Genomic DNA, 576,716 nt, shown 5'->3' with positions numbered 1-576,716 from the left:
TCTACTTTTATCATTTCCTTACCTCCACATTTAGTTTAATGTGAGGTTTTTCCCCTCTGCTTCTTAAGGTGGAAGCTAATTTAGAACACAAATGCTAAATCTTTATTCTTTTCTAACATAAGCTCTTTTTAAAAAAATTTCCAAGCATCCTTACATCTTTGTATCACCTATATAATTAGGTAATGTGTTTTTATTGTCATTCAGTTTCATGTGCTCTTAAATTATACTTATGAGTTCTTTAACCTGTGGGTTATTTAGAAACGTCAATTTACAAATACTCGGAAAATGTTCCAATATATTTTTGTTACTGATCTTTCATTCTTATGTTGTCAGAAAACACTTTCTGGGGAATGCCTCTCTACTTGCAAGATGAGATGCTGCCTGATTCATGAATCCTTTAATAAAGTCAATTTGATGTTCAAAAAGAAAACATTTCTGTATGGTTTCACCCTTACAAATTTATATGTGCCCTGTGTTATGGTCCAGCATATGCTCTCTCTTGTTGACTGTACTAAGAGACATGAAAAAACTCCTCTGGTTCATAGTGTTGTTCAGTTTTTATGTATCTTTACTGATTTTCTCTGCTTGTTTTACTGATTATTGTGAGAGACAGTTGAATTCTCTAGCTAAAATTGTAAATTTATCTATTTCTCCTTTTAGTTTTGTCATTATTTGTGTTCTATGTTTTGAAACTCTGTTATTGGCTTTATTAACATTTAGGATTATTTTGTATTTCTGATAAGTAGGTCCTTTATACCTGATAATACTCCTTTTCTTGTGTCATACTTTGATCTAATACAGGCATTCCAGCTTTCTTATGATTAATGTTTGTATGGTATAACTTTTTCTATTTCATGTTTTTTTTTTTTTTAAGATTTTATTTATTTATTCATGAGAGAGACAGAGAGAGAGAGGCAGAGACATAGGCTGAGGGAGAAGCAGGCTCCTTGCAGGGAGCCCGATGCAGGACTTGATCTCAGACCAGGATCACTCTGTGAGCGGCAGGCAGACACTCAACCCCTGAGCCACCCAGATGTCCCTCTATTTCATATTTAATCTACCTATATAATTGTAGTTAAAGTGGGGTATGTATCTTTACTCAATCTGACAATATCTGCTTCTAATCTAGCCTAATAGTCTCTACCTCTCTTTTTCTTCATTTGTTAGTTTTATTTCTTTTCTTTTTTAGTAGTTGCTCTAAGGTCTTACAGCATGCATCTTGAACTTAATACAGTCTGATTTTATTACTTGCTTTATGAATAATGAGAGATCCTTACTACAGTTTACTTTGTTTTTTCCCCTCTCATTCTTTGTGCTGTTTGTCATTTTATTCTATGAATTGTTCTATTTTATTGCCTACTTTTGCTTTATACAATCACTATCTTTTTAAAAAATTAAAGGTAAGAAAATAGATGGTAAACTCACATATTGACCATTATTGTTCTTTATGTAGAAGTGGGTTTCTATGTCTTTTTTTATTGATAAACTTATTTCTTAGAACAGCTTTACATATACAGAAAAATTGAGCAGGAAGTTTAGAGTTCCCATATGCTCTCTTCTTTCCCTTCGACCTGTTCTCCCTCTCACTTTGGCCCCCTCTAGCCCCTATTATTTAACACTTTGCATTGTTAATTGTGTGATATATATGTGTTACAATTGGTGAACCAATATTGGTACATTTTTATTAACTAGGTTTATAGTTTACATGAGATTCCACTCTTGTACAATTCTGCTGTCCTTTTTCTTACTGAAGAACTTCTTTCAGCGTTCTTTGTAGTGCAGACCTGCTGGTGACAGATTCTTAGCTTTTGTTTGTTTGAAAATGTCTTTATTTCCCCTTCATCTGTGAAGGATATTATTGCTTTGTGTAAATTCTGATTTGCAGGTTTTTTTCTTCTTCTTAGCACTTCAAAGGTTTTGTTCCTTTGTTTTAAAGTTGTTTGTATTGTTTTTGACAAGGAGCTTGGTATTTCTTATCTTTGTTCCTCTATGTATAATGTCCCGTGTGTCCGTTCCGCCCCCCCGCCCCCCAGCTGTTTTTAAGATTTTCTCTATTACTGGATTTCAGCAGTTTGATTATTAAGTATATGACTTGGTGTGATTTTTCTATGCTTAACCTGTTTTTTGTTCACTGAGTCTCTTGAATATATGAGTTTAGTTGTCAAATCTGGAAATTTGTTGCTCCTTATTTCTTGAGATATTTTTTGTCTCCCCATCTTTCCGGGGCTACAGTTTCACCATTTTTAGACTGCCCTTGATATTCTCACAGGTCCTTGATGCTCTGTTCTTTGTTTCTTTTTTTGCTTTCTATTTTTATATCTTCAAGTTAGGGATCTTTCTTTTTTCCTGTACTGTTTTAATCTGTTGCTAAGTCTATACAATTGTATACAATTGCTAAGTCTATACAATTTTTTTTTATTTGAATAGTACATTTCTCATTTAAAAATCCATTCTTTTCTTTTTTAAAAAGGTTTTTATTTGTTTATTTGAGAGGGAGAGGGAGAGAGCGTGAGTACACAGGCAGAAGTGGGGGAAGGGGCAGTGGCAGAGGAGAAGCAGACTCCCTGGTGGCGGGGAGCCTGATATACAGCTTGACATACATATCCCAGGACCCTGGGATCATGATCTGAGCTGAAGGCAGATGCTTAACTACTGAGCTACCCAGGCACACCTCCACCCCCCATTGATTCTTTTCAAACTATTTGTCTTTTTTTTCTTTAAATCCTTTAACATATTTGTTATTTTAAAGTTTATGTCTTTACATCATCTCTCTTGTTTCTGGGTCTGTTTCTTTTGTCAGATTTTTTTCCCCCAATATGGGTCATCATTTCTCTATTTTCTTATGTTTAGTAAGTTTTGATTGACTCTTGGACATTCATTATTACACTGTTGTCTGGATTTTGTTGATTTCTTCTGGAGAGATTTTAATTTTGTTTTGGCAGGATGTTACATTTCTTGTGGATCTGTTTAAACCTTTTGAGGCTGGTTTTTAAACTTTGTTTTGGCAAGTCTATTGTAGCTTTTACTCCAGAACTAGTTTAGCACAGCTACTAAGTGATGATTCTGCTTCAGTTTTTACTGTTTTCCCCAGGTTTCAATGAGGACTTTCTCTTTTAAATCTCTGGGACCTTTTGAGCCTGCTTGATCTTAATTCTTTGCCTGGCCTTGTAGAGTTTCACTTTACCCATGCACAGCTTTATGTTCAACAAGAAACTGCATTGTCAAGTACATGGTAGTATTTAGCCACATTGTGGCTATTGAGAGCTTGATTTGTGGTTAGTTTGCATTTAAATATGCCCTAAGTGTAAAACACACTGAATGTCATGCACTTATTGTGGGGAAAAAAAGAATGTAAAATACCTGTTTTTTTTTTTTTTTTTTATGTCAGTCCTGTCCTGAAATAATATTTTGAGCATTTTGGATTAAATGAATTATGTTAAAATTGGTTTTACCTGCTTCATTTTCCTTTACAATGTGGTTAGAAAATTTTTAAATTCTATTTTAGATTCATGCTGTTTCTTTTAGACAGAGCTGCTCTGGAACCCTTTCTTCAAATTTCAGGAGTGCTTTTTCTTCTTGAGCTCTGTGTTCTCAGCTCCTCTGCCCTACAAATTCCCATTACCTTAGCCTCCCTAAATTTCAGCATCTGTCTCTTTTACTCACTGAGTCCACCATATTTTGCTTGGCCTCCCGTTCCTGCATTGCCCTCCTGACTGCATAAAGAGTATGTAGGGGATACTTTTCTGTTTTCTCAGGTATCACAGTGCTCAGCTAGCTGTTTGGTGTCCAATGTTTTAAAATGATAACTTTATATATCTGAATAGTTTTCTAGTTGAGTTCGTTGGAAGAGCATGTCTGGTATTTAGTTACTACATCATAGCTGGTACCAAAACTCTTTTTAAGGCATGAGTAGTTTGATGCCTGTGTGTCAGAGCTGTCCCTCTCTTGAATTAAAAAAACACCATTGCTGGTTAACCTAAGTTTTTATTACAAAACAGAATTAGAATTTGAGCAAATTTGCACCATTTATTGTTTAATTTAAAATTAAATTTTAATTTTTAATTTTAAAATTTTAAAATTAAAAAAAAATTTCTTTGGCCTGTTTTCATTTTTCTTTTAATCTGGATTGATTTTAAAGCTGTTTCTTTTCTTTTTTTTTTATTTTTTAAAGATTTTATTTATTTGTTCATGAGAGACACATAGAGAGAGGCAGAGACACAGGCAGAGGGAGAAGCAGGCTCCACACAGGGAGCCCGAGGTGGGACTCGATCCCAGGTCTCCAGGATCAGGCCCTGGGCCGAAGGCAGGCGCTAAACCGCTGAGCCACCCAGGGATCCCCAAAGCTGTTTTCATATAGAAACCTCTTTTCTTTGACACTGCATTGTGCTCAGGGCAGAGGTATATACAGTGAAATTTCAGGAAGTTCAAACATAAAGCAGAAATTTTCTTCATAATTATATTGAGTTCTTTTTATCAAGACCTGAAATGTTTAGGATTTTAGGTCCTTAAGACTTGAAACTAGAAATGTTAATACTACATCAGGCACTTTGTTTCATTTTGCTTTCTAATTTATTGGCATTCACTGTTTAAGCACATAATTAACAACCTAATATAGTGAGAGAAGGCATTAAGGGAGCAAATTACCTTGGGTCATTCAGGTCTTCAGTTATCAGCAAGTTGTGTTAGGTGTTGTCTGTTTGCTTTGTAAAATGTAGTTGAGATATATGAAAAGAGGAGTTTGAATACCAGTCATTTCATTTAACCCTTCTTATTAATATGGAAAATTGAAAGTTGATAGTAACTCGTGCCACAATGTAAACTATGATATTTGACGTTTAACTCTTATTGAAATGATACTGTCTTCAGTGTTTTCATTTATTTCAGAGTACTTCTTCAAAAGTTTTAAAAAACGACATAACCATGTGGTTTTTATGATACTGCCTTGTCTGATTTTTAGTTCTGGTAATTATCATATCGAAACTTAAAACTTACTTTAAGAGTTATTGAGAAATTGTCAGTGTTTATCATTTTTGTTCACAGCAGGCACCCACCTGTTAATTGTCAGGATATCTGTCATACATAGGCATTGATGTACTGAAACTACTTAAATGTATTAGTCCTCTGAGACTGAGATTTGCTTTTCTGGCTTTTGAATCCATTGCTTTAGTGTGCATTCATTTTTTAAATATATATATTTATTCATTTAACAAAAGCATGAACTGATGGTGGTTGTGCATAGTTAAAAGCATGCCTGGGTTTGAATCCTGGCTGTACCACTTTACTAACTTAGCTATGTGACCTTGGCAGGTACCTTCTTAGTATTTCCTTTTGAGGATAATAGTGAGATTATTGTTGGCTTTACCCCGTTTTTTTTTTTTTTTTTTTAATTTTTATTTATTTATGATAGTCACAGAGAGAGAGAGAGAGAGAGAGAGAGAGAGGCAGAGACACAGGCAGAGGGAGAAGCAGGCTCCATGCACCGGGAGCCCGATGTGGGATTCGATCCCGGGTCTCCAGGATCGCGCCCCGGGCCAAAGGCAGGCGCCAAACCGCTGCGCCACCCAGGGATCCCGGCTTTACCCCGTTGATGCATGTAAAACAGTTAGGATACTGATTAGCGTATGATAAAATTTTTTTTTATTTTATTTATTTATGATAGTCACAGAGAGAGAGAGAGAGGCAGAGACACAGGCAGAGGGAGAAGCAGGCTCCATGCACCGGGAGCCTGATGTGGGATTCGATCCCGGGTCTCCAGGATCGTACCCTGGGCCAAAGGCAGGCGCCAAACCACTGCGCCACCCAGGGATCCCCTGATTAGCGTATGATAAATACTGCTGTGTACTTGCTCTCATTATTACCATCTTAACAGATCTTTCTCAAATCTTAATCTCCCATGGTAATACTTACTTTCTTGCTCTATTTTTTTTTTTTAATTTATGATAGTCACACAGAGAGAGAGAGAGAGAGAGAGAGAGAGAGGCAGAGGCAGAGACATAGGAAGAGGGAGAAGCAGGCTCTATGAACTGGGAGCCCGACGTGGGATTCGATCCCGGGTCTCCAGGATTGCGCCCTGGGCCAAAGGCAGGCGCTAAACCGCTGCACCACCCAGGGATCTCTCTATTTTTTTTTTTTTTTATTAAGGACTTTGTATAACCCGCTGTACATATTGCGTATTCTTTATTCACTGTAAGTCTTCCCTCCTAGAATGTAAGCTCCATGAGGTCAGCCATAGATTATAGGGACTTATCCCTAGCACCTAGAAGAGTATCTAGAATATATGGAATGCTTAGTGCTTATTTTCTGAATGTACTATATTAAATTCTACTCCAGATATTAACTAGATAGTGGGGATATAAAAATGAACAAAGTTCTTTCTCTAAGAAAAGCATATAGTATAGAAGAGACTCATACTTAACAAAACTAAGAGTGATAATTTGCCCCTTCTTACCCCCCAGAAGTGATTGTGATAGTAAGAGTATTCCTGAGGCTGCTATCATGGAAGGTGCAATTAAACTGGGGAAGATGGTTTCCAGCAGAGGTAAAAATGTGAACAGAATTACACAGTTTGATAGTTTGGGCAAATGGCTTATAGTCCAGTTTAACAACAATGTAGATTGATTAGAAGTAAGTGGGCCACTGGGTGGCTCACTTGGTTTAGCATCCCACTCTTGATTTTGGCTCTGGTTATGATCTCAGGGTTGTGAGATCAGCCTATCAGCCTGCATTGGGCTGCATACTGGATGTGGAGCCTGCTTAGGATTTTCTGTCTCCCTTTCCCTCTGCCACCTCCCCAACTCTGGTTGTGCATACACATGCCTGCACTTTCTCTCTCTTAAAAAAAAAAAAAAATAGAGGGAGCGAGGAGGTTGGTTGGAACCAGATTTGGGAGTAATAGCAGTTGGAGGTACAGATTGTCTAGCCTGGACAGAAGCAATGAGATTTGGAAGTTTAATATGTGAAATTTAATAACTGGATACAGCACCACCATTTTAATTTTGGTTTTAGTTTGAAGGTGAGAGTATATTTCATGATTATTATAAAAGAGTTTGATTTTTAGTTTATTTCCTCTTAGAAGACACTGTTTGAGAACTTTGTACAAAACACAAGTTGTCAAGTTACTTTATACAACTGAGAATGAATTTTTGATGTAAGAAAATAATACCAGGATGTATCAAATTTGTGTTAAATTGGTTATTTACTTGTAGGTCACATTGCTAAACTTTCTTTCTTGACACTGACACAGAGCTGGTGTTAAAATACATTTTGAGTTTTGTTTAGATCGAAAACCCTTGAAAAACAGTTTCACTTTGAATTATTGGGTTTTAGAAGTTGGTAGTGAAATTATAGTTAGGGAACTTTTCTACATTTAGTATAATTAGATTAAAAACCAAATTCAGTCTTTAAGCTGTTTTTAACCTTGCAAAAAAAGCTTATTTGTGTGTACGTATGTCTTAAAGTTCAGGCTTTTAATACTTAATTCATTAATACAAAAATATTTGGCAGTTTGTGTTTTTCCCCCCCTCTAGAGGAGGTATTCATTTGAAATAGAAATAAAATTACAATATCACAATAAGAAATATTGCTGAATCAGATTCAAAATTTCCATGGAAAAATTATTTTTATATGATGTGACAGATTTACTTAGGGGTTGGTAGAATTATCGAGTCATGCAGTTCTAAATAATTGGATTAACATGGTAATTGGTCCTGGCCAATCTGGGTGAGGAAGAGGGGGTGCTTTTACCATCTTTCCTTTTTATCTAAGTGCATTGCTTCTATTCCAAGCAAACTGGATTATTCTTTATGTACTAATCCATTGGTTAGTATTCACCAGTGGTTTTTTTTTTTAATATGAATTATTGACATTGATCATTTTAATGTCCATTTTGGGCATTTTACGTTCATTATTTTCATGTCATTGTTCCCTATAAAAGATTGTAAAAGCTACAAGTATATACTTTGTATTTGAATACAAACATATTTTATGGCAATGAAAATCACTGACCCTTTGACAATTTTCTAAAGGAGAATGTGATACAGTGAATACATTCAACTCTTTTAGCAAACCATAAATTAAGTAGTCTGTATAGTATGTACCAGGTAAATGTAAACCATATCATGTGATAATAAAGGGCAGAAAAATGAGACTAGATAGCTAATTTGTGAATCTAAGAGTACATAGAATATTACTGAACATTTAAGTAATACTTCCTGAGAAAATGGGTCAGTCGGCTAACAGTATATTTTTATTAGACATATACCACAAATGACTTTTAAAAATTTATTTTCCTGTTATTCAGCAGGTAGTTGTGGAGCTATCTGCCACACATAGTATTGAAAATTGGAATTTATAATGACAAAACATATGTTTAATTCTGTTTTAGAGTTAAGAACATTCACTAATCCATCTCATATATCTTTTTTTCTTTATTTAGGAACTGCTTTTTGTGAAAAAGGAGCAAAGAAGAATTTTCTGCAAGGGTCATACTAAGTGCACTTTTTTGCTGATAACGTCATTTCTAGTAAGACGTCTTTCATTTTTCTATGTTATGAAGTAAACACAATGGAAATTTTTTCCTTTTTTAAAAATCAGACTGTCTTGTGAGCTTGAATATAATAGTCTTTTTGGAGTTTATTTTGAGGTTTAATGTCGATTAAAGAAATTTATAAAGTCTACTTGAAGTGCCTTGTATACTGACAGTTTCTTACATATTTTGTCTGCTGTTGCTAAGATAATCCTATTTCATCTTTCCCACTTCATCTTCCATATCAATTACCCTTATTTAAAAGAAAAAAATCTAAAGTAGTCTGTATTTATTCTAATAATACATAGGAGAAAGGGTGGATTTGAGTACATGAAATAAACATAAGCTGAGAAAGATTTTCAAATGAAAGATGATGTAGACAAATATTTCTTGAAATATCTTTGGAAGGGTCAGAGAAAAAATTAATCAGAGTTAAGAGATTTTTTTTAAATGTAGATTTATGTGTGTGTGTAACTTTGAATTTTCTACCTTAAATCCTAGGCCCATATTTGCAGAGCCCCGGAGTAGGCTGTTTGACTTAAAGACTTACATTGGTCTAGGTTAATGGTTCCAATTTGCAAGATATATAGTCCTCCTCAGAAGTTTTCATGACTGAAAACTTCATCTGAGTTTCTCCTTTTATTCAAAATGGAAAAGAAATTAATTATATTAGAGTATTTTGAATTAATATAATTTTGAAAAATATTAGTAGGGAATAGTTTTTGGTGTATTTTAAATTAACATTTTAAATATTAGACATCATCGATCATGCCTGATGATTATATCAGTAAAAAGCTTGGGAGTAGTACTTGACTTTTTTTTTGTATTTGTTTTAAGAATAGTTTTGCTATTTAACATAAAGTGTACATTTTTTGAGTATTACACGGTATTAAAAACTTAGAAACTTGGGATCCCTGGGTGGCGCAGCGGTTTGGCGCCTGCCTTTGGCCCAGGGCGCGATCCTGGAGACCCGGGATCGAATCCCACGTCGGGCTCCCTGCATGGAGCCTGCTTCTCCCTCTGCCTGTGTCTCTGCCTCTCTCTCTCTCTCTCTGTGACTATCATGAATAAATAAATAAAATCTTTAAAAAAAAAAACAACTTAGAAACTTAAATGAGTTCTTTGTTAAAGTATTTTATCTTGATACCAGTTTCTTTTTAAAATTTTTTTATTTTTAAAATTTTCTTTCTTTTTTTGAGAGAGAGAGGAGGGGGAAAAGGAGGAAAAGGGGAGGGAGGTGTGGATGGGCAGAGGGAGAGGGAATCTTAAAGCTCCACGCCCAGTGCAAAGCCCAATCCAGGGCTTGATCTCACAACCTTGAGATCATGATCTGAGCTGAAATCAAGAGTTGGGCACTTAACTGACTGATACCATTATATTTATCTTGTTATGTATTTATCTTGTTAAACATTGACAGAGGAAGAGCCCATTTTCTGATATCTTTCAGTTTGGGGAACTAGGAGAACAGACATTATTTTTTCAATGAAAGCAAAGTATCCTTCAGTCCAGAACTTGTATAACACACAGGCAGGATGGGAATAATAGAGTCTAATTCACATTTTAAAATATAAACCTTGGTTAGTCTCCTGTAAATCTTTGAATTTTTTTTTTTTAATCTTACTTACACTTTTGTTTACTAATGGCTCAAAACTAAGTGATTCGAGTTAAAGCATTGTCGGAATTTAACCATTCTGATGCCCAAAGTTGCAGAACTCTGCACCTTCTGTGAACCTCAGGGATGGCTGTGGGCATAAACTTCAACTGTTGTATTTTGGGTCCTGTTTAAACTTAAGGGAATCCTTTTTGATGCTTTTTCAACTAGGCTCTATGGATGTATACAATGTCTTATTCTTCATGGCAGGCTTCTATGGCTCTGAGGGTTGTGCTTGAGTTAATAACCACTTGCTTAGGAGTTACTTTGAGTACTTAAATGGGAAATGCTTTCCTTTTGAATGGATTCATATGTTGACTGAAGAGCTTCAGATTAGTTTCCCCTATAATTCTGCCCTAATTTGGGTTAGAGATTGGGCAAAATTCTGGGCAAAAAGTTTTCTACCTTTTTTCCTTTCCCTTATGTCTTGGGAACTGCTTTGGGCTCTTATATTTTAGGTCTGTGATCCACTTTTGAGTTAATTTTTGCGTATAGTATGAGGGTAAGGGAGAAGATTTATTTCTTTGCATATGAAAATCAAATTTTTCCAGAAGCATTTTTGAAAAGATTATATTTTTCCCTGTTGAATTACCTTGGTACCTTTGTTGAAAATCAACTTGCAATTATATGTGAGTGTTTTTTAGGGCTTTTTCATTTTATTGATCTGTGTATCTATTTCTGGCAGTACTGCACTGTCTTGATTACTGTAGCTTTATTTTTTTAAAGATTTTGTTTATTTATTCATGAGAGACACACACAGAGAGAGAGGCAGAGACATACATAGGCAGAGGGAGAGAAGCAGGCTCCCTGTGGGGAGCTCAATGCGGAACTCAATCCCAGGACCCCGGGATCATGACCTGAGCTGAAGACAGATGCTTAACCACTGAGCCACCCATGTGCTCCTCCTTCTGTGTATTTTAGAATCAGCTTGTCAGTTTTTACAAAAAAGCTTAATGTTATTTCAGTTGTGAATGCTTTTATCATAGAGACTACATTGGGGAGAATTGACCTGCTAAGAACATGGAGTCTTCTGATACATGAACTTAGTGCCTTTTTCTGTTTAAGTTGTCTTTAGTTCTTCTTAACGTTTTGTTTTCAGTGTAAATGCATTGCACCTATTTTGTTAAGTTGATTCCTGTTTTGTATTTTTATGTTATTGTAAGTGGTAATGTAAAGATAAATCAGTTTTCAGTTGTTGTTTGTAGGCTTATAATTGATTTTTGCATTAAACTTTGTAATTTGTGATTCTGCCAAGCTCCTTATTAGTTCTAGTAAATTTCTTTTAAAGATTTATTTATTTTAGAGAGTGAGAAAGAAAGAGAGGGTACGAGCAGGAGGAGCAGAGGGAAAGAGGGACAGACTCCATCTGGAGCTGGATGTGGGGCTTCATCTCATGATCCTGAGCTGAAACCAAGAGTCAAGATACTTAATCACTGGCACCACCCGGGTTCCCTGTTCCAGTGACATTTTTTATAGTCCTTCAAATGTTTATTTTTATTTTTAATTTTTATTTTATTTTTAAGATTTTTTTATTCATGAGAGACAGAGAGAGAGAAAGGCAGAGACACAGGCAGAGGGAGAAGCAGGCTCCATGCAGGGAGCCTGATGTGGGACTCGATCCTAGGACTCCAGCATCATGCCCTGAGCTAAAGGCAGGCGCTAAACCGCTGAGCCACCCAGCGATCCCCAGTCCTTCAAATGTTTTATGTAGACCATCATCTTGTCTGTGAATAAAGACTCCTTTAAATTTTTTATCTTATTATTATTATTATTATTATTATTTTTTTTGCTTTATTGCAGTAGTAGTCCCAATGCAATGTTGAATAGGAATGGTGAGCTGACATTCTTGACTTACTCCTGATGTTAGGTCAAAAACATTCAGTTTTTCACCAGTAAGTATGATGTTAACTATAGATTTTTAACAGATACCTTTTCTGAGATTGAATTCTATTCATAGCTTGCTGAGAATTTTTTTCTTATTGTGAATGGTTATTGATTTTTTACCAGTTTTTTCACATCTGTTGAATGATCACATTTTCCCCCCTCTCTTATCTGTTAATATAGTTAGCTACATTGATTTTTTTTTTTTTTTTTGAGTATCAAACCAAGGAATCTTGCATTTTTGAGATAGTTTGTACTTGGTCATGACTTTGTTATACTTTATATATTAAAGTGTATACTTTATATATTTCATCATTGCTCATAGTAGGTATTGGTTTGTAGTTTTACTACAATGTTTATCTGTTTGTTTTTTTTTAAAGATTTTATTTACTTATTTATGACATAGCAGAGGGAGAAGTAGGCTTCCCACAAGGAGCCTGACGTGGGACTCTATTCTGGACTCTGGGATCACGCCCTGAGCCGAAGGGCTCATGCTCAACTGCTGAGCCACCCAGGTGTCCCTTTGTCTGGTTTTTGTATCTGGATAACAGAGTGAGTTGGAAAGATTTCTTCTTTTGGAAAAGTTTCCATGTGTTTGGTGTTACTGCTTCTTTAATTGGTAGAATTCAATAATGAAGACCTCTGTGTTTGGAGTTTCTTTGTGGGAAGGTTTTAGACTATGAACTCAATTTCTTGGATTTGGGCAATTCAGATTTATAGTACTTCTTCTTGAATAACTTTCAGTTGTTTGTGTCTTTCAAGTAAATTTGTTCATTTCAGGTAAATTGCCTTATTTTTGGCATAAATTTGCATATTCTGTTTTTTGCTCTTTTTAATGTTTGAAGGATTTATAGTGATATCCCCTCTCTTGTTCTGGTATTAGAGATTTTCATTTTTCTAAAGGAGCAATTATTAAAATTTTCCTCTTCATTTTACAAAGTTTGTTTTGTGTTCATTTACATAGAGTTCAAATAATTCTTAAATTCCTTTGTGATTTTTTTGACCTATTGTCAAATATTTGGTTTTTAGATATATTTCTCTAATAAGTTTTTAATTATGTGGTGGTCCAAAAACATATTTTGTATATTTATCATAAAGTGCAGAATGTTGTCTTTGTCAGTGAATGTTTTGTATGCACTTAAGAATGTGTATTGTGCTGTTGTTGAGGTAGAACTTTCTAAAAATGTTAATTAGGTCAGATTGGATGATAGTGTTTTTCAAAATTTATTCCTCTGATTTTCTGTTTCAGTAGTTGCTGAGAGAGGAGTGTGGAATCTTCAGTTTTAACTGGATTTGTCTGTTTCTCCTTTCACTTCTTGGTTCACACATGCATTTTGGAGCTCTACTATTAGTTACATGCATATTTAATTTTCTTCTATATTCTTAATGAATTGGGTTCTGTATCTTGAGATCGCCCTCTTTTATCCTTGATAAAATGTTGTGAAATCCTTTCTGAAAAAGTTTGCATAGTTTCTGATAGACACTTTTGCTGTTTTTCTTCTTCTGCACCTCCCCCCGAACCCCCACTCCCAGTAATTTTTCTGTTTTCTTTGACTGGTCTTAAGACTTTTTCAATGATTGTGTTTTAGTCATTTGATTATGATGTGCCTTAGTACAGTTTTCTCTGAGAAAATCTCTCTTAGGTTTTCTTGAGTTTTTTGTTTTTTTTTAAAACTAATTTGGAAAAATACTGGCATGATTTCTTCAAATAGCTCACTTGCCCCAGGTGTGGGTTTTTATTTTTTTCTTTGAGGAGAGGGAGGGAATTTTATACATTTGATACTGCCTCAGCACTTGTACTTTTTTCCCTCTTTTTTTCTTTTTGAATGGTTAATATCGTCATGTTTCTAGTTTCACTGATCTTCTGCAATATGTTCTCTTTTTAATCTTATCTAGTGTGTTTTTATTTCTGATAATTACTTTTTATCTCTGAAATTTTATTTCTTCTATTTCTCTTCTCATCATTTTCCTGTTTTCCCTTACCTCTTTTAACATGTAGAGCTTATTGATGATCATTGCTTTAATGCCCTCTATCTGTTAATTCCACTAACTTGATCGATAATTCCTGAGTTTCTTTACATCAGTTGACTTTTCTTCTTAGTATGGGGTACATTTCCTGCTTATTTTCATTCCCTCTAATTTTTGTATGGATCTTAGACATTATGGTGTGAGATTGTTAAGTGAAGAATTTTTTTGTATTATTTTATGTAGTGTTAAACTTTGTATTAAAAAAAACAACTTTGTATTCATAGAAGTTACTTGGTACCAACTAAATCCTTTTGAAGTGTTGTTTTTTTTGTTTTTAAAGCTTTGTCAGCATTGGTCCAGAACATTATTTATGTAGGGTTAATTTAGTTGCCCATTAAAGTTATATCTTTCTGAAGGTTATAATCCATGCCCACTTGAGGATTATTTTTATCCAATATTATAAAATTTTCATTAGTTTGTTTTCGTTTTGTGTTTTGAAGGAAATTTTTTGGCCCAAGAATAGTCTTGCAAGAAAAGATCAAAGCAGAAGGATTTTCTTTACTCAAAACTTACAAATCTACAGTAATTGGTTTCATGAAATAATGCCACAAGGATAATAAATAAAGAGCCTGGAAGAGGGCCAATGTGTATTTGCATGGATGCATGCTTTATGATAAAACTGGCACTATAGAATAGTAAGGAAAGAATTATTTAACAGATGATACTAGAACAGTTGGTTGTCCATACAGAAAAAAATGACATCCTCCATACCACATGCAAAAATCAAATTGAGATTGATTTGTACATCTCAGTATGAAAGGCTAAACTATAAAACTTTAGAGGCTAATATAAGGAGAACATGTTCATGATCCTCCAACGGTCAAAGATTTTAAAAGTAGTAAAAACAACTAATATAAATAAAACAATTGATACATTTTATTAACTTAAAATTAAGAAATCTTATTCTTGTAAGGTTACCAATAGGAGAACAGTGAGGCAAGCCAGAGTGGAAGAACATATTTGCAAAATATATAACAGACAAAAAGCATGTATCAGAATATTCAAAGCACTTTTACAAATCAGGATGACAGAGACAATGGAAAAATGGCAAGAGACATGAAAAGACACTTCATAATATGTGAAAAGTATGTTTAATCTCATTAGTAATGTGAAAAATGTAAGTGAAAACTAAAGAGGCTTCATCATAAACCACTGAAGTGGCTGAAATTAAAAAGATGGACAGTACAAGTTTTGGAGAGGATGTTAAGTTATGGGAACTCATTAAACATTGCTGGTGGGAATGTATGTTATTAAAACCATTTTAGGAAACACTTTAATATTACTATATTAATATATTACTAGGTAAGAAATTACCTAGTAATTTCTTTCCATGGGTATATCCCTGAGAGTAATGTGTGAACTTGTGCACTAAAAGATGTGTTAATAAGTAACATTGGTAGCAGTGGTTTTGTAATAGCTTCAAACTCAATTATGTTGTTCATCAGCAGTTGACTGAATAAATAAAATTGTGATATATTCATATAACCCAATACTTTTCGACAATAAAAGTGAATAAAGTATAGCTACATGCCATACAGGCGAGTTTTGCAAATATGTTTCTCAAAAGAAGCCAGGAGCAGAGAATTCAAAATTTGTGATTCCATTTATGTAAAGTAAAACACAAAAATATAATGGGTAAAATGCCTGTGTTTTATGTTTATGAACAATTATCTGTTAAAACCAAAAATGCCAATTCCTAATTCCATTACATGCCTGTCCACATTTCTGAACTACTTGCCACATTCATTAAGAAATTTTCTGAGTATAATGGTATGCCCCAAATCCTAATTCATCTTTATAAATAAAGATATAACAGAATTTATATATAGGTTTGATTCAGGTAATAAAAGATTAAAAGTTTTTAATATATCTATTATTTAAATCATAATGTGGAGAGTTAATATGGTTTCTAGTAATGATAATTCATCTTTATACAGGATAGTTATTGGCAAAGCAGTTTTTCCACAAATCATCATGACGGCTTCAAAAGTATTTGGAATAGCTGCATTTTACAAATGAAGAGAGTGTTAACATGGAAAGTAAGTTGGTGGTGGTTGAAAGACTAGAACTTCATTTTCATTTCTATGCTTTGCCTTAACTGCGTCCTTTATTTCTCTGGCATGTCCCCTGTGAAGACAGGACATTGCTCTTATGTAGATGTAATTAATCTGGGAATGAATGGTTATGTGGATGGGCTTTTAATCTTTTTTTTTTTTTAATTTTTATTTTTTTAAGATTTTTATTTATTTATTTATGGGGGGGGGGAGAGAGAGAGAGAGAGAGAGAGAGAGAGAGAGAGAGGCAGAGATACAGGCAGGAGATGCAGGCTCCATCCAGGGAGTCTGATTTGGGACTCCATCCCGGGACTCCAGGATCACGCCCAGGGCTGAAGGTTGGCACTAAATTGCTGAGCCACTCAGGTGCTTCGGGCTTTTAATCTTAATAAGGGTAATTTAGTCTTTCTAACAGTGATTTTAATAATATTGTGCCCATCTGTAAGGAGCTGAGGATGCCTTCTGGTTTTATTCTTATAATTTACTGTAAGAGTTTATTTTTTTTATTTTTATTTTTTTTTAAAGAATTTTATTTATTTATTCATGAGAGACACACGACAGAGGGAGAGGGAGAAGCAGGCTCCATGCAGGGAGCCTGACGTGGGACTCGATCACAGGTCTCCAGGATCACACCCCGGGCTTCAGGTGGCGCTAAACTGCTGCGCCACCGGGGCTGCCCTACTGTAAGAGTTTAAACTATATTCTTGCTCTACTTTTAGAACTGATTGAAGTAGTGAGGAAGTGAGTCACTGAAAATCACATGACAATGCATTGGGTGTATAAATAAAGAAATAAAACACATTTTATAGGCTGGTCATTCTGAAAAAAATTTTTGAAGTTACCATGTCTTTTTAGTCAGTATTTGGATTATTTATCATGATTAATAATTTATATCATTTTAGAATAATATTTCTTGCTTTAAGGAAGCAAGTTTTACAATTTAGAAACCCTTTAATTCCCTGCACAATGAAATGAAGACAGTGATATTAACATTAAAAAAAATTATTTCCAATTTCCCTCAAACTTAATTTCTGTAGTGAATTTCAGATGCTTAACTGACCAGTATTTGTAACCAGTACATAATTTTTAGCACTTCATTACATGTTGTGTAAAACAAGGGCTATATTCTCTAACAGGAATAGAGCCCAATAGGAATAGACTCTTAACATTTTATTCCTAAGCTTCTCCTAAATTTTTTTTTTAGCATTTTGTTTTAAAATGTCTCTCATGGGACGCCTGGGTGGCTCATCGGTTGAGCGTCTGTCTGCCTTTGGCTCAGGGCATGATACCCAGGTCCAGGGCTCAAGTTCCACGTCGGGCTCCCTGGGGGGAACCTGCTTCTCCCTCCACTGTTCTCTGAGTGTCTCATGAATGAATAAATAAAAACTTTTTTAAAAAAGTCTCTCATCCAAAAACATAGGGTCAGAGCATACAAAAATATATAACCTGTTATTAATCAAAGAAATCCAAACTAGATAGATGCCGTATTTAAACCACTCTTTAGATTTTTACATGACTTCTCTCCTCTCCCCAGCCTATTCATGATTTTCCCTATAACATTCTAAATAAATACATAGTAAGAAGTGATATTGTGTTATGATTTCAGGCAGGGGCACCAATATCTTGTATTTCAGTTGCCTTAACTTTCTAACAAGTAGTTACTTGTTTGGAGGTGTCACAGCTAGGCCATAGCTAGTTTTTACAAAGCTAGAAAAAGGTTCTCCCAATTTTTGGTAGATGCTGCCCTCTGCGAGCGTTCAGTGCTTAGAAAGTGGAGAACAAATCAGATTTCAGTCCCCATTTGCTCTCTCTTGGTCGTGCACTCATGTGCAGGGTACAACCTCCACATTATTCATAGTGGCCTTGAGACATAATGATTTCTTTCTTTTGATAGGTTTATAGCATTAGAATTTGCAGGTCAGAATATGTCATTATACCCACAGACTCTTCAAGCAGTCCCTTTTCTTGTTGGTCAGGGATTATTTTCTCAGTGTGGTCTATACTTTTGTTGATCTTATTTCTTCAGTGAGATGTTAGTATTTTTGAATTTTACCTAAAATTTATACCAACTTAATAAAATTAGGTGGGAATGTTTGTAGGGTACATTCTGCCTTTATGAAAGTTACATAGAACAATACAGCTGGGTTTTCAAGCAATGACCATGAATGTATAATTTCTATATTTGAACTAAAGTTTGTTTTCCTTGTTGGATCATTTCTTTAAATAGTGACTAGTGGCCGTTACTGTGTTCATACAACATATCATTGTATTTTTAAAATGTGTAATTAGATACAACATGTACAATTCTGGCTGAAATGGAATGCTTTAGTCCTTTTCCATAAAACAGTAGTTTAATGATAGTCTTAAATTAATTTAGAATTTGAATTTGTGCCTGGATTTAATTGTTTGTAAGCAATAATGAAAGCATCCTATTTTAGAGGGAACAAAGAAGATTGTTCTTATATTAAAAGTAACTGAAAGATAATTATGTAAGGTCAAAAGTCTCTGATTGCATTAAAAATGAACAGTGAGATAGTTTCCCCCAAGTTTGTCTGACAAACTTACTGTACAGTATAAGTGTTTTTTTTGTTTGTATATTTTATAAGGGAAAGTATATATAGGGCATTGTGTGTGTGTTATGTAGTTGCATTGGCCAGTACTGACATTAGGATTAAAATTATTTGATATTGCTTGATTCTGATTTTTCAAAAAGCTCTTTTAGCAAAGTGGGTAGCTAGTGGAGTTTTTTGCTTGTTTAGGTCATTTTTTCTTCCTGTTTTAGTAGATCACAATTATTTAGTAGATCACACTTATACTTTTTTTTTTTTTTTTAAGATTTTACTCATTTATTCATGAGAGACACAGAGAGAGAGGGAGGCAGAGACAGGCAGAGGGAGAAGCAGGCTCCATGCAGGGAGCCTGATGTGGGACTCACGCCTGGGACTCTAGGATCATGCCCTGAGCTGAAGGCAGACGCTTAACTGCTTAGCCACCCAAGCGTCCCATGGTACTTATACTTAAATGCCGTTAACTTTTCTAATTGCTTTTTCTTATACAATTGAAAGTTCTTGAAGTTAAGAATAATGTAGAAGGTTATCAGTGAAATCTGTAAATGAAATTAAACAGTTCTATTTTAACAATGTCAAAAGAATAAAATATTTGGGAGTAAATTTAACAAAAGTACAATACCTATATACTAAAAACTATAAATCACCCTTGAAAGTAGTTAAAGAAGACCTAAATAAATGCAAAGACAGGAGATTACTGTATTTATGGATTAGAAGACTTAATATTATTAAGATTGCAAACAGATTCAATTACAGAGTTACCATATGGTCCATTAGTTCTGCTCCTAGCTGTATATCCAAGAAAAGTGATGACATGTCCACACACACACACACACACACACACACACACACACACACAAACACATACTTTCATAACATTATTCAGAATAGAGTGGAAACAACCAGATTTCCCTCAGCTTGTTGAATGGATAAATGAAACATGGTATATCCATAAAATACAGTATTGTTCAGCCAAAAAAGCAGCGAGGTACTGATAATACTTAACACAGATGAACTTTGAAAACATTATGCTGAGTGAAAGAAGTTACAAAATGCTGCATATTGTATGATTCCACTTGTTTGAAATATCTCAAATAGGCAAATCCATAGAGACGTAAAGCTATTGCCAGGCGTTGCGGAGAGGGAGGAATGGGGAATGATTTGCTAATGGGCATTGAGTTTCTTTAGGGGATGACAAAAATATTCTAGAATTATATAGTGGGGGTGTTTGTACAACTTTGTGAATATAGTAAGACAAACAAACCCTGTATGGTATACTTTAAAAAGATGAGATTTATGACATATGTGAATTATACCTAAATTTAAAAAAAATCACATAGAAATGAAAAAAAAAGTGGCCTACTTCTGATCTAATTTATTATCAAACAAGGATGTTTTTGAGAGTGAGGGATGTCACTTAATTACTCCAGCACAATACACATAAAACTGGCTGTCCCAGTTAAACCGGTATGTATGTTCTCCCTGCTTTTTTATACTCTTTTTTCCTCCTCATTGAAGAAATATGAAGAATATAAAACTCTTCTAATATCCTTTTTTTATCAGATGTGGGAAAAAGAAGATTAAGAAAGTCATGTAATTCAAAGAAATGGGAGAGAAGGTATTTCTTAATGAAAATGAGCATAAACATATATGTTAAGTGCAACGTGTAGCTATATACAGTTAGTACTTTTTTCATTTATGTGATTTTGTCACTTCATTCTCACACATAGCCAATTAGTGTTTGAATGAATTAGGAGTTTTGTGTTGTTATATAATAAAGCAGTTTCTCTGACTAGATATGTGTATCATAATCTGTGGAGCTTTTAAAAGTTACTCTTGGTTGGGCATTAGTCTTAATTATGATTTGATAGTTATATTGTGGAGTTAGGGTAAGTTCATGCATGCAAAATATGTTTCAGCTCTCTAGTTGAATCTAGTATTCATTTAAATTGAGAACTATTACCTTAAGTCAATGAGTTTTATTGATCTATTAAAATATACAGTTATTATTGTTTTGTGCATAAATAGTAAGTAGCAGTAGCAACTGAGGGAATCTCATTCTAACTATACCCACCTACCATTCCTCTCTACCAGCCCTGTATGTTGGTCATCCAGAAATTGTGATTCTTTTAATTCTCCCAAGCACTGAGGTGGGAGGAATCTTATTTATTTATTTAGGTTACCTTGAGGCAGGAGGAGTAGTGGGAAGTAGATAAAAGCTGCAGTTCCTTTGCAAATATTGAAAATCTATTTCTGGTAGACTGGGAAGGGTATCATCATCACTATATGAAATATGAGGGCTTGAGAGATGGAAATCTTTTAGGGGGTCAGAACACTTTAAGTTAGCTGAGAACTGCTTGTGGCCCATTGTAACGGCAGGTAGATTGCTCTCTGTTGTTTGAACTGGGAGAGGATACGATGCAATGTCGTTTTTTTTCCACACCTCTAGTTTCTCTTGTGCAACCATGCAAAGTTTGGCCGAAATTCACTGAAAAGTAGCATAGACTCACGATGTTGAAGCTGTATGGCTCCTCAAAGATTTTGTAATTCAGCTTAATGATGGATCATATCCATCTACTATGTCCCATAGTTTTGATAACCTTTCTTTAGCCACTACCTGCATAGTTACAGTAGGGATGCGGTATTATTATACTATACATGACATTAGAGCCAAAATTTTGACTGTGTCTCCTTCTGTGACTTTGGAAGAGTACATGCCAGTTTGGCTCCCAAATGAAGCAAATCCTAGCTTCCCCATAGGATTATCATGGCTTTTAAATGAATATAGCATACGTTAATGTCTAACATAGCTGTAGGTACATTGGGTAAGTGGGTATGTTACCTTTCCTTTTGCAGTTCAATGAAGAACAACTGACTACTTTCAAAAGATTGTCTCTTAAAGAGTTTTCATAGCCTGGGGTCTGAAATCTTTCTATATGTCGATTTATTGCATTAATTTATTAACTGTATGGCTGTTTATTGAACATCTGTTTTGGACTAGGCACTTTGGTAGCTGCTGGAGTTATGGGGGCAAATACAACATACTTGATCTTCTCCCTCATTGAGCTTACAGTTTGGTTGGAGAAAAATGAATAATTGTACAAGTAATTAATTACAGTTGTGGAAAATGTCATAAAACAAGTATAATGTGCTCTGAAAGTGTATTAAAAGGTCTTGATATAGTTTGGATGTTAGGGAACATTTTGGATGAAATAATGCTAATACTGAGACATAATGGATCTGTGGAACTCACAGTAAGGGGAAGTGCTTGGGATGAGACCTAGCAAGAGAGAGCAAGCTGGTAGGTAGTATATGCGAAGGCCCTGCAGCAGAAAGCATATAGCAGCTTTGTAACTACAGAAAAGCCTATGCCCAGAAACTTAAAGGTAGTAGAAGGCAAGGAATGAGAACGGGGGTGGGGGGCAAGATTAGACAGGGTTCTTCTCTAGGCCATGTAAGGGTTTTTGGACTTTAAGAACAGTAGTGACATTTGCATTTTAAAATCACTGTAGTGAGAATGGGGAACTTGGATTGGAGAGGAATAAGAATGCCTGCTGAGACCAGTTAGGTTATTGCAAAGCCTAGGCTAGAGGTGGCAGTAGCTGTTTTTGGAAGTAGAGTACCATGCTATGACTGGAGATGTGAGTTCAAACCAAATCTTTTAACAGCTTTGATTTTGTAGGCCATGTAGTCAGTGGAGATTTCAAGACTTTTACCTTGCCAGTACTTGTTACTACCTACTAAAAATCAGCAAAAGACAAGCTTAGTAAGTCTAGCTCCTTTTTCATGATCTGACTTTGCGAGTAAGTACTCTTTTTTCTTTTTTTCATTAAGCCCTTTGCAGAAAGCCTTAGTCGGAGAGGCACATTCTTTAAAAACAAAAACAAACAAACAAAAAAAACCAACCAAAAATCTATCAGCTACTTTTACTTCTGTGCTATTAGTTGATACGGAATGTCTTAGGTACTGAATGCTTTTAAAGTAATCAAGTTTCTTTTGGTCAGTGGATACACTAGTGAGAACTGTGGCCATAGGATTCTTATTACAATGACGAAAAGAAATCTCATTATGCCAGGAGAACCTTTCTGAAACAGATAATTGAAGTTTGATTAGTTTGGTTGGATGTGAGAGTATTTTGAAGCAGTCTTACAAGGCACTTTTGAATTTTAGGAAGCAGTGAGTAACTAAATCACCAAGCTTACTGTTCCACTTTTTCCTACTTCGTCTTTGTCACAGTCATTTGTTAATTTGCCTTTTATTTTGCATATGAATTATGATCTGTGTATATTACAAGAATTGATTGCTCATTTTTGAATGCTGGCTTCTGTCTTCCCAACACTGCTGTTGTTTAGCAGTTTTTAATTAAGGGCTCAGTTCACACATCATTATTTCTTGTAAAGAAATATCTGGGGTGCCTTTAGGGTATCAGAAATAGCTTTCTTTAGAATTATATAGGAAACTCTGATTTTTAAGATTATATATGTACTTTGTCTATATTTATTTATAAAGCATTTTGTATTCTATGTTTTCTATTTCTAGCCTTCTCTGTATCATCTGTTATTTTGACTTGGATTCCAAAGGTTTTGGTCATCTTACAAACATTTGTCTTTTTTAATGTCTAGAACAAAAGTCATAAAATGAAGTGATAAATCAAGGAAAGAATATTTATGATCTGTTATGAAAATGACCTACCTGAAACATTTAAAAATGATCTCTAATTTATTCTTTGGGAACAGATTGTAACTAACTCTTAAACTGTTTGCATGTATGTATTGGGTACGACGCTTTCTTTGCAAGTACCAGAAAAGCTACCCAAACAGTAAGAATTTTACCACCTTGTCTAATAAGAAATTCAAAGTTAGGTTGGTTCCATGGTTGGTTAACTTGGGTCCCTCTTCTGTCTTTTCTCTGTCACTTTTGTGTTTTACTGTTTTATTCTAAATTTATTTAGTTGTCCTTCCCAGTAGCATAGTCCATTAGCAATATATGATTGACCTAGATTGTGTTTATACCTGTGGGTTGAAAAAAGCAATAATTAGTCCTAGACTTCTTTGCTCTGGATTGTTCTAGCTTATTTTTTGCTTCATCTTTTATTTTCGTTGTTGAAACTAAAGGAATTTGAATTGTCTCCTAAGTATCTAATGATGTTTAATTTTTTTTTAAAGATTTTAATTATTTATTCATGAGAGACACAGAAGGAGAGAGAGGCAGAGACACAGGCAGAGGGAGAAGCAGGCTCCAGGCAGGGAGCATGATGTGGGACTCAATCCTGGGTCCCCAGGATCATGCCCTGGGCTGAAGGCGGCGCCAAACTGCTAAGCCACCGGGGCTGCCTTTTTTTCTTCTTCTTCTTTTTTTTTTTTTTTAAAAGATTTGTGTTTGTTCATGAGAGACACCAAGAGAGGCAGAGATACAGGCAGAGGGAGAAGCAGGCTCCCTATAGGGAATCGATGCGGGACTGAGTCTCAGGACCCTGAGATCAGGACCTGAGCCAAAGGCAGATGCTCAACCACTGAGCCACCCAGGTGCCCCTAATGATGTTTAATTTTAAGTTAAACATATATATCAAGGGAAATGATCATTAAGTAAAGCAGAGAGACTGACAAGTACTTCTGTCTGTAATCAGAAGCCCCTCAGATGATAAAGAATCTTGTCATTAAATCCAGTCCATGTCTGTGGTATAATATGAAAAGGGGTTAAAAAGAGTAAATAACTAGTGATGAAAATCCAATGTATTTTAATAATGAACTTTCAGGGAAAATTAAGAAGTGATTTTTCCTTTCATAAAAGACAACTACAGGTTCCTCCTAAATAGCACTTCCTTTTATTCTAAATGTAAGTTTCTTACAGGTTTATAATATCTGATGAATTTCTCTAAATATTTTATAAAATTAGCAGAATTTGATATTGATCTTTTGTGTGCTTCTCAACTCCTCATTTTTGGCTCCTTTGCTTTTTAGATATTCCATAGCTGGCAGCTAAGCATGTGTTGCTATTAATTTTATGATCGAATGAGTACTTGGAGTTGGATTCAGTTGAGTAATAATAGTTTTTAAAGCACTTGATATGTGCCAACTGCTGAACAGTTACTTTATTTTGACAAATTCTCATAAAACCCTATGTAAAATGTATTATTACCATTTTATAGATTTGAAAACTAGAGGTAAGATAATTTTACCTGATTGTAGCCTACAGTCCTGTATCTAGTAAACAACTCTTGATGTTTAAAAAGTGGAGAAAATTTTGTTTGTGTGTCACCAAGAGGGCCTCTCTTGTATCTTTTTGCACTCTCTCTCCAGTCTTTCTTGTGAGCATGTAAAACAGGTCCATGGAAAAGAACACATTCCCTTTGGGTTTTCCAGAGATTCTAAACTGTCTAGCCACTCAGCCTTTATGAATGCTTTTAAATATGAACTAGTTTTGGGCAGCCCCAGTGGCCCAGTGGTTTAGCGCTGCCTTTGGCCTGGAGTGTGGTCCTGGAGACCCAGCATCAAGTCCTGCGTTGGGTTCCCTGCGTGAGCCTGCTTCTCCTCCTTTCTGTGTCTCTGCCTCTCTCTCTCTCTGTCTGTCATGAATAAATAAATAAAGTCTTAAAAAAAAAAAAAAAAAGAACTAGTTTCTTACCAGCTTTTGTGGTAGCAGCCTATTTGTCTCCTGTTCTGCCACAGGTGAATTAATTCATGTGTACTGTATGCTGGGAGAGTTTTGTCATCCTTTGGAATTCCATTCACGTGGTTGCCCTGCAACCTTACGGTTTTGACACACTTAAGAAAAGTTTTACTTCTGTAGGTTATAGGAGTCTTTTTGTTAGTGTAGGAGCAATGTTATATTTTTTTTTTTAAGAGTGTGTACATGTTTGCACGTGACTGTATGTTGGGGTGTTGTGCAGCAGAGGGAGAGAGAATTTTAAGCAGACTCCATGATCAGTGTGGAGCTGATGCAGGTCTTGAGATCATGACGTGAGCCAAAATCAAGAGTCAAACACTTAACTGACTGAGCCACCCAGGTGCCCCAGGAGCAATGTTAACTTGAGGCATTTTAAGATTCTTAGCTGAAGTTGTATAAAGTGATTTTTTTTTTTTTTTTGTAGCTAGACTTTAAAATCCTTTCTTTTATAAAATTGAGATTTTCAAAAACACTATTGATAAATTGCTCTCATTGGCAATTAATGTTAAGTGTACATTTTCTTAAGTCCATAATACTGTTTTAGGTAGGATTTGGATTTAAATTTTATCTTAATTCTCTGGGGGTATGCAGTGAAATTAGTTGAAATTGAAAAGACTCACTGATGATAGAAGTACAATGGAAATATACCAGAATTTCTTGGGGTGCATTTGTTAATTATGTAAAATAATCTTTCTACTCTGTAAAGAATAAATTGTTGTCTTGATTCCATTTAAGAATGAAAGGCTAGACTCAGAGTCATCTTCCTTCTGTTTATAATGGCCACAGACTTGTTAATAAAGCAATGCAGGGTAAAGCTTTTTGTTCCCTGATTGTTTTACATTCTGTGTCTATAGAAAACATAACCTGATCATAACCTGGAACGCTATATGGAGCTAGAATATTCTTATGGGACATAACCTGATCATAACCTGGAATGCTATATGGAGCTAGAATATTCTTATGGGGATGTATGTATTTCCTATTTGTGCTTTGATACGTTTATTGTTTTTCACATATTAACTAAATAAATATCGTTAACACTTGAAGTTTTATTCCTTACCTTTGGCTGTTCTGAAAATACATTTCTCTCTAATGGTAGTCAGTATACCTTATCAGATAAACAGAGCAAATTTCACTGAATTTGAGTAATTATTTTCCTTATGATCTTGTGTGTCTCTCTGTCTGGAAATCTGATTGTCTTGAAAATATGCAAAGTTTTTACCTTTTGGGAATTGTCCTTGTCTCTGAGAATATTATTGAAAATGAGATCCTTGCTTGTATAAATGTTGCCTAAAATATTATATTGTGATGCCTTTATCAGTCCCACTTCTATTCCTGACCAACTTTGGGATTTTGGGTAGGCTTCCTGTTGTCTCTGGCTGCAGTTTACTTACGTGTAACAGAGATTGGTATCCATGTCTATTTTTAACTATTGGACATGAAGCATTTTAAAGTAAAATGAAGGTTTAGGAAAAAAGTGTTTAATGCAGATGAATGTCATGTCACCACCCTTATAGGTGATTTTTTGTTAATGCAATCAATGATGGGAAATTTTCCTCCATATTTCTGGTTAGATGTCACTGGAAAATGATAATGCTTATTTTCTTGGCTCTAATTATTGACAAATTTCTTTTGATTTTTTTTTCTTTTGATTTTTTTTATTGTACTTTGTAGCTTCAGTATATATTTATAATTAATTTTGTTTTTAACTAACCAACATAGGCTTTTGAAATGGCAAAGAAATGATGCCTCTGGGCAACTATGAAATTGTTATTGCATTCTTTCTATGTGGAGAGGACATATCCATCCCTTGAGTTGTAAAACATTTACCATGATTACTGTGAGAAAGACAGCAGAGAGGTTCATTATAGAGCTATCACACTTGATTTGAGAGGATTTGGAAAAATTGACGTAGGATTTTTTTTTAAAGATTTTATTTATTTATTCATGAGAGACAGAGAGAGAGAGAGAGAGGCAGAGACACAGGCAGAGGGAGAAGCAGGCTCCATGCAGGGACTCGATCCCGGGACTCCAGGATCATGTGGGACTCGATCCCGGGACTCCAGGATCATGCCCTGGGCTGAAGGCAGGCACCAAACCACTGAGCCACCCAGGGATCCCCTGACGTAGGATTTTTTAAAACTCTTTGCAGCATATTGTTTCCCTAAAAGTGTGAAAGAAATTTTGTGCAGAAGAAAATGGTATCTTATTTGTCTGTTGAAGTCAGGATGGTGAAGTATTACATTTTTTTCCTTAATAATGATATCTTTAATAACTCTTTGGATGTCCTTCAACTTTCCTATCATTTCAGTGGTGATTTATGTTGTCTATATAGTATTCACAAAGATACAGTCAATCTTTGTTCAGCAGAGATTGTACTCTTCAGATGATACTATAGATTTCATTTTTAGAAGTGTTTTATAAATATTAATTAGAGTTGTGGAATGTTAGACCTGAAATACTGCGTAGCATTTATAGAACACTTTATATGTGCTTGGCACTCTAATAAGGATTTTATGAACATCACTGCATTTACTCTTATGAATACACTTGTGATACATATGTTATTATCCTCGGTTTAATTTGTTTGGCATAGAGAAGTCAAATAACGTTCCCAGGGTCACACAATTAATAGCAAAACCAGAATAAAACTATTGATGTCTTCTCATCCCATTTAAAATAAAGTCCATATATCTCCTGCTTGCTTCTTCAGTATCATCTTTTCTCATTTTCCTACAAATAAATGCCTTTTGCCCTAGTCCAGGCATTCTAACTCCTTAGGGTTTTTCAAAATTTTTTCATACCATGTTCCCTATATCCCAGTAAACATATTAACAAACTTGAAATCAAACAAACCAGTAAACGCTTCACTGCTCCTTCCTTCACTGTTTGTAAATGATGTATGTTTGACCCTTGAACATAACAGGTTTGAAATGTGTGTGTCCACTTAATACATGGATTTAAAAAAAAAATACAGTATAGTTCTGTAAATATATTTTCTGTAGCTTACTTATTGTAATTGTAAGAATACAGTATATAATACATGTAACGTACAAAATACCTGTTAGCTTTGTGTTATTGGTAAGGCTTCAGGTCAGTAGTAGGCTATCAGTAAAGTTCAGAGAAACAAAAGTTTGCATGGTGGAGGGAGGGGATGGGCTTCCCTAACTCTTATGTTGTTCAAGGGTCAATTTATGTTTGTCATTGAATGTAACGTTGTACTGATGTTTATTTACAGGGTTCTCTTGAAGATAGATTTCTAAAAAAAAATAATTTGGACTAGAATCTCTACGCTTCTTTTCCCTTTTAAAATTCAACACTTGAGGGCAGCCCCGGTGGCGCAGCGGTTTGGCGCTGCCTGCAGCCCAGGGTGTGATCCTGGGGACCCGGGATCGAGTCCCACGTCGGGCTTCCTGCGTGGAGCCTGCTTCTCCCTCTGCTTGTGTCTCTGCCTCTCTCTCTCTCTCTCTCTCTCTCTCTGTGTCTTATAAATAAATAAATAAAATATTAAAAAAAATTCAACACTTGAGACTGGGTGGTGCAATTGGTTGAGCCTCTGACTCTTTATTTTAGTTCAGGTTGTGATCTCAGGGTCATGATTAAGCCCTGCATCAGGCTCCTCTTGGCGTGGAGTCCGCTTGAGTTTCTCCCTCCCTACTGCATGCACACTCTCTTTAAAATAAATAAATAAATCTTTAAAAAAATTCAACACTTGAGTTTTTAAATATTGAGTTGTAAAATAAAAAAATTCAAGCATTTGGTTTTGAGTCTTTTGTAGTGTTATTTTAACAAATAATAGATGTTATAGTAAAATTCAGTGGAAAAAGATGATTTCTATGAACCGTTAAATGAAAAACAATATATGTGAAAACAAAGTTGTAAAAGAATAAATATAGTATATTACTTGTATGTAAGAAAAATTATTTTTGTAGAAAAGAAATAGGAAAAACGGTAAATGTTGGAATTAGTTATCTGTAAGAGGGAGGACGGGGAGAGAAGTAGGGAAAAGTGGACATTCTCTGATTCTAGATTTTAGTATGGTTTGGAATTGTAGAATCATGTTCATGTTCTATATATTGAAAAAATAAGAACAAAAGATTTTATTAAAATTAAAGAGTATCAGGGAAAAAGTCCTAAAATTGAATGCAAGTGGAAATGAACCCAGTGGTATAGAGAGGAGCAACCACCATCCTGAAGAGGGGAAAAAAGAATTGATCCAAATAACTTTTGAACATAGTACTCGACTTTATCTGCTTATTCTATGGGGGGAAAAAAAGAAGTATAAAAACAAATACAGAGCTCTTCTTTAGTGATTTTTGTTTGTTTGTTTGTTTGTTTTTGTTTTGGTAACAGGATAAGAGAGGCAATTCTGAAACTATTTGGTATATATTGTGCTTCTCTCCCTGGGGGCTTTTGACCCCTTGGGGACATTTGCAGTTTCTGGAAGTATTTTTGATTCTCATGACTAGAGGGGTGTGCTGCTGGCATCAAGTGAGTAGAAGTCAAGTTGTGCTACAAAATGTGCAATGATACATAGGATTCCCATCCTCCTCCACAACAAAGAATTATTTGTTCTAAATTGTCAGTAGTGCTATAAGAGAAACTTTGGATTAAGCAAATGAATTAATGTATCGATATTGTTGCAAGCCGAGGTTCTTACCTTAGAGGATGGGAAGAACAAATAGGGAATAGAAGAGGCAGAGAAGAACCTTGTGGGAATTGGAGGTATCAATATGGACATATGTTTATATTTTCCTAGAAATGGCTTAAAACAATGGCACTGCAGTAGCAATGAGCACACCAACCACCACTCAGATCTTGGCTTCTAAATACTATTCCCCAGTGAAGGGAACCAGAATCACTTGGATAAATGGCTTATTTTAGGGATGGCTCAGGAAAGTACCAGATGAGGGACACCTGAGTGGCTCAGCGGTTGAGCGTCTGCCTTTCGCTCAGGGCGTGATCCCAGGGTTCCGGGATCGAGTCCCACATCAGGCTCCCTGCATGGAGTCTGCTTCTCCCTCTTCCCATGTCTCTGCCTTCTCTCTCTGTGTCTCTCATGAATAAATAAATAAAATCTTAAAAAAAAAAAAAGTACCAGATGAGTCTAGAACATCTTGTTGGGCTGAAAGTAAGGAAGTGCTTGCTCTAAGCAAGGATGAGTCATATTTGAAAGACCTAGGACCCAGTTTGGAAGGGTGGGGGAGGGGGGGTCCCACTCGCCAAATCAGGAATAATTTGAGCATCATATTTAATAAGGAGATTAATGGCTTAATGCTCATTGAGTAAAAGGAATATTGAAAATAAATAGTGGACTTGGAAGACCATCATTTTATAATTGTTGTGGTATAGATTGGTTTAGGTAAGAATCATGAAGGCATTCCAAGTTCAGGGGAAACGTTTGAGGAGTAGGGTATTTGTAGGGGTCTAACATGTTTTCCCACAGATATGTTATTTGCAAGAGGGAAATAGATGTATACAGCAGAGAAATTAGAAGACATTTTGATCAGATAATCAAAATAAACATCAGAAAAGAGGTAAATGAACATCAGGTGCCTCTGGGTGTGTGGTACCCTAAGAAGGATACAAGATCACTTATGCAATATTTTGTCTGGGAATTGTGTGGGAACATCAGACAAACCTAAATTGAGGAATATTTTATAGAAAAATGCCTTGTATTCTTCAAAATGTCATGTAATGATAGGTAAAGGCCCAGAAATTCTCCTAGATTCAAGGAGACTGAAGAGACTGACAACTATGTGTGATCGCATAGGTTCTGTAATGAAGGAGGGGGAATAGCTCTAAAGACTATTATTAGAACAATTGGCAAAATTAGCTTATGGCTTATACTTTAAAGTATTGTATCAGTGTTGTGTGTCCTGAATTTGACTAACTATACTTTGGTCATATAAGAAATATTCTTGTTCTTAGGAATTTCTGTTAAGTATGGAGGGTTACAGGGCGTGATATATGCAACTTACCCCCAAGTGGTTCAGAGCATAACATTCTAAAACTTATGTATGGATTATAGCACATATGCGCTGTCATACCATGAGGAATGAAGGAGAGAATGAAGGCTGTTTTGTAACTCTCAGTAAGTTTGGAATTATTTTTAAAAAGTTAAAAATACTAAAAGTTAAAAAATAACAATGTTTCTAAATGGTTGTAAATATTAATATATGGGCTAAGACTTTTAAAATATTTTCTTAAGCATATGTGAATTTTAAATTGTGCAAGGATGGTATAGTAGGTCAAGGAAGATGTGTCCCAAAGTGTGGACAAAGTTGGAGGAAGAGGCTGCTGTGATGCCCCTGGCATGGCTATGAAGGATGGGAGAGGGAAGGAAGGAGGGAAGAATTAGGCAATGGGTTTGGTGGCAGTGTTTCTTTGTCTTGCTAGTGTTGGTAGTCTTTGGCTTCTCCCATCTCCCGCATCATAATTTTGCCAACAGTGAAATGAAGAGTTTTCATAGCCAGACTTTTGACCTGGGGTAGCCCTGGACTCGGGGTCCACTGGTCAAGGCTAGTGTTTGGCACCAGAGACTTAGCTGCTCTGGGAAAACTGATGCAGGGCTTTTAAATTCCTGATCGTCTTACTAAGGCAGGAGAGTCTGTTAGAGCATTTTCTGGAGTTTACATAGACCTGGATTGAATCTTGGCTCTGCTGTTTGGCAGCTGTGACCTTGGAGAAAAGATACTTAGGGCCTGGGTTTTCATTTTCTCATGTTTATGATGAGAATAATAATTATATCTCCTAAAGAAGCTGTAAAATTTAAGAAGATAAATGCATGTAAAGTGCTTTGCTGTTATGTACTAGAGCCCTTGAAAGACTTCCATTTCTCCATTGAATCAAGTAGTACATAATAGAAAATTTACTCATTGTCTGAATCCTGTGGTTATGAACTTACCTGATGACCTGACTGTGAACATAATGTGGATATTAGAAGATACAGGAAAGGCCTGATAGAAAACTTTTTTTAAAAAAGTATTTTTCCCGGGCAGCCCCAGTGGTGCAGCGGTTTAGCGCCGCCTGCAGCCCGGGGTGTGATCCTGGAGACCTGGGATCGAGTCCCACGTCGGGCACCCTGCATGGAGCCTGCTTCTCTCTCTGCCTGTGTCTCTGCCTCCCTTTCGCTCTCTCTGAATAAATAAATTAATAAATCTTAAAAAAAAAGTATTTTTCCCAAACTGGATAGCAAAATGAATGGAATAGTACCTGTTTCCCGTAACTATTTGAAAATTGCCAATTATATTTTCACGTTTAGGAAGAAGGCTCTTGATTGTCCCTTGAGTCAAAAATTTGTTGAACAAAAGTGTCTCTCTAAATTAGGAATTAATTTTCAATATTCCAACCCTTTCAGAAAATGTTCCCCAGATCTTTTTTGATGAAGTACACATGTGAGATGAGATTCTTTGGTCCAATTTACATTAAAGCTAAAAATTGGAGTTGTCTTCCTAAATGAAATGGAACTGAATCCTTCTGTAATACTAATTTTTTTTTTTTACCATCTCATTCTTATTACTGAAGATAAGATTTTCAGGTGTGCATTTTTACAAATTAGCTAATTTGTTGATACCATGATTTTATATGTATTATGTATTATATATTACATATGTTTATATATGAAGTTACCATATAATGTACTTATAATCACCATTATTATATATTATATATTACATAGGATTATATATATATAGTTACCATCTAGTCATGGTACTTATAGTTACCATTATTATATATATTATATATCATATATATATTTTTTTTACCATATAATTATGGAAACCATATAAACATACCAACAGTATATGTAAATGCTTCTATTTTACTTGATATTTAATTCTGTTTTCATTATTTTAAGGCAATTTTCCATTTGTGGCAAGATCTGTTTTCTATCAGTAATAAAGTTTTATATTCAAATAATTTATTAGAGTGAAAATGGGAACTGATGTAAAGAAAAAATAGGTAAATAGTAGTGTTAAGAGTGGTACTTGGGAGAAAGATTGAGAAGTTAGTGTATGAATGATTAAAGTTAAGAAACAAGGGCCATGTTATATAGTAGAAAAAGTCCTGGCTGTTTGAACCACCTGAGACTTTGGAGGGTACACTTTTCTTCTTGGATTCCAGCGTGTCTGCTGAAGGGGTGGGGATTATAATACCAGATGATTTCTTTAAAAATTTTTTTTCTGTTTTTACCTTTATTTGCATTCATTTTATGCAGAATTTACCAGCCCTGGGGCCATAAGTTTTTGTTTCATCAGTTTCTTTTGTAATACCTCTTTCTTCTGCGCAACCTCGTCTTCTGGTTTAGGAACAATCTGCTCTTTTTCAGTAAGGGTTGTCTCGGTGTGCTGGGAAGAGCTCCTATCTGGGTTAATCTGACCATGAACCCTGTAAATTCTATGCCACATCGTGGGGACTTTGTTCACCTGGATGTGTTCAATGACCAGAGAATCTACATCTAAACCCTTAAGCTCAGCACTACTCTGCAATTTTAAGCATGTGTAGTAAAATTCAACACTCTTTTTTGGCCTGTGTGCAGCCCCACTCCACTGTTGTAGTAACAGAATGACACATATTGGGTGTGCAAAGTGCTATCTTTCGGATACTTGGTGGCTTTTCAGGTATTCATACTCTTGATGGGCTGGGCATTTTCACGTGTGTTCTTAAAGTGACCGTGAAGATTTGAACCTCTTGATTAGCATGAATTTGTAGGGTTTTCTGGGTCAAGTGAAGAGCGAACCATTTTCAGAGGTCACCTCAGGCCTCTTGGGGAAGAGAAGGAGCAATACAAGATGATTTCTAAGGTAATTTGAAAATTATAGGATTCTGTTCTTTTTCAAGCATCTTTTTTTTTTTTTTTTTTAAGATTTTATTTATTCGTGAGAGACACAGAGAGGCAGAGACATAGGCAGAGGGAGAAGCAGGCTACCCACAGGGAGCCCTTTTTTCAAGCATCTTGATTAAAGTTTGGTTAAAAAAAAAAAAAGGTGTAGATTAAAATGGGTCCTGGAATAGTATTGACTCAGCACTTCCCCCTTTTCTTCATTGATAAACTATTTATAGAAAAAGGAAGAAATCAGAATATCTACTAAGCTTAAGGAAAAAAATTTATACTATATAGAAACTATATATATGATATATGTATAATATACTTTTATCTCATGTTTTAGTTTGCTTTTTTTATAAGGTATCATCTTAGATACCAATTTGACTTAATTATTGGAAATAAATTGCAAGATAATATTTTTAATTTTTTTTGATTTATATTGTGTGTACAAAAGATGAATATGTTTCAAGGGAAATAAATATGTGAAATAGCATCATAGTAAATACTCATTTTTTTTCTGATCATAAATATTAATATCATGCTTGGAAATCTATTTGTTAGTAGTAATAGTGAATCACTTTCCCTCCAATATTTACGATTGCGTACTCTTTTATTCTAGCCCTGTGTGGTACATATAATATGTATAATCTTAGTTTTCCTCTTAATATAAAAAGTTAGTTTTAGATGTTGTCAGGTACCAAAGGTTATGCAGCTAATTTAGTGAAATGTCTGTGGCTCAGATCTAGGTTTCTTGCTCAAATAGTAATAAGCATAGTGCTTTGAAATTCCAAGCAAGTTGTGAAGAAAGAGTAATTGGAAATGGCACAAAATGCTGAAACAGAAGGAAGATTTCAGTGATCTTTAAAGTTCATGATTTTTTTTCATATTTTTTTCTTAAATTTAAAAGCAGCCATTGCTTGTCTTTTGTAGTAACTTTTTCCTTATCCCAACAATATTTATTTTAGAAGAAAAAAACTAGAATAAATTCTTGAAAGCAGAATGCATTTTTCAAGAAAAGCTGATTTTTTTTTTTTGAAAAAAGTTAAATTATTTCTTTAATGTTGGCCACATTGTTTCAAAACCTTATGTCTAGAGGATAGTTTTGGGCTATTTATTTGCAACAGTAATATTTGTTCCTTGGGACTTTGGTGCTATTTTTTATGTTTTGTCTCTAGGTGAGCATGTTGTTTCCCACAATATTAATAAGGACTATATGCCCAAGATTCCCAAAAGCATGTTTTCAGCTCTGATGTTTGAGTCTTATATCTAGCGTCCCGTTTGACATTTTCAATTGTATGTTTTTTGACGATCTCGTTTAATATGTCCAAAATTGAATTAAATTCTCTTTTCTCTCTCTCTCTCTCTCTCTCTCTCTTAAAGATTTATTTGAGAGAGAGAGAGAAAACACTCATGAGCAGGGGGAGGGACAGAGGAAGAGGGAAGGAGGAGGAGAAAGAATCCTCAAGCAGACTCCCTGTTGAGCACAGAGCTCAATAGAGGGAGGGCATGATCCTAGGACTCTGAGATCAAGACCTGAGTAGAAATCAGAAGCTAGCTGGCACTTAACTGATTGAGCCACCCAGGTGCCTCTTAAGTTTCTTTCTTTTAAAGCAGTAATGAATAATTAAAGATTTTCTCTTGTTAAATACTTGATTATTTGTTTAAAAAGTTCAGTCATTGATTGGACATAGTTTTACTTTTATTACAAATTCTTTAGTAGTTTTTGAAAAAATAGATTTACCAGAATCATCAAAATGAGATGTTCTGATGAACTCAAAGGTTGATGTTTATTTGATAAGAGCTAACCTTAAAAAGTAAAGTTCACCTTCTGTTTAAAGTCCATGCTCTTAAAATATTTAGTTATTTAAGCAACAAAGTTCTTTAAAACAGTAAACAAAATTGATTTAAAAAGACTGAACATCTGTGATCAGTATTAGTATGAATTTGAATGTTAGATTTTATATTTCTTTCTTTCTCTCTCTTTTTTTTAATTAAGTAAACTCTACCCCCAGAGGGGCTTGAACTCATAACCTGAGATCAGGAGTCACATGCTCTAATGACTGAAACAGCTGGAGTTTTTAAAATTAAGACAGCAGAATCCATAGTGGGAGTCTTTTTTTTTTTTAAATCTGTTTCTGATTTTATAAAAATGATCTATAAAGAATTTTGTTAACTGAGAGTTCAGCTTAAACTAATTTTCTACTTTAATGTTGCCTGAATACAGATACAGGCCTTGGGATTTAGTGTGATTCCACCCTCCCCCCGTACTCTCTCTCCCCCAAGGATAAGATACATTACTTTGTGGGAAAAATGCCCATCCCTGTTTACCAAATATAAGTATTAGTTTCAGAGGTTGGCTTTATATGTTTCCATTTCTTAAACTTATTTTAGTTTTATCGTATAGAAAAATTAGTACTCGTTTGACCTGATGGGTTAATGGTTAGCTTAAATTAATAAAATCATAATCTACAGTTGTTTTAAAGGTGTGTAATGTAGCTTTTTGTTTTTTAGTATTTGTATTTTTTGAAATTGTGGTAAAGTGTACATAACATAGTATTTATCATTTTGACCACTTTTAAATATATAGTACAGTGGTATTAAGTAAACTCATACTGGTGTGCAACAATCACCATTTATCTCCAGAACTTTCTTATCATCCCATATTAAAACTTTGTACTCATTAAGCAGTAGCTCTCCATTTGTCCCTCCCTCTCATCCCAGGTAACTATCATTGTACTTTATCTATGAATTTTGACTACTCTGTGTACCTCATATAAATGGAATTGCCTAATATTTATCTTTTTATGACTGATTTATCTTACCATAATATTTTAAGGTTTATTCATGTTGTAACAAGTGACAGTATTTTTCAGCTTAAAAAAATACTCTGTTGTGTGTAGGTAACACATTTTGTTTTTCTCTTCATCTGCTAATGACGTTGGGATTGTTTCCACCTTTTAAGTGTGAATAATGCTCTTGTGAAGATAGATGTACAAATATATTATTCAAGTCCCTGCTTGCAGTTCTTTTGTGTGTAGACCGAGAAGTGGAACTGTTGGATCAAATTATTATTCTCTATTTAATTTTTTGAGTAGCCACCATACTGTTTTCCACAGCAGTTGTGCCATTTTACATTCCCAAAAATAATGCACAGGGTTTCAGATTTATTCACATTCACATTAAGGCTGCTTGTTTTTTGCTTATTTGTTTTGAGGATAGTTATCCAAATGGTGTGAAGTGGTGTGAAGTGGCATGTCATTGTGGTTTTGATTTGCATTTGCCTAATGATTAGTGATGTTGAGCATCATTTCATGAGCTCATTGGCCATTTGTATATCTGCTTTGTAGAGATGTCTATTCAAGTCCTTTGCTTATTTTTGTTGTAGAGGCTTAGGGATTCTTTATATATTCTGGATATTAATGTCAGCTAATATGATCTATAATTATTTTCTTCCCTTTGATGGGTTGCTGTTTTACTCTTTTAATAGTATCCATGGACACTTTGACATTTGGCCATGCATTCATGGATTTGTCTGGGCTTTTTATTCTATTCCATTGATCTATAGGTCTCTCTTTATGCCAGTGCCGTACTGTATTAATCACTATAGTTTTATAGAAAATTTTGACATTCGGTAGTGTGCATCCTCCATCTTTGTTCTTTTTTGAGATTGTTTTGGCTATTTGGAGATCTTGAGATTTCATATTTATTTAGGATGACTTTTCATATTTTTGCAAAAAAAATATCATTGTGATTTTGATAGGGATTGCATTGAATTTGTAGCTCACTTTGGGTAATACTGACATGTTAACATTAAGTCTTTCAGTCTGTGGATATATGGTGTATTTTTATTTATTGTATTTTCTTTAACTTTTTTTTGTCAGTGTTGTTTAGTTTTCAGTGTATAAGTCTTTTACGTTGACTAAGTTAATTCCTGAGTGTTTTAAAAATTTTGATGCAATTGTAGGGGCACTTGAGTGGCTCAGTCAATTAAGCATCTGACTCTTGATTTTGGCTTGGGTCATGATCTTGGGGTTCAGGGATTGAGCCCCTGTGGGGAGCCTACTTGAGGATTCTCTTCCTCTCCCTCTGCCTCTTCCCCATCTTGGACAAGAACACTTACTCTGTAAAATATTTGAAAAAATTTTTTGATGCTATTGCAAATGGAATTATTTTCTTCTTTCAGACTGTTCATTGTTAGTGTACAAATGCAACTGATTAAGCGTTCATTTGTATCCTACTATTTTGATGAATTTGTTTATTAATTCAGCAGTGTTTTTTGGAGTCTTTAGGGGATTCTATATATAAGACCATATTTGTAAACAGAGATACTTAACTTTTTCTTTCCAGTTTGGAGACCTCTTATTCCTTTTTTATTGCTTAATTGCTTTGTCTAGAACTTCTGTTGTTGAATCTAAGGGGTGAAATCAGTCATCCTTGTCTTATTCTTGATCTTAGAAGAAAAGCTTTCAGTCTTTCACCATTTGAACATGCTGTAAGCTGTGGGATTTTCCTAAATGATTTTCTTTCTTTTTTTTTTTTTCTAAATGATTTTCATTATGTTTTTATTATGTTGAGGTAGTTTCCTTCTATTTCTGGTTGATTGCTTTTATCATAAATGAGTGTTGTATTTTGTGAAATGCTTCTTTTGCATCAGTTTTTAGAGGGTCGTGGTTTTTCCTTCTTTCTCTTAATGTGGTGTATCATATTGATTAGTTTTAATTTTAGTATGTTAAATCATTCTTTCATTCCAGGAATAAATCCCACTTTGTCATGGTATATAATCCTTTTTAACATGCTGCTGGATTTGGTTTGCCAGTATCATCTTCAGTACTTCTGTATCAGTCTTCATAAGGGCTATTAATTATTTTATTGTCTAGCTTTGATACAAAGCAATGCTGACCTTGTAGAGTAAGTTAGGATGTATTTTTTTCCCTTCAGTTTGGGAAGAGTTTGAGAAAGATGTGGTAGTTTGGTAGAACTCCCAGTGAAGACATCAGGGTGAGTACTTTTCTTTGTCAAGAGGATTTTGGTTACTAAAATTCAGTCTCCTTTCTAGGATCTATTTAGCTTTTTCTGTTTCTTTTTGACTCCGTGTTGGTAGGTTTTGTGTTTCTAGGAATTTGTCCATTTTATCTAAATTATCCATTATGTTGGCATTACTGTTGTTCATCATACTCTCTTATAATTATTTCTAGAATTGGTAGTAATGATCACACTTTCATTTCTCATTTTAATAATTTGAGTCTTGCTTTCTCTTAGTCCATCCTAACTAAAGGTCTTTTTTTTTAACCTTTTGGAAAATCAGCTTGTCAGGTTTAATCTGATTGGTAGTGAAATGAAATAGAGAAGCCAGGCAAAAGTTGGTTGAGGCAAGCTTTTAATAGGTTGCGCTCTTGGGCAAGGTGTTGTTCCCCCCCCCCCCATGCCAGCAGGGGAGGGGGGCGGTGTCGCGCCCCAAAGGAGTACATGTGAGCTTTTTAAGGGGGGTGGGGTGGGTAAGAGGCTGAGTCTGTTTGGGGTGATAACTTATGCCCTTATATGGGGTTTGGGTAAGGTGCAGTTCAGGTTTCCTGCATAGGCCTTGTCTCCCCATGATGACGTGTCCTTGGGCGGTCTGGTCTGCTGGTGATGGGAAAGTTCCCAGGTGAGACTAACAAGATGGAGGGTCTGCTGCCATTTTGTTGGTGCCTCCCTATCCCCCTTGACCCACTGGCCCAACACAACTTTTGGTTTTATTGTGTTTTATTCCCCCCTTATTTTTCTATTTTTCTTTGTTTTGGTCTTTATTATTTCCTTCCTTCTGTTATATTTGAGTTTGCCCTGGGGGCAAAATTCACACTGTCTCAAATTACTATTGCTTTGTAATAAGTCTGTTAAGTGACTGTATGTGAGTCTTTTAGCTTTATCCTTCAAGGTAGTTGTGACTGCTCTTTATATTTGCAAATGAATTTTAGAGTAGTATTGTTAGTTTCTGCATATAATAAAAGGAAACCTGGTGTTTTGATTAGGATTGTATTGAATCTCTAGATTAATTTGGGGGAGAATTTACATCTTTTATGAAATTGAAACTTCTCAAAGATGAATTTGTTTATTAGTATATTTTAAACTTCAGGATCAAGGCACTTGGTTTTCTGTATTTCATTTTAGGTAAGTGATATAATAGTAATAGTATCTTTTATTTAACTTTTTCCAGTGGAAGTGCTTCAGTATAGAAGAATTTTGACTTTGAAGGAAAGAAAGGAGGAATTGCTGCAACCAAGACCTAAGTAGGAAAGCAGTACATAATGGGACTGATGGTGATGGGATAGTTGTCATGGCAGGAATTTGAGGAACTTCTCTTCTGATTACTATTTTTTCCATCAGTAGAATAGAGAACAAAGTCATCAGCTGAAAGTGAGAATGAGTGATGAGTTTTGGAGATGTGAGGAGAGAGAATATGGCATAAAATAATCAACCAGGTGTTGAGTTTAATAAGTTCTTTATAGATCTTGGAAACTAGCCCTTTATCTGCTATGTCATTTGCAAATATCTTCTCCCATTCTGTAGGTTGTCTTTGAGTTTTGTTGACTGTATCCTTTGCTGTGCAAAAGCTTCTTATCTTGATGAAGTCCCAATAGTTCATTTTTGCTTTTGTTTCTTTTGCCTTCGTGGATGTATCTTGCAAGAAGTTACTATGGCCGAGTTCAAAAAGGGTGTTGCCTGTGTTCTTCTCTAGGATTTTGATGGAATCTTGTCTCACATTTAGATCTTTCATCCATTTTGAGTTTATCTTTGTGTATGGTGAAAGAGAGTGGTCTAGTGTCATTCTTCTGCATGTGGATGTCCAATTTTCCCAGCACCATTTATTGAAGAGACTGTCTTTCTTCCAATGGATAGTCTTTCCTCCTTTATCGAATATTAGTTGACCATAAAGTTCAGGGTCCACTTCTGGATTCTCTATTCTGTTCCATTGATCTATGTGTCTGTTTTTGTGCCAGTACCACACTGTCTTGATGACCACAGCTTTGTAGTACAACCTGAAATCTGGCATTGTGATGCCCCCAGATATGGTTTTCTTTTTTAAAATTCCCCTGGCTATTCGGGGTCTTTTCTGATTCCACACAAATCTAAAAATAATTTGTTCTAACTCTCTGAAGAAAGTCCATGGTATTTTGATAGGGATTGCATTAAACCTGTATATTGCCCTGGGTAACATTGACATTTTCACAATATTAATTCTGCCAATCCATGAGCATGGAATATTTTTCCATCTCTTTGTGTCTTCCTCAATTTCTTTCAGAAGTGTTCTATAGTTTTGAGGGTATAGATCCTTTACCTCTTTGGTTAGGTTTATTCCTAGGTATCTTATGCTTTTGGGTGCAATTGTAAATGGGATTGACTCCTTAATTTCTCTTTCTTCAGTCTCATTGTTAGTGTATAGAAATGCCACTGACTTCTGGGCATTGATTTTGTATCCTGCCACGCTACCGAATTGCTGTATGAGTTCTAGCAATCTTGGGGTGGAGACTTTTGGGTTTTCTATGTAGAGTATCATGTCATCGGCGAAGAGGGAGCGTTTGACTTCTTCTTTGCCAATTTGAATGCCTTTAATGTCTTTTTGTTGTCTGATTGCTGAGGCTAGTACTTCCAGTACTATGTTGAACAGCAGTGGTGAAAGTGGACATCCCTGTCTTGTTCCTGATCTTAGGGAAAGGCTCCCAGTGCTTCCCCATTGAGAATGATATTTGCTGTGGGCTTTTCGTAGATGGCTTTTAAGATGTTGAGGAATGTTCCCTCTATCCCTACACTCTGAAGAGTTTTGATCAGGAATGGATGCTGTATTTTGTCAAATGCTTTCTCTGCATCTAATGAGAGGATCATATGGTTCTTGGTTTTTCTCTTGCTGATATGATGAATCACATTGATTGTTTTACGAGTGTTGAACCAGCCTTGTGTCCCGGGGATAAATCCTACTTGGTCATAGTGAATAATTTTCTTAATGTACTGTTGGGTCGTACTGGCTAGTATCTTGTTGAGAATTTTTGCATCCATGTTCATCCGGGATATAGGTCTGTAATTCTCCTTTTTGGTGGGGTCTTTGTCTGGCTTTGGAATTAAGGTGATGCTGGCCTCATAGAACAAATTTGGAAGTACTCCATCTCTTTCTATCTTTCCAAACAGCTTTAGTAGAATAGGTATGATTTCTTCTTTAAACGTTTGATAGAATTCCCCTGGGAAGCCATCTGGCCCTGGACTCTTGTGTCTTGGGAGGTTTTTGATGACTGCTTCAATTTCCTCCCTGGTGATTGGCCTGTTCAGGTTTTCTATTTCTTCCTGTTCCAGTTTTTGTAGTCTGTGGCTTTCCAGGAATGTGTCCGTTTCTTCTAGATTGCCTAATTTATTGGCGTATAGCTGTTCATAATATGTTTTTAAAATAGTTTGTATTTCCTTGGTGTTGGTAGTGATCTCTCCTTTCTCATTCATGATTTTATTAATTTGAGTCTTCTCTCTCTTCTTTTTAATAAGGCTAGCTAATGGTTTATCTATCTTATTAATTCTTTCAAAGAGGCATTTTGTTTATTATTTGTTCGTTCATTCATTTATTCATTCATTCATTCATTCATGAGAGACAGAGACAGAGAGAGAGAGAGTGGCAGTGACATAGGCAGAGGGATAAGCAGGCTCCATGCAGGGAGCCTGACGTGGGACTTGATCCTGGGTCTCCAGGATCCCGCCCTGGGCTGAAGGCAGCACTAAACCGTTGAGCCACCCTGGGTGCCCTATTTTTAGGCATTTTGTATGAAAATTATAAGATCATTTGAATTTCTAGATGATGTTATATTTTGCTGGTAAGATTTACTTTTGCTAACATTTTTTCAGAAGTTTTTACTGGCATGCAGCTAGGCTAATAATACTAGGTAGCCCAGGTTACCTTAACCTAATGAGGGACTGAGGTGATCTGAAGCTATACTTTCCTCCTCCTTGGTCTGGTCTATTTCTAGTTTACCTTTATGCTTAGGGTATAGTCCTTTGAATTCCCTCCAGGTTCCTGGTGTGTTTACTGGGGCTGTTTCTTGGTCCTGAATCTATTTTTGTGTCCCACCTATAGAGCTGTTAAAAGCTCTGTTTAGCTTCTCAGTCTCTCAGCCAATGTTTTTTGTTTTTTTAAATATATATATTTTAAAGATCTTACTTTTTTGGGAGAGAGAGAGAGCTGTGCAAGTGAGCTTGAGTTGGCAGTGGGCAGATGGAGAGAAAGAGGGAGAAGCAGACTCCCTACTGAGCAGAGAACATTCTGTGGGGCTCAGCTAAAGTTTTAAGAATCTTCTAATGACGAGGGGGAAAATTAGTCTGAAGTGTGGTCTTACCAGTTTCTTCCAAAGCTCAGCGCTTCAGTTCTGTCTTGAAAGTTCTCAAAAGTAGTTTTGAGCAGATTACTTTTCTTGTTGTTTTTTCATTCTTAGAAGAAGGTTGGTTTGGAGTGCCTGGTTGCTTCACTCTATTAATCATCTGACTCTTGGTTTGGGCTCAGGTTTTGATCTCAAGGGTTGTGGGATTGAGTGCCAAGTCAGGCTCTATGTTCAGTGTGAAGTCTGCTTGAAGATTCTCCCCCTTTGCCCCTCCCTGTATTTGGATTCACTCATGCTCTCTCACTGTCTAAAATAAATAAATAAATCTTAAAAGGATTGGAGTAACCTACTCAGCCATTGTCCAAAGCGAAATACTAAGATATGGTTTAGCATTCAGAATTTTTCAGATTAAAATATAATATGATGCATATATCTTTTAGTCATTATTGAAATGTATGAATGTTTATGTTACCTACTATAGTGCAGGTTTTTATAATGGGAATTGGATGTGATGTGATCTGTTAGGGAGCATGATTTGAATAAGCTGACTCTGTTGGTTTATATATATGTATATATTTTTTAAAGATTGTATTTATTCATGAGAGAGGCAGAGAGAGAGAGGCAGAGACATAGGAAGAGGGAGAAGTAGACTCCTCACAAGGAGCCTGATAGGGAACTTGATCCCAGAACCCCAGGGTCATGCCCTGAGCCGAAGGCTGTTGCTCAACCACTGTGCCACCCAGGCGCCCCTCTGTTGGTTTATATTGCAGTCTTGTGAGAAAACAAAAACATTCTACAGCACAGCTGCTCGTTTGATTGGTTCTCACCAGTGACTAGCTATCCTTCAGTTTCTCTAGGATTCCTTGCTTCCACCGACTTGCTATTCTCTCTGTCTAGAATATACACCCTCATACTTGGGTTTGGATATGAGGCACATTCCCAGGGCAACCCTCCCTAAGTAATAAATTTAGATCAGATAAATGACTTCTTAATTTTAATTCATACAGACTCACTTATATGATAGTTTGATTAATGTCTATTTGCCCCTACTAAACTGTGAATTTTATGAGATCAGAAATCATGCCGTTTTGTTTTTACTATTTTGCCCTCTGTGCCTATTTCAGTGTTTGGAAGTACATTTTTTTGCAAGTAGGTGACCAATTAAAAGGTTATCAGTCGTTAGTAGATGTTCAGTTAATGTTTATATGAATGAAGAAATGAAAACATGAAGGAAGATATATAAGCAATGCCATCCTTATGGTAATGATGGTACTGATAAGAATTGAAAACTCATTGCTTTTGAGCAAAAGCCAGATTTAATCAAACAGGGATTTGCATAGTACTTTTAAAGTTTTATGACTATACATGTACAACTTTAAAAATACTTTAATAAAATTGTCCTGAGATTTGATTGTGAATGTTTTAGCATTTGTCTTCCTTGTAAATATTTTACCATATGAGTTTGAAAACACTACTGTCATTAAGAACATGACAAATTGTATCATTGCCAGTCACTGAATTACAGAGATAAATGGAATAAAATAATCCTGTTTTTGAAGGATCTCAGAGGAAAATTACTTGGAATTTATTATACACATATCCACAAAGTAAGATAATATGGTTTACATGAATCTTGATTGATTAGGAGGATTTTATTAAATGGCTAAAAGGAATGGTATTTCATTTAAGTGGATGTTATTATGAAATCATATGGTGCCTTTGTGGATTCATAGATAGTAATTTTGGTGGCGACTAGGGCAGTTTGCAAGAATGGTTTGTAAAGACAGATTGGGGCTACCAGATTATCAGTTCATCCTTTGACATAGAGGCCATCAGAAGCTTTTAAGGATATTCTGTAATGTTAAAGAGGAGAAATTCTGGAGCCAGACTCCCTGAGTTCATATTCCAAGCTCTGCCCTTCACTGTGTGTGTGATCTTGGACATATTATTTAGTATCTCTCTGCCTAAGTATTCTTATTTATAAAATGGAAATGATAATTATAACTAAAAAGATTGCACTTTGAATTGAATGAGTTAAGACATACTAGGTATGTAGAAAAAAGTGCTTGGCACATAGAAAAATGCCAGTAAGTGTTGGCTCTTGTTGTTGCTATTATTATATTCATTGAGGAAAAACTCAAAGGTTATAATTGTACTCTTTCAACCAGTTATAGTGGCACAAAAAGATTCAAAAGATGTTTAAGAGGTAAAGTTAACAAAGCTTCAACTTAATTACCAATTTTATATAACCAGGAATTTTAACTAATAAGGGTGCCTATATACAGCATAGAAGCAGTCTTGAAATTTGTGTAACATTTTCATGATTTGCAAACTTATAGAACTTAAATTTTCTAATTTGTGTTTTCTTTTAGATCTTATAGAAAATTTCAGCTGTAGCCCTTGGACTAGAAGCTGAAATAATAGAAGCTGTGTACGATGCATTAGGGTATTGAAGAAAAATAATTTTGAATTAAATATTTGGAATATAAGGAAGGAAAGGTGACTGAAAATGGGGCGGAAGAAAATACAAATCACACGCATAATGGATGAAAGGAACCGACAGGTAAATGAAAATTTTAACTTATTTATAATTGATGTAAAAAGAAAATTTTTTTTTAGAGAGGAGCGTAGGAGAGGATGGTTGGATTTTTCTTAAATTTAATTTCAAGTCTAAATATTTTTATTTCCAAACTAAATAAAATTTTAACACTTTTAGCTTGTGTGCTTTAAAGAAATTTTTTTTCTTGTTATAGAAATTATACTTGTTAATTATAGAAAACACGGAAAGAAAAAGGTGGTCCCACCACTACTGTCCATTGTGTAGATTTATCATAATAAGCTTAGTCTTCCGTTCATTTGATTGTTTGTTAGTTTTTAACATATTATTATTGTAAATTATCATCTTTATTTTCATAATTAGGTAATACCTAAGTTAACTACAGTTATCAGTGAATGTGTTTGGGTCACTTAAATTTTCTGGTTAACTAAGAAATAATGAGAATTTTTTTATAACTCATTATCACATATATCCCTAGAGTATTTATGTATTGATCTCAGTTTTAATTGATAAAATATATTGAACTTAATTTTCAGTACCAATGTCAGTAAACCCTTACAAATTCAAGATAGTTATAACACTGATAGATGAAGACCAGAAGTTGTAAGAGTTTAGAGCAGAGATTGGCAAACTATAGTCCATCGGCTGGCTGACTGTTTTTATAAATAAATTATTTTTAGAACACTGCCATATGCATTTGTTTACATATTGTCTGTGAGGCTTCCACATTATAACAGCATAATTAAGTACAGCCCATAAGCCTAAAATCTTTACTCTCTGGGCCTTTAAGAAAACGTTTGTCAAGCTCTTGCTTTAAAGGAAAGAAGGAAAAACAGTTTTGTAGAATATTGTAAATAAACTGGTAGTCACAACATATGCAGGAAGGAGAGATGGTGTCTCTGGAAAGGTTGCCTATCAGGAGAGATTTCCAGAAAAGCTGGTTTCTGAAAGCTTACCAGGAATAGAACAGTACTAAAGTTAATTCTTCAGTCTGAGTAGTAATTCACTTGGTAATGTGGATAGAATTGGAGAAAAAAACTAAGCCGAGTAGTTGGTAGAGAAGTTAGTGGAAGTGATTAGAGTTATCAGTGGACCTAACTAAAGAGAACTCTGTTTCATCTCATGAAGATTGTTTAACTAGAGTGTCAGGCTCACACAGTATGATTCTTTATGAAGGTGGATAAAATAGGGGAGTCTGATAAAATAACCATCATTCCAAAGGAATGACTCTAAACAAGGTTGTAAGTAAATGTCCTTTCATAAATCTGTGGATTGTGACAGGTAGAGAAGGCATGGGGGACTTGCTTCATGAACACATGTAATATAAATGTAAAATAGGGTTTATTAAGGGAGTAACATAAAAGCAGAGAACTAGCAAAGTACATGATATTCCCTGAATTCTCTTATCTCATAGAGTTGTGTTTAAATTCAGCATAGATACACTGGATCTACCAGTGGAAAAGACCCTACATGTTTAAAGAGAAAAAGGAGCTAGAATATGTAAGTGACTGTGTGATGGAACTTTTAAGTTAAGGAAATTATCTTACTAAAAGACCTGGCCACTGTAACTCAACAACTAGAATTAGCCTGTTAATAATGTTAAATTTACCTAAGTCGTCTCTTGCCAAGCTGCCAAATGGGGCAAGGGTGTCTGAATTTCTTCTCAGATGATTTTGGCAAAGAATGCAGAAAACATACAGAAGAGGTAGTTGAACAATTTATTTTTTAGGTTTGGTTAGGCACGGACATAATTTGTCATTTTGAATTTGTGGATTCTGAGTTAAAAGTTTCATTATTCTTGCATTAAAATGGGGGAATAAAAGGTTTCTCTGCAGAAGAGAATTTATGTCATTTATTAATCCAAATGTGAATACCTGCTATATCTGAGAGAGACTGTTAAGCACTGGAAACTCATTAAAAATATATAGCCTATAGAAGAGATTTAACTACATGGCAAGTAGAAGGTAAGCTTAGGTGATGGGAAACTTCATGGAAGAATGACCAACCTCTGATTGGGGTAGTTTTAGGGAGCGATACTGAGGGAGGGAAGAGCAAATAGTTTTTTGATGATTGGATTTTTTGAGCTGGTAAGATAAAAGTCATTAGAACAGTGAATGAAAACCTTGGGAGTGACACTATCATGCACTTTTAAGAGCTGCCTCACCTCACCTCACTTCACTTCTACTTGGAAGCTTTCACTTCACTTCCATTTGGGAGTTTCTGGTGAAATCTTGGGTTTGTCCTTCTTGGTGTAATACATTTTTATTGAAAAAGTAAATTTTGTATTAAAGTGTAACGTAAAAAAAACTGCACAGATCCTAAGTGTGGCTGAGTGAGTTATGGCAAAAAAATACATTACCATGTAGCCAGCATATTTCAGTGCACGACCCTGGAAGCTCTCTCTCCTGTCTCCCAGTCTATTATCTCCCTGCCCTAGGGAAGGAAGGCCATTAACTGAACTTCTCACACATAGATTAATTATGCCTGTTGTTGAATTTATGTGGACAGCATATGTTCCTTTGGCAACATTATGTTTATGAAATTAATATTGCTGTTGCATGTGGGTATATATGTAGATGTATTTTGTACATTTTCATTGATGTATAATTCATTGTGTGGAGAGAACATAATGTATGTACTTATTTTTTTCTATTGGAACTAGACTTGGGTTTTCCATGTTGAGACTTGTTACAGAATGCTGTTTTGAATACTCTTACATGTGACACAGGAATACTTAGGTATATACCAAGGTAGACAGTTGCTAAGTCAAAGAGTATACCTTTAATAGCAATAGAGTTTTTAGAAAAAATCACTTTTAGTGATTGTGCTAATTTACAATCTATACTAACATTGTGTGGAAATTACAGTGGCTCTAAATCTTCAGATAGTAGTTTTTATCCCCTTCATTTTAGCTATTCTGGTAGGTGAGCAAAAGTAACATTTTAAGTTTCTGTGATGTTTGGTGAAGTTGATCACCTTTTTCATATTTTTATAGATATCTTCTTTTATGACTTAACCTGTGTACTTCTTTTCCAGTTTTTTTCCCTAGTGGGCTGCCTGTCTTTTTCTTATTAATTATTATTCTGTATATAATATGTTATAAATGTTTTGGTTCATTATGTGTATTACAAGTAACTTCTCTCATATCATGGCTTGCCTTTTCACTTTTTCAATTTTTTTGTTAATGTTTTCCAGTTTACCTTCTTTTTTTCCTTTGACTAACGCTGTTTGTGTGTGTTGAAATATTTACCATAATGATTATTTTTATGCTTTTTTTACTTTTCATGTTTTAGATCTGTTACTCATTTGGAATTTGTTTTTGTATATGATTTGAGGTGCTGGGGTCAAGATTTGTTTTCCTGATAAATATTTGGCTCATCCAGTACGCTCTAAGAACCATCTTTCCTCCACTGCATGACAAGGGTTGCCTTTGCCTGAATCATGTAATTCTACACACATGGGGCTGTTCTTTTTTTCTTTTTTAAAGCTTTTATTTATTTATTCATGAGAGATACAGAGAGAGGCAGAGACATAGGCAGAGGGAGAAGCAGGCTCCCTGTAGGGATCCTGAGTCAGAACTTGATCTCAAGACCCTGAGGCAAAGGCAGACAACCACTGAGCCACCCAGGAGCCCTGTGGGGCTGTTTCTGAACTCTGTTTTGCTCCTTTGCTTATTTTATATCTTTGCTTAGTTCTGCACTATTTTAGTTACTATAATATTTGGTAACAAATTTTCTACCATGATGTTGTGTATGACTTAGTGGTTGTTTTTGCTGTTTTTCTTTCCAAATAAAACCAAGTGTCAAATCAATATTCACCAAGAGAACAAAAAACCTTACTGGAATTTAGGTTGTTTTTTTTTTGTTTTTCATTAAATGTATGGAATGATTTAGGAAGAACTGAAATCTTTACAATACTAAGTTTTGTAATCCATGGTAATGGTTATCTTGCATTTGGTTTTTGTTCATTCTTTCCATAATGTTTGATGGTTTTCAATGTACAGATCTTACACATTTCTTACTTTATTTTTAGGTATTGGATTTTTTTGTGTGTGTCATTATGTTTTTTCCCCAGATTTTATTTTCTGTATGGTTGTTGAGTATATAAAATTATAGTATACGTTTTTAATGTTGATTTTGTGTCTAGCAGTTTTGCATAATTCATTTTCAAAATTCACTTATTTCTAATAGTTTATATGTGCATTTTTTTGGATTTCCTGTGTAAATAGTCATGTTGTCTGCAAACAGTGATTTACTCTTTTTGAAATCCTTTGATTTTTTTTATTACATTATCTCATTTTATTGCATTAGCTAGGACCTCTAGTATAATGTTGAGTGAAAATGGAGATAGTAGGCATCCTTTGTCTGATTCTTGACTTTTTGAAGAAACATTTGATATTTGATCATTAATTATGATATTTACTGAGAGCTTTTTTTTTTTTAATAAAAAAGAGGATCCTCTTTATCAGAATAGAAAAGTTTTCTATTTCTAATGCCACTATTTCTTATACTGAATCAGTATTGAATTTCATCAAATGCTTTTTCTGAGTTTATGTAGATGATTCTGGGTATTTTTCTTCCCTTTTTTCTTTAATGTGGTATCCTATATTGGTTGATTTTCAAATGTTAAAGCACCATTCTTGAAATACACCTTGTGATGTGTTAACCTTTTTATATATATCACTTGATTTGATTTGCTCATGTTCCATTTTGGATTTTTACAAGTATGTGCATATGAGTCTCAGATATTTTTTTTGTAATGTCATTGTTAGGTTATCACAAGTTATGCTGGTTGGGAAGTGATCTTTCTTGTTTTCTGCAGAAGTTTGTGTAATAGTAATATATTTCTTCTTTAAATACTTGGAAAACTTTACTGGTAAATCTATTTGTACTTAGAGTGTGCTGTGAGTGTTTTTTAAAAATAAATATTTAACTTATTTAATGGAGAAAAATGATTCATATTTTTCTACTTTTTCTGTCAATTGGGTAAATTGGGTTTTTAAGGAATTGTCTATTTTATTTTTTTTAATTTTTTAAATTTTTAAAAAAGACTTTATTTATTTATTCATGAGAGAGAGAGAAGAGGCAGAGACACGGGCAGAGGGAAAAGCAGGCTCCATGCAGGGAGCCCGATGTGGGACTCGATCCTGGGTCTCTGGGGTCACACTCCAGGCCGAAGGCTGCGCTAAACTGCTGAGCCACCTGAGCCACCGGGGCTGCCCTGTTCTTATTTTCTTCCTATTGCTCATACTCTTATATTCTGTCTTCCTGTTCCTTATATTGTTACTTTGTGTCTTTTTTTCTTGATCAGTCTTGCTGAGAGTATGTCAGTTTCTAAGAATGAACTTTTTAGTTTGCTAAAATATTTTTATCATCAGCCGTTTTATTTTATTTTTTAACTATTTATTTTTGTTTATTTATGATAGACATAGAGAGAGAGGCAGAGACACAGGCAGAGGGAGAAGCAGGCTCCATGCAAGGAGCCCGACGTGGGACTCAATCCGGGGACTCCAGGATCATACCCTGGGCCAAAGGCAGGCGCGAAACTGCTGAGCCACCCAGGGATCCCCTCATCAGCTGTTTTAAATGTCATTTATTTCTGTCTTTTCTCCTCCTCTTGGACAGTTTTTTTTTTTTTTGACATTAATCATTGACTTTTCAGCCTTTCTCTCCTTCCTAACAAATCCTAGAGGACTATGTTTTCCCCTGTAAGCAGTGATTGAGCTGTGTCTCACAGAGTGTCATAATGAAGATTTTTCATCTTTGTTGTTGTTCTGCTGAAAATATTTTCAAATTTAAACTGGATTTCTTTTTTTAATGCATGAATTATTTGGAAATGTATTGTAAAATCTCTAAGAAATTAGAGATTTTTAAGCTTTTTGTTACTGATATTTAGCTTAATTCTGGTATGTTTAGAGAATGTGCTCCAAATGATTGAGGTTGTTTGAAATATGTTGAGGCTTGTTTTAGGATCCAGGCTTTTGGTCAGTTTTGGTAGGTGTTTTATTTGGCCTTGAAAGACCATGTTGTTGTTTTTGGTTACTGTAGTGTGCTTATGTGAGGAGCAGGGCCACAGAAGAGAAAATTATATTAGGTATCTTTTTTTTTTAATTTTTTATTTATTTATGATAGTCACAGAGAGAGAGAGGCAGAGACATAGGCAGAGGGAGAAGCAGGCTCCATGCACCGGGAGCCCGATATGGGATTCGATCCCGGGTCTCCAGGATCACGCCCTGGGCCAAAGGCAGGCGCTAAACCACTGCGTCACCCAGGGTTCCCTATATTAGGTATCTTAATTGTGTTTCTTAGGCCTACAGAAGGACTGTACCTTTCTGATTATTTGGCTGCTTGTCCTGTCAACTACTGATAGATGTTGTTGGGCTGTGTTGAGGTCTTTGTAAGATTATGGACATGTCTATTTCTCTTTGAGTTTCAGGTTTTACTTTATGCATTTTGGAGCTATGTTATGAGTTGAATATAAATTTAAGCTCGTTCATATCTTCTGGATGGATTGACATCTTCAGCATTAGGAAATATCTTTTTTTATTACAGCTACTACTGTTTGCCTTCAAGGTGTTTTATATTAGTATACCTTATATTAGCTTTCTTATGCTTAGTATTTGCTTGTTATATCTTGTATCCTCTTCAGCTTTTCATTATCCTTATATTTAGGGCAAATTTCTTCTAAGATTTGAACTCTATCCCATTATATAATCGTAGTCTTTTTAAGAAGAGTATTTTGGGGCACCAGGGTGGCTCAGTGTCAGTTAAGTAGCCACTCTTAATTTTAGCTCAGGTCATGATCCTAGAGTCCTGGGGTTGAGCCCCACATTGTTGTTGGCTTTCCTCTTAGTGGGAAGTTGGCTAAAGGATTCTCACTGCTTCTGCCACACCCCCACTTGTGCTCTTTTTCTCTCAAATCTTTAGGGAAAAACAGTATCTTAAATTTAATCGCGTGTGTGTGTATATATATATATATTTTTTTTTTTTTTTTTTTTTTAGGTTCCTTTTTCTTCCTCATTGGCCAACTTTTTTATTTACATTTTTTATTCTTTTCTAGTAATTTTCTTCAACGCATGTTTTTTTGCCTTTCTTTTAGTGGCTTGTCCTGGAAATTAAAGCATGTATTCTTGACTTATTTCAATATAGCTGGTAATAACACACATTACTTCTTTTACCTCTTCCCTGATTTTAGATCCTTATAGCATACTTGGTTCTGTTTATACTTCCTGCTTATTGTGTTCCTGTTACCAAGCATTTTAGTGTGATAAATTAATTAAAACTCAAAGTTTTATACAGTCAGTATTCATATATACACACATAAATACACACTGATCTGCCTCACTTTTCACTACTTTCTTCCTTTATGTTTCTTTTTTTTTTAATATTTTATTTATTTATTTATGAGAAACAGAGACATAGGCAGAGGGAGAAGCAGGTGCCCTGTAAGGAGCCTAATGTGGGACTTGATCCCAGATCCTAGGATCACACCCTGAACTGAAGGTAGATGCTCAACTGCTGAGCCCACCCAGGCATCCCTTTATGTTTCTATCTGGGATTAGTTTCTTTCTTCCTAAAGAACTCCCTTTCTTATTTCTTTTAGTGCAAGTCTTTGATGATCTTTATCTGAATATGTTTTTATTTCATCACTGTTTTTAAAAACTGCTGTATTGACATTAAAATTCACATCTCTTACATTCACCATTTAAAAAGAAAATGTACACTTTAGTGTTTTTTTTTTTTTTTTTTTAGTATAGTCACAGAGTTGTGCAAACATCACCATTTTCTTCTAGAACACTTTTTAAAAAGTTTGAGAGAGCATGCATACATGTGAGTGGGGAGGAGCAGTGGGCGTGAAGGAGAGGGAGGAAGAATCTGAAGCAGACTCTGCGCTAAGCAGAGGGCTCAGTCCCAGGACCCATAAGATCATGTCATGACCTGAGCAGAAACCAAGAGCCAGATACTTAACTGACTGAGCCACCCAGGCACCTCTTTCCAGAAGATCCTTATCACCCCTAAAAGAAACCTTATAGTTATTAGCAGTCACTCTCCATTCCCCTTCCTCCATATATGTCTAGCCTTAGGAAGTCACTAATAACCTATTCTATTTTTATAAGTTTGCTTATTTAGGATATTTCATATAAGTCAAATCATATACTATGGGTCTTTTGTGATTGTCTTTTTTTGTATAACATAGTGTTTTTATGGTTCATTTATGTTGTAGAGTATATTAGTACTTCATTCTTTATTTTGACTGAATAGTCAATGAATATACTACATTTTGTTTATTCATCAATTGATGAACATTTGGTTGTTTCCACTTGCTGGCTGTTATGAATAATGCTATGTGCATTCATGTACACGTTTTTGTGTAAATATATATTTTCATTTTTCTTGGATTTTTACCTAGGTGTGGAATTGCTGGGTCATATGGTAAGTCTAAAGTTTAACATTTTGAGAAACTACCAGACAAAGTTGTCTGTGTCATTTTGCTTTCCATCAGCAGTATATTCCAGTTTTCCCACACCCTTGCCTGCCAACACTTGTTATGTTTACCTTTTTGATTATAGTCATCCAGGTGGGTGTGAACTGGTATCTTACAGTTTTGATTTGCAGCTCTCTGATGACTGTGCTGAACATATTTTCATGTTTGTTAGACATTTGTTTTCTTCTTTAGAGAAATGTCTGTCTATTCCAATTCCTTGCCCAATTTTGTTTTTTATGGAGTTGTATTATCTTCATTCTGAAAACTTTTTTTTTTTTAATATTTTATTTATTTGGGAGAGAGAGCATATGCGTGAGTGAGGGGATGGATAGAGGGAAAAGGCAAGAAGCAGACTCCCTCCTGAAGCATGGAACCTGACTCGGCACCATCCCAGGACCCTGAGATCATGACCTGAGCCAAAGTCAGATGTTTAACTGACAGCCACCCAGACATCTCTGGAAAGCTGTTTTCTTTTCTTTTTAAAAAGATTTTATTTATTTGAGTGAGAAAGAGCCAGTGAACATGAGTAGGGTGGTGGGGGGATAGAGGGAGAGGGAGAAGCCAACTCCTCATTGAGCAGAAGGCCTCATGCAGGGCTTGATCCCAGGACCCTGGGATCATGACCTGAGCTGAAGTGAGACGCCTAACTGAGCCACCCAGGTGCCCTGAAAGCTGTTTTCACTAGTTATAGAATTCTAGATTGACAGTTAATAGTCTCTTAATACTTTGAAACCATTTTCTTCCAACATCTGTCACTTTTATCTTTGGAGAGACCAGCTTTCAGTATTTCTTTGCCCTTTTTTGAAGATAATATACCGTCTCCCCGTTATTTTTAAGTTTTTTAGTTTTTCATTAGTAAATTTTTTTATTATGATGTCTTCAGAGATTGTTTATGCTCATTCATTTCTCCTCTGGGATTCCAATTACATGTAACTTAGTCCTTTTGAGTACGTCTCATATATTTCTTACGCTGTTTTCTTCTTTAATTTTTTTTTCTCTGTTTTCCCATTTGAATGTTTTATGGTGGGTGATCTGTTTTCTAGTAATGTTTTCTGTGTTCTAGTAAACTTATTTCTGGTTTTTAAAAATTAGCTTTTAAAATACCTAGTAATTTACTAATTTCTGGTATATTTTCAACTATAGAATTTCTTTTTATAGATTTCACTTCTCTGGTGAAATTGCCCTTTTTTTCCACATATTTTCTCCATACTTTCCACTATTTTTTTGAAAGTAGTAATCATGGAGTTTTTGTCTGCTAACCCCTATGTTTAATTACCTGTAGGTTCATATCTGATCCCTTTTTTCTCTTCATTTTCAATTATATGGTCATTCCTTTTGACATGTCTTGTGGTTTTTTATGAGCCATCAGATATTGTATATGAAAGTTACCATAGATGTTCCATATTATGGTACTTTCCTGCAGAAATGGTTTACTCCTTTCTCTTACCATTGAAATTACCATTCCTACTGAATATCTTAGGCCAGCTAGGGATTGACCTGAGTTGAGGCTAGGTTGTAGTTTTGATGAAGGTTTTGGTTGCCCTTCAAGGAGGCTACTTTTAGGAGTAGCCTTTCAAAGATTTTGGCATTGATCCCAGTCTGTTCTTGGGGCCCAGTCCATGGAGTATTTCTTAAATTTCTTGTTTTCTCAGGAAGATTACAGAAAACTCTACTTTGCTTTTCTGAGGCTTTTGCTTTTCTTTTAACTTCCTACCTCATTCAGTCTCAGAATGACCACCTCTGTTGCAACTCCTCCCTTCTCACTAGTTTATTGACCCCTGGATTTTCTGTTTTCAACTTCTAGGGTGAAAGCTCTCTATCAGTAGCAACCCACTGTCCAAACAGAGGTTAGATCCTTAATCTTCCTGTATCCAGAATCTGTAAAGGGCTGCCGGGGAAAAGCAGCTGCAGAGCACCATTTCACATCTGTCAGGTTCTCACCCCTCTAGAATCTTGACAACTTAAATTCTTTCTTCAGCAGCTTTCCAGTTGTTGTATTTTGTTCTGTTTTCTGGTTGATCTCAGTGGGTTGTTTGGTCTTCTACCAGTTACTTCATCTTACCTGGAAGATTTGTCAATTTCTTTCTACATTTTATTAGTTCAATACATAATGTTTTATATATTTTGGGACTACATCTCAATTAGGCTCATACATATTTTGAATTATTTTACCTTTTTTGTGAATTTTTCAATATCGATCTTCTCTATTCTTTTTTATTTTAAACTTAATTTATTCATGAGAGACACACAGGGAGAGGCAGACATAGGCAGAGGGAGATGCAGTCTCCCTTTTGCAAAGAGCCTAATGTGGGACTCGATCCTGGGACTCCGGGATCACGCCCTGAGCTGAAGGCAGATGCTCAACCACTGAACCACCCAGGCGTCCCAATCTTCTCTATTTTCAGTGAGACATGCTTATTTTAAGTCTACTTTATTTTACATTAACTTAGCCATACCTTTCTCTCATCTAGTGTTTTCTCAGTAGGTCTAGCTCTCTGCATTTACTTTCAACCTTACTATGTTCTTATGTTTATGTTTTATAAATAGCATATGGCTGGATTTTAATTTTTAAAGTCTAGTCTGATAACTCTTGACAGTTTACTTGGATTTTATTCTTTGTTATTGTTTGTATATTTGAACTATTTTATACCATCTTATTCATTTCAACTTGAGGGCCACAAGCATCAAAAATGTCACAATCATATCATTCCTTATATCCTTAACTCCTCAGATTGCAGCTTTACATAGAATCCCCCAAGGAAAAGAATGTTGGAAGAAGATACTTTCTCTAATGGATATCTATCAACCTCTTTTTTTTTTTTTAAGATTTTTTTTTAAGGCTTTTAATTTTTTTTTTTTTTTTTTTAGGATTTATTTAGTTTGGGGTGGGGGCATGAGTTGGGAGAGGGGCAGAGGGAGAGAATCTTTGAAGCAGACTCCCCTCTGAGTGAGGAGCTGGATGTGGGGCTCAATCTCACAAACCATGAGATTAGGACCTGAGCTGAAACCAAGAGTCAGATAGATGTTCAACTGACTGAGCCACCTGGGTGCCCCAACCTTGGAGGTTTTGATTAAGAATGGTTGGGAAGCCAATGCCAGAGGTAAAATATTTTTTAAAAAATGAATGTTGAGAAAGAACAACAGCAAAATATTCCCATAAAATCCTATTCATGTCTCCCAAAGAGAAATTCACACAGGTCCATAATGGAATAATGGAAAATAGGAAATAAAATAAAATAATGGAAAAAAGGAAAAAAATCGTGTTTCCTGTTGGACATTTTCACACCCAAGTTTTACATATATAGTTAGATTTTTACAGCACTAAAGTAAAGCCACCAGGGGGAAAATACAAAAGGTGTGTTCTGCTCTGTAAGTCCAATTCATCTTCACGTTGGTTCTCATTTCCCTATCCATGTTTTTTTTGACTCCCATCCCAACTAGTGCTTCTGTGATGCTCTGATGTTATTTTGGAGGACATTTGTTTGTACCAGCATTGCTGTCAATCCCTGTTATGAGGTGGCTGGTAGAAGATGAGAGGCATAAACTGAACTGATACTGCTCTTTTTCTTTTGTTGTGTTTATTTTTAAAGTTGGCTTCCATGCATAGTATGGAGCCCAATGTAGGGCTTGATTTCATGACCCTGAAGTTGAGACCTGAGTTGAGATCTAGAGTCGGATGCTTAACCAAACGAGGCACTCCTGAAAATGCTCTTTTTAAAATTTATCTTCTCATGGCCCTGCTAGTGGTTTCTTTTTCAGGCTACAGGCCTCCACATACAACAGTCCTGTTGTATACAAGTCCATATTCCAGCATAATGTGGAGTTTCTCACACTTTTCTCCACTATTCCTTAGGACCCATAATACTTTTAGTTCCACTGGGTTAATTTTTAAGATTTTATTTATTTGAGAGAGAGAGAGAGAGAGAGCAGGCACGAGCAGAGGGAGAGGCAAAGGGAAAGGAAGAAGTAGGCTCCCTGCTGAGGGAGGGCCTCAGGTGGGCCTCGATCCCAGGACCCTGAGATCACAACCTGAGCCGAAGGCAGATGCTTAACCAACTGAGCCACTCAGGTGCCCCACAACTGGTTTAATTTTGAGGGAGGTAGATCCTTTGTCAACATCTTGTTAGAAATCCCAATTTGCTATTTTTTAATATTATTAAAATTGGTAGTTGTATTCTGTCCTTTAATCCTAATTTCCACAATTACTTAATCATAGTTCTAAATTGAAAGGATTCATTGATTATCAGTGGTTCTTTACTGTGGCTTTTGTACTCTTTTGTTGTTTTAATCTGTTTTCTGGTTTATGAATTAATTCAGAGAATATTTTAGCACCACTCAGTGCCATGTGGCATTTTAGAAGCTGAGAATGCAGCATTAAACAAGACTGAAAAAAGTCCCAGTGTTTTTCAATTTATATTTTACTTAGATGACTAGATTTTTTTCAGCAAGTGTTTTATTTTGTTTTTCTTCCAAGAAGGGCTTGTGGGTGCTATATTTCCTTAGTATTTTTATGTTTGAAAATGTTCATTACTTTATACTTGAAGTATGACTTGGCTTGGTATAACATTCTAGGACCCCATTCCTTTTCCCTAGAACATTGCAGAGATTTTTTTCAAGGCATTCTGGCTTTAAGTTTGCCAGCCTCATACTGAGTATATTTTTCTCTTTTCCTAACAAGTGACTTGACATTCAATAACTGAACCAGAATATGCCATTGCATTTGATTTCTTATCATTTTTGCATGTGTTTGGAAAGTTTGTGGCTTAATATTGTTTTATTTTTTTTTTTAATTTTTAAATTTGGTATGGCTATACTTTCTCTTTTTTTAATTTTAATTCCATTGCAGTTAACATGTTATGTTCGTTTCAGATGTACTATCTAGTGGTTCAGAGTCCCATATATTACTCAGTACTCATCAAGATAAGTGTACTATTAATTTCTCTTCACCTATTTTACCCAACCCTCTACCCTACCTCCTCTCTGGTAACCGTCTGTGTTCTCTAACTTAGTCTGTTTTTGATTTGTCTTTCATTTTTTTCTTTATTCATTTGTTTTGTTTCTTAAATTCCACTTGTGAGTGAAATCATATGGTATTTGTCTTTGCCTGACTGGCTTATTTTGTTTAGCAGTGTACTCTCTAGATCCATCCATGTTGTTGCAAATGGCAAGATTCCATTCTTTTTTTATGGCCGAATAATATTCCGTTATTTATATATACCACATCTTCTTTATCCATTCTTCAATTCACAGACACTTGGGCTGCCCTCATAATCTGTGAATAATGCTGCAGTAAACATAGGGGTGCATATATCCGTTCAAATTAGTGTTTTGTATTCTTTGGGTAAATACCCAGTAGTGTGATTACTGGATCATAGGGTAGTTCTATTTTGTTTTTTGAGGAACCTCCATACTGTCTTCCACAGTGGCTGTACCAGTTTGCATTCCCACCAAGAATGCATGCACAAAGGGTTCCTTTTTTCCACATCTTCACCAATGCTTACTGTTTCTTGCATTTTTTATTTTAAACATTCTGACAGGTGGGTGATTATCTTATTGCAGTTTTGATTTGCATTTCCATGATGAGTGATGTTGAGCATCTTTTCATGTGTCTGTTGGCCATCCAAATGTGTTCTTTAGAGAAAATGGCTGTTCATATCTTCTGCCTATTTTTTAATTCGATTATTTGTTTTTTGAATGTTGAGTGGCATAAGTTCTTTATATACTTAGGATACTAACCCCTTATTAGATATGTCGTTTGCAAATATCTTCTCCCATTTAGTAGGTTGTCTTTTAGTTTTGTCAGCTGTTTCCTTTGCTGTGCAGAAGCTTTTTATTTTGATGTAATCACAATTGTTTAGTTATGTTTTTTTAAAAATTTTTGTATCTTTTGCCTCAAAAGGCATATCTGAAGGGATATTGCTATGACCAGTGTCAGAAAAGCTACATGTAAAAAAATGAAACTGGACTTCCTTAGAGTATACACAAAAATAAACTCAAAATGGATTAAGGACCTACATATAAGACCTGAAACCATAAAAATTCCAAAAAAGAGCACAGGCAGAAATTTCTCTGACATTGTTTTATGTTTAAACAAATATTTTTTTTATTTCCAATTGTTCCGTGCTTTTTTAGTATACTTGGTGTCTATTGACTATACCCAACATCTTCATTCATTTTAATTTTTATTCTTTGAATTTCCTTATTGTGGCTTTAATCCTTGTTATGATTTCTCTTTTTCCTGGTTCTTTTCTGAGTGATACTAGCTCATTTTTTAGGTCATTATATTGTATCTTTGGCAGTGATGTTAGGTACAAGTTAACAAAAGCGGCTTTTTAAAAAGATTTTGTTTAGAGAGAGAGAGTGCTCAAGAGTGTGAGCCAGTGGGAGGGGCAGAGGGATAAGCCGACTCCCCACTGAATGTGGAGCCTCACGCTACATGGGCTCAATCCCAGGACCCTGAGATCATGACCTGAGCTGAAGTCAGACACTTAAACTCACTGAGTGACCTAAGCGCCCTAAGAAGCTTTTCTTTAAAATTCCCTTTTATGTTTTGTTTTGTTTTGTTTTATATCCCTTCCTATTCTGCATTTAAAACAGGATTGCTACAAGTTTTTCTTCCTCACTTCTTTCATGGCCTTCCCACACTTTTGAATCTTACAGCACTAATCAAAGGATCTTTTTCTAAACCTTTACAGGCTGTGACATTGCCACTTTTGTGAAGAATCTCATTTGTATTTAAATTTCTCCAGATGAAACCCAAATTTGGCAGAGGAAAACTTATGTTTTAGAGGCCTTTTTTTTCCCTTGAAGAAAACCCATGGTCATTGGTTCATTCATGTTTTAGTGACTTTAAAAAGGAGTAAACATGGCTTCATTCTTCCATTTTGAATTGAAAATAAATATGATTTCTGTTGAGGTTAAAAATAAATTTATGTCATTTTAATGTTTTGAAATCTTCAGCTTTAATATAGTATTTGTCTTGAGATAGTAAATTGAATATTGAATTGTAATTAATGTAGTCAGTCTTCTCTAGCCTAATTGTAAGTTATGTTATCTGCTTCACATGAAATTTATGAGCTGAAATGTAGCTGTATTGCAACATTACTAATAGTGTATACTAATTAGACTCTGACTGATACTCACTTTTGGATATCTTAGAAAACTGATGTCTAGAAGGAAAATATCTGTATGACAACCAAAAATTTCTAATTGTAAATGCTAAGGTAGAGGCAAAATGTAGACTCCAAAGGCTTATTTTCTTCCTTTGTATCTTGTTACTTTGTTACAATCTAATATTCTGGGCAGAATGGTTTTACCTTAAACTGTAATCAATATCTTTTCATTCTTCCTCCTGTTTTCACCCCCTTGAATTCCGTTTCCTTTTTGTTTGCTTCCAAAATCTATTTGTAAAAACAAACATTTCAATAGATGTACATATTTTTTTTACTTGTAATTTGTTTTTCATATTGAGAACTTGAAAATACCAAACATAGGCCAGTATTCAAAAATACTTCATAAAAAGTATTTTGGATGTGTGGCCAACTTTTATATAAATAAGTACCATAAGCAGGCTGGATTGTTTTCGCCTAATAATTTTTCCAGTCAAACGAAAGTTTAAATTAAAAAAAAAAAAAAAACTTTTCTCTCAACCATACTTTTACTTAGTTCACTAGCAAATAGGATATTTCTATGGTCATATGATATTTAGCACTTTGTACTCTTTATACTGAGAAATATAAAGGCATTACAACGTTTTAAGAATTTAAGGAGATAGAGCTCTATAAAATTATGATAATAAATAGTTAAGTGCTAAGACCTGTAGATATTAAATGCATTTGATGTTACCAAAGGAAGAAAATAGACATTGTGTGTAAATAGAATGAAAACTATTAAATTATACTACATTTTAATTTTATTATACTACATAGGAAATGAAATTTACTAAGAAATAAGGAACATCTTTCATTTGTACAGCGAAATGCATTTTCATTGTTGCTTCTCTTTTACACGTATAGGTTATATCTGTAATATAATAGTACAGTCACTTAATTTTATGCATGTGAAAAAACTTTGTAAACAATTATTATTTTTTTAAAGATTTGTTTGTTTATCTATTTATCTGTCTATCTATCTATCTATCTATCTATCTATCTATCTATCTATCTATCTATTTGTGATAGAGAGAGGCAGAGACACAGGAGGAGGGAGAAGCAGGCTCCATGCCGGGAGCCCAACGCGGGACTCGATCCCGGGACTCCAGGATCGTGCCCTGGGCCAAAGGCAGGCGCTAAACCGCTGAGCCACCCAAGGATCCCCAGAAACAATTATTTTGAATCGTATTAGAGATCCTCAGCTTCTTCAGTAGCTATTGTAATGATTAATGTTCAGTTTAAATCAGTGATTAGACAAAGTTCATGGAAGGGAAAACATATCATAGCTGATGGTAAAAAGAGAAAATACTGCAATTAACATTGTTTCACAATTCTAAAGACTATTTAATGGTATACTTGTGGACTTTATTCTCTTTTTTTTACCCATTTTATAAATAGACTTTATTTTTAGAGCAGTTTCAGATTCACACAAAATCAAGCAGAAAGTAGAAAGTTCACTTACACTCTGTGCTCCCACAAAATGCAGTTCCCCCACTACCAGCATCTCACATCAGAGTGTTGTACATTTTTTAAAATTGTCAAAGCTATATTGACGTATTACTGTCCAAGGTCCATGGTTTACTTTAGGGTTCACTCTCAGTGTTATGCAGTCCTTGGGGTTTTGAATGTATAATGTAGTTTCACTGCCCTAAAGAATCCTCCTTCCTGCTAACCTCTGAAACCACTTGTCTCTTTATTGATCACAGTTTTGCCTTTTCCAGAATTTTATATAGTTCATATAGTAATTAGTGTTTTCAAATTGTTTTCTTCTATTAGTAATAATACATATAACGTTCCCAGCTGTCATTTCATGGCTTGATAGCTCATTTCTTATTAGAGTTGAATAATATTCCATTGTCTGGATATACAGTTTGTTTATTCACCTACTTAAGGAAATCTTGGTTGCTTCTACCTTTTGGCATTTATGAATAAAGTTACTGTCAATATCCATGTGCAGGTTTTCATGAAGGCAGAAATTTTCAACTCATTTGGGTAAATACCAGAGTGGGATTGTTGGGTATATGGTAAGAGTATATTGAGTTTTATAAAAAACTGACATTCTGTCTTCCAAAGTGGCTGTACTGTTTTGTATTCCCACCATCAATGAATGAGTGTTCTTGTGTTTTTCCACATTTTTTGCCAGAATTTAGTATTCTTGGTGTTTTTCATTTTTGCCATTTTAGTAAGGCATGTTGTAGTATCTCATTGTTAAATTTGCAATTCCTTAATGCCATGTGATGTTGAGTGTCTTTTCATATGCTTTTATACCATCTGTATAATCCTTTTCGTTGAGCTATCTATTCACATCTTTTTCCCATTTTTATTTTTATTTTTAGAGAGGGAAGGGGGTGGCGGAGGGGAAAGGGAGAGAACGAATCTTAAGCAGGCTCCATGCCCAGTGCAGAGCCATACATGGGGCTTGATCTCACAACCCTGAGATCATGGCCTGAGCTGAAATCAAGATCAGATGCTTAACCAACTGAACCACCCAGGCACCCTTTTTTGCCCATTTTTAGATTGAATCGTTTTTAAATGTTGATACAGCCATGCATACTTGGGCATAATCCCACTTGGTGATGGTATACATATTTCTTATATATTGTTGGATTCTTTTAAATACTGTTGAGTATTTTTACATCTATGTTTATAAGAAGTGTTGGCCTGTAGTTTTATCTTTTTGTAATGTCTGTCTGGTTTTGATATTTAAGGTTGTCTTGGCCTTACAGAATAAGTTAGGAAGTATTGCCTCTGCTTCTGTCTTCCAGAAGAGATTGTAAAGTGTTGGTATAATTCCTTAAATGTTTGATAGAAATCGCCAGTGAATCCGTCTGGGCTTGGTGCTATTTTCAAAAGTTGTCCACTACTGATTCCATAATAGAGGGTCTGAATAGGCTTGTATCCATTTCTTCTTGTGTGACTTTTGGCAGTTTGTGTCTTTCAAGGAATTGATCTGTTTAATTTATCAAATTTGTAAGCATGGAGTTATTCATATTATTCCTCTATTAATCTTTTTTAGTGTCAGTGGGATCCGTAGTTGGGATTGAGTTGTTGTATCACTTCTTTCATTTTTAATATTAATAATTTGTGTCTTTTCTCTTTTCCTTATTTAACCTGGCTAGAGGTTTATCAATTTATTTATTTTTTCCCCCAGAGTCAGTATTTGGTCTTGTGGGTTTTCCCCAATTGATTTCTTATTTTCTATTTAATTGATTTCTGCTCTAATTCTTACTATTTTGTCTGCTTTCTTTGGATTTAATTTGTTCTTCTAATTTCTTAAGGTAGTAGCTTAGATTATTGATTTTAGATCTTTCTTTCACAGTTTATGCACCTAATACTAATTTTCCTCTAAGCATTGTTTTCACTGCATCTCAAAACTTGAGTTGTATTTTTATTTTCATTTAGTTCAAAATAGTTTTTAATTTCTCTTGAGATCTCTTCTTTGATGCAGGTGTTATTTAGAAGTATGCTGTTTAAGGATTTGGGGATTTTCCAGTCAGCTTTCTGTTACTGATTTATTTCATTTATCATCATCTGAGAACCTGTGTTATGTGATTTCTAGTCTTACAACTTTGTCAAGGTGTTTTATAGTCCAGAATGTGGTCTATCTTAGCGAATATTCCCATGTGAGCTTGACAGTAATGAGTATTCTTCTGTTTTTGGATGAAGTGACTGTCAATTATATTCAGTTGCTTAATGATTCTGTTGAGTTTAGTTATGCCCTTACTGCTTTTCTTCCTGTTGGAACTGATATTCAGCATTTCTGATAGAAATGTAGTAAACAAAATGTAGTTTAATTTAATACTTCTCACTAAATTTAGGTAAAATGTCTGTTTTCTTCTCTTTGGTAACATCAAACACATTTAATATCTACATGTCTTATGTTGAAGTTTCTTCCTATAGTAGTAAATTTCTCTATATTTCCTTGAAGTTTTGTCAGTTTGCCTCACATATTATGCTTTGTTGTTAGGTTCATATGCTTTAAGGATTGTTATGTCTTCTGGAGAATTGACTCCTTTATCATTGTGTAATGCCCCTCTTTGTGATATTTTTCCTTGCTCTGAGGTCTGCCCTGCTGGAAATTAATGTAGCTGTGTTAGTTTTGATTGATGCTAGCAAAGTATTATTTTTCTCTCCTTTACTTTTATTGTTCTATGTGTCTTTTATTGTTCTATGTGTCTTTTATTGAAAGTGGGTTTGTTTGTTTTTTTTAAGATTTTATTTATTTATTCATGAGAGACACACAGAGGCAGAGACATGGGCAGAGGGAGAAGCAGGCTCTCTGCGGGGAGCCTGATGTGGATCAATCCCAGGACCCCAGGATCATGCCCGGAGCAGAAGACACGCTCAGCCACTGAGCCACTCAGCTGTCCCAGAAGTGAGGTTTTTTTTTTTGTAAACAGCATATAATTGAGTATTGTTTTTGATACATTAACAATCAGTTTTTTAATTGAGGTATTTAGACTGTTGACTTCTAAAGTGATTGGTGATAGAGTAATAGCTACCATATTTGTGTTCTCTTAGTTGCCCTAGTTCTTTGTTCCTATTTTTGTTTAGTCTTTTTCTGTGTTCTGTGGTTTCAGTTGAATATTTTATGTGGTTCTATTTTCTTTCCTTTCTTAGCAAGTCAGTTATACTTCTCTTTGTATTTTATTTTTTTAGTGATTACCTTAGAGTTTGCAATATAAATTTGCAATGAATCCAAATCTTTCAAATAACACTGCAGTTATAGCTTCACAGGTAGTAAAACTACCTTATAATAACAAGTCTTCATAATTCCTCTCTTCCATTCCTTTTGTCATTGCTGTAATTCTACTATAATCATCTAATATTTTGTTGCTAATACTATTTTGAATGAACTGTCATCTATTAGGTAAGAATTTAAAAAATAGAAGATTTTAATTTATCTTCCCTTATTCATTCTCTTTATGTAGATTTGAGTTTCTGATCTATTAGAATTTCCTTCTTTTTGAAGAATTTCTTTTAACATTTCTTACAAGTCACATCTACATACCATGAATTCCCTCAATTTTGTTTGTCTGAGAAAGTATTTTTAAAGTATAATTTCTCAAGATACAGAATTTTGGATTGGTGGGTTTTCTCCTCTTACTACTATATATATCACTCTACTATATTATTCCTTATATTGCTTCTGAGGAGAGATTGGATATAATTCTTTTATTTGTGCTTCTGTATATAAGGTGTTTTTTCCTCTGACTTTCAAGATTTTTTATTTTTTACTTTCTATTAGCTTATATATAATATACTTAGATATAGTTTTTTTGTTTTTTTTCTAGGTTTTTTGTTTGTTGTGGGGGTTTTTTGGTCAGCGGTTGTTGCGTTTTTTCTTGGATCTGTGGTTTACTGTCTGACATTAATTTGAGGGAAATTCTCAGATGCTATTGCTCCATGTGTTTCTTAACTTTCATTTTATTTCCTTCTGGTATCCATGTTATTACGTATATTATACTTTTTTAGTTGTCCCACAGTTCTTGGATATCCTGTTCTATTTTTTTTTAGTCTCTGGTCTCTTTGATTTTCAGTTTTGGAAGTTTCTATAGACTTGTCCTCAAGCTTAGAGTTCCATATCAGTTTCCAGCCTGCTAATGAGTGCATTAAAAACTTCCTTCATTTCTATTTTTTTTTTTTTGTCATCAACATTTATTTTATTTTATTTTTTTAATAATAAATTTACTTTTTATTGGTGTTCAATTTACCAACATACAGACTAACACCCAGTGCTCATCCCATCAAGTGCCCCCCTCAGTGCCCATCACCCATTCACCCCCACCCCCCGCCCTCCTCCCCTTCCATCACCCCTAGTTCGTTTCCCAGAGTTAGGAGTCTTTATGTTCTGTCTCCCTTTCTTGTCATCAACATTTAAAAAAAAATTTTAGAATTTCCATCTTTCTAATTACATTATCCACGTTCTTGCATGTTGTCGGCTTTTTCCATTAGACCCCCTTAGCATGTTAATCAGAGTTATTTTGTATTGGTGGTCTGATAATTTCAGCATTTTTGCTATATCTGAGTGCTTCTGATGCTTCCCTTGCCTCTTCAGACAAAATGTATTTTTTTGCCATGAAGTATACCTTGTAATTTTTTGTTGAAGCAAGACATGATGTACTGGATAAAAAAGGCCAAAAAAAGGTCTTTGATAATGAAGTAGTAAGGTATGGGGAGAGGGAAAGTGTTTTGTAGTCCTGTGATTAGTTTCTCGGTCTTTTAGTGAACCTGTGCCTTTGCACTGTGAACTTTATGTGTTTCTCAGTCCCTGCCCCCCCATCTGTAGGTGGGACAAAATGGATAGAGGGGTTTAAAGTTGAATATTTCCCTTTGCCCATGTTAAAGGCTGGAGGGAACTGGTGTTGGATATTTCTTTCTCCCCAGGTCAGTTGGGCTCTTTTAATACCTCTAAGTTAGGGAACCCTGGGTGGCGCAGCGGTTTGGTGCCTGCCTTTGGCCCAGGGCGCGATCCTGGAGACCCGGGATCGAATCCCATGTCGGGCTCCCGGTGCATGGAGCCTGCTTCTCCCTCTGCCTGTGTTCCTGCCTCTCTCTCTCTCTCTGTGTGTGACTATCATAAATAAATTAAAAAATAAAAATAAAAAAAATACCTCTAAGTTAGGCTCTGGTAAAATAGTTTGTCTTAAAGGCAGGCCTTATGAAGAACAGGATGTTCTGACATATTTCAGAATGGCTACTTTTTCCACTTGCCCTGCTAGAAGCACAAGGGGATTTTTCTCTGATCTTTACTGTGAGAACCTGATGGGCATAAAACTCAAAAGTGTATGCATGCAGCTTTAAGCCTGGGCACCTGCCCCCCTAACCCCCCGGTGGAGTGTTTAACTTTTATATTGTCTATTCTGAGCTTCGAGGAATTCCTCAATTACAGTTCAGGTTTTCCTACCCTGCTGTACTTTTTGTGAAGGTTTCTGCTAATTTATGATTTTTTGTATCTGCTTGTCTGTATCCAAATTGGGGAGCAGAAATTGCTCTTTGACCTCAATTCTGTGAGGGATCTAAGAAGAGTTGTTGATTTTCAGTTTGTCACACAAATAACATGGAGTCTAAGATGCTACTAAACAATGAATGGGTCAACCAAGAAATCAAAGAGTAAATGAAAAAAATATATGGAGATAATGAAAATGGAATCACAGTGGTCCAAAATCTTTGGGATACAGCAAAAGCTGTTCTAAGAGTGAAGTTTATAGCAATACAGAACTATCTGAAGAAACAAGAAGAATGTCAAATAACCTAACCTTATCCCTAAAGGAGCTTAAAAAGAACAAAGCCCAAAGCCAGTAGAAGAAAGGAAATAATATAGAGCAGAAAGAAATGAAATGGAGACTAAAATTGGAAAAGATTAATGAAACCAGAAACTAGTTCTTTGAAAAGATACAAAATTGATCAACCTTTAGCTAGACTCATCAAAAAAAAAGAAAGAAAGAAAGAAAGAAAGAAAGAAAGAAAGAAAGAAAGAAAGAAAGAAAACTCAGATAAATGAAATCAGAAATGAAGGAGAAATAACAACTGACACCTCAAAAATACAATACAAAATATTCTCATATTTATGAAAAATGATACGCCAACAAATTGGACAACCTAGAATAAATGGTTATATTTCTATATATCTGGAAACATATAACCTACCCAAGCTGGAACAGGAAGAAATTTAAAAAAAAATTGAACAGACTGATTATTAGCAATGAAATTAAATCAGTAATCAAAAACTCCCAACAAACAAAAATATAAGACCAGATGGCTTCACAGGTGAGTTCTACCAAACATTTAACGAAGAGTTAATACTTTTTGTTTCCATAGTGTTTCAAAAAGTAAAAGAGGAAGGAAGGATTCCATGCTGTGAAGCCAGCATTACCCTGATACCAAAACCAAGTAAAGATACTACCAAAAAAGAAAAATTTCATGCCAGTATCTCAGAATGGACATAGATGAAAAAATCCTCAACAAAAAAACATTAGCAAACCAAATCCAGTAGTACATTTTAAAAAGTCATTTCCTATGATCAAATGGGATTTATTCCAGGAATGCAAGAGTAGTTTGGGTGGGTCAATATTCACAAATCAATTAATGTGATTTATTAATGAGAATGCTAAAAACTATATGATTATCTCAATAGATGGGGAAAAAGCATTTGACAAAATACAACATCCATTCATGATAAAAAACTCACAAGAAACTAGGCCTGGGGGAACATACTTCAACATAATAAGGGCAGTATATGAAAAACTCATACCTAATCTCATACTTAATGGCGAAAAACAGAGAGCTTTTTCTCTAAGACCTGGAACAAGACAGGGATGTCCATTCTCACCACTTTTATTCAAAAGGCATCTAAATTGGTAAGGAAGTAAAGCTGTTACTATTTGGAGATGACATGGGGTACTATATGTAGAAAAACCCTAAAGACTCCACTAAAAAAAAAATACTAAAACTGATAAATGATTTCAGTCAAGTCCTAGGGTACACGATTAATCTATAGAAATCTGTTGTATTGGTATACATTAATAATGAAGTAGCAGAAAGAGAAATTAGGAGTATAGTCCCACTTAAAATTATACCAAAAATAAATACCTAAGAATAAACTCAACCAAGGAAGTGAAAGACCTGTATACTCTGAAACCCATAAAACATTGATGAAAGAAATTAAAGATGACACAAACAAATGTAAAAATATTTCATGTTCATGGATGACAAAAATTGTTCAAATGTCCACACTACTGAAAGCAATCTCGACATTTAATGCAATCCCTTTCAAAATACCGATAACATTTTTCACAGACCAAACAAATAATCTTGAAATTTGTATGGAACCGCAAAAGATTCCACATAGTCAAAGCAATCTTAAAAAAAAAAACAGCAAAGCTGGAGAGATCTCAGTGGTAGATTTCAAGATATACAACAAAGCTGTAGTAATAAAAAAAAACAGTGTGGTATTGGTACTAAAATAGGCATATAGATCAACAGAACAAAATAGGGAGCTCAGAAGGAAACCTGTGCATATATGGTCAATCTCCAATAAAGAAATAAGAATATACAATGGGGAGAAGACAGTCTATTCCATAGATCATACTAGGAAAACTGGACCTGGACCTGAAAAAGAATGAAACTAGGCCACTGTCTTAAAGCATACACAAAAGTAAACTCTCAATGAACTAAATATCTAAATGTGAGACTCAAAACCATAAAATTCCTAAAAGAAAACATAGGCATAATTTCTTGGAAATCAGTTGTAGAAACAATTTTCTAGATGTCTCCTAAGGCAAGGGAAACAAAAGTAAAACTAAAGTATTGGGACTACGTCAAAATAAAAAGCTTTTGTATAGCAAAGGAACTCATCAATAAAACTACAAGGCAGCACATTGAATGGTAGAAGATATTTACAAATGATATATCCAATGAGGGATTCATATCCAAAATATATAAAAAGGGTTATATAAATCAATACTAAAAAAACAAGCAATTCGATTAAAAAATGGGCCAAGGACCTGAAGAGATATTTTTCCAAAGAAAACCTACAGGTGGCCAGCAGACACATAAAAAGATACTTACCATCACTAATCATCAGGGTAATGCAAATCAAAACCACAATGAGCGATCACCTTAGAATGGCTAGAATCAAAAAGACAAGCAATAACAAGAGTTAGTGAGGTGGTGGAGAAAAAGGAACCCTCATGTACTGTTGGTGGGGATGCAAATTGGAACAGCCACTATGGAAAACTGTAAGCTTCTCAAAAAGTTAAAAATGAACTATCCTTTGATCCAGGAATCACACCACTGGGTATTTACCTAAGGAAAACAAAATCACTAATCCACAAAAATTTATGTATCCCTATGTTTATTGCAGCATTATTTATAATAACCAAGATAAGGAAGCAACCCAAGTGTCCATTGACTGATGAGTGGATAAAGAAGGTATTGTATATATATATGCAATGGAATATTACTCAGCCATAAAAAAGAATGTGATCATTCCATTTTACAACATGAATGGACCTAGAGGGTAAAATGCTAATTGAAATAAGACAGAGAAGCACAAATACAATATGATTTCACTTGTGGAATTTAAGAAACAAAACAAATGAAAAAGATGAAAAGACTTAAATACAGAGAACAAACTGCTGGTTGCCAGAAGGGAGGTAAGATGGGTGGGAGGATATGAGAAATAGATAAATGGGATTGAGAGTACACCTATGTTGATGAACACTGAGTAATGTTTATAACTGTTGAATTAAAAAAAATTCAACAATAAAGATATGCCTAAATATAGATCATGTGAAAATCTTTGCAGGCACTTGGGATCTTAAATACAGACAGTCTTTTTAGAGATGCTGCAGTCCAACCTTAAACTCAGAATTATGTGAGTCCCAGATTTGATAACAAAATCTAAAAAAAAACTAGTTAGGATCAAGCAAATTTGTCTCAATTTATAGAGGTAATGAGTTTTTTAGGTTAGGCTTTTTTAGCTCCCCCACCCCCATCTTTATAACGATTGTAGTGCTGGAGTAAAATGACAATAAAATGACAGTAAAATGACAGCAAAAATAAAATTTGTGGGTTTTTTTGCCTAAAACTGATGTGGTTAAATGAGTAAAATAAAGCCTATCGATAGAGTCCGGTTTTGTCAAATGCTAACAAAATCCCTTGTGTATGTATACGTGTATGTGTGAATATGGTTATATGGTCTTGCACAAAACAGTGGTATGAAAAATACTAAGTTGAAAACACTGGTTAAGGGACGCCTGGGTGGCTCAGCAATTGAGCGTTAGCCTTTGGCTCAGAGCATTATCCCTGAGTCCTGGGATCAAATCCTACGTTGAGCTCCCTGCATGGAACCTGCTTCTCCCTCTGCCGATGACTTTGCCTCTCTTCCTCTCTCTATGTCTCTCTTTCTCTCTTTCTCTCTCTCTCTCTCTCTCTGTCTTATGATAAATAAAATCTTTAAAAAAACAACACTGGTTAAGGGGCTTTATGTTGGTGCAAGGGAAAGTAGGGAGGCAAGCATAAAACACTATTCCATTTGTGTGTGTGTGTGTATATGCATTTATATAAAATTATTTGTATTGTAAGGGTTGTCTTGAAAGATTAAATAATGATAGATTTATTTTCACAAGGTAAGGAAAGGAACCATTAGGCACAGGTAGTAGAGAGTGTTCCACAGGGAGGGAAAATAGCAAAGTTCCTAAGGAGGAAAGTAGCTGGTGGTTAAGGAAGACATACACATGTACATATGTACACACATATCAGAGATTTGGGAAATAACTTCAGATAGAGAGTTTGAGGCCAGATAATTTGTTTGCTTAATGAATTTGGATATTACTTTCAGTGCAGTGAAAAGCTCTGAATTTCTACTTATACAATTTATGTTTCAATAATATCAGCTGGTTTTCCAAAGGATAAAAACCTAGTGATTTGAAGGGGCACATCACCCTACTGAGGGAAGAAAGGACATGAGAACAGACAGTAACAAAGTGGTGAGGTAAATGGATTGGAGGATTGGATAATGGTTAAAAAATTTCTGAATTTCTGGGGAGATAATACAAAATAGAGCTAGATAGGAGGCAAAATGGAATACATGAAATTGAGATTTGGGAGGTGATGTGTGTGGTTCTTGATGATGGTATAGTTAAAGGTATGACAATAGGTGGGAGCTTGTCATGTGGTGGAAGCGGATCATTTGGAGGTTGGGAGATGTTGCAATTTCTTTTTTTTTTTTTTTTTACACAGATACTGAAGTCACTAGAGGTAAGAGCAGGGCTAGAAAGAAAAGTATCAGATGAAAGTTATCAGTACATGACGGTCACTTGGTGCTCATCAAAAGGAGAATTATTTGGTGATACCTGGGGTTTTTGAAGGGAAAGGAAGGAAGAATAACTTGTAAGATAGAACAAGGAGCAAAAAGGACTTAATTTCAGGCTTTGAGCGTTTTAATGTTTTAAACCAACAAAAATTGATCTCTGAGAGGACTTGAGGTGACAAGTTCCAGTTAGAAACTGGAAGAAAAAAAAAAAGAAACTGGAAGAAATATTCAAAGAAGAATTTAGACATTGGGGGAATTTGTTGACCCTAGACTGTGAATTTTAAACTGGATGGTAAAGGGCCAGTGGTCAACTGTGTCATTCTATGGTTCTTTGCCTTCTGCAGCACACTGGCAGCCAGGGATAAAGGGAAACCTGCTCTGTCAGGAGTTACAAGTTAAACTTAGGACGGTAGTCTTGCGGCAGAGCGGGGAATAAGAGGCTCGTGTGGAGCATGAGGCTAGGAGGCTTTTTCAGCTTTGGAATCTGACTCAGTATTAAAATAAGACTCCTCTTTAGGTACCCTGTATTCAAGTACTACTAATACTTTTGCTAAAAATGTACCTTTTTTTCTTCGATTGTCTAGGTCACTTTTACAAAGAGAAAGTTTGGATTAATGAAGAAAGCCTATGAACTTAGTGTGCTCTGTGACTGTGAAATAGCACTCATCATTTTCAACAGCTCTAACAAACTGTTTCAGTATGCCAGCACTGACATGGACAAAGTTCTTCTCAAGTATACAGAATATAATGAACCTCATGAAAGCAGAACCAACTCGGATATTGTTGAGGTAACACATATATCTAGAAATGCCTGAATTGAAGATATAATTAATCTTCCATTTAATAACTTTAACTATCATTGCTTTTCACATCCAAATTATAAATCAATTATATATATATTTTTTCCTCCGAATTATTTCTTGGGATGATCTAATTGTTGCTACTATGTATATATTTTTTTTCTATGAATCATTTGTTAGAAGGATATAATTACTGATATGTAATAACCCACTTATGCTATAAACATCCTATTAATTGAGACAAAATAGACTATTGTACTATGTACAGCAGTATAATATAATGTTTTATCTATGATTACTTTGTATGAGTTTTAAAGTTAATATAAGAAACTAGATCCATTGGGTATGAAGTTAACAGTTTTAATATGTCTTAATCATTTCATTAGGTCAGTAATTACCCACAACTTTAAAATTAATGAAATGGAAGAAAATGACATAAATAATACTTTTATTTTGTGAATAGTGCTTTAGTTGTGGGGTGGGGGGAGATTTTTCACTTTTTTTCCCCCCTTATCTGCTATCCTTCAGTATCTCATAATTCTGCCAACCTAATTAAAATGAAAATAAAAGGAATTTTTTGGCATTATTTCCATCTTATTCAGAAGTCGTGTTTTAAAGCAAAACCTTCAAAAAGGAGAATCTGTATGCTTTCCCTTTTAATTCTCTTCCTCTGCAAAATATTTTTATAAAGATAACTTTCCATTCATAGTTTTAATAGCATTTTAAATTAGCCTAATTCTTTTGTCTTTTTTGTTTGCATTTAGAGATTTTGTTTCAGTTTTATTCAAAAGAGGGAATTTTTCCCCACTACTTCAAAAGATATATACTTTGGCTTAGTTTTGTTAATAGTAGAAAACTATTTCAGTAATTACGAATTTCCTTGGTGAAAATACTAAAACCATGTGAAATGATGCAGAATTAGCTATAAAGGAAGAAATGAAGTTTTAATATAGATTTTATTTGAGTAATTAAGATAAAGATTCTTTAACTGTTTTTTTTTTTTTTTTGTGTAGGAATCTAATTTACCTGCCTCCACCAATTAAATGCTTTTTAAATTTCCCCTATACCCTATTTCTCTAACCATTCCTTTTTGGATACTAATTGATTTAATTACTGAAAAAAAAAAAAAACTCTGCTACTTATAATTAAAAAAACTTTTGTTACTTTTTAGCAGTTAATCAGTTTGCAGTGAGAAGTAGAAGCATAATTATAGTTACAACTCCTCTCTGTAGCATGTTCCCCAGTTTTATTTAAATGGCTCATTGCTATGAACATCCCCTGAAATGTGTATGAAACTTTTGATTTTGCTTTTGTTGATCACTTCAGTTAAACGACAGTTACATCTTAGCCAAACCCCTTAATGCAGTTACGATTATATCAGTTATAAGTTACTTTATATTATTTAGCATTTGTGGTATGTCTTATCCACTTATGTGCAATACAAATTAGTAGACTTTTTCCCTGTTATATGTCATAATACATTTTCAATCGTAATTTTGTAAATTATAGGATCATTATTTAATTTGGATAATCTTTATCAGAGACTCCATAACTGGTTTCCCTTGAAATGGAAATATCCCTGATGTGTTCAATTTAAAATGACATCTTATTCTAAAAATCTCTGTATCTCATCAAATGCTCCTCTGCCTAAGTCAAAGAAATAGAATTGACTTTAATAATACCAACAAATAGATACTCAAGCTAGTTTCATTGTAGATGGCAACCACCTCCTTAACCCTAACTACTCTGCTCTTTCATTGCAGCAGTTGTTGTTCTTGACCCCTGGAAGTTGAGGGTGCTTCGCACAGCCTAAAGCTTACTTCCTTAGAGAATGTGAAGAATATAGTCTGATTTAATCCTCACAGAATTTTCAGACTACCTCAGTCTTCATCTCTGTTGTGGTCAGCAATCAAAGTGTAAGAGAGTAAATCCCAAACATGTTTTAGCAGTCTCCTATATTACAATTTACTTCAGTGGGAAGGAAAACTTTTGCAGGTCAATTGGAATTTTGATGTTTTCTTTTTAAATGAATTTCTTAGATACAAGTGAACACGAATATTATCAATAGTTCTTCATGGAGTTCTGAATTATATAAATACAATAATAGAAGACGCATTGGCTTATGAGGGATCAGTTTGTTAGTAGGATAAATTATAAGGCTGAATTTACTTCTATGTTAAGGTTATTGAATTAATCTTCATTAAGACAGTTTTGAGATTCTAGATATTCTTTCTTCCACATATAAAAGTAATGCAACGACAGCCTTACTAATAGTGTGCACATATTTGAGATTTCTTTTATCAGTGGTGGTGATGGCTTATATTAGTGCAGCTACAAAGATTGTTGTGAACCAAATTAAGTTTACAGGACAAGAGTAATGACAAGTACATGTAAGAGTTTCCTATGGGCGAGGCACTTCCAAGTGCTTTACAGAGAACTCATATAAATGCATTTTAGAATACCATTGTAAGCATTTTTTTCATATAGTTTCCTTTCAAACAGTTGTAGTAATTGGTAGCACATTTTTGTCCATTTATTCATTTAACAGAAATACTCGAGGGGCTCCCATGTACCATGGAGTCTGCAAAGTGACATTATTTAGAAATTTCTAATTCAGGCTCCAAGACTATTCTTTCTACCCATAGTTTTGTAAACCACTGAGATATATTTGTACCAACTGAAGATTTTATATCCATAAATTTCTAATAAGTTGGTATAATGTTCTGAATAGGTAAAAAAAGCCATCTCCTGTAGCTGAAAATGGAGGCATAAACAACTATAAGTGACCCACTTTAGAGTGTTTCCTAATGCAGTGAGACTAACCAAAAGCTTTGAGAACAACCTTCATAAGGCCTCTAACCTGAATTCACTTGTTTCCTATTGCATGTAAGTTAGTCTTTAAGATCAGTAGGATTTTCGTTTCCCCCATTTACTAAAAAGCTGCACCTGCAAGGATGTGAGTGTATTAGGCCTATGAAGTTAGATCTAGTATGTTTTCTGGGAACACAGTGGCATAAATATATTAAAAGTAGTTGGTATTTAAACATTATGATAAACCTATATAAAGGAAGACATGGTGCTCATACTTATCTACTTTTGATTTTAATCTCTAATATTAGAAACCCATTTACAGAGTGGCATTCTATCTTTGCTGTCCCTTATTTCGCATTACTTATATTTTCAGACTAATTTCTTAAAATTTTAATCAATTTTAACAATTATAGTTGATAAAAATGATTTTTATGTGGTCTTTTAAAAAATCAACAACATTTACATATTTTAAATTGCATTTAGATATTTTAAAGTTTATAGTGTCCTGTAGGATGTGTCTCCTACATTGAGAAAGCTAAATAAATGAAAATGGAAACTTACACATTAGTAAATTAGGAGTGTTATTAAGATAAATTTTATAGAAGACTTCATAACTGGATTTCTTTGAAATGGAGAGTATTGATGCTGTGTTAATGGTATCTTATTTGAAAATGCTTATACATGCTTTTTAAGAGTTCATTCCTTACAAAAAAAAAATGAGTTTTACTATATTTCCTATGTTTCATTAGGAGACATTCTGTAAAGAATGTCATCAGAGATACACATTGTATCTTTCCTTGTTATTAAGTATTGGTAACAAAAATGTGTGGCTGACTTTAGTTTGGTCCTACAAGTAGTAATTTAATTGAAATTCCCAAATTTTCTTTTCAATAAATTAAGATATAAAAACTTGTGAACTGTAGTATGCAATTTTATAAGAACATTGGATTTATCTTAGAATATTAGTAACTAGTAATGAAAATCACCAGTTGGTGGTCACCATTATTCATACACGTGTGTGTATATATATGTAAATATATACATTGAGCTATGCTAAACAAAAGCCTTGCACCAACAGAAGGCTTCTTCATCATGATAAAAATTATGCTGAAAAAAAAAATTATGCTGACGCCACAAAGTGACAGTTTTTGCAGCTTCTATTCAATAATGCCTGAGATTACTTTTGTCTCCACTTTTTTCTTTCACTTCGCAGGATGTATTTCAAATATTCCTGAAACATATTCCTGCGTATGATATTTTAAAAAGTTATGACTAGGTGATATTGGAGAATATCCAGTAAATAGTTTATGTGGTGATTCGTATCATTGTGCTCTTATTAAGAATATAAAAGACCGTGGCCATTTATTTCTTTAGTTAATATTTTATAAACTGTTCCCAGATAGAGGTATTTTTCTCATAACAGGAATACTGTAGTACTTAAAAAAAACTTCCTCTTGTATTATCTCATTTGATCTTCATATCCAAGGTAAGCTTTTTTCAGAAGTGGAAATTGAGAGTCCATTAAATGACTTGCCCAGAGTCATGTAGCAATTTAGTGGCAGAAGTAGGATTACAACCTGGTTCTTTGACATTATAACCTTCCTTTGCTCCCCAGTTTATTGAATCCACTGGAGCTCTGGAATATTTCACCATAAATGGATGAAGATTTCATATATAAATCAATGATGTAAAACATGTAGCAAACATGAATGAGTTTTCCTCAGTAATAAAGAGAAAATGAGTGAGGATAACTGCAGTAATATATTGCAGTAAAATAATAAATGACATTTATCTAGTTGCTAATATAACCTGATGTTCTTCCAAGGGCTTTTATTTATTTTATCTGATTGAACTCTCTTATTGTCCCCCTTTCACAGATGAGGAATTTGAGGCACAATGATAAATGAAGTAAGATGACAGTAATTTGGATTCTAAAGAAAGAGAAAAATCTGCTTTTTTTTTTTTTTTTTTGAGCCTTAATCATCTCTGCCTGCTTTCAGATTACAAGGGAATTTAGAAATCATCAATATCTTAAAAAAGAGGAAGATAAGGAATCAATATAAGATGCATCTATCAATTTATTAAATAAAAATAGCTGGTACTGAAACAGAAGGACATTATTTAAATCGGTGGCTGTCAGAGTGTGGTACTCTGACCAGCAGCAGCAGCACCAGAGAACTTGTTAGAAATCTAAACTCTTGGGCCCCACATCAGATATAGCGAAGTAGAAACTCCTGAGCAATATTGCATAAACTTGAATTAACTTGTCCTAAGTGGAGGGAAACTAAAAGCTTTGAGTTAACATGTAGTCTCTAGGCAGTGGTTATCCAGCTTCTTAAATGTTCTTATTCCCAAGAATATCCCCTGAAATAATTTTAAGCAGTGAGCAAGCACAAACTGTAACTTTTAAGATCTTCTAAGAAGCAGTGCAAAATACATGCCGATTTTGGTATGAATTGCAAACTAGGGAGCACATTTCTGATGGGGTTACCTTTCAGTTCGCTTCTACATGGTTATAAGTGCTTCATGAACGTATTTAGGGGGTCTGATGGGGATGTGTGGGCGATGGATTACAGTTCCTCAGTTGAGCAAAACAGAAAGATAAATGACTTGTATCTCCTGAGATCATATAGTACTGACCTTATAGAATCAATGCTTCAGTTTTCTGACAGTATTATGTTCTCAGAGAGCCTTTTTGGGCCAATCATTTTTTTTTTTCCTCCCCGTGTGGTGAGGAATGGAACAGACAGGGAGTGTTTAAGAGGCTTGCCTAATGTTTTACAGGGCTGCAGTGGAGCGGCAGGGAAAGGGGAAAAATAATGAGACATCTGAAGACAAGACAAAGCTTCCCTCCACCTCCAGCCCCCTGCCCTGCTCTTTTATTCCTAACAGAGCCTGAAGCAGCAGGACGGTGATTCACAGGGTGAGGCACGCAATCCTCATGGCCCTCCTCCTCTTCTCACATGTCCTGCACCATCACCTCACACGGCAATCACCGTAGCTCTTGCGATTTCAGTTTGACTCTTTTTATTTTTACTATGTATTTGAATATTATTATTTATCATACAATTATTAGTTTTCATTTATATGGTTTTTAAGGAACTGTGCATCTCTGCGTGTGATTTTTTTATTTTCTTGAGGTCAGATTTTTCTCCTGTCAGAGATTGATGTTGTTGACATATAAATGGGAGTTCATGCGGGAAGAGGGTGAGGTCTGTCACTTTATAATACAGATTACATTTCTCTAATGCATTTCTCGTGTTCATCAATGAATACCTATATATCCTTTTTATGTCCCTTTGTGTCAGGGATTGAGTGTTTTAGTAGTTATAATCAGATAAGTTGTTCCTTTTCCTCTGGAAGTTCTTTGCTACATTAGCAAACTTTTTGGCCAATGAGAAAAGGGGAGAGTACAGAGAATTGGGAGAGTGGTCAGAGAAAACTTCCTGTAGAGGTGACACCATCATCTTAGTCCTTTAAAGGACAGGATTAGAGAGGGAAAGGGGTAGAAGAAAGGTGTTCCAGTTCAGCAGGGCAGCTTATGTGGAAATTAGGAAATGAGACACAGCACAGTTATTTTATGGAGTTAAAGTCCACTAAGTATAGCTGTAGTAGTATAGTGTGAAGAGTGGAAATAGCCATGACTGACCTGGGAAGTAAACCAGATCCCAGGCCCTTAACTTTATCCTGAAGGCTTGGGTAGCTATTGAAAGAGCTCTGTCTAGGTTATACTGTCTTGCACTTCCCAAGCAATACATTGTGTTCCAAATTGCCCTGTGATGTTTTTTGAAAGGGGTTGAAAAGGAGGGAGGAGGAACGGGTAAAAATGTTGAATATAATGCATTATTTTTACATTTTTAATTTATTGTACTGATATTTATCATACTGTGTACAAGGCATTGTGCAAGACATTGGGAATAACTGGCCTATTTCTGCTGTTTTCCTAAAAAGATGATGTGTTGGCTGTTTTATCTTATTACAGAAGTTTCTTTGTTGGTTACATTTTAATATAGATTTAAGATAGTTAGAATCCCAAGATTTTAAGCTTTCCTACCATATATTAATCATTCAGCATATAATACTATATTAGTATTAGAGCTGCAAGCTTATTTAGTGCAAAAGATGCAGGGTACTTACCATGTTTTAGGATGTCCTGTGTATGCCTGTGAGATAGATAGATAGATAAGATAGATATACACTATATATAGATAGATAAGATTGATATACCTCTATATCTTAGTCTTAGAAAATAAACCAAAACTGGAATTCCTATTGAAATTTACCTCTTATAATTCAATGGGGAATATTTTTCTGTGATGCTTTGTTTTTATAGATATACCTCTGTATCTATAGACACACCTCTATATCTATCTATATCTATAGATAGATAAAGTGATAATTCTCTTATAAAGAGGTAGCAAATGCAGATATGCAGTTTTTTAAAAGCTAGCCATTCATACATACATCTCCTTAAAATTAAGGAGACAGTGGTGTAGTTTTCATATTTATTTTGAAGTTTTTTTTGAGAGAAACTCCTAGGGATCTAGAATCTAAAGAAAGACAGGTATTTTCTTAGCGTAGATTAGTCATAACTCTACTTTTAAATTTACAATTACATAATCAGTGCTTGATCTGTAAACCATTCTAAATGGTAGTATGAACTTCTTATATTTTGGAAAAGTAATTAGAGCTTATAATTTTGTAGGTTTTGTTTGGTGGGTTGATTTGTGAATTAAACCAATTTTTGATATGTGTTTTGATACTTGTGTATTCTAAGTGTATTATATGAAGAATATTATGTGTAGGCACATTGATATGTGATTATATTTCTTTACTCAAAGAATATTTCCTATAAGTGCTTATTTTAATTTATTAGCAGTAAAAGATCAGAAGTTATAGTTTTAAGATTGTTTTTTAAATGTTAGTGATTCTTGAAACTTGATAAACAAGTTACCAGTTTGAGTCTTAGAAAATAAACCAAAACTTGAATTCCTATTGAAATTTACCTCTTATAATTCATTGGGGAATATTTTTCTGTGATGCTATGTTTTTAGAGAAATTTTCTTTTCATATAACCGGTTTGTTATTTTGTGGTAATTTCTGGGTTTGAGTTGTTATTTCCAAAGTCTGTCTTGAAAACCTCAAAAATGTTTGTGTTCTCCAAAACCTTAGAAATAACAACTAGTACTTGTACAGGAATTTTAAAAATCAGCTTGCTTTTTCATACTACCAGTGTTCGTAAAGGATAGTTCCATTCATTATATGATATAATTAAAATATTTTTGGTGCTATTTTCAATATTTGTTATAGTTGCATTAAGTTTTTAAATTGTTCTGTTACTTTGGGGTATAAAAAAATCTACCAGTTATGTTCTTTAGGACAGCAGAAAATAAATTAGATGAGGATTGACATTTTGTGAAAAGTGTTAATAATTCTCAAATTCTGCTATTTGATACTTCACTTAATATGATCCAAAGTAATTGCTGTTTAGTATTTATAATTAGTATTTCTTGGCTATACTAATCATTATTTATTGAATATTTATAGTACCTGTTAAATAGGAAAAGAGAGCAATATTAATGTTCTAAATCTTGTGAATTTGAAGGATCAATTAAAATAATGTATGCACAGCATTTTTTTTTTTTATTTTAATGATCTGTACACCCAGCATGGGGGCTCAGACTTACAAGCCCAAGATGAAGTATTGCATGTTCTACTAACTAATAAGCCAGCCAGGCATCCTGTGAAAGCATTTTGAAAACAATTAAATTAGGTTGTTTCTGATTACAAACAAGAAAGACCGGGTTCAAACTCACCTTTAAAATAGGGATACTTGTTATATATTACATAACAAAAAAAATGAAGCAGTATGGTAGAGATTAGGCTCTGCTCTATTAAAGTGGGTTCCAGGTTTCTGCCTTCCCTTGGGCATCATCTTTGTCCCGATGCTGCCTGCTGCATTTTGACAGTGGCAGCTCCCAACTTTACAGCTGCACATGGCATCATCTATAGCAACATTATCCAGTAGAACTTTTTGTGGAGATGGAAATGTTCTTTGTGCTATCCAGTGCGGTAGCCATTAGTCATATGTAGTAGCTGTTGAGCACTTGAAATATAACCAGTGCAACTAAGAACTATATTTTTAACTAATTAGTAACCACATGTGGCTGGCTAGTGACTACCATATTGTTAAGCACCAATACAAAGCTTCAGAGATCACTTGTGTGATCTAGAAACTAGAGTTTCTACCAAACATTCTAAAATTAATTCTGTTATGCTGGCTTAGATAACATGCATTCACACTTCTTCCTGTAGTACACTAATCATGGTGGTAAGAAGATGGAAAATACTTGTCTTATTCTAGCTAGATGTTCCACCTCTGAGATGTACTATGAAGCTACTGTAATCCAGAAAGTTTGTATCTGTATAGGTGGGGATAGATATGTAGCTCAGTGGAACCAGGATACAGAACTCAGAAATAGACCTGTACATTCATAGTTAATTGATGTTTGACAAAAGTGCTAAGGTAAATCAATAAGAAAAGGAAAATCTTTTTAATAAATAGTGCTAGAAAAACTGGATATACATAGAGAAAAATAAACCTCAATATTAGTACACATCATACCCATTTCTGTGGAATAAGGAGTATGTATAGGTGAGTAATAAAGGTGAAGAACAGACAGATTGGGTGTGGTTGATAGGGTGCCCTGAGTATAGAGTGTTTGACATTTGTCTTATGGGCATTGGGCAGCCTTTAGAGGTGTTTAAAAAGCTTAGGTAGTCAAATAATAGTTACCAGAATACTTATCGGGCAGCAGATTGTCAACATTTTAAAAGTTGTTTATCGGGCAGCCTGGGTGGCTCAGCGGTTTAGCGCTGCCTTTGGCCCAGGGCGGGATCCTGGAGACCCAGGATTTAGTTCTAGTCCCACATCGGGCTCCCCACATGGAGCCTGCTTCTCCCTCTGCCTGTGTCTCTGCGCCCCCCCCCCCCCCTCTCTCTCTCTGGTCTCTCATGACTAAATAAATAAAATCTTTAAAAAAAAAAGTTTATAACTTGTAAAAATAGACTAAGATTTCATCTTTTAATCTTTTAATTATAATAGGCTTTAGTAATGTTGAGATTTTATGAAGGAGAATGCTATTCCACTTGGTTTGAATGGGTAAGGGGGATTAAAGTGGAAGTTTAGGCTAGGTTCTAAAGATTATGGTATATTGACATGTCATGCTTTTTCTTAATTGATTTATAAGAAATTTAAGAGCATGTCATTTGTAGAAAAGGAAATGTTTAGAATTTAACCATAATGTGAATGTGATCAAATATTAGTTTATAAATAATCTTTAATATGATCTCATTTAATGCACAATTTAAAGTATTTTTACTTAAAACCATTATTATTTATTATGAAAAAAAAAGACTAAATGACCAAAATTATTGTAAAAAGGAGTTTATGTGTTAGAAGAAGGTTTGGAAACCCTGATAGAGTTCTGTACTTCATTTAAATGATAAGAAAGCAGGAGTCAAAACAAAGCAAAGGACTTGCCGAAGATCCTATGAGTATGCAGTGACAAAACCAAGATTTAAATAATGTTTTCTTAAAGACCCTGGGTCTATCTCAGAAAGACTGTGGAACTTTTGAGGCAAAGTCTTTGCTAAAAAGCTTAGGTAGTCAAATAATAGTTACCAGAATACTTATCAGGCAGCAGATTGTCAGCATTTTAAAAGTTGTTTATAGGGCAGCCTGGGTGGCTCAGCGGTTTAGCGCTGCCTTTGGCCCAGGAAGGGAATATTCTTCCCAGTAGATTCCCAAAGATCAGCACACAGCTTAGTAATGTCCTTTAAAATTGAACTAAAAGCAGTATTGCTTACTTCAGTGTTAACAAATTTGTACCCATAAAACTTCATCAGGGGCACCCGGGTGGCTCAGTCGGTAGGGCGTCTGAGATTCTCTCTCTCCCTTTGCCCTTCCCACACTCATGCACACACTCTGTGTCTCAAATAAATCTTAAAAAAAAAGCAAAAACTTCATCAAATGTTACCCAAAGCTATTAGGAACAAAAGCATAGAGTATGTTTAAATGGAAAGGAAGTTCACGAATGAAGGGGATGTGATTCTCTCCACTCTGTAACACTGGAAATACTGCCTTTATTGCTGTATTGCCCCATCTTCCACATGATTCCCAGTATATATTATTTCTAACCGTTAGAGAAGTAAACAGACGTAAAAAGAAAAAAAGTACAGGTGCTTTTGCTTTCATGTAGTTTAGACATTTCTGAAAAATCTCACAACTCCAAAACTTGTACAACTTTGTGTTCTGAGCAACACAAACTAAAACATAATTGTAATTAAAAAGAGAGCTTGAACTGCTCAGTGAGGCAACTCAGTAGTGGCTACCACCATGGGTGTTACAAAAGCACAAAATTCATTACTTGAGTAGAAATGTTGGCAACACTTGAATTAGAATGGAGATAGTTGTCTTAGGACAGTGCAGATGGCAGTGTAGCAGCGACCAGTGGAGGGTGGTGGAGGTTGCCGTTAAAGCAAGCATGGGAATGCTCAAGGCTGGGAATACTCTGAAGCCTTCATTTTTAATTTTCTTTTTTCTTTCTTTTTTTAATTGCATGCAGTTAATTCATTTTTTTAAAAATACTCCTGCTCTCGGGAGGACTTTCTCCTTTCTGCTAAAGGTTATAATTCTCTTGCCACTTTCCTGGTTCCCTTTGCCTAGGAAAAAGTCCCCAGTGAACCAGAGAGACTTCTTTATTATACTGACACTATTCTGTATTTACCAGTTTCATAGCACCTAATTTACATTCCAAAACACATTATAGTAGAGCAGGCTGTATTGTTTAATCATAGAAAGTGTTTTGTTTTTTTTTTTTTAAAGCACATTCTTCAGCTCAGATGAACATAAAAGTTCATCTGAATAAGTGGCTGCTATATAAAGATTATTCAGAGAGGGGAAGTTGTATTATTTTGCTGTCTTCTTTTAGGGTATATAAAAGCTCTTTCATAGATTCTGTTGGCTTTTGTTTCATTTGGTTGGTTCACTGGTCATAATATACCTGGATATAGGACTCAATAGGTATGGATTCCAATGTGCTTATTCATAATCATGGTAAAGATTTACAGTGTTTTCTATGACCTGCATAATTACTTTCATACAATTTGGTATCTTTATAAATCATTGCTCCCAATATCTTTCACTATCATGTGAAATTGAATGTTCAGTGAGGCAACTTAGTGTAGCTAGTGGCTACCACAGTGGGTATTATAGACATATCTGAGATTAACTTTGTTCTATTCTTTTTATTGAGATATAGTTTACAGACCATAAAATTCATCATTTAAAATTATACATCTGTGGTTTTTAGTATATTCAGAAGTTTGTGCCACTATGACTACTAATTCCAGAACATTTTCATGAATCTGAAAAGAAACTTGGTACTCATTGACAGTCATTTCTCAACTCCGCTTACCACCTCATCCTGGCAACTGCTAACCTTTTTTTCTGCATCTGTGGATTTTCCTATTCTGAATATTTCATATAAATGTTCTCTTTTTGTGTCTGGCTTTTTCCACTTAGCATAATCCTTTCAAGGTTCATCCATATTGTAGCATGTATCAGTATTTCATGCCATGGCTAAATGATACTCCATTGTATGGACATACCACATTTTGTTTATCCACTCATCAGTTGATAAACATTGGGTTGTTTCTACTTTTTGATTGTTACAAAAATGTGTCTGAAATTTGTGTACAAGTTTTAGTATGGAGATCCTTTCATTTCTTTGGTAATCTCCCTAGGAGTGGAATTTGCTGGGTTGCATGATAGCTCTCTGTTGAACTATTTGAGGAACTTGACAGTGGAATTTTTGTGGAAAATGTGGAACTCTTTTCCATATTTAACTTAAAGAGAAAGCAAAAACATCAGAAAACTTTGTGGATGTTAGAAAATATTTGGTTCATTTTTTTCCCAAAAACATTGATTTTTTTTTTATTTCTGTAGTGTTGGACCAAGTTGTCTGGACCAACTCTTCAGTGAAGACAACTAAAAATACTAGATAAATTGTTTAAAAACTTTATAGCATCAAAGATCTGTTAAAGGACATGCCAGACCAAAATCTAAGACAAGGTGAGAACCTAAAAAGTAAAGAAGTATTTAAAGTCTGGCTACCCTGAGTCATTTGCCCATCAGGATAAAACAGTTGTAAACTAAGCTTCAGGTTTTGGTGGATCGAGAGGCAAAGAGTAACCTCATTACTTCTAGGTTTCTGAGTCTAATAGATTGCTTCCCATATCAAATTGGGACCTTAGGAAGAGGGAAAAATCCACTGCCTTTTCCCTACGGCAAAAGATTGCAAGGAGGGGTCTATTGTACTGAACAAATTAGGGAAAGAGGAGAATAATAAAAGAAAGAGAACCTGTGTCTCAGAGGTTGTAAAATAAGTACCAGCATTGTGTGGAATCACTGTCCAAAGTCCTTTAACACAAGAAGTCCACATTTGCCACAGGTACCTGGAAGAAGCAAAAGCAAATTGACACACTTTTTAAAGAAAAGCATCTTATTCAAGGCATCAAAAATGTCTTTCAGATAACCTTTCAAAACTATAGAGTATTCATCATACAAAGATGATCAACCATAAAAGAAAATAAGGCATAAACAAAATGCAGAAGAAATAGCAGATACTGATGTCTGAATACTTCAGATACTCTTATTATATTCATAGATTATAAATAATTTCATTCTTCTAATAAGCTTGCAAACGTGTGCAAGAAATGGGAAATTATAAGAGAGGTGATAAATAGATTTGAATGAAATACTTAGAACAATGAAAAAAACACAATAACCAAAATGAAGAACTTAGTTGGCATGCTGGAATTATATTTGACATAGCTGAAGAATTTGTGAACTGAAAGAAGTTCTATGGAGGCTTAGCACAAAGGGATGAAAAGGTAGATACAGGTTGTTGAGGAAAAGGAAGATTGGTTAGATATTCTAACCTAAATTTTTCTTGGCATTCTAGAAGGAGGGGGAAGAGAGGATGAATATGAATGGGGCTGACACAATATTTGAAGAGATAATTACAATTTTCCAGAGTTGATTTAAGGAACTCAACAAACCTCATGCAGAATGAAAAGAAAAAATAAAACTATACATAGACATAGTGAAACTACAGAAAACAAAAAAAGAATAATTTCAACACAGCAGATAATCTTCAAAGAAGTGTTGACTCTAAATAGCAACAAATGAAAATCTATAGTCAATGAAATGATACCCTGAATATGTTGAGAAGATGGAATTTGTAGTCCAACCTAGAATTCTATACCCAGAGAAGACATCTTCAACAATGAAGACAGGACAATTGACTTGTGTCCTCGGGAAACCCTGTTGCTCCCTTTCCCCTGGCTGGCAGTGAGGAGGCCACACTATGGCTGGATTTACTATAAAAGACATGAACCAGCAGGAGTTCATCAGAGCTCTGGCAGTCTTCCTCAAGTCTGAGAAACTGAAAGTCCCTAAATGGGTGGGGGGTGGACACCATAGCATAAAGAGGTTGCTTGCTCCCTGTGATGAGAACTGGTTCTACACATGGGCTGCTTTGACAGCATGGCACCTGTTCCTCCAGGGCAGTACTGGGTCAGCTCCATGACCAAGATCTATGTGGGATGTCAGAGAAACGGGGTCATGCCCAGCCACTTAAGCAGAGGCTCTAGGGGCGTGGCCCACAGGTCCTCCACACCCTGTGAGGGGCTGAAAACAATGGAAAAGGACCAAGATGGTCCTGCAGACTGATATCAGGGACAGAGAGATCTGGGAAGAATCACTGGACAGGTGGTAACTGCCTCCTAGAAGCATTAGAACAAATGCTGGGTTAATAAATTGGCTCATTTGTTTTTAAAAAATAAAAGCAAAATACCTGTGTATCAGTTTTGCAACTAAACCACATCAGGATTTTGGAGAAGGGGTTCAAAACCCAAGTCAGACTGCTTTACTAAGAAAGCAGTCTCCATGGGAACATCAGGTAACCTTCACAAGCTTCATGTGGACAGTGACCTATGTCCATGTCATCAGTGAACATCAGAACCTAGTAGATGCTCTCAATAAGTTTTGTTGGATTAAAAGGAAAACAAAGAAGGTAAATTAAGTCATTTGTACAATTTAAAAAATGGCACACACAAGGAACAGATGATGAAAACCGGGAGCCTAGAGTTTTGAAGACACACTTTCCTGATTTTACAGTGCATTGAGGACCAAGTTTATAAAAATATTTATGTGTGGAGATTTACAACAGAATTGCATTATCCCTGTTCATAAGCTGAGGCTAGTCCAATATCTAATTTCTGGGAGTTAACGGTCCCCCAGAACTGTTGGTTTTGCTCAGGGCTGAGAGGCGGTATACCATTACCATTTGCTGCAATCTCTGCAGTCAAACGTAGGAATATCATACAACTGGATAAGGCCTGAAAATTCAGAGAAGCCATAGCTTGAATACCACATACTTCTTTCTGAGGAAGATAGGAAAAAAATTATGGAGGAACTGGAGAAGGACCATGAAGGCAGTGCCTGCAACTCCCTGCATAAGTAATATGGTATCTTCCCAAAGTTGAAGTGGTTCCTGATCACAAGCCTCTCTGCATTCTTCCTTTCATTTGTTGACTGATTAATGCAGTCTGTTGAAGCAAGTGAAGTAGGATAGTGGGAAGAGCACTAGACTGGACATCAGAAGATTTAGGTTCTAGTCCAGTTCTGCCACTTAATAGCTATGTGATGTAGTATGGTTGAAGGGGGAGTAGTACTTGGGTCTCTCCTAAGCTTCATATTCTCCTCTGTAAAGGTAAGAAGCAAACTAGATTACAAAGGTACCATTTAACTTTTTTAATCAACTATTTTAATATACTTTTTTGTGCACACAAAATCTCAGGATCCTGTTGTGCCTCAAAAGTTTTTGAGGACAAAAACTGAGGACAAAAGTGCCTCAGTGGACAAATTTTCAGAAAAATACAATTTAACAAATGGAATCATGAAACTATAGACAAACTGAAAAGTCTTATTGTCAAGGTTACCGCAAAGGAACTCCAAATCCAGGTGGCTTCATAAGCAAGGACTAATAGATTTTTAGGGAAGAAATAATGCCAGTATTTCACAGATTCTACCAGAGAATAGAAAAAGAAGAAACACTCTTTTCCCCATTATATAAGCTAGCCTAACCTTGATAGCAAAACCAGGAAGGAGAGTTCTAAGAACAATCAGAAGTCAGCCTCACTGAAAATAATTATAAAACTCCTAAACAGAATATCAGTCCACTTCTTTGAGTTCACATCTTTTTTTAGTGGAGACAGTTACTTTCACATGGATCCATTTTCTCTACTGCTTGGGTACACATATAGACTTATCAGCCTCCCCATGGGAGTGGCCATGTGGCTGAGTTGGCCAATGGAATGTGAGTAGAAGTGACACATGCCGCTTCTAGGTCTGATCTGTAAAATACCTCCCACATGATCTTCATACTTCCCTCTTTGCCAGCCAGGTACAGAGAATTATGAGGGGAACTTTTTTTTTTTTAAGATTATTTATTTATTTATTCAGAGAGAGAGAGAGAGAGAGAGGCAGAGACACAGGCATAGGGAGAAGCAGGCTCCACACAGGGAGCCCAACGTGGGACTCGATCCCGGGTCCCCAGGATCACACCCCGGGGTGCAGGCGTCGCTAAACCGCTGCACCACCGGGGCGCCCCAAGAGGGGAACTATTGACGTCTTGTGTGTGGAAGCACAAGATAAATGAGTCTAGGCTCTTGGATAATCTCATACAAGTCTCTCTGAGATAAGAAACCCTCTTTTGGCTTTGTAAGAATAAGAAGCTTCATTGTATTAGGCCGCTGAAATTTGTGTTTGTTAAAGCATCTCATGTTACTTTATGCTAACTAATAAATTATATCCAGCAGTATGTAAAAGGGATCCCTGGGTGGCACAGTGGTTTGGCGCCTGCCTTTGCCCCAGGGCGCGATCCTGGAGACCTGGGATCGAATCCCACATCGGGCTACTGGTGCATGGAGCCTGCTTCTCCCTCTGCCTGTGTCTCTGCCTCTCTCTCTCTCTCACTGTGTGACTATCATAAATAAATAAATAAAAATTAAAAAAAAAATAAAAGGGATAGTATAGCCTAAGTAGGATTGATCTCAGGAATGCAAGGTTGATTTACCAGAATTATCCCATTATTGTGGACTGGAATTCTCAATATTTATACATCTGTACCACAGAAAATAATCTTCGTAGAGTCAAACTGCCAGTCAAAATCCCAAGGGTTTTTTTTGTTTGTTTTGTTTTAAGAATTTAACAACTGATTCTGAAATAAAGGGAAGTTGAAGGGGAAAAGAAGGACAGCCTGAAGAATAACAATGTGAGAGAGTGTGCTGTACAATATATTGAGACTAATTTTAAAGTTGTAATAACGAAGATACTGTGACAATGGTACAGATATCAATTGCCAACCATATCAATGAAGTAATAGCTCAGAAACAGAATCATGTGCATAAGTGGATGTGATCTATAACCATAGGGGGAAAAAACAAACTCTAATTGTGCTGGGACAATTGGATATATAGGAAAACAATTAAGGGAACCTACCTCATACCATATATAAAGTCAACCTCCAGGAAGATTATAGACTTATAATTTTATCATAAGGCAAAACTGAAAGCTTTTTAGAAGATAATATAGGAGACCTCTGTCTTCATGATTTTGAGGTAATGCAGGATTTCTTACACAAGACATAAAAACTATAAAGGAAAAAAATTGATAAATTTGACTTTGTTAAAATTAACCTGTTTTTATCTGGGGGCAGGTGGGTTTTTTTGTTTGTTTGTTTGTTTGTTTTTAAAAACACAGAATGAGAAAAGATTTTTGTAATGCATAAAGTTAACAAAAGACTTACATTGATAACAAACTTAAAAATGACAATAAAGCAATAAGACGAACAACTCAGTAGAAAACTTGGGAAGGACTTGAACAGACACTTCTAGGAAAATTCAGATAGCTAATAGGTATGAAATGTGCTTCATTTCCTCAGTAATCAGGGAATGCAAATTAACTCTTTATTGCAGGTAGAAATGTACTTTGATACAATTTTAGTTGACCCTTGAACAACTCTGCAGTTGAAAATCCGTGTTTGACCTTGTCTCCCCCAAAACTTTTTTTTAAAGATTTTATTTATTTACATGAGAGACATAGAGAGGCAGAGACAGAGGCAGAGGAAGAAGCAGTCTCCCTTCAGGGAGCCCGATGTGGGACTCAATCCCTGAACTCCAGGATCATGCCCTGAGCTGAAAGCAGAGCTTAACCGCTGAGCCCAAACTCCTCCCAGACTTACCAGAAGCTTTACCAATAACATAAACAGTTAACATACATTTTGTATGTTATATGTATTATATGCTTTATTCTGACATTAAAGTCAGCTAGAGAAGAGAAAATGTTACTAAGAAAATCACAAGGAAGAAAAAGTGCATTTTAAAAAAAGCATCTAAGTGGGTCTGCATAGTTTAAACCTGTGTTGTTCAAAGATGAACTGTACTTTAAAAATGGTTTGTCATTATCTAGTATAAGATCCACATATTTTATAAACTTAACCATTCCATTCCCAAGAATACACCCTAGAGAAGTGTGTGCAGATATGCAGTAGGCTATGTGTGCATGCAGAAGTGTGCATAGCACCATTTTCATTTTAATAATGGCCAAAAGAGTGAAGCACCTCCGGTAGTATGAATGAATAAAGTAGAATGAATAAAGTTTTTTTCCCCTTTGCAACGTAATACAACATTCAGTGAAAATGAACAAATTGGAATATATGCCACTCTAAGAATGAATGTAATAAAATGTATGATAAAAGAGGCAAGACAAAATAATACATTACCTATATTTCATTCACATAAAATTTAAAAGAAAAACCTAAATAATATAATTAGGGATATGCATATATGTGGTAATCCTATAAAGAAAATCCATAAAATTTTGTCATCACAGAAGTAGGATGGTATTTCCTGGAGAGGAGAGAGGAGAGCATTAAATGAATTAGAGATATATAGGTTCTAGTTCTAGTCTGTGTTTTGATTTGGTTAGAATTACTGGTATTCATTTTATAATTGTTCAATTTAATAAATTTTGATGCCCTTTTCTTTGTGAATGTTTCACAGTTCTAAAAAATTCGATGTTTTTATGCATTTCCAAATTGTCTAGGAAGAAAATGTCTTTCAAAATTAGCAACTATTATTAAAAAGGAAAAGGAGAATGTTCCTAATTTTTAAAAGTTCTATTTAGTTTAAATTCCTTAAAACTCAAGACATATTATTCCTTTATTTTAGAAGTGTCATATCTTATGTTATATCTAATTATCCATTAATCCAGTATTTATGGAGCACTTACTGCTCAGGTGCTTGACAGAAATGAGATTGAAGGTGGGTGGTGATTAGTTATAGATTGATTAATTAGCTCCTCATGCATTTAAAAACTATGTATATATACCTTTTGAGTACTTTTAATTTCATAGTTTGCTTCTCAGTATTGTGATTCTATTAGTTTGGAATAGAATTCGATAGTTATAAAATTGAGCATACATTAACAAACATTTCAGTCTTGGTAGGCAGTAGTTAAAAACACAGTCTTGTCAGGTGTGGGCTCTTGTAAACACTCAGGCAGTACAAACTCCTGAGTCTAATATTTAGTGGCACATCTTAAAATTTCAGAAAATGCAGTCCCCTGGGATTTTTATCAGTTGCTTCAGACTTTGTGTAGTTTAAATATTTAAACTTATTTACGTGAAAAATATTATGAATACTAGATTTCTTTATTAAAAGAACAAAAGATTGTAGTATATATGTATATATGTGATAGTATATATATGTATTTGTTTATATCTATACACGTGCATATATAATGTCTATGGAGCATAAGCATGTCTAAAATTTTAGATACATTATTTGCTGATAAGAATATAAGCTAAAAATTTTATTTAAAATTAGCCACCTTTAATTTATAATCCATTTTGAAATATTTTTGCTCTTAAGTTTATAAAAAATTCTTTGGGTATACTTAGGGGAAAAAGTCTAAACCTTAGCATTATTTTTGCCTCAAGTTTCTTTTTTTTTTTTTAATTATTTTTTTTTTATGCCTCAAGTTTCTTATCTCCTTTCCACCATTTCCTTGTCCTTTCCATCTTCACTTTCACCAACAGATTTAATAGTACAGACTATAAAATGAAGTACAGGGCCTGCCAAGCAGTGTTATATACCCAGAATTCTATACATGCTTCCTTGAACTCGAAAGATAAGGTTATCTTTATAAGTAGAACAATACAACACTTGACTTTATTTATTTATTTTTTTTAAGACACTTGACTTTAAAGATCTTTGTTGGTATATGTACCATTATTTGAATCAATTATCTTTGGCCAGAAACTAAATAATCCTCAGTTATATTACCTCCAGGTTTGGGATCCTTTCTGGGCTCAGGGTTCTGGAGGCACTAGCCACACTTGTTTTGGGAATTATGTGACTTAGATAAGGACACTACTAATATGTGACCTAAAGGATTATGACAGTTTTCTTCATCAAGGTTCTTTGATTATAAGAGGTAAAATCCACTTAAAGTAACTCAAACTAAAGGAGAATTTATCATTTTTTTTAAAAGATTTTATTTATTTAAGAGAGAACATGGCGGGGGGCAGAGAGGGGGGGACAAACAGGCTCCCCCCTGAGCAGAGAGCTCAGCGCAGGGCTCTCTATCCCAGGACCCCAAGATCATGACCTGAGCCAAAGGCAGACACTTAAAACCAACTGAGCCACCCAGAGAATTCGCCCCTAAAGGAGAATTTATTGAAAGAATACAAGCAGGTGGCACCCAAGGCAGGAAGGAATACCTGGTTTCCTAAAGGCTTGACATCAGGAGCTCCATCTCAAGATCTGCATGGTGTGTCATCTCTGCCACCAAGGCTGGTTTGCAGGTTGATTTTTGTGAAGGCACCATGGGTGGTCTTTATGTAAAAATAATTGAGGTTCTGGGTCCTTCTCAGTTATACATTTTTATAATAGAGCATAATTTCCAGATTTATTTATTTTTATTTTTTTTAATTTATTTTTTATTGGTGTTCAATTTACTAACATACAGAATAACCCCCAGTGCCCGTCACCCATTCACTCCCACCCCCCGCCCTCCTCCCCTTCTGCCACCCCTAGTTCGTTTCCCAGAGTTAGCAGTCTTTACGTTCTGTCTCCCTTTCTGATATTTCCCACACATTTCTTCTCCCTTCCCTTCTATTCCCTTTCACTATTATTTATATTCCCCAAATGAATGAGAACATATAATGTTTGTCCTTCTCCGACTGACTTACTTCACTCAGCATAATACCCTCCAGTTCCATCCACGTTGAAGCAAATGGTGGGTATTTGTCATTTCTAATAGCTGAGTAATATTCCATTGTATACATAAACCACATCTTCTTTATCCATTCATCTTTCGTTGGACACCGAGGCTCCTTCCACAGTTTGGCTATCGTGGCCATTGCTGCTAGAAACATCGGGGTGCAGGTGTCGCGGCGTTTCATTGCATTTGTATCTTTGGGGTAAATCCCCAACAGTGCAATTGCTGGGTCGTAGGGCAGGTATATTTTTAACTGTTTGAGGAACCTCCACACAGTTTTCCAGAGTGGCTGCACCAGTTCACATTCCCACCAACAGTGTATGAGGGTTCCCTTTTCTCCGCATCCTCTCCAACATTTGTGGTTTCCTGCCTTGTTAATTTTCCCCATTCTCACTGGTGTGAGGTGGTATCTCATTGTGGTTTTGATTTGTATTTCCCTGATGGCAAGTGATGCAGAGCATTTTAACATATGCATGTTGGCCATGTCTATGTCTTCCTCTGTGAGATTTCTGTTCATGTCTTTTGCCCATTTCATGATTGGATTGTTTGTTTCTTTGGTGTTGAGTTTAATAAGTTCTTTATAGATCTTGGAAACTAGCCCTTTATCTGCTATGTCATTTGCAAATATCTTCTCCCATTCTGTAGGTTGTCTTTGAGTTTTGTTGACTGTATCCTTTGCTGTGCAAAAGCTTCTTATCTTGATGAAGTCCCAATAGTTCATTTTTGCTTTTGTTTCTTTTGCCTTCGTGGATGTATCTTGCAAGAAGTTACTATGGCCAAGTTCAAAAAGGGTGTTGCCTGTGTTCTTCTCTAGGATTTTGATGGAATCTTGTCTCACATTTAGATCTTTCATCCATTTTGAGTTTATCTTTGTGTATGGTGAAAGAGAGTGGTCTAGTGTCATTCTTCTGCATGTGGATGTCCAATTTTCCCAGCACCATTTATTGAAGAGACTGTCTTTCTTCCAATGGATAGTCTTTCCTCCTTTATCGAATATTAGTTGACCATAAAGTTCAGGGTCCACTTCTGGATTCTCTATTCTGTTCCATTGATCTATGTGTCTGTTTTTGTGCCAGTACCACACTGTCTTGATGACCACAGCTTTGTAGTACAACCTGAAATCTGGCATTGTGATGCCCCCAGATATGGTTTTCTTTTTTAAAATTCCCCTGGCTATTCGGGGTCTTTTCTGATTCCACACAAATCTAAAAATAATTTGTTCTAACTCTCTGAAGAAAGTCCATGGTATTTTGATAGGGATTGCATTAAACCTGTATATTGCCCTGGGTAACATTGACATTTTCACAATATTAATTCTGCCAATCCATGAGCATGGAATATTTTTCCATCTCTTTGTGTCTTCCTCAATTTCTTTCAGAAGTGTTCTATAGTTTTGAGGGTATAGATCCTTTACCTCTTTGGTTAGGTTTATTCCTAGGTATCTTATGCTTTTGGGTGCAATTGTAAATGGGATTGACTCCTTAATTTCTCTTTCTTCAGTCTCATTGTTAGTGTATAGAAATGCCACTGACTTCTGGGCATTGATTTTGTATCCTGCCATGCTACCGAATTGCTGTATGAGTTCTAGCAATCTTGGGGTGGAGACTTTTGGGTTTTCTATGTAGAGTATCATGTCATCGGCGAAGAGGGAGATACACTCTGAAGAGTTTTGATCAGGAATGGATGCTGTATTTTGTCAAATGCTTTCTCTGCATCCAATGAGAGGATCATATGGTTCTTGGTTTTTCTGTTGCTGATATGATGAATCACATTGATTGTTTTACAGGTGTTGAACCAGCCTTGTGTCCCAGGGATAAATCCTACTTGGTCATGGTGAATAATTTTCTTAATGTACTGTTGGAACCTATTGGCCAGTATCTTGTTGAGAATTTTTGCATCCATGTTCATCAGGGATATTGGTCTGTAATTCTCCTTTTTGGTGGGGTCTTTGTCTGGTTTTGGAATTAAGGTGATGCTGGCCTCATAGAACGAATTTGGAAGTACTCCATCTCTTTCTATCTTTCCAAACAGCTTTAGGAGAATAGGTATGGTTTCTTCTTTAAACGTTTGATAGAATTCCCCTGGGAAGCCATCTGGCCCTGGACTCTTGTGTCTTGGGAGGTTTTTGATGACTGCTTCAATTTCCTCCCTGGTTATTGGCCTGTTCAGGTTTTCTATTTCTTCCTGTTCCAGTTTTGGTAGTTTGTGGCTTTCCAGGAATGCGTCCATTTCTTCTAGATTGCCTAATTTATTGGCGTATAGCTGTTCATAATATGTTTTTAAAATCGTTTGTATTTCCTTGGTGTTGGTAGTGATCTCTCCTTTCTCATTCATGATTTTATTAATTTGAGTCTTCTCTCTCTTCTTTTTAATAAGGCTGGCTAATGGTTTATCTATCTTATTAATTCTTTCAAAGAACCAACTCCTGGTTCTGTTGATCTGTTCCACAGTTCTTCTGGTCTCGATTTCGTTGAGTTCTGCTCGAATCTTTATTAACTCCCTTCTTCTCTTGGGTGTAGGATCTATTTGCTGTTTTTTCTCTAGCTCCTTTATGTGTAAGGTTAGCTTTTGTATTTGAGTTCTTTCCAGTTTTTGAATGGATGCTTGTATTGCGATGTATTTCCCCCTTAGGACTGCTTTTGCTGCATCCCAAAGATTTTGAATGGTTGTATCTTCATTCTCATTAGTTTCCATGAATCTTTTTAATTCTTCCTTAATTTCCTGGTTGACCCTTTTATCTTTTAACAGGATGGTCCTTAACCTCCACGTGTTTGAGGTCCTTCCAAACTTCTTGTTGTGATTTAGTTCTAATTTCAAGGCATTATGGTCTGAGAATATGCAGGGGACAATCCCAATCTTTTGGTATCGGTTCAGACCCGATTTGTGACCCAATATGTGGTCTATTCTGGAGAAAGTTCCATGTGCACTTGAGAAGAATGTGTATTCAGTTGAGTTTGGATGTAAAGTTCTGTAGATATCTGTGAAATCCATCTGGTCCAGTGTATCATTTAAAGCTCTCGTTTCCTTGGAGATGTTGTGCTTAGAAGACCTATCGAGTATAGAAAGAGCTAGATTGAAGTCACCAAGTATAAGTGTATTATTACCTAAGTATTTCTTCACTTTGGTTAATAATTGATTTATATATTTGGCAGCTCCCACATTCGGGGCATATATATTGAGGATTGTTAAGTCCTCTTGTTGAATAGATCCTTTAAGTATGATATAGTGTCCCTCTTCATCTCTCACTACAGTCTTTGGGGTAAATTTTAGTTTATCTGATATAAGGATGGCTACCCCTGCTTTCTTTTGAGGACCATTCGAATGGTAAATGGTTCTCCAACCTTTTATTTTCAGGCTGTAGGTGTCCTTCTGTCTAAAATGAGTCTCTTGTAGACAGCAAATAGATGGGTCCTGCTTTTTTTATCCAGTCTGAAACCCTGCGCCTTTTGATGGGGTCATTAAGCCCGTTCACGTTCAGAGTTACTATTGAGAGATATGAGTTTAGTGTCATCATGATATCTATTCAGTCCTTGTTTTTGTGGACTGTTCCACTGAACTTCTTCTTAAAGGGGAATTTTAAGAGTCCCCCTTAAAATTTCTTGCAGAGCTGGTTTGGAGGTCACATATTCTTTTAGTTGCTGCCTGTCTTGGAAGCTCTTTATCTCTCCTTCCATTTTGAATGAGAGCCTTGCTGGATAAAGTATTCTTGGTTGCATGTTCTTCTCATTTAGGACCCTGAATATATCCTGCCAGCCCTTTCTGGCCTGCCAGGTCTCTGTGGAGAGGTCTGCTGTTACCCTAATACTCCTCCCCATAAAAGTCAGGGATTTCTTGTCTCTTGCTGCTTTAAGGATCTTCTCTTTATCTTTGGAATTTGCAAGCTTCACTATTAAATGTCGAGGTGTTGAACGGTTTTTATTGATTTTAGGGGGGGATCTCTCTATTTCCTGGATCTGAATGCCTGTTTCCCTTCCCAGATTAGGAAAGTTTTCAGCTAGAATTTGTTCAAATACATATTCTGGCCCTCTGTCCCTTTCGGCGCCCTCGGGAACCCCAATTAAACGTAGGTTTTTCTTTCTCAGGCTGTCGTTTATTTCCCTTAATCTATCTTCATGGTCTTTTAATTGTTTGTCTCTTTTTTCCTCAGTTTCCCTCTTTGCTATCAACTTGTCTTCTATGTCACTCACTCGTTCTTCCACCTCGTTAACCCTCGTCGTTAGGACTTCTAGTTTGGATTGCATCTCATTCAATTGATTTTTAATTTCTGCCTGATTAGCTCTAAATTCTGCAGTCATGAAGTCTCTTGAGTCCTTTATACTTTTTTCTAGAGCCACCAGTAGCTGTATAATAGTGCTTCTGAATTGGCTTTCTGACATAGAATTGTAATCCAGATTTTGTAACTCTGTGGGAGAGAGGACTGTTTCTGATTCTTTCTTTTGAGGTGAGGTTTTCCTTCTAGTCATTTTGCTCAGTGCAGAGTGGCCAAAAGCAAGTTGTATTGGGAAGAAGAGAAAAAGAGAGGAGAGAAAGAAGGAAAGAAAAGAGAAAGAGAAAAAAAAGGGAAGAAAAAAAACGAAAAAAAAAAAAAGAAGAAAAAGAGAAAGAAAAAGAAAGGAGAAAAAAAGGGGGTGGGGGAAGGAAACAAATCAAAAAGCAAAACAAACAAAAAAGAACCACCGGGGAGTATCTTCTGATTCTGTGTACTTTAAGTCCCTTGGCTTCTCCTGGAAGTTGTCAGTCTAGTTGGTCTTCTGGGGGAGGGGCCTGTTGTGCTGATTTTCAGGTGTTAGCAGTTGGGGGAGCTGCTGTGCCCCTGCCTGGTGCAGGGCTCAGTGGGGGTTGTTTACCCCGTGAGGCCGCAGGAGGAACAGCCCCAGTGGCGGGGCCAGGTCTGGAAACCTGGATTCAGCTCCGGCAGGAACTCCGTCTGCAGGGCCTGGAGGCTCCGGGGCGGGGCCACTGATCTGCTCAGCTGGGGCAGGAGCGTCCTCGCTGTCCTGGGCCCTCCCGGCCTCTGCCTGTCCCGGGGGGAGGCCGGATCCTGGGCTCTGTCCCGGCGCCCTGTGCTCCGGGGCCTGCGCTGTTGGATTCGCGCTCCCGGGCCGCGCAACCCCCTCCGCGGAGCTGCCGCCCGAGCCCCTCCGAGCTGCTCCTGGAACCGCGCAGCCCCCTCTGCACGGAGCCTCTTCCTCTGCCCGAGCCCCTCCGAGCTGCTCCCGGGGCCGCGGAGCCGCCGCCCGAGCCCCTCCGAGCTGCTCCGGGTTCCGCCGGGTCCCGCCGTGCGCTGCAACCCTTAGGGAGCTCGGCGCACTATCCTGGGCGCGCAGTTGCTGTTACTGTCCCGGGGAGCCCGAGGGCATCCCCGCCCTCCTGGGTCCTGCTCCAACTCCCTGCGAGCCCCTTTCCGCCCGGGAAGGTTGGTGCAGCTCCTGCTTCTCCGGGACGGGGCTCTCCTGTCCTGGGGACACTCGCCCCGGCCTCAGCCCGGCTCCTCGCGGGGCCCCTCCCCCTTGGAGGCCTTTGTTCCTTTATTTCTTTTTCCCCGTCTTCCTACCTTGATAGAAGCGCGAACTCTTCTCACTGTTGCATTCCAGCTGGTCTCTCTTTAAATCTCAGGCCGAATTGATAGATTTTCAGGATAATTTGAAGGTTTTCTAGGTAATTTGGTGGAGACAGGTGATTTGGAGACCCTACTCTTCAGCCATCTTGCTCCTCCCCTCTAATTTCCAGATTTAAAAAAAGCTTCAGTTATGTAGTCTTTTGTCTCAGTAGGAGAAAAGGTTATATTAGCATTAATATAAATGCTGGGTTGTATTGTTTATAGATGGTACGATATTTTCCTTAGTCTAGAAAAGCTTGGCTGTTTTTTTTGTTTTTTTTTTTTTAGATTACGGAGTTTGTACTCCAAGACTGCTGGGCTCAAAATAAAATCCAGAATCAAAACCTTTGGTTGTTAATAATTAGACACATTCAGTGTAAGAGATGTTTCTTGCCTGCTAGTTCTATCCAAAAGCCCACTGGAGCATCTCCCAGCAGCTTTCAGAATATAGGCTGTTGTAAGTTAAATATATGTATGAATTTAAGAAATTATACATAAAAAATTATATTTTTGTAGTTCAAAAGCAAATATCAACAACTTCTGTAGATCAGTCTAGTACAAACTAATGTCTTTAGATTGCCTTATTTACATTTTAACAAATTCATAGCTGTGTTTTAGAAGACTTCAAAGGTAACTTGTCACAGCATCCTGATCTCATTCTTCTTACTATATGTTTTTTATCTTGCAAGTATTAATAAATCCATATTTCATGTCTGTATAGCATCTTGTGTAGACTCAGAAGATGTAAAGCAATCTAGAATTCATTCTTTGATTTCAAAGTTCATAGATTACTTGAAGGTACAGTAGATAGGTAAATACAATGTATATATATATATATATTAAATAAATGTTCTCTCTGTAGAGTAAGTGCTCTTAAAATTTTAGCATAGGTAAGTAGTGGGGGAAAAGTTTCATGAAAGATGAGGTTAAAATTAGGCCGCAGCAAGCTATGAAAGAGTCATATGGACAAGAGCAGGATTTCAAACAAGGGAACTGATACATAGGAGCTAGGCTGTTAGAGACCTGCATGTAGGCTAAGGAATTATGGTTTTGTATTCTATATCTGTTATTTCAAAAGAAGGATGTAAGGTATATAAAAGAATCTGCTGGGGTTCAGGAAGAAAATAATAGAAATTCTTTTTACCCTAAAATGCACTTAATTAATATTAAAAAGATTAATTTATGCATATAAATGGCAAAATATACACATACGTTGAAGGCTGTACATAAAATATGTTTCCAGATGGGGTAGATAATCTGAATTTCAGAGACTAGTGCTGTAGATCATAGCCACCTAAGATTTAAAACAAATGTGACAAATAGGAAGTGGCATTGAGGAGACTGGAATCTCTAACAGCTTATGGAGCAGATTAGAAAAGAGAGAAAAGTAAAAGGGGGAGATATAATAAGCATATAGACATAAGGCAGCACAGGCCTGTGTTGACTATGGTGGCAGTGGAAATAATAATCTATGAAATTTAGTATTCCGTGTGATTGTGGGGAAGAAAACAAAGCATGAGCAGCAAGATTGCTTGCTGTGTTGACTAGATAAGGTTAAGTCTGAAGAGGGGATCTATTTAATGAAAGATAATGAGTTCCATTTTAGTTAAATTGAGATAGAGTAGCCAGCTATCCACATGATATTGTGCAACAGGCAGTTGGGACTATCGGTCTTCCAAATTTCAGATTAGATGTGTGAAAGAAACCATAATTGTTACTCATACAACTATAAAATGAACATGCATCAAAGACTTTATTTAAGTAATGAGTGAACCAATAAGATGTCACAGTTCAAAGAACTCAAAATACCACGTAATAATAGTTAAAGAATGCTGATGTGAATTTAAAAATGCAAGAAAACAGGTCACTGTTCACAAGGCGATAATCAATGACATCCCACAGGAAACAATTTCTATAAATAGGAATTATTTGCAGTTACTATTCATTTTCTGCAAGTTAGTCAACATCCATCCCTTCAGAGTTGTAAAATAGCCTAGTTAAAGAACAAAGGTAGATAAAACCTGAATGAAAGTTATAGCCAGGATATAGTTTTCATTGTTTTTTCCTTAAATTGTTATAAAAATTTTTAAATTTCAGAGCCTTCCTATTGATGGGGTCTTTAATCAGTAGACAGGAGGTTTTAAGTTCCTCTTCATTAAGCTAAAACTCATTTAATAACAAAGGAAAACAAAACCTTCTCTTTTATTTGGGCATCTCCAGGTCCTCTCCTATATCCTGCGATATAGGCATACCTTTTCCCTTGGAAATTCGTAAAGATAAAACACTACCCACTCTCCTTCCACCAGATTGAATTTCACCTTAGAGCTCAGTTGCTTCAGATGGAGAGGACCCTGCATCAGGAGATCATGGGTTTGCAGGTTTAGACCTTCGTACTCTCAATACTGTGATAGGAATAGCATTTAATTTATGAATTGTCACCAAAATTAAGGATTATTCTCTTTTATTTCTTGAAGAGTACTGACAAGTCACAAGCCTTCTCTGATTATATATCTTTAATTTTTGAAAGTATGATAAATTAATACAGATCATTAATCATTTGACCAAATATTTTCAAAAAATTTAACAACACATGAGTTTTTTCTTTTAAAAGCCAATACTCAGTCTAATACTAAGTCCTAACAAGAGGTACTATGAAGCTCTCTTACCCTGAGTTTACATTTACTATGAATCATTAGTTAAGGGTAATTTTATTCTCATAACTGTTAAACAATAATCTTCAAAAAAGGTTAAGTCATGACTCTCAGATATAAAATGAACATGAATCAAAGATTTTAACTCATTAGTGACTGAGGGAACTGGAAAAGAATGTTATAGGTAGTTAATAGGTAAATCCTAAGATTAGACAAATAAATAAGCCTATCAGGAAGGCAAAATACATTTGCTTCATAGAGGCAAAAAGAACCTGACCTCTTCCGTAGTAAGGACAGAAATCAATTGAACCTCCAGCAGCTGGCATTTATTTACATGTCTACAAACACTAATTATTTCCATTACTTTCAGTTTCAACAAAATAAATTCTACCTCTACAGAGTTATAAAATAGCTCAAAGGCACAAACCCCATAGAATCGGATTGACTTGGAAGAATGTACCCTAAACAATACATAGTTTTCCAGAAAGACACTTTGGAATTGTATTTTGATCCATTTAAAAATCTTTCAAAATCTATCTTTACATAACTAATGCTGAAGGTGAATGTTAGCCAAGTTCATTGATTATTTAAAACTTACATTTTATACCATAAAGTATGCAAAAAGTACCTGACTGAATTGGCCCAAAATATGGAAATATTTAATGAAAATATAAAAACATTAAACTCCTAACACAGTTTAACTTTATTATGAGAAGTAGAAATGTTTCTTTTTTAAAGGTGCTTAGCTGACCCTCCAAAAATAAAATTTCTGTTTTTTATAGATACACTGATGAAAATTGTGGGTGCATTCATTTTAGGATTTCATTTAAGTAATCTTTGCAGTTGGAATCATTAAACATGTTTGGAATACTGGTACAAAAGAACATAGAACAGTTTGTGTCAAGGTAGCTTAAATTCATAATTTAATTATTTAAGAAAATCAACTTAGTCAACTTACATGATACATAGCCCTGAAATTTGAAAGTATTTTGGCACAATTGAGCTTTCCCCTTAAGTTTGCCATGTCACTGTGAAAACTTTCAATTGCATGTACAAGAGTAAAGTACTTTTGAGGTGCTGTTTACTTCAGAATGGAACATTATAATCATCACTAATAGCATAGACTGTGTACTGTGCTAGTACCCTGTACCCTTAAGGAATCTACTTAAAAGCAGATTCCTCAAAATGGTAGCCTTTCAGACTGTGTTTTCTTCATTGAACAAGTGTTTTTATTGTGGCTAACTTGAAGCATGTAAAAAAAAACAAAACAAAACTGAAGCTAGATTGTTTCTTTCATGCCTCACCTAGCCTTGTTAATAGATTGCAGCATTCCATTTGTTAGTACCTGTGACACAGGAGAAGCTTTTACTATTAAGCTATGTGGTAACGATAAAGAAGACAGAAAAAGTCTTTTTATGGTAGTTGGGTCCTCAACAACAACTCTTCGTGTTCTGGTGATAAGAAGAACAGTTGGATATCCAGTGGAGGTACATGGGCTTGTTATCTCCAGAGCTGATAGAGCCTCTTAAATTCCCTCACAATGACAGGAACCCCATCTGAAGTGAAGACTTGCAGAGCTGGAGATGCCAGAGCACTGTTCTTCCTCAATGAGTACAAGTAGGGTTAACCCTGTTGTTGTAGAATAAAAATTTTGTGTAATTACTTAGAAGGTCATATTCTTTTTGTTCAGTAATTTAAAAGGAGATACATACTTAGTGGTTACTGTTAGTGGAAGAACACGACTACGATTTTCCTAGTCTTAAAATATGTGAATAGGATGGAAAAATACCTAGAGATTTCAGGCTAGAATAAGTCAACAAGTTCATGATGAAATCTTTGTTAGGCACTTACTATATTTGTTTTGTTTCTAGGGCTGTGTAGGTTATAAGAGTTCATTGTGTTCCAGTATTCTGAGTGTTAACGTCTTCATTGCTGATAGCAACTTGCAGAGTTTTGGCAAGCAGAACTTGCTGCCATGAACAGGGGAGAATACATGTCTCCATCCTTTAGTTCTAAATAACAGAACCTTTTATGGCTAAGTACACATAAAAGTTTATGTCATTAGTTAGATCCAAGGAACTTAGAGCCATAGTGCCAGTGTTGGGGAAGTAGGTGTAGTGTTTGCTTTATGCTTATGTTTAGTGATTGTATTATGGTGATGGTTTCAGGTGTGTTGTATGTAGGATTCCTAGTGAATGCCAAGTAATTTGAGAAGTTAACATATCTGTACTTAGGATTTCTTATGATTCTTTAATTTTTTTTTCTTTTTAAATTTATTTATTCATGATAGTCACACGGAGAGAAAGAGAGAGGCAGAGACACAGGCAGAGGGAGAAGCAGGCTCCAAGCACCGGGAGCCCGATGTGGGATTCGATCCCAGGTCTCCAGGATCGCGCCCTGGGCCAAAGGCAGGCGCCAAACCGCTGCGCCACCCAGGGATCCCTCTTATGATTCTTTAAACACAAAAAAATCAAATAGTCTAAAGTGATTTTAAAAATAATTTGACTTTAGAGAAACTAAGAAAAAAATTCTCAAATCTGAATCTATTGTGTGTTTACATTCTTTTAGGGGAAAAAGATATGAAATAAGCATTCATAATGATTGTAAATCATATTTTAAAGGATACCAAGATTTATTATTATGAATTAATTAAAAGTATATCTTAAATCTAATTTAATCATTTAATATATTAATATAAGTTAACATACTTATATAGTACTAATCTATTGATCAAACTTTGTTTTCCAATTAAATAAACTTTGTTAGTTTACTTTGTTAGTTTACTTACTTTGTTAGTTAGTATGCTCAGTGGTTAGCTAGAAAATCAATAAGTCCCAAAGCTATTTGAGCTCTTGAACTCTAATTCTTTTTAAAAAGATCCATCAAGGTTTTTAAAAATGTAGACATTCTGCAAATAAGTTAATATTCCACAGATTGTTAAGCCCCTGGTTTTAAGGTTACTCTTCTAAATATTGGACAAGTCATTTCATGGTGATTTTAATGAAAAATATAAAAAAACAGAAAGCCAACCGTTCATTATACTTTTACCCCAAAGTAAGAAGGAAAAAAAGTGAACATATGGTCTAGGAGGTACTTTTGTTACACTCAAGAAAGTTCTCCAGAAAGTTCAGTGGATTAGATCAACTGACGAAGCTCTATAGAAAGAGAAAGCAAAGGGGGAAAAAGATACATGCTGAATGTTTTATTAAAAATACTGGAAAGAAGTAAAAGGGGGAAATTTTCATTAGTTTTTCTTTCTTTTGGTTTTATAGAACTTCAAAATAAATTTGTTGCAATCTTATAATACATGTTCAGCGTCACTAATAAAGTCATAATATTATGTACATTCTACATAGGAAAGAGTCATTACTATCATATGTAAATAAGTATTTGAGTTTTTATGCTTCCCAGTTAGTAGGAAAAGGATAGTATTTAAGGACAAATTAGGAATAAAGTTATTCAGATATGGTGCCAGTTCTTTCTGGTGGCTAGGATAAACTCAGGTGAAAAGCAGTTTCAATAGATGAAGTTGCTGAAATGTTCATTTTGTAAAGGTACTATGATAGCTTCCCAGAACATCATTTTGATACATTTCTATATCAGTTCTCACACTCATTGGCCCTATCAGATATGTTGATCAAGCTGTAATCAGATTCAGGTTATAACTGTCAGAGGTGTGAGTAATTTAGTATATTCTCTAGGAAGTTTGGGAAGAAATAAGCCAAATAAGTAAACATTCCTTTTTTTCTTAATGTACAAGGGGAACATTAATTTTTTTTGTGTCTAAAGTTTACCTTATTTGAAGGATTAGAGTACATTTGTGATCATTTAAAATCATTTCAGTGGCTCTTGTAATAACTCCGTTCATTCAGTCTGTGCTCTCTTAATAAATTTAACAAAAAAACTCATGGCAAGTTAGTATCATTTGTGTGTGAATTTTCCAATTGTATTTCAGACTTTAAGAAAGAAAGGCCTTAATGGTTGTGAGAGCCCTGATGCTGACGATTACTTTGAGCACAGTCCACTCTCGGAGGACAGATTCAGCAAACTAAATGAAGATAGTGATTTTATTTTCAAACGAGGCCCTGTAAGTACTTTTATTTTACCTCTACTTTTTATTTGTTGATCCTTTTTGTTAACTTCATTATATAGGCTCTGAACAAGAAGGAACACAGAGGGTGCGACAGCCCAGACCCTGATACTTCATATGTGCTAACTCCACATACAGAAGAAAAATATAAAAAAATTAATGAGGAATTTGATAATATGATGCGGAATCATAAAATCGCAGTGAGTACTAAAGTATGGTTTGTGCTTTTATCTTGTGCATGAAGAGATTGGCTACACTTCTTGTTTATTTTCACAGTGGGTGATAATACTAATAAGTAGAAGGGGAGAAAATTTCATTAGTCTTTTTTTTGGATTTATAGAATTTCAAAATAAATTTGTTGGCAATCTAATAATAATACACGTTCAGTGTCTTAAACATGAAAGTGAAGAGAAAACATCCTATTCCAAGTTCTACTTACTGTATCCTGTACCTTTGGATAGGGCACATAAGCCCTTCCTGGATTCCAGTATTATTCCTATGGAAAGTGAATGAATTGACTTACATAATTTTTAAGGTCCCTGCTAGCTCTAAATTTCCATGATTGTAAATATATAGGGTGCATATAGGATTTCCCTTTCCCTCTCATGGCTTTTAGGAAGTATTACATGTATGTAAATAGATCTTGAGACTATAAAATATAAATTGGTTAGATTTATACAAAATTTGGTGTTTCACAATTATGTTTAGTTATTATTGTATAGTGGCTGTAATAGTAGTAGCTTACTCTTTGGTTCTTTGTAAGTGTCCCAAACTATTTGGCAAAATAACCTCCAAACTCCTATTATTTTCTTACACATAGGTATTGAGGAAGAGCCCCTTGGCTTGATATTTATTTAAGAAATCAATGTTCTTAAATTGGTTGCAAAACAAATAGTTGGTTTAAAATTTTCCTATGCTCAAACATCTAACTGTCATGAAAACCAGTACTTTTTTGAGTTCATCAAAGAGTTCTCATGGGAAGTTCATTGGCCAAGAATTGCTTAAAACAGCTATTCTGGATCTGATTTTCTAATGCTATATATGTCTTGCAGGCTTCATGGAACAAATTGGTTCCAATGCTGATATTTATTTCATGGTCAGAATTAATTCTCTTAAAAACTGTGCCATACATCATGGATTATTTCTCCAAAGTAATCCTTTACTATTAGAAGCTCATGAAAAATAGATTTAAGGAAGTATTTTTGTGCTAATACCTTTATTATTTTTAAAAAATAATCCCAAAACAATAGCAAACTAAATAAAATCCCTTCTGACCTCACACGGATGTTGGTAACTTTGTAGTTAATGTTAAGCTGCAAAAATATCATGTAAATAAAATTGCTTTACCTTTGAAAACATTTTTATCATATAGTCATTGTTTTATATGTTAATAAATTAAATTTTCTTTCTAAAATAAACTACTGTTGAAGAGAGTACATAAACCATATTCTTCCAACTTTGAATTAGCAGTGTTACCACTCTTTGCAATCACTGTTTTAAAATGTGGGGAGAGGAAAGCTTTTTTCTTTCTTTATGATGGAGATATTACAAAGAGAAGTGTTATTTTCATATTAACAAGCATATTGCATGTGTTCTGTGGAAGAAATACAAGAAGAGATAGAAAATACTATTTTAAAGGGGTATGAGATATTTAGGAGGGAAGTAAGATAGCATTTATAATTGTAATTTAATCTTCATACAATTTAAAAATAGGTTGTCAATGGTTAATTTTATTGTTTAGATTGTTTCTTTGCATTTTCATTATACTCAGATTGCATTGTGTCGTGTATATACAACTTGATATTTTTTTTAGTTTTGTTCATGAAGAATGTCAGTCAATTAAACCAGGGCTTACTTAAAATGTCCCATATTTGGTGTATTAAATTTATAATTTGTGTACATATTTTTCCCCTTTTGTTATATTTGTAATCTCTCAATAGAAATGTAATGTTTGGATTATTAGAGTGCTAATTTTATGCTTAGTAGGTAACAATAATATATTTTGTAATATCTAAATCTGACAACACTAATATCAGGTTCTGACATCTAATTTTCATCTCTGAATATTTGAAATATATACATTATAGTAATATATATGTATTAATATGTAAAAATGAAAATTGAAAAGGTTCATGTCAAACATACTCATGTTAAAATATAATTCTAAAGAAAGCAGCTTAAATCTGCCAATTTTAGTAAGAAACTATCCCCATCCTCTACTTTTAATAACCAGAGTTACCTAATCAAATTAAAGTTCATAAGTTATCACATTTAATATAGATGAAAATGAAACTAACAGGTTTTTTTTTTCCTTGTTCTTTATTTACAGCCTGGTTTGCCACCTCAAAACTTCTCAATGTCTGTCACAGTCCCTGTGACCAGCCCTAATGCTTTGTCCTACACTAATCCAGGGAGTTCCCTTGTGTCCCCATCTTTGGCAGCCAGCTCAACATTGGCAGATTCAAGCATGCTGTCTCCACCTCAAGCCACATTACATAGAAATGTATCCCCTGGAGTTCCTCAGAGACCACCAAGTACTGGTAGTGCAGGTAGGTAGTGATTCTGTATATATCCGTTCTGCTGGTTCTTTAATAAAAGGGTGGAAAAAATAATTGCTAATATAAGCAGTTTCTTATTTTGCTACTCTTTAAGATTCTGTCTTTGATGAGCAAGAGTCACTGCTACATAATTGGCTCCATTTTAAAGAATATTTTTGAGGATTCGCTGTGGTACTTTAGCTTCCTCTCAGGCATGGTGGAATGATGTACAGAATCTGTCATCTGTAAGTTTCCTTATGATGGGAAAGCCATACTTTGACAGACAGAAAATTTAATTAGGATATCATGAGCAAAGATTTAAAGTTTCGGTGTGACTCACTCATGTGAAAAATACAGAAAATAGATGTACCTGCCAGGAGTTAAAGTTCATTAATCCAGAAATTTGCAGTGCATTTATGGCTTTACTCTTTGTAATGCAGTGTCTTCTCTCCTCTAAGTCCTAAATTTAATAGTACTCCATTAGCACTGCCCCCATTCTTATCAATATATATGATTTGATATTGATACCGGAAGGCATATGCATTCAGAGCTTGATAGGTGAGCTTTTATATGTATGTTTAACTATATCATATTACACAGTAATGCAAATTCAGTCTAGGCTAGTTTTTGTTTTTCAGGAGAGGAGTGCGGATTACTTCATTCAGATAAAGAGAACCCATTCATATTCATTATTTACCTTCTTTTCTCTCTGTAATGTTTTTAGGTGGGATGTTGAGCACTTCAGACCTCACAGTGCCAAATGGAGCTGGAAGCAGCCCAGTGGGTACGTGAAATTACTTCTGTTTCACTTTGTAGGCATCTATCCTATGAGATCGAAGGAATATTGTCCCTCAAATAAGGCCTTTTACCAAATGAAGAGGAAAAAATGGATATATGACCAGAGTAGATGTGTCCCTTTGTAAACTTAATTTTCCTCTGAGGGATACTTTTACTAATACTTACCATTTTTTAATAACAGTCCTGCTGTTTTTTACACCTTGGCTTTGAGTGCCTCCTTTATAGCGGTTAATAGCGGTTATTGTTCTTTGCTAAAGTTAAAATTGTCTTAATATGGTTTGTACATCAAGCCAGTTTCTTAAGGAAGAAGCTTTCTGTATCATCTATTCTCACCAAAGTTACATTGTTAGCAGACTGATACATCTTCTAATAGCATGAAATGTTTTTATAGAGAGGTTGCAATACAGAGATATGGTGGGCCTACTTCTAGAGCTGCAAAGATTGTTGAGAAGTTTGTCTTCAAAAGATCTGTTTTGTTGGCCACATGTAGAACATTCACATTTTGTTACAGCCAAATTGGGTGTTTTTGTTTTTGTTTATTTGTTTTTACTTTGGGATCCTTTCTAAAGATGACTAGCCAGTTTAAACACAAGGTCTGCCCAACCTTGAAGTGCTGGCAAAGATAGATTATAAACTGAACATCAAAAATTATGGTATATATGTGAAAGAGTTATAAGAGTAACTGTATTCCTTTGGATTATCATCACATTAAGTGGTCTTAGTCTCTTAATCTGTGATAAGCACAATTGTCATCATTGTTATCTGAAAACAAGGGCAGGAATTTCCTCCCTGCTTTTAGCTATTGTGTATTCCTGGAGACCTCTGAACACAGATCACTTTTAAGAAAAATTCATAATTTAATCTATTCAACTTATTCATTCTATAAAAATGTGAGGAGCTTCTGCCTCAAGAAAATTGTAGAGATGATTGAATAAATTCAAGTGATGAGAAAGACGTGCTTGCTTGGCAGCGCATATACTAAAGTGATGAGAAAGAAACAGATAATTGCTGAGACAAGTTATAAACCATAATGACCTAAAGTAGAATAAATGCCTAATTATGTCTGCCATTGTATTAATTGCTGTTTTAATGGAATTAAATATATAAGACTCATTGTAGGATTTTTTAAAACATAATTGTGGAAAAATTCATAATGGTCTTAATAATTATACATTAGGGCTGCTATACTTGTATGTGTATTTCCAAGTATTTATAGTTTATTTCAGCTCCATTTTAGTTATTTGCATTCCCATATACATACTCTTTTGGTGTTAAATTTTCCCTTATGCTTTTATTCCCCACCTCCGCCCCCAGTACTGTCCATCTTACTTTTCCTTCTACTTCCTAGCCTGGTTAAGGATAGAATCAAAAATTTCTATTTCATTTAATGTTAATTGTAACTACCTCTTGGTTTATTTACAAAATTAGTTTTATTTAATGGAATATAACCCTTTGAAGATTTCTAATACATTTTCCTCTTGCCATAACCCTTTGAAGATTTCTAATACATTTTCCTCTTGCCTTTACTTTTTTTTTTTATCCTTCTGACATATCATAAACACAGTTCTTCCCCCTGTCAGAGAAGTGTTTCAATTCTCATTTATTTTTTCTTGTACTTTCTACACTTCCTAAAAACTTTTTCACTGCTCTTATCTGCCATGCAACTGTAAATCTAGACTTTGTCTCTGCTGCTTGATTTTTGGTGTTGACTTTGATAATTCGAAACTCAGACTTTGTCATCAACCTGATTTGACTTTCTGTGTGTAACCCTGTTTGTTTTGTTCTTTTGATTCATTTTCTTTTTCTTTTTTTTTTTTTTTTAAATATTTTATTTATTTATTTAGGATAGTCACAGAGAGAGAGAGAGAGAGAGGCAGAGACACAGGCAGAGGGAGAAGCAGGCTCCATGCACCGGGAGCCTGACGTGGGATTCGATCCTGGGTCTCCAGGATCGCGCCCTGGGCCAAAGGCAGGCGCCAAACCGCTGCGCCACCCAGGGATCCCTTCTTTTTTTTTTTTTTTTTTTTTTTTTATAAGCCTCCTCTCCCTTTCTGGAAACCTCATGTTTAGAGGGCTACATAGTCATACCCCTTGGATCATGGTACATCATGATGCATTAAGTTTACACAAAGCATCTCAGTATGCTGTGCATCAATCCTTTTTATATCTCAGTTCCACTTCCATGTCTTCCCTCCCCCATCATAGGCAGTCACTTTAATGTGTTTAGTGTAAATAGTGTTAATAATCATGATTAGTGAACATGAGTTTCTTTTAAAACTTAACATTCAACTAAGTATTAATATGTTTTAAGTGCTTAGTGAGTTACTTATATATTTAAAGATTTTATTTATTTATTGCGGCGGGGGAGCAGAGGGAGAGAGAGAGTTAAGCAGACTCCTTGCTGACCTGCTGAACAGAGAGCCAGACACGGGACTTGATTCCAGGACCCCAAGATCATGACCTGACCTGAAGGCAGATGTTTAACTGAGCCATCCAGGCGCCCCGTTAGCGAGTTATTTAAAAGTCTATTTCCATTATTTTGTATACACAGAGATAAATCCTGCTTCTTAGGGCATGACTCAGCATCTCGTAACACATAAAGATTGGATGTCCTGATTTTTCATTGGTTCATACTCCTATATGCCTATTTTGCCTATACTACGTGGAATTCTACTTACTCTGCTTGTTTGGATTATATTCTAAATGGCATGTGCATTTTAACTGCTTTTTAACAGAATCTAGATTTAACTGAATAGACCTTTTATATCACTTAATTCAGATAGTAACTAGAAGCAGTTATTTCTGTGCATTCTTAGAGCATACATGGGTTGAAAGTGTTTCTTGCTATAAATTTTCCCTAAAATAAATGATCTGTCACAGGCATTTTAGAAATGTTATTTTTGGGATCCCTGGGTGGCGCAGCGGTTTGGCGCCTGCCTTTGGCCCAGGGCGCGATCCTGGAGACCCGGGATCGAATCCCACATCGGGCTCCCGGTGCATGGAGCCTGCTTCTCCCTCTGCCTGTGTCTCTGCCTCTCCCTCTCTGTGACTATCATAAATAAATAAAAATTAAAAAAAAAAAAGAAATGTTATTTTTGTGGGGAAGAGTCAGATAATATATTAGCACATTTCAACAATGGTGCCATTTTGGTTTAGTAGTTTGGAAAAAATAGTTTAAACTCATAATTATTACCCAAACATAGTCTTTATGAATGAAAAGATCAAGCAGTTAAAATTCCCAGAGAAATTTAGGAAAAAAAATCAAAAGTTATCAGTATGATTTCTAATCTATATTTTTCAAGATATGTTTCTTAGAACTGTGTGAGAAGGATTTTTCTATATTTGGTAAACCTTGCGTTAAACAAAACTAAACAGGTTTCTTCACTGTAGAACTTAAGGGAGCCTTTAAAATGCTAATCTATTTTGTGAATCATTAAACTTAGTATATAACATATGGCTACACAAAGTGATTTTGTAATAGAACCCTTATTTTTTTTCTTCGTGGAAAAGCATCTTTCATAATTAGTATCATGTAAAAGATTTTGAGAAATCTTGCTTCTGATCTTAAGATGATACATAGAAAAGTTTTTGAATAATGAAAACTTCCATAAATGAAATTAAAATTGAGGTTTAAAAAAAGACAAGCAAGACAATTAGGCTTGTGCTGTAGTAATAGCAGATCTGGTCAGTGAGACCAGCCCTTCCACTGAAGACACCTAGAAATGCTAGGCAAAATATTTTAAAAATCTGCTTGAAAGCTTTTGAGAAACTAACAAGAGAATGAAGGATTTCTGGCTCAAGATGCAGGCAATAATTGAGACAGAGCCTCAAAGAGGGTGGGCCCAGTATCTATGACTGCTTTTCCTCAGGTGGAGTTTGCCACTTCCACGGTAGAGTATGATAGCCGCAGGGGCCTAGGGGGATGGAGAGGGGAAGTTAAGGGGAGGGTCCAGTGTGCTCCTTTCACTGTGTGTCGAGCCCCTAGAAGGCTGAACCATAACGGTAGAATGAATCAGAGGTTAATAGCCCCTTGCAGTAGTTACATCCAATATTTGCACCATCCGCCTTCTTGAAATTAGTGTGTGCTCATCCACACTTAGAGGACAGAATAAACATTTCTAGTATCTGTGTTCTTTTGTATTTAAAAAAATGTTCTTTGTGTACAAAAAACCTGAAAATTGTCCACATATGCTGGGCCAAAAAAAAAAGTATCAACAGATTTCAGAGAATTTAATCATGGAGATAAGCTCTCTGGAGACAAAATATTTCAGCTAGCAATTAATATCCAAAGGTACTTGTTTAAAATAAATTTTTAATACATATTCTGTATAATAACGTGTATTATTTTTTTTTGTCAGTCTAGGTTTAGGAATTAGGAATTTGTCATGAGCCACTTATGGATAGTTTCACTTAACCTTTACTGATACTGTAATTTTCAAAGGCATAATATTTTTTATAGATGAGCCCTCCATTGGTCTTACTCTTATTTTAATTTTTATTGAGTCTTCTTGCCAAAAGATAGGATGTTTCAGGCCCATCTAATCGTGAAAGCAGAAAGATCTTTGGGGTTTTTAAGCATTGAGCAAACTGAGGGTAGGAAAGACATGTAAGTAGGAAACCAAAGGAAGCCTAACCATTAAAGAAAGATTGATTTGCTTGTGTAAAATTAGGACACTTTGTTCATCAGAAGCACTATGAAGAGAATGAAAAGGCAGACAGAGTAGAAAAATGTAGACTATAAACAGAAGGCTTTTTATGAAGAATATGTACAGATCATCATGAAAAAGAAAATCTGATTTTTGAAAATGTGCATTAGAACATAGATACTTCACAGAAGAAGTTATCAGTAAACATGTGACAAGATGCTCAATTTCAGTAACCAAGGAAAAGCAAAATTAAAACCACAGAAAGCATTATACACCTATCAGAATGGTTAAAGCAGAACAGGCATAATACCAAGGGTTGATATGCCTATGGGAACATCCAAACTCTCATTCACTGATGATGGTAATTCAAATTGGTGTAGCCATTTTGACATTATCCATTAAAGTTGTATATATATGTATTCTGCAACCCACCATTTTTATTCATCTTTACATACTGTAGAGAAATGCATGTGTGTACCATGAGTACCAAGAGTTATGTAAAGGAATGTGCCTGGCATTATTTGTTGTAGCCAATGTCTAGAAATAATCCAAATTTCTGTCAACAATGAAATAAGTGAAAATTTATTATATAAAGGAATACTATACTGCAACAAAAAGGAAGAAACTACAGCATTAATTAACAGAGTGGCTGAATTTCACCAAATTATGATGAATGAAAGACAGTGGATGCCTATATGATTCTATTGAACTAAATAAAGCTTGAAAAACAGGTGAATAAAATTATAGTGTTAAGGATGCATGTGTAGATAGGTGATAAAAAGATAAAGAAAAGTCATTGTAGTAGTCATGGTACTGGTTATTTTGGGACAATAGGAATGTTTTGGAGGGTCTGTTGTTAGAGACTTTCAGGGTTTTGGCAGTATTCTTTTTCCTTGTCTAATGGTTATATGGATATTCACTTTATGCTAAATCCTTGATCTTTTAAATTTTTGTTTCTGTGCAGTTTTGTATCATGTGCTACATTAATATGAGGTTTTAAATAAATAGATTTGATTTTATAAAGGAATTATAAGCCACAAATGTGGAGGCATTTTTAAAATTATAAGAGAATGTAATGTACATTATATAGGTGTTAGACTATTAATTCCGAAATCTAGAGAGAAAAATACACACACAATATTCACACTCACAAAAAGACATAGCAGTCTTTGGGCAAAGACTTGATTCTTTGGGCATTATTGTCTGCATGTGGCAGCCAGGTGTACAGCCCCATCTTGACATCATGAAACAAGACCGTATAAGAAGACTGGCTGACAAAAGCCTAGGATGGCAGAGTAGAAAGCTAAAAAGCTCTGGGTCCTCCACATTTAGCTGCTAAAGCTGCTGAGTTTGCAACCACTTTTCCCCAGTCGTCTTATAAAAGATAAAAGATTTTCTCATTCTTTACAGGAAATGTAAGATAAAATACAAGCCATAGGTAGAGGAATATTTAATAAGTAGATGGGTTTTTAATGTACCAAGTGTACACTTCAAAAAAGAAACCCAACAAATATTTTAAAAAGTGAAAGGGTGTACCAGGAGATTTTTTTTTTTTTAATGGCAAAAAAACCCACAGCTCACTAATTGGCAACTATTACCACTTTCTGTTGTGTCATGGAGAGCCGATAAAGGTGTGAGGAAACTGATAATCTTCTGTATGCTTATGGCATTGTATATTAGGAACAATCTTTCTGAAAAGATTTTGGCAAGATGTTTCAGTAGTCATAAAAATGTTTGTGCCTCTGAGCCCACCAATCTCATTCCTGAGTATCTCTCCTAAAAAACTAGAATATGCAAAGGTTCACTGCAGCTTTATTTATAGTAGTGAATAATAGGAAGAAACCTATTCAACAGTATGAAAATTATGCAAACAAAAATTTTCAACTGAATTCCTTTTTAGTTATGATTTGAAAGTATGCAAAAAATATGCATATGGAAAATAAAAAGGAGGGGAAACGCAAACTGATTATCCATAGTTCTGTTGGGATGGTGGAAATAGTTTTCCCTCTCTTTTTCTAGTTCTTAAACTTTCTATACTGATACGGTACTTCCACAGGCATAACATTTTTATTTTAGTAAATTAGAGCATTCATTTGTTTTTCCTTGAAACATGGTCATTTTTTGTTTCCTTGAAACATGACTATTTTCAATCTGTCATTGTCCAAGTAAAACCTGCCAGTTTTATACATGCTGTAAGTTGTATACATCTTCCATAGTGGCAATCTGATAAGGCATATTAGATAAATTTCTCTGTTGAAAGTTGACATTTAATACTTAGATAATACTGTAGTTCAGATGACTTTGGGAACTCCTTTTAACTTTGGGCCTGTGTTTAAAGATCAAGCATAAAATAAAGTTTCCAATATCCAGCAACTTCACTTTTTAAAAACATGCTGAGAAAGAATAAAATACACTGGACTAGAAATAGAAGGACTCAAGAAGCTCTTAAAATTGTCTAGGGGTGAGTGAAAGTAATATATAAGGGCTTGCATTGTAGCAGAGGCAGTATCAGCTAAAGAGAGATAGAAGAAATGAAAAACATTATAAAGTAACAAAGCTAGAGCTCTATGGAAGTCGGATGGGAGTGACAGGGGTGGCAGGGGTGTAAAACAGGTTGTTTGAGGGGCAGACCCAGTGGCGCAGCGGTTTAGCACTGCCTGTAGCCCGGAGTGTGATCCTGGGGACCCAGGATCGGTCTCATGTCAGGCTCCCTGAATGGAGCCTGCTTCTCCCTCTGCCTGTGTCTCTGCCTCTCTCTCTGTCTCTGTGTGTCTCATGAATAAATAAATAAAATATTTTTTAAAAAATAAAAAAAATAAAACAGGTTGTTTGAGATGACGGGTGTATCTGTGGGGAAAAGACACCAGATGAGATGGTTGCATGTGGACTAGAAATTAGGAGAGACACAGATTTAAGACTCATATTGAGGCAATGGTTAAAGCCAGGGGGGTGCATGGAGTTTCTGAAGGAGGAGAAACTCTTTGGGGCTGCGCACACGGTATAGATTGAGAGGGTGAATACATTACTCAGGAAGAGATGCATAGGATTTCATGAGCATTGTCTGCTGTGGATTATAACACATGCAGAACCCATGTTGTCTGTCATACAAGAATTTCCACTGAATCAAGTAAATGTATCAGCTATAATTTTAAAAACCATGGTTTTTTTCATTAGAAACTCATTGATTTCATACACAAAAGATAATTGTTCAGACTTTTAAAATGTACTTTTTAAATATATTGAATAATCAGCTGAAAGTTTGTCACATTTTATGAAAACTTGTCAAATATAACAAAATCAATTCTTGAACCTTGCTTTGGACGGATTTTTCAGAATCCTTTGAGATTTTCAAAATCCTTTGCATGTCAGTTCAACTTTTGAATAAGATGCATAGTAATAAAACATTAGTGACATCATTGTCTACAATTTAGCCCTAAAAGAGTAGTATTAAGGACATGGAGAGCTTTCTAGCCACTTGAATACATTATTCCAGGTGATAGAATATTCTGAAATATGAGCCAGACTGATAAAATTGAATGATCTGCCTTAGAGTTGTAGGACCATAAGTGAGATTACCTTTGTTAGGTTTCCGGATGCATCAGTATGCAGTTTGCTCAAGGGCATTTTTATCATGTTTGTGTCAGGGCATAATTTACCTTAAAACCTGAAAATACATTTTAATAATAATCACATTGGGTTTATTCATTTACAGTTAGTACTTAATTCTTAAATGTGTAGGCTATGGCAAGATGAGATACTGAAAGTATATTTCTGTCATAAAAAATGAATGGGAGGGGGCAGCCCTGGTGGCGCAGTGGTTTAGCGCCGCCTGCAGCCCGGGGTGTGATCCTGGAGACCCGGGATCAAGTCCCACGTCGGGCTTCCTGCATGGAGCCTGCTTCTCCCTCTGCCTGTGTCTCTGCCTCTCTCTCGCTTTCTCTGAATGAATAAATAAATAAATCTTTAAAAAAAAAAGTGAATGGGAGGTAAGAAGTATGTATATTAGATAGTATATCACTACACTCCACAATATAACAAATAGTGCATATAAGGTTATCCTCTTTCAGCCTGGCAAGTCACCAGACAGTTACAGCATCCTGTAATAATTACCTGCTGCAGACTCCCAACTTCACACTAAAAAATACCATGCTTTTAGATTCCCTTCACTCTGGGTTACTATGGTATTCTACGTAGCTGAAAAGCATCCTAGACTCCACATGGGAAAGGAGTATTAGAGCTTCTTGATAATGGCATTCTTCTGCATCAACTTTGCATCATCATGTAATGTACTTGAGAAGAAATACTGCCTTACCCTTCAGATTGGAATATAAATGAAGTAAATAAAAATCTTCTAAATGTAATCAAAGAAATTACAAACATATGTTTGTGCCTTATAAGAGAAATATTAATCTGTACTTATTAGTGTTAATCCAACATTTTTTTGGTTTCTATTAAGTCTATCTTTGAAAAATTATTTGATATGCATTTTATATTCAGATGACTTGCCTTAGCAGTTCCCCCTGCCCAACGCGTGGATGAGCTCTACTCCACAGGGGATGGCCTGGTGAAGAGATTGTTTAAAAGCACTGCTTTCTGAAGCTTAACAGAATGCAGGAATTGCTCTCTGAGGTGTGGAAAGGAGATTCAACCCAGATTTAATACATACTGCTTCAAGATAATGGAAGCAGAATGCAGGAAATAGCCTCATAATGTTAACTGAAATACCAGTCCTCACATCAAAAATTAAATCACATAAAAAAAATTAAATCACATAAATGAATTAAAACTGGTAGGTCATTTGGTAAAAATTTCAGAGAAAACAGGAGGAGTTGGGTCAGGTGAGGTTGGGCAAGAGGAAAACTGATTATGTGGAATCCTGACAGTTCGGCAGCTGCCAAAGAGTTGCAGGCCAGTTCCTGATTGTCACACCTCACCACTGTTTGCTTTGTCCTTTGGAAATATACTGGTTAGAATCCATAAAGTTGATTAGATCACATTGTCAAACATCCATTTTTAATTATTCATGTAAATAATATACCCAAATAACATGTTTTTCAAACTCTATATTAGAAGCAGATATATTGAAGCAGCCATTTTCTTCAGCTGATTATCTTCAAGTACTTAATCCCTCTCTTTCTAGTTCTATTTTTTAAATTTTAGGATTCTCCTATTGATCAGTTGCCTCTATTCATTATAATACTGTTCCTAAAAGCGTTTTATAAGCCACCAACTACTATACAGATTGTTTTAAATAATATTTCTGTTCCATTTAAGAAGCTTCCATAGATTTAAAATGTTGTGATACCCCAGTACAAATGCTCTTAAAGTGAAAAATATGTAGTACATAATTGTTTTTTGTCAGTAACTCATTGCAATTCTTTGAGACACATCATTTTACTTCTTGGCATACAGTCTTTTCAGGGTGCATTTCTCCTTTCCCTGTCAGCTTTTTCCTCATTCTGGCTTTCTTCTGAGTCTCAAAATGGTCGAGAATCAAATACTTCCTCAGTTGTATTTGGAGGAATGCAAGAGCCTCCCTCACCATCATGTAACAGCTGCTTTACTTAGGATCCGATTGGACATTCCTGTGTCCAATGTGGGAAGGGAGAATGCCTGTACCGATTGGCTTGGGTTTGTCATCAGTCATAAATTGAAGTGGAGTCCGCTCACTCAAACCACATGACTGCTACACCTGAGGAGGACTAGAAGGACGGCAGCATCCATGAAAATAGGGGTGATCTCCTAGCCCAGCTGACGCCCAGAAGTACTGCAGCTATAGAATATACACGACAACCTATAGACTGTTCTTTTAGAGAAAGTTGAAAACAGGAATTAAGATGATTAAAGTCAGACCACAAATACTTAATGAAGACCTTACTGGCAGCCAAAGAAACAGTGTGGGTAGAGGTAGAGCAATAAGGAAGAAATACTTGGTGAAAATGAAACATTAGAGCTGAGTGCTGAAGAGGCTGCAGTAAAGGAGTTGCCCTGGTAGCTCCTTCAGGCCCAGACTAGGAGGGTTGCCTCTGTTGCCACAGGAATGAAGGAATAGGCCAATCTCAGGCAGTTTCTTATAATATCGCCATTATCTCGGTCCCCAGTAGGAGATGCCCTGGATCTTGTGTCTTAAGTATCTCTCAGTAGCTCCAAGCAGTAAGACTGGAAAGTAGTGGCATAAGTCTTAAGTTTTATGTGTATTTCAGATTGGGTTGCTATTTTTGCTTTTTAAAAAAAATATTCCTAAAGATACATGGTTAGCTACTGAGTTTTGTTACAAAATTTACTTGAAACTAGGACTAGGGAAAACTTGTTTCATATTTGTACCAAAGTGTTTTAATGACTGTTTTCATGTTAATGAATGATACTTCCTTTTTCCAGGGAATGGATTTGTAAACTCAAGAGCTTCTCCAAATTTGATTGGAACTACTGGTGCAAATAGTTTAGGCAAAGTTATGCCTACAAAGTCTCCCCCTCCTCCAGGTGGTGGCAATCTTGGAATGAATAGTCGAAAACCAGATCTTCGAGTTGTCATCCCTCCTACAAGCAAGGGCATGATGCCTCCACTGGTATGTTCAATTTTTCTTCATTTTCATTCTTTAAAATACAGCCAGTCTGTATTTTTCTTTGGAATTTTCTGTACTTCCATAGAATCTAGACCCTTTCTTAATGAGTATTTCTATTTGAAGTCAGCATTTGAAGAGACAGATCCATTTTAAATACACAGAAATCTGATTATGGAGAAACAGGATGTTAATATGCTTAGTGGTTATTTAAAATTAAAGCTAAATGAGGAGAGGTTGTTAGGCTTAATTTTATCAGGCTGGGATCTTAGCTCAGAAATTCCATCACCAAATTGATAAATTAAACCTGACTTAAATATTTTTCTGTCTCTACTTTGCATACTTTCGGTAATCGATTACATATGCTTTTCTGTAGAAGAAACGCTATATTAGTCGTTAGAAAATTCTGCATACCAAAAAAAACCATTGTAGAATAGGGAACAACGCATCAAAACCTGAATGAGTTATTCTCCAAATCATTTTCCTTTGTTTATTCCTTCTCCAGTAACCTTCCCATTTAATTCTATAAAGAATATAGGTCTTCCCCCAAATTCCTTGGCAGTGTATTCATAATTGCAGCTTCATAGGCTTTTGAATCCTGTGTTTATGAAGAAGAGAATATGTTTATCCCTTGAGCTTCTTACAGAAAAAACTTAGATTATGTATGCAAGTTTTAAAACCATTCCTAGTATCACATAGCTTGACTAACATGCAATGTGATATGCCAGGTGTTCTCTCTACAGTGCAGCTGCTAAACCCACTATTTGATTTTTTGCCTAAATGAAAGTTGATGTTATCAGGCTTTAGATAATCTTCGTATGTGTAATGCTTTATAGATTCCCAAACATCTTCATATGCATCGTCGCATTTGATTGTCAATTATACTATAACCTTGGCTAGGTAGAGATGAGGAAACTGAAGGAGAAGTTAATACTTATCCAAGGTAATATAAAAGAGAGCCAGGACCAAAACTTTTTAAGTCAAGAAACAAACAAGTACTTTTTCATTTGGAGTAGAAAGCTGGAAACTGTGTTGCCCCCAGCCTTACAATGAAAACGAGTTGAATAAATGATGAGTTCACAGTTCTCTTTGAGTAGATTATAGTGCTGAGATTTCATGGCATTCAAGTGGCCCAGACTCTAGGGGAGAGACACATACTGCAGGCAGAGGACACATTCGAGCACTAGCTTATCTAGTAAGACCCAGGTAATAAGAGTTAAGCTCAGATGATGGATGAATTGCCAGAGGCCAGCTGTTCACTGGCAGGAGCATAGTGGGAGTCAGTTCTTTTATAGGCTTTTTCTCCACAAACCCCACTGGGTGCTCACAGAAGAGATAGGGAATGTCCTGAAAAAGTCTCTGCTGTGGTATATGGCTGGGAAAGGGGAAGAGCACCCACTACAGTAGGGACAAAATGTTCTCCCTGGACCCTTCTCCCCTTTCTCTCTTGTGGACTAGAAGCCTCAATCTGTAAGGAGATGAACAACAAAAACTGTCACCATTAGGGCATTGGTGATCTCCCATTGTATCTCAAGAAATGGAAAAGGAAAAATATCTAAAGCCATGGTGGAAAAGCAGGAACAATGCCAGAAGCATGACAGGGTGACCAAGGAGCCACAGCTCTGGGCACAGCATCAAGAGGGGAAGGCTTCAGACTGACAGTGGAGCAGTCACTGGGGAAAAAGCAAACAACCTCTGGCAAACTAGCACTTGTTTCCTCCTGGAGGGATTTGAGGCCCATGGTAGATGCACTCAGGGTGACCATTGATTGCAGCAGTGAAGCTGCAGTTCCTAATTTAACTCATACCATGCACTAAAGACCTAGCAATAGGAAAGACCTCTTGGTCTATAGGTCAGTAGAGTTACCCAAACTGTAATATGAAGAGAAAGAAGAGTGAAAATAAAAAGCAGAACAAAGTTTCCAAGAGCTGTGGACTTTTATCAGGTGGTTTAACATATTTGTCATTGGAATTCCAAAAAGAGGAGAGAAGGAGCAGGACAAATACTTGAAGAAATAACAGAAGTAGGATAAATACACATTCAGACTGCTAAAAGCAAAAGACAAGTAAAAATCTTAAAGGCAGCCAGAGGAAAAAAAGAAGAAAGATACGAATTTATACTATACTTCTCTCTAGAAACTGTGCAAGCTACAAACAATGGAGTAACAAAGTGCTGGAATTCAAAACAGACAAACAAAAAAACTTCTCAACCTAGAATTCTATATCCAGCAAAAATGTCTTTCAGAAATGACAGAGAAGGGATCCCTGGGTGGCGCAGCGGTTTGGCGCCTGCCTTTGGCCCAGGGCACGATCCTGGAGACCCGGGATCGAATCCCACATCGGGCTCCCTGTGCATGGAGCCTGCTTCTCCCTCTGCCTGCGTCTCTGCCTCTCTCTCTCTCTCTCTGTGACTATCATAAATAAATAAAAAAAAAAAAAAAAAAAAAAAGAAATGACAGAGAAATAAAACTTTCTCAAGCAAAAAATCTTGAGAGTTTATTGCTGGAAGACCTGTTCTGCAAGAAACACTAGGGGAAATCATTTGGCAGAAGGGCTATGATGCCAGCAAAAACTTGGATCTATACAAACAATCGAAATGAAATAAATGAAAATAAAATAAAGCACAATTCGTTTTCCCCCTACATTTTAGAAGCCTTCTATTTTAGAACAATTTTATATTTATACAAAGATTACAAATATATTATCAGAAAGTTCTGCTAATGCTTCACACCAGTTTCTCGGATTATTAACATCTCACATTAGTATGGTACATAACTTAGAACTAACGGGTCAGTACTGATACATCATTATTCACAGAAGTCCATACTTTATTCAGATTTCTTTCATTTGTAACCACATGTCTTGTTCTGTTCTGGGATCCCATCTAGGACAGCATTACAATTAGTAGCCATGTCTCCTCAGACTCCTTCTCTTGGCTGTGATAGTTTCTGAGACTTTACTTGCTTTAATCATCTAGACAGTTTTGAGAAGTACTGGTCAGGTGTTTTGTATAATATTACTGAATTGGGATTTTATTCTCATGTTTTTCTCATGATTAGACTGGAGTTACGGGTTTTAGGAAAGAAGGCCACAGAAGCAAATTACCAGTTTTATCACACCACACAAAAGATAGATACTGTTGTTATGAGTAATTATTACTGATGTTAACCTTGGTTACCTTGCTGATGTAGTGTTCCATGGGTTTCTCTGCTGCAAAGTTATGCTTCTTCCTTTCTATACTGTCCTCTTTGGAAAGAAGTCCCTCTGCAAGGTCCATACTTAAGGAGTGGGGAGTTAGGTTATCCCTCCTTGAGGGCAGAATATCTATATAAATTATTTGGAGTTCTTCAGCAAAGGTAAAGAAACCTGTTTGCTTTCATTTATCTAATATATTAATACAGAGTTATGGACATTTATATTTGGGGTTATAATACTAAATTCTGTTAATATATAATTCTATCAATACTATTTTATTCTACTGCTCATATTCCGGCGTTAGCCATTGAGGACTATTCAGTTGGTTCCTGTGCCTCTTGCATGCACGTCATCTTTCTGGGGGTTTTTTTGGGAGGAGTAATTGGCGGAGGTTATTTTTAAATTTTTCAGTTACTACGAAATGCCCTAGACTCATCTTACATATTTTCTGCCCTAGTCCTAGAATCAGGCATTTCTCTAAGGAACTGTGGTTCCTTTTTATTGGGAAAGGTATTAGAAACCAGAATCTGAGCATCTTTCTCTTCTTAATTGCTCTAAAAGATTGCTGGCTTTCTAAAGCAAAAATAGTGGGAAGAATTTTGTGCTTATAGCACATGTAAAAATAAAATATGACAATAAAAGGCAGGCAAATTATAAATACAGTGTTGTAAGTCCTTACTCTACACCTAATGTGATATCTATTTGAAGGTGAACTCTAACCTTATGTTATGAGTATGTTATGAAACCTAGTGCAACTACCGAAAACAATTTAAAAAGAGAGGTATAAAGTCAGTAGAGGAGATAAAATGTAATTATAAAAAATGCTCAAAAAGCCCAAGATATAAGAGAAAAAATAAAAACAGATGGTACAAATAAATATAGCTAGCAAGATTGTAGATTTTAATCCAACCATACAAGTAATCACTCTGAATGTGATCTTTTAAGACAGTTAAAAGACAAAATGTCAGATTAAGAAAAGGAAGATCATACTATACAGAAACCCTAGTTTTTAAATATAAAGGCATAGGTTTACAGATACAGAAAACATATAGTGCAAACATTAACCACAAGAAGACTATTGTAGCTATATTAATTTCAAACAGTGTAGACTTCACAGTGAGGAGTTTCATCAAGGATAAAGAAGGACTTCACACAGTCCATTTCCCAAGAAATAAGTATCTTTAATGTATACACACCTAACAGCAGACCTTCAAAACTTATACACCAAAAACCGATGGAACTAAAAGGTAAAATAGAAAATCCACAACCGTAGTTGGAAACTTAAAACACTCTTTTCTCAGTAATTGACAGAACAAGTAGGCAGAAAAATCTGTAAGGATCTAGACAACCTGAGCAATACTCAACCAGCTCGACCTAAGAGACGTTTCTAGAACATCTCACAGCAGCAGAACATAACATTTTTCTTAAGAGCCCTTGGAACATTCACCAAGATAGCACTTTCCTGTGTCACAAAGTAACCCTCAACAAATTTCAAAGAATTGAAATCCTGCAGATTGTATATTCTCTGATCATAATGAAATCCATAACAGAAAGGAAAAATCTTTATATATTGAAAAATTAACACACTTTTAAATAACCCACAAGTCAAAGAGGAAATCTCAGGAGAAATTATAATTAATATATACATATATATTCCGTCAAAAAAAAAAACCTGTCAAAATATGGGGGACCAGCAAAAGTAGTATTGGGAAGGAAACTTACAGCATTAGATGTTTATACTAGAAAAGAGAAAGGTAACAAATCATTAAGCTTTTACTTAAACTCAAGAGAGAAGAGCAAACTTAACCCAGAGTAACCAGAAGAAAAGAAAGAGCAGAAATTAATGAAATTTAAAACAGAAAAACAGAGAAAAGCAATCAAACCACAGCCTAGTGTTTTGATTGCTAAACTTCTAGCCCTGCCGACCAAATTAAAAGAGAAGGCATAGGTTATCAGTATCAAGAATGAAAGAGGTACTGGCAAAAAGATGGGCACATAGATCAATGGACAAAATGGAGAGCCCAGAAAATAGACCAACACAAATATATTCAGTTGTTTATTGACAAATGCAGTAAAGCAATTCAACATCCATATGCAAAAATAAAATGTCAAAATATAACTCCTACAAAAATTATAGACTCAAACATAAAATACAAAAACTCTGAAACTTTTAGAAGAAAACATTGGGAAAAACAATACATCAAAAACATGATTGATAGAGAAAATTTTGATACATTGATGCTTATCAGAATAGTTTCACTGTCAAAAAAGTTTTACTCCGTGAAAGGTCCTTATCCAAAGAATAAAAAGACAACCTACAGATCGGGACTGCTTGCAAATCACATATCCATCCGGGAAAGGACTTGCATCCAGGATGATACAACGATATATCTGTTAGAATGGCTAAGATTTAAAAAATAAAATCAGTGGTGTTGTGATAGCCTTATGTGGTGACAGATGGTAGCTACACTTGTGAGCATAGCATAATGTATAGAGTTGTTGAATTGCTGTGTTGCACACCTGAAACTGATATAACATTATGTGTCAGCTGTACTCAACCAGGGGCGCCTGGGTGGCTCAGTTGGTTAAGCTTCAGACTCTTGATCTCAGCTCAGGTCTTGATCTCAGAGTAGTGAGTTCAAGCCCTGTGTTGGCCTACTTTACAAACAAAACAAAACCCCAAGATACTAAAATGCCAAGTTCTGACAAGGATGCAGAGCAATAAGAACTCTCATATATTCATGCTTGGAAAGCAAAATCATATACCACTTTGGAAAACAGATCATCAGCTTCTTACAAAGTTAAATATATACTTGTTATACAACCTCTCCTAAAGAATTTACCCAAATGAATTTAAAACTGTGCTTATACAGAAATCTGTATTTTTTCATGGTTGCCAAAAACTGAGAGCATCCTAGATGTCCTTCCAACAGATGAATGAATCGATATACACACTGTGGTACATCCAGACAAAGGAATACTGCTCAGCAATAAAAAGGGATGAGCCATTTATTCACAGCAGTACAGATGAATCTTAAATGAATTTTGCTAAGTGAAAGAAACTGGATCTAAAAGACTACATAGCATGCGATTCCATTTATATTTCATTCTGGAAAACGCAAAACAGATCAGTGCTTGCCAGGGATGGAGAGAAGAGTTGACTACAAAGGGAATTTGAGGTGAATTTTTGTGGTGATGGAACTATTCTGTGATCCTGTGTTTTTGGATGTACATACGAGTCTGTGCTTTTGTTAAAAACCCATAAGACTGTACAATACCAAGATTAGTTTTTACTATATGCAATTAAAAATCGACAAGGATTCAAGAGGAACTGAAGATAGAATATAGACCGTGACACGTGAATGTAACTATATCTCAAGTCTGTGACATGATGATATGGAAGAGGATGAGGAAGGAGCTCACAATAACTTTGGAAACGTTCAACTCTAAATAGAGAAAACAAAAAAAAATTGTAGGAAATCATTGCATATCTAACTGAGAAAATAGAAGACCCAAATTATGACAGATTCCTGGGTGGCTCAGTTGATTAAGCATCTGCCTTCCGCTTGGGTCATGATCCCAGGGTCCTGAGACAGAGCCCTGCATCAGGCTCCTGCTCAGCAGGGAATCTGCTTCTCCCCCTCCCCCTGCTTGTGCGTGGACTCTCTCTCTCTCGAATAAATAAATAAAATCTTTAAAAAAAATTATGGGACATTGGATAAGATATCCAACCAGTACTCTTCAAAGTTATTAATGTCATGAAAAATGAGGAAAGATGGAGGGAACTGTCACAGACTAGAAGAGACGAAGGGTACGTGACACGTAAGAGCATGTAGGACACAGGATCTGGTCCTGTAGCAGAAAAAGGACGTTGGTCAAAGACTGGTGAAAGCTAAGTGAGATCCCCTATAGTTTTAGGTACTGCTGTTACTTTGTTAGTTTTGACAATTGTATCATGTTTTTTTGGGGATGTACAACTGGTGGAGTGGTGCTGGAGTGTGGTATGTGACAGTATACTCTCTTTGCAGCTGCTCTCTAAGGGTAAAATTTTTTTAGGATACAAAGTTAAAAATTGATATAGGTATAACAACCCCAAAAGAAAACCATTTAGGCATTCAGGATAGTCATTTGGCTCACCCTTTAGGAATGGGATGTGGAATATCTGCCACTATCTTTCAGAAATACAAACTACAGAAAGTTTCATTTATGGGTCAGAAATATATTGATAAGAATTATTAGTAAACTGAAGACTTTAAGGACAAAACTGCATTTAGGCATTTAGCAGCTGGTCAGGGTTATCTCTGATCTTTGTTTCAGAGATCATGAAGCATCTCTGTAGAAGAGTCAGAATTTGCCATATAAACTATTTTACACCCTTGTCCCTGAGGTTCAAGGGAAAACTACATAGCACGCACCTATTGTATTTCCATGTGTATCTTGTTAGTAGAGACCTGTGAAGGTCTCTGGAACTCAACAACTGAAGAGCCTTTTACCCACATTTGAAATAGCAATTGTAGGCAAGGTGATTGTTTTTCAGAGTAGATAACCAGCCTCCCAATTTTATAGTTTGTGTGCAGATAAACTGGCTTTCAGATTGGGGTTTCCTGTATCATTGATGCTTATAAAAACACCTTCTATAGATTGCCAGTAATGCTATATCATTTAAAACTGTTAATAAATATTTGAGTTCTTGTTTCATAACACTGTGCTAGCTGCAGTCGGAAATAATTCCTGCTGACTGAAGAGCACACATCTAGGAGATAAATAACGGACGTGTTTGACCAGGCAGGCTAGGGATGGGAGGATGAAGTATTCTGAAGGTTTCAGATATAAGCTGGTATGATTAGGAACTCCTTTTAAACATGGGTGCAGGGGCCTGGTGGTGTGCAGGTGAGACCAGCATAGGAGCGAACTAGGCTAGGCTAGGACAGGGGCTTCTTTAAAGCCTGACCTGAGAGGATTTAAAGAATCTTCTGAAATCAACTACCCGTGGCAAGACTATAAAAAATTTATATTTGTATTCGTTGCATATAATCATCTCTTTAGGGTTCCAGGCAACCACTAGTGTCCAAATGACATGTTTTTCTAAAGAAATATTTTATTTTTGAGTACCAACAGTCTTAGTAACTCTCGTATCCCTCTCATATGCTGAGTGCAGTCGGAGGAAGAGGAATTGGAGTTGGTGAGTGTGTGTTTCTGCTTGAAGGGAGTTGCAAAAGATCTAGAAAGTACTAATTCTACTAAATGTATTTATCTAACCAGTGTTCCCTTTGTTACACAGTTTTTCTTGCTGTTAATAAACACTATCCAGGCACTTTCAATAACTGAACTGATCTACTGGCCCTACAAGAGTCCATCTTATTTTTCTACTTATAATTGTATATCTTGACCCATTTTGTTTGTTGGAGGGAACATTGGAACAGAGTTTTTAAAAACAATAGCTGTCAATGATTGCAAGACACTTATGAAAGATTTTTTTTTAAGGCAAGATACAAAATACCTTATATAGTTCCCCAAATTATTAATATATTTTTAGAAAATGACTTCACCCTCAAAGTTCCTCAGATTGTAACACATGGTCTTGTGTTATTTCTCTTTCTTTCAAAAAGATTACATCATTTTTGGTGAGGTCACCTTTTTCAGAGTTGGAATTATTTCATACTGCATGAGACGATCTGAACCATAAGGGGGTTCCCTGTTTGCTAAAAGGAATGTCTGTAATTTAACATACATAAATTTACTTTTTTCTATCAGGACATAACTCTGTTGCTAAAAGTAGCTATTACCTTTTTTCTAAAACAAATAATTTCTATTGGCTTTTCTTCTAGAAAATAAATCTGACTAAAAGTAACTTTGATTTAATCTCTTTTTTGGGAACTAAAGCTCAAAATTCACAGAAATGATCACATAAATTCAAAGTCAGTTGCTAACTAGTGACTCTAAGGGGGAAAAGCTTGAAAATGTTTAGTTCGTAGCATGGACAAGGGTTCAGATTGCATGAGAGCATGGGGGGAAGGCATCTATTGGTTTTGTTTATATTTTATTGCTATATATAAATATATGCATGCTGGTGTGTTTTGCACAGTTTGTGTCTTTTTAGATAAGGTTGTCTGTGCTCTGTCCTTAAAATAAGAGATCATTCTTTAACTTTGTGATCACTCACAGTTTTAGATGTGGTTTTTTATTTAGTAAACTAAAATATACTAGTCTGCCATTAATTGCAGTGTTGGATTATATCATGCAGATTTACACTTTCTTCTGGGGAAATACTTTACTTACTGATACAGTAATGATTAGAAAATGGAAGTTTATAATTCAAGATAAAATAATTCGTCTCAGACTACTTACCCTTAGGAAGTTGTCATGAATGCTTCCTTTCAATTCTCTTGCAATATGTTGCCCTCTAGTGGTCTCTCAAGTCTCTTACTCAGAAAAATCAATGCCAGTGAGATTAGAAGCTTTGATGCATGGAACCTATATATTGGCATTCACTATTACATGAGCACGTGCGCGTGCACACACACACACAAAACCACCCCTTCTTGAGGTAATCCCAGGAGATTGCCATGGAGATGAAATCCTGGCATGGATAGAGCCAGGCCAAACTGTGTCATGCTATGTTCTTTTGCCTACTGTCTGACTCTTGGGGTTCCAGTGACCAAATCTTAGAATAGATAAGTCCAAAGTATAGGTCTACCTCAAAAATTCATTAAAATTATTAACTTGATGCTGAAAGTGTATTTTCAGTTATCATACATTGACCTCCACCCACTTAAAGTTCATCCCCCATTCAGAGTCTCAAAGGTACGTTTCTAAATCTTTGAAAACTACAAGATGAAGACATCAAAAATATTTATAATTATGAAATAAATACATAACCAAAAACCATCAACAATGTATATTCTTTAAAACTTAAGCTGATTCAAACTCTGAAACTTAATCAATTTTAATGCAAAGCTTTGTGATCACCAAAATAAAATCCCAATCTGTTAGCATTTAGAAAGTTTTTCAGATTGGTTTGAACTCTCAGATATAATCCTGGATGGCTCTGACCTAAAGAGAGGAAGAACAGGTGCCTTGGAACCTACACTAAAAATTCTTCTGGGAAGGGCTAGGCCATGGAGATTCCTTGAGAAGCCTTGCTGTTCTAAAACAACTTTATGGTAGCTCCAGGGGCATACATATGGATGAGAAGTAATAAATACATTTATCTCATCAGTTACATAGATATCTTGGGCCAGAGCGTTTCTTGGGATAATCATTTAAGGATACTATCATACGTTTGTGTAGTACTTGAGTTTCCAAAGCACTTCTCATCTTTTGGCTCACTAGAGCTTCACAGGAATCCTCCAAGGCAGGCAGCACAGATAAGATACACGATCTTCCTGCTGTACAGACAGAGGTTCAGAGAGGTGAACTGATTTCCCCCCTGTTTACGAAGTACTGGATTTGGGACAAAACCCAGGTGCTATAACCACATTCCAAATGGTCTTTCTTATTTAAAATAGAAACTTAAGATTGTTGGGCAGCCTGGGTGGCTCAGCAGTTTAGCGCTGCCTTCAGCCCAGGGCCTAATCCTTGGGACCCGGGATTGAGTCCCACGTCAGGCTCCCTGCATGGAGCCTGCTTCTCCCTCTGCCTGTGTCTCTCACGAATAAATAAAAATAAAATCTTAAAAAAAAAAAGAAAGAAAGAAAGAAAGAAAGAAAGAAAGAAAGAAAGAAAGAAAGAAAGAAAGAAAGAAAGAAAGAAAGAAAGAAAGAAAAAGAAAGAAAGAAAGAAAACTTAAGATTGAGTGAAAAATACAAACTAAAAAGAAATAAACTGAGATTTGGATCCTTATCAGATGATCAACATTCAAGTATCTAAATCTAGCACAAGGCCTTCATCTGATTATCCTTTGGAAGTGGTGAGAGAGAAAACTGAATCATACTCTGATTCTTTATAATCTCAAGGGCACTGAATTGTACTCTTAGTGATATGGGTTAGGCCCCCAAATGTCAGTTTTCAGGCTGTAACTTCTTCATTAAAAAATAATTATATATGTAAAAACCCTGGAGTAGTTCTGCTTTGGCTTTCTTGGGTGCTGATCTCATGGATCATGGAGTCTGTTCTCTTCCTCTGATCTTGGTTTTGGAGCATCCCCTGAAGCCACTGTGGTAAGAAACTGCTGTCATCCCCTGGCATGTAGAGGAGTAGACATCTTAAGCTAACTTGATCATTCAATAGATGATTTTTAAAAATTCATTCCCAGTGTAGATTCATTACTGTATAGATGGACTCGGTCAGCAAGCATTTAATACTGCTCCATTCACAGTCCTACAAAAAGTACGTTAGTCACAAGCTCTCTGCACAAAGCCTCTCAGAAGAGTTGGGAGACTGTGCAGGGATGCATATCTGAACCTGCTGCCAAGAAATAGGTCACTGGGTAGGTGGTGTTGACAGTGGGGGAGGCTGAGCAAGTATGAGGGTGGGGCACATAGGGTGTGTATGTGTGTGTTTCAACTGCAGGATCCCAGGGAAGAAATCTGAAAGCAAACTGTACTTTGGTTAAGCCAAGACTTAACAGCATGTTAACATGTGAATGCTGTAGATATAGGTAGTTTTGATGCCTAAACTCATGGACGACTTACATTCCCAGTATACACATGACTTTTCGCTATCCTCAAGTCTCTAAAACCTAGATGTTTGATTTGGGGCAGCCTGGCAGTATTTGTAGTACTACCAAGTCCTCATTTATGGTAACACATAAAAGTGTTACCACCCATGGTGCAAGTTTCTGTTTTAAGGATATATCTTTGACATCAATAAACACTATGAAAGGGAAATGAATAATTAATGTAAAACTATATCCCTTGAAATTATTTAGTTGTTCCCATTAGTATTTTTAAGTTTTTTTTCATATCATCACCGCTTTAAGAAATAATGATATTCACATCATAAAACTGTGAAAAATCTCACTTTTAAATTGAATGTTATTTTTAAAATACTAAGTTTGAATATAAATACTCAAATAATGACACTTTTTTTCCCTGCTCTCTCACAGAATACCCAGAGGATAAGCAGTTCTCAAGCCACTCAGCCTCTAGCTACCCCAGTCGTGTCTGTGACCACCCCAAGCTTGCCTCCACAGGGACTCGTGTACTCAGCCATGCCAACCGCCTACAACACTGGTAAGCCTGCTCTCTGGCCTTCTGTGGATTTTAGTTCTTTGTTTTGTGATCAACATGTGCTTTTGTGATTTTTTTTTAAGTATATTGAAATAAATTATTTCCAGTTCTTTAGGTCCACATTTGGGTGTATTAAAAAACAGAGGCTAGCTTTGAAAAATGTACAAAAAAATACATTAATTGTAGAATGATTCCCAGCATCAACTTTTACTCCCCGCCCAGACAAAGAAACAAGTAGCTGTTACCAGAATTACAGCCTGTGCATCAAACCAGAGAGGATGATAGATGCTGCTTGGCATTTTCTCTGTCACTTCTCATTACACAGTATCCCACTCCTCCCAGCTGTTGAAGCATAAGAAGTTTTTCTCCTTATGCCATGTTGACCCCCTGGGGGGAAAGACAGAATCCCCTTAACTTGGGCCTGCAGAATGTGGCAGATGTGTAGCTGCGCCACGCAGGGTGTGTTTTCCTCTGTGTAATCACCTTTAGTTTCTGTTGTTTGTGTCTCAGGAGCAAAACCAGGACCTTTCTTGTTTCTCCTCAGAGCCAGTCACTCCTTACTTCTGAGAGGAACTTCTCACTTGTTAATGTTTATGTAGACATTTTATTTTAAAATACCCTATTTCAGGAGTCTGTGAGGCAGAGTTATGACTGCTGAGTGGTTGGAGGGGCACTCTTAGCCATCCAGGGTGTCCGAGGGTCCTGGTGTGCAGCAGGTTTCTTTCAGATTAGCCTTTCTGAGGGGAGGGAGAAGGCTGGCGCGGGCGGTTTGCCTTTCTCACCAGCTGAGCCCAAGACCTTTTGGGTGATGCTTCAAAGGAAGAAGGAAATAGTTAAATTATACCTTGTCAGTTATTCAGACTACAGTGCAGGGCATTCAGTCTCTCTCATGATTCTTATAAGTAGACTATAATAAAAAAAATAATCATCTAATTTTAGACTTCAGGGTAAATGCTCTAGCATGGTGCTTTCAAATTGCTGTCTGGAGCTCCCTAAGGCCACTGTTATATTTTATTGTCACTTTAATTCCACTCAGTTCATTTAAAACAGAAGTTTAAAAGGTTTTGTTAAAAAAGAGAGCAAATGGCCACTACCTTATCTAACAATCAATATAAAAAAATGTCCAAATCTATTAAGTGCAAATCTAGAGTAAAGCAAGAGATTACACATTCATAGAAATTCTGTGTCCTTGCACTGATCACCAGCTCTCTGAGTGACAGCAGGCCAGGGGCAGAGTTTTTGTTCCAAATTCACACCAGCTTGGGGGACAGGATGTACCTGAGTGGCCGAGGCAAGCAGCGTGCACTCTGAGCTGGGGGAGCAGGAGCAAAGAGCTCAATGGTACAGACATGCAGGCAAGCAGCAGCGGCGCAGTGAGGGGCTGCACCTGGTGTTGATTTGCTAGCAGCTTCCTGAACCTGATAGGCTTTCCTGTAGCCATAGCCATAGCCATGGAAGTTCCACTGTGCTTGTTTTTAGAAATGCTATTGGATGGATTAGCAAGAACTTATTTTTTTTTGAAGTCCAGAAGGAATTACCAAAACATAAAGATGGAGTTCAATTCTGTCAAAACCATCAGCCCTTGGCCTCAGTCTCATTCCATCTCTAACCTGACCTGGTCCCTGTGCTCTTTTGCAAGCGTGTATTTGGCTTGATTTTACCATATTATTTCTACTGTATTTCATTGCCCTTTTTAGACACATGTCATTTTTCATCCTTCTGTAGTGTGTCACCTGCCTTTTTCTGTACAGAGAGTCAGACTCAGGTCAGATGGAACACTTGCTATGTGGCAGGTACTGGGCCAGGCACACAAGAGTATATGGTTCACAGTAGAAGTCAGGGCCTGCCCGGGAAGACAGACACAGGACAAGCAGCCCTGGGAATAATTGAGTACAGTCGTGGCAGGAGCTACATTGAGGCTACACTAAAGGGACACACGTGACCCAGTCAGACGGAGCAGGTAGAGTGTTCCAGGGCGAGAGAGCACCGTGTACAAAGGCCAGGAGATGGGAGCCTGGCGGGAGGGATGGGGATGGTTCAGCATGCTCAGAGTTGAAACTGTAGAGGTAAGTAAGAATTTGTAGGCCATGTTGAAGATTTTGGATATTGAGAGCACCAAGAAGCCAGATTGTTAGGGAGAGAGATTTGGTGACCATATTTGTTATTTTAAGATCAGTTTGGCTAATGTTCATGGCAAAACAGCATCCCAAGAGACCACACAGGAGGCGAGCCTGGTGGCCCAAGGAGTGGATCCCAGTGGCATAGCTGAGAACAGTGGCAGGAGAGCTGGTGAAGTGGGTGGGTTTGAGACCGTATGGAGCACCGATCAGTCTTGGTGATTGGCGGTGGAAGTATGAGAGAAGAATCAGGAACACCCACAGGTTTCTGGTATGAACAATGAGGTGAATGTTGGTGCCATTTATCAAGATAAGGAGCAGGTTTGGAGGAGGAGAGAGGAGTCTGGTTTGGGTGTCAAATTTGAGGTGTTTGGAGAGACATCCACATGGACAATGGATATATCGAGTAGGCAGTTGGGAGGACCCAGAAGTAGAGAGTTAGGGGTGGCAGAAGGCACTGTGGAAGGCCGCAGTGTGAGGGACCCCTTGCGCCACCTGCCGTGGGAGTGGATGAAACGGTCAGAGAGACTGTAGCGTGAGCAAAGTGTAGAGGAAGGCAGAATCATGAGCACTAGCTATGTTCTTTCCACTCAGTCCTTTTTTTATTAATGTTAATTCACTAAGACCAGCTTCTTTAAATACGTCTCTTGAGACATGAAAAAGCAGTTAAAAGTAGAAGAGTTTTTGCCACCTCTCTTTAAAACTAAATGGAAAAGATAAGTGTTAATGAAGAACTGAAATAAACCGATGTGTGAATGATACGTAATGTCCCAAGTATTGGCCAAAGTGATTATGACTGAGGCATTCAGATACAATGAGCTATATTCTATATTATACTCTTGTAAACACATAAGGTTTTTCATGAACTTGAAGTTATGTTGCACAAGGATCTTTGACAGCCCCTGTACTGTGAACAACTGCAGTTTGTCAGTTGTGTGATAATGATAATGTCCTCTCTGGGCCACTGAGCTGGCCACTGCCTGGGAAAGGGTGCTGTGTCCTTCCTGCTCCCCTTGTACATCAAGAATAGAAGATCTGCTGCTCGAGGCTCCATCTGATCTGTCATTCCTTCTTCAGGGGGGTAGCAGAGGGCATGTGTAAAATGACAGCTGTGTATGAACATCCCTTAGCAATGGCTGTGTCATTATTTCTATTTACAAGTCTGGAAAAAGTATCTCAACTTATTGTGAGACATGAAACTGTAAACATATAGTACAAAGTTGAGACTGACTTTAGTGAAATAATCCCAGACAAGCAGATACAGTGAGGACCTGTAAACCTCCCAAAGAAAAACTATTGTGGGTTTAGACCTGTGTGTTTTATGTTAGGAAGTACCTGGCTTCTCTCAACTTGGGAACCTTTGGAGCTACTCTGTGAAAAACATTTTACTTGAGCCTTCCTTACACACACAAGCAACAGTTCTTTCCTTGTCCTAGATTACTCGCTGACTAGTGCGGACCTGTCGGCCCTGCAGGGCTTCAACTCCCCGGGCATGCTGTCTCTGGGACAGGTGTCAGCCTGGCAACAGCACCATTTAGGACAAGCAGCCCTCAGCTCTCTGGTGTGAGTAACTAGAAATTGTCTCCAAATCTCTCCTTTCAGCCTGTGCACTTTATCTTTCCATCGGTTATGGTCTTTTGCACTGTTTACTTTCATGTGACGATCTGAGAAGGATTCTTTTTTACATGGTACAAGTGTTTGGAGAAAATATTTTCTTTATGTGACTCTAGGTAATAGCTTGGATACTGATCAAAGTAAGCATTCCCTGAGGAGATCTGGGAGGCAAGGCTTCTCTTCTGTGGAGGTAGACTCAGATAGTAACCAAGGGGTACTGAGGCAAGATGTCACCCACATGCACCTCCCTTCTACCTACCAGCTGACCACTAAGCCACCCAGTCCCCCCCTCCTTCCTCACCCCTGTACCTGATTCCAGTGTTGGAACAAAGGCAGCTTAGAGGTATTCACCCCACACACTTTTTTTTTTCCCTCTGGTGATTATCAGTAGACGAAGGCAACAGGAAAATAAACAGCCAACCCTCCTGGAGGTCAACTGGGAGTGCTCTTCTGTCCTCCTTCTGAGATGCTGTCCTCTACCTGAGCAGGCTTTCCATCATCCTGCTTTCCCCTCCTACTAGTGCTGTCAGATACCCCCTGGGCACCACCATAAGGTCTTCTCACTCCTGTCCCTTCACCCTGCCCATAAGGAATGTTCTCATTGTTGAACTCGTGCGGTACAGTGTGTGCAGCATGTTTCGACCAACCACATGGACCCCAGTAGCCAGATTCACACACAGATACCCAACCTCTGCTGTTCTCCCCTCCTGTCTGCAGAGAAAGCCAAGGTTATTTTCCTTCTCTGATTTTCTTTGCCCACTGGCCCTCAGAGAGCCGTGCAGAAGTGAGTGGAGATGGCTTGGCGCTCAGCCTGAGGGAGAAGCCTTTCCACGCACTCTGCTACTCTGCATGAGGTGGCCTGTCTGTGCCATTTCCTCACCTGGGAAAGACAGCCAGGCGACTAACTGCCTTCTTAGAGTTGCTGTGAGAGGAGATGAGATGTGCCTGTCCCAGGATGAGAGCAGAGAAGAAAGCAAGGATGAGAGGAAGCCAAATTCAGAGGCCGAGTCATTCCTCTCCTGTTCTGGTCCATATGCAGCATTAGACACACTGCTTCGGAGACTTCACCTGCCGAAGGGCCAAGGGGGTGGGTGGGGACACTAGTCACCAAAGCTCTCGGACAGTCCTGTTTTTTTCCTTCCACAGAGAGGTCGTTAAAAGCAGTATGGGGGAATTCTGATAGTGTCAGTCAGGGGGTGTCTGCCGTATCATTCCGGTTATGCAAAGGCACTCAGAAACCATCTAACATCTTTTCTTTCCTGCAGCGCTGGAGGGCAATTATCTCAGGGTTCGAATTTATCCATTAATACCAACCAAAACATCAACATTAAATCAGAACCAATTTCACCTCCCCGGGATCGAATGACCCCATCAGGCTTTCAGCAGCAGCAGCCACAGCAGCAGCAACCACCACCGCCCCAGCCCTCCCAGCCCCCCCAGCCCCGACAGGAAATGGGGCGCTCCCCTGTGGACAGTCTGAGCAGCTCAAGCAGCTCCTATGATGGTAGTGACCGGGAGGATCCACGGGGTGACTTCCATTCTCCAATTGTGCTTGGCCGACCCCCAAACACGGAGGACAGAGAAAGCCCTTCTGTAAAGCGAATGAGGATGGACGCGTGGGTGACCTAAGGCTTCCAGGCTGGTGTTCATACTTCGTGTTACTGCAGTGAACTGCCCTACATATCTAAATTGGTAAATAAGGACATGAGTTAAATATATTTATATGTACATACATACATATATATCCCTTTATATATATATATGTATGTGGGTGTGAGTGTGTGTATGTGTGGGTGTGTGTTGCATACAGAATCAGGCACTTACCTGCCTTGTAGATCTGCAGATGTGCGTCCCATGGCAAACAAAGCACCCCGTAGGCAGAGTCTAGTCTGGCACTTCCTTGGACTACTTGTTTCATAAGATAACCAGTTTTTGCAGAGAAACGTGTACCCATATATAATTCTCCCACACTAGCTTGCAGAAACCTAGAGGGCCCCTACTTGTTTTATTTAACTGTGCAGTGACTGTAGTTACTTAAGAAAAAATGCTTTGTAGAACAGAGCAGTAGAAAAGCAGGAATCAAGAAAGCAATACTGTACATAAAATGTCATTTATACTAATTACCCAGCCTGGCATGGGTCTCTGTTGCAGAGGGGTGCATGGGAAGGGCTGTTGATATTTTAAAAAACAAAACAAAAAAGCCCCACACATAAATGTTTTGCACGTGCAAAAATGTATTGGGTCAAAGAAGTGATCTTTAGCTAATAAAAAAGAGAGAGAGTAGAAAACACGCATGAGATATTCAGAAAATACTAGCCTAGAAATATAGAGCATTAACAAAATAAATTAATATATTAAGTTATAATTGGACTATGTCAGAAGTTTCTTTTTACATTCATATCTTAAAGAAACTGATTTTAGCTCATGTATATTTTATATGAAAGAAAACACCCTTATGAATTGATGACTATATATAAAATTATATTCACTACTTTTGAACACATTCTGCTATGAATTATTTATATAAGCCAAAGCTGTATGTTGTAACTTTTTTTTTTTTAAGAGAATAGCTTTATCTTGTTTTAACTTTTTAGTTTTATTTTAAGAGGGGAAAAAAAAAACAAACAAAAATATCTTGCAAGCAGAACCTTGGAAAAAAAAAGCCATGAACACTTATTATTCTATATGTAAATTAAAAGTTGAGCCAAACTCTTTTGTGTATATAGCATCTTAAATATATTATCACCTTTGATGTAAGTACCTATGTATTGTACGGTCACCAGATTAAAAAGTATATTTTTGTGGATTGCCGCCAATTTGGGGGGAAAAGGCGAGATCCTTATTAAGTAGAGTATTCACTGTTTAACATTTACTATTTTGTTAAATATACTGTACTTTGGATTTTAATTATTAGCCCAGTCTTTTCAGAGGATTGTATAAAGGGGTTTCTCCCCTCACTGGTGGTGAATGTGTGATGTTACATTGTAATCTTTGTGCTGTATGGGTTGAGCATCATTATATATTTTATATGTGTACATAAATAGCAAAGTGGCAAAAAAAAAACTGGTGTTAAGTTCATCTTGCATAAATATAAAATGTGTTGTTACAGATTTTATAAGGCATTACTTAAAACTTGCCTTTTGTGAGGAAAAAATATAGTAGAAAAAGCTGAACTAATTTAATATTAGAGAACATGGCAAAATAGTAGATGAGCACAAAGGTTTTATAAGTGGTAAATGATTAGGGAAAAATATTTGTGGGGGAAGGCATCTTTTTTTCCTGCTCCCCCCCACCCCCCAAATAGAATGATGCAGCTGGTTATAAAATACTACCATCTGAACTCTCTGCACATCGAAGTGGCACTTTGGTGTGGGGAGAAATTCTCTCACAGGCACATCGCTGGCTGGCCCGGCTCCCCGGTTGCACTCAGCGGAGCCTTTGAAAAGCCTTCCTCCTCCGGGAAGACAACGAAGCGTCTGTTTCGTGGGCTTGTGCCACAAACAAAATTCAAAGTCCTGTATATCTTTCATCATAGGTTTTTAAATACTCCCTTTCCTGAGCAACTCAAAATAAGGGTTTAAAAATTGCTGCTATTTTGTATTTTCAACTTAATGTCGAGCAGCTACCTACAATTTTTACTTATGTTTTGCTTTTCCCCCTAAATTGCCTTCTTCTGACATTTTCCTCATCTGCTATTTGTGACAAATCATCAGCCAGATTTCCTGACTGACACATAGGTATTAGGTACAGGATAAACCTGTGGTATTCAAAGCAACAAGACGGAATTCGGTTTTAGTTAACAGTTTGGGTAGTAGATTTCGACAGAGGCCCCAAATGGGAGGGTAGCCTGCCCTGTCCTCTTGTCAGTATGGCCGTCGGGCTCTCCTTCTGAAAGGATCAGTTGCTCCTTAAAATGTCCTTACTTTCCTGAACTGCATACAGGCACGTTTCTTCATAAGGTCACACCTGATTGAAACAAGACAGTCTCCCAACACTGAACTTCCAAGATAATCCTTACCACTTTGTAAACCATTTATAGCTTTGAAAGTGTTAAGTGATTCTTTTGTTCCTCTTCATGCATGTTCATGAACTTCTGCTGTACCTTGGAATAGGAGTTACCACATTCGCATTTACTGTCTATTTTCTTGTGTGCCTTATGAGATGGCTTTTCTGACTGTATCTCAATCGTCTTTCTTTCTATGCAGGTTTATAATCAGTACAACTACTGTTTTCTAAAATACTATTCCACGAGGCTCGGAGTTTGTATTTCAATTACACTGACCAAGTAACAATGTATTCCGTTTTCAGGAAGTGAATATTTGACTGTTAACCCTTCCCTGTCTGCCCAGTGTGACCTGGAGCGCACGGACGTGACAGACACCCCTCCCCCAGACTCCATGTACAAACACATCCACACGCACATCTCCGGGTGGAAAGCAGCTCAGAGCGGGGAAGACACGGATGGTGTTCCTTTAGAACTGACTTTTCTTACCGTTTTAGACTTGTGTGTTTTGTATGACACCATCACAAGAAAATTTTATCCTTCAGATGAAGTATTTTATTACTAAAAGACAAAAACAAAAAAAGCTTAGAGGACACCGCACTGGTTCGAGTACAGTTTCCAACAGCTGTCCTTCCCGCGGGGCGCTGAACCGGTCCTACATTGAGAGTGAAAGTCACCACTGTACGTCTGCAGGTGGTCCCGATCAAAACTCCATCCTTTGAGCCCTAATTATGTCCATTGTGTTCGAGACTAAATCAGGGGTTTGTTCTAAAAGAACAATACATGTTTTACCATTTCCTTTAACGCTAAGGACAACTAATAAAGCATTAACACATTTTCTGTATTAACCATCATGCGCACAAGAAATACATAGTAAATAAGGAACCAGAAAACTCCTGGCATTGGATCATAAGAAGCTAGATGATTAGAATGTGAAAAAGATTTTACAAATGTAAAACTTTTATTTCTCTGTAGAAACTTTCTTCACTTTGCTGTGCAAGAAGACACTGCTTTGCTATATTTAAAATGGCTTTTTTAAAAAAGAGATTTATGTATTTGGTAAATGTTTGTAGTCAACAGTTCACACAAGAAGCTGTACACGGTTTGATCATGTAAACCGTTTGGCGGCACAAGCTGGACTTTGTTGCCATCCTTGAGATGAACCTTTTAAGAAAAATAAGTTAATCTCAATTTTTCCCTGAATGTGTTGTTTTTTCTTCATTATACAATAAATATTATAGTGAACTTTTTATCAAATGGTTAAGAAAATGCTAGAGGTTGTTGTAAACTATTTGTATCCTGCACTCACTACAGTAAAGACGGACTGGCTTTTCCTGTGTACTCCCGACTCTGTCATGTTTGCCGCCAGTCGTCCCCTCCATCCCTCCTTCTCCGTTCCCTTCTCTTCCTGGGCCGCCCATGGCCCCTCAGGACGCAGCAGGGACCCAGGGCCCAGCACCAGCCAGCCTGGCCTCGACTGCAGTAAGTGTGGGTCAGGTGAGCCCCTCCAGGCTCCGGGAATAGCTGCTCGCAGGCTGCACTATTGGGGAGCGGGGGTGGGGGGGATACCGTGGAGCAGAATCTAATAATACCAAGTTGCATTTGGGGGGGAAGAGGATTTGTTTTACCCAAAAGGCATACCTCACACTAAGCAGCAGCAGAAGACAGATTTACTACATGAATTACTCTAAAAAATGACAGACGTGTTAGTTGATCTTCACCTTGCTAGTGGAAAGTGTTCTCTTCCTTGGACTGGCCTCTTAAGCCAGCTTCTTACAGAGCAGATTCTTGCAGTCAAAAGCCAAATTTTTGTGCCGGTTTTACTCGCAGCTACAGCAAGGCTCTTATTAGTAGGTTTTGAAAGCTGGTTGAGTCCTGTGGCTAAAAATAGTCTAATCACAGCTGCAGCTCCTTAAAATCAATTCATTGTGACTTCGTAGTTGGCTCCCACGGGCGGCTCCCACTAGGCTCTAGCCCACTTTGAAGCCCGTCTTGTGCCTGGCCGGCTGCTCAGTAGGGGCCCGAGCGCCACCAGGGTGCCTTCCCATCCCCCACATTAAGGGAGGGGTTTCCAAATAGGGTCCCAGGAGCACCAGGAGAGGGGTCCCTCAGGCCGTCACACAGCTGACCAGAGTGAGCCCTGATCCCCGGCTGTCAGGGTATGAGCTGAGGACAAGCTCCTCTCCGCCAGCCCCCAGCCGATGGCTGCACACAGCTGGGGTGCGCCCCTTCCTGCCTGTGAGAAAGCTTTTGCGCTCCAACTCCATCTGCGTCTGCTTCCCAGACGACCCAAACTGACATGCAGCTCGCCCAGCCTTCGAGAACGTGTCCTAGACTGGAGTCACTGACATCATCTGCCTGCTTACTCGTACCAAAGCAGCTGAAGGCAGCTGGGGAAGAAAAAAATCACAGTTGTACTAATTGGTTTCCACTGTATACTCCTCCCACCTCTTCAAGCTTTTTTTAAACTTTACTTTGAACTAATTTGTAAGTTAGAGAAAAGTTGCAAAAATCTTAGTTTCCACATACATACCCTTCACTTGGCCTTGCCAAGAGTTAACATTTCCCTAAACACCATGCCGCTGTCAGAACCACGAAACTGACAGTTACAGGACTACCTAGCCCCACCTTCTGTCACTGGCCAGCATCACACTTCCCTGTAACTACCCCTCCAGCTGTGCACACCCCCAGTCCAGCTACAGAAGACAGCACTGCTTGCAGGTCAAGACCAAGCCCTGCCTCATGTCCCTGGCCAGCACCACCATGCCCACTGCAGCTAGAGCTGGTCTGCCCAGCCGAGGACCTGCATGCCCTTTTGTGCAACCTGATGCCTGTTGCTGACCTCCACTGCAGTATGCATGCTCAGGGGTAGAATGTGAGGTCCTGGGACAGCATGCTGACACTCAGGGCCTCTGCTAATGCCAGGGAGCCTATAGTTGACCCTAGCCCTTGCTACCTGCCCTGACACCTATTGCTACAACTTCTGTCTGCAAGTGACCTCTGCCACTACCTATGTGTCTACAGCTGGCCCCATGCAGTGGGGTGTGTGCACACCATTGGCCCCAGCCACCAATGCTGCCTGCCCTGGACCCTTGCTACTTACTGGTTCTAGAGGCATGGCTGAGAAGCCCAAGAGCCCTCACAGGCACTGCAGGCCCCTGCAGTAATCATCAAGTAATACACTGTTACCAATAGTGTGGACCCCAGTGGCTTGAGCCAAAGAGACCTCATGCCCCAACTGGACCTACTGCTACCACTCACCCCTGCATTTGTTGCCCTGCACCACTAGGCCTGGGTCACAACACGATTCAGTGTGCCCCTACCTGCAAGTGAAAGGCTTCTCTAAGCAAAATCAGTCCATAAAGTCTAGAAGAGGGGAGGGTACCATGTCTCTCCCCAAGGAAGAGTCCCATAACTGGACCCAAAGAAATGGAGATGCAGGCATTACCCGACAAAGAATTCAAAATAACTGCAGTTATTTTGCTCAGAGCTACAAGAGAACACATAAATGATCTAACAGTATGAGGAAAACAATACAAGAACAAAATGAGAAGCTCAAAGAGAAAAGAACCAAAGAATACAATGAACTGAAGAATCTAATAGTTTCAACAGTATAGTTGAACAGATAGAAGAGCAAGGCAGTGAACTAGAAGGCAGATGAGTTGAAATTAAACAATTAGAAGAGCAATTAAAAAAAATAAAAGGAACAAAGCCTATAGGAGTTATGGGACACAATCAAAAGAAACAATGTATGTGTTACTGTAGTCCCAGAAGAAGAGGGAGAGAATGGAATGAAAAGATTATTTAAAGAAATAATGACTGAGAATTTCCCAGACATGGGAAGAGAACTGGATATCCAAGTTCATGAAGCTAATAGGTCATCACAAAATTTCAACCTGAAATGGTTTCCAAGACACATAAATGAAATGGTCTAAAACCAAAGACAGAATTTTAAAAGCTGAAGAGGAAAAACTTTTACTCTCTCATGCAAAGGAACCGTCCATAAAGCTTTATGGATTTCTCACCAGATATCTTACAAGCAAAGGGATAGTAGGATGATATATTCAAAGAAGTGCTGAAGGAAAGACCTGCCAACCAAAATGTTTTACCCAGCAAAGTTGTCCTTCAGAAATGAAAGTGAAATAATAAAATCATCCTCTGATGAACAAAAGCTGAGGGGATTCATTGCCACCAAACCACATTGTAAGAAATACTAAAGGTAAGGGTTAAGTATCCAACTGTTGATCTCAGGTCAGGTCTTGATCTGAGGGTTGTGAGTTCAAGTCCCATGTTGGGGTCCATGCCCAACTTAAAAAATATATTATAAAATACTATTTTAATAAGCCTACTTTAAATAAATTTTTTAAATTAGAAATGCTAAAAGGAGTTCCTCAAGCTGAAGCAAAAGGATACTAATTAGTAGCTTAAAAACATATGGAGATAACTCACTGGGAAAGATAAGCATAGAGTCAGATTTAGAATACCTTAACACTGTTAATGTGGTGATATGCTAGTAAAGTTCACCAAAGATTAAAAGGCAAAAGTATGAAACCTCGGTATAGCTTCGATAGTTTGTTAATGAATACACAGTAAACAATGTAAATGGTCTCATCCAAAATGTAAAAAAGGGGGAGAAGAGGGCAGAGGTTTTTTTATATGCAACCAAATTAAATTGTTATTAGCATAAAATACACTGTGGTATCTATAAGATTTTTCATATAAACCCTTATGGAAACGCCAAAACAAAATCTGCAACACATAGATGAGAAGAAGGGAATCAAAGTGTGCTGCTACAGTAAAAGGCAACCATAGGAAGGCAACCAGGGGGAAAAGAAAAATGGAATTATAAACAGCCAAAATAAAAATGGCATTAGTAAGTCCTTATCTGTCAATAATTCTCATAAATGTTAATGGACCAAATTCTCCAATCAAAAAGCAGACTGGCTGGCTGGATTAAAAAGAAATAGACCCAACTATATGCTACAAGAGATTCACCTCAGCTCCAAGAACACAAATAAATTCAAAAGAATGGCAAAAGATACTCCATGCAAATAGAAGCCAAAAGAACATGGGTAGCTATACTAATATCAGAGAAAATTGACTTTAAGCCAGAAATGGTTAAAAGGGACAAAGATGGTCACTGCATAGTGATAAGGGGGGCAATTCATCAAGAAGACATAAAAATCATGAATATATATGTACTCAGCTTCAGAGCATCTGAATTCTATTAAGCAAATTCTAACAGACTTTAAGGAAAAAATAGATGACAACACAATAATAGAAGGGGACTTCAATACCTTACCTTCCAACAATAGATCATCTAGATAGAAAAACAATGAGAAAGCACAGCACTTGAACTATAGACCAAATGGACCTAACAGACATATACAAACATGCCAGCCAACAGCAGCATAATACAGATTCTTCTTAAGTGCACACAGAACATTCTCCAGAATACATCACATGTAAGTCATAGAAAAAAAGTCAGCATATTTAAAAAGATTGAAAAATATCAAGTATCTTTTCTGACTATAGTGGTATGAAACCAGAAATTAATAACAGGAGGAAAACTGGAAAAATAACAAATATATGGAGACTAAAACACATGCTCCTGAATAAATAGGCCAAAGAAGAAATCAAAAGAAAAACCAGGAAATATCTTGAAACAAAGGAAAATAGAAGCACAACATATCAAAAGCTATGGGATGCTGCAAAAGTAGTTCTGAGAGGGAAGTTTATAAAAATAAATATCTCTAACAGGTACACGTAAGATGAGAAGAAAGGAAACAATGATACCACTACAGAAAATCATTTATTTACAAATGCCTATATTAAGACACAAAAGAGAACATCAATAAACAACCTTACTTTACATGTCAAGGCACTAAAAAAAGAACTAAGCTTTCAGTAAGAAGAAGAAAATAAAAAGATCAAAGCAGAAATAAATGGAGACCAGAAACATAACTAAAAAGATCAATGAAACTAAGAGCTTTAAAGGAAAAAACCAAAGATTGAAAAAAATATTTAGCCAGAGTGACTCAGAGAGGACTCAAATAAATAAGAAATGAAAGAGGAGACATTACAACTGATACTACAAGAATACAAAGGATCATGAGAGACAACTATAAATTTTATTACAACAAAATGGATAATCTATAGGACATGGATGAATTGCTAGAAATGTACAACCTGCCGAGACTGAAACATGAAGAATTTGAAAATCTGAGCAGACAAGTGTCAAGTAAGTAGATTGAATCAATAATCAAAAACCTCCCAATACACACACACATGCATGCACACACACACAAAAACAAACAAACAAAAAATCTCCCAACACAGAAAAGTACAAGACCAGATGGTTTCACTGGCAAATTCTACTAAATATTTAAAGAAGAGTCGATGACAATCTTTGTCAAACTATTCCAAAATATTGAAAAGAAAGGAACATTCCCAAACTAATTTTATGTGGCCAGCATTACCTGATACCAAAGCCAGATAGGGAGCCTACTAGACAAGAAAATCACAAATATACCTGATTAATATGGATGCAAAAATCTCTGCAAACTATTAGCAACCCCAATTCAACAGCACATTAAAAGGATCATTCACCATCATCAGATGGGATTTTTCCCTGGAACACAAGGTGGTTCAACACACAAATCAATGAATGTGATAATAGTAATAGAATGAGATTAAAATCATATGATCATTTCAACACATGCAGAAAAGGCATTTGACAAGTACAACAACCTTTCATGATAAAAATGCTCAATAAATTGAGTATAGGAGAAAGACACATCAACACAACCAAGGACATATATGACAAACCCACGGCCAACATCATAATGGTGACAAGTTGAAAGCTTTTCCTCTAAGATCAGGAACAAGACAAAGATATCATACTGTCACCACTCTTAGCCAGAGCAATCAGTTAAGAAAAAGATAATAAAAGGTATCCAAATAAGAAGTGAGACTGTCTTTGCTTATATTGCTCTGATCTTATATATAGAAAATTCTAAAGACATGATCAAAAAACTATCAGAATTGACAAATTCAGTAAAGTTTCAGTATACAAAATAAACATGCAGTAAACAGTGTTTCTAAACATTAACAACAAAATATCTGAAAAAGAAATAAAACAATCTATGCTACTACTAGCATCTACAACAGTGAAAATAGGAATAAATCTAACCAAGAAGGTTAAACTTCTTTGGTGAAAACTATAAGACTTTGACACAAGAAATTGAAGAAGACACAAAGAAATGGAACAATAACTTGTGTTCATGGATGTGAAGGATATTGTTAAAGTGTCCATACTACCCAAAACCATGTACAGACTCAGTTGTAATCTGCATCAAAATTGCCATGGCATTTTTCACAGAAATAGAAAAAAATAGTCCTAAAGTCTATAATGGAGCCACAAAAGAATTTCAACAGCCAAACCAATCCTGAGAAAGAAGAACAAACCTGGGGGCATCACATTCTCTGATGTCAACCTATACTACAAAGCCATAACAAGCAAAGTAACAGGCACATAGACCAATGGAACAGAATTGAGAGCCCAGAAAACAAACAAACCAAACCAGGCAGAGAGTCAATTAATATTGACAAGGTAGCCAGGAATACTAACCGGGGAAAGGATAGTCTCTTTAATAAATGGTGTGGGGAAAACTGGATGACAACATGCAGAAGAATGAAATTGTACCTCTATCTTACTACCATTCACAAAAATTAACTCAAAATGGATTAAAGACTTAAACATAAGACCTGAAACCATAAAACTTCTAGAAATAAACATAGGAAAAAAGCTCCTTAACATTGGTCTTGGGAATGAGCTTTTGGATATGACATCAAAAGCACAAACAACAAAAGCAAAAATCAACAAATAGGATTACATTCAACTAAAAAGCAAAAGAAACAACAAAATGAAAAGGCTCCCTAAGAATGGGAGAAGATATTTGCAAACCACATAAGGGGTTAATAGCTAAAAATATAAAAACTATACAATAGTATAAAAACAAACAACCTGATTTAAAAATGGGCAGAGGATCTAAATAGATATTTTTCCAAAGAAAACATAAGGGTGACAAACAGGTATACGAAAAGATGCTCAACATCACCACTCATCAGGAAAATGTAAGTCAAAACCATAATGAGAGATCACCTCACCTCATCAAAAAGAGGTAACAAGTGGTAGTAAAGGTGTGGAGAAAAGAGAATACATAGGCTCTGTTGGTGGGAGTGTACATTGTTTTGGTCACTATGGAAAATGGTATGGAGGTTCTTCAAAAATTAAACTACCACATGCCGCAGCAATCCCACTTCTGGGTATATATTAAAAGGAAACGAGAGGATATCAAAAAGATATCTGGAAAAAAAAAGATATCTGTACTCCCACATTTATTGCAGCATTATTCACAATAGCCAAGATATTGTAACAACGTAAGTTAGATAAAAAAATGGATGAATGGATAAAGAAGAGGGGAGATACACACACACACACACACACACACACACACACACACACTGGAATATTATTTAGCCGCGAGAAAGAAGGAATCCTGTCATTTGGGATAACACAGATGGACCTTGAGCACGTTGTGCTAAGGAAGATAAATCAGAGAAAGAAATACAGAAATACGGTAGGATATAACTTATATGTAGAATCTCAAAAGAATTGAACTTATAAAAACAGAATAGAATGGTAGTTACCAGGGGGAATTGGATAGATGTTGGTCAAAAAGCACAAACTTAAGTTAGAAGATGAGTAGGTTCTAGAGCTCTAACAGCATTTTGATTATATTAACAATATTGTATTATATACTTCAAAGTTGTTAAGAGATTGGATCTTAATCTAAATGTTCTCACATTTTAGAAGTTATGTACTTATCAAAGAAATGATGGTTATGTGATGTGATGGAGATAACAGCTAATGCTACAATCATAGTCATTTTAAATTTTTACCCATTTATTTGTGAGATTTTTATATCTCAGTTTTTAATTTGCCTTTATCTAATTTGAGTGAATTTGAACATTTTTTCATATTAGAGGGCTATTTTAATCTTTTCTGTATCTGTTTGTGTCTTTTTCCCATTTGTCTATTGGGGTTTTGGTCTCTATCCTTCAATTTTTAAGAGTTCTTTTTATATTAGGTATATAAGCCCTTTGTGATTTATGTTATAAATATTTTCTCCCAGTTTGTCAGTTGACTTTTAACTTTGGGGTTCTTTTTTTTTTAACTTTTTAAAAAATATTTATTTATTCATTCATTCATTCATTCATTCATTCATTCATTCATTAAGAGACACAGAGAGAGAGGCAGAGACACAGGCAGAGGGAGAAGCAGGCTCCATGCAGGGAGCCTGACGTGGGACCCGATCCCAGAACTCCAGGATCATGCTCTGAGTCGAAGGCAAACACTCAAGTACCCAGGTGTCCCGGTGGTTCTTTTATCATGCAAAATTTTATTACTTTATTATAGTGAAATTTATCAAGCTTTTATTGATATGAGGTTTTTTTTAAAAAAGGATTTTTATTTATTTATTCATGAGAGACACACACACAGAGAGAGGCAGAGACACAGGCAGAGGGAGAAGCAAGCTCCATGCAGGGAGCCTGATGCGGGACCCGATCCCGGAACTCCAGGATCATGCCCTGGGCTGAAGGCAGGCACTCAACCACTGAGCCACCCAGGCACCCCTATCGATATGAGTTTTAAGTTAAACTTAGTATCCTTTCCCTACACCAAAGTTAAGGAGGAATTCACCAGTGTTTTCTTCTAGCAAGAGTATGGTTTCATCTTTTACATTTAGATTTCTAATCCATTTGGAGTTTATTCTTATGTATGGGTCTTATTTTATATTTTTCCAAATGACTATCTAGTTGTCCAAGAGCCATTTATTAAAAAGTTCATCTTTAGTCCATGGATTGGAGATGCCACTTTTACATCATAAAGTTTCCATATGTATTTGGGTTTAATTCTGCACTTTCTATTTTTATTTCACTATAACCACAACTTTTAAAAGGCTCTCAACACTGCCTAGAAATGCAACATCAAACCCCTAGTATCATTGACATACTCATTTTCTGACATCACTACAGCTGACCCCTGAACAACACGAGTTTGAACTGAGGAGGTCCATTTACACATGGACTTTTCTTGATAAATATAGTATAATATTGTAATTGTATTTTCTCTTTATGGTTTCCTTAGCATTTTCTTTTCTCTAGTTTACTTTATTGTAAGAACACAGTATATATACTAATACGTATAAGAAAATGTGTGTTAACCAACCATTTATGTTATCGGTAAGGCTTCCAGTAAAACAGTAAGCTATTAGTAGTTAAGTTTTGGGGTAGTCACATAATACAAGGATTTTCGACTTGCAGGGGGTTGACATCTCTAACCCCCACAGTGTTCAAGAGTCAACTGTATTTTACTCTTTCTATTCAAACCTCCAAGACAACCTCCTTTTCTTCTCAGCTTATTACTTCCTTTCATATTTTCCATTGAGAAAATGGATACAAACAAATGAGATCTACCTATTTTTCCCACAATAAAATCCAGGAATCTGCTTACATCTGTACCCATGAGCTCTACCTTTCCTCCAGGAGCTATGGGTGGGCTGTCTGCTCTTATCCATGGCCAAGCCTTCCATGTTGTATATTGGAGTCCATCACCCCTCTCCTCCTCAAAGTCGTCACCCTGTGACTATCCCATCTCTCTGGTAGCATCAGTTTCTTTCTCTCTCCTAGATCTTTCTCACCACCATAAAAGCATGCCTTTGAGGGACACCTGGGTGGCTCAGTGGTTGAGCATCTGCCTTTGGCTTGGGGTGTGGTCCCACATCTAGGGATCGGGTCCTGCGTTGGGCACCCTACAAGGAGCCTGCTTCTCCCTCTGCCTATGTCTCTGCCTCTATGTGTGCCTCATGAACAAATAAATGAAATAAAAAAAGAAAGAAAGAAAGCATGCCTTTGATTACCCATTTCAAAAACCTGAAAGAACTAAATTCTCCAGCTCCTACCCCCTCTATCTATAACAGTAGGCTCATAAAGATCATCAAATCCATTTCCTTCAAGGTGCTGTACATATTTTTATTCTTTTCTCTATATGATATGACCTAAAAAAACATGAGGAGGCACTGATCTACATGGATCCAAGAATAAAGACAGGTGTTGAAGTCTTCAGTGGATGAGAGGGAGAGACCAGGGCATCCCGGGTGGTTTGTTAGTGGTTTGGCATCATCTTTGGCCCAGGGTGTGATCCTGGAGATCGGGGATGGAGTCCCACGTCGGGCTACCTGCATGGAGCCTGCTTCTCCCTCTGCCTGTGTCTCTGCTGCTCTCTCTCTGTCTCTCATGAATAAATAAATAAAATCTTTAAAAAAAAAAGAGAGAGAGAGAGGGAGAGACCAGAAGATCTGTAGATAATGCAATAAAAAAGGGTAGCAGGTATGGAGTTCTGATGACACACAATTCTTTTTTTTTTTTTTTTAAGATTTTATTTAACTATTCATGAGAGACAGAGAGAGAGAGAGAGAGAGAGAGAGGCACAGACACAGGCAGAAGCAGGCTCCATGCAGGGAGCCTGACGTGGGACTCAATTCTGGGTCTCCAGGGTCACGCCCTGGGCTGAAAGTTGTGCTAAACCACTGAGCCACCCGGGCTGCCCTGATGACGCACAATTGAAAGCAACAAGAGGATTTAGGGAAGAGGGTGGAACAATGATTTCAAAGTGGCAATAAGGAACAAGGACAATACCATCACTGCTTGGACTACTAATGAATTGTCTCTCCTTTCCAACTACTCAGCTGAGATAACACACTGAAAGACAGGGAGCCTAGCACTTGACACATAGGAAATGTAATAACGTTCAAACCAAATCAACTACAGGCCTCTAGTACAGCTGTCTTGCAGCATATGGAATTTAGTGAACTTATTTTCAGGCCCCTCCAAGAAAATCTGCCTCTCCTGACTTCCTGTTCCATGATGGATTCTACGTCACAAATTCAGGGTCCAATAGGCCAGCTCTCTTGAATCTGCCTCAACCAATCTTGCCCCTTCATGCTATCACCTTGCCTGCCTCTCCTCTGGCCTGTGAATTTCTGCCTCTGGCCATAAGAGAGTAACGGGGACCAGGTGTATTCTTTCACCTCAAACAGCTGAATAAAAGATACAAGATATTGGACAAAAGGCAGTACAGGAGAGTGATTTTTGAAAAAAGAGAAATATAGCAGGTAAAACTGGTAAGTACCCCCACCTCATTGCCTGGGGAGCTACCAGACCACAGCACAGAACAGAGTAATCTTGCTAAGTTGAGGAGATGGAGTTTGGAGTTCAACGAAGCCAAGGCATCTAGAATTGTGGGGACAGAGTATGGGGAAAAGAGGAACTGTAAAGAGATTCTCTAAATCTCTGAGAAATGAGCTGTACATGCATCCGAGACAATCACAGAAGTTAGGAAAAGAATAAACAGAGAAAAGTAGGTGGAACTATTTCCATGCTTACCCAGGGCTAGGAACAACCGGTGTTCCCACCAGCCAGAGCAGTGAGACCTCAACACCACAGCAACAAGTAGAGTCTTCTTCAGAAGTATATCACCATAGTAGTGGGGCTGAATTAGCCCTAAAGGCTACTCTAGACCTGCCCATGTGGAATTTACATGCATGCCTCTGATTCCGTTCCCCAAAACCTAAATATATTTAAAGGAAAATAACAAAAACCTAGCACCCATCAACATATAATTCATCATGTCTAGCATCCAACCAAAAATTACTCAGCATACAGAAAAACAAGAAAATAGAATCCATAAGCAGAGAAAAGAAATCTATAAATAGAAACAGACCCAGAATGACAAAAATAATAGAATTCTCAGATAAGGACTTTAGGGGCATCAGAGTGGCTCAGTTGGTTATCTCATGGTTTCGGCTTAGGTCATAACCTCAGAGTAATGAGACTGAGACTTGTGCTTGGGCTCTGTGCTCAGCATGGAGTCTGCTTGAGATTCTATTCCTCTCCCTCTGCTTCTCTCCCCACTCATGCTCTCTTTCTCTCTAAAATACAAATCCTTTTTAAAAAAAGAATTACCATATAAGGACTTTAAAACAACTATTATAAATATATTCCACATGTTTGAAGATATGAGAAATGATGAAAAAATAGAAGACAAAAAAAAAAAAAAAAAACAAACAAACCCAAATAGAATTTCTACAGATGAAAAATACTGGTAATAAAAAATGTACAGAATATCCCAACCAATTAGATATTACAGAGGAAATGGCAATAGAAACTGTCCAAGATAAAACAAAGAGGAAGACGATGAAAAACGCAGAAGCATTAGTGAGTTGAGACATCAACTGGCCTAATATATATGTAATTGGATTGGTATAATCAGAAGAAAAATATTTGAAGAAATAATGGCTTGAATTTTTCCATGTTACATGGAACCACATAAACCTATAGATCCAAGAAGCTTAATGAACCCCAAACAGAAGAATTATTTAAAAAAACAACTTTCCCAAGCTCCTCAGGATCAAATTAATTCCAACCTACATTGCCTCTTTAAGGTCTCTCCTCTCCAAAACTACAGGATTACTATTCTTCAAGTCAATGCTCATCTCTGCTGTCCAAATAGCTTCCCATTGCCCATCAAACAATGTCCAAATCACTTAGAATTCAGGGTTGTGTATAACCACCTGCCCCAACCATTACTGCAGCATTTGCCCCCATTTCCGGTCACACTTCTTTCACTCCAGGCTATGATCCCCCTGGTTTCCAGCCTCCAGGCCTTTGCTCACAGTGGAGAGCAATCCATTACCATATTATTATATCCCCCCTCCTTTCATGTGTCAACTAAGGAAATGCCACCTTCTCTAGAAAACCTTTCTTGTTTTATCAACCATGTTTCATCTTATCCACTTCCTTCTCACAGGGCCCAGCATGTTCTATCACATCACTACCCTTATGCAAGTTTTATCTTTCTCACCAGATTTTAAGTACCTTGAGGGGAGAGGCCATGTCTTGTTTTTCACGTAGCCTCTTGACATGTAATTGGTGCTCTGAAAGGTTTGTGAATGAATGGATGGTAGCACAAGTTCCTTACTCAGGCTGGTGAATATTAAAATAACAATGGTGTTTCCTAAAGATCTGGGAAAAATCCCCCTGTGATAAGACCCTCTTCCCAGAGCACTACTGTGGCAGTCCCTCCCAGCTCTTGCATGATGGAAGGAGGATGGAAGAAGGCACAGGGCATAAGCTGGATCTGCACATCACCACCACGTCAGTCCTTTCCAGGGCTGTGGGACCTGGCTGTGCAGGAGGGCAGGGAGGGTGGCCCCGTCTCTCCTCAGCAGCTTGGCTGTACTCAAGTGGCTCCTGGGGGACAGGCAAAAAAGATGGATCCGGTCTTCTCTGCCACCCTCATGCCTCTTCTTGGCCTGGTGAAACCAGCAGTCCCTCCTCTCTGGAAATAAGCTTGGAGGAACCTTGTCCCGAGGTGCAAAGTACTTGAGGGAAAGGGCTAAGGGGGGCTACTTTACCAACACAAATGAGGTTAATTTCTCATAGTCAAGGAGCCTGGCTCAGTGGCACCACCCAGAGAACAGCAGGTAAATGCTGATTCTACAGTTCTCCTTAGGGTTAAGGCAGTGGATCTGACTTCTTATCACTGCATGGCCAGTACTGCATTGTGGTCCCAAAGATATTTTCTCAGTTCTTCTCTTTCTTCTCTTCTCTCAAGTCTGCCTCGTCCTAAAACCCTGCGCTGCGAGGCACAAAACAGCAAGGCTCCAAGCAAAGGGGTTAAAGAGCATAGGGTCCCAGTCTGGGAGGTGGGACTCCCAGCATCTCTATTTACAAGTTACATGATCTTAGCTTAGTTTTTCCATTAACAAAACAGGAATAGTAAGTGGCAACCTCCCAAATTACTGTAAGGGTGAAATGAGTTGGTGTATAAAGCTCTTAGAGCATTTTCTAGCATCTAATGAGTGCTGTGGATTAAATGAAGATTGTTTTTATTCTGCACTGCGCCCCAGTCTTTTCCCAAAGAGAAATCTTCACATCTGTTTGGGTCCTTCCTAGATAGCCAAGCCCAGCCTCCTGCCTTGACAATAGCCAAGTGGCTATTGTCTCAATTCAATTCAATGACTTTAGACATGTCTCCTCCCACTTCTCCCCTTCCTCCTTTCTACTGCAGCCTAGGGCTTACATGGACCTGTGACCATCTCAAAACAAAACAAACAAATAAGAAAGCCACACACACAGACATTAAAGTTTGATCAACTTGTTTCCACCTCTGTCCTTCCATTGCACCAGTAGAATGCTTAAAAATATTATATTGTTACTGGTTTCCCTTGTTATGCATATTTTCCCCCATTAAACTTCAAAGCCCCTTGAGACCAGGGGTCTATCTAGCCTTTTAAAAAGATTTTCAGTTCCTTGCACAAGGCCTGCCACAAAGTAGGTGTTTAATAAGTATTTGTTGAAAGAATAGACTCATTTATTATGTCATTTCATAGTTGAGGAAGTGAGGCCCAGAGAAGTGAGGTGAGTTGCCCAAGCTCACAAAGCTTGTCCTTAGCAAAGCTAGAACTGGAGACCCCTTTGTTTTGAAGGGATTGCCTGGGGGCCCCATGTGGATGCAGCCCTTAGAGCTATTAGACACAGTCTTTATTGCTTGCTGCATTACAATTATCAGATTACTTGATATATTCCAGGCAAACCCTCCTCACCTCTGAGGTCCACCTCAGCTAGTGTCTGGCATATACAATGCTCCAAATACGTTGTTTGAATAAATGGATAAGTTAGTCTACAGGGAGGTCATCCCATTGCCTTCTCTGACACTCCCTCTAGGACACTAGGTATGGGGGAGTGGTGGACCTGCCAAAACACAGGCGCAAATACCCTGTTCTCCTGCTAGAAGAAAACAAAAACTTAAAACCCTGTCTTAAATACAAATGATTATAACTCTTTAAGACAAACTTTTCCACAAAGAGCTCCTGGAAAAAGGAAGAAGTTTCCAAAATATGGTAGAAAACAGGCCAGGAGAAGAAGTAGAAGCTTCTCTGCTCATTTAAAAAGCAACATTAAGGGCACCTGTGTGGCTCAGTCAGTTAAGCATCTGCCTTCCACTCAAGTCCTGATCTCAGGGTCCTGGGATCAAGCCCAGCAGGCTCCCTGCTCAGTGGGAAGTCTGCTTCTCCCTCTATCCTTCCCCCTGCTCTGCTGTGTGTCACTCTCAAGTAAATAAAGCCTTTATTTTTTTTATTTTTATTTTATTTTTTGTAAATAAAGCCTTTAAAAAAATTTAAAAAGGGAATATGGACTACTTGATGAGATCTTTCAGGATTCTGACATGGATGCAGTTCAAATATCACGTCCTCAGAACTCCAAAGTATATTCCCCGTTTTGCCCCCATACATGTATACCTACCAACATTCCCTGATAACATCTTCATAGCACTTTTCACATCTGAAATGATTGTTTTATTGTCTATTGTTTACTGTCTCTTTGAAAGGTAAACTCTACCAGGGCTGGGACACTGTCCCTACCTACAGCTGTATCTCCTACAGGGCCAGGCATATAGTCAACATAGAGTCGAATGAATGAATGAATGAATGAATGAACGAGTCACTTAGTGAATTTAGTTTTTTATTTTTATTTTTAAAGATGTTATTTATTTATTCATGAGAGACACACACAGAGAGAGAGACAGGCAGAGGGAGAAGCAGGCTCCCTGTAGGGAGCCTGATGTGGGACTCAATCCTGGTACTCTGGGATCATGCCCTGAGCCTAAGGCAGATGCTCAATCACTGAGCCACCCAGGCGTCCTGTGAATTTACTTTAATAAAAAGGGGAACGCCTGGGTGGCTCAGCAGTTGAGCATCTGCCCCTGGATCAGGGCATGATCCCACAGTCTCAGGATCGAGTCCTGCATCAGGCTCCTTGCCCAGAGCCTGCTTCTTCCTCTGCCTATGTCTCTGCCTTTCTCTCTCTGTGTCTTTAATGAATAAATATTTTTTTTAAAAAAAAAAGGTGGGAGGGAGAAAGGAAGAAAGGTAACAATTGTTGGCAATTAAATTTTTTTCTATCAAAAATAATATTCAAATGTGAGATTTCTGGCTCTCTGATGAAGGGCAAGAAGAAAACACTGCAAATCTATTTAAATGGATCCCTTTAAAGCTATGTTAATGGAAGCAATCCAAATGTACATCAATGCATAAATGGATAAACAAAATGTGGTATTTATATATAAATTATATATATAAAATATATATAAATTATATATAAAAATATTTATATGTGGTATTTATATTTTATAAATATAATTTTTATAAATATCCTATATTTATATTTATAATTTATATTTATATATCTTATATATTATATATATAATGGATATATATATCCATATAATGGAATTATATATATATTATATATATAATATATATAATATGTATATATATGTATATGTATATATAATATATATAATATAATATATATAATGGATATATATATCCATATAATGGAATTATATATATATAATATATATAATATATATAATATATATATAATATATAATATGTGTGTATATATATATAAATACACACACACAATGGAATTATTCCATCTAAAAAATGAAATTCTGACACATGCTGCAACATGGATGAACTGTGAAGACAATATACTACGTGAAATAAGCTAGGCACACATACAAAAAAACAAATATGAGCATATGTTTCCACTTATATGGAACTGACTACTAGAATAGACAAATTCATAGAGACAGGAGGTCTACCAGGGGCTGGGGGAAGGGGAAAATGAGAGTCTTTAATAAATGAGTTTCTGTCTGGGAAGATGAAAGTTCTGGAAATGAATAGTGGTGATGGTTGCACAAGACTAAATGTACTTAATAAAATGGAATTGTACACTTAAATGGTATATGTTACAAAATTTTACCACAATAAAAATTTTTATAAACTATGTTGGACAACCCAAAAATAAACTAAGTAGGTAGACTTGATGAAAAATAGGTTGAACCTGAATAGGTTCACTACACTGTGCCATATTATAATAAAATGTCAAAAGACAAAGACAAAAAATTGTCATAGCAGCAATAAAAAGAAGTTACATACAATGGAATCCCCATAAGACTACCAGCAGATTTCTCGACAGAAATATTTCAGGCCAGGGATGATATATTTACAATACTGAAAGAAAAAAATTGTCAGCCAAGAATACTATACCCAGCAAAATTGTCCTCCAGAAATGGAGAGCTATACTTTCCTAAACAAAAGCTGAGGGAATTCATCACCACTAAACCTGCCTTCCAAGAAATGTTAAAGGGATTTCTTTAGTGAAATTAAAAGGAGCTGATTAACATGATAAAAAATAAGAAAGGAACACAAAACTATCTGGTAATGGTAAATGTATAGTCAAAATTAGATTCTGTAAAAAACAGTAATTGTGATGCATAATTCACTTACAGCTCTAAAAGATAAAAAAAAATAGTAAAAATAACCATAATTATGATGTTATTGGTTAAACAATATAAAAATATGTAAATCTTAACATCAATAACCTAAAATGTAAGAAAGAAGTAAAAGTGTAGCCTAGGAATGTTATGGAAGTTAAATTGTTATCAGTTTAAAATAAGGTGTTATAATTCTTTTTAAAAAATATTTTAGGGACGCCTGGGTGGCTCAGTGGTTGAGTGTCTGCCTTTGACTCAGGTTCCTTGAGTCCTGGGATCAAGCCCCACATCCAGCTCCCTGCATGGAGCCTGCTTCTCCCTCTGCCTATGTCTCTGCCTCTCTCTTTCTGTCTCTCTCATGAATAAATAAATAAAATATTAAAAATTAAAATATTTTAGGGCAGCCCAGGTGGCTCAGTGGTGTGGCGCCACCTCAGTCCAGGGCGTGATCCTGGAGACCTGGGATTGAGTCCCACGTCAGGCTCCCTGCATGGAGCCTGCTTCTCCCTCTGCCTGTATCTCTGCCTCTCTCTCTCTCATGAATAAATAAAATCTTAAATATATATATATATATATTTATTGATTGAGAAAGAGAGAAAGAGAGAGAGAGAGTGCACAAGCAAGAGTGAGAGACATCACAGAGGGAGAAGGAGAAGCAGACTCCCTGCTGAGCAGAGAGCCCATTGTGGGGCTCAATCCCAGGACTCCAAGATCATGACCTCACCTGAGGGCAGATGCTTGACTGAGCCACTCCGGTGCCCCAAGGTGTTATAATTCTAAGGTATGTAAGCCTTGTGGTAGCCACAACAGGAAAACCTGTAGTTATCACAAAAAATAATATGATAAAGAATTCAAAGCATACTGATACCAAAAGTCTCCAAATTACAAAACAAGACAGTAGGATAAGAAACAAGGAATAATGGATCTATAAAATAGCCAGAAAATAGTTAATGAAATAGCAATTAATGAAATAGGCAATTACTTATCAATAATTGCCTTAAACATATGTGGATTAAATTCTTCAGCCACAAGACATAAAATAGCTGAATGGAGAAAGAAAGAAAGAAAAGAAAAGAAGAAAAGAAAAGAAAAGAAAAGAAAAGAAAAGAAAAGAAAAGAAAAGAAAAGAAAACTACAAGACCCAATGATATGCTGCCTACCAGAGACTCACTTTAGCCTCAAAGACACAGACTATGAGTGAAAGGATGGAAAAAGATATTTCAAGCAAACAGTAACCAAACAAAAACAACAAAACAGGGATAGTTGTGCTTACACCAAACAAAAGAGACTTACTAAAAATGGCAAGAGACACAGAGGATCATTACGTAATGATAAAGGGGTCAATCCACCAAAAAGATATAAAATGGCAAATGTTTATGCATCCAACATTGGAGCACCTAAACATATAAGGCAAAACAGAGGATAAAGGAGAAATAAACAGAAATACAGTAATTGTTGGAGACTTTTAATACCTCACTTTCAATAATATAGATCCAGAGAATCAATAAAAAAAAATTGGATTTGAACACTATAGACCAAATGAACCTAACATATATACAGAACATTATTATCCTACTATAGACCAAATGAACCTAACATATATACAGAACATTATTATCCTACAACAGGAGAGTACACATTCCTGTCAATCACCAATGGAACATTTTCTAGGACAGACCATATATTAGGCCACAAAACAAGTCTAAGCAAGTTCAAGAAGATTAAAATCATATTAAGTATCTTCTCTGAACATAATGGTATGAAATTGGAAATCAATAATAGGAAGAAAACTGGAAAATTCATGGATAAATGAAAATTAAATACCACTCTTCTGAACAACAAATGGATCAAAGAGGAAATTAAAGGGAATAAAAAGTATCCTGCAACAAACGAAAATGGAAACACAACATACCAAAATTTATGGAATACAACTGCAAAAGTTGTTCTTAAAAGAAAATTCAGGGCAGCCCGGGTGGCTCAGCAGTTTAGTGCTGCCTTCAGCCCAGGGTGTGATCCTAGAGACCTGGGATTGAGTCCCATGTCGGGCTTCCTGCATGGAGCCTGCTTCTCTCTCTACCTGCTTCTCCCTCTGCCTGTGTCTCTGCCTCTCTCTCTCTCTGTCTCAGGAATAAATAAAATCTTAAAAAGAAAAAGAAAATTCATAGCAACAAGCACCTACTTTAAGAAACAGGAATGATCTTAAATAAACATTTAACATTTTAAGAAACTAGAAGAAGAACACAGTAAACACAATGTTAGCAGAAAGAAGGACATAAAGATTAGAGCAGATAAATGAAATAGAGAATAGGAAAACAATGGAAAAGATTAATAAAAGAACTGGTTCTTTGAAAAGATAAACCTTTAAAAGGTTTGTTGAAAAGGTTTGTTTGAAAAAGATAAACATTTAAAGAATTAATGCCAAACCTTCTCAAACTTAAGAGAGAGGAGAGAACATTTCCAAACTAATTTTAAGAAGCCAGCATTACCTGATATCAAAGCCAGAAAAGGACACTATAGGCCAATACCCCTATGAATATAGGTGCAAAAATTCTCAATAAAATACCAGCAAAACAAATTCAGCAGTACATTATAGAGATCATTCACCATGATCAAGTGGGATTTATTCCAGGGATGGAAGGTAGTCTAACATACGCAAATCAATGTGGTATACCTTATTAATAAAATGAAGGACAAAAATCATATGATCCTTTCAATAGATGGAGAAAAAACATTTGACAAAATTCAACATCTGCTCATGATAAAAATTCTTAACAACAAATTAGGTATAAGAGGAAGGTATCTCAACATAATAAAGGCCCTATATGACAACTCCACAGCTAACACTATGCCTAATGATGGAGTGAAAGCTTTTTTTCCCTGAGCTCAGGAACAAAACAATGGTGCTTATTCAACATAGTACTGGAAGCCCAAGCCAGAGTGATCAGGCAAGAAAAATAAATAAATAAATAAATAAATAAAAGGCAGAAAATTGAAAAAAAAAAAAAAAGTAAAATTGTATCTATTTGTAGATACATCTATTTGTAGATGACATGATTTTATATATATAAAATCCATTTAGGATCATGTCATCTACAAATAGATGTATCTACAAATAGATACAATTTTACCTTTTTTTTTAATATAAAGACACCATAAAAAAAAACCTGTTAGATCTAATCAATGAATTCAGTAAAATTCTAGGATACAAAATTAACATATAAAACCAGTAGCTTGTCTATACACTAACAATGAATTATCTGAAAAGAAATAAAGAAAGCTATCCCATTTACAGTATCAAAAACAATTACATATTTAAGAATAAATTTAACCAAGGAGGTGAAAGATCTCTACATTGAGCACTACAAAACATTGATGAAAGAAGATAAAAATAAACAGAAAGGTATCCTGTGTTCATGGGTTGGGGAAATCGAATATTGTTTACATTTCCATATTACTCAAAGCCATCTATAGATTCAATGCTATTCCTGTTAAGATTCCAATGGCAAATTTTACAGAAGTAGAAAAAAACACCTAAAATTTATATGGAAGGACAAAAGACTCTGAATAGCCAAAGGAATCCTAAGAAAGAAGTACAAAGCAGGACACCACACTTCCTGATTTCAAGCTATATTATAAAGCTATAGTAATTAAAACAGTATGGTGCTGGCATTAGAACAGATACAAACCAACAGAAGAGAAATGAGAACACAGAAATACATCCATGCATGTATAGTCATATTGAGAAGGGAGCCAAGTATACTCAATGGAGAAAAGGCACTCTCCTCAATAAATGGTGCTGAGAAAATCAATATTCATGTGTAAAAGAATGAAAGCAGACCCCTACCTTTTTCCACTCACAAAAATTAACTAAAAAAGACTTGACTGTAACACCAGAAACCATAAAACTCCTAGAAAAAATCATAGGTGGTAAGTTCCTTGACACTGGTCTTGGCAATGATTTTCTGGATTATGACACCAAAAGCGTAAGGAAAACAGAAGCAAAAATAAACAAGTGGGACTATATCAAACTAAAAAGCTTCTGCAGAGCAAAAGAAACAATCAACAAAATGAAGACAACCTAAAGAATGGGGGAAAATACTGGTAAATCATGTATCCAATAAAGAGTTAATAGCCAAAATATATAGAGCTCACACAACTCAGCAGTAAATTATATATATGTATGTATATATATATGTGTATATATATAAAGTTTAAAAATGGGCAAAACTTCTGAATAGACATTTTCCCAAATAAGTTATACAAACAGCCAACAGGTACATGAAAAGGTGCTTACCATAATTATTAGGGAAATGCAGATCAAAACCACAATGAGACATCACCTCATGTCTGTTAGACTGGCTCTCATCAAAAAGACAAGAGATGACAGATGCTGGTGTGGATGCAGAGAAAGAAGAACCTTTATCATTCTCCCTCAACCTCAGGCCTACTTCACTATTAACAGAGGCAATTTAAAGAACTACCTCCCGAGGAAGGACTGTGTCATGGCCTTGGCTGGGCAGTCCTGCTCTAAACCTGAGACTTCTGCTTAGTCTCTGCCATCCCAAAGTAAAAAGGGAGCATCGTTTGCCTGACGACAAATTCCCTCAGTGTCCACAACATTGGGTACTATAGTTCAGTCAAAATGACCGAACACTACCTATCAAATCTATTTATTTAAAACGTTAACTCCTAAGACACCAAAAATGTAGCAAAATGTGTAGAAAGTGAGCTTCACAGTATCTCTTACACATACTTAATAAAACCACTTTAAGGCACATTATACAGAGCAATCCACAGGACTGTGCTGTTTACCACTTCTGTTCTTCACCTGTTGGGGTAACCTTGAGCACAAGCCCTGGGCAGGCCTCACCTCCATATTCTCCAACACTGTTGTCCATCTTTCAATTCTGAATTACCACCCTCTCCATATTTAAAAAAAAAAAAAAAAATCAATTTTCCTTCACAGAAGAAATTATTTTATTTCATTTTAAAAAGTAAAGGATACAGATACTTATTCTTAGCTTGACAGAAGCCATTTTCCCATGAGACTCCGAGCTCTGCCTGGCGAACGAAGTTAATGGTGATGTGTTAGAGAAACCTGTAGCCTCCAGGGGCACAGGGAGTACAAACATTTGGCTGGAAAAGCATTCACATGATCAAAACATTTCCTGCAGCAAAGATTAACAAAGTCATTTTATCCTGAAGATCATTTTGGTTTTGAAGAAAAGATTTACTTTTGAAGATTCTTTAAATTTACTAATCAAACCAAGAGCAAATTGCTTTTCACATAGCTGAGAAGAGAAAAACCAGAAGCCCATTTTAAGTACTCTTCTGCCCTACTCGCCTCCTCTTACATGACATCTTCTCAATTTATCTCTAGGCCTGATGAATGACATAAATCACGCTCAAAGCTCAGCATTTGTGCAGTGTGTTTTCCTCCCTGGTGGCAGGCTTCTCTGAGCCTCAGCCATCAGCCATGTAAGCCCATTTCCACGCTTCCATGGGACCAAGATGGGCTCTATCCAAACAGGCTTTTGCCCTGCATGGCTTCAGAGGCTGACCCACACCCCCCGTGAGCCTCCAGCATGACTGCAGCAGTGTAGGAGATGGGAAAACCTCAGGCTGATGGGAGCCTGACCTCTCTATTTATGGCCTTCACAGCAAGGGTCACCTCCATTAAGTGGTTTGGTCTTTTAACACCATGAGCTACACTATCTAAAGTGTATTTACCCAAGGAAAAACACCGAGCCCCCTTCTGGGGCAATGGCTCTAGACTTCCTAAGATTAGTCAGGGAAGCAGGAGGAAGCACACTCATTCTCCCTGTACCTCCCTTACAGGTACACTCAAGACTGCTGCTCTCAGCAATGCTGGACTGATGACTGTTCATCCAGAAGTGTCACATGTTGGGATCTCGGTGATAGGCACACTCATCTTTCTCTTTGTATCTACTTAGCTCCAGACACTGACCAACAGGAATTCTTTCCAAAAATGCTAACAGGTAATCTGGTTAGCCACTGGGGTGGGGATGCACCTCTGGTGAAACTGAGCAACAGCCTCCAAATGTTCTGGCCAGGAAGTGCTGGCCACGATATGCAGCAGCTTAAAAGTAGGCCTGTGGATCGCTAAGTAGTTCTAGAAGTACAAGGAACAGAACTGCCATTTACACAACATTAGAGTAATTCGGATTTAGGGCTTTTGAAATTTTGGAAGTGACACGGCCTCAAAAAGGCTAACTGGTGGGACAACTATGAAACAGAGCTTGTTATAATTTGTATACTCCAAAACAGGGTGATGTTCACCACTACTGGACAGCACCTTTGCCAGGGAGACAAAGAACATCATTTGTCACAGCCAGTCATCTCTTCCCAGCAGGCAGGAGACCTTGCAGCCAAGTGACTAAAGTGAACCCCAGAGGCTCCCACACTGAAGGTCCAATGCTGCTCCTCAACTTCTAAATAAATCGAATGTGGGGACCCACGCAGTGCCAGTCCACTATGTACCTTCAAGAAACGCCATGTGTCACGTGTAAGTGTCTCTCTTGCTGTACCTTCTGGATGTAGAGGGCCGAGGGTGCTGGTGCTTTGGTCCCCACAGCCTTGGATTAGGAGAGCCTATTCCCCAGGTGAGTGTTATGGGGAACACAATAGTGGCTTCTGAGATGTGTCCATAGGTCACAGAAAAGGAAATGCAGCACCTTAGGAGATGGCCGAAGTCAGGTGATACACATCAGAAAGTCAAATGCTGACTCTGGCCTGATTCTTTAGAAATGACAAGAGCTAGTTCCCTGCCCGGGTGGTTGGACTGAAATGGCCATCTGAAGAGGGGATGGTTGGCACCGGAACTGCTAATTTGGGGGCTTGCCCTGGAATTGCACTCATAGCCATCGAGCCATTGGGGACAGTAGTTGTGTTCCAGCTACTGGGGATCTCGCCAGTAGACTGCATTTTAAAATAGACCAAATAAAACACTGGTAAAACAATCCCAATTAGAAGCATGATAAAAACAGCATTCCACCACTGAATTCCACAGTCTGCACCATTTGTCAAGGTCTTCGGAGGAGCTGGAAGCAGCGGCTGACTGGAGGTCTCTACACAGTAACTTTCATTTAAAAAGATTTCTGACTGCACTGCACGCTCAATATTCTGGTCAATGCCCTTAAAGAAATCCGTCAGTGGGCTGGACAGGGCACCGGTGCCTACAGCCGCTCTGTCTGGATCTGGCTGCTCCTCGAAGGTCACTCTTGTCTCTGAGGATGGGCTCAGGAGGGGTCTGAGTTCTTTGTGGGTCTCTGTTAGGATCCCATGATTTTTCACCGGAATCTTAATAGATTTCAAAGCATATAAGTCTTGTTCTCTGATGAAGTTGTTGACTTTCTTGATATCTGCGACCTAGGGAAGCCATGAAGACAAACATCACAAAATATGTAAACTCCTTAGAATATCAAAAAAAAAGCAGCTCTTTCTGGAAGACAATCCAAGCCCACCCCGCTTAGGAATCTGATGAATACTGCACCTATACACAAAATCAGTTTAGGCTGAATAACTGATTTTTGGCTTTAACTCAGCCTAAATGCATAGCTTAATCATCACATTTCCATACATATTAACAAGTATAATAACGTAAATCAGTTTTGGAAAACAGTGTTTGTTTAAAGTATGACTGCAACAAAATGTTTTTAGGTGAAACCCAACCAGGGCACTGAAAAAGCAATAGTCCTTTGTATTTCTTTTAACTTTTGAGACAACAGTGCCCCCATCTGGCTGACTTCCCTCCCCACAACAAGACCCAATTTAGTAGCTGATTACATTGGCAATCTCCAAACAGGAAGCCTCAGGCAGCTCCACAGACACTCAGAACCTACTTTAACAGTAATAATGTTTTAAGAGGTATGTTCTCGTGATTCTACCATGTTTTCTTGCCCAGAAGTACTGTATGGCATATAAACTTATTGTTTAAATAAATGCAATCTAGAGTTAATACACTGAGGATTTCACAATACTTAGAATTAGAAACCTACAGAGAATCACAAATGAAGTTGGAAAATATGGACTGAAACCCTCTGTTCCAATATTAGGACTGGAAGATAAAGGAACACCACTAAGAGTTTTATACGGTAACAAAGTTCACTAACAAATTCCTTCCACAATCTTGAGGGAGGGGTGGTGCAGAATGTAAGTCAAAGATAAACCCTCCCTCAAGCTAACGTTTGGAACTTACTGAAAGCATCAGAAATGGGTTTTAACTCATGAGCCCACTTTAACTAGAGTGTAAATAAAATCAAAAGACCTTTAGGTAGCACCTGATTCAAATCAATCATCTCCATTACTTCACTTGAGTAATTGTTTTTATCATCTAACTGAATTGGGCTGGTGGACATTGTTAATTTATCATGTCCTGAAACTAAAGCATAAGGTTCTTGAGACCTGTTTTTTTCCCTTAATAAAATGACACCCAAATTTACTTTAAATTGGAAAATGGTTACTTATCAGAGGCATTATATATATATTATAATCTTCACAGATTTATTAAACGTCACTATTCCAAGAAGCCCACTGCATCCACTCAGTGTAGGGTCAGATTCATTTTCAGCCCATGTTCCATAAACCATATAGTATGCCTACAGAAGCTTATTAAGAGAGTCAAATATAAATCTCAGTACAATTGAGACACTATGTGTCCCTAGAGACCAGCCTGTTTATTTCCTCTGGGAAATACCACAACATCCTATAAAATGTGTTTAACCATTTGAGCCTTGTTAGATAAATGACAAGAAACTAAGGAGGAAAAGATTTTTAAAATAAATTGGTTAGACAGCCTTAGGGGAGGCCATGGAAAGTTGTAACAGCGTAATTAGCAAAATGAAATAAATAGTTTCAATCTAGGAGAAAATGCAGCAATTCTGTAAATACTTTTCCTACTTACTTTGCCATGTTAATCACTCTGAATGCTAAAAACATAATTAAAGAGAGAAACAGGGTTATATAGATACACAGTGTACAAAGGCTAGATCATGCAGTTTTAAGTGAGAGACTGTAAAATTTGACCAAATAAGGTACAACCAGCAAGAAAGGGTCAGAAAATGAGAAGTAGTGAGAAAAGCAAGCCTAGCAAACAAATCTTGGATAAATTCTGCCTGGCATCTTTGACCCTAGTAGGTCTTAAATAAAATGTGCTCAAAAGAAAAAGAAAAAAAAAAAAAAGTTTGTCTTTGGGGGACACCTGGGTGGTTCAGTCAGTTGAGCATCTGACTCTTGATCTCGGCCCAGGTCTTGATCTCAGGGTCGCCAAGTTCAAGCCCTGCACTGGGTGTGGAGCCTACTTAAAAAAAAAATTCCAGAATTCAGTTTGGAGGGACAGGGAGAGAAGTACTTTGTAGATTGGGAACTGCTCCAACACATGAGACTCCTAACCCTCACTTTTCATGATCCCAAGGTTCAGAATTGAAAGTGCTTCCACCTGCCTTCCAGCTCTGGCTAGGTGGGAAGAGTCTTCTACTGCTACAACAGGCCTCTCCAAACCACCTTGCTGGGGGTGGGGAGAGGCGGCCAGGAAGGGGCAGCAAGGGCCCCCATGCTTCAGTGAGTTCCTGAAATACACAGGAACCATGGGGCAGGGAACACCTTCACCTGCGAGGTTTCTTACTTTGCAGCCATACTGAAGAGCAAGCTTGTTGAGGCTGTCCTCCTGGACCAGCTCCCGCTGCAGCAGCACCACGTCCCCTGCTCCTGGCTGGCGAGGGTGGTGGGCACCCTTCTTCTGGTGGCGCTCCTTGCCCCGGGGCCGCAGAGCCACATGGTGGGACTCTTCCTCAGAGGAGTCCCCCGAGTCCCCACCACTGTTCTCAAACATGTAAACGTGGCTGGTTGGAGTCCTACAGACAATGGCGGGGCCTTGGAGGGTCTTGGTTAATACTTCCTTCTGCCTCATTTTCTTAACTGAAAACCAAACCCCAGGGTTAATTCCACATAAGGTACGTTCATTCCTCTGCAGCTACACTAAAGAGAAGTGTCCGGTTACGGATGACCCCTTTCCCTGACCCATTATAAATATTCAGCAGACACCATCAGTACAGAAAGGGCGTTCTCTGCTAGTTGGGGTGGAGGGTGAGAAGCATGTACAAATAGCATTTTTCCCTGACTGCAGACTTCTTACAGAGAAAAATCAAAGAATCCCTCCTTTCCCCCTTATCCCTCATCCATAGCTGGTCCCTCCCCGAAACCCACCAGATAAACAACTTCTCTTTTTGGTCTCAGAGGGGTAAAGAAGCTGCTGGGATCCTTTGCAATGAGAGGGAAGGGCTGTTCCCAGCTTCCTCGCAACTCGGAACTTTTGTGCCAAACAATTCTTGTTCAATACTTTACACATTGCAAAGTATCCTCACCAAGAAGGTCAAGACTGAGGGCGCTTGCTTATGAGATCCAGGAGAATAAAATACTCGGATTTCCAATACAGGCAAGCTTGAATTACCGTAGTATTGGGGGCCCAGCTGGGCAGAAAATTCTCGTCCAACTGAGACATTCGTCCAGTTTTCCACCGGTCCCTTTGCCTTCATTACATCCCACGTCTGGTTTTCATGTTCACCTCCAGCCAAGTGCAAAAGCCTCACGACCCGCTTTCCCCCCTTGGAACTGTCCGAATGAGGTTCCGGAACACGAAACCTCCGGCTCAGGGACTGACAGCCGCGCCAGAGCCGTCGTGGAGCCCGTAGGAGCCCCGGGAGCAGCCAGCGGCGCCCCCGCGCGACCGCGCCGCCCGCCCCCTCTCCCCTCTCCCCTCTCGGCCGGCGCCCCAGGGCCCCGCCTCCCCGTCAGGGCTCAGGGCCCGCCAGGGGCCCCGCCGCTTTCCCTCAGAGCCCCTCCCGCGCAGGGCGGCGGCCGCCCCCAGACTTAGACGGACGCGACCCCCACATTCCGCCAAGGCACGACCCCGCCCTCCGCCCTCCGCCCTCCATCCCAGCAACCCCAGCCAGCCCCGGACCGTGGCGGTCGCCGCCCCTCCGGACGCAGGAGCGCGGCCCGCCCCCGAGGCCGAGGGGAGGCTCGCGCCGCCCGGCCACGACGCCGCGGAGGGCCCCCGCGGTCCCCCTCCCAGGCCCGCGGCCCCTCCTGCGGGCCCCGGTACCTCGGCGCCGAGATCCGCCGAGACTCGCCGCCGCCGCCGCCACCGCGCCTGCTGATTGGCTGCGAGAATCAGCAGGTCTCCAGGGGGCGGGGACGGCGACGCAGCCAATGAAATCAGCGCCGTGCGGGCCCGCTGAGAGGTCAGCGCAGGAAACGCGGCCCGCGGGGCGGGGCGGGGCGGGGCCTGGAGGGGCGGGGCCGGGGCCGGGAGGGGCGGGGCCGGGGCCGGGAGGGGCGGGGCCGGGGCCGGGAGGGGCGGGGCTCCAGCTCCCGGATCCGACTGTCGCCGAGGGATCCGCTTGTCCCAGCGGCAGCTTTGGCTTCTGCTACGAAACCGCTTACCTCTCTCCCCCACCTTTCTGTGAACCTCAGCTTTCTCATCTGTGGAAGAGGCCTTTGGCCTAGCCCTCTGTATCAACGGTGTAAAACGAGGGGGCGGGTTCCCAGGAGAGTGACTGCCACCTGCTGAGGCCCCCCGCTGGAAGCCCCCACCGCGCTGGGCCTGGTGGGCCGGGGGTCTCCACGACAGGAGCCCTTACCGCCACAGGAGTTTGCTCCTCCTTGCCCACCATCATGGGGAAGTCCACCAGTGTAAACCACTACACCACGACAACACCGACCACAAATAACACTATTTTGTTTTATTTTTGAGATACACAGAGAGAGGCAGAGACATAGGCAGAGGGAGAAGCAGGCTCCCTGCAGGGACTCCATCCCGGGACCTCGGGATAATGACCTGAGTAAAGGCAGACACTCCTTCACTGAGCCACGCAAGCACCGCACAAATAACACAATTTACCAAATGTCGATGATGGGGGATTCCTTATGCTTAATAGTAAGGGGTGAACATTCTCATACACTAAAGCACAGAGGCTTAAAATTTCAACCCAAAATGCAAACCCAAATTAAAAAGCAAACTGTAACCAGGGAAAAGTAAATGCAACAAACACCACAAAAAATCCTTTATTGAGACAAACCTCATCAAATTGATGAGAAAGTCACTAACAGCCCAGTGGATAAATGAGTGGGGACCATGAACAGACATTTCGCCAAAGTATACAAATGGTTAATAGGGAATAAAAATGAAACCTCAGTAGTAATCAAATTAAACCACAAAACAAAAAGATGAAAACAAATCCAGATTTATTTTTAGTTTTTATTTTTTTATGTTTTTACAAATCCAGATTTAGGAGAGATTGTATTCAAAAAGATTATTGCAAGGGGAGAAAAAGGCTTGCAATAGGGAAAACCTTCTGACTACAAGGTCTGTAAGCATCTCAAGAGTTAGGTAGAAAGGGCTTTTCTTTTATAGAGAGGAGTAAACAAGGCTGCAAAGAATCAGGTGTGGAGAAGTAGGACAAAAGGGTGGCAGAACTGGATAGCAGATACAAGAACGTTCGACCCTGGCCAGCCTGTTCTCAAGAGGGACTGTATGCTGGCTCAGGCTGAGTGTGGACTAAAGTCCATTTAGAGGCCTGGATGAAGGAGAGAGGCTTCAAGGAATTTTAGTTAGCAAGCATTTTGTTGTGACTGATCAGTCGGGACACGAGGCTCAGCTAGAGACAAAGAAAGAGAATCTAGGGGATCTGTGACTGGCCTAGTCATAGGTAAACAAGGAGTGCATCCGTGAGTCTTAAGTCATACGGGGAAGGAAGGGTGGTTCTTTGTAATAAGCCATTTTCCAGAACACAATGGATGGGTGGGGATGGGGAGGTCTTAACCTTCACTGTTTTCCAGGAGCATGGGGTGTCGGCAAACTCCAACATTGTTGAGTTTCTGTGTGTGGATCTACATCCACATGTCAAGCCCTGGAGCACAGCAGCGAATAAAGCTGGCAAGCTTTCATGGAGTTGACACTTCTAAAAATGACCAAAGACAAAGACATACACAGAAAGAGCATTGCAGATTATGCTAGATCTTGGAAAAAGAAAAACTAGGTGTCTGTTAACAAAAATTATCTGAACTTCATAAAGGCAAAAGGATGGTTGTATGTTCTTTCATTGCTGTGCTGGAGCTTGGTTAGTGAGCCCATCCAAGAATAATCTGATTCTCTAAGCAGCAGTTCTCAAAATGTGATCTGGAGTCCTGGAGATCCCTTGAAACATTTTCATTGGGTCTGTGAGGTCAAAACTATCTTCACAGTAATACCAACATTATTTTCCTTTTCCACTTCATTCTCTCTTGATAGACAATAATTTAGCTAACATATATTGAATCCCTACTGGGTATAAGACAACACAACACTCTTGTGTGGTAGGTATTATTACAATCTCCAAATTATAGACAGAAAAACTGTAACAGAATTTGCAAGACACCTACCCAATATCCATTCTAACCTTTCACTTCAGAAAAGAACCCCAATATTATTTGGGGCAGCAATGTGCCAAGCTGAGACTACACTTCTAGTCTTCCTTGCAACAGGGTGTACCCCTGAATAAATTTCAGACGATACAAGAGAAAATGTTGGATCGGACTTCTGAAACTTTTAAAAAGCAGACACCTGGAAAAGCTCTGTAAAATATGTGTTCTGCTTACCTTCCCCCTGCTAACTGGAATGAACATATGATGGCTAGGGCGCCTGCATTCATCTTGGACATGAGGCAGCCTAGAAGGTAGACAGCACGTGCTAAGGATGGCAAAGCAGAAAGATGGAAAGTGGGCAGGAAAGAACTAAATGTCCCCGTTGTTTAAGAGATTAAGATTTCGGGATCCCTGGGTGGCGCAGCGGTTTAGCGCCTGCCTTTGGCCCAGGGCGCGATCCTGGAGACCCAGGATCAAATCCCACGTCGGGCTCCCGGTGCATGGAGCCTGCTTCTCACTCTGCCTGTGTCTCTGCCTCTCTCTTTCTCTCTGTGTGACTATCATAAATAAATTAAAAAAAAAAAAAGACATTAAGATTTCTGTCAGTAGCAGCTATTGAAATTCCTAACTTAGAAACCTGAGCACAGAGATTAAGTTACTTGTCTTAGATGTCATAGCTAGTCAGTATAAGAGGCAGAATCCAACCTCAGACAGATGACAAAAAGCCCATGGTCTTGGGTGCCTGGGTGGCTCAGCGGTTGAGCATCTGCTTTCAGCTCAAGTCGTGATCCTGGGGTTCTGGGATCAAGTCCAACCTCAGGTTCCCTGCAGGGAGCCTGCTTCTCCCTCTGCCTATATCTCTGCCTCTCTCTCTCTCTCTCTCATGAATAAATAAATAAAATATATAAAAAAAAAAAAAAAGCCCATGGTCTTATAAAAGCTTCTGAACTGAACTCAGCTTTGCTTTCTCCATCTACTGGCCCAGCCCAGGCAGGATGCCTGCTAAAGCTTGGTGAACAATTCCTTCAGAAACATACCTTAGTTTTCTCTCCAGGTCCATGGCTAGACTGGCTGAGATGCAATTCCTCAGGCCCAGGTGAGGTCAGAGAGGAGGTTTTGGAGCATCATGGCTCATCCTCTGAAGTGTTTCAGGGTCGCATCTGCCAAGGACAGTCCCACTTGCTCTGGCACTGAAAAAGCTGCAATCAATCCTCCACAAGCTGACAGGCCTGCTCAGATGCCCCTGAAACTCCTGCCAAGCCCAGAGCATCCTGTCCCCTGTGTCAGCCTACTGTGGACTGAATTGTGTCCCTGCTAAATTAAGTTCACATCCTAACCCCTAAAATGACTATATTTGGACAGAGGGCCCATAAGAAAGTAATTAAGGTTAAAAGAGGTCATAAGGGTGGGGCCTTGGTCCGATAGAATTATATTGTGAGAGGAGACAGCAGAGAGAGCTTGCTCTTATTTTCTCTCCCTGCTCACACTCAGGGGAAAGACCATGTGGAGATACAGTGAGAAGGTGACTATCTGCAAGCCAGGAAGAGAGCCCTCACTAGAATCTGTACCCTGATGGATCTTGATCTCGGATTTCCAGATTCTGGAACTGTGACACATAACTTCCTGTTGTGTAAGCCATCCAGTCTGTGGTATTTCATTATGGCAGCCCAAGCTAAGACACTAGCCTTCTCCCTGGAAGAGCAGAAGATGGAAAGGAACAGATGCTGAGTTTCACTAGATGTTTTAAAACTCCAGTGGGAAGAGAGCAGAGATCTGTATTGGCAAAGTCATTAGAATTGCTTAAGCCTCAACTTCTCACTTTACAGACACAGGGGGCTTGCCTGAGGGCGAGTTAGCTGTAGCCTTGAAGCATGGAAGATGAATGAGTCCAAGGTTAGTTCTGCACTTACCAGCTGTGTGACCCCCATGGAGGCGGCCCATCAGCCTTCTGGGCCTTGGTTTCCTCCTTAAGGATGCTGTTCCCTATGTCTGGGATGGCCATACATCCCTTCTGCCTGGAACATTTTCAGCTTGTATCTGGTGTCTTTGCACAATTATTATGAACACCCCTTCCCTTTTCATAGTTTGGACACACCCTCCACCTCTCTTTGGAACTGTCTGCAAGGCAAATTCTCCCTGCCCATGCCTTGGCAGACGCTGCTAGTTCATCACAGAGGCCAACACAGTTGTCAGATCTCTGCATGGAGTTATCCAAGACAGCTCTAGTTGTTCATGGATGAGTGGTAGGGGTAAAAAAAAGATCTAAAAAAATATCCCATTTAGCATGGAAAAAAACAACTATTAAAAAATTAACACATAACAAATTGAGTAAAAATATTTGCTATTTGCTATCTTAGATATGTCAATATCCTTAATATATAAAAAGCATTCAGATTTCAATTAGAAAAAAAACCACTCCCAACACTCCATAGAAAAACTGGCCAAATGTGGCAAATAATCCACTAAAGAAATACACATTGAAGAAAGGTGTTAACTTAACCGATGGTCAAATCAGTGGAAATTCAAATAGCTGCAAGAAGCTGAAAAAAGTCAAATCTGAAAGGATTAGAATGCATGGTTACACAGGTCGGGAAAGAGTACTCTCAGGCCCTGTGGGTAGGAGTTTCAATCAGGACATTTGTAGCATTGTGTAGCAATAACTTTTACATTGTGCATATGCTTTGATCTTGTCTCCCACGTTTAGGAATTTGCCAAAGAAATAGGTAGACATGTGCAAAGATTTGTGACAAGGCTGTTCTTAACTGTGAAAGATGGGAAAAAGCCCCACAATATCCAACAGGAGGGGATTCGGTTGAATTCATGTAGCTCACTTATGAAACAAAATAAAGCACATTCATGTAAAATAATCTGGTAGAAGTAACAGTTATTCACATGGAAGGATGTTTATGAATAACAAGCAGTTTACAAATCATACATCTCAGGGTAGTAAGGCACAATGTCTGTAGTGATTATTCCTAGGTGGACTAATAATTGCCTTTTTGGGGCACCTGGGTGGCTCAGCAGTTGGGCGTCTCCCTTCAGCCCAGGGCATGATCCTGGAGTCCTGGGATCGAGTCCCACATCAGGCTCCCTGCATGGAGCCTGCTTCTCCCTCTGCCTGTGTCTCTCCCTCTCTCTCTGTGTCTCTCATGAATAAATAAATAAAATCTTTAAAAAATAGCTTTTTTTTAATGTGTGCTTCCTTTTTTAGACTTGTCTTTGCCATGCACATTTACTCTGGTTAGGACGAGGTGGCACACTGAACAAGCGGTTAAAGCTGCAAGTGCTGAAGTCAGAGGTCTAACTTTGTTGCAGCCCATGCTCTACCCCTGAACTAGACTCCCTCAGATGTCCAGCTCTGAATCTAGTCCTTAGGACCTAGAGGAAAACTCCATGACCTCTGCAAGCCTCAGTTTTCTTGTCTAGGAGATGAGATGTAAGTTAGGCCCTGCTATTCGCCAGGTGCTTGGCATACAGTGAACATCTGGGGAACATGGGCTCTCATGATTATGGCAGGGGAACCCATAAAGCCCTGAAAGTCCATTTTTCTTTAAATAATGCATTCCTGCCCTAACTTAGGTAGCTGGAGGTGGTTTGGGAGGCTCTCAGATCTGCTCTTAGGACAGGTTTCTCAGGTGAGTTTTAAGCTTGTTTGTCAGCGGCTTTATCTGTTTCAGAGTCAGTTTTCCCCTGGCCCAAAGTATGAGGAGTTGCCCGAGAATGGAAGCCTGAGGAACCAGGCAGACTGCCCTCAGCAGCACAGTGGGGGCTACCGCCCTTCAGACCTGTGAGAGCCTGGCCGGAACTCCTAGTGATCTCTCTGGTGCTCACCAGGTCATCCCAGGCCCAGTTCCGCTTGGCTCTCCCCCTCCCACTTGGAGGCTGGGGCTGCTCTGTCATTGATACCTTTTTTTTCTTTTTTTTTAAAAGGTTTTATATATTTATTTATGAGAGACACAGAGAGAGAGAGGCAGAGACACAGGCAGAGACACAGGCAGAGGGAGAAGCAGATTCCCTGTGGGGAGCAGGATGCAGGACTCGATCCCAGAACCCTGGGATCACACCCTGAGCTGAAGGCAGACACCTGACCACTGAGCCCCCCGGGGTGCCCCTCATCAGTGTCCATTTTGGGTTTCCTGGAAGGGCTATACCCACAAGACCTCGGTATCTACAGCAGAGTGTTTAAAGTTTTCATAGACACCTCTTACCTCCATTTTGTCCCTCTCAGGATCAAAATCTCAGCCACCCTCTCCGTCTACTGCCACCCCTCTTCCCCGGGGCCAATTTTCTAATTCCTTTGCTTACTCTTGTGCCAACCTTGAAACTCAACTCTGGCTTCCCTGGGCATACTTGGGAATTGTACCCCAGGTTCAGAGAGTCTGATGCAACACCTCCACAGTCCCCATCTCTTCCCAGTCCCCCAGAATTGTACAGGGAACAGATCTTTTATACTTTTTAGAAGAACTGCCTGCTAAAACAATACTATTTTAGATATATTCAGTTACAGAAAATATTACTAAAATCACGCCTTTTTTTTTGGCTCCTTTTTAATGCAGCCACTAGAAGTTTTAAAATTGTGTCTGGTTCCCATATGTTCCTGTTGGATGGTGCAGCCCTAGGGTCTCACTGCCTGTAATGCCCAGAGCCACTGTTTGGAGCCTGCCTTGATCTGCAGGTCATCTTGTTCATCCCCTAAAGGGCCCTAGTGGGTATCTGGGTGACTCAGTGGTTGAGCATCTACCTTCAGCTCAGGTCATGATCTTGGGGTCCTGGAATTGAATCCTGCATCAAATGGAGTCCATTAAATTGAGTCCATCAGATTGAGTCCTCCTCAAATGGAATCTGGTTCTCCCCCTGTGTCTCTCCCTCTCTCTGTGTGTCTCTCATGAATAAATAAATAAAATCATAAAATAAAATAAAATAAAATAAAATAAAATAAAATAAAATAAAATAAAAATAAAGGGCCCTAGTTAACTGCAAATATCCTGACCATTTGTATCAGGTCCTTGCTTGGCCAGGCATTTGACAGCTGGGGAGGGGATGAAGAGAGGCAGAGGTACTGCCAGAGAAACCCCTTTTGCATCCCTACCTGCTGTATTCCCAGACAGTCCAGCTAGGACCCTTGGATGTGAATTTCCCCCACAGGTGGTGGTAGACCAGGAGCAGCGGGGCCAGCTGAGCAGGTGGGAAGTCTCTCAGCTAAAGACTTGGGGGCACTGTCCCAGGGAAGGGCCCAGGAGGAAGCTGCATCCGATGACATTTCAGAAAGCAGAAGTGAGTGCTCCACCAGACAGAGGGGCCAGGAGAAGTAGTTGGAAGCAGCACCCCAGGGCCAGGCTTTGGAGAGTGAGTGAGGCTAGAAGCCATGGTCAGCAAAGTCAGGTGAACGTCTCTCAGACAAGACTCCTCACCGTGTCCCAATGACACTGTCAGTGTCTGCTTTCTAGAAAGAGGTTTTGGTTGAAGTTCTGTGTCATTGCAGCTCAGGGTACAATCCTGTGAAATTGTAGGTACCTCTCTGGTAATGGCATTCATTGGGACTTCAAGTTGCGGAAGGTTTCATGACATACACAAGCATATCTGGGTCTCTCAGCAGGACTGTTCCAGACTTAAAACAGACTTCAAGATGATGCATCCTATATATACATAGTAGAAGTTCAATACCAGGTTGTAAACATCCTGTTGACCCCATGCTTAGAACCCAGAAGGGGCTCAATAAAACATTTATTTACCTAATTTGAATATGTACTCAACTAATGCTTCTGAAAGCCTGAAGCCACCAATTGACTGAGGGTCTGCTATGTCTCTAACCCTTTCAACGTTATTTCCAGCCTCAAATCCTTTTAGGAAAAAGTATTTCTGTATCAGTTAGGATTTAATCAAGAAACTGCTCAAAATGCTCACATTGGAAGGATCTGCGTGCCAGGATTGGGGTCATAGGTGATGGATAAGCAAGTGGGGGGCATTAGGATAACCCAGAGATTAGCCACGATGGGTGGGGGGCATCATTCCTCTAGGCTGGGGCCAGAGGAATGGGAGTCCAGGAAACCACAGGAGCCTGTGCAGTGGGAGCTGAAAACTTAGAAGAGATGGAAATGCTGTGGAGCTACCTTGTGAAGCAGGAAGGAAGGGAGGGGACATGCTCAGGCCTCTCACCTCCTCATGCTCTCCAAACTACGCCATCACCTCCCATCGGCTGAGCCAGCAGGAAGCCAGCTGGCCTGTGAGCCTGGAAGCACAGCCTTCCATACAAAACAATATAAGAAAAGGCAAGGAATGGCTTGGAGTATGCTGGCCCAGGACCAGTACTACCTCCAATTGTCCTGATACCTTTGAAAGGGTGCTATTATTGAGGAATTGAACAGCCTGCCTGTTATGGGCTAAATTACGTTTCCTGTGAAATTCATAGGTTGAAGTCCGAAACTCTAGTACGGCCCAATGTGGCCACATTTGGAGATAAGGTCTTTAAAAAGGTGATTCAGTTGAAAGGAGGCCATTAGGGTGGGTGCTTATCCCATCTGACCTGTGTCCCTATAAGAAGGGGAAATTTGGACACACTGAGAAAGATGTGTACACAAAGGAAAGACCATGTGAGGTCATGGGAAAAAAATCAGCCATCTACATGCCAACAAGAGAAGTCAGGAGAAACCAGCCCTGCTGACAACTTGATCTTGGACTTTGAGCTTCCAGAATGATGAGGAGATAAATCTGCTATTAAAGTTACCCTGTGTGTGGTGTTTGTCATGGCAGCCTGAGGAGATTAAAACTGCCCAAGATTCTGCGTTTCAGGGGGAAGTCAGAATTCAGCACAAATCCATCCCCAGAGGGCAGGAAATCTACTTCTTTAGACAGCAGTACAAAAATGCCACCCAGGTGTCCAGAAGCACTCCTCCTGCCTCCCCCAGATTCATCCTTGCTGGGAGGAATAACAAGCTGGTGTGTTTGGGGCAGAGTGTGGATACTGGTATCTATGGATGTAGCTAAACATCTTACATTACACAGGAATGGTGCCCCACCTCCTCCAAAAAAAGAATTATCCAGCTCAAAATGTTAATAGTGCCAGGACCAGAAACCTGCCCTACAGGTTGCTCCATGTCTATAAGCCAACCATGAGTTTGAGACACAAGCAGGCTTTTGGTTTTTTGCACCTTAACATGAACACAGATGATCATCAATTAGCAGACACCTGAAGAAAGTCTCAGACATCAATGATAGTGATCAGAACATACAGAGAAAAAGCAACGGGGGTAAAACATTATACAGGGAGAAGAATATTAGGGAAATATTAAAGAAATGAAGGAAAAGAAGGAGGGAGAGAAAGAAAGAGACAGATAGACTGAGAGAAAGGAGAGTAGAAATAAGATACCAGGTTCAAGAAACCAGAATAGAATACTACAAAAAAAAAAAAAAAGGATATTCCAAAAATAAGAACTTTTGGAAATTAAAAAGATGATAGCAGAAATAATAAACACTAAGTAGTTTAGAATATAAAGTTGAGAAATTCTTCCAGAAAGTTAAGCAAAAAATTAGAGATGGAAGATAAAAGGAAAAAATGTAAGAAAACTAGGGGCTCAGTCCAGGAAGTCTACTATAAAAATAATGGCAGTTTCATAAAGACAGGACAGGGAAAATGGAGGGGAAGAAATAATCAAAAATATATTTCAAGAAAATCCTCCAAATAAAGAACATGAATATTCAGTTTGAAAAGACAAAACAGATCCACATCCAGACATCTCATGGAGGCATTTTCAAATAATGGTGGCAAAGTGTGATATTTTGATTGATAATAAGAAATACATATTTGGTCTTCAACTCCATTCCTGGTTCCTAGCTTTCAAACCCTTAGAATTTCTCAAGTATTGAGAGTGATAAAGGTGTTTTTGTTATGTTAATGAGTGGGTTTTTTTAAAAAGCACCTAAAGATGGAGTCTGGTTGCCAGGAGAACCAACCATGTAATTAGAAGATCAGGACCATTGATCTTATTTTCCTGACCTCTGGGAAGAGGAGAAGGACTGGAGATTGAATCAATAGCCAAAGACCAAAGATTTAATCAATCATGCCTATGTAATGAAGCCTCCATAAAAACCCAAGAGAAGAGGGCTCAAAGAGCTTCCAGGTTGGTGAACATGGGGAGATTTCGGGATAGTGGTGGGCTGGAGAGGGAATAAAAGCTCTGTTTGCTCCCTATACCTTGCCCTATGTACATCTCTTCTATTTGGCTATTCCTGAGTTATATCCTTTTATAATAAACTGGTAATCTAGTAAGTGAAAAATTTCTGAGTTCTGTGAGCCACTCCAACAAATTAATCTAACCTGAGGAGGGGTTTGGGAACCTCCAATTTACAGCCAGACAGACATATAGGTAACAATGTGGACTTGCAAATGGCACCTGAAGTTCAGAGAGGAAGTTGTGGGAGCCTCCAATCTGTAGCTGGTCATTCAGAAGCACAGGTAACCACCTGATTACAACTGATGCCTCAAGCAGAGGGAGCAGTCCTATAGGACTGAACCCTTACCTGTGGAATCAGATGCTATCTCTGGTAGATAGTGTCAGAGTTGAACTGAGCTGTAGGACACCCAGCTAGTGTCTTGAGAATTATTTGTTCCTGTGGGAACTTCCTCCCCTGTGTTCCTGCCCCTCATCCTCGTATATTGAAATTGGGTCCAAGAACCTAATTTACAAAGAGATTATATTACAAACCTCAAAAGGGCAATGAAAGAATGGGCAATAAGAATGACTTCAGAGTTCTCATGATCACACTTTAAGTAAGAAGACAATTCTACTATGTCTTCAAAATTATGAAGAGAAATGGTTTTCACTCTAGCTAGAAGTTTTAGATCCAAATTACCAATGAAGTAAGGAGATGGAATAAAAGCATTTTGGACATGTAGGACCCTTTAGAATTTACCTCCCATATGGATATGCTCTTATAAAACAAGGGAGTAAAACAAAAGCAGTGAAAGGGTATCCAGGAAGCAGAGACTGTCACGGGAGCAAGGGTGGTGGTGAAGGGTGTGTATGAGGTGTGGGAGGCAAGTTAGATGTGTCTGAATGTGTTAAGAAAGACTGGCGGAGAATTTAGGATTAGATTGTTAATAAAAACATAGAAAACTAAGCAAAAATTTAAAAACTCAACAGTTGTGATTCCAGGATAAACAACAATAAGAACAAAATCTAGCTGCTGAGTTACTACTCTACATTAAAATGGGATTTTGTTTATGAGAAGGGTCAGGTAGCAGGAGATAGTAATTGGAGCACTAGATCTCTCTGCAGCAAATGCCTTTTTTTTTTTTTAAAGATTTTATTTTATTTATTCATTCATGAGAGACTCCGAGAGAGAGGCAGAGACACAGGCAGAGGGAGAAGCAGGCTCCCTATGGGGAGGACCAATGAGGAACTTGATCCCAGGACCCCGGGATCATGCCCTGAACCAAAGGCAGATGCCCAAACACTGAGCCACCCAGGCATCCTAAAAATGCCTTCTTTTTATCAATTTTTATCATTTGTCTATTTCTCTTCCTTTCTTGTCCACACTGTATTAGGTTGAATTATATGAAATTGTTGATATTTCTCTGTTTGACCAATAAAAACAACAATTTCCTCTGATTCATCTAGTAGAAATAAACTCTTCGCCTTTGTCTCTCATCAGCATGGCAAACCTCTTTTTCCAAATTTGTTGTCTGTATATCAAATCTGTTCGTGGTCCCTTTTGCCACTACCCAAAATTTAAACACTTTGTATAGTCAGATGTCCCTTTCTTTCATAGCTTCTGGGTTGCCTATTTTGGCAGAGAAATTTCATGTAGATGTAACCTATATTTTTTGGTAAGATTTGAGTTGCATAACTTTTTGAAACACATCGAAATCTTTGATTGTTCTGGAATTTATTTTTGTATACAGTATAAAATAGGGTCCAGCTTGATATCTTCTAGTTGGATGGCCAACTGTTCCAGGGGACACAGGGGACAGTTACAAAGGTGGAAGAATTTGATCCATTGTTAAATGGATCATCCATTTCCTACTGAGTTGAAATTCCATCTTTGGTGAGCATTAAAATCATACACACAATGGGATCTATTTGGGGACTTTCTTTCTGGTAATACGAATGTTTAAACTTCATGACTTAGCTTGAAACAAACAGGTTCCCACTGTCCCTCTCTGCCTCTTGAAAGGGTGGTGGGTGTGTGGCTGGTGACAATCTGAAGAAGGTCAGATATGAGGCACGTGGCTGTCTTCCCAAGTCACTCATGCTTTTTGTTTTGTATAGCCTGAAACAAGTCCTTGGCCCGTGTCATAGTTTTGAGGCAGGCCCAACATCATTTTGGGCAATGAATGGCCCACTGATGAATGGGCCATTCACATGCTCAAGTGAATCATTCTCTAGCTTCCTTGCAATACATGCAGGTGACCACCTCTAGGTTCCAGTTTAGAGAGTAGATATTAGGTCTTGCCCACCCTACTCGAGAGTAGGAGTGGAGTTCGCCTGGCAGCAATGGTAGTGAGCACCAAATTCTTCCGCCTTTGTATCCGCCCCCTAAGACTGCTGTTACAAGGCACAATTATTGTGATCTCCATGTTACAGATGAGGCAACTGAGATTAGAAAGATGGAATGCCTTGCTTGGCATAGCCAGCAGCAGATCTGGACTTCTAACCACAGAGCTCCAGCAGGTAACTCCATGATGGGTCTATCCATTCACTGGAGTGTGAAGACAGATGGACAGCATGGGCATGTTTGCCTCATGTGCTCCAGAAAGACTCAGGCCCAATCTGAACTTGGGTCAGGCTGTTGCATGGCAAAAGAAGGGGCAGGAGGGTTATAGGTCTCTGAAGGGAGCTCCTATACTGGGTTCTTGTGTCTGCAGTATGGATGAAGAGTGAGAAGCCAAAATAAAAAGGGTGACCAGCCTGCCCCATGGCCAAGCTCAGCTCAGGTCTGCATCATGCAAGGTAGGAGACAGTGGCCCCAAATATCCTGGCTCTGAAGTGGCCAATTGCAAAGTAATGTGACTTTGTTGACTAATACAGAGCATCTCACCCTCCATGTTCCCGGTCCCTCCATGTTCCCGGTTCCCGGTTCCCCTGCCTCCTGTTTTCTCTACCCTGACCTCAGCCCCTTCTAGGGAAAAGGTGAATGTTCTGGGAAACTTCAGGGAGGGGAGGGAGAAATTCGTGTGGCTCTATTGGATAAAGGTGCCTAACTGACCATAATACCTGGTCCTATGGGTGAAGGAGGTGCTATATTCAATTCCTCATTAAGGAAAATGCTCTGCCCTGGTATAGCTCTCCCAAGGATCTCAAATTTACCTGCTGCTGGGTGTGCCATCCCATTCCAGACAGCTTGCCCACGATCTGATGGCTATTCCTCTTCACTCTTGTCCACTCTCAGCAGCAGCTACTGCACATCTATGTAGTAAAGGGTAAACTCATCAGGCCTGGCTCACTCAAACTCTACATATCCTGAAAGTCTTCAGAAATGCCCTTGACCAGCTCCTGGGGGATAACTTCTGAGTCTCTGAATATTTTGCCTGAGAAGTGTCATTAATTCCCTGGGGCCTGGAGCCAAACCACATATTTGATGCTAATAATGTGATTTATGGTGGGAGGCTTGGGTCATGCTGTATTGGTTTGACCTTTGAGGCTGAAGGCTGAGTAACTAAGGTCAGTCACATGGACATCCTCATGTCCACACCATCAGGGGCCTATACAACTGGCCCCTGATATACCCCCTGGACACCACAGTCAAGGTAAGCTTACATTTGTATACATTTTTTGTTTCTGTTTTGTTTTGTTTAGATTTTGTTTATTTTAAAGTAATCTCTGCACCTAACATGGGGCTCAAACTCACAACCCCAAGATCAAGAGTTCCATGCTCTACAGACTGAGCCAGCCGGGCACCCCCCTTTGCAGGTATTGTCATGGGTCATTGCTAGGGGAATTTAGAGTCACTGTTCAGGTGACTCTGCTGAGTGAGGACAACAGGGAGCTTGAACCTGGTTTCTACTGGATTCTGCCTTATGTGCCTTTTCACTTGCTGATTCTCATCTATATCCTTTTGCTGTAAAAACCTGTAACCATGAGTATAACAGCTTCTCTGAGTTCTGTGGGTCATTCTAGCAAATCATTGCCACTGAGGGTGGTCCCTGGGATACCCTGCCACAATCCCCCACACTAACCACCTGTTAACCCCTTGGGGTGTCTTCCTTAGACACTCAGTCATTCTGTGGGGTGGACAAATGCCATCTGACTAGTGGTGTGGACAAAGAGAATACATAAGACATGTGGTCTGAGGCAGTAATCCTTTCAAAAACTAGGGCTAGATTGAATTATTCAAATTTAGCTGGGAACTGGACATAGTGAGTAAGGAGGAAATAGGCCAGGGGAGGAATCTGGGAAGTGTTACCAAACTTAGAATGTGCCTCCTTTGTCCTGGTTTCCAGGAAGTTCAGAGAAAAATTGAAAGCTTAATCCAAGAGAGCAGTTTGACTCCCTTCATTTTCTCTTTTTAAAATTTTATTAAAAATTTTTTTATTACCTTATTATATGTTGGTTTCGAGAGGTGCATTATGTGCTTTTGGAACTGGATATTTATAAATACACACACCCCAATTAGCAAATGGATATGTTGCTTGTTTGGATGCACTTTCCTGAATTTCTATTTGGACCTATTTCTCAGTCTGGCAGAGGTCAGGTTCCCAGGCCTCTTGCCTAAAAAAGTATCTTTACCCACGACTCTTAATGCCATCTATATTTTAGAGAAAGTAGGGCTGATCTCCATCAAAAAATGTTCGAACCACAACCTGGGCTACCACTTTGACAATAAAACGCAGAAGACTTCCTCCAGCACAGAGATGGGTAAATGGCTATTTATAATCCCTGCCACTCTCCTCACCCCCACCCCCCAGCTCATCTGCCCTAGTATGGCCCAGAGCTGGTCCACAAAACTGTTTAATGAACTCCAAGTCTGGCCCACACACCCTGTACCTGGAATGTTCCCTTCTTCTTCCTCCCTAGATTAGCTCAGAGGGCTAAACCTGACAAGGTTAGAAGCAAGTCAGTGTCTCTGGCCCATAATGTGTATATTTGAGTGGGAGACAGTTGTGGACATAATCCAAAGGGTGACATTTCAGGACCTTGTGACCAGCTCACAGCACAGATCAGCACTCTGCAAATTCACCCACGGAGGTGGCTACCGTCTCAACGTATTTGAAAACTCATCTCTCACTGAAGGTAAATAAGAAGTTAGCTGTGTCCATGGGAATACACATATCTGGGATACCAAATGGGCACATCCAGATGATGATGTCTAATATGGCAAACTTTCATTTTTTGAGCATCGCACCTGGATATGACACTAGTTTTACAGAGGGAAAGCTATCACTGGCCAGCCCAGGAGCCCAGATGTCCCCTCTGTGCTTCCTTCTCCCACAGCCATATTTGAGCCTGCCTGTGACTTCTCCTTTGCCAGGTCCTGCTTGGCTGGCTTCCAGTTCTCCCAGGTACCTGCCAGGCTGTGTCCATGCCTTTTTGTTCTTTCTGGAACGTTATTTTCCTTTTGTCTGCTGGAGGGGTTCTGCTTTCCTTCTCAAGACTCGATTTACCTATGACATTCTCTGCAAAAATCCCCAAGGTCTCCAAGAAGAGTTCACACCCTTGTACTGTCCCTATTATAGGGTGAACCACAGAGCACTGGGCATGGAGGGGTGACACAGAAATGGCCGTGGGGGCTGCTGCTGGGGAAGTTGTAGCTCTGCACCCTCCAGGGAAGAAGACCCAGCACTGAGCACCCAGGTGCTTGGGCTATGTGGACCAGGACCCCCGTGTACCCAGCTCACACTGTCAGCTGGCTGCTCATGACCCCCCACCCTGCAGACACTTAAAAGGAAGCAGTTTTCCAAGGGGATGGCTGGACTACACAGGATGCAAAAATCATGTCCGGGGCCTGTGATCCCACTGCTGTGGGTGGCGGCCTGGCCTGGAAGAGTATGTCCTCACTTGTCCCTTCCTCGCAATGGGAGCTGACACTGTTGCAAGAGCCCATGCACCTTCTTCCAGTTGGGGTGGTTCCATTTCAGTCATTCCCTTTGTCAGCCCAAGTAAAAAAATGTTAGCTGTCCCATGGGACCTGGGGTGAGGCGGACAGCCCCTGGTTAGGGTGCCTGTCTAGAGGTCTGTGCTGTCTGTCATGGCTCCTGCTGTCTCACAGACCACATAGATGCATGTCAAGCACGTTCCTTAGCCTTCCTTTCCATGTCTCCAGAGCTCCAGTCTGGTGCTTTACACATAAGCTCACTGAATGTCTGATGAACAAATGAATGAACGAACGAATGAATGAATGAATGAAAACCTTTTAAAAATTTCCTGCTTCCTCAGGAACTTCCCCCCCAAAAAAGCAGGCTTTGGCACATCACTGTACCCTGGATATCTGTTGCATTTTCTATGTCATCATTTCACTGCACTCTTCACCCCCCAGATGGCTGGGGTCAAGAGGCCAGTGTGGCGAACCCTGTCTCCCTGCTTTCAGCATCTGGCTCCTGTCGAGTGAATTCTTCCCTGGCATTTAGCCTGGCTTCCTCCTTGGGGAGGTCCTGTACAGGCAGCCTGCCTTTCGTTCCGCCCCTAGGGTAAGTCGTCTTTCCCTGTTTTCCCCTGGGAGACTAGAACTTACTCCTTAATGGAAATTTAAGCATCTTGGAGTTCTTCCTGGCTTCTGCTTTATTACCTGGGAGTAAAACGCTAATGTGCTTTTAAAGAAAGACCTTTTAATTTTGTTGAAGGGCAGGAAGCCAGTCCTCCTGCAAGCCAGAATGGTTTGATCCCATGGGGATCACTGCCAGACAAGATTTTAGCCTTAGAAGGACACCAAAGTGCCTGCATTTTATTGGTAAAAGGAAACTCAGCTCCTTTGTACTCTATGCGTGACATAGGGGCTTGGATCCAAGTTTCTGGGACTTAGAACTCATGAGCTTTGGGGAGATGGATCTTCTTGATGAAAAAGAAGTAAAGTTAGAAGTCAGGAATTTGATGCAGGGCCTGGGGCAGCACCCTGCAAGTGAGGGTTCCTGAAGCTTCCATGTCACAGTGAATCCATCCCTGCTGATATGCGTGTTTTATACACTTTTTTTGACACTTTATCCGCTCTCTATCACCATTTCATGAAAGCCAGAAGACCCACTCCCTTCCCCAGTGCTTTGCTCCTTGTGGAGTGTGGAAAGGAGCGAGTCCAGCACAGCTGCTCAGCTGTGCTGCTCATCATATATTATCCTGCTGTACGTGGTTCTTCTCACGCAGGCCCCACTTCTGGTGGAATAAGCAACTCTCCTTCCCTCCTGAGCATCCCAGGTGAACTCAAGGGCTCTTGTGATTCTGTTGGAATGGTGTCTTCCAGCTGGGAAGAAGGTTAAGGAGAGGCCCCTGCCTGTCCCCTCACATTGGCCCATGAAAGCATTTGCAGTGTGAGGACTTTGGGTATGGGGTCTCCAGGGTCAGCAGGCCAGAGGGACCTGGGGGAACCATGTACCCATCTGTAGCCAGGCAAGATGAGCAGAGGATCCCTGAGTGATGGCTATAAAAAGGAAGGAAATCAGACCAAAGTGGCTGCAGTCACTTGGCCTTGTGTAGAGAGGCTCCATGCAGTGAGTACAGTATGAGAATCCCCTTGGAACACCTGTCAAGGGCAGCAGAGTGGGGGCATCTCTCCAATGAGGACACCACCCAGGTGTCCATCAGTGATTACACATGCCAGGGTGGTGCTGGGACTGCTATGTGAACCCTTCATTATGCAGGTTAGGTCAGCATTATTCTCCCCAGTTTACAGTTGAAGAAACAGGTCCAGTGGCTTTATTGCAGCCAGCTCCTCCACAGCTGCGCCTTTGGGCCTTAGACTAAGGCCTTGGAGGAGGAAATGAGTGTCCGTGGGTCAGGGTGTAATGCATGGAGACTCTCCCCCAAATGCTTTGTTAACCTCCGAATTTTTTCCCAGAACTGGAGATTTCCCAGAGAAAAGCCACTTGATGTTGACCTCCAGGTTTCATAACACCTTCTCCAACTCTTCTTGGGGCAGGGATTATAGAATAGGTGTCCCCCAAACCATCTGTCCTGGATCCGGGTTCTCCTGGCAGAACAACAGCCCAGAACCTTCCTTCATGATTACGGGTTGAGTTGCCCCTCAAAAATTCATGTGTTGAAATATTAAGCCCCTAGTACCTCAAAATGTGGCCCTAATGGGAAGTAGGGTCATTGAAGATGTAACTTGTTGAGTGGAGTCATAGTGGATTAGAGTGGGCCCCTAATTCAATATGACTGGTGTCCCTTATACAAAGGGAATTTGGACGTAGAGATAGGCACAGAGGGACAGCACTGTAGGGACACAAAAACAAGAGGTTGGGGTGATGCTCCTACAAGCTACGGAAGGCCAAACATTGCCAGCAGACTACCAGGAGGTAGGCAAGAGGCCTAGAATGGATCCTCCCTCAGAAGGAACCAAGACGCCCAGCCTCCAGAGCAGGTAGGCAGTAGGGTTCTCTTGGCTAAGCCATTCAGTCCGGGGGTACTTTGTTACAGCAGCACTAAGAAATGAATAATCATATCCCCACGCACTCAGTGGGCCTCCAGGCTCCGCTCAGGGTGGGGGGTCTCTCCTGTGGACCCCAGGAAATGCCCCGCCACTGCTCGAGGACATGCTGACAAGACCTTACTGGCTGCCTGTTCACCTCTTGTTTGCCCTGGATGACATTCCCCCTCTCTCTTCTCCGAAAACAAACTTGGCCCTCTCTGAGGCTGGTCAATACCTGTTTCCAGAGAAGCTCAGTATATAAATGCTCTCCTAGCTGTCACAAGTGCTGTTTCTTTTGCCTCAGGGGTCTTTGTGTCAAGTTATTAACCTGAGGAAAGTTCCAGGCCCTCCCTTGGCTGTTTGGTCAGCCTGCCTGATGGCTCCAACCACAAGAGGGGCTGGGAGGTGCCCTCCTCCTTGCTGACAGGCCATACCTTGGAGAAGGTTCCATGTTTCCGCGAGCCACTCTAACATGTCACTATTGTGAAGAGCCCTGAATTGGCAGAACTGAAACCACAAGATTCCCGAGCTTTCAGACAGATCCAGAGGGTCCTTCCCACAGACAACACCCACAAGGCCATTACTGATTAGTGTCCCCCAAAGGGGGCTAGTTTAATAAACTGTGCATCCATGCAACACAGCCATATACACTGAGGAAGTTTATTATTGGTAATCCAGAAATATAATTGATTTTTATAGTGATCCTGTAGCCAGTGACCTTGATACATTCTTTTTTTTTTTAAGATTTTATTTATTTATTCATGAGAAACAGAGAGAGAGAGAGAGAGAGAGGTAGAGACACAGGCAGAGGGATAAGGAGGCTCCATGCAGGGAGCTCAACATGGGACTTGATCCCAGGTCTCCAGGATCATGCCCTGTGCTGAAGGTGGTGCTAAACCACTGAGCCACCCAGGCTGCCCAATGAATTCTTTCATTAATTTTAATGTCTTACCTTTTTTTGTGAAATTTTTATGCATATTATCATGTTATATGTAAATAGTGACAGTTATTTCTTCCTTTCCAATTTTTACCCTTCAATTACTTTTCTTGCCTAATTGCAACAGCTGTCTCCCCAGTCTCCTAACACTAACCACAGGCAACCATTGATTTATTTTTCATCTGTGTAATTTCATTATTTCAAGACTATTATATAGATTGAGTCGGACAGTATATAATCTTTGATTATTTTCTTATTCAGCATACTTCCCTTGAGGTCTATCCAAGTCCTTGCATGCTAATATCCATATGATTTTAAGAATCACATTTCAAAGATCTATTTGAGGAGAACTGACATCTTTCAACATTGAGTATACCAATCCATAAACATAGTATATCCTTTAATTTACTTCTTTCTTTAAATTTGTCTCTCAGTGTTATCATATGATTTTCCCCTTTTTCTCTGCTAATGTAGTAAATAACTCTAATTTTAACTCCCTCTTTTCCTACGCTTTGGAAGATTTTGTTAAAGGTTAGTGATATTTCAGGGCACCTGGGTGGCAGTTGGTTAAGCATCTGCCTTCAGGTCAGGTCATGATCCCAGTGTCCTGGGATTGAGCCCCATTTTGGACTCTCTGCTTAACAGGGAGTCTGCTTCTCCCTCTCCTTCTGCCCCTGCCCCTGCCCCTGCTCTCTCTTTCTCTCTCACTCTCCTCTCCCTGTCATGCATGCTCTCTCAAATAAATAAATAAATAAATAAATAAATAAATAAATAAATATTTTTAAAAAGATTAGTGATATTTCTTTCTTAATTATTTCTGCATCTGATTTGTGGGCAGTTTTTAGATTAGAATATATATACATATTTTTATATTATATATATTCTATTGGTTTTGGATTAGAATATATAAATATCCTACATATATATTCTATTGGTAATGAGTTTCTCAGTGCCATTTGTCTTTAAACCTCCATATTTCTCCTTCACTTTTTGAAGGACATTTCACTGGATATAGAATTCCAGTTTGTCAGCTATTTTAAGATTTCATCCTTTGTTTCCTAGCTTCCATTGTTTCTGTTTCAAAGTTATTTATCACTTTAATGTTGCTCCTTTGAAGGCATTTTGTTTCCTGAATGCGTTCATGTTTTTTCTCATTGTTTTTATTTTTCATCAGTTCATTGTCCCTAGATATAGTTTTGCTTGCTTTCATTCTTCTTGGGAATTATAGTGCTGCTTTCATTTGTGGCTTGATTTTTTTAATCAGTTTTTGCAAATTCTCTGCTTTTATTTTTTCAAATAGTATTTCTGCCCTGTTCTGTCTTCTCCCTTCCTTCTGGGGCTCCAAAATACAAATATGCTAGATATTTTCACCATATCTTGGATACATATTATATTCCTTTCTCTGTTTTCCAACTTTTTGTCTTCCTTTATGCAGACATTTTCCTCTGATCCATCTTCTAGTTCACTAATTCTTTCTTTAGTTGAATTCAAGTTCTTGTTAAACTCATCTATTGAGTTCATACTTTTGGGTTTATTTATTTATTTTTTTTTAGTTTCAGAATTTCTATTTTGAACCCTTTTTTATGCTTTCTTATTTTCTGCTGGAATTCTGTTGTATTTTAATTTTTTGAACCAATTAATCATAGCTATAGTGAGGTTTGTTTCTGATCACTTCAAATCCTGGATTCTCCATGGGTCTGCTTCTACTGTTCATTGATTGTTTTGAGTTTTGCTAATATCTTATCCTCTGTTATTCCTGGCTATTTTTGATTGAATGCTAGACATTATAGGTTAAAAAACCCTTAAGAGGTAATTTGAGGCTCTGGATTATTGCACCTATATTTTACGAGGATTACTTTATTTGCAGGCAGCTACACTATAGTCACTGGTGATTCTAAGTCATCTTAATCTAATCAGGGATTGATACGATTTTGAAGCTGGGTTTCAGTTCCTTTGAGGGGTGGTCTCTTCTTAATATTCTGTGGTCAAAATGGCTTCAAATTATGGGCTACATTTTCTGGGATTTCCTTTCTTCTCCACAATTTCTCACTGGCTTGTTAGCTCTCCAACAATATCAAGCTTTATTACAATTAACAGGAGGAAAATGGTCTGATCCACTGAGTCATTACTAGGCACATAACCTACCTCACAGCAGCTTATTTCTTTGCATGTCCTGTGACTTTTGATTATTAAGTCAGGTCCCTACAACTATCTCAGAGAATCTCAGAGAATTCTTTTTTTTTTTAAGATTTTATTTATTTATTCATGAGAGACACAGAGAGAGGCAGAGACACAGGCAGAGGGAGAAGCAGGCTCCATGCAGGGAGCCTGATGTGGGACTTGATCCAGGATCCTGGGATCATGTCCTGAGCCAAAGGCAGGTGCTCAACTGCTGAGCCACCCAGGTGTCCATCAGAAAATTCTTTAAGGCCCAAGGTTAAGTCTTTCCCAGAGAATTTATATTTGCTTTTGATAGGTACCAGAAAGCACTACCAACTTTGAATCACTTTAAACTAAAATTTCCATTTGAAATTCCTTCAATTTTCAAAGAGAGTATGAATCCTTATTACCTACCCCACTGACTATATACAAGTGGTTAAAGATTTTTCAGGGAGAATGCATTACTCTTTTTGTTGTGTTCACCCACTGAAGGTGTTGATCTTTAAGGGTCCTTGCTTTATGCAGGGGACTATGACCAGAATCTTCCCCTCAAACAACTAGCCTCTTCTATTTTTGTCTCTTGTGCCTATCATAACTCAGTGTAACTGGGGCTCTAGGCTGTTTGGGGGAGTGCACACTAAGCACAGGATTTGGAGTCAACAGACATAGGTTTGCCTCTCAGCTCCACCATGAATAGTCAAATTGCTCCATGCAGGCACTTGTAGTTTTATCATCCATAAAACAGATAAAATAATATCCTAACTACAGGAAACTTGGAAGGATAAATCATACGACCAAATTGTGAAGTCCTTGAGTCAATATAGATTAACCGAGCACCTATTATGTGTAAGGAACTTTTCTAAATGCTGGGAATACAATAAAAAAATCTGTGTGTGCATATGCATGCACATATGTATAGCAACATAATAAAATAAGAAAAACTGAGTAAAATATATGATATTTTAGATGGTGATAAGTACTATGTCAAAAAATAATGCAGATGAAGTAAAGGAGATAGGAACATGTGCATGTGTGGTGGCAGAGTGCTCCGTGGTTCTGTATCCCAAACACTGGCACATGACCTGGCATAGAGTAGAAGCTCAATAAACTTTTGACATATGAATTAATAGCTTAGGGCACACCTACTACTATGTATGGCAGACAATAGTAGTGTTTTTTTTAGAGTGGATTTAGTTGCTACTGGACCCTCCTCTTTATGCCCAGTTAATGGCAGGTTCAGAGGTCCTCTGAGGCTCACAAATCTGTCCTTGGGCTTAGGAGTTATCCAGATGAAAACTTGAATAGAAATTCCACTCCTGGGCAGCCCCGGTGGCTCAGCGGTTTAGCGCCACCTTCAGCCCAGGGCGTGATCCTGGAGACCCGGAATCGAGTCCTACTTCAGGCTCCCTGCATGGAGCCTGCTTCTCCCTCTGCCTGTGTCTCTGCCTCTCTCTCTCTGTTTCTCTCATGAATAAATAAATAAAATCTTAAAAAAAAAATAAATTCCTTCCCTTCCTCCTTCTGCGCACCACATCTGTCAAGTCTATTGCAGAATCACATGTTTTCTCCCAGGGGGTATTGTCAATGGGGTTGACACTTTGCTGACTGGGTTCTCCCTCTCCTCTAAGTCAGGGAGCCTCACATCTAGGGTGAGTACCGCTGAAACCATTTTGGGTGCCCAGGGTCCGGGTGCCTGCCTAGGTACGTGCCCAGGTGTGCTAAAGTGGGTGAGAGATTAGCAATGTAACCTGCCCATGTGAACAGAGTGAGGGCATCTGGCCAGCAGGGGGCACTCTGGTGTCACCCTGGGTCTAGTTTGGCAGAGCGCTACTTCCTATGGGTTTTTGTCCAAGATCGCACAGATGTTGAGTGGCAGAGCTTGGTTTTAAATTTGCATCTCTGACATCAATGGTTATGGTTTTCTCACTGTCCGTGGCTCAGTTTCCTCAAATGCAGGCTGGAGCTTGTCACTCAGAGAGCCCAGAAGGCCCAGAGTTCTGGCACAGGCCTGCTTTGTGACAAATGGTATATAAAAACTGATAGAAGCTCCATTGGGTTTTCCAGAACTTTATGCTCTTCCCCGTGGGTTGCAGCATTAACCTTGGAACTTTAAAGAGGTGTATGCCTCTGATTTCTTGGACGTCTCCAAGGCTCAAGCTGGTCAGAAGCCCATGGGGCAGCACAGCCAGATGGCATTGCTGGAAGGCTCCAGTTGAGGCTGGAACCATGGAGGGTTTTAAAGACAGCAGCTCCAAATATCTGGCCCTCAGGGTCTGACATCCTCCACTGTGGCCCTCCCTAAGCCAAGAGCCTGGACTTAAATATGAAATCTCCATTGTGGATCCGATGAATCAGCCCTGAGCCAGGGAGGCTTGTGATGCTGTGATGCTCCCATGAGGAGACGCAAGGGACTGGGGAGTATAATGGAAGCTCTGGTAGGGCACTCATCACAGACTCTGCCTGAAGATCCACTTCTAAGTGCCTTGGGGCCAGCCATGGAAATGCCCCTGTTTTTCTGTGATTGCTCACCTGGCTCATTCTCTTTCTTCCCGTCCCTTTCTCTCTCTCTCTCCCCCTTTTTGGGGAGCAAGCTGCCTTCCCCTCCACCCCACCACCCTAAGCCATTGGGTCGTGAATGTTGAAGAGTCCAGAGGAGGTTCTGGTCTCAAATTAGCCACTTTCCCTAGGCAAATCACCTCACTTGGAATGGAGCTTCTTCATCTTTTCATACTCCTGTCTGTTATACAGGCTGCTGTTAGCATCAGATAAAGACTTGGGAGAAGGGAAAGGCTTTGAAGGCTTCTCTTGATGGCTCATCCAGGGCCAGAGCTTGTCTCTCTTCTGGCCCAAATTGCTTAAGTCGCCATCCATGCCCACCCACCCTCCCCCAGGTGCCAAGTCCATGGGAGGGAAGCAGTGTAGATTGATGGAAAAGTTTGAGGATGGGAATTCCACCATATTGACTCAAGTCCACCAGGAAGGATCCTGAAGTAGAAGAAGATGGGACAGGATGCCCATTCAGAAAGGGAAATGCTGTCTTTCAGGAGATGAATGGTGAGAACAGATACCCTTGTTTTGTTCCTGACCTTAGGGAAAAAGCATTTGGACTTTTACCATTAAATATGATGCCAGCTCTGTGTTTTTCTTGGTCCCCTTTGTCAGGTTGAAGAAGTTCCCTTCTAGTCCTGGTCTGTTGCATGTTTTATGATGAAAGGGCATTGTATTTTGTCAAATGCTTATTTTGAACCTATTGAGATGATTGTATGTTTCTTCTTTTATTCTATTAATATTTAAGTCTATCAATTTAATATGAATAATATTTTATTACTATATTATTAATATGTGCTATGCTAAATAATGTCACCTTAAAAAGTCCTAATCTCTAGAACCTATGAATATACTATTTTACCTGGTAAAAGAGAATTTATAGATGTGATTAGATTAAGGGTCTTCAGATGAGATTTTCTAGGATTCTCTAGTTGGAACCAAAGTAGTATCAAGGGTCCTTATAGAAAGAGGGTAAGAAGATTAGAGTCAGAGAAGGTGATGAGATGATGGAATAGAGATAGACATTTGAAGATGCTAATCCATTTATTCCCATTAAGTCTGTGGTAATTTGTCATAGTAGCAATAGGAACTAATAAAATTACATTGACTGATTTCTGTATGTTGAACCAAACGTTCACTCCTGAGATAAATCCCACTTGGCTCTGGTGTACAATCCCTTTAATATACTGCTGGAATCTGTTTGTTAGTGTTTTTGCTGACTATATTCACAAGAGATATTGATCTGTAGTTTTTCTTTTCTTATGATGTCTTTGTCTGATTTTGGTGTCCAGGTTATACTGGCCTCATAGAATAAGTTAGGAAATGTTTCCAACCTTTTCTATTTCATGGAAGACTTTGTGAAAGATTATGTTAATTCTTCTTAAACATTTGGTAGAATTAACCAACAGAGCTGTTTGGCCTTTCCTTTGTGGAACTTTTTGATGACTAGCTTGATCTCTTTACTTGCTGTAGATATATTCAGATTTTATACTACTTCTTGAAATAGTTTTGGTAGTTTGTGTCATTCTCAAAATTTGTCCATTTCATCTAGCTTATCTAATTTTTTGGCATTCAATTATTCAAATATTCCTTATAATCCTTTTTTATTTCTGAGGGTTGGTAGTCTTGTCACCCCTTTCATTCCTGGTATTAGTAATTTGAGTCCTCCATTTTTCTTCTTGGATTTCTCAATTTTGTCCATGTTTTCAAATAATTTTTACTTTCATTTATTTTTCTCTTGTTTTTCTATTTTTATTTTATTTTTACCCTTATCGCTGTTATTCCCTTCCTTATGCTTGCCTTTAAGTTTAGTTTGCTCATCATTTCTAGTTTCTTAATGTTGAAGATTAGGTTATTAACTTGTAATTTTTTTCTTTTTTAGTGTAGACATTTATGGCTTTGAATTTCTCTCTAGGCACTAGTAACTGCATCCCATAAGTTTTAGAATTTCGAGTTATTTTCATTCTTTTCAAAGTATGCTCCAATTACCATTGTGATTTCTTCTTTAACTCATTGGTTATTTAGTAGTGTGCTGTTTAATTTCACAATCAATCAATTGATTTCACAAAAATCAATATTCATTGATTCCTCAAATTTCTCTCTGTTCCTGATTTCTAATTTCATTTCATTTCATTGTGGTAGGAGAATATGCTTTGTATGATTTGAATTCTTTTACCTTTATTTAGACTTTTTTAATGGCCTATATATTGTCCCTCCTCAATAATGCTCCATATATACTTGAGAAGAATGTGTATTCTGCTGTGGTTGGGTGCAAATATCTACAGATATTTGTTAGATCTAATTGGTTAACAGTGTTTTTCAAATCTTCTCTCTTGCTGATTTTTGTCTAGTTGATTTATCCATCATTGAAAGTAGAGTACTGAAATCTCCAACTATTATTGTTGAATTCTCTAGTTTTATTTTATATCGCTAGTTTTGCCTCATGTATGTTGGGACACTCTTAGGTATGGATATGTCTATATAATTGTTAGATTATCTGGCTTTACTATAGCCACTCCAGATGTTTTTTGGTTACTCTTTGCATTGTGTATCTTTTGCTATGATTTTTCTTTCAACTAATTTATGTCTTTGAATCTGAAGTGAGTCTCTTGTAGATAGTACATAGTTGGATCATTTTTAAAAAAATTCATTTCATGGGCAGCCCAGGTGGTTCCGTGGTTTAGTTCCGCCTTCAGCCCAGGACGTGATCCTGGAGATCCGGATAGTCCCACGCTGGGCTCCCTGCATGGAGCCTGCTCCTCCCTCTGCCTGTGTCTCTGCCTCTCTCTGTGTGTCTCTCATGAATAAATAAATCTTAAAAAAAATTCATTTCATTAAAAAATAATCTGCTTTTTTAATTGGAGAGTTTAATCCATTTATTTTTTTTTAAGATTTTATTTATTCACTCATGAGAGAGGCAGAGACACAGGCAGAGGGAGAAGCAAGCCTGTGGGGAGCCTGATGAGGGACTCTATCCCAGGACCCCAGGACCATGACCTGAGCCAAAGGCAGATGCTCAACCACTGAACCACAGGCATCCCGATCCATTTATGTTTAATGTGATTACTACTAATAGGGTAGGATTTATGTCTTCTACTTTGCTGTTTGTTTTTTATATGTCTTAAGTTTTTTTGTTTCTCTGTTTCTCCACTACTGCCTTCTCCTGTTTTAAAATATACTTTCCAGTGTAGTGTAATTCCCTTGTTTATTTTATTATGCATATTTTGAGTTATTTTCTCAGTGGTTACCCTAGGATAGAGGCTGGAATAATACTAACTTAATTTTATTGATATACAAAAACTCTGCTTCTATGTATCCCTGTTCCCTCTTCCCCTCTTTAAGCTCATACTATCCACAAATTATAACTCCATACATTATGTATGCATCAACAGACTTATAATTATTGTTTTATGGAGTTGCCTTTTAAATCATCTCTTTAAACGTCTCTTTCATCAATCTTTTAGGATAAGAAAGGAGTTACAAACAAAAAGATGAAATTATACTCTTATCTTACTCAGGTTAGGCTGGTATAACAAAATACCATAGATTGAATGGCTTAAATAACATTTAATTCGTATAGTTCTGAAGGCTGAGAAGAATAAAATCAAGATTCTAGGATGGTTGAGTTTTGTGGGGATCGTCTTTCTGGCTGCAGACAGCCACCTTCTTGCTGTATCCTTACATGGTGGAGAAAGAGATCTCCTGTCTCTGCTTTTTAAAAATAAGGGCATTAATCCTATCATGAGGGCCCCATTCTCATGATCTAATCTGACCCTAATTACCTCCAAAAGCCCCACCTCCAAATTCCATCACACTGGGGATTAGGGATTTGATATATAAATTCTGGAAGTACACAAACACTCATTCCATAAAACTGTCTCTTTCAATTTACCAGTGTTCTCTCTCTCATGTGCATTCACATTTCTTTGCCATCTGCCTCTTCTGCCTTCCTGTTCATTCCTCTTCATATTCTAACTTACTTCCTTCTCCCACAGCTTCAGGTATCCTTTTATTTCATTCTGTGGGCCTGCAAGAGTTTAACTTCCTATCTGTGCAACCATTGACTTCTGCCACTTTCCAAGGTCATGGTTCCTAAACTGCCGTCTCCCTCTGCCCTCATCCCAAGTACAGTGTGAGGACACCTATTTTCCAAGCTATAGGAACATAATTCACTTGAGGAAAAACTGACTTTTCAAAAATACCATGTTTTCTATATTGTCTCTAAAGGCTGGGGCAGTAGCCTCTACATTGTCTATTCTACTGTAGCCGATTGCACATAATTAGCAACCATTAAATAAAGCAGTTGTCCCCTTGAGTAGATATGGGGCTCCAGGAGGGAGGTTGTAATACACAGGGTAGACTTAGTAATGGATATCTGGTAGGAGCAGACCACCAGGGCTGGCCATTAACACCACATTATTCAGGGCCATTGTTAAAGAACTAATCAATTGTGAATTAGAGTTTGAGCCATACCATAATTGTGGTATGGTGTCACCATTAATCATGTTCTGGAATGCTGAGAAAAGACTGAAGTGAGCTAAAAGTCGAAGGTTTAAGGTTTCTTGAAACAAAGCTTATTTAATGATATTCATGAGTGAATGACGTATTGTGGTAACCAGTTCTTGGTATTAGTCCAATTCCACTGGTGATCCCAGGGGCTAGATAGCTGCCCAGATGCTGAGCTTTCTGGAAAACAGTGATTAGTATTCAGCATGTGTCTGGGGAGAAACCATATACAGCACATCTTGTATTTTCAAAGATCCAAATGGAGACCAAATGAGAAGGAGAGGCTTAAGATTTCCCCGTAAAATTCAAAAGTTGTATTAGGCTGGAGAGAGGGGCCAGATTTCCTTGCAGTTGGGGACTTCCACAGAGTCCCGTAGGACTGGAAATTGACCTAAACATAAGAGTCATCTTTGGAGGGACAGATACAAAGCAAACTTGGGGTTGGGAAAACTACTAAGATGCTTTTTAGTGCTCTTTATCTAGCTATTATTATTACCACGAACAACAGTAACAATGACGACCATCTCTTTGGACCTATTATATACCAGGCTGTGTCCTAGGTGTTTTGTTGACACTGAAATATGTAGTTCAATTTTCAGAACAATTTTTCATGGTAGGTTGTATTATCTTTAAGATGAGAAAACCATGTACCACATGTACCCATGGCATTGAGCACACAAAAAGTCTGGAGTTGAAGTGGTCATGAATCATTTTATTGCTGCCTCTTCGCTGTTCCTATAAATCCACATTGTGAGGCTGGTTCTTCCCCTTTCCCTGGATGAAAACTTTGGCCCATGAATTTTCTGGTCTCTCCTAGGTAATAAAAGCACTTCTATGGTCACATTCTCAAGTCAAGTAAATCTGCAAAATATTGTCTCAATTCAGTAATAAAAATATCCAGTTCCATTTAATAATCCAAATTCTGAACTTAATTAAAGTTGAGATTACTCCTTCTCTTACTTGGACCAGAAACATGCTTGCAAGAGGGGTCCATGATAAGCCTCCTGAATTCTTCTCACTTGGGCATTCTTTCCCTATGAACTTGGGTAGGGTGGAGAGAAAAGGGGAAAAGGAAAGATTCCCCTTTTCAGGTACTCATATGGCTACTGAGTATAAGCATTCTTTGGGCCTTCTGGGCACCAAAGGCTGACTTTCCTCCTAGAACACTTTAATAGGTTGCTTGGAGATACACATCCATTGTCCCATCATCTGCTGGGATCTTCCATTGATAGAGCTGTGTGGGAGACATCTTTCTTCCATTTGTGGCTGACTTGTGGCTCTTTCCTCAGCTCCTGGATGTGGGCAGGTTAGAGTTGGACCCTTGTGGTCTCCTCACCATGCATACTTCTTGGACAGGACCCAAGCTCCCCCTCTTATGTAAAGCCCACACACTTTGCACACTCTGGAAACACAGACTGATCCTGGTGTAGCCGCATATCTTGTGTTTTGCTATCAAAGCAGTTAGGCAGCCTGCCATGAACTGAATTATTTCCCTCCACCCCCATTTATTTGTTGAAGTCTTAAGCCCCTATGTGACTGTATTTGGAGATAGGGCCTATACAAGGTAATTAAGGTTAAATGAGGTCATAAGAGTGGGCCCCTGAGCCAATAGGATTAGTGTCATGGTAAGACAAGATACCAGGGGCTTATTCTCTCCTCCCTTCCCTTTTTCTCTTCCTCCCTCTCTTTCTGTCTCCCTCCCCCTCCCCACTAGAGTACATTCAGAGGAAAGACCGTGTGAGAACAAACTGCTGTCTGAAAGCCAGGAAGTGGGCTCTCACCAGAAACCAAACCCTGCTGGACCTTAACGTGCAGCTTCCAGCTTCCAGAACCGTGAGAAGTACATCTTGCTTGTTTAAGTCACCAGTCTGCAATATTTTGTTATGGAAGCCCAGGTGGACTGATACGGTCCTCTCTCATGTTTTTTATTTCTCTGGTGTGAGCTGGGCACCCGTACACTGTGCCACACAAGCTTCTGGGTATGTGTTAAATCCTTGAGAAGTCCCAATGTACCCCCTTTTCCTATGTGTAAGGGCAGTAGGAGGCACGGTCTCCCTCTCTACATTGGCAGGGCCAGAGTGAGGCTCATAGTACACCAGTAGTGCTCTGAAGGAAATCTTTGAGTCATTAATATTTTTAGATCCATGAAGTGGGTATGTAGGTAAGAGATATATAACTGGTTTTCCCACATGGTTTGACAATTTTGCTTAGGCACTATCTTAGGCACACAGTACCTACAGTCTTGGTAGCAATCCAAACTTCCATTTCAATGCCACTTAGTACACAGAGGGGAACAAGGTAGACCTATCTATGTCTTGAATCCAGGCCTCTTTAAGATTTGTGGTCTCTCCACAAAAAAAAAAAAATTGCACTGACCTTCTGAAATGGAAGGATTCTAGACCATAAGCTTATGGGGGTACAGCTATGTCTGTCATATTTACCACTGTATCCTTTGACTTCTGACATGCTTAGCACAGAGCATACACTATTGTGCAGGTGGCAACTGCCACATGGACATCAGCTAGTACAGTGCCAGCCACATAACAAGGGCTCAATAAATAATTGTTAAAATTGTTGAAAATCTGGTACTCTAGCACCCGAATGAGGGGTTTGGATCATGGTAAATTGTGGGGTCTTCTGAAGGGTCCAAGAAGGTCTGTCCAGTGAAGGGAGGCTCTATGGGACATAGCAGTGAAGTGTTACTACCTGAACATTTCTCATGGGGTTAGAGCAGGCCCGTTTTTCCATTTGGGTCCAGCTTCCACCTCTCTCTGCTTTCTTCTAGGCATAAGTGAGCCATCTCCTCTCCGCTCTGGGGCTGTTGTTCCATCCAGCCCCCAAAGGGACAATTATCAGAGGAGAGAACCACAATGCTGTGAGCGGAGTGCAGCAGGTCAGAAGAAACCAGTATCTCAGATGCCCTGGAGGAGAAGGGCTCCCCCTGGGCCCAGACCTCAGACAAGGTTTCAGTCCATGGCTTGGTGGCTTACTTTTGGCCCTTGGTCCAAGCAAATAAAAAAGAGAGAGGGAGAGAGAGAAAGAGAGAGAGAGAGAGAGAGAGGCCCAGTTTAGGACAGGGGCCAAGGGTCATTGCTGCTTTCAGTTTCACCTCTGAAGTGCCATGTGACCTTGGTGAAAATCATTACTCTCTAATCAAGCCGGGTAATTGGCTAATGCGTCACATGTGTATGTTGCAAGGAATAATGAAATAGGCTCCACGAAACATATTTTGTCCTTGAGGGACAAATAGTACAAGCTATTTATTTTAGGAGCATGGCTTCACCAGCTCTTCCAGCTCAGCTCAGAAACACCCCTGGCCATCCTGGCACAGCCTCGTAGAAGCAGTAATGTCTGATGCGAGCAGAAAGCAAAAATACTGGCAGTCATCGAGGCCACTCTGTATCTGACCATGGCTACCTCTTGTCCTCTTTCATTCATCCAGACTCTTTATTTAGTGCTCCATCTGTACCAGGTCCAGGGGCTGCAAACATATTGGTCTTTACACCTCCAGTTTCAACTCCTGTCACTGCCACAATGCTGCGCCCCATGTCCTAGCAACTTTTGACCCACTCTGTCCCTTCTACCTGGAATGCCCTTTTTTCTTTCACCTATGCCTGCCAAATCCTTACTGCTCCATAAAGTACCCTCTCTGTGAGGTTCTCATGGACTCCATTAAGCAGAGTAAGTCACTCTGTGTTCTTGTCACTGCGAGAAGCAAAGACAAGAGCACCCCCTGGCTTCAGCCTTCCTGATGCTGAATGTGGCGGAGCTTACTCTGTCCGTGCTGGTGGATGGCCCTGGATGGACCAGACATCTTAATTACTCAAAGCCAAATGGGACTTCATTGTGAGGGGTTTCAACCATCAGTCTGTTTCAGGACCTAGAAACTGCAGCCAGTATTTCTTCAAGCCTCTCAGGGACAGTTTTTAGTTCTGATAAGGTAATGTGCATTGTGCACTTACAGAAGGCTGGGGTTGGGGTGGGTAGACCAAAGGTTCAAAAGGTTCCTATCATCCAGGAAGCCTGCGTGACAATAAGATAAGGGTATAATTATTTTGATGTTTGATTTATTAGTGTTTTCTCTTTCCAAAGAGAGCCAGGAAGAGTCGGGTGCATTTCCCAACTTAAGAAGGAAGAACAAGCTATGGGTCAGCTGAGGATAGGTGGGCTGAGCACGGTAAGGTGGTAAATGGCTGTTGACCACCTGCTTAAACACAACGTATTGACCCATCTGCTCCCCTCCTGTGGAACCCACCCAGCCAGGCAAATAGGTCCCAGGGTATCCACCTGTGGGTCCTGCCTGAATCCTCCTGATATAATGTATTATTAGTAGAGTATTTAAGGTAATGCATAGCCAACAGACCAAGAGACGACTGCCAATGAAAAAAGAGTTTGTTGTTATTCACAGTTCTCAAAAGGGGGGTGTAGGGCTACAGGGGGAAGCGTAGGGTCAGTCAGGAGGCAGATGAAGCTGGGGGGTTGATGTAGACAAAAGCCTTTACTATGGTTTCTGAGGGAAGAAATGGGCACGGCAAGGTAAGCAGGCTTAGGATGGTCTGGTTTGAGTAATACCAGTGGGCTCTGGAGTACATAGTGGATTTCCCTAGTTGTTTGAAAGCTGATCCTGAGGTGATAGGCCAGGAGGAGAGTGGCCTGGAGTATGAGAGTGAGAGCCTCACGAAGGAGGTGGTTAGGGGTACAGTATGGTGGCTGGGGATTTGTTGGTTTGCATGTGACAAGCACACTCTTGGACAGTCTGTCCTGGGGTATCCAGATGGGCAAGTGTCTAGGAACTGGCTAGCCCTGGAGGGGGGCTCTATCCAGCTATTCAGCTCTTTGTAGTGCACAGGCAGCCGTGGACAATACATAAACAGATGCGTGTGCTTGTTCTAATAAAACTTTATTTATAACAGGAGGCAGTGGGAAGGAATTGGCTGGTGGGCCATAGTTTGCAGACTCCTGGCTCAGAGAGTTTGGTGTCCGCAGGCAAGCATGGGCAGAATATGGGAGGGGGATGGATGGACAGGGCTGGAGGGAGACTCGAGAAGGGCAAAGATGAGCTTTCTACTTTATGTTTCATAGGACACTAATAGGTGAATGAAAGAGGTATAGCTGCTCTCAGCCCTTGAAAATATTATTCCATTTCCTTCTCGCACCTGCTCTCAGGCTAGCTGTTATTCCCCTGGGTTTGCTTCTAAGATTTCCTCTTCATCCTCGATTTCTGCAGTTTCACTACGATGTATGAGGTATAGATTTATTTCTACCTATTGTTTAGTATTTGCAGTGCCTTTTGATATAAAAACTCATGTCTTTCTTCAATTCTTGGCTATCCTGAGTATCTCTCCAAATGGCTCCTCTGCCATTTCTTCTATTCTCATCTTGGAAGCTCCTATCAGACAAAAATTGCTACCTTTCAAAATGTTTTCATTCTTTCTTAATGACACTTTCATTAAAAAACAAATAAATAAGAAAAATCTAGAAAAACTTCATTTCTCAATACTGCCTTTTAGGTAAAATTCTTCAATCCTACCTTCCAATCATGAATACTCTCTTTGATTCTTTCAGTTTTAGAGTTTATCCGGAGTTTTAAGTTTTTCTTTGTAATGACTTTGCTTGTTAATTATGAGTTTTCTTGTTTACTGTTCTTCCTAACCTCTTGATTTTGTTTCATGATTTCCTGTTCCTTTAAAAATGTATTTTACTCTGTGATTTATTTCTTTGGGCATCCTAAAATAGCCATTTAAGAGTCTAGCTTATATCCTCAACTGGCTCTGTGCAGAGAGATATGTCCATCCACCATGGTCAGGGGGCATGGTCTAGACAGAGAAAATAGCCCAGGACTATCCAGTGTGATTTGACCCATCAATAGCTTGGAAAGCACAGGTAATGTCATTATGAAGTGACATTTGTCAATGCAATGTTGGAAGCAGAGAAGTCATTTGATGGTGCTCACCAGGGAGGTTCTCAAACTTCAGAAACTTGGCTTTGCTAAATCATAGTCCAAAAGACGGAGGATCTGATTTCTCCTTGGGCAGAGGTTTGTTTATCCTAAGCACTGAGCCAATGGCTCTATTAGTTTTGAACTGAGTTAGATATTTTTCCACATTTGGGCAGAGCCACTATTTGCTAAGAGAAGGGTACATACAACAACATATTGTTATAATTCTTCAAGGACCGGGGACTGTGCATCACCACTCATCCTTTCCCCCACCTTACAGCCACCACACTGCTCCATAAAAGTGTATTGACTTACATTGTAAAATGATCATTTAGTATAGAAGACGTGATACAAATAAATTTGATACTCCATAATTTGTACACTGAGGTGGGTATTGCATCTGCCCTGGTAACCTTTGTCCTAATTGAGAGATGTGGTCACTGCTCCAGAGGACACAGAGATCCTTCTGAAATTGCTCTAAGGCCATATAAGCCACAACAAAATGTCCCAAGTTAACCAACCTCGTGGTCATGCTTCACATGTAGGCATTGTGTATATGCATGTATTCTATTAAGTATATAATAGAAACAAATATATTATATATAATATAATACAAAATATAATGTAACATATGTGGATATATAATTATTTTATAAAAAACAGTATTGGTGAAAATCATGAGCACATCTAACCAACCTTGCTGAACATTTGCAATGCTCTCTCTTCCCTTAACTGAATTCCAATTTAATAGAATGGCATCTAACTTCCACTGAAGTTTCAAAAATTTTCTGTTTTTGATAGGTCAACAATTATAATAGTACATTATCCTTGCAATATACTATCTTAATAATGTGTTAATACATAGCAATCCTTGGATGGAATTTCCAGAATTGATGTTTTATAACCATCAACTGGCATCTTAAAACTAATCTCAGTGGCAAGAAAGCCAATTGCTGAGGTGTATTATTAGCCAAAGGATTGTTGCACATGTGACTGGCACACACAGAATGAAGGTGGAAGTGAGTACCTGGAGACCTCTAAAACTTTTAGAGAACAGTTAGCTTGCAAGGATTCTGGGTGAATGGTTTGAGAGGGAATTTTTAAAGGGTACTTGGTAATCTAAAGACTCAGTGGAAACTCAGTCTCTGGAGGAGCTCGCTGTTCTCTGGCAACCCACGAGTGGACTCTCCATGAAAGTTTCTACATCAAAAATGAGGCCAAAGTCAGAAGTGGACAATCATTCGAAATGGGAAGGAATGGTAAAATGTAGACAGTGACCAGAAAAAAAGGAGTGAATGAGTGAGGGATGGGTAGAGGAAGGGAGAGAGAGAATAAATAAATGTAGCCTAAGAAGGAGACAGAAAGTAAGATAAAAAGATGGGAAAGATGGAGAAGAGAGAATTTTGACCAAAGAGAATGAAGGAGAGAAAAAGATGGTAGAGCAGCAGCGAGGAGTCTGTTGGGAGACTGCAAGGACACTCCTCCCTGAGCCTCACTTAGGCCAATCTGCACCTCCACGCACATAACTTCTCTGTGTTGGACTGTATGTAAGTGGCAGTCACTGTGTGGGTCCTGAGGCAGCCCTGCCAGCGTGCTGATCCGCATCCATTGCTCTCTCAGAAAGGAGTTTTGTTTCGACTTGGCTGGGCTCTATCTACCAAGGAACTCTTTGATTCACTGGCTCATTTATGTTATCTATGGAAGGATAGAATCCCCTAGGTCTGAGTAGCTAGTTCCCCCTTGGAAAAGTCCAAGGGAACTCCCAGGGAGTTCCAAGGGAACTCTTCTTAGGAGAGTTCCTAAGAAATTCCAGGAGGAAAACCTCATTTCTTTGTCATTTTTGAAAGTTATCCCTGAAATGCTAAAGCTGCTTGGGCTTTTTTTTTTTTTTTTTTAAGATTTATTTATTTATTGCAGTGAGAGAGAGCATGGGGGGAGGGGCAGAGGAAGAGGGAGAGAGAAAACCAAGCTGACTCCTCGCTAATCCCAGAGTCTGGCACGGGGCTCAATCTCATGACCCCGAGATCAGACCTGAGCTGAAACCAAGAGTCAGATGCCCAACTAACTGGGTCTCCCAGGCACCCTGAAGCTGTTTGGGCTCTAAAGCGTTTTTTTTTTTTTTTTTTTTCTGAAAAGGGCTTCAGAACCAAGGGGATCACAATTTCATAGTGCATGGGGGAGAAATGAGTGTCCCTCATCTGGGAAATGTCACAATGAGTGCCCACGTTGCACTGAATCCCAGCCAGGCACATGTGCCTGTCCTGACAACTCCCTGAGCCTCAAGCTAAAACTTTCATTCCTTATTCCTCAGCCATTAGAAATGACAAATACCCACCATTTGCTTCAACGTGGATGCAACTGGAGGGTATTATGCTGAGTGAAATAAGTCAATCGCAGAAGGACAAACATTATATGTTCTCATTCATTTGGGGAATATAAATAATAGTGAAAGGGAATATAAGGGAAGGGAGAAGAAATGTGTGGGAAATATCAGAAAGGGAGACAGAACATGAAGACTCCTAACTCTGGGAAATGAACTAGGGGTGATGGAAGGGGAGGAGGGCAGGGGGGTGGGGGTGAATGGGTGACGGGCACTGAGGGGGGCACTTGACGGGATGAGTACTGGGTGTTATTCTGTATGTTGGCAAATTGAACACCAATAAAAAAATAAATTTATTATAAAAATATAAATAAAACTTTTATTCCAGAAACACCAGGTGGTGGCACCGCATCAAGCTTTACAAAGATTCTCACCAAATCTCAGACTTTGCCTCTTGAATCTGTCACTCTCCTGTTCCAAAGATAAAATGAAACGAAGAGAAAAACAGCTTTTAGATCACCATGGCAACCATCTGGAAACACCTGTCTCTGTTGGCAAGGGGTGGCTGACAAGGGGGAGAATTTGAAAAACTGCAAACATCTTGTTTTCATTGACTTAGAGCTAGCTGTCCAAATATTTGTATCACTTGAGGTAAAAAAAAAAACAAAACTGAATTTAGATTGCACTTCTATTATTCAGTACAAACATCTTCTGGTACAATCTTGAACTTACCTGAAAATAATCTAAACAATGTAAGTTGTAACCAGCAAAGGGGAAGTGTGTTAACTTAGTGAGCACATGCGTTGGGCACTGGGATCTGGTGATACATGGGAGGCATGTGTTTTCTGCCCTGGTGGCACTTACTTTCTAGATGGGAAGACAGACAACATGTTAGTAAAACAGATTAACTGAGTAGTTATAAGGATGTCTAGGTGGCTCAGTGGTTGAGTGTCTGCCTTTGGCTCAGATAGTGATCCTGGGGTCCTGGGATTGAGTCCCGCATCAGGCTTCCCACAGGGAGCCTGCTTCTCCCTTTGCCTATGTCTCTGCCTCTCTCTCAGATAAATGAATAAAATCTTAAAAAAAAATAGACTAGTCATAGGTTATGGCAAGCACTGAGGAGGCAAAAAAGATGGCTGCCGTGACTAGGAAGTCACTTCAGATAGAGTTCAAGGAAAGTCTGGCTAAGGAATAACATTTCAACTGAGGCATGAGGGATGTAGATGGTCAGCCACCGGAAGAACTAGGGTCGGGGGTGGGGGACCAACACAAGCAGTAGGACCTACAAAGGCCCAAACCGGGGAAGAGGGTGGAGGATCTTCAGACAGAAGGAGGCTGTGTGGCTGATGTAGGTGTGAGAATGACCATGTGGGAGGTGAGGACAGCAGGGGCAGTTCACACAGGGCCGTGAGACGAGAAAACCTCAGGGATGAGAAGCTACTGAGGGGTTTTAAATGGGGAATACCAGGATTGATGTTTGTGAGATATTTCTCTGAGTGGAGTGCAGAGAATGTATTGGAGAGAGCCAGAAAGGAGGGGAGGGAGATGGTCAGGAAGCTTTTGAAGGACCCTGTTGGGGGTCTGTGACTTGGTGCACAGTGGTGGCAGAGACAGAGGGAGAAGCTGACAGATGAAAGGCATAACTTGGAGGCAGAACCAGTGGAATTTATGGCTGCTTTGGGCTGGGGATAGAAAGGGAAACTGAGGAAATTAGAATGATCTTCAAGTTTTGATGTCAAACGTTTTGATGTCTGCATCGGGGGATCTTGGTGTCATTGAATGAGATGAGGAAGGTCTGGAAGGAAAGAGTTCATAAGAGGGAGGGAATTGAGAATTTAATTTTGTCAGATCTAAACTGGGGGCATGCTATGGATTCTGTGGTGTGCCACACAGATCTCTCTCCACAACCCAGGTTCTCATTTCCCTGGCTGCTGGTAGTGTTGGCTGACTCACTGTGGAGTCTGTCCCCAGGCCTCAGCAGAAGGGACCTAACTCTTAAGACTACACTTTCCCCAGGGTAGCTGGCAGCCAGGGCCGCCCACTTGCCTCAGCACGGGACAACCTTGAAGGCCATTCCTTCTCCAAAGCTCTCCATGGCACCAGCTGAGCTCCTGTTGTGACTGCATCAGAGTTTCGTGTCTCCCCTTGCCCAACCCTGATGCTCTCGTGCCATTATAGTATATTCCTGAGGATGGCTCTCTGTGAACCTCCTCTCATAAATCTCTACCTCAGGAGATCCCTGGGTGGCTCAGCGGTTTAGCGTCTGCCTTTGGCCCAGAGCCTGATCCTGGAGTCCCAGGATCGAGTCCCATGTCGGGCTCCCAGCATGGAGCCTGCTTCTCCCTCCTCCTGTGTCTCTGCCTCCCTCTCTCTCTCTCTTTCTCTATGTCTACCATAAATAAATAAATAAATAAATAAATAAATCTATCTTAAAAAAAATCTCTACCTCAGAGCCTGATTCCAAGAACCCAAACCAAAGCAATTGGTGCCAGGAGTGATCCTAGGAAGCAGACCCTAAAATAGGATTTTGGAGCTGCACCACCTGCCAGCCAGACCAAAGGACCTCTTGCCCCTGGCATTGGTGTAAGGAAATGGTGAAAACTTTCACTGGTGGTGTAATGTCTCAGTCATTTGAAAGATACAGGCAAAGAAATTCAACAGCTGTTACTGAGTGTTACTGATGCATTAGAGAAACACAATAAAAATGCTGAGTATGATTAATTTAACCATCACTCAATTACATGCTGCACATAGGATCCAAGTTGATGTTGCTGCTGGGGACACAGAGTGTTATCATAGTCCTCTCTTTGAGTGAAGGGGGATGGGGTTCAGATAATAAATGGAGTCTTGGTCCAGGTTTGGTTCACAGTGGGCCTAGTGGTTCCTTATGGTCACCCAGTGATCATTTCCCCTGGCCCTAAAAGCACACTCGGAGTGGATGAACTTGGCCTGTGGAATAAGGCATCATTGTAGTGGGGAAGGCTGAGAAATTGCCTCCATGTCTCCAGGCAAGAAAGTAAGTCAATAGCTATATTGCAATATTGCAACCTGGTGAGGACGGCATGTTTGAGCAACATGCTTAAAGACCTAAAGAATGCCGGGGAGGTTATTCCATCATATTCCTGTCAGAGCCATCAGTCTGGCCCCTATAAAATTTAGATTTGGTCCTGTCATAGGACAGTGGACTCCCACAGTCTTAACCACTGTGGTAGAATTAGCCACAAATGGACTGCTGTGCCAGATATGGCATCTTTTCTAGTGTAGACTGACAAGGTTCAGGATACAAGGTATATGACTATTAAGCTAGGAAATGCATTCTTTTCTATCTCTATCAGAGAGGAAGACTAGAGTAATTCATGCTCATGTGTGATAGACAACAGTAGCCATCATGTACAGTCTTCTCTAAGGGCTAAGCTATAATACCCAAGAATGCCTCGACTGTTCAGACCCTCCGCAGAATCCACACTGACCCGCTGTATCCATGATATCCTGTTAATCAGACCAGGTGAACAAGAAAAAGAAAGAGCACATAAATTAGAGATAGCCTTTGTAAGATACCTGTGCCCTAGCAGGTGAGCGGTAAACACCATGAATATTCAAAGGCAAGTTCTATCAGTGAAGTTTTTATGAGTCCAGAGGTCTGGAGCACATCAGGACATCCTCTCAAAGGGAAGAGCATTTGATTGCATTTAGCTTCTCCTACCACTAAGAATGAATTACAAGAGCAAGTGTTGTTGGCTTCTGGAGGCAGTCCCGGGAGAATGACCCGCAGGCAGTAGGGCTGAGACAAATGGAACTGGCCACAGGTGCCATGCCAGACTTTAGAACTGCTATGGACAGTGGCTTCCATGTGCTTGCCCTTTCCCTCCTTTTTAACTAGAGAGTATCTACATCAGTTCTCCTGTGCCCATCCCACCATTATCTCTTGGGTGTTGGAAGCTGGGAGGAGACAACATCTCTTTTCAGATACCTGGTCTTTAAATTGAGAGAAATAGTGCTCAAGAAGCTGTACCTGAGGGAGTTGCACACGGGGGGAAGCCAACCTGTACCTGCACCTGACTTAGATGATGAAATCCAGGGGTTATGACCCTGAACATGATGTTGAAATGGGATGAGACTCTAGGGGAAGGGTGAGCATATTCTGCAATGGGGGTATGTGAATTTTCCTCCAAATGGCTAAACATTTCTCATTTCACCTGTTCTTCCAAAGCTCGCCACTCCCTCCAGCAAGAGGTAGACTCTTTGTCCCCTCCCCATGAGCCTTTGTGACTGCCTTAATTATTAGAGGATGGAGGATGTCATGTTGTGTAACTTTTTAGTTGTCACATGAGGTGACACAGCTGTCATGAGAGTCTTGCTCTCTCTCAAGAGTGTTGACCACTGCAACCCTGCCACTGTGCTTCAGGGTTGCCAAGCAGCCCCTTGGAGAGGTCACTTGTAAGTGTTCTGGCTGACAGTCCTAGCTGAGGTTTTGAGGACCAGCATTGTTTGCCAAGATACACAAGCATGGGAGACTTTTGATAATTCTAGCCTCTTCTTGTGCTTTGAACCACCCCAGTTAATGCCGCAGAAAGCAGAGGTGAGGTATCCCCACCGAGTCTCAGATTTGGGACAACTCTGAAGGGCCATCCCAGTCCCAGAGCTTCCCATGGGATGGCCTATACATGTGGAGAGGTAGTTTATGAACATAGAGGTCAAGAGAGTGGTCAGGACCAAAGAAGCAAATTGGGGAGATACCAGAATGTGCATAGTTTTCAAAGTCTCAGGTCTGGGTGACATGACCTGGGGGAGAAAGTATATAGAGAGATGGGGGTTAGGGCTGAGCCCTGGGGCACTCTATAACCTAGACCTGGCAGAGAAAGGATAGATAGGAAGGAGCTGGAGGAAGAGAAAAGTCAGGAGACAGTGGTCCAGAAGCTGGGAGAAGAAGATGTCCCAAAGGGGAGGGGCTGCTGAAGACAAGATGCAGTGGGGTATCTGAAGGTCAGGTGACCCTAAAATAGTGCAAGTGCAGCATAGGGACCAAGAGCCAGGGGAGCAGTCTGGAGAGCTCATGGGAGTTCCAACCCTAGTGCTTCTAGCCTCCTGTGTCCAGAGGTCAATCAACAAACCCACAAAAGAGGTCCTGACCTTTCCCTTCTTGGCATTCCTGTAGCTCTCCCTCATTCTGTTGTCTGTGACTCCAGTCTTATCTGCTCAGCAGGGTGGTGGGCTCCTAAGGTGGTCTTTTGTTGTGTTCTCACCAGTTCCAGGGAGTCCTGGGTTCCTACTAGAAACCCACTCAACATTTGCTGACCGAGAGCTTGTTGGTTTCAGCTCCCAACCTGAAATTGCCGAGGGCCACCCAGGAACCACAGCCGCTCCAGGAGAAATTACATATCATCAGAGCTGCTAGAAGTTCCAGAGAGATCAGAGCTCTCAGAAAAGAGGATACTAACAGCTCTCTGAGATAGGTGGCTGATTATTACTGAGAATTTATTTTTATTTTTATTTATTTTTATTAATTCTTTTATTTAAAACATTTTTTTTTTAAATTACTGAGAATTAAGGGAAGCAACAGGCTTGTGTCTCCTGGCAACTGGGGGTGCTGTGGGCAGTCTGCTATCTGTTAAATAAATGGTTTTCACCTCAGGAAACTTCTGGGGCTGCTCCAACATTAAAAGGCGGCGATCTCTGTTGAATGGAGCTCCAAGTTCTTGGCTGTGGAGCTCTTTCTCCTTGATGCCAGAAGGGGATGAACAGAGAAGGAGTGGTGACATCCCTGCTCTGTGTCAAACCCAGAGGGGTCCCAGTTATGAGAGTGTGGTCCCCTTGCCGTGTCCTCAGCTGGGAGGATGGTAGGGCCAGGACTCCTCCTCATAACTGCATGAGAGAGAAGCTGAATGCACTGTTAGCAGGGTTGGGGGAGGGGGGCTGGAGGTAGAAAGGCAAGGTTGTAGGGAGCAGGTGCCCATTCTGGCATGATCAAGGCCTGGGCTCTGTCTGCAGGCACCCCCCCTCCACCCCAGGGGTCACTGCACCTCCATGAAGCATGGGCATCTCTGAGAGTGAAGTGGTGGCTGGGACTCTGCATCAGACACAGACTCACAGCACAGCTGTCAGACCTTCATGTCCCCACCCAGGGCTTTGCAACCACACAGGGGTGAGGCCTGGGACAGAATGATTTGTTAGAGCTTGCTCAGGGAGACGCAGCCACCCGCCAGAACTGCATTTACCAGCGACCTCTGACACCGTCACAGCTGTGGTCGGTATGCCGTTCCAGGCAAGCTATGTGACCACTTGCAGAAGGACAGCCCTCCTTCTGTCAGCCCTCGAGGACTGGTTTTTGTCTTTGACTTCACGGACAGCTTAAAATTGTTATGGAAAAACATTTTTATTAAGACATGTTCAACTCACTTCCAATGAAATGATTAATTTTTCATTTACAGTGGTGTCCAATGTTTGTCTTCTGTTCTTTTTTTTTCTTTCAAAACCAGCACCAAAAAGTGAAACAAAAATACCATGGGTACAGTACGTAATGGAAGTTAACTAATGGAAAATATATACATTTGACTCTGAAATGAAGAAAAGAGAGCAAAGCAATGATATTATTGCTATTGAGGATCTTTCCCTGTGTTCTGATAATATCAAGCCATGGTCAAGTGAGAGGGTTTCATTTGCACCCACGAAAGTAGCACCATAAGGTCCTAAGACTCTGCAGTTAGTAACACATTTTGCACAATCAAAAAGGTACAGTACTTAAGTGACAGTACAGGGTATCGTTAATAAACATCACTGTTGTGATCACAGGGTTTCGATGTCTTCTGTACAAAGTGGAACGAAAGCGCCAAGGATGGCTTCGCTGAAATCAATCACTTCTTGTGCCATAGACAGAAGGCAGGCTGGTGGTGAATTTCAGAGCAACAGTGCCAGCATGAGCTAAAAGAGGTCAGAAAGACACGAACTTTGGGAGAACCAATGGATGTTTAGTAAGAACCAAATCAATTATTTGCATTTTGAAGGTGTGAGGCCCTTGCCAGAAGCATCCAGTTGATAGAGTCAAGGTAGCTGGGGTGTAGGTGGGGAGGGGGGTAATTCAGAGGCACCAGGGAGAGGGCTTGCCTATGGGCAAGTACGTGCACATGCTTGCCCAGCTTGGGTACCAGATGCAGATGAGCAAGAAAGGCTGCCCTGGCTTCCTTAGCTTGCCACCCAGGCTCTGCTCCTCAGTGTGTGAGGTTGCTATCTTTCTGACATTACATGGTAAAGCACGGCCCATTTGGGGTTGGGGGAAAACGGAACCCTAGATCCCCAAGAATTTGAGAGTTTTGTGGAAACGGGGTTGGGGGTCGGGGAGAGTCTCTTGGTGGCCAAGCCTGAGCTGGGGAGGACAGCATTTTGCATAGGCTCCGGTGCAACTGTTTTGGGAGGGGGAGGTTTACATGCAGGGTGGATCGCTCCATCCTGGCATTCTCTCAGTCCTTGACACAAGCAGGTTTCTCAATACTTCTCATTGATTCAAGTGGAACTGCACACATTTCTTGTCATCCCTACCACTTCTCTGTCTCTGGAATATTGAAACAGCCTTAAGCTAACCCTAAATTTGTGACATCATCAAAAACAAAAGTAGATACATAAACACAGCACCAATAAATCAGGAAGTCCTCAGAGACGACCCCAGGGAGATTGGTATAAGTGAGACTCCCTGTCCATAATAAGGGAGGTGAAGGAGGGTGGTTATCAGGATAAAGTCTTTGAATGTAAGCACCCATCAAACACCCACCAAGTTGGTGAGTGAAACAGGCCTCCTGGCATGTAGAGTCTTTCCCTCCTGGTTCTCAAAGCGGGCAGGGTTGTAGTGTCTTCTGTGCTCTTGCCATTTCCCCAGGCTTCTGGAGAGGGCACAGCTCTTTATGAGGGGCTGCAGGAGGGAAAGACTTTCTTCGTGCTTTCTGAGAGTCATCCTTGCCTTACTAAGAAGATGGGTCAATTACAATAGTGTGACAATGATGAGTCCTGCAAGGTCTGGGCTATGGGAAGGCACGGTGGCTGTGCAGTGATCCTGGCCAGGTGGCACTCCTCCACTGATCCTGGCATACCAGGTGGAGTGGCTTCTAGAGGAAACCAGTCCCATGCCAAGGCGAAGTAGCCAGAAGTTCTATAAAGAATCAACTTCAGATAGATGGCCAAGGTCACCTTATAGAAGCCATCTATGAGGTGCAAGGCTTTATGAAGTACTGACTGGAGTAGATGCCCCAGAAGGCGGAGGGGGTGATGAAGCTGTCCTGAGCTCATCTTTATGCCAGAAAACAGTCCCATCCCCCAAATTAACATATGTCCCATTTCATAGCATCTTGAAGAAAGACTTTTATGTTTCCCCATGCTGTGGACAGTAGAGTATAAAAATCAGATGCCTCCCCAAACCCAAACACTTCTAGAATATTCTCCCCAACACAGGTGGTATGTACAACTATGTGGCCCTGGCATCCTTGGCTGATACGGATGCAAACTCTCAGGGCTAAGGCCCACGATCTAGAGAACATGTTTTCAGAGACGGGTTGAGAGGCAAAGTGCTGATTCTTGTGTTGTCAAGAAGGGTTCTGGCTGCCGGGCCCTCTTGGGAGAAGCCATTAGCAGAGGCTGCTGACATCTGTCCTTCCTTCCAGGGTGCCGTTGGCTTTCAGAATAAAGCCTGTTTTAACATCAAATGTCTCCTTTGGGGGACAATCTCCCCGTGGCATATTAAGCACCAGGAATTCAAACGCCAAAAGAAAGAGCGTCTCTTTCTTTTGACAACTGTCTGTCAGAGGTGTTCCCTTTGAGGTACACGGAACCTTAGAAATGACAATAATTTTGTGACTCATGCCTATTTTTTCCTTACTGTAGAAAGCCATCCAGTGGCTGTTAACAATATATTAAGTACAAAAGCGCTAACAGCAAACGTCAGGTTCACGCTCAAGTTCTATAGGATTGGGTTCTTGGGACAGCCGTGTGGGTGAGCGGTGGTGTGGTCTGGGGGGGTCCTGGCCGCAGGACTGGTGTGCTCTTGGGTGGGCAGGCTTTCAATTAGCCGTGTCATCAGGGTTCAGACCATGTGTGGGAGTGCTGAGGGACCGCTGGGCCACGTGTCATGAGCTTGGTGATGGTGGTGGCGGCTGGCGCATCTTGTTGGCATAGAAGTCCCTGCACGTCTGGCAGCAGCGCTGGTACCACCGCATGTCCTGGCAGAGGTTCTTTTCTCGGATGACCCGGCAGTACACCGTCCACTGGTCCCGTGTACATTTGTAGGTCAGAGCAGCTGAGGGGATGGTGAGGAGAGAGAAAGCCCAGAGGTTATGGATGGCATGGGGACATCATAGCTCATGCTCAGAGATGGCCTATGGTCTGACACACTCTAAGCTGCCCTCACTCGCATGTATGCTGGAGTCTTACATGGACTTGGGGAAACATGCCCACTGCCAGGGCCACGTGATGTCACTTTTTCCTACAGGGGATGCACTCTGTGTCTAACCTAACCACTTAGCAGAGCATGGCAGTCTGGCTGCTTCCGCGGGGCAAGGGCAGTTGCACACCCTGCTTCTCAGCTAAGTACTACTCACTGTTATATTTTGGCGAAGAACACCATCAGGGCTGGCATTTAGAGGAAAGAATGGCATGGGGCAGTGGACTTCATAGGGCCCACTAAAGCATGAGCTCCTAGCACAAGCAAGTAGCCTAAATCACCCTCAGGGTCATCCTGCGGAGAGAAGGTCATGCCTGAGGGAGGTCTCTGGAGCATCCCAAGGAGGTCCATGCGTGCAGAAGCTGGGGGTGCCCCTCTCTCTGCAAGCTCAAAGACTCCCCCCAGTGAAACAACTTATAAGCCCCCTTCATTCTGGTTGCATTCCAGCATTAGGGAAGGGGGCTCTGGGTAAGAGAATATTCCTTAGGGATTTCTATTGAGAAAAGCAGAGACTGTTCAAAGGAATCACCAGATTCATGTCAAATAAATGTTCCTCTTCTCCTTCCCATGCCACTGAATTCAAGACTCCAAGCTATCAGCACTTCCGTTTTCTTCTCAAGCATCAGCTTGAGGAATATCCCACATGTACATCACTAAGGTTTTGTGAATAACACTCGCTCCTTCACTTCTGGAAGAATGAACCTCCCCTTGCCCTCCTCGTGCACAGGAACCCCAAAACATTAACCGAGGACCATCCTCCTGTGCTCCTCACTGTTGGTGGTGTGACTAGTGGGATGCTTGAGGCATCGTGTTTGAGGCTGCCACTCGCAGACATGCTTTTCATGACAAAAAAACAAATCCCATCTCTGCAACCTCTGACCTTCTACAGAGCTGACAAGTATTGACCTCTTGAGGGATCAGATCAGGCCCAATGGGGGGCTTTCTGGCTTCTAGAACTCCTTAGCCAGTGGGGACTCACTGGTGAGTGGGGGCAGCACCCTCCCCAGCAGCCTGGGGCCACTCACCAAGGCGAGGGGAGGTGATGGTGTTCACGTTGATCTTGTCATTGCAGACCTCCTGGTGGCACTGTCTGTAGGCTGCTGGCTTCAACAGGGCGGGGCACTCGCTGCCATGGCGCCCGGTGACCTTGTGCATGCACTGGACCACGCGGGACTGCAGGCCCTTCCCACAGGTCGAGGAGCACTGCCAGAGACAGGGACCAGTCTGAGCTGGGGGCCTAATCTGGGCTGCAGCATGTGGCAATGGCTCTGCAATGTAGCTGCTCCTGGGCCTGGCCCCTGCATGTCATTCCCAGGGGCTTGAAATAATGCAGGACAAGGAGGCTTGGCTGCACCCCAGCTGCCTGATAGAAGCCTGTTTCAAGATGTTACGGACTGAATGTTGTCTCCCCAAATCCACATGTTGAACCCCTAACTCCCAATGGGATGGTATTAGGGGAAGGTGAGGGGCCCTTTGGGAGGTAATTAGGTTTAGATGAGGTCATGAGGCCAGAGCCCCCATGATGAGATTAGTGTCCTTATAAAAAAGAAGAAGAGTGGGATGCCTGGATGGCTCAGTGGTGGAGTGCCTCCCTTCAGCCCAGGGCATGATCCTGGAGTCCCGGGATCGAGTCCCACATCAGGCTCCCTGCATGGAGCCTGCTTCTCTCTGCCTGTGTCTCTGCCTCTCTCTTTGTGTCTCTCATGAATAAGTAGATAAAATCTTAAAAAAAAAAAAAAAAAAAAAAAAAAAAAAAAAACAGGAAGAGAGATCAGAGCCTTTCTCTCCACCACATGAAGACACAGTGAGAAGGCAGCCACCTGCAAACCAGGAAGTGGGTCCTCACCAAGAGCCAAATCTGCCAGCACCTTGGACTCCCAGCCTCCAGAACCACGAGAAATAAATGCTCTTTAAGCCCCCAGTCTATGGTATTTCATCTCGGCTGCCCAAGCTAGGACACAAGACAGTTGCTGAAATATTAATTTATGAGGCCTGCATTTCACTTCCCACCCTCTCTACTTTAGTTCTGAGCATGAAGCTGGGCTTCCGAATTATAGAGATAGGGACAGGATGGCCTGGTGGCGCCCAGGAGGTGCTAGGCCTGATGACCTCTGGCATCTCCCCAGCGCTTTGTGCTACATGAGGCACTGGGCCCTTCACCTGACCGTGTGGTTGTGGAGGGAAGCTCAGTAATGGGCAGGGTCGAATTTCCTGCAAGCCTGGAGAGTGGAGGCCCAGAATTAAGTTGGAGAAAATGAAGTACAACCTTTCTTGTATAATGGAGTCCTCGAGTCACATACTACTTGTGGTTCATGGTTTTAACTCAGACGCCAAGGCCTGGGTTGCTGGCATCTCTGGCACCTGTAGGCCTGGGTTTGCCAAAACCAGCCCAGTGGCAGCTCAGCAGACGTCCCAGGTTCCCAATGTGTGGACTTGGCGGGACTTGCCCATGCAGCTCCTGCCCTCCTCCTGTCCCTCTTTGTACCCTTTTAAAGTGTTCCACAGGGAACCTGCCAGCTACTCAGCCCCTCTGCCCCAATTCCACCTCCAAAGTCCTGGGCCCTTGCTGGCTCTCCCAGGAGCCCTTGGAACTGTCTCTCTGATAAGCTGGTCTCTTTTGGCCAGAGAGTCAGGTCCACATGTGCACTCTCTCCATCTGGAGTCCCCTAGCACCCAAACCATCTGTGATTTATGGGGTTCTAAGAACACTCTGCAAAACTTTAATAATGCAAAGGCCTCAGGTGCCACAGCCCAGCTGGAGTTAATACCGCACCTCAGGGTGGAGAGGGGAGGGGGGCCTGTCCTCTGAATGCCACATGTGGTGGCCATGCCAGGTGCTGTCTGGATCATGTGCCTCCCAGTCTCCTGCCCTTTAGCCCTGACCTCAGCCTGTGCTGGAGGGAGGGCTTTCCCTGGAGGGGAGGGGGGTCTGTGAGGAGTCATAAGGCCTAGGCTCCAGGGCACACTGCTGGTCCTGTGTGTGGCCAAGGGGGCACAGTCTGCTCCCCAAAGGGCTTTGGTGTACCAGGTGGATTCCTCTGCTTTCTAGTCTGACAAGCAGGATCACATTTTTTGTTGGTTTTTCTTTTTTCTTTTTTCTACTTTAGAAGGATAAAGAGGCTCAGGGGGAATGCTGCTGTGATGGGGCTCCAGTCCTCCCCCCCACCCCCCCCTCAGCTGTGGGCCCTGGCACATTCAAACCAGAACAAGCACTCTCCCCAACGGCCAAGACCAGCCCCAGGGTCTCAGCTTTATGTCTCTTCACATCCAATCTTCTAGATAAACTAGGCAACGGCTGCTTATGGGCTTGAGAATTCATCACTCATCACAGATGCAGATTTCTGGGCTCCACCCTAGGCCTCAGGACCTGGCACCGGAGCACAGGTGTGTGAGGGGTGCTGAGGTGGATGGATGAGGTCACATGAGGAGGACCCGCCCACAGGAGACCTTGAACGTGGGATGGCTGTCACAGCAAGGACTTCCACCAGGAGGGATCTGGGATCTGTTGTGTGAGATCACCAGGTGAGCTTTTCAGAACCCCAGTGTCCCACACCAATCACTCAGTGCCTCTAGAAGGGGCACCCAGAGCTGAGAACCTCTGATTTATCCTGAACTTCTGCCCAGTGGCCTGTGCAGAGTAGAAAGATCTCTTTTTTCTTGCAATGAACTGGTTGAATATTCATATTCAAATATGTGTAATTACTTAAGAACTGACATCCAGCCACTGCCCTGCGGAGTCCATATACAAGCAACAGACATGCTCGAACATGAGGCGGGAGGAAGGCTTTTGCTAAAAATTATTCTTGGAAAGAGCTATACTCAAGAACAAAACCTCTCACAGTTCAGGGGGAGGCCTAAGGGACTCCTTTAATTATTTAATTATTTGTAGTAAATAAAGTAGCCTTTAATTATTTGTAGTAAGATCACTCAGGGATAAAAAAAAAAAAAAAAGGAAACATAGAAATTTAACTGTCTCTGGGAAGTATGATTTCATAATCACAGATGAGGGAGGATGATGTAAAGAAATGTTTAAAAATCACTTAAAAGCAATCTGGTAAGTGGTTATACAAGGGGACTGGGAGTCCACACCAACAGAGTGAATGAAGGAAAAGACTGAGGAGAATACAGTACAAGATCCCGCGAATGCAGAGCACAGTCACACCAATACACAGCCACAGCAACACAGAGCAAGGCCACAGCAACACAGAGCAAGGTCACAGCAACACAGAGCAAGGCCACAGCAACACAGAGCAAGGCCACAGCAACACAGAGCAAGGTCACACCAACACAGAGCAAGGCCACAGCAACAGAGAGCAAGGTCACACCAACACAGAGCAAAGTCACAGCAACACAGAACAAGGTCACAGCAACACAGAGCAAGGCCACAGCAACACAGAGCAAGGTCACAGCAACAAGATCACAGCAACACAGAGCAAGGTCACAGCAACACAGAGCAAGGTCACACCAACACAGAGCAAGGCCCCAGCAACACAGAACAAGGTCACAGCAACACAGAGCAAAGTGACACCAACAGAAAGGTCATACCAACCCAGACCAAGGTCACACCAATGCAGTACACACAGTGCTAAGTTATGCCACAGCTTGTGTGAGACTACCTAGCAAGGGTAGTACATATAGATTCCAAAAGAGGCAGTATCTCTGAACACTGGCAGCAGTAACAGGTGTATTCTGGCGGTGACTCAGGTGACTCAGAAGGGTGGGGTGAGTAACAATGAAGGCGGACACTGCAAATCTTAGGCTGCACCTTACACAACTGCTCCTATTCAACTGTTTTTGACCTCGTACAACCAGCACCTTCATAAGGTCTCATTTGATAATATGCAACAGAAGAAAAACAGCAATATTTCTAAGTGAAAATATCAATAGATCCCTTTAAATATGAATGTGTAACTACCAGAATAAATAATGCCATATATTTGACGTAGGCATTTGACCCGTCCACCTCTACCATTAAAGATATTGATTTACATGTAAGTTGATTGTAAAATTAAAACAAAACAAAACCCTGCTTTCTGGGGAAATGGGATTACTGCATACTTGGGACTCGTCATCTCTGCCTATTTGGCACTAAACTACATATGTGGGGAAAAGAGGTATCTGTGTGCTGATCTAGAGACACTGTGAAGGTCCTTTTTCTCATCGGATTGTGACTTGAACCATGGACCCTGGAGCCACCGTCTAGAAGGAGACTTGTCTGGAAGGGAGAATTGGGAATTAGGTGTCTTCATACTCCTTCTTGGAGAGGGAGATCTTCCAGGGCGGGATAGAGAAGGCTCCTGAAGTTCTGCTTGTCTTGCTCCCATGGCACCATTTGACCACACAAGATACCCAAGGCCATGATGTCTGGGCAGTCAGCTCGGCTGAGTCACTTCCTGAGCAGGAACATCAGAAAGGGTTTCGATGTCTTTTGCAGGTGTCATTATTACGTATGTAAAAATCAGGGCAAGAACTCCAGTCTGTGGGTCTATTCAAACCAAATGCAAAACTGACAGGGTCACTGCCTGAAAATGATCAATGACCATTGTAAAACTCAGGTGTCTAGGGTTGACCTTGAAAAATGATTTCCCCTCTGCAAGTTCCTAGTCTTGTTTCACAGGCTCACAGGCTGGGGGGTCGGGGGAGGGAGAGCATTCACGACACCCCTGTGTATACAGATGGTGTGTTTGCTTATCCCATGGGCTCTCTTGTAAGGTTCCACAATAGTGTGGAACATTCCACAGCAATCCTGAGGCTGCTGGCCTTTGAGCTCAGTGGGGGTCAGTGTCTGGGCCAAGGTCACAGTAAGTGGCAGAGGATGGACAGGACAGGACCCCAGCTGCCCCATTTCATGGACCGAATTCCATATTCCTGTATGAATGATGGGTTGTACTGGCTGCAGCCTCTATGTGAGTCAGGAAACAAAAAACTAGCTAACTGCCCAGGTCCACCATTTTATTCATTATCTTGCCTAGCATAGGGTCACAGGCTTTTAATTTTCTAGCCTGGAGAAAGAACTGCTCTATGAGATCATGGAATTATCTCCAAAGCTCCTGCACAGAGACTCAAGTGTCTGTTCTCATAGCTCTTCAGCACCTCCATGGGGCAGGGCAGGGCCAGGTGACAGGCTGTGGGCTGACCTTCAGCTGCCATGGGGGCACTCAGGGACCCTGAAGACAAATCCCTCACAGGGGGGATTTGCTAATGGGGGCAGAATGGCTTTGCTAAAATTTTCCTGGCATCCTAGGGACTCTGCTGTTCACACAGCTGTGAGCTGTGAAAGGCTTGTAGTCATTTAGAAGAACTTTTGAGAGCCTTGGGGTGTTTGCTTATCCACCTGAACTGTGTCTGAGTCAGCCCCACAGAGACAGCTTCAACACATCAGGTATTAGAAGACAAACAGGTAATCAAGTGGCATGTACAGAAACTTTCACTTCAGTCCTGATGGTGCCACATTTGTCCTTGACCTAACATCTGTGGGTAACCACACTCTCCTCAACTGGAGTTTTATTGGGGACAGAGCAGTGGGGGCAGGAAAGACCTGTTAGCATACTCCATACTAGCTGTGTTACCTCAGGTAAGTTACTTAACCTATCTGAGCCCAGTGTTTTATGTTCGGCTTGAGGATAATAAAACTTTCCTTGCAGAATGATTTCAATGATTAGAATAGCTTGGAATAGGCAACCCGCAGCGAGTGAGCCCTCAGCAAGTGCTACTATTATTATTAACAGTTAGTGCCTGGACAAGAGCAGAGATTGCTGACTGGGGAGTCTCTCGAGCCCAGGAAAATGCACTGAGCCACTTGGCCTGCTTGCTTAGTTCTCCATGGGGTGGCCATGTCCCAGCACCATGCCTCCGCAGGCAGGTGTGGATGTCTGTCTTAGCCTGGCTCCCAGCTCTGATCTGGAGGTTCAGCCAGATGACCTCTGGGAGCATAATTAGAAGCTGATTTAACCCTGAAGATGGATGTGATTCCAGACAGGTCCAAGGGGTTGCTTTTGAACAGCATCCCCTCGTAACTAGAGCTTGCTGCATTCAGGGTAACACAGGCACAGACGAAATCCATCTCTGCCTGCCTCCCCTCAGTCTCTGCTTTAATTAAATAGTGAGAGACCACAGTGTCTCCTGATAGCATCGGATTAGCTCCAAGCATTGCTGTGAAGCCATTCTCCAGCTTTTAAAAATCCAAGCACACAGATCTATAAAAAACATACCTGGTCTTGTTTGAAGCACTCTTTCACTGCGGGGTATTTTTTTCAGGTCACTCATTATATTAATGTTTAATATGGCTCCCCGAGACTCGGGAAACAAAGACAGAAATGAAGCAGTAATAAATCCAGAGGAAAAGCTCCCTGCCAGACAACCTGAAATGAGGGCAGGTACCCCCACCCCTGCCAGCAAGTGGCTGCAGCTGCGTATCCCAGGCCAGGCTTGGTGATCTGTGCATCCCAGGGCACTCCCCCAGCTGGGAGGGGAATCAAAGACACTTGGGGTGGGAATTTCACTGGAAAAGCATTAATGGAATTAAACATTCTGGTACATGGGGAGCAAAAGGCTCATGGCAACAAGGAGATAAGTCTTTGACTTGGATTTGGGTTTACTCATGAGCTTGTGGTGTTGGTTCTGGTGTGGCTGTGACAAAGAGCTCCCTAAAAAATTGTGGAGGATCTGGTTTTTTGGACCCAGGTGGACAGTGAGATATGGTGCAAGGCTTCCCAGCCTGGCTTCCTTGTGGGGGATGATGATGATGATGATGATGATGATAGTGATGGTGATGACAGCAGGAGGAACCGCAGCAGGGCCCACCTTCTGCATGCCCACTGCGTGCTGGGCACTGGGCTTATGCCATTCTCATTAGTCCTCATTAATTGTGCTAACACCTGCTGTGGCCAGAACAGCGCTCAGCACACAGTAGGTGCATGAATGGCATCTGCAGGGGCACAGCACTGCCCTTCAGAGAGGAGGAATGGGAGGCTCAGAGTGTCTAGATGCCTCTTTCCCAGTGACAGCTCCAGACCCCCCACCTGACCTCCTCCAGGGCCACACCACTCCCCAGCAGGGAGGAACTGGGTCTCTGTCATCCCAAAGAGGCCCAGACCTGATGACATGCTACACTGCAGCCAGGACTTCCTTCTCTTCCCTTCTCCCAGCTGTAAAATCACAACTATAAATAACACCGGATCCCAAAGGGGTGTTTTGAGAATTAGCTAAAGGAGGTCGTAAAAACCTCAGGAAGAGGGAAATGCTGCAGGAATGTTTGAGACTTGCACCAGCACAGGTTCCGACAGAGGCGGGGTGGGGGGTGGGGGGCAGCTGGGCTTCCTCCCCGGGCTCTGGGGTGAGCAGGAGACCTGGAGAGGGGGAGCCCTCACTGCCCCTTGTGTAAACTCCCCACCGCTGCCCCATTCTCCAGCTTTGAGGGGCAAGTGGGGCCCCCAACCCAGGGAAGTTCTGGCTAGTAGAGCATGAGGCAGGGGTGGGGGAACAGCATACCCTCATGCTAACTCCATTTTCTGTTTGTGTCTGAAAGGCACTTGGCTGGGGAAATTGTCAAAAGCTCTTCAAAAGCATTTTTGACAGATTTCCCCCGAGACTTGGCATGAGCCATGCTAACGTCGGAAGCTGTTGAAACCTGAAATAGCAGGTTTTAAACAGTAATGAAAAATCCCCACTGTCTTTGCTCCAGCCTTGAAACGGGAAATTCTTTCTCAGACAGACAGACAGACAGACACACACACACACACACACACACACCTTCAACTCATACTCCTCAAACTTTTTCCTTTGTATCCTCAGCCTTAGCTTCAGGTTTCCCCCATGTCTCTGAATTTGCAAACTGGCAACCTACAGATTCTGGCTGGGGCACTACAGCCAGGCAGCCAGAAGACCAACGTGACCCTCCCAAAGGCCTGCAAGGGCTGGTGATCCTAAGAGCTCTTGATTGTGCTCTGCGAGCCCAGAGTACAGAGGACCCTGCAGGGCTACTCTCATTGTCCGTCCTTGGGCTGGAGCTGTTACCACTCTGATAGCTTAGCTCTCTCAGCCTATCAGTGACTGTGTGAAAGACCCATCACTCCTGCTAGAGAAGGCTGGCCTAGTGCCCAGCAAATGCTACAGCCCGTCTCTGGCCTCTTAGCCATGTTGTCACCACGTATATGTACCAGGTGAGGGCAGGCACTGTTTGATGGGATCTGAACCATATTCAAAGAGCTGTTCTAAGACATGAATATTTGATAGGCCCATGGAAGAAATGGGATTCTGATGAGAGACAAGAGATCTGTGGTTGTAGCCAATTGCAAAAAATTGTGCCAGGCATGGGGCTAAGTGCTTTTTACAGATGCCCCACAGAGGGAACCACTAGACTCAGCTGACAGAGGATGCTGTCAAGGTTGGATGAGGCCACAGCAGAGTGGGATGTGGACCTGAGTCATCCTGACCATGCATGCGCCCTGCCCTGGGGTCGCTGGTGTAGCATGTGTTCCTTAGGGGCAATAGCTTCTCTGATTCAATGGCAAGGTTCAGGTAGTGGTTAAAACCCAGGCTGCCATGCAGGGGAGCCACCCCCTCCCTCTGATCCCTCACTCCACACAAAGGTAGCTGGTCTGACAAAGGACACCGGGTGAATGGAGGGGTGGCAAGGGAACGGAATGGGCAAAAGTATCAGCTGTTTGACTCGAGCTCACTTCCATGCAGGCACCTGTCCTGGCAATTTCTGGAGGCTCTGCTGCTCTACAGCAAACTCATTTCTCTCAACTGAGCAGGTATGGGTTCTACACTTTTCTCTGGAACTCCATGACTTGGTGGCAGGCTCTGCTCAACCCATGCAAAGTGCTCCATACCCTGGGATGGGGATGTTCCTGCCCTCTCTCCCTTCTTCCCCTGCTCTGAAAAGCACTGAAATCTGATGAGCCTCCTTTCCTAAGAGTAATACTGAATGGAGGACTGGCTCTCCACCTCCCAGCAGAGTGGTGGCTGCCTCTGTGGTATGGTTTCAGCTCAGAAAAGGGCCCTTCCTTATAGATGTTCAATTTTCCCTTAATAAGGACTCAACTTTTTATTTCACAAGTGAGGAATGAGGGTAGACAACAGGCTGGACCTCAGAGACAACAGATTTATACTAAGGTGTAAATGACTGATATAAAGACCCTAGGGGAACAGGTTTTGATGGGGGTGGTAGTGGAGAGAGGGCAGGTAGATACTTTATGACAAGCATATTCCTGTGATGGTGACAGCTTCAGGCAACTTAGAGTTAGCTCCTTCATATTTCAAGTTAGGAATCTAAGCCTCTGACAGTATTATGCACCTGAAAGAAAGGTAGACTGAGTCAGAAGGCAGGGAGCAGAATTTGGGGGGGGGGGAAGCTACATCACCTCTCTGAGCCAGTTTCCTCATTTGTAAAATGGGGATGGGGCCAAATGAGATAATATGAGTGAATGTCCTTTGTCAATTCTTTCAGCACTAGTATATGTCAGAGGCCACTGTCGCCGAGCCCGAAAGAAACAGCATCACCCTGCACCAGCAACCCCATCTACAGCTTCCCCAGGTGGAGGATCCCTGGGTCCCATAACACTGTGATCACAGTGGCCCAGGGGGACTCAGCATGGCCTAATAGCATTGACTCCTTGTTGGGACCGGCTGGATCACTGTCCACTCACACCTCCACTGTCCACAACAGGTCTGGCACATTCTCTCCTGAGAACAGGAGCTCAGGAAATGCTGGCTGAATCACACAGGCTTGGTGGCAGACCCCCAGCATGGCAGGCAGGCCAGCCTTGCAGAGTGGGGTATGCGTCAGGCCCCACGAAAGAAAGGAGGTATAGGCTTTGGAAGTGGTGTGGGCTGCAACACTTTCTGCAGCAAACCTGTCTCACGACACAAGGTCTGTTCATTCCTAAGGTCATGGAGCTGAAACTCCCGTCTCCCAGCTGTTTGGGGAGAGCACAGTACAGTATAAGTGAGAGCCTCTCCCTGACTTCCTGGGGTTCTGCAGCCCAAAGGCTCTTGCAGGCTTATTTCTTCCTCTGACCTCCCAAGGCCTCTGGGAGCTGCCCTGATTGCCCCATCATAGTCTGAGGCTCGGGTGGGAGGGGCATACCTGGAGGCTGACTGAGGCTTTGGAGTCAGACCAGCCCCCTTCCACAGGACCTCCCCTGGCACCAGGAAATCAGTGGTCACTTTGATCTCTTTGGGGAAAGTGAATGTCATACTCTTAACCCAGAGAGCCAACGGTTTTCTTTAAAAACACCATCCATTACAATCCCCCCAGAATAATTTGTTTCTAATTAGAAACATCCCATCATCTCAGTGGTGATTAATGCCTCTGGTCTTGAAACTGAAACATCTCAACTTTTGATCAAAAGTCATGCTATTTTAGAAAGAAATGTGATTTCCTTCTTTCCCATTTTAAGTGACATCTCCCTGCCCCCGGGTTGAATACCCGGCATTTAGCGGGTGGAAACAACGATTTGCACACATCTGGAAATAGCTGATATCCCAGGAGGGCAGGTCATTTTTCAAACATGGTAGAGAGTAATAATCCCCTCAGCAGGAATGGGAATGTGAGGTCTGTCCCTTGTACAGGACCCTGGTTGGGTTCTAGCCATTTGCTGACACTGAGGGAGGGGGCCCTGCCTCCCCACAGTTCTGGGTGTTGCTCTCAGGCACCCTTGCCAAGCTACAGGAGGACATGGGTTCCAGCCTTCTCCTGAGGGATGACTGACTTCAGTGAGTGCAGGACAGCACCTGTGGCATGTCCCTGGGAGGCCCCATCCATCACCTCCCTGGAGAAAGGCTTAGCTTTCTCAGCAGGACCTTCAGGCTAACAGATTGCTTAGAGGCAAAATGTCAAAGCTTCCAGATACACTGGTGCTCTGATAGCCCTTGGAATTCGGCTGACTTTCCTTCTGGGCAACTTGTTTGAAGCCTTCCAAGTCAGGCATGTGGGAAGCTTGGAGGCTGGTTACAGAAGAGGGTTTAAAAGTATACCAACCCCAAGTGAGTGATAAGGGGTACTGTCCACAGGCCATAGACTGAAGATAAGATGTCAATGGAAAAGCAAATCTAGTCTGAACAAGTGAAAATGCCAGGGTAAGAGCCATCCAGTGGAATCCACTTATGTTGGCTGGTCACCCAGCCAGTGAGGACGAGGATCCCCATGGGGAACTGTATCCTTTACACTCTCCAGAGAAGAAATAGGGGAAAGCAAAGGGCAGATTTCTATAACTACTGTACAGATTTCTGTAGCTGGGCAGGCCAGCCACCCCAGTGATGACAGTGACAGGAGGGAGTAGTGGCAAGGCAAACAGGGTGGAGGGGGGGTCCCACGGTTGAGTTCTGGGAGACCCCTGCACTACCACACTGGCTCCCAGTAAGTTCATGCATACACAGACTTCCAGGTCAGTGTCTGTGGACAAGTTTTCAGCTCCGTAGAACGAGTCCGCCCTGGGCCCTGGCCCTGCCCAGACCTGCTGAGTCCCCTAGCCATGCTGAGTACTCTCCCCAAAAGCTCTGTGTACACCAATCAGATGCCATCAGATATCAGCCCTGGATGGCACCTGAGTTCATTACATGCCATTGATCTTGTTTTTACTGCCAGGGATAAGTGATGAAGCTGGCTGTGGTAAAAAGCCGGCACTGTGGCCTCCCAGTGCCTTACTTTCCAGAAAGCTGGGAGGCATTATTCACCATGGCCTGGCTAGTAAAGAGGCAGGCTGGCTGAAGGCTCTACCTCACCTGGTGTGCTTTGCGTGTGGGAGTTTGCTGGATGGCATACCAGCAGCCTTGACAAGGAGGGGCCCCTGAACAATGGAGGAGGGTGACCAGGAGCTATCAAATCTGGGGGAGCACAGTGCTGAGCTTCTCAGGTACTGTTCACATTCATTTCCTGGTGTTCTGCAGCTCCCTGAACCACAAAGTTCATGGTACTTAAGAAAACAAAAGTATCCATCTGGTCTTTAAAACCAGAATGGTTAGGCTGGAGAAACCCAGGTTCTGGAGAGCCAATGACCCTCTGTAGAGCATGCTGTGGCTCAAAGGTACATCATGGGGCCTCCAAAGTCCTTCTTCATATGGACTGAGCTCTGACCTGGGGTTTGAAAGCTTGGACTCCTCCACAGGTGTGTGGGCAAGTCACTTAATCTCTCTGAGCATCTACTGCCTTTTCTAGAAAGTAGGGCTAAGGACCTGGCTATAGGGCACAGATGCAGGGGGTATACCTCAAAGAGGAAACAATGCCAGATGCCCTCACACCTGATGGGCACATGCAGCCCAGGCCCTCTCTGACCATTCCTCACCTCTGCTTCCTGCCCTGGGATATCTGGGACCAGGAAGGTCATCCTTCACTAGCACAGGCTGCATTGGAGATGTGACCACGGGACCCTACTAATTCCCCAAGTATAATGACAGCTGTATTCCAATCCACACCTGGATATTTGGAGTCCAGAAAATTCTATTCTGCCTATTACTATGCTGGGTAGCTTCCCTTCCACGTCTTTTGACAAATCTGACACAGAACACTCCCAAATGTCAGATCTTCTGATCAGGGAGTAAATTAAAAGGAGGTGGTTTTGGTCTTCCCCAAATTCGCAGTTATCCAGAAGCTGTATTTTAGCACAGCCAGCAAACTGGAACCTGAGAAATTTGGCTTTTATGCACTCCAGGAATTTGGAGGAGCTTGTATTCTGACTTGCAGGGAGGTGGCATCTCTGCAAAGACCAGATCTGGATAAGTTTTGCTTTCCAATGGCCAAACTAACTATCTCTCCTTCCATAAAGTACAGATACAGATCAAATTACTGCCTGGGCCAGGTGGGTAAATCAAAACACATAGTGTTTAGAGGAGTGTAGTGGGGGTGGATGACCAGGGCCCCAGGGAGAGGCGTTAGGCCTGCTTGCCATGGTGCCAGACTTCCAGACGGGGGCCTAAATCCTGATTTTCACACGAAACTGCCCTGTTTTTAAATATTAGTAACTAATTCCAAAATGCTTAAGATATCGTGTGGGCTACACAAAAACCAGGGGCTCTCGGGCCACAAGTGTGCAAACCTTGGAGTGAAGAGACATCAAGGGAAAAGCAAGTGGGGAGTTTTCAGTTGCAAAGACCAGAAAAGGAACATGGACACACTCTAGGCTGCTGTTGGAAATTTTCCTTAGAAAACTAGACATTAGCAAATGTCACTAGAAATTCTACAGTTCTTGGGGAAGGGTTTTCTAGAAGGCCTACGGCTGGTGCTCACGTGTGATGAGGGTACTTACCTCGCCCTCCCACCCCCACCTTTGGGGAAATACACATCCAAGGTAATAGGTTCACAGGTACCAGGTCAATGAACAAAAGAAGAGCTGGACAGCAAAGAAGTTTTCACATCTGATTTACATTCCAGTAATATTTAACCCTCTCTGCAACCCCTAGGCTGTAGGTCAGGCTCCGGAAGATGGCTCTAGCTTTCTGCCACCCCTATCTGCCACCCCCCATAGGGCCCCTATCTGTCTACCCTTGCATTGTCTAGGCCCTCACCCAGGGGTCCTGAAAGTGAAGGGAAGTGCTGTTTGCCCATGAGCCCCCTCAGTGTCTGCCTCAGCCAAGGCTTCCCCTCATGTTTACGAGGCTTTTGCAATGGCCCGTGGCCAAGCCCCCCTGCAGGACGCTGGGGCACAGCCAGCACACAGCACAGGGCAGCCAACTGGCATCCGGAGCACCCCATTTCGTGCTCTAGGGAGCATTGGGTTTCCTTCCCACTGTGTGTGGCACAGGGTCCCAGGCAGGTGCCGAGCTCACAGAGAAAGCAAACCTGCCTGGGAACACTGGGACTGCCTCATTGAATTGAGGCGCAGGGTGATGGCTGAGCTTCTTCTTCCAAGGTTCCCTACGCTGCCGGGCAGGATGGAGATGCTAGGCCTGCGGGACTCACCTTGGACCAGTCCCCAGTTTTCCACTCGTAGCAGCCTGAATAGTCCTCGCACGCCTCCTCTGCTCTGGGCCTCGTGGACGCATCGCATTTTCCTTGCGAGTTGGTGCACGTCACAGTTCGTTTTTGCGTCCCTTTGCCGCAGGTGGCAGAGCACTGCAAGACACCGTGTGGAAGTTTAATCCGGTCTGATTCAGCTCATGTTCCTCAACAGCTGTTAAGTCGCGACGATGTGCCAGACCCCGTGCCGGGGACGCAAGGATGAAGATGCTCCTGGGCATCTAGAGTCTGAGCACATGGTCCCAAGCTGAGACTCCAGCCATGTGGCCGGTGATGGGGGAAGAGCACAGGAGTGGGGAGAGCTTGAAGCACTCAGGAGACCAAACAAGGAATTTAGTGGCCCGCTACCAGGTCCACGAGACCCATGCAGTGGATAAATTCAAGGGGTAAATGCTGGTGGTCCCGGTGAAGCCAGGTAAGGACATCAAAGAAAAGATGTCCGAGGCCCCTGGCTCCTCCCAGCTACCTGCACTCTACCTGGGGCAGCCTGGGGCGAAGGCACAGGCTTGGGGTAGGACAGGGAGAGAGGCAAAGCCAAGCTACAGGTGACTTCCATTTAGGGGGCTGGCAAGCTCTTGCAGAGAGCTACAGTGACTGTTTCAAGCGTGGGTGCCAAGAATGTAACAGAGCAATGTATTTTACTCACTTCCCAGGAGACACTGCAAGATAAAGAGTGCTGTGGGGACCCAGATAGGGCTCAAGGATGACAAATCATGTGTGGGCCCTCAGAGTTCATGATTCCCATGCCCTCAGGCAGCAAGAGCCATGGAAGAAAGGAAGAGAGGTGGGGTGGTGGTGTAAACAGGGCAGATCTGCTCCTGGTATGCTCTCCCCCTGGGCTCAGGGAGGAACCATGCTGGGCTCCAAGAGTCCTTACCCACCTTGAAACGAAGCAGAAGGAAGTTCTCGCGGTCCAGACCTATGACCTTGGGTGGCCGGGTCTGACAGCGTGCATGATCTGGCCAGCAAGAGGAGGTGACATGGCCTGCAAACCCAAGGAGCTCTCCGTCCTATTTGCCGGGTACGGAAGCCCTGTCCCCCACCATGGAAGCAAACACGCAACTTGTGGAGATGGTGGGCTGAAGGCTGCTTTCTGCCACGAGGTACAGACACAATGAGACCCAGGCTCCCAGCTGCTGGGGCCCAGAGCTAGGGCGGGATCAGCTCAGGAGCCGTGGGAGCACAAAATGGAGCCTAGCAATGGGAACGTCTGTTTTCTGCTTGCTTGATTTACATATTATATGTATATGTATATACACACACACACACACACACACACACACACACACAGGAGTGATATTCTTAAGCTACCATAAACTTGATTTTTAAAAAGTTCCACTGTGTCCTCTGGAAAAATGCACATAAAAGACAAATGTTATTCTTTATATTCCTATTGTTAACACTTATCCCAAAATGTTATGTAGCTTTATTTTTCCCGTGAGTTCAGTTCAGCTAGCCTAGGTTTTTTGTCATTGTTGTTGTTTTTGAGACATAGGCTTGTTTTTAAAGAAATACACATGCTTCAGAACTGGTTGTGGTGTCCCCTGGGGGAGCTGGAGAGCATGCCTATTTGGTCCCAGATGTGAGGGGGGGCCTGACTTACCAGGACCTCAGACGTAAGGGGTCAGTCCGAGGCCGGTGTTACCCTCCTGGGCATGATGGGTTGTGGCTGGGAGGGCCGCTGCAGGGAGCCTGGGTTACTGAGTGGGTCATCTCTCTGCTTCTCTGCATGATGCTCCCTGACCATTCATTAGCTCTGCCCTCACCACTTGACTTGTGGGCTCTTCCCTGGCACTAGTACCCATACTACTGGCTCTTTCTTCACTAGAAGCCTACTTCTCACTTCTGCCAGAGTTCCTGCATTGTCTCATTTGATTCTGCATTCTCTGTCCCTTTCCCTTGAATTTCAAATGTCTAGCCTATTTCTTGACCAAACCCTGGCTCAGCCCGTCTGAGCAGCAGCCCATTGGCTGGAAGCCTTAAGTCTTGAGAAATGGGCAGCACTTCAGATGAGGCTTCCTCTGGAGGGACCGAGGACAGGAGACAGTCACTTATCTTTTGCTTCCTTCCTGGTATCTGCTTCTCATTCTAACAAAGCTGGGAAGAAGCTAGGGGGTAGACAACACTGCTGGCTATATAGAGGCAACCCCCTCAACAAAATAAATTTCTCTGCCATGAGAAATTAAAACCCATTTGTTTCCAGAAGAAGAAATATTAGAGGGGCTTTAGCATTGGGGTGCCTGGGTGGCTCAGTTGGTTAAGCGTCTGCCTTTGGCTCAGGGCATGATCCCGGGGTCCTATGTCTGACTCCCTGCTCAGCACGGACCCTGCTTCTCCCTCTCTGCCTGCCAACCCCCTGCTTGTGTGCTCTTTCCCTCTCTCAAATAAATAAATAAAATCTTAAAGGGGCTTCAGCATGTGGTGAAGCAAGAGAAATACCAGTCTGGTGAGCATCTGGTGAATGAGGGCAAGATCTGATTCTAAGTTGAATGTTCAGAAAGAGGCATGTGGCTCGAGCCTGGACTGAGCCGGAAAGTGACTGATTGGCACCGACACTATTTCAGCATTAGGATCAGCTACACACAGAGATAGAGACGTGAATAAGTTCTATTTCTTTAACTCTTGCTTCAATCCTCTTACATTTTCCAATCTGGTGTTCTTTAATGCTACAGTGATAGTTGATAATGTCAGGCTTGGTTATTCTGTTAAGGACATTTTTTTTCCTGTGAGAAAGAGTCTGAATGGAAAATTTATGGCTTTGATCTGATTAAAGTGTAAGTCTTGTTTAGATCAAAAGCCAGGTGATCAAGGACCTCAGGCTCATGGTGGGGGTGGGACAGACCGCATGCCTGTCCCCACTCCTCCAGCAAGTAACCTGTTCCCTCCACAAGAGGTCCCTTGAATATTTAACATATAAACCTAAGCACATATTAAAAAAATCAAAAATTTTAAACTCTCTCTTTTCCCTAACATAAACAGCAGGTTAGAGACTCAGGTCTTTAAATGGGTATATGTCAAGGTCCATCTGAAAGGTAAACCTCATTTCAGAGCAGTCAAGGGCAGACTTTTCGTTCATTAAGAATGGGCTGAATACTTTCTTATTCAAAATAATTCCAACTGTTTGGCAATAAAAGGGAACTTTAAAAATATTTTCCACACTGAAGAGTGTCTTGGATTTAGCCTTTCTGACTTTCCTAGAACACAGTTAATGGAGGACCTGAGGGAAACTTGCCCTTTATTCAGTTATTTTTTTGTTTTATGGCCAGTCAAAATCATTAATGCAGGGTCAACACAAAGCCTTGAAGGATGATATTACCAAAGATAAAATATTTCCAGAATTAATCTTCAAAGTTAAAACTTAAGGCTTAACTGACCTCTTTCCAAAATGTTTTATGGCATGAGATGTGTGACTCCAATTACATACTAAAAACTGTCCCTCCCAGTGTCTGCTTGTCTCTTATCATCTACAGAGACTGACACAGAGTTCAGAGAAAGCCTTTGAAACCACCTTCCCAATCTGATCACACTAGAGTTCCGATATACCAAAAGAAAATTAAAAGGTCAGTTGGTTGGTTGGTTTGTCTGTCTACCTACCTATCTAACTACCTATCAACCCCCAACTCGTTCACCCAACTACTCAACCACCAATCCATCCAACCATCCAACCAACCATCTTTACATGAGAATTTTCAAAGGAAATGGGATCAAACTGCAGTATATATTACCAAAGCCACAAATGATCAAAGACATATTTTCCATGTTTGTTTAGCCACACTGTGTCATCTCAGATGGAATTTAAGAGTATGTGAGTGAGGATACATCTTTTGGTTATCTGAGGGCTGGCAAGGACTGTGATACTTGGGTTTGAGTCACAAAGACTATAGAGGGAAAGGCACCATGTTGGGATCCCTGTGGACAAGACCCAGGGGCCCTAGTGCTGTGTTCAGCATTGGCAGCAGCCCAGACACCCACCTGTGACCACTCAGAGGCCTCCCAGATGGATAGGCAGTCCTGGCCTTCGCAGCTCTGCACTGGTGCTGGCCGGGGGCCCGGGCAATAGAGGGGCCGTGTGGTGACGTGGGTACCGTTCTGCAGCTGGTATACACATGTCACCTCTCGATGCTGGATGCCCTTCTCGCAGGTTGCTGAGCAGGGGCTCCATGGGCCTGCCACCCACCTGTTCAGGAGGAGGAAAGACAGGAAGAGAATAACTGGGTGGGGAGGCCAGCTTCCCCAGAGGGCCTTCCAGACACATCATGGAATCTTGGGCCTGTAGGGTGAGGGAGGGAAATGTACTCAGAGAGCTTTGCAGTCAACTTTAGGAATAATTCTAACTATTAGAGCAGAGGGGGCCACATGAGTTGAGTGGTTCAATGGCTTATTCAAAACAGAAATCCTACTGCGTACAACACCTCTCTGACAGATTGAATTATTGTTCCCAAGTGGTCACTCTCCTTTTAGCGGGATCACATATCCCACCCACTGTCTACAACATGCTTTGTTCAATGGGGTGTGAGTGGACATGAAGCTGGCCATGTCCCAGCAGAAGCTTTGAGTGTGATTATGTGGTTTGGCTCTGCTTCTCTCCATTTCCTGCCCTCTGACATGAGAATAGCAAGTCCCAACATGGGATGCTCCGACAGCTGAGTTCTGTAATAACAGGACACTGTTGTAAGCCATTGAGATACTGGGGTTGTTTTTCACTGTGGCAAAACCTGACTGGTACAGCCCTTGACAGAAGATGCTCCAGTGCCAGCATGGACACATCAGAACCAGGTACTCCCGGCTTTCTAAAGAGTGGAGGGCCTTTTTGGGTGGGGACTGTCACTCTTGAGGAGGCAACCTGTGAATGTGATGAGACCGATCTGTTGAAAGTGCTCAACTAAAACTTGGCCTACCTCCCTTATACTTCAATGACCCCAGTTCTACCAGAGTCTCTGCTGACCTCAGGGTGTTAGAAAGAAGCTGAGAAGTTGGAAATCATGATTTCTCAGGACACAAGTGGGGCTTTGAATGACTTTTCGGGGACACAAAAGGACTCTCTCCTACTCTGGTCCCTGCACGAGCCTTGGGTCCTCCTAGCTCCCAGGAGCTCACCACTTGACAAAAAGGCTCAATCCATGGATGGTCGGCTCTGATAGCTGTTCAATTCTTCCTCTTCAGTTGGAACAGTCCTAAGCACCTGAAACCAATCTGATCATGCCATCCTACTGTTTAGAAGCGTCGGTAGTGTCTTCCCACTGGCAGGGTTCTTTAGGGGATACTGGATGGTGCCAATTCCCCCTCTTCATCTCCAATTCCAGCTTACTTGCTCATTCATCCATCCCAGCACAGCATACTCACTGAGGGTTTTGCATGTGCCAAGCACTGTTCTAGGTTCTGAAGATAAGGCAGGGAACAAAACAAAGCCCTGCCATCTGAATCTTACAGACAGTAAACCAAGGAATGATATACAGTGGAACATAATACAACTGACCATATACAGGGTGTATTATATATGAATAGAGAAGATGCCACATGGTGGTTAAGTGCTTCAGAGAAAAGTAAAGCAGTATAGGACAGACCAGGGAGGAGGTGAGGGGTGAGCGCTTAAGGTGGCAGGGATGGCCTCACAGATAAGCTGACGTGTGAGCAGAGTCTAGAAGGAGCAAGAGAGTAAGTCATGTGGTTCCTTGGGAAAAGACTTCCAGGCAGAGGGCACAGTGGGTGCAAAGGCCCTGGGGAAGAACATGCTGGAAGGGCTGAGGAGCAACCAGGAGTCCAGTGTGGCTGGGGGAAGGGCGAGGGAGGAGGGGCAGAGGGAGGAACATGAGAGAGGACAGGGTAAGATCCTTCAGGCCCTGGCTGGTCACTGTGATTCTTGTTCGGATAAGATGCATTCCTGAAGGGTCTGGAGAAAGGAGTGATGTGGCCTCCAGACTTGGAGAGGGTCACTCTGGCACTGGGCAGATACCAGTCTACAGGGCAGCAGCAAGAAGACCAGGGAGAAGGCTACTGTACCAGTCCAGCAGGAGAGGAGGGTAGCTTTTACCAGCTAGGGGGTGGTGGCAGTGTTTGGGCTAAATGTTAAGAAGATGGAGCTACCCAGGCCCCTCTCTCCACCCCTATATTATTCCTCCTCATCCCTTAGAGCAAGCTCAGGCCACCTCCTCTCCCAGCCCCCTTGGTAGAGCTCATCACTGTCCTCCACACCCCCAGGGACTAACTCCAGGGAGGCCCCTCTTCCCAGACCCCTTGGCTATGCTGTAGGATGGCAATGACTGTGCCTACCCTGTGGTGTGAGGACAAGGGACATATTGCCTGTAAGTTGCTTCCACCAGTGCCTGACACACTTAAGCCTGTATAATTCTTAGCAATTGTTCTTTAATTCCTCGGTAGGAGATGATGAAGTCCCAGAGGGCAGTGAGCAAATCTTGCCCCCATGTCAGCACCTGACAACTGATCAACACCATAAAAACTAAACCAAATCTTACCCATTTCTCCTCGTTTTGCTCTTTGGAGTAACACGATTGCCTTCTTAAATACTTAAATATATGAAGATAGCTCTTTTGTTCCCCCTTCTAAGCTTTCTCTTATCTTGATCAAAATAATTTGCATGTGGCAGATTCTGCACCTTTGGTTCTAATTTTCTAATCAGTCACTACTGTTCTCAAAATGGATTGCTTTATGTGGGCAAAATAGCCCAGATGTGGTACGAAAGCAGCAGGAGAGAATGTGATGAGTTTCTCCCTCTTTAAAGGGAGGCTCTGTATTTATTAAAGCCGCTCAGCTCTAAAAAACACTAATTCTATTTTTCAAGCAAGCAGACTGCACCTCTGTTAGCTCCTATGACTTCTCTTTTTTCCTCCTGAACTGACTCTCAGCCAGATCTCCTCTGTCCTGACATTTTGCAGTTGATCTTGTGCATACAAATGTCAGGCTCTAGGTTAGACCTGCTCAGTGCTACCGTGGGGAACTCCAATGTGAGAAGAGTTTTGTATCCCCCTCTTGTCTTTTGTATTTGCTGTGCTTTCTGGGGCCAACCTGGAGCAGGACCCCTATGTCACACTCATGGGAATGTCACCTGCTGTGCATGTGCATGCTGTTGGCCGGAAGGTGCCAGTATCTCCATCCCGGAGCACGGCCAGAGCATGTGCTCTAAGTGAAAATGCAAGGTGACTTGTGTCTACACAAAGGTCACATCCCGGCAGCTGGGAGGGGGCAGGGATGGGGAAGAGCTGGGAGAGGTTCAGCAGTCTTGCCTCAGACATCTCCTATGCCTCCTGTTCCATCACTGACTGGAAATGTCAGAGCCATGGGGATCAGATTCCCGTAGAGCTCTTGCCAACCTTCCCTGTTTTACTTTCCTTTGCCTCTGGGATCTCCGGTGTATTTTAGGTGCTTTGCGAAAGGATGACAGAATGGAACACAGCCCATGCATCCCCTTGTCCCTTTCCAGAATAATCCTTTGACCCCCCTGCAACATTCCTCCTTGCTGTTGCCCAGAGTCTGGCAGAAGAATGGGTGACATAGCCCCAAGCATGTGCAAGCATGCATGAAACTGAACTATGGTCTGCCCTGCTTCCTAAGGGGGCGGGGGGTTTCTCTGTCTCCTGGAGCTGTGTAAAAGGGGTTCCCCCACTCCCCTCCTTGGAGGGCTAGTTACTGTCAGGCATACTGGGAACCTGGTGGGATTCAAAACAAGCCCTGTCTGAGGCCAAGGCAGCCTCCTCAAACCACTGTGGTTCTCATGGATGATGGGATGGGGTGAGAAGGGGGCACAGATGTACTCCACACCTGCAAGTCACATATGGGGCAGCTCACGGCACATTCCTAGCTCTCTGCCCCATTGCCCTTCCTTCTCCCACTCCTACTTCCCAGCTCTATACAGGGTTCAGGACATACAGATGCAAATATGGCACAACGCCTCAAGAACAGACAACCAGCCAGCCAGCCAGACCATTAGTGTACGAGGCTCACTGGGCAGAGATGAGCACAGGGCTGCGGGAGCATAGGGAGGCATCTCACTCCAAATTGGGGTGAGTTTGGGGGAGATGATATCTGAGCAGATCCTTAAAGCACAAGCAGACGTAGCTGGAAATAAACTCAGCTGTTGTATATTGTTTTAGTCAGGGGGCCCTGTGTCATTCTAATACGTGATGGATTTAAGAACAGTGACAGGAGTGTTGAATCACTATCCTGTCACCTGAAACTAATACTACACTGTATGTTAACTGGTTAAATAAAAACTGAAAATACAAAGAGTAATAGGAAAATATTTGGGTGCTCTGGTTCATGGAGCATTATTCCCTATAGCCAAAAGTAAGCCAAGTGGGTCTTGGTGGATAAATGGATAAACAAAATATGGCATGTACGTACAGTGGGATAGTATTGATAGTATTCAGCCTTACAGAGGAAGGACATCTTGTCACAGGCTGCAGCATGGATGAACCTGGAGAACATTATGCTGAGTGAAATAAGCCAGTCACGGAAGGACACATCCTGAATGATTCAACTCAGGAGAGGTGATGGGAGTAGTTAGATTCATTGAGAGGAAAACAGAATGGTAACTCCCAGGTTGGAGGGAATGGGAAGTTTGTGTTTAATGGGTGCAGAGCTGCACTTGAGCAAGAGGTAGAGTTCTGGAGACAGTCTGTCGTAATGGGTGCAAAGCTGTGCCAAATGTGCCTAATGGCACTGAACTGTACACTTAACAATGGTTAAGGTGGTAAATTTTATGTTTATTTTATTACAATTTAATTTAAAAAAGTGATGGTTAGTAATAGGGAGTAAATACTGACAAGTGAGTAAGGGACAAGGAAGTGAAGCGTTTCCCCACCCCAGGTAGGCAATGATGAGAGAGCTCTGTGCACACACCTGGTAGCCATGAGGCATCTGTGCAGAGCATCCAGATGTGCTTGCTGCAGGTGATCAGAGCTACTTTTCAGCTAGATTATTTTTTTTCCTCCCAATCTTGACAAATGGACAAATACCTCAGTGAGGTGTAGGAAGAAAAAAAAAATGACTTTCTGGATACTTTGGTTTTGGTGGCTAAAAGAAATCATTTCACCAGAACGAGTGGGGCTGCAGGAAGCCCGGGCTGCAGGGATGGGCAGTGGGACAACACCATGCAAGTAAACATCAGAGGAATATCCTATTAATTCCAAGTCCAGGAATTTGAGAAAGGAACAGCTATTCCATAAAACAATTCATATGGCAATGACAACTTTAGTGCTTTTTTTAAAAAATCATGTCCCCTAAACACCCTAATAGTGACATGTATTAGCTAAGTTTGAGTTTGCAGATCTTAAAAGCAGTATAACTATTTCTTGAGGAAGCCACCATTCAAGCTGCCCTTCCTCAGTTGCTCTGGAGTTAGGAAGGACTGGATTCCTTTCCTGTCCAGCAGGAAACAGACTCTGGTCCTCCACACATGCTTCAAGTCTGAGCATCCCAATCAGCTCCTATCTGAGCTCTTGTATTCTTATTTTTGTTGCTGCTGTAGCAAATTACCATAAATGTAATGGCACAAGGCAACAGATTTAGTATTTGATGCTTCTGGAGGTTGGAAATCTGACATGGGTCTCACTGGTCTAAAATAAATGAACTGCTCCTAGAGCTGGTTCCTTCTGGAGACTCTAGAAAGACTTGCCTTTTCCAGCTTCCAGGCGCTGCTCTAGTTCCTTGGCTTGTGGTCTTTTTCCCTATCTTCAAAGCCAGCAGGGTCAGGTCAAGTCCTTCTCACACTGTATCGTTACAACATTCTTGTCTGCCTGCCTCGTCCACTTTTAAGAACCTTTGTAATTGCACTAAACCCATGCAGATGACACAGGATAATCTCTCTATTTTAAGGCCAGCTGATTAGCAACCTGTATTAGTTTGCAGGCCTGATGAAGAAAGTACTACAAGTTAGGTGGCTTAAAACACTAGAAAGGTATTCTTTCAGAGTTCTGGAGGTTAGAAGTAAAAAATCAAAGTGTCAGTAGGGCTGGTTCCTTCTGAGGGCTATGAGGGCTCTGTTCTATGCCTCTCTCCTAGGATCTAATGACAGCTGGCAATCCTTGGTGTTCTTTGGCTTGTACATCTGTTACTCCAATCTCTGCCTCTGCCTTCACATGGCGTCTGCCCTGGATCTTTGTATCCTTACATAGCTGTCTTTCAAAGGACTCTAGTCAGATTAGATGAGGGGCCTACATTACTCCAATATGACCTCATTTTCACTAATTATAACTGTAGTAATCCTATGAACAAGGTCATGTTCTGAGATACTGAGAGTCAGGATGTCAATGTGGTTTTATTTTGGTGGGTGGATGGGGTCATGATTCAATCCATAACACAACTTTAATTCCAACTGCAAGATACATTCACGAAGGCAAAAGAAACAAAAGCAAAAATGAACTATTGGGACTTCATCAAGATAAGAAGCTTTTGCACAGCAAAGGATACAGTCAACAAAACTAAAAGACAATCTACAGAATGGGAGAAGACATTTGCAAATGCAGATAAAGGGCTAGTTTCCAAGATGTATAAAGAACTTATTAAACTCAACACCAAAGAAATAAACAATCCAATCATGAAATGGGCAAAAGACATGAGCAGAAATCTCACAGAGGAAGACATAGACATGGCCAACACGCACATGAGAAAATGCTCTGCATCACTTGCCATCAGGGAAATACAAATCAAAACCACAATGAGATACCACCTCACACCAGTGAGAATGGGGAAAATTCACAAGGAAACCACGAATGTTGGAGAGGATGTGGAGAAAGGGGAACCCTTTTGCACTGTTGGTGGGAATGTGAAATGGTGCAGCCACTCTGGAAAACTGTGTGGAGGTTCCTCAAAGAGTTAAAAATAGACCTGCCCTACGACCTAGCAATTGCACTGCTGGGGATTTACCCCAAAGATACAGATGCAATGAAATGCCGGGACACCTGCACCCCGATGTTTATAGCAGCAATGTCCACAATAGCCAAACTGTGGAAGGAGCCTTGGTGTCCATCGAAAGATGAATGGATAAAGAAGATGTGGTTTATGTATACAATGGAATATTACTCAGCCATTAGAAACGACAAATACCCACCATTTGCTTCGACGTGGATGGAACTGGAGGGTATTACGCTGAGTGAAAAAAGTTGGAGAAGGCCAAACATTATATGGTCTCATTCATTTGGGGAATATAAATTATAGTGAAAGGGAATAGAAGGGAAGGGAGAAGAAATGGGTGGGAAATATCAGAAAGGGAGACAGAACATAAAGACTCCTAACTCTGGGAAACGAACTAGGGGTGATGGAAGGGGAGGAGGGTGGGGGGTGGGGGTGAGTGGGTGACGGGCACTGAGGGGGGCACTTGACGGGATGAGCACTGGGTGTTATTTTGTATGTTAGTAAATTGAACACCAATAAAAAATAAATTTATTATTAAAAAAATTCCAACTGCAACCCTCTGATTTCCCTCATTTCCCTTTGACATATAACTCAGCATATTCATGAGTTCCAGGAATTAGGATACAGACATGTTCTGGGGGGCATTATTTTGCCTATCACAAATCTATCACATTCACAATTCTAAGAAATTTCAGCTTCTATTCAAAATACACTTTGTATTCAAATCTTGATATTTTAACTAGGTAAAGACCTTGTGAAATCTGCTGAAATGTGACTTAGTTGTTACAAAGAAAGAATGGCATATTCAAGATCCTATTCTTTTGACAGTCATTTTATGTTGAATATAAAGTGAATCCCAAATACAGACACCAGGTCATTCATTTTGAACAACCTCAAACTGAAAAAAAAAGGTGTGAGATGTATTTCAACACAAGAGGTGTTCAAACTAACAAGTGCTGTGTCTATGGGATTTGGTCAACTTTATTCATCTCCAAAATGCATCAGTAAGAAAGATCTGGCACTGGTTGAGCACCAATCTGCACCTATCTCTGTGCCAGGGATGTTCCCTGCATTAGCTAAATTAACCAAAGGAAGGAAATAAGATGCCTGTATGTGATAAACTGAGCAGTTGTTCTGGAGACAGACAAATACGAGCATAGATAGGCCACATGTAAAACATCACAGCATAAAAAGAATGATGGGAAATAGACTAGAAGCTCCAAGAAGCTGGGATCCCTGGGTGGCGCAGCGGTTTGGCGCCTGCCTTTGGCCCAGGGCGCGATCCTGGAGACCCGGGATCGAATCCCACATCAGGCTCCCGGTGCAGGGAGCCTGCTTCTCCCTCTGCCTGTGTCTCTGCCTCTCTCTCTCTCTCTGTGACTATCATAAATAAATAAAAATTAAAAAAAAAAAAAAAAGCTCCAAGAAGCTGCAAGGCAGGTTACAGAGAGAATGGCTACTGTATAAAGTACAGCTGCTTTGATCGACTTCAGCTTATATGTCCCCCAGACACATGAGTGCCAACTTTACGCCAAGTTCTAAACCAAGGGCTGGGCACTTGGCTCAGTGTCCCTGCATTCACAAAGCTCAGGCCAATGTGTGGTCCTTGAGGAGAAATAGAAACATATAAACAGACAATTTATTCACTATCTGATAAATGCTGTGGAGAAAATGGAGCTTGAGTTGGGTCCAAAGTAAAGTTGGCCAACCAAAGAAGCAGGCCTCAGTGCTCTCATAGGGAGAGCCTACCCGTGATATGCCAAGGAGTGAGAGAGTGCAGCTGCCCAGTTTGGGATGGCTGGTTCTCACGGAGTACTTAAAGATGGGTGGGAGAGAAGTGGCCTTGGGTGTCAAGAACCTTGGTGCAAGATGATGGCTTTCACTGAGGCAGTGGTGGAGAAATGGAAAACAGATATAAAACTATTTAAGAGTGAAGCTGACAGGGCTTTGGGTATGTGGGGTCAGAGACAAAGGACGCAAGAGTTATGCTTAGGATTCCAATGGGCTCAGAGGAGGCCAGTTATGCTTCCACTCTGAGGGAGAAGATGTGGCCTGGGGGCAGAAAGGTGGGCATCACTTTGAGAGGGTCAGGTTGAGGCGGCCACTGGGTAGCTGAGTGGTGCTAGGAAGGATCAGAGGTATGGTCTGGGGTGGAGACACAGGGTGGGAAGTCATCAGCAAGAAGGTCATGGTAGAAAGCAAGGTAAGGAAAACTCCCCCCAGGAGCTTCTACAAGGAGAAAAGAAGACAGAGGACAGATGGCAGGGGTGGAAATGCAAGCATCTATGATTGGAATAAGGAGCCAGAGAAGGGGCAACCAGCAAAGCTAGGGAGGGCAGGAGGACTGTTCAAGAGATGCCAGGCAAGGTTAGGTTGGAGGAGGCCTGAGAAGTATTCTCTGGATTTAGCCACAAGGAGGTGTTACTGACTTGGGAGAGGCCCCAGGAAGAAGGAGATGCCAGTGGTGTAAATGCACAATGGAATGAGGGTAGAGAAGAGACACTTTGTGGATGCCCCTTAAACAAATCTGGTTTGAAGCCTACTGAGTGGGCTCTATAGATCTCAACCTTGGGATAATGCCCAAGCTTTGGAAATGAGGCCTGTCCTCATGGTAGAGGTAATGGAGTCATCTCTTTACTCTCACTGAGGCTCTGGTCAAGTGGCTGCACATGGAAGGAGCATGAGTGAGAGGGGACATCTGTGTGAGAAGGGAAGTGCTGAGAACTGAGGGGTGGAAGCATCCAGAACAGACAGGGAGCTTCCTCTCATGGATATGTCTATCTAGAAGGGCAACCCCTGCCCACTGGCAGAAATTCGGGAAAAGTCATCCTGAGCCAGATGGCAGAGCAGGTGACCTGTCAGGGACCTGCACAATATCTAAGACACAGGTGGCTAGCAGGGGCAGAAGGCCAGAGACCAGGTGAGTAGAGAGAATGTGTGAGGGGAAGGCTGGGACTCAGCCAGGGCTCACCACCATCTCCACCTTGGGATGTGGTGGTAGAATCCAGGCCAGTTGTCTAGTCTAGTTTGCTAAAGGGTCTGACCTTTGACAAGAGTGATCTTGTCTACCACTAAGCTAGGAAGGATTCAGGAAGTGTGATTTGGAAAGCCAGATAGATCAAAGCTCTCTCTTCTCATTTACTCTCTACCAGAAGAAAATGTGTAAGCATAGGCTCACATTTTCCCTCTGGTGGGTCAGCTCTGTATTCTATATGGGCATGGTCACCCCTCTGCTTTGTGATTTGGTCCTTCCCCACCGCCATCTTGCTTTGCACCAACAGAACCACCAGAGGAAGGCTGCTCAAGGCCAGTGGTCTTGTGTCAGAGATGGAAAAACCACCTGGAGAGGTGGCCAGGTTGGCCCAAGGCCCACCAGTAATTAAGAGGCGGAGGTCTTCTGTGTCCCAATCCAGGGCTTTGTTCTTTACTTATACAATTATGCTTCAGGTCAGGGTACACCTGACCACCTTCATCAAGATGCATTGTAAGTCAAGGGTGCCCACGTATTTTAGTCATACATTCTCAGATTCTCAGGAGCCCACATTCAGGACCTGGACTTGGATCTTCACTCCACTGACTCACCAGCCATGTGGTCCTGGGCAGGTCAGTGCTCAAGGCTGTTTCCTCCTCTATAAAATGTCAGTACCAGTTCTCATCTCACAGGCTTGTTGGAGGATTGGTCCAGGTGGTCACTGTGACATGGTCCAGGCCCAGATACTAAATGCAAGGTAGGTATAGCTCCTGGAGAGATGGCTGGCACAGAGGATGCCCCAAGGAGTGGGTCTCTTCCCATACTCCCTGGACAGGGCTGCTGTCCATTGGGCAGTGAGAGTGTGGCCAAGGGAATGCAGACATCTTGCTCTGCTTTCCCACGGATGACAAGGCCTTCCCCAGGGCGCCCGAAGTTTCGGTCACCACGCTATGCTACATGCCTAGGGGTGAGGACACATGGCAGAGGCTGGCTGGCCAAGACCTGGATCTCCCGGGCCCCTACCCCATAACACCAAGGAGGACTGGAGGCAGCATCAGACTCCCATCTGCCCGAGTGGCTCTTACTGCTCAAGGCAGATTGAGGCCAGCAACTCCGTTAAGAAAACAATCAAAATACAACTTTAACATGTGCCATTTATAGTCTCTGAAGATATGTGGCTGCTTTTATTGAACAGATGTCTGTGAAAGAAGGAGGGGGGTGAGGAGCAAGGACTGGGACTTCACGAGCTCAGCTGTGATGTTATCCCGGGGGAACGAGAGGGACGCTTTACAGCTGCACATTTTGTTTCAACTCAGCGTTTCTCCATCTAAAACTTGAGAATTATGAGTTCTCATATACATTTCCCTGAAAAGTAATATTATTCGCATATTTGTTTTTTGAGGGAGGAAATGAAAACCTGAAAGGCATAATGAGGAATGAATATGCTAGTCTGTGAATGTGAGCTTTTTCTGGGCTTGAACTCTCTTAGGTCAGTCCTGAGAATCAAGATGGGTGACTGGCCACGATCTGAGAACTTTCCACATTTTCCTGAAAAGATCTTTGAATCACTGTGGTTAATTCTCATTTTCTGGGGAAAGAATGACAAAGAGAGGAAGGGAGGGAGAGAGGAAAGAGGGAAGGAGGGAGGAAGGATGGAAGGAAGTGGGGAGGAGGGAGGAAGGAAGGAGGGAGAGAAGGAGGGACTTCAACACTTAGAATACAGTTGAAGGGGTAATGTTTTAAAAATGGTTTCTCTTAGAGGGGGTGTGTGTGGGGATGGGTGAAATAGGTGATGGGGATTCAGAGTACACTTATGATGAGCACTGAGTAATGTATGGAAGTGTTGAATCAGTATGTTGTACACATGAAACTGATAGAACCCTGTATGCTAACTATGCCGGAATTAAAATAAAAAAACCCCATATGCCTTAGCTGTCATCTTCCATGTCCCCTACCTCCATCCATCTCAGCGCTAGGCAATCACTAATCTACTTTCTATCTTTATAGACTTGCCTCTTCTGGACATTTCATATACATGGAATCCTATAACATGTAGTTCTTTGTCACTGGTTTCTTTTTTTTTTTTCTTTTTCTTAGCATAATGTTTCCAAAAGCCATGTATGTTGTAGCATATAGCAGTACTTCATTCCCCTTCATTGTTGAATTGCATGGCTATACCACATTTTATTTATCAGCTCATCAGCTGATGGGCATTTGGGTTGTTTCCATGTTTTGGCTATTATGAGTCATGCTGCAATAAACAGCTGTGTATAATTTTTTGTGTGGCTAGATATTCTCATTTCTCTTGGGTATATTCCAAGGAGTGGAATTGCTGGATGATATGCAGACTGTATGTTTAACAAATTGAGGAATGCTAGACTTTTCCAAACAGCTGCACCATTTTGTATCCCTGCAATAGTTCATGAAGATTCTAAGTTCACCACATCCTTATACACTTGTGCTATTGCCTGTCTTTTTTTTTTATTATAATTATAGTCATCCTAGTGGGTATAATGTGGTATCTCATTGTAGTTTTGTTTTATCATGGCAAAAGATACATACCATGAAGTTTAGCATTTTAACCACTTTAACATGTACAGTTCAGTGGCATTAAATGCATTCACATTGTTGAACAACCATCACCATCATATTCCAAACTTATATTCTTCCCAAATTGAAACTCTGGACTCATTAAATAGCTACCGGGGATCCCTGGGTGGCTCAGCGATTTAGCACCTGCTTTCCGCCCAGGGCATGATCCTGGGGTCCCAGAATCAAGTCCCACATCAGGCTCCCTGCATGGAGCCTGCTTCTCCCTCTGCCTGTGTCTCTGCCTCTATCTGTCTCTCATGAACAAATAAATAAAATTAAAAAAAAAAAAAACACAAAAAAACCAATAGCAACCTATTCCCTTTTCTCCCCAGTCCCTGGCAACCACCATGTGTTCTGTCTTTAGGAATGTGATGACTCCAGGTACCTCTTGTAAGTGGAATCATACAGTATTTGCCATTCTGTGAATGGCTTACTTAGCATAATTTCTTCAAGGTTGTAGCATATTGTAGCATATGTCAGAATTTCTTCCTTTCTTGGGGCTCCTGGGTAGCTCAGTTGGTTAAGTACCTGACTCTTGATTTTGGCTGCGGTCCCGGGAGGGAGGCTCCGCGGAGCCCGGGAGCAGAGACACTGCGGGAAACCGCTGGGCCCCGCAGCTTCCAGGAGTCTCCGCCCCCGTTTGCTGGAATATCTTGACTGCCCCAGTTTAAGTATCCTTTTATCTTAAGACTGAAAACCATCCCAAAGAACAAGAATGAAGACAAACTACCATCTTTTAGGCTTAAAAAAAAAAAAAATCCAAAAAGTGTCCAGAAGGTCCGGTTCACGGGCCTCGGAGCGATGGACGAGGAGGTGGCCGGGGGCACAGGGGGTGGCAGGGGCGCGGGGCGTGGGGGCCGCAGGCCATTTACTCCTGAAAGGCTTTTGCCAGAACCAGAATAGTTTTTAATCTATTTAGAGTTCACTTTTGTCTAGGGTATGGGCTAGGAATCCCAGCGTCCACTGCATCGTTGTGCAATCGGGGGCTGCTACGCAGACCTGGTGACGGTGGCCCCGCTCCTCGCTGCTGGGCTGCCAGCGACCAGGCCACCGGCCCGCCGTGTCCTGGCCCCGGACGCGCACGCGCACTTTCCATTCAGCTGTGAGGGGCGGGCGAGGCCTGGCAGGGGCGCCGGGCCGGGCCGGGGCGGGGCGGGGCGGGGCGGGGCGCAGCTGGGGGCCACCGCAGTCCCTCCCTGGCGGCCCGGCCCTGCGCCCGGTGAGCGCGCCTCGAGGGGTGTGCGAGACGGTTCACCCACAGACGCCCCGAGATGGAGTCTGTGATGGGCTCTGCACCCAGCAGGGAGTCTGCTTGAGATTCCCTCCCTCCCCCTCCCCCTCCTGTTTGCATACTTTCTTTCTCTAAAATAAATAATTTTTTTAAAAAGAGAATTTCTTCCCTTCCTAAGACTGAATAATATCCCATTTTATGGATGTAATACATTTCATTTATCCATTTGTCCACTGATGGAGACTTTGGGTTGCTTCTACCTCTTCGCTATTGTGCATGCTGCTGCTATGAGTATGGCTATACAGTTTTTTTTTTTTTTTTTGGAGTCTTCACTTTCAGTTCCTAGAAGTGGAATTTCTAGATGATATGGTAATTCTGTATTTAAATTTTTAAATTTTTTGAGGAAACACCATACTGTCTCCCTCAGTGACTGTACCATGAGATATTTCAATTAGCAATGCACAAGGGTTCTAATTTTCCCACATTTTTGCCCAACACTCATTATTTGTTTTTTGAAAACTATCCTAATAGGTATGAAGTGATTATCTCATGATTTTGAATGGCCTTTCCCTAATGATTAGTGATGCTAAGCATCTTTTCATGACCAGTTTTATCTTCTTTGGAGAAAAATATAACCAAGTCCTTTGCCTATTTTTAAATTGGGTTGTTTTTTGTTGTTGATTCATAGGAATCTCTCTCTCTCTCTGTCTATTCTAGATACTACTCTTTTATCAAATATATGATTTGCAAATATTTTTTCCCATTATTTGGACTGCCTTTCACTTTGTTGATAGTGTCTTCAATGCATAAAAGTTTTTAATTTTGTCAAGTACAATTTATCTATTTTTCCTTTTGTTGCCTGTGCTTTTCTTGACACATCTAAGAAAACATCATCAAATCCAATATCATGACACATGGTTCCTATGTTTTCTTTTAGGAGTTTTATAGTTGTATCTCTTACTTTTAGGTCTTTGGTCCACTTTGAGTTAATTTTTTGTATATAGTATAAAGTAAGGGTCTAACTTCAATCCTTTGTATGTATTTACCATTTGTTGAATTTCATTGTTTGATTTGTATTTCCTTGGTTGATGATATCTATTCATGTGCTTGCTGGTCATTTGTATGCCTTTGGAGGAATGTCTATTCAGATGATTTGCCCATTTTTATTTTTATTTTTTTATTTATTTTTATTTTTTAAAATTTATTTATTTTTTATTTTTTTAAAGATTTTATTTATTTATTCACGATAGACAGAGAGAGAGAGAGAGAGAGACAGAGAGAGAGACAGAGATACAGGCAGAGGGAGAAGCAGGCTCCATGCCAGGAGCCTGATGCGGGACTCGATCCTGGGACTCCAGGATCGCGCGCTGGGCCAAAGGCAGGCGCAAACCGCTGAGCCACCCAGGGATCCCGGATTTGCCCATTTTTAATTGGATTGTCTTTTTATATTGAGTTGTGTTATTTATACATTCTAGATGTAATGACTTTATCAGATATATGATTTGAAAAGTTTTTCTTCAATTCTCTGAATTATCTTTTCACTTTTTTGATGACTTTGAAGCACAAAATTTTTAAGTTTGGATAATGTCTAGTCTTTTGTCTTTTGTTGCTTGTGATTTTGCTCTCATATCTAAGAAGTTATTGCCTAATTTGGAATCAGGAAGACTTATGCCAGTTTTCCTATAAACTGTAAAGCTTTAGTTCTTACACTTAGGTTTTTGATCTATTTAGAGTTCACTTTTGTCTAGGGTATGGGCTAGGAATCCCAGTTCATTCTTTTGCATGTAAATATCCAGCATCTCAGCATAATTTGCAGGTAAGATTAGTCTTTACCCATTGCAATGTCTTGGAATCCTTATCAAAAATCAACTGACGGTGAATAGAAGGGTTTATTTCTGGACACTCAGTTATATCCTATTGTTCTTTATGTTTCTGTTTATGCCAGTACCATACTGTCCTGATAACTCTAGCTTTGCAGTCCTTTTTGAAATCAAGAAGTATGCGTCCTCTACCTTTATTCTTATTTTTACAGGTTGTTTTGATTCTTCGGGACCCTTTGCAATTTGACATAAACTTTAAAATCAGCTTGTCTGGTTTGTGCAATAAAAAACAGCTGGAATTTTAATATGGACTGTGTTATAGCAATATATACCTATATTTTATAGATATAATGTAATAGAGAATAGGAATGTAATAGAGATTGTGTTATAGCAATAGACCAACTTGTAGAGTATTGCCATCTTAATAATAATTAAGTCTTCTAATCCATGAACATGGGATATATTTAGATATTTGTTACTTTTTCTTTCAATAATGTTTTGTTGCTTTCAGTGTAGAAATCTTGTACTTCTTTTGTAAATTTATTTCTAAGTACTTTATTGTTTTTGATGCTACTGTAAAAGGAACTACTTTCTTAATTTTCTTTTCTAGCAAGTTATTTTGTGGATTCTTTAGAATTTTCTACATACAAGATCATGTCATCTGTAAATAGATATAGTTTCACTTCTCCAATACAGATGCCTTTTCATTTTCATTTCATTTTCTTACGTGAAAATGTTTAGAACTACAGTACAATGTTGAATATAAGTGGTAAAAGTAGATATTCTTGTCTTGTTCCTCTTGTAGGGGGAAAATATTCAATCCTTCTCCATTAAATATGATGGTAGCTGTGGGTTTTTTTTACAGATATTCTTTATGAGGTTGAGGAAATTCCTTTCTATTCCTAATCTGTTGAATTCTTTGATTGTGAAGGAGTGTTGCATTTTGTCAACTGCTTTTTTTGTATTTGTTAATTGAGATGACAATGTAGTTTTGTCTTTTATTCTACTGATGTGATATGTTACATTAATTCATTTTTATTTTTTTATTTAAAAAATTTTTTTTTTAAATTTATTTTTGATAGTCACAGAGAGAGAGAGGCAGAGACACAGGCAGAGGGAGAAGCAGGCTCCATGCACCGGGAGCCCGACGTGGGATTCGATCCGGGGTCTCCAGGATCGCGCCCTGGGCCAAAGGCAGGCGCTAAACCGCTGCGCCACCCAGGGATCCCAACATTAATTCATTTTTAGATGATAAATTAACCTTATATTCCCAGCATGAGTTCCACTTGGTCATGGTGTGCCGTCCCTTTTATATTGCTAGATTCAATGTGCCAATATTTTGTTGAGGATTTTTGCGTCTTTATTGATAAGAGATATTGGTCTGTAGTTTTCTTGCAATGTGTCTAGTTTTGTTATCAGGGTAACACTGGACTCATAGAATGAGTTGTAAGGTGCTTCCTCCTCTTCTACTTTTTGGATGAATATGTGAAAGATTGATACTAATTCTTCTTTGTACATTTGGTAAAATTCACAGGTAAGGCCATCTGATCTTGGGCTTTTCTTTGTGGGAAGTTTTGATTACTAATTCAATCTATTTACCTGTTATAAGTCTGTTCAGGTTATCTATTTTTTTCCTCGGACAGTTTCAATAGTGAGTTCCTGGGAATTTGTCCATTTCATCTAATTAATCTCATCTTTATGGCAGAACCACTTTTATTTTTTTAAAACAGTAGCACTAAATCTCCAGATAATAATGGAGACAAATGGGAGGCTGTTCAAGGGGTCACATGTACAAGGTCACTGTGTTGTTTGGGAAGAGGCTAGTGATTCTGAGTAACTCTGGACTTTACTGAAACCCTGAGAGTTAAGATATATGGGAAACATTTAAGGATAACCATTAAAAGAATAGAGAAACAATCTATAGCTTCCAAATAATAAAAAGGAAAGAAGAAAATAAAAGGTGCTTGTTAGTTCTGAATAATTAGTAATTTTCAGTGCCATTTTCTTTTTATTTTTTTATTTTTATTTTTATTTATTTATTTATTTTTATTGGAGTTCAATTTGCCAACATATAGCATAACACCCAGTGCTCATCCTGCCAAGTGCCCTCCTCAGTGCCCATCACCCAGTGCCATTTCCTTTTTAACACACAAGTTATAGATTCATATACTTTTAGTTTCTGAAAATATAGAGTAAGATGGATCATTACCTTCTTACTGCTCATTTCCAATATAGTTTTCTTGTTCTCGAAAAACCGTATGTTTTGTTATGTTGATCACCATAAATATGGACTTATCAATGGAAAAAGAATCAACTACCCACTACATAATGCAGAAGCAACAGGTTATCATATGGAAGAAATACATTCATGCTCTCAATTCATACTATACAGAGAAAGGCATTCTGAATAGGTATGGCCAAGCCATATCTGTTGTGGAATCTGGCCCCATGGTCTCCAGTCTGTGACTTCACAATTGAATATTCTGGGGAGGTGGCTGTGGCAGTTCAGACTCTACACTCGAGTGGCCAGATGTCTGTCTTCCTCACCTGAAAAGGCCACTCTGCACTGTTTGTTTGCCACGTGGGTGCCCTGTCATTGCCTTGGTCTCCAGGTTCCTGTTATACACATGCACTAGTCTGTCTTTTGGTTGGTTTAGCTGGTTAGCCCCATGAAGTGTGTCCTAATATTATGAAAAAAGACCCCCACTCCAGATTAATGATGTGATATGGTTTTCCCAAGACACCAGTCTAAGTTGTACCAGTCTGAAATGCACACCGAAGTCCTGAACCAAGTGGGCAGTGCAAAACACCCAGAGGCCTGATTAACACCAGTGGGAGTCCCTGCCTAGCCGTCCCAGCCGCACAAAATTATTCAACGTGAAAACATGCAAGCAGACCTCCCCAACATTCCACCCCTGCTGCTGCTCCAGTTTGGCCATGAAAATGCTCAGAATTTCACAAGACTCTCTGAAAACGTTCCTAGGGGGAGTTCTCAAGAGTTGGAGCGAGCCAGCTCTGCGTCTTCTGGAAGGGGTACAGAGGGGAAAGGCCGTTGTGTTTGGAGGGACAGAGGCAGGGCTCCAACACTACCAGCTTGAAGAGCTGGCTGACGCTGGCTCTGAGCTCGCCCTGGGAGGGTTCTGGCACACAGATTTATGAGCAAGAGAATTTACAGCTCTGCCCGCTTCCCCACCCACGACTACCTTTAATTGCAAGCCTCACATTTGTTCCCCGTACCCCTCCCACCAAAAGTGCTCCCTGACTCCCCCAGAGCAGACGGGAGCTGGCCAGACCCTTCAACAGCAACTTCCAAGGTGACTCTCTGTTGGTCTATGTCAAACCTGGGTGCCTCATAATACACTGCTGTGTTAGAAGTGGTGGCCCTGCTGGTTATGGCTTGTGAAAGACTGTGTCCGTGGTGAACCTGAGAAGAAATTCTTCAAGGGTCACAGAGATGCAGGCCAGGGCTTTGGGGAGAAGGCTGGTTGACGCAGGACCCAAATATTGCTCAGTGGCTGGTGTCCTGCAGTGTCTACCCTCCTGCCCTAAATAAAATGACTAAGGGTCTTTGGTGAGCATAACTCATCCTAACAGTCCTCAGTGTAGCTGATGGCTTTGACACGTTTAACACTGGCCACCGTTTCGCCTGATTTTTGCTGTTTTTTTTTTTTTTTTTCCTTGACTCCTAAGATGCTAGGACCTCTTGCTACCCTGTCTTCTGTTCTCTATGGCCTCCTCCTCCCCATTCTCCAGATTTCAGCCCTCCCCTTGGTTCAGTCTTTGGCTCTTTTGCTCTTGTGGCTCGCTAATATTTTATTTTTTCAGATCTTACTTATGCCACAGTTTCCATAGGCACTTTGATGCAGAGGACCCCTGACTCTCTACCTTGGGAACCCTGGGCTTGGGCTCCTGTGATCGACAGCAGAGAACAGCAGGGAATTCCATCACACCCTTGGTTCTGGGTGGGTGTGGTCATAAACCATGCCTATTTTTTGCACTGCCAAAGTCCAGTGGCCTCTTCTTTTCTAGACACTAGCTATGAAGGGTGAGGATCCAGTGGGCAGTTCAGAATGCTCCCTAAACCATGTCCAAGCATTGCTCAATGCCACCAAGCTAATCTCTACAAGGAATCTTAAATCTGCCTTGCTTTTCCATTTCCATGGCCATCCTTGCCTGGGGGTATTATAACACTCTCCTAACTGGCCTCTGTAGTCTGTGCACTTCTGCATGGCTTCAGTCATGTGATTTCCCCACTTGGAAACTTTCAATGGCTCCCTAGTACCTATTGTCTTTTATACCCTCGGCCCAGCAATCAAGGCCCAGTCTAGAAACTGACTTCAGCCCATGCTTCTCTATTATTCCACCAAGGTTTGCAAATGTTCTCAGGAATACATGCAAGGCAACAAAAATAGGACTCTGGGCTAAGGAGAATAAGAATTAGGATACATCAAGGCAAGGAGAACCCAGTCTTATCTCTTGGATTTTGGTTGGCCCCATGTGGACACTGCTCCTTCTGCTTAGCATACCTTCCTCATTTCTCCTGGTTGGCCCCATTTGGACACTGCTCCTTCTGCTTAGCATACCTTCCTCATTTCTCCTGGTTGGCCAATCTCAAGTGCCTGCCCCTCCATAAGCTCTTTGGTGGGTTCTAGATGTACCCTCTTTTACCTCTGGCACTTCTAAGGATCCTAAATGGTCTGAATGATAGAGTTTCCCCTGTGAATATCTTCACCTTGTTATGGCTGAGAGCTTCCTAGATGGCAGGAGGCTCTGTTCTAGTTTGGGCTCCCCGGCTAAGTCTTTGATGACCTTGGCTACTAAACTTCTTCCAGGTTCAGATTTTTCCATCTGTGAAATGGGGTGAATGGCACTTATTCATTTCTTACATGGATGTGCCAGTAATCAATATGGTCAACCTGTTATTTTCTCATACCCCCTTCTGGGTTGACTTAGGTCTCCAGCTGGCACATTACAGAATGGTCCAGGATCTGTACCCCCTTTACCCCACACCAAGTACGCTGACTTAGCCACATCGTTCACAGACCTGCCCACCTCCTCCTCAGGGGCAGAACTCATGAAGGCAGTGTGCTCTGAGTACACCCTAAACTTTGGCTCCAGCATTTGGAGAGACACTGTGTATTATGCTGCTGGCTAATAAAACAACCAGCAGTTTCCTATAAAAAGTTACAGTGGGATAAATCCACAATAAAATATTCATGCCCTTTATTTCACTTCACAGAAAGATTCAAACATCCCGATTAAATGGATTCACAGCAGATGCTGGGCAGATGTTCTTCAGGCAAGCAAATGAGAGACAATAATTAGTCTCAATTAAGTTCTCAATAAATTATGTAACAGAGACCTTTAGACATTCAGCCAGAGTGCCTTGCTGGGCCAAAGTCAGTGAACCTGATCCAAAATGATTTAGAAACTTTGGATTGGTTTGGATAATTCATGTTGTGAGTAAATTGCAGAGAGTCTTGGCATGAGAGGAAATAATGAATACCATAACCACTTTCAATTGAAAATAATAATTTGTTAATAATTTTAATAGCTAATGAGCTACAGAAAATGTGTCCCTGAGCCCTCCAAACAGAAAGGAAAGCGATTCATTTTATTCCTGGCTTTATTAAGTCTCTGGCATTAAATCACCGACATACTTTTGAGATTTTTATTCAGCAAGTATGTCAGAATGATCTGTTTCACTAGAACACTGCTTCTTCTTCTTGATTTTAAAAAACGGTTTCTTAAGTATCTGTTCAGTGAGGGTGTCTCTGTCTAACTGGACTTTAAGGATTTCCATCCAAGATGGACACACAAGACCGGCTACCCCCACTCCACCTTCCAGAACCTGAGAAAAGAGACTTCTAGATCAAGTCTTGTCAAATGGAGTTTTGTGACACCTTCTTCCTCCTCCTCCAAGTATTGCATGTTGTCAGTTTTTAGGTGAAGAAAATAAAATTTTATTTGGAGAACTGTAGAGAATGTTCCACCCCGTGGTGAAATATCTAGGATCACTCAGAGTCTGAATCTCCCTCCCTTCAAGCTCTAAGGCCTGGTCACATTTTGATGTGGATGATCCTTGTGCAAGCATTTGCTTTATTCCTGGCACTTTCGACAGGAAGTTTCTAGCATAGAGCTTTGTGCTCATTAAAGACCCAACAAATGTTCTTTGAATGTAACTGAATATATGGTTGTCAATGAAGAATATTGAGAAGTGACCTGGAGCTTCCCAAAATGATCTTTGTGTTTGTCTGTAGGGAATCTCTGTCTACACTTTCATTCATTTTAGGAATCTTTTGTATAGCCATATTTTTGTTTACTTGGTGGAAATTATAAATATACTCCATTCACGTTGTAGAAAATCTGGGAGGTACATAATAGTATAAAACAAGGGACCCAAAGAACACATATGATCCTAGTCTTTACCTAAACAGATTTTCTCTTATGTTGATGTCACTCCATAAACAAGTCATTTTATATTTTGCTTATTTCACTTTTAATAGCAGGAATTATCCTGCTATGAGATCAAAAATCTTTTCTCAAGAGTGACTATTTAATGCTTGCATGATACTCCATCACATGGATAGAGCCAAATTACTTAACTAGTGTGCTTAACTTGTTGGACATTTGGGTGGTTGTCAATTTTGTCCATATTTTGGATCATTTCCAAAGGGTAGAGACTGAGGTCCTGTACCTGAGTTGATGAGTGGTGCATTCAGACAAACAGCAGGGGCTGCTCAGATCTGTGCATGATGGAAGTGACCTGTGATGTCTGTCCCATTAGCCTGCTGAGGTGTCAGAGTAGGCACAATTGTTCTCTAGGTGATGATATTTAAAATATATAAATAAGGCAATGGGGTGAGAAGGTCTCTGAAATCCTTCTAGGTCTCTCTTTAGTTTTTTTTTTTTTTTTTTTAAACCAACAGACACAGCCCTTCCGCCATTCTTAATGAGGCAGCAGTACCCAGGATGCCTGCCCTTGTCTCCCATCTCCTGCTTTGGACACACCTACTCAATAAGAAACAAGAGCACTGACTGGACATTTCTCATGCCAGATGTCAGATGCTTTGGTTCTTACTCAATCCCTAGCTAGATAAGCAAAGTGAGGCTCCTTTGAAGTAGTGTGCCAGAGGTAGCCTACTGGCTCTACTGGCTCTGGTGTGATATGGTCCAGCCACTGCTTCCTGGGACCTTGATACACCTCCACACAAATCCTGGCAGGATGTTTGTCCTGTGTCCCCAGTCATGAGCCCCTTTCACAGGGCTGGAGCTGCCTTCCTTCCGTCAGCCTCTTCTGCCCAGGGAAAGCTCTGGAGGGCAGAGAGGAACTAGCCTCAACTGGACACAATGTCTGCACACAGAAGGTACTCAGTTAAATCTGTTAAATGAGTGAATGAAGGAACAGCTTTAAATGCTCAGATGAGCTTAATGTCAGTGGATAACCCAGATCTCCCCACTTTTGAGTTACTGTCATAGGTAGGTATTATTAATATTTTTTTATAGGTAGGTGTTATATCCTGTATAGTTTTACTTCTGGGTAGAGGGGACTTTTGCATTCAAAAAACATGTTGGCTATTAATTTCCAACTTTATTGCTTTGTGATCAGAGAGTCTTATTTGTACTAGTTCTACTTCATGGAGCCTTTGATGCCTTCTTTGTGACCAAATACATGATCAATTTCATGAGTGTCCTCTGTGCCCTTGAGAAAAAGGTGATTCTCTACTCTCAGGGTGTAGTGTTTGAGATAGAGGACTTGTCTTATGGATTACGTTGTATAGGCCTTCTATTCCTTCCTTATTTATTATCTACTTGCCACTTGATATGTCTTACACGCTAGTGGCATGTTAATATCTCCTATACTCAATAAATTTCTCTTCAAATCCCTTTGCATGTCCTGTAATTTAAGCTTGAAGGAGTTGCTATGTTATTTGGGGCACAAGTATTCATAACAGTTGTATCTTCATTGTTAATAATCTTGTCTCCATATATGCTTTAGTCTTAGTTCTATAATTAAACATATTAAAATGTTTACCATCAGTCCTTTGACCACAGTGTCTCCAATCTAGCATCCTATCATGCCGGGGTTGGCCAATTATACAGTCTTAGGGCCAAATTCCTTTTGACTCTTGTATTTGTAAAGTTTTATTGGAACACAGTCCTACCTATTTGTTTATGTACTCTCTATGACTGCTTTTTTGGGCTGCATACAGTTTAATAGTTATGACAGAGATCATATGGCTTACAGAGCTAAAATATTTAATATCCCTTTTCAAAAAAAGTTTGTTGAGTTCTAGTCTAGTAGATTCCTCAAGGAGGGCTCATGGACACAGTATCCTAAGCTCTTGCATATTTAAGGCTATTTTTTGAAAGCCTTGATACTTGAAGGGCAATTTTGCCGGATATAAAATCCTCAGTTCACATTCTCCTTCCTGGTCTGCTGTCCTGACACCATACTCTTATAACCACTGAGAACTGGGGTCTGTGTGCCACTCACTGGAACCACAAGAACTGGGTGGGGGATGGAAACAAGGGAAAGTTGAGTGGGTGCCCTGGTCCTCACAGGAGCCCCACCACTCAACAGCCACAGGTTTCTCTGGTGCACCATGGTCCTGTGGTAGTCCCCACCATGGAGCCCTGTCCAGAGCAGTCACAGGACAGGAGGCTGACATACTTGACAGGGACCTCCCCAGACACAGACAAAGGAGACCTGGAGCTAGCTGTAGCTCCATGGCAATGGGCCATCAGCCTGCCCCAGTTTTCCTGCTTCATCCATAGCAACATCATGGAGACTTGCTAAGTGCTCTGCTGACCTGACTCACCACCAGTAACACCATCTGACAGGCACCAGTATTCTCATTAAACCTTCCCCCATTTGGGGCATACATGCAGCCTTCTCCCCAAAATGCACATAAACCATTTTCCTAAGTCATTAGTTTGTCTTTCAGTTGTACCACGAGTTGACAGCAGGCTGAGGTAGCATTCCTTGGATCTACCCATTTATCCATTTGGGAAACCGAAAACCACCCTCTGAATCTGGCCCTCTCTCATCATCCACAATTTCACAGAACCATCAGCAGAGCCTTGGAGGGTTTGTATGGTTCTGTAGCATCTTGGGTTGGATTTCCTCCTGGAATAGTGTTTTGGACACTTCTAAAAAATCATGATGATAACAGTGGTCATAAAAATGACTTATTTAGCGCTTACTGTGTATCAGGAACTGTCCTATGCAATTTATTTCTACTAACTCACATAATTCTCATGACAGCCAAATTCCAGTAGGTACTATCTATGTCCCCCATCTTATAGAGGCTGAGTGGCCTGGTTGAGATCCTCAGTGGCAACTGCAGGGCTGGGATGGGATGGGAACTCAGTAGCTGAGCTCTCATCCTTGAATTTGGACACATTCTGCTTCTTGCAGCTTGTGCTCTATGTTCCCTGTATCGCCCTTGGCTGTCATGCTCTGAGTGCTTTTCTCTGCCTTGCTCCAGTTTTAGCCTCATTCTCCTTATTAAAAAGTATTTGGCCTTATCCTTCCCAGTTTTTCTTACTTTGAAGTTTAATTTAATCAGCAAAAGGCTGTTTTTTTGTAAACAGGTCTCAGCTGGCAGGCCTGTGCCTGATTGGCTTGAGCTGTCTGTTGAGGTTCCAAACTGTTTTCTTGCCACATGTCCCTTTCGCCTGATGTTCTTACACATTTGCGTTTGGCTCATCCAGAGCTGCGGGGTAGCTCCCTGATCCTTTGTATCCTCTTGTATGTTTTGTTGGGTCTGTTCATGATTATGGAGTCAGAATCAAATCCTCCAGAATTTGCCCTGCCTCCTGAGCTGTACTGAATTTCTTTAGCTCTGAGATCAGAACTAGCTCTACCTTGACTTTTATTTCTTCTGTTTCCCAAAAGCAGAGCGGCCTGTGCTTAACTTTGCTGAATTCCCTTTCCTGACTGTGACCAAGTGAAAAAATGATATGGTGAGTCATTGCTTCTCTGGTTTTTGTCACTGCCATACCAATGACTACTTCCTAGTCTGTCAGAATTAGAGTGAGAGTGATGGCCCCTTTCATGGCATCCTTCTGAGAGAAGAGCAAGTGGGGAGTGCTTTGTCTATAAGTATAGGTGACCAGCTGCCAGCACCCCGCCTCTCATCTCCATCACCAGTCACTACAGCCTCTGCTGGGCAAGGTCTGTCTGGAGCCTCCTTGAGGGTCCTGTTTACATTCTTGACTTGGTTAGGGTTTCTGGCCCCAGTTGCTCTTTCCCCCTCAATAGTCTGGGGTTTGGGTCCCCTAGTCCTCCAGCCCTCAGGAGATGAGATAAATGACTAGCTTTCTTTCCTGGATTGGCTGCACACTCTTTCCACTGGAGGGTTTTGCATCTGCTGTCAAATTTAAATCCTGGGACCCAATCCACTAAACCTAATTCTTCTCATCATATTTCTTGAGTTAAAATTTCAAGTAACCTTATTTCAAGTTACCATATGTTGGTGGCTCTCAGTGTGGAGTCTGAGCCACCATCAGTGGAAGGCTTGTTAGGGATGCAGATTCTCAGGTCCTTCTATAGATCTATTGACAGAAACTCTGGGAGTGGGCCTGGCTACCTGTCGGTTAACAAGATCCCAGGAGATCCTGGCACATTAGAACCACTGAATATGCTATAAAAATAATCATCTGATTTGTGACTTATTTCTGACTGGCTCTGTGAGAATGGCTGGTCCTCAGGTCATCTTTTGTTCTCCTTGACAACTTACTGGGCAGGTGCAGTTGAAATTTTTTCCCTCCCTGCTCTCAAGATTTAGTGTAAAGCTGTCTCCAAGTGGCTAGTTTGTGTTCCCTTCCCAGGAAGTGGATTAGGAGTTATGGAAGGGAAACTACTCCTGAGCCGTGTGTTGGGTGTAGGCCAGAGCACATTCATTACCTCCACAGTGCTAATTTCTGCTCTTAATGCCGTCAGGAATTCCTCTTGGAAATTATGTACTTATATTTCACCAAGCTCCTTCCTTCAGTGGTATTTAATTTCAAACACAGGTTAGCAGGCAGAAGTGCTGGCAGGATCCAGCATTTGACATCCATCCACATCAAGTGTAACCTTATTATTTATTCTCCACCATCTCTCAAGCCTGTTTTGTAATGAGCCACCTGGGCACGACACATCTGTGAAGCTTCTAGTCATGCACCAAACTAGTAACCCAATCTTGGGGCTTGAATGACTCTGAAACCCTTTCATATAATCCCTTTGCCTCTCCAAGTCCTACCTCCATCCTGCTGATAATATTATCTCAAGGTCACAAATACAGCACTCAGAAACATTCATGATGTCAGAAATGAACCACTTGAGAGTTTCCTGCTATTTCAATTTACCCCAAAATATATATAAATTATACAAACTTGTTCTGACAAGAAGGAGAATGTTAGCATATGCTAGGACCTTCCCCCAATATTTTATTACCTGAAAAATACTAGCACGGGTTATGTAAATTATGTAGTTATACACTATTAATAACGTGTGTGTGTGTATATGCGTGTGTGTGTGTGTGTGTGTGTGTGTGTAGTGTCTTAAGGAATGACGGATAACCCATAAAATGCTGGGGTTCAACAGCTGGCTGATGTTTATCATTAATATAGTTTTGTAGCTGAGCACCAATGATGGTTTTGGCCAGAATTCACCTAGTGCTTACTTACTACGGAGGAATTTATAGGCATTACTTCATCTAATCTTCTCAAGGCTTCTATAAGAGAGGTTCTAATTTCCCAATTTATAGATGGTAAGATCAGGTAACTTGCCCATGTGTTTGCTTGTAGCTCGTGGTGGTGCTGGGACCTGAACCCATGCTGCAAGTGACCAATCAATAACCCCCATACGAGAGCATTTCCCTTTTTTTCTCAGCTACCAAGCCTAACAAATTGTGTATCTTCATGTCTCTATGTAATAAGCATATAACGATCTTTTCCTCTCAAACAAAACAGTTCTATTTAAATGAAGACCAGAGTAAAACATGCCTGGGTAAAGGACAGATTTAAGCAACTTCTGCAGGAACTGATGCTGACAGAGTGGACAAGAAGAGTTCCTGGGAGGTGTCAGGGTTGAGTCAGAATTAGGTCAAGGTCAAGATCAAATCAAGGTGGGCCTGGATAAAGTCCATCATGGGCTACACCAAGGGTGGGCAAATGATTTAACCAGGGGAGAATGGAACACACACCAGGGTCCCAAACCAGCCTCTGACTTCCACCTCGTTGTCAGTGGAGCACCTGGCAGGTCAGACATTTGTCTCCCAGTGGGTCAATGCTCATGGCTCTAGAATGAAATCTCATCTTCAACACAGTGCTGCTTTACCACAGAGATGAGGAATCATGGGAGGACTGAGGCTCTGCCCCTCAACTAGTACTAAATAATTCATTCATCCATTCAAGCAACTTACTAACCCTCTTAAGCTCTGAGCATTGCCAGATACCCAAGCTTTCCCTGCCTACTTGGCACATTTCAGGTGCTCTACAGATTATCTGCTGAGTAAATGGCATCTTGACAAGGTCCTGCCCTTGAGGGGAAGAAAACAAGAAAAATAAGGGAGAACAATAAACAAAGGAATATACAGAGCCATACAGATGATTTAACAGGAGTGACAAAAGTGTCCTGCCCACACTTTGTATTTGGCCCAGGTGAGTTCATTGTTTGGCCACAGTAGACACATCAGAGGTGTCAGAGGTTACAACTTTGATTCTTGAATGGGAAGGCTAGCTTTTTACCCAGAAAATCTTAGATCTGGGCCCCAGACCACCTCTCATCTGTCCAGTCCCTGTAGCTTGGGCTATTGCTCATTTGGGTCTGAGTGAGAGACTGTGAGAGTGTGAGGGTCTCCCCCAGGCTCCTGGAGCCCATCACTGGCTAGCTGGGTGTCAAGAGTGAGCTGTCTTGGTATTCACAAGACAGCACCCCTGCAAGCACCTCTCCCTGCCCACCAACTCTCTGTACATACACAGGCCTCGTAGGAAGTCTCCTTCATATTTGAACCTCTTGTCTTAGATGCCGAAGTCCTGAATTTTAATTTCTTTTCCAGCACAAGTGCAGATAACATGAAGGACAAACATGAAAACTGACCAACTACAGGCCTTCCTCAACTTATTATGAAGTCACGTCCTGACAGACTACTGTAAGTTGAAAATATCTTAAGTTGAAAATACATTTAATATACCGAACCTACCGAACATCATAGCTTTGCCTAGCCCAGCCCACCTTAAGTGTGCTCAGAATGCTTACATTAGCCCACACTTGGGCAAAATCTAACACAAAGTCTATTTCATAATAAAGTGTTGAATGTCTCCTGCCATGTATTGATTACGGTACTGAAAGTGAAGAACAGAATGGCTGTACAGGTGCAGAATGGTTGAACGTTTATTGGTTCTTTATTCTCATGACGGTGTGGCTGACTAGGAGCTGGGGCTCACTGCTGCTGCCCAGCATCACCAGAGAGGATCCTATCATTAGCCTTGGAAAAGATCAAAAGTCAAAATTCAAAGTATGATTTTATAGAAATCTGTGAAAGCAACACGTATAGGTGAAAAATCTTAAGTTGAACCATGGTAAGTTGGGGACCATCTGTATAGCATTGAGTGAAACTGTTCTAGTGTTTAATTTCAAAACTTCAAACCTCTGGCTGTGTGTTTCATTTCAAGAGAAGGGAGCCACCATGGCTTCCTTTCCATCCCACCCTGGGCTGAAGTCTGTTTTGAAGCCATCCACTGTCTTCTCTTGTTCTCCTTCTGAGTATCTATTTAAAGGTGCCCTGGTCAGAACGGGTTCTTCTTCATGTCATGGTAGAAGCTGGTTGTACTATTTTTTTTTTTTTTAATGGGAATGGTGTAGCAGGAAACATGCAAGATTTAAGGTACGAAAACCTGGCTTGAGTTCTGCTTGCTACCAGTGGTATGATCTTGGGTAAGTTACTTCTCAAAGTCTTCAGTTGTAAAATGGAGTGACTACACCAACTTCCCCATCCTTCTCTCCCTTCTTGCCTTACTGCTCCCAGGTAAGAATGGACTGGACCACTGCTACCCTGCTTTGGATTTCAGCCACTGCCATAATTCACACCTTAGCAAGAAGAACACAAGTTCTCAGTTCTAAGATCCTCTGCCTTTGGGTATAAAATGTAGTGATTCGACATTCTGTACATTACTCACTGCTCACCACTTTAAGTGTTGTAAACATCTGTCACCACACGACATTATTATGATATTATTGACTATATTCCTATGCTGTACTTTTCATCTTCATGACTTATTTATTTTAAAACTGGAAGTTTGTACCTCTCAATCTCCTTAGTGATTTTACCTATCCTCCTCACTCTTCTCCCCTCTTGCAAAGACCAGTTTGTTCCTTATGTTTATGAGTCTATTTCTGTTTTATTGTCTGTTTGCGAATGGGTATGGAGTTTCTCCTTTTTGCAATGTTGAAACTGTTCTTCAATTGGGATGATGGTTGCATAACTCTGTGAGTATAACTAAAACTTTAAATGGGTGAATTGTAAATGGCATGTGAATTATAACTCAATAAAGCTGTTTAAAAAAAGACTCTGCTTTTACAATAAATTCACTTTCAAATATTCTTTTGAGAGGGAAAGAAGTTTCCCTGGGATTTATAGGAACAGACTGAATTGTCAGTAGGGAAGTAGAAGGACAGAGTTTAAGCTGAATAGAGTTTAAGCAGCAGCTGATGAGATCACTGGACCCAGAGACATTTCTTTTCAGCCATCACACCTGATCCGGTTACACTCCGGGAATTGGCACTTGTGCTGGTATAGTTTGGGGTTAAAATAACCAGGAGAAGCCTGGGTTTGGTAACACATCGTACCACACCCATCACTAAAAGTTTGGAAAAAAATCTCTCATGCTTTGAGAATCGTACAGTTGCTGATGTTGAAAGTTCACATCCAAAAGTAACATTCTCATTGGGCTGCCTTTCTTACTGGGACACAGGAACTTCCCAGTACAGTAGTCTTCTTGTTAATAGACTTGCCGGCTCTCACACTAGCTGGACAGTGTCAACTGGATGGTTTTCCTTAGTCTCACTTTGGTCACGACATCAACATGTCCCTATGTTTTTGGGGTGGAAGACGTCTGCTGTTTCCGCCTGCTTGCTGTTGTGTTCCTTCTTTGGTTTTCCTTTGGGTGTCTACACCATGTCCCTGCAGAGCATGTGAATCAAACCAGGCTAATCAGGCCTTCTTGGGGGAATGTGGATTCAAGTGGAGTGGCTCCTGGAGGAATGGCAGTGAGCTCACAATGCCCTGTGGAGCCTGTCCCCGGGAGCTGGCTCTGAGATCCCCTCTCCAAGACATGCTTTTCAGCATCTCTTCAATGTGGGGGGGGGGGGGGGCTACTCCACATCCTTTCTATATACTCCAATATTTTTGGTACATTGGTAGATTCAGTTCCTGTTGTCTGGAACCAAAGAACCTTGATGCACATGTTTCTTGAGTCTAGCTACACTAAAGACAAGGTCGAGTGTGTTTGAGAAGCTGGTGGTCCCAGGTCACCTCTGTTGTATTCAAGAGAAAGAGGTCTGAGTACTGAGTGTACTTTTCTAGTAGAGGTGTAGGGTCACCCTGTGCAGTTCACCTTGCAGGGTGGTGGCCCCTTGAGCCTTCTGCCAGGAGCATCTGTCTCTAGAAGCTCTAGGAAGGGGAGTTTTCAAGATCAAAATTCTCTTGGGGAAACAGCCCAATCATAGTGTTCTCATAGCAATTCACAGTGTACAGTGGCACATCAAAAGTGCAGTGGATAGGGACCATGCAATAATGAGCCCCATGTGGCTCTGTGTGACATATCATTTCCCCTTCTGATGTGACCATGAAGTTCTTCCTCCCTCTAAATTTGCCCTGAGGGATCCCTGGGTGGCGCAGCGGTTTGGTGCCTGCCTTTGGCCCAGGGCGTGATCCTGGAGACCCGGGATCGAGTCCCGCGTCGGGCTCCCAGTGTATGGAGCCTGCTTCTCCCTCTGCCTGTGTCTCTGCCTCTCTCTCTCTCTCTCTCTGTGTGACTATCATAAAAAAAATTTTTTTTTTGCCCTGAGCCCTGCTTTGGGAAGTGTTGCTGGGAGCAGCACCAATGTGTACATATGGCCAAGACCCAGCCAGCTGGCTGGTGGGAGGGTTTCAGGACTTGCTATCTCAAAGACTGAGAAGCGATGACACTCAGAGGCAAGACTTGTACTCTTACCTTAAGAGAATCATGAGCCCCCATGGAAGGGAATACCACAGCCAGGCTTGGAATGAAGGACACTGTGTCACATACTATTGCTAGGATCTGAACTGGCATTTGTGGCCTTGGCCGAAAAAAAGCCTGATATATTTCAACTGTGAACCCTTTCCTTTGACATTTGATGCTGTTCTCTAAGACCCTCTCAGGGAAGGTTCCAGTCAGAATGGGGGAAAGGGCCAGGTGTGACTTTATACTGCACTGACCCCCTCCACCCATTCTCCATCCTGCTCCCTCATGTGACCAACATCTACTTGCTCTCTGTATTCCACCAGGATGAAAACCTCTCTCCAAAAAGGACCCCATAACTCATTCCAACACAGTAAGTTAAAAAAAGGTAAAATTTCTTCCTTCCCAGGGCAATGAAATCCTTCATTCCATCCCTTCCTTGACACAATGGCCCCTTAACCTAACTGTGCAGGCATGCAGAGCTGGAAGGCCAGCTTCCTTGGAGTAGGAGAAACTGGTATGTCTTCTAGCTAACTCTCCCTGTTCTCAGGAAGCACAAGAATAATGCTGTATACCACAGGGACACCCTAAGCACTTGAGATATTTGTAAAAAGACTCATTTTCAAAAGTGCAATAAGGCTGAGCAAAGGCCAGGCATGCAGGCACACAGCATCACTTTCGGTGGTCAGAAATAAACTAAGTTCCATGGTGCTGCTTCTCACAGATACCTTTTAGAAGGCTTATAGATCCAGCCTATGTAGGGTCTTTCTAGAAAGGTGCAAGTGGTTTCTCAGGGACAGATGCAAAATGCCACCATAAGGCAGTAGTTGTTTAAACAATTTAATATGAATGCTGGGATATTTCCTGAGCATATGCATTACTCTAGTCTAGCAAGAACGATCCTGTCTTAAAAAAAAAAAAAAAAAAAAAAAAGAATGAAAAAAAAAATAAAAAGAATGATCCTGTCTTTGTATGAAGGAGGCCTGACCATAGCTTCTGTCAAGTTTCTTTCTTTTTTTTTAATTTTTACACCTTTACATTTTTACATCTCTGTGTATGATGTAATGATTTGATATCTGCTGTTTCAAAATGTTCATGGCAGGAAGTCGGGCTAACATCTGTCACTATGTGTGGCTATAGAACTTTTTCTTGTCATGAGAACTTTTAAGATTTACTCTCTTAACAACTTTAAGATATGTGATACAGTATTATTAACTGTATTAATAATGTGCCATGCTGTACATTATATCCCCAGGTACCCCAAGTGTGTACCTTTTGACTTCCTTTATACATTTCACCCACCCTTCCACCCCTGCCTCTAGCAAGCACCAATCTGATCTCTATAAACATGTTCTTTAGTTTTTGTTCTTGTTTTAGATTCCACATAGATGAGATCATACAGTATTTATCTCTCTGACTTATTTCATTTCACATAATGCTCTCAAGGTTCATCCATGTTGTTACGAATGGCAAGATTTCATTCTTTTTTTATAGCTGGTAATATTCCATTACATATATTTTTTCTGTATAGATTAATTTTTTAAATTTATTCATCTGCCAATGGAAGCTTAGGTTGTTTCCATATCTCAGCTATTCTAAATAATGCTGCAATGACCAGTGAGGTCCATATATCTTTTTGAGTGTTATCATTTTCTTTGGAAAAATACCTAGAAGTGAAATTGCTGGATCATACGTCACTTCTGGTTTTTTTTTTAGGAGCCTCCCTACTATGTTTTGTAGTGGCTGTACCAATTTACAGTCCTGCCAACAGTACGCAAGGGTCCCCTTTTCTCCGTATCCTCACCAACACTTTTTATTTGTCTTTTTGATAATCCCCATTCTAACAGGTGTAAGGTGATATCTCATTGTGGTTTATTTTTATTTTTAGATTTTAAAAAAATTTATTCAGAGAGAGAGAGGCAGAGACACAGACAGAGACACAGGCAGAGGGAGAAGCAGGCTCCATGCAGGGAGCCCGACATGGGACTTGATCCCGGGCCTCCAGGATCATACCCCGAGCTGCAGGCAGCGCTAAACCTCTGCGCCACCGGGGCTGCCCCTCATTGTGGTTTTGATTTGCATTTCCCCGGTAATTGGTGGGTGTTGAACATCTTTTAAAGTGCCTGTTGGTCATCTGTTTATCTTTGGAAAACTGTCTACTCAGATCCTCTGCCCATTTTTTAACAAGACTGTTCTTGCTATTGAGTTGTAGGAGCTCTTTATGTTTTGGATATTAACCTCTTATCAGAGATATGATTTGCAAATATCTTCCCCATTCAGTAGGTTGCCTTTTCATTTTTTGATGGTTTCCTTTGCTGTGCAGAAACTTTTTAGTTTAGTATAGTTCCACTTATTTATTTTTGCTTTTGTTGCTTTTGCTTTTGGTGTCAAATCCAAAAAATCATCACCAATACTGACTGTACATAGTTTGCTTAGCTGATGTTTTTTTTTTTTTCTACATTTATGGTTTCAGATCTTACGTTCCAGTCTTTACCCCATTTTGAGTTCTTTTTTGTATGTGTATAAGATTGTGGTAGTATGAACATCTTACCATTATTAATTCTTCCAATCCATTGTAATAGCATATCTTTCCATTTATTTGTGTCTTCTTCAGTGTCTTACAGTTTTCTGTATATTGGTCTTTTATCTCCTTAAATGTATTCCTAGGTATTTATCATTTTGATGCAATTGTAAATGAGATTTAAAAATTTTTTTTCTGATAGTTATTAGTATAGAAATGCAAGACTTTTGTATATTAATTGTGTATCCTGCAACTTTACTGAATTCATTTATTCAGTTTTTTTGATGGAGTCTTTAGGATTTTCTATATATAGTATCGTGTCATCAGCAAACAGTGACAGTTTTACTTCTTTTATAATTTGGATGCCTTTTATTTTTTTTCTTGAGTAATTTTGCTCTGGCTAGGATTTCCAATACTATGTTGAATAAAAGTAGGGGGAGTGGGCATCATTTTCTTATTCCTGATCTCAGAGAAAAAGCTTTCAGCTTTTTACCACTGAGTATGTCAAGATCTATTTTAATTGTCTCAACAGTATGTAAGGTTTGCTCATTCATTTCCTAGTGTGTTTGGGGAATGGCAGCTATGCTGGGTATACACCTTGCTAGAAAGCTCTCCAGAGGAAAGGCATGGAGGATACAGGGAGGCTTGGGAGACAGCCAAGTTTGGTTGAATAAACCCATCAAATTCTCTGTCCTAAGAATCCTAAGAATACAATTGTTCATAGTATTCCTTTACAACCTCTTTCATTTCTAATTTTAGTTGTTTGAGTCTTCTCTCATTTTTTCTTGGTTGATATAGCTAAATAGCATTTTTTTTTGTTCTCTTCATATATGATCAACATTTGTTTTTACTGATTTTTCTCTATTGCTTTCTTATTCTTTATTACAAATTTCCCCCTAAGCCATAAAATTTCCCCTAAGGACTGCTTTGGTTGCAATGTCTAACTTTGATATGTTAAACCCTCATTTTCATTCATCTGAAAGTATCTTCTAGATTGTCTTAAGATTTCTCTTTGATCCAACTGTTATTTAGGAAGTGTGTGTGTGTGTGTGTGTGTGTGTGTGTGTGTGTTAATTTCCATCACTGTAAATTTCTGTTGTTGATTTCTAATTTTATTCCATTAAGCTCAGAGAATATAGTTTGCATTATTTCAGTCCTTTTACATTCATTGAGGCTTATTTAATGGCCTAGATGATGGTCTATCCTGGGGAATGTTTCACACATACATAAGAAGAATGTATATTCTGCTTTTATTGGGTAGAGGGCTCTGTAGCTATCTCTGAGGTCAAGTAAATTTATGGTATTGCCCAAGTCTTAAGCTTCCTTGTTGATTTTTCTAGTTAAAAAAATCCATTATTGAAAATTGAGCATTAAAGTCTCTGTGATGATTGAACTACTTTTCTCTTCATACTATATATTCTAGGGCTCTGTTATTAGGTACATACATGTTTATGTAATTGTTATTTCTTTGATGGACTGTCCTATTATTATAAAATATTCCTTTTTATCACTAGCAATTTTTTTCTTTTAAAATCTATTTTATCTGGTATTTGTATAGATAATTCCAATTTTTTATGTTTTCTTATTGCATGAAACATTTTTTCCCATCATTTACTTTTGAATGTCTTCTTTTTTTAATAGAGAGAGGATGCATGCACAAACACATATGAACGGGTGTGGGGAGGAGCAGAGGTAGAGGGAGAAAGAATCTTAAGAGAATCTCCATGCTGGGCATGGAGCCTGATGTAGGGCTTGATCTCAAGACCCTGAGATCATGACCTGAGCCAATATGAAGAGTCAGATGCTTAACCAACCGAGCCACCCAAGCACCCCAGGAATCTGAGTGTATTTATATATAAATGTGCACCTATACGGAGAAAAGAATAACACTTTCTAGTCAAAATCACTCCTATCTGTGCACTATTCATTCCTATAAGAGAGCCAGCCAGCACAGGGCTCTGCCAGCAGTGACCTTCATTAGCCTCCAGGGTGAAGGGGCTAATAGGCTAATACTCTGGGAAGCTGCCACCAAACATACCCCAAGCTCAGTTCTGAAATATCCCTAGAGATTCTATAAGTCAGGAATACTTCATTGTCCATCCCCACTGTAAAGCCATTCCTTCTTGATCTAATAGTCCTCCCCACCCAGAACCTGGAGAATACATATTTCCCCTTCATTTCCAAAAGATCACTATGATCTTGGTTATACTTGTTTTTATCCCTCAGACTGAGTTTCAACTTTTCCATTTACTTTTCATTTTTTGTAATTGTGACATAAAAATCGAATACAAACACTAAGTGCCCAATGCTCTTTATACTTTATGACTCAGAAAAGTCAGAAAGACAGAAGGGTCTCTTAATGGATCTCAGGGTCTACAAGCAAAGCATTTCTCGACAGGAGAAATCTGTTACCTGTGAAACTGGTATCTGGGGATTCTCTTGTCCTCTATAATGATCAAAGTTGGGGCGGGGGAGTTCAAATGGTTGAAGGGTTAAGTATGGCAGAAAAGAAGAAAACAGAATTTTCAAATTCAAAACAACACTCTGAAATGCTTTCTCTTTCTCCATCTGGAATGTTTCCTAACTTAAACAAGTCACTAAAGGTTTCAAAACTTTCCCATTTAATTTAAATATGAGCGAAGTTCTGGAATTTGAGTAGTGCTGGAAAAAAGATCTGGAATCCAACTAAATTTCTCCTCACTACTCCTATCCCATTGATAAGGCACATAATAGACCAATAATGCTATTTGTCATCTTCCCCTCTCAGGCACTAATTTCTTTATGGCTAGTGGGGTGCCCCTCATCCCAGATCTGGGGCCATATGTCCAAGTGTCTGAAGACTGGGCCAAGCCCAAAAGAGAGGAACCTTACTCTGGAGATCCCCAGTCTATCACTGTTGACTTGTAGGACATACCACCTTAGGCCTTGCCCTCCTGCCAGGAGAGCATTCCAGCAATGGATTCCTGTTCTGCCAGAGGAGGCAGGTAGTACCAAAGGTGGCCTCCTCCAGCCTCTTGCATCTAGGGCCTGGTAGACAGAGGTGTGGCAATTAGATTTACCTATTTTATTTTCAAGGAAAGCATGAAATTGAAAAGCTTTAAGTTTTAGACTAACTAGAAATGGATGAAACAATGGCATCTTTTCAGATTTTGGCTGTACCTAGAGATCATATGTTCTAGGTTTCATTCTTAAGTCATGATCTCACACACACACACACACACACACACACACACGCACACACACACACAGAACATGCTTTAATAAAAACATGAGGGATTCCATTCCATTTTAATGCAAACAAGGCACACCTGGTTAAGATAATGAACAAAGAAGACAAATTTAAAATCCAAATATACTTCCTTACAGATGACTATTCAATTCAATTGGCACTACAATATTAAATATTCTTTTATAAATCACTCTAATTCAATGTATAGTACAGTATGTACTGCCTGGAAAGAAATTCAAATCATAAATACAATGGGAAACATCTAATAGCTTGGAATGGCCTTTTCAAGTAGCCAATAAGCTCTAAGAGACTGCAAGAATATTAAATCTGGTTCCAGAATGAGCCCATCTCCCTGTCATTCCCCACCTCCATGCTCCAGCATTATCCAGGACTGGGTCTTAAGGAGCTGGCACACAGTGTTACTCTTTGGATGCCAAATGATGGTGGGGCCTCTTCCCTGTAGACTGTGGTCAGCAAGGTGAAGGCTGCTGGCCACAGTCATAACAGCTGAGCTGATCTGTGATTTCTGCCTCTCCTGCCAATGTTGGAGCCAGGTTTGCTGATGTGTTTGTATTGGTGTGCAAGATGCTGGAGAGAGGCCATCTGTCCTGTGTGTCAGATTCCAGATTCCATATGGTTATGGCAGGGCTTGGGAGAAGTATCCACAGAGCTAGGGGCAGGATTAGAATAAAGAGGTGCTAATGGTGTGCAGTTGGGAAGGTAAAGGAAACTGTCGGGAACTTGATGGAAAAAGAGGGTTGAAGAAAATTAAAAGGAGATCAGGGGAAATAAAGAAAAATATGAGGGAAAAGACAAACATGGCTGTTGTTTTAAAGGTCAAAGGGTAACAATAATATAGAAAGGCTCTTTTGCCTTGCCGTATTCAACAGTGAATTGCATTCTGGCTTCTTCAATAAAATTTACACCATTGCGCTCTTGGGTTCTCCTTCCAAGTTACAGGCTCTGTCTTCTAGGCATGCCCACCCCACCAGGAGCAGCCATTTATCCCCCAGACCCTACACATCTCCATGCCCACCCCCTTTATCAATGTTTAGGTTTCACTCATAGATTAAATCTCTTTCTGATTATCTAGCAGGAATTTTCTCAGGCCAATCTCCTCACTTTTCTTCACCTACTAGCCTAAGCCCATATAACTATATGTTCTAAAGAAAGACTCAGGTCAACTAGGTCATGCTATGCAATAATCCAAGTTTTATTGTTCAAATATATGTATGTGCACATATACATATGCATATATATACCTTTACGTGATACATGCATATTGTGTATATATATGTGTATATACATACGTATGTGTTTGTCTATGTGTTTAAACATAAATAAATACAACCAAGACTTGATCTACCAGATCACACATTTCTTCAGCCAAACAATACTCTTTGATGACCCATGATACTTCATTTTCATGTGTTCACTTTAAGAAACAGTATGAGGTCAGGTGGTAAAAGATAAACAACTAAACAAGCAACAAACAAAACCAGACTAGAGAGGCAACTAAGCATTTCTTTTTCCCCTTGGCTCTGAGACAAATTTCAGGTGCTGTCTTCTATAAATTTCATTTTATCCTCTGCTTTTAGAAATTCCACTCATCTTTTAAGACTGATTAGTATGATTTTACAGAGTCAGGGAGGGTATGGAAGGATGTGGGTCAAGAAGGAAAAGCAGATGATCCAGAAAGGTAGGTCAGAAAGGAGGGGAGGGAGAAAGCTGGTATCTATCAATTTTCATGAGAGCAAAGACCTTGCATGTCTTTCTCACCTCTAAATACCTTGGTAGCCAGAACAGGGCCTGGTGAACGGGAAAGTACATGTTGGATGAAGGATATCACTGATGTTATGCTGTGTGCTCAGAGTCATGCTAGATGCTTTTAAAAAGAGTAATGGGGGGAGCCTGGGTGGCTCAGCGGTTGAGTGTCTGCCTTCGGCTCAGGTCATGATCCCAGGGTCCTGGGATTGAGTCCCTTATCAGGTTCCCTGCAGGAGCCTGCTTCTCCCTCTGTCTGTGTCTCTGCCTCTCTGTGTGTTTCTCATGAATAAATAAATAAAATCTTAAAAATAAATAAATAAAACGGGTAGTGGACAACTGGACAATAAAAAGTAACTCAGTTTAATGACATGTGCTTCTTTGTATAAGAGTGTACATTTCCTGAGGTAGTACCTTTAGAGCTTGGGCTTGTGCTGAGATTGTGGTTCCAACATCTCTGAGGGGGCAGCCTGGGTGGCGCAGTGGTTTAATGCCGCCTGCAGCCCAGAGCGTGATCCTGGGGACCCTAGATTGAGTCCCGCGTCAGGCTCTCTGTGTGATGCCTGCTTCTCCCCCTGCCTGTGTCTCTGCCTCTCTCTCTGTATAGATGAATAAATGAAAAATCTTAAAAAAAAAAAAAAAGTCCAACATCTCTGAGGGTAAGACAAGGGTAAGTGATAATTTAAGGCAGGACCAGCAAAGGATGGCTCATGGGCCAAGTCTGGCCTACAGACTGTTTTTGTGCAATGGGGGAGTTAAAAATGGTTTTTACATTTTAAAAAAGGGTTATAAACAAAACAAAGAGAAACAGACATCAGAAACCATATGCGGCCTGTAAAACCCAACATACTTATTATCTAGCCCTTTACAGAGAAGGTTTGCTGACCCTTATTCTAAGGAGACACTGAGAATGTGCTTCTGAACTTACTTGCAGTCTAAAATGTGTTTGGATTGAACCTGTGTTCAACCATGGTTAAGACTGCAGACCTGTGGTCTGTCAGAATGCTCTGTGAGCAATCTGGAGTTCCCCCTCCGTCCCCCACCCTCACACTCAGTAGTCTTCATCGAAGCTTAGAGACGCTCTGTAGTACTGCTTTGAAGAGTTTGTACCTTTGTGGTTTTATTTTATTTTTAAAAGATTTTATTTATTTATTTATTTATTCATTCATTCATTCATTCATTCATTCATTCATGAGACACAGAGAGAGAGAGGCAGAGACATAGGCAGAGGGAGAAGCAGACCCCCCTTGGGGAGCCTGATGTGGGACTCCATCCCAGGACCCCAGGATCATTACCTAAGCCAAAGGCAGACGCTCAAACACTGAGCCACCCAGGTGTCCCAATACCTTTGTTAATTCATGCTTGGTGATGTGACTTTTTTGGAGGTGTTTTCTTACACGATTTTCTGTGTAGTTCTACAGTGCAACAAAGTCCCCATCTAGAAAAATCCATGTGTGGCAAAATCATAAAGCTGCTGCTTTGTCCTACATGGTATAATAATTAGAGAGCTTTGTCATGGAGCTTTAAATTCATCTGGAATTGAGTGAACTCCTCAAGATGTGACCTAATCACCTCTCATCTGTCTTTCACTAAACCTGGGAGACTTTTGGTCATTGTCTCTGATTATTTTCTGCTCTATTCTTCCCTTGCTCCTCTTCTCCAACTCTAATTACACTTATGTTAGAATGTTGGATATTATCCCACAGATCACTGAGTCTCTGTCATTGTCAACAATCTCTTTTTTCCATTTTCCAGACTGGATCATTTCTATTCTTCTACTTTCAAATTGGTCTTTTCTTCATCATCTGCTCTTAGGCCTATTTTTTAAAAAATTTCATATACTATGTTTTTTGGTCCTAAAATTTGGTTCATTTTTAGAGTGTTTCTTTTTTGTGCGTAGATTTCCTATGTGTTCATTGATTGTGATTATATTTTTTCTATGTCTTTGAGAATAATTATAATAGCTGCTTCAAAATTCTTGTCTGCTAATCTCAATACATGTGTCATTTTAGAGTCAGTTTCCATTAATGTATGGGTCACATTTCTCTGTTTTTTTTTTCTTATGTCTTTGACTGTATCCTGAACATTGTGAGTGCTATGTTAACCTATAGCAGTGCCATTCAATAGAATTAAGATGTGGGCCACATATGTAATTCTAATTTTCTACTACCCATATTAAAGATTAAAAAGAAACTGGTGAATTTAATTGTAATAACATATTGCATTTGACCTGGTAAGTTCAAAGCATAGTTATTCCAACATGTAATCAGTATTAAATATCACTAAGATATTTTATAATCTCTTTCTGTACTAAATCTTTGAAATCAGGAGTATATTTTTACTTTTATAGCACATCTCAGTTTGGACTAGCTAGTGGCTACCAAATACTGTACATGATCAGCATAGTTAAGAGTACTATTAGTGAAGAATATTGAGGGTTGGTCCAATAAAAGCAACTCCATCATTATGGAATCCTGGGTCGTTTTTAAACTTTATTCCTTAATCCATTCCTTGGGCCTACTGTGGTGTGAGGGAGGGCAGAGTGCACTCTTCCCCATCATATATGTGTCTTGATTCAATTAGCTCAACTCTGATTTCATGTTTTATGTTATTTGGTTTATGTCCATAACTTAAATATTTGGACACTAAGATAGTTTTAAAACATAAACAATTTGAAAATATGATTCTTGAATGGATCCCTAAGGTCTTTCTTGCTCAGTCATGCAAGAGAACATGCTGACCTCCCCTCTTCTAGATTCACTCATCCTACTTTCTAATATGTTACAGAGCTGGGCTGTTTTATCTTTGAATATTCACAGTGGCAAGACCTTCCTTCTTTGACCCCAGGTGTGTGTGGTTGACCCATTCATCAATTCATGAGACTGTGGGCTGGCCGCTCATAGCCAAGATGTTCAAGAAGGCTTCCTAAAGTGAGCTGTTCCTCATAGCCTTCAATGTTAGGGTAGCATCTTATTCTTTTGATTAAACTGAAGTATAATTAATATATAGCATTATATTAGTTTCACATGTACAACATAATGATTAAGTAATTTTATATATTACTCAATGTTCACCACATTAAGTGTACCCATCATCTGTCTTCAAACAACACTGCTACCATCTTATTGACTATATTCCCTATGCTGTCTCTCTCATCTCCATGACTTATTTATTTTGTGACTGAAAGATACACTCTTAACCCCCTTCACACATTTCACCCATCCTCCCACCCACCTTCATTATTATTTTGCTAAGGACCACATACAACTAATGAAATAAGTCTTGCTTCTTGCTTTTCTATTTTCCTTCTCCTACTCACATTTTACCAATCTTTTAATTTTTATTTATTTTTTATTTTTCTAAGGATTTTACTTATTTATTCATGAGAGACACAGAGAGAGGGAGGGGCAGAGACATAGGCAGAAGGAGAAGCAGGCTCCATGTAGGGATCCCAATGTGGGACTCGATCCCGGGACTCCAGGATCACGCCCTGAGCCAAAGGCAGATGCTTAACCACTGAACCACCCACATTTTACCAATTTGACAAAGCAAAGAGGGTTGGCACAAAAACCATGTGCTTTGTGAAACTTTTGCACCAGGCAAGAGGCCTGAGTTGAGCTTAAATGCCAGTCCAAAGTCCAGCTTCTCTATAAAAGAAAACTAGGCACAGAACCACAAAACAAAAACCATGCACCTCAACTAGGAGCAGAACGGGAGGCCAGAGGTGATATTACATGCTCAAACAATCACAGTATAATGCAAAGTCTCACTAAAATGACTGGAAATAAGAAAGCTTAACTGACGAGCAATCTTCACACAATTCATCTTGGTTGACAACCCAAGAAAATTCACTTCAGAACACAAGTGACAGGGCCAAGGAAGCTGGGGTTAGGAACAGAAATTCTGGTGGATTCCAAGCAATGAACACCCAAATCCATGCTCACAGGTGTTAGTTTCAGCTGCCAAAACCAACCGATCACAAACACTAACCTGTGTGCCTTACTCATGGATGCTTACATTCTGACTGAATTTTCCTTTTCTTTTTTTAAGATTTTATTTACTTATTCATGAGAATACACAGAGAGGAGAGAGAGGGAGAGGGAGAGGGAGAGGGAGAGAGGGAGAGAGAGAGAGAGAGAGAGAGAGAGTGAGTCAGAGACACAGGCAGAGGGAGAAGCAGGCCCCACGTAGGGAGCCTGACGTGGGACTTGATCCTGGGTCTCCAGGATCATGCCCTGGGCTGAAGGCGGCGCTAAACCACTGAGCTACCCGGACTGCCCTAAGTTTCCTTTTCTTCCAAGACAAAATAACCTGGGGGAGCCTACATGTACCAGTTGAAAGTATGTGATTTTTTTTTTTTTTTTTTTTTTACTCCATGAGATGTTCTTAGTGGCCTGCTAAAAATGCCTTCCAGGTAGGACTGTACAGTTTTTCAGACTTCTGGCTTAGTAGCCAGATATTCAGTACTTTGAGCAAGCAGAAGTCACTTAGCAACAACAAGAGAACATGGCATAGAGAGGTACTGTGGTATTAACTGTGTATCACTGCCCCCCACTCATGGGGGTTTCTGCCCCGACCCTGGAGGGTCCAAGCTTGAGAACAGAGCTCCTTACCTTGACTGGCATGGATGTGAGTTGCATCTTCGGACCTGGGGCTCTGGGCGGCTTGCTTGAGGACAGTCACTGTCATTCACCAGCGTTGTGGTCTTATTAACAATCCGTGTGCAGGACACAATGGTTCTCCGTTCCCCTGGAAACCAAACCACAGGCAACTGAGATGCTGTGACTACACACACCTGGAAAGGCCATTCACTGATGCAGATGGAGGAGCATTCAGGTGCCTCTTTTGATCAGTTTTTCATGTGAAGTGACTGTTATAATGCTTTATTGGTTGTTGGAGAAAAAGAACTATAATGTTAAGGATGAGGGTGTGTAAGACATGGCAGGGGCAGCATGGGGCAGGAGGAAGATTTTAGAACAGGATCAGAAAAAGACACCACAGATTAAGTACGTTCTTGGACAGCTTGGGATTCACTGAGGCCAAAGTTATGATTTGGGTCTTTAATTTCCAGCAAAGATTGCCAATCTCTTTATCTTTTCCTTTGATATTTAAAGTCTACAGAGGTTTGGTCTTGATTAATACTCTCACCAGAGAACACGGCTACCTATTACAGAATCACTACTTGCTGGAGAGAAGTGAGAAGCAGGGAGTTTGGTCTAAAGGACACCCAGATGCAATGAAACGCCGGGACACCTGCACCCCGATGTTTCTAGCAGCAATGTCCACAATAGCCAAACCGTGGAAGGAGCCTCGGTGTCCATTGATAGATGAATGGATAAAGAAGATGAGGTTTATGTATACAATGGAATATTACTCAGCCATTAGAAACGACAAATACCCACCATTTGCTTCGACGTGGATGGAACTGGAGGGTATTATGCTGAGTGAAGTAGGTCAATCGGAGAGGGACAAACATTGTATGTTCTCATACATTTGGGGAATATAAATAATAGTGAAAGGGAATATAAGGGAAGGGAGAAGAAATGTGTGGGAAATATCAGAAAGGGAGACAGAACATAAAGACTCCTAACTCTGGGAAACGAACTAGGGGTGGTGGAAGGGGAGGAGTGCGGGGGGGTGAGGGTGAGTGGGTGACGGGCACTGAGGGGGACACTTGACGGGATGAGCACTGGGTGTTATTCTGTATGTTGGTAAATTGAACACCAATAAAAATTATTTTATTAAAAAATATATATATATAAAAAAATTAAAAAAAAGAAAACTAACAAAAAAAAAAAAAAATAAAGGACACCCAGACCTGCATCATCCAAGTGGGCAGTCTAGAACCAATTTGAGAATTTATTTAGCTGGCCAACTGCTACATGTCCTAAGCATCACCTGCATTTGAGGACCTCACTATCTGGTTACCCCAGATGGGTGTGGCCATTCTCTGGGTATACCCAAAACATTTTACACACAGCTTGGTCATGACTTTGCCATGGAGGTGGATGGTTAGGAGCTAGGAGGGTGGCTTCTGGAGCCAGGCTGTCTGAGTTCAAACTTGGCTCCATCACCAGCACAGTGATGACAGTATCGACAGCTAGCTGCCATGATTCTGTGCCTCAGTTTCCTCAACCAGGCTGATTTGCTTAACCTCCCTGTGCCTTAGGGTAATACACAACAGAGCCTAGTAGGGGGTTAACATTTCATATTAGCTATATTCTGTTTTTATTATTATTTGGGAAGTATGGCAATACAAGATCAAGAGGATGTCAGGCACAGCTCTTTGAAGCCAAGTTTCCTCATTCAGTCTGTCCCCTGGAGAGTTTGTCCTTTAGGGATACCTCAAAAGTGTGGAGTCCTGAACTATGCTGTCAGCTCTTACTGCCTGCAGCTGCAGCTTTATATGAGTCTAAGAAGCACAGGGCCACCTCAAGCCACACTTCAGCTTTGGCTGCAGGTCTGACAATGGTGAGCTATTGGTTGTCACCTGACAACATGGGAATCCTTGGTGTCACAAAGGAATGCCACTGGGCTGACAGTGACAGCAGCAGAACAGCAGCCTCCCTGCCCCCACCCCCAGCTGAGGGGAGCCTGCTAACTGTGCCATCTGGGCCATGCTTAGTTTTTAGCAAGTTGCCCGAGAGGAAAAGTCTGGCAGTCAGGAATATGGGAGTTGCTAGATTTGGAGGTTGGATGGCTAGTGGCACAGGAGGACAGCTGAAGGACAGGGGGGCTCTCAGGGAGAAGTATAAAATGGGACAACAACAGGGCTGATGGGGGATCCTGAGGCTATACCAGCTGCCAGGGACGCTTGAGGAACGGGCAGAGAACAAGCAGCAAGGGCAGTTAGCCAAGACATGCAGGAGAGGGAAGGAAAGGAATTCACAGGTGACCCTGGCAGTATCTGAAGGCCGAATCACGTTACAGCAGTAATTCCTACCCATTAGCAATGGGACGATTCACTTAAATGGTAAACAATCCTCTACATATTGGATATGTGACAAATATCACCTTGACAGTCAACAACCACATAGAAATGGGTATTGGTTGGGCCATGCCACACTCTCTGGGTTGGCATTCCAGAGTCTGGGTGAACCTTCCATCCTAACTCTGTTCCCACCAGAACCCACCCATCCTGCGTCCCATGTCCCACACCTAGCTGTGTGTCCTGTCAGGGTGACAAAGGGCTGTCCCAAAGGGCTTCTAAGAGTTCAGAATGGCTTCCTACCACTCCCCCTAAGTCCTCTAAATCTCCCAGTAATGAATACAGTGCTTTTTTCTGATACTGATTTTTATAGTATAGCAGTTTCCTCTCTGCAGTGGGCATACGGGCTGATCACTCTATTTTAGAGGTGAGGAAATTTTGGTATAGATCATGTGAGTCATTTGCTAAAAATATGACAGGAAATCACGAAGCCAGGACTCATGCTTGGAATGTTTCACCAGGCTTGTGGGGCTCTCTTTCTTTCCATGGCATCTTGTAGTGGGGTACCTGTGGCAGAGACATCTGGTGGCCCTCCACCAAACAATAACAGGTGAAGGTCTATTCTGTTCATTCCCAGGTCACTCCCCATCACACCTGTGATGTACCTGTACAGTGGCCAGACCTCCACTCAGGGCAGAATCCAAGGGCCCTGAGCTGTAGGCAAAGCAGCTGTGTGGCCACAGCTCCAACAAGTAGGAGTTTGGAAGTCTGCATGAGTATTTTGCAGGGGGAATTGCAGTGGGGCAGGGGGCGGGTGTGTGTGTATGCCTAGGTGGCTTGGTCAGTTAAGTGTCTGCCTTGGGCTCAGGTCATGATCTCAGGGTCCTGGGATTGAGGCTCGCATCAGGCTCCCTGCTCAGTGGGGGAGTTTGCTTCTCCCTCTCCCTCTTCACACCCACCCCCCTCCCAACTCCTGTTCTCTTTCTCAAATAAATAAATGAAATCTTAAAAAAAAATTGCAGTGGGGTGTTAAGTTCCTGTGGAGAGACAGGTGGCATGGCCAGCCTTTCCAATGCCCTGGGAAGAGCGTCTTCCCTTGGCAAGACCCCGCACCCAATGGGTCTCCGACCTCGGATGCTCACCTCCTCCACACTGCACACTGCACCCTTCCCAGCCACTGTGGGTCCAGATGAACAAAGAGTCCTGGGGTTTTTCTGGTTCACTTTGATTTTCAGCAGTGTGGTTGACAGGAACAGTGTACTCGTAATGGATTCCATAATTCTGGTCATGAAATAACAGCACCTGGATCAGCAGTAAAATCAAAGGCCAGTTTGAAATGGAGTGGAAGCTTACAGGCTTGCTGAATTGGCAAGCTAAGCTGCACCGTGGCGGTCTCTCTAGCAGGGTCACCAGGTCTTCTCTGGGTTTCAAAACAGGCTTGGTCTAGGGGCCTTCCCTTATTTCACTCTTGGGTTCCTCAGATACTCAGCTCAGGGGCAGGAGTCTATGTGAACCCTCAGCAGGGAGCTCTGCTCTTTCCCGCCTGAGAGAGGACCAGTTTAGATGAGGGAGGACTCTGTGGGTGGTGAGGGGCGGGGGAGGGGGAGCGGGGAGCAAATTTCTGGGCTCTCACTGCACTTTCCAGAGAGAGCTGCTCCAATTCCGAGAAAATAACCTGTTCCCACATCCTCGGCCAGGGAGCTGCCCTTGTGGGCGAAGAGGACACAAACATGCTGCTTTTACCTAAAAAGGCATCTGAACAGGTGGGGTTATTTTACTCCTTTGAAAATGAACATAACTCTTCAGGCCCCTAGCATCAGCCATTGCTACATGGAAGACAGGCTCAAGGGCAAACACAGCCCACCATACAGGGATCTGGGGGACTTTTGCTGAGGAGTCTTGAGATGCATGAGCCTTCTTGCTGCTGCAGCGGCTATGATGTTGATGCCCTGAGGGTGGCAGAGGCCTGGATCAAGGCATAAAGCTGAGAGTGAAGGGGTGGGGAGCTATCTTGCAGCTTGGGGACCTTTGGGTTTGAAGTCCTGGTGAGTGAGCAGATGGATGGATCTGCACTCTGTTTGGTAATGCATTTACAAGCCCTGTAAGGACAGAGGTGCTCTCCCAGCTTTATTTCTCTAAGTGTAATGGTGCAAAATCAGCCCTCTGATGGGAGCCTGGGTGGAGGTGCTGTGTTCTTAGACTAGACTTGGGACCAGTGGGCACTCCTGGGTTAAGGCAGCCGTCAAGTTCACTTCCAGGCCTGGAGATGCAGCAGGCAACTACAGGCAGCATGTGCTCCACCTGCCTTGACCTGGGGAGGCCCCCATGCTGCTCCCGAGAATCTCCCAGTGCTCCAACTCAAGCCAAGGGCTTGAGTTGCAGGGTGGGGGTGAGGTGCTCAGAGCTGCCTGAAGTACATAAACATCCACTTCTCTAAGAAACAGACTTGTAGTATAACACATTTGGAAAAATGCCTCCAGTTAAAAAAAAAAAAACCCTCTTTAACAGATCTTTATTATCTCAGTATGGGAAGAAGACTGGTGAATCAAGAATCCATATGAAACCAATTTCATGCAATTTTGCAGCCATGTATAATTTGTGTGTGTGAGTGTATAATTGGTTTCAAATGCAGGTCCCCATGGCTCCATGCGTTCTCCTGACCCTGCAAGCCATGTAGGCACCCCAGTTTGGGGACAATAAGCTTCTATTTAGAGGCAGAGAGGCACCTCTCATTTCTAGACTTAAGACCTTGAAGTAACCACATTTCAAGAGAGACAAGTGGTTAATATCAAAGAGGGTCAGAACTTCAGCTGAGTTTTGTTTATCAGGCATGGTATGAATGAATCCAGGCCCTGCATTTGCTTTAATGGGCTGACGATTCCCTCACAGTTTATGAAAGCTTTGGGCAAAAAAGGCAAATACACCCATCTTAGGATTTGCCAGAGAAACCAGATTCATGCACTCACACGTGACACTGCTACATGGCTTTTATCTTGTCACATGCTTCCTCTTTTAACCCCTTTTAAACCAGGATGGATTTGTTCTAAAGCCATAGAACATAATCTAATCACAGAGGAGTGGCTTAGGTATGGGTTCTTGGGTCCCAGAAATCAAACTTGCAAGGCTACATCTGCCGCAGACTTAGTGGGCCGAATGTGGCATTGACAGGTTTCTGGATGGTTGAAGTCATGCATGGGAACTGGTTCACTTTGCTCTCTCATCAGAGGTTATAGTGGGGGTAGGGCCATCATGCATGATAGTGGCCTGGCTGCCAGTGCTCACAGGCAGAGCTGGTCTTCTCAGGAGATTCCCTGAAAAGTGGTCAGCAACTCTTCTGGGTGTCACCTAACCTAGGATGGCTGCAGGTTGCCAGAGACCACAAATTAATGGAGAAAAAAAAATTTCCAAGGGGAGATTTTGGCAAGCATGGAGGACAAAATGTGCTTTGATTACAGATGCACAAACTGCCATAGAACCTATTCTTTGGAATGAGATGTGGAATCAATAATTATGAGCTATCAGAAGTTAGCCATGAGAACTCCTGGGCCTTAAGAAGGTGTGGTGTTCCTTTCTCTGCAAAGCTTTAATACTCATTAAAATCACCCATGTTAAAGTGGTTTGCATGGTGTCCCCCCACCTGAGACAAGGGGTAAGATAAGGTGCCCCAACTTGGCCTGCCTGCATGGGTTTTGTGCAACTACCCAGGGAGTAAATTTTCCTGTAGAACCCAGTTCTCCTTTTCCTGATTCCCAAATGCTTGGTGCAAAGCCGAGTCTGGAAAAGTTGAGTGATGCTGGTTTGGAATCAGAGTCAACGGTTCATTTCCAAAAGGTAGTTTCCAGTGTGGATACACAGAGTGTGGGGTGGATCTGTGCCATCTGATATAAAAACACAGACTCTGAGTGAGGCTGTCTGCTTAATGGGGCCAAGTCTCCCTGGCTGCCACATGGCCAAGTATTTCCTTCCTGGAGGTGGTTCCTTTTGAAAAAGATGGGAGCTCTGCCCTCTTCGCTCTTCTGCCAGGGTGAAGTCTGGGGAGGGGGAATATTCTCAGGCATGCAGCGAAAGGGATGAGATAAGAGAAGACCTAGTAAGAGAGCGGGGGGTGTGCACATGCACTTGAGCAGCAGGTGGCCAGGTCACCCACCAGAACCCAGGTGATCTCTCCCTGGCACCCCTGGAAAGAAGGGAACTGAAAGACCCCTTGCAACCTCAGGCTTGAGATGAAGGCAAAAGCATGGCAAGTTACCATCAGATGCAGTGGGATTTTGGTTGGTCCCTTGGCAGAAATCTTCTCCCATAGGCCCCTTCTAACGTAGCGCACGGTTGTACCCGCAATCTGGTACTCTCCAGGGAGCTCGATCTTCCAGTCGCTGTTGATGGATCTCTTATTGGTATCTTTCAGGGCTGGAAAGAAAAGGGAACACCATGGAATCAGGGGGAGTCAGTCTGCCTTTTAAGGGGAATCTGGCTGTCCTGAGGGGTGCATCAGAGATGTCCCTCTACAGGGTAAAGGGGGGAGGTCTGCACTGGTTGGTGAGCTTTCTGTATGCTGAGAATGGAAGACTGGCTCACAGGGGGCAAACAGCTCAAGACCTGCAGGACCCTCTGAGAAACCTTGGCACATGGCCTGCCTGTCTCTGGATCAACTTGCCTGGTAGGGGTGTGGAGAGGAGTGCTAGAGGATGGAGACAGACACAGCCCAATCACATTTTACCAGACTTCCAGGGTAAAGGGTCTTCAGCCCAATGTATGCATTCTATTTTAATGTGTCCAAGGCTACAGAGAGGGTTTTGCTGCTTTAGAAAAACTCGTCAATTCGTTTTACTGTTACTTACCTGGGGCTTTGTACAGTTACAGCCTAATCAGCTTCTCTGAAGGATTTGATAGCTCTGTTAGTAAAGGAGACACTCCTCCAAGAAACAGTTGCTGTTCTCCTAAATGGTAGAGTCTGGGAACCTGAGCTGCCCACAGATGGGACAGTAGCGCTCAGACAATGCTGTGAGGGTAGGGCTCCGCAGTCCTCAGGTTCACGCTTTGCTGGCTCACACCTCCACTCCATACAAAACGTGTCGGAAGAGACAAAGTCAGTAGTTTGCTGATCGGCCAGAGCAAGAATCTGGTTTTCCAAATAAGCCATATATTGATTATCTAAGTGCTGACAGTGGCTTTCTTGTGTTCTCTTGCCTAGCAGTCATGGCATTCTCATGAGGAGAGCATTCTACAGTGAAATCCTGTTTTTGTTTTGTTTTGTTATTTAGGAAAGACAAGAACTAAAAGATATTTGGGAGAAGGTCGCAAATGACAATAGGTGGCAACAAGTCTTGTCACTCAAAAAATGCAACTCCAAGGACACCCTGGGTGCAATGCAAGTACAGCTGCAAGTACAGCTGGAGCCCCCAGTAACCCAAATGCTCCCAATTGGGACCCTGCTCAGTCCACAACCAGCGAAATCAGGATCCATCCCATTCCCTCTTCTCTGCCCATCGAGGCCAGAAATAAAACACCCGCATTTAATACCGATTTTGGATAATAAGAGTTGAAACTGAAAAGGGGTTTCTGTTAGCTCTGAATCCATGAGCCCCAAGGCTGGGTTAGGACCTGGTTGGACCTGGTCCCGGTCAGGTCACAGGCAGCTGGGGGACGCTGGGCCTCTGCTTCCTCATCTCTAGGACATTCTGGTCCCAGTGCCTGCTCTTGCCCAGCCAGGCTCTCCTGGCACATGCAGGAGAGATGCATGCTCAGGACTCCTTGCTTCTAGGAACTGCCAAGAGAAACTAGGAAAGAAGTAGGAAAGGTTTCTTTCCAGTAGAGCTACTTCCAGTCAGGGTTTCATATCCAGGGTGGTTGTGCAGAGTGAGTGGTGGAGGATTACAGGACTCCAGGGAAGGCTTAGAAAAGAGAAGGCTCTACGACTTGGAATCAAATGTTTCCCTCCAAGAAATTCTACCTGCTACTGAAATTTCCTGGCTATGAAAAGGAAGTAAGAATGTCGGCCATTTACTCTTCCCAACAATCCTCCAAGGTAAAGCATTATTTTTCCTCTTTTCACAGATGAGGTAAGGAAATGGGGGCACAGAGACGTTAAGTTACCTGCCTAAAATTACGCAGCTACAAAGCGTGGACAACCGGGATGCCTGGGTGGCTCAGCAGCGGTTGAGCATCTGCCTTCAGCCCAGCGTGTGATCCCCGACCAGGGATCAAGTCCTGGGTTAGGCTCCCTGCCAGGAGTCTGCTTCTCTCTCTGCCTGTGTCTCTGCCTCTCTCTGTGTGTCTCTCATAAATAAATAAAATCTTAAAAAAAAAAAAAAAAGAGGGAGAACCTGAATCTAAACAGATTATAACTCTGGCAATTTAAATTGCCATATTCTTTAGGTTACAAGGCTCAATCTTGACTTTTATGACAAAGGTGAAAATGTTCAAGTGTCATGCTTGTTTTCCAAGAGAACACACATTCCATTGTTGCAGGGTCTCACATTCTATATACCCCTTATAAAAATAACAGAACTTGCAGGTTGTTCTTTCTACTTCTTTGTAGGTTTGGAAAATTGTTTCCTGCACACACATATTTAAATTTGGTTCCAGAAATCAGTGCAGGCTGGTGGGGAGTGGCAGGCAGACACAATGGGGGCCAGAGTCCTCAGAGAATGGTCAGGGAAGCACAGGGAGCAGCTGACACATGCCCCTGCCAGTCAGTCCCTCCCGTTTTTCTCAGGGCCTCCTAGCTGGGTATTGAGGACACAGCTCCTGCCCTCGGGGAGCTCAACATTTGGAAGGGAGATGGGTGTGAAAACAGATGAACACAGGACAGTTTCATAGGCTCTGTGGCAGAGGCCCCAGTACATGTGTGCTGGGGGTGGAGGGAGGGTGTGAAGGGACTGGGGTGGATGGGGAAGACTTTCTGGAGGAAAAGCAGATGTGCCCTTGAGGTGAGGTGGCAAGAAAAGCAGGGAGAAGAGGTGGCCTGGGAGAGCATGGCAGGCGTGAACTGTGGATCCTGACCTGGGTGGCCCTGACTGTTCTTCCTGTGTCAGGGCAGTGAAGAGAGGAAAGCATGCTGCTCTGTGTGGAGAAGCAAGTGGGAAGTGAAGGAATTTTTTTTCCCCAGGAGTCTGGCTAGGAAAAGGAGGCAAGATGAAGAGTGACTTTATAGGGTGGCGAAGGACAGAGAAGTTCCACTGTTCTTGTTATTGGGGTGGGGGGTGTGAGCATGTTGAGACCCCACTGTAACTTGGGTTCAGGGAGATGGGTAGAGTTTCTTTAGAGCTGTACGCTCACCACCACCATGCTAGGCCCCACCCCACAGAACCCATTTCCCTCACAAAGACCAGAGGCACTCTAGGGTGGCTGCTCTCCTTGTCACTGGCCACCCACATAGACCAGCTGATTCCCCCTTCAGTGCCCTGGGTTGGGGCCTGGGGTTTAAGAGTTGGGGCCCTGACCCATGGTGTGGCTGCTGTGGATAGTATGTTGGCTGCCTGGCATCTATTTCTCTTTCTTCAAGTACCAACAACTCGAAGTTTCCCCTGGGGATATGTTCTTCTTCTAGTCATGTCGGGCTGACCCCAAATTCACCCCAGCTCCAGGCATGGGCCCATCATTCAACCCTGGACAGTGAGAGTCAGTTCCAAGACTTCCGTTCACCTTGGGAAGAAGCTTTCTTTCCACAGCATTGCCCAGAGACTCGTTGTAAGTCTGGATTACCAATACATGGGAAGAGGCCCCCAGATTAAAGTCAACTGAGAGATGACAGCAGTGCCAGGGTAGAGAGAGAGAGTTTCCCAGGATATCATTTTAAGCTCCTGGCTCTAGCAGGGCCTGAAGCTGATGCTCAACAACTGAGAATTGGGCTTGGCTTTCACATGTGTCTTTCAGAGTTTTGTTTTGTTTTGTTTGTTTTTGTTTTTTAAATACTAACCATGATAGGGGCAGAGCAGGTTGGGAAGGAAGATTACTAGTATGGACTCCTAGGAACCACCCTACGATCCTTAACCACGTAAGCTTTGTACCCTGAGATTTAGAAGGCCTGGGATGCTCCATCTATGCCTTAAACTGTCTCCTGGGCCTCTGCTCCTGGCCAGCACTCATGTTCAGGATGAGGTGGCTCTTTCTTACTCAACCTTGTGTTTGTGTGTTTCCTCAGCCTTTTCTGTAAGGCCCTTTAGGGTGACTCAGTGAATTATACGCTGAGAGCTACCCCACCTCTGTGCCAAAAGTCAAACATCTGGGGGGATCAAGAGTGGGAAGGACTGGAAAAAAGTGCAGGAGGGCGCACCTGGAGGCGATTATAAAACCATCCAGAGAAACAGTGCGTAGAAGTGTGGGGGCCAGCCTGGGGAGCCCTGCTTCTGTCAGCAGAGGTGCCCGCTGTGGCCAAGACAAGGGATGATACAGAGCCAGCTGGGGCTTGGGGTATGTCGGCCTCTGCTCACCAGAGCAGGGTCCTGCTTGTCAGTAGGGAGAGGTGCTGAGAGGGGTAGGTGGAGGAGACATTGCGGGAGGCGGTCTTCAGGATGGGTCTGGGGAGGCCTTGGAGGAATGGGTGTAGTCAAGGAAGATGGGGAGGGGAAGTGACAGTGGAAGTCTGTGGCTGGCCAGCTAGGCCAGAACAAGGTCAGTGGCCGGATGTGGAAAAACACATCAGACAGTGGAGCACTGGCAACCAGCTCTCTAGGGAAAGCAGCCTTGGTTTATAATGCCTGTTGCTACCCAAGGTGTAAATGCCCCCAGCAGGTGGATTTCAAGCAATCTGCGTGACCTCAGCCAATGCAGAGTTCCTCCAAGCCACACACACCACTGCTGGGGCACCCCACCCTCAAGTTCTGAGAGCGCCTGTCTTTGCTTTGGTGGGCCTGGTCTGGAGCTGCTGACTTGGGGAAGTTTCACACTATCACAGCTTTGGGAGTGTGGGCAGAGCTCTCATGTCCCTACAGAGAATAAACTTTATATGCTCAAGCTCTGCTTGTGGCCACTTCCACGGGTGGCTGCAAGCTTCCATGCCCTGTAGACTCAGCTTTACATCGGCCACTTGGCACCCCTTCTTCAGGACTGTTTGATATGGGTGCCAATCCTTTATGAATTTCTCAGTGGTAGGAAAAGCACAGAGTTCAAAGTAGGAGCTCAGAAATTCTGAGAAGCATGGTGATTGCTTCAAGTCTACTGACTTTGTGTGAGTCATACACTCAGCAAGATGCAAAATTTGCAAAGTGCTGGGATCCAGTGGTGACACTAGAACTTCCTGCTCTAATGGGGATTTAGCACCTGAGATTCATTCAGAAGGGTGGGACAGCCATCTCAGAGAATCTGCTGGAACACTGAGGTCATGATTAGTAGCCAAAACGCAGGTTCAGTGTCCAATGAGAAATCCATGTTGTGGGGCCATGTCAGCTCTAGACAGTGAGAACGCAGACCACAGCCTGGCCCAACTGCAGCAGCCTCCACCCAGAGTGAGCTTCCCTCGGCAGGGTTTGTGACACCTGGTGGGGTGAAAGCTCCCTGGCCCACCTGCAGGAGTCATTTCCAAGGCCTTGTACATAATGCTGTATTCTTATTCTTTTTCTGACAGAAGGTCCCAGAGTTAAGGCTTTGGGTCCTATGAGCTCTTGTCCCTCTTGGTCCTGCGGCCTCATGGCTATAGGCAAGTGCCCTGTGGCTGTAAGCAGGTTGTGTTGAGTTTGCACTTGAAATTAGGATTTTTAGGCCTAGAGATTCAACAAGAGCTATTAAAGTGATTACGAATGCTTTGATTTGATGGGCAAATAATAAAGTGAAGAACAAAGGGAAGTCCTGAGCCACCTGCTTTGGCCTGTGCTGTCTGAAAGTTCTGATTTGCTAGGGAGGAGATTTTCGCTTGCTGGTTCTGTCTGGGTCAGAGGCTGGATGTTTTAAGTCACTGTACAAAATATCACAGTGCCAGCTTTTGTGTATTTGGCTTAGAAGCCATCAGAAGCCTCTCAGCAGCTAGAGAGACTTTTTGCAGGGATGAAGATGGGCACATGCTCTCTCTTGCTACTGTGGCAGAACAAAACCTCCTTAATGGCCTGGAACGAGAGGTCAGGTGGCAAATGTCTGCTTCTCTCCTGGGGCCCTTCTCTCTCCCTGTGGATGTCTATACATCGTCCCTGGACTGGCAGTCAAAGTGAGAAGAGGTCATGAGCCATTCTGGGGAGCTGGGGGGGGGGGCGGGGGGGCACAGTTCCTCCTTACAGCCGGCTGGAGATGTGAGAGGTCCGACCCCCACCCATGCCCTCCTCTTGCGTGGCACTGCGCAGAAGCTGGGCTTCTTTCTGTCTTTCTCCCCTTGGATTCTGCTAGAAGACTTGACCCGCAGTCAACCTACTTCTAATCCTGGCATCCAGTCAGTTCCTTTTATTTTCACTCGGATTTCTGCCAGTTCTGTTCTTAGCTAGGGATGCAAACTGCAGAGACATTTCCTGTTCCAGGTGGTTTTGAGCAGAAAGCCAGGCAGCGTGGGCTGAAGGTAGGTGGGGTGAAATTCTTCAGGAACTGCTCCCGGCAAATGTGAGAATGATTCAAAGTTACACCGGGGTGACTTCCAAGGCACCCGGCCCCGAGTGGAAACAAGGCTTGTTTGAACTGACTTAGGAACATAGCGAGTGGGGGCTACCTTTGGATTTGCCCTTGCTCACACACCAGGCCCTGGGATACTGGGATTAAAATTCATGAGTAAGATAAGAAGACAAGAGCTGGCTCCAGCACCCCCTGGAGGTGCAGTGCTTCTAGGGGAGTCGTCCTGAGACCCGGAACCAATCTCCTTGGGATGTAGGTTTGCCTCTTTGAAGTCCACACAAAGGAGTAAAAGCAATGGGCAAGTTTAACATGTGTTCGCCAGTGAAAAGTCATCCCCTTCTTGTTGACCTCTGCCTGTGACTGAATGCATCAGAGCAATTCTGGGAGACTGTGTGAATTGCCATGGACCTGGAGGAAATGAGGAGTTTGGACAAGCTATGGAACCCCCAGAACCTCAGTCTCCTTCTCATTGAAACAGGCAAAGCAATACTTTGCGGTACTTTCGGGGGTGATGACAGGTCGGGTCTGTGAAGCAGGGCACAGCTCAATGATTGGGAGCCACAAACATATCGATGTTAGTGCCATCTGTATATGTGGCCCACAGACTATAAGAGCTGAGGGGAACTAACAGGAGAGCTAGCCCCCCATGGGCAGCATTCACTAGTTACATGGCCCTAAAACAGGTTCCAGGAAAAAGTCCATTTTTACTAGAGGAATCAGAAGTTGAGCAAACTAAAGGATTCTGATACCCTTCTGTCATTCTTATATAGCCACAGGAAAGAATGGCCATATAAAAATGAACATAAACAGATATGTTTGAAGATGCTCCTAATTTTGACAGAAAGCTGGGGCTGGATCTGGTGTAGGAACGGTGCTGGAAGTCTCAGAAGCCAGCACCAGAAGCCAAGGTACTCAGTTGGAGGGCTTACTTACTGGTGCTTTGATAGAAGAACCAATCAGGTGATCTTGGAACTGTGCCGGCTCCCAGGAATACCAAGATTATGTCAAAGGCATAATCTGCCTGCCACCCCTCAAGGCCCAGTGCCCCCAGGGAGCAGAAATGTCTCTTTCAGGTAGGCGAAGGCTGATGTACCAGTTGGAAAGGGTAACTTTTTTTGGGGGGAAGGGCATGAGGTGACAGGGCTTCCAGAGCAAAAGCTGGTGAAGTTGACTTAGTTTCCTTAGGTGGGCAGAGAGGGGGTGGGGTCTTTGAGAATTTAGTAAAAAGGCCACTGCTTTGTAGAAACAGCCAAGAGCCAAGAAGATCATGTCTTATATATTTTTATCAACCTCAAATAGAACCTTGCAACACAGACTGAGGAGATTATAATAGGGGGAGGCCCAGGAGAAGGGTACCTGAGTAGGAGATCAGCCATCTCCAGTTTGAAATCCAACCCAAGACAGGAAAACAGGAGGAGGGCTGGCGGGAGGACATGGGTCACAGAATATCCCATCCCCATGAACTATGAGTAGAGGCAGCTGCTGGGCACTCTGCTGGCCCCCATAACCACATAAAGAACACTTAGGGGTCCCCTCACACCACTCTACCCTGGTGCCCAAGTACCAGCCAGATCTTTGCAAGTGCCAACGGAGAGTCTGGGTGTTAAGTTTAGGATACACTCAGAGGGACTTCTGTGCCTAAGAAGGGGTTTAAATGAACAATTCTTAGGCTTGAAGAATGTGGTTTTGTTGAAGGCAATGAAGACCAATCTGGAATGGAACCCCATCCTTCCATACAGAGACAGGCATTTGTGCCTCAAGTCAATAGAGTTTGACTGCTAGGAGTTTGGGGTACACAGCACCTAATGAAAACTAGTGCTCTTTTGTGCTTCCATTAGATCTAGGGCTATTACTCTCTTTTCCAGCTAAAAAATCATCCCCAGAGCCATCAACAGCTTCTAGGGGCTTCTTGTAAGCTGGACAATGTAACCATGCTGTGCACGCTAGTGCTGCTCTGGGTTCTCCTGCGGTGACTTTGGGAGATTTTCACTATCCCAATTCCTCGCTTCCTTCCCTCTGTCATCTTCCATCCTATTTGAAGTTGGTAGTTCCTACTAATCCCCACCCCTGGCTCCAACCCATCCACCCTGGGGGTGTCTACACTTTAGCCAAATAGAGACAACACTGTGTGGTGTACTCTGATTACTTCTATCATTATAGGGAGAATGATGCTGGACCAAATAATCAGCCTGATCATCCAAATCTTAGAACGTAAATCAAGAGTCTGATTATTTTTGTTTTTTACCCAGAAAACTGTGGGCAGGTTTATCCTCCACCACTCGAATCCTCCGAGCTCCCGCTGGAATGACAGCAGCTTCGATATAACCTGTGGTGACAGATAATGAACAGGTGAAGCACACCTCCACACTCCATCAGAGACCCATATAGAACCACGTGTCCCACCAAAATCCACCCTACCCCACGCCCACCCTCAGGGTGATTTTGGAGCCCACAGGCTGGTCTGACTCTGAGAGATCAACTCAACTAACAAGGAGCGTTCTTCTATGGTCAGAACCTCCTGGCTGCCCAAATTCCAGAGAGCACCATTTGTATACATTGAGAGTGAAGGGTGTCTTCCCCACCCCCATTCTTATGTTGAGGTCCCCAATCCCCAGTACCTCACAGTGTGACCTTATTTGGAAATTGGGTCTTTGCAGATATAACCCATTGAGATCCCACTGGAGTAGGGTGGGCACTTAATCTTATAAAAAGGGGAAAGCAGACAGAGACATGCACACACAACTCTGTGTAAGCATCAAGCAGAGATCCATCTGAAGGGATGATCCATCTACAAGTCAAGAAACACCAAAGGTTGCCAGCAAACCACCAGAAGCTAGGAGAGAGGCATGAAGCAGATTCTTCCTTACAGCATTCCAAAGGAAGCAGCCCTGCCTACAACTTGATCTTGTACTTGTAGCTTTCAGAGTCATGGGACAGTAATTGTCTGTTGCTTATGCCACTCAGTTTGTGGTACTTGGTGACAGCAGCCCTACCAGACTGAGACAGCCTAGAATCCTGTGTGAACAGCCACTCAGTTTGTGGTACTTGGTGACAGCAGCCCTACCAGACTGAGACAACCTAGAATCCTGTGTGAACAGCCTCTCCCTGGAGCACAGATGCTGAGTGCCCCTCACCATTTCATCTGTAGTTCCTTTGGGATTCGCTGTACTTAGGTTCCTTTGGGCTTTGCTATACTTTGAGCTGTCCCTAAATTCTTGGAATGCTAGCAGAAGCTAAGCTACTTGCCCAATGACAAAACCACTCCTAACATGTTGTTCACCATTTCCTGCTTCCACTGACCTCTGGGCATTTCTGCAACTCTCCCAGCACATCCTCTTGTCTATCTCCTTGAGTATTTCCAACTAAAATAGGAGGCCCTTAGAGGCATGGGGCCTTCCTCTGCCCATACTCTGACCCCACATGGCATGGATAATGAAGACAGTGGGTGGATAATGAAGATTCAGGGAGGGTATGACCTAGGCTGCCAGGCCGGAGGTCAGCAACTGGCTGCTGCCTGGTTAACTGTGTCTGTCAATGAATGAGGCCAGGACAGTGGTGAGATTTTGAAATGCAGGCCAGTAATTGTTTTGTTTTGATTTTCATTTGGGTTTTAGACAAGGGTTATGTGTGTTTGCTTCAGCAATTTAGATGATGATCCCGAATTAGATTATGAATCCCTCTCCTGTGGTTCCTAAATGTGATCATCAGAGTCAGCAAGGGAGCTTTAAAAATGAGAGATTTCTGAGCCCAACTATGTAGAGATTATGGAAATATCTATTTTTGAGGGGTTGGTTTATTTCCTCATTTTCTCACAGTAAAACTAACTTTATTTTTATTATAAAAATAGTACATGATAATTCAAACCACAGAAGGGAAAGAACTGAAATCAACCAGTAACATGTTGTACTATAGAAAATAACCTCCCAAAAAGTAATATTTTGGTGACTAGCCTTTTTAGCATCTATTAATGCATATAAAAATACATGTATCATTTTACATGAATAGGATATTGTATGGAGTTTTAAAAGATCAGGGACAACTTTAAAATAGAGTTTTGCTAAGCAATGTGTGCCCAAGTACAAAATTCAAGTTACAAAATGTTATTGTAGAACGTATATTTCTCTAAAAAGATGTATTCTGTACTTAGCTATCTTTCTAACACTCTTATTATTTATAAAACTTTGTATATTTTGGCTGGGTTCCTGTAAAGCTAATTGAAACATCTGCTCATATGATAGTTTTTTTCCTTCCTTTCTAATCATTGTGACTTTACTTTCTTTTCTTTTTACCATTCTGGTTGGAAATTGCAAAGCCATGTTGTATGCAACATGAAATTGTGGCATCCTTGCCTTATTCATGATGTTCACAGGAATGACTCCAAAGTTTTCCCACTGAAAATGATGTCTTCTCTGATAACGTGACAGATATCAATGATCAGATTAAGGAAGTTGTCTTTTTTCCTACTTAAGAGCTTTTGTTACAAAGAGATACTGAAGTTAGTGAAGTGCTTTTTTGCATCTACTGATAATCATCATATTGTTTCTTTTCCCCCAATCTGAAGACCTTAGGGTAGCTGAACTGTAATCACACTAGGCATGACTAACATGGCACATGGGTCAGTATATTAGTTCTGTCTTTCCTTCACCAATACATTTTAGTTAATTGTTATTTCTTTTTTTATCCTGATGTTTTTATGTAAACCTTTAATTATATTTAGATTTCTACTGTGTAGTTTGTCAGCTGGTAAGTGAAATATTTTAATCCCTGGATATTAAAAGATGAGGAAAAATTACACTGTGCTCCACTTTCTTACATCCTCCTTTCAACTTTTATTACATGAATCCCACACTGTATTTATTTATGACATTTATCCTTTGCTAAGGTAATTCCTGCAATTGTTTTAATCTTAGACCTAAAAATTAATTTAATGTTCATTATGTGTCCCTCTGCCAGTTTCTTTGATAAATTCATACTTGCCTCAAGTTTGTGCTCTTTGAGATGGGCTTGTAGGAATTATATTTTTTGAAGTGTAATATAGTAAAAAAATACTGTTTGTTGTTCTTATACTTGAATGTCAGTTTGACAGGTATAAAATTCTTGGCTCATACTTTCTTTCTCTGAGCCCATTGTTATGAGTTGCTCCATTGAATGTCAGTGAGGAGAAGACAGGCCAATCTGATGTTTTTATCAGGTGACCTAAAATTTGGACTGAATGCTTAAAAGAGTCCTATCTTTAAAATCTATTAACTATTAAGCTAGTCTTAGTTTAGCATAATTTTTTCCTGGGACATAAGGCTATACTATTATTATACTTAAATATATATTTTTCTGATCTATTTGTTTGCTTTCTTTTTGGGGGACACCGAATTATGCTTGATTTTAGTTTTCTTCCATTATATTCATTTGGTCTCTTCCCCTTTTGATTCTTTGTTCATTTCCATTTTGCTCTGCTCATTTTCTTCAGTCCTGTTCTCTATGCTTTTTGTGTTATCAGTGATGTCACTTCCTTTTGCTTCCATATGAACTTGGTTTCTGTGATGGATCAATGTTCTTCCTTGATACCTTTCCTTAGCTCTGCCATATCATGTTTCATCTCCCTCTGTTGCTCCATTGTATCTTCACTGAGGTCTTGTATCTTAGTTATGAGTTCTTGTTTTTTTGAGGCTATTGTTTAATCAGTTTTTGGAATTTATGGAAGTAATATTTGGTCACAATTTTCATCTTCTCCCTGGCAATATTTTGCTGGTGGTATTTTCTTTTCATTCACTTGTTCTTCTGTCTTTTATCCCTTTACTATTGCAGTGATAGATCTTGTTCTGATTTTTTTTTTGTTCTGATTTTCTAAGTTTATTACTAATTTTTATGTGACAAAGTTCTAATTGTATCAGCTGCTTGCAGTAGGCTCGTGCAAGAGGGAAGAACAGGATAGTGTCATGGGCTAGCAGGACTTTTAATTGTTAGGACATGGGTTTATGTGTATCAGTGAATTTTTATTTTTGTAAAGCTTTATGCATTTTAAATTGATACAAATACAATGTATATTTTCTCTTAAGAATTTTATAATATAGGGAAATCTCATGTCTTCCTAATCCCTCTTCCTTCCTTGTGGGAACTTCCACTATCAATCTGATGTATATTCATTCAGATATACACATATATCTCTGAAAATCAAAAATATTTATATTCATCTATATTTTACATAAACATTAAGAATAACATTATGACTATTGTATTATATTATACTTTTTAACATGATATATCTTGGAGATCAATCCATGTGAGTGTGTATAGCCCTACTTAATTTTTCATTTAAATTTTGGCTTACATAATTACTCCCCTACTGATGTACGTTGAGGTTGTTTCAAATTATTCACTATTAGAAACAAGGCTATCTTGTTTATGAATACACACACAAAACTCCTAACAAAATAGCAGCAACTGAGTCCAGCAACATATTGAAAGGATTATATACCATGATCAAATAAGATTTATCCCAGGAATTCAAGGTTCAACATGTAAAAATGAGTTAATATAATCTATATAAAAAACAATAACTACAAGATCATTTTAATAGATTCAGAGAAAGTATCTGACAAAATTTAATACTCCTTCATGATAAAAACACTCAACAAATTAATGTAAGGGAACTTCCTCAACCTGATAAACAGCACTTATAAAAAACCCACAGCTAACATAAGACTTCATGATGAAATATTTTAATGTTTAGGTTTGTACTGGAAATTCTCTCCATGTTGATTGGGCAAGAAAGATTTTTAAAAGGCATCCAAATTAGTAAGGAAGAAGTAAAAACATCTCTATTTGCAGATGTCAAGATCTTATATATAGAGAAATCCTAAGGAATACACTAAAAGCTATTAAAATTGGTTTAGTAAGGTTGCAAGATATGAGATCAATATACAAAAACCAACTGCATTTCTAGGCACTAGGGTTGAACAGTTCAAAATGAAATTAAGAAAACAATTTGAATTAAATAGCATAAAAAATACTTAAGAATTACCTTCACAAAAGATGTCCAAGATTTCTACACCAAAAACTACAAAACACTGTTGAAAGATATTAAAGAAGATCTAAATAAATGGAAAGACATTCCATGTTCATGGAGAAGAATATTTAATGCTAAAGTGGGACTACTTCACAAACTGATTTACAGCTTCAACATGGTCTATATAAAAGTTCCAGCTTTTTGTTTCTGTTTTTTGCCAAAAATGAGAAGCTGATCCTGAAATTTATATGGAAATTCAAGGAACTCAGAATAGACCAAACAATATTTAAAAAGAACAAAATTGGAGAACTGATGCTTACTCATTAAGTTTTCTAGTCAGCTATAGTAATGAGGACAATGTGGCATTTGGCATAAAGACAGGTTTTTTAAAAAAATATTTTATTTATTTGAGAGAGAGAGAGAGTGTGTGAGGGGAAGAGCAGAGAGAGAGAGGGACAAGCAGACTCTACATTAAGCAGGGCTCAATCTCATGACCCTGAGATCATGACCTGAGTGGAAATCAAGAATTGGGTGCTCAACTGACGAAACCATCCACGCACCCCAAGACAGACATGTTTATTAATGGAATATAACTGAGAATCTAGAAATAAACCCCTTATTGACTTTTTAAAAGCAAAGGTACCAAGAATATTAAATGAAGAAAGAATAGTCTTTTCAACAGTGTTGGGATAATTGGATATCCACATACATGGATAGGTGGACTCTTCTCTCAAACCATACAGCAAACCTATCCTAAAATGGATCATAAACCTAAATCTAAGACTTAAAACTATGAAAATCTTAGAAGAAAATATAAGAGTAAACTTTTTATGACCTTGGATTAGGCAATCGTTTCTTACATATGACAGCAAAAGCACAAGCAACAAAAGGGGGGTAAAAGTAGAATATATCAAAATTTAAAACTTTGTGCTTCCAAGGACACCATCAAGAAAGCAGAAAGCAAACTCACACACTGGAAGAAAACATTTGCAAGTCATTCTGATAAAGAAACCATCTAGGATATATAAAGAAAGCTTACAATTCAGTAATAAAGTGACAAATAATCCAATTTAAAAATGGGCAAAGGATTTTAATAGACATTTATTCAAAGAAGATGGATGAATAGCCAGTGGGCACATGAAAAGATGCTCAAAATCATTAGTCATTAGGGAAATGCAAAACAGAACCACCATCAGATATTACTTCACACCTAGTGGGATGCCTATAACCAAAACAATAGACAAGAAGTCCTATAGAGAATGTGGAGCAAATGGAACCCTCATTCATTGCTAGCAGGAATGTAAAATGGTACAGGTACTTTGGAGAAGAGTTTGGCAGTGTCCCCTAAAATTAAATAGAATGACCATATGATCTACCAATTCCGTTCCTAGGTATATAGCCAAGAAGAATGAAAACACATGTCCACACAAAAACTTACATACAAATGTTCACATCAGCATTATCCATAATACCTAAAAAAAAAAAATAAAAAGGTGGAAACAACTCAAATACCCATCAAGTGATGAATGTATTTTTAAAACATGTGGTAGAACCACACAATGAAATATTATTCAGCAATAAAAAGAATGAAGCCACTGATACATGCCACAATATGGACAAACCGTGACATATTATGTGAAGTTAAAGAAGCCGGTCACAAAGGAACCACATATAGTGTTTGCTGTTTATATGAAATGTTCAGAACAGAGAAACAGACAGAGAGAGTAGTTGCTGAGGGCCAGGGTAGGAGGGAGATGGGGAATGACTGCTGACTGTGGGGTTTCTTTTTAGGATGACTAGTGATGCTTGCACAACTTTGTGCATGTGCGACATACCCATGTTATTGCACATTTTAAATGGGCGAATTTTATGGTGTGTGGATTATATTTCAAGAGAAGTGCTTTAAAAAAAAGAAAGAATACTCCAGCAAACAGTGCCACGTTCTACCTGATCCGCTGTGAGAATTGCTGGGTCAAATATACATGAGTTTAAATGTTACTTGTATAGCTTAACTGCCCTCCATACAACTTGACTAATATATGTCATCCCACACTCTATGAGGTTGTCTGTTTATTCAGACTTCTAAGTACTTGAAATCATCCATCTTCTTAACATTTGCTAATCCAATAGGTGAAAAAAAATTATATGGGAGATTTAATTTGCATTTCTCTCAGTGTGGGTTGGCATTTTATTACATATTGATTGGCCATTTGCACTTCCTTTTCAGTTAACTGCCTTGTTGATAAGCACTGCCCATTTTTCTACTGGCTTTTTATTTTTATTTAATTGATCAGGAATTTTAAAAGTATATCTTAGTACCTATCAACATATATTTATCAACTCAAACTCTACTTACTCAACTTATTGCAAACATTTTTTTTGTCTGTTACTTATCATTTCTTTATGATGCCCTTTATTACATGTTTTTAATTTGAGAGTCATACTTTTGAGATTTTTTTCTTTTCTGATGGCTTCTTCTCATTCTGTACTAGATTTTTTATTTTATTTTATTTATTTGACACAGAGAGAGAGCATAAGGAGGGGTAGGTAGCAGCAGAGAGAGAGGGAGAGGGAGAAGCAGTCTCCCGCTGAGCTGGGAGCTGGATGTGTGGCTTGATCCCAGGAACTCGAGATCCTGACCCTAGCTGAAGGCAGACACTTAACAAATTGAGCCACTCAGGCACCCCACATTCTGTACTAGTTTTATGAATACAGTAGCATCTCAAATTTTTTTGAGAATACTTGGTAGAGATTTTTCACTTCTATTACTTGAGTGATCTTATTTTTCCCATGGGTCCTCCTTTCAGCTTTCCTTGGTCTTTCCCATTTGTGTTGCAAGCTCTTTTAGGAAGGATGCTATAAATGGGTTGTCTCTGTGAATATAGGCAGGACTGGCTGACCATCAGGACTGGCTTTCAGCTGGGGGGCAGTGAGCCCAACCAGCTGGTTGGGTGCTAACCACAGAAACAGCAAAATGTTTTCTGCAGGTTCTATGTCATGATGCTGGCCACCAAATATCTCCAGGTGTCTGTCCAGAAAAGACAGGGATGTACTTCCACGCCCTCTTAAAACCTTGTGACCATGGGACATACTTTGATCCTTAAAATGGATCATGGACATACTTTGATCCTTAAAATGTGAGTGAAAGTGATGTGCACATAGGAGCTTGAAGAACATCAGGGCCTGATTTACTGTCTTCCCTTTTTCCAGCCGAGGTGCTTGTTACAGCTTCTGAACAATGAAATCTGTCAACCCCGGTCCATAAGAGGCTCAAATATGCAGACCCTCCTACCACCCATGTTGGACATGCAGCAGGAACAAGAAATAAACTTTTGTGTTAAGCCATTGAGATTTGGGAGGCTTTTGATTTGTGTCTTGTTTGTTTATTGCAGCAAATCCAAGTCTATTATTCGGGTTCTATGCATGAGATGTCCTTGTTCCACTTAAACTTCTTAATAAGTTTCTTTTCTTTTCTTTTCTTTTCTTTTCTTTTCTTTTCTTTTCTTTTCTTCTTTTTCTTTTCTTTTCTTTTTTCTTTCCTTTTCTTTTCTTTTTTTCTTTTCTTTTCTCTTTTCTTTTCTTTTCTTTTCTTTTCTTTTCTTTTCTTTTCTTTTCTTTTCTTTTCTTCTTTTCTTTTCTTTTCTTTTCTTTTCTTTTCTTTTCTTTTCTTTTCTTTTCTTTTCTTTCTTTTCTTTTCTTTTTTTTAAAGTAGGTTCCATGCCCAGTGTGGAGTCCAATGTGGGGCTCAAACTCACAACTCAAGACCTGAGCTGAGATCAAGAGTGGGGCACTCAACCGAATGAGCCACCCAGGCACCTCTTAATAAGTTCCTTTTCATCGTTGTTAAGGTGAGCCTGGGAAGAGTGGAAACACTTATTCTTCAGCCAGCCATCTTGGATGGAAAGTTAAGCAGTGTCTGTCAGTCTTGACAGCAAATACCTGGGTGTTGTTACCATAGATTCAGCTCCAGAAGTTTCACACATACATGTTCTACTTAATGCTTAGGGGGGATTCACAGATATAAATACAGTTTGGTCTGAGGGCAGTGGTTATCTTACTTCTGTGCCCTGATCCTGATTCCCAGGCAGGGTAACTTTAACCAGATGGGGTATGGTCCTCCAGGGTGATTCCTTCCAGACACTTCCCACAGGGGATGGCATCACTGGCCTGCCCGGAGAGACTGCACACGGTCCCTGCACTGTCCAGTCCTCACAGGGGGAGGCAGGGGGCTCGTGATTGAAAACAGTTTTTTGCTCTAGCAAGGCTTTTCTACTTAAAAAGTCTGGCCACCAAAACAAAACAAAACAAACATAACATAACAAAACAAAACAATAGAACACATCTTTTAGGATTATAGCATTCGGCTTTGTACCACAAATTTTTCTTAGAGAAATTCCTTCCTTCTGGGGGAGTCTGAAGAATTACTGGATTCTAGGCATACAAGACAGTAAAGTGTCAACAACGGAGACAAAATTGTTCAGGGTCACTGGAATGGGAATCTTTTCTGGGGAGGAATCTCCATTTCAACCACACAACTGACCTGGGAACAGGATCTGCTTGGGGAGTTGAATTCTTCTCGGAAAGAAGCTGCTGTTACATGGAATCTTCCTATTTTGTGACTAATAAATCTTGGTGTTAGCATGATGAGGCTGCTAGGATTAGAGGCAATGGATGCCATCTGCCAAGATCCAGATTTGTTCATTTACCACATTCCACAGCAAGGTAGTATGTTTATGACCAATGCATGGTCACCACACCTATGTTTAAACTTAACTTTGGCAAAAAAAGTAACACTGAAAAGGACCCTGTCTTCTCTCCTCTCTCAAGTATGCTGGGGGCAGAGCAGATAAGCAGTGAAGAGCTCAGGGTATACACACAATCAGGGGAGGCTCACCCTCAAGTGACCTCTGAGTAATAGGCCAGGGGAGTCACTGCCCACACGTGGGTTCTGCTAACTTTTCTAAGATATGCAGAAAACTAATGAAAGAGATAATCCCTGGGAAAAAAAGGCAGGTGTTCTGTTCATAAACCAAGGAAATCACCTCTACTTCACTGTCCTCTTTCTGATGGCTTCCTCCTTTGACCCACAGCTCAAAGCCCATACTGAGGTTGGTGTAAAGAGTGACCAGGAATGGCAAGAGGCCCATCACCAAGTCCCAAAGTACCTTGTCATCCCTCATACCAGACGGTCCCTTATGCAGATGCCAGATACCATATATTGACTGGGCATGAAAAATCACTAAAGGGGGATGGATGTACTCTAAGAATTCACAAGATAACATCACATTTTAGGTAGGGTAGGTAAGACTTTATCTTTGGAATAATTTTCCATTCCAGTCTCTGCCATCAAGCAAGAGAAATCCAGTTAGAGGGACATGATTTTAGTTCCATGATGAAGCCATGGATAAAATTCAGTGCCTTTGCCATCCTTCTAGGAGAACGTGTCATTTTTGCTCTAAGGATGAGTTGTTCAAAGGGACATCAAGGTGATGTTGACCTGAAATCTATCTCAAATCTTCTGAATAGTTAATATGACTGGGCTATGAACCCATTCCCCTGCAAAATAATTTTTGTCTGAATTCCCCAAGTACTTTAGATGATGATGTGGCCACACCTTTCCCTTGTTTTTTTAGTAATGTTAACTTTCTTTGGAAGGAAACAATTGTGTTGGGTAGGTACCATGATGGAATACAGGTAAAACTCTGGCGAGGTGGCCTAGAACTCTTTCACGAGTCTGTATCAAACATGTGAAAGAAACAACAGGTTTTTTTTTTGGGGGGGGGGTGAGGGGTAATTGTTTTACAGAATGCTTGGAGAAGCTTTTGTGTAAGTTTATAGTTTTCTCTCTCTCTCCTTTTTTTTTTTTTTTTAAATAAAGCTGTTTATGAGAATACTACTGTCTTTATGTTTATCCCTAAGGGTTGTTCTGGGTCTAACTGGAAAGACATGTTTGGAAAGCCTGTGGGGTCATACTAATACCCTTGTCCAGTTCCAATGATGTGAGAGCAGTGTAGGTGGGCCAAAGCAAGGCCGTGACCTGATCTCCAGTATGAAGACCAGGAGGCTCTTATTCCCTGCCCTTTGGGAAGTCCAACTCTGTGACTTCCCTATGGAAGATAGTGCCCCCTGTGGCTAATTCTCTGGTGTGTCTTAGCATTTTCTGCCAAAGTGCCAGGTGTGACTGAGGAAAATGAAGATGTATCCCTGGCACATTGATACATGTTTCTGGTCTCCAATCTCATAACCCTTTACCTTTTATAGCTTTTAAATTGGTTTTATTCTACAGTTCTTTTAAATTGGTTTTATTCTACAGTTCTTTTTGGCAATCAGTCTTAAACATCATATAGCAGTGATAAATGGCCTTAGTGTCTATCCAATGACTTCATGCACAACTCATTCCCATTGACTCTGCTCAGAACACATTCAGGCACAGAAGCGAGGAAAGAGTCCCACACCAGACATGTCACCTCTAATACTGTGCATGACATACAAACATCTTACATGAGAAACACTTGGGAACAGGCTTTGCCATCACGCATGTGGACACCTTCGTACAAAGATTATTCTTGACTGAGGAAAAGAAATATACTGTAAATGGCTTACATGCACATTTCAAGGAGCTGATACTGTAGTTCTTAAATGCGGTAGAGAAAAGAGTCATTTTTTGTCATTATACAGGGTAAATTTCCCCACAGAACCTCCATATCCTACACCCAGGGAACAGAACTTGGCATGTCACAGAGTTTCTCAAGGTAATTATTGAATACATATGTGACTTGCAGATCTATCCACACTCAAAAGGGATAGATCCCATCACCTTCCCTTTTAAGAATTCATTAATTGAGAAGGTTCTCTTCAAGATTAAGTGCAAAGTGACTCAGAACCCATGGGGTGCTATGGGTGTTCTCCAGGGGGACTTCAGGGGCCACCAGTCACCTTTGTAGGTGCACAGAATTAAGGAGGAGCACAGAATAAAGTTAAAATAGTGATACTTTAATGAATGAGATAGAGGCATCCTACGAAGAACTTTCAGATCACTAAATTAAAAATAAACTCAGCTCTTTCAACTCAATCAAAGGCTTGAACATGTTCAAGCCCATCCATTAGAGAAACAATACAATAGCCATTGGAGTAGATCCCTTCTATAGCTGAGTTGCTGAGGGCCTTGGTTGTCCAAAGTCAGGAGTCAGCATGCCAGGGGGGTAATAACCAGCCCACACTCAGAATGCCATATTCCCATTTGCTCTTTGTGATCCCTCAAGGACACAAGAGGGGGGCATCCTGGCATCCTGAGTGTGCGTGTGTGTGTGTGTGTGTGTGTGTAGTCTCAACCCAAACACTTAGGTGAAAAAATCCAGAAGAGTTCAGGCAAGGGTCAGAACTTCATATAATTGGGCAAAAATCCTGAATTTGATTACTTGTTATCTCTGTGGTGTGGTATTTCTTTTTGATATTCACCCTTAAGGGTGATAAGACATTCCTCCTTCTCCCAGTCTTTCTAGCTGGGCAGAGATGAAAGTTACCTTCCTATCTAAACTGACAGGATTAGCGAATCCACCCGGCTGTACTTGGAGTCACCCAGATGTGATGTGACCTGGGGGCTTTATACCATTTCTAAGTTTGTTTTTTTCTTCAGCCTGAAATAGCTTTCCTCCACCCCCACCATCAGTTCACTTTACCCATCCTTTATGGCTCAGGGACCACCCTCATCTTTCAGCAGGCCGGGACAAGGCACCCCACCAGAATTTGAGGCCCCAGAGCACCCCCCACTGAGCAGCCTCCGCCTCACACATGGACTCAAGCTGCTTGCCTGGGGGTACCCTCCTTCTGCAGGCAGTGACCAACTTAGTGATCATTAACTTTTATTTCTGCACATCTCATACTTAAAACAGAGTAGTGTTGAATAAATGTTTACTGGGTAACCGTTTGTACCTTTGCATACGTACATTCCAGAATGTCAGACCCCAATTATAGGTTTGTGTTTGATGGAACTATATTAAATAGTGGTGCATTCATGTGTGAGTGAGCATTTCATGCACAGCTACAGTAAGCAGAATCCACACTGATATGAGCTTCTGCTCACAGGCCCCAAACATTAGGATTTGGAAAAAAACAGCTTCAAACTTAAAACAAAGGTGTGACATCTGGCAACTGTTCAGAAGGACAGAACTTTTCCAGGTGGGGGAAGCTAGTGGGTGCTTATCTTTCTCTGAAGGTTTGCTAAGGCTATTGTGCCCCAGAAGCTGGCAGGAAGCACAAATATCATGAGCTAGGGTGGCAAGAGCTTGACCCTCATGAGGTTTCCAATGGCCACCTGTCCCTCCACAGGGGAGTGGCAGCCAGACCCCAGAATCCTGACCACCCCCAGAAGGAAGGCTGCACATTCCTGCCACCCCCCTTCTTCCTGTGCACAGATGGGACCCAGGCACGAGGTAGGACAGAGAAAGGAGAGAGAGAGAAAAAAAAAAAACAACACAACAGGTTACTATGATTGGAAGAATGGATCTACTCATACCAAGATGAAAGGTCAACAAGTAGATTAGACTCTGGGGAAAAAAAGAGGATTTTTTTTTTCTTTCCCTATTGGGGTTCTCTTGGAAGTGAGCTGCTATGCAAGCAGTGGAGGTTTCCAAAGATGTGTGTAGCAGAAATGGCCTTAGTGTTCTGGTGAATTCCTCAAGGGGGCAGGAGTGGGCACAGTTGTGCTTGACCTGCCTTCCACGTAAGGGAGCAACTGTAGTCAGTTCAGTTTATTGGAGCTTAGCACAACATTTGATTTAAATAAAGGGTTCTAGTGCTTCCTATTTTTTTTTTTTAATCAGTAGTAACACTTGCCAACTGCAGAGGTTTTATTCCTAGCTGCCCTTGCTGGCATAACAGACAAGGTCAAAGTCTCGCTGCAAACTGGAGCTAAGGGTCCCAATAGAGAAAGTGGCCTCAGACATGTCAAAACAAATATAAATCACCCAAGTTCCAGAGCAGTGTTGTTTGAGAACTTTCTTTTTTTTTCCCAACATTTAAAAAAAAAAAAAAAAGTTTATCCATGAGAGACACACACAGAGAGGCAGAGACATAGGCAGAGGGAGAAGTAGGCTCCCTGTGGGGGCCTGATGTGGGACTCAATCCCGGGACCCAGGATCACAACTTGAGCCGAAGGTTGACGCTCAACCACTGAGCCACCCAGGTGTCCCAACTGAGAACTTTCTGTGGGGATGGAAATGTTCTCTCTGTGGGCTGTCTTGCACAGGAGCCCCTTGCTACATGTGGCAATGGAGCACTAGAGATTGGAGCACTAAGGGCTGAATTTTTAAGTTTAATTTTAACTATAATTAAAATTCGAACAGACTAAAATGGCCCGTGGGTACTGTCCTGGAGGATGCAGCTTCTGAGGGCACTTTTCCCCCAAACTGACTGGTTCTAGCATGATCTTCAGTTTACCTCAGGAGCCACACAGCAGGCACAGATTCTCACATGAGTCTCCTATTTCATATGCTGGGCACCTGTTTTTAAAAACCAGAAACCTGGCCTCAAATGTAATTTTTAAGCATAATTTTAAAATTAAGTTTTGTGTTTGCATTTGCCTCTAGTTTTGCTCTCACCAGCTCCTGCAAAATGCTTGTGCGATAGGTTGCCCTTTCTGCAGGGTATGTGCCCACCTGGAGAAATGGGGGTCTGTATAGACTTCTCTCCGTTTCATTCTCAGAAGCCTATTCTGTGGGATTTTGTTCTCCTGTGAGGGTAAAACTGAACTGAAAAGCTTCTATCTAAAGCTTCTATCCAATCATTCAAATTAGAATAGAGGCCTCTCAGCTCAGCTCCATCCAACAAACTACCTTGGTGATGTCGCTCTTGGTGATGTGGGGTGAGGGACCACACAAATAGGTTTCTAGAAGAGCTCTCTCCCCATATGACTTGTCTGCCTCCTGCTCCCCTCATTATGTATCAACCCAGATACTTCCCTGGATGTCAGAAGCTGGTGTCCTCCAGGACAAGAGATCAGAACCCATCTCCCATCTCTCATCAAGGAAACCGACAGCTGTGCAGGAGGCTCAAGCAGAAAGACTTAAAAAGACCATCAGCTGGGGACACCTGAGTGGCTCGGGCCTGCCTTCGGCCCAGGGAGTGATTCTGGGGCCTGGGATTGAATCCCACATCGGGGTCCCTGCATGGACCCTGCTTCTCCCTCTGCCTGTGTCTCTGCCTCTCTCTCTGTATCTCTCATGAATAAATAAATAAAATCTTTAAAAAAAAAAAAAGACCATCAGTTGATCAGTTGAATGTTATGGACCTCTAAGCACAGCATTGGGGGAGGTCTACATTTGGGAAACAGCAGACTCCCTGACTTTGCATTCATGGTCGGCAGAAGCCACTCTCAGATTTCCTGGAACAGAAGGCTTCATGCACATTTTAGGAATGTGTGTAAATGCTCTCCTACTTTAAGTGACAGAAAAGTCAGAGCAAACCTCTTCCTCTATAGGTAAAATGTCCTGGCAAGGCGGTGCATCAGAAGATGGGGTGGTACGAAGCTTCAGGGGAGCTGGTTGGGCAGGCAGTACCACTGAGCTCCACAGGCAAACTATTCACTTCTAGGAACCTCACGATATTCTGGCAAGAATGTTTCCTCTTTGCCTTTCAGCAAGCATAACACTGAAGTGCTGGGTCACCTATCTATCACCGACTAGCCCTTGATGATGAAAGCATTTGATCCTTGGCTTTGGGCAAAGGAAATAAAATATATAAACACCCACAGGCTGTCCTGCAGCTGCAGTATCCCCTTGAGTCTCCCTCTCACTTGTCCTCCAGGAGTGGTCAGGGATCCCTTTCCCTTGTGCTTCGCACTCACCTGTACCCCGAGAGTGGCTGAAGTCGCCCTTCACCACGCGGCAGGTCTTGCCGTCCCCGCTGCAGACCCCACACCGGTCTTCCTTGGCCGCGGACCCGATGATGCCATCACAGCCAATTTTCTGAATGACCAAAGGGCTGGGTTATTCTGGGTGTAAGACTCAGAGGCATTTTTCAAAGCAAATCTCCGCAGGGCTGACTTGTCCAATGGGCCCAGCAAGTGTTGGTGCCTAGGGCCCACCATCCTTTCAGAGGCCCAAGAAAATATTTTAATTTAAAATCAGAAGAGAAAAAAATGAATCGAGCTTATACTATATCTGTCTTTACACCCACATAGTTGTCATATATATTTTTTTATTATTTGTTACAGAGGAGGAGGCCCATGAAGGCAAAAAAAGCACTCCTGCTGAGGCCTGAAGCCTGGCCCTTCTAGTGCTACCTGAGGCAGAGGCTAGGCCTCTGCCTCCCTTACAGCTTCCATTGCGGCCACAACTTCACAGGATTCACACTTCCCTTGGGGCTGCATAGGATACCTCTATCTCGGTTGGAACAGACAGCAGAACAGTGTGCAGAAACCATACTGACTTTTCCGTTGAGGTCAGGAGGCCGAGAGCTCATTCAGACATGGCTGGGAATGGGCCCCCATTTCTCCATTGAGACCTCTCCCAGGAAGACCCCTGTCTCCCAAATCTTTCAAAAAGGCATGTGTGAGGTCAGAGAAGAGTAACTTGACCCTGAGTGGTCTCTGGGCAGCATAGCCCAAATCAGTTCATGAAAAGTGGGAAAAAGTTGTGAACTCCTGTTTTTCCTTCCAAAAAGAAAAAAAAAATATGAGAATTTTATATTCTGCAAAATAACATAGCCTTATATTATGGTGAACACTGAGTATTTAATTGCTGAAGTTAAGCTGCTCAAACTCCCCTGTCCACTTTTCCTCCTGAAGTGAGTAGTTCCAGAACAAGACTCAGTTCCCCCATTGCCCTGCATTAGGGATTGGTACTTCAGGCCGTAGAGGAGTCAACAGCCAAATAAGGCCATGGTGATTTTGCTCCTTCCCATGATTTTGGATGGGTGCTAGGAAGATGCTTCCCTCCCTGCCCCCCACTGAAACAGGGCAGGGTGTGGAGCACTTCAACGAATCCTCTGCTTCATGATGGCAGTTTTTTTTTTTTTTTAATATTTATTTGAGAGAGTGAGTGAGCATGCACATTAAGTGGGGGAAGGGGCAGCAGGGGAGACTCTCAAGCAGACTCCCCGATGAACATGGAGCCTGATGCAAGGCTCGATCCCATGACCCATCAGATCATGACCTGAACTGAAACCAAGAATGGGACGCTTAACTGACTGAGCCCCCAGATGCCCTTGGCACTGGTTTTTCAAAAGGAGTATGCATCCACCTCTCCAGGAGGACTATCAAAACAGACTGCTGGATCCCATGCCCAGAGTTTCTGACCTAGTAGGTCTGGCTGGGCCTGAGAATGTGAATTTCTAACAAGTTTCCCCATGACACTGCTGCTGCTGCTGGTCGGGACCACACTCGGGGAACCACTGCCTTCTGGGATGTTCTATGAAGAGTGAAGGGGTGCTCTACCTCAGCAACAATCCCAAATTCTCATCCTTAGATCCTTTCATTTCCTTAGGGAAGAATTACGGGAAAATTACTGTTGTGTGTCCAAACATAACTGCATACGTTTCAGTAAAGACCTGAAGATAGGCTTTTTTGCAATGGGTTTGCTGCCAGAACACAGGTGTCATGAATACCACTACTAAACCTAAACCAAAATGGGCAAGGAAAAGACTCACATCGACATTATCATCATTGGACATGTAGATTCAGGCAAGTCTACCACTACTGGCCATCTGATCTACAAATGTGGTGGGATCGACAAAAGAACTATCGAAAAATTTGAGAAGGAGGCTGCTGAGATGGGAAAAGGCTGCTTCAATATGCCAAGTTGGGTCTTGGATAAACTGAAACCTGACCGTGAACATGGTATCACCATTGGTATTTCCGTGTGGAAATTTGAGACCAGCAAGTATTATGTGACCATCATTGATGCCCCAGGACACAGAGGCTTTATCAAAAACATGATTACAGGCACATCTCAGGCTGTGTTGTCCTGATTGTTGCTGCTGCTGTTGGTGAATTTGAAGCAGGTATCTTCAAGAATGGGCAGACCCATGAGCATGCCCTTCTGGCTTATGGGTGTGAAACAACTAATTGTTGGTGTTAACAAAATGGATTCCACTGAGCCACCCTGCAGCCAGAAGACATACAAGGAAATTGTTAAGGAAGTCAGCACCTACTTTAAGAAAATTGGCTACAATTCCCACACAGTAGCATTTGTGCCAATTTCTGGTTGGAATGGTGACAACATGCTGGAGCCAAGTGCTAACATGCCTTGGTTCAAGGGATGGAAAGTCACCCATAAAGATGGGAATGCCAGTGGAACCACAGTGCTTGAAGCTCTGGCTTGCATTCTATCACCAACTCATCCAACTGTTAAGCCCTTGCGTCTGCCTCTCCAGGATGTCTACAAAATTGGTGGTATGGGTACTGTACCAGGGGGTCGAGTGGAGACTGGTGTTCTTAAGCCTGGCATGGTGGTCACCTTTGCTCTGGTCAACGTTACAACTTAAGTAAAGTCTGTTGAAATGCACCATGAAGTTTTGATGAGGCTCTTCCTGGGGACAATGTGGGCTTCAATGTCAAGAACGTATCTGTCAAAGATGTTCGTCGTGGCAATGTGGCTGGTGACAGCAAAAATGACCCACCAATGGAAGCAGCTGGCTTCACAGCTCAGGTGATTATCCTGAACCATCCAGGCCAAATCAGTGCTGGATATGCACCTGCGCTGGATTGTCACACAGCTCACATTGCTTGCAAGTTTGCTGAGCTGAAGGAGAAGACAGATCGTCGTTCTGGAAAAAAAGCTGGAAGATGGCCCCAAGTTCTTGAAATCTGGGGATGCTGCCATTGTTGATATGGATCATGGCAAACATATGTGTTGAGAGCTTCTCTGACTATCCTCCTCTGGGCCGTTTTGCTGTTCATGACATGAGACAGTTGCTGTGGGTGTCATCAAAGCAATGGACAAGAAGGCAGCTGGAGCTGGCAAAGTCACCAAGTCTGCCCAGAAAGCTCAGAAGGCTAAATGGATATTATCCCCAATACCTGCCACCCCAGTCTTAATCAGTGGTGGAAGAACAGTCTCAGAGCTGTTTGTGTCAATTGGCCATTTAAGTTTAATAGTAAAAGACCAATTAATGATAACAATGCATCATAAAACCTTCAGAAGGAAAGGAGAATATTTTGTGGCCCATTTGTTTTTTTGTGTGTATGTGTCAGTTTTAAGTTATTAGTTTTTAAAATCAGTACTTTTTAATGGAAACAGCTTGACCAAAAATCTGTCACAGAATTCTGAGACCCATTAAAACAAAAGTTTAATGAGAGAGAAAACAAACAAACAAAAAAACACCTGAAGATATACTAAGTGTTGAGCAAGGTTAGTCCAAAAAATGGCCATTAAGAAACTGAAAAAGAGCAGCCTTTGGGGAAACAAACAAACAAACAAAGAACCCACAACTCAACACAACAAAAACAAAGAACAAAACCAGGAAACTTAAAGTGTGTTCAAAGTAGTAGAAAGATAGGTCAAGGGCAAGACTGGGGGCCTTAGCAGCTAGAGGCCAGGCAAGGAACAAATGCAGGCAAGTGGACTTGAAGGAGCTGGGGAGACTTAGGTGACACATGGAGATTCAGATGGTAACCAGCACAGACTGTGACCTTGCCTGGGCGGGACACCCAAGAGTGGCCTGGAGGTAGACCAGCTGCTGCAGGGCACCTGGAAGCTAGAGCATGTTGCAGGAGTTGCCTAGATTCAGGATCTGGACTGCTGGATGATTGCTGTCAAGTTGCCTGATAGAAAATGATGCAGGCTAAGAATTCAAGGCAGCCAAGACCCAAAATCTTGCTTGACCAGTATGCTCAGCAAAGGCCCTGCCATCAAATCTGTGGGGCTGCACATGTATGTGCTGCCCATCTATATTGCTCCTTTGTGATTAAAGCTCCAGCTGGTTTCTGGCTCCCAAACACTGGCCTCTTTCATGTCACTCTGACGTGACTCTATATGTGGCTTCCCCATCTCTCTGGTGCTTTCAGCTCTAGACTCTTCCTACATGGGCTTCCTACTGTCTTTTAACCACACTCCCACTCAGCAATAATGGGTCTCTGGCTTGGCTACCCACTATCTGAATGGTTTCTCAGCTTCTTGATTAAATACTTTCTAGATATTCTAAATTAACACCCACTCTGTCCAGACAACTGCCCATCCCAGCCCCAGTGATGGCATCTGATGAATCTGAGGCCACACAGCAGGCCATCTGGCAGGGTCAGGAGCAGTCCCTCACCTCTTGCCTCCCAATCCTGGGCCGGCTGGGTATCTCCCCTGATTATCCTCAGCCAAAGGGTGGGGTCACTGGGAGAACTTCTGGAGAGTGTGAGGCTTCTTCTGAAAGCATGCTGGGTTTGCAAGAATGTAGAAATCTTGAGAATAAAGAAGCTAAAGAAACAGGAGAAACACCACCTATGAGGTAGAGATCTGTGCTAGGATTTCAAAAGCCACCTGCAGTCTGACTAGGAGATCAGGACAAGGAGCAAAGCATGTCTTTGCAATCTGCCAGAGCAGGAATTCACCCAGGAGCAGGAAGGACAGGCATGGGGGGTACTTTAGGGAGGAACAGGACAGGGACTCACTGGGAGGAAGAGTCCTTAGGAGGGTACATACTTTCCTTGATGAGCAAAACACTTCTCCTCAAGGGTTCCCTGCAAGAAGGACCTTGGTGGGAAAGAGACAAGTATGAGAAAAGGTCATGGCTTAACAAGCTCATGCAAAGCCCCTACATAGCCAGACCAGCACTAGGTGCCTTCATGGCTGATCCTGGAGGAGATGCTGTTGCCCCAGACAAGCAGATGTTTACAGGCAAGCCCAGGGGGGCCCATACTCATCAACATCTATTCCTCTCAAGAGGCCAAATACAGCATCTAAAGAGTGTGGGCTCATATCTGGATCTGAGACACTGGGGGATCCTTTCTGAAACTGGACCATCTGCTTATTTTTTGGTTGGTAATGAGGGTTAAAATTAGTCTATGAAGATGGTATGCCCTTTCAGACAAAGTCTTGCTCTGTGTGCTCTGGAAAGCCTAAAGGGAACAAGTTCCCCCAGTCTGACCAGCATTGGTCAATTTCTAGGGTGGGCAGAAGATCTCCCAGGCCCACGGACAAAGGATCACCTGGGGTGGTAGTTCTCCAACTCCCACATGCGGGAATCATCTAAAGGGCTGGGCAGGTCACTCATTGCTGGGATGGAGCCCAAGGATTTGTCATCTCCAATGAGCTTCGAGGTAATGCTAGGGGCCCAAGTCATATTGGGAGACCACTGTCCTAGGTTTGGAGCTCAGAGATAGAGACACTCATGGAGATAGTCATTACTGTCATATGCCAAGCCATCTGTTTCCCGAGGGGGCAGTAAATGCCTAATACCCTCCACCTGGAAGAGCCCTAAGCATGAGTTCCCACTGGGGAAGTAACCCCTGTTGCCTCCATCCTCTGAGCTAAAGCAGTTCTGGGCTGAGGCATCCTGGAGCCCAGGAGAACTGCAAGGACAACAGGCTGGCTCCCCTCTACTCTCAGGAAGCAGAGCCCCCTTACAATGTGGTAAATGATCCATGGGATGCTCCATCATGATAGAATGTCTAGTTGTAAAACCCAAAATGCCCTCAAGTGAGGGCCTCACAGATCACCTGGATGCTGTTTAGTCCTCTACTCATGGGCAGTTACACTTCTACACCTCTCCATCAAGGAAAAGAAACTCTGATCTGGAGCCTTCCATAGCCTTGCTTCATTCCAAGGACTTGGAAGATACCTGCCACGCCACTGAGTCTTCCTCAGCTATAATCCCTCTCAACCTATGACACCATTTTCTTCTCCACATAGACCAGTCCTTGGAATGACCATGTTTGTGAGTTTGTGTTTCTCCTCTGTATACTGCATGGGTACAGGGACCTCTTTGGGGTGGGTCACCACTGAAAGTCTAGCACATAGAATGTGCTCAATAAATCTTTGATGAATAAATCAAGTTCCACCTTATGTACCTTCTGCTGTGACTAAACCAAATCTCACTGGCTTTCAATCATGACTTTGCCTTCGGTTATTAAGGTCTCCCATGAATGTCTCATTTTCAAGACAGATTGTAAGCACATGGAGGACACTGTCTTACAATTCTTTGTGTTCTTGTCCCCCAGGCCTAGACACAATGCCCACCATGATATGAAGCACATCAGAGGTTTTCACTAAATGCATAAGAACGATGGTCTCTTGCCAAGCTGGGCCTCAGGCTGGGAGCAGGAGACTATTTTCAGAGTGGGCCCTCTGCCTCTCTCTTCTGTGCCCCAAACCTGCCAGCAACTGCTCCCCAGTTGTGAAGGTTATTCTTTCATATAGGTTTGGATGGTCTTTGTTTTTTTGTTTTTTCTTGTGGCCAGGAGGAGAAGCACTTGCTTTCTTCAACTTCACAGCAATCTTCTAACTACGCCTCATTCTCTTCTGTTGGAGGGATGCCACTGACTTCTTGTTTTAATTTTAACTGAGGCTTTTAGGCCAGTACCACAGCACCCAGCCTGGCATTTCTTGGGCTCCTGGATTAGCTGCATCAACTCTTGCTGTGCTTGTTGTCTTCTTTTTGATTTTACTTTTATTTTGCTAAACCACATATAATTTCTTCAGAACAGATGCATGGAAAGGAAACTAAAATTTCTGAGTTATTCTGCATCTCAAAATTACTTTATTTTATCCCCGTGCTTGATTGATAATTTGCTGCAGAGAATTCTATGATTATCCCAATTTTGTGCCAGGGTTGGTTTCTCTGTTTTTCTTGGTCTTTCTTGCTCTTGTTGCTGGTTTTCTTCAAATAGCTGATGATCTCTGGTTGACCACTCATATTTGAGATTGAGGCACCAAAAGGTAGACTGAGGGAGCTCTATATTTGGGGATGGGAGGTGTTGTGTGGTAGGCTTCCATTTGGAACTGGTAGGGAGAAAACTGGAGTCCACTCCCCAACCCAGGAAGGTAAGTACTATGCACAAGTTCTGAGATCACACACCTGCTCCAGCTGCCTTTGAAGAGTTGATCACACAACTTTGGTACTCTGATCACACAACTGTGATACTTTGCGTGATCATCACCCAACAGCCTGTAAAGCTCCAAGTGCAGGGCCAGCCATATGGTTTCTTTGTCTCCTCTTCAGTTTCAGTCAACACCTCACTCTCGCCCTCTGTTCCCAAGTCTTAGATGCCCTCAAGCATTCTGTTCCAACTCTCTACTTGTTATGGTTCTGGCGTCTGCTGATTTGTTCCCTCAGTGGAACTTCCATCCACTTCCACTCGCCAGAAAGAGGTGGTGTCTTTCTTTTATCACAGGGCGGCCTCTGCTTCTCTTCGGCATCATGGTTTGTGCTATCCTACCTTTACCATCAGTGTAGTAGAGTCCTGTCATGGGAAAGGAGCATGTGTGAGGCTCCATCTATTGGCTTAATCCAGAAGTTGCTGAGGGAAGTTGATCAGATAGAAGAAGTGCAGGCAATGACTTCAGAGTTTTAGGCACTGCTGTTAGTGAAGGTTCGTCACCAACAGTCACATTTCAGAGATGCCAACTGCAGGGTCATTATGTGGGGAGAAGCAGCAACCAGGAGGGTTTTGTTGAAACACAGGCCCAAGCATGAAATCCTGTACATTTTCCTGCATGCTTGTTACCCTCTTTACACAGGGGGACTCTAAGGCCAGAGTCTTATAATTCTTCCAAGTTTTGCCAGTAATTCTACTTGCTGAATGGACCACTGTACACGAAGCAGGAGGCTAATAAATCCTGGACAATGAAAATAGTCCATTGAAATGGTATCGAGATTCCAGAGTCACTGAAGTTCTAAGAGCAAGTGACCCATCCACCTATGCATCCACTCAATGTGTTTCTGTGTTCAATCCGTTCTTTCAGTCTGTTTCCCCAGATGCTGGGGGAACAAAGATAGTTGGACACAATCCCTCCCACAAGCTTATGGGACCTCAAGGTCTTTTGGTGTTCATCAAGCCCAGGATATGTACACACAAGTTAGGATCTCAAAGAAGTGGGACCTTAATTGGAATGCCTACAAGTGTACACAAGTTAGTGAGGCCTTACAGAAAAGCCAAGTGTAGTGGGTCTCAGGTATACTCAGATCTGTCAGTTTGACTCACCCACTGAAACTCAGTAGCTGTGAGGCAAAGTCACACATTAGAAACATATTAACTTGATTTCTTTGCCTCACAGGCCAACAGTAGGAATTGCGAATGATGGAACTCCTGATTTATACAGACTTGCTGAAAAACAGACAATGTTTGTGTTTCTTTCCCCAACTCACTCCCACTTTTATGAGCACTGTTAAGTTTCATTTCAGCATGTTAAATAATTTGTGACTCACTGAAATGAAACTTAACTCAGTCCTCATAAAAATAGAATAAAATGGCATTTCCATGTTTCATGTTATGGTTTGAATCAGCCTGCTATTTGGAGCTTAATGGAATCTGCTCAAAATGCCATTTGGGAGCCTCTCGTCCCCTCCATTCCCTACCAACTAGTCACTGCTTCTCAAAATTTCCCAGAACTCCTCTGCCACCCCAAAATAGCAAAATTTATAGCTGAAGGGAACAGAGGAAAAAGCTAGTAAGTGAACCATGGCAATATTTCTGTAAGCACTGTCTTACATAAAATATGGATGATCTCTACCTTTTATCCATTATAATCAGATAATAGTATTGATGAATAAGTACAGATCCTCTGTTTACTAAACTCCTGAGATTTTTTTTTACTACTATTCTTCTCTTTAACCAATTTTCCTTGCCTTACTCATTCACAAGTACCATAGGAATCCAGAATATTCTACTTGGGCAATTACTGTAACTAGGCATCAATACTGTACTTATACTTAATTTCTAATACTCTTTTTTATTTTTAAAAAGATGTTACTTATTCTAGAGAGAGCAAGAGAGAGAGTGAGGGAAAGGGCGGGGAGAGTATGCAAGCACATGTGCAGGGGCAGAGGGAGAGGGGGGAAAAGTCTTAAGCAGACTCTGCACTGAGTGTGGAGCTCAACACATGGAGCTTGATCTCATGACGCTGAGATCATGACCTAAGTCAAACACTCAACCAACTCTGCCCCTCCCCACACGCCCCTAATTTCTCATACTCTATTCAACAATGTTCAACTTCATTATAAAACTTCTTTAACTGTGACTTTACTAAGTTGGATTCTTGTGAGAATTGAATTCACAATGGGCTGAACATAACCTTTATGGTTTTTCTCTGAGGATTAAGAATTGTCAGAAAAATTACAGGTGGTATTTTTAAGTTCTTTCAGAAAGTGAGTAGTTTCTCAGGGACTTAATCTCGTGAGGTGCTTCCAGGTACATGCTGCCACCCCCTACCAGGATGATGGGCTTTTTGCGAGGATTGGTAGGCTGCCTGGAGGAGCTGGTAACTGAGACACATCCATACAGAGGAGATGGTACTTCTGAGACCAACAAGGGGTAAGGCAAGGCTCTGATGAGCATGAGCCTACCCACCTGCCACAAAACATCATGAGAGGGGCACTGTCTGCACCTGGGTGCCCCAGTGCTCCTGTGTTGAGGGGTGGTGGTTGGTTAGGCTAGTCTCACCACAGGGGTCAGTAAATGCAATGAGCATGATGGTGGTGAAGGCATCTGAGATAGACTAGGGGGTAGGCATGGATGGGGTGGCATTCAGGACTAGGAAGGCAACTGTACCTGTCACATCCAAGTGCAGGGCAAGTGTACCATCACATCTAAGCGCAGGGCAGGCTCTGTCTCAAAGGTGCCAGACGACCATAGACTTCAGGTTATTAGAGACCCTGAGAGGCATCTCATCCATATTGTTCTCACTGAAAAACTGGCTATTTTGCTGTCATGGCACAGGGAAGATTCCCTAATTGACAAGCATATGGTTGGTTCCAAGGTCATAGAAAGGGCCCATTGGCACTGATCACTTAGAGCTGAAATCATGTCTGGCCACTTAATACTGACCCTGCTGGCCAGAAAAGTTCAGGATTCTTAGAAATGCCTGCAGGCTGGCAAGAACACTGCAAAAGACGCTGGCAAAAGCCCAGAGGTGGCTCAGATGGTGCTGCTCTAAAGGGTACAAGTGCTTTTACTTGGAAAACTGTCACTAAGGAAATGTTCATCATTGTGCTGTAGCAAGGTCTGTTTAAGTGAATAATTTAGGAAAGAAAAACCGCCTGCACTTGACTTGCTAATAGGTTTGCAGAGAAATGCTGGCAATTCCTCATTTCAGTGACAATGATAAGACCTGTGTTCACACCGCTCCAGGCCCTGCACATTCTCCACAACTATAGCACAACCCCGAGGGCCCAGCTCCACTACCGTCACTGCTTCCTTCCCATAAGGATGCCTTGCCAAGACGCTTGGGCACCCAGTGCCTATCTCTCTCTCTCTCTCTCTCTCTCTCTCTCACACACACACACACACACACACACACACACACACACACACATATCTGAATTGATAACAAAGCCAGGCAGTGCTAAAGGAGTCTGGATATTGTCAAGCTTTTTCAGGAAAAATCCCAGGTTGGGACTAGTTTGCGCTTTGCAGGGGGAAAAAAATCTACTAGGGTTGAAATGGCCACAGGCACCACCCTAGAAGTTGTGTTTGTGTCTGTGTCTTTCTGCCTTCCTCTCTTTTACTCCATCTGTCTTCATCGATTCACCAAAACGTTGCCCTTGGCCAGGTGTTGGGAAATAGAACAAACAGGATGTACTACCTTTCGGGGTCAGTGGGTCCCAGGCCTGGAGGCAGGTTTCTGGCACTAGTGCTGTTAAGGGGAATGACAGTTTCTCTCCCCTGTGATCCTTGGAATTTACAATTTTTCAAATGTTTTTAATATTTCCATGAAACAGAGCATCAGAGAATGGGTGTTGACTTTGGGAGGTGTGGGCACCCCAAAGCATCAGTAGTCACATGGCTCCTGAGACACAGCTTCTCTTTCCCTAGCAAAATGAGAAGGCCCCTCAGGGGCCCATGGTGACTAGATTCCTTGCTTACTCTCATGCTGCAGGTGCTGGTCCATGGAAGCCAAACACGGTAAAGTGAAAATCGGAAGCAAGACCTGGTTTTCCTTTCTGTGCCAAGTGCATAGCACTCCTGCTATTCATCTGCTGGCTTAGGGCTCTGGGAGCAATTGCCTCTTCCAGCTCTTTTTGGGCTCACCTGCTGAGGACATGGCTGAGGGAGCCTGGCCTCAACCATGAAGGTAGCATGTGTCCATGGCTAAGGGAGAGGACCCTTCTCATGATAGGTGGGGATCAAACTGGGTCTTCAGGAAATACGGCACATGTAGCATAATGGAGGGTGGTACTACCTGAGTCATGGCCCTCTGGGTGTTGGAAATACACAGCCTCTTGACTCCCTACCCCAATTCCAGCCGCTGCACACATCAGGAGGATGCCCATTCTTATGGATAAATAGTCCTGTTATACTACCTGCGAAGGAATCTGCACTGTTCTACTCTATCTGTTGTAGGTAAACACAGTATAACTTGTCCCACAATATATTCATACACATCTTCCAGTCTTACCTTAGTATTTTACCTGTTTTTTCCTTTGTCAGAATGACTAAAGTTATTTTAAGATTTTTGAGGTTATTACGTTGCCACTGTTTTTCCAGCCACCTCAACTCCCAGTTGGCCTGTAGGTGGGCTTTATGCTCAGTCACTGCCCAGGGAGGGAGGGGTGCCAGGTTGCAGGAGATAGCACCACTGGTGTCTTCTTGAGAAAATCCATTTCAAGCCTCCCGAAAGTTTTGCCCCACTGTGAAACCTTCTGGGGTGAGGGAGCCTCCCCTCCAAAGGAAGCCCCACAAAAGACACAAGGAAAACACATCACCTGGCACTTGCCGTGCACACAGAGGTCGGTCTCATAGGGCCCGCAGGGTGTGCCATCCAGGACCCTGTCAGCCACCAGCAGTGGGGACTCCTTCCCGAGAGGTGAGCAGTAGAGTTCACATGGTTTATCTGAGGAGGGAAAGAGGAAGGTGGACATTGATATAGGAAGGGGTTTGTAGGCCATGTAAGGTGCAGGTGCATGAAGGCAATGAGCTGGCAGGGTGCAGGTGCATGTAGGTGGTGGCCCAGAGGCTGAGAGGTCAGTACGGAATAGAGGTCACAGAAACCCAGCACATGTTCCTCAGAGACATGCACCTGCCCCTTGGAACACAACCCAGCAAATAGAGAAGGATCCTCAGACATAGGTAAACAACACATGAGTGAGGGCTCTGTAGGCTTTTATTCACCTAATTCTCTTCATCCTTTGTAAACGTATAGTATTCCTTTTCCTTAAGGCATTAAAAATACCAGGCTGAACAAACATTTTGTTGTGTGCTAACCCCTAAGTGAGTTGAATATGTATCAAGGGAGAGCCTGGGAGCTTATCTTGTTGTGGGGGTGGGATAGGGGGAGAAGGTGAATGAGCATGCCTCTGGGTAGGAGGGGGTGTGGTCCCTATGGATGTCTCTATAGCAGTGGCTTTTGCTAAGTGCCTTAGTGTTCCACCAGCTGCTGGATAAAAGCTTCAGGGCTGTGATATGCAGCAAGAAGGTCCTGGAAGAAACTGAGAGGGAATAAAGCATAGGAACACAGGGGCCTCCAGGACAACTTGTAAGGGCCATATTACCAGGCAGGAGGGAAACACTGGTTTCTGCTGCTCTTGGAACCAAGTGAGCTCCTATAACATGACAAGCTCTCATAGCCTTTGCTTAGGCTGTTCCTTTGCCTGAAAATCCCTCTCTGCACAAAGCTTTCTGGAAGTTTCCTATTACCCCAGAAGCTTCTACTCCAGAGCTCTCTCCTCTCATGCCATCTCTGACATGGAATCTCCATCTGCACTTTGCATACACCTCCTCAAAGCCCTTAGCCATTATCTTATTGACTTATAATTGTTTGAGTAACTTATGTATAAGGGGATTTCTTTTAGGGTGGGTTCCATTTCTAAAAGAGTTTGGATCTTATTTATCTTTAGATTGATTGAAGAACTGACAGTACTGGGAGACTACAGAGGACAAGGTACTAAAATTTTAATCTCTTGTCCCCAGGCCAGGCCAAGGACCTGACTCATAGAAGGACTTGGTAAATATTTTAATCTTTCCATATAAACTTTAGAATGAGTTTGTCGATATCCCCAAAATAACTTGCTGGGATTTCACTGGGATTGCACTGAATCAAGTCAAGAGAGAACGGACATCTTGATAGTATTGATTCTTCCTATCCACGAACATGGAATATCTCCTCATTTAATTCTTTTAATTCATTCATCAGAATTTTCCTCACATATATCTTCTACATAGAGTGTTAGATTTATTCCTAAATATTTCATTTTGGGGGTTGTCAGTGTAAATGGTATTGTGTTTTTAATTTTAAACACCATCTGCTCTTTGCTGGTATATAAGAAACTGAGTGATTTTTGTACATTTACCTTATATCTTGCAACCTTGCTATAACCGCTTACTAGTTCCAGAAGGTTTTTGTTTTTTTGTTTGTTTGTTTGTTGATTCTTTTGTATTTTCTACATAGATGATCATGTCATCTGCAAACAAAGGTAGTTTTATTTCTACCTTCCCAATCTGTATATTTTTAATTTCTGTTTCTTGTCTTATTTGTATTAGCTAGGACTTCCAGTGTGATGTTGAAAAGAAACAGTGAAAGAAGAAATCCTTGCTTTGTTCTTGATTTTAGGAGAAAAACTTCAAGCTCATTTTTAAATAAATGAATAGATTTTCTTCTTCTCTGAGAAGGATGAATGCACCCTTTTCTTTCTCTCAGTTATGATTCTAGTGACATTTATGTGACATTATGTGATTATTCTATAAAGAAACCTCCAAAGAGAGAAACACTAATACCTTTGTGCTGCTTCCGTCAGGCCCTTTGTTTCCACCATTGGGTCCTTTTCCCCACTGGGTCCTTCCAGTGGTCTCAGATGATCAAGAGCAGGGGAAGGAAGAGAAAGGCTTCTGGAGTTTACTTGGTCTCAGAAGACCTTGGAATCCCAGCTAGACAGTTCTTATCAGAGCAGATGTGTTGTCCCATCCAGGGTCTGTGGCTTTCATGACTGAATGACATTCACTAAACCACCAACATGTTCAGCAGCTTTCCAAAGCTCCTGTCTCATGGAGCTTTGCTGACCGACATGCCCAGTAGGATGTCTTGCCTTAGAACACTGTAAAGAAGCTACAGAGGTTCACTGGAAACATTCAACTTGTTTGTTAGAGTTAGTTGTGGAGGTCAGGGGAAACTCCTGTGAAGAGTAGCTTCCCAGGTAAGTAATGATGCTTCAATGTTTATTCATCCAAAAAACCCCCAAAAAATGAAAACAAAATTTTCAAAACAAAACAAAAACAGGAATTGAGCCCCTCCATCACACAAGGCACTCTTTGGGCACTGCTGGAAAAGAAAGATGAGTAGGGCATGCTTTTCAAGGCTGCCTCTAGCCTGCTGTCTGGGGAATTGAGCCATTCCTTCCACTCTATGCTTTGTTCTCTAGCAGCTCAGGCCCATTTCATGGGGCTTTTCACAGTCTGCCTCAACTGGGATTTGCTGTGTACTTGTCCATTAAACTACCAAGGGTGAAACTGATTTGGGCCAAAATGGAAATGGGATTTGGGCAGAAAAGTAAAGGATCTTTTGCAGCAAGTTAGAAAGACCAGACTTGGAGGGGATAAAGATTGTTTAGCTGGGCTCTTTGTTATAAACATCAGGAAAGTGGAGATCCACAGATGGAGGGATTTTTGGCCATGACCCCAGGCAAGAAAGTACACTCAACTCCACGTGCACTGGACTCTCCTACCCACAGACACTGTCCTCCTTGGCTTGGGCAGTCTGGGGGCACACAGACTCCAGAATAGAGTCCAGAGGTAACACTTCCTTTGCTCCGCTAAAACTCCATTTGTCCATCTCCTTTTCTGAGGTCTGTGCTCAGAATTTAGGGCACCCTACACCTCTAAGGAGGTGTAGCACTATCTCTCAAAGGGACTCGGGATAATCTTTATAAAAGTTGAGGAGGAGCCCCTCAAAATTCTCTGAAAATTCTCCTCCAAGCTACCTTGGGTGGACAGTTAATCCCCAGATAAATGAGGTGCTGTGATTCCCCTCTGGGCATAGCATTTTACATTCTTAGTTGTACAGAAGCTCAAATCTTCTTAAAAGTCATATAACCACATACTCCAAGGAAAGAAGCTTAGAGCATTCCTCTTATACGGCTCATGTGTGCTAAAATGAAATTCTGATTGAGGCTGGACTGTCTGGTGTGGTTCCTGGTGTCTCACTGGCCTACTTTTTTTTTTTTTTTTTTGCCAGGACTTATATACCTGGATGGAGAAACCACAGACAGGGCAGGGGAGATGAGCTCAGGGGCTTGGAGGATTCCCCCTGGTAATCCATAGTGATGAAGACACAAGGTCTTACTGAGAGACAACACTGAATTTTGAGGCTACCACAAGCGTGCACTCCAGCTCTGTCTGGCTATCTGTGTGGGATACATGCTGAGGAGGCTACTCTCCCCTACTCCCAAAGCTGCCCACCACGACTCCAGAACCAGGCCTTAGTTGATTGGACCAGCAGCAGCCACCTGACTGTAGCTGTATCAGAGTCTTTCTTTCCATCACAGCCTCATCGCTCTGCCTTGTGAGGCCTCAACTGATTAGATCAAGAGTGGCCACGTGACCACAGGTGGGCTGATCAGAGTCTCTCTCTCTTGAAAAACCTGCACTAAAATTCAGATGCAGAGCAGCTGTGTCTACTCATGGCTGATGAATCTGAAAGAAGTCTTTTCTGCCTTATCCACAATTCAGAAGTCCAAAAAGCTCTGACAACTGCAAGCATTTTCTTGCATTTGTGGCAAATGTATCTGGTAGCAAAACCAGCCTTGATGACATGAAGCTGTTGGTAGTCTTCAGTATCCCAGTTAGAGACTGTTCATGGGTTCCATCCCATCCCTGAAGAGAGAGGCATCCATGTGCTTCCCTGGATGGTGGCGTGCTCCTTGGACCACACTGGTAGTATTAATACATGGTTGATGCACTGTTGTTACCTAATACCAAAAATGCTTTGGCCATATCTGGCCCCAAAGGATAGACAAAGGATGAAGGTGTTTCGGGCCACCCATCACTCTACATGTGGACAAGTCATGTGAAAACCAATTTGCAGTTCGAGGCAGGAAGAAATGACTCGCAAACACAAACTGTGGTGGGCATGGAGAAAGGGTTCTGATTATTTTCCGAGGCCCTTTCCTCAGATCCCAGCTCTTGGGATCCAAGACCTCCTGCATATTTGTGACAACTTCTCTCTTTGTCATTAAGCACCTCCAGTCTGCTTGGCTGAACTGGAGTTGAAGTGTCCCTAACCATCATACCCTCCATACCCTGGAAGACTCAGACCCAGAGGGGGTTTTGCCATGCTTGAGAGGGGCTGGGAATGCACCTCCATGCTCAGCCTCGGCCTTGGCTGAGCCCTCTGACACTTCAGTGGGCACGTGGCCTGCTGGCTTGGGCAGGAAGGACTAAACTCCTAAAGATTTCCATTTAAATGAGATTCCACGGGGAAAGCAGAAATGGGGTGGGTTTGGCAACAGGCCATCTCCATGGGTTTCTCTTTAAAGGCCTTCCCACTTAGACCTATTTTCTAAGGAGAGCCTTTGTCTTCTTTCAGAGGTGGTATGGATTTGTGGTCCTGAGCCCTCCCTTGGAAAATCTACCTCTGCAAGAATTCTTTTTTTTTCTTCAATAAGAGAAAAAAGAAAAAAAAAAAAAAAGCTTCCCCTTTCTTGAACTATGCGTCACTCGCCAAAGAATTCCACAGTGATAGCAATGCTATGAATAGGGCAGTCATAATGGGCTTCGAGAGAGCCCAGAGCCCAACCACAGGAATCGTTCCCATCACAGCTGAGCTAGAATTGTGCCTTTTATAAGCTGAGTTTTGAGAGGAACAAACTTATAATCTGTATTCTCCCCATGCCCTCTGAATTGGCCATTTGTTATTTTGTTTTCATCCTTGTGAAATGCTCCTTTTAAGAGTCTCTCCTTCAAAGACAAATGCGTACTGCCTATTAGCTGTCCTTATCAGATAGGGCAGCACTTCTCAGATCAAAAGCAGTGGCACTCTGGCTATAATTATTTATTGCTTTGGGAGAGAGAAATGAAAAGCAAGTGGGTCGGAACACATTTTGAACCTGGTAAGTGAACCCAGATAGCTGCCCCACGAAGCTTCCTGGGTTGGGGAGCTGGGGCAGACATCAGTTTCAGCCACTGTGATGATAAGGGAGCTGAGGAGCTCAGTGATCCAAAAGTGGTTACAAGTAAAATAGAAGTTTAATCTGGACTTGGAGAAATCTATGGAAAACCAGACATTTACGTGGGATTTCTGCATTGAATTTCAGGGGAACTGAAAGCTGAAGCAGAGCAAGGAAAGAATAACAATAATAGTGTGTGTGCAGTCAAGTGGAAATGGGGATGTAGCGAGTCCCTCTTGGATCTGATCTCTTCTTGCTCCTGACAGCAGCAGAGGACATGACAGAGGATCTAAAGCGTCTTCATCCAGCAGGCTGGAATGGCTGATGGTTTGGAAACAAGGCTGCTCCTCATCAGAACCCATCACTGCACTGGAAACAAGGCAGCTTCGGCTGGGGCTCGCTTTCTCCCGATCAGGGGTCCGAATGTGCTCGAGACATACGGAAGCCTCCTGGGTCTTCCTACACCAGAGGAATGGCCTGGCCGAGAGCAGTGAGGGTCTTGTGTGAGTTCCTGCCTCCAGCTGCACATGTTCCTTTTGGGAGGGCAGGTCTTCTCGCTCCTTTGTCTGCAGGAAAAGCTGAGGGTATGTAGGCTGCTCTTCTTTTGAAGTCTTGGTTAGGCAATGGTGCATCTACTATCACACAGCTCTAACAAGTGGTTTTCTTTTTAAAAAGGAAAAAGTCTGGGGAGCTCCCCAGTGCTTTTAAATGAACTTGTGGCTGAGCGGGGTGGTGTATTATCTGCTATGATTATAGAACATCCCACGTTACTTTACAGCTCAGTTCAAGGCTAATGGGTTGGGTTGCTAGGTTCAAAGCTGCAGGTCTGGGGCTTTTATTTCCTGTGATGCCTCAGCCTACCCCCACAGAGCTATGCACACTTGAGCTTGTAACAACAGACTGCAGAATATAGATTTCAGAGGTTCTTCAAGCCACAAAGAAGAAACCTAGGACTTGGCACAGGAACCTCATTCTCCTGCAAAAGACTTTGGAGACCGTGTAAAAATCAGGCACAGTCACCGTAGTTCTTATTAAAGCCTCTTCACTTGACACTTATGAAGTCATGCTCTCATTCTGTCTTACTCGAGTAGTGGAAGCCAGATGAGAGGTAGTGATTTTCTCAGCCAGCTCTTCTGGAACTGGGGTCCCTCCCTGCTTATCAGCTACAGGAACTTAGACATGTCATGTAACCTGTAACCTCTCATCTTTGCATGGCTCGTTTTACATAGTAATTAAAATAATGTACGCAGAACTAACTTGTGCTTGGCATATGGTGTGCTCAACAAATAGGACCATATAGTCATCGTTACAATGTAGTCTTGTCTCCAGAAGATGAAGAGAATTTTAAGTGTAAAAAGCTTTGAATGAGGCCATGGGGGTAGGCAGTCCTTATCAACAACAAATAAACATTACAAATCTTACAGACATGATATACCACCTAGAATGTGATCAGCTGCTAGAAATGCTTCTAATGGCCCATGGGGCAGACTCCTTTGATTTGGGAGAAAGTTCTTGGAAGGAAAATTTGACCCGTACCTATCATCATCTTTGAGTTATAACTGTCCTCAAAACCTTTTTTTTTTTCCCCCAAACACCATAGTCAAGGAGTAAAAGCCAACCCAAAATGAATCAAGAAAAGAAATTCAAGAAAGCATCAATGTTGTAAAGAGAGAGAGCAGACACAGAAACCCACTGTCCTGTTCCTGCAGAGCCTCGTTCTCTTCAAAGTTGGCCCTGGGCCCCTCAGCACGTGGCACTAGGCAGCAGGCTGCCAGCACACCTGCCTTGCTGCCAATGGGGGTGCAGGACAATTCTGGTCTGTTGCCTGCCTCACAGCTGCTTTTAAGAACTCTCCCAGAGTTGGGTCATCCAAGTTCAACCCCACTGCTCGAGAAACCAGTCCACTGATGATTGGGGCAGCTGGACTGGGGTATCCCGTTCATTGGATGGACTGCTGGGAAGGGGGAAACCTGTGGATTTTCCTAGGAGGTGTTTACATTCTTGGAGGAGAAGGTGGGGGGGGGGGCACTGTGAAAGGACGTGCCATATGCCTTTACCATCAACCACTACTGCTGTCAGCAGGCCCTTCTTCTTGTTGCTCAGGCGGTCATGTGTCTGGCACTGCTGGTCTCGGAAGCTGGGCAGGCCCTTAGGGCAGGGCAGGTTCTCGCAGACAGCATGCTCCACACTGGCTCCCAAGCAGTGAGTGCCTCCTGGCCCAGGGCTGGAAGAAAGAGAAAGGTCTTAGTTAACCAGACTGGGAACAGCAGCAGGGGTGCTGTTTGCCTCTCTTACCCAGAGGGGGAGGGGCCAGGCAGAGTTTCCAAAGCAACCTCCCTCTGCTCTTGCACATGGTATCTCTGCAATCCCAGCCCCGTGCTGATGGCATGTTTTTTTTTTTTTTTTTTTAATTTTTTTTTTTGGCATGTTGAAGTGAGCCGTCAGCAAAATGCATCCAAGAACTGTAAATCAGGGTCATCTGGAAATAGGATCGGGTGAGTATCAGTTCAGTAAGATCCACAAATTGCGTCTTTCATCTGAACTTAAGACTTGGCCACTTGTAACACTGAAAATGCCAAGGGGAATTTTTAGTGTGTCGGTTTTTTTTGTTGTTGTTGTTATTGTTGTTTTGGTCTTCTATAAAGCAAAGACCTTTAAATGGCTCCTAGGTATACTCTGGGGTCACTAAGTTTCAGGATGAGTAAATAGTTCTCCTTTACTTTAGAATGCAAAGCATCAGAATGATTCTGTAACTTACTCAATGGCTTTGGGTGGAGACCTGTCAGATCCTGTCTCTGCAACCTTTACTTGGGCAAGTGTGAGACCACAAGTGATCAGAAACATGTCCTCTGTCCCAGATGCTCCGTGCTTAGTATGGGGATCTAAGCAGTTCTGGAGAGCCAGATGTGTTCTCTGGCCAAGACCAGGTGTGTGACCAAAACACTGGTGTGGCTGGCTGAAATGTGGCTCTGTCCAGCTCTTCCATGAGAGCCTGGGGTGTCCTCACAGGACTCTGACCTGAGCAATCTCACTGGTTCCCTTTATTTTCATGATGCCAAAATTACCAGGTTGGAGTATGACTGTTTTCTCTCCGTACTTTTTATTAAAATTCGGCATACAAAAGAACACAAATCACAAGTGTTTTGCTCAATGGCTTTTCACAAATTACATATACCTGTTGGCAGGACAATATTTTTGACATGATAACCATTTCATATTGAGTATTTTTTTCCTCCCTTTGCCATTCCTTGTAATCAGACAATGAGGCTGCCCTGTGATCACTGCTTTAAGGGGAGAGGTATCGCAGGAGAATTCCTTGGGCTTTTGTGTTATAGAAGTCTACACAAGGAGTCCACAAGCTTTTTCTGCAAAGGGCCAGATGGTGAATATTTCTGGCTTTGTTGGCCATGCAGTCTTTTGCAATTACTCAACTCTGCTGTTACGGCACAAAAGTGGCCAGAGACAATGCATGGCATTGGCACGGCTGAGCGCCAATAAAACTTTATAAAACAGGTGGTGAACGAGATTTAGTCCATGGGCCATTGTTTCCTGGCTCCTGGTCTACATAAATGTGTTGGAGAAAATGTCTGGAACAGGAAGAAAGGCTCTGCTCTTACCTTTATGCCCACCTCATATACACCAGACAACCTCTCCCTCACTTGGGAGGGAGCCTTGAGAGATTATCCACACTGGTGACCCCAGAGAAGGGCCCTGCATTCTGATCTCCAAGTTAGGAAACAGCAAAACCTCTCTACAGTTTATGGGATCTGAGAACAGAGGGACCTTTTGTTCTTTTTCCTTCCCAGAACACCAGGGAGGAAGCTGGATCTCGGAGAAATGACTGCATGGCATGTTTGGGTAGACAGAATCTCGGACCACCCCCCCAAGAGTCCTGGGCCTGAATGCCAAGTGTGGAGAGATGAATGGACTCCTGTGCCACAAAACACAGTGTGGAAGAAACAGAGAGGGGAAAAGCCATGTGGACCAGCAGGAGGGGCATCTCTGAAACAGGCAAATTCCCATGGCTGGGACCAGAGAAGGCATGGGTGAGGCAGCAGATGCTGTATGGTGAGAAGTTATGGGTTGAATTGTGTCCATCCTAAAATCATATGCTGAAGGGCTAACCCCACTGCCTCAGAATGTGGCCTTATTTAAAAATAGGATCACTACAGATGTAGTTAATTAAGATGAGATCATACTAGAACAGGGTGAGCTCCCAATCCAATGTGACTAGTATTGTTATAGAAAGGGGCAATCTGGAGATGGAAGCACAGAGGGAGAACACTATGCAAAGATAAAGACAGAAATTGGGGTGATGTTCCCACATTTGAAGGAATGCCAAAGATTACCAGTAAGCCACTAGAAGTTAGGAGAGAGGCATGGGACAGATTCTCCTTCACCGTCTTCTGAAGGAACAACCCTTCCAAGACCTTGATCTTGGACTTCTGGTCTCCAGAACTAGAAGGGAATAAATTTGTGTTGTTTTTGCCACCCAGTTAGTAATAGTTTGCTATGGCATCCCTTAGAAGACAGATATACCAAATGATACAAGAATCAGATGCATCCTCACTGAATTTAGTTGTAGACTTAGGGAAAATGACGCAAAAATTCCTCAAGTGATTAGGAATCCAACCTGAACCAGAACGGAGTTCAAAAATACAAATTAAAAAACATCAAGAGTACAAATGCAAATAAAAATTGGTTTCTAGAAAAATGAAGAAAACAATGTTTTCTAGTTAGGGTGTGAATTGAGATGTGTGCATCTCGTGTAATTAACTTCCTGGGTTGTCACTAGGCTTTAGTTTCTACTGTACCCGTCACTAGCAACTGATTTTCCTAAATTTATATCTGACTGACCGCAATGAACAAACTACCTTTATGCCTTGTAGCAGGTGGGTGGAGAGTTTATATATGAGAAGACAACTCCTGGATCCAGCAGAAAGTGGGCCTGGAGTGGCGGTAGCCCATGGGAAACCTGATATGCCTCAGGGTGCTTTCCTTCTCAACTGTTCACCTATTTCTTCTCCATTTCCAACCTTCTCCCATGGGAAGATCCTGCTTCAGACCCTCATCTAGCCCACTGCCTCATCTTCCCCAGCCATCCACCCCCCCTCCCCAGTCTGTCTGTCCTTGAGGCCCTGCAGCATCTTTTTATTTCCTACCTGGTGCCTCTCTTGACCCTGCTTGGGTCTCTGGTATGCTTCTTATCATCAACCTTGTGAAATGGTGAGGTAGATTATTGTCTTCCTTCTATTTTTCTGCAGCTTTCATGCAGAGAACCTTGCATAGGCTAGTCTTCAACAAACAGTAGTTAGAGTGAATTGAACTGTATTATCAAAATTTATCTTACTATGACTGAGAGACTAAGGTCAGGGAAGATAGTGGAGTAGGAAGCACCAGGAATCCATCTCTCCACTTAGACAATTGTATTGGCAAAAATCATCTGAAATAACTATTTTGAAATTCTGGAGTCTGTTAAAAAATGTGCCACCTCCTGAAAAAATCTTGGCAGGTAAGGTGTGGTTAATTTAGATAAATTTCAGCCTTTATTGTGGTAGTGGCTGTCTCCCACACTTCAGCCCCAGGGTAGGTAGTTGTACCTGTATACCTGGTATGACTGGCTGGAGCCAGGGAGGACAATAAGAACCTTATTCTCCAAATACTGGGGTTCTCTGTTCTGGTTTTTCAGTGCTGCTTCTGATTTCTGAGGTATGGGAATAGAGGGTGACCACCATTGTTGCAATTCCAATGAGCTGAAGGGACTTCCAGGGACTTTCAATGAGAAATACCTTTTTTTTTTTTCCTCCTTTGGGAGCCAGATATGTAAGGACTAAGTCATTTAAAAGCAATTACACATTTGAGAAAATTTAGAGAGCCATCAGGATTGTCTGGAAAAGATGAAGGCTAGAAAAGGCTTGAGAAGACCTTATGCTTTCACTTTAGGTTGATCCCCAGCACAGAGAAACCTTTAACAACAAAGAAACAACAAATCCTGGGAAGGAGGGAAGCTGATTATCAGAGATACATTATAAGATTTGAATGTCCAGTTTTCAACAACAACAACAACAACAAAATCACAAGGTATAAAAAGGAAAAGAAAGGTATGGCCCACTCAAGGTAATAAACTACACTGGCAGAAACTGTCTGAGAAAACTCAGATATTGAGCATATTATGTAAAGACTTAAAACAACTGTCTTAAAAATGGTCAAAGCACTAAAGTATAATAGTGCTTTGAATAAATAAAGACAGGAAAATGATGTATGAGAAAAATGATAGTATCAATAGAGATAGAAATTATGAAAATGAAAAATTATTTCTAGGGTTTAAAAATATAATAATTGAAATGAAAAATTCACCAGGTGAGTTCAAAAGCAAATTTAAGCAGGCAAAAGAATGAATCAGCAAATTTGAATATAGGGCAAATGAAATGATTAAGTCTAGGGGGTGAAAAGAAGAATGAAGAACAGTGAACAGAGGGGATGTGTGGTAAATTACTAAGAGGACCAACATATACATCATGGGAGTTTCAGAAAACAAAGAGAAATAGAACATTTGAAGAAATAATGCCTGAAAGCTTCCCAGATTTGAAGAAAGACATGAATCTGCATATCCAAGAAGCTTAACAAAGTCCCAGTAGGATAAATTCACTAATACACTTTTCAATTAAACTGTCAAAAAATAGAGAATCTTGAAAGCAGCAAGAGAGTGGTAACACAACACATATAAGAGAATCTTAATAAATTATGAGCCTATTTCTCATCAGAAACTTTGAAGGCCAGAAGATAGCAGATCAATACATTCAAAGTTCTCAAAGAAAAAAAATCTATCAACTAAGAATTCTATATCCAGCAAAACTGTCATTCAAAAATGAGGGAGAATGTCAGACATTTCAGATAAATTGAGGATGTTTTTTGTTTTTACTACCAGACATGCTCTACAATAAACACTAAAGAGAGTCCTTCAGGATTCAAATGAAAGGATGCTAGATAGTGACTTGAAGCCATATGAGAAAATAAAGATCTCCAATCAAGGAGATATGATGCTAAGCTTTGTCAGTACAAGGTACTAGAGAGACACAGAGAAAGAACAGACTTTTGTCTCTGGTTATGGTATTTAATTTCTCTCAGCAGAGTCCTGTGGTAGCATGTGATGCATGCCACCTCCCTCTGAGCAGCTTCATCTCAGAGGGCATCATCTAAGCATGCCAATGCTTTGGGAAAATTCTCATCCTGGTTTCAGAAGCAGCTTCTCCCCTTGGACAGCTTTCCCTAACACCCCATAGTGTGGCTTTTCAAAGGACTCCACCAGTGTAGCACCTCTGCAAACTTCTCCATCATCCAATGGACCTTAGTTTCATCCTCTCCAACAAGTCCAAGGAATTTTGTCTCTGTATGTGTGTGTGTGTGTGTGGGGGGTACCTTCATCCATATTTGTTCCTTCCTTGTGTGCTCTGTCTCAGACCCAAAGATAGTGACCACTTCCTATACCTGCTCTTCCAGTGCTCTTCCTCTGTTCTCTTTATCTCTTAGCAGCTCCAACCACCAGTTATAGTTAATGCTTTTTTACATTAAACTTTCCCTATTCAAAAACAAAATGACTGAAAGAGTTGATATTTTCCAGTTTTCCTTTGGGTCACTATTTGAACAACACGGGAAAAAGAGACACAATCCATGAGCCGTGTGATTTGTTACCTAAATCATCCCAGTATGTCGATCCATGGCAGGAATCTGCCTTGAGCCCACTCATTCTTCATAACTGTATCTATAATACAGGTCATCTTAGAGTTACCATGACATCAGTAATGGCCTCCCAGGTATACACTGGTGTGAGACAACAGAAAGAAGCCCTCCATAATACAGCGGAGAATCTTTGTGTGGAGAGGGTGTGTCTGATGGGAACATCCAAAAATGGCTTACAAACAGAAGTTCTGTGGGAAGACTTGGAAGGAGAGGACCAGCTTTACCAAGGAATCCACATCAGAGGAGTGTGCCAAGCCTAAGCCATATGGACACAAGGGCCTTCAGGAGAGAGATGGTGTTGGGGCTGGCAAACACAGGTAGGAGAGATCACCCTCCAAAAGTCTGAGGATCAGAGAGCTGAGGTTCTCATCCAGTATTGTAAGTTTCTCTGGACTACGTAGTGTGGATGAAGTAAAAAGAGGTCTAGGAAGCCTAAAGCAACAGAAACCAAGCTTGATATGGCTAAAATGAGCAATGGTTGAAATCACAGAATTCATGGTAAAATGAAGTTGCTCACTTTTTAGAGCTGGAAGTAGGTCTATGTACTATTCTCAGCTTTTCCTTTGAGGACTGCAAGGCACAGACAAGGCTGCCAGGCTCCACCGCTCAGGCTCCAAGGCCTCAGAACTCATGGAGACAGAAAGGGTGGTGATACAGTAATTTGAAATCTTATCTTGAAGTGAGGTATGGTCAGCTCAGGACATGGGTGAGAAGTGATAAGGATAGAGGAACTTTCACATCCACAGGAGTATAGACTAATATGGCCAGAGGGCTTACACATGACCTACTCTTTATAACCATTACTTTGTCAAACCTATGCAAAAAATCTGAAGGGGTTCCTGACTGCATCCTTCAGATGAGGACATCAAAGTTCTAATATGTTAAATCAAAAAGTCCAGCAAGTAAGTGAGAGGTAGACATAAAAAGTGTGATTCCCAAGAGCTCCTGGATGTGGCAGGAACTGGCTGGGAGGGCAGCTGACCATTAGCTGTCATGATTCTGAGAGGCCAGCCTGACCTACATTGTGATGGGTGTTTCAAGATGCTTTTCCAACACCAATCCTCGGGTTCTATTTGTACTCTGTTGGGACTTTCTAAACATCAATAAAATAGAAGTTTGGATATAAACCCAAATGATCTGAATGGGCACATCACAGGAAGATATCCAAATACAAACACAGACACAAACAATGCTCACAAATGCTCATTAGTTGGAAAGGAAATGCAAAGGAAAATCTCAGGAGATACCACTACACACCCATCAGAAAGGCCAACGTGAGAAATATTGATGATACAGAAGCACTGGTGAGGCTTGGAGCAAGAGGAAGCTCCCTGTTGCCCACAGCAGTTGATACAGTAGAGCTGCCCTGTAAAACCACACCCTCATTCAGTCACATGCATGCACACTAGGAGCCAGTGACTACTTCCTGCTCCATCAATATGCACCTGCATGTGTGCCCAACACACACACCCGACTATGATGAGCAGTCCTGCACCAGGAGCCACACTCTAGAATAGGTGTGCTTTTCTGTATATTGTACCTTAATAAAGATGCTTAAAAATAAGGGGAAAATAAGGTAGAGAGGCTTTGGTGAGAGATTGAAGTGTGGAGAGAAAAGTGAGCTCCGGCAGGGCAGGACTATCTCTTGCTAGAGTGGGGTCTGAAGTGCTTTGGGCAGACCCAAGGCAGAGTAGGAATGCAGCAAAGGTTCATGGAGATGAACGAGATCACGCAGCACCTTGGGAGTGGATGAATATGCAGAACACCCCAGCTGAGTGACACTTTTTATTTTTTTGCTCTGTTCTCCTCAGTGAAGATAGATTGTAAGATAAAGTCACAACAGTGGTTCAGATCCACTCACCATCCAGAGCCACAGATGGCTTAGTGGACAGCCAGCAGCTCCAGATGTCAGGAGTAGTGTAGGGTTGCTAAGGTCCCTTCAGGGCAGCATACATCCTAGTTATAAGGCCTCTGCTGCAAGGTATCCAAGTAACACATGTGACTTAGACTCAAGTGTAAAAGACTGAGATTTTAAAAACCCACCCATGGGAACATCAGGTCACTGGCATGTTGAAAGTGCACATACAGGGGTTTAATTTTGGAAGCACTTACAGGCATATAACTTCACTCCCCAACCCCAGGCCTCACATTGGGTCTTATGAGGCTGGCTGCTTTCAGAGCGATACTGTTCAGTGACCTCAGTGCATTCTGTATCTATGCTCCACTCACCTTCTCTTCCTTCTTGTGCTCTAACAGAGTGGGCTTTTCACAAAAGACCATCTGAGCCTTTCTCCTGACCCTATTCTCTAGCCCTCCCTCTAAAACACAAGCCTTTTGATAGGGTACCAGAATTCAAATTATAAGTGAACTTACTGCCTTATAGTCTTTTGGGGCAGAAACTCCCATTGATAGCGACACAAATTGTGGCAGGAAAGGACGAGCCTAGGAAGCTGGATTAAAAACCCAGATGGTCCCCCAGGCCCTGATGTCAGCCAGCAAGAAATATGAATTCCAAGAGCTGTAAGGACCAGGACTAGAGAAAGAAAAAGGTGGAGTTGGGGAGTGGACTCTCTTGTCAGTATTTTTGGACAGTGAATAAACCAGCTGCAGGATATGGGGAAGGAGCCAGGAATATAAAGTGAAGGGGATAGGGAGAGGGTGGTGGGAGCCTTCCAAGTCTGAGATGTACATAGCAGTGAGATTTGGACATCCTTGGGAAATATCAAGGCAGCAAGCCTGGTGAGTTAAGGAGCAAGCCAGGAAGAGGACGTTGTTTTGGTCAGAGATTGGTTCCAGGGCCTCGATCAGCTGTGCTTTGTAACAATCACCATGTCAGGCCTCTCTGCAAAATCAGGCTAACAACTCTTGCCTGGAATTCATAAAACATTGTCTGTATCCTGCATGTTCCCCCTACCCCCAAAACCCTGGGGCTGCTGCTAAACCACCCACACAACATCGGGCCCTTCTCTTTCCATTCATCAAGGGGGTGCTTCCCCCTGTGCTTCTGCCAGGGAGAAAGAGCCTGTTGGTGCTCTCCAGAATGGGAAACAAACCTACATTGTTATTGCAAAAGATTGGACAGGCTACCCAGGCATAAATATTATAGAAGCAGGGACATATTGTTTCTCTCACTTGGGATAAACAGACTGGGTGACATTTTGGAGTTTGCTCTGGAGAGGACCCTGGGCACCCCTAGCTATGGAACACAACCTCCCGGGGCAGGGCAGGCATGGGGAAGATGACTCTCATGTGCAGGGGAACCTGAGCCACACTCAGGGCTGTTCACAGCACTGGGGCCTCCGTGAAGTGAGATTGTATGAGAAAGGGTGGCCAGCTGGTGATCTACCTTCTTGGCATAATAATTTACAATGACCTTTGTGTTTTGGGGGAGAAACAATAATAAGTGTGTGTTCTGGGATGCTGGACAAGCAGAGACTGCTTTTTCTTAGCAAGCATGCATCCAAGTGGTAGGGAGCACAGGTCATGGAGGGCTATTCTGCTCTAAGCAATGGAAAGGAGGATGGTGCCCAGCAGGTGTGGACTTCATGGAGTTCAAAGGCCACTGGGGTAGGGGGAGTGAAAGCAAGTGAGCAAGTATGTATGAGTAATTACAAATTGTTAAAATACCTATAAGGTAGGAAAGGGGTGCTGAGAGAGAGTGCAAAGCAGGCACTCTACCTTGTTCAAGGTGGTCAGGAAGGAGGCCTGAGAAGGCATTTACTTAGAGACCCAAGGAGAGGGACGGGCAAGTGGGGAGAGGGAAAGGAATACTGGAAAAGGTCTGGAGCTTGGAATGTTGTATCTGAGGACAGAAAGAAGGCTGAAGTGGGTTGAATGGTGGCTCTTTCCCCTCCCAGATTATATTACCCAGAACCTTCGAACATGGCCTTAATTAGAAAAAGGGTCTTGGTAGATATAACTGAGAATCTCCAAATTAAGAGAAGAGATCATCCTGACTGGGGTGGGCCCTAAATCCAATGACAGGTGTCCTTAGAGGAGTAGAGAAGACCACAGGAAGACAGATGCAAGTCTACAAAGGCAAAGAATGCCCGAGGGCACAAGCAGCCACCCAAAGGTTGGGGAGAGGCGTGGGTAGGATGAATCCTCTTTCAGTTTCAAGAAGGAAGCAATCCTGCCAACACCTTGATTTCAGACCTCTGGTTTCTACAATGGGGAGAAGGTAAATTTCTATTGTTTTTACGACACCAAGTTGTGGCAATTTATTACAGCAGCCCTGGGAAATGAATACAGAGACTGTGGTCAAGAGTATGGAAGGGCAGTGGGGTAATGATTGAAATGACTGTAGCAGGAAGAGAGAGAACTGGATTTATGCTTAAGTGGATCTCTCTGGCTCTGTGTGGAGAATGAATGGTGGTGGGGGGGGGAGGGGGCGGGCAGAGAACATGCTAGAAGCAGGGAAGCCAGTGCAAAAGGTCTGAAAGAACAATGGAGCCTCACTGCTGGGTTCTATACCAGCTATGTGACCGTGGGCAAGTGACCTGACCTCTCCACCACTCAGTTTCTAATCAGTGGGCCAAAAAAGATTACCTCTCCTGTACGGCAGCATTAAATGATTTGCTATGTGTAAATGTCAAAAAGGGAACCTAGCACATAGTGCAGGCTCGCTGCATTTGCCATTCTCATCACGAAAGGATGTGGCAGAGGAAGAGAAGGGACAAGAGGACAGTTCATGAACTCAGGGGCTTTGGACTGGAGCACTGTAATGGATGGTAGTGCTATTAAAGGAGTGTGGGGAAGTGGGCTGGGAGGAGAGATCATGGGCTGGGAAGAGTCAGGTTTGAGGTGTCCAGGAGAAGACCAAGGGAAGTTGGCGGGACTCTGCCCATTGAGAGTGGGCAAGAATTTTTTTCATCTGTTTTTTGCTTGTCCCTAGAGGCCTATACCTAATAGAATCTTGGCCCAGAGTCAGAACCCTGTCAAGGTTGGACTAAAGGTAGCAGGTTGGAAAGGTATCACCGAGAAGGGGTGCAGGAGGTGTGAGAATACCAGCATTCTCCTTCTGGTTCTTCTACCACGGCTTGCCCCACTGGATGTTGTTGATGACAGAGACCAAACATAAATACCTCCCTCTCAGGGATGTGTCAGTGCCTGTAACCATCTGACGCACTGAGACCCACATACCCCTCAGTGGCCTGTTCACACTGGCCGACAAATTCCCTTATTCCTCAATGATAAGGCATAGGAAGAGAGAGAGATCAAGCTCATGACCACTGGGTGGGCTGGGGAGCACTTGTTAAAGAAAGGAATGGAAGATTTTTACAACAATTTTGGAACAAGCCTCTCTCTTGAGGCCACTGGGCCTGGAGGGATGAGGCAAGGACCCAGCTCATGAAATCCCACAGCAGGCCAGGCCAGGGGGCACACTAACTTGGTTTCCTGAACTAGGGGTTCTTTGGGAGTGGGCAGGGCAGAAAACAGCTAGGATGGGAACAGTGGATGCAGCCAAGGCATGGGGGATGCTTTACCCAAAGTCATGCCAAGAAAACAGAGTCAGGACCCTTAAAGGTTTTGCCTCATACATCTGTTCAGCATTGATGACATCTTATCCTCGTAAGGGTTGTTCTCACCTAAATACAATCCAATTGTCAATTGTCTCAGGACACAGGGTCCCTCTGTTTAAAGGTTCTAATGTGCCCCTACTATGACATTCCTGGGGGACACCTTATATGGAATGTTGTGCTGCAGGAGACCAATCCTGTCAGGGTAGAAGAGCTCCAGATGCAAACACGAAGCACCCATGACAGCTACAGCTCTTGCAAACTGTGCCCTGGTCTGAACAAAGCCTTTCCATGTCAGTCACCCTCCTCTGAGCCTCACATGGTGCTGTGAGTTAGGGGACAGACACAGAGTCTCATCCCCATCTTTCTGTTAGTTCTAATATGGAGAGGGGCTGCGTACTCAATATAGATCATGTCCTTTATATGCATTCCCATGAACTATTCCAACTTCAGGTAGGGACACACGTAACAGCTGGTCTAAGGAGTGGCTCTGGGACTTGAAGCCTTGTCTGTTCTTTCTTTGAAGCCGGGCTCTTCCCACTGTACTGCGCCAGCTCCCTCTAATGATGGAACTGAGGCCCAGAGAGAAGTGGCTTCCTTGAAGTCACATGACCAGCAACCAAGCCAGGCCCAAATCTCAGCCTGCTCTTTTTCTTTTTCTTTTCTTTTCTTTTTTCTTTCTTTTCCTTTTCTTTCCTTTCCTTTTCTTTTTTTTCTTTGCTTTTCTTTTTTCTTTTCTTTTCTCTTCTTTCTTTCTTTCTTTCTTTCTTTCTTTCTTTCTTTCTTTCTTTCTTTTCTTTTCTTTTCTTTTCTTTTCTTTTCTTTTCTTTCTCTCCTTTCTTTCTTTCTTCTCTTTTCTTTCTTCCCTTCTCCTTCTTTTTAAGATTTTAAGGAGAAAGGGTACCTGGGTGGCTCAGTGGTTGAGCATCTGCCTTTGGCTTAGGTCATAATTCCAGGGTCTTGGGATCAAGTCCAGCATCAGGCTCCCTATAGGGAGCCTACTTCTCCCTCTGCCTATGTCTTTGCCTCTTTCTAGGTCTCTCATGAATAAATAAAATCTTAAAAAAAAAGAAAATATTTTATGGAGAAGCAGACTCCCTGTTAAGCAGGAGTCTATCAGGGCTCTATCTCAGGACCCCGGCATCATGACTTGAGCCAAAGGCAGATTGCTTAATTGACTGAGCCACCCAGGTGCCCTTCAGAACTCTCTTCTCAGGGCCAGAGATGGAACTATTTTAACTTCCTCACAGAACTATGAAAAAACTGAAACCTCTCTCTACTAATATCTCACCATTTAGTGAAACAGGCTTTCTAATCATCTATGCATCTGTGATGGTTATTTTTATGTGTTAACTTGACTGGCCACAGGGTGTGCAGATTAAAGGTGATTTCTGGGCGTGCCTGTGAAAGCATTTCTGGATGGCACTGGCATCTGAATTTGTGGATGCAGTAACATAAATGGCCCTCCCTAATGGGCATTATCCGATCCCCTAAAGGCCTGAACAGAACAAAAGGCAGAAGAAGGTGGAATTCACACACACCTCCTGTGCCCTCTACCTCCACTAGGGCCTCTCTTTGCATCTTCTCTTGCCCTCCCACTGGGATTTACTTCATTAGCTCTCCTGATTCTCAGGCCTTCAGACCTGGACTGGGTGACATTACCAGCTTTCCTGCTAGCTTGCATATGGTAGATGGTGGGACTCCTCAGCTTCTGTAATTGTATGAGCCAATTTCTCATCACAAATCATGTATATATCTGTTAATTCTGTCTCTCTGGAAAATCCTAGTATGTCCTCAATGCTTTTAATTAGGAAGTCATTCCTAAAAGATTAAAGATCCACCTATCATTTTTCAGGCACTCTGCTAAATACTGGAAGGAAAAGTTTTAACAAGACACAGTATGTGATGCCAATTCTTATAGCATTACTGTTGGGAAAAGATAGTGTTCTTGACCTTGACTAAACTGTGAGCATGTTCTCCTTTAATCAGGAGATTTTTAACTTTGGCTGGCCATTGAGTTCACCTAGAGAGATTTAAACCATCCAATTCCTCGATCCCAGCTCCAGAATTTGTGATTTTATTCATCTGGAATATAGCCTGAGCATCAGAATTCTTAAACACAAGAAAGGTTGGCTGGTTATTCATCAATGTGACTTAATTGTGGATATAAAGCATTTCTTTTTACTTATAATTTATAACTTGCTCATTTTCAAAATTAGTGTGATATAGCAGATGGCATACAAGACATAAAACAGACTATTTTAAGAAATATTAAAAATGGTAAGTCTCGGGATCCCTGGGTGGCGCAGTGGTTTAGCGCCTGCCTTTGGCCCAGGGCGCGATCCTGGAGACCCGGGATCGAATCCCACGTCAGGCTCCCGGTGCATGGAGCCTGCTTCTCCCTCTGCCTGTGTCTCTGCCTCTCTCTCTCTCTCTCTGTGACTATCATAAATAAATAAAAATTAAAAAAAAAAATAAAAATGGTAAGTCTCAGAGGAGAAGAGAAAAACTCGTGGGAAAGAAATTATTGAAATTAAGCACAAAATCTAGTCCTGAGCTTTCCAGAGCTAATGTGCCAAGAACAAGAGGGGTCATGGTGTCATCAAGGTCAATAAAAGGAAGGCTATGAGAAAAACAAACAACCCCCCCCTCAAAACCTATTTTCTGTCAAATAGTTCTAAGAGCACAGGTGAAAACTGTGCTGGATGAACAAGACAGCTGAACCCCCAGATGCTGTGTGACTCCTCCACGGCCAGGTTGCTCCCAGATCAGCTAACAGCCAATCTGAATCTAACAGCTAAGCGCCAATCAGTTGGCCATTCTTTCCAGAGGTCCACAGGCTTACCAGGAATGATCTTTGACTAGGGGAGCCTGCAAAGAGGCCAGGGGAGATTGTCATCCAGCTGTGTCACAAAAGCTTTCCACCGAGGCCCACATGAGGTATAAGGAGACAGCTCTCCATAGGACTTACTGCATCCACGTTCACAGAAAGAGCTTTGTTGAAGCTGAGATGCCATATGACACACACATCATCCCTGCACCCCGGGGCCCTGGGAGTGATTTCATTTTTTCTCTTTGAGGTCAAATTCTCCTCAGGAGAAGATCCTCCTTTGCATAAGACGGTAAGAGCTGCGGGTTGGAAACCCTGATCAAGGTACCCTAGAGAATGCCCAGTCAAGGGGGACTTACGGGGGGTTGTCACATTTCCTCTGCCGGAAGCGGGCTCCCGTCCCACACGTCCGGCTGCACATGCTCCAAGCGCCCCATGGGCTCCAGTCTCCGTCCACGTGCTCCGGGATGGGTGTCTTGCTCACACACTCCCCTGCGCGGCACCACTGAAACACAGCAGGGCAGGCCACAGGCCCCAGGGGCCACACAGCTCCAATGAATCCAACCTGCTCACTCACCAGATCACTGCAAGTCCCTCCACATGAAAAAAAAAAAAAAAAAAAAACCACCATGCCATCCCCAAAGGCTTTTTGTAATTTGCACAAAAGTAGACTCTTTCAGGGTATGCATGCTTGTTAACTCCAGACAGTCCGTCCTTACTCAACCTGACACCCATATACCTGTGGGCTTTGCATTTGGCCCTAATGCTCCACATGGAATGTGCTCCCCTGAATTTTTCTAAGTTGTCAGGAAAAGGACTAATTCACATGGCTCATGAAGAGACCCAAGCTTCAGCAAGCTTTGCTTAACGTGAGTGCGTCTCTCTGGAAGGCTGCGTTTCCTGGCTCTGGGGCTTTGCTTTGCACTTCAAAGCTGGGTTTGGTACTTGGAGATGACACTGCCAGGTCTGCATGGGAGAACCTTGGCTCTGAGAATAAAAGAAAGCCACTCGTCTAAAACAGAATTTCCCAAAATGTGTGGCAGGCACATCCGGGGCCCGAGAGGTGATTTGGTGGTTTCAAATCATGGCACCTGATTCACTCCTTACAGTAAGACTAAGGAGAAATCTGTGGCTGCTGGCCCTGAATCCCTCTCCTCTCCAAAACCAATCTCTCCTGTTAATGAAGATCAGGGCTTGGGCTAGCTTTCTTAATCTCTAGTTAGAACTGCATCACATTGTTCTCATCCAACTCATTTTATGATAGCTTTTTGCATATGGCCAGTGATCCTGTTTTTGCATGTATGGTTTATTGATGAAAAAGTTTTTTTTTTTTTTTTAAAAAGGATATTCACTTGTGTGACAAAAAGAGTCAATTTAACAAAAATATTAAGCGACTCTTGTATCTTATCAGAAAAAAAGGAGAGAGGAGATAGAAGTGTTCCTCTTTGCCCAGAGTGGGTTCCAACGGCATTTCTGGAGCAGCCAGTGGAGCTTTAGGCACTATTGAGTACAGTGCAGACCACCGCCCTTCGGGAGACGTGCCCGATGCCCAGGAGACAGGGGCTAGGGAAGGGCTGTGGGACGTGGGGGTTACCTTGTCTGCCCCACACTCGGTGCCGTCCAGGGGAGGGTCCAGCTTGGTCTTGCAGGACGTATCTCCTTCCACCAGGCACCACAGTCCAGCGCACATCAGATGCTGCTGACAAGGGAAGGAACAGAACTGCCTAGAACACCATATACAGGTCACTACTGGGGTCAGAAGGTGGGGCCCAATAACTGGTTTGGACTTGGAATTCAAAATGTGAAGGGAAGAAGGAGGGTTGTGAATCTGGATGTTTAAAAAAAAAAAAGTGTATCATTCAACTGGTTCATTTTAACTCCACAAAATTCTGTGTATAGACTCCTAGGAGGGTTGCCTTCATGGGGATTCAGTTCGGCAATTCCTGCGTTAGCTACTGAGGGAGTGTCCACCGCAGGGTGCAGGCTGGGTGCCATTAACAAACACATATCTTCCATTTAATGTAGGAAGGTATGAGGCAGACACCCATGGGTTAGAGAGAGTGCACAGGAGGAGAATCTCCCCGGCCTGGCCTCCCCACGGAGGGCTTGCTGGAAGAGGCAGCTCCGTTGCTGAGGCTAGAGGGGCATTTATGCAGGCCTAGAATCTGGAGCTCGAAGGCTGATAATGAGCTCAGAGACCCAAAGGGGTTAAAGAAAGGTTTTCCATCTCCCCGTGGTTACCCACATTTCTAGCTCAGCTGACTTATGCATGATTTGTTATAGTATTTCACCTAAGGCATTTCTTAACCTGCACAAATATACAGTGAAAATAATTCTACTTCAACAACAGGCATTTAAAAACACGCCCATTTGTATTAATAGGAAACTTGCACGTAGACAAAGTGCTCAGGATGGGACCATTTGTGAAAATAACCGGAGTAGACATGGCCAGTGTTCTCCCGGGCTGCCTCAGTCTCCCCTGCAGGACTCAGACCATTCAGTGTCTGCACACACTGGTGGCTGCTTCCTCAGTCTTTGTGCTGGAAGCCATCCTTTGACCATAGAGCAAGCTTCAACCACAGGGATGCAGCTGGACACTCCATCTCCCTGGGTGGGATGGCTCTGAGGCAAGCTCCAGCTTCTCTCAGAGGGTCCCAGCAGGATGGCCCCATTGTCCATGAGGTGGTCTGCTCACCGATGCACTTTAGACTCTCCACCCTCTTCTCTCACTTCCCTGCCCCCTCACTGTGCTTCCTGGGATCACTTCCCAGATAAACTCCTTGCACCCAAATCCTCGCCTCATGGTTTGAAAATTAAGAACAGATGTACTGAAGGCTCTTTTAAAGATGTAGTACTTCCAGGTTGCCAAACCCAGTCATGGGAAAAAGGCCTAAGCTGGAGCAGGGAGACCTCACCCTCCAGGGTATGGCCACGGCACCTGGGGTGCAACTAGGGCAGAGTGAGGGTCAAGGGTCTTTGCTCAGGACAGGTCACAGTGGAGCTTGTAAAGAGTGTACCCTGCTTCGTGTTGAGGTCTGCCATTCCAAGTAATCTCAAATATCTGCATAGGATAGATGTGCACTGTGCTGTCTAAAGTCAAAAAATATTTAGAGGTTTAAGAGACAAAGGGAGAAAAAGGGAAGGAAAGCAGAGCTGGAGGGGCTTTGACAAAGAGCTCAAAAGCCCACAGCTCTTGCTCATTTTTCAAGTATGCCGAAGCTGCTCTGTGCCCTTAAAGAAGTTGATGATTCAAGTGGAACAGTGCACATTTGGGTTCAGGAAAGCCCCTATGTTCCCATTATTGTTCGCCTCTCCATGGAATGGTAAAAAGATGAGAACTCTGAGTACAATGCCAGCTGGTCCCATAAAGACAGACTGAACCTCATTAAATGTTTGATTCCATGCACTTTAACCCTGGAGCTCTTCGAGAGTGTGGTGTCAGTGTGTAGACACGTGTTCATGAGTCAAGGCTGACCCCAGAGGTAATTTATGGGATAGGAGAGCTTGGGATTAGGAGACGCATCTGCCCCATTGGGAGAGAGAGGAAGAAGGCAGTGTGAACTGTTATGTACTTAATAGACAGCACATTCCCATAAAACTTTCCTAATCATCAGAGAAGAAGAGATGAGGTCAGGCAAAGATTTCTTAAGTAGAACACAAAACATACTAACCATAAAGGGAAAAATTAATGAATTATACATTAAAACGAAGAACTTCTATCAAAAGGCAACTGTAAGAAAGTGAGAGAGGAGGATATTTGCAATACGTGCAAGAGATATTTGTAATGTGTGGATCCAACAAAGGATTTGTATCGAAAGTGTATGTAAAAAACATGAAACAAAAGCTCCCAAAGACAATTAAAATGATGCAGTTTAAAAATGGGCAAAAAACTTGGGCACTTCACAAATGAGGGCATTTAAATGTAAGGATGGCCAGTAAATGTATGAACAGGTACTCAGTTTCAGTAGCCATCCAGGCAAAGGCAAATAAAAACCACCACTCAGGCGTCCCCAGTGGTTGAGCATCCCTTCGGCTCAGGACGTGATTTCTGGGTCCTGGGATTGAGTCCAGCATCAGGCTCCCACAGGCAGCCTGCTTCTCCCTCTGCCTATGTCTCTGTCTCTCTGTCTCTCATGAATAAATAAATAAAATCTTTTAAAAACCACCCAAAAACCCACCATTTGGTACCTCTACACACCTACCAGAATGGCTAGAATGACAGAGACATGAATACAAAGTGTTGGCAAGGATGTGGTGTGATAAGAACTCTCCTTAATTAATGATGAGCTTTTAAATTGGTTCAACAACTCTGAAAAACTCCTTGACAGTACTTACTAAAGCTTAAGACATGCTGGATGTTCTACTATTCATCAATTCCACTCCTACATATGCATCGGGCAGAAATGTGTGTATATGTTTACCAAAAACATTTTTTTAATAATAAATTTATTTTTTATTGGTGTTCAATTTGCCAATATACAGAATAACACCCAGTGCTCATCCCGTCAAGTGCCCCCCTCAGTGCCCGTCACCCATTCACCCCCACCCCCCGTCCTCCTCCCCTTCCACCACCCCTAGTTAGTTTCCCAGAGTTAGGAGTCTTCATGTTCTGTCTCCCTTTCTGATATTTCCCACACATTTCTTCTCCCTTCCCTTATATTCCCTTTCACTATTATTTATATTCCCCAAATGAATGAGACCATATAATGTTTGTCCTTCTCCGATTGACTTATTTCACTCAGCATAATACCCTCCAGTTCCATCCATGTCGAAGCAAATGGTGGGTATTTGTCATTTCTAATGGCTGAGGAATATTCCATTGTATACATAGACCACATCTTCTTTATCCATTCATCTTTTGATGGACACCGAGACTCCTTCCACAGTTTGGCTATTGTGGACATTGCTGCTAGAAACATCGGGGTACAGGTGTCCTGGCGTTTCATTGCATCTGTATCTTTGGGGTAAATCCCCAGCAGTGCAATTGCTGGGTTGTAGGGCAGGTCTATTTTTAACTCTCTGAGGAACCTCCACACAGTTTTCCAGAGTGGCTGCACCATTTCACATTCCCACCAACAGTGCAAGAGGGTTCCCTTTTCTCCGCATCCTCTCCAACATTTGTGGTTTTTTGGCAAGAATGTTCATAGCAACAATCTTTGTATTAGTGTCCAAATTGGAAATTGCCCAGGGACGCCTGGGTGGCTCAGTGGTTGAGAGCCTCCCATCGGCCTAGGGTGTGATCTTGGAGTCCCAGGATTGAGTCCCACATTGGGCTCCTTACATGAAGCCTGCTTCTCCCTCTGCCTGTGTCTCTGCCTCTCTCTCTCTCTTTCTTTCTCTGTCTCACAGTAAATAAATAAAATCTTAAAAAAAAAAAAAAAGGAACTGCCCAAATGGTCATCAACAGAGAAATTATGGATTATGGTCTATTAGGACAATGGAATATGGCATGATCCCATTTATATGAACTTCAAAAACAAGAGAAAACTGTAGTGTTGTGAGTCAGGATAGTGGTCACCTTTCTGTTTAGTTTCAACAAGGGGACTTAGTGGATAAGGCAACTTTGGAGCTGCAGCCTCTGACCTCAGCTTGGCCATCAGCATTGCCCTGGGTGCCAGAGCTAATCAGCTGCCCTTCTGTGATTTGGTTTCATTACTGGAAAAATGGTATGGACAGCAATAATGCTTGTTACCATGATGCCTTTTAGATAGTTGGCATTCATGTTGTGCTTTCTAAATGACAAAGTGCTCTGCTGTCTGTCATCCTGAGGCTCATGACAGCTGGGGGAGGCAGGTAGGACAGGGCTTTCTCTATTTTTTTTTTCCATTTTTTCAAAGAAGAGGCACATGTTTATGTGGAAGTCAAGGGCCTGAGCTGGACCAAAATTACCAGGCTGGGAGTTCATCAATCTAGGTTCACATCCTGGTTCTTGACTCATGTAGTGGCTCCACAGGTGTATTCACTCTCTAAAAAACTGAGCTCTAAATGTATGATCTGTGCATTTTTATGCATGCATAGTATACTATAAATAGTAAGACGTTTTACAGAGAGAGGGGAGAAAAGAAGAGAGAAATGCATGCTCAAACTGGCGATGGAAGATTGTCTGGACCCAACCTATCACAAGGTAGAAGCAGGAAAATCAGGGTTTCACCAAGAAATTACAAGGATAGACCATATGTATAGGAAGTCATTCCTCCTATCAGGAGAAATACTTCATGGTGGGTAGTCTTGCAACTACTGGTCTCTTTAGGGTGGAACACACACACTTCTCTCATAAGGAGAATTCTTGCTAGCCTGGAAATAGCCCTGACACTCTCCAAAATGAACATCCTATCTATAGCTGATTCCAGCAATAACTCAGAGGTGAACAGTAAAAAAGAAACAATTTATACAAAGAACTACAAATACGAAGGGAGAAGGTACAAGAGGGAGAAAGCATTGAAGAATACTTATCAGATAATATAATACGGCTAAAAATAATGTGTAAGCCTATGGGCATTTTTTTTCAACAGAGTTAATGTGTCTTTTTTTGTTTTTGCATTTGCAAAAAGCAAATATATAAGAACTCAGGGAAAAGATGGTCAGGTCAAAGGAGATAAAGTATCAACATCAGAATGGGCCAAGGAAGGGGAAAAAAAATCACATGACCAATGAAGACTGAGAGCAACATAAAAAGAGACACACCACTGAACACATAAAGGGGTATATGGAGTTGATGACTGAGAAAAAGTGAATGTAATAAAATAGAAATGAATAAACGATTTAAACAGATAAGACGAATGACAGACATGGAAGACACATAAAGGAGATGTGACATAAGCAAAAGTGGGAGGCAGGTGGGATGAGTTTTCTCTACATTTTTTCCAATGAGGGGACGGATGTTTGTGGAGGTCAAGGGCTCTGAGTTGGGCCAGAAGCACAGGACTCTTAAAGAAGAGAACCAGAGTAATGGAACAGAAAAGGTATCTGAAAAGAAATTCAAGACCCTGTCCTGAAATGAAAGAAATCTCTGTTTCAGATTGAAAAGCAAAGCCCTATTCCAGGAAAACAGCAAAGAATAATGAACACAGAGGGATGTCCTGATAAAAGTTACCGAATTTCAGGGATAGAGCAAGAAATATTTTAGGCAGCCAGGAAAAAAGGATCAAACTAGTGACAGTGGGAAAACACAGCAGGCTACCTGCAGATTTCTCCACAGCAGAACTCACTGCCAGATGGCAGTGGATGCCTAGAAAGACACAAGGAAAGAAAATGTAATCCAAACAGCTTCTAGCAACTAAAGGGTTGCTCAAGTATTTAGGTAACAGAAAATGATTTTTTAAAAATATTTTTGTCTATTTATTTGAAAGAGAGGAAGAGAGCACAAGTTAGGGGGAGTGGTGGAGGGAGAGGGAGAAGCAGGCTCCCCTCAGAGCAGGGAGCCAGATACAGGGCTTGATCCCAGGACCCCGAGATCATGACCGGAGCCAAAGTCAGACACTCAACTGACTGAGCCACCCAGGAACCCCCAGAAAATTATTTTTGAATCTATAAAGAAGCTGAATCCTTTTTTGGAGAAAATACTAGAGGATGATGTTAGCCAGAAGAGAAATAAAAGGAAAACCCAAGGGTTAGCAGTGAGCACCCAGTGAAGCATTGACTGAAATGTGGGGACTGAAATTAGGAACAGAATGCATAGGATATAAAGTCAGATGAGCCAGAAGTGATATAGATACAAGAATAGCCTAGAAAAGAAGGTGCGGTGGGGTGGAGGGCATAGGAGATTGTCCATATATATCCATTTCTTATCGTTTCTAGTTGGGGGAGGAGCAAAACATAACAGATAAATATAGCAGCTGGGATATCAGAGCTTTTAAAGGGAAAATGTTACCCACTAAGAAAAATAATTAAATTGAGGGGTAGAGGGAATGGAGAGAAGGGGTTTGAACGTGGAAATGGTTTTATCATGCCCATGGAATTAGGATAGAGTAGAAACTCTAAAGAGAAGTTGGCCTATGGCACCTTTTTGCTTCTAGCAAATGTCAGAATAGATAGTCTGTGGGAGGCGGGGCTGCTCTTCCATTCCAAAAACAGGTAGGTATTGTAATAAAATGTCATTTTTTCCCCTGAAGATTTTACTTTTAGGTAATCTCTGCACGCATTGTGAGGCTCAAACTTACAACCCCAAGATCGAGAGTGTCATGCTCTTACCAACTGAGCCAGCCAGATGGCTCAAAAATGGCATTCTTATTGCTGAGCTCACCAGAAGTTAAGAAACTATTCAAGAAAACAAATACAAAATACACACATAGTTATACTTGTACATACTATTAACATAGTCTAGTAGTTAGTAGTGTAGTAAGCACTTACAAGGGGTGCATTCCCCTGAGGGCCAGCAATGATCTTGACACTCCAGCTGGGAGAGTAAGTCTGGAATCTGGAAGGGTGTTTACCAGTTCTAGAAGGATTGGTGGCACCACTGGCTTTTTGAGACAAATATACAGACAAACATAGCAACCACCATTCAGACTCTCAGAATTCCATGGTGATATTCAATAAAAGTAAACTCACAATGAAGCATGGAAACATAAATGACAGCTAACAGAAGCAACAAATAAAAGATTTAAACTTCCAAGGTGTTTAGATGATAGAATGATCAGATACAGAATATATAATAACCATAGGTGTGCCTGGGTGGCTCAGTCAGTTAAGTGCCCTACTCTTGATTTTGGCTCGGGTCATGGTCTCAGGGTTGTGAGATTGAGCCCTGCACTGGGCTCCATGCTGGGAGTGGAGCCTGCTTAAGATTCTGTCTCTTCCCCTCCCCTTGCCTATTCTCTCCTTTCTAGAAAAAAAAAATCATTATAATAACTATCTCTAACATGTTTGAAGAAATAAAAGATGACATCATGTACACAAGCCAGTGGTGAAATACTATTGAATATAATCAGGCAAATCTGAAAAAGAAACTAGAAAGCACTTTTATTATGAGACATTCAATGTATAACTGTTGAAGAAAAGCAGTGGATTCTGACATCACTGAGAGAGAGAATTAGTGACTGGAAAACAGATTTGAAAAAATGTATAGATTGTAGCATGAAGACAAAAGAAATAGGAAAATACTAAAAAAAAATGGGTTAAGAGATAAGAAAGAGTAAAATATTGATGTATGTGTCTAATCATAATCCCAGACGGATAACAGAAAGAATGAAGAGAGGCAGTGTTTGAGAAGAAAATAGCTAACATAAAATATGTACTGTATAGAATAATGAGTCCTCCCACTTAGTAGAGGGGCAGTCTTCTAATATAGGCCCAACAACCCCTGTCTCCTCCTACTCATGCTCTTGTGTAACGCCTTCTTGTACATTTGACGAAACTACTTGCTTGCTTTGCATTCACTGAATGCAGCAAAAATCATAGGATATAATTTTAAGTAAAAAGAGAAATGTATTATTTAGGAAACAGATAAACCATAGTCCAATATGAGTTGGTCTCTAGGCGACAAATGTACTAGATATACTACTTGCCAACCTATTCAAGAAAAAGAAGAGACAGTATGAATAAGACAGGAAGAAATGAGAAAGAAAAAAGAAAAGGAAAGGAAGAAAGAAGATAACAAAAATGTAAAGGAAATTTTATGTATGTATATATGTATGTCTGCATGTAAATTTTAAATAATAATCAGTGATCACTGAGCTCGATACATAAACTCTATATGAAATGATTTCCTTACAAGAAGAGCTATTGTACAGAATAGAATAAAAATGCATATGGACTAACTAATATAGAAGACCTAGGGAAGCTGGTCAATGAGCTACCCTTCCTGAAAACCTCTGGCCCACTTAGTTTCTTAGTAGTATTTTTCATAGGGAGATTCTATTTAATCTTTCAGAAACAGATAATACCAATGCATTCAAACTGTTTAAGAGCATTGAAAAAAGGGGGATTTTTCCTTATACTTCACATTAATATCACATTGAAACCAAACTGAACAAGATAACCACAGCAAAAGAAAAAAGGTTCATACCAAACTCATTCATAAACACTGTGATGAAGATCCTAAATAAAATTTACTAATATAATGAAGCATATAGTGAACCATGACCAAGTAAGGTTTATTCTAAGAATCTGAAGATGGTTCAATATTAGAAAACCTGTTAATATAATTTGCCACACTAATAATTCAAAGAGAACTCATCCAGTCCTCCCCATGGATGCTGAGAAGACATTTGATTAAATTTAATCACAATCTCTTATTAAAGTTAACAATGTACATAAATGGATACTTCTTTCATTTGATAAATATTCATGCAGAAACATAAGAAGCACTCTCATTAAAGTTGAGAAGAAGAAAAAAATGTATATTATCACACTGTTATTATTTTAGGTGAGAGAAGGAACTAGGGGTTAATAGAATTATATAACTAAAATAATCATATAACTAAAAACCCAAATACTTAACTAAAGAACCATTATAATCTCTAAAATAATTTGGTCAGACGGTTGGGTATAAAATTAAAATACAGTAATTAAAACTCTTTATAAATAGCAACTACAACCAATTTTAAAGATATACTGAAATAAAAGATCCCATTCAAATTGGAAAAAATATTCTATAGGAATAAATATAGTAAGAAAATTATAAAATATACATAAAGAAAAATAAAAATTTCCCTGAGGGAGCAAAGGAAGATGTTTTGAATAGATGTAAAGAAACGCTATGTAGGAAGACTCAAAAGTATAAAGGCATATATTTTTCACTAAGTCTCTAAAATAATATAACTGAATTTAAAATACCAACACATATGGAAAAATAAAAAATAATAGCCACTAAAACTGTGAAAAAGCATATGGCTAGTGTATTAAAATATTTTATAAAGCTACCGTCATGTAAATATTAAGAGGTTCACAATTATATCAGTGAAATAGACTGGAAAAATCCAGAAATATATTTTAAAAACAAGATATAAAGAAGCATATTATAAAGATGGCATTTCAAATTAATGGGGAGAAATGAATTTAATTAATCAAGTATGGAACTACGTGAGGGGTCATCTGGAAAAAAAGTCAGGTTGGATCCCTTACCTCACACCTAACACTAAAGTAAATGACTGCTGTATTAAAGATTCATAATATAAAAATGTAATAATAAAAGTGCTAGAAGATATCACATGAATTAAGTTAATTTACAGTGTAGGAGTAGGAAAGACCTTTAAGCATGACATAAAACTCAGAAGCCTTATCAAGATATTGATGCATTTGACTTTACACACACACAAACACACTTCTGCTTGACATAAAATCATAAAAAATAAAAGTAAACAAACTTCCAAAAAAACTGCAACTCCTATTTTAGCTAAATGGCCAATTTCCTTAATAAATAAAATTGCCAACAAATCACTTAAAAAAGATCAGTAATCCAAAAGATTTAAAAAGATACTCCACAGAAAAGAGAACACAACTGGCTTCTTAATATATGAAAAAATGCTCAAACTCATTATGAGAAATGCCATTCAACCTGTCAATAGACTCATTTCCTAAATGGTCAGATTGTCAAGGGCCAGAGAGGCTGGGTGAAGATGTGGGGAAGCTGGCACTTCCATTATGTTGTCTATGGGAGTGTAAAGAGATAAGCCTCTTTGGAGATCTGACCATATCTATCAAGAACTGAGGCATGTACATAATTTCTTTTTTTTAATTAATTTTTTATTGGTGTTCAATTTACCAACATACAGAATAACCCCCAGTGCCCGTCACCCATTCACTCCCACCCCCCATCCTCCTCCCCTTCTACCACCCCTAGTTCATTTCCCAGAGTTAGGAGTCTTTAGGTTCTGTCTCCCTTTCTGATATTTCCCACATATTTCTTCTCCCTTCCCTTATATTCCCTTTCACTATTTTTTATATTCCCCAAATGAATGAGAACATATAATGTTTGTCCTCCGATTGACTTACTTCACTCAGCATGTACATAATTTCATCTCAAGTTCAAAGACAGGTAAAATTAATCTGTGGGTTCAGAAAGAAAGTGATTATTGCTGGGGGTTAGTGAATGGAAGAGGGCTTTAGGGAAGCTTCTGGAATTGCAGAAATGCTATATTTCTTCATGTGCAGGGTCTACTGATGTGTTGTTTATAAAAAATAAGTATAACTGTACACTTAGGATTTGAACTTTTCTGTTTCATGTTGTGCTCTATACAGGTGAATAAAATTCCAAAAATCACATACATGCAAAAGTGACTTTTTGTCCACTTCTAGGTATTTATCTTGTAGACTAATGGTTCTCAATTAGGGGTGATTTTGCCCTCCTACAAGATATTTGACAATGTGTGAAGACATTTTTTGGTTGTCACAACTAGGGGATGCCCCAGACTTAGAGTGGGCAGAGGCTAATGATGTTGCTAAATATCCTATAGTGCATAAGATAGTCCTGCAGCAAAGAATTATTTGCCCTCAGATATCAATAGTACTGAGGTCAGGAAACTTTGCTATAGATCAACTCAACAATAATGATAAAAAGAAAAATAGTAAGTTACAGTGGATATAAGAGCTTCTAACTCTAGGAAACAAACTGAGGGTTGCTGGAGGGGAAGTGGGAGTGGGTAGGGGGTAACTGGGTGATAAGCATTAAGGAGGGCATGTGGTGTGAAGAACACTGAGTGGTTATGTGCAACTGATGAATCACTAAATTCCATCTGTGAAACTAATAATATGCTATATGCTAATTAAATTGAATTTGAAGTTAAAAAAAAAAAAAGTTATGGTAGAGAATCCTCCGAGACACCTTAGCTGGGTGACCAAGGTTAATATCACCAGGACCGCAGTCCCCATTTATCCACAGGGGATATGTTCTAAGACTCCCAGTGGATGTCTGAAACCATGGACAGTACTGAACCCTATATATACTGTTATTTCCCATACGTACATATTTATGGCAGAGTTTGATTTATGAATTAGGCACACTAGGCCACCTGGGTGACTCAGTGGTTCAGCATCTGCCTTTGGCTCAGGTCATGATCCTGGGGTCCTGGGATCGAGTCCTGCATTTGCTCCCTGTGGGGAGCCTGCTTCTCCCTCTGCCTATGTCTCTGCTTCTCTCTCTGTGTCTCTCATGAGTAAATAAAATCATAAAAGGAAATAAGTTAGGCACACTAAGAGATGAAGACCAATTACAAAACAGAACAAGTATAACAATACAGCGTAATAAAAGTTTTGTGAGTGTGGTCTCTCTCAAAGTATCTTATTGTATTCACTCTTTTTTTTTTTTTGTATTCACCCTTCTTGTGATGACGTAAGATAATAAAATGCCTATATCACCTGATGAAGTATATCATCACTTGATGATGTAGGCATTGTGACATAGGGATGGGCTACACCTGACCTGACCACATGCCACAGTTGACCGTGAGTAACTGAAACCACAGAAAGCAAAACTGCGGATAGGAGGCACCACTGTAACAGGATGTAATGTGGTCTCCTTCTCGATCATTAACAACCTCAATCTGATCATGAGAAATCTCAGGTAAAGCCAGATCACAAAATAACTTAGTGGTACTGTTCAAGGGATAAGGTCATGAAAGACAAGGAGCAGATGGGAGGAGACCAAGGAGATGGGACTAACTAAATGCAAAGCAGGATCCCAGAACAGAAAAGGGATATTGGCAGGAAAACCAGTGACCTCAGCATGTACTTTAATGAATAGTATTGTACCAGGATTCATATCCTGATTTGATCATGGTTCTAGGATTCTGTAAGATGCTGACACAGAGGGAAGCTGGGGAGTAGGGGGAAGGTATATACTTTCTGTACTGTTTATGTACAAAAAAATTTTTTTTTAAAGATTTTATTTATTTATTCATGAGACACACACAGAGAGAGGCAGGGACATAGGCAGAGGGAGGAGAAACAGGCTCCATGCAGACAGCCCCATGCGGGACTCAATCCTGGGACTCCAGGATCATGCCCTGAGCCAAAGGCAGAAGCTCAGCTGCTGAGCCCACCCAGGAGTCGCTATAACCCTTCTTTAAATCGAAAGCTACCTCGAAAGGAAAAGTTAAAAAATAACACCACCATCTGTATTTAAATAAAAAAAGAGGATGGGGGCAACTCTTATTTACACAGGTATTGAACAACTCTAAAATATAGTTAAGAGAAAAAAAAAAGCGAGATCTACAACAGCGTGGCAGGGTGCTCATATTCATATGAAAAAGTATGCAAATAGTGATATTTTGCATTTCACACCTTGTGCATACACTGCTTACTCAGAAAACAAACTGATTCTGAAAAGTCACACCAAGAGCCAAGCATCTGTGGTAGAGATGGTCTTTGCTATCATTACTTAGCACCTGCAATGCATATTTACAAAGTATCTGTCAGATAAATGTAAAAATGGCATTTTGGCTTTTCTGGAATGAATTCTTTTTTCATCCTCAAAACCACTGCCTCATTCAAGTCCTCTTCCTCTGGACAAATGCAATCATTTCCTGCAGGCTGTCTTGACTGCAGTCTTCCTCATGCTCAATATATCTGCAGAATCTCTTTGGAAACACAGATACCAACTTAACCCATCCATTGTTCTCTTCAGGACTCACTTAAAACCCCTATGACATAGGACCTCCCCTCTCCCTGCTGCCTCCACGCACCCATGTACTAAGTGCACCTGACTATCCATATCCCATGGATCCTCTGCACCCCTACCCAGGCTGTGGCTTCTCCCAGGTGAGCTTGCCCTGCCCGGTCTCCAGGACCCCCTCCCTGCAGGCTGGGCTGCACCACACGGGAGAAGTAAAGTGAACAATGAGCATGACCTGCTGCCTGTCATCAGAGAGCTCAGTCTAGGGAAGGAACCAGAACTGAAAAAAATCAACAGAGTCACGAAATCATCCTCCATATTCTACAAGGCCAAATCCAGGACTTTGTAAAAGCTTTCCTTCTTTTCTCCATTCTCACCAGGAAGAACCCATTAGGGTTCTAAGAGCACTCCACACCAACTGGTCCTGCCAAGTGACAGTGCCATGTGTCTTACCTGCTACCCCTTTGGCTCCCCTCCATCCTGAATTCCTAGGGGGCATGGGCGGTCTTTCATCACCTCCTCCTCTCATTAGTTGGCACATGCCTGGAAGCAAATGGTACCCACCAAAAAGGCCTTGCTGAATATGCAAATGAATGGATGAACGAATACATTCACGAGTGAGGCCATGCACTGCTTTGATAGCATGAGGGAAAAGCTGATCTACTCTAAGCATTTACTAAGCTCAGGCATCAGGCTAAGTACTTTATCAGAATTATCTCATTACCACTCATGTCAATCTTAGGAGACAGAAATAATCACTCATCACACTTTGCAGTGACCTACCCAAGCTGCAGAGCTGGGACCTTTCCTGACCCTAGAAAAGACACTCTTATCCACTGGTTATAATACAGTTCTTGATGGGTCCCAATTTCCTCTTCTACTTCCTCCCCCTACAATCTCACATCCTCTGCATCAACCAGGCACGAGTGTTCATCACTGTTTCATATTTGCAGTGGAATGGAATGGTTTGGGCCCTCTGCCTGCAATGTTCTGTTTGCAAGCACTGCTGGGCAACATAATCTTGGCTCAACTGAAATGTACAGCCACTTAAGCCGCATCAGGGGTGGGGTTGGGGGTGTACTGGCTCCCCCAACTCCTGGCCAACATTGGAAACTAGGATGCTCAGCTTGAGACCAACTCCTGGATAAGAGGAATAAAGGAGAATCATGTTTGTAATGTACAGGTAATATTTTATCCCATCCTGGATTTTAACTTTTTGTTAAATGGTGAAAGTATCAAGTTTTACAGGAAAAAAAAACTTTAATAGAGTCAGATGGGAAAGTAAAAAAACCCAAAACCAGAAAAAAAAAAAAAAAAAAAAAAACACACACACACCAAACCAAACCAGCAGCAGTGGAAAGCTACTGGTCTGGGGCAAAGAACAAGGAAAATGAAACAGCTGTCTTGTTTTAGCATCTGTTGCCTCACTGGCTACATTCAAGGTTTGGCAAAAGTCGTATCAACTACATTTTGTAGCAGAGTGTCTCCAGCAGCTGCGTGACAAATAAGCCAATGCCAAGCTTCCTTCCTGGCATACTGTGAAAACACAGGCAAGGTCTGAGTTCCTCCTAAGACAGCACTGTTCATGCATTCAAAGCTTTACCATTTTTCTTCAACTGGTGGTGTCTGGTGACCGTTTTAAGTGCTGGGAAGGTTGTTTTGATTCTCTCCCTTACTGGGCACCCATGAAGTATTTGGAGAACAGCTCTGTCTCAAAGCGTACTGAAGGCGATGGTTATGTAAAAACCCTCAGAAATGTGTTGCTGATAACACAAGCCAAAAGGGAGATAAAATAAGAGCTGGATGAAAAGGTTACTAATCTAAATTTTCCACAAGTACTACTGCAGTTTGAAGCCTTCCCCCCGGCTGGCATGCCAGCCCCACTTCTGGAAGGCTCCCTGAGTCCTGAGTCCTTCCATGTCCTATAGGTTGCAGAGATGGTTACCTGGCTGGGGCCACTTTGGGTGGGGGGGAATGGGGGAGGCTGCTGGGTGAAGGCAGGGCCAGGGTCCTCGGGCATCTGCTGGCAAGGGGAAGGGATCAGGGATAAGAAATGGCAGATAACACACAACTTGCAAAGTCTGGAGAGCTCTCTGAGGAGGCAGTCTACTGTAAACTTCCAAACACTTCTGGAAAATTGAGGCCATCTGCTGCCAAAGCCCAACAGTTTTGAGAGAGGCTGCAGATGCTGGGCAGGAGACTGAGACTAAGGCAAGCAGGAGAGCTTTCAACCTGGCACCCAACCCAACATCCTACCGCGTGGCCCTGTCTGTCTGAGAGGGGCAGGGAGAGGCTGTGGCTTGGGCCAGCCATCCACTCTGGCCAGGTACGCAGCATTAAAGGGGCAGGTTTCATTTAGATAGGCAGTTCCCAAGCCCCACTGAGTGCGAGATCCCCCAAGAAAGCTGTCTTCTAGAGACTCAAAGGCCAAAGATCTGAAGGAGGGCATTAAAACTTCTGATATCCTTGGGAGGAGCTTCTAATGACCCACTCAGTTGAGAAGTGACCAACATCAGAGAGAAAGAACCTATAGTTCCAGGTGGAATTCTGATGCCCTGAGCTTCCTGGACCCCACAGGGATCTCTAGCCATCAAGATGCCTGTGAGAATCTCTGTGGGATTTGGGAAAGTTTGCAAAGAGCCTTTGCATCCCGGGGACTGGGGCTGTGCCAAGACAGAGCTACTGGACACTTCACATTAATTCCTGGTGCTCCCAGGGTAGCAGAAGGAATGTCAAGAACAGCATAAGGAAGGATGTGGAGAAGGACCAGCCAACAAGACTGTCAGCTAAACAGTGTCCTCTCTGCCACTGGCTCCAGGATGGAAAAAAAATGGTACCAGCTAACCTTTACTGAGTGCATGTTACATGCTAAGTACTCTAACTCATGTGTTACTCAGTCCTCAGAATAACCCTATGTAATATGTAAGTAGAGCCATTTTTCCCATTTTGCAGATTGGAAAACTGAGGCAGAAGAGGCTGTGTAGTTCACTCATGAGGCAGAGGCAAGACATGACCCTGGGTGTCTGACTTGGGAGACTACCTTCTTAAACACTATGTGATATGAACAGCACCTCCACACTGTACTGAAAAGCTGAGAGAACTAAATAGGAAGAGCAAACAACAGGTAGAAAGAAGGCATAAGACCCTTAAATGCCTATTATCATTCCAGACACTCTCGCCTTCCTGAAACAGCTGGCCTACAGCTTTTGTGCTTGATACTCAAAAAAAAAAAAAAAAAAAAAAAAGGCAAGCAAGCAAGCAAGCAAGCACGATAGGCCCATCTCCGTCCATTGCAAATGCCATGATGTATAGGCACACTCTTGCTCTGGTCAATTATAAGGCTGGTGTTCATCACTTCCTACACTAACTTCCTTTCCAGGTGGGGTGGTCATGACTTTCAGGGCAACCATGGTGGAATGTGTTGCCAAGAAGGCTGTAGGGTTAAGGGATAAGTGGTCATTACATAGCAACTTTCAACTCAGAATCTCCAGGAGCCAGGGTGATGAGCAGGGACGGATATATATCTTTCATGCTGGAAAAGGGTGGGGGCTTTAGGAGGTTGTGGTCATTGTCAGAACATTGTCCTAACTCCCCACTTCCCGCTCTGGTCTCCAGGAGCAATGTCACATTCTTCCTTTCAGTTGGTGATACCTACACCTTGGGCTTTCTTACCCCTTGCTTCACTCAGCAGGATAGCTGAGCCCCAATAGCTTTAAAGTCTTATTAAATAGTGACTATGCTTTCCAGTGACTTTCCTGAGACAGGAGGAACTTGTAATCATAAAGAAGATGGATTGAGCTAATTGCGTAAAGTTCATTTCCCCTTTGTAATAAATATTTACCATCCAGTGTTTATAACTTTTATGTTTGGACTTTCTTAAATGCTTTATTGAATTAAAAACATCACATTACCATTGGCTAAAAGAGGAGACAGCTATATTTGCCAATAATTGCTGCAAGAAATGCCAACTATTGATGCCAATTTTTTTTGGTAGTTCATATTTCCATAGACAGCTTTGAGCCTTACAATACCAGCATTTTGCAGACAGACATGAAAGATGTAATGGTGATGGTGTGGGGATCTCCAGAGCCCTAGACATGAAAATGGACTGTATTTTAATTTTTCTTGGTTCTCTTGTATGCAAATCTTTAAGAAGGCAAGAAATCTGGTTAGTATTTGAGGCTAGGCTGCTCCCAAAGCAACTGTTTTTCCAAAGTCATTTACCCTATGCCTTTGAATGAGGAAATGGCTTATAATTTTGATTGATCTTAAAATGCCTATGAATTGTGTCAAAGAACATACACAAAGTCCCAGTCAGAAGGAGGTTCTGTATTTAAAATCTGTCTAAAGCCTGTAAACACCTTTGCAGAATAATATTTGTCAATGCATAATTCTAAAATTCATAATATTGCTAAGGAAACAATTAAATTTAAGTATCATCCAAAATACAAAAATAAATACCAACTTGTAACACAGTGACCCATGTGTTTTTTGGTCAACATATTACCTGAGAACATCTGGCTCTGGGTCTAATAACCACTGTAATTTCAAGATTATTTATCTATTTGAGAGAGAGAGAGAGACAGACAGACAAGAGAACAAGTAGGGGGAATAGCAAAGGGAGAGGGACAGACGGACTCTTGACTGGGCAGGGAGCCCAATCTGGGGATCGACCTCATGACCCTGAGATCATGACCTGAGCGGAAATCAGGAGTCAAATGCTTAATCGATGGAGCCACTCAGGCACCCCTAACCACTGTAATTTTAAAGTAGTAGTGAGTCCAAATGATAATTTGAGATAGCAGCTACAACTGTCACGCAGTATGAACTATCTGGGCGTCTTAATCCCGACAGTCATGGGTGCTGCTAAGACGGTTGTGGCTTACTGCCAACATCCATGGGTGAAGGAAATACAGTTGACCCTTGAACAACACAGATGTATGACTGCTGACCCCCGACACCATTGAAAATCCACATGTAACTCTTGGCTCCCCAAAAACCTGATTGCCAATCACCTACTGCTGATTGGAGGCATTCCCAATAACATAAGCAGTTGATTAGCACATATTTTGTATGTTACCTGTATTATATACTGTATTCTTACAAAAAATTTAGTTTAGGTAAAAGAAAATGTTAAGAAAATCATAAGAGAAAACACACTCAAAGGCGCCTGGGTGGCTCAGTTGGTTAAGCATCTGCCTTCGGCTCAGATCATGATCTCAGGGTTCTTAGATCGAGCCCTGCGTCAGGTTCCCTGCTCAGTGGGGAGCCTGCTTCTCCTTCTCCCGCTGCCTTTCCTCTCCGGTTCATTCTCTCTCTCTCTCAAATAAAATAGAATCTTAAAAAAAAAGAGAGAAAATACATTCATAGTACTGTACTGTATTTATATATATAAAAAAATCCATGTAGAAGTAGATTCATACAACTCAAACTGTGTTGTTCAAGGGTCAACTGTACTCATGTCAGTTACAGATTGGAGAAAAATAAACTTTCATTATCCTTGTTCACAAAACCTCTGAAATCTATCTCTGCAGATCCTGGTTCAGAACCCCTGCTTCTGTACAATAATAAAGATGTGTCTATGAAAAATACAATCCTCTGAGACGATAGGCCTCTACATTCTGCCAGGGATAAGCTTTTGTTCCTCATAAAAGGCAGAAGCAAAATGAAAATTCTTCTCACCGGTAGTCATGGTGGTTAGTATTTTTCTCAAAATATAATCTCCCCAGTTTCTTTTCTTCTTATTTTTATGGGTCTGTATTTCAGAAAAAGAATAAGAAAATGTTCAACTCCTCAACACTGGTGTATTTTGTGGTTTTCTTCCTTTGGCGGTGTCCAACCTCTGTTACGTTTTATTGTTTTTTTGTGTGTGATAGGTTTAAAGTTCTAGAAATTTCTAAAACATACACACACACACCCCACTTGCCTCACTGATGTTTAGGTACTTTTCCAACCTATCCCCCTACTGCTCTGCAAAGGCATGCCAGCTGAGGGGCTTGCCAGTGAAGTTCTCACCATCAACAAGCTTTGGGGGAGCCTGAACCTGAAAACATGGACAGTGTTCCCAACTGTCATATGTGAGTGTGGTTTGTAAAAGAAGAGGTTCCTCCAGATTTTTGGAGTTGTAATGGCTTTGTGATATTCATTCCCCTAAAATTCCTGGCTAGGAGTGTTTTTCTTTTCACTGTATCTAGAAAGTAGTAACTTTTTTGCCTATTAAAGGGGGCCTCATGTGATTTGGAGAATTTTACTGAGAATTCTGCATCACAGTCCCCTCTGAAATAACTGGAGATCCTTAACAGGTCATGATGTCATGGGAGTGATTTTATAAAGAACTGGACAGCTGGAGAAATGGGATGCACACAAGGGCCACATGGAGACTCCCCATGCAGAAGCCCTAATGTCAACTGCACCATTTTCTTAGCAGAATGGAGTATAAATGACTAACATGAAACGTGCACTTACAACCCACCTTTACATAACCTAGTTCTAATATGCTTAAGGGGTCACAGTAATATATGTTCACATTTTGTTTCATTTGTTGGCTTATTAGCTATAACTTTGTTGTATTAGTTATTGGTTGATTTATAGTTTCTTTCTGTGCAATTATTCTATCTAGTATATAGTGCAAAAAACCTTACAATAGAATCTGACCCTTCCTCCTGTTCTGGCCTCTATGTGAATATCATGTGTTTTACTTTTATGAATGTCATAAACTCTACATTACTGTACTGGTTTCCCATGGCAAAGCTACTAGTGTTTCCTACTGCTTCTCTTACAAACATTGCTGTAAATTTAGTGGCTCGTGAGAACGCCAATTTCTCATCATACAGTTCTGGAGATTGAAAATCCAAAATCAGTCTCAATGGGCTTAAATCAAGGTTTTCACAGGGCTGGTTCCTTCTGGAGGCTCCGAGGGGAGAGTCTATTTCCCTGAATTTTCCAGCTCCTAGAGGCTGCCTTGCTCTCCTTAGCTGATGGCCACCTCCTTGCATGATTCCCACCTCTTCCTTCTGCTGTCATGTCTCCTACTACCTACTCTGATCTCCTGCCCTCCTCTCAGTAAGGACTCTTCTGATTATATCAGGCCCATCCAGATAATCCAGGAAATATCCCCATCTCAAGATCCTTAATGGAATAAAATCTGAGAAGTCCCTTTAAGCCATCTAAGGTAAAGCTCACAGGTTCTGGGGATTAGGACATGGGCATCGACCATGACTGTATTCTTATTTTTTTCTTTAAGACAGTTGTTTAATCAATCAATGATCTTTTAAAGATATTTGAGTATATTTAAGTATATCATATATTCACCCATGTAGTCACAACTTCCAGGGCCCTTCATTTCTTTGTGTAAATTGATATTGCCATCTACTATAATTATCTTTCTGCATGAAAGATTTCTGTTAATATTTCTTACAGTATGGGTTGGCCAGCGATGAATATTTTTAGCTTTTGAAAAACAGAAAATCTCCATTTCACCTTAATTTTTCAAAGAGATTTTTGCTGGGGGTTGATTTCTAAGGTCACAGGCTTTTTTTCCCTCAGTACTTTAAAGATGCTGCTCTACCATCTTTAGGCTTGCATTGTTTCAAATGAGAGATATCTGAAAGGATCAAACTCTTTTCCATCTTTTTTACCTTTGTTTATGTGTTCATAACTTCTACTCTGGCCATTTTAAGATTTTCTCTTTATCATTATTTTTAAGCAAATGGATCATGATAAGCATTGGTCTAGATTTCTTGTTTATGTTTCTTGTGCTTGAGGGTCATACCTTCTTGGATGTGTGGGTGTATCATTTTCATCAAGCTTGGAATTTTTTTTAGCCAGTATTTCTTCAAATATTTCTGTCCTTGCTCTCTCTCATTTCCTTCTGGGGTATCATCTGCATATACATCTTAGGCCACCTGAAGACCCATAGCTCACTGATACTGTCTTCTTTTTCTTATCTGTCCTTTTTCTCATGTTTCATTTTGGATAATTTTAATCACTTTGTGTTCAAGTTCACTGATCACTTCTGCAATCTCTCATTTCCTAGCAATAGGGTCTTTTTCACTTCAGATAGTATAGTTTTCACTTCTAGAGGTTTCCTTGGCATCTGTTTTATGTCTTCCATATCTCTACTTAACATGTTCACTCTTTCTGCTACCTTCTTGAACCTGGACAATGGTTACAATTACTGTTTTAAAGCCCTTGTCTGTTAATTCTATCTTTTGTGTCTTTCTCGGTTAGTTTTGATTGATTGATTTTTCTCCTCATTATGGATGTACTTTTCGGCTCCTTTGAAGGCCTGGTAATTTTTTATTTGATGCTAGACATTGTGAGTTTTATTTTATTAAGTGTTGGATGGTTTTCTATCTCTACAAATATTTTTGAGCTTTCTTCTAGGACCTGGTTAAGTCACAGGGCAAGAGTTTGATCCTTTCAGATTTTGCTTTTAAACTTTATTAGGTGGCACTAGACCAACATCCAGGATAAGGCTAATTTTGCCACACTACTGATGCAACACTCTTCTGTGCACTTCACATGAGTTCCAGAGATTGTTTCCTCTAATATTTTCAGATGGTCTTGGGTAGTCTTCTCACATGTACGTTACTGAGTACTAAGCTAAAGATTCATGGAGCTCTTGTGCACATTTCTGAGGTTCTTTAAAAAGCTTTTTATTCTGTGGTACCTCTCTCTGTGAACTCTAACTTCCTTGGCTTCTCTGTGCTTCCAGTTCCACTTCCTCAACTCAAGAAGACTTGTTTCTTCTCTGTTCTCCCTCTCTGTGCCACAGCCTGAAGACTGTCTAGGAAGTAAGCCAGGATAATCAGAGGGCTCACCTTATGTCCTTGACATCTCTCAAGGATCACAATTCTTTCTTGTTGGATGCCCAATGTCATGAAAAATCACTATTTTATATAGTTCATTTGATTTCTTAGTTGCTTAGTTGCAGGTGCGAAGGTAAATCTGGTCCCTGTTACTTCATCTTGGCCAAAGGCAGAAGTCAGAATAAGAAATTAAAGGCAAAATTGGGACTGTGGTCATTTCATTATATGAGATCCAACTCAATCCTCAAGGGAATTAAAGAATAGTAATGGTTATAAAGATCAGTTTGGCATTGGATTAAAAGACCTTTATGATTGGTTCTGGATGTCTCTGGCTGCCAGAAAAGTATAGGTTTTACATAATGCTTAATTTTTTCATGATCCTGAGTTCAATACAGAGAAATGCTGATCCTACAGATGTACACAGACAGATTAGTTCTGTTTTCCACTGGATGGGAGTCAGTGTTTTCCAGAAAAGTAATAATAGCACAAATATCAGCTCAAATACCTCAGTGCTGATGCTGTGACAGACTCAGTTCTCAGCACCTTATGTGTAGTGACTCACCAGGAGCCTTGGATTTCAATGATGGCACTAATGCACAGCATAGAGACACATAGAGATGGTCACCAGAACCAGCCTACAGTCACTCACCACCAGATCTACTGTGCTGCTTTGAACAATTTCTTCCCTTGGGAAGAAGGCACAGGAAGGAATAGATCCCTGCAAAAAATTTGATGGAGTCTTATATGTATGTTGGCTGGAACTCATGACCCCGAGATCATGACCCGAGCCAAAATCAAGAGTCACACACTTAACCAGCTAAGCCACCCAGGCACCCCTTACCAAATTAAAATTTTATTTTATTTAAAATTTTTTTTGTTATATATATATTTTTAATTGGAGTTTGATTTTCGGGGAATACAAATTAAAATTTGAAATAGCATGGTCAGGGTAGGCCTCCTTAAGAAGGTTACCTCTGAAAAAACAAAGCCCCCCAGACTCAAAAAAAGATGAGGCACCTAGTCACAGGGACAAGTGAAGGAAGAGTGTCCAGGGAGAGGATGCAGGCAGCATGAAGCAGAGTGTGTTGTATTCCTGCCAATAGCATGCCTTGCCAGTTCAAGAAAGAGCAGGAAGGCAATTTAACTGGAACAGAGTGAGTGAAGGGGATGCCGAATGAAGTGAGGACAAGTAAGAGGAGAAGCGGCTCATACCCACACCAGAAAGTCAGTGTTACAGGGAATAAGAAAGAAACAACACTCTTGCTCTTCTGCTATACTGAACACCAGCTGAAACATAGACCCATAAATGTATAACATGAGTAAACAGATGATAAAACAAGGCTTAGAATCCCTTAGTTGGGGGGCGTCTGTGGGCTTAGTTGATGAAGTGTCTGACTCTTGATTTTGGCTCAGGTCATGATCTCAGGGTCGTGGGATCAAGCCCTGGGTTGGGCTCCGTGCTCAGCTCTGCTTAAGACTCTCTCTCCCTCTCCCCCTGTTTGCTGTCTCTCTCTCTCTCTCTCTCTCAAATAAATTAATCAAAACAAAAAGAATCCCAGAGCGGTGTGCTGCATAGTTTGGCTTTGAGTCCTATGGTGTGTTCCAGGCCTAGGGCAGCACTCGCAAAAGATCTTGTCCCCAGCTGGCCTCTGCCTCTCCCTTCCAGCAGTGCCTCTTGTGGGTTAGCAGGACATTTTTCTCCTGAGTGAAGTTACCATCATCTGACTGTGAGATTTACAATGAAGGAAGCACCCTCGCCACGCAAGCCGAAAATTTCTGCCAGTTCCCTGAGGCTGCAGGTCATCTAGTCAGATGTGCTGACAGGTGCTTCTTCACTCTGGCTAGGTACTGGGGAGAAAAACGTCCATTTCATTTTATTTAGTACTGAAGTACTCTCAAAGAAAAGGCAAGGGGGAAGATATATTTTGTGGTTCCGGTGAGCTATGGCAATTCATTCTCAGCTTTCCTGTAACTCACAAAATGAGAAGATCTCACTTTATATACTTGTATCTTAAGCTTCTAGGGCAAAAGAAAAAATCACATAGCTAAGCTGATCAGTGCTTGTTGACATTTCACCATGTTCTTTGAACAAAATGATGCTAGCAAAGGAAAATGAAATACCAGGTCACCTTCCTCCCTTTTGGGGTTTGTCTTTAAATGACTATACATGGCATTTCTTTTCTCCCTCGGTTATACACACACCTGGGTTTAGTCTGCAGCCCACCCCTCTTCCTGACTGGGTGACCTTGGCATATTACCTAAACTCTCTCAGCTTTTGTCTTCTCATCTGTTAAATGTGGTTCAAAGCCTCTGCCTCGACAATTATAGCCAGGGTTTCTGTGCCAGTACATGGAAAGTTGACCCTTCCTAAGCACTCCCTCTGCCTGGGAAATCATGAGCTCCCAGTATAGATATCTCCTTCCTCTTATCCCTCCTCCTTGCCCAACTGGTATACAATTGCCTGGGTCCTAAGAGGCAAATATGACTGCAGTTCTCAGGAGGGAGGCAATCTCTGCCCAGCTTCCCCTCCACACACACACACCCCTGCCCTCTGTCCATCTTGCCCCTGGTTGGGCTAGTGCAGCCTGGCCTGCAACATCCCACCAACCCTGAGGAGACCCCCACAGTGAGCTGAGTGGCTGCTCTGTGCCCTGTGACTCAGCTGAGCACCTCCCTTTTCTCCACCCTGGCTGCCCAGGGCATCTCTACTCTTCCTGAATGCTCAGGGTCCTCTCCTGGGGTTCCATCCACATGGATTTTGTGCTGTCACCACATCATCAGAGGAGCCTCTGAAAGCTGCCCTTTCTGATGACTCTGGGCCATCAGGTACTTTTAAGGACTGAAGCTGGGACAGGCAAACAAGGTGCTTCCTGGCTAGCACGTGGTATATGAAGAAGAGTGTTAATGGTCAAGGCCAATGGTGAGCACCAGACGCCAGTGGCAGACTGCCAGAGATGATTTCATCCTGGAGCTCACTGCATTTCCCCATAGAGATGTCCTTGTACCTTCCAGGTTCGAGGCATTGGGGTGTAAGGTGGGAGATGGCTCTCCATTACCAAGGTCTGGAAAGGACCCTTCCTGGCACCTCCGCAGGGGGATGGAAGAGGATTCAGGACAAGGCTGTGAACAACTGCCCTTTGGAGAAACAGCTGGCAGGAGGTGCTAGACTGGTTTTGAGGTGCAACCCTCTTCTGCACCCCAAACAAGGGCAAGCAATGCTCTACCTGAGGACTCGCCCTGATTTCCTGAACCAACTCCCACAGAGCCAGGAAGCCCTTGAGGGGCAGCATCCTGCCTTATGGGCTCCAGGCTGACTTGTTCTGCTGCCTGTGACCCTGGGGTCTCATTCTGGAGGCATAGTCCCTGGTGTGTCTGTCTTGGAGTTGGTCTTGCCCTGGGTTCTTGCTCTGGGAACCTGTCCAGCCCTCCAGGCTCCCTCCCTGGGACTCGATGCCATCCTGAGCTCCAACACCAGGACAGCCCTTCCACTGGGTGTCTCCTGAGTCCTACATGTCCCCACCCCACCTAGTTCTCCTGCTTCTGTCCTTCTGGCTCTGCTCCCCTACCTGAGCCAACTGCCAGCTAGAACACAGGCTGCTCTGGCCTTCCCCTGGGCCATGGCATGGAGATGGCACTGCCCCAGGTCCTGGCACATCCATCTTGGCACCTCCATCCCCAGGGGTGGCCAGGCCACAGCTTGCTGTCTACAGCATAGTGAGAAAGTGTGTGCTCTGTGGGTAAACAGACCTGAGACAAATCCTTGCTCTACTTTCTACTAACCAAGCCATTTTGGATGACTGCATAACCTCTGATGCTTGGTGTTACCATCTGTACACTGGGGAGAGCAATCCAGAGAGCCTGTGGTAAGGGCTAATCTGACTCACACATTAGGTAACAAAGGACAAAACACATGAGCATTGCTCACTGAATGGTAACATCTTAACAGGGTTATTGATGCTACTATCAAATAGCCAATTTATTATTTATTAGATGTTCTTGACCTGACACTTTCCAACACTTCACGGCTTTTTGCTGCTTTCCATAGCTACCCAGGGTTTAATATCGGGTGACATCACATCACTTCCAAGGAGGATGGGTGAATTTTCTTTTCCCTAGTGTCCTAAATTTTTCATGTTACGCCATTAGGCTATGAAAGAAGAAAGAAAGAAAAAAGAAATGCCTTTGGATTAAAACAAAACATTAGGTTCTTCTTGTTGGTAGGGACTCTGAAGTGTGCCCCTATAAAGCTGCCTGTGTGTGAGGAAGTGTGTATGTTTATGTGTGAGGCTCTCTATGCGTGCACCTGTGCAACTGCCTGTGAGGGTGTATGTATATGTAGGCCAACGTAAGTGAAAATGTGCATGCACGTATGTGTGTGTATGTTTGTATGTGGCATATGGATAGCTGTATCCTCCAACAGAAGCCAGATGCTCCTTCCTGTGTCAGTCCTCCGGTGGCTGCTTACCTCCATGTTTCTGCAGAAGGTGGCGTTGGTGCCAAACAGGATCTGGCACTGCTCGTTGGCACTGTAGTGCATGCCCGGTAGCTTGTGAGGGAGACGTACCACGTGCTGGCTCCGGGGGTCTGTGACCAGCAAACAGGTGCTGACTTTCGACCTGAAACGGCCAAGAGGCAAGTTGACTTGCAAGTGTACGTACTGCTCAGGTGTTTGTTCTGTCAGTCAAGAGAAGGCAAGAAGGATGCATCTCCAAATTACCTATGGAAGATGACTCAGGCATTGGATATGTAGATTGTGCTTTTTTTCCTCTCTCTCTTTTTGCTCTTTTTCTACCTGACTGAATGCAGATCTTTACTGCAAAGGCACTGGGAGTTTAGCAACTAGGAAAGGGCCTGAGAATAACACCCATGAGGCTAATGTACTTTTCTCAAGGTTGAGCTTTCTTGGATGAAAATGCTTTTGAAATAGATTCCTATGGTATTTTCTTAGAATATGCCTTTGAGCAAAATTACTAAGAGTGAAGAAAAAAATAGAAGTTAGGATTGTTTTTGTTTTATCTCAAATAAAAACAAAGTGTTTATTTCCAACTCTGCAGATTCACTTGGAGGGCCTGTGGCAGGCTGTGGTCACTGACTGGTATATGTGTTCCATCCCTGAAAGCTGGCTGGTGGCACAATCTGCAAAAGACATCAGGATTGCAACCAGGGTAGAAATGTCCACAGATGTTGTGAACAGCTCTGAGAAACTAAACTGGGGGAGCTGTGAGGCTATGGCTCCATTATGAGGTTATATACTTGAATGCTTTGACTTCTCAATTCCCCAAACAAGGTAGATGGTAGTGGAAAGGAAACCCAGCCTCTTGCCAAAATTCTTGAAGAAAAGAATTACATACAAGTACACTCAGGCTGACGCTGGCCCAGCTCTCCCAGACTCAGACCCACACAACACTTTAACAAAGGCATGGGATCAGCAACATGTAAATGAGCAAATGAAAATACCCTCCTTTGTTTCATTGACCCTTCTAGGAAAAATGAAAAATGTCAAGTGGCTTACAACATTTCATTAAGGTTCTGTGATAATAAGTACTCAGGAGGAAATAGATTATATTAAAACTAACAAGCCCATTTTTAAGACTTGTGTACCACCTTATTTCCCCACCCACAGGAGATGTAATGAAAGAAGACCCAGGATGAGGACAGCAGGCAGAGTGACGCCTTTGGCTGCTCCATCCCGAATTCACTAGGTGCTTTAATGTGTTACTGAGCTTGCAAAGCTCTGTAGGCAGGGAAGACTCACTTGAGTCCCTTTCATCTCCATGGAGTGGACAGATGAATCCGACTAAGTAATGAGGTGATCTGGATCTGCGCATCAAATCTGTAAGTTTATCCCTGAGGTCTTGACACTAAGGGACCCTCCCAGTACATGAGCTAAGACTTTGTTTGACAAAGGCCCAAAATCAGATAGCCAGTTCTTCTGTAAAAACTGCAAGTGGAATGGTACAGATACATTCTGCAAAGAAATGAGTGAGATAGAGCCTATCCCCACATGTGAGGGAGGTGAGGAAGCCCTGCTCCCCAGAAAATGTGCTCTCCATCAAGGGAAATAGCCTCAGCACTAAGGAAATGTCTTTTTCTGTAGCACCCAAGGGATGCTGCTAAGGGAGTATCCATTCAGGGTCAAAATACCTGGGAGAAATGAAGTAGGGTTCTTTTCAAGTCACAGTCACTGTGTTGACATTCAGTCAATCAACAAAGCATTTATGAATAGCAGCTGGGTGCCCAGCATCATACGAGACACACACTTGGGAGGAAATTGAGCCAGATATGGGAGGTTCTGTACCTCTTTAGGCCAGCTCAGAGTTCTAAGAGATTCATTTCTCCTTCCCACACTTGCTAAGACTCTAATTGTTGTGCTTTCTGGAAGTACCTTCTATTGTAGTGATTGTACAGAATGATTCAAGGACTTACTTGAGGAAGTTTTCAAGGTCATCACGACTGCAGGAGGACCAAGAGAGGTCACTGGGATTCCGGCCCTTTACCCACTCTCCTGACATGATGTGGGATCTGCCGGCACAGGATGAGTGGTCATCGTCATGGTTCATCCCCAAGCTGCCCGAGGGAAAGTAAGAGGAGAGAGGGACACTTATGCTACAGGCTTTCATCTCCAGTTCCAGGTTCCAGCATACAATGCTAACTTAAGTCAAATCTGAAAGACCAAGAGTAACACAGGCTGATGCCCTGTACTTGGCTACTCTCAACAGAGCAGACCAAAAGCCATGAGCTTATAGAGAAACAGAGCGATGGTTTCCTTACTTCATGCATGAAGACTGATAGAGCAAATGGAATACCACAGCATTTGTTAAATAAATGAATAAATGAACCTATAATATCACAGTTAATATAGAATTATATAGCTGCTGCAGGAGGGAAGCTCCCCAGAACCCACAACTGCACACCTGTGTTCAGAACACTGGGGGGCTCTGCTTCTGGCGCAGCTGTTCCTAGCCCATGACCCCTCACTGCCCCGGCTGCCCCACAGTGATAGAACTCCCTCCTCATGCTCCCTGGGAACAAGGAGAGTGCAGGCAGATGGCACCCGAACATGGATTAATATAGAATTAACTGTGATATTATAGGTTCAGATATTATAGGTCTTAAACGGCAAGTTTCTGATAATTACACTTGTTTTTCGATACTAAAATATGTCCATGTTAATGATTGAAATGTTTTGCTGCCCTATGGGCAAGGGTCTTTTATGTCCTACTCCATCTAAGAAAGAAAAAAGAAAAAGAAACCGGAATTCTGACTCATTTCATTATAGTTGTGGCTTGTGTGAGGCATGTGATGTGCACATCCAGTCGGTAGACACGCGTTCTCAAAGAAAAAGCTTTCACCTTTGCCGTGAAATTGATGAAAAAATTAACATTTTCATGGCTTAAGCTAAAATAAAATATTTAAGGCACTGAAGTATAATTTCTTTGTTTCCTCACTTGTACCAATTTTTTTGGTCAGTTGGTCAACTGACTACTATCCTGTCAGAAGAAAGCACACCTATGTGTTGATGGCCACATTTTCCCATGGCCTGGACCCCTCTACTAGACTTTACCCTGAATAATGCCCTCCCTCTGCATTTCCCAAAGGCTCTTCCAACTCCCCAGATTCCGTCAGGGTGGCTTTCTATCCCAGCTTCTCTAACAGTGACCAGCACAGAGTGGGTACTCTGAGTGTTTATTGAATGAATTCTCTATTTAATACTGGCGAAAGCATCACAACATCGGAGAATCCAGATCCATTACAGGGGTGATAAGTCTACTACAGTGATGACGGCTTGTTCTGGTTAGATTCAGTCTTGCCTTCCTGCCAAGAAATCCATCCAATTCAAGTGAAACGAAGAGATTGTCAGATAAGTCTGACCAAGAGGAATAATTTAGATCTATTTCTAATGGTACTTTGCTGAATGAATCCTATTTTTCAGTGCCACTACTCAATTTTTTAGGTTTTCTTTTTTTTTTTTTGCCTTATTATCTATCCATACCTACAGCTATCTATAGCCATCCATTTGCCTGTCCAACTATTATCTCTTTGTTTTCTGTTAACTTTTAAAGGCACTAGCTGGTTTTTCAAATTCATTTAGCAGAGGATGTTAAAAGTCATCTGAAATTTTATTTTGGATTTGATTTGATATCTTTAAATAAAACCAGTGATGGAGTTTTCTTTTTCTTTCTTTTTTTTTTTTTTTGTATTTTTTTATTGGAGTTCGATTTGCCAACATATAACACCCGGTGCTCATCTCATCAAGTGCCCCCCTCAGTGCCTGTCACCCAGTCTAGATCTTCTGAAAATGCTGATAGATTTCAGTGACCTCTGCTAAATGTGTAACGGTTACAGAAATAAGATGTCTCATGAAGAACGTGACTTCATCCCATCTTCAATGACAAGGCGTAAGCATAGCACGCGGACCAGATGAAACTGCTTTGTTGTCAACCCTGGAGAACCCAATCCAAGAGAGAACCCACCCATGAGTCTGTTGTTCTTCTAGCTTTGCACTTTCATAAGCCAGTTCTCATCATCCTGGGCTGGGATCTCTTGAGAGAGAGAGAGTGGCCACCAGATGGGTTTTTTCAAACAACAAGGATGTTGTTTGGGAAACCACAATTGGAGGAGCTCCAAGCCCTGGCAGAGTGGCCTCACCACATATGGAGGAATGTTTCGTTTGTGACTGCTTCTAAGTTTTCTCCGGTGGTCAAGTTGGTTGTAAAATGAAAGAGACTCCTTTGCTCGCACTGCCAGACTCTGCTGGCCAGAGGGCCTGGTCTCTCAGGAGACAAAACTGTGTTTTAAACAGTGCTCAGAAAAGCTGACTATGCCGTCCACAACTGTATGCCTGCACGGTATGTTATGTTAGTGTTTCACTATGCTGGCCCCAGAAAAGGACTTCCCCAAGGAATGTTCCAGTCAGCAAGATCAGCCAAGAGTGGGATTCTTGGATTTCTGCAGCCTGTGTCTAACACAGATCATGCTTGATCTGGTTTAAAATGCTCAAATGCTAACTAAGTACCTCATAAATTTACAGTTTGATGAACTAGCATTGGGCTGGGAGTCTTGATATTTGAGGTTTATATAAACTACTGTTTAGGCTATTTTTAGATTAATTTCGGGATTACTGGACTGAGAAATGTATGTTGTTTTAGGTTTATGTTCCGGGGCATCTATTACTCCTGGCAACATTATATTTAAAAAAAAAAAAGAGTAGCATTAAGCATACACAGTAACTCTAACTTTAAATAACAGTGGGGTTAAGGACATAGACAGGCTTCACATCACATGTGACCCAGATTTATCAGACACAATAACCACTTAATGGCTTGAGTTTATTTTATCTTAAAACAAATAACACACTGCTTCTGTATTTGCTTTAGGAAAGCCAATATATACCATGCAGGAAATTCTAAGAGAATCCCTACAATGTTCAACCCCTCCTAGCTTCACCCCAAATTCTGAAAACCATGGAGAGGGCTGGGTGTTTTAGACTTGATATATATACCATTTTGAAAGCTTTGGTTTTACCTGGCTTTGAGCCTACCTGTCTGTTTCTCAGAAGCTTTGGGGTTTTGACTTCGGGTATGTAATCAGATCCTACCTCTCCTCAAAGTAGTTTTGCCTGGAAACCTAGGGAAATGGCTCCTGTGATGTAGCCTCTCCACTGAAGGGGTCCTCAGCCAGGCCAGGCCCTAACCTAATAGCCCTATGAGCACACTGACAGTCCCTTTTCAGCTCACTGATGCTACAGTAACAGGGAGGGCTCATGGCAGTTTCTAGGAAATGATAGGCAGATTTGTATTGTTACTATTACTCTACATGATAATAACCAAAACACCAGCTTTATAGTAGGAGGAAAATTCTCAACTGTCAGTGTTTCTTTGCCAAGAACCATACCATGCCTTCAATCTCCAGCTACTCAGAAATGTCACCTACAAGTGCTGAAAGTCACTAGGGGTAACGGTTTGCACTGGCTTATGCAGGTTAAATTGTCATAATCATCCATAACTCCATTATGGGGAACAAAACAGAAGGCAACAATAACATCAAAATCCTCTCACCCCAGAGAAGTCTTTGTTTTTATTTTTGCTCAAGGAAATGAGCCTACCAGCCTTCAGGGATTCAGTAGCAATGCAACCACCAGAGTAGATCTGGGGTCTCTACAGATTCAGTGTTACCTCCTACACATGCAGGATCATCATGGTATAAATAATCCTAAAATATCACATAATTCTGAATCACCAGTGGTGAATAATGATCCATACAGCACTGGTACTACACTTTGCTGTAGTAGATTACATCATAGTAGGTGAAAGTGGATAAGACATCTATAGTATAAACCGTCTCTCTTCACTAGCAAGAGTACTAAAGTAACAAAAACACTCACATTCTTGAATTTCTACAATAATAGATTTTGATGTCAGATAGAAGAGTCAGCTCTGTCCTCTCCTCACTCTTGCCTGGGATTGTGTATGTGTGCACGTGCGTGCGTATGTGTTTATTCATACCAAAGATTCATATCATATAGGCTTTTAACTTTTCATTTAACAATTCAATTAACTGCTAAAAAATTTATTTAACAAAAATTCAATTAAGAGAGGTAAAGAGAGACAAAGAAAAGAAAAGAGAGAAGGAACATAGCCTGGGTAATGGTACCCCTCATTCCAGGACCTGAGCATGTATGCTTGTGTGTGTAAGAGCATGCATGCCCTAAGAGAGTGTGACAGAGCTGTGTATCTGCCCTCCTCCCAGGAGTCTCAGGGCCTCCCTGTGACCACAGCATCATACAGAGGGTGATTCTGCTGTTTCACAAAAAATGGTGCCCATTTTTCATACAACATGGGCATGAGGTATGGAGTCTTGACAGGTAAAGTTTAAATTTCATCTGATGCTTGAAGAAAAGGTTGCCGGTTCCCATAGTGGTAGAAAGATTGGATGTGATGGACTTGGTGTCCAGTGCCTGAAGTGGCACTTTTGAAAAGTGATTTTTAGAGGTAATGTTGATATTTTCACCTTTTATTCTTGTTAAAGAATCTCACTGTACAAAGTGCTGTGGCATTACTGTGCTATCATTTGGCCTGAGTATTTTCACTTGTATTTTTACAGCTTCCAGATGAGGCAAACACTTCCTCCATCCTTGATGAGTCCCTTTGGGGGCTGTAAAACGAATGTGATTTGTTGGAAGCCATACACCAGGTTAGACTCCTCACGGCTGGCCAGTCTCTTTTTCCTGAGACCACCTTTCCAGGCCAGGTGGACCAGAGCAGGCACCCGTGCTACTCAATGATGAGGCTTCACCCCTTCCAGCACCTTCCCCCACAGACTCCCCTCTGCTTAGACATGTACACAAACTGCAGCTGGCTTTAATCTCCATATGGCTTCCAATTTTTTTTTATTGTTTTAATGAAAATATGTAAACAAAGAGATGATAAAATTCAAAGAAATACATGTACCCCTGTGTTTATAACAGCATTATTTACAACAGCCAAGATATGGAAGCAGCCCAAGTGTCTGTTGACAGTGAATGGATAAAGAAGATGTGGCAAATAAATGGAATGTTATTCAGCCACAAAAAGAATGAAATCTTGCTATCTGCAGAAACATGGTGGGAGCTAGAGAGTATAATGCTAAGTGAAATAAGTCATTCAGAGAAAGACAAATACCATATGATTTCACTCATATGTGGAATTTAAGAAACAAAACAAACAAAAAGAGAAAAGAGAGACAAACCAAGAAACAGACTCTTAACTACAGAGAACAAACTGAGGGTTGCTGGAGAGGAGGTGGGTAAGGATGGGTGAAATAGGTGATGGGCATTAAGGAGCACATTTCTAAAGGAATGGAAGTAGGGTGGGAAAACACACACACGTGCCTGAGGGAAGGCAGTAGCTCCCCAACAGCAAGCCCAGGTGCCCTCAGAGAGCTGCAAAGTTAGTGAGGGAAGTGGGGAGATGCCATGCCAAGGGAAGGTGGGCTCGCGGTGAATGGAAAAGTTGCTACCCTATTAAATGCCTTTATGTCCCATTTTTCTTTTGCAGTGAGCTCGCTGAAGAGAATGGGTCTGTTCTGCAAGATGTGGCACAGGGACTACAAGTGTGGGACCCCTCAACAGCAGCTTTGCGGGAGCCTCAGAAGCCCAACTGCTCTCGGCAGGCAGTCATCCCATGACTGCAGACTCCCCCAGGATGTCTGTGAAGGATGATTGCTGATGACCACTGGTCAATGCCATATGTTGCCCTTTGTAGGAAGAGGATGAAGATGGGGGCTCATGGCACAGCATCTTGTTTCTTTTCATCTCCTAGTAGCAGATCTAGGTTTGAACACACAGGTCATGCTCTTGCATGTCTCCCTGCACATCCAGCAGTGGAGGTTGGTAAAGGCTCGAGGCACACAGGCCTGTAGGGCTGAAACTGTTGTCATCTTTGTGAAAACCTGTTTCCTGGCTCTGATAACTCCTACTGGCTCACCAGCCCAGGTGCCTCTGGTCCTGCCCACCCCTGACAAACATGGTCCTGACATCCTAAAATGGGCCACCCTTCCCTGCTCCAGCAGCTCTTAGAACAGGGCAGGGCACACAGAAGGGCTCAATAAATGGCCATTAAATAAATGTGCACATGAACATCTAGGTCCATATGGCAGCCAAGTAGCACACAGAGCAGGGCTACATGTGGTGTCCTTCCTCTGCCTCATTAACATAAGGCAATTCCATGAAAGGATGGTCCCCAACATGATCACATGAGTGGCACCTCCTTGGGAGGTTCATAGCCTTCTCTACACAGTGTCCTTGCTGCTTAAAGCAGTCTCTGAGTGCATTCAGAACTGATGCAAGCAAACATGCATGTCACTACTTCCACAGACTTAACAATCAAATGGTGCTTGAAAATTTTACCTCCCTAAAAAATATCTGCAAAATTATGTTGACTTCTGACCTGAGAAGACATTCTATAAAAGAGGAGGGAAAAGTGTGAAGGAGATTCCAGGTACATATTCCAAAGAAGTTTAGAATGGTAGGTACATTGATGGAATAAGGATCTAGCTTCCCAAGGGGACTGCTCTAGAGGTGACAGCACTGATTCAGCTGGAAAGGCTGTAGAGTGTTAAGAAAAAACTCTGCCTCTAACAAGGAGTCAATTCTCCTTCCTTCTTCTCCTTAGTCTTTTTTTTTTTTCCAGGATTATCTTTGGGTATTTTAAGAACTTTACTCCCATATGTGTTTTGGCTTGTTGAGTTCCACACAAAGCCCTTTTAGCTTGGGACTGCACTGAATAACCTGATTTCTAGAATCATTGAAGTTTTGAGTCTTGCCAGCCTGGGACACAGGCACCTGTTTATCTTTCCAGGCTTTCTTGAATGACCTCTGGCAAACTTTTATTTTGCATAAAAAGGTCTTATATTTCTTATTTGCACCATTCTTGGGTATTGCACATCTTTGGTAGATGTGTAATGTGGTGAATGAGATCTGCTTTTTATTGTTCTGTAACTGATCTGCGTACAGGGAAACCATGGATTCTTGTATATGTATGGGTCTTGTGATCTGTACCAATTTGAACACAGTGGTTGGAATAGGTTGTCAGATGATTCTCTTACCATGTGCAGATAACAACCACTCTGACTCTTCCCTTTCAATGTTTATACCACACTTCTTGCCTTAAGAAATCTGACAGACTTCCAAAACAATGTAAAATATTAGTTACCATATGGGCACCTATACCCTGGTGCCAAGTCTAATGGGAATTCTATTAATTCATGCACACTGAATACATCTGCTCTAGATTGCTCATAGGCAGGTAAACTTGATCAACTTAAGGACATTTTCTTCTAAATAATCCCTTGCAGAGGATTTCCTCACTGCCGTTTCAAAGTAAACACTAAGCCAGTCTGACACAGTGGACAGAGTGATGGTCCAAGGAGAAAGAGGTGATGGTTGGTTTAAAGATTTGTCCCCAATCCGTTTGGGGACTGGACACAAGGCTCCAACCATCCCAGGCCTGTTTTCCTAGCTGGGAAGTGAGGGGCTTGAGCAGATAACTATGAAATGTTTTCCAGTTCAAGATGTAATCATTTCATGATTCTCAATCCAGGAAGGCTGAACACAATTTAAGGTAGAGTTGCTATTCACTCTTTCTGTCAGGGCTGATTGAACGTGACCTTGTACCAGGCATTTTCAGGGCACTAGTCGTACAGCAATGGGTGGTATGCACAGTCCAACTTGCAGAAAGTCCACAGTCTGTAGGGGATCACAGATACATCAACAAGTGTGACCCATGCTGTCCAATAAAACTTTCTGTGATGAAGGAAAAATCTCTATGTGTGTTGTCCAATATGGCAGCCACTGACCACAAGTCAGTACTGAGGGCTTAAAATGTGCTAGTGTGACTAAGGAACTCAAGTTCCTTTCTTATTAACTTTTAGTTGAAGGATGCTTGGGTGGTTCACTGGTTGAGCATCTGCCTTTGGCCCAGGGCATGATCCTGGAGTTCCAGGACTGAGTCCCACATCGGGCTCCCTGCATGGAGCCTGCTTCTCCCTCTGCCTGTGTCTCTCCCTCCCTCTCTGTGTCTCTCATGATAAATAAATAAAATCTTTAAATAAAAATAAAAATAAAAAAATAAATATTAGGCGACTTATCTAAAAAATTTTTTTAATTGAGATAAATTTAAAGATCCAGCTGTGGCTAAGTGCAACACGGCTGGACCATACTGTGTAGGCAATAATGAGATTGGACTAATTTGTATATCACCATTGTGCTAGGAGCTGTGGGTGTCGTCACAGTGGGATAAGAGTATATCCATATCCACAAACTACTTACAGACTTACAGATTCTGGAGGAAATAAGAGAACTCGATGACATACCTGAAGAAGAATGAGTGGCCAGGTATAGACACCAGGAGCTAAAAGCCATGGACATTTAGAGAAGGGAAACTTTCACATGTTATCTCAGAGTGACTTTTTGTATGACCTTAATTTATTCCCAGTTTTTCTGCCTGCTGATGGTTGTACTGATGGTGCCATCTATAAAAAGCCCTCCAAATCCCAGGGCTGAAGTATAATGTATTAGAAGAACCACAGAAGAACCTCTCTGAAGGCTTTATTTACACAGCAGCCAAGAAAATGAAAGAACATCAGCCTAAATTGATTTAGACAATAAGCTGCCTGAAGAGCAAATATAATCTCCAACAGAAAGAAGTATGCCTCATCTGTGCAATTAAATCTGGGACATTCTTGGTGTCAAACCAATTTTGTCAAAGAGTGACATAAGGTAATGTGCCTTTGCTAACTGAAAAAGGGAATAATGAGCTATAATAAGGAATAACAAAGGAGATAATTCTACTACTGCAAGTTCTGTGAGGTTCTCTTTAGCTTTTTAGAAGGAGAAAACTTATTGGAAAAAACAGTATTTTTATTTCAAAAGAAGACTACAAAGGAGGTGAGCTCTTCTAAAAATAACCACAGATACAGTGAGTACCATCCTGGCCCTAGAGCTGTCATCCCTGCAGGCTCTGGGCCTAGAATGTGGAAGTGTCCCCAGCCAAGGGCCTGGGTGACCTGAGGCCCAAAAAGCCAGGAGCCCATGCAGATGCCAGCAGCATCAACAAGGCTGAGCTCCCTGGGATGTGCCCCCAGCCTCCCAAATTGCATGATGGTTCACTGGGACTCTTATCTCTTCAAATATGTGGTGGGCCCTCCCTTGCTTGGCTGTATTTGATGGAGGCATGCGTGGGGCATGGGAACATCTCAATACCAAGACCCCTATTTCCAAGGAATAAAACCTAGGTCTTTATTCTAACTGGTTCCTGGATGCCTGAGGGGACTTTAGACCACACCATTGTCAATAAAAACCTCCGGACCCCAAAGACTCATGATGCTTTCTTTTCTGAGTCTCCCAGATGCTCCATCTATATCTTCAGTAAACTCTGCTCTTATTTCCCGCTAGCTCATGTTTGATTTCCATCCTGTGTGAAGCCAAGGACCCTCTAGGTCTCTGGACTGCCAGCATCAGGACAGGTTCCAAGCATGCAGGCTGATGCAGTGTAAGTGGGTCTCAGCTCCACTCACTTTTCCCAGTCTGCCAAAGGGGCTCTGCAATGATGGGGAAACCAGCCCTGGTTTGGTTTGGTTGACCAACTTTGGTTCCAGGGTGGCTCTACAAGATGACCACGTGACCAGCTTAGCAAGCAAGAACATAACAGGAGAGTTGAAGAGTACGAAGTGTTTTCTCTTTTGAGCAATGTGTTCCCAAGGTCCTGCTGAGGAAAGACTGCTGGTACAGAGTGCTATCCCTATCACAGCACTGACTTTGCGAAAGGGAACTGAAAGATTGGGTGAGAATGAGAAGCCTATGCTTTCTGCTTCTTGGTCTAAAGAGTAATTAGTGGGGCTGCAGATACTATAGTAGGACAGGAGGTGGAAGGACAGCTAAAACCTTCCGAAGACACAAATCCCGGGCTGATACATCCTACCTTACAGATGTCGAGAAAGAACTTGCAGTTAACAATGGATGGCAAAAATGACACATAAATGGAGAGTATAGCTCCAGTTTAGGGAAATACATAGTCAGCCCCATTCATATGTCGCTGTCCTCTGCAGAGTGTTACAGAGGTAAGCACTGCAGCAGCCCAAGGTCAGATCTCCTGATCCCTCTGCAGTGAGGTAGAGGAGGGAGAAGAATGTGATTCTTTCCCTTCCTACCGCTGGTATCCAGTGTGCCAGTGCATGTTACAGACGTTAATTATTACTGTCCCCACTTTACCAGTGAGTGAAATGAGAACTGAATAGGCACTGGGAAATTGAAAAGCCTGCCCAAGGTCAAAGACCTGGCAGATGGTCAAGCATGATTTGAGCCTAGGCAATCTATACCCTGAACCTGAATGCAGTGCCCAGCCCTTTGAAGATGGAACTTGCCCCCATACCCAAAGGAGAGTAAAGGATGGCACCCACTAACCCGTGCAGAAGTGGCTGTCTTGAAGGTTGGGGGGGGCTGGCAGGGAGCCCCCAGAATACCATGGATGGCATAGAAAAATCCCTCTTGGGATTAGCAATGGAAAGCCAAGAGTCACTGGAGGGGCTCAAGGTCTGCTCTCAGGGCAAAGGGACTTGCCAGAAAGAGAGGAGAAGGGCCTATAGAGTGTGGACATGGCCTTGGGGAGAACAGGTGCTGGGAAACAGCCAAGAGCTTTCCTGCATCCAGCTTGGAGGAATTACACCTCTGTTCTCGGGGGAGTGAGACATTCAAGAGGGGGTTCAGACCTGGTTCCCTTCTTGAACACTCTCCCCCTGCTTCTCTTACCCAAAGTACACATCTGGGATATTACTAGCATCTGCCCTATCCTCCAGCCTCCCCATAAAATACCTGAGGCTCAGGGTGCAAGGGTAGGAGAGGGGGAAGGACATATCCAGGGCCATGAAATGCTGGGTGGGCATGGTAAGGTTTGAGAATGACCCAGAGAGTATGAGGTCAGGGTGGGGAACCTTTAAGTTTTTGTGCTATCTACCCATACTCTCCTTTTTGGTACCTGAAAATTTTGCACATTAGAAACAAATTGCTAGGAGGTTGCCACTCAGGATAGTGACTCCTTTTCTATGTAGAGTCCTGAGCTCTAAAGAGCCACAGGATTTGAGATATGAAGGGCTCTTGAAGCTCTTCTGTCTGGGCCAGCATGGAAACCAGAGCCCAAAGAGAGATGCCCCATCCAATGCCTCTCTGCCAGCAGCAGCAAGTGCTTCTAGGTAGGAAGAGTCTCCTGCAGTTCTGGCTTGAACTCAGATTTCTGGTCTACTTCCCAGGTTCTGCCTTCATCCAACCAAGAAGCCACCTTATAAACCGGGATGGGAAAGGTGTCTAGAAGCTTGAGAAGACATCACACTGGGGAATTCTTCAAAGGTCCTCTGTGGACTTAAGGATGAAATTTGGTTTGGGGTTGGAATACCTCATAGTCAGCCCTCAAATGACTGTCTTTTACATTTACCTAGAAGAAATGCTCTAACATTCATTGGTTTTATATTGGCCTCCCCCAGCGCTCTCCCCACATCAACAGAACAAAAGGTCAATATTTTTTTTTCCTTTTTAACCACTGCTATCCCTTAACTAAACATGATTATTTTCAATTGCACCTGTACTCAGCAATTGATTGCTTGGAAGCTTGGATTTAATAACCCTTCCAATCACAAACAGTGGCAGATGCCTGATTTCTCAAGGGAAGGGTTTTTCTTAGCCGACAAGAGAAGTCCTGGCTTGGAGTAGCTAAAGTAAGTGCGTGGTAGAAATTAAAAGGATACAAAGGGATATGGGATGAAAACTGAATCTCCCCTCCCCCACAGTAGTTTCCTAGCCCCCGGCTGCCCACCCCAAACCCAGTGGCAATCTCAGTCACTAACTCTTCCAGGGGCTGCTGTTTTAATGGGCACTGGAAATCAGCCCCCAGCACTTCCTATCCCCTTCAAAGGCAGTACAGAAGAGGGGATTAGCGGATCTGCAGGAGGGACCTGTGGCCCAGGCAAAACCTAAAGCTTCTCCAAGTTCAAAGACCCCTCAAGGACATCAAAGGGCACAAGATGCTCCAGGCAGCAGAAGCCCTCAGGATAGGTTGCTTCCAGCTCCTAATGGCCCTCACCCCTTGCTTTCCTTAAAAACCCCACATCAGGAGGGGCTTTATGGCCTAATTATTTGGACTCTGCCATTTCCACCTTGCCCAGGGGGCCAGTTTGGGGGTGTGGGGGCAGGCATGCTTACCTTCACCCTACCTCACAGCACTGTGAAATGCAGGCCATGGGTCAGCAGGTCTGGGAGGGGGGCAGCCCAAAGTGACCCCAGCCTCACAGCATGCACCTGCACGGCTCCCATAAGCCCTGAGGGCCTTTGCCCATGCCCTTCACTTTTACGTGGGCACCCCTACAGACTGAAATCTTCCTATTTCTGGAAGGTCCAGATTGAAGGTCACTGCCTCTCCATACTAGACCTTGACCTTGCCCAGCTAAGAGGGATCCCTCTGGCCCGAACTCCCAAGCGCCATAGTCCTTCTCTCAAAGCCTCCCTGAAGGTGGGACTCATCCTTCTTCTTTATACCTTGACAGCCCAGAGCCTTCCCACAGCCTGGCCACACAGTGCCAACCACACAGAAGGTGCTGATAAGTGTTAGCTCACTGACAGAATAAATTGAACAAAACCAATTTGAGTGTATCTAAGGGCTTATCTTGAAAGCTTTTATCCCCAAGGATCTATGGTCTCTTTGCTATATTTAGTGGCAGGGGGAGTCTGAGAGCATCACCTCACCACAGAATTCCTGTGAGCCCTTTCTCCTGCAAGTATAGTAAAAAATCAATCAGAAGCAAGCAGTCACACCTTCTAACAATAGGATCTCTATCATCCCTAAGATAAGCTAAGCTCTAAGATAGGTTATGTCCTGCCTAATGAAATTGAATGCTAAAGGCATAGGAGAATTTCAGAGATAAATCCTACAATCTCACGACCAAGAGGGACCTGGCTCAATTTCTGTAGAGCACTGGTTCTTAAACACAGCCACACAGTAGAAATTCCTGGTGATCACTAGAAAATGCCAGGGCCTGGCTCCCACCAGCAGAGGTTTTGATTTCACTGCTAGGAGGCATGACTTGAGGATGAGATTTTTAAATGCTGCCAGATGATTCTAAAGTCAGAACTTCTGTGACAGTGCTGACCAGTGGTTCTCTGAACTCAGTGCACATGGGAACCCCCTGGAGGGCCTGGGAAAGCTCAGAGGGCTACGCCTCACCCTAGAGTTCTTGATTCAATAGGTCCCAGGTGGGGTGGTGTCAGGGAGAGGGAGAAGAATTTACATGCCAGTAAGTCCCCCAGGGAACCTGACAGCCACTGTTGATGGTTTTACAAAGTGCCCCATGTCAGCTGCAGGTGAGAATCACCTAGGATACTTTGACCATTACCAATACCTGGGGCTCACCAGACACCCCATAAATCAGGATTTCTGAGGGTGTGGCAGGCACCGTATGTTTCAGGGGCTCCCAAATGAGTCCAGTGTACCTGTAGGTCTAAGAACATTGCTTCTAAGACACAGGATGTCTGGGACGCCTGAGTGGCTCAGTGGTTGAGCATCTGCCTTTGGCTCAGGTCTTGATTCTGGAGTCCTGGGATTGAGTCCTGCATTGGGCCTCTGCAGTGAGCCTGCTATTCCCTCTGCCTATGTCTCTGTCTCTCTCTGTGTGTCTCTCATGAATAAATAAAATCTTTAGGAAAAAAAAAAAAAAAAAGAAACAGGCTGTCCATTAATGTGGCAGCAGGGGCCCATGCCAAAGCCTCTTCCTATTCTGAGCAGATATGGGCCTTCATGCAGCTTCCATGCACAGACCCCAAGCCTGCCTTCTCAGCACTGGTGAGAACCCTTGCTCTTCGTGACATGATAAAATTCAAATATTTGAGATCACACTTTGTCCTCCTATGCTCTTCCCTCCTCCTGCCCACAAATTCCAGGGAGAAGTCCACATTGATAACAAATGGCAGGACTTCTCACCAAGCTTTCAGCCAAGCAACAGAGGTTTAGGACAATCACTTCTTGGTAGTCAACATCAAAATCCTGACTGTACTTTATTTCTGTCTGGATTCCCAGTTTTGGGGAAGACCAAGGGAGGGTATTGCTGTCACACAAAGTGCAAGGACCCAAACATTTCAGCTACAAATTCTACCCTCATGGTGAAGATTCTAAGGAACAGACAATGTTTGGGTGGTCATCAACCTATTGCTAAATTATTAAATGCTGATTTGTGTGACTCTCTGTGAAGTACTCTCGGTACCATACATAGAGACTCTTTGTTTCTCTAACACCAAGGGTTTGTTTGAGAAATTTCGACACAATTGAGACCTTGGGGGCTTCAGTCACTGCTATTTCTCCCTCCCCCCTTTTTTGAGGCTCTTAAGCAATACTTTTTATCTTAAAAAAGAAATCTTCACTTCCCTTAGTATAAATTATAGCTTCTTACAGTAATCACTGCTGCTTAACTGGCATTCAATTTACAGGATAAAAATATATTCCTTTGGCTGTCTTAACGACTGTGTACACAGCTTGTCCTCAAACCCTCTCTGAATTTTGGCTCAGAGCAACTATCATGTTAAGAGGATGGAATGTGGTTTCAAGCAATGCCAGGAGAATTGCATAAGCGATAATTGATATTTTTACTAGCGGCAACTTTGTAGTTGATAATGGGTTATTAAAACAGGAAAAGAAGCCCTCCCCACAGAATCCCATCTGAGATGTAGAAGGAAAGGTGTTTCAGACAAAAAGCCCCTCAGTGTCAATAAAGGGTGGTTCTGGCAGGCCCCATATCTTCCAGAATGTGTGGCCCTAGGCAAAAGGCAGTGGAGAAGAGAAATCCCCTTGTTTCAGGGTCTCCAGGGCTGAAGCCAGAGCAGCAGCTGTTCCTTCGACCTCACCTTCAGCCACATGAGACCCAGCTCTTGGTGGGGCTCTGTCACACTTTTGGAGTGAAGGGGGTGGCAGGAGACAGAAATAGCAAGGGTACCAAGTGTCCTGCCATCCCTGATCTTTTTAAAAAAATAATTGGAATGTCCGCTTTCAACTGATGTTTATAGAAGGGATCAGTGTCAAATCTCGCCAACCCTGACAGAAAAGAAACTAATTGGTCTGAACCAGGAGCTGTCAAGGGCCAGCCATCTGCCTTCATCTTTGGCCACTCCCACCACCAAGCCCCATCCTCCAGGTAAGATGTTGAAGAGGTTGTGCCTAACTGAACGCATCCATTACAAATACCATAGGTTCCCCCTTCCCCAACCATTTTGAGGGGTTTTTTTGTTTGTTTGTTTTTTAGATATTATTTATTTATTCATGAGAGACACAGAGAGAGGCAGAGGGAAAAGCAGGCGCAGGACTTGATCCCAGGACCCCAGGATCATGACCTGAACCGAAGGCAGACACCCAACCACTGAGCCAGCCAGGTGCCCCAAGTTGCAAGAATTCTTATTCTATTCTAAATACAAATCCCTTCTCACATGTGTGATTTTCAGGTATTTTTCCCATCCTGTGGTGTATCTTTTCAACTTTCTTGATGGTATCCCTTGACACATAAAAGGTTTGAATTTTGACAAAGTCCTATTTATCTATTTTTAGGGTACTAGAAGGAAGACAGCTGGGGGTGGGGTGCAGAGACACAGAGAGAGAGAGAGTGACCCGAAGGTGGTGGAACCAGTGACAGACTGGCCTGCTACCACAATCACTCCCTAAACAAGGTCTCTTATCCTCCAAATAAGAAAATAGGCCCTGCAACCTGCACCATGAGACCAAACAGAGTCACACGGACCCACACAGATATGGACTTTCTCTGCTTCCACATCTTAATTTCTTTCTAAGTCAACTTAAGTGTCCAGCAGAATTGCCTACAAGCTGTATCCTGTGGCTGGTCAAGTCCTGGGGGCCTTGGGCCCACCTCCTTGCTCCCCCATTCCCCCCTCTCCATTTGTTTTGGTTCCAGAAGGCACCATAAACCAGCAGCACAGACATGTGTCCAAACCATAAAGGACTGTCTCTGGGTCAGAGGAAGAGACATGCGAAACCCTAAAGATCACAATGAGTGAAGGCTTTCCAAAGCCAGTTCATCCTGACTGCCTTCTGAAATGTACAGGACTCTTCAGAAGCAGGGAACAATCTCCAAGTGCCTTTTCTCTGTCATTACAGAGGGAAGTCAAAGGGACAGCACCACACCAGAATCCATGACCGAGGCACCATCTTCTGACACCGAGGTAATGACCTGACCCAAAAATCAAGAGTTGGATGCGTAACCGACAGAGCCACCCAGGCACCCCTGGACATCTGCATTTTTAAAAGATCCTCAAGGCATTGCCTGCCTTACTCTGAACTTCTAAATTTTGAAATAATTAAAGGTGCACAGGTGGCCAAAGAGAAAAATACAGGGAGGTTCTGTGCACCCCTCACCCAACCAGGCTATGGTAACATCTCACGCAGTAACTATAATGCAATGTCAAAACCAAAAAGTTAACTTTGGTACAGTCCATAGTGTTTCTTTAGACCTCACTAGTATATATGCTCTCTCTCTGTGTGTACTTCTGTGCAATTTTATCACACATTCTCTTCCTATAACCACCACTCCAATCAAGTAATCAGAGCATTACCACAATGGGATGCATGGGTGGCTCAGTTGGTTGAGTGTTTGACTTCAGCTCAGGTCATGATCTTGGGGTCCTGGAATCAGGCCCTGCATTGGGCTCCCAGCTCAGTGGGGAGTCAGCCTTCCCCTCCCCCTCTGCCCTTTCCCCACTCCTGTGCACATGCTTTCTCTCTCAAATAAATAAAATCTTTAAAGAAAATCAGAGCGTTCCAAGACTATCCTTTTATGGCCATACTCACTCTTTCCCCCATCCCTTAAACCCTGACAAACTAGTCTGTTCCCTATTTCTATAACTATGTTATTTCACAAATGTTACATAAATAGAATCATGCAATGTTTACCCTTTTAAGTCTGCCTTTTTTACTCAGTATAATTCCTCTGAAGTTCATCCAAATGGCTGTGTGTGTCTATAAGCCATTTTTCACTGCTGAGTAGTATTCCATAATGTGGATATACCACCATTTTTGTAACCATTTGTCCACTGAATGACATCTGGGCAGTTTCAAGGTTGGGGCTACTATGATGAAAAGCTGCTATAAACATCATGTGTAAGATTCTGGGTAAAAATAAGTTTTAATTTCTCTGGAAAAAATGCCCTAGAGTGCAGTTGCTGGGTCTTATAGTAAATTTCAGTTTTTTAAAAAATGTTTTTTAATCAAAAAAATTTTTTTAATAATTTATTTGAGGTTAGTGGGGAGGGACAAGCAGACTTCTCACTGAGCAGAGAGCCTGATGCAGGACTTAATCCCAGGACTCTGAGATCAGGATCTGAGCTGAAGGAAGAGGCTTAACAGACTAAGCCACCCAGGCATCCCATAAATTTCAGTTTTAAAAGGAACTACCAACCTATCTTCCAGAGTGGCCATTTTAGCAGATAATCACCCTGCCTGGGTTCACTCTGCAAGTCGTGGCCTACTTCTGTGAGCAGAAGACAGACATGTTTGTTAGCAGTGACTAGAACCTTTTCAAACATGCTACCATTCAGCCATGTTTCCTCCATCCTGTGCATTACATCTGGTTGGTTCATCTGGGACTTAAATACCATCTGAAAAGCTGTAAGACATACAGTTAGTGCACAGACTTCAACACTGACAAAGGACTGGAAGCTGGACTCTGCCACTGCCCACTGGAAGGACCCCTCATTTTTCACTCTACAAAATGCAAATAATAATAGCAGAGAATCGGGTACAAATGAAATGCAATTAGGCACTACTATATTGGCCACTCTTTCAAGGTGGTCAAGGACTTCACATACTCCAAATTTTTCCACATTGTTCTCCGTCCTGTCTTTGTGCCACCTCAGTGACTGATGAGCATGCTGCCCCTCTCCACATGCAGGTCATGGTTGGAATGTTAAATCAGGGAGCCCCATGGCAGAAGGAAGCTTCTCTCCCAGACAGACACCATTCTACTGATCATGCCTGAGTAAGGCTGTCCAACAGTTACAAGTTCATTTAATCACAGCAGTATCCAGTGTACAGTTCCCCATATTTCTCATTAGAAATGTTAAAGAAACTTGGTAAAATTTACATTCTCTGCCTCTGCACAATCTGCTTTGGGTATGACTTGTTATCCATAGATTCTTGGTGGACTTCTAGGAGGGCTTTTTTTTATGTGAATGCTCACAAATTATGTTTGACGAGCCATTTGGGAATCTTTCCTGCAAACGATATTAACATCGTAAATTTAAATTGTATACAATTTGTCTCATTTCTCTTTTGCAATATGACATTGGTCTATTTCAGTCTTTGGCATACCTTGCTTCTTCTCCATTGCTTCTCCATGATTACCAAAGCAGGCTGGCACTCTCACTTGCAAACAGGTTCTATTCATCTGGGCCGAGGGAGCCTGAACTATGTGAGACAGCTGGTAGATCTCTTATCACCTCCCTCCATTATGTGGGTCTTTAGCTCCTCACAGAACAAGGGTGTATGAAAACCGCATGGGATACACCAGGTAGTGAGGTCATGATGAGTATGTCCAGCAACAAAGGCAATTAAGTTAGAAAAGGCAGTATCTCACAGGGTCTGGCTCTTCAAAACACAATGTGCTCTTAGTCTTCAAAAGTGCACAACCCTTTGCAAACCCACAAGTTTGGAATTATGATTGCTTTTGTGTGTTGGGGGGGGGGGCTGGGGCTCTAAACTTTCTTTCCACTTTGGTATCCAACCATCATAGTGAATCATCTTTCATGAGGAAATGGATTTTATAATCACTTTGTAGGAGTTGCTGTATGTACCCCAAGGACCACAGAACAATAAATACTGAAGACCGATGCCAGGTGGTCTTGAGGCTCAAGGCCAAGGAGTGGTCCAGCTTCTCAGAGGACACATGATTTAATGTGTGTTGCTCCAAGAAGTGACCAGGGTCCTGGGCTTTAGGGCTCACTCTAAACCTTCAAATTCCAGCATTCCACCTAGTGCTTACTAGTCTTCTACACCTTAGGCAGTATTATGGAAAATGTGGAAAGAGAAAATGATGCCTTTAATAACAGGTCCCAAAGTGGCTGACTGCCAACTCCCTAAATCCACCAACAGGGCAGCCACAGGAGGGACTCTTCATATACATGCCACTGGTGGCAAGGATGGGAAGCAGCCATCCTTAGGACAAGCACAGTCACTCATGCATCACCTTCTGCCTCCAAAATGCATATAAAATCAGAATGGGGGAGGGGGGCAAGAGAGGAATACCAGCATTTCTAAGCCTCAGGCCAAGGACCTTCATCTGTCCTTTGAGCATATCAAAGACCGCTGCTTTGGGGCTTTTAGAGAGTTTGAATTTTCTGCTCAGTGCTCCAGTCCTGCCTCTTCTTTCCATCTTCTACATGCTAAATCCCCCATTTCATAGGCAAACCAAATTCTGGTTGACCAGTGTGTTTCCCAAGAGGCCTGTGGCCACCTGAGAGTTTGGCTTTCTGGAGGTTGGACAAAGATTTACTAGATTTTATGATGCATCAAGTTAGATGTTTAGACTGGAGTGGGGTCTATTTCAACAGATAGGATGGATGGTGGCTGTTCCAAACATGTCTTCAAAGAAAGCTGGTGTCCAAGCTACAGAGGAAGCTGAGTGGGAACCTAGAATCCAGCTCTGGAAGCCAGTGGAAGAGCCCTTGGTGCGTACTGGCATGACACAGGTGGTAAATAAAGCATGGGAGAAAAGGAAGGATCACAGAAGAAATTCAAAAACCAGAGCAAGGAAGCTATTCGGAAAAACTGCCCCATGGGGGCGGGGGGGGGGGGACTTACAAATGAAACAGTTTTTCCCTTTAAGGCCAGCTGGCAGGTGCGGTGTGGCATCCAGCTAGAAGCAGCACTGCACTGAGATGGTGTCCACAGGATGGGCTCCACTCTGAAGTGCTTTAACAGCTCTGTTTAACTGTCTCATGCACAGGAACACTTGGGTGCGTCTGATCCTGGCATTTCTAACTGGCTCCCAGGTGATGCAATGCTGCTGGGCTTAGACCACAAAGAGCAAGGCGCTAGCTAGATGTACGATGTACTTCTAGGTGTTTCCCTAGGCTGCTCCTGATGCAATGCCACAGTGGGGCTGGCCCACGCTTCCCTGCCAGATTCTGGACTGGGCATGGGATAGGGGAGTTTTAGGTGACAACTGTCAAGTCAGTAAGGACAGTTCAGGTAGGGACAGAGGGGGTTAGGAAAGGAGTGGGGTTTCTGGGAGCTTGCTCTGCTGATGAAGCCAAACTCTAAGTGGAATAGACAGCTAATAGCAAGTTGGCCTCCTTTGTCTCCCTGCTGTTGGAACAGTTTCTGCCTCCCCTCGGTAATCACAGAACATGTGCTGCAAAGATGAACAGACCTGGGGCACCTGAGTAGCTCAGCTGATTAAGTGTCTGCACCTTTGGCTCAGGTCATCATCCTGGGGTCCTGGGATCAAGCCCCAGGTTAGGCTCCCTGCTTAGCCTGCTTCTCTCTCTCCCTCTGCCTGCCCCTCCCCCTGCTTCAGCGCGCTGTCAAATAAATAAAATCTTTTTTAAAACAGATGAACCTTTAGGTAATCCGGGAGCCCCCCTGCCCCCAGAGCCACTGACACAGTCAACCATAGGTTTGTTAGGTGTTGCTTACCCAATGAGCACATGTGCTCCTGATGGGAAGGCTCCTCTGATGGGAAGCCAACTTGCACATCCCTCTTGGAAATGGGCAAGGCTCCTGTCATCTGGTCCTCAATGTGTCTGAAGCTGTTCCAAGGTAGCCATCCTACTGGACCTGCCATGTCCTCATTGTGGGGCCACCATTATCAAGTCTGACTTGCAAAGACCATGACTGTTTCTTGCCCCTCCTTCTCCTTAACAGTCTACCCAGTTGGAAGCTGGGGAAGCCATGGCCATGCTGCAGGCACAGGTTTGCCTCCCCAAGTAACACAACCCAGTATCCCAGGGTCCAGCATCTCCAGTGACTATGTACCGAACCCACTCCATTGCATCAGCATCTCAGGGGCTTTGACCATCCTGATATTGTTCCTGGCTCAGTTCAAAACTGACTGAGCCCGAGCCTTCTCCTTTCCATTCTGTCTCCTGATCCTAATCATCAGTGAATATCAGCGAATCACTGGGCTTGCTTCACACTTGCCCCCTCTCAACACCTCAGAACTGTGGCTACAATTAATAAGACCATATCTTTGAATGCTTCCAGTGACTTGCTAAAAAAATTATGACATCCCTCCTTCTATATCCATCTCCTTATTTATGTTTTGACTGAGATGGGGCTTTCCTAGATCCTCACATGGGCCCTGAGCAACCATAGTGCTCTGCTCAGACTTTAGAAACAGAGGGCATGCTTTCATAGCTCCCCCAGACCCCGTTCTGCTCGTCCTTTCTGATGCACATCTGGCAAAACCACCATATCCACACCCTCCATGCCTGCAAATGGACAAGGATGAGAAGGGCTCTTTCCTAGAATGTGCTGCTGACAGCACTGGTGGCAAAGTTCCCAGGGTCTTAGAGACTGCAGCTGCCCTCAGGTCTTTAGCCTGGACTATCCCATCAGCAGTGGACAGTAGATAAATAAGGATTTCAGGCATGACACCAAATGCCATGGCATCTTTTAGTGAACTTGGGCTGCTATAACAAAATGCCATAAACTGGTGGCTTATCAGTAATGGAAATTTGTTTCTCACAGTTCTAGAGGCTGGAAGTCCAAGGTTGGAGTGCTAGGATGGTGGGGCTCTGGTGAGGGGCCTTTTCTAGGCTGCAAATGTCTGCATTCTCTTTGTACTCTCATGTGGTAGAAATAGAGCTAGCTGGTTCTCTGGCCCCTTCTTATAAAGGCACTAATCTCATTCATGGGGACTCCACTCTTAGGACCTAAGCACCTGCTAATCCCATTAGAATGGGGGTTAGATTTCAACATAGGAATTTGGAGGGATCATGAATATTCATTCCGTAACAGAACACTCCATCTGTAGAGAAACTTGCATCTTATACCCCTGCCACCTCCCATGGTCCTTACAAAACCCTAGCCATACTAGTGGAAAGTGTCTTTCTGGGTAAAGGTAAGTAAATCCAGTTACCAGGAGACCCACACAGGGAGGTCTGGGCCTCAGCACAGGTCTGTTCTCTTGTGTAAGGGGCACCACCTCACGGCAAGAGGCCCTGGTAGAAGTCTCCCATTGGCCACTGATAAGGGAGGGAACCAGCCATCTGCAAAATGAGGCTGAGAGGACTATGGATGTCCCTTCCTGCTCTGAGAACCAAGAGAAAAGCCATTTCGGTGAGCCTGCCAGAAGCTCTGGCAATTGAACGAGAAAACTGGATCCCGTCTCATTCCTGGGATAGTCTGTAACGTAAGGAAGTTGTGAGGGTATTTCGGAATTTGGTTCTTCAGCCAAACTCCACGTTCCTCCCATCTCCTCAAACACCATCTCGGACAACAGCCTTTCAGGTAAGGAAATCCACCCAATAATTAAATGCAAAGAATTCCTGGGGTAGAGACTGACACTAGCGACAGCTTCTGTTATGGTAATGACGCTCTGGGGGCCTGGGGGCCGGGGACGCTCCAGATCCAGCTGGAATTTCCATCAGAGCGATAACGTCCAGCCAATAGCTGTGCAGACTGGCTGCTCCGAATGCAGGTGGGATGACATCTGTCTGCTTGCTGAAGAGCTTTTAATGCTTTTCGATTTGTGTTCTCCTCCCAGGCATCGCCTGGGCAGATCTGGGAAGGCTGTGCTCAAGGTCCTCTTAAGGACAGTGGCTCTGGGCCTTCCAAGCAACTGGAACAAGTGTTCTCTCCCCACCTTTGACTCTGCATCAAGGGTAAGAGTGCAAAGGAAATCCTGGTAACTTCTGTGCAGTTCTCCTTAAGGCAGGGCAGTGAGAAATCCCAGCTTAGGGCAGGAAAGCCATATCAACACAGCCATCAGTTACAACCTTCCTTGTGACTCTGGACACTGAACCCATTCAAAAATCACACACGTCTGAAAGGAACCAGAAGGAAATTCTGCTGTTATGAAAGCCATGCTCAGGGCCGTGCTGAGTGGGCTCATGGAAGCTGTGTGGGGTGCAGGTCAACACCATTTCTCTGAAGTCCCAGATCGTCCTAATTCAGTGAAGACTTGAGGACGAGGGTGGCTTGTGGATTAATGTGCAAGGACCCCGCAGTTTCCAGCAGCAAATTTAAAAAATAATAATAAAGCAAAAAGGAGCGAGGCCTAAATGTTTTGTCCAAGTCTGGAATTTGGATAAGAAAGCCGCGCCCTGCGGATGCTCACACACCGGCTTTGATCCAGGGGCCAAACGCCGAGGAAATCATACTCAGGAATCGCTCCAAGCTCCTCTATGTGAAACCTGAGAGCCCTGAACACTGCTAGCACCACCAGCTACCCTTTAGTCTGGAGGGGGAGGCTGCGGGAGGCCATGGGAGCTGAATGGGAACAGAAAAGAAGACCCCGAGAACCAAGGGGAAGCCTGTCTGAAAAGCCAGCATGGGACCTGCCTAGAACCAGACCAGAGGCACCTGGGCTTCCTGCAGACCTCCTGGGGGATAGAACCCCCCCCCCCCCAAATTAACACATCTATCCTAATCCCAACTAGAGCAAAAGCATACTTCCCCTCCCTCTGGGGTTTCTAGACAGTTATAACATTTCCAGAAATCCCTTCTCTGCTGTACCCTCTTCATAAGGCTGGCCCATCTAATGTCTACACTATGCCTACCAGACTGAGGCCCCCAGACAGGGGCGGGGCAACAGTGGTGGCTGCTGGGGCCGTCCACTGGCAGGTGATCTGGCTGATCACATCTGGCCTGCATTCACTCTGCGTCTCCCCCACGCTGCACCGGGCAGCTCATTCTTCATACCGATCACAGACAAACAGTCCCCCTCGTCACACATCTGGATAATGGCTTTCCTTACTTCCTGTCCTGGGATCAAGACAATTCTTTTCAGATTGAACTGTGATGACTCTTATTATAAGAACATTTCCCCCAGAAGAGCTCTCTCCTCCCCTTTCCCTCTGCTGCCCAGCCCTCCTGAGACACTTGTCCACTCTCTGCCCATAAGCCACGATTCTCAGGGATGGGATTCAGATGGCATTCTGTGCTGTGCACCAGGCAAGCAAGTCCTCAGGCATGCGTGAATGAGACATCCTTCCAAATCCACTGCCCTGAACTCATTTGCAAGCTGTCATGTTCTGGCTGGAAACATCCAGAGTGCCTGGATCTAACTTCTAAGGAATGCCTGTATTGGAGGATACCAAGTTTCACATGGGACCTGCCTGGTGTGGGACCCAGGAAATTTAACAAAAATCCCCTACCCCTGGACAAGCAGAGCAGGACTAACTCCATGTTGTGCTACACCCGCCATCTCCTGTATGACCCCCACATGACCTGCTTATTGCTTAAGGTGCTCCCCCACCCTAGTCAAGCCGCTGAGCACACCCTTAACTGGAAATTGCTCATAAAAATGTAACCCTGCCTTGTGCCCGCCAAAGCTGCACGCCAATTCCGACCAGAGTGATAGGCCAGTTCAAATGGGTCACTATAGGGTAAACTGTGATTCAATTGGCCACTTGCGGGACAGAATAGAGAATCCAGAAGTGGACCCTCAACTTTATGGTCAACTAATATTTGATAAAGGAGGAAAGACTATCCACTGGAAGAAAGACAGTCTCTTCAATAAATGGTGCTGGGAAAATTGGGCATCCACATGCAGAAGAATGAAACTAGACCACTCTCTTTCATCATACACAAAGACAAACTCAAAATGGATGAAAGATCTAAATGTGAGACAAGATTCTATCAAAATCCTAGAGGAGAACACAGGCAACATCCTTTTTGAACTCGGCCACAGTAACTTCTTGCAAGATACATCCACGAAGGCAAAAGAAACAAAAGCAAAAATGAACTATTGGGATTTCATCAAGATAAGAAGCTTTTGCACAGCAAAGGATACAGTCAACAAAACTCAAAGACAACCTACAGAATGAGAAAACATATTTGCAAATGATGTGTCAGGTAAAGGGCTAGTTTCCAAGATCTATAAAGAACTTATTAAACTCAACAGCAAAGAAACAAACAATCCAATCATGAAATGGGCAAAAGACATGAACAGAAATCTCACAGAGGAAGACACAGACATGGCCAACATGCACATGAGAAAATGCTCCACATCACTTGCTATCAGGGAAATACAAATCAAAATCACAACGAGATACCACCTCACACCAGTGAGAATGGGGAAAATTAACAAGGCAGGAAACCACAAATGTAGGAGAGGATGCGGAGAAAAGGGAACCCTCTTGCACTGTTGGTGGGAATGTGAAATGGTGCAGCCACTCTGGAAAACTGTGTGGAGGTTCCTCAAAGAGTTAAAAATAGACCTGCCCTACGACCCAGCAATTGCACTGCTGGGGATTTACCCCAAAGATACAGATGCAATGAAACGCTGGGACACCTGCACCCCGATGTTTCTAGCAGCAATGTCTACAATAGCCAAACTGTGGAAGGAGCCTCGGTGTCCATCGAAAGATGAAAGGATAAAGAAGATGTGGTTTATGTATATAATGGAATATTCCTCAGCCATTAGAAATGACAAATACCCACCATTTGCTTCGATGTGGATGGAACTGGAGGGTATTATGCTGAGTGAAATAAGTCAATCGGAGAAGGACAAACATTATATGGTCTCATTCATTTGGGGAATATAAATAATAGTGAAAGGGAATATAAGGGAAGGGAGGGGAAATGTGTGGGAAATATCAGAAAGGGAGACAGAACATAAAGACTCCTAACTCTGGGAAACGAACTAGGGGTGGTAGAAGGGGAGGAGAGTGGGGGGTGGGGGTGAATGGGTGACGGGCACTGAGGGGGGCACTTGACGGGATAAGCACTGGGTGTTATTCTGTATGTTGGCAAATTGAACACCAATAAAAAATAAATTTATTATTTAAAAAAAAATTGGCCACCTGCATGCGGACCGACATGACTGTGCAACTTTCTATGTGTGTTACAATCCCATTGGCCACTGGCCCCTATAAAGCTGCTATGTCTCTTAGCCTCGGCATCCAAGTCCCTGCTCTGCTGTGTCGGGTATACTTGGACCCAAGCTTGAGCTTGTAAATAAACCCTCGTGTGTTTGCATCGGTGTCGGCTCCTAGGTGGTTTCTCGGATTCATAATCTTGGGCACAACACCTGGGGCCGAGGATCCCACTTGTTACAGAGGCAAGAAGGTAGAGGAGGCCAGAAAACAACAGTGAAACCCCTGAGTCCTGTGAGCCATGGTTATCTACCCTGATGTACTGGGACTTGCCTGGAGGGTCTTCCTTAGCTATTTCTCCCCGGGAGGGCAGGTCCTAACTGGTCTAGGGTGAAGCTCAGGCCACTGGCACTTAAAAATGCTTCAGGCGCTCCCCTTGTGAAGCAACGTCCAGGTGTCACCTGCCCCATGTTCCCAAGCTTCCCTGAAGAGAGCGTTTTTCAGAGGCCACAACTGGAGGTAACCAACCGGAGGAGAGATAAATTCCAGAACGGAAATACCTGAGAAAGGGAATATGGAAGTCTGAAAAAAAATTCTGAGGAAGATCAAGTGGGGAGAGTGCCCACCCTGAGAACAGGTAGCAAGAGCCCAAATAGGGGGCATGACTTTGGGGCCCACCTGGAGGGCTTTCTGTGGATTTACTTGGGTCAGAGAGGTCACGGAGTTTGGGATGATTCAAGACAAGAATTGATCTGGCTCAGGCTTATCTGCAGAGCCTCCTAAATCCAACAGAAGCAGAGATTTATTTTCTGCAATAGAAACCTCTTTGTTTCTACATATAATGATATGTTCTTTATTTTCCCTCCTGTGTGTGGGTGGCCAAGTGTGCACCACATGGTTTCCCGCCCCCCTCTCAGCACCACACCTAGAACGGCCTGTGTTTAGACAATCCCTGAGAGCTCTTGGGCTTACCTGATTGAGAAGCAAGCTGCATGCATGTCATTCTGGGTCTCCTCAGGCCCCAAATGTCAAGACTGTTGAGACTCAGCTCTGTGTTCTCCTGGCCTCCCACCTGGGCTAGGGAGGGCTCTTGCCCAAGTACCTCCTCTGGGCCTGATGACCCCACTTCCCCAGAGAAGGACTTTGCCTCAGAGAAATAAATGCTTGCTTCTCGCTGTCCCTTTTTCCCTTTAAAAGTAAATATTGATAAACATCTTGGACACTGAGGTCTCCCACAAGGCACCCTGTCCTGGTTTCTTGAGGGAAAACACCTGGGCAACACTGGCCCAGCTGGGCTGTGTCTCTCAAGGAATGCCCCCCCTCCACTTCATTAATTCAATTATAACCAGTAACAGTTGTCAGCTATAGCTCTCTGGAGAAAGAGAGGTCCATCACGGCCATCTTCTTGCACTCAGGATCTATTCCCCTCTCCTGGTCACTGCAGGATGAAGTAGTCCCCTTGTTTTTACTTGGGTTTCTCAAACTATCATGGAAAGACAGGGAGACAGCTGCCTTCCCTACCACATTTCTGTTCACTAAATGAACCAAAAAATAACATGCAGATACCTATTAGGCAGGGTTTTACAGGCAAGGAGGCAAGGTCATGAAGGCTCATCAGAAAAGCTCAAAGTCAGGGTGCCTGGGTGGCACAGTTAGTTAAGTATTCAACTCTTGGGTTCGGCTCAGGTCATGATTTTGGGATGGCAAGATCGAGCCCTGTGTCAGGCTCTGCACTTAGTGAGGAGTCTAAGATTTTCTCTCCCTTGGGATCCCTGGGTGGCTCATCAGTTTAGCACCTGCCTTCGGCCCAGGGCATGATCCTGGAGTTCCGGGATCGAGTCCCACATCAGGCTCCCTGCATGGAGCCTGCTTCTCCCTCTGCCTATGTCTGCCCCCGCTCTCTGTCTCTCATACATAAATAAATAAAATCTTAAAAAAAAATAAAGACTTTTCTCTCCCTCTCCCTCCCCTCAAATAAACAAATCTTTTTAAAAAAGAAAGAAAAACCTCAAAGTCACTATCATCATGGCTTCTGCATGGAGCCAACTCATCCTCATGGCAAAAACACAGAACAATTCCTCCCAGGTCCTCTACCTTGACCACAACGAGGAACTGCAAATCTTTCAGACCCACCCAAAGCCATGGCTGCAGTCTTTTCCACCCTACTTCTTTATCAAGTAATCATCAGAAAGCTGTTAATCACAGCTAAGGTACTTGAGTTTCCTAGGTAAGACCCTCTTGCTGACTCACTGACTTTCTTCTGCAACTAGCATGATGTTGATGGTCCTGTCTTTCTTGGTTGGCAGCTATCTGAACGTACCCTGTTTTTTTTTTTGTTTTTGTTTTTTGATATATAACAAGTTTTCTTCTTAGTACCCCTCTCTTGGAATGAGGATCCTTACTTTAATACTCCTGATGTATGAGTATATTATCATAGAAGTGATCCCAAATCATTTAAAGTAGAGGCTGGAAATTTTAAAAAAGTAATACTAGCTTCCTAACCTATAAAATAAAAGGGAAATACTACCCATCCCATAGAATTGGTTAACAGCATAATGACTGCACAGCATCTAATACAGTAGGTGTTCAATAAATGAGATCTGACTCTCATTAATTCCTGTCTTAAGCAGAATTATTGGAATTATTGATATTACCATGGCAAGAATTTTTCATGTAATTCATAATTCAGAACCCATTTGATTGCAGATTGGATTGGAGCCAGTTTATAGTACCAAATAGATTACTTTTGAACTACAATATGTAAAATATGGTGAGACAAAGACAAAGAGACACAGAAAGAGAGAGAAAAACACAAGTCCAGGACAGGGTGAGTTAGTTGCTAAAAATGAGCCTGACATTTGCTTTGTATTTTCTGACAGCCACAGCAGGAACAAAATCAGGTTAACGTATAATGACTCTCATTGTCTGATAAATGCAATGTGTAGCTCACATGGATAGTGAATTTTTCTCCTAACATTCAGAGCTGGAGTAACTGCTTGCACTGATCCTTATATGACATATACTGGGTAAGCTACAGAGCAGCCATATTATGTGTGTCCATGTACAAAAGCACATACAGATCCTTCAGAAGACTGGTTTCTCTTTATCAGTATTAAATGGCTAGAGACCACTGGGTGAGTCCCCTGGGGACCTTCTAAGGGTAGTCTTTTTCATTCTCTAAAGTTTTCACTGAGAAATTTTCTTGAAGAGCGTAGACCAGTGGCTCAGGTCCACTGAGAACATCATCCCATCCTCCTTAGTGCACATGTACTTAGGGAATAAGGAATTAAATGATTCCATTCTGTCCCCATATATGCAACAGCTTTCAGGCTTTGTATCTGTAAGCAGCCTGGCCAGTGTCTTCATCAAGAGTCCAGGCTGATCCCTCTTGCTAAGCCTCCACACAGCCTTGTCTGTGGCTTGAGCCTGGCTGACCAGAGGGTTGCAGATGGAGAGAATGTGGCTTCATCCCTGGGGGTCCTGCTTCCCACTGCTCGCAAATAATCAGAGACAACAGACTTCCCTGGGAAAACCATAATCACCCAACTAGGGGCAGGGCCAAATGGTCACAGAATTTGTTGGCTTTGATTAACAATTAGGTGTTTGTTTTTGTAGGTAATTAGAGTGCAAGAGCAAGCTATAAAGAGCCCTTCAAGAAACTGAAGCAGACTATAGCTAAAGGCTACTGGCATTGGACTGAATCTCACCATTCATCTCTGCAGACCCCCTGCACTCAGACGCCAGTGGCTCTGCACAATTGCCTAGGTCATCAGGGAGAAAATGGCCCTCTGTGTTCTTCACATTCAAGGAGAAAAGCTTCTGCATAGCACGTGTGTGCTCACATGCGGGTGCAAAAAGCAGTCCAGCGTGGGTGCTGGCACTGGACGCTGCATGGAATCTTGCAGTTCATATAAATAGATGTATTCAAAAGTCCACGACAACCCACGTGTTGGAAAATGTTTTGACAACTGCATTCTCAAACCCATTAGGTGGTTAATTCTGAGGAACTAAGACAGACCGGCTGGGTCATTTTGCCAAAAGGCGAGAAGAGAGGATATTTGCCAAAGTCATACTGATTTACGCTTTTCTCTCAGCAACCATTCTTGGCTACAGGTTTGTACATGCTTTTTTTTTTTCTTTAACAAATCAGAAATATGAATACATATTTGATTACAGTTTATCTTTAAAAATTATTTCCTAGTAGTATAGGCAAAAAAGTGTGGGCAAAGAGCTGTCACGAATATTTAAAAATACTGTCGAGATAAAAGAACTGTGTACTTAGTGACAAGTGCTCATTTTGCCTCTTTTAGCTGATAGCATGTTATTTCTGCCTTAATCCCAGGAAATACACATAGGATTATTCTCACTCACTGTACTCACATCACGATACTCAGTAGGCACAGAATAGCTAACTACCAAACCCATCTATAGGACTGAAAAAAATGAGAATGGGACCAGATAAAACAAGGCAAAAGCATATACACACACACACACACACACACACACACACACATATGTACACATACACACACATATATAGAGCCACAGATATAGCTAATCCTAGAGGAAATTGCTTTTGTATTTCTCCTTACAGACTGACTTTACAGAAGTCAGAAGTTTGAGTTTACATTTAGGATCCCAGGCATCTTACTACATAGGTCATCAGGAAACCTTTATATTTTTTCACCAAAAACTAGGTTTCCATTTAACTTTGTTCCATCCAACGCAATACAAATTTTCCTATTGTTCTTCATGCTCTGACCTCCTTGATTTACGTATTTATTTTTTAAGTTCTCATGCAGTTGTACCACAATTTTCCCTTCAGAGAAATACAAAACAGACCCCTACTGCAGGAGAAATAGTAAGCCCTCAGGCCATAGTTTTAGAGTCGGCTGGCTCTCTGATGCCTAAGACTTCCTGCAGGTGATCTCAATTTTGGTCCAGCCACCCAACCCCTCTGACCTGCTGCTTCCTCCCCCTGTAAAACCAGGACGCTGCCTCAGATCCTTTCCATAATGTCTTTGGGCTCTGAGGGTCTATGGCTGTCCCCTCCTCAAAGGAAGAATTTCCATGTACAAAGGCAGTAACTGATAATTCTTTAAAACTAAGATATTGAAGGGCATCTGCCTTTGGCTCAGGTCATGATCCAGGGGTCCTGGGATCAAGTCCCGCATCGGGCTCCCCACAGGGAGCCCACTTCTCCCTCTGCCTATGTCTCTGCGTCTCTCCTGAATAAATAAAATCTTTAAAAAAAAAACAAAACAACCCAAAACCCCAAAAAACTGAGACACGGACATTCTGCCTTTGGACAGTTGGACTTTGAAACCAGCTTTCAAGGAAATAGAAAGTCAACCGTCTGAAGATAAGTCCCATTAATTGACTGATAGAGTAAATCACAGATCATGCTGGTCCAGGAAAGAAATGCAACCAAAGAACACACTCTGAGAAAAACCCCTTCCCTCCGGAGTGTGTGCACTAAGAGCAGATTGCTCTTAGTGCACACATGAACATGAAATTAACATTTGACTCACAGAGACCATCTGTTCAGTAATCTCTCCCGTTCCCTGAAGGGCTGGGACCCAGGCGTGCTGGCCTAGGTCTGTGTTACAGAAGAAGCAAAAGTATGTGGCAGCACTGTTTCAAAACTTATGGAATTCAAGCAGAAAAAAAAAATATATATATATATTCAGCAAGGAACTGGAAGAGGCAGAACAATAGAGTCTGATACTTACTTGTGGCCCAGCTCGTGAGCGATGGTAAAGGCCAAATTGAGACCATTGTCTTCGGCAAGCACACATTTCCTCTTAGCACTGCACACACCTCCTAAGTAAGCAATCCCTGTAGCAGAGACACAAAACACATCCTCTTCAGAACGTGGGAGGCCCTGACCTCGCTGGGCAAGTCCATATGGTCAACAGCATGCATGATGGGAGAGAGGAGGGGCAGATGGGGACGAGGATGTGGCCACGGGGTTGGGGCCATCGTTCCAGAGCTCTTGTGTGGGACGGGCTGGCGTGTAATGCTTTGGGATTCACCAAAAAATAATTAATGGTAACAATCACCACACCACGGAGATCTCCCAAGCATTTAATGGATGTCGGGCAATGTGTTGTGTTTACAGACATTATCTAATTTAATCCTAATGACTTAGAGGGTTGGTAACAGGGAGAGACCAAGGCGCAGAGGGGAAACGTAAGGTGGATTGGCACGCAGTGCTGGGATGCTGTCCAACTTCACCATCTAGGGCTGGGGTGAGGCGAGGCTGGCAAGGCAAGGTGCCCAGTGTGAAAAGCTGAAGGAGGGTCCCCCACACATGCATGCCCAGAGAGGGAGGGGCCACCTTCCTTCCCTCACCCCACTCCAGCTCTGCTAGGGCCAATGCTCTCAGGGTGTGAGCAGGGAGTAGAGAAGCAGCGAAGCTCACAGAGAGCAAGCCCAGGAAGGCTGTGCAGGATATGCAGAAAAATGTTTCAGGAACCCTTGGCAGAGAATTCCTGAACCAGGACCTGGAGGGAGGGAGAGAACCCTGAAGAGTGAGGGCCTGGCAGAAGTCAAGAAGGATGAGCCTCATGGAGCGACTCGCTCATCTCCACACATACCTGTCTGGGGTCCTCTTGCCTCTGAGACGGGAGCTGAACCCAGGCACATAAGAGGAAGGCAGACGAAGGGGAATGGTGTGAGCAGGGGACAGGAGGCTGTCCCGGGAAGGCTGGAGGACAGATGGGTGTTTTCTAGGAGAGGAAGGTTATCCTGGCAGAAAGGTGTGTGAATGACAAGAGGGCCTTGGCCAGGCACATCTGAGGGATGCACAGGCCACCTGTCTGCAGGCTGCCACTCTCCACAGCAGCTCTCCACATGTCCTGTCAGTTCTTGCTATCTCTGCACCCTGGACAGGCATCCCTCACAACTCAAGTGTCCCCAGAGCTTATCTGAATGAAAGGGGAGTCCATGGACCCTCTCCCATCTCACCCCTCCCCCGGGCTTGGGACAGATGAGAGAGGACTAGAATCATCTGCACTCCCACTGCCTGGAGCATCTGACTCCTTAATACACCAAGAGATGGATGAATGGGTGGTGGCACAGGGTGGCTGGCGGCTTATACAACTGAGGTGACTCGGGGTTCCTCTTGCTGTGAGTTCACAAGGGATGTAGGGCGGGCAGGGGCTCCACTGGCCCCATGACCAGGCATGTGATGTCCAGTGACCAGAAGGACGGAGGCTCTGCAGCCAGACTCCACCCACCAGCCCTTTGCCCTGGGACCGACTTGGCCACCGGCGCAAGAGGTGTCTCTTTTCTACCCACGACACCACCAACTGCTGCTGAGCTGCACGCCGCTCCATTCAGAGGGCCCCTTTCACTAATGTGCAGTAGGTGTCTTGGAAGTAGACACTGGCCTTACAGGCACAAGACTTGGGGAGGTAAGGAGTTGGCAAAAGCAGAGGGGAAATGCACAGGGGAGTTAGTTAAAAATAAACCTCTTTCCCTGCTACCCCAAAGGGACACCTATTCTCTTTGGTGACTTCAAAATCACCAAGGTGGACCTTGGCCTCCTGGAGTGCTCTCCCTCCTTCCTCTCGATGCCCCCTATGAGCCCCTAGATACACAGCTACCTCACCCCCGGCTCTGCTCTGCACGGAGATGCTGTTGCGGGTTCAGCTCACATTTAGCACCCCAAGCTGCCACCACAGCACGTCTAAAACATGCAACATGCTTGGGCAAGGTTGAAGAAAACATGCAACATGCTTGGGCAAGGTTAAGAAAAGAAAAGAAAAGAAAAGAAAAGAAAAGAAAAGAAAAGAAAAGAAAAGAAAGAAAGAAAGAAAGAAAGAAAGAAAGAAAGAAAGAAAGAAAGAAAGAAAGAAAGAAAAATAAAGAAGAAAGAGAAAAAAGGGGAAAAGAAACTTTGTTTTTTTTTTGTTTTGTTGTTTTTTGTATGTTTTTTTTTGCACGTGGACATCATAATCCAGCAATGCAGACTACTGGAAGGAGAAAGATGACAACCAGAAAGGACATGATTTGGCTTCTCAGTGCCTTCAAGGTCATTATTCTGGTTTTGTTTAAAAATGTTTTGTGGGTTGCTGCACTAAGTCCAGCAGTGAGTAGCTGGAATGCTTCTACATAGCTCCGATGGTATGTGCGTGTAACAACACACGCACACACTCGGATGCACACCCAGTAGTGCTCTCCCAGCCCAGGCTGCGGCCTCCTGGGTCAATGAATCAACTGGAACAATCAGATGTGCACGCCCCCGGGAGAAGTCATCTGGTGAGTGGGGAGAGGAGGCATCTAAAGACAGCTGTACTGAGCCTGCTGTCCCCAGAGCGGCTGCTGAACCAGCAGACGTTGATGCCACACAAAAACATCCCCTGGCCTCTGCTGCACTCAACTCCCCAAGCCGGCAGTCCTGAGTTTCCACTCTAATTAGGTAACACGCAACGTTAGGGAAACAGCTAAGCAACGAGCCTTCCAATAATTGCATTTTAATTTTTCCAAGGCACAGATGATCTTTTTTTTTTTTTTTTTAACGAGAAAACAAAGGATCAGTTTATTTATGAGAAATGTTCTCGCACGAAGGTGGATTATGGTCTAGTGCTTTTAATGATGCATTCTGATCACGAACAGCCTGGTCAGGAAAGTGAGCAAGGCAAAACGTGTAAAAGCAGATGGCCTCTGATACAGAGTGGAGGAACCTTGTGCATTCACGACCCATGGTGTGGAAATGCTTAGAGCTCATGAAACAAAGTCTGGAGAAAATCCCAGGTTGTTGTAAAAGAGCTGCAAGGAGTACATGGCAGTTAAGCCATGAGCTTCCATGAGAATCAAAGCCCGTCACTATTCCTTGTTCCCTGGAAAGAATGGAGAAGCAGGGAGCAGTGGAGGGTATGCTGAAGCTATGGCATCACTGGGACCTTCCTATGTTACTGGAATTCCCTACACAGACAGCAAGACTCCAGAGGGGTGTTTTCCATGTATTTAGCATTCTATGAATTAAAATTCTCCATCAAAAAAAAATCCTAGAACTTATTTTTGAAATTTTTAAAACATCAATTCCACATGTTTGCAGAGCTCCCTGGAATAGAAAAGGGAAGCAGAAAGGCAACCGAAATTTATTAGGGTCCTCTCTAGGGGCAAGCACTGCTCAGAATGGGTGACCATTCCTTATTCCATAGGTATGGTTACTGGCCCCATCTTATAGGGAAATGGAGGCCCAGTAACCAGTTATATGCCTGACAGAGCCGAGACTCAGATACTGTGCAGGACTCCCTTTTTTTTTTTTTTTTTTTTCCAACACCAGTGCTCTTCCAGGCAAACCCAGGGCCTCTTTCATCAAAGCTTTGGTGACCAACAACAATGAATCATCTTTGGGGGTTTCAAGGATTTTCATAAATCTTAATGTGTTTATGCAGAGATGTGGGTGGGATAAAATAAAGGTTTCAGGTGTTTGAGTCCAAATGTTTTTTAAACTAAAGATAAAAAAGATTCAAGGGATATATGCAACAATATTAATGGTTACCTCCAGGGCGTGGTGAAGTCATTATAAATCTTTTCAATTTTCTTCCTTTTGGCTTAAACCTAATACAATGAATATGCACTTGCCATGAAAATTAAAGTTACTGGTTATATTCCATTCACCCAAGGTGATTTATAGCAGAGGCAGAACTGAGAAAAGACCTCTACCACCTGCCCGCCCCCGCCCCCCCCAAAAAACCTCCAAATTTTGATTCTGAATATATAGACTTTCAGGCAGCAGAGATGGAGTTCACAGTCAAGGCATCACTGAGTATGTGCTTATATCCTAAGGGCAGTTTGCTCCATCTCTACTATACACCTCTGGCACAGATTAGAGAAGCAAAACATGCTTTTAAAAATCTGAAATGCTGGGGTACCTGGATGGTGCAGTTAGCTGAGCAACTGACTTTTGGTTTTGGCTCAGGTTGTGATCTTGGGGTTGTGAGATGAAGCCCCACGTTGGACTCCATGCTCACCACAGAGTCCACGTGAGATTCTCTATCCTTCTCCCTCTGCCCCGCCCACTCATTTGCTCTCTCAAATAAATAAATCTTAAAAAAAAAAAATCTGAAATGCTGATGGTAGAAATGAAGAAGGGCTATGAAGATTTTTTCTGATGCCTGGAGAAGTCTATAGGATCCATTCAGAAAAGCCAGAGTCTCTTAACCCAGCTTCCCAGCCGTGTCAACTCAGTGTAGACATTCTCCCTTTTCTTTTCCTTGGTAGGATTGTGATTTTGGAGAGGAAACTGGGTGAGGAGGTTTAATTATTTTCTTTTTCAGTAGAAAACTGCATGGTGTAAGCACATAATACTTAAACTCAGAGTTGACCATATCCTTTCTAGATTAAGGAGTAAACAACACATAACTGTATAAACTCTGATTTATCCAGCAAATTGTCACGTGTAAACAGTTTGCAGCTGTTGGCCTTGTTGGCCATTACTCATACCTTCTTGGACTCTGCCCCTGAGAGAAAAAGGCTGAGTTTCTTCTACCAACTGCTCGAAGTCCTAACATCATCATGGTTATCACTGGGATGCCACGTTGCCAGTTATAAGAAAGCAATTTACATCTCTTCACTTGGCATTCACAGTGGTTGAGACAGAGTTGCTCACTCAGCCTCAGGGGCATGGCCTTGTGCTCTTGTAAACTTTACTACATGGTTGGAAGTATGATCTGAATTTCTGAACAGCATTTAAGAGCCCATGTCTTAGTGTCTAGGATGTGACAAATTATAAAGACCTACAGTTGATTCTCATTATCTGTGGGAGTTGGATTCTAAAAAGTCACTGGGAATGTGAAATTCTCAAATATAGAACCATTGCTCCTAGCAGACATACAGAGGTAGGTTCCTGTGAGCCTCTGGTCACAACATCTTTGTCAAATGACCAATACATAACCTTGTTTTATGTGTGTTCCTGTTCAAAGAAACCTTATTTAATATATACTGTTGGTCTATTAACATCGAATTCATGGCCAACAGTTCGGCAACTCATGCCGAAACAAAGCTTGTATTTTTCTCAACAAAAAACACAAAAATGTAAAAAATAAGGCACCTGTTGACCACAGAAAGGACTTTTTTTTTTTTTTTTAAACAATATGAGAGCTGAAACAAGAAGGCAAAGGGTCACCTTGTTCAACCTTATTTGTGAGCATGCCTCTGCACATGTCTGTACATGACACATAAACACTATGAATACTGATTCTGGAATTACTAATAAATTTTGGCGAGTAGGCAAATTCACAAATGCAGAATCCTTGAATGCCAATGGTACACATTGTAAAAAAAAAAAATCATGTCTTATTGTTGGACATGATGGAGTCCTTATCAGTTGCAAAAAGGAGATTTAGTCTACATTTAACTGTCACATAATTTCCTAATTCTGTATTATTTAAATTATTTGAGGGTGCCTGCCTGGTTCAGTCAGTTGAACATCCAGCTCGTGGTTCTGGTTTGGGTCATGATCTCAGGGTTGTAGGATTAAGCCCCAAGTAGGGCTCCATGTTCAGTGGGAAGTCTGCTGAGTTTCTCTCTCTTCCCCTCTTCCTCTGCACCCCATGCTGAGTTTCTCTCTCTTCCCCTCTTCCTCTGCACCCCATCCTGCTCTTTCTCTAAAATAATAAATAATCTTAAAAATAAATTATTCTATTAATTCAGGTCTATCCTCTTCTACAATTTCATGTCTGCATTCTCTCCAAGGTGAACAGTCCGCAGGGCCATCCTCTTCACTGTAAGTTACAGACCTCCTCCTGGTCCCGCAAAGAGCAGACAGGACCTCACATATGCTAAAGGACAGACACAGCTCAAAAATTGGGATAGAACATTGATGATAAGGTTCTGGAAGGCTGGCAGAAGTGGTGGCCTGAGTCACATGGTCCCACTGCTTGGGATTAAGGAGCACTGCCTTCCAGATCTGGCCCTGTCTCTGGCTCTCTGCCCCTAATCCCAGGAGCACACATCTGGGTAAGCCCTCCAGACCTATTCTTGTCTTGGCAACTCCGCCCCCAGTGTCTCTGCTTCTTTTTTGGATCTCCTGGGGTCAGTTACCATGTAAGGAAGATGAGTTCGCCAAGGTCTTTATTCCGGCACCATGAACAGAAGGTGGGGGGATCCCTGGGTGGCTCAGCGGTTTAGCGCCTGCCTTCAACCCAGGGCATGATCCTGGAGTCCTGGGATCGAGTCCCGCATCGAGCTCCCTGCAGGGAGCCTGCTTCTCCCTCTGCCTGTGTCTCTGCCTGTCTCTTTGTGTCTCTCATGAATAAATAAATAAATTAAAAAAAAAAAAACAGAGGGTGGGGGCCATGGCTCAAAGAGGGACATTGGCTCTCTCCTTAAACATGAGTACTGTAGAAGCTGCCACAGCAATTCAAAACTGCCAGTACCTAACACCTACTTATGGAGCAGAACACTGATGACCTGAAAAATTCAGCAACTTACTCAAGGCAAAAGAAGTAGTAAATGGGCAAAGTAAAGGTAAGAGCTTCCAAGTCTGATCACTGAACGGTTCAACATTCCCTATTTTGCAACTTAATACAAAGTTAGAGTAGCCAAAACAATGTAGTACTTGCAGAAAGAGACATTTAGACAGACCTGGGAGCCCAGAAAGTAAACCTGCAGATTTACAGTCAATTCATTTTCAGCGAGGGTGCCAAGACCATCCAGTGTGGGGAAAGAAGAGTCTTGTCAACAAATGGTGAGGGAATAACTGGACAGCCACATGCCAAAGATTGATGTCAGACCCATCTTTATGTGGTATGCAAAAATTAACTCCAAATGGATCATAGAGCTAGATGAAAGATCTAAAACTATAAAATGCTTAGGAAAAAAACAGAGAAGTCTTTCTGACTTTGGGGTAGACAAAGCCTTCTTAGGTATTACATCAAAGGCACAAGGGGGCAGGTAAAAATGCCCATGCCAGTGTGTTCATCAACAAAGACACCTTCCCTGGAACAAGAGAATAGCTGTGTGAGAGTTGGGAGTGAGGTGTGTGTGGGGGTAGGGAGTCACCAAGGCAGGCAATGAGTGTGCTGATACATCCCAAGGAAGCTTCTCAGTCTTCCCCCAGCATTAAAACTTCCTGCTAATTTGCCCAGCAGCCTTTGTGTCACAGGCAAACTTGCTAGCCAGTCCAAGTGTTGCATGAACTGCTACTTTGAGACACACAGTTCTTGATTATGTGCAGAGTCAAGGAAAACCACACATGCTGACAAACCAACTGCCCTCACTCTAGGTTTCCCCAATGCCTCCAGGATCCAGAGTTTGGGGAAGAGATGTCACCACCCCTGGTGAGGTTATCACACAGCCAAGTCCCCAGAAAGGGACTGGAGGCTTCTAGGTTTGGAGCCATGGCTCCTACAACAGTTTGATACATTAAGTAAGTATAAAATGTAGGAATTTACAAGTTCAAAGCAAAAACATTCATCCCAACACTTTACTGCATTCTTTGAAAACCCAAACATGCTGGGGCAGGGGAAGGAAGTGAAATAATTTGATCTTCAAAAGATCGCAACCAACATGAGCCAAGTGCACAGAGATGTCCTGCAGATTCCCCACCCTCCAGGCAAGATGGCACTTGTGTCTGGGGGGTTGCGTGGGGGGGCCCATCATGTGGGAGGGAATCTCCAGAGAGTAGACTTAACGTTCCTCAAATAAGCATGATGCCTCTTGGAAGACGAGCCCAGAGAGGCTCAGGGGCTTCTGGAACAGGCCTGGACACCCACCAGAAAGGGCCCCCAGCAGGCTCATCTCAGGACACTGTAGGGGAGAGGGAGTCTATCCAGACATCTTTGAAGATCTCTTACGTTGACAAATACTTCATTAAGGGTTTCCTGGCTGCCTATCCTTGATGGCATCATGCCAGGTATGAAATCCTAGGTTGAGCAAAAGCCACACAGACCTAGAGGGGAAAAGAGCCTTGAGAACAACATCCCAGGAAAAAGCCAGGGAGGCAGGTGGAACAGTGAGCAAGCTCAGAGCCTACAGAGAGGGCCACGGTCTCTACAACACAACTGTCCCAGTGACCTGAGTCCACCTCTAGCTCCTCAGCAGAGCAGACAACGGAGAATGAAACTGGAGCTTGCCTGGAGTCCCCTGCTGTCTCCTGCTGTGGGTTATCTGTCAGAGCAGAACACCTTCTCACACAGCCATGCCCTCATTCTCACTTCTATTCACTCAGCAAACTTTTCTGGGGACCTGGGAAGGCAGTTAGCTCCTTGTATGGGAGCCTTTGCTGGCAGCATCTATGAGGGCAGCATGCAATAGAAGCCGTTTGCATTCTCCTTTAAAAGACCTCTGAACCCTTGAGTGTGCTTCCTGAACATGAGAGGGGCACAGACCTATCTTCTAGCATTTGCCACTCCAGAAGGATGACCACCTAATAAGCCTGTTGGACATCTGCACCTCCAAAGCACTGCAACCCCTCCTGTGTGTGTGCGCGTGTGTGTGTTTCTGTGTGTGCACATACTGAGGGTGTGTGTGGCGTGGTAACTGGGCACATAACACAGGACAGTCTTCTGACAGCTGGTGCTATGAGACTGACACCCACACTCCCACAGCGATGGACCCAAACAAGTTTTGAAAGCTTTAACACGTTCACATTTTCTCATCATGTGCGTTGCACGGTACTTGTTTTTGTTGATCATTTAAAATGGAACTTTGACAGTCCTTCATCAACAGCCTTAAGACTCTTCTGTCTTCTTCTGTCACCAATTAATATTGTCCCTTCACTGGCAGGTTAGAATGCTCTCCCTTGCCCTCTGAAAAATTGGGGTTTTAGGTGGTGGTGAGGCTGAGAGGGCAGGTGAGGTGTTGTGTCTAAAAATATCTCCTCCATGTAGGGAAGAGACAGCTAAGGCTTCCTCAGGGCCACATGTCTCTAAAGGGGTCTGAGAATGAATTCGAGTCCTCTCTGTGGGAACCAAGGTCTCCCTGGAAAGAACAACACATTCCTGACCCAGCCTTCTTGTGACCAAAGGATGTGCCTTGGGTCACAGTCTCTCTCAACCATTCTGTGTGAACTTGTTCGAGAGCCCACAGGCAGGGCCATGTGGGAAGACTGCTTAATCCCTCCAGCAGCCACTGCCAGGAAGACGGTAAAGTGATTGGTGGCTGGTAAGAAGGACCACATGCATTTTCATCATGTCCAGGGTGAAGGACCATGTTGTGTCCCCCCAAATTCACATGCTAAAGCCATACCCCCTGGTGTGACTATTTTCAGAGATGGGTCCCTTAAAGATGTAATTTAGTTTAAGTGAGGCCATAAGAACAGGGTGGAATCTGATATGACTAGTGTTCTTAGAAAAAGAGGAAGAGACACCAGAGACCTCTCTACCCACGTACACACAGAGAGCACATGTGAGAACCCAGTGAGAAGATGGCTGTGTACGTGGCAAGAAGTGTGGCTTCCCCAGAAATCCACCCCAATAGGATCTAGATCTTAGACTTCCAGCTTGAAAAGCTGAGAAAATAAATGTCTGCTGTGTAAGCCACTCAGGAGGGGGTATTTTGTTACAGCAGCCTGAACTACTACACCCAGAGCATAACCTAGTTATAGACGAAGTACCCTGTGTCCTCTTCACTCACATGACAAAGACAGTGGCCATGGTAGTTCACCATCTTCATGTGCTAGATGACACCATAGCTGCCCAACACGCTGTGGGACCAGAGTCATTGTTAAGAACGTAGTTTAGTAAGAGGCGACTGATCTGGAAAGTTATACGGGCTATCTGGTTGAAATAGCAAAAACGCTTGGTAGAGAAGTGGAATGCTGGGAGTCAAAGAAGTGTTGGTGGCTCTTTATTTCAAATCAAGAAACACATCAACCAGTGGCACTTGGAGACACAGAGGTGACAGCTCAGTCATTTGGCAGTGCGGTGCCCACATGAGTCAGAGCTAGGATCCCCATTTGGGGAAACTAGGATGCCTTGGAGAGAAATAGGAAGATGGTGTCATGCCACAAGCAGACCCACATCATCCATGGCATCAGCATCTCAAAATTCCCCATCCCTAGGAAATACTCAAAAGCAGCTCACAAGCACAGTATTTGAGGGAAGAGCCAATTTCTGATGATGCTTGTCAAAGTCACACAGTGCTAGGTCTGAAGAATGGGAAGCTGAACATTTCTCTTCAAATCCCCAGGGAATTGCAAAGAACACCAGGGAAAGGGGACAGGGCGATAATTCATGGGGCAGGGAGCTAGGGAACCGACCTTCTGGGTCTGTGTGGGAACCTGCAAGCTTCACCAGGCACACAGCAGGCTCCAAATTTCTGCCAAGCAAAGGAAAGGGAGCCTTGCTGCCTTTTCTGCTTAGTGAATCTCAATAAAAGAGGAACCAACGGCAACAAGCATTCCATGCGCACAGGGCCAAGTTCAGCAAGCCGGGAAACAAACACTGCTGTTCTTTCACCTTGACTCATTCAAAAATTATAAGCACACAAGCCAGGAGACACATGGGAGACGTCCAGACAGTGGTTCCGTGTGGGAGGAGAGAGGCCAGGACTGAGATGGGGCCCAGGGAGGGGCATCGGCTTGGCTGACAGGCTCTGGTGCCAGACTTGGTGGGGGCGGTGGCAAAGATGTTCCTGTTATAATAATTCACCAAGTAAGTTAAAAAGTCAGGTCTGGGGATCCTCGAGGGAACAGACACTGATGGGGCATGAGTGAGTCTTCCCAGAGGCTGGTACTATCTCTTTTCCAGATCTGGGTTCTGCTCATGCAGGGTGCTGAGCATGTAAAGATTTGCTGAGCAGTGCACTTAGATATACTTGTCTACGTGTAAGTTAGGCTCCAATTAAATTTTTAAAAATATAGAGAGATATGAAATAGGAAGGTATGGGCCTGATTTAACAATGTGGGAGTGACCAAGATTACAGGCCAATTTAGATAATAGGAGTCTGTCTTATTTCAGGATCTGATGTATAACACAGTGACTAGCATCGATTAATTGAAATTTACTGACAGAGTGGCACTTCAATGTTCTCACCAAGGAAAGAAAGAAAGGAAAGAAAGGAAAGAAAGGAAAGAAAAAAGGAAAGGAAAGGAAAGGAAAGGAAAGGAAAGGAAAGGAAAGGAAAGGAAAGGAAAGAAAAGAAAAGAAAAGAAAAGAAAAGAAAAGAAAAGAAAAGAAAGATTGATTTGTGTTTATTAACTTGAGGGGAATTCCTTTATAATGTATATTAAATTTCAATATATTACATTTTTATCAATAATACCATAAGGCCAAGGGGAAAAAAGGAGTTAGCATTAAGAACATTCAAGGGTCATAGGTTGATAAAGTCATAGTACTAATAATAATCAGTTAATTAGTCACAGTGACATTAACTAGTCAAGGTCTGTTTTCATCTGTGTTACCAGATCTCACCTGGATTACCTGCATTTCTCAGACCATACGAGCTTGCTTCATTCATTCATTCATATGAGCTTCTTCTATAATTTACCTTCACTATCTTGCAAGGACTCTTGCAATGGTATATTCTTGAAACTTGCCTGAGATAGCCTTGATAAGTAGCTTCACACTAATAGCTGTATTTCCACAGGAAAAATAAAATACGAGGTCATGCATAGAAATACTTGCCAAGTTAGTAAAAAAAAAAAAAAAAAAAAAATGGAAGAAGAAGAAAAGAAAAGAAAGGACAAGCTTTCTCAGAATAATTAAGAAACCACATTTCTTGCTAAATGCTTAGTGCAGCAAAGTCACCCTCTTGGGGATGCAACGTAAATCTAAGTGAGATCCCAGGAGAGGGTCAATAGCAGTACCAGGGGCATTTGGAACCCATGCTTTGTTCTAGGATTCTCTAGGATGAGCCTGATTCTGCATGGGGTGGGGAAGACATCAGGCCAAGCCACGGGGCAGCTCTGCACACCAGCTTGTGAGCACAGGTCTGTAAATCCCTCTGCTGGCAGGACACTAAAGCCCCTCAACTAAAGACGTAACCTAATGTGGCAGCTGGCTGTCATCTGGATGTTGACTCGATGTTCACAAGAGAGTCAACCTACCATTACAAGTCCTCCCATCTGAGGGCTTCTGGGAGGCTTGGGTGGGGTTCGGCCTCTGATGACTGGAGGCAAAACATGACGTCATTCCATTTGATTTAAAAACAAAGCAAGAGCCAGTCTCTTAAGGAACGTTGACCAGAGCTGCAGAGCCATGAAGTCAGGAGGGCACCAAGCACAGGGAGAGGAAACAAGCAGATGTACAGCAGAGGTGGCTGACGAGGAAGATGGCCAGCCTCTGGCACAAAGTGGATGGTATTAATTCCCAGGCTCTGCCTTTGAGTTGAAGTCATTCTGCTACTTTACGCTTACAGATACAACTCATAGGCAATGGGCTACTGTCTTAGTCTGTTTGGGTGGCTTATCCACAAACAGACATTTACTTCTCACAGCTCTGGAGGCTGGAAGTTGGTGCAGAGGATGCCAGAGTGGGCAGGTGAGGGTCTCTTCCAGGTCCACGGAGGCAATCTTCCTGTCTTAGCTGCACAAGGCAGAAGGGGTGACGGAGCTCTGTGGGGCTTGGTATAAAGGCACTTATCTCAACCATGGGGGCATCACCCTCATGACCTTATCACCTCGAAGATGAGGATTCTGACATATGAATTTGGGTGGGGAGGGGTGGGACAAACATTCAAACAGCAGGCACTCTGAGCTTCAGGAGTACTAAAAAAATAATGTGAACGTTAATGCCGGTGTCCAAAATGTCAAAGGCAGAGAATAAGCATGTGCTTCACATCTTTTAAGCAATTCCACTCACTTCCATGTCACTTCTGTGCTGATGAAGGTCCCCACACTTCATCCCCAGAACCAGGCTCTCATTTGAGCTCTGCTGGCCAGCCTGGCTGTTCCGCTGTCCCACATTTACCCCAGACTCAGTCCACACCAAACAGGACTTGCTACTCCAAACTGAACCTTTTCAAGCCACTCCCCGCCCCCCACTGCCAACCCTCCATTTCCAAATTCAAAAGCTGGCAGACCCTGTGACTATTTCTCTCTGTCCTCCCGACCCTATCTCAGAAATCACCAAGTATTGTCATTTCCTGTTGCTCACAGACTCAGAGTCTTATTCCCTTCCCTCTGGGCCCAAGCCCAGGCCTTAGCCATCACTTTAAAGCGTGGTACTTTCCTCAGGGGTCACCTTCTCTGTCAATGCCCACTCTAGGGCACTGACTGGAGGCTACCCTCCTCTGCTGATTCTTCCCCTATCCTGCCAGGACACACTCCTCACCTCCTCTTGATGCCCAGAGCCCATCATGGTTCCCTTCCTGAGGCAGGAGCCCCAGGCATCTGAACAAAACTTACATCTGTAAAGAACTAAGCAGACTCTTGCACATGAAACCCATGAGGCATGGTGTAGGTTAACGGGTCCTCAAAAAGTTTCAGGGATGAATGAACACGTATCAGCCCTGCCAGCTTCAACTTCATATAATGTCACCCTCTGCTGCTTACAAGAGGTCAACTAGAACAGGACAGAATGAACAAGGAGGGGAAGGAGGGTGATGATTGCTAACATTTCTTGAAACCCTTACCATGTGTGCACCAGGCCCTGAGCTGAAGGTTTCTGTGCATTATCTCACTTTATACTTATGATCATGTGGGAAACTACATACCATTATTACCCCCAAGGTACTAATTATGAAAGTAAGACCCTCAAAAGTCAACAACTTTCCCAAATTCAAGCATCAAGCGAAGGTGCTGAGATTTGATCTCTGGTCTTTCATACTGTAGGCCTTAGCCTGAAATTTGCATCAGAGGCTGCCAACTGGTTGCCTACAAGCAGGATCTGGACCACAGAAACAACAGACCATTTCATAAACAGCGCCAAGACAAGTGATCCACAGGGGAACAAAGCCCTTCATCATGTCGTACCAAATACACAAAACCAAACTCTAAATAGATTAAATATATAAGCATGAAAACAAAATGTTGATTCTGCCAGAAGGAAATGATGGGGGATGTCATTATGACCTTAAAGTAGTAAAAAAAAATTTAAAGCAAGACCTAAAAAGCAGAAATCATAAAGGAAAAGACCGAGAAATCTAGCTCAATCTACACTGAAAATGTCGACGTGACAAAAGGCATCACCAGGTTCAAGCCAGAGGACAAAGTGATTTTCAGCTCCCGTGGCCAAGTGAAAATTTAAAAGATGTTCCACCTAGCTGGCAGAAGTGCAAATTGGCCATTCACCCCCAGAATAAAACCCAGCAAGGTCATCAGGATTAAAGACTCTCAGATGCTGTTAATAAGAGAATAAATTGGTAGAAAGGCCATTTTGGAGAGCAATCTGGCCCTGTCCAGAAAAGCTGGAAGATGCGCAGGTGTTGAAAAGTGGCTGAACCCCAAGAAGCGCCAGGCTGCATTTCTGCATGGACGTGTCCCACCCGACTGGCCCTGGTGGTAGGAATCTCCAAAACCCGATACACGTACACACATGCACACACACCTGTGAGTGTCCACACATGTCCAAGGCATGTCCACATATGCACACATGCATATGTGCGCACACATAACTACTATTACCGTCCTCGTTGACACGGGAGAAAATTCAGGCACCTACAGGGTGAGCCATTTTCCCAGGCTTGTGCTGTAACCAAGAACTCATGGAACCAGGCAGTCTGGCTGTGGGTCACCCATCTACCGGCACCAGGGTAAGGACACCTCTGCTTCAAGGGATGGAAGGCAGGCAAGGGAGACAGACACACAGCCAGGTCTATGCATAATGCATTCCAGGGGCTACAGGCGAAGTCTGCCAAATACTGTTCAAAGTCCAGGGACTTTTCTATTAAAACATAAACTAAAAAGACTCTAACACAGATGTCTTTAACCCTTAAAACTGTGCAAAATTTGGTGTGTATTTCTTGCAGGAAGGTTTATAGCCTTCCTCAAATTTCCAAAGGGATCCATAACCTCAAAAAAAAAAAAAAAAGTTAAAAACATTAAACACAGAAATCCCAGGATATAATCAAGGACATTCCCTACGAAAAAATCCTCTCTGGACAGCCAAGTCAGACCAAAAGATCCTGAGAAAATTATCCTTCAGCCTTCAGGGACTACCCAGGCATTCCTCAGAAGGTGATAACCACCAACATTTCATAGAATGTGCTTTTCTATGCAGATCTCAACTGACTGACCCACAGAGTGAAAGAGTAAGGGTCTAACTGCCATTATTCACCAACAACGTTACTTTTCAAAGAGCTGCCAAAGCAATGCAAACAGTGTGTGCGGGGGTAGGTTCCTGTCAGTTAGGTGCATGTGCTTTATTGAGGAAACACTTTCAATTAAGCATTCAAGTTATACTGGACAGTTGTTATAAAGAATGTGACAATGATGAAAAAACAGCTGGGGGATATACATACACATCACACACAGATGATTTACAAATACATAACCCAGAGTGTTGAAATATACATACGACCTTTCAAAGAAACCACTGTTCTGTTTTGACAAAGCCCCTATCTGTCCCTGGGGGCTGCATTTAACTGTAGGACCTTTACCATATCTTTACAGTTAGTTTTTTTATTGGATCAGGAAATTGTATGTATGTGGAAGTGCACTTCACACAGCAGAGGACACGTGACATTTGTTACAAATTGCCTTTGTTTCCTGCAAATGAGTATTTCTAAGAAATGAATGTGTTTGGGGTTCATAAGAGTGGAAACACAACATAAAAGCCATCTGTTGATTTTGTACTCCACTTGACGGATACTGATAAATGACTATTTTCATTCAGAAAATTCAGGTCACTGTCCGTTGTATCGGCTTCAAAGCTAAGGTCGAAGGAGCATTTTTCCAGCTCCATCCTGTTCACTGCACACATACCCTGAGGACACTGCACACCAATGCCCACCAGTACAGGCACAGAATAGAGCTTTGGTTTTCCATAAGTCATCCTCAATCTTGGTCTAACATAACCAACCAACCAAAACTTGGAAACAAGGCAGGGAGAATCCATCCTATAAAACGAGAGAGAAGCCCTTCAAGACCATCTTCTGAGAAAGTATGAAATTACACACAAATTTTTAAGGCATTTCTTTACCACACTGCTGGTCTGGACACCGTCCATTCTTCCTGGTACTGGAAACCACAGAATGTTCTGGGTTCATCTGCCCAGCCGCCACCCACATAGGACGCTGAAATAATTTCTTCGTGCCTCCTGTATTAGCTCCCTTAACTGGTCATCCCAATCCCAAATATGCCACAGACTTCCTCTGAGATGGGCTTAGATTATCATTATGGGAATAATGACATCATGGAGAAGTACAAGTCTGCTGTGAAACTGTCCCAATCCAAGTTCATTATTCGCCTACAAAGATGACTGTTTCTTAGAGGGAAAGAACTGCCCCATTCTATTCAATTGTCCCACTGATCTTTTGAACCTCAGTTTGGTATCATAAAATAAATATTAATCTCAATCTTCTCAAGAGAAGATCTTCCATACAGAAACATAATAATCCAAGAATGCAAACTGAAGATTTCTGACCCTGTACTGTGCTGGGCAGGTTCTGGCTATAGCCAAACACAGCCTCCATGACTGGTCTTGAATACAGAAGCAATAATAAATCAGTTGGGACTGGTGAACCCAGGAATCAAATCAGAAGATCTCAGGGCAAATTTCCCAAAGTGAAGAAAGATGCTAATGGAAGATCAACTGTTCATGGGATGAGGTGACAATCTTTCTGGGCTCCTTTTTCTAGATTTCTTTTCTGGAACACCTACCAAATTGATTCAGGCCCAAATATCTGGTGTTTCTTTTATAACTCCAGCCCTGTGACTGTCCTTAGCCATGGCAATGGGAATCTCACTTCCAGCCTTGATTTCAGGTTATGACTGACTCTCCCCCTTTATCACCTGAGTTTATCCAACACAGGTAACTCTACAGATAACTCTGGAGTCTTTACACAGCCATTAGAGACTCTGAAAGCATCTATTTGTCCTTAGCTATGCCCAGGGGCCTTGTGGATCATCCCCGAGACACCTCTGCTACCTTGGTCACTCACATCAGGTTAGTCAAAGACTTTGCTGGCTATCCACTGGGAGGACAGTTGGTCCCCCAAGGACAGTGACAGCAAGTGTGGGTGTCCCAGGTGCTTTCAAAGTCTTCAAAGCTGGCTGATTCTGAAGGGCTGGAGCAGGCAGCTCTGGACTTGGGTCTGTGTCTGAATCCTACTCTGTGACTTACCACCTGAGTGATTACAGCAATTACTTAATCTCTCCAAGCATTTTTCCCTGTTTGTAAGATAAGTCTAATACCCACCTAATGGTCTGAGGATTAAGTGGATAATGAAAGTAAAGCACTTTTCGCATAAACACTGAAATGTATTATCTATTACTGTAATTATTTTTGACCAAGTCAAAAAAAAAGTTTAATGAAAAGTATTTATCTAGCAAAACTTCTGTGCCAAGAAGCATATAACAATCTCTCAATTATAAGCTTTAGTTGCCAGTGTACAGATGTACCAAGCTTCTAAATGCTTTTGTCAGCATGATATTTGGAAACTGAAGACAGAAAAGTAACCAGCTGGGGGCTTGGAAAGCACCATCTTCAGTGGTCTTGAGGGGCAAGGATGCAGCCTACTAGCAAAAGCTATCACATGTCTATCAATTGTTTGGAACCATGCTGTATTTCCTCTTGCTCTGGGCTCCCCAGCTGACCCAACTTCAACTTGGATTTTGGACTGACCCTTTACAAGAATGAGGCTCAAAGAATTCCCTTTGAGGATGCTTCTACCTGTCTGGACACTGCCTGGATGCTTCATTCAGATGTCTTTCCAAACCCATTGTCTATGTCCTGATGCACCAAGCATGCTGGATAACTTTCTCCCTTGTGCTTCAAAGGTAAAGAGAATGCTTTACAAAACTTTCTCAGGTTTGGAAATAGGTGAATTCCTAAAACTTAAATAAAGAGATTTACAAAGATTAAATTTACAATGCGTACTAAATGTACTCCTTGCAAACATTGTGTTCTGTTCTCTCTTTGAGGTCACCTTACCACCTTGCCATAGGTCTCCGAGGTATTTGATCAAGCACAAAAAATTAATGAAAATTAAAATTAATAAAATTAGTTTCCTGGGGCTGGAAATGCTATTTTCAAGAGAAAGAGTTGATGTTAAATTTATAACTGGATAATAGTGACTTATCCTAGGGGTGTGTGTTATAATTCAGAAACATGTTTCTGAAGGGACAGAAGAAGTAGGATGTCTTGTATTCCACTGGAGAAAAGATCTGTCTGTCATCCAGGCCAAGTCAATTCAGGAGAGACAAGAACAGTCTTTTCAATGAATGGTAGTATGCCAAGTGGAGATCCATAGGCAAGAAAATGAATTTAGACCCCACCTTGTATCATACACAAAAATTAACTCCAAGTGGACCATAGACCTAAATATCAGAGCAAAATTATACAACTTGTAGAAGAAAACTTAGAAGTAAATCTTGGTGACAAAAGGTTAGGTAATGATTTATTAAGTATGACACCAGAAAGTACAAGTGATGAGAGAAGACTGATAAGCTGGCTTTCATCTAAGTTGAAAAGCTTCCATAAGTCAATATATACTAATTACTAATGTGAAAAGAGCAACAGAAAATATTTGTAAATTACCCACCTGATAAGGGAGTTACCTAGAATATATAAACAATTCCTATAACTCAGTAATAAAGAGGAGGAAACAATTTAAAAAGGTGCTGAACAGACATTTTTTCAAAGAAGAACTACACATGGACAATGAGTGTGTGAAGAGTTGCTCACCATTAACAATTGGGAAATTGTGATTCAAAACCACAAGAAAATGCTACCTCACCTCCACTGGAATGACTGTCATCCAAGAGACAGGTGCTGACAAAGAGGCAGAGAAATTTGAACCTTTGGATGTTGCTGGTAGCAATGTAAAATGGGTAGACACTTGGGGAAACAATTTGACATCAATTTGTCTCATGACTTACTAATGCCACTCTTAATTAAATGCCCGAGAGGCCTGAAAAATCATCCTCATGAAAGCTCATCCATAAACATTCACAGAAGGATTACTCATAACAGCCAGAAAGCAGAAATAACCCAAACACTCATCTCCTGAGGATGGATAAACAAAATGTAGTATATCCAAGCAATGGAATATTATTTAGCAATACAAAGAATGATGTTCCTCCACTAAAACATGGAGGAAGCCTGAAAACATTAGGCCAAGTTAAAGAAGCCAGACACAAAAGACCACAAAGTGTATGATTCCATTTAGGTGGAATGTCTAGAACAGGTCAGTCCATAGAGATAGAAGGGAAAATTGTGGTTGGCTAAGGCTTGGGTGGGGGGTGAGGGGGTGAGGAAAGAATGTGGCTTTTTTCCAATGGGTCCAGAGTTTCTCTCTAGGGTGATAGAAATGTTCTAGAATTAAATTATGGTCAGGGAACCTGGGTAGCTCAGTCAGTTGGGCGTCTGACTCTTGGTTTCAACTTAGGTCATGATCTTGGGGTTGTGGGATTGGGCCCCATATCAGGCTCTATGTTCAGTGCAGGGTTTGCTTGAGATTCTCTCCCTCTCCCCCTGGCCCTGTTCACATTCTCTCTCTCTCAAGTAAATAAACTCTTTAAAAAAAATTTCTTTAAATAAAATTAAATTATGGTCGTGGTTGCACAACTCTATAAATACACTAAGAAACACTGAAGTATAGACACTTGAGGCAGGTGAATCATAGTTCAATAATGGTGTTTTAAAAATGTTATCCTGCACTCAGAGGTTTTGTTTACCTTTTTTTCCTAATTAAAATAGTATATAACAGAGTAGACAGTCTCTAAAACACTGAAGAACTTGGACAGAATAATAAAGAGATACTCATGACCCTGTTCCTATATAAGGAGGCAACTTTGCTATCCTTAGATATGGCTTTTCCCATTTCAAACCCAGGATTGTGATGACAGAAGTAAAGTGGCACCCAGTATGCGCAGAAGCCCTGTGACTATGTCTTTCAGGAGGGCTCAGTCATCATCCTAAAGTGGGCTGGGAGAGGTAGGTAAGGAGAGAAACCAGGGAGAAATCATGGCAGCTTTACGTTCAGGAGATGGCCAAAGAAAGAATAATTCTGACTGTTCCAGGTGGAAGTAAAAGGTCCCTTCACCTAATTTTGGGGTGTTAGAGATCCAGAAGTATTCTGAAGCTACAAATGCCCCTTTCAGGCTAGATATAAACCATTTAACTAACTCCTCTAGTTCCCCATCTTCCTCCAACCCTTTCCATCTTCCACTGAACATGAGTACACAACAACTTCTTAAATAATGTGCACAAGAAATGGTGATAAGCACCTCCCACATGAATGCCCCACAGCAATTTTCTGTGGTAGGTACTGTGGGACCCAAGGAATTTAACAAAAATCCCCTCCCCTGGACAAGCAGAGCAGGACTAACTCCATTTTGTGCTACACTCGCCATCTCATGTATAACCCCCACATGACCTGCTTATTGCTTAAGCACTCCCCCACCCTAGTCAAGCCATTGAGCACACCCTTACCAGAAACCGGCTCATATAGGAATGCGAAACCCCTGACTGCCGAAGAATGTAAACCCCGCCTTTTGCCCCCCAAACCTGTGTGCCAATTCTGACCAGAGTGATAGGCTAGTTCAAGCAGTCACTATAGGGTAAATTGTAATTCAATTGGCCACCTGCTTTGTGGACCGACATGACTATGCAACTTACAATCTCATTGGCCACTGGCCCCTATAAAACTGCTACGCCTCTTAACCTCGGGGTCCAAGTCCCTGCTCCGCTGTGTCGGGTAAACTTGGACCCAAGCTTGAGCTTGCAAAGAAACCCTCATGCGCTTGCATTGGTGTTGGCTCCTTGGCGGTTTCTTGGATTCGCAATCTTGGGCACAATTATTTCCATTTTGCAGAGGAGGAAACTGAGGTCTACGTGCACACCCTTATGGTCTAGCTTCATAACCATTCCTATTGCACTGCTCTAAGTTCTGTACACAGTCTTACCACCAATCTATCTGCTCATTCACTTATTTAATCAGGAGTACTAACCTGATGAACCAACCACATGACCTTGAACTCTTATCATGATGGACAACAGTGTGTATCAATGTCAGAGACTTCATAAGGAACAAGAGATTGTGTCTCTCTACCAGGAGACTCCTTGACCAGGGTCAGACTAACCCCAAGGAAAATGGGAAGCATTCTGTAGCCTGAGGGCTGACCAGTTCCTCCAATGTCCTTTTTTTTTTTTTTTTTAATTTCAACTCAAATAAATCTATTTCAAATGTGGGTACCTCTTGTCTTTGCATTTTCCCTCGTGAACTATTCATTGTGAAAATCTTCAAACACAGAAAAGTTGAAAGAACAGACATATGATCAGCCCTATTCCTTCCACTAGAATCAATAAGGGGTAACATTTTCTCCCATTTGCTTATCTAGCCTTTAATTTGAGATATAATTCACATACCATAAAACTCATTTCTTAAAGTGTATAATTCTGTGGGTTTTGGTATCTTCACAAAGTTGTGCAACCATCCCCATGATCTAATTTGAGAACATTTCATCACCCTGAAAAGAAACTGTACTCATTAGAAGTACATTTCATCTAAATGGAAATCATACAGCATGTGACCTTTTATGGCTGGCTTCTTTTCCCTTTGGATGACATTTGCAAGATTCATCTCTGCTATAGCCTGTATTCATACTTTGTCTTGCTGAATAATCTCCATTGTATGGATATATCTCAATTTGTGTAAGATTTGGATAGTTTCCATTCATGGGTTATTTATGAATTTATGAATTCATATAGTACCTCCATATTGAATTTTTTGAGCAACTGAGGATATGCTTCTTGATTTCCTATTTAATACGGCCAAATTGATGGGCAAGGCAAATAAATGTGCTGTTCTTGAGACAGTAGCCAACAAGATGTGTACAAATCTTCTCAATTAAAATAACACGTTGTAAAAGTTGGATTCTGCCTTTCTTATTCTTTTGAGGAAGCAGAAGCATTCCCCTAAGATTAAAAAAAAAAAATCCCAATGTACTTACAGTTCTCCTCTTTATATTCTCATTTGTTCTACAACCTTGCAAGTACTGGATCAATCATGACTATTTGCTGACAATCCTGTACACATTCTAAGCTCCACATCATTCTCAGAGGATTGCAGATCTTTCCAGAATGTTGTTTCTTAAAGAGGTAGGCAAAGAGTGTCTCTGTGTAGGTTTGTGGGCTGGTCTGAGAGCTGGTGTGATACTGTCCAGAATCCGATCTACTTCCAAGGACTTTAGGTTCTCTTAGCAAAACCTGTAATAAGGTCCCACTGTTTACTTCTGTTTGTGCTTAGGGCTGGTGGGACCTGGAGACTCCTGTCCTTGAGCTGGCACCTTTGCCAATAGTGCCTTGGGGTTTTTGAGAAGCACCATACCACCTTGAGGGCCTTGGAGATGCTCTTGGAGACTCCACACGGGCCAGTGGAGACTTACAGTCTGTGACCTAGTTGGCCAAGTGGGTTAGCATGTGCCCCGAAGCATCCAGTAAACTAAATTTGCACCTTAGCCTTAAGAACACTTCCATGGCAGTCTGTCCTCACTACTGCAATCAACCCATCAATCTCTAATGCAACCATTTCTTCGTAGCTCCTGTAGACTAATCCACATGGAACAATGCATGAGATATAAGCAGTAAACTAGATGCTGGGAAGAATCGAAGGGTCAGGTAAGCACTTAGGAGGTGCTATTTTGTGCAGACAGTTCTCTGCTTTCAGTCTGGGCATCCATCCAGCTTTGGATCACTCGTAATACCACACTGGCCAACAAGCCAGATGCTCCTGCCAGCTTACTTGGATCCAAGGGATCATGGCACGTTTGAACAAAAAGGTATGATAAGAACAATGTGGCTTTGTCCTGACAGATCTTCTGAGAAGCCTGGTAGCCCTGCTGTAAGAAGAGGCCGATCGGACAGGCCTCAGCACTCAGTCAGGAGAGCACGGCCTTCAAGTGCTCCCCACACCAAACTCACGGGCTTGGGTCCATCCACTCCTGCCCACAGCTACCTCAGGGCTCAACCATTCATGTTTTGCCCCTTGTGGGGGGCAAGCCCTGGAAGGCAGTGTTCCTACACCTGGGGAATATTTGGAAATACTGAATTTTGGAAATATTACAATGACTGAGGGGGTCACTAGTGGGCAGAAGCCAGGGATGCCAAATGCTCTTAAGCAGACCAGACCTGCACAATGAGAGAACTACTCTGTCCACGATATCAATATGGCTGCCAGTGGGTGATGGCCCTTTTGGGACAAGAATCACCAACTCAAATGCCGGTGAAGACCAGGCAGGTATCCCCCAGGTGAAACAGCCTCCCTTATAATGGTCTTGTGAATTGGGTTCTTTTGACACAAGCACACTGTACTGGCATTTTAATGACAAAGGGGTATTTTTCCATGAGTTAACTGTAGAAAAAAATACATCCTTTCACATTTTTTCCTTCAAACACTCAGCCTTCCTTACCCTATTTTTCATTTTCCTACCTTTTATAAAGATAGAGGTAAAGGAATATTTGAGTTTCCTCTTAACAGCAGCATCATGGAAAAAAGCAACAGCATAAATCTGCAAATGAATGGCACTTGCCTTTCACCCCTTAGCACCAGAGAAGAGAGACAAGAAGTCTTGGTGGGGACTGTGGCAAACTGGAAACTATCTTTTAAAAGGGGCAGCCGCTACTCTGCTCCAGCAGACTGTGGCCCATCCATACAGGATGTGGGCCTGGAGTTGCCTAACCCATCCAGAAAAGCCAGAGAGTCAGGGGAGAGAAAAAGCACAGTGTGGTTTTATTTTTTTGCTTTATTTTTTATTTTTTTATTGCTGTTTTTTGTTTTGTTTTGTTTTGTGGGTAAATTTTAGAAAACTAATAAGAACATGTTTGAGGCCAGATGCAAGCCCTAGGTAACTAGTTTGCTGTTTCTGCACGGGGGTGTAAGACCACATTTCATGTGTTGTCCATCTGCACTGGCCCTGAGACGCCCTTGTGGGGCCAACAGCTGGCCCCTGCCTTCCCATGGGGTCGGGAACAGGGCAAAGCACCCAGCCTGAGAGGAGGAAACCCACAATAATGACAATGACTTCTTTCCCCGTGACCTACATATTCAGGGATGTCTATACTGACCCCCATGCTGACATCTACACTGGCCACAGCCCTTTGGTGTTGCTCAATGATTACACAGCACAGACATGTCAAGTGTGAACATCCGAGTGGGGTGAGTGCAGTGCATCTGGGAGGGGCTGCTACCTACCTCCCAATGAGGAGGTTTTCCTGGGCAGCCATTTCTTCCTCTGCAGCCAGATAGTGACACCCCAAGGTAAGAGAGCCAGTTGAGAGATAGACATGGTTACTAGAAGTTACTCAGCACGCATTCCAAGGATTGGATTTGAAGGGGAAAATGCTTGCCATTGTGAAGCAGCAAAAAATTATCCTTTCTTAAGTCCTCCCACTTCTTCACCCCCAAGTACAAAGGCGAGGAAAGGGCACTATGTTCCCAGAGTCCCCTTGGATCTGCCTTAACTTACCCTAAGGCTTCGATTTCTGAAGCACCCACAGAGGGACAGAAAGCTCTTTGTCTGGAGTTGCTGCCTTGGGTCCTGATATTCCAGGGAGAGAGTCTCCCTCCAGTTCCAGGGAGTGCCTCAAGGTACAACCCCAGGCTCTGGGCAGTGCTGTCCTTGGTCCCGGACAGGGTCACTCACAGGTTGGGGGCAGTCAAAACAGCAAAGAGAGCCTAGGAGACTGGGCCAGCAACCTCAAGATCCCACAACCATCACCACCAAGGTTCTGATGGGACCCAGGCGCAACCAGGATTATTGGACCCCCCAGGTGGGGTGTGGGTCTAGCAGATGGTGGCTGGCACAGACTTAGTGCCAAGAAATATTAGGTTGAAGCATCCAAAATTGCTGATAGTCAATAGTGTTGACATATTAAAATGACAATGTCACTTGGCTCAATCTTCTATATGTGATTTGAAGCAATTAAGCGACCAATTGAAAATGTCTATCATTTAGTGAATAAAAATATCGTGAGGGCTGGTCAGAGGATGATGAGATATCAGTGCCTGGCTGTCTCTTCACCCCTCTGGCTCCCTGAGGTGACCTCACCCCTTCCCACGACTTCAGGCCTGAGTGCTAATGACACCCAACTGTCATCTTAGCTAGACTACTCTTTGAAAATCTGGATCCACATAGCACGACTCTTGGACACTTCCACCTGGATTTCTCATGGTCTAAAACCAAACCTCAGGGGATGCCTGGGTGGCTTAGTGGTTGAGCATCTGCCTTCAGCTCAGGGCATGATCTCAGGTCCAGGGATCAAGTCCCATATTGGGCTCACCGCAGGGAGCCTGCTCCTCCCTCTGCCTATGTCTCTGTCTCTCATGAATAAATAAATAAAATCTTTAAAAAAAAAAAACCAAAATAAAATAAAACCAAACCTCAGGATCAGATCCAGCTCTAAATCAAAGCTGTTTCAACTTGACCCAAGTAACGACTATCTACCATACTGGCTGCTGAGCTGGGTGCTCGTGGGTGAACAAGATGGACATCATTCATCACTCACCCACCACCCATCCTCTGTCATGCCAGAAACCCTTACCAATTCACCTCCAATTCATTACTGAGTCATATCCACTTGGCGATATCAGATCCAATCTTTCCTTCATCTCCCCTGACATATACATTAGGATGCATTTGCCTGTAAGTAACAGACAGCTTGGCTAAATGTGGCTGAATCATAGAGTGCAACAACCACTGCACAAAACAGAGGTCTGGAGGTGGGAAGTTCCAGTTGATGAGCTAGCCAGTGGAGGCAGAGCTCTGGATGCGCAAGTCTGTGGCTGCTGGCCTTTTCCCTCATGGCTCTAAGAAGGCTGCTGAAGCTTCAGGCACTATCCTTACATAGCAGCTCCCTCTGAAGCTCCCAGCAGGCCTTCCCATAGGCTCCCTTTAGGCCAAGTGTGGTCACAGCCACTGCTGCAAGGGAGGCCATAGTGGTATATTATCTGGCAAAAGAAACTGGACCAGATTCATCACCTGAGGGTGGGCGCACAGGAAAGGGCACATGACTATTAGGCACAGAGCTAGCAGGCCCTTCTATGCCTGCCATTCATCTGAGAACTACTGCTTCCTCCTGACCACCATCCCACCCTTAACACCTTAAAAGTCAATCAGATTGCATCATTCTGCCTGAGGCTCTTTAAGGATACATCACTGCTCCGGATAAAATCTACGACTCCCAACAGCATGCCTCCAAGGCCCCATGTGGTATGGCCTCTTGTCTCCCGCTCAGCCTTATTTGTCACCATTTGGCTCCTTTTTGTCCCTCAAATGCAACAAGCATTTTTGTGTGTGTGTGCATCAGAGCCTTGTGAAGGGGTCATCTCTTCATCTAGAACATTCCTTCCTCAAACCTTCATGTGGCAGACTCCTCACACGTCAGGTCTCAGCCATTTTGAGAACTTTCTCTCAGAAAGTAGATCTGCCCTATGACCCAGCAATTGCACTGCTGGGGACTTACCCCAAAGATACAGATGCAGTGAAACACCGGGACACCTGCACCCCGATGTTTATAGCAGCAATGGCCACAATAGCCAAACTGTGGAAGGAACCTCGGTGTCCATCGAAAGATGAATGGATAAAGAAGATGTGGTCTATGTATACAATGGAATATTACTCAGCTATTAGAAACGACAAATACCCACCATTTGCTTCCACGTGGATGGAACTGGAGGGTATTATGCTGAGTGAAATAAGTCAATTGGAGAAGGACAAACATTATACGGTCTCACTCATTTGGGGAATATAAAAAATAGTGAAAGGGAATAAAGGGGAAAGGAGGAAAAAATGAGTGGGAAATATCAGAAAGGGAGACAGAACATGAGAGACTCCTAACTCTGGGAAACGAACAAGTGGTGGTAGAAAGGGAGGTGGGCAGGGGGTGGGGGTGACTGGGTAATGGGCACAGAGGGGGGCACTTGATGGGATGAGCACTGGTGTTATTCTATATGTTGGCAAATTGAACACCAATAAAAAATAAATTAAAAATAAAGTTTCTGTAACACTAACACCCTGCCCTTTAACTTCACAAACCTTAGCATAGTTTAGAGTGCATACCTATTTGCATGACTATTTCTTTTATGTCTATCTCCTCAATGAGAATATAAGTGTCCTGATAGGAATCCTCCCTGGTTTATACACCACTGTAACATGGCGGTGCTCTCAAAGCCTGATGTGTAGCTCATGCTAAGGAACACTACTGAAGTCAGGGTTGGTTAATTAGAGAATACACAAACTGGCCCTTGAAAGATGGATGGCCTAAGAAAGGAAAGGAAAGAAGAAAGGAAGAGGAAGGAAGAAGGAAGAGGAAAGCTCAAGGGTGGCAGTGGATAGGGTACTTTCGGCAGGAAGGCAAGGTCCAGGACACTGGGCCCACTAAAGCAGAGGTCTTGGCATGAGATGCTGACCCTTGCACATGTGAAATAGACAGATGCAGGGCCCTTTTACTGCCATGCTCAGCATGTTCCTGTAGGACCCTGATGCTCCAACCTTCAGCTCCCCAGTAAGGGGGTGTCTGGCCAGCCTGGGCGAAGGAGCTCACCTGCCTGCCTGAAGAGGACAGGACCCAGAGGTGGGCTTATCACACAAAGCACTGTCTCTTTCCCCCACTTTCCCTCCACCCTATGATGGCTGCGGGGGGAGAAGCTTGGTAATTCTTGGGTTAAACACTCAGTGACATCCAGCGCTCCTTCCTCAGTCACGTAATCAGTAGAAGCTGTGACTTCCACTGGCCCCCAGCTTGGGAGGGGAAGATGGTTACTGTGCATTAGCCCTGATGACCCCAACTCGGCAGTTCACCATTTATTCCATGGACAGTGGCTATCGAGACACCCTCCCTCCTCCTAAGTGCTCTTCTGCACTCATTCCCAGTGTTGAATGAACTGGGGAATGCAGCCCTAGCTCCATAGGCGCACAGTCTTATAGTCTACCCTGCCCCCCGCCCTGAAGCATGAGTCCTAGATGCACAACAGGCTCTCAGCCTGGTGCCTTATGATCTATGAAATGCATAGTCCTGCCCATTTACCAGGATACTGGCTTTATGTGTCCCTGGATTGAGAACCACAGCGAGGCGGGCCCCACGCAACTGGACAGGCCCCAATCTCCTGACCTACAGTCCAAACGGTCCACTCCATGCTGACTGCACAGACCTGCCTGATGTCCCAGAGGCGGCTACTCAAAGGCCCCCTGGTGCCATGGAAGCGGCTGATACCCGACCATGGCAGCAGAACTCGGAGAGCCCAGCATGAAGCTCTGTCCACCTGAGCAAATGCAAAGGCCTTCCACAGCAGAGCAATCAGGGAATGTGAGGAAAAGTGTCTCAAGGTGGTAATGTACTGAGATGCTTTGGGCAGGTATGCACAGCACTAAGACCAAAGTTCACAGATGCTGCCCAGCCAGCATGACACTGCTGCCCTCAGTCATCTGAAGTAACCAACACAGGGGAACCGTGACTGTCTTGGCCTCTCTCACCAGACAAAGGCACACAGGCCACCAGCTCCATCAACTTCAAGGGAGTCAACTCACTCTGCTCTGACCTACAACCCCTGGCCCATGATGAAGTTCTAGAAGCTTCCTGGTCAAGCCTACATGAGCATAACCAAAGTTAGGCATTTAAGGCATTTAACCACAGAGTGTTAATAGAGAAAACCCTCAGGATGGTTTGAAGAGGAGCAGAAACATTAACAAGGACACTCATGGGGGGGCGGGGCTGAGGCTGCAAGGCAGCTGCCTTCCGACCCCCTCAGAGTGATCTCTACATTCTACAGAGCCCGTCAGATGAGGGCCCAGGGCTGACAGTAGGCTAAATGGTAGCAGATCCTCGTGTGTAACATAACTCTCTCCAGATATGGATAGAGCTGGAGGAGAAGTAGTCTATGCCAGGGATGCCTGTGAGTGAAGTCCAAACCCGCGGGGGGAGGTGGGTGGGTTAGGTACTGATGCCAGCGATGACTCGAGAGCAGGCAGCGGTGTGGAGGAAGCCAGTTTGGACTGGAATAGCAACAGCACGCTAGCCAAGAAGCTCTAGAAAGATAGACGGGTCTGACTGTCTGGAGGCATTTTCATAATGTCCATCATCCCAGGCTGGCCACTGGGTTAGCACACAAGAGACTGATAGGGAACACTTCCATCAGGCTGAGCAATTCAGCAAAAGCTCAGGAAGTATTGGGTTTTGATCGAAGGTTTTATTATTTAATGAAGCTACCTCATGGGTAACAGTAACACTAAGAATAGAGATTGTTACAAAAGTAGATTTAAAAATACACACACTTGCACATACAGAAATGTATCTTAGCAGGAGAATCGAAGCTGCTTGTTTATATTGAACAATGCCAGATGCAGGTGTTTTGACTCTGCCTGGTGACCCAATTAGGAGGCTATCACTTTGTCTCCCAGCAGCTAGGTGCAAGAACATCTGCAGGAAAGAGGAGGAAGGATTCGTCATGGCAAGGTAAGTCTTGGAAGGCAGCCACTCTTTCCTCCCGGCCCTGAGAACTCTGTTGGCACCAAAAGGAATTTCAAAGTTGGAAGCCCTTCCCATCAGAGCACAGATGGAGAGCCCGCACGTCCTAGGGGGGAAATAATCCAGAGCAGTCTTTAAGATAAATACTTCCATCGGGGTAATTTAAGTGCTTTGTATCTAGTGATGGCGTGCCTCATTATTTCCAGCACTGTGTTATGTTATGGCCTGTGTTGCTTTAAATTCTGAACTCGTGCCATTTATCAAAGACAAGAAAATCCTAAAGGCACACTACTTATCATCAGATAATCCAATGGAAAGTTTAATTGAGGCTTCGGTGCAATGCTTCTTGGCAATAACCCCCTGCTTCTAACTCTCTGGCCGATTCTCATTTCATTAAAGACATTTCCCAGTGTGCCTGAGCTTCTTACTTCCTAACCCGGCCACTGGAACTCCGCAGATGATAATCGCCTTCTTACAGGAATGCACGGCACCTCTCAGCTGCTTGCCTGGCTGGGATGGGAGACAGGGACCCAGCCAGTTACTGATGGAAGACCTTGTTCCCTTCTCCAAGGACAGTCTGTAATCACACCATAGTTTTCTAAGTGTTTCACCAGCTGGGATTAAAAGCTCTTCTCCAGAGCTGACGTCACACAATGAGTAATTTCCCAGCATGCCCCCCACTTTCTCAGGGCAGGAGGTGTTTGGAATCGCTTGTTTGGCTGGTCAGGTGTAGGCTGTCCCTAAACTCCCTAAATCTTGTCCAAAAGGGTCTTCTCTTGTCTGCTGCTGTCTTGTGAGCTTTGAGTATACATTTTCTGGCCTCAGAATCAGCCACGATTTTATTATGTAATCCTATGGTAATCCCCTGGAGACTTCAATGATGTATAGGAATTCCTCATCAGTTTTCTTCTTTTGAGCCCAAATTTGGGCTGAGCACAGACAGAGAAAAAATCCTTGGCATCATTCTCCTTCATTAGTCTCCATGTCTAATTCCTGAACCTTCCTTCTACTTATAAATTACACTTAACTCCAGTACTTAGTAAGTCAGCAAAAAAGAATCAAAGAGACCTTAGCCCCACTTGAATTGTCTTAAGAGTCAAGACTTGTTTTCCCTCAGCTGAAGTAATGAAGGAATTTATGCTCAGAATAAGATAAGCAGAAAAACTGGATTGGGCTGGGGATACCTAGCCAGAAGGCAGTTCCAGATTTCACTGCAAATTTCAGAAGGCAAAACTTTCCCGATCAGGGCCAGTATAGCCAAAGACTAGCATGGGATGCCAATGCCTCCAGGTGGGACCCCTGCCAGCAGTGTGGAGTCAGGACAGGAGGCTTGGCTTCACCTCTGCAGCCACCTCCCCACTCCCAAGCTGCATCATCCCCCACTAAAGGCAGAGGTGACATTCAAGTCCTGGGCGTGGAGGCATCCATGAGCTTTGGAAGCTGAGGGAGATGAAAACGGTGCCAGATACAGAAAATTCTCTGCTATTCCTAGACCAACATCAAGTCCTGTGGAGAGGCTATATGTGCTCACAGTATGCCTGTTCTCTTCTTAATCAAAAACATGCTGATAGGACATAGATGCTATGTCAGCAGTACCACTCCCTGCTTGTGCTGGGAAACCTAGTGAGGCCACAAAGAGCTATGTGGGCCAGTGCCAGGCCAAGAGTTATCAGAAATGTGTCCTTCCTCCCATTGCACACCCTTCTAGCCCACTACCATCAGCTGCTGCCAAGGAGTGGTAAGGGTGACCCAGGCTAACATGGACTGAGCATGCCTTACCTGCAGACCACACGCCAGGCCTCATCTCATCCCACCCTCACAACACTTCTGTGCACAGACACTGTTTCCCTTGCCCTTAAGAGCTACATTTGAGGCAGCACATATTCAGCCAATTGCCAACGGTCTCACAGGTAGAAGGGCCACCTCAGGTACACTCCACTGGAGGTATACCTTTCTTAACCTTCCAGGCCCACTGCGTTAATTCTTAAAACTGGAGCTATCTAAATTTTTAACAAATATCAGTTGCATATGAAGTTCTTTTATGGAAGATTCACACATTGGAAGGTTATATTGGTTTTTTTTTTTTTTTTTTTGAGAGAGAGAGAGAGTGCACACATGAGTGGCAGCAGAGAGAGGCAGAGAGAGAAAGAGAGAGGGAGAATCCCAAGCAGGCTCGACACCCAGTGCCAGACCCTGATACAGGGCTCAATCTCATCACCCTGAGATCATGACCTGAGCTGCAATCAAGAGTCGGATCCTCAACTGAGCCACCCAGGTGCCACTAGGCATCTTTTTTAGAGATGCTGAGCTGGAGTCAAATGGAATGAAAACTTCCTAGTGGCCCCCCACATGAGCCCTTAATCTCTCTGAATAACACTACCAATTTACCTGTTCAACAAATTCATTCGTTCGGTCATACAATAAATGTTCATGGAACCATCATATGCTGGGGCTGGGAATATAATGGGGCCGTGAAGACAAAGAAGTACCTTCTTGGGGGGTGTGCTCCTGCTGTAGTGGTCAGCGGCACATAGACATAAACAAGTGATTCGGGGTACTGATTAACTCAGCAGGGAACAGAGAGGCCACTTCTGCTTCTCTCAGATGCTATTTGAACGGAGACCCAAAGGAAGGAGAGAGTGAGCCATCAAGACAGCGGGAGAGCATGCTGGGCCCAGCAAGAATAAGTGCAAAGCCCTGACAAGGTGGCAAGCTTGGCAAGGAGGAACAGGTGTCAGGTGCAGGTGACCAAGGCCATGGGCACTGGGAGGTGAGGTCAGTAAGGGAGCCAGGAGCCACATGTTCTGGGACCCACAGGATTGTGGATTTTATCCAAAGGCACTGGAGGAGTTTAAGCAAGGAACTCACATGATCTATGTTTTAAAAGGTATTGTCTGATTATCATATAAGACTGAGCTGTCCAGGAGACCACCACGGAGGCCTGGAGACCCGACAGGTGAGGGTAAATTGGCCTGGACCACAGGGAGAGCAGGTCTGATTAAGAATCTATGTTGAAGGCACAGCAGTGGGGAATGGCTGGTGGTTTGGAAATATCAGACGCCTTCTGAAATACAGACCATACGATGGCCAGTTGACTCCCAGAAATGGCTAATAAAAATCACAGCCACCATTTTCCACGAGGCAGGCAGGCGCTGTGCCAAAACCAATTACACTTGCTCACCTACTCAGTCCTGAGCACACTGCCAGGCGGCAGCCACCCCCATCACGACTGCACTGATGAGGGAGAAGGGAAGAAGCCTGAGGCAGGCCACACCCCAGTAAGCAGCAGAGCCAGCATGCCTCTGGAGCCCTTCCTTTTGCTTTGTGGGCTGCAGGCATCCTCCCTGCATTCATAGCTCCTTCTGACTTCTCACATGCAGTCCGTGCAGACCTGGGCGTGCAGGAAAAAGACTCCTTGGCCCAACACAGTGACTGTCTTATTGATTTCATTTTCCAAGATAAAACAAAAAAACAAACAAAATAAACCTCTTGGGGTTTCCACTTCATCTCAAAACTTATGTTTACCTTGGCAACCGGAGCTCTGTGGCAGAGGAAATGCTGTAAGCAACCCTGGAGAGGCCGGGCCCGGGGGCTCCTGCTGCTCCCCTCACCCTGCCTCCCCAGAGCCCTTCCACTTCAGCAGCAGCTGGCCCTGAGTGGGGAGAGGAGGGACCGGTGGGCCACCCCCCGGCTGCTCCTGAGGCAGCCCCTCCACAGCCCGGGCACAGCTGTTTGGTCCCATTTGATTCTGTAACCAAGGGGTACCAGAGACACTAAGGAAATATCTAGAATAGTGTGACACCAATGAGAACTTGAGAGAGGAAACGGTAAGTTGAATCAGCTTTTCCAAAAAAACAAAAACAAAAACAAAAACCACTGATCAGTTTCATAGAGTTAAAAACAAAACAAAATGAAACAAACAAACAAAACCCCTGGAATGCGTGGGAAAAGTAAAAGGAGCTGCATGATGTACAAGCACGACCTTCTGGCAATTTGAGAAGGCGGCCCAAGTGGCCTGGGCAGTGAGGCTGAAAACCAGAAGATTCTCAGCGGGGGGCAGCCAGAGAGTGGTGGAAAGGGAGAAATGGTAGAACCATTTAGGGACAGTGTATTTAGGGACAGTGTCTTCCTCAGCAGGAACAGGATGAGAATTCTATTTGCCAGAACATTTCGAGCCTGCTCCAGGAAAGGAGTCAGCAGTGTGCCTCCTTGGTTCCTTTCCTGCAGCTGCTGGGCATCTATCTAGCTTCCCTGAGCTGGCAAAGATCCCCTTGTCCCCTCCCACCCTACACACACACACACTCATAACCCCCCCACCCCACCCGGTGGAATTCAGTCCTCCTGTTTCTCTGGTACTGCTAAGGCTTAGATCAGGGTTCTCCAACTTGAGTGCACACCAGAATCCGGAGAGCCTGTGAAAAGAGACTGTACAGAAATGCAGATGCAAAGGCCTCGGGTGGTGCTGAGGATGTGCATTTCTACCACCTTCCCAGGAGGTGCTAATGCTGTGGTCAGAGATCACCCTTTAAGACACATTAGTTTTGAGTGTCTCTTTCCTCAACAGCAGCACTGAGGGCTTTCGGGTCCTCTTCTGACACCTGTTGGGGGCAGGGGGCACTGAAACAAGGCCACCAGAGCCTGTGGAGATGGGGCGTTTATAGAGAGTTCTAGGCCCTCTACCTACGCTCATTTCCTTCCCACAACTACCATGTGAGGAGGAATTATAATTATGCCCATTTTACAGACCAGGAAATGGAAACGTGAGGACAAGTGACCTGTCTAGGTTTCCATGGTAAGCAGAGCTAGGATTCTCAAAATAGGTCCGGGAAAACCTGGGGCCATGCAGGAAACTTCCACTCCCTCTTGGCTCAGACTCCAATCCAAACTTGCAAGCTGGGCTCTCTGGGTGCCCCCAGGCCTCCACCATCCTGCCCCAAAGTCTGCTTCCCCCTTTGGCACAAGCATGACGAACTGGGCATCAGGCTGGGCCACGCTTGCCAGCTGTGCAACCTGGGGTAAACTCAGCATCGGTTCCTCCATCTGTGGGGACCTGAGCATTTGACACAAGGTGCTGTCACAGCACCTGGCAGTTGGGAGAGCCGCGATAAGCATCGGGCCCCTCAGCGTCCACCCTTTGTCTCAGCTGTCCTGGCTCATACTGTGACGCCTGCCTGGGGAGCCCTCACCCTGACTTGTTCTGAGGCCCTGCTCCAATGCCCTTCCCAAAAGACCCACAAAGTGACAGGACAGAGGTGGCTGGGCACAAAGGCCCGTGCCAACTGAAAGGAAGTGACAAGATCTGCAAAGCACGCACCATCATTAGGGCTCACCATGGACACGTTCTCATGTGAGGCTCAGAGCAGGCCTGCAGCGGGATGTCGAGATCTCCTACAAGCAGGAAATGGAGGATTGCTAGGTTTATTAAGTGATATGCCCAATGCCAAGTAAACAGCAGCATGAAGGAATCAAACCCAGGTCTGACTGCAGCTGAGAGGCCGAGGCAGGAGTCCTGTGTTAAGGAGAGCAGAGGTGGAGCAGGCCAGGGACACCCCGCTTGTCTCCACTGTGAGATGGCTGCTCACCCTGGGGACCCATCCATGATCTATTTTTTTGTGGATTATTAGAGATTAATACTCCTGGCACAGTTCACATCAACACTTCTAGAAGCCTTGGCCTGCTGAAGAGATTATAGGTGAAGAGTCTTATGGCCAAATGTCACCCTCTCACCAATGTCTTTGGCCACTGCAGCTAAAATCTGAAGTCTTGCGTCCTCAATCCCAATTCCCTATTTTTCCTCTTTAACGTTTACCTCTACTGCTACTCTTGAGTTTACTTTTATTTTATTTTATTTATTTTTTTTTTTGAGTTTACTTTTAGATGACAAATGGCCATTCTTCTGCTAAAATGTCAGTACCACAAAGGCAGGGACCTTGGTTTTGTGTGTCCAGTAACTCCAAGCTTGGAGCAGTGCCTGGCACATTACAGGTACTCAACGACTATATATGAATGTAAAGCCTAGAGAAGCAGAATGTCCGCGAAGACAAAGGTCTGTTCTGAAAATAGTGCATGACAGAGACAGGGAAAAGAAGGCCACACGGGTACAAAGAATGATGAGCAATTAATACTTGCAGAAAGAGAAAACCAAATGGGCACAGATGTGGCAAGAGAGGAGTTAAACCCTCAGGCTTTCCAGTGAGTTCCTTCAATGCCAGTTGCCACTCATTAATGCTATAACTTCAGACAAGAAATGTACCTTTGGGGAGGGGGGTCTCAGTTTCTCCATCTACTCACAGGAACGATGATACTTCACTTAAAAGGTTATTGAAAGGCAAGATATAGTTAAAGACTGGAACTGAACTTCCTGGGGTCAAGTGCTGGCTGTACCACTTAACAGTGGTGTGTGGCTCTGGGCAAGTTTGTTAATGCTCTATACCTCAGTTTCCCCATATGTAGGATTAGCAGCACTTCCTCAAAGAATCAGGAGGATTAAATGAATTAAAAGCAAGAAGTGTTCAACCCCAAAGTTCTCGACAAATGGTAGCTGCTCTCATTTGCAGCTCTATCACCGCCAGACAACAGGATGGACACCATCTGTCCTCTAGGGACTTACGTGGGGAGACACCACACCAAAAGGCTCTGTTGAGAGCAAAGCTCCTCCATGTTCCGAGGGGAAATTCAAAAAAAAGCTCGGATCTGGGCACCACTCCTAGGACTGTGAGGTGCTAAACTGTTGCCTGCCATTGCCTGCTATGCACTGCATGTTTGTGTCTCCCCCAGCAAATTTGTTTATTGAAGTCCTGACCCCTGGTGGGGTGCTTTTAAGAAGTGGGAGGCCTTTGGGAGGTGACCCGATTTAGATGAATCATGCAGGTGGAGCCCCCATGGCGGGATGAGTGTCCTCCTAAGAAGAGGAAGACAGACCAGGGTCACTGGCTCGCTCTCCACCAATGGTCATCAGCAGGCTGGGAGGTGTTTGTCAGCAGACCTCGGATCAGCTGGCACCTTGATCTGGGACTTCCAGGACTCCAGAATTGTGAGAAACAAATGTCTGTGGTTTAAGCCTGCCAGTCTGTGGTGTTTTGCTAAGGCAGCCTGAGTTGGTGAAGACAATGCCCTTGACCAATAATAGATGGAAGGGGACATGAAGAGCTAGAAGAGGCTATTTTTTTGTGGATGTGAGCAGAGAAGAGGGTCCTGGAGGAGGGAGCCCCTAGTGAAGTGCTCTAGAACCACAGAGGCTGGCATCTTGTCTGCATGTGGATGTCTATTGAGCTACCAGGCTTTCTGACCTGCCAGTGCTACTGGAGTGAGGTCCAGGGCACTGCAGAGAGAAGACCAATGTGGCCAGGAAGAGGGCGAACAAGCACATATTGCCCTTAAGTATTTGACTTGACAAATCAGATATGATTCCCACCCATCAGGGCCCTACTGCCCTCAGAGCAGGAGACAGTAAATCCTCTGGGGAAATGTGCCCTACCCTCAGGATCAGCCCCTGCCCTTGGCCAGTGAAGGAGGAGGTGGTCTTCAGGTTAAAATTTCACTGATGTCTCTCTTCCCCTCAGTTATAGCAAGGCCTAACCCCAGAGCTCTGGGTCAGGCCAGCTTATCAATCAATCTGCTCCACTCATACTGGGCTGGGGAAAAATGCCAGGGATGGGTGGTCCAGTGGTTATAGGACTCTTCCTCATGACCTCATGCTACTGCTGGCAAGACACAGGACGGGCTCTGGGACTTGATCAAAGCAGGGAAGCTGCTGGTCCACATTTAGCCCACCTCAAGAGACCAGAGCTGGGCAGCACCTGTGGGCTCCCCAGTATTCAGGACTATTCTCAAGGAATAGCAATCTTTGTGTATCTCTTCCCTCCTCAGCCCTGAATACCTTCAACCAAGGAAGGAGTTTCCCTCAAGATCATGGTGAAGTCTGCAGAGTTGCTGAATATGCCACCCCATATTGCGCCATTTGGACATAAGGAATATTTTGAGCTGAAGGCAATTCAGAAGCAGATATAAGAAAATCTCTCCATCCTTCCCCCATTTGCCTAAAAGTAGGACGTATACTTGTAAAAGTGTCCCTCTCTCCTCTCCACAGATGTTAATCAGAGAGAACCCTAGATCCTTCTCATCCCAGAGATGGCATCCAAGGAATCTGTAGGTCAAAACTGGCTTAAACTAACCCTTATCTGGTCCCTGATCTTCCTACAATTTGTCACTACATAAATCCAAAGCCCTTTGCCTCTGGTCACTTCTCTAAAAAAGTTTTTGTTTTTTTTTTTTTTTTTTTTTTTTTTTAAGATACTCTATAAGCCTGAGTTCTAACCACCCTTTCAGTTACCCATCACTGGGTGCTCCCACATGCATGTGCACTGCTTGTGTTAATCAATTTGTTTGCTTTTCTCTTGTTAGTTGGTCCTTTGTCAGTCATATTTACAGGGACCCAGCCAATGAACCTGAGACTGGTAGAAGAGTAATAGGTTTTCCTCCCCTCCAACTCAAAGACTGCTTTTTAATGCTTCATTGGAAGTCTGCTCAAGGTTCTGGGATTTGTCCCTTGGGGAACCTGACAGACCCATTCTTCCAACCTGAACATGGAGATGGTGCCATTGCCCTCTCAGTGTTCACAGGGATGGAAGTCCTCATTGTGCTGGGACTGCAAAGGATCTTCAGGGCACAGTCTTACATGTACTCAGCCTTTGGCATTTCTGGTCATCGGAGATTAAGTGCAGTAGCTAACAAAACTCTGAATTTCATAGTCTCCATATACTTTACTTCTCACTCACATGGCATCCAATGTTTTAGGGATGATGGCCGTGGCTCCCAGGTGGGCCTTAGCCAGTCATCTATTGGAGAAAGAGCCTCCAGCACTGTTCGTGAAGGTTTATAGGGGCTGCACCTAGAAATCACTTCCACTCTCATTCTCACTGGACAAGGCAGTCAGTTAGCCACAACTACTGCCAGGAAGGCAGGGAAATTTATCATTCAGAGAGAAAAAAATATGCGTGGATATTAGCTAGCAGTCTTTCCATAATGCCCTAGGCTGTGTTGGCAACATGTTCTAACCAGAGCTTGGTCCCTTCCCAACCAGGACTCGGTCCTTCCCAGCTAGGATTTAGTCTCTCCCAACCAGGCAGGATTCAGTCCCTCCCCAACTAGGACTCAGTCCCTTCCAAACTAGGATTCAGTCCTTCTCCAACCAGGATTCAGTTCCTTCCAAACTAGGATTCAGTCTCTCTCCAATCAGGACTCAGCCCCTCCCCAACCAGGACTCAGCCTCTCTCCAACCAGGACTCAACCCCTCCCTAATCAGGACTCAGTCCCTCCCCAACCAGGACTCAGCCTTTCTTGTGCATCAATGAAGCCCCCTCCCCCTACAATAGCGCTTATCAGGAATTTCTGATCCAAGTTATCTATGCCAGTAATTCCTAAGGCTGTTTGAATCCAAATGCTAAATAACAGCCAGGCCCAGATCTGGTGTAACAGAACACACCAATAGACTGGCCTGACATAACCTCCTCTCCTTGTCCTGAAGCACTCCTAAGTCTTAAGCTGCATATTTATAGAAATTGAGCTAGAAAACTCAGAGCCAACTTTCAACTTCATACAGGGGGGCTGGGGGTTCTTCAATTTAAGGAGCTCACAAAGACCACAAGATTCTGATAAATTGCCTGAAATACACAAGCAACAAACATTCTTCCCCCAAATTGTAGTTCTTCCTCTGGAACGTCACACACATCCTACCCTGTGCTTAATTCTGAGTACCAACCATATGGCTTGAATGTGACCAACCCCAGTTCTGTACACCAGCTCTGTACAGTCCTCCAATAGTCAAGCAGTCACTGAGAAAATGAACTCTTGGCCCACTGTAAAGTGGTGAGCTTTATGCCACAGACGATGGCCCAAGCAATAACTTTACTAAGTCTCAGTGCCTGCATGGTCCAATCTGGCCCCAGGATCTAAGCCAAAGAAGCACACCTAGGAACTGAGGAAACTTGCAAAGAGCCTCTTACTCCCTACTAGTTTCTCTCTTAGAATATTAAAGAAGGCTCTACAGTTCAACCCCTTTACAATGCTTCTTAGAATGCTCTCTTCTCTCTTCACTCTCCCCACCACCAACCCAGAGCTTGATCCTCTCCCAGGCTGTACAGATTCTCCTCCTCCTGCCTTGCCTGCCATACCCTGCATACTACCTATGGTCCTGTAGTGACTTATACCTTCTCACCTCCCACCCAGCCTCCCAGAGAGAGAAGCATGAGAACGCCTCTCCCTGGTAATTGTACTTTTCCCACCCTGACCATTTCTTCTAGAGGAAATCTTTGAGGGGCATCTGGGTGGCTTAGTCAGTTAAGCATCTACCTTTGGCTCAGGTCATGATCCCAGGATCCTGGGACTGAGCTCTGCATCGGGCTCCCTGGTCAACAGGGAGTCTGCTCCTCCCTACCAGCTTGTGCTTGCTCTTGCTCTCTCAATAAATAAATAAAATCTTAAAAAAAAAAAAAAAGAGGAGGAGGAGGAGGAGTAGGAGGAAAAGCAATCTTTGAGAAGAAGGGGTAGTGAATAAAATTCATAACCTTGCTCTTTGGTCATCTCACTCTAAAAAAATTGTGGCAAAGTACATACAACACAAAATTTACCATTTTAATCATTTTTCAGTATATAGTTCAATAGCACTGAATATTCACATTGCTATGCAACCATCCTCACCATCTACCTTGAGAGCTTTTTCATCTTTCCAAACTGAAATTCAATACTCATTAAACACTAACCCTTCATTCTCCCTCCCCTCTAACACCTGGCAAACATTATCCTACTTTCTGTCTCCATGATTTTGACAACTCCAGGAACCTCACATAAATGGAATCATACATTATTTGTATTTTTGTAACAGGCTTATTTCATTGAGCATAATGTCTTTAAGTTTTATCTGTTATAGAATCTCAGAAAACCCTTCATTTTTAAGGCTAATATCCATGCACACACATGCATACACAAGCACACACACACATATATGCACATATTTTATCTGTTCATTGTTCAGAGGACACCTGAGTTACTTCTTTGTAAATAATGTTGCGATGAACATGGATGTACAAATATCTGTTCAGGGCCCATTTCTTTTGGTTACATACCTAGAAAAGGAATTCCTAGATGATATTTTGAGGAACCACCATACTGTTTTCCATAGCAGATGAACCGTACCTTCCCCCTCAGCGGTACACAAGGGCTCCTCTTCCTCCACATCCTTCCCATCACTTATATTTTCTGGGGTTCTTTTGGGCAACAGCCATCCTAATAGATGTGACCAATTATCTCATTTAACCTTCAAAATAACCCTGAGTAATATTCCCACTTCACAGATGAGAAAACAGAGCTGGAGATTTTAGATGACTCACACAAGGACAGTGGTGGAGGTAGGACTTGAATGCACATCTAGCTGCAAGGCCAACGCTCAGACCACTGCACTAAGCCAAGCACGGCTCCTGAGGGTGGTTCAGTGTTCACTGTGGAGATGATGGGGCTTTAGGAGTGGTAATGGGATCACCATGAGGGTCACACTGTAAAGAGAGCAGTGGTGGGAGCACTTCTCTGATTCTTTGTTCTCACTGGACCAGCGGCAGATGCAAACCCAGTGCCCCCTGACTTCTGCCCACTCCTCAGACTCTCAACACTCAGGAAGCACACAGGTTCCAAGAGTGCTTAAGAACTCACAATTACACAAAAGGCATCTCGCAAGGACCTAGTTTCCTGTTTACGATTCTATTCCCTATCCTTGCCCCCATTCAAGGAGGGTTTCTCGTTGTTGTTTCTAACAAAGCTAATAAAAGGTCGGAACCGCTGAGAATTGCAAGACTGGAGGGATAGCCATGCAATGAGGCAAAGCATCCCACTTCATTCCAAGCTAATCATAAAGCACTCCCCTGGCCATGAGGAATGGGAAGACGGGGGGAATGACGGAGACATGAAGACAGATGGCCTCGGTCCACATCATACTGAGGCTCATGATCAATGACAGGGTGGCCGGCTATGGCCTGTCACCAATGTCACCACCACCTTGTGCACAGGGCCACTTCCACTGGAACGACATCTGTGTCAGAGTCCCCTTCAGGCCACCTGAGCACAGAATCTGAAAAGGTACTAATCAGCAACCTTGGGGATACCTCTTCATGAGGTATCCACTTTCTGAACCGAACATAGAAGGGAACTCCAAAGCCTACATTTGAAGGCCCACCACTGGAAACCCTGCAGGGGCCAGGCTCTTTTATCCAGCCCTGTCTTTCCAGCCCAAAAGGCAATCAAGCATGGCTCTGTGTTTTCTTGGTCTCTGTATAGTTCCAGAATAAATAGAGTTGCACTCTCCAAAGGGCTGGCAGAAGCATACCCAATGCAAAACATACCCATGTATTTTCACCATTTTAAAATGCATTTTGCTATTATATAACCTTAAATATGACCCTGGCACGAGGAAGAAGAAAAGTTGAATTTGGTCCCCTGCAGCAACTGGTTTCAGTGGGGATTTCCTGCCAAGTCCCAAACAGAAACCTTCTGCCCTGGGTTCTTGTGTTGTCACCAGGGCAGGCAGGCCTTCTCAGGGCAGCTCCCTTCTAGAGAGCTTACAGAATTTTGTGAGCCCAAAGGAAGCCCCTCTAAACTTGAAGGTACAGGAAGTATGCACACTTACTAACACTTCCACCATAGGTGCATGCACTTAGGCATTTGTGTATGTCAGGGTATGTATGTACATATGTATGTACACGCACATACAAATTCATCTTTTTAAAAAATATTTTAATTTATTTGAGAGAGAAACAGAGCACACAAGCAGAGGGGAGAGGTAGAGGGAGAAATAGACTCCCCATGGAGCACGGAGCCCAATTTGGAGCTTGATCCCATGACCCTGGGATCATGACCTGAGCTGAAGGCAGACACTTAACCAACTGAGCCACCCAGGTGCCCCCTCATTCATTCATTCTCTTCAGTCACTATCTTCAAGTCATGCCACAGGACAGCCATACAGTGGGAAATAGGCAGGAAACTCCCCCCAGGGCTGTCCTGTGCTTGCCAGCTTCTGCTCTCCTTAGGCATGGCAGCTCTTACAAAGGTCTTTTAGAAGACACTCTCCAACATCCAGACACAACTCATCCTTTTTGAGAAAATACTCTAAACCTACATTTGAAGCTGAATAGGTGAGGGAAGAAGCCAGCTTATTGAAGTATATATTATTTAGCTTTCCCAGCTAATTTATGTTAGGTGAGAAATCAAGCTGAGTTTGTAAGGACCAAAGGCCCAAAGTTAACAGAAGGCAATTTTCCTAACTCTCTTAGGAGGATGGCCTATTTTTTTTTTTTCTTTTTTGATTGCATGAGAAGACAGCACTTCCCCAAACAGTCTGAGTCCCTGATTGCTAGATGCATGCATATTTGATTTCCAAAATTGAAACCTTTCATAAAACCTCACAAAAATCACAGATCATGGTCAAGATCCTAACTATAAATACCAAAATAACTTCTGAAAAACAGATGAACTTGCTGAAGACCTCAGGTCATCTGATTTAGGACAACTAACAGATCATTGATTGTTAAGCCTTCTCTTCTGGAAGTCTCTCAGAGTAGACACAAAGGACATAATGTGGGTACACCTGGCCCTGAAGCAGCATGTGCTGTGCCAAGCATGAGGTGGGGTTAGAAGGAAGACATGTCAGAACTTGTTCACTCAATGGGATAATTGTCCTTCAGGGACAAACATCTGAGACTACTTCTGACAAATAATTCTGAAGCAAAACTGAACGCTCACTTCTGTAAGGTCACAAGGAATAACAAAATAAAGCAAGCAAAACCAAAGGTTAGTCTCACTAGCAAAACTCTTGTATTTTTATCTCAAAAAGTACTTTCCAGCCTCATTCAGCAAACAGAACCTATGATCCTCTACAGTTCAAAACCACCCTCACAGAATGAAGATTTACTAACACCACGAAGACACACAAAAAAAGTGTGCACTCTGAAGGAAATTCCCCAAAATGATCTACACAGTTTTTCAGCCATAGCACCAGGACTGGAATAACCAAAGGTCCTCCAGAGTGATGAATGTGGAGATCATCATATACAGCCAGGGGGATAGATTTTGATGTTTTTATACACACAAAGTAGTAAGACTTTTTTGCTTAAGCCCTAATTGGACAGGACATAGTTCAGAGCTCCCCCTCCTTGACACTATTATTTAATAAAAATCCAACAAGTGCAGTTAGGACACTAGTCCCACTGTCCCTCATCTCTCACTGGTTCCCCAGCAAATATTCCTTCTGTGGTCCCATGATGGCTGGCCTGAAACAGACTTCCAAATCAGATATGTCATTCCTAAAAACCTTCATCTTGGTGGGTGATGCTCCTTCCCTTGCTTCCTCCCTCCCTGACAGAGCTGCTATGTGGAGTCAGTGGCCACATGCATGAAGCCCCCACTGGACTGCTCAGACCTATGAGGGAGCTCAGCACCAGTGCCGTGGGTCACACAGGACCCACTCAAGTTCAGAGACAGCCATTGGCCCTCAGTCCAGGGCAGCAGGGCTCTAGCACCTGGACCAGTGTCAGAGCTCCTCAGCGGCATCTCCCTGGCCTTCTGTGTGAAATATTTCACAAAGTCGCTTAGCATTTCTATTGTCCTTTGGGCAGAATTATCACATATCACATCCCTTGGCTTGGCAGCAGCGGGGGGAAACAGGCTCTTCCATTAATTAAAAAAATGAGAGCAAGGAAAAATATAAATCCCAATAATTAGAACTAAAGAACTAAATTCATGAAGCTTGAGTAGAGTTGTTAAAAAAAAAAAAAAAGAAATTGGCACAGCTCAGTTTATAGCTAAGTGTGGGAAAAGGACAGATGCCACGTAACTGAGATGTCTGGTCATCCAGGGTGCTCACGTACTACCTACAGAAGCCCAGAGGTGTGTGTCAGGAAGAGGAATGTGAATGGCTCCCATAGATCTCGCCTCTTCACACTGTCTCATCTAGGACAGCTTTTTCCTTAGGATGGTGGCAGGAAAGCAAATGACTCAGGATGAAGCAATTCAATGGAAGAAAAGCCTACACCCCCACAAAGGCAAGGTCTCAAATGTGCAAAGTAGAGATCACCTAGTGAGGGGGCAGCTGCTTCTCTTAGCAGTGAAGCTGTTTTTCCAGAACCTTCTGCCTTAAGCATTGCCTTTTCTCTTGTGTGTGTCCTCCGGGGTGAAGATCAGCAGAACCCCTGTGGTGCTATCCATTCTGCTTCCATAGTGGCCCAAACTGACAGAGCTGGGAGGGAGGGTCCATTAGGTACAATTGTTTAAAAGTGTGTTTACTCATTTGTGCAGGCCAGCTCTTACCCAGAGTGGTGGAGCTTAATGAGGCCTCTCACTATCTATAGTCAGGACCACCTTTGAGTTAGTGCCATGGAAGACTCCTTGCCTACATCAGTAGGACCCCTGTAATGTGCCCAGATAGTATGCTGCAGATATGTTGGTTTCTCATATTTCAATATTTACTAAAGGGTCAGGGATGTAGTGGACACTGGTGGTTGTGGAATGTCTAACACCCATCCTTCCCCCTGGCTAAAGCACACTGACCCTCTCTTTGGAGAACTCCTTCCCATGCATTGTTGTGGAAAGTACTATTGTGTCCGTAGGCCCCCCCACCCCCACTCCGCCGCCATAGAAGGCAAAAGAGCCAGACCTTCCATCACCCCCTGTGCAGGTGGGTTGAGGAGCTGCAGCTGTAGGCCACATGACCTAGGCAGGACTGGGAGCCAGTGACCAGTGAGAAGCAGTTGGCTGTCAGGGCAGATGGAGGCCATTCCCCACAGGCCCCGCTGCTGACCTCTGCATAGTGTCTGTGGCCTCACTCTCTGAGGGTGCCTAGGGTGCTGTGTTCCAACCAGATCTTCCACCCTCATGGGCAGCACCCATTCAAATTTAACTTTGAAATCTATGTTAAGCTACTTTTTAAGACAGTAATTAAAACGTTTACAACGCAAGTTACCTTTGAGGAGGATAGTGGCTGGGAGAGGGCATGAAGGAACCTTTGTAAGAGGCCAATGACATTCCATACCTTCATTTGAGTAGTGATTTTGAGGGTACTGGCATAGGATTATGCAGCAGCGTGGATGTACTTAATGTCATTGAACTCTACACTTAAAAATGGTTACAATTTCATGTATAAATTTTGTTACATATTTTTTAACCACCATTTAAAAAAATAGGTTAAAACAGAATTCAAAATGCTGCTTTAAAACTATTTCAATAAATAGGAGATAAACACACTAAAAACAAAACCAACACAGGCATAAATTAAAAATCCACCAAGATTTATACCCTTTACTGTATATAAATTATACCCTAATCAAACCAAGAAAACAAACAGAAAACACTATTATGTGCCAAATTATAAAACCCTGGCAATCCCCAAGCTTCCTTGGTTTCCCAAGGTGGCATTTTATCTCATTTTCTGCAAAACTGGGGACATAGCCCCTCCTGCTAGAGCTTGACCCTGAGATTTGAAGGCAGCTGTTCAGAATCTCTTAGCACTGGCAACAACATATCTATGTGATTCAGATTATTTTTCCATTCTGTGGAATCAAAACAAATATGGAAATAAATTGGATGCTGGAATGACAAAATTATAGAGTTGGAATACAGATACATGGTAGCCAGGAGTTAGGGAAGGGGAGGGAGAAGGAGATTTCACAGGAGCAGCCCAAGGGAGCTACTTGGAGGTGATGGACCAGTTCTGCTCCTGACTGTCCTAGTGGTTGGATGACTCTACATATGCAATAAAATGGCATAGAACCATATGTAAAAACATACCCTGAAACGAGTTCATGCAAAAACCAGTGAAACCTGAGTAGATCTGTAGTGTAGCTCATCATACTGTGCCAATCAATTTCCGGGTTTTGGAAATCCACTATGGTTGTATAAGATGCAACCATGTGAGAAAGTGGGGTGATAGGTGTTAAGAGTCTTCTCTGAACTTCTTTGGCAACTTTCAGAGATTCTATAATTACTGCAAAATAAAAAGTAAAAAAAAAAAAAAAAAACCCACAGAAATAAATTGGATGAGACTTCTATAACCCTAGCTTTCAAAATTTTCTCTTCATGGAATCACCATGGTTTTTATTAATTGACTTGATAGTAAGTACTAATAAATTATGACATGTTAAAACCAAAGCACCATGTAAATTTTTTTTTTTTTTTTTTTTTTTTTTTAAGGAAGGGATTCATTTCCTTCATAAAAGCTGAAAATCACTGAGGTATTGGAAAGAGTATGCAATAAGGAAGTATGAGACAGGGCTGAGCTAACCAGCTGTCATATAAAGAACGATTACAGCTGGTCCATGCAATTAAAAGATTTTGTGGAGGAAATGAGACACACACACCTGGGAGGTCATGCAAGGACATAAGATTTCCACAGCAGTGCACAAAGTATCTAAAGAGGAGTGTGTTATGAACTGAATTGTGCTCCACTCTCCTCAAAATTCGTATGTCAGAGTGCTAACCTCTGATGTCAATGTATTTAGAGACAGAATATTTAAAAAGATACTTAAGGTTAAATGGGGTCATGAGTGTAGGGTGCTAATCTGACTGTTGTCCTTGTAAGAAGAGTGCTCAGGACAGAGACACACCCAGGGAAGACCATGTGAAGACACAAGGAGAAAGGAGGTATCTGCATGTCATGGGGTGAAGCCTCAGGAAAAACTGCCTGGGCCGATACCCTGATATTGGACTTCCCATCTCTAAAACCGTGAGACGATAAAGTTCTGTTGCTTAAGCCACCCAGCCTATGGTATTTTGTCATAGTAGCCCCAGCAGGTGAATATAAGTAGCAAGGTGATGTCATGTAGGAGAAAGAAAGAAGACAGAACTAGCGGTCTGCTCTTCAACAGGGGATCTGAAATAGAGTACATAATCACAATGAATGGTTGATAGGAAAGATATACATTCAAAAGGAAATAAAGCCAGCTATACCTCACATGGAATAAAGCCATGTGATAAAATGCTGAGTGTTCCGAAATGCTGGAATTCCTTCATCTGCATTCATTCATTGATTCGTTCGTTCATTCAATTAACAGTGGTGACTGGGCCTTACAAGCCCTGTACCAGGCACCAAAGGACACAGGACGGAAGGGCAGAGTATGGCTCTGGCAGGTACAGTCTTCCAGGGAAGGCATACAGGCTTGGGCAATGGGATGGGGCAGTGTCCCCTCAGGGGTGAGCATGGCCTTGGAAGGTGCCTCCCCAGCTCAAGTAGAAAAGCTGACTTGCGAACACCAGGAAGGAGTGGCCACTCCTAGAGACAATACCCACTTTTGCAGCTCTGTCAATTGCTAGAGATCGACATGTGCTGGCCTAGCCCCAAGCCAGACTTCGACAGGTGAAGCCCATATCACTCACGTTGAAGCTCATTTCACATTTTTTCAGTAGTGTAGTGAGTCCTTTATGGAGACAGCCCCCAGGTAATGGAGCACCGATTGGCTGGTTTCTGATGCTCGTCTCTCACATTTATTTAGGGGATGGATGAAATAGAATACAAAAAAAATAAAATCATCTTGTAAGCTCTTTGATGTGCCATGAATGCTAGCTATCATTGTACTAGATTTTGAAGGGCCTTTTAAGTCACCTAGTGCAAAATGATTGTTTTAAGGAGATGAACTCAAGGCCACCACCTGGCTCGTAAGTAGCCGAGCCAGAGTGAGGGCTCAGGATTAGTCCACTGCTAGAACTCCTTAGGAAGCACAGGTTTTTAAACATTTAAATCCTACAATAATATTTATTTGTCAATCCCATATCGTTTGCCTGCACTTCTAGGCACATTATATTCAGAATCTTGCTCTTGGTGGTGCTATTATTTCAACCTCCTGGCAAATAAAGGTTCATGCCATAGTAATCAACACTGGAATTCATCTTCATGTTTTCTCTGTTAACCAAGGACTCCATACCTATGCCCAAAAATTGGTTCCTTTTTTTTTTTTTTTAAAGATTTTATTTATTTATTCATGAGAGACAGACAGAGAGAGAGAGAGAGAGAGGCAGAGACATAGGCAGAGGGAGAAGCAGGCTCCTTGCAGAGAATCTGACATGGGGACTCGATCCCAGGACTCCAGGATCATGCCCTGGGCCAAACGCAAGCACTCAACTGCTGAGCCACCCAGGCATCCCCCAAAGACTGGTTTTAATTGGAAACCTATGACATGTCAAGAACAAGCTAGATACCAATAAGGACAGGAGAGGAGGGAAGATGGCAAACAGGGAAAAGCCGGGGGAGGAAGTGAAGGTAGAGAAGAGAAGGAAAGGGAAGAAGGAAAATGTGCCTTGCCAGTGCTGCATGTTGGTGTCAGAACCATGTGACCAGAAAACAATGAGCCTGGTGCCCAGGCTAGGGTAGAGACCAGCTTCACACCCATACAGTCCCACTTTACCTCTTTGGACACTTGGTAATGATCATCGGCAAACGTGAGAATAAACCTGGAAGTTCTGGTCTCATGACAACTGTGTAACTCAGTGGGGTCCCCCGTCCTGCATGAGTGACCAAGAGGCTCAGAACCTAATGTGGCTCCAACCACCATCACCTTGAGGCAGCCTGGAGGTGCCCCCCCCGGTTTAACTTTTCCTATCTTCCTTATTAAGTATCTGTCTTGATGTCCTCTACCCTAAGCAACCTCAATATGTATCCAGGGGGGATTAAAAATTGAAGTCAAAGAGGTCAAAGAAAAAAATTATAAGAAAAGAGGCAACAGGAAAGGCAGAGTTTGAGAATATGCTCCTCCAGACTGGAAGTGTTACCAGGTCTCCAGATTATCACAGGGTTCAGCAGCCCCGTAAATTATTATTCTGCTTCTAAACTTACCAACCGTGTCACATGGTTCATCTTTGTGTACGCAGAAATCGGTCCTAAAAAAAAAACAAAAAAAAAAAAACAAAAAAAACAAAACCCAGACATGGTCAGGTGTATGTAATATCCTCCAAGACTAGGAGAAGAAAACATTGTCGGTTAAGCTTGATTGGTCATCCTGCACATAGCAATGTTACTGCTTCAGCTGTCATAGCTTATAGCAAAGAACAACTAGTCATTTGTCAAGATTAACCCATTCATGTTCCCAACTGGTAGGCCCATGACCCCACCTAACAGCCCTCCTTTCATAGCTAAACTACTCCACCTAACATTCTGTTGCTGGGAGGGCTCCCTCCAACAACTGCAAAAGTTCTGGAAGATGTTTGCAAGTCATGCATCAGAGCCAATTATTCTTCAATATCGTCAAACTATAGTGACTTCCCCAAGCTACTCTATGTGGGCAGCGACGGGTTTTTTAGATGCTGAAGTGACCATGTAGCACTTAGAGGAGAAGATAACAAAAAGTAATTTCTTTAAGTCATATCCTTTAAAGCTTCCTAGGATCCCTTGGGAGGGGGCTGTGGCTGTGTGTGAAGAGCAAATATGCTCAAAAGCTGGTCCAGCCCCAGTTCTGCCAGTATAAGGGGTTCACTATGGCCTCTACCCACTCGGCTCTGGGACCTTCTTTTCCAAAACCAGAGCATTCCCAGAGTGATGAGAATCATCACTGATGATGGTGATGATGATGCTCAGGCTGAGCAGATCACTGGCTGCCTGGAACCGGGTGAGGAGAGCACTGGCCTGGTCCCCCCACCCCACCCCAGGGTCCCATGCTCATCTACTCATGGGGGCTCATGGGGAGATGACAGAAAGTGCCCACTCCCTTAAACTCCTTCAGGTTTAAAAGCTGTGTTCTGAAGCCACTTCTCATTTTACTTTGAAAGTTCTTCTGGGAAGGAAGATGGAGCCAGCCAGACACTTAGGTCAGCACTAAGCCAAGTTGTCAAAGAAAATGACAGGTCCCAGTTGGGCCACCTTTGCTCTTTCTGAGACTCTGTCCTCCCCTACCCTCTGTCAGAATCTCTTCTCAGGAAAGGATCTGACCTGCCGTTCACAGAGAAGGCCTGGGTTACTCTCCTAACCTAACTGTAGAGAGTCATCTTTCCTTATCCTTCAATGTCAATCTGATGCCAACAAACAGCATGTCCTGTTGTATCTACCTCTAGAATGTGACCCACACCTGTTGCCTCACAACACTATGTGGGCTCCCAGGGAAATGGCTCACTTGAAGTTTGTCAAAGATTCCACCTGCCTACTCAGACCACAGATTCTACTTGGGGTCCCAATGTACAGAACTGGGTGCTGCAAGCCCAGAGGAGAGGATGGGGTGGCTCTGAAAGTGTGGCCCTGAAACTAGCCAGAGAAACACTGAGGAGGACCTGGGGCGAGTCTGTCAGCAACCCACAGAGGTCAGCAACTCATCTAGGTTCTACTTATTGCAAGTTTGAATTTTTTCATAACAAACCTGTATGTCTTGATAACCAATTATAAGGCCATTTTAACAGAAGGAAAACAGAAGCTTTCAAGAATCCCACAGTTGGGGGGGGGGGGGGGGAGAACTGTACTCTTGTCACAATCCCACTCCAAAATCACAAGAACTAAATGGAATATTAGTCAAAAAAGAAATCTTGCCATTTGCAATGATGTGGATTGAGGTAGAGAGTATAATGCAAAGCTAAATAGGTCAGAGAAAGACAAATACCATATGATCCCACTCATATGTGGAATTTAAGAAGCAAAAGAAATGCTCAAAGGGCAAAAGACAAACCAACAAACAGACTCATATATAGAGAATTGATGGTTACCAAAGGAGATGTAAGGGGATGAGTGAAATAGGTGATGGGGACTAAGGAGGGCACTTGTGATGAGCACTGGATGATGTATAAACGTGCTAAATCAGGGATCCCCCAGTGGCTCAGTGGTTGGGCACCTGCCTTCAGCCCAGGGCGTGATCCTAGAGTCCCGGGATCGAATCCTGCATCGGGCTCCCTGCATGGAGCCTGCTTCTCCCTCTGCCTGTGTCCCTGCCTCTCTCTCTCTCTCTCTCTCTCATGAATAAAAAAAAAATCTTAAAAATAAAATAAATAAAAGTGCTGAATCACTGTTGGTACACCTAAAACTAATGTAACACTGTATATTAACTAATTGGAATTAAAATAAATATTTGAGAGATGACCTTTTAAAAGACTAATTAACAGGCAATAGAGGGTAGCAAGGAAAAAGCAGTGGCAGACAGAAAACCAAACAAATAAAATTAGGGACATACATATGCTCACTGCTCTGGCATCTACCTGACTCTAACTCAACACTCTTGATCTGACATCCCTCCTGTTTGAATGTTTCAAACATCTCTCTCTCTCTCTCTCTCTCTCTCACACACACACACACACACACACACATACACACACACGGATCAAGCTGGCCCCATGCCTTGCTCTAGGGTTTCCCAGAGTGAGCACAACTAAAGCCTGGGCAAAAGGAGAATGCCATGTGACCATCAGTCCCACAGTTAAGTGAACAGAACTTAGTCAAAGATGGTGCCCACTTCACAGGCCCCCTCTTGGAGAAAGTCAGCCCTGCTGGCTGACAGGAGCACCGTGTGTTCTCTCATCCCATGGCTCCCCTGAAGGGAAATAGATGGTCTCGAATGATAGACCCTGCAATATCATCCATTGCTTCTCCTGAGGAAGTGGGAGAAGTGTGGTCTGCTCACAGAGGGGAGAGCCAAGCTTCCCATCCCCCAAACCCATCAACTATTGCCATCTTGAAAGTCTTTTTAACATGGGGTCCCACATTTCCATTCTGCACCAGGCCCCACAATTTACTTAGCTAATCTTGTGCATAACTTATTGCCTGGCATACAATTGGGGCTTAATAAAAAGTGGCTTCTTTATTACTGACAGACATACATTTCCAGGCTACTTTCAATGTGCTCTGCAAGCTTCCCAGTGGCCTCATCTCCCCCATGTCTGGAAACCTGAGAAAATGTAATTCGATGGTCCAGCTACTCACTGAGCTCTCACCATGAGCAAGGTATGAGACCCCTTCCCCCTTGCTCAGAGGCCAAAGAGAAGACCATTCTGGGGAGCAGGACAGAGTGACATGGAGGGGAAGGGGAAGGTGGAGGGAGGGCTGGGGGTACCTATTGCTGAGCTCTGAGCTGGCCCTGCATGCTTGCTCTAGGTGCCCCTTAGGAGCACAGACCTGGGTTTGGGGGTGAAATCCCACTCTCATGGCTTCCTACAGGAGACGCAGAGCCAAAGGCAAAGCTGTGCCAGGTGCTGAAGCACCCTGGACCCCAGTCCTCTGTGTGAGTCCCATGTGGTCCCCAGACTCAGTCCATTCCAAGGTGTTTTCTAGCCCCAGACATGGTTGTAGTTGCAAGAAAGCCAGCTTCTGTGGCTTCTGGCTCAGCAGCTTCTGCTGGACATGATGTCATGCTCACCACTCTGTGGCTGGCCAACTGTAGGGCTGGGGGGTGTCCAGAAGAATGTGTTCTTGGGCTCAGCCACGGCCCATAAGAGGGGGTGGGGAAGAAAGAAAGAAATCCTTGCACTGACCAGTCTCAGTCCCAGGAGCAGGGGACACGGGCCCCTAGACCCCTCCCGGCCCATGCAGCCTGTGATTAGACTCTCAGCTCAGATTATTCCAAGAGGAAGGAGCTGCTTCTTAAGAGCAGCAGCTGTCTCACACTCAGTTTCCATGTGAAAATATCAGCCCGTTATTATCCTAACCTAGCAGACTGCAACTCTCAGCCTCTAATTATTAAACAATGCCTCTCAGCCAACTCGGCTCCCAGCCCCAACTCCGGTGCTGCCTCCCCCATACTTCTGGGAGGTCTTCAACTTCCCAGCTCTGAGGACCCAGACAGGGAGCCAGGCACTGGCCGATTCGACCCAGCAACTCCGCAGTGGCAGGTGGGAGGAAGGATGATCGCTCAGGTACCACATTAGATGTCAGTGTGAAACTGAGAAAGAACCCCAGCTCCTGGGCTGGCCTCAGGTAATGGAGATACAGGAGGCCTTTGCTTGGCTCTACCTGCAGCAGAAGGAACCTTGCTCCTTGGGGCCACCAGACACCCCCCACCCTAGCACTTGTACTCAGAACTACTCCCATGCATTTGGGACCACCCCTGCTCCCCTAAGTGCTGAACTAGAAAAATTTTCAGATTGTTTGTATTGTGATAAAATACACATACCATAGAACTCTCTATCTCAAACATTTTTAAGCATACAGTTCAGTGATGTCAAATGCATTTATAATGTTGGGCAACCAAATGTCCAGAACACTTTACATCTTGCAAAACTGAAACTCTATCCATTAAACACTAACTCCCTACTCTCTTCTCTTCAGCTCTACATCCTGTCCCTATGAACTTAACTCTAGAGGTCTCATGTAAGTGGAATCAGACCATATTTGTCATTCTGTGACTGGTGTATTTCATTTAGCATAATGTTCTCTAGGTCCATCCATGTTGTGGCCTGTGACAAGATGACAAGATGTCTTTCCTCTATAAGGCTGAATAATATTCCGTTGTATGCATAGACCGAATTTTGTTTAGCCATTCATCCATCAAAGGACACTTGGATTGCTTCTATATTTTAGCTTATGAGTCATGCTTCTGAGAACACAGGTACACAAATATCTCTTGAAACCCTCTGTCTCGGACACCTGGGTGGCTCAGTGGTTAAAGCACCTGCCTTCAGCTCAGGTTATGATCCTTGAGTCCCAGGATCGAGTCCCACATTGGGTTCCCTGCAGGGAGCCTGCTTCTCCCTCTGCCTATGTCTCTGCCTCTCTCCTGTCTCTCTCATGAATAAATAAATAAAATCTTCAAAAAAAAAAAAAAAAAAGAAGCCCTCCTTCCAATTAATGTCTTTGGGTTTATACTCAGAAGTAGGATTGCTGGAGCATATGGTAATTCTGCATTTAATATTCTGGGGGAACCTCCATACTATTTTCCATGGCAGCTGCACCATTTCACGTTCCCACCAACAGTGCACAAGGGGTCCAATTTCTCCACATCCTGACAACACTCATTACTTTATCTTGTTTTTGGTAGTAGCCCAAACCTAATGTAACCTAATGTGTGAGATGTAAAAAAAAAAAAAAACAAAAAAAAAACCCTGACATTTTTACACAATATATTTCCAGTACAGTAAATAAGTTTGTTGGAGGTGGGAAGCAGAAAAGAAAGCCAGAAAGCCTAATTGGCAGCCTTCTCAGGCTGAGGGTGCATTCACATCTGCTGATGGTGCTTTGTGAAAAGGCTAATCCAGAAGCTTTGTCAACACTGATTTCAGTAACACTTATTGCCTCTGAAAAATAAAGGGGTGGGGGGCTACTCATTTCCCAAACCAAGCACATCCTTGACCCAGACAAGGAATGAAACTGCAGGAAAGAGACTACATAGTGGACTACATAGTGAAAGATCTCACAAATGCCAGAATTTGTATATTTTATGTAGTTTTGATATGAACCACTTTCAAAGTAGTGATCCTGGAAGTTTAGTTGTATATTCCAAAGATGATGTTATTTAAGGCCTCTTCTTTAGGACCTCACTTAATTAGCATTTGGATAATTAGTCGTGTGAATTTACAGCCATACACAGACATGGCTCCCAAGGAAACTTCGCTGTTCTCCAAATCTAATCCACTCTCAAAGGGTGCTACCTATCATCTCAAAACTGTAATCCTGAGGATGCTTTCAGAAAGGCCCACAGGTCTCCAAAACCACTTCAAAGTGCCTAGAGCAATGACAACCTCTGGCCAGTGAGCACATGGTGCCAGAGCCTCTGGAGAAGGTGGTACCAAGGGGTTCGCAGCACTCCCTGGGGTAAGCAAACCCAGATCCAAAGCAAGAACTGGCTCCCGATCATCGTTAGTCCTTGGTGCCTTGGTAGCGCACCAGCCAGATTGCAGGCAATTAGAATTATTGAACAGATCTCTTCTTAAATGTCCCATTATACATTTAATCACATCCTGTAAGAGCAGCAAATGCTCTCTTAAGGGATCAGTGTGCTACATATCATATTTTAACCCCTTAGGTTTGGAAACTGATGAATCACTCACAAGGGTGATGAGGTATCTGGTGTCTAGTGGTAGCAATGCACATGTTCTGAGTTTATTTAAGAGGAGAAAGTTAGGCAGTTGCATTGCCAGGTGCCTGGGGATGAGGGTTCAGATCTTCCCCAGTTAGCTCTGGGATGTCACTGGGCCAGGGCTCAAGAGATACACCAGGGAGCCTTTCTGGCCCCTCTTAGAGGGGCAGGCTGTCTCAAGCTACCAGAATGGTAAATACTTCCCTCCTATAACTTCATCTCTGAACTCAGGAAAAAAAAGAAAATATCTAATTTGAGAAGTCATTTCCTTAATTTTAAAAATTCCTTAAAATTCAAAGTTGACAGCATAGCAAGTCTAATAACATTTTGGTATTTTAATTTAACAGATGAAATTATCGAGAAACACTTCTGCCTATTTTGTAAAGGGGGGGTTCTGGTATGAACACAATGCATTCTACTTACACTGTGGAAGTAAAGCAACCCAAGCAAATCAGTTTTTCTAGCAAAATCTATCAACTTCAAGCAAGTCAAATGTCTCAGAGACGTTTGAGACATAAGGGAAAAATGAAAGAGCCACATCCATATCTGTTGTAGACTGTGTTCCCCAAAAAGATAGGTTCAAGTCCAAGTCAAGTGCCTGGTACCTGTGAATGCGATTTTATTTGGAAAGAGGGTCAGTGCAGGTATAAGCAAGTTAAGAGGAGCTCATAGTGGGCTAAGCTGGGCCCTAATTCAAGCACCAGTGTCCTTATGAGAAGAAGGAAATGGGGACAGAAGGAGACAGCTACAGGACAACATGACAGCACAGGAGAGGTTGGAACCATGCATCTACAAGACAAGGGATGCCAAAGATTGTAGGCAACTCCTGGAAATTAGGAAGAAGGAAGCAAGGATCCTATCCTAGAGCCTTCAGAGAGAGTACAACCCTGCCCACACCTTGATCTTGGACTCCTGGCCTCCAAAAAAATGAAAGAATACATTTCTGTTGTTTTAAGCCACCCAGTCTGCTGTACTTTGTTTCTGCAGCCCTGGCCAGCTGAGATCACATTGCGGCTGCCTGTATGGAAGGCTGTCTTTGGTTTCTGTTGCCCACCACCAGGCCCCCGGCTTCCCTCTCAGTCTGGAAAAGTCCAGCTCTGTTATCTAGAAAGCTCAGCTACCTTACTTGCACCAGAACCTCCATGTGAATTCCCCAGGCATCTCTGCCTCCTGCTCATGTCCCAGGAGGGCCCCAAGGATGGGGCCAGCACAGCACAAGTGTGCCTTTGTGGACTCCCTCTCACAGGAAACTAGGAGTATCCATTCACCCTCCAATAGTACGCTTAAGCCAGGTAGGAGGCAGCCTCCAACACAGGTTAGCTCATTCCCAGTGAGCGTTATATATGGTGCCAGGGAGAAGGAGTAGATGAATTTTCTTGGACGTTTTAAGACTCTTGGGTAACCAGGATTTTGCTGCTTTTATATTAATGACAACAACAAAAACAATTATGGCTAACAATTTGTGTCCTTACTTTGGGTTGGGCATTGTGAAAAGTGCTTACTGTGCTCACTGAATCCTCAGAACTCAGGGTTAGGTATTGTCACTTATCCTCATCTTACTGATGAGGATGCCAAGGCTCAGAGAGCTGGCCCAAGGTCTGATTTCCAAGCCTGAATTTCTAGCAAACTGCCTTATTTTCCTCTGCAAAGAGGAACATGTCTTTTTCCTGTCATCTTTGCAGTTACAGACCAAATCCAGCTTTACCTGGTAACAAACACAGCCGCATCCACGGGGGGTGTATCATCCTTCCCTCCTGGAACCTGATTATTGCCAAGGTACCGTGCTCCTCCATACTCCTCATTCTGCCAGTGACAAAAGCTCTCCAGGGACCGCTCGCCATGGTGCCCAATGGACAACTTGGCCTAAAACAAATTGGGGATTGGGGAAGGAGTAGTTAAAAAAAGCAAACACCAAGGAAGCTGGAGTTTATATTTAGAACATTAGTGCAGAGGCAGCTGCTCACTGGGACATCATTCAGTGATGTGCTTCTCCCAAATACAACCCTAATGTGGGTAGAACGGGGCAGAGACCCAGAGAGAGGCCAGGCCTTATTTGTAAGTTTAAATGAAGACTATGGGGGCATCTGGGTGGCTCAGTGGTTGATCAGGTCATGATCCTGGTGTCCTGGGATCATGTCCTGCATTAGGCTCCCCAGGGGGAGCCTGCTTTTCCCTCTACCTATGTCTCTGCCTCTTTCTCTGTGTCTCTCATAAATAAATAAATAAAATTTTTAAAAAAATGAAGACTATTTAAGAAAAATATTCTTTTTGGTTGGGCTGTATGTACCCAACCAAGCACCAGTCCCTCATTTTCAAATTCATTGCCCAACTCCGTAGGCAACATGATCACATGAGAATGCACTCAACTCAAAAATCAGAAAACAATGCTACAATGAATCCAAATTTTGCCTGATGCTGGGAGATAGCTCCAGAAGAGTAGCCCTGGGTTTCCTGAGACCTCAACATCCAGATTTGCACAGGTGAGATGTGCCAGAGTGTCAGAAGGGTGCACACAGGTCCACTGCTCAGGGTTCCCTTGAGATTCCAACATGATCACGTGCACACCAAGCTTCTAGTAACAGTACCCACTTCCTCCCACTGGATGTCTCCAGTGCCTGGTCCAGGGCACACTGTTGCCATCTGCAAAGCCCTGGAGAGCAGACAAGACTGACAACCACCAGCACTTCTCCTGAGCACTCAATGGCAACTAGGAGACTTGAAGGCCAGCTACATCATCTGTAAGCCCTAGAGGGTGCCTGTTTGGACTTACAGGCCGTTGTCGTAGCAGGACGAGTTTGGTAACTTGAATGTTCACCTTACTTCCAAGGCTCTGGTGCTGAAACATATTGTACACCTGTCAAGAGAAAACAAAGAAATAATGATGTAAATGTAAAAATTAAGAAAGATACACTGGTGTCCTGGATGGGATCCTGGAACAGAGGAAGATGTTGGGTAAAAACTAAGGACATCTGAGTAAACTATGGGTTTTGGTTAATAATCATCTGTCAGAATGCCAAAAAAATTATCCAGTAGGCAGAGGACCTGAACATATATTTTTTCAAAGATGACCTACAGATGGCCAACAGACACATGGAAAGATACTCAATCATCAGGGAAATGCATATGAAAACCACAATGAGATATGACCTTACACCTATCAGGATGACTGGTATCAAAAAGACCAGAAATAATAAATATTGGCAAGGATGTGGAAGAAAAGGAAGCCTCATGTTGGTGGGAATGTAAATTGGTACAGCCACTGTGGAAAACAGTATGGAGGGTCCTTCAAAAATTAAGAATAGAATACCATATGATCCAGTAATTCCACCACTGGGTATTTACCCAAAGAAAATGAAAACACTAATTTGAAAAGATAAATGTACCTATGTTTATTTCAGTATTATTTCAATAGCCAAGAAGATATGGAAGTAACCCAAGTGTCAACTGATAGATGAATGGATAAAGATGTAGTGTGTGTAAATACACACACACACACACACACACACACACACACAATGGAACATTACTCAGCCATTAAAAAGAATGAGATCTTGCCCTTTGTGACTAGGGATGAGCCTAGAAAGTAGTATGCTAAGTGAAAAAAGTCAAAGACAAATACCACCTGATTTCATTTATATGTGGAATCTAAAAAAACAAAATAAGCAAACAAAAATAGACTCTTAAATTCAGAGAACGTGGGAGAGGCGTGGGGAAGATGAGTGACAAAGGGGATGAAGAGGTATAAACCTACAGTTATAAAATAAATAAATCATAGAGACAAAAAGTACAGTATAGGAAATATAGTCAATAAGATCATAATAACATTATTTGGTGACAGATGGTGACTATCCTTATGGGGAGCACTGAATAATGTATAGCATTATTGAATCAATATGCTGTACACCTGAAATATAACATTGTATATTAATTATGCTTCAATAAAAATAATAATACATCAATATTAGTTCATTAGTGATACCATGGTATTGTAAGATATTACTAAGAGGAGAAATTGTATATGGGAACTCTTGATACTATTTGTTCCAATTTTCTATGAATCTAAAATATAAAATACAAATGAATAAAATATAAATGTTTATAAATAAATCATAAAATAGAAATTATATTAATTAAAAATTATATTCATTTGAAAATTATTTTAAAAAACAGCTTGCATTGTTCCAGTACAAAAAAAACCTGAAGAAAGAATAATTATATGAAATTTAATTTTCAATGTTCATAAAGTCTCACTGGAATTAAAAATATATATATATAGATATGTGAGAAATATGATCCAGATTTTATTTAAAAGGCTTTCTGAGGGGCTCAGTCAGTTGAGCTTCCGACTCTTGATTTCAACTCAGGTCATGATCTCAGAGTGGTGAGATCGAACCCTGCATCAGGCTCCATGCTCAGGGAGGAATCTCCCTGAGGATTCTTTTTCCCTCTCCATTTGCCCTTCCCCCCATGCTCTCTTTCTGAAATAAATAAATCTTAAAAAAAAGAAAGTCTCAAAAAGCTCCCATAAATATGAATTCCCAAAAGAAATATGCATATGATCGACAATTCTGGAATCATACACACAAGTGTGCATATATACACAAAGCTAAGATGGAAATCAGTTGTTTAAAAATAAAAAGGCATAGGACATCAGTTTCCAAAAGAAGCAATGGATATTAAATAATCCTGACAGAAAACTCAAAACTCCCATTCTGGGTTCTTGTGTAGGAGGTTGAAGGGGACTTTAAATAGGGCAAGGGGGAGCTCAATGCCTGCGGCCATCTGCCATGTACCAGCCTGTGTCACCTCTATCCCTCATCATAACCAGTCAAGGTCAGTGTGTCCACTACCTTCTGCTCATCAAGAGAAAGCCACCTGCTCAAGACCCACAGCCAGTTAACTATGACCCCAATTCATATCCAGGCTTCTCCAGCAGTAAGACCATCCCCCCCACCCAAAAAAAAGACCATTCCCTAAACTTATTCTAATGAGTTTAGGGAAGTGCATCATGGAGACAGAGTTATAATAACAAAAGAGGATTTGTCTACCTATCATTGGTAGAACTCAATTATAAAGATTTCAATATCAAAAACATCAAAGGAAAGCATTTCAAGGGGAAGAGAGATAGGAAATCTCAAACAAGGCAGAAGAATCAAAGTTGACATGGATGGGAAGAGCCTACTGAATGTGAGGATCCCTGGATCCCTTTCCTATAATATGGACAAAGCAGGGTATAATGGGATAGATCGTGTAGGTGGTAGTAGAAGATATAGAGAGAACACGGATAAGAGTCTTTTGAACACATCGGGAAATATTTCAGCTTCACTGTGTCCTGGTTGTTTCTTTATTTTTTTATAGTTTTATTGAGATACTATTGATATATAACATTGTGTTATTTTTAGGTGTACAACGTGATTTGACATATGTATATACTGTGAGATGATTACCACAATAAGTTAACACTCATCCCCTGGCATAGTTACAATTGTTCTCTTGTGAGGAACTTTCAAACATATGACATAGTATTATTAACTATAGTCACCGTACTATACATTACATCCCCAAGACTTAAAACTGAAGTTTATAGCTTTTGACCCCCTTCATCCATTACCCACTCCATAAGCAAACTCTTCTCTGTATCTATGGGTTCAGCCTTTTTAGACTCCACATAAAAATGAGATCATACAGTATTTATTTTCCTCTGACTTCTTTCACTTCTTTTTGAATTGTCTACTTTTTTTTTTTTTTTTCCTGACAGACACAATCTACAAGGGAGAATTTCCAGCAGGGGCATTAAGATTTTCTCCAGTTGGCACTGTGTTCCTCAGTCCATCAGCAACAACATAAAGCAACAACCAAAGCAGACAGTGTAGCCACAGTTAATTCAGGCCATGTGAAGCTGGACACAGAGTCTGGCATACAAACGTCAGAAGCCAGGCACGCACAATGTTTCAGCATCTGTGTGACAAAGGAATTAGCTGTGTCATTGCTGGGATCTTACTCTTTTAAAACCATTATTAAAGCAAAAGAAAATCTTTGTGTAACTTAATATTCTTTCCCACAAGGAAAAACAGAACACATTTAGTTGTTCTGTTCTTACTCCATACCTCCTCCAATTTTTCCCCCCACAAACAAAATAGTAATCATTTTTTTTCTTTTTTCTTTCTTTTTTTTTTTTTTTTTTTTACACTGGACTATCTGTAAGCCAATTCTGAAGTCATGTCTTAATTACCTCTCCCCAAACCTGGGTGAAGAAGGGGAAAACACATAACTTTTTCCTTGTTTTGATATTTTGAGAACCACCCAATGGCTGCGACTCAAATTTTTCCAAAAATATTCAGCAGTAGGATTGGGCCCAAACTGGAAAACCTCAATTCAAAACATGAAAAATAGGAAGAATGAAAATCTGCCGCAGTTCTGAGGGAGAAACGTCAAGTCATACAGGATTTCAAGGTACAATTTAGTTATAGCCTAGAACATCAACATCAGCCAGGGATGTTAAAGGATATTGTTTAAAGGTTTCAAGGAATAACACAATAAAGCACTCTTCAGTGGTTATTGTGACATGCCACATAAAAGCAGCATCAAGAACTCATGTTAAAAGGTGCAAATTTCAGGAAGGAAAAACTATAGGAACAATCTCCCTGGTCAGAAAACTTCCATTTCCTCCTCGCTCAGCTGAGGATAGTTCTGTGCATTCTATTCAACCACTACCCCAAAGACTCAGTCACTTCTCTTGGGGCAAGTGCTCAAGACAGATGTGAGATGGAGGGGAGACAAGGCTTCATGCTTCTGGGGCTGGGAGATGGGTACAGAGTTTCAGTTCTGCAAGAGACTGGTTGCACAACAATGTGAATATACTTATACTGAACTGTACACTTACAAATGGTTAAGACGATAAATTTAATGTGTATCTTACTGCAATCAGAATTCTTTGAATTAATTTTTGGAAAGAAGCTTCATGCTCTAGCAACATTCTCTATGAGCCTGAAGGCAGGCATTTCCCTGTGACAGATACCTAGGGTGCTCACTTCCAGGAAAGCAGATCTGGGAGCCTGACCATGGCTAGAGCACCTCGTCACCTGACGTGAGCCATACCACGTTCCCACAAAGCTGGGCAGAGCACAGAGCAGGGCAGATGCACAAGGATCTCCCTGGCAGCCCAGAGCCAAGCCACACAAGCCAGATGAAAATCTGACGACAGCCACAAACACAAAGCAGCAGGCCCCAAAGACATGTAACAAAGTCTCCTCATCTTTTTTTCCCATGGAAATTCATGCTCAGGAGAAGTCCTGGAGGTGGCAGCCATATGATGTTTAGGGAGACACCTGGTTGGGCAAGGAACAGCACGGCCAATCGTCTGGAAATTTTGTCTCCGGCGTCCAGCTCTGGCTGCGTCCTGGCAAGTGTTCAGAGCCCTGGCTGCATTTGTCACATTTCCTTGGCAGCCTGGGGGCCAAGCTGGGTGGACCTGCTGCCAGCAGCACAACGCAGCTCTCCTGGCTGGGCAACTTGGGGACTCTGGACAGGGCCAGAGAAGAAGCAAGTGACATGTGGGGGAGGAGCTGTTCAGGGTGCCCATGCAGGGTTTCACAAGAGCACCACCTACCTGTGCTATTCGGGGCCTCTCCTGGGACAGACAGGGATTCAAATCATATTTGGTCCCCATTTCAGAGCCCCCTACAGGAAATTACTCTCTAGCACAGTGCCCCCCGAGTGGGGTTCCTGAAGCAGCAGCACCAAAGTCACCTGGGCATTTGCCGGAAATACATTCTGGAGCCCACTCCAGAACCACTGAGTCAGGGAGCCTGGGGGTGGGCCTGGCCACCTGCATTTTACAATCCCCCTGGAGGCTTCTTCTGGATGGCTGCTGGCATGTGGGAGCCAGTGAGTACTCTAACATTCTGATGGTTTCTCTGGGCACCACAGCGAGGCGTGTTGTCTGTTTTGCATGGTAATTGAATAAAATTGATGTCATTTTTTCTTCAAAAAGAACTTGCCTGGAACAGTTCACGTTTTCATTTCACTCCATGGTTGTTAAGGAAGCTACAAACAACCAAAGATCTGTCAAGTGGCCCTGTTTTCCAATTTGGCTGCCCAAACCCAGGGGTTCTGGGGTCAACGCCACCTGTTTCCATCTGCAATTGGTTCTTTAAAATGTGCCTGCTCCTGTGTCACTGCCACCCCCAACCACAGGAAAACCAAGATACATATGTAAAAAGGCACAACAGCTCATTTGGAAAATGGACAAAGCCAAGTCCAGAGGACCACTCTGTAGCCCACTGCCAGCTTTAAGATCCAGTTTGCCAGTGGCTTTTCCCTCCTAGTGTCAAGCAGAGGGTTTTTTTTTTTTTTTCCTTAACACAAGTCAGGGCATGCCCTTCTTCTGCTTACCCCTCTGCGGTAGCATCTGCTCACACAGGCGGTACTGAAGCCCACTCTCCCCTCCCTGGCCTAGGAGACTGTGAGGCTGGCCAGCTGGCACACCTCTCACTGCGCCCCTTTCCCATCACCCAGCAGAAACCACCTCTTTCTGTGCCTCCCAAATGCCATCTTGACCCCCACTGTCTAGCTCTTTAGTGCCTCATCCCTTCTAGGTGGAGCATTGCTTCTTGTGGAGGTGTCCCTGACCACCTCGTCCACTTGCTAGTGCCTGGAGCTTTGTATAGCAGTTGATAAAATTTGCACACAAATTTTACTGATTTGTGTGGGGAACACTGTCTGTTGGTCCCACTGCATGAGTTCCATGGGAATGGGACCGGCCATCGTCCCTATTCTCACCCCAGACCCTAGAAGGTGCCATAGAAATATAGCTGAATAGAATTACTGGGTGAGCCTCTTTTTGACTTATTTTTAATTATAGTAAATACATAGAATATAAAATTTACCATCTTAAACACTTTTAAGTATAGGCTCAGTAGCGTTAAATGCATTCACATTATTGTACAATGATCACGACTATCCATCGACAGAATTCATTTGTTTTGCAAAACCGAAACTCTGCACCCATTAAACAGTAACTCCCCATTCCCCCTCCACCAGGCCTGGCAGTCCCCATTCTACTTTGTCTCTATGAATTTGACTACTCCAGGGACTTCATGTAAGTGGAATCATACAGCATTTGTCCTTTTGTGCCCAGCTTATTTCACTTAGCAGAGTATCTTCAAGGTTCATCCACGCTATAGTATATGTCTGAATTTCCATCCTTTTTAAGGTTAATATTCCATAGTATGTATGAACCACACTCTGCTTATCCATTTATCCATCCATGGACACTTGGGTTGCTCCTCCTCTTGGTTATTATGAACAATTGTGCTATGAACGTGGGTGTACAAATATCTGTTTATAGCCTGAATTTCCCTTGAGTGTATACTCAGAAGTAGAACTGGTAGATGACATGGTAATTCTATTATATATATATATATATATATATATATATATATATATATATATATATATATATTAAACTACCAGTCTGTTTTCCATAAGGGCTGAACCATTTTACAGTTCTATCAACACAGCACGAGGGTTTGATTTCTCTACATCCACTCAACTTGCTATTATATGAACTTTTAAATTATAGCATCCTAACCAAAATGGTTGAAAGGCAGTAAGAGATACAGGCTTCCAGTTAGGGGAACGAACAAGCCATAGTGATGAAAGGTACAGCAGAAGGAACACAGTCTCTGGTATCATGATAGTATGGTGACAGATGGTAGCTACACTTTTGGTGAGCATAACTCAGTTATTGAATCACCATGTTGTACTCTTGAAACTAATGTCATATTATGTGTCAACTCTACGAGAGATAGGTAAATAAATATCAATAATAAATATCCTAATGGTAGTGAAGTCCTATTATGGTTTTGATCCACATTTCCCTGATCATCAGTGACATTGAGCATCTTTTCTAGTACTTAATGGCCACTTCCAGATCTTCTTTGGCGAAATGCTTCAAGTGCTTTTGCCAATTTTTAAATCAGTTTGGTTTCTTTTGTTGTTGCGTTTTAGTTCTCTATATCCTAGATATTATAAAATATGTATTTGTAAGTATTTTCTCTCATTTTACGAGTTGCCTTTTTACTCTGCGGATAGTGTCCTTTTATGCACAAAAGTTTTTTAATTTGATGAAGTCCAGGGATGCCTGGGTGGCTCAGTGTTTGAGCATTTGCCTTTGGCTTAAGTTGTGATTCCAGGATCCTGGGATCGAGTCCCTCTCATCAGGCTCCCCATGGGAGCTTGCTTCTCCCTCCGCCTATGTCTTTGCCCCTCTCTACATATCTCTCATGAGTAAATAAATCTTTAAAAAATATAAATAAATTTGATGAAGTCCAATTTACCTATTTCTTCTTTTGTTGCCTATGCCTTGGTATCATAGCCAAGAAGTCACTGCCAAATCCAATGTCACGAAGTTTTTTCTCTGTGTTTTCCTCTAGGGATTTTATAGTTTCAGCGCTTATATGTTCAAGTCTTTAATCCATTTCAAGATAATTGTTGTATATTCTATTAGGTAAAGGTCCAACATCATTCTTTTTTATGTGAATATCTAATTTTCCCAACACCATTTGTTGAAAAGACAAACACTTCTCCTCATAGAATGATCTTGGCACCTCTGTTGAAAATCATTTGACCATATATGTCGGGGTTTATTTCTAAGCTCACTCTATATTTGCTTGTATCCCAGCACCAAAGTGTTTTGATTACTATAGCTTTGTAGTAAATTTTGAAATCAAGAAGTGTAGAGTCCTCCAACTCAGTTCTTTCTCAAGGTTATTTTGGCTACTCAAGGTCCCTCGAGATTCCATGAACATTTTAGGATGAATTTATTTCTGCAAAGACAAATATTGTTGAGACTTTGCTAGAGACTGCACTGAATCTGCAAACTGCTCTGGGTAGTAGTGGTGACATCTTAATTAAGAAGTCTTCCAACCCATGAATGTGGATGTCTTTCCATTCCTCTCCATTTTCTTAAATTTCTTTCACTAATATTTTGTAGTTTTTAGTGTACAAGTCTTTCATTTCTTTTATTAAGTTAACTATTAAGTATTTGTTTTTGATGCTAATGCCAGTGAAATGGTTTTCTTGCATTTTGGGGTTGTTCTTTGTTAGGTATAGAACTCAACTGATCTCTGTGTGGTGGCTTTATATACTGCTACTCTGCTGAATTATCCCATTCTAAAATTTGAGGGGAGGAAGTTTTAGGATTTTCCACATATAAGATCACATCATCTGTGACTAGAGATAATTTTACTTTTTCCTTTCCTATTTGGATGCTTTTTCTTTTGTCTAATTGCTTTGGCTAGGCTATCAGTATTATGTTCAATAGAAGTGGTAAAAGCAAGCATCCTTGCTTTGTTCTTCATCTTAGAAGAAAAACTTACAGGTTTTCACCCTTGAGTATGATGTTCACTATGGAGTTTTCATATATGTCTTTCATGATGTTGAGGTGTTATTTCTATTCCTAGTTTTTGGGATATTTATCATATGGAAAGGTATTGAATCTTATCAAATTATTTTTCTAAATCAATTGAAATGATTATGTGTTTCTTCCCTTTGTTATGTTAATATGGTTTATTACATTGAATGATTTTTGTATGTTGAACCATACCTGCATTCTGGGCATACCTCACTTTGTCATGGTATATAATCCTTTTAATATGCTGTTGAATTTGGTTTGCTAATATTATGCATAGGTTTTTTACATCAATAATCACAAGGTAAAATTTTTTTTATTCATAAAGAACTGTAGTTTTATTTTCCTGTAGTGTCTTCATCAGACTTTGTAAGGGCAATACCAGCCTCTTATAGTTAGGACATGTTTTCTCCTCTTCAGTTTTTTGGGTGAGTTTGAGGAGGACTGATTCCTTTATTCTTCTTTAAATGTTTGGTATAACTCACCAGTGAAGCTGTCAGGTGCAGGGTTTTTTTTGGCCAGATTTTTGAATCTACAGATTCAATCTCCTTACTAGTTCTAAGTCTTCCCAAGTTTTTATTTCTTCATGATAATATCTTACTAAGTTTTGTGATTTTAGGAATCCATCCAGGTCATTAAGTTTATCTAATCTGCTGTTATACAATGGTTTATAGTCCTGTCTTATAATCCCTTTTACTTTTGTAGAATTGGTAGTCATGTGCCCACTTTTGTTTCTAACTTTAGTAATGAGTCTTCTTGTTAGTCCCTCTCACTACAGGTTTGATGATTGTGTTAATTCTTTTGAAGAATTGGCTCTTGGCTTTCTTGATTTTCCTTGTTTTTTTTAAAGATTTTATTTATTTATTTATTTATTTGACAGAAAAAGCACACACAAGCAGGGGGAGCAGCAGACTCTGATTTGAAATCTTTCTTCTTTTATTATTTTTAATGTGAGCATTTACAGCTATGTATTTCCCACTGAGTATTACTTTTGCAGAGTTCCATAAGCTTTGATATGTTGTGTTTTCATTATTATGCATCTGTATGTATTTTCTCATTTTCCCTGTTACTTCTACCTTGACCCATGGGTTTAGAGTATGTTCTTTAATTTCCACATGTTTGTGGATTTTCTAGTTTTCCTTCAGTTGCTCATTTCTAACTTAATCCCATTGTGGTCAGGAGAAGATTCTTTGCATGATATCCTTTTTTTTTTTTTTTTTTTTTAGATTTTTATCTATTTATTCATGAGAGACAGAGACACACACACACAGAGAGGCAGAGACACAGGCAGAGGGAGAAGCAGGCTCCATGCAGGGAGCCCGACGCGGGACCCAATCCTGGGTCCCTAGGACCAGGCCCCAGGCGGCACCAAACCGCCAAGCCACCCAGGTCGCCCTATATGATATCTTTTAAATCTGTTGAGACTTAATCTGCAGCCTAAAATGTGCTGTATCCTGGAGAATGTCCCATGTGCGCCTGAAAATAAGGACTATCCTATTGCTGTTGTAGAGTGTTCTGTATGTCTGTTAGATCAAGTTGGTTTATCATGTTTTTCCAAGTCCTCTATTTCCTTTATATTTTCTGCCTAGGTGTCCTATCCACTACTGGCAGTGGAGGGGTTGAAATCTCTTATTATGTAACTATATATTTCTCCCTTTAAATCCAGCAATTTCTGCTTCACATATTTTGATGGTCTGTTATTAGATGCAAAAAGACTTACAACTGTTATATTTCCTTGCTGTATTGAAACCTTTGTTAATATATAGTATCCTTATCTCTTCTTGTGATTAAAGTATTTTGTGCAATATTAGTATAGCCACTTCTGCTTTCTTAGGGCTACTATTGGCATGGGATATCTTTTTCTATCCTTTTGTTTTCAACTTAATTGTGTCTTTGGAACTCTGAGTCTCTTGCAGACAGTATATAGTTAGATACATATTTTAATCCATCCTGCTGATCTTTTAAAGAATTCAATCCATTTACATTGAAGGAATTACTGATAAGGAGGGACTGACTGACTTCTGTATTTTACTATTTGTTTTTGATATACTTTATAGCCTGTTTTGCCCCTTGTTTCCTGCATTACTTTTTTGTGATTTTTTTTTTATAGTGAAGCTTTTTAATTCCTTTCTCATTTTTGTTTTTTTTTTTTTTTGAGAGATAGAGAATGGCAGGGGGCAGAAAGAGAAGGAGAATCTCAAGCAGACTCCACACCCAGCTCACAACTCAATACAGGGCTTAATCTCATGAACCTTGAGATCATGATCTGAGCCAAAATCAAGTCAGACACTTAACTGACTGAGCCACCCAAGTGGCCCTCCTTTCTCATTTTCTTTTGTATATGTTCTGTAGCTATTTTCTTTGTGGTTACTGTGGGGATTACACTTAACATCCTAAAGTTGTAAATATGCTAATGTGAATTTATTTATTTTAAAGATTTTATTCATTTATTGAGAGGCACTGAGAGAGAGGCAGAGACATAGAGGGAGAAGCAGGCTCCCTGGGGGAGCCCAGTGCAGAACTCAATCCCAGGACCCTGAGATCATGCCCTGAGCCAAAGGCAGATGCTCAACCACTGAGCCACCCAGGCCCCTCTAATTTAAATTTATACCAGCTTAAATTCAATAGCATAAGAAAATTCTTCATATCAAGGTGGTTCTTCAAAAGCAAATAAATATGGAATTGTAACTTGAGATAAGGACCAAGTACAAAGCAGACTGCAAGGATAAAGAAAACAGGTTGGCCTCTTCAGATGGTCAGCAAGGAAAGCCCCTCCAAGGGGACATTTGCCCAGAGCCCGCAAAGATAGAGAAGCTAGTTTGATAAGGAGGATTACTGACAAAGAGAGGCTGTAAGTCACAGAAGAGCTTGGGCCCCCTGAGAAACAGAGGCCAACATGGCAGGAGTTTACTGTTGAGGTGGAGAAGGGAATAATGTCCAGGGCAAGCAGGTGGTCTCAGTTACAGAGCCTGGGAGGGCTGTGCAACACAGGGGGGGTACTCCCCATCACCCACATGGGAAGCCACAGGAGGGCATAGTGCTGCTTAGTAACAAGGCCCTAATTCTGCAGATGAAGCTCTTGCTGGTCCTTCTGTGGCAAGGAATCAAGAGGGAAGAAAATGAACATGAGGAGCCCAGCAAGGCAGCTCCTGCAGTCACCCTCTGCTGTCTGAACAGAGTTGTTGCCAAGGCCAGAGACAATGATGGGCAGTCCATTTTGGAGATGAAGACAAACAATAGGCCCCAGACATGTTTGTGACCCTGAAAGGTGAGACAGGGCTCCCTTGGCCCTGGCTTCGAGTGCTTGCCCTGCTGTGTACTTGCTCATTGGCTGTGCTCCCTGACCACAGCACTGCCCACAAGCCTCCATCTCCTCTGTAGGACGGAAATATAATGAAATACACCAGGTATGAGGAGAAGGAGACACAACCCAGCTTGCCATCACAGACATCCTCTCCTTCCATTCCTCTCAGGCACGTGCCATCAGGAGAGACAGAGAGAGAAGCAGAGACATAGGCAGAGGGAGAACCAGGCTCCCTGTGGGGAGCCCAATATGAGACTTGATCCCAGGACCCCAAAATCATGACCTGAGTTGAAGGCAGATGCTCAACCACTGAACCACCCAGGTGCCACGACACCTAATTCATACATCACAACCATAAGATGCTTTTGAAAATTGTAAGCAAACACATAACACCAAATTCACCCAGCTTTCAATGTGTTACCAAGGCCCTAACAAGTGTCCAGGCCTGCCTTGGGGGATAGGAGCCTGTCTAGATTTAGCTTCAAGGGTCTGATCCACAGCGTGGGTGAACAGGTCTCTACTCAGAGACCCAAGCCAGAAAGTGGGAAGGGTGTGGGAGCTTGGATGTCACCACCCAAAGCTACTTCTCACAGCTTGGAGAGAAACATGGTGCAAGGAAGGTGGCAACCACTCTAGCAGATTCCCTTCCAAATCCACAAAAACTAGGGAAACACAGCCATTTCAATCCAGCAGGATCATAGTAAACACTCTGACAGGAGAGAGGCGGGCTGCTTGGCCTCAGCTTCCTGCTCACTGCACCTGGAGACCTGTCTAATGACAGGGCTCCTCATCCCACCCATAATCCTTTCCCATCCTCCTGGTTTAAAGAAGATCTTGCTTCCTAACAGTAATCCCTTTGCCAGAAGAGCCACAGGAAGAACAGAATTCCTTGGATTTTCAAAACTAGGGTTTAAGAGATTGAAGGACGGTAGTGGCAGAGGGTGGTCTTGTTCATAACAAGGTGTAATGTCTGAACATAACCTGTCTTTAAATTGCTGAATGGTGGCCCACCACTAGAGCAATAGAAACTAGTTCCCAGTGCTGAGAGTCTGTACAAGTGGGTCAAGGAAACTCTGCTTTCCTTTGTTCTCTGGCCTCATCAGACTGGCCAAGAAACCCCACAGGAGGAGGCTGAAGGGTTCAGTATTAGTGCACACATGCCAAATGCCCTTCACCACAATGGCCCCACCCTTACTAGGCATGCTTCATCAAGAAATATCTAAATCCCAAATTAATGTGGTTGGCCCCAGATCTGCCCTCAGCCAACCTCTTCGTGTGAGCAGTGGAAGGGGAGTGAAGAGTGTTGGATTAAAGCCAAGTATAGGGACCACTCAGTCCCTGTCCTTCATCATACCACTGTGGGGGAGTTTGGGGGCAATAGTACCACCCCCTCCCTGCCCCCATCCTGACGATCAAATTATGAAAGCAAATATCAAAGTGGAAGTCTGGCCTCATTACTACTTTAGCTGCCATAATAAGTGTTTATTCCTGGCATTTGTGCTCCGGACAATTAAAAAAAATAAATGAGATGAAATTAACTACAGATGAAAGAGTCTGCTGTGGAGTCAGCCCCACTAGCCCTCCTCCCAGGCTTCCTCTGGGCAGACCAAAGCACAGCAACCCATCATTAACCAGCCACCAGGAGAACTTGGGTTTGTGCAGATGAAGAACACATATTTCTCAGAAACCAGGGCTAGCACCTCCTCCGCTCTCACTCCTGCCCTGTGGTTCAGATCCTCTCTCCCACACACTCTCCATTTCCAGTCCCCACCAAGCACAACTGTGGGACTGCTCCTCCTCCCTACTTCAGCAGCACCACTCCTCAGGACACCCTCTCCAAATGCCCCGCTCCAGTGTCCACCCAAACCCCTAGAGCTCACCCACTCCTTCCTGCAGCCATGTCACACCACCTGCCCTCCCACAAATGTAGCTCCTACCACAACCCCTGCAGGACCTGCCACCCCTCTCCTGATCTTGCAAACTCTTAAACTCTTACTCTTTTCAGCTCAAAGGTCAGCTCTTCCTTGAAGACTCTATGCTGCAAGATCACTCAGCAGCCCTCCACCTGGACCCCAGAGGTCACTGCAGATATTTCTATGGGGTTTTATCTGTCTGCTGATAACACTGCCTTCTGAGGGACGGACCAGGTCTGTTTTGCACCTGGATCCCCAACACCTTAACACAATGCCAGTGGGCTTCAAAAATGCTTGTTAGGGGAGTGGATGGATGTGTGGGGTTGAGATGCATGCAGAAGTCTTTCTGTGTCTAAACTGAGGAATGCAGGCCCTCCCCCTGCACCCATCATGTGAAAGCTTCCCGCTATTCCCATTCACCAGAGAGGTAGACACAGGCTTTATGGCTCCTTCCCTGTGCTCTCAACCAGACAACCTCCCCCCCGACTCTCGTCCAGCCCTCATGGCACACAGAAAGAGCTGATTCACATTCAAGTTGGATCCTGTTTCCTTCTACAAGACCAATGACTCCTTAGAACAGGGACTGACTCGCCCAACTTCGAAATCCCCCTGGAGGAGGTCTGGCATTTAGGAAAGGTCTCGGCAAACCTCTGGTAAGGAATGGCAGGGCGGGCACAACCACCAAGCAGACCCAGGCACTGAAACTACACACTAGGGCAGAGTGGGTGGGTGGGCCCTCTCCCATGGGATGCATCCCCTGACCCCCTCTGCTGAGGGGTCACGGGGCCGTGGGTGTCTCCATCCCCCAACCCAGCTTCCTCCTTAGCTGGGCAAAAGACAAGAACAGAGCACTCATCAAGGAGGAAGCAGAGCCTGCCTAGGTCAGGACCCCAACTCAAGACTCACCATGTTCATGACAGTGAGGATGAACCTCTGGGCAGCCTCTGCCCCGTGGTACTGCACCATGTCGGCATCAGCCACCACCAAGGTCTCCACTGTATGCTCGTTGGTGAGCTGGATGGCGTTCCTCCGCTCCCGCCAGTCCTGGGACTGCCTGCCCTTCCTTGGCTTCTTCTTTTCTAGAAAACAACAGAGATGTTCATGCAGTCCTTGGCATTTTGATTTCCAAGACCCTACAGTGAAGCAGCCTTCTACTGAGACTCTCACTGAGAATAGCCAGCCTCCAGTGGCCAGAAGCCGGACCTCCCCCATCATAGGGTCGGGGTGGGGGGAGGTGTCCTGAGCTCACTTCCTACAGGTAGAGCTGAGGCACATCGAAGCCCCAGGAGGCAAATGGGACTGAATATCAGGGAAGAGAAAACCTGTCGCATTAGAGGAAAGCAGACAGCAGTGCAAAGTCAGTGGAGGAAAAGGAAGCCTAGGCCCAGTGGGGAGAGATCAGAAAGCACCTCAGGTAAATGGCAGAGAACCAGCCAGACTTTTTGAAAGGGCTTTTCCCACTGCTGATAGCTGGGACCCAGGGAGGTGGCACTCTGGCCACTGTGTTGACAGTCATGAATGAGGAGTCATAAACATAAATAATCACAAAGCATCATTTCAAAGAAAAACAAAACATAATCAGAAAAGAAGATCACATGACACACATCACATGTGTGACACACACACATCGGCCAAGATGCAAGTGTGCCCTTTGGTTAACACAGGGAAGGGTCATCAGTAATCCTCTGCTGACTCTTTAGATAAACCGATTTCTCTATCAGATCTTACGTGGATCAGCAGGCCTCGTGATCAATTAGAGCCCAAATCAGAGTGTCTGGGTGCGCCAAGCTGCTGTGTGAGGGTGACCTAGACTTTGTTGGTAGAAACCCCTCTGACCAACACTAAAGGCTGATGCAAATGGCACCCATTTTCAGGACCCAAATGTATGTAAACAGAAAGGCACTTCCTAAACTTGGCAACTATTATAACCATTTTGAGCACTAGCCCCTATGGAGAGGACAAAAGTCACCTCTGCTACAATTTCCATGTAGGGAATGCAGCCTACGTAGCACATACTGGCTTCATAGTGTGACCTGATCACTCCAGAGCCAAAAAGCACACTGAAATAGCCTGAGGTATGGGTCATAATGGACAAACGAGAATACTCTGCACAATATAATTTACAATTATGAAAAACAAAAAGCAATCTAAGTATCCAACCACAGAGAAAGCCAGCCATGGCAAAACAAGTTTGTAGCCATGAAAGGCACGTTTGTGAAGATTATTTAGCGATGTAGACAGAAGCAGGACTAAATCTGTATATACAGTTAAGCTGTGATATTGCAAAGATTTAGCACACAAGTACCTTCAGGCTCTGAAAGAACATAAATATAAACAAACAAACAATCAAACAGAAGATAACCAACCAACCTAGGTAGAATGTAACTAAAACATGAGTGGTAGGGGATATGTGATCTTCATTTTCCTTTTTTTCCTCTGTATTTCCCAAGTGTAGACAATGAACTAGAATTTACTTTAAAAAAATGGTGAGTTTTAGAAAAACACAAATGTCACTTTTAAATTCTCCACAATACAGAAGGCATGGGGGAGCAACATGTCATCTAATTAGCCACCGAAATACAAAATGAAACACATGAATGTCTTGGCCCTGCAGGATGGTTCTCTCCTTGCCCAGAGCCAGGTCCACCTCCCACAAAGACTTCTAGGCTTCAGCAGTGGAATGAGGTAGGAGTCCATTTGAAGACAGAACGCAAGGCCTTACACGTGGGCAGAAAGAAAGATGCCACTTGTTGAGGTCTCTTTATAAACCTATACCCACTTTCAGCAACCACTTCATCTCTGACCACAAGGCAGGAGGAACACAGTGATTTCCAAATTCTGGGCTCTGGGTGCTTGCTTGCCACATACTTATTGCCTGGATCAGGTTGGCCTGTCCAACTCGGAATTTGTAAAAAAAAAAAAAAAAATATCCCTTGCACCTGGGTGGCTCAGTCGATTAAGCATCTGCCTTCAGCTCAGGTCATGATCTCAGGGTCCTGGGATCGAGCCCCACGTTGGGCTCCCTGTTCAGCTGGGGGTCTGCTTCTCCCTCTCCCTCACCTTCCTGTTTGTATACCGTCAAATAAAGAAAGAAAAACTTAAAAAAAAAAACACACACCCCAAAAAATCACCTTGCTCCCACTGCAACAGAGTGGAAATGAAGGGCTACCCAAGTAAGGGCTCTGCTGTCATGAGCACACCCACATTCTCCCAGGCAACTAGCCAGGAGCCACGTGGTGCTACAGCTCCAACTTCTATTCACATCTGCAGATGCTCAGCACTTGTTTTTGCAGTGTCCTGTTTTCAGGTTCTCATATATAAGGAGCTGTAGTTTTGGCAAGGCCCAGAGGACACATTAGCCATCTCTCTCTGGAAGATGGTGAACTTTGAACTTGTTTGAGCTGAGCAGTCTCTAAGAAAAGGAGCCCATTGCTCCCAGACCAAAGGGGCAAACTGCACCTGGACATTCAACATATCAAAATGCTGCATTGGGGGAGGGTGGCCGGATGGCTCAGTCAGTTAAGGGTCTGCCTTCAGCTCAGGATCTCAGGGTCTTGGGACCCACATTGGGCTCCCTGCTCAGTGGGGAGTCTGCTTCTCCCTCTCCCGCTGCCCCTCCCCCCTGCTCCGGCACACACACTCTCTCGCTCTTAAATCAATCAATCAATCAATCTCTCTCAAGTCAATCAATCAACCAATCTATCTTTAACAAAAGGTTGCACAGGCATCAGTCTTTCAAGTACACAGTACTTTCAAATACAAAGACCTGCCTTTCCCTCCCCAATGGACGGCAGAGAACTAATAAACAGTGTTGTCCAGGGGGAAATGCTGCAGGTTGACATGTGCCCTGAATACTAAATATCAGTAAAACACAATGGTCAGAAGCTCTGGTTGTATGTATGTATGTATGTATGTATTTATTTATTTATTTATTCCTCCCTCCTTCTCTCTCTCTAGACTTTAAAGGATTTTCACTACGACTATCCCATGTGTTTCCTTCATGGTTCCCAGCCCCTGGCACATTTGGAATGGAGTAATATTCACTGAACAAATGCACGCATGGATGGATGAGTGAGTGGGTACGTGGAATCCCTGTTTCCCAATCACAAGCTGAAGTCAAGTGCTAGGCAGTGCTGGGTGATTTTAGCCCTAGAACCCAAGGCTTGCCTGGCTCGGCTCTGATTCCCCCCACCTGCTCTGCCTACACATGGCCAATGGGCTCCTCGCTGCCATCCGAATTTGAGGCACAATAGTAGGAGGACCCTAGAAAGCTCAGGAAAGGGTTCTGTGCTGAGCATGATGAAACTGATGCTGTGTGCTGCAGAACCCACACAGGAAGACAGGGCACAGCTCTTCTGAGTAGCCCTGTCTGGCAGTGGTCCTTCTGCTTGGAGGGTCTCTAGGTTGGTCAGGGCTCTTTAGCAGCTATGGCATAATTATCCCTCCCAGCTGCCCAGGGCCTGCTGTCCTGCTGTCTGCACTCCTCGCACTGAGTGCTGCTCATTGGGGCTGTCACACCAGAACCACACTAGGCTGGTTGGTGATGCAGAGACGTGCTCTAGTGCTCTGTCCTGTCCCTGCACTCAAGGGAAGAGGTGGGAAGCCTTGATTCAAACTCCTGCGGCCACATGGGTTTCAGGAATCCAGAATTTTCAGATTTTTGCAAAGCAATCTGGTATGCATGCCGAATATTGATTACCACTTTCAATGAGGTCTAGGGTAGCAAGCTGTTATCCAAAGGCACTACTATTTCTACAGTAAGATGAATTAAAGGGGTGAAGAAAGACACTTGGGAGCCTCACATCAGGGTAAGTCAGGGCTTCCACAAAATGAGTTTCAAAAATCCTGGGGCACCTGGGTGGCTCAGCGGTTAAGCATCTGCCTTTGGCTCAGGTCATGATCCTGGGGTCCTGGAATTGAGCCCCACATCAGGCTTACCATGGGGAGCCTGCTTCTCCCTCTGCCTGTGTCTCTGCCTCTCTCTCTGTGCCTCTCATGAATAAATAAAATTTTAAAAAAAAATCCGGGATTTGGAATTGCAGATAAGAGACCAAGGACCTGTATTCCCTCTCCATGCCCATGTCCTTCTTGGGGGTTGTGGCAGAGGAGAACAGGAGGGTGGAGGGAAGCTTGCTTCTTCCCTACCCCTGTCATCAATCCCTCTGCCAGTAGCTCCACGGCCATCACTTCTGAGGGTCATTCCTTCCCTATGGCGAGAACAGTACCTTAATACATTTTGACCTTCAATTCCACAAACTGTGTACATACACCCTAACAATGTTTGTCAACACTATTTTTCATGGATTATATATAAGCATCTTGAAAAGTAAGAAGAAAAAGGCCAATTTCAGAATAACAAGGGTGCTGGATCCAGACCTCACTGGAGAGGTCAAAGCTCAAACTGGGCAGGTGTGCAGCCATCTGGAGGGCCCTCCACACTGGGCTCAGGAGTCTGCTGTCTCCAGCCACTGTGGGAATGAGGGAGATGGCCCTTACCACCCTGATGAGGACAGACCACGACCAGTGGGGCTCCAGGCCTTCTCCTGCTGTTACAGACACCAGGGATCATTCCAAGTCCACCCAGTGGTCTTGTTTGCCAGCACATTGCTGGAGTTGGGGCTGACTTGGTAGATTTTCAACCTCTTGCTTTATACAATTTTTTTCTTACATTTAGTTTCCCTTTGCCCCCATTATCCATTAAAAAAGAAAATTCTAGGGGGCACCTGAGTGGCTCAGTGGTTGAGCATCTGCCTTTGGCTCAGGTCTGATTCTGGGATCTTGGGATCAAGTACCACATTAGGCTCCTTGCAGGCAGCCTGCTTCTCCCTCTGCCTGTGTCTCTGCCTCTGTCTCTCTCATGAATAAATAAATTAAATATTAAAAAGAAAAGAAAAGAAAAGAAAATTCTATGTATTTATGTATGATACCCCAAGTCTCTTTTTGGACCAAGAGGAGGAAGAGAAAAACACAAAGAAACTCAAAGGGCATTCTAAATGTGCTGCTTTTAGAATATTCACATCACTATTGATTCTAAGAATTTGAAGACTACTAAAAAGGCTGAACAAACACATAAACTGTCATTTTAGTTAGGAGTTTTGCTCTTGGCAAACTAAAAAAAAATCTCAATTGTGAATTATTAAGCTCTGTATGAAACAGATATTTCTTGAGTTTAAAAATAAAGAGTCTTTAGCTATTTACCAGGGAAAAACAACACATGGATCACAAAATATTTGGTGTGAGAGTTCAACAGCCAGAAGAATTACTCTGTGAGTCTACCAATGTCATTTCCAGGGAAGACCTCAGGTCACCTTTGTGCCAAGAGAGAGGAAAAACAAGCCCATGCCAGCTGTTGAGGCAAGTAGGAGAGAAAACAGACACAGTAGAGGATAGGGGGGCAGCTGCCCAAGGACATTGGGCCCTTCAAGATCTCGGACAGAGGGCATTTCAGGCCAAGAAGCTCAAAATGGGTGCTACTGCTGGGAATTAGGCCTGGGGTGTCCAACATGCTTACAGAGTTAAAGGAAAGATTTAGACTTAAACGTGTTGTCCTTCAAGCCAGAAATATAAGCTTTTCCCACACACCACATTCAAGGTCTAGATACACTAATGTCTGTACCAGGCACAAGGGTACAGTGGAAATGTAAGATTCTAGAACAGGATATTCACCTAGCCACACTGACCGCAGGTTTTCTCCAGCTCCCTTGAGGGACAGGGTAAAAAGGCAATCCCATCAGAAGCCCTTGGTGCCATCATGATACGCTACACAGAATTTGCCTGTGGTCAGAGGAAGGCCACCTGTGCTTCATTCTCACCTTGAGACACCAACTCAGTGATTTGCACCCAATCGTCCTGAGACCTTTCTAAGCCCTGTGGTGAGGAATCCCTTCCAGTACTAGCAGAGGGGTCTGCACAGGCACGATCATGGCAGTGTTGCCCCAGTGGTCAGAGGGAAGGGAGATCTGCACCTGGAGGGCCACAGAGTTGATGACAAGAATTCAAAACAGGGCTGTGGTTTGGGGCAGACCAGATGGTGTGCTTAGCTCAACCGGGAGCCACAATGGGATGTTGAGCAAGCTACAGACATTAAGCGTCATATGAATATTCATACTCATCACCCTGGTTTGTAGTGATTAAGTGAAATGCTCATTGAACACATACTACATTCCCCAGAATGTTCTGACTCTTCAATAAATGGCACCTTCATTATGATGAGGATTATGCTGGAGGTGGCAGGGGCAGTGACTTACTGGTTGAGGACACGGTTTTAAAGACAAAACACCTGGATTCCAATCCTGGCTGCTCAGCTGTTTTGTCTGACCTGTGATAAATCTCTCGCCCTCTATTTGTCTCATATGCTTTGTCAGTGAAGCAGAGAGCATCACGGTTCTTCTCTTACCAGGATGCTGTCCAGATCCCAGTTGGAGGCCTCAGCAGAGTGCTTGGCTCCATGGTAAGTGCTCAAGAAGGCGTAGCTTGACTACTGTCATTCTTCATGGAGACAGGACACAAGAGGGGCCTGTGGAGGCTACTGTGAGGGTGTCCCTGTTGACTGTGTGACCCAGGCAGGTTCCCTAAGTCCCCCTCTCAATGCTGATGAGGAGGAAACGCATGAGCCACAGAGAGCTCAGAAAGGCAGATGGCAGCCACAAGGGCACAGTCAATGGTGCAAACAGGAGGAGGTGGTGGAGGAAGCCAGCCCAGGCTCACCATCCCAGGAACACAACTGCCCACAGAGAAACCTTCTGAAACGGTAAAAGAGTCCTCCCAACCCATAATTTGGGTGCAGAGGATTTTGGTTTTTAAGATAAGATTCCCCCAAGGAATCCTTTCAGGTAGAACGTTCATTTTCACACCCTATTCCTATGGACACAAACAGCCCCAGGGCTGTCCAAGGACACTCTCTGGACAGTTGCTTCTAGGGAGCAGTCTTCCATCTGAAGGTTTTCGGATGGAATGCACCAGCCACCCATGAATACTGGGGACTGATAAAGTCACACCTGCCATGCCAGCATGAAGGAACACAGTCTCTGTGAAAGGGAGCTGTGTGCTCCCCTTGTCTATAGTTTAGGTCCCAATCACAGCCCCCAGGAGCTAGGCTATCACTCCTCATCAGGGACTGATGTGGGGGTGGTCAGCATGTCCACTGTGAGGGGCAACTGGGGTCTTCTGGTGGAGCTACCACCCCACAAGATGACATCCTCTGGGGTGGGACAGTGACAGATCTGGATCTCTTGGTTCAGTGCGAAATGCATCCCTTGCATGATTCTTTGACGGTTGACAGGTGAGTTTTTAGGAAACTCTGAGCTGCAAATCTGCTCATGCAAATGGGTCAAAGGTAGAATCTATAAAAATGGCCATTCCCTCAATTTCCACTGAAATAAGATCCAGTGCCAGTAGATGGAACACCGCATCAGGGACCCTAGGACAGGGAGTGACACAGATGCCAAGCACCCTCATGATTTACCTCTGAGTGTAAAAGATTTAAGGTGACTTACCCCCAAAATAGACAGACTGAAATTAGAGATATTAACAACCAGAGAAAAGAAAACACAAATATGCTTAACAGAGAAGGTCAGCATGGCAGCTCTGGTGATAAAAATCAGAGTCGTTACCCAACGCAAGGCGACAGGCACCCGGCTCTGAGGCCCACACTGTGTCAGTCACAAACTGTCATCATGCAAACCTCCAGAGGAGCAAGCTGAAGCACCAGAAAATTTGGCAAATTATCTAGCTCTGGGCCACCAACCCACTTGACTAGGAATCCAGGGCCAATGGTCTCACCCATCCATTCTGCCTTAGAATTTGGTTCTGAGTTTCCTGAAATCAGGAAAAACATTTTTTTTTTTTAAAGGTAAACATGCTTGCTGGTCAGTTTTCTCACCCTCCGCCAAGGGGCAATAGTATACCATTCCTCAGGGAAAGGCAGGTGTACCTAACACCGACCTCTAACAAAACACCAGTAGGACTTGACACAGGGGCCTCTTGGTGATGCTTGGGGCAGCATTTTCCACAATGTTTTATGGCAAATGTGATTGTGAATTCTGTTCCTCAAATCTGATAGGAAGCTTCTCTGACGCCAAAGAGCCTAAAATTAAACCCTCCACAAAAGGAACTCCAGCAAAAATTGCACTGTGTGCTTCAAGTTAGCCCTTCCATCCAGGGAGGGCCTGGCAGCCCACATAACATGGGGAGGGCATGAGTGGGGCAGAAGTTAGAAAGGAGAGTGACAAGTGCCCTGAGTTAGAAAGGACATGCAAGGTCATAGACGGTGACAGTGGCTTCTGGAATAAGAAGGGTGCTGTCTAGCAGGCAGGACCCACTCCTTCACCTCATGGCACAAGCCCCAAGAGGGGCCTCCCAGTAACCCCCAGGGCACCAGGGGTCTGCGGCTCCCTCAGCGTAGGCTGCCCAGGCTACCATGTAGGACACATGAATGGGTTTTTTTTCCCCCTGTACCTGCCACATAAAAAACTAATTCAAATCCAGAAAAACAAAAGTAATGGTGGGAACAGCAGAACCTCTCAGATCAGATCAAGCAGAAGACTGGAGTCCTGGGTCCACCAAGAGTGCCTGAGAGCACTTCTGTGGCCTGTTAAGGTGGGAGATCCTGTTGGCCAACCTCGAGGGGCTTGGAGTACTCCCCAAATCCCCTGCTTACCTCCAAACTCTGCAGCTATTAACATCCACTTTGCAATCTAACATGGGTCCAGGCTTGCCTGCTGGACTTGACAGTGAGCTCAGAAGCCCAAACATCACCTTCTGAACGCACCACAGTGCCTGCTGAGCATTGCCCAGAGTATAGTAGGAATTCAAGAATTATACTTAGTTGAATCAATGTTTTCAGACTCTTTGAAATTCCTCATTAATATCAAGATGAATTTCTAGGGTACTTCACACAAATGTCCTAGAATTACACTCTCCCATGAGGCACTTCCTCCACCTAAGGAGGTAGCAAAGCTGGTCATGAGAGGCTCACAGCTCCACCACCTGACAGAGCTAATTAGAATCTGCCCATGGGACACCTGGGTGGCTCAGTGGTTGAGCATCTGCCTTCGGCTCAGGTCATGATCCTGAGGTCCTGGGATTGTCCCACATGGGGCTCCCTGCATGGAGCCTGCTTCTCCCTCTCCATGTCTCTGCCTCTCTGTCTCTCTCATGAATAAATAAATAAAATCTTAAACAAACAAAAAAGAATCAGGGGTGACCATGGGCAAGTTCCCTCATTAAGAGAGCAAGGTGATAATTATTCCTCTCCCCTAGGGCAGATGTAGGGAATAATGAAGGGATGCATGCTCAACCTCTAACACAGGGTCAGATATAGAATACCACATCCAAATCATGCTACTCGTCTGATTTCTACCCTTAGCATTACACTACTATTACTGTGGCTCACAATTAGGGTCTAAATACTCATTTTTAAACTTTGCCTGAAGCAAACAGGGAACTTTGGATGCCTTTACACTCTCTACAAGGCCTAGCTGCTCATGTTCTCCATCTATCAGCACCTCTCATCTAGACGCTCATCAACCAACTTCTTGCCTTTGAAATTCCTTACTGGGCAGAGGGCATGAACAAACATCTCGAAGGTCATCCTCAACCATGCAAAAATAAATTAAAATAATATAGAAACAAGAGTTTCAAGAAGAGTGAGGGAGTAGCTTGTCCCTCCTGTTTGACATCCCAACTTACCCCTCCAACATTCCAGAGGGGGGAATATTGTAATCCCGAACATGACAGAACATAAAACATGACTGTACATGAAATCAGCTGTTGAAGCCGTGAAACATACATAACGTTTCACATAGGATAGAAGAATGAAAATCAAGTGGTTCTCATGAAAGCCTGGAAAACACCATGAGTCTGTCTCCTTGGGGGAGACACGTGTTGCTGCTGGGAGCAGGCTTTCCACACACAGACCCTCACCATCACACCACAAACCCTTTCGCAGGGCACCGATGCCACCACCACAACAGCATGGAAAACAGTGAGATGTATGGTTTCAACTGTATGTCCAATAGCCCCACTTTCCTAAAATAAGCAGCCATGGGGTATAATGAAAACGTCCTCAGTCTAGGAATTAGGAACTCTAGATATTCACCTGGGCCTGAACTGGATGCCTAAAAAGATGTCAGTTCACAGAAAGGTCTCTGTTTCCCATGTACTGGTAATTTGTCTCTTGTCTCTCAGCATCCTTTCTGCACTCTGCTCTGGGGCTGGAAGCCTGCAAACTACATTTCCCAGACTCCCTTGTTAGCTGACTTTCTGTTCAGCTCTGCCAACGAGGGCACCCGAGAGAGACCAGAGGGAGAGCCCACAGGGAGCATTGGCTCCTTGTGTTTTCAGCTCAGGATGGCACTGTTCTAGCAGAACTACTGGGCAATATGGCTCCAGCCTCCAGCTCTTGGGACATTCCCAGCCTAGCTCCCCTACCACCCTCAGAGGCACATCCATCGACACACCAGCTTTGGCTAAACCCCTTGGTGGTCCCAGACATGGACACTGATATAACCTATTCCATGTGAAATCCTTCTGTTAGAAACACTTAGCATGGTTTCCATTTTCTTGACTAGACACAAATGGGTATAGCCTAAAATGAAAGCGTCAGTCCTTAACCTACTTTTTAGATTTCATTCAAGCTTCAAGGATTCTTCCTCGTTCTGCAATTAAGGATTTGTTTTTTTCCTCCATGGGAGTATGAAGGTACTGGATGTGTACTTCCCCACTGCCATAAACAGGAATGCTGCCCTACACTCTAGTCACCATTTAAGAAAAACCAGTCACTAGGGGGCTCCAGGGAGGAAGCACCAACATCAGGGCATGCTATAGATTTCCCAAACAACCTCTCACAGCCACATCCAAGGACGTGGGGACAGTGCCACACAAACTGAGAGTCAACATGGGGAAAGTGCTGGAGGCGGAACCATGACCAGCCAGTGAGCCAGCAGTGGGTTTTCAGATGTAGTTTGAGAAATCTGCACCCACAGACTTATACACACCGTTCTTTGCCATAAAACCATCAGGCTCCCCAAAATTACTTTCTCATCACTTTTTTCTTCAACCAAAGCAAAAAGGGTCTGTTTCTAGAAAAGCTATCTTTTCCAACTGGAAATAATGGTTCCACGTGTGCAGAAGTGCTCCCAGCCAGGTGAACTTTCCGGCAGCTGCAGAAATCCAACATCCTTGAAAAATAATGGCCCTCTCTCTCTGTCTCTCTCTCCTTTTTTTTTTTAATAGGAAAAAAATAACTTTTGCTCTCCAAGTATGAATTCTTTAAATAACTTCCCCCAAGGCCAAGTCATTTTCATAAAAGGCATTTTTTCATGTAAATTCCTTACAAAGAAAGGTGGAAAATAAGAGTTGTGTTTTGGGGGTTTCTTTTTGAGGGGGGATATTTTATTTTTTTGTGGTTAAGATCCCAAATGAAGAACTGATCAACCTTGGAATCCAAAATCAGTCCCTCCACTAGACAGAAGGTACGATCCACATCCTGGCCTTGGGACACAGCAGGGCCAGGGGCAGGAAACACACGCTGGCCCTGCTGGACCTTTTCGCCCATAGTCAGAGTCATGTAGATACCAAGTAGCCAAGTACCACTGCCTGCAGGTGAGGTGGAAAGGTACTTCTGCAGCCAATAAATGCTGACTGGGAACCTACTGTGTGCTAGGTACTGCCACCACATAGGTGACCCTCTAGAAGGAACAGATGTTAACCAAATGCACAGATAAATATATGAAAGTTTATAACTGGAATGCATGCTTGTAAGAAAGAATAGATAACGCTATGACAAAATACAGACGAGGTGGTTCCAATTCAGGCTAGGTTCTGTGGGGAAGTGACACACGGGACAAAATCAGAACAAAGGTTAATGTGGAGGTGGGGAGAGAAAGCTGGGGGCAGGCTAGGCAGTGGGAACAGCACAAGGGAGGCAAACAGCAGTTAAAAAGAATCAAATACCTTCAGGAGGTACTTAGAAGGTGACACCAACACTACTAGGGATATTTGCATGACTAAGAAAGAAGGGCCAGCAATGAGACACCTGGGTGGCTCAGCAGTTGAGCGGCTCCTTGGGCTCAGATCATGACCTTGGGGTCCTCCGATAGAGTCCCCTATCGGGCTCCCCGTGGGGAACCTGCTTCTCTCTCCACCTATGTCTCTGCCTCTCTGTGTCTCTCATGAATAAATGAAGAAGAGAAGAAGAGAAGAAAAGAAGAGGAAGGAAGGAAAGAAGAAGGAAGGAAGGAAGGAAGGAAGGAAAGAAGAAGGAAGGAAGGAAGGAAGGAAGGAAGGAAGGAAGGAAGGAAGGAAGGAAGGAAGGAAGGAAGAAGGAGAAGAAGAAGAGCCACCAAGGAGCCATCCTGTCCTGCTTTGAATGGTTGTGCTAATCAAGGAGTTCACGTCCATCTGAAGCCTCATCTCACCCTCTATTAAATATTAAATGTACTTGCAAAAGATACTGTTATTCGTTTGCTAGGTTGGTCCTTACAAAGTGCCACAGACTGGGTGGTGCGAACAACAGAAATCAATTTCTTCACACTTCTGGAAGCTGGGGGTGTCAGCAGGGTGGGTTTCTCTTGAAGCCTCTCTCCTGGCCTTGCAGGGGGCCATCCTGTCCCTGTGTCTTCATAGGTCTTCCTCCTCCATACCCATCTATGTCCCAACTTCCTCTTGTTGGAAGGACACCAATCATATTGGTTTAGAGCCCACACTAATGACCTCATTCTAACTTAATCAGTTCTTTAAAGACCCACTTTCCAAATGCAGTCATATTCTGATATGCTGGAGATTAGGACTTTGCCACATGCATGGCAGGGAGACAACAATTCAGTCCATAATGAAAGATATCCATCTTCCTTCCTGCCCTAGGAAGTGTGGACTGGGAAGGTCACACCCCTGTGTGACTTGGTGTGTGTATAACCATACAGTCAGGACAATATGGCAATTCCTGGAAAGGAACAATCCTTGCCGGAGTCTGTCGAGATGCATTTGGCAAATTTGAAAAATTGTTTTATGCAAGTGCTTGGCATGATCACATGCTTTAAGACTTGCTGAAAGTGTATATACAAGCCTACTGGTGTCTGACAGTTTTATCTTCTAAATTGATGGAAGATTTAAAAAAAAGAACATTCCCCAAACACACAGCTTGGGGGAAGAAATTAATTAACCTGCTCATGTTTCAACCAGAGCAAGACAGGACAAACAAAAGCCTGTAAAGAAATCGACTTTTCTTCTGCACCTGGAGTCCCCCGTTGGAATCTTGGGTATTGTTCCTTTTGACAGGTGGTCTTTCATCTTTGACAAGGAAGTACAAGAAACTTTAGACACCTCAGAAATTTCTTCACCTTTGCAAGGAGGGCAGGCCATTCTATGGATTTGGAACTTAAACGCAAAACTAAAATAAAGCTAAAGGCTCTATCCTTCTACCCCTCCCCCAATAGCACTCAGCACACCCTGGTGTGGTTAGACATCTCCTCAGGCTTCTGGGTTTTGAGGGACTCCTCTCCCATACCCCTACAGCACTCAGCACACTATAGAATGTTTGGTTGGACATCTCCCCAGCTTCTGGGCTTTGAGGTTGGAGACTGCCCACCTCTGTATCTCCACCCTGAGGAGGGCCACCTGGTACACAGGCAGTCTTCAGTGACTATTCTGGAATGTGTACAGGAATGAGAGAATGAAGTGAATGAACAATGGATCAAACAATGCTTTCGCCTTCTTTTTATTGGCTTAGAAGAAGAAAAAAATCTCCTTGGCCTTTGTAGAGCTCTTGGATGTCAGGGATTCTTTCAAATGTATTAAATTCCCACATATTTCCAGAACAGCTTGCAATAAGACATCATTCACTCCTCTAAAGGCCTCTTAAGTTTCACAGAAGCCCCAGATGTCTCCTAACACATGGAGAAAGAGCTCAGAACACCTGACTTACAGGCCTAGAGGTGGGAAAACAAGTCCAAGTACTCTTCTTTTGGCCTAGAACCAGTCACCAGACTGCTCATCTTTCCCAAACGAAGAGCCCTTTCCCGGATGCTCAGGACACTCCAGGACAAAAGGACCTGCTCTTCTTGCACATTTTCCTGAGCATGGCCGTGGTTCTTCTGACACCAGGGTGATTCTTAGTAATGGGGCTCTGACTCACAACCTTCCAATGCCTCTACCAGGTCACTAGCAGGTGAGTTGTTCCCTTACAGTCAGGTCAACCACTTCTTGGACTTCCACATGCAAAGCAGCCTTGTGCTCTACCAGGATGAGCAAACCAGCCAAGCAGTGGAGGGGGTAGAAACCTCTGTTAGGTCAACTGACAAATTCACTAGAACAGCCTCCTCTGTTGTCCTCTGGCTTCCTCTGAAATCCAAGGAGGCCACCACATTATCACAATGGCCTTCATGAAGCATCTCATCTCTTCTCCACATTCTGGCCTCTGAACATATTATGACTCTAGCTAACCAAGTCATCGGACTAACTTGTACTTATAATTTCAATGCCACTTTCTCAAAGAGGCTTTCCTTGGACCCCTTCATCTAAGTCACATAGTACATTTTTATTTTCCTTGGACCACTAACCAAATTTAGTAATTATTTAATTGTGCTGTGTTTAGTATTAGTCTCTTCCTGGGGCACCTGGGTGGCTCAGTCAGTTAGGCATGCAACTCTTGGTTTCGGCTCAGGTCATGATCTCAGTTGTGAGATTGAGCCCCACGCTGGACATGGAGCCTGGCTAGAATTTTCTCTGTCCCTCTGTCTCTCCCTCACCCTACCCCCTAAAAGTAGATTTAATATATATGTAAATGTATGTATTTATATGTGTAATATGTAACATATAAATATATATATACATATTTTTATAGATACATATTAGTCTCTTCCCCTAGACAGGAAGATCAATGAGAAAAGGAACTATGTCAGTTTATTCATTACTTATACATAGCCCTTAGCACATAGTAGCTGTTCAACAAATAATGTTAGAATAAGCAATCAATAGAGGAAATGAATATTACACATTTGTACTACTATGGTAAATAGTTTCTCAATTTTATCACCTTTTAATTGTGTTCAATGTTTAAATCTTTACCCATGCTTTTAAAGTAATCTCTTGAGTATCATTTCTGAGTCTTTGTCATTGAATAGAGGATTTTAATGCCTTGAAATTTATTGTAAAAATTATAATGTTTGAACTGTCATACTTTTAGTTCCTTTTTCCTCTTCATTTTCCTATGTGAACCATAGTTCATTAAGTTTATCACCTCTAGTATTAAGTATGCAATTCTATTAATAAGTTATCTTTAAAATCTTAAGAAACATTCTTTATGTAGCTTTCTGATTATCAATGTCAACATATAATTTTGGCTTTCCCTTTTGTACAAAAAAAGAATTTAGTCTCTTCTTTTTCCTCCCATAGTCCATCTCTCAGATTTGTAAATATTTCTTATACTTGAGGTACAGATTATTAAAGTATTATATATTTTTATCTTGATTTTTATAACAGTTTTGTTGAGATATAATTCATGCACCATAAAATTCACCCATTTTGAGTATATAACTCAATGGTTTTACAATCACCACCACAATAATAGGACATTTTCATTACCCAAAATGAAACTGCATATCCTTTGGCAATCTCTCCCCATGTCTCTCTTCCTTCCCTAACCCTAGCCTCAGGAAATCACTAATCTACTTTCTGTCTTCATACATTTGTCTAATTCTAAACATTCCATACAGACAGAATCCTAAGATATGTGGTCCTCTGTCTCGTTTCTTTTACTTACAATAATGTTTTCAAGGTTCATTTATACTGTAGCATGTATCAGTACTCCGTTTCTTTTTTTTTTTCTGATTATATTTATTTTAATAATAAATTTATTTTTTATTGGTGTTCAATTTGCCAACATAGAGAATAACACCCAGTGTCCATTTCTTTTTATTGCTAAATAAGATTCCAATTGCATGAATGTACCACATTTTATTTACCCATTCATTAGCTGACAGATATTTGGGCTGTTTCCACTTTTTGGCTATTGTGAATAATGCTGCTATGAACATTCACGCAGAGGCTTTTGTTTTTCTGTGGACAAATGTCTTCATTTCTCTTGGGTCCATATGCAGAAGTGGAATTGCTATATCATATGGTATCTCTATGCTTAAACTTTTGAGGAACTGCCAGGCTGTTTTCCAGAGTGGCTGCACCGTTTTATATCCCTAGCAGTAGTGTATGAAGATTCTAATTTCTCTATGTTCCCACCAATACTTATTATTGTCAATCTTTTTATTAGAATCATGCACAAGTGTGAATGGTATCTCAATATGGTTTTAATTTGCATTTCCCTGATGTCCAATGATGCTGAGTATCTTTTCATGTACTTATTGAACATTTATATATCTTTTTTTGTTTTGTTTTTTTTTGTATATCTTCTTTGAAGAACTATATATTCTAGTCCTTTTCGTTGGTTGCTTGGGTTTTTTTAATAGCATTTCTCAGGAATCACTGCCTGATCCAAGGGAATAAAAATTTATACCTATATTTTATCCTAAAAGCATGACAGTTTTTGCTCTCACACAGGTCTTCGATATTCTCTTGATTTTTCAATTATTGCATTTCATGTGCAACTATATTTACATCAGTTAGTTAAGCTTGACTCTATCTTAAGCCAGGTTCAATTATCAACATCAACTCTTTATATTATGACTTCCCTATGTCCAGTCTCTTAATTTTACTTTAGCTCAATCATCTGCAATTTATCTTCAGGGAATTCTTCCTGGGAGAAGGACAAGTAGGGTATACAGTTTCTAAACTCTCACCTTCAGTTGCCCTCACACTTGATTCACAACTTGTCTGAGTGTCACATTCTTAGGGCACAACCATTTCTCGACCCAACACTGCCATCTTGGCTCTACTGTTTTCTGGGACTTAGTATCTTAGACAACTCTGAGGCCTGCCAGATTTTTGTTTCTCTTGAGTAATCTATTTTTTTTTTTTTTAAATGAGAGGGGTGGGGGGAGAGAGAGCGTGCGCGAGCACAAGAGCAAGTGAGCATGAGTATGAAAAGGAAGGAAAGGAACAGAGGGAGAAAGAGAAAATCTCTAGGCAGGCTCCACACTCAGCATGGAGCCCAACATGCGGCTCGACTCACGTCTCTGAGATCATGACCTTAGCTAAAATCAAGAGTCAGGTGCTTAACCAACAAGGCCACCCAGGCACCTCACTGAGTCACCTACTTTGTCTGCTTAAGAATAGTACAACTTTTATTGTGACTCTTGTTAATTCACAAATTTTGCAAGGATAAATAACCTGGGTCTATGTATATTAATTTTGACTAGAACACAGAAAGACTTTTAACCTATAACTAAGTTGTTTTGTTTTGTTTTTTAATCTTCTGGAAAGCATTCATTATACATCTTTGATCAGTGCTCCCATTCTAACTTGAGGGGTGGGGGGAAGGCCCACAGGATTCCTTCTCCAGAGATACTTAACTTGGGTTTCCATCTTCTACAACCCATTTCCATCACTTTCTTTCTCACTGCTTTCTTTCCTTTGTGTCCCAAGGAAGCATCTCACATTTATTCTCTGTATCACTATTTCAAATGGGTGATGTCATTTCTGCCCTATACTGCCTCCTTCCTGGTTTTTAATTTTGCTATAGCAAACTTTAGCTTTATAAGCTTTCAGTACCTTACTAGCTCCTTTTTAAGGCTATTGTTTTTACATCTCATTCTGTAGTCCTTATGACTTTTGCTTCTTGAAAGCCCTATCTTTCTGCATCCCATTTAGACACTGGTTTTCTAAGATTTACTCTGGTCCCTGAAATAAATCCTTTCTGCATAGCCAGTCCTGCCAGACTGTGGTAGGATCTTAATCTCCACAGACACTGGTATACCACATGTTCTGAACTGATGGGACACTTAAATTTGGTTTGACAGGCCTCCTCCTGTCTACAGGGCAATGCTACATGCAAATTATCAGCAACATACACCTCTTCCTGCAGGGATGTCCTGGAGTTGGCCATGGAACGGCTATAAAACAATAGCTAATGCCAAACCAAGAAGGATAGCTGACCAGTTTCCTAAGTATCCCAAATCCTCTGAATGTCAGAGCCAAGGAAAAATGAATGGAAATGGGAAAATATTTTCTCTTGCCCTCTTTTGGACGGCCACTCTGACTGCCCTTGGCAATTTGGGCTCATCATCCTTTACAGTCAATGGAAGGTCCTCACCGATTTCAACAATAAATTGCCTATTTCCTTCATTTTTCTAAATGTGTTTTTGTTCTTTTCTATCTTCAGAGGGGCTTTAGTGGGAAGCACTGCTTATTACGTCCAGTGTTAAACCCAAGGTCACGCTACAAGCACACTCTGTAATACCCTAGTCATCCAGAGGTTAGTAAGAGAGCATTTCCATGGCCTCCTAATCTGAACGTGCCATCATATCCAAGGGGATTTATTTTAATCTGCTGCCACTGCAGATTATAGCACACTAATTTGTGGTGTAGCCCTTACAAGAAGCTTAAAAAGTCCTAAGTCCAATAGCCTTAGCATTCAATTCCTGGAAGACAACACTGCCACGTGAATTTCCAGATGCTGGCAACATGTTGGAGCCAGAAATGCCCCGGTACCTCCTCAGGACATTTAGAGCAGTCACATGTGCTCTTTCTTCATGGTTCTATTTTATCCTATCTCTTAGAGACTGGATAGCCTCTTCACAGCCGCTCTCCCTTGCCTCCATGTCCTTTCCACCCAAATTTATTGCACATTCCTTTTGAGTCAGGCTCATATCACTTCTGCTGTGATCCTGGCACATCTGAGCCAACTATCCACTGCATAAGACTGGCTGGCACCAAGTGGCCCTAGGGCCAACCTGTTGCAAAAGGGTGTCTCCCTCTGTGAAGTACACAGTCCTTTTCTCTCTGATGTGATTCCAGTTATTGTATCCCTGGAAATCACACTGATTTTCTCTTGCAGAAGCCTGTAAGAGCAGACCAACATAAAGTCACCAGTCCGGCTAGCAATCTTCCAGGGCTAAATTCTGCCACCGTGGAATCCTGACCACTGTCAGCAGGACTCTGACCTGTAGTGACCACCCTGTGTCATCAGTCAGCACAGTGGTCTGGGATTAGCTCCAGATACACCTTCTGTCTACAATCATGTCTGCCTACACATCCCAAGCAGGAGCCTCAGACAGGGCACAGGAGCCACATGAGCTCACCACTTGTGGCCAGTCCTACTGTAGGTCAATCCACTCCTTGCCTGGGCCTCGCCCAAGAGAAGATAAAAGTCCAGCCAGGGAAATCCACAAGTCAGCTGCTTAATGCCATGACCAAGCTGCTTCCCAACTCTGGGAATGGCACCAGTGAGTTTTCTTCCTGGTATGCCCTCTTCTCAGGGCCAGTTATCCTGGTCAGCAGGAGAAAAAGACCACACTCCCCATCACATCCAATGGAGGGCCTCTCTCACTCAGAAATCTTTAGGGAATATTTGATCATAGACTGTACTTCCAGAAGATCCACTTCAATGCTGCCTAAATTAAGTCATCACCTTCACTAGCACACTGCCATGGGCAAACTAGCTTCAGATTTATGATACTTCAAGTTCCTGACTAGAAGAGCCAATTTTATGACAACATTGGTTCCCAACCTGGCCACTTTTCTCTTTCAGTCCATGAGCTGCTAGAAATAGGTACTTGTGTCCCACTTCTGAAAAGAGAGTATGAGGAGCTCACTGGGGAAAACTATTTAAAAAAAAGTTTGAAAATTTCTGGAAATTTTCTTAAGAGCATACAAGAAATAAAGAAATGTTTATTCAAGAGCATCTACTATACCACAGTAGGGAGAACAAGAGTGTGGCTTCTGAGCCACCACTCAATTCCTCCCATCTTAACTCTGCTTGATGAAAACTCCATTCTAGATGAATGAGACCAAGAAAATGGGCTCTTCTTCCCCTTAGCTGCCAACCAAGGTGTATGGTACTTTACCAGGAGGGGTAGGACACCAGCATTTCTCATCCCCTCCAAGTCCAAACTGAAGAATCTAATCTCCTAATAAGTGCATCCAAAAGGTCAGATCTCCCTTCTTTCACCTAGTCCCCACTACCAAGAAGACGGTTCTATCCCAGGAAAATTCTGATGGCACCAATCACCTTCATATCAGCTTGCTCATAAGGCATATATTCCATGCCAGGAAAGGCAAGCTCAGAAGACCAGATACTACCAAGCCTACCAACTACCCAGAGTAGTGGCTCTGAGATTTTTCCCAGAGACAAAGATAGTATGCTTTCCCCCAGAAAACTGGTGTTATTTGAAACAGAGTGTAGGAAGGTTCAAATCTAAGGGCATTCTCCAGAAACAATGGAGATTTTAGTGGTAAGCAAATATGAGGCTGAAAACTCCTCTTAATTAAGAGCATAAGCTAAATGATAGGCCAGCTACTTCATCAGAGAGAACTGAGAGAAAAAAGACAGGTAAGCCTTCCTGGGGCTAGAACAAATCTCAAAGGCTTGCCACAAAAATGACCCCTAGCTGAATTTAGTTAGATCAAACTTGGAGCAATATATGTCCTAGGGTACTGTTGAAAATAATAGAGTTATCAGCCAGCAATTAGTGAAGCCTACCACCTGGACATGATCTCAAATGAGGCAGACAGCTTAATAGAAAGATCAGGGGAAAAGAAAGTCAGACAGCCCTGATCAAACCACTGTCATCTCAGAGTGACTGTACACATGCTCCTTCTGAGGAGCAAAACTAAAAGCTTCACTATGCATAAGAAAAAAGACATCACCAAAATAGTATGAGTCACTAACAAAAAAATAAGCAATAACAAAAGCAAGCCCTGAAAAAAGGAACAGGGGAATCAGTATCTAGGTTCCTACAATTATTACCTAAAATGTACAGTTTTTAACAAAAGAGAGAGAGACATACAAAGAACAGTTAAGTGTGACCCATACATAAGAAAAAAGGCAGGCAATAGAAACTCTTTGTGAAAGAGCCCAGATGAAAGAAATAAAAAGTAGACACAGAGCAGACACAATAAAAAGACTCAAAGAAGGGTACCTGAGTGGCTCAGTCAGTTAACTCTCGATTTTGGCTCTGGTCATGATCTCAGAGTCATGAGATCAAACCCTATGTTGGGCTCTGCACTCAGCAGGGAGACTGCTTCTCTCCCTCTCCCTCCTACCCTCCTCCTGCTCACACATTCTACCTCTCTCTACCTCTAAAATAAATAAATCTTCAAAAAAAAAATGGTCAAACTAAATGAAACCATGCTTAAAGAAGTAAAGAAAGCTATGATGACTGTCTCATCAAATAGAGAATATCAATAAAGACAAATTATTTTTGTTAAGAACCAAATTAAAATTCTGGATTTAAAAAGTACAATAACCAAAATGAAAATTTCACTACAAGGACTAAAATACAGATTTTAACTGGCAGAATAATCAGAAAATTTAAGGATATTTTGGTAGAGATTGTATAACCTGAAGAACAGGGAAAAAGTGAACACAGCCTCAAGAGAATATGGGATAACATTAAGCATATCCACATACATGTAATGGGAATACCAGAAGGAAAGGAGAAAGTGAAAGGAATAAAAAAAAAAAATATTTGCATAATGATTGAAAAATTGCCAAGCATGATGAAAACCATGAATTGATACACCCATGAAGCCCAACAAACTCCAAGTAGAATAAAAATAGAAATCCACATCCAGACATATCATAGTGAAAATGATGAAAGTAAAAATAAACAAATAAATAAATAAAATCTTGAAAGCAGCAACAGAAAACTGGTCATGTATAAGATTTCAATAAAATTAACAGCTGATTTCTCATCAGAATCAATAAAGGCCAGAGACAGCAGAATGACATGTTCAAAATGCTGACAGAATAAACTGTCAACTAATAATCTTATATTCAGCAAAACTATCTTTCAAAAATAACAGCAAAATACACTCTCTAGTAAACATTAATAGAGAATTTGTTCCTAACAGACTCGCATTGCAACAAATACTAAAGAAGTTTCTTCAAACTGAAAATAAGTGACTCCAGATGATAATTCAAATCAAGACACTCAGAAAAGAGTAAAGCTGTAATTATAAGAAACACATAACTACATATTTCTTCCCCTTCCCTTAACCAATTTAAAAAGACATTGTATAAAACATTATTTAGATAGTTATATTCTCAGGCCTTTCACATACAGAAATATAACGTTTGACAATCACAGCATAAAAAACTTGAGTGACAGCAAAGTTGTGTTGGGGTAAGGAAATGATATCAGATAGTAACTCCAATCCACAGAAACAAATGAAGGAGAATCAGGAATGGTGAATAAGAAGGTTGATATAACAAACTGTCTACCTAGACTTAATCAACTTTCTCCGCTCCTTTTTAACACAGAGAACTATATGAAGAATTAGATAAATTAAGATAAATTATGCAAAGACAATGTATTGTTGGGTTTGTGATATGTATGTAGTATGTAAATATATAATATATTGTGATATATATGTAATTATTATATATATCTGGCACAAAAAGGGTAGAAGACAATAGAGCTATATGGAAATAACATTTCTGTATCTCACTATAATTAGGTTAGTGAATCTAAAACAGCTTCTGGTAAAATGTATATGATAATTTCTACAACAACCATTAGGAAAATAACTTAAAAATGCATAGTGAAATAGTGAAAATATTTAAAATGCAATGCTAGCAGATATTCACTTAATAAAAAAAAGGAGAAATACAGGAACAAAAGGACAATATGTAGAAAATATTAATATGGTAGACAGAAATCTAACTATATTAACACTAACATTAGAACAAATTTCAAAAATCCAACTAAATGCAGTAAGTGAAAGACATATTTTAAATAATACAAATAGGTTAACAGTAAAAGAATGAAAATAATATGACATGCAAACAGCAACCATAAGAAAGCAGGAATGGCTATAGCAATACCAGGCAAATTAGACATTTATTATTTTTTTTTAATTTTTATTTTTAAAAAAATTTTTATTTATTTATGATAGTCACACAGAGAGAGAGAGAGAGGCAGAGACACAGGCAGAGGGAGAAGCAGGCTCCATGCACCAGGAGCCCGACATGGGATTCGATCCTGGGTCTCCAGGATCGCACCCTGGGCCAAAGGCAGGCGCCAAACCGCTGCGCCACCCAGGGATCCCCAAATTAGACATTTAAATATAAAATATTGCTAGAGATAAATAAGGACATTTTATAATGATAAACCGTCAATTTATCCGGAAGACAAAACAATTATAAACATATGTGTACCTAACAGAGCTGCTCAATATGTGAAGCAAAAACAAAAAGAATTAAAGGGAGAAACAGACAATTCAACAATAATAACCTGGAGACTTCAAAAACAGTAACTAAACCTTTACGTTAAGACCCTAGAAGGGCAAACAAAATCCAAAGGAAGCAGAAAAGAAGAAATAACAAAAATTAGAGAAACAAAATAATGCAATAAAGAACAGGAAAACAGGGGCACCTGGGCTAGGGATTGAGCATCTGCCTTTGGCTCAGGTTGTGATCCCAGGGTCCTGGGATCGAGTCCCATGCTGGGCTCCCTGCAGGGAGCCTGCCTTTCCCTCTACCTATGTCTCTGCCTCTCTCTATGTGTCTCTCATGAATAAATAAATACAATCTTAAAAAAAAAAAAAAAGAAAAAGAAAAACAAGAGATAAAAATCAACTAAACCAAAAGTTGGTTCCTTGAAAAGCTTGACAAAATTGACAAACTTTAGGGGCGCCTGAGTGTCTTACTCAGTGGAGTGTTCAACTCTTGATTTCACCTTGGGTCATGATCTCAGGGTCATGAGATCGAGCCCTGAGTCAGGCTCTGCACTTGGTGTGGAGTCTGCTCGGGATTCTCTCTCTCCTCTCCCTCTGCCCTTCCTGCCATGCTCTCTCACTCAAATAAATAAATTAAATATTTTTTAGAGAAATTGGCAAACTTTAGCCACAGTGGCCAAGGTGGGGGGGGGGATCTAAATTATTATATCATGTATGAAAGAGGGAACATTACTACTTATCTTACAGAAAAACAGAATATATGTAAAGGAATTATAAAGGAATACTATGAATAACTTTATGCCAACAAATTAAATAATGTAGAGGAAATGGACAAATTCCTAGAAGGAAAAAACCTACAAAAACTGACTCATGAAGAAATACACAATCTGAAGAGACCTATTCACTTAAGAAAGTGAATTTGTAATTTAAAAACTACCCACAAAGCAAAGCCAGACAAAGATGGCTTACTGGTGAATTCTGCCAAACACTGAAACAGAAATTGATAACAATTCTTCACAAACTCTACCAAAAAATAGAAAAGAAAGACACACTTCCAAATGCCTTAGATGAGGCAGTATTACCCTGATACCAAAACCAGATAAAGACATGATAAGGAAAGAGCAGTACAGACCAATATCTCTTATGAAGATAAATGCAAATGGTCTCAACAAAATACTAGTACACTGAATCCAGCAATATATAAAAAGGAATATAAGTCCTGACAAATTGGGATTTTATTTATTCCCAAGAATGCAAAATTTATTTAACATCCAAAAATAAAAAAGTAATACAATGCAGTATCTATAAAAACACATAATCACCTCAATAGAGGCAGAAAAAACATTTGACAAAACTGAACAGCCCTTCATGATAGACAACATCAACCACAGTAAAAACAAAAACAAAAACAAAAACACTCAGGGATGCTTGGGTGGCTCAGCAGTTGAGCATCTGCCTTCGGCTCTGGGAATGATCCCAGAGTGCCAGGATTAAGTTCCACATCGGGCCGCCTTGAGGGATCCTGCTTCTCCCTCTGCCTGTGCCTCTGCCTCTCCGTGTCTCTCATTTATAAATAAATAAAATCTTTTTAAAAAAAAATTCAACAAACTAGAAGTAAAGGAAAGTCCTCAACATGAAAAAGTGTATCTACAAGAAACCCATAACTGACATCATTCTCAATGGTGAAAGACTGAATGCTTTCTCTTTAAGATCAGGAACAAGAAAAGGATGTTCTTTCTTGATATTTCTATTCAGGATTGTGTTGAAGGGTCTAGCCAGGACAATCAGACAAGAAAAAGAAATAAAAGGCTATTTTGGATATAGAAAAGGAGGAAGTAAAGCTGTCTCTATTCACAGATGGCATGACCTAATACATAGAAACCTCTAAGGAATTCACTACAAACTAGTTGAATAAATGAGTTGAATTAATATTGAATTACTTAAAAGATTCAAGGATGCTAGGTAATGAACAAAAATCAATAGTTCTCTATAAAGTAGTAATGAAGAAACTGGAAATGAAATGAAGAAACAATTCCATTTACAACACCATAAGAAAGAATAAAATGTTTAGGAATAGAGGTGAAAATCTTACACTCTGAAAACTACAAAATATTGCTGAAATAAATTAAAGAAAACAAATATAAAGGGAAAGGTATTCCATGTTCATGGATCAGAAGACTTAGTACTGTGAAGATGGCAATACTCCCCAAACTGATCTACAGATTCACATGAATTGCTATCAAACTGTTACCTGGCTTCTTTATAGAAATTGAAGAAGCTGATCCTAAAATTCATATGGAAATTCAAGGGACCCAAAATATTGAGAGAGAGAGAGAGGAGATGGATGGATAGATGAATGGATGGATGGATGGAAGGAAGGAAGGAAGGAAGGAAGGAAGGAAAAAACCCTTTTGTAATAGTTACAATTATTCCTAAAAAGGTAAATACCTACCTACTTTATGATCCAGCCATCTCACAACTATATATTTATCCAAGGATTAAAAGAAAATGGTCCATAAAAGCACCTGCAAACCAATATTCACAGTGGCTCTAGAGTAAAGCCAAAAACTGGAAACAACCCAAAAGTCAATCCATAGATGAACGAATAAGCTGGATTATCCACACTCATATACCATTGCTGGTATACTACTCAGCAATAAGAAGGAATAAGCTATAATCATATGAAAGATCATGGATGAATCTCAAAATAACTGTAATAAGTTAAGACAACATGAAGAACAGACACTATATGATTCCATGTATGCAAAACTCTAAGCAGCAGACACCAATCTAGTGGCAGAAGGCAGATCAGCGGTTCCTGAGGAGGGGACATGTTGGCAGGGGCAGGGGAGAGGTTACGGGGCCACAAGGAAAAGTTGGGGGGTGATGGAAACAATCATTTCCTTGATTGTGGTGTGGCTTTACTGGTATATTCATGCATCAAACTTATTATATATTTCAAACATGTCCAGTTTAGTATAGGCTCATTTGATTTCCTTGAAGCTATATTCAGTTAACTGATTGATTACACTCAGTGGGGCTGTACCACCACTTCTGATACAAAGCCCTGCTTTAGTACTGCCACTCACATGCGATGGCCCAATAGTTTCTAAAGAAGTCAGGGCTGGAGAGAGGAACACCCCACATGTTTTCTCCTCTCTTTGGAAGTGGGAAGAGAGTATGCTTCTCCTCATGTTGTCTGTGACCCCCCCGTGCAACAGAACAGGACCCTCATCATTAGCCACGTCACCTACTCACAGGTTTGTAGTGGTGATTTAGAACGAAATTCTCTAAATTCTTCGACATTGAGAGGTGGGGTCTGTCACCACCCCTCTTGAATCTGGGTGGGCTATGACTGCTTCAACTAACAGGGTACAGTGGAAGCAATGCTCTGCGGTGTCAGAGGCAGCGCTTAAACTGCTGGGTAGCACCTACTGAGTTTGCTGCAACTCATGAACTTGGAGCCCTGAGTGGCCACAGAAAAAGAACTACCTCCATAATGCGAGGTGACCAAGTCTCAAGCAGATGCCACCTGCAGATGCTGTGGTTGATGGTTCTACCTTCAAGGGATTCACTCCAGACGTGAGTGAAGGGATCTCCCGATCATTCCAGCCCATCCCTTATTGCCTTTAAATCTTCCTCAGGATAGAGGCTCAGACACCATGGAGCAGATCCAACTTATCTTCTCTATGCCCTGTCTGAACCCCTGACCAAGGAATCTGTAAATACATTAAAGAGGCAGTTTCAAGCTTCAGGGTAATTTGTTACATAGCAGTAGTGACTGGTACAAGGGTAAGTGCAGTAATTTGTTGGGTTTCTCCCATGCCAACCTAGGTATAAACTCCTATGTCCCACTATGCTTCCAAAACCCAAAGTACCTACCTACATTACCTGAGCCAACCCAGACTTTGGAACCCAGGTATTCTACAAGAACACAGGCCCAAAGGCACTGCTCTTAGAATGGTCTCTCATGTGGGCATCACCCCTACCTTGAATGTGATTTCTTTCCTCCACTGCCTTTTAGAGAATGGGGAGGAAGGCTAAAAAGGGGACAGCACTTTACTGATCCCTGGGCAAAGGCCACTCCAGGAATCTGACCCTGGAGAAAAAAGACAGAGACTGACAAAATGATCTGGGCCACCCAAGCAGGCATCTGCAGCTGTGTCCTGTCCTGCTAATAGAATGTCCCTTTGCTTTTTGGGACCAGCCGACACCAGTGGGGCTTCTCTCACAAGCCCCTCTACTTCTGCGTGCTGGCCATGTTATGTGGTCAGAACAGAGGGACTCTACTCTTCACAGTGATTGGTCCAAGGAGGGGAATATGACTCCAGCAGGCTCATGTGAGTCATTTTATGAAATCTGATGTAACTCAGTTGCTGGGCACTATGGAACATGTACAGTACAGTTGGTCAGGCCTCCTTTGCTACTGTCAGGGCAGACCCACTGAGAATGAAGCCCACATAGAGGGAAGCAGAGGCAAGAGCTGGCAGGAGGAAGCAGCAAAGTCCCAGTCACTTCACTAAAAACCCAGCTTCCAATCATAAGTGAAGCTATTACTTGAAAGACTTTCCAAAAAAAAAAAAAGACTTTCCACAAGAGCTAAGACATTCCTTTTTTTCTTTCTTTTTTGCTTAGTTGGAGATCAAGAGAGACCCAATCAATGCTGGACCCTCCTCCTGTGCCTTTGGTCCATACAGGCCCCTCCATATTTATTTGGCTGCAATGGGGACCATGTAGCTTGACAATGGCAGAAAGAATTCAGCATTTCAGGAAGGATAAAACGAGATGATGAATGTAATGTGACTGACATGGTGCTGGGTATGTGGCTCATGTCCCCACTGTCTCCACAGACCTCTGCTCGTGGTGCTATCTTCTGGACAAGGAGCTAAACCTGGCACCTGGCCATGCACAGCTGATAAGACTGCACCTGCACCCTGTGTCTTGCCCATAGGTAAAAGCAGCCAGCCATGAAGACACCCCAATTATCACAGATTGGATCTAGACAAACAATTAGGTCACTTTATGAAAATACAGAAGTAACCAACAAGCACGTTCTGAGAATCTGGTATGTCTCCTGCTAAAAACTTCACCCCTCATCAGGATTCACTCCAGATTTCCTCAAAATGGTAAGCTCATATACTTAAACTTTGGTTCACTCTGCAGAAATTTCACTTATTAAAACTACTTTTCAGTGACATCTATTAGTGAAAACATTACACCCTAAGGAGAACAATCTCTACTTTTTTTCCCCCACATGCACAGACAAGTCACACCCACACACGTACACACCACAAAATGCTTCATAGTAGAGCCTTGTCAAAAAGTTATTATAAAACATTGTATTTTATCTGGCAGCCAGAAATGATGTTCAGCTGTCTGGAACATAGGCTCCTAGAGACTGCTTGTCAGACAGCTGGAAGGGAAAAAAATCCAGAAGAGGACTGACTGCTGTAAGTTTCAGAACCTCCAAAGACAAAGCAAGTGGCCGAACGCCATTGTTCACATGCTGGTCAAAATCACAGGCCTCCTGAAGACAGTGCCCTGTCATTCACACTGGTAGTAATTAAATCAGAATTATATTCTTACTGCAATGTGAACGGCTTCCTTCTTCTTTTGCTATTGCTAAATGCTTTCCCTTTTTAGGTAGTTACTGGGACATCAGAACTCCAAGTAACTGTTCTTTAATATGGTTGAAACTGGAATATCTTTAAGAAGTCTGTATTGTCAGCATTGGAATCATGTAAAAAAAAAAAAAAAGTCATGGGAAATAAAAACAGAATCCTGGCTTAGCTACCCAACTTTGCTCTGGCTTTCCCTCCTAGCTTGCTTTCTTCATGGGATGATCCAGTGTAGGATCCTTGTGGGAGCCGGACCAGGCAGCAGGAAGATCCACCCCCCTGGGACACAGGGACAAGTCTCATTTATCTGGACACACACCTTAGGTGCTGAACGAGCTGGTCCCACGAGGCAAGGAAGCCACACTGGATTCAGGGCCATCCGTCCCTTCTCTTGTGTCTTCCCAACTCACTGTGTCCCCCAAATCTAGTAATTATCTGGCTCCTGATGCCAACAGGGCATTTTGCTGGGGTACATGATTTTTTTTTTTTTAACAATATAAGAGTCCCAAAGGAAATCATGCTTTTAATCATATCATGCACATTGTCTACCATGGTTGGAAGCTGTAGGCCAACAGAACTTCCCTCCTGACGCTGCTGCCCCACAGCTGGCCATCTGCCAGGCATCAAACCAGTGGTCAGCAGGAGGTGGAACCTCCAGGACAGAGGAGGTCTCAGGGAGATGCACCTGCTCAAGGTCATACAGTACATATGCATCTTGGGCCAGGCCTTGAATTCAGGCCTGCCTGACCCCAGGCTCAGCACTTACTATCCCAGCTGCCATGAAACACTCTCCATATTCCCAGACCAACTGCTACTTGCCAGGTGACACGTCCATGCCCTACAAGGTCCCAGGCAAGTCAGTGGTATACAAAGAGACAGATGACAGGAATAGTTTTCCTTCTCTGGCATCATCTCCTTGGCACATCCCCTTAAGTCCTGCTGTGTTCAAGGCCCAGCTCAAGGTTCATCCCATGGTGAGCATTCCCAAATCTCCCCCTTCCCATCCTGTTGGTGCATCTCTCCCTCACCCACCTAGGGTTGGATAACCAGGTTCTGTGTCGCTTAGCCTGTTTCTTTGATCTCCTTCTCCACATTCCCTGCCACGCACCATGGTATCCTGTGAGGGCCTGGTACACATGGAATGATATGAACACAGAGGAAGAGGAAATGCGTCTGGGGCATCCTCAGGGCAGATCACAAACGGACTTCCTAAATGCCTCGTGAGGTATGTGCCATATGAAACTGGAAAAGAATAACTGCACTATATTCCTCAGAGTCTGCAATCAAATGAAAAATCTCCACCTTCATATGGGATAGACAGAGGACCTAAGACCCTATCAGGGCCAAGGCTAGGGAAGGGCAACAGAGGGGAAACAGGGGGATCTGAGGGGGCAGACAACCTGCTGGCAAGGGATGGCATTTCCCTTGAGGGCCTGAAACACAGATGCTCCCATCACGGGAACAGCCAAGACATCATTCGCCACTGGAGAGTGCATATTTATACTGAAGGAGACAGTTTTTCAAACTCAGAGACAAGCCAACAAGGCCCTTGACAGAAATTAATTGAAGGCCTCGGCCTCAATGCTGCTCTGCATACTCTATACCAACAAAATGATTAACTGCTTCACAGAAAGGAGACTCACAGTCCAAATATGACTCAGACAGTACCCTCTGGGACAGAGCAGGCATGAAACCCAAACGCTCAGCTATCCCCACTGTCGACTGTCAGCTCCACGCAGGGAAAAGGCACTGTGTCAAGGTCAGGAGGTTGGAGACAGTCGAGGGAAATAAAAACTCACCCAAAAGCACAGTCAGAAAAGTAGCAGCCGGCCTTGGCGGTGACGGGTAACAGTTTATTTTCTGGGAGAAAATTTTATTTCCTTAAATGCTGACATAAAGAAAACTCATTCCCTTTGCGAGGCCCCAGAAGGCCAAGTATGGGCTCCCTAGGGGACCTGTGGGAGCACAGCCTATAAACTCTATCTCTAAATAACAGCTGTCTTCTTGGAGAGAAGGAAAGCCTCTTTTCCCTGACGCAAGCCCTGAGCCTCCCTGGGGCCTAGGGCATGGCATCCACACGGAAGGCCCGTGTGGGTGGGGTCTCTGTGTGTCCCCCGTTGGGGGCTCTGGCCCTTCACAGCCATCCCAGGTTCCATCCAGGCCACCATCCCAGCTGATCACCAGGGACGCCTGCTGTGTTCTTCTCCACTGGGCGGAACACTCCCAGTCTCCCTGGGCTTTTCCCGTTCTGGTTCGCTGTCCCACTCCATCCAAACTCCATCCTTACTATTATATAAGTGACAGGGAGTTTGATCCACGACTTGCTAATGGATTGAGAAAGGTAAGAGCTCCTTCAGCCTGCAGGCAGTCTGTGCAACTCCGTACCCGTTCCAGCAAGCAAATCCCCTGTCTGTTCGTGCAGGAGAAATTGCCCACTGCTTTGAAAGGAGGCTGTGCACAAGGAACCCACTGCATCTGTGTCTGGAAAACACCCATGAAAACTGGGCAGCAGATGTCCTGATGGGACTTTTTTTTTTTTTTTTTTTTGGCTGGGCTTTTCCATGAGAAATTAGTGCGCTGGGAAGGCTAGACCTTGCTGTGGGAGTGGTGGTGGTGGTGGTAGGCGGGGGGCGGGGGGGGGGGGCTACGCATCCCTGAAGTCATTTCTTGAAAAGACCAGTCACCGCAAACACACCGTCTGTCCCCTCTCCCCCTTCTGTGTGTCGGAGTTCCTGGCCCGGGTCTGCCTGCTGGGAGGGAAGCCGGGCGTGTTCTTTCGCTCAGTCACACATTCTCTCCTGCTCGCTTCCCTTGGAGGGAACACGAACGCCGCTGATTCAAATATCAGACACTTCTGCGGGAGTTGGCAGCGCCCGGATCCCCACCCCCGCCGCCTCCGGAACCGGAGTCAGCTCCTCCTCCGCCGCCCCCCACCCCACCCCCACCCCACCCCACCCCCACCCCACCTCCCCCCACCCCCACGCGCATGCTCACTCGGGCCGCCTGGGCCGTGTCTGCCTTCCGGGGGCCACTGTCCCCCTCCAGCCTCAGGCTCGGACCGGCTGCCAGGAGCTTCCTCGAGCCACCTGGCCAGCCCCAGCCAGCGTGCACTTTAAATAATAAACTATGCATTCTTGATCCGTCTGCAGCTCGAGGCAGATTTTCCGAGTGGAGCTGGAGGCTTTCTCTGCTTTGAGTTACTGAAGTGGGGCGGGTGGAGACAAGTGGGGAAAGACGACACCACTCCTCTTCCGATTCCTCCATTCCTCCGGCTTGGTGGAGCCGCGTGTGGGAAAAAGGATCCAGGCACACACACGCACAAACAATATCCCGGTGTCCATCCATCCGACCCTCCCTCCCGTTCTTTCTCTTTCTTTCTTTCCCATCCCCCCGCCCCGCATTGGAATTTCAGATTTTCTTCCTCAATCAAGCAATGGGAATATTCAAGAAGAGGACTAATGGGCTTGCCCTATAGTGGTTTTCCTGCATTCTCTCAGAGAATATGCTCGAAAGACAACTGGCAGAGGAAGACAAAGAATTCTTAAATAGGCATTGCAGTGATCAGATTTACAGGAGAATCATATTTATGAAATGTTTCATAAAACGCTGGAAATGTGTTTATGAAAATGGTAGGCTGAAGAATGCTCCCCTCCCCCGAGGATGTCCAGGGCCTGAGCCCCAGGACATGTGAATATGTTAACTTAATGTGGCAGAAGGGGGCTTTGCAGATAAGATGAAGCTAAGGATTTTAAGACAGATTATCTGGGATTATCTGAGTGGGCCTGATGTGATCACACATACTATTATATAAGGGAGACAGATGTAATTACAGAAGGGAATCATCAGAGGGATGCAGCGTGAGAAAGACTCCACTGCCTGTTACTGGCTTTGAAGACCGAGAACGGGGCTGGGAGCCAAGGAATACAGGCAGCTTCTAGAAGCTGGAAGAGGCGAGGAAATGGATTCTCCCCTAGAGCCTCCAGAAGGAACGAAAGTCTGTTAACTTCCTGACATTAGCCCAGTGAGACAGATCTCAGACTTCTGACTTCCAGAACTGTAAGATAATGTATCTGTGTTGTTTTAAGCCACTAAGTTAGTGGTAATTTGTTACAGTGGCAATAAGAAAGCAATGTGAGTCTTCCAGCCAACTAGAGGGCTTTATGTACAACTAGGATGGCAAACAGCTGATGGAGGTTAAGTGTCATACTCAGAATGCAGACAAAGCACTTCTGGTTTCTAGAAAACTAAGTGAGGTAATCAGGGTGGATTTCCTTAAACAGATAACATCTCAGTTAGGCCTCTAAAAATAAGATGGGTTTTCAAGAGCAGTAAAAAGACCAATACAAAGGGGTCATTCCACACGGTTCCATACGTCGAAGTACATCTTTAATATATCAAAGGCCCTGTGACCTAAATCTAGTTGGAGCCTCATTAAAAAATAATTATTTAATACATCAAGTAAGGGGGAACCTCTATGCACTTAAATTTGAAAACCTAGATGAAATTTGCTAGGGAAACACAATTCACCAAAATTGATCCCATTAGCAATACAAAAACTTAAACCAATTATTTTACAGAAGAAACAGAAAATTATAAAGGAACTACAGTCACAGAAAAGCAACAGGCTGAGCTGGTTCCATAGCAGATTCCACCAAACCTTCCCAGAGCAGACAGCCTTAAGGATTCATAAATCATCCCAAAGTCTGAAAACAAAGGAAAGTTTCCACACTTCTTTAAAAGCTAGTATATCTTTGATACCTAAACTGAGGAATAGCATGTATGCACACATGCGCACACACACACACACACAGGCACAAATTATAGAGCTACATTACACATGAATATGGATGCAAAAAGCCTAAATAAAGCATTAGCAAAGAACAGTATCAAGTTAAGGAAATAAAACATTATGACCAAGTGGGTATTCAACCAGGAATTCAAGGTTGGTATAATATTAGGACTTCATTAACACTATGCCATCTTAATACATCTAAGGAGAACAATCATATATATTCCTTCTCACCAGGGTTGCCTTTAGAAATTCCAGTGTTCAGGGGTACCTGGGTGACTCAGCAGTTGAGTGTCTGCCTTCAGCTAAGGGCATGATCCCAGAGTCCTGGGATCGAGTCCCACATCAGGCTTCCTGCATGGAGCCTGCTTCTCCCTCTGCCTGTGTCTGTGCTTCTCTCTCTCTTTCATGAATAAATAAATAAAATCTTAAAAAAAAAAAAAAAAAAGAAATTCAAACATCCATGTCTGATTTTGAAAAATTATACTCATGGTGGGGCTGTGTCTGAGACTATTTGTGCATCAAAAAAAAAAAAAAAAAAAAAAGGGAAATAAATCACTATCCATTTATTTGAATAAATAAATGAGTAAAATTTTTATATTTTATATATTTAATATAATTATATATGAAATAACTAATATATATTATATAATGATATATATTAAATACAATTAAATATTTAAATGAGTTAAATAAGAATCTACAAGTCCACACAGATGCACATAAATAAATGAGGGAGAAGATGAAGCTCTCCTTGCAGGAGAACACTGATTAGAAAGGTGGAAGAAGGGCACTGGGTGGCTCAGTCGGTTGGCTCAGGTCATGATCCCAGAGTCCTGGGATCCAGCCCCACATTGGGCTCCCTGCTCATTGGGGAGTCTGCTTCTCCCTCTCCCCCTTGCTTATGCTGTCAGATAAATAAAATCTTAAAAAAAAAAAAAAAGGTGGAAGAAATAATGGAGGCAGAAAAGCACCATTATGAAGCCCCCACAATAATAACTGAGTCTGTGAAGAATCAAGAGACGCTAAAACTAGTGAATGAAAGTCAGATGAAGAACAGGATATTTACACAGTCTCCAAAATATTCCACAAATTTTTGCTAATTGCATATGGAAAGATCATCGCTCTATATCAGATTCATTTAGAAACACAACCTGAACCAGGAAACAGAAGTTGACGCCTAGTCATGGGACAAACTACCAGCATGTGCCTCCTGAAAAGAACAGAACCTCACCTTGTTGGTATTCCTGCCAAAAGCATAGGACTTATGTCTAGTTGTGAAGAAATGTCAGACAAAACCCCAGGCAAGAGGGACTTCCCTTCCAGACGGCCTTCACCAAGCCTACCGGAGGTCCATGTGTGCAATGCTCTGTCCACTCCTTTGTGGACACCTTGGGGCTTCTTTTGCAGAGTGTCTAAATTTCTTAAAAGGAAGGAAGGACACAAGAGGGAAGGGAGGAATATACTACAGATCAACTGATTGTTCACACGGGAAGAAATCTTTTAACTGATCATATAGGAATTTTGAGAAGGTAACAAGCTTTCTCTAATTTTTAACATTTGTAAGTGGTAAGGGGTCCCTCCTACTGGGTGCTGCCTCCCAGCCAGGACACCTGCAGGATACCCCTTAGGTACCCTCCCCACAGTGCCCCCTCTCACCCCAATTTATGCCACCACTTTGATGGTTAGCTTGTGTGAACAGAATCCCGCCTCAAGGATATGATCCTGGTCTTCCCTTTAGATTCCCTTCCAGAATCTTTTTTTTTTTTTTTTAAAGATTTTATTTATATATTCATGAGAGACACACAGAGAGAGGCAGAGACATAGGCAGAGGGAGAAGCAGGCTCCCTGCAGGGAGCCTGACGTGGGACTTGATCCCAGGACCCTGGGATCACAACCTGAGCCAAAGACAGATGCTCAACCACTGAGCCACCCAGGTGCTCTTATATCTAAAAAGCCTGCTTGGCCTACACAAGAGCAGCTGGAAATATGGGAGACAAAAGGTGCTGGATAACACTCCAGCTTCCCAGTGTCCACAGTCTTGAGATCACTCTGGAAGCTTCCAGGCACTTTTCAGAGTAGGAACCAAGCTCCTGCCGCCCCCAGCAATAACCTTGACATAATCGTCTTCCACTGGGTTTTCCATTGGACTCCACTGAATTTGCTCTTCCCTGTCTCTCTCTCTCTCTCTCTCTCGCTTCCTAAGACTCCTCCCTCTCTCAAACCAACCACCTGCACTCAGGCCTTCATCTGAGGCCTGGCTTTTAGAGAGCCCACTTGATGGACCTTTTCCATAAAGAGATGACACCTTGTATTTTATTTTATTTTAAAGATTTTATTCACCTATCCATGAGAGACATGGCGGGGGTCGGGGAGAGACACGGCAGAGGGAGAAGCAGGCTCCATGCCAGGAGCCCGGCGTGGGACTCGATCCCGGGGCTCCAGGATCACGCCCTGGGCCAAAGGCAGGTGCTAAACCACTGAGCCACTCAGGGATCCCCAACACCTTGTATCTTAATGATACTTTCTACTTAATGAAAACCCATTAGCACCAGCTCACTTGAATCCCAGCAACCTGGCAAAATGAAAATACTGACAAAAGTCTTACCTCTCTTTTGCGGGTAAGGAAACATAGGAATAAGGGAAATCGGCAGACTTGGTGCATCTCTGCATGCTGGGAAGCAGCGAGAGACCTGCCCATAGCTGCTAGGCCCTGTCCCAGGGGCTGAGTTCACTCCCAGGCCATGTGGGCAGGCAGTGTCCATTTTACAGCATCTTACAGGTTCCAAAGCCAGAGTTATACAGCCTCAGGGAAGAATAATGGCAATAATTATAATTATAGTATAAGGATGATGATACCTTTATAGAGCGATTTTACTGGGTTTTAATTTTATTCTTTCCAAAGAGTGATTACCAAGCATCCTCTTCCCACCCAAACACCCCAAACGAAAATCTGAATGATTTCTTCAGTCATGTGTCTTAAAAAGAAATAAAAGTGAGATCAAAGGGACTTGGATGAACACATGGTTCATATAAAACAAATGGCAGGATCGGAGAGTCCCCCCGAGCACGGGAGAGTAAAGTCGGAACGCAACAGAGAATGCCGAAACCATTATTCCTAAACACTCAAGATGCCAAACGGGCCCCATGGGCTTTTCTAGGAAGACTCTGAAGTCCAAGAAACACTTATCTGGTGATCTCAAAAGTGCCCCCTGGGAGCACCAGACAGCCAGGAAATGTGGATGTGCATCCCCAGCCCCAGAGGAGGTGGGAGGTCTGCCTTCCTGCCCCCTGGCCTTCCAGGGCAGACCCTCGCTCAGCTGTCAGCTGACACTGGTGCCAGATCCCTCCAGAGCAGATGGTGGGCGCACACCAGAAATGCCACAGGGCACCTGAGAAACACTACCAGGTCATTCTAGGAGTCCCCTTCAGCCCAGGGAATAAACTCAATTTCCACAGAATTTGAGAGTCATAGATATTTTCTTTGAACAACATGACAAAGGACATAGCACTTATTCTAGAGGTCAGTGAAAGATGCAGTGAATGACTTCTGTGTAATTTACTGTGTATTAATGTGGTGCGGTTTTGTGTGTGTGTGTGTGTGTGTGTGTGTGTGTGTGTGTTTTCCCCTAAAGCTACTGATGCAAGGTAGCCTTCGTGTTTCTTTGCCATGGGCATTTTGGTGGGCCCAGAGCAGAAGTCAGGCACAGCTGCCATTCCTGGCTGTAGTTTCAGAAGCCTGATCTCCCTGAAAGAACAATTTTAGGGGAAAGAGTGCCCTTGAGATGAGGGTTAGGGGTTGAAGCAGCAAGAGCAGAGTGGGAGGCATCTCCAGCCTGGTGGGGGCGGGGGGAGGTGGGGAGTGGCTGCTTGAGTTCTCAGAGCAGCAGAAAGGCAGTTATGCTTGCAGCCGCTAGGCCATGGGCCCCAGGCACCACGGAAAGGTCCCTGGCATCAAGGATGGCACAGATGCATTGAGAAATCTCATATCTGGAACAATTAATGAGTGATCTGAGGCCTCAATGACCTGGCAGACATGTGACCCAAACAATTGGCCTAAAGGGTAAGGGGTCAGTATAACACTGCCACCATGAAATAAGAGATGTGGCCAGGACCCTGGAGTGGCAGGGCACCTGCACCCACAGGTCAGAGAATTTTGTCTCTGTTCACAGCTCTGAATGCCAGGGGAATGGTAGGCAAAGCCTTGGGTGCAAATTTTCCTGGTCTGTATACACACAAACATATGTCACTCTCAAGGTACAGCTTTCCTAAGGAAAAGTGCTAAAGTAGAAATCACATTTGGACTGGTGAATCAAGTCCTGGGGCATCCAACACAAATGCATGTGAAATACTCAGTAGAGATTCTTCCATAACCCAGCGTACAGAGCATTCCCACAGAGAATGGGTCAATGGGGTTGGAGAGGGCAACACAGCAGCCCACACTGAGCTCATAGTACAAAAATTACAATCCAGGGGCCCCTGGGTGGCTCAGTGGTTGAGCATCTGCCTTCAGCTCAGGTCGTGATCCCAGGGTCCTGGGACTGAGTCCCCCATCGGGCTACCCACGGGGAGCCTCCTTCTCCCTCTGCCTGTGTCTCTGCCTTTCTCTTTGTCTCACTCATGAATAAGTAAATAAAATCTTAAAAAAAAAACCCTACAATCCACATAAGAAAAAGGGCCAGTGTGAGAGTGGGCCTATAGGACAAACAGCAAGATCAGCATCCCAAGAAATTCACAAGGTGGAAAAATTCAAAGACGACCCCAAACAATTAGGGTAAAATAACCAAGGTGATAAAATAACCAGGCTAAAATCATAATGAAAGAATAAGACATTATGAAAAAGACAAGGAAGGACTGGAAAAGAATCAAACATAACTTCCAGAAGTTTATATTCTAATCACTAAAATTGAAAACTCAGTAGTTAAATGAAGATTAGACCCAGTTTAAGAGAAATCCGGTGAAGTGGGAGACCAATGAGAAGAAACATCCAGAATACAGAAAAGACCTAATATGTTAAAAAAAAGGAAGAGGAGGAGGAGGAAGAGGGAAGAGGAGGAGGAGGAGGAGGAAGAGGAGGAGGAAGAGGAAGAGGAAGAAGAAGAGGAAGAAGAAGAAGGAGAAGGAGAAGGAGAAGAAGAAGAAGAAGAAGTAGTAGTAGTAGTAGTAGTAGTAGTAGTAGTAATAGTAGTAGTAGTAGTAGTAATAGTTGTTAACAAAACACTGAGGAAAGAACAGGAAGGTCCACATTAACCGAGTAGGAGTTCTAGGAAAGGGAATAAGCTGATCACAGGGAAGAATCACTCCTCACTAATTTGAGGCCAGGCCTTTCTCAGAATTGACAGAAGCCATGAATCCTCACATCCAAAAATCACAGTGGGTCCAAAATGGGATAGATATGGCAAAAATCTGCCATAGGTATACTATAGAACACAAAGATAACATTGTTTAAGCTACAGAGAGAAAAGAAGATTATTCACACAGAATTTAAGATCGAATGGATAGAAGACCTTTTAAAGACAAAACAAGTCAGAAGATACTGGATTAACAACTTCAACATGTTGAGAAAAGACTCAACCTAGAATTCTATATTTAGCTAAATCATCACTAGGTGTGCAGGTGAAATAAAGGCAGCTTTGGAAAAGCAGAGATAATAATTGAACCACTCACAAACCCTGACTGAAAAGGCCAGAAGAAAAAAAGGTATAACCAGACAATAAACAAAAACGAACCCATAAATACAGAGAACAAAGTGATGGTTGCCAGAGGGGAGAGGTGGAGGGGCGGGGGGCAAAATGGGTAGAGGGTAGAGGGAGATACAGGCCTCCAGTTCTGGGATGAGTAAGTCACAGGAATGAACGGCACAGCATAAGGAATGTGGTCAATGATATTTTAATAGCAACATAAAGGTTCAGATAGCTATGCTTGTGGTGAACATAGCAGGACATATCAACTTGTCAAATCACTATGCTGTACCCCTGAAACTAACATAACATTTTGTGTCAACTAGACTCAAAAAAATGAAAATTAATTTTTTTTTGAAAAAAGTTTTTCAGAAGGATATTAAACACAGAAAAGTGGCTTGCAAGAAAACAATACTGAGCAAATAAGTTGGCAAATATGTAAATAAACCTAAGTAACTCTAACTATAAAAAAGACATAATGATGAAAAATAAATAAAAAATATACAATGATGACAAGTATAGGAGTAGACAAAAAACAAAATAGAATGGGTACAAATAACAGGTAAAATTAAAGTGAAAGCATCTGAAGGCTCTCATACTGTGAGGCATGGGAACCTCATGTCTTATAGACTTCTGTAAGATAATTATATTTACCTTTTAAGGTAACAACAAAAATGTGGAATAGATTATAAACTTCCACATCAATGGAAAAAAGAAGGGGGAATTCAGACTATCTGGTAAACTAGAAAGAAAGGAAGAGAAACAACAAAAAGAAACAGAAGCAAAGAAAAAGCATGGTATTATCAACTGAAAACAAAACGTAAGATGGTGGAAATAAACTAATTATACTAGAAACACCACAAATGAAAAATACTAACATCATTGGGGAGCCTGGGTGGCTCAGTTGGTTAAGCATCTGCCTTCGGCTCAGGTCATGATCTCAGGGTCCTGGGATCAAGCCCCACAGTGGGCTCCCTGCTCAGTGAGGAGTCTGCTTCTCCTTCTGCCCCTCCCCCCTGCTCATACACTCGCACACATGCTCTCAAATAAATTGATAAAATCTTAAAAAAAAAAAAAGAACATCATCAATGAAAAGACAGATATTCTCAAGTTGGATGCTTTTTAAAAAATTGGATACATAAAACATAAACATAAAAACATCATGAAACATAAAACATCATGATAGAGAAAGGCTGAAAATAAAACTAAGGAAAGTAAACACCAGGCAAACATTGATCGAAATAAAAACTCTGGCAATATTAATATTAGGTACACCTAATATTAGACCTAGGACACCAAAAGTTTTACTAGGATAAAAAATGGTCCATTATACAACAGTAAAGGTAATAACTTCACCAGGAATGAGGCTCCTATACCTGAATACAGCAAACAATACTGTCTCATAACATCAAGTGAAAATTAACAGAATTGAAAGGTGAAATTGGCCAAGCCACAAAAGTTATGAGATTTTTAACATACCTCTAGTTAAAACAAATAAATCCAGCAAGCCAAAAATGATGACAGGAATGATTTTGACATCCCAAGTTTGAGCTAATGAACATATATACAGAACACTGTTCACAACAATTAAACGCATTGTTCTAATTTACACATAAAACACTTATTAAAATAAAAAAAAGATGCCTAAACTCTAAACCACAATGCAAATCTCAACCATTACCAAAGCATCAGTATTATGTAAAATGCAATAGAGCCAACAAGCTTCTACTAGACCTAACCCTCCTGTAAAGAATAACCACAAATTCGAACAAAATACAAAAAACCCAATGATCCGAAGGACTAGAAAGTGAGCCAATGCAGAAGACTCAGGGAGGGGAGAAGGTGGTGGTGTGTCAAAGGTAGGAAGAAAAGAACAGCACAGGGGGCTGAATGCAGGCCTAACTGTGCTTTACCAAGTGCCTTATAACTCCCATAGAAGGCCTGTGATCCTCAGACCGGAAGATCCAAAGGACAGAATTCAAGGCAACAAAGTGGTGAGGAGGTAACTGAGGACATGCTGGAAATGCTTCCCATAACTGAATTACATTGTTGCTGTTAATCCCTTTCTATGCCTCCTGTATAAGTTAAATTTTATCATCCATATGTGTGTATAGGGAAAAACAGTAGATACAGCCTTCAGTACTATCCGTGGTTTCAGGCATCCACTGGGGGTCTCGAGTGTATTCCTCAGGATGGTGGTTTCTTCTGGGGAGTAAGTTAGAGGGATGATATGGGACAGAGTGAGAGGGGACACTCAGTCATATCCATAAGCGTTAATTCATTGCTCTCAAAAAAGGAAAAAGTTCTGAAGCAGACATAGTCGACCTTAACATTGGTTAAGTCTGAATGCTGGGTTTATGGAATTCTGGTTTTTCTTGTGTATGTGTGTGGTTTTGTTTTTGCCTTTGTTTTTGTTTTTGTTTTCCCAGTTGAAATATTTCAGAGCTAAAAATAATTTAAACCTGCTACATTTGTTTACTTCTATATTGTCTGGCTCCCCCACCAAACCATAAGCTCCCCATGCACAGGGACTGTGTTGTGTCAAGCTCATTCCAGCGTGCCCAGGGTTCGGTGGGGGGGAGGGGGTCAACAAATACTGAATGGCCAAATAAATGAAAAACAAGAGGAAAAATGTAAGCATATGACCTCTAAGGGCAACTGCTGGTCTAGAAACACTAAGATTCCTTGATTTTGTTGAGGATTTGTTCAAGAAGCAAGAATGGCAGATTTAAGAATAATGAGAGCTTTTATCTCCTAGCTCAGTGCCCTGTAGAGTTTTTCTTTCTCTCCAACTTAATACAGAATGAAGGCATTGAAGTCGTCCCGAGGATGAAGAATGGGGAGGTACAAGTAATAATTATACGCACAGCAGCTGCCACAATAGCTAAAATTTGATAGTGGCTAAGTGACATGTGTGCATTATCTCTTGTAACACTCAGAAAGCCACTAAGAGGTAGATGACACTACTTAGCTGCAGATGATATTGAAGGTATTGATGATATTGACAGTGGCTCAGTCCTTTCTATCTTGTCTGAGACTATGCAGCCCCTTCAAATATCTGTTTATCAAGAAAAATATGTGAACAGATTGCCAGCCAACTATGATATCTCTTTTTACAGAAAGGGTTTCTTTATCCGGCTTATTTCTAATTCCTTCTAAATTTGTTGTTTTTTTTTTTTTTTTTTAACCTTTTAGGCATCCGTGAATGTTCTCATGAACATGCCCCCCACCCCCAACAATGTGGCTGGAAAGATCACATCACCCCTCATCTGCATGTTCCTTAGCAATGACCATGAGAAGTGGACAAGACCAGCATCCTCGTCTCAATGTTACAGATAAGAAAACACAGGCTGTTATGGGCTGGATTATGTCCTCTAACCCTCAGCATCTTAAAGTATGTGTTTGAAGAGAGGGTCTGTACAGAGGTAATTAACTGAAAAGGCCATCATCAAAAGGCTCTAATCCAATGTAACTAGTGTCCTTAAAGGAATGAGAGATTAGGACACAGACACACACAGATGAAGACCATGTGAGGACCTGGAGAAGGTGGCCATCTACAAACCCAAAAAAGAGGCCTTTGGAGAAACCAATCCTACCAACATCTTGATCTTGGACTTCTGGCCTCCAGAACTGTAAGGATATAAATGCTTATTGTTTAAGCCACTCAGCCTGTGGTACTTTGTTCTGGCCGCCCTAACAAATTACAACAGAGGCACAGAGATTTCAAGGGACTTTTCTGGGGTCACACCCAAGAAAGACAGAGTCAGTCGCTGTTCTTCTTTCTTTTCCCCTGTAATAATAATTCTTAAAATATCAGTGTCTGCCTTTGGAGTTAATTTTGTTTTTATCTGTAAGTAAAATCTTACATTAAAATATTAAGATGTAGAAACTCAAAGTAGCATTTTAATTCCATATATTTTGAGTTCTTTTTCTAGGTAAGATGCAGAACACCATTACCACTGAAATAGCAACAACAAAAAACACTGTATAAACCATAAAATCATTTTTTTTAATCCACTGGAGAGCTGAGGCCTCACTGAAGTTTAGAGTAAAATCAAATTTCAGAGGGATTGAGCCCTTCCTAAGTGAACAAAGACCAAGAGCCACATTCATCCCTGCCACACAGGTGGGATGAGGAGCTAAAGCAGCATTAGACAGAGGAACTTGTGGAGGTTAGAAGGAACCAGCCAGGGCAGCCCGGGTGGCTCAGCAGTTTAGCACCGCTTTCAGCCCAGGTCGTGATCCTGGAGTCCTGGGATCAAGTTCCACGTCAGGCTCCCTGCATGGAGCCTGCTCCTCCCTCTGCCTATGTTTCTGTCTGTCTTTCAAAAATAAATAAATAATCTTTAATAAAAAAAAGGAAAAGGAATCAGCCAAATTCTTATGGACCATGTCAGCCAAAATGATGGATGAGGTCTGGAGTAGGGGTGCCCTGCATCTACTCCACCAGAATTTTACCACATATGGTGGCCTGTAGGAAGTCAGTACAAAGACAGAAAATGGAATGATACCTCCACAGTGAGGTGGGGACTGGGATCTAAGCTCTTCTGGTGCTGGGACTGGGATCTAAGCTCTTCTGGTGCTGCCCCAAGACATGTGAAACTAGTGGCAAACTGCAAGTAGTTGCAATCCAGATCAACCCACTTCAACTCCTGATTAAACAATAGAGATTATCTCCTGATCCCTTCTGACTCTTTGTCACTACATAAGAAGCCAGCCGAGGACAGGCTGTCAGAGAGGGAAACAACTGCCCAGAAGCCCAGCCTGACCATGCCTCCCTGAGATCCCATCTCCTGCTCTGCTTCTCAGTTCCATGCACCCAGAGCAGTGATGTTGTAAGTGGTTAAGCCAGTTTGATTTCTGTCATTTCCAACCAAATGAATCTTAATGGACACAAAACCCAAGTCCCAACCAATAATTTATTACAGATCATATGCACAATTGTATATATATATTTTATGGCCGAATGTGCAAATTATTGCATAAATTGGCAGCACACAATTTCTGAAGGGTTATGGTATCCTCCAAATACTCGCTGAAATTAACTTTATAATGCTATAAATGGACCAAACAATACTACAAAATAACTGCACTGATTTTCTAAAACAACCATAACAGAACCTAAACTACAAAGTACACATCAACATCTTAGCAGGTACCATTGTTGGTGTATTTGAGTTAAAATGAGCCCACCAAAACACCGTAGGATTCCTATCTTGACAGTGCCTGGTAGGAAATTAGTTTTAATCTTCTGCCATTTACCTCAACCAACCACATGTTGGTTGACCACCTACCATGGTGGAGGAGACAAAGACTGAAATTGTTACTAAAGCCCAGGAAAATGGGGAGATTCTAAACTGAATCTGTATGGAGACATTAAAATAAACACACAGACAGCAGACAGACATGAAGTATTAATGTCAAAATTGAGAACCATTTCCAAATATCCAAAATACCATTTTTGCTGTTGAGAATAGCTCCCAAAACCTCCAAAAACTCAAGGTGTGACAAAAAAGAAAAAGAAAGAGAGAGAGAGAGAGAGAGAGAAAAAGAAAGATAGATAGATAGGTTGGTTCATAGACTCTGTATTTTTCATGCCAAGTTCCAATCTAGAGTGACACTTCATGAATCATTTTATAAAGTTCTAAAAATAAGGAGCAATAGAGGTAATAGGATCAGCCTGTCTTCTCTCTAGGAGCCCCAAAGACTGCTAGAAATGCAATCTCGGTGGTACCTACAAAAAGGCAGTAGGTCCTTCCTGGGGGCCTTCACTGTACAGGCTAGCCCCTCTGTCTGCCTAGAGAACAGGATGGCTTATCACAGTTTAGCGCTCAGGTAAATTGAGTGGTTCCTGGAGGAAGAAGAATTATCCGACTCCTCACCTGCAAGAGCCAGCTGGTTACTCCCAGGCCAGGTCCAAGGTTGGGGTAGCACAAGATCCAAGGCAAGACAATGACACCTGGGACAGCCACGTTCAGCCATAAAGAATATGTTCCCATAGGAAATCTTAGATGATTCATCTGATTCCTATTTCCAGGAAGCCAAAATTGTATCTTCCTGGTTTCCCAGTAAATTGATTTTCTCAATTAAATTTCTAAATTCACAGGAAATTAATCCACATTAGATAAGGGTTAATTGCTTTATTACCTAAGCCTAGTAGAAGGCCCACGGTCTTTCTCAATACGGCAAGAAAACAGGGAGTATTTCACACAAAACAAGAAGGACCAGAAGGGAAATATATACTTTTCTCCTGTGTCTGTGTTCCTGCCCAGGACAGAGTCTGAACTGGTCCCAACTTAAATATTCATGTGGCTCTGAGCACATGAAATGTGGGGGCAACAAAGGGGAGATGATTTTTTTTTAAACAAATTCAGAAATTTCTTGCATGGCTGCTCTTATTTTAACTTTGTTTCTATCACATCCTCCCCACTCTGGTTTTGTTCATTTTATTTCCTTCATTATAAGCTAAACACTCTATCAAAGGGTGCCTTGAAACCAGCCCCAGGGACAAAAAAAAAAAGAAATGCAAACCCGAGCATAATTTATCATTTTGTCAGCAATCCTGGGTATCATGCATGCCCCTAAAGAGGATGGCAGTAGGTAATGAGACAAATATTCCATGATATCATCCACAAGCACCCTGGGTTTCTGATCCTAAACTAGCTGTAGATGAGCGCTGGCTTGAATAGAGGGAAAAGTGAGAATAAAATGTATTTCCCTTGGACTTCATGGTGGGGCCCTGCCTGGTGGTTCTCACCTGAAAAACCCACTTCCGATGGCCCACCGGTGCTATTACTCATGTTTCATACTCCTTAGCACGGCAATTCTCAGCGCCTGCTGAACATTAGAACCACCTGGGGAGATTTTAAATCACCAGATGCCCAGGCCCTGCCGGAGACCAATTAAAGCAGCTCTCCTGGGGGGGAGGACCTGGGCATGAATTGTTAAAGCTCCCCAGGTGATGCCAATGGGCAGCCAGCCCAGAGACCCACTGCCTTAGGGTAATCCCCGTCTCTGAAACAATATATTCAGATTAGCAGAAAATGCACACAGGTGTAGAGTGAGCAACAGTTACTTTGAAAGCAGGCTTTAAAAAAAAAAAAAAACTGCCCCACCAAAACTGACAGGTGGCTGATTTTTTTTCTAAAGATTTTGTTTATTTATTCATGACAGAGAGAGAGAGAGAGGCAGAGACACAGGCAGAGGGAGAAGCAGGCTCCTTGCATGCAGGGAGCCCGATGCAGGACCCGATCCCAGGCCCCCAGGATCACACCCGAAGCCAAAGGCGGTGCTAAACCACTGAGCCACCGGGGCTGCCCACTGGCTGATGTTTAAAATAACACACCGACATCAAGCCCAAACACACAACCAACCAACTTACCCAAACACTCTGCCTCCTTTTAAAGAGTTTTTTTTTTTTTTTTTTTTTTTTTTTTAGTTTTATGCTGAGATCCACCTTCCCCTACTTTTGTAAGGGTACAGGAAAGAGCAGAGCAAAATCCTTATGTATGGTGGCACTCTCTATTTACCACTCGGAGCTCTCCTGTGGTTTCGGATATGGCTGTAGCTCAGTAAAATCACCTCCAATACCTCTGTGCCAAATGTAGACCAGCTAAGGAAGGCCGCTACCTGGATACGACCAGGTCTCCACGAAACAAGTAAGCTGAGCTGCAAGGCTTGTTCATATACCCTAAAGCTGTTCTAAAGGAGAGTCACATCACTGATATACTTCCAATGTTACTAGAATACCGAACAGAGACATTATATGTCTATTTTTTTATCCAAAAAGAAGTCTTGGTCAGCCATGGGGTTCCATGCTGTCCAGGGAGGAAATGCCACTTGTGAATAACAGTTTATCTGTCTTCATCAGGGGACACTACGCAGGATGACTGCTGGTGTCACTGCAGTGTCAATTTCAGTGACCGTGAAAAACTTTTAAAATACCTGACTGATCGGTAATCCACAGGTTGCTCAAATAGATGTACAAAATGTAAGAACCCTGGGTTCTTACCCCAAGCTACTTATTAGAATCACCTTTAAAAGCATGGACACCCCAGTCACACCCCAGACCAACTGGATCAGGAGACTGGAGGGACAGGTCAGTGCAAGGCATTGTTTAAAGCAGTGGTCCCCATGCCTTAGAGTACATCAGGATCACCTGTGAGACTAAGGATTCCTGGCCCCACCCGCACAGCTTCAGATTCAGAAAGTCTGGAGAGGGCTGAGAACGTGCATTTGACAGGTTCCCAGGCTGCAGTGCTGATGCTGCTGAGTATCATGGCTTCAGAGGCCCCCAGGTGGCTCTGATTAGTGCAGCCAGGCCTGAGGACCCCTGTGTTGAAGAACAAACTCTGGCCAGGGAGGGAGGGAATTCTCATTCTAGCTCTGCCACCAATGTAGGGTTTGATAACAAACAAGCCATCCAGGTTTAGAGGCCCTCCACTTGTTCCTAATCTATGCAATCGAGGCACAGAGAATGAGATCCTGGGTGCCTTCCCTTTTCAAAGGGCTGCTACACATGAAATGCTGACACTAATCTACACAGAGAGGAAAAGGCAGTGGTCTTAGGGGGCAATTAAAGTTTCAAAATCTAGGGAAAGTAAGTTCTTGCTCACGACTTCAGGGCATTTGGGGACATGCAGGAGTGTCTAACGGCGTGTACTGTCAATCATGCTGTTTCCCAGACTCACCTGTTAGCACCTGGCAAAGCTGTCCAGGTATGTGGGCCTCGGTGGAGGGGCTGGGTGTCAAGGACCATTTGCGTCTGACCAGGTGCTCTCCTCTGCTGAGCAGGCCCTGGGAATTGTTGAGAGGCTGGATTAGCACCTGTTCCTGCCCAAGCTGGATGAGGCCAACCTGCCCAGAAAGAGGAAAACGGGACGTGAATCATCCTCATTCACACACACACAAACACACACACCCATGACCCCAACAACCTGATGGCAGCAAGGCCACCTGGCTCTGGCCTGGTCCTCATGTCGGGGCTTTTGTTTTGCAGGCTGCTCCAATTTACCAAGCCCAAAAAGGAGCTTTTGTGTGATTTGAAACCTCCCACCTAGGGGCTATTTTGGGGAAGGGGGCATGGGGTCGGGAGTGCAGAGATATCTACAAGAGTACCCACCTTCCAGGTTCATGTTCAAAAGAATTGTATTATTTTATTATTAATAAAATGAAACTTTCTTTTAAAAATTTTTAAAATAATCCTCCAAAATTCCACTTGAGGAGGCAATGTCAAAAGTGTTAGGGATGAATGACAATTATATCCTTAATGGGGGGGGGGGAGAAATGCATCTTATCCCTGGGGATAATAAGAATTAAAAAGGATGGAGTCAGTCCTGTAGTATTAATAGCTTTGTGACAGGGGATTTGTACATTCTTTCAGAACTTGTGGTGTTTAAGAGAAATTGACAGAGTATCCAGTGGATTGGATTTGTGATTTTAATTTAAAGTACATCACAGACTTAGATTTGTGATTTTAAAGTCTTATTAGGTTTATAAGCAGTGTTAGAATGTGTAAGAGAATTTAAGACTTCCCATGTTTATAGGACTACTTTTTAGGTTTGTAGGAACCACTGAAATACTTGCAAAGACTTCTCAGCCAACCAGAGAACTTGAAAAGGAAACAGAATATGTTAAATTTCTCAATGCAGTTTTAGAAGTTTAAAAGTTGTTAATCACCAAATTTACAAGTGGTGCCAAATTTTATCCAAAGCTTCCTTGAAAAGGATTGTAAAAAGACTTATGAGATAAAAGGGATTCGGAGGATACTTATGTCGATGAGCACAGGCAAATGTATAGAATTGACTCATACTGTCGACCTGAAACTAATATGACACCATTAATTATACTTCGATAAAAAGAGTTCAAAAAACTTGCTAGATTAAAAATAGGATATGGGTTGTAAATTGAAGTAAAAAATTTAAGAACTAGGATTTTTAATTTGCTGCTTTAATACAGTGAATATTAAACCTAAAATAAATAGATATGGTGCAGAGAACTCTTCCCATCCCTTGGAACCCATGCTGACAGCATGAAACCAATTTGTGCTCCTTCCCCAGGATACCTGCTGCTAGCTTCCCCCCTAAGGTGTCAACAAAGCAAGGTAAACCTCCCACAAGGGACCCAACTGGGCTGTGCAGGCCACGGCGCCTCCTCCAAGTGGATGCCCAGGACCACCTTTGCTAAACAGATTCAGTAGATCAAGCAGATAGATCAGTGTTCGGCTGAAACTCATCTGATCTCATCTCTTCTCTCTCCCCCTTAGCCCATTTTCTAAAGGCCGTGTCACACTGAAGCGGTGGCTCTCAAACTCCAATGCATGTGAAAATCACCCAGAGGTCCCAGGTAGACCTCGAGAACGTGCATTTCTAACTCGTGCCCAATGACACTAACACTGCCGGTCCAGGGCCCACACTTTAAGAAGCACTGCTCTCCATCACATCATCTCCTCTGGTCTCAAGCATAGAGCTCACTCAAGCCAAATGGCGGATCTCCTCTACATTCTGAAAGAATGCCTGGATACCAAGCCTCTTTGAAAGCAACTCAGATCAACTAATAAGATCGCCTACAACCTTGAGTGCCCAAAACACAGAGTGAGACCGTACTTACAGCTCTAAGCAGATTTCAAGGTTTCCATTTTATTAGAACTTCTGCCAAGAACAACTCAAGAGATTTTACTGCCCAAATAAAACTGTCTTAAAGTGGCAATGCATGACCTGTAGGAAAGCATGGCTTTCTTCTCTCCTTTGAAGTTAAAACTTGAATTTGTTCACGAAGATACTTTGGGGAGACAGAAGTAGTAGAAGCAGAGGTGGCTGTGGGGATATGCAGAGCTCTACTCAGGCTCTACCTAAAGAAAGCCTCAGAGCAGAACACACACCTCAATAACCATGGCAAACACTTCCATGTGTTGAAATAAAGTTGGCAGGTGTGGCACAGCACACAGGATGAGCCCCCACGTGGAAGGAGCCCCATGCTCTCCGGAGGACATGCTCAACTTGGACTCTTCCTAAAATGTTCCGGCTTTGGCAGCTTACAGGCCCCCCTGAACCTAGCACTTTTAATGCTGCTTACCCATTTGGGCTAGTGTTTGCATTCACAGGCTATAGTGTAAAAGGTCAGGTAGCAGGTAGTTCTCATGCAATGCAACATAGGGGCATGGCCCCTTGGCAAGAAAGCTTGCCTGTACATAGAGCCTCAAGCATAATTAGCCCCTTTGCTTCAGCAGGTCTGGTTTGGAGGGACCCAAGTGGTTTCCACTCCTTTATAGACAACAGTAAGATAATTACATGGATTGATGGACTGTACTCTACCTGGCAGGGACCCAACCTGTAAGCCGACATAGCCAGGACTAGCACCCAGGAGAGAGGGGGCTGGACACAGCCCCTGCCCCCCACTCCCACCAGCCAGCACAAGGAAGGACTTTGCTCTGCCCCACCTCCAGTCCCAGTCTGTCACTAGGCTCCCTGGAGTGTCTCTTAATGTTCATCCTGTCATTATGTGGCCAACAATAAAAATATCCTATTGAAAAGTGCCACTTGCATCGCCCCCTCCCCCCCCACAGGCATACATGCCATCTAGCCCAGGGAAAATACTCACCAGCCCTCCTTATCTTTCCTTGACCTTCCCCCTTCCTCCGCTCTTCCTCCCAAAAACATCCCCTTCCCCTGGCACTCTGGTGCAGCCCACTGCATTATGGGGCATTTGTCACAACTCGATAGCTTGTTCCTTTTGAGACAGGATCACAATTAGTCCTGATTTCTCCAGTACCTTCCACATAATAGTTGCTCAAGAAAATGCAAATGTAGAACATAATGGATTGGAATGGAATAGGATCGGATGAACCGGACCAGCAGGGATTTTCTGCAATCTCCCTCACTCGATGTTTTCATCCCCGGCTATACGGTAGAGCCATATGAGAAACTCCTGATGCCCAGGCCCCATTCCAGGCCAACTGAACCAGAATCCCTGTGGGGTAGAACTCAGGCAGTGGGACTAAGAGCCTGCCAGGAGACTTTAAAGTGCAGCCAGGGTTGAGAATCACTGTGCTAGTTTTTAACTAGCTGCCAGAGATGCTGGCCACCTCCTTACTTGATTGAAATGTCTGGAGGTAGCCTGGATTTGAACTGGACCTTCCTCTGACCTTGTTACTCTGGCTTCTAGCCCCCAGCCACCCTGTGGTCCCAGAAGCTGGGCAGGGCTGCTTGGATTTGCATTAAACCTCTGGTCACCATCTATGCTGAGGTGAGACACGGGGATCTTCTTCCAAGGCCTTCATGTCATACCGATTGCAGCGACAAACAGCAGTAACGAGCCAGTTCCAGGAGACAAAAGAGGCCTGCAGACTTCATCTGAAGACACACAGCTGTAAAGGAATGCCTGTGGCAGACAGAGCTGGAAGTCCTGAGGCCGCATGGTTTTAAAGGATGCAATCATCCTCCATGAAATGGTGCTCTTAAAAGAGAAATCTGAAATTTTCTAAGATGTGGTATCCTACTACAGAAATGTGCATTAAATAAAATGCATCAGGTATCACCGGATATTATAACTGTTCTGAGTGGCTCCTTTGCAATTCTCTTTGTTCTGGGTGCTTGCTTTGAAGGGTTTCTGTACTGCGTTAGAAGAGTATTATAAATCAGATCGTGTTAGCTCCATCCCAACCTCCGAAGCATGACTAGCCCTCCTGGCAGCATGGAAAATGCACAAAGGATGTATGGACTTTTATCACCTCCTGACATCAGCACAACCTCTCAGCATAATGGAGAAAAATGCTTTCAAGATAATGTAAAAGAAAGGGAAGCCCAGGTGGCTCAGCGGTTTAGCGCCGCCTTCAGCCCAGGGCATGATCCTGGAGACCCGGAATGGAGTCCCACGTCGGGCTCCCTGCATGGAGCCTGCTGCTCCCTCTGCCTGTGTCTTTGCCTCTCTCTCTCTCATTAATAAATAAAATCTAAAAAAAAAAAAAAAACATTAAAAAAAAAATCTATCGTATGTATGCTCCGGGACTGAGGAATACACTTGTCTGAGGGGATGACGCTACGTGACCTCACTGTCCTATGAAGACCTCACTGGAGTTTCAGGGCCTGGGGAGCCCTCCCAGCCCCTTCTTCAGGAAGCTGTGGCTCCTTGGTTAACTGGCGTGGGTCTTGGGTGGCCTTCTCCCTGTCTATGGGTTAGTGTGGGTGGTTTGGGAGGATGCAACAAATGGGGTTGTTAGTTTGCTTCCTGCTTGAGCAAGAAAATATCCAAGAAGGGAAAACAATCCTGTGACTGCAGGCCCTCCTGTACCTGCCTCCAACTTTCTGGGGAGGCGGAGCTTCAGGGGAGCTCGCCTGACCCCACACAGGCAAGACAGCTTCCGAACCCCCGTATTGAGTCCCACTGCCCCGTCCTGGAGTGCCATCCAGAGCCCCCTTTCAAAGTCCAGCTGCTGTCTAAACAGATGCTCAATCTTCTTCCAAAAGCCAGCCTGCCCCCTAATGTGGGCCAGTTGCTGCCAGCTTCTCCCCCTTTCTGATCACTAGAGTCAGTCAGAGATAGTCAGCTCTTCCTTCAGAATCTCTCTTGCATAGATTTTCCTTCCCACTTCCACAATCCAACGCTTGAGGGCTCGTCACCTCGTGCTTCCAAATGCCTTCCTCCTCCAATGCCCCCACATACTGCTATCATCAGGGACCCCCCCCCCTTAGTCAAGAATCAGAAATGCTCCCCATTGCCTCTAGGCTGGTGATCCTCAAAAATGTGGTCCCAAGCCAGCAGCAGCACCTGGGAACCTGTTCAATTCAAGCTCTCAGGCCCACCCAGACAGACTGGATCAAGGACCCCAGAAGGTGGGCCCGGCAACCAGGGTAACGAACCCTGCAGGGAACACTGATGCCAGCTCAAAGCTGAGAATCACTGCTCTAGGAGAAATTCTAAATGCCTTAGGTTGGTACCCGGGGTCCTGCCTCACCTAATCCACATGCTCGTCCATTCAGTTCATCTCCTAAAAAAAACCATCTCCACCCCCACCCCCATCACACAGCCACCTTGTGGGCCCCTGGTACAGGGAAGAACCTGACCTTGGAGGCTCTGCCATCGCTCCTCTTTCTTAGAAGCTGAGGCCTGCCCCTTTCTGCTCCAATCCTCCTTCTCCCTGAAGACCTCACCCCACCCTCAGTCACCCTGCAGGCTCCAGTGTACCCTCCTTCCTGTGTGAATCTGGATTGTTTTCTGAGACAGGGTCCATGTTGTATTACTCCTTGAGGCTTGCTAGGAGCCCACCAGTGTGTCCAAACAGGGCAGGTGTGTGATAATGATCTGTTCACTTAGTCAACAGTGTTGATTGACTGGTTGATTTATAGCTGGAAAAGTCTGGGCCCCGTAGGGCAACAGAAGAAACGTGTTTTTAATGCCTTAATGTGCCAGGCTCGTCCTAAATGATTTCACAGACTTTATCTTACTTGATTCTGTCAACAGCCACACAAGGCTGACGTTCTTTACCCCCCAAGTGGCTGCAGACAGGACCGTTGAAAGGAGGTGGCTCACTCACGATCACAGCCCCCAGGCGACCATGTAGCCTCACTTCCTAAAGAACAAGAAGGTGACCGTGCATCCGTGTGCAGAGGCATGTAAAGGATCAGCAGTGACTGTGCATGGCTCCCTCTGATAAACTGGTTGCAGAACCATCTCCCATTGCATACATCCAAACCCAGGCAGCTGTAGCATTTCAAAGCTCAGGAAATAACCCCCAAGAATGCAATCAGGCGAAGACATCTTCGGTTTAGCATCCCATCTTGCACTTTTTTCCTTTTTTTTTTTTTTTTTTTTACAATGCTGCCAATGACACAAGAGTTCAGATGCAGAAACCTAGTTACAGAGTGTAACTGGGGAGAGCTCCAAGGACACCGTGATGCCCATGAGAGCAGTGGGGGCAGAAAGTCACTGCGCGCCCAAGTGAACATGATTCTAGAGCAAGAGGTGCGATACCTTAGATTTCTCCCATCCAAATTTTTCCCTTCAAATCCTCCACGCCTCCCAATTCCACACTGTCTTTTCCCTATTCTCCTGACTTTCCTTAACATCCACTCAACTCTTTTTTTATGAGGCTTGAAAGATACATGTGCATTTTCCAAGTACATTTACGCTGTACATGATGAGCTCTTCAGCAATATCCAGTGATGAATCACTAAGGACAATGTGCCTTCGCCACACCTATACCAGTATGATGATGTAGGACACTGTAGTTTGGTCTCTGTGCTCCCTTCCAAATGATATCCATGCCATACAATTTTTGCCACAGTGGATTCCTGCTCGGCTGCATGCAATCAAGTGATGCTGTATTAAAAAGCTAGGCAATTTTATAATCAGTCAAAAGAGAGCTTCTAAAGGGAGAGACAGCAACCTCCCAAACCTGCCCCCTTCATCAAAGGAGTCATGAAATGCAGGCTGTCCTCTCAAGAATGGAGTCCTCCAACTCTTCCAAGCTGCCTGCTCGATGACTGTCTGGCCTCAACCCCACTCTGTCCTTATCTGTCTAGCCCATGGAATAGAGAGGAGCATTCTCACAAAGCTCCCGAGTAGACAACAAATGATGTGCTGCCAAACTGGCCCCTTGTGCTTCGATCGAGCTGACTGGCCAGAATCAGGTTGGGCTGGGCCATTAGGTCCACCCTCGGGGCCAACCTGGATGAGAGAGACTCCAAACAAGGATCGCGTGGAGTGTGTCTGAGATTCTAGAGAAAGCATGCCAGGAACGTCCCTGACCTTCTCTCTGTCCTCCCTCTGGGGTGGCCTGGCTTCTGAAATTTCCACAGCCTGGAGCTCCTGGGTGTTCTGTCTGATCTCAATATTTCTCTCACTGCATACACCTGGCAGGCCATGGCCTCAGCCCAGAAGGGAGGGACATTTTCAGTTGGGTGGACTCTCCTGAGCTTACGTTCATCAAAGCAGAATGGCCACTGCTCAGCAGGCAAAACTCTCTGGCAGGGGCCTCCTCTGCTCTCTGTCCTCATGTATCGAGATGGAAGACAGCTCCTTCATTCACTCATTGCAGACTTTTTCAGGGACTGACATTTATTCTGCCCCTTAAAGCTCCATCTCTGCTGCCCGCTCTGGCAGTTTAACCTGATTTCAATTTTGCTCACCTTCCATCAGCTGGTCCAATTCACAGGAGGCAGCTGATCCAAATTCTCTGGGGGTGGAAATACCTGCCTCACATGTCCCAAGTTCATTGCTCTGAAATATACGGTTGTACAAACTCTTCCAAAAACTTACGTAATGTCTAAGGACTCCCCGAAACGTAAACAAAATGAAGAAGCATAAACAGAAAACAATTAACACTTGCACCTTTGGTCTCCAAAGAGCCAAGAAGGGCAGTTTACACAGCTTTTCAAGATAAGAGAGGGAGAACACCATGGGCCCACACCTCTGCCCAGTCAAAAGCAGATGAGGTAAAATGCAACATGATATTTACACTTCATGCCCCACAAACAAGTACCTACTCTAATTATGCATCTCTTTTAAACAGATACCAAACTTCTCTGGAGGCAGCACAGATGCCATGCAACAGGGAACAGGGCCTACATTCCCCTGCACCTAACACTCCCCACTAAGCCATTTGGGAGATGTTTGATGCATCAGGATATAATTGCGACTCAACATTGGAATAAACTTTTGTTGAGTATAGCCATGTCCATCTGTTTATTTACAGTCTATGGGGCCTTTATGCCAAAAAGGACAGTGCAGAGTTAACTGTGACAGAGACCACATGGCCCACGAGACCTAAAACATTTACTATCTGGTTCCAGAAAATTTTGCCGACCCTGGGCTCTACCTGACCTTCAGGTACAAGGCGGCTTTGGAAGACTCCCATCTGTGGACGTCAGAAATCTCCTATTTGCTATCGCTCCTTCCCCACACCTTGTGGTTGAGCCTGTCCTGACAAACACACAACACACAGGCCCCATTCCATCTCCCAGTGCTTCCCCCTCAGTCAACAGTGACTAACACAACATTACCACCCACCTGCACTGTCTCAAGTGAGTCTGAGAACCCAAATCAAAGTGAAGCAAAGTGCCGTGCAAACTCAGTTAGCCTGAGATCCTGTTGCCTTCCTTCTCTTGACAGGCCTCAGAACCACCCTGCAACCAAGAGGTCCACTCCAAGTCACCACGCCGTCTCTTCCTTCCTGCCTCCAGCCCTTCCTCTGCAGAGTGCACTTAGGAAGAAGTGTCCAGCATCCAGCTCACACGAACAGGATGAATGCAGCAGACTAAACACCAGAAGTGTCTGCTCCTGCAGGAATTTAAGAATCTCAAGTCTTAGAGGTCCACCAGCAGCTGGCACACACTGAACGCAAGCTCTTGGCGGGATTCCTTTAACTAAAGCACAGCGCCCTCACATGGCATCGAAGGGAAGGACAGGCTTCTCCAAACACCGGAGGACTGAAGTGAACCCGCTCACGGCTCAGATGCCATCTGTGAGAGGGCCCCGCATTCAACTCGGTGAGGATTTGGAATCAATGTTATCCAGATTTCCACCCTCGGCTCCTTCACAGATAGCTCCTCGCTGGAAACTTTACACCAAGAAGTATAAACTCTGACCTCTAGAGAAACTCACCAAACCGCAGCAAATGGGATTCAGATGTTTCCATGTACAGTACAGTGATGTGACCTAGACTTTAAACACTTTGGCAAAAACAGGAAAAATGATGTGGGCCTTCCAGTCCCTCCCAGAACATGATACAGCCTTGACCCGAGTCTTACAGTGATCTGAGCCTTTCTCACTCCTATTTAAGCCTCCTCACCCGCAGCCCACATTCTCTGCCCCTGTTCCACATTAGCTCCTAACAGGCTGCCTCCACGGTCCATTTTCCTCCTTTAACCAAAGACGCCAATTTCTTCCAGCCTAGCAAAAGTAGATTATATTCTGATCAGGGCTCAGAAAAGTCCTGCAAGGGGAACCAGTGAAAGCCAATCCTAGGAAATTACCCCCAGAATTCCTCTACATAGCTGTGAAGAAAGCAGAGGTCTTCCATAAAGACTTAGACCCCCAGGCTCTCTGGCTCTGCTGCAGAGTCTCTAGGACTTGTCTCAGACTCCGTGGGTAAGGGCTAGAGAATTCTAGATGGTAGAGCAAGATAAGGCGGAGATGGGGGAAACAGTTTCTTCTGCTAGGGAAGAAAAGACATGAAAGAATATCAGAAACTGCTTCCCCAGAGGCCAGTCATGTCGGAAGATACAGAAACAACTCGGGTGTTTCACGCACTGAGCCGATACCAAGCTTTGTTGGGGGCAGCCCATCTGCCAGCCATGTGCGCTCCTAGGGGGCATGGAGAAGCGGAGAGGCTGAGAAGCAATTGGCTGGGCACCAGCGTACAGTGATCAAGGGTGAGCACAAGCAGGGCAGAGGTGCACCAGAACTTCCCCTGCCCTTCCTAGCACTGCCACAAGTGCTTCAAATGTAGCAGGGTGCAGTCGCTACTGCCACAGCAAGGGAGCTTCTGGGGACAGGAACAGGGTCTCATCACCAGTGTAAGCATCCCTCAGGCCGGGCTGAGGCTGGCTGCCAGACAAGTACCTGTTTGTGCTATGAGAGAACAGGCGTATGAACACCCCCTCTCTTGGTTTTCAAGGTTCAACTAAGAAGAGAAGGTTAGTGGCCTGTCAGGGGACCCCTCCAAATTTTCGTTTTCTGGGTACAGAAAGATTCAGGAGGGCAGAAGGGAGGTGAATGCTCACTACCCTACCCCCACATCCCGGAACAGATGAGCGTACACCTGCAGGTGTTGCCCCATGACACGCACACGTACGCACCGGTGCAGATGCAAAGAAACACGGGTGAGGTGCGCCTCTCGGCCTAGGGGCCTGACGGGTTTCATCCCCGCCAGAGCTGCGCTCCCCGGGGCGGGCTGCCCACAGCCCCCCAGGCAAGCCCCGAACAGCTGGTACCTGTGCACTTCGGAGGGCTCAGTACAGCCAGTGGAAGGCACCGGACAACCGGACGCTTCTCCCCTCACCCCTTGGCTCGGAGACCCTCGGAAGGTCGGGGCAGGAGAAGCGGAGGTTCCCTCCGGACGGCGAGACAGCACCCCCGGAGGTTGACCCCCCCCCCCCCAGGCGCCGCCACCCGCATCCCAACCTGCCCCGGGACCACCCCCGCCCGGCGCCGCGACTAAGCGACGGGCAGACCCGGAGGGCGCGGGAGGGCGCGGGCAGTACCAGGCCGCCGCCGGCGCCGCAGGCGCTGAGCGAGACGAGGGAGCCCGGGTGGCCGAGCACGCGGCCCGAGTAGAAGCACAGCTCGGCGGGCCGTCCGCGGCGCCCGGCCGCGCCCGCCTCCTCCACCTCGAAGCCGCGGGACAGGAAGCGCAGGTCGTGGCGAAGCTGCAGGTACAGGTCGCGCCCAAAGGCCGGCAGGTGCAGCAGCAGGGCGCGCTCGCCGGGCCGGGCGCGCGGGGCGCCGAGGGGCGCGCGGGGGCGCCGGCGCTTTCGGGGTCCGGGGGCGCCGGGCAGCGGCGGCAGGTGCACGTCGTCGGGACGCACCCGCCGCGGCAGCACCACCTCCACGTCGGCCGCCGCGTCGCCCACAGCTGCGGGGAGAGAGGAGACGCGTCAGCGCCGCGGGGCCCGCCCGCCCGCCCGCCCGCCCGCAGCGCACGGGGTCCGGCCGGCGCTCCCTCCCCTCCGCTCCCCTCCGCTCCCCCCCGCTCCCCCCCGCTCCCCCCCGCCGCCGCACCTCCGAGCCGGCCAGCGCCTCTGCCCGGGCCCCGCGCCACCCGGGCAGGGGCTCCAGCGCGGCCGCCCCAGCTCCTCCGGGGACCGCGGCGCGGCATCGGCGTCCGGAGACCCGGCGGCTGCACGGCTGCACGGCCGCCCGGGAGCCGCCTGGAGCCGGGCCGCGGCCCGCACCCCTCGGCCGCGAGCGCTGTCAGCGGGCCGCGGGAGCCCGAGCCGGAGCCGGAGCCGGAGCCGGAGCCCGAGCCGGAGCCCGAGCCGGAGCCCGAGCCGGAGCCCGAGCCCGAGCCCGAGCCCGAGCCCGAGCCGGGCCGCGCAGGCAGGCGGGCGGGCGGGCGGCGCCAGGACGCCTCGGGAGGGCAGGAGGAAGGTGGCCGCGAGGCACGGGCGGGCGAGGAAGGGGCGCTACCTGAGCCCGGGTCCAGTCCCCAAACCAGCAGCAGCAGCAAGGGCAGCACGAGAGGAGGCAGCAGGGCGCCGTCACACATGGTACTTGGGAGGAGCAGCCCCCCGGACGGTCGCGGCGGAGCAGGAGCGCGCGAGGCGGCGGCGCCAGCCGGAGTGAAGCCCTCCAGCCTTTGGAAAAAGTAATTAGCGCTGCGGACAAACCCAACGTGGTAAATCACGAGCCCCGCCTTCGCCTCGGAAAGCAGGAGGCGATTGGACTCCCGCGTCCCCCCGCCCCGCCCCCCCCTCTCTCATTGGCCAGGACGGGTCTAAACCAGGGTGCGTAGTTAGGTTGTAAGCACTTTCTTACACGTGGTTTCTGGGCAGTGGCGCGGATGGGACACCAGGTGGCGCCAGGGAGCCTCTTGGAGCTGCGCTACCCCGGACGACCCGGGAGGACACCTGACTGGTCTCCAGAGTTTGTCCTCCTTATCAAAATCCTCTCTGCTCCTGCTGCCCAGCGTCCCAAGAGGACAGTCCAGATATCGTCCTGGACAACCGGTTTCATTCATAAAAGCATATTCTCTCTCCCTCTAGAGTAAAACCAGTTGGGTTGTTTGTGGCTGGGCACTTTCTGGCACGCCTGCGTTTGTACCTGATGCCTACATACAATGCAGCGGTGTTTATCTAAAGCCTCGCACCTGCTGTAGTCCTTATCCTCACAGAAGCCTGTAGTACAGGCCTGTTCTTACAGACTGAGAAACTGAGAGGGAGAGACTTTAAGTTACCCAGTAAGTTTCTACCACAGCAAGAGCTAGAATTCATGGTCCTGATTTTTTTCAAAGATTTTATTTATTCATAAGAGACACAGAGAGAGAGGCAGAGACACAGGCAGAGGGAGAAGCAGGCTTCCTGCGGGAAGCCCAATGCAGGATCCGATCCTAGGACCCCGGGATCACGACCTGAGCCAAAGGCAGATGCTTAACCATTGAACCACCTGGGTGTCCCTGTCATCCTGGCTTCCAGTCTAGTGCTGCTTACAACCAACAGCAAGCCAGAGGCTTCAACGGCAGACAGGAGGCAAGTATGAGCCCGATTTGGGGGCTTAAGAAACTCACACAAAGTGGCAAAGCCTGGACTTCAAATTGAGTTCATTCTTTTCCCACCAGAATATAACTGAGGTTTGTAAGAAAGATGATTCCTTCAGCTTCCTGAGGAGCATCTGGTAGAAAACAAAACAATTAGCTGAAGCATAACAATTCTCAGGTCTCTCCCTGTCCTTCCTTGTCCTGTTTTCTGTTTCTATTTTCTCAAAGCAGAGCAGTTACAGCACTCCTACTGGACCCTGAATCTAAAATTTATCACAGGATTACATGTCACCAGAAGGAATCCAGAGGTGAAGGTTGTCCAGCTTCCATGACATTTAATTAACCTTGGGAGTGGACTGTGTCACGGATTCTCAGTAAAGCCCACCACTGCATGTCCTCCAGGGTGTGGCTGATAGAAACTTGTTCTGCTCTGTCTATCCCTCCCCTCCACAGGGGCTGGTCACTGCTGAGCGCTCAGTAGTCCCTCCACTGCTGGGGCGGGGGGGGGGGGGGCGGCGGGGAGCAGGTGGAGGATGCCACACACGTCCAAAAAAGGCTGGGGGCTTTTCCCCTCCCCTTTGATGGCAGCCTCAGCGAACTGCTGATAGCACAAGAAATCATGGTGAGCTTCATGGTGCAGCTTTGTTAGCAAAAGAGCCACTTCACAGACCTGCCCCTGAAAGCCAAGCTGTTTCACAATTACTTCTGCCATTTGAAGTAGTCCTTGTTAACCTATCAGATGATGCTCAAATGCATGAGTCCATAGGAGCGTGCAAACTAAAGAAAGCAACAGCAAGGTACTGTTTCATCCACCAGACTGTCCAAAACCAAAGAGCTTGGAAATATTAAGATTTGGAGAAGACATTCTCCTGTCCATGGGTGGGAGTATAAATTGGCACATCCCCTTTGAAAAACAATCGGGCAAACTGTAGTAAAATCTCAAATGTACACCCTACAACTCTGTGATTCCACTTCTGCTTAAACTACCATAGTGAAATACTGGCCCATGTGTAAGAATGTTCACCACAATGTGTTATTAAGAGCAAAAATATTGAAAACCTGAATGCCCAACATTAGATAAATGGCTACTAGAACACAAAGCATCAATTAAATGCAATAATCTCATATTTATAACAACGTGGAGAGAACTCCAAGACTGGTTGTTTTTTAAAAATCAAGTTGCAGAAGAATGCATATGAATGTTAATACTTCTGTAAATACACTGTATTAAATCATTTGTATGCTAAAGTCATAGGGAAGAGTCTGGAAGGATACACACCAAACTTTAAAAAAGTTTCTAAAAAGGTGTACTTTTTAGATTAGATTAGATTGCATTAAAGGATGCCACGTCGGGGCCCAGGCAGGATAACTGTTACCATTCTAGGTATTTCAAGCAGGCAGAATTTAACACGGAGAATTGAGTACAGAAGTTAGGGAGAGCTAAAAGGGTAGATTTAGTGATTATATCCTGCCCCTGCCCCTACCCTGTCCCTGTCCCTGTCCCTGCCCCTGCCCTGTGGTACATTCCAGCCCTAGGGACCTCTGCTTCCTGCTGCACCATTAAAGACACTGTTAAGGTTGGTTCTGGATCTACCAGATGCGTGAACTAGACCAAGGCTCTGTGCCTATTACTACATCAGCAACTTCGAACACCTGCTGCACTGGATCTTTATCTCTGTTCCTTGCCATCTGATCTCCTGCCAGGACCTCTTTTTGGCAGAATCTAACAGGAAGCCTAAGAAATATGGGGGAGAAACGCCAGGGAGTGAAAAGCAGCACTTAAAAGTGAGCATGTGGAACTGAGAGACAGACCTTCTAAGGGTCTTAATCTGGTCTAGATGAGTCTGAATTCCCTTTGCCCCTCACCATTGCGTTCATTGGTCACCATTAGAAGTTTAAGCCTCCCTTCCAAAATGATCTACAGTTTCAGCGCAATCCTTATCAAAATTCCATTGGCATTTTTCACAGAAATAGCAAAAACTCAAATTCATATGGAACCACAAAAGACCCCAAATAGCCAAAGCAATCTTGAGAAAGAGCAAGAAAGATGGAGGTATCCCACGGCCTGGTTTCAAACTACATTAAAAAGCTATAGTGATCAGAACAGTAGGATACTGGCATTAAAAACAGGCACATAGGGATCCCTGGGTGGCGCAGTGGTTTGGCGCCTGCCTTTGGCCCAGGGCGCAATCCTGGAGACCCGGGATCAAATCCCACGTAGGGCTCCCGGTGCATGGAGCCTGCTTCTCCCTCTGCCTATGTCTCTCTCTCTCTCTCTCTCTCTGACTATCATAAATAAATAAAAAATAAAAAAAAAAACAGGCACATAGACCAATGGAAGAGAATCAAAAGCCCAGAAATGGGGGTGCCTGGGTAGCTTAGTTGGTTAAGCATCTGTCTTCGGCTCAGGTCATGATCCTGGAGTCCTGGGATCGAGCCCTGCATCGGGCTCCCTGCTCAGTGAGGAGCCTACTTCTCCATCTCCCTTCCCCTGGTCTCTCTGTCTCTGTCTGTCTGTCTGTGTGTCTCTCTCTCACACACACACACACTCTCTATCTCGAGTAAATAAATAAAATATTAAAAAAAATAAAAAGACCAGAAATAAACCCAGGTATATATGGTCAACTAATACTTGACTACCCAGCCAAGAATTCTCAAGGAGAACAGACAGCCTGTTCAATATATGGTGATAGGAAAACTAGATATTCACATGCAAAAGAATGACATTAGACCCTTATCTTACACCACTCACAGAAATGAACTTGAATTAGATTAAAGATGTAAATGTAAAACTTGAAACCATAAAACTCACAGAAGAAAGCACAGGGAACAGCTCCTTGGCATTGTTCTTGGCAATGATGTTTTTGGATGACACCAAAAGTACAAACAACAAAACCAAAAATCAGCAAGTGGGATTACATCAAATATTAAAGCAACCATCAACAAAATGAAAAGGCAACTCTAGAATAAGGAGAAAAAAAATCTGCAAACCATATGCCTAAGAAGGGGTTGATATCCAAAATATATAGGGGAAGCATACAGTGTAATAAAAAATAATAATCTGGGATGCCTGGGTGGCTCAGTAGGTTAAGCATCTGACTCTTGGTTTCAGCTCAGTTCATGATCTCAGGGTCATGAGATCAAGCCCTGAGTCAGGCTCGAGGCTCCATGTTCAGCATGGAATTAGCTTGGGGTTCTCTCCCTTTCTCTCCCCTCTCCCCCTCGCTTGTGTATGCACGTGCTCTCTCTAAAATAAATAAATAAAATATTTAAAAATAATAACAATAATCCACCTTAAAAATGGGCAAAGGAGGGATCCCTGGGTGGCGCAGCGGTTTAGCGCCTGCCTTTGGCCCAGGGCACGATCCTGGAGACCCGGGATCGAATCCCATGTCGGGCTCCCGGTGCATGGAGCCTGCTTCTCCCTCTGCCTGTGTCTCTGCCTCTCCCCCTCTCTCTGTGTGACTATCATAAATAAATGAAAAATTAAAAAAAATGGGCAAAGGACCCACATAGACATTCTTCCAAAGTAGGCATACAAATGGCCAACAGGTACATGAAAAGGTACTCAACATCACTCATCATTAGGGAAAAGCAAAACCACAATAAGATATCACCTCACACATGTTAGGAGAGCTGTTATCAAAAGGACAAGAGATAGCAAGTGTTGTCGAGGATGTGGAGAAAGGGGAACCCTCAATTGTTGTTGGAGGGAGTGTAAACTGGTTCAGCCACAAAGGAAGACAGTATGCAGGTTCCTCAAAAAATTTAAAATAGAACTCCCATATGATCCAGCAATTGCACTTCTGCATGGAATTACATCTGAAAAAAAGACATTACACTAGGTGAAATAAGCCAGTCACAAAAAAAGACAAATGCTATACAATCCTACGTATATGACATACCTAGAATAGTCAAATTCATAGAGACACAAGGTAGAATGGTGATTCCCACAAGCCAGGGAACGGGAAATAAGAGGTTGCTTAATAGGTACAAAGTTTCCATTTGGAAAGATGAAAGAGTTCTGGAGATGGAGGGTCCTGATGGTTGCACAATAGTATGAATGTACTTAATGCCTCTGAACTGTATGCTGAAAATGGCTAAAATGCCATTTAGGTATTGGTATGTGTAATGTGTATTTTCCCACAATTAAAGGAATGCTTAAAAAAGGAGAAATCACTACCACAGGCTATGATCTCAATTTATCTTAACACACACAAATTAACTTGTCTTAATTTTGTGGAAGGGCAGAGCTTAATCCCATTTCACGGATGGAGCAGAGGGCTCAGGGTGAGATAAAACAAGACCAATAAGCAGACAAAAGCCCTACAGGTGGCAGTGGTGATCTGAATCTGATGTAAGGGAAGCTGTCCTCTGGGTCTGGCCGTCAAAACAATTTGTTGTCCTCATGGTTGACAAAACTCAACTTTGCAGCTTGTCCATGCGGTTTGTGTGAACGGCTCTATTCTGGTGGGCAGTGGTCCTTTTCTGATCATATTGTCCAGCAATGGACCCCAGCAGGTCGGGGTCTCTTGTCAGACGCTTCACAGTGGACACCTGGGTTTGGATGCTAGTAGCCATCAGAGACCATCACTGTTATTGTTAGTGAAAGCAAGATAGACTCTGCCAAGGCCCACCATTTCAAAGCCCGTACTTAGAAATAGAGGGCCCAAGACACAGACTGGGCTGAGTATAAAGAGAACTGTAGGCACTTAAGCCAAATATGATCCTCTTGAATTCTCCACCTCAGGGCTTTCTTAAGCTGGTAATCGGTGAGTCCAAGGGCCAAGACTCATGTGTAAACTTGATCTGTTTGTGGGTGGGAGAAGGCACCTGGGCCCTAAAGATCAGTAGGCATTGGTGGGGTCTTGAGAGAGGGTGAGTGAGGGGTTTCCACATCACAGCCTCCTTTTTTTCATTTGTTTTTATTGAAGTTCGATTTGCCAACATATAGTATAACACCCAGTGCTCATCCCATCAAGTGCCGTCCTCAGTGCCCATCACTCAGTTACCCCAACCCCCTGCCGCCTCCCCTTCTGCAACCCTTTGTTCCTTTCCCAGAGTTAGGAGGATGGTTTGTCTCATCTCCCACAGCCTCCTTTTAGAGACTCACTTGGTTCTTGAGGCAAGGAGCCCTCCTTCTCCGCCACCAATGAGATGCCACATCCTCTCCAGCAGGGGGCATCCAGCATCAGTCTTGTCTTCCTAAACCAGAATTGGTGTGAAATGCAGTGTCCCTGCTCCAAAGGCAAGGTTTTTCTGAATTATACTTCACCCCTTCCCCGTTGAACCAGGATCCTGGCCTGAAATGCAGCTACTTGGCCAGCATCCCAATCCTCTGAGTGAATCTTGCTAACCTCTCGCTGTGGGGTCTGTACGCTCTTCCCTGTACCTCCCTGTACCATAGGGTGCTGGCTGCATTTGCTCTACCAGGAATGGGTGCCCTTGCCCCATAAGACCATTCCTGCCTGACTCTGGGAATGGCCTCTGTCTGGAAATTCCTGCCGTATTCCATTCCTGATCACCCTAACAGGCCTTCAGGGCGACAATGCAGAACAAGCCCAAGTTCCTACTCCTTGGAAAAGTCTTTTTTTTTTTTTTTTTTTTTCTTTTACAGTAAAGCTATTATTTGTTCAATCAAGGCTGCTTCTAGCCATACCTAGCCATACCCATTCCCAGTATCCTGGCTCTACCCACCCACCCCCAGGCTGTGCCCGTAAAGTCTCAGCCTGCTCAGAGCTGAGTGTCCACCAAAGCCTTCAAGTGTCCCCATTGTTGCCAAAACGACTCTGTTATCATGTCCTTCTAAAGGTCACCAGAGGCACCCTCTGACCAGGAGGCAGCATTTGCAGCCCTCATGTGTCTGGATTAGCAGGAGGAGAGCCATTAGTGCCACACAGGAGCACAGAGCTTCATCCCAACCACTTCCTCGCCCCAGCAAACAGGTGAGAAAAGCAGTCTATTTTTTGCTGTTCTGTAACACACCTTTCTCTTCTTCGATGACTTCCTCCTCTTTCAGCATCGCTCCTTGAGGGACCAAAGAGATTCTGTCCCAGTTCTTCCTTTGCTCAAGGAAAGCAGCTTGTCTGAAATACTAGGCCAAAAAGTGATGCAAACACTAGCCAAAAAAACAGAACGGACCCATATTTTCAAGTGATTTTAGTAAATGCCAATGATGATGGCTCAGGTGGGTGTGGTAATGATAGAGTATTCAACATGTGGCAGCTGTCTACAAACTCAGACAAAACCTAAGTTAGATTCTGTGATGGTTTTAAAATACACTTGACCCTTGAATGCTTGGGCTTGACCCTTGAACACTTGGGCTTGAACTCTGTTGTTCCACTAAAATGCAGATTTTTTTTTTTTACAAATACAGTACACTACTATGTATTTTTTTCTTCCTTATGAACTTTTTTTAAAATTTTTATTTATTCATGATAGTCACAGAGAGAGAGAGAGAGGCAGAGACACAGGCAGAGGGAGAAGCAGGCTCCATGCACCGGGAGCCTGATGTGGGACTCGATCCCGGGTCTCCAGGATCGCGCCCTGGGCCAAAGGCAGGCGCTAAACCGCTGCGCCACCCAGGGATCCCTTATGAACTTTTTTAAAGAAGATTTAGTTATTTACTTATCCATGAGAGACACAGAGACAGACAGAGACATAGGCAGAGGGAGAGCTCAATGCAGAACTCGCTCCCAGGACCTGGGGATCACGACCTGAGCCAAAGGCAGATGCTCAACCACTGAGCCTCCCAAGTGCCCCCTTCTTTATGACTTTCTAGTAACATTTTCTTTTCTCTAGCTTACTTAGTAAGAATAAATATGACATGCAAAATGTGTGTTAATTGAGAGTTTATGTTATCAGTAAGGCTTCCGGTCCACAGTAGGCTATTAGTATTTAGGTTTTGGGGGCATCAAAAGTTATATGCAGATTTTCAGCTGCACAGGGATCAGTACCTCTAGCCTCCATGTTGTTCAAGGGTCAACTGTATATCTGCTAATTATGATCCTTTCCCTTCCACAGGTGGAACCTAATTCTCCCACTTGGAAAATGTACTATACTCACTGACTTGCTTTTAACAAAGAGAATGTATTGGGAGTGACAGAGTGAGGCTTTGTGATTTCTGCAGCCATGTCAGGAAAAGAATACTCTCTGCCTGTTGTTCTCTCTCTCTCTCTCTCTCCCTCTCTCTCCCTCCCTCCCTCCCTCATTTCTTTCTCTTCTCTCTCAGTCTCTTTTATCACTCACTTTGGTGCAAACCAGTGGCTATGCCATGAGGATACTTCAAGCAGCCCTGTGGAAAAGCCCAATGAAAAGGAAACCAATTTGCCAGGACCAACTAAATAGCCATTGAGTGAGTCACTTTGAAAGTGGATATTCAGGGCATCCGGGTGGCTCAGTAGGTTAAGTATCTGACTCTTGATCTCTGCTCAGGTCTTGATCTTTGGGTCCTGAGTTCAAGCCCCACATTTTTTTAAAGTAGATTTTCAATCATTAGTCAAGGCTTCAGATGATTTCAGGCCCTAGTCTTAGAGTCAGCCCCAAACATTATGAGCAGAGACAAGCCATCCCCACCCTGCTCTGGCTGAACTCATGACCCACAAAAACCAAGAGAAAGTAAATTATAATTATTTTTTTAAGCCACTAAGGTTTTTGGTGGGGGGGGGGGAGTGCATAATTTGTTACATAGCAATAGTTAACTAATACAGATTCATAACACATACTAAAATTAACTCCAAGATAGATCAAAGATTTGTATGAAAACATTCATTCAATGATGGCCTGCAGGAGGAAGTGGTCATTAGGAGTTCCATCTACTTAGAAGCAACCTGCAGGGCAAGAAGGGTGACTACATTCACAAAAAGCAGCTAGACAACTGGTTAGTCCCCAACCTTCACTAAGCCTTGGTCCAGGTCCAGGGATGAGACTGGCTGGCTTGCCTGGAAAGCAATGAGTGTAGATACTTGAATCTGTGCCTACACGTGTTAGGCACCATCAAAAAGAAACTGGGAGTCTCAGTACCCAGAAGATAAGCAGAAACACTAAAAAAAAAAGTCATACAAGAAAGAAGTATAATATGTGCTTGGCTTTGCACAGAACAACTTTTACATAGTCATCAAATATAAACACTGAGATGATTTTCAAGGGTTCAAATCAACCAGAAAGAAATGCCAGAATAAATCATTCTGGCTACAGAACCAACTGTAAAAATTATCACCCTGGAAAATATACAAAGAATAAACACCAAAGGAAGAGAGATAGGAAGTTTAAAAATATATATATGAAGAAAAGTGTAAGGGGAAAGTATCTTTACCTTCCAAACTGCAGAATCAAAAGATATAGCCTATGGTTAATAAAATAAGAAGAAAAAAAAAATAAATAAAATAAAATAAAATAAAATAAGAAGTAGAGTAGTAGTAGAGTTATACATATACATACATATACATATAATTTTTTGAATTACCAAGGCAATCAATAAAAGAAGTAAAAATCCCTTCTATTGGGATAGGAATGTGATAAAAGTGAGGTAAATCCTTATCCATTGTAAATCAACTGATATATCTAACCTTGAGATCTAAATAACTAGTATAAGAATAGTTTTTTTTAATGAAATGAAGGAAGCCAGGGATGCCTGGGTGGCTCAGTGGTTTAGCGCCGCCTTCGGCTCAGGGCATGATCCTGGCGTCCTGGGATCGAGACCCACATCGGGCTCCCTGCACGGAGCCTGCTTCTCCCTCTGCCTATGTCTCTGCCTCTCTCTCTCTCTCTCTCTCTCTGTGTCTCTCATGAATAAATAAAAAGAAAAAGAAATGAAATGAAGGAATCCATCAGAAAACAATTTAAAAAACAAAAAGAAAGAAATGAAGGAAGCCATCAGAAAAACTAACAGAAATAGTTAAAAGGGAATGAGTCTGCAGTTAGAGTTGGGGCAAGTGTTATCGTTTCACACTTCAAGAATTTTATCAGTTGCTTTCTCTGCTGAATGTAGTATTTTGGATTTTTAAAAAAGATTTTATTTAATTTATTTTAAAGAGAGCAGGGGAAAGAGTGGAGGGACAGAGGGAGAGGGAGAGATAATCTCCAACAGACCTTGTTCTGAGCTCAGAGCCCCATGTGAGGCTCAATCCCATAACCCTGAGATGGTGGTCTGCACCAATATCAAGAGTCGGACCCTTAACCCACTGAGTCACCCAGTTGCCCCTGAGAATGTAGCATTTTGAAAATATTCAATCCTTAAAAAAATTCCAATGCATTTCCATCTTTAATATATTTGACAAATTGCTCTTTTGTTTTCAAGTAGGATGCATTTATATAATGTAATATACACAAACTACTTAACCTTAAATTAATCCTGTGAGGGAAAAAATATTATCTCTCCTTATCAGATAGGAAAAGTGAATTTAAAAAAGCTAATGACTTACCCAAGATGACTTGGCAAATTATTTCCTTAAGAGTTATAACTTACTAAAACACTAACCATTTCTGTGTCAATCAGTTGAGCATCAGACTCTTGGTTTCAGCTCAGGCCGTGATCTTGGGTCATGGGATCAAGTCCCATGGTAGGCTCTGCGTCAGCTTGGAGTCTGTTTGGGATTCTCTCACTCTTCTCCCTCTGCCCCTCCACCCTCTCATGCATTCTCTCTCCCTCTCTCTCTCTCTCTCAAATAAATAAAATAATTTTAAAAAATAGTGACCATTTCTTACAAGTGTCCATAAGGCACAGAGTCCCACTTTATGGATGAAAATGTAATAGCAACAAAGATATATAATTGTTTTCCCTGGACCCTAAGGAGATAGTCGATGGCCATGGCTCCTATTTCCGTCCTGCTTTGTTGCTTTCTCTGGGAGAACTGGTGACCATCAACACAGCATGTGAAAAACCTGGAAAAAAAAGGAAGGAAGTGAGGTGCAAAGGTCTCATCATAACCCTTTTTTTGAGTACTAGTAACCACATTCTACAGGTGTGGCCGTAACACTAGAGAGAATTAAGCGTTGTGCTCATTGAGGCCACATAGTGGGTCAGTGGGAGCTTTTGGATTTGAATCAGTGTTGGGGCACTGGAATCATGGTCATTAATGGGGGGAGCTGGGAAGGCACATGGGTTGCTCAGTGATTGAGCATCTGCCTTTGGCTTAAGTTGTGATCCTGGGGTCCTGGGATCGAGTGCCACATTGCGCTCCCTGCAGGGAGGCTGCTTCTCCCTCTGCCTATGTCTCTGCCTCCCTCTGAATCTCTCATGAATAAATAAATAAAATATTTTAAAAAGGGGAGGGGACTGGAAGAGAAAAATGAAGTTCACTTGCTTGTAAGGGAATTATATGGCTGTGTAGTAAATCTGTCTCTGTATAATTTAAGGCAGGGTTTTTCTCTCCTCAGATCTTCCATTTTCTCATCTATAAAAGGGGATGGTGAGCTAGACTATCTTCTTTTTTGAGTTGAACTTGATTTTAGCCTAGCTGATGATATCAGATAAATAAAAATAAAAATTCTACTGGGAAGAAAGAAATGAATTGCCTTTTTCACAGAGAATTTGATCATCTTTGTAGAAAATCTTAAGAAATCTACCTTTTGAAGCTCTTGGTACTAATAAGTAAGTTAACCAAGGATCCAAAATACAAGATCAATGTAAAAATTTCAATTGTATATCTATACATTAGCAATGAACAATTAGAACTTAAAATTTTAAAACACCATTTATAATTGCACAAAAATATGAAATATTTAGGGACATGTCTGGAAAAAAAAGGATGCCAATGACCTGTATGCTTAAACTATAAAACATTACAGCAAAATTTTAAAAGACCTAAATAACTGGGAGATGTACAATATTCATAAGACTCAATATTGCTAAAGTGTCACTTTTCTCCAAATTGTACATTTGATGTGTGATTTGTATGTACATTTGATATATCCTCAAAGTCCCAGCAGACTTTTGGAGAAACTAATAAGCTGAGTCTAAACTTCCTATGGAAATGTAAAAGTCCTAGAAAACAATTCTGAAAAAGAATAATTTGGTGGGCTATCTGATTTCAAGATTTATTGTAAATCTATACTAATCAGGACAGCATGTATTTGTATTAAGTCAGACCAAAGAGATCAATGGGGCAGAAAAAAAAACCCAGTTATAGACCTGCACATATGCGGATAACGGACTTTTGGAAAAGATGCAAAGGTGGGAACGCATAGTCTTTTTAAAAATGTGGCTAGAAAAGTTGTTTATCCACAGGAAAAAAATCAACATGTATGCCTTGCATCGTGTACAAAATTAATTCAAAATGGAACAGAAACCTAAATGTAAAACTTAAAACTTCCAGAAGCATAGGAGAAAACCTTTGGGACTTTCATGTAGGCAAAGATTTCTTAGGATATGACACCAAAAGAATGGCCCATTTAAGAGCATAATAATAAACTGGATTCATTGAAATTTATCACATTTGCTGTACACAAAACACTGTAACAAAATGAAAAGACAAGACACAGGCCAGGAGAACATATTTGCAGAGCATATATCTGATAGGGTACTTATATCCAAAATATATACAGAACTCTCAAAACTCAATAATAACCCTATTCAAAAATGATAAAAGGATTTGAATAAGCATTTCTCCAAAGAAGTTTCACAAATGGGGGTGCCTGGGTGGCTCAGTAGGTAAAGCATCTGCCTTGGGCTCAGGTCATGATCCCAGGGTCCTGGGATCGAGCCCCACATTGGGCTCTTTGCTCATTGGGGAGCCTACTTCTCCCTCTCCCTCTGCCTGCTGCTCCCCCTGCTTGTGCTCTCTCTCTGTCAAATAAATAAATAAAATCTTTAAAAGAAAAAAAGAAGTTTCACAAATGGCCAACAGCACATAAAAAGATACTCAACATCATTAATCATTAGGGAAATGCAAATCAAAACCACAATGAAATACCATCATTAAGATGGCCACTCTCAAAAACAATGGAAAGTATGAAGTGTTGATGTGGAGAAACTGAAACTGTCATATATTGCTGGTGGAAGGGTACAATTGTTGCAGCCTCTGTATAAAAACATGGCAGTTCCTCAAAATGTCAAACATAGAATTACCATATAGCTCAGCATATAGAATAGGGTTATGGGGTTGGAGAGTTGTTGTGTAATGGGTATAGAGTTTCTGTGTAGGATGAATGATTTTCAAAAAGTTTTACAAATAGATAGTGGTAATGGTTGAATGACAGTGTGAATGTACTTAATGCTATAGAAGTGTACACTTAAAAATGGCTAAAATGATCTTATGTTACACATATTTTACCATAATAAAAAACTCAATAATAAGACAAAACACACCCAATCAAAAAAAAATGAGCAGGGGTACTTGTATGACTTATTCGGTTAGGCAGTCAACTCTTGGTTTTGGCTCAGGTCATGATCTCAGGGTCCTGGGACCAAGCCCTGCATAGGGCTCAAGACTCAGCAGGGGGTCTGCTTGTGGATTCTCTCTCCATCTCCCTTTACTTGCATGCTCTCTCTCTCAAATAAATAATCTTTGAAAAAAGAAAAAAATGGGGAAACTTTTACTCAACATAGTACTGGGGATACCTTGCATAGCAATCAGACAAGAAAAAGAATAAGAGGCATCTATATTGGTAAAGAAGAAATTAAATTGCCACTATTGTACATGACATGATATTATACATAGAAAACCCTACAGACTCCACCAACAAACTACTAGAAGTAATAAATGAATTTAGTAAAGTTGTAGGACACAAAGCTGATACCCCAAAATTGGTAGCATTTCTGTATTTCTACATTCTAATAATAAAGTAGTATAAACAGAAGCTAATAAAACAATTCCACTTACAACTGAGCCAAAAATAATAAGCTACCTAGAAATAAACTTAACCAAGGAGGTGAAAGACTTGTACTCTGAAAACTATAAAATATTAATGAAAGAAATTGAAGATGCACAAACAAATGGAGAGATATTCCATGCTCATGAATTGGAAAAATTAATATTGTTAAAATGTCCATACTACCTGAAGCAATCTACAGATTCAGTGCATCCCCTATCAAAACACCAACAGCATTTTTCACAGAACTAGGAGAAACAATGCTAAATCTGTATGGAAGATCCTAAATAGCCAAAGCAATTCTGAGTAAGAAGATCAAAGTAGGAGACATCACAATTTCAGATTTCAAGATACACAGTATGGCACTGACACAAAAATGAACACATGGATCAATAAAACATAATAGAAAACCCAGAAATAAACCAATGCTTATATGGTCAATTAATCTATGACAAAGGACGCAATAATATATAATGGAGAAAAAACAATTTCTTCAATAAATGGTGCTGGGAAAACTGGGCAGCTACATGCAAAAAAAAATCAAACTAGACCACTTTCTTACACCACACAACACACACACACACACACACACACACACACACAATGGACTAAAGACCTAAATGTGATGCCTAAAACCATAAGCATCCTAAAAGAGAACATAGGCAGTAATTTCTCTGACCTTGCCATAGCAACATTTGACTAGATATGTCTCCTAAGACAAAGGAAACAAAAGCAAAAATAAACTATTGGAACTACATCAAAATAAAAAGCTTTTGCCCAGCAAAGAAAAGGATCAACAAAACAAACAAAAAACAAAACCCCACAACCTACTAAATGGAAGATATTTGAAAATAATATCTCTAATAAGGGGTTAATATTGAATATATAAAAAAAAACTCATGCAACTCAACACCAAAACAAACAATCCAATTAAAAAATGGGCAGACAGGGATGGGGGGCCACCTGGGTGGCTTAGTCAGGTAACATCTAACTCTTGATTTCGACTCAGGTCATGACCTAGAGATTGTGAGATCCAGTCCCAGTATGGAATCTGCTTGATATTCTTTCTCTCTCCCTCTGTTCTTCCTCTCCCCCATCTCTCTCTAAAAAGTAAAAATAAAATAAAATAAAATAAAATAAAATAAAATTAAATTAAATTAAATTAAATTAAATTAAATTAAAAATGGGCAGAGGACTGAATAGACATTTTTCCGAAGAAGACATACAGATGGTCAACAGGCACATGAACACATGAAACATGAAAACATCATTAATCATTGGGGAAATGCAAATCAAAACCACAATGAGCTATCACCTCACACCTATCAGAATGGTTAAAATAAAAAAGATAAGAAACAACAAGTATTGGTGAAGATATGGAGGAAAAAGAACCCTCATGCATTGCTGGTAGGAATGTAAATGGTACGGCCACTATGGAAAGCAGTATGGAGCTTCCCCCAAAATTAAAAATAGAAATACCATATGATCCAGTAATTCCACCACTGGGTATTTATACTCCAAAATGAAAACACTAATTTGAAAAGATATATACACCCCTATGTTTATTGAAGCATTATTAACAATAGCCAAGATATGGAAGCAACCCAAGTGTCCACTGATAGTGATGAATGGATAAAGAAGAACAATGGAATATTATACAGCCATAGAAAAGATGATATTGTGCTATTTGAGACAACATGCATGGACCTTGAAGGTATTATGCTAAGTGAAATAAGTCAGACTGAGAAAGACAAATACCACATTAATTCACCTACACGTAGAATCTAAAAGAACAAATGGATAAATGCACAAAAAGCAGAATCAAACCCACAAATGCAGAGAACAAACTGATGGTTGTCAGAAGGAAAGGGAGTGGTGGGGTGCACAAAATGAGTGAAGGGGAGTGGGAGATACAGACTTCCAGTTATGGAATGATTAAATCATATAAATAAAAGGCACAGTATAGAAAATACAGTCACCAATATTATAATAGCATTGTCTGGTGACGGAGGATAGCTATGCTTGTACGCACAGCCTCACTTGCAGAGAAGTTGAATCACTCTGTGGTATACCTGAAACTAATATACTCCAATAAAAAAATCTTTTTAAATGTGCAAAAGATTTGAGTAGACATGATGCCAGAGAAGAGATACAGATGAATGAGAAGATTTGAAATGTCCAATTTCATTAGTCTTAGGGAAATGCAAATTAAAGACCACCACAAAATAACAGCAATATATCTATTAGAATGGCTTTAATAAATGATACCAAGCATTGGTAGATTATGGAGGAACTGGAATTTTCATGCCCTACTATGAGTATGTAAAATGGTACAACCACTTTGGAAAACATTTTGGCAATTCCTTTAAAGGTTAAACATATGCCTACCCAGCCATTCCACTCTTTGGTATGAAAGCGTAGCTCCATACAAAGACTTGTAAATGAATGGTCGTGACAGTTTTATTGTAACAGCCCCAAACTAGAAACAACCCAAATGCCCATCAATAGGTGAATGGATAAATAAATTGTAGAATACGCAGTATGCAGTGGTATGTACATACAATATACAATGAAACACTACCTGGCAAAAAGAGGAATGAACTATTGATACAGGTGACAAGACCAGTGAATCTCAAAATAATTGAGTGGAGGAAGCCACACACACACACACAACCAGAGTGTAGCATCCAGGATCCCATTTATTAAAATTCTAGAAAATGCAAACTAATCTGTGCTGACAGATCAGTTGTTGTCTGGAGAAGGAGCAGGTACAGGGAGCTACAGATAGAAGAAAACGTAAGGGGAGGGGAGGAGTCTTTGGGGAGTGCTGACTGTATTCACTCTATTGGTTGCAGTGATGGTTCAGCGGAGGCGCACCTATGTCAGAGCCTATCAAAGGTCTGGGTGAGGGGCACCTGGGTGGCTCAGAGTGTGAAGTGTCAGACTCTTGATTTGCTCAGGTCATGATCTCAGGGTCTTGAGACCCAGCCCCTCTGGGCTCCCTGCTCAGCAAGAAGTCTTCTTGGCATTCTCTCTCTCTCTCCCTCTGCCTCCCCACTAAAATAAATAAATAAACAAACAAATACATATATTTTTTTAAAAACCAGTACCTGTGAAATACAGGCAGTCTGTTGTATGTCAACTATATCTCACTAAAGCCATTTCAATGTTGAATTTAAAGTGTAAATAATGGTATAAAATTTTGACAATACTTTCATGTAATTAAAGCTCAAAACAGGGGCACCTGGGTGGGTCAGCGGTTGAGGGTCTGCCTTTGGCTCAAGGCACGCTCCGCGGGGTTCTGGGGAGCCTTGGGGGGATCCTGGGATTGAGTCCCGCATCAGGCTCCCTGCAAGGAGCCCGCTTCTCCATCTGCCTACGTCGATGCCTTTCTGTGTCTCTCATGAATAAATAAATAAAATCTTAAAAAAAAAAAAAAAACGCTCAAAACAACTATGTATTGAAGACAGAAAGTGGACTGTAAAGACATACATTAAATATGCAGACTGGACATCTCTACTGGGGAGTGGGAGAGGAAGGAGTAAGAAGAAAATAACAGAGAAGCAAAGAGGGGCTTTGGGTGGCCCTATGACCACAGCGTGCACAGTGTGATTAGGCCCAATGAGTCCTGGGGGCGCGGAGGGGAGGGGAGGGACGGGGTGATAGTGAAGGGGGGCGGGGGTGGAGGGCGGGAGGGGCGGCAGTTCGAGGCTCAGAGCTTGAAAGACCATCGGAGTTTGGAGCAACGCCTCCCTCTGCTGCGCTCCGCAAACCCGCGGCGGCGGAGGGCCAGGCCAGGCCTGGGCTGCTTCCGGGGGCGAACCCACGCGGTCCTCAAATGCCCCTGCCCTGGAGCCTCTGGGAGGTGCTGCCAAGAACAGAAGGGGGGAAATCCATCCCTTTGTCTCTCTTTCTCCCCCTTGGACCCGATTTCGTGGTATCCCCCTTATTTTCCCCCAGCTGTAGAGGTTGCGGGTGGGGGTTGCACAGGGTGGACCCGGGCGGGCTCGGCGCGCGGGGCTCCCCAACGCTGCGGAAGGCACCCCCCACCCCAAGGCGGTGATGCGCCCCCAGCCTCGGCCCAAACCGCTTCCCGAGTTGCCCGGGCAGGTGCCCTCGGCGTCCCCACCCGCCGGCGCCCGCCTACACCCTCGCGCCCGCCCGCCCTCTCGCCTTCCCGGGCCGCCGAGCACCAAGCTCGCGGGCGCCAGGAGCCGCCTCTCCAGAAGCTTCTGCACAGCTTTCGCCGCCGGGCGCGGAGGGGTGTGTGCGCGCGAGGGCGGGCGCCGCGCCTTGCTGTCCAGGACGCCTGGGCGGCTCCCAGACTTTTCAGGCTGGAAGTATTTTCATTGTGATAATACACAGTCCCCAGAGCGAAATCAAACGGGCGGCCAAGCGCCCCCCAACGGGGGGCTCTTCCAGGTGGACAGACGGACTGCGACACCAGGGCACAGAGCAGCGGACGGATCACCGCGCGGTGGAGAGGGAGGGGGCGGGGGCTAACGGGGAGAGAGGCTGGGACCGAGCGGGAGGTCTGGGGTTCGGGGGCAGAGGAGGAGGCCGGGCTGCGGGGAGTTGGGAGGAGCCAGGAAGCCGGAAGGGGACCTCCTGCCCACTCCACCTAGACCTGCTGGACCTCCAGCCCCTCCCCTCCTGCTAGCTCCTCCTCTCCACCACCCCCTCCCACCCCTTTCTCTTCCCGGCTCCCTGGCTTTCTCCTTTGCTCCCCCCCAACCCCCCCCCCCCCCCCGCCACCCCTTGCCCCCACCTCCCACCCCAATGCCTCTCTCTTGTCCACCCCTCCCTTCTGTCTCTCGTTCACTCTTTAGGTTTGCTAGGTTCTCTCTCCCTCTAGGACTCCAGACTCTTCCCCACTGCCAGCCCTGCCACCCCACACCCCCAGCCCCAGTCAGGCATTTTCTCCAATGGCTTTAATCAGAGTGACACCACATTGACCGCTGTGTTCCTGGATGTCCGTCCTGGACTCGAAGCCCATGGTTTGACTTGGGTTATTAAATTGCTGCAGATTTTTTTTCCTTTTAGAAATGGGTCTAAGGGGGTCATTGTCATGGCCCATTTAATAGAATGGAGGGTCAGAAACACCCATCATTTGCCCCCCCCCCCCATATTCTTTGTCACCCTAAGCTAGGTTCCATTGCTGGGAGGAGAAGGAGACAGCCTTCTCTGTCGTTATTTACACTGCCAAAGTCCCAATGTCTGTTTAGACTTGACATCTCTGCTGCATTTATAGTTATTCCCAATTTATTATTAAACAGCTGAGCTCCAAGGGATTAAGGGGAATTCACCAAGGCCCAAGATAGTGGAGAATAGAGCTTGGAGTTTTTTGTTTTTTGTTTTGTTTTGTTTTGTTTTTTACTCCAAACACTTACGTACTCCTTTTTGCCTACTTTATTTTTAAAATGTAGAAAGTATCCCAATACAGAAGTGTATAGAGAAGCTATATGTATGTTTAACAAAAAATAAAATGAATACCCTTGAACCTATCACTCACGCTAAGGACTAGAACACCACCATTACCTTAGGAGCCCCTGCCCTCATGCTCCCTAGATTTCTGCACCTGCTTCCGCACCGATAGACAATAGCTGTCTGGACTTCTGCATTCATTTTGTATGCCTTCTACCTAAGTAGGTATCCCCACATAATATGTTGTTGAATTTTAGAAAACCAAATAGCAGAATAGCCCCTATTAGGGACAGGCTATCTGGAGAAAAATTGTTGAACAGGGTCTCTCCAGGTCATAGTTCGGTCTGGCTCCCCTAAGAGTTTTCCAAGGGCCTATTTTCAGAAAGTATCATGGCAAGATCATGAGCAAGTCCTGGAAACACAGGTTTTAGCACACTAAGCTTACAGGGAATGACTGGGTATGGCTCTTTCCTCAGTAGCATGTAGAGGAAGGAATGAGATGCTTAATAATTTTGGCTTCTAGGCCAGCCATGGCTGCTGGAAGACAATACTCACAGGCCTTTGGCATCTCTGTAAATGTTAAAACATTGATCCCTTTTGTTCCAGACTGTCTTTTCAAGGACATTTGTACAAAACAAAAACAAAAACACATCACATTTTGGAAGATAGAGATAATGTCTCTAGCAAACAGACTTGTTGGCTGTCCTGGATAATATAGATAATATTTCCCTGGGGCTAAGACCAAGCAGGTTTGCTAGCAGCTCCTTTGCAATGGTTAATTTAATGTGTCATCTTGATTGGCCATGGGGTCACCGGATTAAACATTATTTCTGGGTGTGTCTGTGAAGATGTTTCAGGATGGATTCACATTTAAATTGGTGGACTCAGTGAAATAGGTTGCCCTCCCTGGTGTGGGTGGGCATCACCCAATCCATTGAAGGCCTGAGTAGAACAAAAGGTGGAGGAAAGGGGAATTTGCCAGCCTTGGTCCTGCCTCACAGCTTGAACTAGAAATGGCAGTGCTCTCAGCAATAGTCATCCAAATTATCCGGATTTTAGAATAAGACCTAAAATAAGACTTCCTCATTTTCCCCTCCAAAGAGTGCCACTTTTTGTGATAATTGATTCCAGTATCCTACCCAATGACCTAGCCAATCGCATGGGGGTATGTGGTTTATTTTTGGAAGAAAAGATAGGTGGTAGAGAGAAAGGGGAATCAGGTTGATGCATTGGATCCTTTCTGGAAATTTTGCAGATACATTGAATTCTTGCTTTAATTAATTTAATTTAATTATTATGCTTTAAGTGCAGGGGAACTATGGCCATGGCATTTCAAGGAAAAAGTTTTCACAGAGTGAAGTTTGGAGGTTGTCCTGATTTTCCCCTACAGAACTCACCTATTTACTGAGAATAAATAAATTTGAAAATTCATTTTCAAGTAAAATTGTATAGTGATATGGGTTATTTTGGTGCTACAGATTTTACAGGATAAAACAGAAGAACATCCTGCTTGGGCTCTGACATAACAAACTGGGTCACTTTTGACTGTGAACTCTTATTTCCATGTTTTGGCTTCTTTTTCTTAAAAACAAGAGAGTTATGTAGTTAAGGTAATGGCAGCTGTATAAATTCAAATCTCCCAACACATCCTCAAAAAAGTAATACAGAACAACATGAACAACTGTACCTTCACAAAACCCACATCCTCCCAAAATCTGGAAGACAGCAAATGTTCAAGTGTCATGTAAGTAGAAAAATTCATACTACATCCCAGTGAGCAAGCATGCTCTCACCAGAAGCCTCTGAGGACAGCAAGTATTGTACTTTACAAAACAAAAAATAAACACACAAACAGAACAGGAAAAACCAACCACATAAGGGGAAAAAAGGGAGCTAGCACAGGCCCAAAATTGATCTCAAATTTTTTCCAGAAAGAGAATGTCTACTCAGTGTGAAGATCCTGAAGCCAGTCTGGCAGACCAGAGTCTTGGAAGAACATCACTTCTGGAGACACTTTGCATACATTTTCATGAGAATCCAAATTTCTAGGGTGCCAGGCCCTAGAGAGTCTCTGTGTAGCTATCACAGTGGGTCCCCTGTGTTCCTGGTTTCTGACTGCACCGGATCCCTGGGAACAAAATGGAAGAAGTGACCCTCCTGAGAACAGGCTGACCCTGGGTTCCATAAAATCTCAAGTTTCTCAATGAATGAGAGGGGGTTTTGGCAAAATGCAAGTGAAATCTAGCCAGGTTCCTCTGGTCTAAGATAGAATTGGGGGCATTTGCCAACTCAAAAACATTTGGGCTTATCACAGCCTTTTCTTTTTCAAAAACCCCCAAGGCTGGGGCCGCCCAGGTTGCTCAATGGTTTAGCGCCGCCTTCAGCCCAGGGCATGATCCTGGAGACCTGGGATCGAGTCCCACGTCGGGCTCCCTGCATGAAGCCTGCTTCTCCCCTGGCCTGTGTCTCTGCCTGTGTGTGTGTGTGTGTGTGTGTCTCATGAATAAATAAATAAAATATTAAAAAAAAAAAACCAAGGCTGCTTGTAGTTGAGCACTTCCTTTGTCCAGCTATGCTTGCTGGCACAGCCAGGTCCTCAGTAGCGGAGGGTATTCTCTGCTGTAGCCCATCCCAGGACAAGCAGGCTGGCTGGAGACTTTTCACCAGGGTGACCAGTTAACTATGTCCTACAGACAGATGTCAAGTGAAGGTCTGCCTGTCCCAGAGATAGGACGGCTGCCTGGAAGATGTGACTCTGGAGTCAGGGCACATTGGTTGCTCTTCCTTAATGTGGCTGCCCTGTTGCTAGCTTCTTATCATGTTCCTGAGAGTGTGAAATAGTGACAGAATCTACTGGCCAACTGGTCGTTTCCTCAAGAACACTGGCTTCTCCTGTTCTTTAAAAAATCTTCACTAGGGCAGCCCAGTGGCTCAGTGGTTCAGCGCCGTCTTTGGCTCAGGGCGTGATCCTGGAGACCCAGGATCAAGTCCCATGTTGGGCTCGTGTGTGGAGCCTGCTTCTCCCTCTGCCTGTGTCTCTGCCTCTCTCTCCCTCTGTGTCTCATGAATGGATAAATAAAATCTTAAAAAAATAAAAAATAAATAAAAATCTTCACTAAAGTATAAAGCACATAGAAAAAATGGGCCAAACATAAATGGAAGGTGCAAGGAACCATGACAAAGGGAAAGCCCACATAATCAACCTATAGAATAACAACAAGAACATTGTCATCATAAGAGAAGCCCCATTGGCACCTGCCATCACTGCTCTTTTAACTTTTGACCCTATCATTTAATTTTGCTGGTTCTTAATATTTTTTGATTCTTGAATTTTATAGAGATGGAATCAAACGCAATTTGTACCTACCCTCTTTGACTTAAATCATGATAAAGTCGTTCATGCACACGTCAGATTATGTACTGTGATAGTTCATTTCCATTGCTATGGATTCTTTCATTGTCTAAAATTACAATTTTTTTAACAGCTTTATTGAGATCTCATTCACATGCCACAAAATGGACTCTTTTAACATGTATATTTCAATCTTCTTAGTAGTTCACAGGGCTGTGTAGTGATCACCACAGTCTAAGATTAGAACATAGTTATCCTGTCACCATGAGCTGTCACTTTTTTAAAAAAAGATTTTATTTATTTATTCATGAGAGAGGCAGAGATAGGCAGAGGGAGAAGTAGGCTCCCTGTGGCACTCGATCCCAGGACCCTGGGATTACCACCTGACCCAAAGGCAGATGCTCAACCACTGAGCCACTCAGGCGCCCCCATGAGCTGTCACTTTCTATTCCTCTCATGACATGCCCACCTTGAGGAACTACTTTTTGTCTCCCTGGATTCATCTATTCTGGGCATTTTGTGTAAATGGAATGCGTCTTTTGTTGTGACAAGCTTCTTTAACATAGCATAAGGTTCTCCCATGCTGTAGAATGCATCAATACTTTATTTTTATTGCCAAATACTACTCTCTTCTGTGACCATACACGTTTTATTTCACTTTTTGGGATTCATACATAATGCTGCTATCAACATTTGTATACAAGTTTTTGTGTGTCCATGGACTGGGAAACAATATATTTAACATGTCAATTGTTTATATAAAGGAGTTGATTGATCTACAGATTCAGTATAATGTCTATCAAAATCTTCGTCGTCTTTTCACAGAAATCAGCAAGATGATCCTAAAAGTCATATGGAGATATAAGGGATTCAAATAGCAAAACAATTTTGAAAAGAAATAAGGTTGGAGGAATCACATTCCTGGTTTCAAAACTTACTGCAAATCTATAGTAATCAAGACTATGAAGTACTGGTGTAAGGAGAGATAGCTAGACCAATGGAGTAGAATTGAGAGTCCAGAAATAAATTCAGAAAAAACCCTCATTTTAGCCAGTATAGTGCATGTATAATTGTACATCAATAGTGGTTTTAGTGTCCCCTTCCCTAGTAACTAAAAAATTTACAACATTTTAGATTTTCTTGGCCAGTATGACATTTTCTTTTGTAAAGTGCCAATTCAAGTCTTTTGCCCATTTTGACTTGTCTTTTGCTGATTGAGTTTTATTTATTTATTTATTTATTTATTTATTTATTTATTTATTTATTTTTTCGCTGGTTGAGTTTTAGACTCTCATCATATATTCTGTCTACAAATTTTGGGCCGAATATATATATTACAAATATGTTCTCCCACTTTGTCAGTTTTCTTTTCACTTGCTTAACGGTGTTCTTTGAAGAACAGATATTATAAAACTTAATATAGTCCAACTTCCCAATTTTTGCCTTTGTTGTTAGTGTTTTCATGTCCCACTTAAGAAACATTTGCCTATTGCCAAATATTGAAAATATTCAACTATGTTTCCTTCCAAAAATTTAGAACACATTCTAAAAAGCTAGAAGCTATTCCAAAATCTAGAAGTTTTTCCAAAACCTATGTTTTCTTCTTTTTATTTATTTATTTATTTTAAAGATTTTATTTATTTACTCATGAGAGACACAGAGAGAGAGAGAGAGAGAGAGAGGCAGAGACACAGGCAGAGGGAGAAGCAGGCTCCATGCAGGGAGCTCGACGTGGGACTCGATCCCGGATCTCCAGGATCACGACACAGGCTTGCTAAACTGCTGAGCCACCGGGGCTGCCCCCTATGTTTTCTTCTGAAGTTATCTTTCACATTTAGATTCATTATCTGTGGGGTTAATGTTGCACCTAGTGCAGAAATGGGAACTAGATACATTTTCTATATGTGTTTCTAATTGAACTAGTATTATTTATTGAAAATAACTATGCCAGTTATTCATTTGTTTATTGCCTCTCAGCTCATTTCACCTTTCAATGCCTTCTCTGCACAGAGCTCCTTAAACAGTTCTCCATTACGTGAGCAACATGTTACCCTTTCCCAGCAGAGAGCGCTGGAGGGACACTGCAAGGGGAGGAGCTTCTCCTTGTTTCCACAGCTGCACACTCCGTCAGCCTTGTGAGTGTCAGGACATACAGTGGTGTTTGCCTAAGCCACATGCCCAGTATGTGTGCTCCCTTAGCAACTTGGCAACACCAGCCCAGCCTGATGCCCATCTTTCCATGGCATCTTGGACACAGACACTGTGCACTCTTAACCTCTCACTTTGGCCACTGTCTCTACTCCGTCTGCATACTTAAATGCTTGGCCTCCAGTTGTGGCTTACCTGCAGCACAAGGGTTGCTTCCTGCTTGCCCCCACAAGTCTGGTCCGGCTCTGTTTGGGGCAAACCAGAGAATTCTGGCTTCCAGGGGTCTCCCACCATGATGTCTCTGAAGAAATCTGAACCCTAGACTGAGAAATGGGACCCCTCTCCCAAGTGTGATCCTCTTTGGGTACTCTTGTTTAGCTCTGGGGTCCCCTTATATCTTACATTTTCTCTTGTATCATAGCTTCATAATCTATAAAGAATTAAACTTCCCCGCTCTAAGTCACTGTGTAGTTTCTGTGTCCTGATTGAACACAAACTGATACAATAAGCATCATCTCCCATTGCAGTCTGGGGCAGCTTCCTAGACACATATGAATATGGCTAGACTCTATTCTGTTTCATGTGTCTTTGTCTGACCTTGAGTCCGTAAGCACAAGAATGTTATGAAGGTTTCAGTACTGAGGTCTCAGAATTTTTTTGTTATATTTATGCTCAGGTGGTTGAGTTTTTATGCCATAATAAATGGATTAAATTTTTAAATTTTGATTTTCTATCTTTTCATCCCTGGTGTATAAATACAGATAGTCCTCAATTTACAATGGTTCAACTTAAATTTTTAAATACTCAGTAGAAATAGTACTCCTCATTTTGAATTTTGATCTCCTCCTGAGGAGGAGGTACAATACTCTTGTGATGTTGGCCAGCAGCAGTGGGCCCAGCTCCCAGCCAGCCACACCATCACAAGGGTAAACAATCCATATACTCACCACCATTCTGGCCCTAACGAGCCATTCTGTTTTTCACTTTCAGTGTGGCATTCAATAAATTACATGACATATCCAACAATTTATTATAAAATAGGCTGTGCTGAATAATTTTTTAAAATCGTTTATTTAAATTCACTTTAATTAACATAGACTGTATTATTAGTTTCAGAGGTAGACTTTAGTGATTCATCGGTTGTATATAACAGCCAGTACTCATCACATCACATGCCCTCTTTAATGCTCATTCTCCAGTTACCCTATCTCCCACCCATCTCCCCTCCAGCACCCCTCAGTTTGTTTCCTATAGTTAACAGTCTCCCATAGGATGCCAGGGCGGCTCAGCAGTTGAGCTTCTGCCTTTGGCCCAGGGCATGATCCTGGAGTCCCAGGATCAAGTCCCACATCAGGCTTCCTGCATAGAGCCTGCTTCTCCCTCTGCCTGTGGCTCTGCCTCTCTCTGTGTGTGTCTCTCATGAATAAATAAAATCTTTTTTAAAAAAGAGTCTCTTATGGTTTGTCTCTCTCTCTGTTTTCATCTTATTTTATTTTCCCTCCCTTCCCCTATGTTTATCTGTTTTGTTTCTTAAATTTCACGTATGAGTGAAATTATATCTGTCTTCCTCTGTTTTATTTTGCGTAACATAATACCTCTAGTTCCATCTACATCATTGCAAATGGCAAGATTTCATTCTTTTTGATGGCTGAGTAATATTCTATATATATGTATATATATATATCTCACATCTTCTTTATCCATTCTTCTGATGATGGACATCTGGGCTCTTTCCATAGTTTGGCTATTGTGGACATTGCTGCTATGAACATTGGGGTGCATGTGCCCCTTCAAATCACTCTGTTTGTATCATTTAGATAAATACCTAGTAGTGCAATTGCTGGGTCATAGGGTAGCTCTATTTTTCACTTTTTGAGGAACCTCCGTACTGTTTTCCAGAGTGGCTGCACCAGCTTGCATTCCCACCAACAGTGTAAGAGGGCTCCCCTTCCTCCACATCCTCACCAACATCTGTTGTTTCCTGACATGTTAATTTTTTGTGCTGGATGATTTTGCACAACTGTAAGTGTTCTGAGCACATTTAAGGTGAGCCAGGCTAAGCTATGATGTTAGGTGTATTGAATGCATTTTCAACTTCTTTCCTTTTTCTTACTGAAGTTTGATTTCTTTGTTTATAGCTCTTTTTTTTGTTTTGTTTTTTTTGTTTTTCCTTTTGCCTTTTGGCCTCTCATCTATATGCATATAAGGCCAAAATTTCCTCCTGGCACTGCTCTAGGTTCTGCCCACATGTTTTGATCTGTTATTTCTTCTTTATCATTCATTCTCAAATAGTTTCACGTTTTTGTTTGTAACTTTGACACATGGATTATTTATGAGCAGGGTCTTTAATTTCCAGGCAGTTGAGAATTTTCAAACTATCCCATAGTTCTGGTTTCTGGCTTACTCCCCTGTGGACAGAATCATACTCTGTCCTGTTAAAAAGTAATATATTGAGGCTTTCTTTCTGGCCCACCTATAGTCCATTTTAATATATGTTCCATCCATGTTTGACAAAAATGTGAATTCTGTTGTGGCTTGGTCAAGTGTTCTCTGTGTATTAATTAGGTCAAGTTTGTAGATTGTCTTATTCAGGTCCTCTATATCTCTATCCTTTCTTTTCTCTTATTTAACGCTCTGGTATTAAGAGAGGTGCATTAGAGTCTTAGTTTTTAGTGAATATGCCTGTTGTCATTTTAATTCTGTCAGTATCTGCCTTACTACTTTTGGATAGTTATGTAGAACTTAAACCACATGGTTTTGAATTGCACAGGTCCACTCACATGTGGATTTTTTTATATATAACTACGGCACAGGACTGCAAATATCTTTTCTCTTCCTTATGATTTTCTTGATGACATCTTCTTTTCTCTAGCTGACTTTATTGTAAGAATATAGGACATAATGAATATAATGTACCAAATATGTGTTAATTGACTGTTTATGCTATCTGTAAGGCCTCCTGTCAACAGTAGGCTACTAGTAGTTAAGTTTCAGGGAGTCAAAAGTTCAAGGGTCAAGTATAAATTATGTCCTGTGCTTTTAGTTCTTTCTACATTTTTGGTATTTATTTCTTTTTTCTCTTATTTGTTCTTTTTTAATGTATATTCACTTAATTAACAAATAGCGTATTATTAGTTTCAGAGGTAGAGTGCAGTGATTCATCGGTTGCCTAGAACACCCAGGGCTCATCACATCACGTGCCCTCCCTAATGCCCATCACACAGTTACTCCATTTTCATCTGTGTCTTTGTGTTTAAAGTGTATCCCTATAAACAGCTCATAGCTGGCAGATAGTCTGCATTTGGGTCACCTCTCTTTCTGGGCTTTCCTTTGAGAACTTAGGGGATTTTCTTTTTATCCTCAACAGTTGGTGCCACAGGAATGTCCTTAGCATTTTCTCCTGCTGTGAAGCTTCAGAAGTTGACAAATGTCTCAAGGGTCCAACTGGGTGTCCACACCTTCCCAGTTCCCAGTAGGATTACTCCAACCCCCACCAACCAAAAGTTTGTGCTGAGTTCTTTGTCCCACAGAAGCAGCCCTCTTCTGGAAGCTACCTGTGGATTCTCAGATTCTCAGACTCTCACTCAGCCAGAATTAGGAAGTCTCCCCATGGAAAGATTCATCTCAGCAAGCCTGAATCAACTCACTCTTCCCTGGGGGACATTCGGTTCTGTCTCCGCCTACTGGATTTTTTCTCTCCCAAGCACTGGTTAATCAATCCTTTTGCTTTTCTAAAGTTTTGGCTTCACTCTGTAGCTTCTAGCCCACATGCCGTCAGAATTCAGCAGATGTCTACAGGAAACAAGAGCACGTGCTTGGGCCCTCAGCTTTATAGTACATGGCTTCCTGGTGCTGCCAAAAGCCCCAGTTGGCTTCTCTGGTGACAACCAACCCCCTACTCCCCAGCACCAGCAAATGCCCTCAGGCAAAGCGGGGGATTCCCAGCTGCCTTCTGAAAGGTTATCTTCCCCAAATTTCCAAATCTCTCTAATCCTCATCGTTTCTACAGCTCTCCAGTGCTTCTATACACAGGATTAAAAAATGTGTTCACCTTTTCCAGTTGGTTCTCAGCAGGAACATTAGCTAGCTGAGGCCTACTTCACCTACCTAGAGGTAGAGGGAGAACTATATTGATGTTTTCTTTTTTAAAAAGATTTTGTTTATTCCTGAGAGACACACAGAGAGAGGAGGCAGAGACACAGGTAGAGAGAGAAGCAGGCTCCCTGAGGGAAGCCCGATATGGGACTCATCCTAGGACACCAGGATCACGACACCTGAGCCAAAGGCAGATGCTCAACCACTGAGCCATCCCGGCACCCCAATTTTTTTTTTTTTTTGACTTGCAATGTTCATAAAATTTTAAAAACTTTATTCGGGTAAAACTGACACATAATAAACGTCACATATTAAGGTGTATACAATTTTATAAACAAGTATATGTATATTTGTGTATATAATTGTATATATGTATAAATGTGTGTATATATATTTCAGATATAGATTCATCTGAAAACAAGACAGTAATTAAGATAATAAATGCATTTATCACCCACAAAGTTTTCCTCAGACTCTTGTGTGACCTCACTGACCCACCCCTGTTCACCTCTCCCCTCACTTCAGGCAACCATTAATTGGTTTTCTGTCACTATGGATTAGTTTGCACTTTCTAGAGTTTTCTATAAATGGAATATCATAGAATTTGTGCTCTTTCTTGTCTGCTCTTGTGACTCAGGATTCACTGTTCTACATTGTTGTGTATATCAACAGTTCATTGCTTTTTCTCACTGAGTAGTAGTTTATTTATAATATAATAATATAATATAACATAATATAATAATATAATCCCAGTTTATTTATCCATTCATTTGCTTGTTGACATTTGGGTTGTGTCCAGTTTTTGACTATTATAAATAAAGCCTTTATGAACAGTCTTATAAAAATATTTATATGGACATATGCCTTTATTTCTTTTGGTCAAGTACCTAGGAGTAGAATGACTGGCTCATACAGTAAATGAGTGTTTAACTTTTTAAGAAATGCCAAATGATTTTCCAGAGTGGCTGTACCATTTTACAGTCCTACTGGCAGCAGATGAGATTTCCACTTGCTCACATCCTTGCCAACACTTACAATGGTCAGTCTTTTCAATTTGAGAAATTCTAATACATGCATGGTGGTGTGGTTTTAGTTTGCATTTCCTTAATGACTGATGAGGTTGAGTTTTTGTTTTTGTTTTTTAATGTGCTTGTTTGCCATTCACCTATCGTATTTGGTTGAGGATCTGCTCAAATCTTTTGCCCATTTAAAAATTTTGGTTGTTTGTTTTCTTAATATTTAGGCTTGAGAGTTCTTTATGTATTCTGGACACAAGCCCTTTATTAGATATGTGATTGGAAAATATTTTTCTCCCATTTTGTAGCTTGTCTTTTCATTTTCTTAACAATGTCTTTGGCAAAGTAAACATTCCTAATTGTAATGAAATCCAGCTTATCATTTTTTTCTTGTATCAACTCTGTGTTTGGTGTTGTATCAAAAACTGTCTGTCTGATCCAAATGTCCCAAGATTTTCTCCTACGTTTTCTTCTAGAAATTTTTGTTTTGTTTCAGATTTTATGTTTAGATTTATGATTACGTTGAGTTAATTTTTGTATATGGTATGAGATATGGATCCAAGTTCTTTTTTTTGTTTGTTTTTTGCATGTGGCTAGCCAATTATTTCATCACCATGTGCTGAACATTAGTTTTTTTTTTTAAGTTAAACCAGTCTTGCTTCTCTCTTAAGAATAAACTTAGTGTGGTATGATGTATTTTAAAATAACTCTTTGAATTCTATTTGCTTATAATTTGTTCAGGATTTTCAAATTCATGTTCATCATGAGTGAAATCGGCATGTAACTTTCTTTTCTCATAATGCTTTTGTGAAATAATCAAAACTATCATAGTCTCACAAATAAAATTGGGACATGGTTCCTCTTTTTTATTTTCTGTAAAAGTATATATTGACTGGCATTATTTATCATTTAAATATTTGGCAGAATTCACTAATGAAACCATTGGATCTGCAGTGAGCCTTATGAGGTAGTTTAATGTTTACAGTTATGGGATTATCTCATGCAGACCTCAATCCTGATCCTGACTAATAGAGTGTAATCTCTGATCACAGTGCAATTCAGCTAGAAATTGACAATAAAAATAGTACTAGAAAATATACAGGTATTTATTTATTTTTTTTAAAGATTTTCTTTATTTATTCATGAGAGACACACAGAAAGAAAGAGAGAGAGAGAGAGAGGCAGAGACACAGGCAGAGGGAGAAGCAGGCTCCATATAGGGAGCCCGACGTGGGACTCAGTTCCAGGACCCGGGATCACACCTTGAGCTGAAGGCAGACTCAATATACAGGTCCCAATATACAGGTATTTATAAGTTAAGAGATACACTTCTTTTTTTTAAGTGATACACTTACAAATAACCTATGGGTCAAATTGCAGTCGTAATAGAAATTTTAAAATATTTTTAAAAATGGGATGCCTGGGTGGCTCAGCAGTGGAGAATCTGCCTCTGGCTCAGGGCGTGATCCTGGAGTCCTGGGACCCAGTCCCATATTGGGCTCCCTGCATGGAGCCTGCTTCTCCTCCCACTGCCTATGTCTCTCTGCCTCTCTCTGTGTCTCTCATGAATAAATAAAATCTTTAAAAATTTTTTTTAAATCTTTTTCTTGGAAATTTTCAAAATATTTTGAATTAAATGACAATGAAATGACTACATATTAAAATTTCTCTGATTTATCTAAAGCCACACCTAGTGGGAGACTTTGTAATAAAACAGAAGAAGGGCTGAAAAATGTATAAATACTCTTATCAAAAAGTTTTCTAACTTTCAAAGTCTAGAACCCAAACAACGAGAGGGTATTATAAAGATAATAGTAGAAATTAATGAAATAGAATCAAATATATAGTAAAGATGATCAAGAAAGCCATCTTTCAAAGGACTAGCAGCATCAATAAACCCTTGCAAGACTGTTTTTAAAAAAGACACAAACAACGAATGTTAAATTATTTATCAAGTTATCAGAAGAAATATTGCTGCACTCCTACAGATTTCAAAAGAATCCTAAAATGAGAGTAAGAACTGTTCATGCAAATAAATTTGAAATTTTAATAGATTAAATGGACAAATTACCAGTAAAATAATAATTAGCAATTAATTACACCTAAAAATTTGGTGAGTTTTCTAATTATTAAAGAAATGGAACCCATTACTTAAAACTTTCTTAAAACCATAGGCCAAGCCTAGGTGACTTTACCAAAGGATTCCAACAAACATCTAAGAAAGGTTCAGTGACAATCTTCCTCGCATTCTTCTGGAATAGAAAGAGATAATATCCTAATTTGTTAAGGAAATTATAACTTATGAATAATGGTTCGTGACCATAATGAGGATTTTAGCTCTGTGTATATGTCTTCTTTGCTTGCTCTGTGTATGTGTGTGTACCAATTTGTATCTCTTCTTTTCTAGTTGCATCTTGTTACACAGAAGTATGACATTATTATTGCTGTACGGAATTCTAAATATGTGTCAGGGCCTGTGTGAGTGCTGAGTTGTCATAGACTGTGCTAATTATTTATTACCTCTTAGCTCCAAATCCCTCTTCTAAACTCTGCTCCGTGGTGCTGATGCTGGTTCTCTACAAACTGCATGTCCCAGACCCCCTTGCCAATTGGCTTCTTGTTAGGTTTGCTGGCAGGAACAGTTAGGAAGGCACTCATTGGAACTAGTTAACTAATTAACTGGTATGCAGGGAGATGGGAGAAGGGAGGTCTTTCCTACTTTCCAGCTTCCATTGGCAGCAGCTGATAGCCTGGCCCTAATGCTCAGAACCAGCTTCAACTGAATCCCTCAGAAATGCCAGCAAGAACCAGCTGGTGCTTCTTTGAGAAACACGGCACCAGCCCTCTGCCTCTTTTACCTCTTTAAACCCTTGGACTGGGGGCACCTGGTGGCTTAGGGTTGAGTGTCTGCCTTTGGCTCAGGTCATGATCCTGGCTTCCCAGGATCAGGATCGAGTCCCACATCAGGCTCCCCGCAGGGAGCCTGCTTCTCCCTCTGCCTATGTCTCCACCTCACTCTCTTTGTGTCTCATGAATAAGTGAATAAAACCTTTAAAAAAAAGAAAGAAGAAAAGAAGAAGAACCCTTGGGCTGACCCATTGCGCCTCAATAAATATGCTTTAATCACATCAACACAAAGAGCATCGTGCCTGGAGATGAGTCAAGCTGCAGATTTAAATCTAAGCTCTGCCATTTATAAGATGGGCGACTTTGGCCTATATTTTGGAAACAAAGCTAGGACTCTTTCTGTGCCGAGTGCTTCAAAATAGATCTTATTAATCCTGATAACATACCTCAGAGGAAGGCCTTATTCTTACAACTAAGACAGTGGTGGCTCAGAGGGACAAAGAAGTTTCCCCAGGCTGCACATCTCATAGGTGTTGTGCTATGACTTCAACATGGGGCCACTGGACTCCAGAAACCATGCTCTGTGCAGTTCATCTCGCTCCCCACAAGCCCCTGTCCCCTTGTCCACACACTGATGAAATGGAATTCATCATTTGGATGAAATTATATGAAACAGCACAGATGAAATTAGGTAATTTTGAATCTTCTTTTTTTTTTTCCTTTTTTAAATAAACAATCTGTGGCTCCATACTTAGTGGTAAATCCCAAGCCCCCTGATTGGGGGCCTGGCCTTCCCATGCCTTTACTCACTGGCCACTCTGCACAATCCACTGAGTTGCCCTGTCCCATGTGCCATCTAACCTGTTGCCCTCCAATCTCCTGCTGGACCCTAGGGTGGCTGTCCTTCAATGCCTAAGGGCTCAGATTCTTCTGCTTCTGAAAACCGATGATTTGGTTGGGTCCAGGTCAAAGGCTCCTACTCCAGACTGTGTTGGATATGAAGCCCAACAGCATCCAGACCCTTCCTTACATGGTATTTACAGCCTTCAGTGAGAAGCATTGATTTCTGTCTTCTAAGATGAAGTTCACATCCTAGGACCTCAGTGTAAATGTTACAAAGCCCTTTGTTTTCCCCTCCCTTGGAACAGCGGCATCAGAAAGCCTGGGGCAAAGAGACTTGGAGCCACAACCCAGCAGCCTGTGTGAAGGGCAGGGTGTGCATTAGTCTGTGCCACATTTGGCACACGAGGTCTCCACCATATCTGCTTCAACCCATGGGGCAGGTGCAGAAGAAGCCTGGGGGTGCAGCCCAGGGGGTCCTGTCTACGTATGGCTAGGTTTGTTCGCTGATGTCATTGTTAGAAAAAGAAAAGGGTGCCCATGGAAGACCTAGTATTCTACATGGTAAAGCAGACCTGTTAGTAGAGAGTTCCAGGGAACCTTCTCACCACCTACGGAAACCAACAAGAATGGTACGTGTGAGGTGATGCCCAGCGCCCAAGAATGGCTGGCCAAGGATCTCAAGTGCTTTTGTCCCAAATCCCAGATGAACAGCTTGGGCACCCACGGCATCTGCCGGGGGACAGATGGCTTCCCAGAACAGCCCTGGTAGGGGCTCTTTCATCTCTTTCTCTCTGTGGCCTACTCTCTCCCTTGGAAAGCCTATGGATTTTGGTCCCTCCTCTGCCCACCCCCCTCCCCAACCCCCCCCCCCCCCCCACACACACACCTTCTCTTTGACAGGAGCTTGAGGGCCACCTGGTGGAAAGTTTTATTTGTAAGGACAAATGAGAGTGACAGCTTGGCAAGGGTTTATTTAAAGCAACAGGTTTTAAGTGGGGAAGCTGCCAGACAAGTCGCCCTGGGTGTATAGGCAGCTCTCTGCTTCCCTCGGACAGAGGATAGATTTTCAGCAATTGCTTGACATTCTGTGCACAGGAAATGCAAAATAATCCCTATAGAAAATATAGAAATGAGGGGAGAATTAAACTCTGAAAATAAGAGAGAACTTAGAACAAATAAAAGTGTTAAATCACAATAAATATGAATGGAAAACCTTACTTATTATGAGAGAAGACTTCCAGACAAGATGGAGTCAATGCACTTCTCCCCATTCTATCCACTAAGTACAGTTTAAAACCCCAGATATTGTACCTCAAGCAAGCATGAGAAGATACCAAAAGGTGGAGAAAAGAAGGCAGACTGGCTAAGGACCTCAGAATCCAAGGAACAACACAGTGGTGACTTTGTTGGGTATTCCTTCTGCCTCATAAATCCAGGGCTGGAGAAGCTGGCAAACCATAAATGTCAATAGGCACAGACAGCCTCCAAGAACCCTGTTCTCTCAGCCAAGAACTAGGAAAGAAAGCTCAGCAAGACAGAACATTGACAGTAACTCCTCTACCCTAACACTGTGGGGAAGACAATGGCTTCACCCCTACTGCCATCAGCAAAGATTGGTGAAGTCGAAACTTCTGTACCAAGGCATACTGGCCCCCTCCCTTGCACTGGGCTGGTGTCAGAGAAGGCAGAGTGAAGAGCTGGGACTTTCACCACCTTCCAATGATAATGAGAACACACCCAGCTCTGCAGCATCAGTGGAAGCCACTTGGGGAAGCCAGGAGGTGTCCTACTAGCCAAGATAGTGCCAATGAATCAGCCTCTGTCTGGTGGGGAGCCTGAGAAAATAGAGTGAAATAACAACAACAACAAAAAAGATGAATGTAGCCTCAGGGACCTGTGGAGTTATAATAAAAGAGTAAACGTGTGTTATTGGATTCCCAGATGAAAAGGAAAAAAGAAAGGGGCTAGAAAAGTATTCAAATAAATAATGATGGAAATTTTTCTTAATTCAGTTAAAGACATAAGCCTGTAGATTTAAGATGCTGAGCAAACACAATATAGGAGAAACCCAAAGAAATTCATATCAACATGATTTGTAACCCAACTGTTAAAAACCTGAGACAAAACTTAAAGACTCAAGAGACCAATGACACCTACCAATAGGGGATAGGCGATTCAAATAATGGCAGATTTCTTATCAGAGACCATAAAAAGCAAAAGGAAGCGATGCAACATTTTTCAAATGCTGAAAGAAAATAGCTATAATTATATAACTTACTTAGTTATATAGTTATTTATTCTACAATTCTATATCTGGCAAAAATATCCTGGAATAAAGGGAAAGTCAGAACATCTTTAGCTGAGGGAAACAAGAAAATATGAGTATCTACCCTAAAAAATGTCTGAAGAGAAGTTTCAAGGCAGAAAGACATGATCAAAGAATTAGGCTTAGAATACTGAGAAGGAAGAGAAAACAAACCAGATTGAGTAACAATATGGGGGAATATGACAGGGTCCTCCTCTGTTCAACTTTTCTAAATTCTAAATTGGAGCCTAAATTCTCACATTACCTGGTATGGTTCTCAAAGCACATAGAGAGAATCATGAAGGCAATTAATATTATAAGTGAGGGTGGTAAAGGGACGTGGAGGCAAGTAAGATTTTCATGCCTAACTGGAATTTGGAAAATGTCAACACTAGTGATAAATTATGCATATATAATGTCATACCCAGAGCAAATAAAATACACAATAAGTGAAACAGTAAAATTAAAAAAAAAACACAAGA

General features: G+C 42.1%; 3 protein-coding genes, 3 long non-coding RNA genes and 2 pseudogenes across 55 annotated transcripts in view; 5 read left to right on the top strand and 3 right to left on the bottom strand.

Annotated features, from left to right (window-relative positions):
- MEF2A (myocyte enhancer factor 2A) overlaps window positions 1-167,225 on the top strand; it is a 191,268-nt gene extending 24,043 nt beyond the window's left edge. For 3 of the 45 annotated variants that reach the window (XM_072797013.1, XM_072796932.1, XM_072796947.1), the window contains 11 exons: window positions 8,435-8,521; window positions 45,903-46,093; window positions 74,125-74,328; window positions 107,966-108,115; window positions 110,233-110,452; window positions 111,165-111,224; window positions 122,263-122,450; window positions 130,797-130,820; window positions 134,685-134,811; window positions 138,362-138,488; window positions 139,805-143,883. In XM_072797013.1, coding sequence (XP_072653114.1) covers window positions 46,040-46,093; window positions 74,125-74,328; window positions 107,966-108,115; window positions 110,233-110,452; window positions 111,165-111,224; window positions 122,263-122,450; window positions 130,797-130,820; window positions 134,685-134,811; window positions 138,362-138,488; window positions 139,805-140,168 — 1,518 coding nt within the window. In that variant the 5' untranslated portion in view covers window positions 8,435-8,521; window positions 45,903-46,039 and the 3' untranslated portion in view covers window positions 140,169-143,883. Of the gene's footprint in view, window positions 1-5,839; window positions 6,539-8,434; window positions 8,522-16,021; window positions 16,124-20,268; window positions 20,324-45,902; window positions 46,094-71,587; window positions 71,656-74,124; window positions 74,329-76,103; window positions 76,257-79,935; window positions 80,075-87,165; window positions 87,287-107,768; window positions 108,116-110,232; window positions 110,453-111,164; window positions 111,225-122,262; window positions 122,451-130,796; window positions 130,821-134,684; window positions 134,812-138,361; window positions 138,489-139,804; window positions 143,884-166,852 lie in introns of those variants that run through there. The other 42 variants (XM_072796924.1, XM_072796956.1, XM_072797058.1 and 39 more) reach the window with 39 other exon arrangements.
- LOC140609379 (large ribosomal subunit protein uL22 pseudogene) lies at window positions 33,585-34,117 on the bottom strand (annotated as a pseudogene).
- Window positions 87,294-90,155, top strand: LOC140616577 (small ribosomal subunit protein eS19-like; annotated as a pseudogene).
- LYSMD4 (LysM domain containing 4) lies at window positions 165,968-172,244 on the bottom strand. Of its 5 annotated transcripts, none has more exons than XM_072797176.1 (3): window positions 172,137-172,244; window positions 170,658-170,950; window positions 165,968-168,403 (listed from the first exon to the last, which is right to left on the bottom strand). In XM_072797176.1, exons 2-3 carry the CDS (start codon window positions 170,940-170,942, stop codon window positions 167,792-167,794), a joined length of 897 nt encoding a protein of 298 aa, XP_072653277.1. In that variant the 5' UTR covers window positions 170,943-170,950; window positions 172,137-172,244; the 3' UTR covers window positions 165,968-167,791. The 5 variants fall into 5 exon arrangements, with proteins under 5 accessions (XP_072653277.1, XP_072653285.1, XP_072653275.1 ...); XM_072797184.1 differs by lacking the exon at window positions 172,137-172,244 and adding an exon at window positions 171,993-172,096; XM_072797174.1 differs by lacking the exon at window positions 172,137-172,244 and adding an exon at window positions 171,483-171,783.
- Window positions 172,245-202,783: 30,539 nt separating this feature from the next.
- On the top strand, window positions 202,784-210,256 carry LOC140610137 (uncharacterized). Its single transcript, XR_012011911.1, has 3 exons — window positions 202,784-203,119; window positions 203,926-204,033; window positions 209,787-210,256. It is a non-coding gene; the product is annotated as an uncharacterized lncRNA (long non-coding RNA).
- Window positions 210,257-215,752: 5,496 nt separating this feature from the next.
- On the bottom strand, window positions 215,753-540,509 carry ADAMTS17 (ADAM metallopeptidase with thrombospondin type 1 motif 17). Its single transcript, XM_072796801.1, has 23 exons — window positions 540,329-540,509; window positions 539,404-539,774; window positions 528,895-529,060; window positions 480,735-480,907; window positions 465,969-466,052; window positions 464,904-465,061; window positions 457,054-457,097; window positions 407,403-407,508; window positions 375,546-375,686; window positions 373,585-373,735; window positions 347,353-347,454; window positions 346,118-346,263; window positions 331,727-331,893; window positions 324,279-324,406; window positions 312,274-312,394; window positions 296,673-296,753; window positions 288,147-288,304; window positions 285,040-285,199; window positions 281,583-281,718; window positions 237,751-237,955; window positions 233,722-233,874; window positions 219,845-220,022; window positions 215,753-218,675 (listed from the first exon to the last, which is right to left on the bottom strand). The coding sequence occupies exons 1-23, from the start codon at window positions 540,405-540,407 to the stop codon at window positions 218,506-218,508; spliced, it is 3,378 nt and encodes a 1,125-aa protein (XP_072652902.1). The 5' UTR covers window positions 540,408-540,509; the 3' UTR covers window positions 215,753-218,505.
- Window positions 329,471-337,338, top strand: LOC140616273 (uncharacterized). The gene is made up of 4 exons (XR_012016824.1): window positions 329,471-329,612; window positions 329,817-330,253; window positions 332,104-332,164; window positions 333,476-337,338. It is a non-coding gene; the product is annotated as an uncharacterized lncRNA (long non-coding RNA).
- LOC140616268 (uncharacterized) lies at window positions 359,113-381,659 on the top strand. Of its 2 annotated transcripts, XR_012016820.1 has the most exons (4): window positions 359,113-359,259; window positions 374,743-374,954; window positions 380,223-380,312; window positions 381,155-381,659. It is a non-coding gene; the product is annotated as an uncharacterized lncRNA (long non-coding RNA). The 2 variants fall into 2 exon arrangements; XR_012016823.1 differs by lacking the exon at window positions 380,223-380,312.
- Window positions 540,510-576,716: the final 36,207 nt, after the last annotated feature.

Source organism: Canis lupus, chromosome 2 (genome assembly GCF_048164855.1).
Source record: "Canis lupus baileyi chromosome 2, mCanLup2.hap1, whole genome shotgun sequence".
Classification (NCBI taxonomy): domain Eukaryota; kingdom Metazoa; phylum Chordata; class Mammalia; order Carnivora; family Canidae; genus Canis; species Canis lupus.
Note: the sequence above shows the minus strand (reverse complement) of the source record. Positions and strands in the feature narration are given on the sequence as shown.

Coding starts and splice junctions, on each gene's coding strand:
- LYSMD4 (XM_072797174.1), bottom strand. CDS start 171,567: ATGAAGGCAAAGGGACCGGTGGAAAACTGGACGAATGTCTCAGTTGGA. Junction 170,951..171,482: donor GCTGGGCCCCCAATACTACG/GTAATTCAAGCT, acceptor TTTGGTTTTCAG/TTAAGAAAATGAGGCAGAAG. Junction 168,404..170,657: donor CTCTTCAGTATGGCTGCAAA/GTAAGAAACCTC, acceptor TGGCTTCCCTAG/GTCGCAGATATCAAGAAAGT.
- ADAMTS17 (XM_072796801.1), bottom strand. CDS start 540,407: ATGTGTGACGGCGCCCTGCTGCCTCCTCTCGTGCTGCCCTTGCTGCTG. Junction 539,775..540,328: donor GGGACTGGACCCGGGCTCAG/GTAGCGCCCCTT, acceptor CTCTCCCCGCAG/CTGTGGGCGACGCGGCGGCC. Junction 324,407..331,726: donor GACAGCAGTAGTGGTTGATG/GTAAAGGCATAT, acceptor TTCCCTCCTCAG/ATAAACCATGTGAACTCTAC.